The 434746-nt window shown below is 41.3% G+C and overlaps 2 protein-coding genes across 7 annotated transcripts; both read left to right on the plus strand.

Moving 5' to 3' along the window:
- Positions 1–47863: 47863 nt before the first annotated feature.
- On the plus strand, positions 47864–211760 carry RFX4 (regulatory factor X4; the record flags this gene model as incomplete). 2 transcript variants are annotated; one of them, XM_082666389.1, is made up of 18 exons in its annotated part: positions 47864–47906; positions 73864–73950; positions 104537–104597; positions 119560–119683; positions 134564–134625; positions 138694–138907; positions 140376–140453; positions 146795–146958; positions 166502–166602; positions 168617–168675; positions 172632–172776; positions 177276–177370; positions 177791–177908; positions 189870–189989; positions 190329–190490; positions 201185–201347; positions 203010–203148; positions 211488–211760. In XM_082666389.1, 18 exons carry the CDS (start codon positions 47864–47866, stop codon positions 211758–211760), a joined length of 2208 nt encoding a protein of 735 aa, XP_082522515.1. The 2 variants fall into 2 exon arrangements, with proteins under 2 accessions (XP_082522515.1, XP_082522516.1); XM_082666390.1 differs by lacking the exons at positions 47864–47906; positions 73864–73950; positions 104537–104597; positions 119560–119683; positions 134564–134625 and adding an exon at positions 137024–137118.
- Positions 211761–223113: 11353 nt separating this feature from the next.
- Positions 223114–344105, plus strand: RIC8B (RIC8 guanine nucleotide exchange factor B). Of its 5 annotated transcripts, XR_014297421.1 has the most exons (12): positions 223114–223634; positions 231154–231201; positions 265501–266109; positions 276127–276221; positions 292781–293009; positions 293761–293856; positions 298999–299143; positions 309831–309975; positions 326504–326623; positions 333739–333877; positions 334526–334702; positions 340672–340796. XR_014297421.1 is itself a non-coding variant. In XM_082665654.1 (11 exons), the coding sequence occupies exons 1-10, from the start codon at positions 223551–223553 to the stop codon at positions 329584–329586; spliced, it is 1611 nt and encodes a 536-aa protein (XP_082521780.1). In that variant the 5' UTR covers positions 223114–223550; the 3' UTR covers positions 329587–329630; positions 333739–333885. The 5 variants fall into 5 exon arrangements, 4 of the variants coding, with proteins under 4 accessions (XP_082521780.1, XP_082521779.1, XP_082521781.1 ...); XM_082665654.1 differs by lacking the exons at positions 334526–334702; positions 340672–340796 and adding an exon at positions 329547–329630 and having other exon boundaries at positions 333739–333885; XM_082665653.1 differs by lacking the exons at positions 333739–333877; positions 334526–334702 and having other exon boundaries at positions 340672–344105.
- Positions 344106–434746: the final 90641 nt, after the last annotated feature.

Below are 434746 nucleotides of genomic sequence, written 5' to 3' on the forward strand. Positions count from 1 at the left end.
CGTCATCAGGAAAGGGTTAGGAAAAGCAAGGCCCAGGTTTCCTCTGGAAGAAGGAGTTTGGGAACCAGGGCCAAGGGCAGAGACTGTAGGTTTTTACAAAAGCTGTTTGTGAAAGCCGCCCCGTTTCATGGTGATGGGGGGGAAGGAGGGTGCTGGGATTAGAGAACACACTTCCCTGGAACAACTATTTACCGCTGACATCAAAGTGAGGCCTTTTGTCAGTGTGGGAGTCCCGGAATAGTTTCTGGAAGCCCAGAGAGCCAGGTCTCAAAATGCTTCCATGTGTGAAGAGTCTAGTAAAGGGGGAGAGGGCTTGATTGGGTGCTATATAATGGGATAGTTTTCAGCTGCTTCAGAGCATTTGGGGCCAACGCCTTCATTTGCAGTGATGAGTCACAAGAGAATAAGCACAGGAGGGCTGGTGGCTGGGCCCGTCCACTGCTCAGCCGGCTGAGGAATAGAGAAGCCAGGTTCTGAGAGACCTGTAAGTAAGTCCTTTGTGAGACGGATGGTCAGAAAAGTGACTATAAAAATAGCACCTCTTTACCATCCATATTTACTCCATATGTGTTTTGAGCACAGCTGACTAAAAGTTGGATTTTTACTACATCAGTCCCACGGGGCTAAGGTTGGTGGGAAACTAATGTCAAGCCTTTAAAGACGCCATTTTAAATGGAGAAAAAAAAAAAAAGCAGTGGCAATCCAGAAGTATATATACTGTTTGTTACCAAAGCGAAGCTACCAGTTTGGGTTTCAGACACAGGCTCCAGAAGCAATTAAGAGATTTGCTTCAGCAAATCAAGTTTATTGTGATCAAGATGTCATGGCAGAAATTCTCAGGACAACCTGAAACTCACATTTTCACTCGGGTCTAAAATCTCAGACCATAATCCAAGGACTTAAAATATTTTTCAAGTCTGGGTAATAGCTCTCATTCCATGCATAATAAACTTTAAGTCTGGTTAACTCCCAATCATCCACATTAATGAAGGCAAGGAGTGGTGTGAATAAATTAACAAGGATGGTGGATCCAGAATCTTTTGTGTTGGATGCTGGGGTGAAGTTTACATTCACATTTTTAATATAATTTGAGTGGAGGTTTGGTGAATTTGCTATACGTTAAATAGGGACTCCTACGAACACCGTCTTTGAAGAAACTGGAATAATAATACCCTTTACGGTTAAGTAATGATGACAGATCTTTGGAGAGGGTGGGGTAGCCTGACTCAAAGTGTGATCCCTGGACCAGTGGCATCAGTGTCACCTGGGAACTTGTTAGGAATTTTGGGTGGAACCCAGCGATCTATGGTTTAACAAGCCCTCCAGGTGGTTCCAATGCAGGCTAAACGTTGAGACCCACTGTTGTAAGTTACATGAAGAGCTTTGGATCCCATCCTCTCTCAGAGCCAGCCTTTGGATTTTTAGGGGTGCTGAAGAACCCACACCTTGGGAACTAGCTCCCCACTTTCCTCTCTTTCTGTGGCATGACTTCCCCTGAAGCAGCAGATTGTATTAGACCACGCCTCCCACAGGGCTCCAGCCCCACCTTTCCAGCCTCCCCTACCCCACCCCTGGAGAAGCTCCTCTCCAGCAACCTGGGTGCTGCTCTCACTTGTGCTAACTGGTTTCTGACGCTGGCCCTGTGGTGTCCGCTTTCTCCTTCTGCAGCTTCTTTCTACTCAGTACCAGATCTGCCTGCCAGCCCCACAGACACATCCCACATCGAAGGGGGCCTTTCTGAAGTGACTGTCTGGAAAACTCCAGTCTCTGTCCCTGTCCCTGCTGGGCATTTCAGTCTGGTGTCCAGGTCCGCCCAGGGATGCCCCAGCGCCGCCTCTCCCCAAGCAAAGCACACAGTCAGCAGATGAGCTCTGGGTGCTGCACAGCTCCCTTGGGCCCCGTGGGCTACCATCACAGTTCGGTGCTGTGATTTTTCCTACTCTTTCCAGGTGCTGAGCCTGCAAGAGTGGGTGTGGGAGCCCCAGAGCCACGTAACCTTGGAGCTGCCGCCTGAACATGAATTGGCAGTGGTGTTACCAACAGAAGGAGAGGGCAGAGCCACTCTGGCCTTCCTACTCTGTGCATGTGAACGCAGCAGAGGCACCGCCATGCCCTGCGCTGGAGCTGGATGCCCAGGTCTTCCCCTAATGTGCCAAGTCTCAGTCTTCTCATCTGTTCCACAGAGTATAACCTGCCTGTCTGCCTCCACCACTCCACCCAGGCTTGTACAGGGTCAGAATAGGACCACCCCACAGGTTTGTTGTGATGAGATGAGTTAATTCCGGTGAACAGTGCCTGCCCCCTGGTAAACACTCAGTAAAGGTTAGCTTTCCTCTCCCAATATATGTAAACACCAGACTAGACCAGAGTTTCTCAGCCTCGGTGCTATTGACATTTTGGGCCGAATAATTCTTTTTGTGGGGCACTGACCTGTGCACGGTAGGATGTTGAACATCACCTCTGGCCTCTACCCACTAGATGCCAGTAACATCCCCCTGGTCCTGATGATCAAGAATGTCTCCAGACAATGCGTATGAAAGTGGTTTAAATTACAAAGCAAATGAGAACAATTTTAGACTGTAGTTATATGGATTTGTCCTCAGTACACTGACAGCCAACGTGCCTCTGGATGAGCGAGTGACTATACTAACAAATGTTATCATGAACCACGAAGCCCTTGTCTTTTCTTCAATGTACCAGTCGTAAATGGCATCAGATAAAACATGTCAATCATGTTGGTCGTTAAGTTAATTAAGTTTCATTCCTATTGTAAAATGTGCTTTTATATATCTGATGATAATGTTACAGATACCAAAAAATACGACTAGTTATAATATACGTTTTTATTCACATCTGCCCACAGCCTGACGTTGTATTAGATCTCGCCATTTTTTGTTTTTGTCAAAGATGCATGCTGATTCTCATCTTTTACCCAATCAAACCTCAGCTTTGCATCTGCCTGCCATGTGGCAGGGACTGTTCAGCCCCCAGTCTACCCCAAAGCCAAAGACTGCCCTCCCTTTGAATAGTCCTGTGGGAGTAAATGGGGTCATAGCCCTCCTAGCAAGCCAGAGTACTGTCTGCACTTTAAGATGACAGCACTAGGGCTGGGACTCCAGAGCCGGAATCTCAGTAGCAGCAACTGTCTTTCTGAGTTACTGGAAAATTTCCTTCATCGTTACTCTCCGTCTTGCTTGTCCCAAGTAGGTCTACAATCTGTCAGGACCTGAAACATACCAACATCAGTCCAGAAAATGAAACAGGAAGCTGTTAGTGATTCATTACCTGCTGTACCTGCAGGGAGAGTTACTCTAATTACCTTACTCAGTGTCAGATGTTACCAAAATCTAGGAGTAAATATTTGTAGAGACTGAGGCAGACATGGTTCTGATAGTACAGATGTTGTAGGACCTTTTTCTATTAAATAAAGTCAGGGATGCAAGTACCCATACATGTGCTTCTATTCTGTGTCTGGATCACTTTGGCAGCTCTCTGATTAATCGTGGCAGTCTACCCTGCTAAACCTGAATTTGGCCTCAGACCCTTGAACACCAGGCTCAGTTAGCCATCACCCACCAGCTGGTAGGCCAGAGCATACCATGGTTGGGAGCTAGGACTGTGCAGTCAGGCTGCCTGCCTTCAAATCCTGGCTCCACCACCGACTAGCTATATAATCTTAGGCAAATTATTTTGCCTCAGTTTCCTCATCTGTAAAAATGGGGTAAGAATACTCAGTTCACGTGACCAACATAATGAGTGCTCAATACATACAGCTCTCGTTATGATTGATTAGAAGTGACTTCTGTATGGAACCTATTTGCCTTTCCTCTATAATAGCATTTCTTCTCTTTCTGAATTAAGTTCAATTCAGCTGTGTGGTTTGTTACCTTCGCAGGGCAGCCTATCATGCTGATAAAGCGAAGGTTTGATTTTTTTTTTTTACATCTTTATTGGAGTATAATTGCTTTACAATGCTGTGTTAGTTTCTGCTGTATAACACAGCGAATCAGCTACGTGTATACATACATCCCCATATCCCCTCCCTCTTGTGTGTCCCTCCCACCCTCCCTATCCCACCCCTCTAGGTGGTCACAAAGCACCGAGCTGATCTCCGTGTGCTATGCGGCTGCTTCCCACTAGCTGTCTTACATTAGTATATTACATATATACACATTAGGTAGGGTATATATGTCGATGCTACTTTGTCCCCAGCCTACCCTTCCCCCTCCCCGTGTCCTCAAGTGCATTCTTTAGTAGGTCTGCGTGTTCATTCCCGTCTTGCCCCTAGGTTCTTCATGACCATTTTTTTTTCAGATTCCATATATATATGTTAGCATATGGTATTTGTTTTTCTCTTTCTGACTTACTTCACTCTGTATGACAGACTCTAGGTCCATCCACCTCACTACAAATAACTCAATTTCGTTTCTTTTTATGACTGAGTAATACTCCATTGTATATATGTGCCACATCTTCTTTATCCATTCATCTGTCGATGGACACTTAGGTTGCTTCCATGTCCTGGCTATTGTAAATAGAGCTTCAATGAACATTGTGGTACATAACTCTTTTGGAATTATGGTTTTCTTAAGGTATATGCCCAGTAGTGGGATTGCTGGGTCATCTGGTAGTTCTATTTTTAGTTTTTTAAGGAACCTCCATACTGTTCTCCATAGTGGCTGTATCAATTTACATTCCCACCAACAGTGTATGAGGGTTCCCTTTTCTCCACACCCTCTCCAGCATTTATTGTTTGTAGATTTTTTTGATGATGGCCATTCTGACCGGTGCGAGATGATATCGCATTGTAGTTTTGATTTGCATTTCTCTAATGATTAATGATGTTGGGCATTCTTTCATGTGTTTTTGGCAATCTGTATATCTTCTTTGGAGAAATGTCCATTTAGGTCTTCCTCCCATTTTTGGATTGGGTTGTTTGTTTTTTGTTTTTTTGATATTGAGCTGCATGAGCTGCTTGTAAATTTTGGAGATTAATCCTTTGTCAGTTGCTTCATTTGCAAATATTTCTCCCATTCTGAGTGTTGTCTTTTCATCTTGTTTATGGCTTCCTTTGCTGTGCAAAAGCTTTTAAGTTTCATTTGGTCCCACTTGTTTATTTTTGTTTTTATTTCCATTTCTCTAGGAGGTGGGTCAAAAAGTATCTTGCTGTGATTTATATCACAGAGTGTTCTGCCTATGTTTTCCTCTAAGAGTTTGATCGTTTCTGGCCTTACATTTAGGTCTTTAATCCATTTTGAGCTTATTTTTGTGTATGGTGTTAAGGAGTGTTCTAATTTCATTCTTTTACATTTAGCTGTCCAGTTTTCCCAGCACCACTTATTGAAGAAGCTGTCTTTTCTCCATTGTATATTCTTACCTCCTTTATCAAAGATAAGGTGACCATATGTGCATGGGTTTATCTCTGGGCTTTCTATCCTGTTCCATTGATCTATATTTCTGTTTTTGTGCCAGTACCATACTGTCTTGATTACTGTAGCTTTGTAGTATAGTCTGACATCCGGGAGCCTGATTCCTCCAGCTCTGTTTTTCTTTCTCAAGATTGCTTTGGCTGTTTGGGGTCTTTTGTGTTTCCATACAAATTGTGAAATATTTTGTTCTAGTTCTGTGAGAAATGACAGTGGTAGTTTGATAGAGATTGCATTGAATCTGTAGATTGCTTTGGGTAGTATAGTCATTTTCACAATGTTGATTCTTCCAATCCAGGAACATGTTATTTCTCTCCATCAGTTTGTGTCATCTTTAATTTCTTCCATCAGTGTCTTATAATTTTCTGCATACAAGTCTTTTGTCTCCTTAGGTAGGTTTATTCCTAGGTATTTTATTCTTTTTGTTGCAGTGGTAAATGGGAGTGTTTTCTTAATTTCACTTTCAGATTTTTCATCATTAGTGTATAGGAATGCAAGAAATTTCTGTGTATTAATGTTGTATATTGCTACTTTACCAAATTCATTGATTAGCTCTAGTAGTTTTCTGGTGGCATCTTTAAGATTCTCTATGTATAGTATCATGTCATCTGCAAACAGTGACAGGTTTACTTGTTCTTTTCTGATTTGGATTCCTTTTATTTCTTTTTCTTCTCTGATTGCCGTGGCTAAAACTTCCAAAACTATGTTGAATAATAGTGGTGAGAGTGGGCAACCTTGTCTTGTTCCTGATCTTACTGGAAATGGTGTCAGTTTTTCACCATTGAGGATGATGTTGTCTGTGGGTTTGTCATATATGGCCTTTATTATGTTGAGGAAAGTTCCCTCTATGCCTACTTTCTGCAGGGATTTTATCATAAATGGGTGTTGAATTTTGTCGAAAGTTTCTCTGCATCTATTGAGATGATCATACGGTTTTTCTCCTTCAATTTGTTAATATGGTGTATCACATTGAGTGATTTGCGTATATTGAAGAATGCTTGCATTCCTGGGACAAACCCCACTTGATCATGGTGTATGATCCTTTTAATGTGCTGTTAGATTCTGTTTGCTAGTATTTTGTTGAGGATTTTTACATCTATGTTCATCAGTGATGTTGGCCTGTAGTTTTCTTTCTTTGTGACATCATTGTCTGGTTTTGGTATCAGGGTGATGGTGGCCTCATATATTGAGTTTAGGAGTATTCCTCCCTCTGCTACATTTTGGAAGAGTTTGAGAAGGATAGATGTTAGCTCTTCTCTAAATGTTTGATAAAATTCGCCTGTGAAGCCATCTAGTCCTGGGCTTTTGTTTGGTGGAAGGTTTTTAATCACAGTTTCAATTTCAGTGCTTGTGGTGGGTCTGTTTATGTTTTCTATTTCTTCCTGGTTCAGTCTAGGAAGGTTGTGCTTTTCTAAGAATTTGTCAATTCCTTCCAGGTTGTCCATTTTATTGACATATAGTTGCTTGTAGTAATCGCTCATGATCCTTTGTATTTCTGCAGTGTCAGTTGTTACTTCTCCTTTTTCATTTCTAATTCTGTTGATTTGAGTCTTCTCCCTTTTTTTCTTGATGAGTCTGGCTAATGGTTTATCAGTTTTGTTTATCTTCTCAAAGAACCAGCTTTTACTTCTATTGATCTTTGCTATCGTTTCCTTCATTTATTTCTGATCTGATCTTTATGATTTCTTTCCTTCTGCTAACTTTGGGGTTTTTTTGTTCTTCTTTCTCTAATTGCTTTAGGTGTAAGGTTAGGTTTTTAATTGGAGACGTTTCTTGTTTCTTGAGGTAGAATTGTATTGCTATAAACTTCCCTCTTAGAACTGCTGCATCCCATAGGTTTTAGGTCATTGTGTTTTCATTGTCATTTATTTCTAGGTATTTTTTGATTTCCTCTTTGATTTCTTCAGTGATCTCTTGATTATTAAGTAGTGTGTATTGTTTAGCCTCCATGTGTTTGTATTTTTACCATTTTTTCCTGTAATTGATATCTAGTCTCATAGCGCTGTGGTCAGAAAAGATACTTGATACAATTTCAGTTTTCTTAAATTTGTCAAGGCTTGATCTGTGACCCAAGATATGGTGTAACCTGGAGAATGTTCCATGAGCACTTGAGAAGAATGTGTATTCTGTTGTTTTTGGATGGAATGTCCTATAAATATCAATTAAGTCGATCTTATTTAATGTGTCATTTAAAGCTTGTGTTTCCTTACTTATTTTCATTTTGGATGATCTGTCCATTGGTGAAAATGGGGTGATAAAGTCCCCTACTATTGTGTTACTGTTGATTTCCCCTTTTATGGCTGTTAGCATTTGCCTTATGTATTGAGGTGCTCCTATGTTAGGTGCATAAATATTTACAATTGTTATATATTCTCCTTGGATTGCTTCCTTGATCATTGTGTAGTGTCCTTCTTTGTGTCTTGTAATAGTCTATTTTAACGTTTATTTTGTCTGATATGATAATTGCTACTCCAGCTTTCTTTTGATTTCCATTTGCATGGAATATCTTTTTCCATCCCCTCACTTTTCAGTCTGTATGTGTCTCTAGGTTTGAAGTGGGTCTCTTGTAGACAGCATATATATAGGTCTTATTTTTGTATCCACTCAGCCAGTCTTTGTCTTTTGGTTGGAGCATTTAATCCATTTACATTTAAGGTAATTATCAATATGTATGTTCCTATTACCATTTTCTTAATTGTTTTGGGTTTGTTATTGTAGGTCTTTTCCTTCTCTTGTGTTTCCTGCCTAGAGAAGTTCCTTTAGCATTTGTTGTACAGCTGGTTTGGAGGTGCTGAATTCTCTTAACTTTTGCTTGTCTGTAAAGGTTTTACTTTCTCCATCGAATCTGAATAAGATCCTTGCCGGGTAGAGTAATCGTGGTTGCAGGTTTTTTCCTTTCATCACTTTAAAAATGTCCTGCCACTCCCTTCTGGCTTGCAGAGTTTCTGCTGAAAGATCAACTGTTAACCTTATGGGGATTCCCTTGTAAGTTATTTGTTTCTTTTCCCTTGCTGCTTTTAATATTTTTTCTTTGTCTTTAATTTTTGATAGTTTGATTAATATGTGTCTTGGCGTGTTTCTCTTTGGATTTATCCTGTATGGGACTCTCTGTGCTTCCTGGACTTGATTGACTATTTCCTTTCCCATATTAAGGAAGTTTTCAACTATAATCTCTTCAGATATTTTCTCAGTCCTTTTCTTTTTCTCTTCTCCTTCTGGGACCCCTATAATATAATTCAAATGTTGGTGCGTTTAATGTTGTCCTTGAGGTCTCTGAGACTGTACTCAATTCTTTTCATTCTTTTTTCTTTATTCTGCTCTGCGGTAGTTATTTCCACTCTTTTATCTTCCAGGTCACTTATCTGTTCTGTTGCCTCAGTTATTCTGCTACTGATTCCTTCTAGAGAGTTTTTAATTTCATTTATTGTGTTGTTCATCATTGTTTCTTTGCTCTTTAGTTCTTTAGGTCCATGTTAAACGGTTATTGTATTTTCTTCATTCTATTTTCAAGACTTTGGATCACCTTTACTATCATTACTCTGCATTCTTTTTCAGGTAGACTGCCTATCTCCTCTTCATTTGTTTGGTCTGGTGGGTTTTTACTTTGCTTCTTCATCTGCTGCATGTTTCTCTGCCTTCTCCTTTTGTTTAACTTACTGTGTTTGGGGTCTCCTTTTCTCAGGCTGCAGGTTCGTAGTTTCTGGTTTTTTTTGGTGTCTGCCCCCCGTGCGTGAGGTTGGTTCAGTGGGTTGTGTAGCCTTCCTGGTGGAAGGGACTGGTGCCTGTGTTTTGGTGGGTGGGCCTGGATCTTGTCTTTCTGATGGGCAGGGCCACATCCGGTGGTGTGTTTTGGGGTGTCTGTGAACTTAGTATGTTTTTAGGCAGCCTCTCTACTAATGGGTGGGGTTGTTTTCCTGTCTTGCTAGTTGTTTGGCATAGGGCATCTAGCACTGGAGTTTGCTGGCCGTTGGGTGGAGCTGGGTCTTAGCGTTGAGACAGAGATCTCTGGGAGAGCTCTCACTGATTGATATTACATGGGGCTGGGATGTCTCTGGTGGTCCAGTGTCCTGAACTCGGCTCTCCCACCTCAGAGGCTCAGGCCTGACACCAGGCCGCAGCACCAAGACCCTGTCAGCCACACAGCTCAGAAGAAAAGGGAGAAAAAAAGAAAGAAAAAAAAAAAAGGAAAGAAAAAAAGGAAAAAAAAATATTAAAATAAAATAAATAAAGAAGAGAGCAACCAAACCAATAAACAAATCCACCAATGTTAATAAGCGCTGAACACTAAACTAAGATAAACATAAAAATCGGAAACAAATCAGTCACAGACAGTAAACCCCAAGTCTACATTTGCTCCCAAAGTCCACTGCCACAATTTGGGATGATTCGTTGTCTAGTCAGTTATTCCACAGATGCAGGGTACATCGAGTTGATTGTGGAGATTTACTCCGCTGCTCCGAGGCTGCTGGGAGAGATTTCCCTTTCTCTTCTTCGTTTGCGCAGCTCCTGGGGTTCAGCTTTAGATTTGTCCCACCTCTGCATATAGGTTGCCTGAGGGCATCTGTTCCCTTTTGGGAGGTCTGAGGTCTTCTGCCAGCATTCAGTAGGTGTTCTGTGAGAGCTGTTCCACATGTATATGTATTTTTGATGTATTTGTGGGGAGGAAGGTGATCTCCACATCTTACTCCTCCACCATCTTGACGGTCTCCCAAGGGTTTGATCTCGGTTGGAGCCATAAGTTTAAATGTGCCCCTCACTTTCATTCAGACACTCCCAAATGTGTGCCTTGGTTACAGTGGAGACTGGGTCAAAGTGTGTGGTTGACTGAAAGTGAAGTCATTTCCACTCTTGGAAAACAAACAGCTTCAAGTATTTGCCTAATACTTGGTTACGAGCACAGTCTTCGTGTGTTCAAGAAATTCAGGATGTGCACATGGCATTGTTGGCCTTCCCATCTGGCATCCTGACTCCCTCAGTTACCAGATTTTATATACTTATATTCATATATATATATTCATATTCAGCTGTGTGCATTGAACTCCGCACTAATGTCCCCCATGCAAGAATCTGATGACCTGCGTAAGAAAGAATTTGTGTCTGAAGGACTCTTTGGCTTATGTGCAAAGGAAAATGTCTCCCCTGGAAAAATGCAGGCCTTACACATTTAGCAGACCCTCGTGTCCACAGAAACAGTCATTGGCAATTAGGCGACCACCGAAAGATCAGAGACAGGAGCCTGCACATGAAATAGAGGCGTCGTGCGGAGATCGCCGCCTTGTGTCTCTGAGTTATGGGCAGCTGAGGCTGCCTCCCCCCCCCAGGCCCAGTCTACTCTGAGCTTTTCCTGCTGTGGACAGAGGCCCTGGGGACTTCGATGCACCCCAGTTTTCATGCAGCTCGCTGATCCCTTTTCACATGAATGAAAACCGCCTTTGATTTTGAATACTCACGTCTGTTTTGTGTAACACTTAACCGATGTGCCAGAATCATTCTGTACCTTAAAGGGGGTCTCGCACTGGGTTATTAAAATCAGTCCTTCTGTGAAGAGTCACTTTGCTCACTTAAAGGATAACCGCCCTGCCTGTCTTAATGATGCTCATCTCGTTAAACCTGGATTAGGGAAAAGAGGGGCAAGCAGACCAGCAGTTGGAACACAGCCAGAGCCTATCGATGAGTTGGTCCAGCTACAGGAGAGGCTTCAAAGCACTATTACCTGCTGATCAGCTGATCTGGAGCTCCCTAAGCCTTTCAATCCTGTTCCTCTTTGGGAACCCTGCTTCAGAGCTTTCATTGCAGTTAGAATCCTGGGAAGGCAATAGAGACCTTGAACCAGTGGGTCTACTTCATTTGTTCAGATGACATAATGGGCTGTTTGACTATCAGTGGAATTCCCCGTCTCTGGAGAGGTCCGAGGAGAAGTTAAACCATTAATCTATTCAACCAACATTCTCTGTTTCTTCTAAGTGGAGGGCTTTCTACTAAGTCCTGGGAAGGTAGCCATGAGTTAGATGCTCAAAATTGGGAGGGAAGACAGAAGCTACAACACAAGGAGGAGAGAGGCTGCCCTGTACACATGTAACTTTGGCAAATTCAACTATATGCTCAGCATTGGAAAAGAGAAGGAAGGGTAGTATTTAAACAAGGCAGACAACTCTGCTCTCATCTCCCCCTTGTCGAGTCTAGATTACATGAAACATGATCTGCTGTCTCCTCATGGCTCTCACAGTGTGAGAATCTCTGCTCTGGTGTGAGTTTCTAGAATTAAAAAGATTGTGGGTGATTTTTTGTTTTTGTTTTGTACATTATGGGCCCTGAATTTAAGACACTGTCCCATTAGGTGATCAACAAAAGAAATGAGTTTATGTTGTCTTCTAGGGTAATTTTGACTTTATGGGTTTTTTCCTTTAAATGCTGACTGTAGAAGCTAATTCCCCAGTGAGAGCAGGTTCCTCCATCTGATGGCAGAAGGGGAAGCCAGCCTGTGATGTCACAGAGTGGAAGCTCCTGAGCAAGTTTCCCGGAAGAAGGGACTGCCGGAGCTGACTTTTTTTTTTTTTTTTTTTTTTTACGGTACGCGGGCCTCTCACTGCTGTGGCCTCTCCTGTTGCGGAGCACAGGCTCCGGACGGGCAGGCTCAGCAGCCATGGCTCACGGGCCCAGCCGCTCCGCGGCATGTGGGATCTTCCCGGACCGGGGCACGAACCCGCATCCCCTGCATTGGCAGGCGGACTCCCAACCACTGCGCCACCAGGGAAGCCCCGGAGCTTTTGATGAATGAATAGACATTAGCCAACGGAAGGGTAGTCTGGGGTGGGACTGGAGGTGAGGAGGAGGACGGGTGGAGAGAGTAAGAACCTAGAATTGACAGGATGTTGTAGGAGGTGGGAGAGAGAGAAAGGAATCAAGGAGAAACTCGGGAGTAGTGGCTCAGAAAGGCAACTGGGTACTGAGCCACCAAGACGAGGAGCAGCTAGCGGAAAGCCGGTGGTGGGGGCCGCGGGTGATGAGATGTTTCGTTGGGAACATACTCAGCTGGGTGCCTATGGGACACCTGAGTCAGCGGCCCTTCAGTGGGTGAGGGGCAGGGCTGCCAAGGCAGGTTTGGAAGTCACTGGGGATCGAGGTTTCCACTGACCATGTACAAAGTTAGGTTCATTTATTTCGTTTGATTTTGGCTTTTCAGAATTTTTAATTTAATTTTGTTTTATATTAAGTCCAGCTTCTATCCCTGTCTTCTCCACCTTATTCACTTCCTTCTATAGGTAACCCTTTAAATGTTATGCTTATATTTCTATTTTTTAAAAAAACTATATACATATATCCTCCTCTTTGAAAAACAGAAACATACTGTGTATACTTCTCCACCTTGATTTTTTTCATCCAACATTATATTCATGAGACCCCTCCGTGGTAGTGTATAGAGTAAATGGGTCTCTGTCAGTGGGGTCAGATATTACATACTACTTTGTAGGCTGCCTTTTATCACCTAATACCCCAGATGCCATTTTTCCCTCTTCCCCTCCTGCTTTGGAAATACAATCAGATGCACACCAGCTGTGTGGGAGGGTCCCCATGACAATACATCTCAGGCTTTTGTTTTCATCCATCAGCTAAAGACTACATATATGTAGTCCATCAATTTTAGGTCAAATAATACGTAGAGTTTCAACACATTTGGTAGACAATAAAAACCAATATTTTAAATTATTTCCACTTGTTTTAAATCTGTGAAATGGATGATATTTGCCATTTTTTTACCCAGGTTTTATATTGCAGCTTGGTGATGAATGGCTACAGACCTAGGCGAGGGTACCCATCAGTCTTTTCTTATTTTTTTCTCAACTATTAATTTTGACTCAATTAGAAAATCCTAACTCACAAGTCTTCAGTGGTTCTAGTAACTAGTTCTGGATGTTCATTGTGGAAAGTGTTTCTATTGCTACCTTGAACGACCTCAAAACTTGGCAGCTTAAAACAGTAGTCTGTTTCTCATGATTCTGTGCATCAGGAACGTGTGCAGGGCTTAGCAGGAGGTTCTTCAGCTCCATGCCTTGTTAGCAGAGGTCTCTCAGCTTCATGCAACAGTGGCTGGGCTGGGCTGGGCTTGGGAAGGTCCAAGAAGGCCTCACTCACATGTCTGGGGCCTCAGCTGGCATGCCTGGAATGCCTGACAGTCTCTCTTGCTCGGTCTTCGTGTGGTTCCCCAGCAAGTGTCCAGACAGGTTTACAAAGGCAGCTGGGCTCCAAGGGCGAGCGTTCCAAAAGGACAGCCCCAGGCACTCATCAAGGACAGCTTACCATTTGCTAATGCCCTGTTGGTCAAAACAAGTCACGTAGCCAAGTCCAGAGTCAGTGTGGGAGGGACCACACAGGTGTGTGAACACCAGGAGGCATAACTAGGAGCCACTAAAGTAACAGTCTACACAGGAGACCTTGTTCAAGCCTCCTTTCAGCTCTGTGTTAGACTCTAGCTTCCAAATGTGTCTGCCCAACATTGACAGGAGTCAGTGTTTCAATTTGGGATGCAATGATAAATGCACCCCTTGAGGCTGTCTTAGAATATCACCCTGGAAAATATTTCCTCATTTCCATTGCAGCACTCGGATGTGGTTTTTTAAAAAGGTGCCCTGATAATTGATTTACTCTGACAAGTAAAGGAAATAAAGGATTAGGAAAGACTCAAACTGAGCATTTAAATCAGCTGCACCAGTTTGTCCTTCTTAAAAGTCTTGTTACCTGCTCTTCCTAGAAAAACTCGTGGAATACTGGCCCTGAAGTGATAGCCTATGTCTACACAAAATACTTGCTATTTCAGTGAGTTGCTTCCCTTGAGCAAGGCACTTGCAATCGTCGAAATGGTCCTTACTGGCATCATCAGCATCATGAAAAGTGTTTTATCTCATCGCTTACTTTATTTTTTTATTATTTATTTATTTATTTATTTTTAAAAACCACTAATTTTTATTTATTTATTTATTCTTGGCTGGGTTGGGTCTCCGTTGCTGCACGCGAGCTCCCCCCAGCTGCGGCGAGTGTGGACCACTCCCCGCCACGGCGCGTGGGCCTCTCATTGCGGTGGCCTCTCCCGTTGCAGAGCACGGGCCCCAGGCACGTAGGCTCTAGAGCATAAGCTCAGTAGTTGTGGTGCATGGGCTCTAGAGCGCAGGCTCAGTAGCTGTGGTGCACAGACTAAGTTGCTACGCGGCATGTGGGATCTTCCCAGACCAGGGCTCGAACCTGTGTCCCCTGTACTGTCAGATGGACTCCTAACCTCTGCTCCACCAGGGAAGTTCCTCATCCCTCACTTTAAAAACTTATGATAGGGCTGCCCTGGTGGCGCAGTGGTTGAGAGTCCACCTGCCGATGCAGGGGACACGGGTTCGTGCCCCGGTCTGGGAAGATCCCACATGCCGCGGAGCGTCTGGGCCCTTGAGCCATGGCCGCTGGGCCTGCGCGTCCGGAGCCTGTGCTCCGCAACGGGAGCGGCCACAACTGTGAGAGGCCCGCGTACCGCAAAAAAAAAAAAAAAAAAAACTTATGATAATAGTTACTTCCGGGGCAGGAGGTAGGATCAGGAATAGTTGTCAGGGGTCTTTAGCTTTATCTGTCCTGTTTGGTCCCCTATAATCAGAGTATTCTCAGGTACTATTTATACAATTAAAGATCAAATTAATAGAGAAGAGGCGATTTGCATGAGCACTTTCACTTCCACAGCCAGCATACTTCACTGTGGAAAAGCCTGGTCTTAGGCCTATACTTCATTTGGGTCCTGAGATTGGGTGTTATTCACAGTTTTCACTGTTTCCCTCAATGCTGAGTCCATATCTGGAAGCTTATTGTTACCACTGACTGTTCTCTGTGATTCCAGTGCTGTGTGTTGGCTTTTATGGTCAACTCCTTGTTAGAGGGTATTTTTCTCATGTTTTCATCACCCCTAGTCCCAGCACACCTTATCCTGTCCGCGTCATCTCAAATAAGAACTAACCATTAATCAAGTAGGGAAAACGTCTTGTCTCCTGTGTCAGGGTTTTCACTAATAAGAAAACCCACTTTCAATATGCAATACATGTTTGTCTCACCTGTGTACTGCGATACGCCGTGAGCAGGACCATGGTCTGTTATGTTAGAGGTTTTATCCAGCTGTGCACATGTCCACATGAGAGCAAGGGCTGGTCCACACTGATAATATCCACACCCAGCAGGTCATCGGACAAAGGAAGTATGCCAGATGATCACGTCACTCTATTTCAGAGCATAATCTTAATGGTGCGATTGGTTTCAGGTAGTGTGACTCATACGCTGAGGGCAGCTGTAGGGGAAGTTAGGAGCGAAGCTTCAGGAGGACCTGGGTTTGAAATGCAGCTCTGCCTCTTATTAGCTACATGCATGGACTATTGGATAGGTGACCAAGGTCAACCAGTTGGTAGACCACATTATGAGAACTACTGCCTAAAGCATGATTTAGTGTAAGAGTCTTGGAACAACTCATGCTGGTGAGGAGTGAGGCTGAGTCTCAACTTTCATATACTTCTCAAAGGTGTTTGTGACCGTGAAAAATTTTAAACTACTGATGTAATGAAAATATGCTTTCTTTAATCATTCTGACCTGGCTAGCAGGTAGAGAGCCTGAGAAAGCAGATACCAGAGATTATGATTTTTGGTGTAAACAGAAGTTAAAATTGGATATTTTTGGCCCCAAAGGCTGAGAACAATAGAGTGTCCCCATTTCCTACGTCAAGGTGCTAGACCCCCGCTGCAGAGCATGATGAGAATATGAAACCAGTTCTGTCAGCATCAGGAATCATCCACCTCTAGCCTACAGAAGGATGGGGGTTGAAGAGGCCAGAGGAAGAGAATTTCTTTGGAGAGAGGAATTGGATTGTCCTGGCATTTTCCCTTCCCCTCACCTATGAAAGACAGCAGGATAGGGGAATTCTTCCCTCCCCTCAACCCGAAAGAGAGGGACTTCAAGGGGACCATTTGGAGGCTCAATAGGGGTGAAATCTGAAGCCTGACACATGCCTGAGAAAGCCAAGAATGAGAGACTGTGGCCATGGGGCTGAGGGAGCAGAGGAGAGGGACAGGCGCTACACTTTCACTGATGACAAGGACAAGGAAATGTGAGTTTTCCCGAAGGGCCGAGTGGACCCACAGGAGGAAGGCTGCCTCGTGATATTGTAACAGGGATGCCAGGGAAGAGGACTGTTTCAAGAGCTGATGCAGCTCCAAGAGAGAGTCAGAGTAGGATTGTATTAGGTAGCATTTGCTTTGCTGCAAGTGAGGAAGAATTAACAATGGCAATGACTTAAATGAGAAAGAAGTTAATTTCTTTCAAGCAGATGTAAGCAGACCAGGGCTGATATGGTGGTTCCAAAACCATCAGGGGTCCAGGATCCTTCTGTCTTGTTGCTCTGCTATACCCAATACATGGCTTGCACCAAAGGACCCAAGGATGGCTATGTTAGCTCCATCCATTACTTCTGCATTGCAGCCAGCTGGAAGGAAGGAGAAAAGCAGCCTTTCTGCATTTGAGGACATTCCCAGAAGTTGCACATATGACTTTCACTTCATTGGATAGAACATGGTTATAGGCCACATCCACCCAGCTACAAGGCAGACTGGAAAATGGCATTATTCCAAGTTGCCATGTGTTCAGTTAATTGGAGATCCTATTTCTGTGGAAGAAGGGTAAAATCAATATTGGGGAACAATTAGTAGTCTCTGTCGCATTGGTAGACTGCCCATGATTGAGAATTGAGGTGTAAGAATCTAGGCATATGAAAGGCATTACCCAAGTCAAAAAATTGCAGGAGGCTCCCATCAGAAGCATTGCCAAACACATTCCCAGAAGCACTCCATGAGAGAAAGGATCAGCACCGATGAGGCTCCCAATTGACCTCACCATGTAAGGCTGTGCCTCCTTTTCATCTGCTTGTCTCTCCCCCAAGACCTTAAGTTGGAGGAGTCAGAAATTATGACCCATGAGTGGAAGACAAACCAGTAAAGATAATAAAAGCCCCCTTTGCCCCACTCCAAGCTTTGAGTCCAGCCCAAGGGAAGGACCTATAAATTAGATAAGAGCTTGAATTTTGAAAGTATTATTCTCCACCTGACTTTTAAACCACTAAAGTAAGTCTCTTTTTATACTGCCTTTTTTAAGTGCCTGGAAGACTTTAAGATTCTAAAAATGGCAGTTCTTTAAAAAGTTGAAGGTAGAGTTACCATAGAATACCCAGCGATTCTGCTTACTAGGTATATACCAAAAAGAAATTGCAAACATGACCACACCGAAACTTGTCCATGAATGTTTATAGCAGCATTACTAATAATAACTAAGAACTCTAAACAACACAAGTGTGCATCAACTGATGAATGGATAAACAAAACTGGTATATCTATACGATGGAATATTATTCAGCCATAGAAGGAATGCATTACTGATATAACTTGGAAACCTTATGTTAAGTGAAAAAAGCCAGATACAGGGCTTCCCTGGTGGTGCAGTGGTTAAGAATCTGCCTGCCAGTGCAGGGGACATGGGTTCGAGCCGTGGTCCGGGAAGATCCCACATGCTGCGGAGCAACTAAGCCCGTGCGCCACAACTACTGAGCCTGCGCTCTAGAGCCCATGAGCCACAACTACTGAGCCCACGTGCCACAACTACTGAAGCCCGCACACCTAGAGCCCGTGCTCCACAACAAGAGAAGTCACCACAGTGAGAAGCCCGCGCACCACAACGAAGAGTAGCCCCCGCTTGCCGCAACTAGAGAAAGCCCGTGCACATCAGCAAAGACCCAACACAGCCAAAAATAAATAAATAAATTTATTTTTTTTAAAAAAAGCCAGATACAAAAGGCCGCATATTGTCTGATTCTGTTTACATAAAATGTCTAGAGTAGGCAAATCCATAGAGATTGAATGTTAATTAGTGGTTGCCACAGACTAGGGGGAGAAGCTGGAGAGTGACTGCCACTGGCTATGGAGTTTCTTTTTGAAGTGATGAAAATGTTTTGGAATTGGTGGTGATCATTGTAAAACCTTGTGATTATACTAGAAACCATTGAATTGTACACTTTAAGAGGGTGAATCTTATGGCATTTGAATTTTTTTAATTTAATATAATACCGGTCAGAAAATTATTAATCCTGCTTGAGATTTCATCCAGAGCTGGGGAAAGATCTAGCCCACAGACATATCTAAGGGGACAGTGGGAGAAAAGAGTTGTTTTTTAATTGTACTCGGTAGAGCCCAGTCCCTTCAGTATAATGGTTACATTTGTGAGAGCTCATCTAGGATCCTTCATGTTAAACAGAAGTGATCAAAGTGCTAAAAAGGATTAGGAGACCTCAGGATCAGCTCTCACTTGTAAAGAACTTGGAATCCGTCATTCCCATTCTTACAAGAAAAAAAGGGAATAAACTGAAAATCAACCACTTTTCTCAGACCCAGTAGAGATATGAGTCTGTGGGTGTCTTGGTCCATTCAGGCTGCTGTAACAAAGTACCATAGACTGGGTGGCTTATAAACAACAGAAACTTTTTTCTCACAGTTCTCGAGGCTAGACATCAAGATCAGAGCCAGCATGGTTGGGTTCTGGTGAGAGTCCTTTTCTGGGTTGAAGACTGCTAACTTCTTGTTGTATCCTCACATGGTGGAATTGGGGTGAGGGAGCTCGCTGGGCTCTCTTCTATAAGGTCACTAATTCCATTCATGAGGGCTCCACCCTCATGACTCCATCACCTCCCGAAGGCCCCCACCTCCTATCATCACATCAGATGTTAGAATTTCAACATATAATTCTGAAGGTATACAAGCTCAGTCTGTAACAGTAGGGCAAGCTGCCACCCTGAAATCTTTAGAGAAAGGAAAATCCGAGACACATCTGAGATGTACTTACCTGGAGCAGAAGCTGATGGAGATGTAAACTAATAGGAAAATTTAAATAGTAATTTTGATGAATTTTGAGAGGTTAAGCATGGACTAGCCTGAGAGTGAGAAACATCTGAAGCCTTCAGATTTGTTTCGGGGTGGGGCATACATTTTTGTGGGCTCTACCTCCAGTAATCCCCTCAGGTGATCATTGTTAAGATGCCAGAAAAGTCCCCTCATGGCTGTGGCAGGGGCAGGGGAAGAGTAATCATTATGAAATATACCCAGAGTGTTCTTCATAATAAGGACCTACTCTCCAGGGAGAAATCTATTCCAGAGCCTTATCCCACCTGGGGGAAGGGCATTCCTCCTGCTCAGTCCCCTCTAACTTACTGACTCACTTAGGGGAGAAATTGATGCCAGTAGAGAATCACTTGTGAAGGTCACAGGCCAGAGGTACAGCTCACCAGAACACTGAGATTTAATCATAAGGTTAGGGAATGCTCTCCCTCCACTCCAACAGGGCTCCAGTACAATAAGCTTGAAGACAGGTCTGTGGCCTGGGGGTTAGGGACCCCTGTTATATAGGATAGAGACTTGCATCCACATAAAGAAAGGAAGAACATTAGATAAGAAATGAAATCTTTTTATTTTTCTTAGTTGATCTAAAAATAACTATTTAAGGTAATAATAATAATGATTTATTGGGTGATTATAGCATATGTATAAGTGAAATAAATGAAAGTAATGTCATTAGGGGATGAGTGAGAGGAAGTGGGAATACTCTATTATAATGGACCTGCACTACACATGAAGTAATATAGTGTTATTTGAAGGTGGACTTAGATAGTTAAAAATGTATTTTGGAAACTCTAGGGCAACCAGTAAAAAAATGTTTAAGAAGAAACATAATTGATGTCCTAATGGAGGAGATAAAATGGAACCATATAAAATGCTCAATTAAAATCAAAGAAGGCAGAAGAAAGAGAAAGAGAAAAAGAAACAACAAATTCAAGGAATAGAACAGAGTTACAAACATAGTAGACATTAATCTAACTATACCAATAGTCACTTTTAATGTGAATTATCTAAATATACCAATTGAAAGAGAGAAATTGTCAGAGTGGATTAAAAAAAAAAGATCTAACTATGATACTGTCACTGTCTACTCTGTGTTCTTACATACACCTGATATCCTTAAAATAAATTGCCTATTTTTTTATTAAACTATATCCAAGTTTACTTGTAACCCAAAGAGTCCAAACTAATACTCTACAGAAGACTGCAATCAGCATAGATAAGACAATATGTGCACATGCATTATAAAGACATTTAAAAACAATGAATGCATGCATATTGAGAAAGCCTTCCTCAGATTATTTGGGACACACATGGGAAATGTGGCAGAAGGAAGCATAAAGGTTGCCATGTTATAAGCACAGCATCCGGGGGAAAAATTAAAGGGATAGAAGAAGACGTACTACACTATAATACTATCCAGAAGAAATCTGTAGTAGCTGTATTAATTTCAGACAAAGCAGACTTCAGAACAAGGAAAATTATCAGGAATAAAAAGAGACATTATATAATGATAAAGGGGTCAATTCTCCAAGAATACAAAATAACCCTGAATGTATATGCACCTAACAAGAAGACATCAAAATACATGAACCAAAAATGGATAGAATTGAATGGAAAAATAGACAAATCCACTGTTGTAGCTGGAGAGTTCAACACCCCTGTTTCAGTAACTGATAGACCAAGCAGACAATCAGTAAGGATATTGAACCTGAATAACACTGTCAGTCACCTCAATCAAATTGACATTTATAGAACACTCCATCCAACAAGAGCAGAATATGCATTCTTCTCAAGCTCACATGAACGTTCGCCCAACAAAGACCACTTTCTGGGCCATAAAACGTACTTGAACAAAATAGGTATAGGATCTATATGAAGAAACTGCAATACTCTAATAAAAGAAATCACAGAATAGATATCAATAAATAGATATTCCATGTTCATGAATTGGAAACTCAGTATATTAAGATGTCAAATTTCCCAACTTGATGTATAGATTCAGCATGATCCAAACCCAATGTTATTTTGTGGATATCAACAAAAAGATTCTAACATTTATATGGAAAGGCAAAAGATCTGGAATAAGCAAAATGGTCTTGAAAAAGAAGAACAAAATTTGTGGTTTCACCTACCCAATTTCAAGACTTACTGTAAACCTAAATAATCAAGACAGTGTGGTATTGGTGAAAGAACAGACATGTTGATTGATGGAACAGAATAGAGAACCCAGAAATAGACTTACACAAATATAGTCTACTTACCTTTGACAATGGAGAAATAATAGTCTTTTCAACAAATGATGCTGGAACAAATGGATGTCCATATGCAAAAAAAAAAAATGAACCTACACCCAGACCTTACATTTTTCACAAATTAACTCAAAATGGATCAGAGACCTAAATATAAAATTCAAAACAAAAACTTCTAGAAGAAAACATAGGAGAAAATCTAGATGACCTTGGGTTTGGTAATGAGGTTTTAGATACCACACTAAAATCATGAGCCATGAAAGAAAACTTGATGTTATTAGACTTTGTTAAAATTAAAAAGTCTGCTCTGTGGAAAACAAGCCACAGACTGGGAGAAAATATTTGCAAAACACATATCTGATTAAGCACTTGTGTTTAAAATATACAAAGAATTCATAAACTTCATTATAGGGAAACAAACAACTCAAAAATGGGCAAAAGATCTGAACAGACACCTCAACAAAGAAGATACACAGATTTCAAATAGCATGTGAAAAGATGCTCAACATCGTTTGTCATTAGGGATTTCAAATTAAAACAATGAGATGCCACCACATACCTATGGAATGGCAAAACTCCAAAAAACCTGACACTACAAATTGCTGATGAGGGTGTGAAGCAACAGGACTTCTCATTCATTGCTGATAGAAATGCAAAATGGACAGCCACTTTGGAAGACAGCTGGGCAGTTTCTAACAAAACTAAACATTGTCTTACCATGCAATCTAGCAATCATGTTGCTAAGTATTTATCCAACTGATTGGAAAACTTATGCACACAGGAAAGTCTGCATAGGACTGTTCATAGCAGCTTTATTCATAATCTGCAAAAGAAGGGAAGCAACCAAGATATCCTTCAATAGGTGAATTGATAATCAAACTATGGTACCTACATGCAGTGGAATATTATTAAACATTAAAAAAGAGCAATCAAGCCATTAAAATATGGTTGAATCTTAATTGTGTATTGCTAAGTGAAAGAGTCTGGAAAAGGCAAAACTTTTTGATAAAAAAGAGATGGTAAAAACATCAGTGATTGTCAGGTGTTTTGGGGCAATGCAGGAAGTAGAATAGGAGAAGAGGTGAAGCACAGGAGACTTTTTTAGGGTGGATAAATTATTGCATATGATACTGTAATGGTGAATACATAATACGACACATTTGTCAAAACCCATAGAATTTTACAGTACAAAGAGTGAACCTTAATGGATGTAAAGTTAAAGAAAATCATTTAGGAAGTTGGGGGATCCCAGGATGGGATGTAGAATGGGACAAAACAACTTGTGTTATACATGTATGAAGCAACTTCATTGATGGGAGTGGGAGGAAAATGCGCTGACCTAAGTAACCTTGGAAATTAGTAGTCTGTAAGATCTAGGCCCTGTACTCTAGTTGATGAAGTTGTTTCCTGTGGGATATGGGTTAACAATTTTGGTACCACTATACAATACTGGAATTGAACAATTAAGAAAATGATGTAGTAGGGTGAGAGCCAGGTTTCTCACTGTTGGAGAGGGAGGGGCAAGAGGAAACCAAGAGGACCCTAAGGAAACATGATTACTAAAAGTAATATGTATCTCGGATGGGATTCTGAAATAAGAAAAGGACATTTAGGTAAACAGTATAGAAATCTGGATAAAGGGCCGACTTTAGTTAATCATGAATCAGTGTTGGTTCATTAGTTAGTAAGTATACTATACCAATGTTAGATGTTAACAAGGGAAAATGGGTGTGGGGTTTATGTGAACTCTCTGTATGATCTTTGCAATTGCTCTGTAAATTTAAACTGTTCTAAAATAAAAAGTTTGGGAAGTTCCCTGGTGGCTTAGTGGTTAGGATTCTGAGCTTTCACTGCCATGGCCCATGTTCAGTCGCTAGTTGGGAAACTGAGATCCTGCAAGCTGCATGTCATCATGTCAGCATGTCAACATGCTTCAGATGTTTCTCAAAAATAAATAAATAAATAATTTGTTTAGAAAAAAGCATTATAGAGAAGTGAGAGTTCCTCAGAATTGCAATTAGAATGATCTAAACTGATATTTAATCTGTGTATGACAGTAAAAGAATAAATGAAACAATATTGAGTGCTAAAATTTTGAAGAAAGGATTAGAGAAAACCACAATGAGATACCAATAAACCCATTAGAATGAGTAAAATTTTTTAATTTGACAATATTGAGTGATGATGTTGGCAATGATGTGGAGATATTGGAACTCTCATACATTGCTGATGGGATTGTAACATGCTACAACCTCTTTGGAAAACTGTTTTTGACAGTTTTCTTATAAGTTAAAAATTCACTTACCCTATAACCCAACAATTTAATTTCTAGGTGTTTCCCCAAGAGATATAAAAGCATATGCACGCACAAAGACGTGTTCGTGAATGTTCATACAAGTTTTACTCATACTTGCCCAAAGCTGGTAACCACCCAAACTGGTGACTCACTAAACAAATTTTGGTATTTTTATGTAATGGAATACTACTCAGAATTAAAAAAGAACAAACCTACTGCGTATGCAATGAAATGGATCAATATAAAAGACATTATACTGAGTGAAAGAAGCCAGACAGAAAAAGAGTATATACTATATAATTCTATTTTGATGAAGCTCGAGGAAAGGCAAATCTAATCTATAGTGATAGCAGATCAATGGTTGCTTGAGGCTGAGGATGGGAGGTGGAAATTGAGAAGGAACAAAAGGGAACTTTTTAGGATAATGAAAATATTAAATATCAATTCTGGTGATGGTTATGCATATGTATATGTTTATCAACACTCATCTAACATTGTACACTTAAAATGTGTGCATTTTATTATAAATCATTTCATAATGAAGTTTATTTTTAAAAAGGAGTAGAGGGGGAAATGACAGATTAGAAGGTGAAGGTGATTAAATTTATGCAAAATCGACATCCTTGAAGAAGGATACCAAACAAATAGAACAACAGCAACAAAATCTTCAAAGTACAATTCAAGAAGAGTTTCTAGGAAAAAGAAAAGGCTCAAACTAAAGCTTGACAGATTCATCATATCCCAGGAATATTTGATACAGAAAAATCAACACTGAAATTAGAGTATTTATTAGGTATCAAAGCAAAATAAAGAATATTTGGGGCTTCCATGTAAAAAATCAGGTTACTGCATATTGTAACAGAAAAAGACTAAAAAATACCAAATGTATCTGTTGCTATCAATAAATCCAAGTGGATAAACTAACTTATTAAAAGGAGAAATATTCTGGCTGGATCACAGTGCAAGACTCAGCTATTTGCAGTAATGAATAGACCCAAAACATGATAACCAAGAAAGTTTAAAATAGAGATATGGGGCAAAATCCTGGCCTATATAAACAAAAAGAATGCAAAAATGATCACAATAAAATTCAGGGCAAAAAGTATTAAATGGGGGTAAATAAAGGCAATTTATATTAAGGGGCAAACTGCACAATGAAGACCTTACATTTAAATTTATATACCAATTACAATATCATCCTAATTTATGAAGCAAAAATATAAGGAAATAAAAGAAGAGATAGAAATACAAGTAGGGCACTTCATCTCTCCTAGCCTAAGAGTTAAAGTTCAGTAGGCTGAGAGAAGACTTAAATAAAATACATAAGACAAATTTAATGCACTGAACTTTACATACCCAAAACAAATAATCATTATCTTCTCAAGAACCATATAACATAACATTCTCCAGTCCCAATGCAAAAAAACTAAAACTCAATGGCAAAACTAGAAGACAAAGAAAAGCAAAAAACCATCACCAACTGCTGAATCAAAGAGAAAATCAAAGCAAAAATTAGAGAATATTTAGAAAATAATGGTAATAAAAACATATTTAAACTGATGAGATATGACTAAAGTAGAGAGAGAAAAATCATAGCAAAAGACATAACAGTTATAAATAATAAAAAAGAAAATTAATAATCTAACTCAAGAAATTAGAAAGAGAACAATGGAATAAAGACAAGGAAGCAGAAGGAAAACGAATATAAGAGTAGAACTTAATGCATTAGAAAGGAAAAAAAAGGTATAACTAATAAGTGAAAGGAGTTATTTAGAATAAGAACAAGAACCTAATCAAGAAAAAAGGAGAAAGCACAAAATGTAAAGAACAGTGAAAATAATCTGAGAGTAAACTAAAATAATTATGTCTAATTTGTTCAGTCTCAAAATAAGATTTCCAGGGAAATATGAATATCTAATTTTAACCTTAGAAAAGACAGTAAAATCGAAACAGACCATTAGATAGAGAAAAGTTAAGTGTTAAAGATTTAGTAAGCTATCTTCCACCAAAGAAAAGCCCACATGGTTTCCCAGGGGAAATTGAACCAAAATTCTAAGGAACCAAAATGCTTTAAATTTTTTTTCTTGAAAATTAAAGAATAACGTTCTGTAAGTCTATGCACTGAGGTACTCCCTTTTTTCCCAAAGATAGCAATAATGGACAAAATACTCAAACAGAAAATTAAACAAACATAGCCAGTTTCAAAAAACAAATTCAATATCTCTATGCACTGGGAAACAGGACAGTAACATGAAGTGCAAACCTCAGCTAAAGAACTGGCAAACTGGGTTCAGAACCTGCCATGGCAGCTTTTTCAGGGTCAACTCGGTCATCACCAGAAATCAGAGGCTGTACCAGGACTCCCCAATCTGTGAAAGGAGGCTGAAAAATCATTGCCAACTGCTGCCTTACAAGACTTGCATGAAGCTCTGGTCCTGGGGAGGCACAGTTTATGACCAGGAATTAAATCAAGCTGTCCACTGACAGCTTGGTAGCATATTTGCCATTGCTTCGATATCACCATAGGGCAGGAACCCTACACTGCCAAATAAGACCTGGTTCAGGACCAAGAGGATGGGGTAGAACCACTAGTCTGGCTGGTGGGAGAGTGAAGAAAGAGACATTTTCCAACATACAAAGACTAAAAGTGTTTATTACCCTTCAGCAAGAAGAAAAGAGGAAAGCTGTGGGATTCAAGAAACAGTGGTGAACACAGAAATTAATAAATGTGTGGATAAATTTAATTAGCTGTAGACTAAAAAAGCCATTAACTTTTTGTGTATAGAAAAGTGAAACACATGGAAATCAGTATTAAGTGGGGTTACAGCATGTTCAGATTCTTGTTTTATTTGTGACTTTAGCCTTTTTATAAGAAAATTAGCTACGTATATATGCTGAAACTTCAAGGGCAACCCTTAGAACAACAGAAATCCACTCAGCACAGAGGGAGGTAAAAGAATATAGAAAACCTTATTTGTTATACCATAACAAATTACTGCAAGCTCGGTAACTTAAAACAACTGAAATTTATTCTTTCAGTGTTCTGGAGGCCAGAAGTCCAAAATCAAAGTGTCAGTAGGGCTGTGCTCCCTCTGAAGTGTCTAGGGGAGATCTTTCTCTGCGTCTTCCAGCTTCTGGTGGCTTCAGGAGTTCCTTTGGCTTGTGGCTACATAACTCCACCTCTGCCTCCTTTGCATGGCCTTCTCTTCTCTCTGTGTCTCTCCCCTGCGTGTCTCTTATAAGGACACGTGTCATCAGGTTTAGGGTGCATCTGAATAATCCTGGATGGTCTCATCTCAAGATTCTAAACTTATTTACATCTGCAAAGACCCTTTGTCCAAAAGAGGTTACATTCACAGGCTCTGAGGGTCAGGAAGTGGACATGTCTTTTGGGAGGGCACCATTCAACCCACTATAACGGTTAACTTACCTATTATAACAAGAAAGAGAGACTATCAAATTGGATTTTTATAATATATCTATACACCAATTACAAATGATATGCCTAAAAGTAAATTACATATAATGATTGAAAATCAAGGGAAAAATATATCTACCAAGGAAGTGCTAATCAAAAAAGTTATAGCAATGTTAAAGCAGACAGCTTATAACTTGCTGTTGTAGCTTCTCCCGTTGCGGAGCACAGGCTCCGGATGTGCAGGCTCAGCGGCCATGGCTCATGGGCCCAGCCGCTCTGCGGCATGTGGGATCTTCCCGGACCAGGACATGAACCGGCATCCCCTGCATCGGCAGGTGGACTCTCAACCACTGCGCCACCAGGGAAGCCCTATTTTCACTTTTTGAGTCTTAAGATCTTCTTATCTATCCCCAAATCAGAATAATATTCACCTATATTTTCTATTAAAACTTATAAAGTTTTGCTTTTGACATATAAGTTTGTGATCCACCTGAGTTAATTATTTGTATGGTGTGAGGTGTAGGGATCAATTCCACTTTTTTTCAATATGGATAACAGTTTTTATTTTCAGGTTCACTTACAGAATAATACCTCTTTTCAACACTCATCTGCCCTGACAGATAAGTGAGTCTGTTTCTGGGATCTCTATTCTATCAAGTGTTCAGAATGTTTATCCTATCCCTATACTGTGTTATCTTGGTTACTATAGCTTCATAATAAGTCCTAATAGCTGGTAGGACAAGTCTTTCCTCCCTACTTTTTTCTCTAGAAGGTATTGACTTCTTTGGACCTTTTATTCTTCTATAACAATTAAGAGACAGTAAAGATCTAAATAAAGAAATCTATTATGTTCATGAACAGGAAGATAACAATATAAAGATGCCAGTTCTCCCCAAAATGATCTATGAAATTCCAATCACAGTTCCAACAGGTTGTTCATGGAACTTGATAAGCTGCTTGTTCTCTTTGATCCAGCAATTCTATTTCTAGTAGTATACCCTACATATACTAGCACATATAGGCAAAGTGAATGTACAAAGAAATTCACTGCAGCATTATTGATACTAGAAAAAAGATTAGAAACAATATAATATCAACAAAGATGGAACTGATTAAATTATGGAACATCCATATGAAGAAATATCATAAAAAAATTTTAAAGACAAAGCCAACTCCATATACATGTACTATGTTGTGAACTCCAACATACATTGTTTAATGGAAAAGAAAGGAGCATAGTAATTTAAATTATACTTCTAAATTATTAATTTTGATTTTAATCGTTATCATTAATATCACTAATATTTACTGAGCATTTATTATGAGACAGACACTTTCCTAGGTGACAGAGCATGGCTGAGATGTTTTTACCCTAGTGGAGTTTTGAGAGGCGGCATTGCCAGTCATCTACCATTGCCAGAGAGAAGGGCAGTGCAGTGGAGGCAGCACACACTTATATTTAACTTGAGGATTCAGCCCTGTGTTGAGGAAGAGGGAGGCAAGCTGGAAGACACCGCATCTATCGTGTGGGCCGTCCTATCCACCATTCCACTCAGTGAGCACATGGACAGAGGAGAAGGACCCATAAGGGATATCAACATTGAAATAGTATTAAGACATTGACTGAGTGTCTCAAAGGAGAACTGGGGATGATAAAAGTCTATGACGTAAGAAATTATTTATGTGGGGCCTTTTGGTTTCAAGTAGCAGAAACCAAATTCAAACTGCCTTAAGCAAAAAGGTGAACCTATTGGCTCACATATCTGAAAAGTCCAAAAGAAGATTGAACGTCGGGCATCACTGGATCCACTCAAAAGGCATCACTGGGACTCTCTCTCCCTTCATTTCTTGGCTCAGCTTCCATCTAGGTGGGATTCAGTCTCAGGCAAACTCCCTTCTCAGGTGGCCTTCAGCAGATCCAGAATTTCATCCTTCCAGTTTAAACCCTTGTTTGCAAGAATTCTAACAAAAGTCCTGGCTATGTTTGGACCACATGCCCACACCCTGGCACTGGGAAAGGGGTCAATTCCATATAGTTCAACCACATAGACTGAAGCAGATGGTATCAAAGAAAAAACAGAGCTGTTTTCAATAGAATGAGTGTGAATAGATAGATGCTGAGCAGGCAGAACCTACAGTTGTCTACAACTGGGGCTTAACCTAGTTTGGAGACCCAGGAATGGCTATTTTGGGAATATGGAATTCAAGGTGGGGGTCTAGAAAACTCTAGCAAATATGAAAATGCTTACTGCTCTTCTGAATAAAGCTCCTTGGAGAAGGTGGCTTTTATTGCTTCTACCCTTATGTGATGGTATTTAAGGGTCCCCTAAATTGGGAGGTAATAGAGGAAGAGCCGTGATAGACTTGTCTTTTACTTTTGCCTTTATCTTGCGTCTCTCCCTGAGTTTAGGAGCAACGTCTTATTCATATTATATTCCTAGCACTTAGCCTGGTCTGTAGTGGGGAATAAATAAATATTTGACAATCAAAGGATAAACTAATGAATAAAATATAAGTTCTAAGAGTATCTTTAGTCATTAGATCTTCTAAACCATATTCTTGCAATGAACTGTTTTGCCTTCCCACTTCACTTGCCATTCTTTTTCCTGGTTTCCCTGGCTCTTCTGCCCCTTGACTTTGTATCCTGGTTCCTGATAACCACTTCAGGCTACTCGTGTTTTGATGACTCATTTCAACTCTCTGTTAGAGTCCTCATTCTTCCATAGAAGTTCAACCCTCAGTTTTTATACGGCTACATTGATGCTCAGTTTGAAAATGATAGTTTCAAGCCTCCCTTGTAGCTAAGAATGGTCATGTGACTTAGTTCTGGATGATAGGAGGTAAGCAGAGGCATATGACAACTTCCAGGAAACTTCCGTGGTCGTTAGCCTCCAGAGATGGCCCCCAACAATTCTTCCCCTCCTGTACACACCACTCTTCACATCAAGAGGTGGAGTGTGTCCACTATCACCCCTTCTTTGGGCTTGTCCTGTGACAGCTTTGACCACTAGAATGCAGAGGAAGGACATTCAGGGAAGTCCAAGCTTAGGCTTCAAGAGGATTGGGACTTTCACTTTCTTCCTCTTGGGACACCCATGCTTGGAATGATTTTTTGAATGCACTTCCATGCTATGAGGAGCCCAAGCAGCTGTGAGGAAAAATCCTCATGAAAGAGAACGGAGGCTTCAGGCAATGGCCCCAGCAAGCTCCTAGCTAATAGCCACTGCCAACTTTCCAGCCTTGTGGTTGAGGACATCTTGGACCTATCATTTGTCCCAGAATGCTGGCCAACACCAAGTGAAGCAGAAGAACTGTGCATTCTACTCACAGAATCATGATGTATAATAAATTATTACTGTGTTAAGCCACTAAGTTTTGGGGTGGCTTGTTATGCTTCAGTAGAAAATGAAAACACTTTCCTTAAAATATGGTTATCATACATTCTTCGCCTCTTCTTTTTCCCTTTCTCCTTCATGTATATAGGAATATATACATGATAAATAGAGCTGAAGCAATCATACTGGACTATGAGGTAATCTTAGGAATGTAGGTCATGCAAGAGAAAATAACTTGAAGTATCTCTACTTCATGTAAGAAATATAGCTTCTATCTTGAATAAGCCACTCTTATTTTGGGTCTCTGTTCAAGCTGAACCTAATTCTAACTGTATTGACTCATTCTCAGGCACCATTCAAATGATAACATCTGCACATCCCCTCAGTTTTTTCAGTTTGCTTGTTCTTCCATTTATTTTTTAATTAATTTTTGTTTTATCAAATATATGTGTATACAGTTTTAAAATCCACATAATTTTGGAGTTCCAGTTCCTGACAACATGAAGGGTCAGCTTAATCTCACTAATTCCTTCCTCCAAATCCTACTTCATAAATATCACAAAAGCCAGAAGGAAGTTGTGTGAAACTGACATAAATGCATGAGAAAACTCTGTGCAACAGGAGGTGTTTAGGTCCTGGTGTGGGGGAGAAGTAGAAGCCCAGAGCCAAACACGGCTGAGCCCCATGGATGAAAACCAGGTCAGGTGGGTTGCGGAGACTTTGAGATGTGCCTTTTGCTCTTTAACATTGTCCTGGGCAGACTTTGCTCATCTCCATGCCATGGTGAAGCAGAAAAAACAGCAGCCAGCCATGGACTGTCAGGACTACCGGTGTAACATCAGAGCAGGCACACTAGCCAAGTTGGGTTGTTAAGAGCTGGTTAATAATGGGTGCAAGCAGACTCGCCATCCCCTTAGCATTCCTTGCTTGCCCCACCCTGCGTTATGGTGACTGCTGCTTCACAGACAACGTTTGAAAAATAGCAGGTCCAGGATGGAAGTCTAAACCGTGAAGTCCTGAGGTGTGTTCTCATTCTCTCTCTGCAACCCCTATGTAAACTTACCAGGAAAGGTAGAAAGTAGGGCTTATGCTTTGGTCCTCCTCACCAGCTCAGATGTCAGTACTTCTAGGATTGGATTTCTCAGTCTTGGCTCTATTGAAATTTGGGGCAGATAAATTATTGTTGGTAGAGGATGTCCTGTACACTGTAGGGTTTTTAGGAGCATCCCTGACCTCTACCCACTAAAAGCCAGTAGCAATACTCTATTACTGCCCCTCGCCCAGATTGTGGCAACCCAAAATGTCTCCAGAAACTTCTAAACGTCTCCTGTTGGAGCAAAATCACCCCTGGTTGAGACCTCTATTTTAGGAGAATGGGTATAGGACCCCTGCATTGCAATGTGATAGCCCTGAGTATGAACTCATAGGAAAAAATAATTAGGCTTGTTGGGAGAGCCACTGGGATAAGAGAAAAACAACAAATGGAAAACTCAAGTATATTAAAGATATAAGAAAGGATACTGCTATAATGCCAAAGGCATAAAGGAGACCCAAGAATTTCTGGGTATGAAAAAAAAAAACTGAAACCAGAAATTCAATAGGTTGACTATTGAATAGTAGATGGAATAGCAGAATAAATGTAGAATAAATAAATGAAGTGGAGGATTAGTTCCAGAAAACATCAGGATGGGTTATATAGTTGAAATATTAAAAGGAAAAGTGAAGGGACACAGTAAATAAAAATATAAGGATCAACATTCAAATAATAGAAGTCCCAGAAGAAGAGGAAAAATAGAGATAGTGGAACATTTAAAGATATAGTAACAGAAGATTTCTCAGGTTAGAGAAAGTTTTAAAACCTCAAAGTACAAATATAGGAACTTAGACAAATATGATCAATGAGGAAAAACATGCCTAGATATATTTTTGTATCATTTACGTGCATTGAAGATGAAGGGAAAAGTCTAAGCAGTTCTAGATACAAAGCAAATTGCCTCCAAAGAACAAGAATCAGACCAACATCATATTTTTCAGAAGCAACATCTGCAAGGAGATCGCAGAGCAATACTTCAGGTGTTGAAGTAAAAAAACCTGGGACCTAAATTCCAAATCCAGCTAAACTACCATTTAAATATGACGTCAAAATAATTATTTTTACCATACGAAGACCCCCTTTGAAAACCTTCTGAGAAGAAGTGCTCTAGCAATAAGCAAAAATACACCAAGGGGACGTGACCAAAACTGGAAAGGTAGATAAATAACTTGGTGAATTTCACTGTTGTAAAACTCAGCAATCATTACAATGAAATAAGCAAACAAAACTTTACATGCATGGCAATCAGTAACTAAAATTGATCAGCTAGACTGAAATTTCTTTTACTTAAAATTATACATTCAATTTTATTCTTCTGGTTGTTGCTCATAACTACTAAAATAAAACTTGGTTTAGTTTTACACTTTGTAATGGCAAGTAACAAGGATGACAAAAACAAAAAGAAGATGTGATGAATAGAATACATGAGAAGAAGGCTGATATTATTTTTAAAGAAATTTAAATATAAGAGTAATTGCAATAAGTAGAAATAGATAAAACAGTATAAAATATAAAAACACAGAGAGGATTAATGTGTAATATTATTTACAAGAGAAACACTTAAAGCAAAAGGATACAAAAGGATTAAAAATATAGGGATGAAGAAAGACAAATTAGAGAACTATGAATTTTTTAATATAGCAATTTCATCATCAGAACCAAATGACAAAGAAGGATGCTATATATTTGTAAAACATATTTCAATGGACAGTGATCACATATATATTCACCTAAGAATTCTCTGAAATATATATATTCACCCAAGAATTCTCTGAAATATATATATATTCACCTAAGAATCCTCTGAAATATATATACATATATATATATATTTAATGACCATTGAAAGAAATAACTAGGTCAACAAGTATAGTTGGTAGTGTGAGATACACAGGTGTAAGCATTTGTCATACTTATGGAACAGAAAACAAGGTCTGTGCATTTTACTGTATGTAAATTATTCCTTGTCTCAGCTCAGGTCCTCCAAGAAGCAGGAGCCAAAACACGATTAGACACGCAAGACATTTACTGGGGAGAAATGCCCGTAAAGAGTAAAGGGAACAGAATGGAAAAAAATGGGGAGAATCTTCACACTGCAGTGCACATCTGATCCCTGTGAAAGGAGAGGGGAAAGGCAGACTGGGCAGAAAGACTCCCAGACTTTGACATGGTTCTAGAATGTTTCAGCTAGGGGAAGAGGGAGACCTCAAGCCAAAGTCTGCATCCTGCAAAAACAAGCAGCCCTATTCCCCCTGCTGTGCCCAGTGACTGAAGTGTGGCCTCAGCAGGCAAGAAGGCGATGGTGGATTCAACCCTGTCCATCAGCCCTGCTCTCTGCAGCAGGTTCTCTTGAGGGAAATCCGGGTGGCTTATCTCCATGACTGTCACGTGCCTAAATAAGGTTATGAGAAAATAATCCAATAGTGTTCCTCCACACCAGCAATAACCACTTATGAAATGTAACAAACGAGATGTCACGCACAATAGCAAGTCAACCGTAAAGTGTCCTAGAATAAATCAAACGAAGGCAAGGACTTTTACCAAGGAACTCAATTAAAGGGCACACAGATTTTTCGAATAAATGGAGAGATTATACTATATTCATATATGGAATGACTAACATGCTGATTCAACTCAAAATGATTTTAATTCAAGTCCAATTAAAATTCCTCAAGGATTTTTAATAAAGCTGACAAATTTATTCTAAAATATATACGGAAAAATTAGTTCATGAGTAGCTAAACCAATTTTGAAAAAGAAGAGAAGGGAGAACTTGCCTACCAGACATAAAGAAATGTTATAAAGCCATAGTAATTAAAATAGAGTAGCACCAGATCAGAAATAGGCAAAGAGATGAAAGGAAAAGACTAGAGAGTACCTGTACAGGAAACTAGAATATGATTGCAATGGTACCAAAAACCAGTGGGGAGAGTATGGATTAACAGTTGGTTGCCGTGGACTGAGTTGTATGCTCTGCACCCCCTACAAATTCATGTGTCATGGCTCTAACCCTCAATGTGACTGTATTTGCAGATAGGGCCTTTAGGAGGAAATTGACATTAAATGAGGTTTTAAGTGTGGGGCCCTAATCCTATAGGATTGGTGGCCTTATAAGAAGAGGAAGAGAGAAAGATCTCTCCATCTCTAGGCGCGCACACCAAAGGCCACGTGAGGACACAGAGAGAAGGTGGCCGTCTGCAGGCCAGAAAGACAACTGTCCCATGAAATCAAATAGACCAGAACCTTGATCTTGGACTCATAGCCCCAGAACTGTGACAAAATAAAATTCTGTTGTTTAAACCACCCAGTCTGTGGTATTCTGTTATGGCAGCCTGAGCTGACTAAGACAATAGTTTGGTGGGAAAAAAATGGTTAACTATATTGAAAGAATATATATATATATATATATATATATATATATATATATATATATATATAAAAGATGAACTGAAGTTGGATTAAATGTTTAGATGGAATGGTAAAAAGGTTAAAGTAATGAAAGAAAAATAGTAACTTTGTAATTTTGGAGAAAGGAAGCTTTCTTAAATAAGATCCTCAAAGCATAAACCATAGTGTGGAAAAAAAATTGGTAGTGATATCCCATCATTTTTGCCGAATTCTGTTCATTAGAAGTGAGTCAGTAGGTCCAACTCACACTCAAAGAGAGAGAATTACATGAGTGTCTGAATACCAGAGGTGGGGATTTTAAAGGTTGCTTAACATAGGATAGAAATAAGCAATCCACAAAGGACAAAATGCTACAATCTAATAAAAACAAGAAAAGGTGCTGAACCTTACTAGTTAAAACAGCAATTATTCACCATTTTTACTCCACATTTGGCTAAAAGTTTTAAAAAATAATAACATTTAGCACAAGCAAGGGCACGCATGCACTTTCATATATTGCTGGTGGAAGTGTGAACTGTTAAACTTTTGAGGAAAGCAGTCCATCCGTGTCATTCAAATATTAAATGACCCAGCATTCCCCTTCATGGCAATCCATTTGATAGAGATAAAAACACCAGTACTGGGCTTCCCTGGTGGCGCAGTGGTTGAGAGTCCGCCTGCCGATGCAGGGGACACGGGTTCGCGCCCCAGTCCAGGAAGATCCCACATGCCGCGGAGCGGCTGGGCCCGTGAGCCATGGCTGCTGAGCCTGCGCGTCCGGAGCCTCTGCTCCACAACAGGAGAGGCCACAACAGTGAGAGGCCCGTATACCGGTTAAAAAAAAAAAAAAAAAAAAAAAAATGCAAAGAAAACACCAGTACTTAAGAACATATGTGCAAGGATGGTCTATTGTAACATTATTCATAATGGGAAAAAATAACAAAAAAATACCCAGATCTGGAAGCTGCCCTTCCAGAAAACCTTCAATAAAGTAAACATTGGAGAAATTATGGTACAACTACACTGTGAAATATTCTCATCCAGTTAATTTGTTTATGTTTGAGCACGGAGAAAGATGTAGAACCACATACACTAAACTATTAATACATGTTACCACAATAGGATTATAGGGGGAAGGGAGCTTATTCATTTTTAATACATGCTCATATATAATTTGAGATTTTGTAGCAAACATATTACTTTTGTTATTTCGCAAAGGCAAAAATAATTTTTAAAAAGATAAATTTACATTTCCACATGAATTAAAATCACACTGGAATTTCTTTTGGAATTGCATTTGTGTGTAAATTATTTTCTCCCAGTCATTTAAGCATTTTTAAAGCTTCACATAGGGCTTCCCTGGTGGCTCAGTGGTTGAGAGTCTGCCTGCCGATGCAGGGGACATGGGTTCGTGCCCCGGTCAGGGAAGATCCCACATGCCGCGGAGCGGGCTCGCTGAGCCTATGCTCTGCAATGGGAGAGGTCACAACAGTGAGAGGCCCACGTACTGCAAAAATAAAAAATAAAAAAAAAGCTTCACATAGTCCCTGAGCATGATCTGTCTACTATATGTAGGAGCAGCAGCTACTAAGAGTCAAGCATTTCACTGTGGTTAATCAGTTCTCATGAACAACAACGGGAAGAGAGATTTTTGCAGGACTGGGGACATGGGTCTTCTCTGCACTTGTCAAACCAAACCAAGGAAGCGAGTTTTGAAGATTCCATCTCGAGGAATGGGTGGAGTGCAAAGCTTTGTGCCATTCTCCGTGAATATTTTTTCTCATGAGTGAACTGTTGATGGGAATCAAATGGGAGAGTGTTGGAGGTCATGTGCTCCAGCAAGGCAAGGACCTGGAGCGAAGGTATTCATGGACAAGATGTACGTTTTGTTAGTTGAGCAGAGGGCCCTTCCCACTACACAGCATGAAGTTATGCAAGGCTGATCTTCTTTTAAATGGTATGGCAGACACTACTGACTGCCTACCCATTCCTCTCCTTCTTCCTTGGTAACTGAACACAGATTTGGTTCAGATACCTGGTGTCTGTGTATTTCAGAGGAAGATGGACCCCTTTCCAGCCCCAGGGGAGAGTTTTGGTTCATCTTAGCCTATCATGGTATTTATTTGCCCTTTGTCTATTATTGGTAAACGAATGGACAGGCAAGTCAATTGTTCCATGGGACAGGAAGAAAAATCTTCAAAAAAGCATTTTAGAAAGTTTTCCTACTCTTAAGAAAGGACAAAAGAAGAGAGATATTCTCTTTCCTCCTTCCAGTCTTGGCAAGGGGTTATTTATCTTGTAATTCTCTTAATTGGCAGTTCATTCCTTTCTCCTTTCCTTTCCTTTCCTTTCCTTTCCTTTCCTCCCTCCTTCCTGCCTTCTTCATTCTGTCTTTCTTTCCCCTCTCTGAACTCCTTTTTGCAAATGCACATTTATTGACTCCCTCATAAGACATCTCCCTAAGACAGTGTTTCTTAAAATGGGTCCAAGAACCTTCTTCATCATATCATGTAGGGCATTAATTTTAAAATAACAATGATGGGACGATAAACAAAAAGTTTAAAAAAAAAGTTACTATAGAGGAAAGAGAATACAGAATAGATACAGATAGAATAGGAAATCTTTATTAATATACCTTGTTTTGCCGATTTGATCTGCATATTTGGCTTTGGAAACATGCAAATGACTTACATGTGTTTTTTAAAAGAAATCAAAGTGGAAAGAAAAATCTAAATGAAACAAATGAATAAACTTCCAGTTTCAGCTCTCATGTAAAGAGCTTGGAAGTCATCAGTCCCATCCTTACAACAAGTAAAGGCTGGACAAACAAAAGTAATGACTTTTTGGACCCATTAGAGAACTGAGGTTGCAGGGCAAAGTACCAGCCCAAACTATGAAGAGAGATGAGGATCTAGAGCATCATAATGAGATCTACTTACCTGGAGCAAAAGCCACTGGAGTCATGAACTGATTGGCATTTAAATGGTAATGTTCATGAATTGTTGGAGACTGAGTGTGGACTAGTATGAGTCACAGCCCCTGGGGATCTCAGTCTTAAGGGAACCCCCAAGCTTCATGGACTTTATCTTCAATAACCACACCAGGGTCTCAGGATAAAGAGCTGAAAAAACCCTCATAGCTCTGGCAGGGGGAGGGAAAGAATAATAATTGTGAAATATGCCCAGAGTTTATTCCATAACAAATGCCTACTCTCCAGGGCAAAAGACTACCAGCACCTTGTTCCAGAGCCCTGGGAGAAGGGCATTGTTCCCACTCCAGCCCCTCTAGCTTTCTTGTCTTGTCTAAGGCGAAGGGAGGTAAGAAAGTTACTATAGAAGAATAAACACTTGTGAAAATTACAGTCCAGAGACACAGGCCCACTAAAAGACTGAGATTTATCTGGAATATTAGGGAACGCTCCCCCTCCCTCACACCTTACTACCACAACAACAGGGGTCCAGGATAATAATGGATCCACTGAAAGAGCTGCAAGATGCAGACCATGCATGAGAAGGAGTAGTTAAGGGAATGCTGAAGTCGAAAGGGGAGACAAAAACAAGGACACTGAGGGACACTGAAGCGTCTGACAACTACAGCTACAGCAAACATCAAATACAGCGCAAATCCTCACCAGATTAATATAAATCCTCACACTAAAGGCTCAGTTCCTATTACCCAATGCAATGTACCCAGTTTTCAACAAAAAATTACAGGACATGCCAAAAGGCAAGAAAAATCAGTCGGAAGAGATCCAGCAGACATCAGAACCAGACTTGGGTATGACGCAGACGTTGGAATTACCAGACATTTAGTTTAAAATAACTGATTAATATGTTAAAGGCTCTAGTGGAAAAGTAAACAACATTAAGAATAAGGCAGGTAATTTATGCAGAGAGATGGAAATTCAAATAAAGGATCTAAAGGAAATGCTAGAAATCAAAAACAGTGTAATAGAAATGAAGGATACTTTTGATGGCTCATTAATAGACTTGACACAGTTGAGGAGAGAATCAGTGACCTTGAAGACAGGCCAATAGAAACTTCCCAAACTGAAATGCAGAGAGAAAAAAAAATGAAAAAAATGGAACAGAATGTCCAAGAACTGTTGGACAATTTCAAAATATGTAATATACATGTTGTTGGAATATCAGAAGAAGATAGAAGAAAGGAAAAGAAATATCTAAAGTAACAATGGCCAAGAACTTTCCAAAATTAATGACAGACCCAGGAAGCTCAGAAAACACCAAGCAGAATTCAAAACAAAACAAAACAAACAAACAAAATTACCCTACACCTAGGCATATCCTACTCAAAATGCAGAAAACCAGAGACAAGGGCAAAGCCTTGAAAAAAGCCAAAGGGAAAAACACCTTACCTAGAGAGGAACAAGGGTGAGAATTACAATGGAATTCTCATCAGATACCATGCAAATAAGAGAATAGAGTGATATATTTGAAGTTTTTTTCTTTTTTAAAGAACCCCAACTTGGAATTCTGTATCCAACAAAATTATCCTTCAAAGTGAAGAAGAGAGAAAGACATTGTCTAACAAACAAAAACTGAGGAAACATTGCCACCAGACCTTTCTTGCAATAAATGTTAAAGGAAGTTCTTCAGAGAAGGAAAAAAATCAGAAACTCAGGTCTGTGTAAGGAATGTAAGAGCATTGGAGGAGGAAGAGATAAAGGTAAAATAAAATCTCTTATTTTTCTTATTCTTAATTGATCCAATAAGATCAATAAAAAAATTAAAACTTATTGTTATTTAAAGGAATAATAGTAACAACGTAATGGGTGATTATAGCATATGGATAAGCAAAATAAATGACAGCAATGTCATAAGGGACAGGCAGGAGGAATTGAGACTACTCTGTTATAAGGTACCTGCACTACATGTGAAGCAGAATAGTGTCATTTGAAGGTGGATTTAGATTAGTTAGAAATGTATATTGAAAACTCTAGGGAAATTACTAAAAAAAAATTTTAAGTATAATTTACTAGGAGAGGAGATAAAGTGCTCAATTAAAACTTAAACCCTAGGAAGGCAGAAAAAGAAGTTTCTGGCAATGAAGAGAAAATGGTTACAAACATATTAATGTTTGGTTGACATTAACCCAAATATATCAATAATCACTTTAAATATGAATATTTAAATATACCAATTAAAAAACAGAGATTGTCATGGTAGATTAAAAACAGAAGACTCAACTATGTGTTGTCTACAAAAACACAATTTAAATATAAACATTCTGATAGGTAAAAAGTAGAGGGATAGAGAAAGATATATGTCCTGTGCTAACACTAATCAAAAGAAAGCTGGAATAACTCTACTAATTTCAGACAAAGCAGAATTCAGAATTAGGGAAATTATCAGAGGGGCACGACATAATAATAAAAAGATAAATTGTCCAAGAAGCTATAACAAATGAATAAAGTTGATAACTTATCTACACAGATATTTTCCCCATGGGACTTTAAAACAAGTATTTGTACGGTCCTTGGAAAATATACCCTAATGACAAAATGCACCAAAAGAAAAAGATCTTAAATGACTTTCAGTAATCACATTGTTAATAATAATATTGATATTCTGAAACTATCACACACACATGCACACAACTGTAAAGAGCTGGGTCCTATCCTTCAGGGACTTAGGGCCAAGCGCAAGAGACAGACATAAAAGCTATTAATTATGGCAACATGATAAGTAATATAATAGGGCTATGAACAAATGCTGGGGTAATAGCCAGGAGGAAACACTTAACTTTGCATAATACGGTCAGGAAAAGCTTCCTAGAGAAAGTAACAATTGAGCTGTTATTTTTCCTTAGGGATTGAAAAACTGTAATGTTTAATTGTCATTCCTTCTGCATATATTAGCTGGAATTCTCAATTTGAAAAACTTCCATCAACTATTTTTGTTGCTGTGAGATAGAGTTCATATAGGAAAGGCAGGATAAATGTTTGACTTTCCCCCTTCACTTACTAGTTTTTAAGCTAATAATTCTGTTACCTAGATTCCTCCAAAGGTGAACCTCTTTGGGTATTTTATTGTAGTAGTATTATGACCTCATAGCATTAACACATTTGATGTGCTTCAACCCGTTAAGTTATTATTTCCAGTTCTAAAATTGTCACATCTTGAAGCTCCCTTCAATGATCTTGAAGTTTTTCACCGCTTCCTTTCTCGTTGGCATGACCAAGTGATCCAGGCTCATCGTTTACATTTCTTGCCCCAGACGTGGAATCAGCCATTTCTCCAACACTCTGACTCCTTCAATGGGAAATAGTATTTAGAGCATTTGGGAAGCTTTTTAAATGGTGGTCTCCTGTCTCTAGTTTCCCTCTCTTTAAAAACATTCTCTGCCTTTATGCCAGTGTCTGATGATCTTTCTCTAATGCAGATCTGATTATGTCCCTTACTTGATGATAATTGTCCATGCTGCATCATCCTCCACAGGTTCAAGTCTAAGCTCCTTAGATTGGCACACAGGACCCTTTTTTTGCCTACCTTTGTCGTTCACATTTCTATCTACCTTTCTAGCCTACTTTCCTGGGCACATACTGCCCTCCAACCATGTCAAAGCATTTTGTAGCTTTCCAACTGAGCCATGCATTTTGTCTTTATAATTACATGTTTGCGACCATTTTCTATTCATTGCCAGAAACTTCTTTTTCTGCCTTCTTTGGTTTTAACTGAGCATTTTCTGGATATCAGTGACAACTGTGGGCAGAAATCAATTCAGCCTTCAGGTGGTTCCAGAGTGAGCGGGGGTGGTGGGGGGGATCCCTTCCTGCCACAGCAGCTCCAGGCACCCTACTTGTAGATTACTTATCCAGATGTTTTATAGTTCTTCCTGAGTCACCTTCACTGAAACAAGACAATGTAAGGTAAACACAGTCTTATTGGACGATTTATCCCCACACCTTGCAGAGGTGCATTGAAGGTGCTCCAGCAAAGTTTGTTGAAGTAAATAACTATGTAATTAACAAATGAGTCATTAACAAACATAAGGTTGGACTCATGTCTTTACTATAATAGAAGATCCATGAAGGCAGGAATATTGTTTAACATTTGTTTGTTTATCATCAGCCCTCCCAACAGCATGGAGACTCCAGGAGGTGGAAGGGAGGGGAGGAAGCTTGTCTATCCTGTTCACCTCTGAACCTCTGCCTAGAACAACACTGATTGTGTCTTCCTCAGCAGAGGTTTCTCTGCTGAAGGTGATCCAGGCCTAGACCCACACATAATGCAACTCTACAGTATAAACCCACAATTGGAGATTTTGATAGAGGACATATTGTCTTCCAGATTTCACTTTTAGAGTTAGTGGCACAGGGCTCTGACTTTCACTTAGAACCAGAGTGTTTCAGTGCTGTGCAAAGTGTGAAACTCGTGTCCGGTGACTTCACTGCATGAGGAAATCCATCATCTTGTGCTCTTGTGGGTCTGTGTCACTTGCTACCAGTCAGACCAGTGGATGGGCCATTCATAGCAATCAATAAATACTGTCCAGAGACAGGTTGACAGCAGTGAGCAAGAGGGACAAAGTTCCAGCCCTCCTAAGGCTTGTGTTGTGGAGTGGAGAGGCATGCAATGAATAAGGAAACAAAACAGTTTTAGATGGTGGTAAGTTCTGTAGAGAAAATAGAACATCAGACAAGTAAATAATTACAGTAAGGTGAGTGTTAGGATTGGGAAGTACAAGGCACTATGGAGACAACAGCAGGGGTGGGGCAGAGCATTCCGCATGACCTGGGAGGGATTCACCCTGCACCCTCCTCTTCTATGCTGCTCCTTCATCCATTCCAAGGACTTCAGAAGCCACCAAGGTCTACACATCAGTGCCAACTCCATGCTTTCATGGGGCTGCCTTCCAGTCATTGCCACTGGGCTATTGGGAAGTTTTATAAGCACTTCAAGTCGCCTCTGCCTTGCTGCCAGATCTTCCCTCCTCCCCCCATCAGACAGTCTCTGTGAATGGTGTCAATAGCCCAAGTCAGAAACCTGTACATCACTCCACCCTGCCCCTCACTGGGCACATCCAGCTAACACCAAAGCTGATAGATGTGATCTCCTCAGTATCTCCTGAACCCAGTCACTTCTTCCTGCCCCCACTGACATGTCCCTATTTCAGGGAATCCATCAGGATTCCTCCCCCCGACTTCAGTGACCACCACCTCTAGCAACCAACCCCCATCCTGGTGTCACACTGTGGCCACACTGGTATCTCCAAAATACAAATGTAGTCCTGTATTCAAATCCCTTCCAGGATGGGATTAGCATGACCTGATCCTCACCTACCTCCCAAAGAAGTTGCTTGTTACTCCTCCCTCCCGTTCTATGTGCAGCCATGCCAGGCTCCAGACCCCAAACATACCACAGAGGCTCCTATGTCTGTAACACCCCTCAGCCCCCCTGCCTGCTGAATCCAGTTCCTGGCTTAGTCATCACTTCCTGCAGGAGGCCTGCCTTGACACCAGCCTCTTGGGCTCAGCTTCACGTCCCTGCTCTTGGTTCCCACAGTACTCACACTTTCTCCACCGCCCCCTGTGTATTTATTTTGGAGGATAGGAGCTGGGTCACTCACTGTTGTGTCCACAGTGCCTGTGAAGTGCAAGAGTGCTACACTGCACCCTAGTTGTCCTCCTCTCTCAAAGTGGGGACAACAATAATACATGTTAGCTGTATCATGAGGATCAAATGAGATAATGCGTGGAAAACACCTATCACAGTCAATACATAAAGAGTAAATGGTAGCTATTATTACTATATGATGTTGTTCATACTGAATCTAAACAAACATTTTATTGATGTTTGAAATACATTCAGGAAAATACATAAAATCATAAGCATACAGAGCTCAGTGAATTTTCACAAATGAATGCACCCTTGTCACTGACCCCCAGATAGCACTGTTTTATTTTATTTTGCTTTATTGAAGTGTAGTTGATTTACAATGCTGTGTTAGTTTCAGGTGTACAGCAAAGTGATTCAGTTTATATATATAAACATATTCTTTTTCAGATTCTTTTCCATTATATGTTATTACAAAATATTATAGTTCCCTGTGCTATACAGTAGGTCCTTTTTGTTTATCTATTTTATATATAGTAGTGTGTATCTGTTAATCCCAAACTCCTAATTTATCCCTCACCCCCTTTGCCCTTTGGTAACCATAAGTTTGTTTTCTATGTCTGTGAGTCTGTTTCTGTTTTTGATTGGTAAGTAAGTTCATTTGTATCATTTTTTTAGATTCCACATATAAATGATATCATATGATATTTGTCTGACTTTATTTAGTGTGATAATCTCTAGGTCCGTCCATGTTGCTGCAAATGGTATTATTTCATGCTTTTTTATGGCTGGGTAATATTCCACTATATATATGTACCACATTTTCTTTATCCATTCACCAGTCGATGGACATTTAGGTTGCTTCCGTGTCTTGGCTATTGTAAATAGTGCTGCTCTAAACATTGGGATGCATGTATCTTTTCGAATTAGAGTTTTCGTCTTTTCTGGATATATGCCCAGGAGTGGGATTGCTGGATCATATGGTAACTCTATTTTTAGTTTTCTAAGGCACCTCCATACTGTTCTCCGTAGTGGCTGCACCAATTTACATTCCCACCAACAGCAGATAGCACTATGTTAAAGCTCAGATGTTACCTTCTCAGAGATGCCCTCCCTTATGTCCCACCCCCTACATAGCACTCATCATCAGACATCCTAAATAACCTAATTATATATTTTATATATTATCTGTCTCACCTCACTCCAACATAAACTACAGGAGAGCATGATTCTTTTTAGTCTATTTTGTTCACTGCTGTATCCTCAGCTCCTAGAATAGTGCTAAGCACATAGTAGGTATGCAACAAAAATTTATACTAAAGCATGAATGAATAAGTGCTTATATTCATTTCTTTAAGCTCCTGGGTGCTGCAGCACTGTCATGTCTAAGAAACAGTACCCTCCCAGGTTAGACAGCACAGGGCAGGGACCTAGCCTAGCCTGCGCCCTGAACTGTGCACGGCACGCATCTGCGCGGCCCACCTGAGTTCTTTCTCCTCACTCCTCCCTGGCGAGTCTGGCCCACCCCGCCCCAATTTTGCGTGCATAATAATTAAAATAAGAATAATAGCAACAGCCATAACAGTCTCGTCCGCCCTCTGGAGACAACCCGGCCCCTGGCATCCCTCAAGGATTTTCCCAGGGCCTGAAGCACGAGCTTCCCCGCAACCACCGGAAGGCACCTCGTCAAGCTCCCCGCCAAGTCTTCTACCTCCCAATGGGCCCCTGCAGCTGGCTGATGGAGGTTTTTATCATCCGCCCCATTTCGTCCAGGGAAAAACGGAGGCTGCGAAAGGAGAACCCGGCCTCTCTGATCTCCTGACTTGGAATCCCGCGGTCTTTGCCACCACGCACACCACGACCACGTGCGGTGATCACCACCGTCGCCTTTGGTTGGTTTCATACCCCCCTTCCCTTCACCAACCATCGCGGCCGGAAAGAATGTGCCTGGCGCTGCTCTGGGCTCTGAGCAAACGGCTGTGCACGGTGTTCCTGCAGGAACAAACGGGTTATGAACCAGGCACCGGCCGGGGCAAGAGGGGCGCCTCACACAGAGTGGTCAGGCGCACTCCGAGGAGGCGACGCTAGCTGAGATCAGGGTGATGGGAAAGAGCCGGTCACGCGGGCACATGTTGGGGGGAGGTAGATGGTAAGGAGAGTTCCAAGTAGAGAGAACAGCGAATACTCAGCCCCTTTTACATCCACTACCTCGTTTAATTTTACCCCACACTTTGAGAGGGGACACTTTGCCCCATTTTACAGACGAGGAAACTGAGGCCCATAAAGAGTAGGGCATTTACCGAATGGGATTCGAACCCAGCTCTTTGAAATACGCTAAGCCCGGACTCTCCAGCCCGCGTTCCGCGCCGCCTCTTTTCTTCCGCACCGTGACCTTAACTCGGCACGTGCTGGCCCCTCGCCCCCCAGCCCAACATTGTCCCACTTAGGAGGGCAGACTGGGGGGCTTTCGGAGGGACCGCGGAAGTCGCGCCCTGCTTGGGGTCCCGGGTTAGAGACTCCCTCGCCCTGAGTTAGGGACCCCTCCCGCGCGCCCCGCCCCTTCCGCGGCCGGGCCGGCGCTGCCTCTGTCCATGGTCAAAGCACCCGGGTAATCCGCCTTTCTCTTCCGCCCGCCGAGCCCCATTCATATTCTAATCACAGCGCGGCCGGCCCGCGAACGGCCACTTTATCGGGGCCCGCGGAGACGCAGCCGGCCCCCCCCCACTTCCACTTCCAGCCCCCCAGCTCCTCGCCCCCCTCTGTCTGCACTCTACACTCAGCCGAGGAGGGGGTCCCTGGGAAAACCGCGTTCCCACTCGCAGGCCCGGGCTTCTCGCAAACTTCGTGGCTGGCTGGGGGCGGGGGCTGGAGGAGGGAGGAAGGGACCGAGACACAGACAGACTGACAGACAGAGTTACGGGAAGAGGCGGGGGCTGCGGGGAGTGTCAGAGAGACCAAGGGGGATAGAGACAGAGAGGGGCAGAGTCCTAGGGAGAGACAAAGAGGTGAGGGGGCAGGGGCTGGACCGAAACGCACGCAGCCCAAACCGGAGACATAGAGGGACACAGAGGACGAGGGAAGGACAGAGGGAGACAGAGACAGGGAGGCAGGCGGAGAGAGAGAGGCAGATACACCCAGAAGATAGAGAAAGTTCTGGAGATGAGTCAGCGCCTCACACCCTCCCTGCCAAGCGGCCTTCTCGCCGCCCGGGGTGGGGGTGGGGTCTTAGGGCTGCAGTTCCCCTTCCCCTCCCCTTTCAGCGCTCTCCACTCCCCCACGCGTGTCCGCGGATCCGCGTGGAAGGGAGGCAAGGCTTACCTCATCCCCAGGGCTCCCACTCAAAATCTAACCCGGGACCAAACTTGGGGGGCCCAAGAGAAGCGGGAAAGGAGTGGGGCCCACTCGTGGCCGCGTAGGCGACTCACCAGGCTCCTCGGAGCCCCCTGCCCACCCCCCAAGCCTGCGCCGCGCCTGGCCGGATCGGGGGAGGGGGGCAGGGGGGAGGGGGCCACATCTAAGCCAATTTTGATTTCGCCTATAATGAGTGCCGGGCGAAGGCTGGAGAAGGCCTCTGGAACTTTAAATAAGAAAAACGTTGCTAATGCTATAATAGAAGGGGGAAGTCGGAGGGCTGGGATTGCGTCGCTCTGAGCCCCCCTTTTCGGAGGCGGCTTTTCTTATTCAAAACAGGCCCACAATGGGCTTCACAGTGCGCCTCGCCACGGCCCCATCTGACGAGCGGCCATTCATCAGGCCGGCTGGCCTATCAATGACATTGCTCCCATCGGGGCTCCTATAAAATGATGCTTTTTCCCATGAAACATCCGCAAACATTTTGACGGGTTTGGCTTTGCCCGGCTGGATTACTGAGTGTCCCCTTGCTCGCTCGCTCTTTCTCTCTCCCCCTTCTCCGAGCTCTCTCCCTTCTCTCTCTCTCTCCTCTTTTCTTCTTTCTCTGTTCGCCTTTCTCTTTCTGCCTTTTCCTTTTCTTCTTTATCCTTCCGTCCTTGCACTCTCTGCGTCTCTTTCTCCTTCTCCCCTCCTTCCTCCCTTCCTCCCTGGGCAGCTCTAGCACAGGGGACCCCCAAACATCAGGACTTTTGGGGGGCGCCTGTGCTGTCCATGGGAAGAGCATGCATTGTGGGTTACTGGAGGAACCCGACATGGATTCCACAGGTTAGTCCTACTGGTGGGGGTTGGGGGGAGACATTGGGAGGGAAAGAAGAGGTAGAAGGGGAACTTCAGCAAGAGTCGCAAAAAGTTCAGAAGGGTCAACTTGACAGCGGAACCCCAGGAAATAACGGAGCCTGCAGAAGTTTTCAATCCCATGCGATGTGCGATGTCTGTAAGCGGATGCGTGGAAGTGTGCGCGTGTGTAAGCGTGTGACTGTATGTGTAAATGTGTGTGTGTGCGCGCGCGCTGAGGAGCGCGCTCTTGCTAGCCGCGGACACAAAGTTATGTAAAGATTCGCTGGCTCGCGGCGAGCTCGAGGTGCCACTTGCAGAAACTTTGCGAGCCGACCGCCCCCTCCCGGGCCCGGCTCCTCCCCCGGTTTGGGGGCCCCGGAATAGCGGTGCGCTCTGGAGCTGGTGGCTAGGGCCAGGAAGCCGAGCGGAACGCCCCAGAGGCGGGGGAGGGCGACGGCTCCGCACAGCGCCTGGGAGGTGGGGACAGAGGCTCCGACTGGTAGAGATGCGCAGCTGGAGGGAGTGGCGGCGGCGAACCCGGTGGTCCTGGGGAATCCGCGCCCGGTCTGGAGGAGGGAGCCCCGGGCCGTCCGAGGCGGGGTGTAGCCTCCTTGCCCGGAAGGGGCACCCGACGATGCGCTCCGCTTGGGGATTGTAATTCTGCTGAAGGGAGGACAAGAGGCTGAGTGGCTGGCGAGGCCTGGCGTCTGGGTCTGCAAACTGCTCGGCACTTTGGGGTCTGTTGGCTGTGGGCATCAGGTTTTGGGGTTGCGGCCGTCCGTAACAACAGAGAAAGCAAGCCAAGGAATCTCTTACAACGAAAAAGCCCAGCGTCTCGGTTCTTTCTCCAGTAGAGTCTTCGCCACCTCCCAGTTCTAGCGCCTTTGAAGAGCCGCCAAACTTCTAGATCAGAGTTATGCTCCCTGTGCCCCTTCCAGGTGAAAGAAATTCTCTGGAAGTTCACCTCCTCCCCCAGCCGCAGTCTTCCAACCAGTGCAGTCCTGTCCCGGCTTGGTTGCAGCCTTGGAGTTTCGTGGGGAGAGGCAGAAACAGGGCAGTGAGAGCAGCCTGGGCCGAGGCAGCAGCTTGACGCGATGCTTGAGGGGATGCCTACGAGCATCCGCTGCTGGACTTTGCAGCGCGGAGCAACAAGTGCCTTCCAGTCTCTGCCATCCCCTAACACACGCGCGACTCCTCCCTGAGCAAATAAACACCACAAGATTGTTTCCCCATCTCCACTCCGAAGCAGGCTGGAAATGGATGTGGGGTGGGAGTAGGGGTCATCTGGGCATTGCCCCAGATGGTCTTTCTTCCGTCCTTGCAGATAGATTTCCAGCCTCTCCTGGCTTCTGCTGGGGCCCTGGTGGACAAGACGCCCACCCCCTCTGGCCAGGGGTATATTTGATTTTCCAGGGTAATTGTCTATCTCTGATTTCAAGAGCTAAGTCCTTCTCCACTGCGCTCCCCCGAGTGGGTGTGGGTCCCCTGGGAGTGGGGAAAGGCTGAGCCCCGAAGAACTCCTTACTATGTGCAATGACTAATGAAGGTAAGGAGAGGCGTCGCCTGCCGCCCGCCCGGCTGCGGGTGCGCGGCCAGCCCTGCTGGATCCTCTCCGCTGGCGGTAAAGAGGGCGCCCAGAAAGGGAAAAGAGACCCTCCCTACATACTGCTATGCCAAGTGTTAGTGCCACTACGCACCTCCTGGGCACCCCAACTTTAGAGGTGAATATCCTTGAACAAAATTAAACCCATGTCTGCATGGTTTGTGACCAAGTATTTGCAAGGGGTTCACGTAGGGACTTGGGGTCTCCATGCCCCGCACCAGCCATGGCCCAGCTGGGGGTTTTAGCCACCCCTTCCACACGACTGGAGCTTCTCGGTGCGTTCTGGGGAGAGCTGTGGGGTTGTGGAAACGTTCTGTTTTCTGTCCTCTAGCTAGTGGTCGTGGAGACACCTGGTCATTACTTACAGCAGACACCCGCAACGGGTTCTGAAATCTTTTCTCCCATCCACTCCCCTCCCCTTTTCGAAAATCTGAGACATCCCTAGATCGCCATCCTGAACTCAAAAAGTTCTGGGAAACGGCAGCGTGAAGAAATGACACGAGGCGCACCAGGTGACATTTTCACTCGGGCTTGCAAAACCGACGACAAGGGAAGTGCGGCTCGGCGCGGTCCGGTCCAGGACCTTCCCTCACCTCGCTTCCAGAGAACTTAATCCAATTAGCTTTTCTTTGGAGTTTCCCTTTTTATGTAAAGGTCCTTTCTCCCCGTCTTGCTGAGACCTGCGCTCCTTGGAGCAGTTCGATTCTGCTCCTTTTACGGCAGATTGCGCGCAAATCTTACGGCAGAACCACGAATATTATCGTTATTATTATTTCATTCCGAAAGGGCTGGAACGATCGATTCGCAGCAAGTGCTGGGGCGATGTCCGGAGCGTCCGGGGTCGGAGCGGCCGGCGGGCCAGGCCTCCGTCCCTTCCTCTTAAAAGGAAAATCACCGCAACGTGCCTCGGGCCCGGGAGGACAGTTTTGCAGGGGCCGGGGCTCTAGTGGTCCGCCTGGGGGCCCCTTCAGCGTGGCCTGCGGAAACGCGCCCCTTTGTTCCGCGCACCGAGGCGGTAATATATTCCTCAAGTTTTCCCAAAATACTCAACAAGTGTGAGGGCTGAGACAATGCCCCGTCGGAGGAGGCCGGGGAGCCGGCGCGCGCCTCTGGGCCCTGGCCTAGCCCGCCGCCGAGTGCCACAAAGCAGAGCTCCTCTCACAGGAGGCCCGCAGCGCGACCGGGCTCGGGGAGGCGGCGGAGGCCGCAGGCGCACGCGTGGGGGGGTTGACGCGCCCTCCGCCCGGTGCGCGGTTTGCAGCTGCGTCGCTGCCGGCTCGCGCCTCAGCCCCGCGCCGCGCAGTCTGCGCCGAGCCCCGTGTGGCCCGCCGTCCCCACGCGGGCCGCCGCCGGCGCCTAACGTATTCGTGGCCTGTGGCTCCAATCCCGGCTGCCCCTCCCCGACGAGCGTTGCTCAGTTACTCAAGGTACCTGGAAATTCGAGAACGAGGGGCGGGGTGGGGGGAAAGTAGGTAGAGTTTTAGGCCACAGAGAACTTGTGCAAAGTGGGCCGGGGCCAGGTTGGTCGCCTGCGCAACAGTAAGGGTTGTTTCTTGTTAAACGGGACGGCGCCTTACGGAGGGGCAGTGACGAACCCGACCTGGAAACTTCTGCCTCTACCCGCTTTCCGCCGCGACCTCCAAAACCCAGAGCGGCCAAAGCACCCCTAGAGCCGGATTTGAGCTCCCTGGGCTACAACGGCGGGAAGACACTCTGGTCTACAGGCCTCCGGCTCAGCACAAGGCCCGACCTGGCTCCGAGGGCCCGCAGGTGGGGACCTTCAATGGCTTTGGCGTGGGGCCGGCGGGGCATAGAGCGCCCGGGTGGGAGGAGGCCCCGGGCCTAGGAAAGCAGCCGTCTTCTCCAGCCCCGGGACTCGGACTGCGAGCTCGGGGAACAAGGGGTCGGAGCTGTGAACTTTGCCCCCGCGCCCAAATCAGACTGTCTCGCCCTCCCCGGCCGTGTGTGTGTGTGTGTGTGTGTGTGGCCGGTAAAGGGGGCATGCTCGCGCCACCCTTGCCACCTGCCAAGTGCCGACGTCTGGGTTTGGCATCAGGGTCAACTAAGAGCCGCGTGGTCCCCAGGTCCCCAGTCCGGGTGGCTGCAGCACTAGCCAGCGCGGACGCGGCGTGCAGGCCGGGCTCGGGGAGCCCCGCACGCGACTTGGTGCGGCGGCCCGGGACAGCGCGCTTTCCCACCCGGCCTGTAGGTCCTGGAGACCCGGAAAACTTTGCAGGGCCCGCCCGGCGACTAGGCCCTGGGATTTCCATAGCTGCGCCCGCCCCCCTCCCCAGCGCGTCGCCATGGAGACTGCTGGAAGTTGGTGGTGGAAAACAGACCCAGCGCAAAGCAAAATATTATGAGTGCAGTTGGGGTGACTTCAGGGGGGGCAGGGGACCGGAGGGCATGAGCGGGAGCCAGAGGCAGAGGCCGACAACAAAAGGCCGAGTACGAGGGGGAGAGAGGAGTTTGCACGGGGCCTCCCCGCCGCTGTGTGAGAGCTGGACCATCCTGCTTCCCAGAGGCGCCGAGGTCTCTAATTTCTCTCCAGCAGCTACACCTTTTCTCAGCCCGCCTGCGCGCCCTCTCTCCCACCCCTCCTCCTCCGGGTTCTCGTCCAGCCTCCCTCCCCATCCCGAAGTTAGGCGCCAGCTGGGCAGTGCGCCCGCCCCCCCCACCACGAGCCACAGGCTCACCAACGTGAAAGGTTCTGGCTTTTCTTCCCCACGACCCGTGGGTCGCCCCAGATGAATTTCTCATCGCCCCCCCCCCCCAAACTGGATCTGAAAGGGCAAGGGGTTAGGATAAGGCGGGAAAGAGAAGAGAAGGAGGTGCCTGGTCAGAAATCTTGGAGGGGTGGGGAGGGTACTGAAGAGAAGATCCTCCCAATTTTTTTCTCCTTTGTACAGTGGGGAAAGCTCGGGGTTATCATTCTGACTCAGCCACTTGTAAGGATACTTTAGGTAAATCTTCTAGCCTTTACAAGATTAATTTTAATTGCCTGTAAAATGAAGGGTAAGACAGCTCACAGACTGGGATTCTCTGACAAGTTAGACGTATCCCTCTTTACTATAGAGCCCAGGTTACCACTATCTGAACTATGATCCACTGCGCAATTACTGACTCTCTCCCCAAACGAATAATATACTAAAATATTTTTACAAGTCATTTAGGATTTTAAGAGTCAAGAACCTTGAATAACCCCCTTTTAAGGACCTGTAGTTGCCTTTCTCAGTTACACCTGAGGTGCTTTCCTTAAGGCGTTAGATTTTATGGAGCTGTACCCGGCGTCAACACTGAAATGCCTCTGGGTGGTGAAGTCAGCATCACAGACCCCCGCAAATGCTGGATAAGAAGCCACACTGGCCCATGTGGTGAGATGTTGCTATCAAGAGTACACCAGACTTTACCCTCTGTTGCTCAAGCTTTTAGGAAGAGGTGAGGCTCTTCTCACACCTGGCCACCCCTCCTAGTGATATGTTCAGCAGAGGAGTCCTTCCATTCTCCCCAGACTCTGTTGCTTCATCTGTAAATGAACGGATTGGATGTAAAGATTGCCATGGTCTGTCTGAAAGTTTATGACTAATTTACATGCCCGTGTCTGTGACACCTGCCTGGTACTAGGTTTATAAAGTAGTTCATCACACATTGATCCTCACGAGCGCTCCACGACAGAGGTATTATTGTGACCTGCATCAGGCACAGGGTTTGTCTTCTGTTTCCAGCACTGCAAAATCGTGATTCTAAGTCAAGTTGATGTGTGTGTTTGCCTTGGTGTCTGTGCAAAAAAAAAGAAGGCTGAAAAGGTATGGAATGGTGACATCACAAGTTGGACGCCAGACAGTCAGGTCTTCACTTGCATAGACCCCTGAGAGCCTGCCCTGCCTGCTGTACAGGTTACTTGGGACACTCTTCAGCTGCCACTCCAGGGATGCACTGTTCCGCAGGATGGAAAACGTGGTGGTGGGGGAGAATCTCTGACGTTGCTTCTCCCCACACTCACTCTATTTGAGATATCTTTGCAATTTTATCAAGGTTAGGGGAGAGAATAACTCAAAGACAGATAATTTGGAGGTGTCAGGTAAAAGTTTAAAAAATTACTTTGGGTGAATTTATCGGAGGTTTTATTCAGTCTCGCTCACTGAGCACCTGTTGGGTGGCAGAGCCTGGGGATGAATAAGGCCACAGTCCCTACTGTCAAGGACTTTAAAACGTTTTGATGAGGGAAGGCATGGACATATTGAGAGTGGTGAGCGCTACAAGAGACAGAAAAATAGTGTCCCCTTGGGGCCTGGAGGAAAGGATGCTCTCTCTTGTTGAACACCCACCATGTGGCAGCCCCATTAACAGGCACTTTACCACACATTAGCCATTTAAGCCTGACAGCAGTTCTGGGTTGTCCCTTTTTAGGATAAAAGAGGGTCTGGAACTTGCATAGGGTCACAACTTGTACGTAGCAGAGCTGGATCGGAGGCCAGACCGGGAAAGCCCGTTCCCTCGCCCCACCCTGCCTGCTTCAGCTGGACACTGGTAGAGCGCTAGGCTGGCAGGGCTTGGTGATGACGCTGGCTGCCAGGTAGATTTGAATCCCACTTGGTGAGAAGGGAAATGCATGGATGAGAGTGGAGGAGCAAGGAATGTTGTGTCTTTGAGCCCCAGAGAACACGTCTCTGAAGTTGTCATATGATTCTGGATTTGAAGAGATTTTAAACGATGGCAGTGGTAGGAGGCAGTGCATCATAAGGGTTGAGTAGAGTATAGACTTTGGGCAAATTTTAGCTTGTTTCATCCATCCATTCATTCAAGAATTCTATGTGCCTTCTATGTGCCCTGCATTCTGCTAAATGCTGAGCTTTAAAATGCCATCTCTGCTCCTCTGGAGCATAAATTCTAGACAGAGAAACAGATAAACACAAATATAGATAATCTCAGCTAGTGATACGTACTATGAAGAGAAAACACTATCTAGATTAATGAAGATAGAGTGTGGTGATGGGGAGGTTGCTACCTTTCACAGGGTGCCTTTCTGCCACATGAAGCTGTGTGTCTTTGGTCTGGAAGCTAGATATTGCTGAGCTTCAATTTTCTTACAGAATTGATAGAACCGTCCGATAGGGCTGTTGTGAGTCTGCAATGCGAAAGTGATAATAAATAACATCTATTCAATACTTACTATATGTTTTCACTTTGCTAAGCATTTTAATTTAAATGCATTATCTAGGTAATGCTCACAACAACGCTATGAAGAAGGAACTCTTATCATTCGCAGTTTAAAGGAGGAAACCAACAGGCTCAAAACTGAAAAGTTTCTGAGCTCTAGAAGTTGGGCTGTGAGACATACCTTGACTGCATGGGAAGCAAGAGCGATCTTAATTGCGTGTGCCAAACTTTCCTGAGACAGAATGCAAGTAATAAATCTAGGTTTTTGTTTTCATTTTTAAAGCTAATGTTTGTCAAGTGCCTTTCACATGCCAGGCATGTACTAAGCACTTTAAATTCATTATTAGTTGTATTTTAAAATATATGTTAGGGGTACTGTTATTATCCATTCCATTCTATGCAATGGGAAATGGAGGCAGATAAAGGATATCCTTGAAGGGGGTAAGTACCCTAACCTGCAGTGATCCACACTCTTAGTCACAAGGCTATACTGTCTTTCTTTTCTTTTTTGTTTTAGCGAGGGAGAGGGTTGTGTTGGAAAGGATGTCCAATGAAAGCGTATATTATTTTAGCAAAAGCATGCTATTTTCTTCCTGTAAGAAAGCATTAGGGTAGTCTTTTATACTGTGAAGACAAAATTGTAAATTATCGTTGGCAAAAATAGGGACATAAAGGGACACATCTTTACTACAGATGTGAAATGCACTGCAGTCTTCTCGGGGATTCATTTGAAGTTTAGTTACCATTCGCTTTGTGTCTGTGAATGTCTAGGCTTCATTCATGCTCACATACACACATACCTCAGCCAGAGTAAACTAATGAGGCAGAAGCCATTAAGTACTGTGATTATATGTGTAGCCTTTTGGTAATTTAACAAACCATATATTAGAGCTAGAAGTCATTCACAGATATGTGTTCCCTATGGCTTCAGGTACATGTGGGTGTGCTTTAATGAAAAGAACATGGGCTTTGCTATCAGATAGACCAAGATTTAAATCCCTGCTTGGTCCCTTGCTAGCTGTGTGACCCGGGGCAAATGACCTAAGTGCTCAAGCCTCAACTTCCTTCTTTGTGAAAAAATCCACTCTTTACCTTCTAGGGTTCTTAAGAGGATATACTGGGGAGGAGGAGGTTGTTGGGTGAAATAAGTGAAGGGGATTAAGAAGTACAAGCTCCGGTTATAAAACAAATAAGTCACAGGGATGTACTGTAACAGCATAAGGAATATAGTCAATAATGCTATAATAATTTTGTGTGGTGACAGATGGTTACTGGACTTGTCGTGGTGATTGTGTGGTAATGTATTTGTCGGATCACTATGTTGTACACTTGAAACTAACATAATATTGTATGTCGACTATACTTCAATAAGAACAAAAAGAGGATATAATGAGATTGTGCACTTTAAGTTAAGCCTGGCTCCTAGAAATTGCTCAGTAAATGGCAGACCTTACTATGACTGAAAATAATTATCTGGCCTCCTGTGCCAAATCCTAGGTGTCTAGTTGGGAAAAGGGGATAAGAATGCTGAAAAAATTTTAGATTGTTTCAGCATATCTAGATGTTTTCTGCACTACGTAGACATAGTCTCAATTCTCATGTCAAGATAAATCATTCTCTTCTAAAAGGTTTTAGGCTGAGGGATTCATGTCATATTCATTTCTCTACCTTTCCCATGAACAAGGCATTTTATGTGCTTCTGTTTGCCATGGTTTCACCCTTGCGTTTTCCAGTTTGTTAAAGGAAGTGGAAAATGTGTCTTTGTAGAGGCAACACCTGTTGACTGGGATTTGAATCCTGCAAAAAAGTTAGTTCCGTGGAGCTCTCGGAGGAGACGTATGGTGCACACCTCTGATGAAGGCCCCTACACAACCCCGACACCCTCCCAGTTCTAGAACGTGATGGCCCGCGTTCTTCATCCACTGCCCTCCCCCCACTGCCCAATACGTGTAGGCATCACTGTTTTATTTAAGACTGAACCATTTTACACTTGACTTCCAAGAAGGGGAAACCAGTTTCAAGTGAGTCTTTCTCTGAAACTTGTTTTAGCAGGAAACTCGTTTAGCTCTTTGGCCTTTCTTGCATATTTTTCTAACGTGAGGAGAAAATGTCCATTTGTTCCGTTTCTGTCTTTATAACTTGATTTTATCTACATTGTGGTTTTTGGGTTTTTGAAATATTAACAGCTTTCTTTAAGAGAGAGAAAGATCATAAAAAGCAGAAAAGAAAGAATGAAATTCAGCCCTTCTGTTTTCAGTTGAATAGGATCTGAATTTAGGCAACCAGGGCTGAATTACCTGTGCCAGTAGATTACGTGGTTTCTGTGCTCAGATCTGATCCTCAGAGCAGAATTTCTTTAAAATCGGTATATAGTCTCCACTTTTGTGGTTGGTTAATCCTCAATAAAATGTAAAAGCATAATCTGCCTATGAGCCATCAAGAATTATTAGTAGACAGGTGAACCTTGACGTGTTGGGTTTATATTGTTGTGATTGTTTTGCTTTAACTCAAGGGGATAATAAGAAAGCCTTTGAAAAGGCTTCAACCCAGTGAAGGTTAGTCAGGGCTTAGTGCCCTGCGTGTTTTCTGACTACCCAATTGTGCTAAAGGTCAGCATTGTTTAGACGCAGCCTAAGTGAGATTGATGAATATAGCAGATTTTTATTTAATTGGAAGGGAGAATTACTACTTCATAAGCAGTGATCTCCTGAATCCATCATGTTGGAGAAAATGCAGTATCAGTGAACACGAGTGAACTACTCCTGAACTAGATTTTGAACTGTCATTTGAATAATCTAAAGGGTGATTAGTGATTGCTAATTATACCGCCGGCAACCAATTTTTGAGGCACGAACGCATTTCGTGGAGAAACGTATGTTAACATGTTTGTTTTGAATCTTGTGACGGCTCTGAAGTCATTTCAAGCTAATCTTAGACTTTTGAAGAAGGAGGCGTTTCTTTGAATGTTACAATTACAGAATTTATAATTTTTTTAAAAAGCAGGGCTGATATTTGAGCTCCACATCATCTTTTTCTGAACGATGAGTCTAAATTTGTGGGTGTTGATACATGTGATGTATTTATAGTTTGTGAACTGGTTCTCAGAGCTCATGGGTAGGTGAAATTCCTCTTGAAGTTGTTGGGGTTTTATAAAGTTCTGGAATTGGGCCCATGGCATAAACGCAGATCTGTTTATGGTGGAATTGATTGATCACTTTAAATATTTCGCTGTGTTTTCTTTGTGATGTTCAGTTCCACTGCTGATAAGAAATGTAGAGTGGGGGCAGGGGCAGAATTTGGGTGCCTCTATAAGTTCTTTGTTCTACCGAAAAGAAAATCAACTAATTTTTTATCATTCTTATATGGCTATGAAAAAAGCTAAAATTTCTGTTTCTAGGAGTTGTTGTTTTTTTACTTGATGGCTCCTTTTACAAAAACAAAATAGTTTCTCCACAAAGCATTATTAGACATCATAAAAAAAATAAATAACTTTGGCTGAGAAAGCCCTGGGAGTTTACAAGGAAGGAAGATCCCAGAGGGCTTCAGGCCCTCAGTTAAAATGTGAAAACTTTTAAGCATTGGAAAGAAGATTCCTAAAGCGTTGAGCTGTTGTTGTGAGAGGGCCGTTGGTCTCCATGAACTTTTATTTTCAACTCAGTGGGCAGAGTTTTTGAGGTTGCTGTGGTTTGGGTAGGGGACCTTTTCAGAAATGCCAGGCTTTTAGAAAAAAAAAAAACACAGCTTTTCTTCTAATCAAGGCTCCGTTTTAAAGTTTGAAAACTTTGCTGTGATTAGAAGAATGAATTATTTGCCTGCTTTGTTGGGGTTTCCTCCGGGTGCCCAGGCTGCAGGGCATTATCCGCCTGGGCTACCTTGCAGGGCGCTGCTGAGGAGGCACTGGGAGCGGGGAGAGCTGCCTGCCTGGACCTGGTCTCACTGGCAACAGGCGTGAGCCTCACTCAGGCTGGTTGAGCCCCGAGCATAGCAGGGAAAGCGTGCAGGGCAGAGAGGTCCAGAGGGGTCCAGAGAGATCCGAGAGATGAGGAACCTAGAAAAAGGATTCCCTGTGGGTCTGCGTTCTGTTCAGAGTTTTTCTTGGTATTGAGACATACGTAAAAAAGAAGAAGAAAGGAAAAAAACACCAAAGCCGTTTGACTGTACATAGTACCTGGAGACTATATATTGATACATAGATTGTTTTTGAGAAGGAAAGAATGAAGGAAAAGGGAATGAAGAGAGACAGAAAGGAAAGAAGGAAGGAAGGAGACAAGGGAGGAAGGAAGGGACAGAGGGAGGATGGGAGAGAAGGAGGGAACTACACGAATTATTTTGGTAATTGACGGCAGGCTGCCTTAATGAATTATTTCCAAAATTATTAGTTGCTTTTTTTAATCAAGTGACTCCCTTTTTGAAGTCGGGTAGCAGATTAATAACATTTATAATCTTTTCCAATCACTGTGCTAAATGCTTATGCACGTTAACTCATTTAATTCTCATACCCAACCGAAGGCATTATTTTCCCCATCTTACAGAAGAGGAAACCGAGGTGCAGAGAGCCTAGGTAACATGTCCAGGCCAAATGGCTAGTGTCAAATGAGGATTTGAGCACAGATTATTCTGATTTCAAAGCCAGGCTGCCTCCTTGCCTCCTAATACCTGGAGTTAGAAGGAGGACCTCAGAGGTGTCCATCCTAGCTCACCTGCTCTACTGTGTAACGAAGTTCAGGAGGTCAAGGTACCCCTGATCCTGGGGGAGATGGCCGCTCATGCTGCAGTTCTCTGGAGCACACTGTCACGGGTGTCGGTGGGCTTCTGGCTGTCAGGGGCACCTGGATGTGACTTTGGTAGCAGACTGCTGACTGAGGACACCCACGGGGGCCCCTTCCTGCGGGGGCACCTTCATGTCAGGCGTTCCTTTCATCTCTAATTGTTCTCAGAGCTTCTGAGTTCAACCTGGCACCACCACTGGGGAGGTATCCCCCGCCTGCCAGTTACTCTGGCAAATCTGACATCTTATATCATCAAAGGCTTCATACCTATTTACTTACAGACATAATTTTCCTTACAATAGGTTAAGCATAAAAACCTTGGGTGTTAAAGTAGCAGCCCCTTCCATTGCATAGCATGTCACAGTTTGCAATCACTGTTACAATCATTTTTCAAAATATTTATTTATTCATTTATTTATTCATTCATTTATTTATGGCTATGTTGGGTCTTTGTTGTTGCGCATGGGCTTTCTCTAGTTGCGGCATGCAGGGGCTACTCTTTGTTGCGGTGCGCAGGCTTCTCATTGTGGTGGCTTCTCTTGTTACGGAGCATGGGCTCTAGGTGCACGGGCTTCAGTAGTTGTGGCATGCGGGCTCAGTAGTTGTGGCATACGGGCTTAGTTGCTCCGCAGCATGTGGGATCTTCCCAGACCAGGGCTCAAACCCGTGTCCCCTGATTTGGCAGGTGGATTCTTAACCACTGCGCCACCAGGGAAGTCCACTGATACAATCATTAATAGCAGGGAGTTTGCAATCACTGATACAATCATTAACTGCTCTGGCTATAGAATCCCATAGACTTAGTGAGAACCGGCTTTGCCATGGGCTAGATGTATGAATTCAGCAAGTCACGTGACCTCTCTGAGCCTCAGTTTGCTTGTTAGTAAAGTGGGATCATGCAAAGTACCTATCTTAGAGGGTCTTGTGAGGATTAAATGAACTAATGCATATAAAGGGGTCCACACAGGGCCTTGGCATGTTGTAAAAGCTCAATAAACAGAAGGTGCTTCGAGCACTTGCTTCTCCTTGTGTACCCCTAGTAGCTACCAAGACCTGCCTTCTCCCCATTCCCCTTTCTGCCCCTTCCCCCAGGACTGCATAGGAGAAGAAAACATTTTATAAAACACTTCCACTGTGTTCAGTCTTTTCAGTACATAACCTCATAAACCTGTGATCTGGGCAGGATCATTCCCATCTTATACTTAGTGAAACTGCCACTCTGTGGGATTCAGTCACTGTACGTGCATCGGTTCGTACAGCGAGAGTATCTGAACTGAGGTTGTTATGGCACCAAAGCTAGTCCTGCTTTCTTTTTAATTTTTTTTTGCGGTACGCGGGCCTCTCACTGCTGTGCCCTCTCCCGTTGCGGAGCACAGGCTCCGGACGTGCAGGCTCAGTGGCCATGGCTCACGGGCCCAGCCACTCCGTGGCATGTGGGATCTTCCCGGACCGGGGCACGAACCCATGTCCCCTCAACCACTGCGCCACCAGGGAAGCCCGGTCCTGCTTTCTTAAACCAGGCCATCGCCATACCAATGAAAAACATGCAGTTGTAATGAAGGTGTTGGTTGTTTCCCTTCCACACAGAGCTCTGACTGTCTTAACTTTGCCTCACAGTGCTCTTATCCATGTGGGCCTGAAGTGCACATACTTCCAATCCTCATTTTCATTGTTTACTTGATGCTTCTTCCTTTGTTTCTCAAGATTTCCACCTGTGTCGTTATTCTCTGTGCTTAGCACAGTGCAAAGCATCTTCCAGAGTGTCTCACACAAGTCAGTGCTTGATGAGTATTTACTTAAGATACAAATCAATGCCTCCTTCATATTCTGAGGAATGCTGCATCTCTTCGCCTGCTTTCTAGGAAGCCTGGCTCAAGACTCCATGCAAGCAAGTACTTGATAGATTAACTGCAGATGAACTGACACTCTTGAGCCCCTGTGAGCCAGGCATGGTGCTGGTGCCTCATTCATTTCTTTCTTTCCCTCTCTCCTCTCAGCCCTTCCTCTTCTCTCCTCATTGATCTGCTCTTCTGTGCCAAGCACCGTCCTAAGTGTGGGGAATAAGGTACAGTCAGCTCTTAAGGAGCTTATATTATTTTTCCTAATCCTCACAGTAACCTCATGGGGTAAGTATTTTTAATATAGGAAGAAAATTGAGGTCCATGAGGTTAAGTAATTTGCCCAGGGTTGCAGAATTTACTTGGTCCCTTGTAAGGGGAGGATTAGAATTAGTGTCCTGCCGGCTCCCAAGGCCATACACCAAGAGATCCAAGAATCAAACAGAAAGAATGATAACAGGAAGGAACTAAAGAGTAATTCCTGGGAGGTGGATATAAAACTTATAATAGCTAAGACTTATTTAGTGCTTACCATGTAAACATTCTCTGTGCCTTATTCACTTAATTCTCATACAAACCCCATGAGGTGCTATTATTACCACTCCCATTTTGCAGATTAAAAAAAATTGAGGCTCAAGGAGGTTGAGTTGCTCACCCAAGGTCATACTTAAAGGAAGTCAGACTTGAACCTGGCAGTTGAGCTCCACGGTCTGTGTCCTTAACGACTACATTGTTATTCAAACAAACCAAAAAAGTGCCTTAGTCATAAACAGGTGCCTGGGACTCACGGCGGTTCCATGTATTTAGAACGTGCTCTGTGCCAGGCACTGTGCTCTAAGTACTTTCCATGCATTTGTTCACTGCAATCGCACCCCACTAAGATGAGGTAGGCACATCATTATTACTCACATTTTACACAAGGGGACACTGAGGTTTGGAGAATTTGCCTAAAGTCATTTCAGTAGTAAGTACTAAGGCTGTAATTCAGACCATTCGTCTGTAGCTAGTTACGAAGCCCACATGCTTACTTTTCCTTCTCCTAGGTGATTCTCGGGAAATGATCCAAATGAAAGAAAACATTACATGCACCAAGTCGTCCATTAAAACATTGTAAAAAATAGGAACATTAGCTCAGTGGAACACAGGGCACGTATTAAACAATGATGAACGTGAGGACTGTAGCAACAGAGGGGAAATCTCCATGATAGAATGTTGAGAGGAAAAGGAAGAGAAATTGTACATTCCCTGAGATTACAGTTCACATATGTGCACAGGTGCGCATGAGGCTGGGGAGCAATGCAGAAAAAGGACAAGTAGTTCACACGTTAGAGGGGTGGGATTGTGGGTCAATATGTTTCTCTTTTCAACATTAAAAAGTATAATTTATTCGATAGATTAACACAGGAAAGAAAAAAGCGCTTTGCTTAAGAGAAGGATACTTTGTTGATTTATCTCAAAAGTGCAGGCTAGTTTGAAGTTTCTTTGGGTCCGGCAGCCAGGAGTGCCTGACTCTTGAGTTTTCGGAGGGGGAATCCACATCCTCTAATACAGGGGGTGAGAAGAAATGCAGAAGAAGTAAACAAACAAACAAAAACCTAGGAAAGGCAGTGATGTCGAGAATCAAATAATACCAGATGATGTGCGCAGCGAGTAGCCTTGGCTCCAGTAATCTTTTTCAGATTTTTTGTGTTTTAATAATATTGTAATAATAGCAATAGAAACAAAGAAAATGTCTGCCAACATTGGGTAAGGGTAGGTATGCCCCCCCACCCCGAGAAGTGGAGGGGGAATGAAATTTTTACAACCTGGTTATGCAATTATGTACATTAACTCTGGTGTTCCCAGAGATATTTTCAGAGCAGAGATTTCCTTTCACATTGAATTTATATTCGACAGGAGATGGCACTGAACACCTTAGCTTTAATTTTCTCTAGTCTCTGGAGACTGTTGGTGAGTTCATGATCTGTGAAATATCAGCATTGGTGCACCTTCAGGGTTCCCTCACTAATTCTTGTATATTGCAAACAATGACACCTTAATTAATCTCTTTGCCCACTTTAGAGCTTTCTATATTGAGTTTTCCTGAAGTAAGAAGGAGCAGTAACATTCCTGAGCACATATTGTGTGTTTGGTGTTATTTTAGACACAGCTTAGTGCTCACAATGAGACTTTAAGGCATGTGTAATTGTGGGTATTACAGTATAAGTTAATGGTTAGGTTAGAGTCAGATTCAAACCCTGGCTCAGCTGCTTACTGGCTGTGTGATCTTGGGCAAGTCATTGCTCCCATTATGATGTTGACGAGGATGATGGTACTTCATTGAGAGGCCACGTTCCAGGATATGTCATTAGTGGACTCACTTGCATCATGCAGTGATTGAGACCCCAGCTGATGAAGAAGAGACATGGGGACACTGGTCCCATGGATCGACCAGAGGAGTGGATACAGTTAGCTAGAAGGAGGGCAGAGTTCTTATCTTTTCTCATCTCACTCATCTGTTCTGGTTCAAGCATCGAAGACTTAGACTCTTGCAGTGGCCTCCTACTAGGGGGACATTAAGTCCCAGTTTGCCTGGGACAATCCTGGTTTACACATATGGTCCTGGCAAAATTATTACTAACACTGCTTTTCAGTCTCAGAAATGTCCAGGTTTAGATGATAAATGATATGGTCTCCTGCTTCCCTTTCCCTCCCCACTAAAATTGTGTTTAGTAGCCCCGGATGGAGCTGCCCACAGAGCTGATTTGTTTATGCCACACTCTACCCAAAAACTTTTAGAGGTTCTCAACCATCTACTGAATAGAATCCAGACTCCTTAACCCAGCCCTGAGTACAGAGGCAGGGCTTTTACGTGCACATGCCCCTTAGCATGTTACAGAGTGCTAGTTATACAGGATAGTCTCAGTAAACACATGTTGAATTAACACCTGAATGAATGTGTCCATTCACGCTCAGGCTGCCTGTCAGTTTCTTGGGTGTGTCATTCTTCTGCCAGCTTCAGGGACTTTGCATATGCCATTCCTTCTGCCAGGAACACTCCTCCCTCTTTTCCCTGGGGTAGTAACACATGTCTTCGTACTCTTTAGCTGTCAGTTTAATGCTGCCTCCTCTGAGAAGCTTCCTTGACTCTCACAGATTAGGTCAGACCTTTCTTTTTTTTTCTCTCCCCTGGCTTTCTTGGTAATTATGTCTCTATTTGTGTGATTATTGAATAGCTGACTTCTGCACTAAACTCTGACCTTCCATGAAGACAGAAACTGTCTTGTTCCCTGCTATGTCCCTACTGTGTAGCTCAGTGCCTGCAACACGCTACCACATAAATAGTTGATAAACGGACAGTGGGATGAACGAATGTAAGTCCCCTCACAGGCTGCCCTTTCTGAGCCAGTGCAGTTCATGTCACCTGGTTAAAGCCTTCCAATCGCGTCTTGGCACACTTGGAATAGATGTGAAGTTCTTACTCCGGCCAGCAAACTTCGGGCCCTTCCTAACTTTCTGACCTCAGTTCGCACTGCCCTCCCCCTTCCTTCCTCTCCTCCACCATACTGGTTTCCTGGCTCTTCCTCACACCCTCCAAGCCCACTCCCACCTTGGCCCTTTGCAGTTGCCTCAACATCACCTCCTCCGAGAGGCCCTCAGCGTCCCTGCCACCTAAAACAGCACCCCAATCTCTGTCCCATTCCAGGGCTTCGTTTCTTTGGAACACTCATCATGCTCTAAGTCATCTTGCTTATTTGTTTTTGTCTGTCTCCACCACAGAATATAAGCTCCCTGAGAGCAGGGACCTTGCCTGCCATGTTCATCACTAGATCCTCAGAGCCTGGCAAACAGTTGGCACTAAATCACGGTTTGGTGGGCGAGGGAAGGAATAAAAGCAGCGGCAGCGTAAGGCTGCCCCTTGGAGGCAGGGCAGGGACCCCTTCCTGGAACCCAGCAGCCCCTAGGGCGGGGCCTGTGGTGTCGCCATGGCAACCCACTGACCTGAGGTACCTCCTGGAGAGGCCACAGCTGCCCGCCTCCTGGGCCCACTTTCCACAGCATCCTGTGTGTCACCACCACAGGGAGTCCCGGGGAGAGAGGAGAAGCAGCATCCTGGTGCATGGGGGGACGGGAGCAGGCCCCAGTGGCGTGGTTCTCCTGATAATGACCAGGGCCTGGGGGAGGGGACACCGGGGTGTGCTCCGGCACCTCCAGAGGGACCTGGGGCCCCGTCCTCCCTTGGTAGCTGCGAGTGTGGCATGTCAGCTCTTTCATGTAGCATTTCTAAAGCTGCAGGTTCCTAAAATAGGCCTCAGCACAGCGCCCCAAAAGACTGTTGATGTAAAGAGGATGAATAACGCCTTTTATTAAAACCCAGTGACACTTTGTAAGTCAGGCGGCGTTTTCTTCAGGTATTGCGTAAGTCAGAACTCCCTGTTCTCATCCAGTTCCTCAGAAACAAAGCTCATCGTGTTACTCCCCCACTGCTTAAAAATCATGGCTGGCTCCCAGCTGCCTGCAGGCTTCTTGGCCTGGTGGGTGAGGCCTTTGCAATCTGCTCCTAATGGACTCTCCCACTTGTCTCCCACCACTCTTTGGGTCACAGGTCAGTGGGCTCTTCACCTTTCTCAGAACCCATTTTGTGCCTTTGTCTGCGACAGTGGCCCTCTTCCCCAGAATGCCCTTCTTTCCTCCTTGGTCTGGCAGATGCCGACTCCTTTAAGGACCAGCTGAAATGCCTCCCCCCCACCCTCTGTGAAGCAGCCAGGCCGAGCTGGAAGCACCTTACTGTAATCTAGACGTACTCCTGGTTACTTGCTGGCTTAGCAAGGCAGGGTGCCGTGGTGACAGCAAATGGCTTTGGGGTCAGACAGACCTGTGGTGGTGACATCACCTACCTTCTCTGAGACTTTCCTCTTCACAGATCAGAGTTGTTCAGGTCTCTGTTTCAGAGCTGCTGGAGGTGAGCAGAGGTGAAGCAGAGTGACCAGCATGGAGAGGACACTCAATAAATGCTAGATGTCACCATTACCGTCTGTCCCCATCATGGCTGTGAGCACCTGCTGGAGAGAGACCATGCTTTCCTCATCTTCCCACAAAGCCAAGCATGCTAAGTGCCTCACCCGTATCAGTTCAGTTAATCTTTGGAGAAACCTGGGAGGCAGGGCTTCAGGAAGGTTCCAGAACCATCTCAGTGTTACATAGCTAGTGAGTAGCGGGTCTGGGATTTGAAATCCAGTTGTCCTAACCCCAGGCCCCACATTCTTCCTGGCCTGTGTCTGTCTTCTCTTTCATCTTGTACTGTCTACCCCATGGCCACTCCACATCAGCCCCCGGGCCTTCTTCCAGTTCCTTAAATAGGTCACACATGACCCCACCTCAGAGCCTTTGCCTTTGTGGTCCCCGCTGTCAGAACTTTTGAAGGCCTTTTTTGCTCCCTCACCACCCTCGGTCGCTGCTCAAATGCTGTTTCTTCCCAGAGGCCTTCCTGGGTAGGATCCCCCGTCCACCATTCCCTGTTCCTTCATTCTGCTTCACTTCATCACAGCCATCACCGCCAGCTCTGTGCCCAACACTGCTCCAGGCTCTTGGGAACTAGGTGCTGAACAAGATACTCAAGGTTGTTAGAACTTACAGTTTTAAGAGTGAGGGAAATCAATAATAAAAAAAGAATACATGAGCAACCAAGATACTTTCAGGTCCTGAGACCCTGGTCCCTCAGAGGTATCCTGCTGTACTATATTGGCTTCCTGTTAAATAGCTTTTGTCCATCTCTTCTGTTAGAACTTTGCACTGAAGACACTTGATAACTATATATTTGCAAAATGAATGGATAGAGGGATGAGAGAGAACAACTAGCCTGTGCCCAGTAGGATGCAGCAGGAAGAATAAGCATAGGCTTTGGAGACTGAAGATCTGGGTTTGAATTCTGACTTTAGCACCTTTGAACTGGGTGACCTTGGCCACACCACTGCCAACAAGCCACTGCCATGTTCAGTGTCCTTATCTGTAAAGTGGTGTACATTTCTGTCTCATGAGGTAGACTGTGAAGCTCAGATCAGGTTCTCCGTGTCAGTGTGCTCTGTAAACTTCAAGGATTACCTGCCTTTTGCCAACTAAGTTGTCTCCTCCTGCCAGGCCAATATATGTTCATGAAGCACTGCTCTGAGTCTTGGACTGCCTTGGATATGCCATGCCTCCGATACAGCTACTTCCTGGTTGTTTTTGCTGCTGGAAAGGGAACCAAGTCTCCTAGGAAACCCAACAACCATTTATGGCTCATTCTATGAACTTGAGAAAGTCACTTCAGATTGGGGTTTCCAAATCTCCAATACGAAGTGGGGAGGAGTGAAGATTTGCCTCTAAGGAATGTGGGTTAAACTCCTTATAAGATGCAAATCTATAAGGCATTATCTGCATCCTCCTTCCTGCCCATGATCCCAGATGAATCAGATGAGGGATGCCTCGCAGCCCAGGAGCCTATGCTCACAGCCGTCAGTAAATCCTGTTGGGCACTTAGAGCAAGCTTGGCCCTTACTAAAAGGTCAGGTGGTTTTTATGGATCAAGAATGAGGCAGTTGGGGGGCTTCCCTGGTGGCGCAGTGGTTGGGAGTCCGCCTAACGATGCAGGGGACATGGGTTCGTGCCCCGGTCCGGGAAGATCCCACATGCCGCGGGGCAGCTGGGCCCGTGAGCCATGGCCGCTGAGCCTGCGCGTCCGGAGCCTGTGCTCCACAGTGGGAGAGGCCACAACAGTGAGAGGCCCGCGTACCGCAAAAAAAAAAAAAAAAAAGAATGAGGCAGTTGGGAGCAGGAAGTTATCCAAGTGTGAACTGAGCTCTCTTTCTCCCGTGTTCCAGAGCACAGCGCCAATGCTGCCACACTGATCACAGTATTAGAACTTTTGCTTCAAGCCTCAGTTTTCATATCAGTAAATAGAGATATTAAGACATACCACATTATATTGTTCTGAGGTTTAATTCAGACTGCATGTGTGAAAACTTGCGTAGTATCTGGCACACAGTAGGAACTTACTGTTGTTTTTTGAAGAAAGTAATACATTCAACAAACATGTCTTTACTGCACAATATCTGTGGGGCTAGGCACAGTGCCAGACACTGGGGACAGATGAACAAAGATGACAGGGTGCCTGCACTCATGAGCTGACGGAGTAGCACCTGCCTTGCTTTCTTGACGGCAACTAGAGGGCAGAAACCAGTCTTACGCATGTTTGTATCAGACTCACTTTACTACAGCTTCTTGTATCTAGACAGTACAAAATAAATTTTTGTTCAATTTTCCTTTATTTGGAAAATTGCCTTCGATGTGTTGTCCTTTTTCATGCCTTAGGTGCTAAAAAAGAAAATGATTAGGAAATTCTGTAGATACGTGAATGTACCTCCTTACATGCTGTGCATTCTTTGATGTCATGCGTGTCAATAAAGTAACGTCCATTGAGGCCAGACTATAGGAGAAACTTTATACCAGGCACTAGTGGAGAGTCAAAAGAAATGGAATAAAATGGACAGCATTCTTAAGATGTTTATGTTCTGAACTGAAGAGCCTGTTATGTATAACGAAGGCTTGCAAAGAAATATGTAAGTGAATTTAGCAAAAATTGTAATATGTAAATTGAGTTTTAGCAAAAGTTGTAATGCAAGGCAGACTGTGATCAGTGCTGCAGTATTGGCAACATGTTTTGGAGATCATGTGGGACACAGGATAAGGAGAGCTCAGGGTGCACTTGGAGACAGCGTTGTGGTTATGACCCGAGACTGAATGCTTGTCCTAATCCTACCTCTTACTAGCTGGGTGACTTTGGACAAGTCACCTAATCTTTCTGAGCCTTAGTTTTCTCATCTCTAAAATGTGCATATTAATAGAACCTACCTTATAGGGCTGTTATGAGGATTAAGTATGATGGTGTATGGAATGCATTTGCATAATGCTTATAAGGGCTCAGTATATGGTGGCCTTTATTAAGTCACTTAATGTATGTAATGAGTAAGATAGATGAACACAGTGCTTTATTAAAAATTCAGTATACCTGTCATTCTGGTTGAGTAATTCTTGATCTTTGCAAGACAAAAATCCATTATTAGTAGTTTTAAAGTATATAAAGTTTACTTCAGGTGACCTAAATAGAGGCCTTCCAATCCTGTGGAGCAACCTAACTTATGGGACACGAGTTTCAGATGCCACTGTTGAGGGTCCCCCTAGGGAAGAAGACAAACGTCAAAGGGCTCCAAGGCCCATGGCCTGTAGAGATATTTCAGAGTGTTGCATCCATGCAGTCTGGAATGCAAGACCTTTGAATGCACTGGAAACCCCCATGTCCAGAGCAATAGATGTGATGGTTCTGCTGTATTTGGCACTGCTTAGACCCCATCTAAACCCTCAGAGCTCATCCTGAGTGCCACATGTTCAAACAGACATAGAAGACAGCAAGAAATAGATGAACAGGATGGCAAAGAAGTGGGAACAATTTCTCCCAAGAAAGAGCTGAAACAAGTGGAGTACTTTGACTAGAAAAATGGAGACAGGGACTTCCCTGGCAGTCCAGTGGTTGGGACTTCGCCATCCGATGCAGGGGGTGTGGGTTCGATCCCTGGTTGGGGAGCTAGGATCCCACATGCCTCGGGGCCAAGGGACCAAAACATAGAGCAGAAGCAGTGTTGTGACAAATTCAGTAAAGACTTTAAAAATGGTCCACATCAAGGGCTTCCCTGGTGGCACAGTGGTTAAGAATCCGCCTGGTAGTTCAGGGGACACGGGTTTGAGCCCTGGTCCAGGAAGATCCCACATGCCGTGGAGCAGCTAAGCCTGTGAGCCACAACTACTGAGCCTGTGCTCTAGAGCCCGTGAGCCACACCTACTGAGCCCTTGTGCCACAACTACTGAAGCCCGCGCGCCTAGAGCCCATGCTCCGCCACAAGAGAAGCCACCGCCTGCGCACCGCAACAAAGAGTAGCTCCCGCTTGCCGCAACTAGAGAAAAGCCTGTGCACAGCAACAAAGACCCAATGCAGCCAAAAATAAATAAATTAAAAATAAATAAATAAATAAAAAGGAAAAAGAAAGAAAAATGGAGACATGGTGGCTTCTCCCTATATCTGCCGTCTGCAACAGAGACCAAACTTACTCTGTGTTGCTCCTGGGAGCAGAGCTGGGTAGCAGAGTGGCTATAGGCATAAGCCAGGAGTCAGAGAGCCCTATGTGGGGGCAGTGGGTGGGGGAAGGGAGTACTTGGTGAGATTTCTTCTCTCTACCCTCTTTCCCTTCTGTAACCTTGCTTTCACCTTTCTCCAGGGTTGAGGCTGGGCAGTGTGGGGAGAGGTGCAGCCATCAGCAAAATTCTTTGACTTGAACTCTCGTGGGTGGGTGTTGCCTCTCTTGGCCCACATGGTGCTCAGAGCCAGCTCTTCTCTGGAATGTTGCCATGAGTTCTTCAGAGCGTGTGCCCCACCAGTCGCTGGGAAGGAATTCTCACCTGCAACAGTAGGCCCTTCCAGGACTCCAGCGATGACAGGCCTGATCTTGGCACTGGCAGATGGGTGAGAGGGAGAGTGTTGCCTTAGTTCCCTGTTTCTGATGAAAGAGGGTGGTGGTGTACGTGTGAATGTTGTGTGCCTACATGCACGTGAGAGTGCAAAGGTGTGCATACCTAGCTGGGAAGACCAGGGACTGGCCCAGAACAATAGACATTGCTTTCGTGGTGGTGTGCTTTGGTGGAGGGAGGGACCGCAGATTTCAGGGGACGCCATCCAAAATCAGCCATGGCTGTTGCCAGGGAAAATGTGCCAGGACTTGAAAGGGTTAGAAGATCTGAGTAGAGACATTCTAGAGAGTTCTGAAAAGAATCCCGGAGATTTGTATCCAGATGTGGTTTTGCATAAGATGTGATGAGAAACACCCATCCTGTGCCATCACAGCTTTGAAAACATTACAGGCCATTTGTTTCTATGTTGTGCATTTGAAATCTGGAAGGGGGTAGCGTTTTAATGTTTTGAATCTCTCTGCAGCTCAGTGTTTCCTTAGAAATACCAGATTTCCATATACTCTTTAACAATCTGGCTCCTGTTCCTCCCCTGATATTTCTCTCCTACTTATTTACAATTTTGGAAGCAGCTTTTAAAAGAGCAGTTTGTTGGGACATAAAATACAAACCGAAACCCTAACATTTCTCCTTGCTGTTGACGTTTGCTTTCCCCTCACTACACAGCTTACTCGCCAGTGTTAGCATGGCTTCCTTTTACAATATGTTACTAAGAGCCAAGGAAAAGTAATGATCTTTTCCTTGGCTCTTTGAATTACGAGGCATCACATTACTCGATTAAGCTTCAGTTGCTCTCTAGGGAAACTGGAGATGAAAATCCTTACTTCAGAGAATTGTCCAAATTCAATGAGATAACATATGTAAAGGGCCTGGCGTGTTAAAATAGGGGTTCAGTAAATGCTAGCTCCCATATTATAAAGAAGGCAGGGGGAGACAGCACTGTTCAAAGCACACATCCATAGGTATAGTCAGTTCTGCTATAATACCACATATGCATTCCCCCAAATCACCATCATTCTACAAAATTGCACAATAAAAAGTACAGAGATCACTGGAATAATAAGCTAGGGGCACAACACTCAAAAACTTTGTCAGTGACGCATGGGAAAAAAGATAGGAACCTAATAGAAAGGATAGCACAGTTTTACACATGTTAAATGGTTAAGAGGCGCATAAATACAATAAATATGACACTTCACCTTGGACTTGAAGTTGCTTTTGAAGCTCTACGAATCCTTAATAGTTTTTTTTTTATAATACGTTTTTTAAAATTTATTTAATTTATTTATTTTTGGCTGTGTTGGGTCTTTGTTGCTGCACGCGGGCTTTTTCTAGTTGCAGCGAGTGGGGGCTACTCTTCGTTGCGGTGCACGGGCTTCTCATTGTGGTGGCTTCTCTTGTTGCGGAGCATGGGCTCTAGGTGCGTGGGCTTCAGTAGTTGTGGCTCGTGGGCTCCAGAGCTCAGGCTCAGTAGCTGTGGCTCGTGGGCTCTAGAGCGCAGGCTCAGTAGTTGTGGTGCACGGGCTTAGTTGCTCCGCAGCACGTGGGATCTTCCCGGACCAAGGCTCGAACCCGTGTCCCCTGCATTAGCAGGCGGATTCTTAATCATTCTGCCACTAGGGAAGCCCTGAAGTTTGCTTTTGGAAGTGGACTTCAGAAGGGCTGCAGCTTGTGTGTTATTGTGAAATGTTAGAACGTGGGTTATCTGGGCAGGTGTGGCTCACAACCCACACTGTAAACTCAAGTAGCTGGTAGATGTTTGAGGTGTGAACACGTGTGCATTTTTGCATATTCCTACAGGGCTCAGTTCAGCTATGTGCAGTTTTCTGCATTCATTTGATGTTTTTTAAGGAAGAAATCAAGCATAAGCAAACAGAAAGTTTGTGCTAGGCACAAATTGTTCCCTAATGTATCACTTGCATTGAACGCATTGGTGTTTTCAAAACAAGCATTATAGCAGAAATGATGTACTTAGCTGATGCTGTTGAATAAATGAATGAATAGTGGGTGGTCTAGATCAGTGATCCCCAGCCTTTTCGGGGACCGGTTTCGTGGAAGACAGTTTTTCCACTGATGGGGGTGGCGGGGGTGTGAGAGCTGGTTTCGGGATGATTCAAGCGCATTACATTTACTGTGCACTTTATTTCTATTATTATTACATTGTAATATATAATGAAATAATTATACAACTCACCATAATGCTGACAGGAGGCAGAGCTCAGGCCGTAATGTGAGCGACGGGGAGCAGCTGTAAATACAGATGAAGCGTCGCTTGCTTGCCCGCCTCTCACCTCCTGCTGTGCGGCCCGGTTCCTAACAGGCCATGGACCGGTACTGGTCCTTCGGCCCAGGGGTTGGGGACCCCTGGTCTAGATGATAGAATAAGCATTATGCTACATTGTGGAAAGTACATTTGTAGCCTTTGGAACTGGATTTTTAAAAATCCATGGTCTTCTGGATTTCAAAAGTAATGGATAACTATTACCGAGCTTTTGATGCCTCCTCCTGCAGTGACCTTCAGTCTATGCTTGGAAGAGCCCCTTCAGGGGTCGCTGGCAAAGGGTGGGAAGCTGCAAGGTTCCCTGCCCTCCGCTTCTTCAACCAGGGCCCTCAGGGTTGTATCTGCTTTTCTCTTTTGTTTTCTTTTGAAGAAAGGGTTCTGCTGCTAATTTACAAGTCTCCAAACCACCACTAGTGATTCAGTTGACCAAATTTTGTTTTACAAACTAGTTCTCAGGAATGTATCTTCTTTTGAAAAAACATAATCCTCAGTTGGTACTATTGGGCTATGAATACTCCAGAATTAGTAGAATTTGACCAAGAAATAAATACTCAAGTGGGGCTTCAAATTACCATTTTGCCTCCAAACTACTCAGGCAAGTCTCATCAGCAATGGTGCATGCGGGGCTTCCTGTCAAATCCAACGCCAGTCTGGGCAGATCTCAGATGAAAGTTGATGGGCATTTAAATCTAGCGCATTGATGATGTTCTCTTCTCTTCACAGACACCAACAACATGATTTTCTTTCTTTTCATTTTTAGAGAGCTGGATTGAAAGATGTCTCAATGAAAGTGAAAACAAACGTTATTCTAGCCACACATCTCTGGGGAATGTTTCTAATGATGAAAGTAAGTGCTTGAAACTCATTCTTCCATGGTGTCCTGGATGCGGACTGTGTCCTGATGAGGAGTGGTGCTTCTAGAATGCTAGACTGGGGCAAGTTACCTGAAACAAGAGGCTCTCCAGCCATTTATGAAATACCCCAGGCCCTCCCTGTAATATCCTGCAGTAAGGAGTGCAATGCAGTCAGGTGAACGTGGAAACTGAGGCCACGGCAAAAACTTGTCGTTTACACATTTTTATTGTCTGAGTCCCTAAAGACCCCATCTCAGTGATGCTCCAGTGGGAAAATGTGGACCTTGAATGGGAAAGGCCATTCCACGTAGATGTGGGTTTAAAGCGTGTCATGGGACTGTTGTTTTAGAGTCACAAATGTCCTTGGTGTTTGAAAGTAACAATTTCTCCTGGATCTTGATCTAGAGAATTGGTATTAATGGAAAGATACAAACTGCTCTGTTTACACCTTTCCCTGTGTTATGTCAGACTGGGGCTGTGGGTGCCTTATATTAAGAGCAGAAGACTACTTTGGACTTGTAATTGCTCCTAAAGCACTGCAAAAAGGGGGCAGCTTATTATAAAAGTCATTTCCAGCAGGGACAGAGTGTTTCTCTTGGTTGGTAAAGAGCATCTCCTTAGTTCAATTTTCTCGAAGATTCAGGGAATCTTCATGGAAGATTTAGCCATACTGTTGTATGTCACAGTAGTTTTTCTTTTTCATCGCTGCATAGTACTCCACTGTATGCATATATCACAGTATACATATCAGTATAAACGTTGATGGATATTTAAATTGTTTCAAGTTTTTGACTGTTTCTTAAGCATCTCTGAACATTCTTTTTTAAGTGTATTTTATTGTGGTGGAATATACCTAACATAAAATGTATCATTTTAACCGTGTTAAGTATATAGTTCAGTGGCATTCAGTACATTCCCCTTGTTTTGCAACCATCACCACCATCCACCTCCAGAACTTTTTACATCTCCCAAACTAAAATTCTGTACCCATTAAACAATAACTCTCCATTCCCCTTTCCCCCTAGTCCCTAGCAACTACTCTTCTACTTTCTGCCTCTATGAATTTGACTACTGTAAGAATCTCATATAAGTGCAATCACATAGTATTTGTCCTTTTGTGACTGGCTAATTTCATTTAGCTTAATGTCTTCAGGGTTCATCCATGTTGTAGCATGTATCAGAATTTCCTTCCTTTTTAAGGTTGAATGACACACGCTTGTATGTATATACCACGTTTTGTTTATCTGTTCATCCACTGATGGACATTTGGGCTCTTTCTACCTTTTGGCTATTGTGAATAATGCTGCTATAAACATGGGTATACAAATATCTGGTCGATTTCTGCTTTCAGTTCTTTTGGATATATAACCAGACGTGGAATTGCTGGATCATGTGGTAATTCTATGTTTAATATTTTGAGGAACTGCCATATTTTCATGGTGGCTGCACCATTTTACATTCTCACCAGCAATGTGCTCGAGTTCCAATTTCTCGACATCCTTGCCAATACTTGTTATTTTCTGTTTTTCTGGAGTTTTTTTGTAATAGTCATTCAGTGTATAAGGTAGTATCTAATTGTGGTTTTGATTTGTATTTCCCTAATGATTAGTGATGTTGAGCATCTTTTCATGTGCTTATTGACCATTTGTATATACACTTTGGAGAAATGCCTATTCAAGTCTTTTGACCATTTGTTAATCAGACTGTTTATTTTTGTTGTTGTTGAATTGTAGGTATTTCCCTAATGATTAGTGATGTTGAACATCTTTTCATGTGCTTATTGATTATTTGTATATATTCTTTTTAGAAATGTCTATTCAAGTCTTTTGACTGCTTTTAAATCAGATTGTTTACTTTTTTCTTGGTAAATTGTAGTTCTTTATATATTTTGCATATTAACCCCTTATCAGATATATGTTATGCATATATTTTTTTCTCATTCTGTGGGTTGCCTTTTACTCTATTGATTGTGTTCTTTATCACAGAAGTTTTCAATTTTGATGTAGTCTAATTTATTTATTTTTTCTTTTGTTGCCTGTGCTTTGGTGTCGTATCCAAGAAATCATTGACAAATCCAATGTCATGAAGGTTTTCCTCTATGTTTTTTTTCAAAAGTTTTATAGTTTTAGCTCTTATGTTTTGTGCTTTGGTGTCATATCCAAGAAATCATTGACAAATCCAATGTCATGAAGATTTTCCTCTATGTTTTTTTTCAAAAGTTTTATAGTTTTAGCTGTTATGTTTAGTTCTTTGATCCATTTTGAGTTAATTTTTATACATGGTGTAAGGTAAGGATTCACATTCATTCTTTTGTTTTTGGATATCCATTTTTCCCAACACCATTTGTTGAAAAGACTGTGCTTTCCCCATTGAATGTTGACACCCTTGTCAAAAGTCATTTGACCGTGTATGTATCTGGAATCTCTATTCTGTTCATTGGTCTATATGTCTGTCTCTATGCCAGTACCACACTGTTTTAATTACTGTAGCTTTGTACTGAGTTTTGAAATCAGGAAATGTGAGATCTTTAATGTTGTTCTTTTTCAAGATTGTTTTGGCTATTCGGAGTCCCTTGAGATTCCATATGAATTTTAGAATGGATTTTTCTATTTCTGCAAAAAAGTTTGTTAGGATTTTTATAGGGATTGCATCGAATCTATAGATCTCTTTGGATAGTATTGACATCTTAACAATATTAAGTCTTCCAGTCCATAAACACAGGATGTCTTCACATTTACTGATGTTTTCTTTAATTCTTTCAGCAATGTTTTATAGTTTCAGTGTACAAGCCTTTTGCTTCCTTGGTTAAGTTTATTTCTAAGTATTTTATTCCTTTTGGTGCTATTGTAAATAGAATTGTTTTCTTTCTTTTTTAAAATATTTATTTATTTGGCTGTGTCAGGTCTTTGTTGTGGCACGCAGGCTCTTCGTTGCAGTGCGCAGGCTTCTCTCTACTTGTGGAGTGCGGGTTTCTCTTCTCTAGTTGTGGCATGGGCTCTAGAGCATGTAGGCTCTGTAGTTTGTGGCACATGGGCTCTCTAGTTGAGGCGCGCGAGCTCAATAGTTGTGGCACTCGGGCTTTGTTGCCCCCCAGCATGTGGGATCTTAGTTCCCCGACCAGGGATTGAACCCGTGTCCCCTGCATTGGAAGGTGGATTCTTTACCACTGGACCACGAGGGAAGTCCTTAGAGTTGTTTTCTTAATTTCCTTTTTGGATTGTTCATTGGTAGTGCAGAAAAATGCAGCAGACTTTGTATGTTGATTCTGTATCTTGCAACTTTGCTCAATTCATTATTAGTTCTAGCAGTGTGTGTGTGTGTTTGTGTGTGTGTGTTCTTCTTCTGACAGTATGTTGAATAGAAGTGGCAAAAGAGTTCCTCATCTTAGAGGAAAAGCTTGTAGTCTTTCCACCGAGTATGACGTTTGCTGTGGGTTTTTCATATAGGCTTTACTCTGTTAAAATAGTTTTCTTCTCTTCCTATTTTGTTGAGTATTTTTATCATGAAAAGATTTTGAATTTTATCAAATGCTATTTCTGCATCAATTGAGATGATCATGTGGTTGTTCTGTTAATGTGGTTTATTATATGGATTGCTTTTTGTATGTTGAACTATCCTAGCATTCAAGTAATAATCCCACTTGGTCATAGTGTATAATCCTTTTAATACACTGTTGAATTATGTTAACTAGCATTTTCTTGGGGATTTTTGCATCACTGTACATAAAGGATATTGATCTGTAGTTTTCTTATAGTGTCTTCATCTGGCTTTGGTATCAGGGTAATGCTGGGCTTGTAGAATGAGTTTGGAAGTGTTCACTCCTCTTCCATCTTTTGAGTTTGAGGAGGATTGGTGCTCTGAATATTCTTGTGGACATCCTCTTTTGTGAACTACCTGTTCAGGATTTTACTTGTCAGGTTTTGTTGTTGTTGTTTGTTGTTGTTTTTTGATTGTGCTATTTGTCTTTCCCTTAATGATTTGTAAGAGTTGTTTTTATATTTTGAATAGGAGATATTTGTTAGATAAAAGTTTGTGGTCTGCCTTTTCATTCTTTTAGTGGTATCTTTTGATGAACAGAAGTTCTGACTTCTAATAAAACCCAGTTATCAGTGTTTTTCTTTTATAGTTAGTGCTTTTGTGTCATATTCAGAAAATTTTGCCTACCTAAGGTCGTGAAGGTTTTCTTCATTTTATTATCTAGAATTTTTATTATTTTACTTTTTACTTTTCTGTCAACAGACATCTGGAATTTTTGTAAATGGTGTGAGGGAGGAGTCAAAATTCTTTTTTTATTTTTAATTTTGACTGATAGAGCACCACTTTTTCTGAAAAGAATGCCCTTTACCCACTGGTCATAAATCAGGAGATCATATACATGTGGATCTATGTCTTGATCTTTATTCTGAATCATTGGTCTGATTGTTTTAGAGCCAGTACAATAATCTTTATTACTGTACCTTTTATGGTACATTGTAATACATGGTGGCATAAGACCTCTTTTTCAAGATGGTTTTGGTTAAGTTCTTAATATTTCTATATAGATTTTAGAATCAGCTTATCTATTTTCACATGCACAAAAAAAAATCTGCTAGGATTTTGATTGGGATTACATTGTATCCACAGTTAATTTCAGAAGAATAACATCTTGCCGACATCAAATTTCTAATCTGTGTATGTGCTTTAAACCTCCATGTATTAGATGGCCTTTAGTTTCTCTCAACAGTATTTTGCAGATTTCAGTGTAGAGATTTTGCACATCTTTCATTAGATTTATTCCTAGGTAATTGATATTTTTCAGTACTATTGTAAGTAGTATTATTTTTAAATGTTTTCTAATTGTCAGTTGCTAGTATATGAATATGCAAATTATTTTTTAGATAATGACTGTAACCAGGCACTTTGCTAAATTTGCCTATTATTTATGAGTTTACTATGAACATAATCATGTCACCGGATAATGATAGTTTTGCATTTTCTTTTATAGTCTTTATATTTTTATTTCTTTTCTGTGCCTTAGTGCACCTGCTGGGACCTCTACTGCAACGCTGAGTTGAAGTGGTGATAGCAGACATTCTTGCCTTGTTCCTTACCTAGGGGAAAACATTTAATGTTTCACCACTAAGCATGATGGTTGTTATGAACTTCTTGTAGGTATCATTATTGAATCCCTGGTTTGCTGAGAGACTTTTCTTAAATGGGTGTTGAACTTTATCAAATAGTTTACTGAGCTGAACATATGAGCTGATCATATGTTTTTCTCCTTTATTCTGTTAATGTTGTGAATTACATTGATTAAATTTTTGAAGTTAAACCAATCTTGCATTCCTAGAAGACACTGAACTTGGTCAAAAGTTTGATTTTTTGTATTTTTCTAGGTTAGATTGACAACTATTTTGTTAAGAATTTTGACATCTCTGTTTATTAGATTTATTGACCAATGATTTTCCTTTTATCCTCGTCAGGTTTTGGCATCAAGATTATACAGTCCTTATAAAAACATGTGGAAACTTTCTTTTTTTTCTGTTCTTTTGAAAAGTTTGTGTAAGATTGGCTTCATTTATTTCTTAAATATTAGGAAAAACTTAACACTGAAGTCATCTGGGTTTGGAGTTTTCCTTGAGGGAAAGTTTTTAATGATGGATTCAGTTTTTAAAATAGCAATAGAATTATTCATATTTTTCTATTTCTTGTTTTGTTACTTTAAGCAAATTGTTATTTTTAAGGAATTCATTTCATCTAAATTTTCAAATTTATTTACATGATATTGTTTAAACGTTCCTTTTATTACTTTTTGTCGTGCTTTTAGCATCTACAATAATGTCCTCCTTTCATTTCTGATATGTTTTCTCTATTTTTCTTGATCAGTTTTGCCAGAGTTTATCAATTGTATTAGTCTTTTCAGGTATCCAACTTTTGGCTTTTTTTTTTCCCCCTCAATTTACATCTTTTAAAAATTTCATTTACTTTTGCTCTTTTCTCTAGTTTTTCCTTCCTTATGCTATCTTTGAGTTTAATTTTTTATCTTTTTCTATTGTGAGATAGACACCTAGATCATTGATTTTCAACCTTTTCTAAGATAGGCATTTAAAGTTATAAAATTTCCTCTAAGTACTACTTAACTGTTTCACATAATTCTTCTGGTGTCATACTTTCATTACCATACAAACTTATTTTCTAATTCCTATTGTGATTTCTTATTTTACCTATGATTCATTTAGAAATCTATTGCTTAATTTCTAAAAAGTTGGGGATTTCCTAGTTGCCTTTCTGTTACTGATTTATATTATAATCCACTGTGGTCAGAGAACATATTCTGTATGACTTCAATATTTAAAATTAGTGAGACTTGTTTTTTTGTCCAAACATGTGGTCTATTGGGCAAATGCTCACGTATGCTTGTAAAGAATGTGTATTCTGCTGTTTTTGGATGGAATGTTCTGTAACTATCAATTAGGTCAGGTTGGTTAATCATGTTATTCAGATGTGCCATATCCTTATGGATTTTGTTGTTGTCTATAAGGTACTGAAAGAGGTGTTATATTGTGGTTATCTATCTCTTCAGTTTTGTTAATTGCTGCTTTATGTGTTTTGAAGTGTTAATTTCTTAGAAATTTAGTATTGTTGTATCCTCTTGTTGAAATGATCCTTTTTATCATTATTAGATGTCCCTCCTTATTTCTAGTAATACATTTTGCCTTCAAGTCTATTTTGTCTGATGTTAATATAACTACACCAGCTTTCTTTTTTTTTTTTTTTTTTTGCGGTACGCGGGCCTCTCACTGTTGCGGCCTCTCCCGCTGTGGAGCACAGGCTCCGGACGCGCAGGCTCAGCGGCCATGGCTCACGGTCCCAGCCACTCCACAGCATGTGGGATCTTCCCGGACCGGGGCACGAACCTGTGTCCCCTGCATCGGCAGGTGGACTCTCAACCACTGCACCACCAAGGAAGCCCTAGCTTTCTTTTTTATTGGGGTTGTTACGGTGTATCTTTGTCTTTTAATTTTCAACCTTTCTGAATTCAATATTAAGATTTTTATATAGTTGTTAAAAGCTAGTCAAATAATCTTTACCTTTAATTGGAATATTTAGATCATTTAAATTTAATATAGTTACTTACATTGTTGGGCTTAAAGCAACAAACTTGGTACTGTATTTAATTTTTATTTCTCCCATCTGACTTTATTTCCTTATTCCTCCCTTGTTCCTTTTTTGGGAAGGATTAATGCAATTAAATATTTTTAATGTTTTTCTCTGCTAGCTTTCCAATTAGATATTCTTTTAGAGTGTTTTCAGGGATTACACTATGTACCCTTCCTTTCACGTCTGCCTCACGTTAATCCTTCCCCCACTTCAAATACAGTGCACGAACGCTCTCATAGTTTAACCTCATTTACCGCCTTCCCACCCTCTGTGCTATTGCTTTAATGTATTTTACATCTACGTATGTTATAAGCTCTATAAGACATTATTATTATTATTGTTTTAAATATTAGTCATTCACATATTTTACTATGTGAATATATGTATTCACATATTTGCCCTTTCCAGGGCTCATCATTCTTGTCAGCAAGTCCATGCTTCCATCTGGGATCATTATTTCTTTAACCCAAAGAAACTCCTTTACTATTTCTGGTAGTGCAGTATAGAGTAGTGTAGATCATGAAAAACAGTATTATTTCACCTACATTTTTGAAGGACGTTTTTGCTGGATATAGAATTCTAGTCTGGTAAGATTTTTTTCCTTTCAACCCTTTAAAATTTTTATTGCATTGTCTTCTGGCTTCTAGAAGTTAGTCATCAGACTTGTTTTTTTATTTTTATTTTTTATTTTTGTGGTACGCGGGCCTCTCACTGTTGTGGCCTCTCCCGCTGCGGAGCACAGGCTCCGGATGCGCAGGCTCAGTGGCCATGGCTCATGGGCCCAGCCGCTCTGCGGCATGTGGGATCTTCCCAGACCGGGGCACGAACCCGTGTCCCCTACATCGGCAGGCGGACTCTCAACCACTGCGCCACCAGGGAAGCCCCATCAGACTTATTTTTACTCCTTTGAATACAATGTCTTTTTGTCTCAGGCAAAAGATTTTTTTCTTTCTCTTTAGTTTACAGCAGTTTGACTGTGATGTACATAAATATGGTTTTCTTATATTTTTCCTTCTTGGGGTTCACTGAGCTGCTAGCATCTGTGGGTTGTCATTCATGAAATTTGTAAAATTGTTCACCATCATTGTCTCTTCAGATATCTTTTCTGCCCCATTCTCCCTTATCTCCTGAATTCCAGTTACATGAATACTAGACCTTTGACTGTACCCCATATGTTTCTTAACACTCTGCTCTGGTTTGTCCATTTTTCTCTCTTCATTCTTCAGTTTGGTGTTTCCTGTTGACATCATTTTCAGTTGTCAATTCCCATGAATTGACAATTCCATGTCATGTCTAGAGTCTGCTATTAAGCCCATCCAAGTTACCTTTTTTTTAATATAGTTTTGTGGTCTATTTTCATTTATTTATTCATTCATTCATTCATTTATCTATTTATTTGGCTGCACTGGGTCTTAGTTGTGGCACGCGGGGTCTTCGTTGTGGCATAAGGGATCTTTCTTTAGTTGCAGCGTGCAGGATCTTTTAGTTGCAGCATGAGGGATCTTTAGTTGTGGCATGTGAACTCTTAATTGTGGCACATGGTATCTAGTTCCCTGACCACGGATCAATCCCGGGCCCCCTGCATTAGGAGCTTGGAGTCCTAGCCACTGGACCACCAGGGAAGTCCCCTACCCAAGTTATCTTAATTTCGGATATTGTTTTCTTTCTTTTATGGTAGATGCTCAGTTGATTCTTTTTTTTTTTTTCCAAATCTCAGTTGATATTCTACATTTTTCGTCTGTTTTGTCCATCACTTCATCTAGTTTGACTGTCCTTTCCTCTATCTCCTTAATCTTATTAACCATAGTTATTTTAAAGTCCCTGTCTGATAACTCTAATATCTCAATCATCTCTGGGTCTATTTCTATTATCTGTTTTTTCCTTGGATTTCAGTGTTTTGGTCTTGTTTTTCAATGTACCTTATAGTTTTTGATTCAGTGCTCGACATTATGAATGCAAAGTTGGAGAGGTTTTGGGTGAATGATGTTAATAACGTCCTCCACAGAGTGTTAAATTTTGTTCTAGCAGGCAGATAGAGAACCAGCAAGTCTCCTTGATCCTGTCAAGCCTTGGTTAAGTCCAGTCTATTTCAATTTTGTCCATACTACCAGAGTGTGGTCTTTACTCCTAGGTCATAGCTTTTCTGGGTCCACAACTGAAAGCCCTGGGTATTTACCAAGTTCCTTCTACCTTGACCCAGCTTGAACTCCAACTTCTGACACCCTAGCTAATCAATGACCAGCTCTTTAGCCTCTAAGCTGATGTTTTCTCTTTGGTTTTTTTGGTTTCTCACTCTCTGCATGTGCAGCATAGGAATGGGCTAAAGACTTGAGGGGAGTTTGAATGCAGGCATGTCTGTCTTCTTCTCTTCTCTCTGGAATGTTGCTCCTTATATCTTAGCCACTCTGTCATCTACAAACTCTGACTTCAGTCTCATCAGCCCAATAGACTACACTCTTTGCTTAGGTTCCAGTGTAGCAATTTAGAAATATCCTCAGGAACAAATCTAGGGTTGATGTGGAGCTCATGTTGGTGCCAGTGCTAGATCTAAAACGTGGGCCACCTGACTTCTATCAGTCCATATTTTGTTTTTGCTTTCAAAATGCAAAAATACTACATTAAAGAAATATACCCCCTGGCTATATGAGTCATGCATGTATATATTTGAAAAATATAGGGGAAAAGATATGAGGAAGAAAAATAATTGCCTCTATCCTGCTATCCAGAGGTAACCACTCTTGATGTTTTTGTATTCCTTTCTGGTTGTTCTTCTAAGCATATATTGTTAAACAAAGTTGTATATATGTATATATTTATAGTTAATATGTATATATGGCTATCATCTGTTAAGCAATGAGAAGTGCTTTAATTCCAATATCTCTCATTCAATTATCACAGTGGTCCTAGGAGGTAACTTATTCTTATGAGCTTCATTTTATACATAGGAACACTGAGGCTCAAAGGTGTTATGTAATTTGCCCAAAGTTACACGGCTGGTAAGTGGTAGAGCTAGGATTTCAGCCCAGTTCTGTATGTCTGCCTTTGAACATTAGGCAGTTAGTCTTTGCACTGTTCTGCCTCTCAGAAGGTAATGCTTCAAAGACTTTTGAGGATTTCATACCTTGTCCATAGGGATACCAAGGCCAGAGCTAGGAAGGCCCACCACTCCCTCTCAGTGGCTTATTGGTATGTTAATACTTGTCTGTGCCTTGTCATCTTTCACCTCGACTGAAAGCCCCATGAGGGCGAGAATGTTGTGTGGTTCACTGTTGTAACCCCAGGTCTTGGCACATAGTGGGGGCCTTAGAATATGGCTGAAGTTTCAAAAATTAATTTTTCTCTTAATTTTAGTACTTTAAGAGTGTTTTGGATTGTAAAAGAGAGTAACCTGACAGTGGTTTAAACTGTGTAAATATTTACTATCTTATTTAGCCAAAAGACGAGCGGTAGAAAGTTCCTAGATTTATTCAAGAGCTCAGCATCATCCGGGACCCAGGCTCTGTATGTATTTCTGCTAAGTCTTCCAAAGTTGTTGGCGTTTTGTCCTCATGTTGGCTTGTGACCTCATGGTCACAAGATTCCTGCTTCAGGTCCAGGATTCAGGTCCACATTTAAAACAGCTTGATGGGGCAAGAGAAGGCACCAGGTAGCTTACCTCTTATGTGTTTTCCTTTTATCAGAAAACAAGAACAGGGACTTCCCTGGTGGTCCAGTGGTTAAGACACTGCATTTCCATTGCAGGGGCATGGGTTCAATCCCTGGTCGGGGAACTGAGATCCCTCATGGAATGCAGAGCAGCCAAATAAACAAACAAACAAACAAATAAATAAATAAAAAGAAGAATAAAACAGCTTTCCCAGAAGCCCTCTGTAGACATTTTTCTTTTACTTTATTTATGTCCAGAACTTTATCTAATCTGTAGCTGAGAGGGAAAATAGGAGAGTGAATATGTGTCAAAATAATAGAAAAGAGTAGAATTACGATGGTTGGATTGCCACCACTTCAAATCCAGCCTGTCTCTTGTTTTTATACAGCCCATGATCTTAAAATGTTCTTTTGTTTTGTTTTTTCTTTTTCTTTTATTTTTTAAATTTTCTTTTATTTATTTTTTTATACAGCAGGTTCTTATTAGTTATCCATTTTATACATATTAGTGTATACATGTTAATCCCGATCTCTCAATTCATCACACCACCCCTTCCCCCGCCACTTTCCCCCCTTGGTGTCCATACATTTGTTCTCTACATCTGTGTCTCAGTTTCTGCTCTGCAAACCAGTTCATCTGTACCATTTTTCTAGGTTCCACATACATGCGTTAATATACGATATTTGTTTTTCTGACTTACTTCACTCTGTATGACAGTCTCTAGATCCATCCACGTCTCTACAGATGACCCAATTTCATTCCTGAGTAATATTCCATTGTATATATGTACCACATCTTCTTTATCCATTCATCTGTTGATGGGTATTTAGGTTGCTTCCATGACCTGGCTATTGTAAATAGTGCTGCAGTGAACACTGGGGTACATGTGACTTTTTGAATTATGGTTTTCTTTGGGTATATGCCCAGTAGTGGGATTGCAGGGTCATATGGTAATTCTATTCTTAGTTTTTTAAGGAACCTCCATACTGTTTTCCATAGTGGCTGTATCAATTTACAATCCCACCAACAGTGCAAGAGGGTTCCCTTTTCTCCACACCCTCTCCAGCATTTGTTGTTTATAGATTTCCTGATGATGCCCATTCTAACTGGTGTGAGGTGATAACTCACTGTAGTTTTGATTTGCATTTCTCTGATAATTAGTGATGTTGAGCAGTTTTTCATGTGCTTCTTGGCCATCTGTATGTCTTCTTTGGAGAAATGTCTATTTAGGTCCTCTGCCCATTTTTTGATTGGGTTGTTTGTTTTTTTAATATTGAGCTGCATGAGCTGTTTATATATTTTGGAGATTAATTCTTTCTCTGTTCATTCATTTGCAAATATTTTCTCCCATTCTGAGGGTTATCTTTTCATCTTGTTTGTAGTTTCCTTTGCTGTGCAAAAGCTTTTAAGTTTCATTAGGTCCCATTTGTTTATTTTTGTTTTTATTTCCATTACTACAGGAGGTGGATCAAAGATCTTGCTGTGATTTATGTCAAAGAGTGTTCTTCCTATGTTTTCCTCTAAGAGTTTTTTAGTGTCCAGGCTTACATTTAGGTCTCTAGTCCATTTTGAGTTTATTTTTGTGTATGGTGTTAGGGAGTATTCTAAATTCATTCTTTTACATGCCTCTGTCCACCTTTTCCAGCACCACTTATTGAAGAGACTGTAGTTTCTCCATTGTATATCCTTGCCTCCTTCTTATAGATTAGTTGACCATAGGTGTGTGGGTTTATCTCTGTGATTTCTATCCTGTTCCATTGATCTGTATTTCTGTTTTTGTGTCAGTACCATACTGTCTTGATTATGGTAGCTTTGTAGTATAGTGTGAAGTCAGGGAGTCTTATTTCTCCAGCTCTGTTTCTTTCCCTCAAGACTGGTTTGGCTATTCAGGGTCTTTAGTGTCTTCATAAAAATTTTAGGATTTTTTGCTGTAGTTCTGTAAAAAAGGCCATTGGTAATTTGATAGGGATTGCACTGAATCTGTAGATTGCAGTGGGTAGTATAGTCATTTTCACAATGTTGATTCTTCCAATCCAAGAACATGGTATATCTCTCCATCTGTTGGTATCATCTTCAATTTCTTTCATCAGTGTCTTATGGTTTTCTGTATACAGGTCTTTTGTCTCCCTCAGTAGGTTTATTCTTAGGTATTTTATTCTTTTTGTTGCAATGGTAACTGGGAATGTTTCCTTAATATCTCTTTCAGATTTTTCATCATTAGTTTATAGGAATGCAAGAGATTTCTGTGCTTTAATTTTGTATCCTGCAACTTTACCAAATTCATTGATTAGCTCTAGTAGTTTTCTGCTGGCATCTTTAGGATTCTTTACGTATAGTGTCATGTCATCTGCAAACAGTGACAGTTTTGCTTCTTCTTTTCCAATTCGTATTCCATTTATTTCTTTTTCTTTTCTGATTGCCGTAGCTCAGACTTCCAAAACTATGTTGAATAACAGTGGTGAGAGTGGTCATCCTTGTCTTTTTCCTGATCTTAGAGGACATGCTTTCAGGTTTTCACCATTGAGAATGATGTTTGCTGTGGGTTTGTCATATATGGCCTTTATTATGTTGAAGTAGGTTCCCTCTATGCCCACTTTCTGGAGAGTCGTTTTCATAAATGGGTGTTGAATTTTGTCAAAAGCTTTTTCTGCATCTATTGAGATGATCATATGGTTTTTCTCCTTCAATTTTTTAATATGGTGTATCACATTGATTGATTTGCGTATATTGAAGAATCCTTCCATCCCTGGGATAAATCTCACTTGATCATGGTGTATGATCCTTTTAATGTGTTGTTGGATTCGGTTTGTCAGTATTTTGTTGAGGATTTTTGCATCTATATTCATCAGTGATATTGATCTGTAATTTTCTTTTTTTTGTAGTATCTTTGTCTGGTTTTGGTATCAGGGTGATGGTGGCCTCATAGAATGAGTTTTGGAGTGTTCCTTCCTCTGCAGTTTTTTGGAAGAGTTTGAGAATGATGGGTGTTAACTCTTCTCTAAATGTTTGATAGAATTCACCTGTGAAGCCATCTGGTCCTGGACTTTTGTTTGTTGGAAGATTTTTAATCACAGTTTCAGTTTCATGCCTTGTGATTGGTCTGTTCATATTTTCTATTTCTTCCTGGTTCAGTCTTGGAAGCTTATACCTTTTTAAGAATTTGTCCATATCTTCCGGATTGTCCATTTTATTGGCATAGAGTTGCTTGTAGTAGTCTCTTAGGATGCTTTGTATTTCTGCGGTGTCTTTTGTAACTTCTCCTTTTTCATTTCTATTTTTATTGATTTGAATCCTCTCCCTCTTTTTCTTGATGAGTCTGGCCAATGGTTTATCAATTTTGTTTATCTTCTCAAAGAACCAGCTTTTACTTCTATTTATCTTTGCTATTGTTTTCTTTGTTTCTGTTTCATTTATTTCTGCTCTAATCTTTATGATTTCTCTCCTTCTGCTAACCTTGGGCTTTGTTTGTTCTTCTTTCTCCAGCTCATTTATGCGTAAGGTTAGAATGTTTATTTGAGAATTTTCTTGTTTCTTGAGGTAGGCTTGTATAGCTATAAACTTCCCTCTTAGAACTGCTTTTGCTGCATCCCATAGGTTTTTGTTGGTTTGTTTGTTTTGTGGTACGTGGGCCTCTCACTGCTGCAGCCTCTCTCATTGTGGAGCACAGGCTCCGGATGCGCAGCCCCAACGGCCATGGCTCACTGGCCCAGCCATTCTGCGGCATGTATGATCCTCCTGGACCGGGGCACGAACCCGTGTCCCCTGCAGCAGCAGGCGGACTCTCAACCACTGCGCCACCAGGGAAGCCCAATCACATAGGTTTTGGATTGTCGTGTTTTCATTGTCATTTGTCTCCAGGTATTTTTTGATTTCCTCTTTGATTTCTTCAGTGATCTCTTGGTTATTTGGTAAAGTATTGTTTAGCCTCCATGTGTTTGTGTTTTTTACATTTTTTCCCTGTAATTGATTTCTAGTCTCATAGCATTGTGGTCAGAAAAGATGCTTGATATGATTTCAGTTTTCTTAAATTTACTGAGGCTTGATTTGTGACCCAAGATGTGATCTATCCTGGAGAATGTTCCGTGCACACTTGAGAAGAAAGTGTAATCTGCTATTTTTGAATGGAATGTCCTATAAATATCAATTAAATCTATCTGGTCTGTTGTGTCATTTAAAGTTTGTGTTTCATTATTAATTTTCTGTTTGGATGATCTGTCCATTGGTGTAAGTGAGGTGTTAAAGTCTCCCACTATTATTGTGTTGCTGTCGATGTCCTCTTTTATAGCTGTTAGCATTTGCCTTATGTATTCAGGTGCTCCTATTGTTGGGTGCATATATATTTATAATTGTTATATCTTCTTTTTGGATTGATCCCTTGATCATTATTTAGTGTCCTTCTTTGTCCCTTGTAACATTCTTTATTTTAAAGTCTAGTTTATATGTTATGAGTATTGCTACTCCACCTTTCTTTTGATTTCCATTTGCACAGAATATCTTTTTCCATCCCTTCACTTTCAGTCTGTATGTGTCCCTAGGTCTGAAGTGGGTCTCTTGTAGACAGCAAATATATGGGTCTTGTGTTTGTATCCATTCAATGAGCCTTTGTCTTTTGGTTGGATCATTTAATGCATTCACATTTAAGGTAATTATCGATATGTATGTTCCTATTACCATTTTATTACTTGTAATGGGTTTGTTTTTGTAGGTCCTTTTCTTCTCTTGTTTTTCCCACTTAGAAAAGTTCCTTTAGCATTTGTTGTAGTGCTGGTTTGGTGGTGCTGAATTCCCTTAGCTTTGCTTGTCTGTAAAGCTTTTGATTTCTCTATCAAATCTGAATGAGTTCCTTGCCGGGTAGCATAATCTTGGTTGTAGGTTCTTTCCTTTCATCACTTTATATATGTCATGCAACTCCCTTCTGGCTTGTAGAGTTTCTGCTGAGATATCAGCTCTTAACCTTATGGGAGTTCCCTTGTATGTTATTTGTTGTTTTTCCCTTGTTGCTTTCAATAATTTTTCTTTGTCTTTAATTTTTATCAATTTGATTACTATGTGTCTTGGCATGTTTCTCCCTGGGTTTATCATGCCTGGGACTCTCTGGGCTTCCTGGACTTGGGTGGCTATTTCCATTCCCATGTTTGGGAAGTTTTCGACTATAATCTCTTCAAATATTTTCTTGGGTCATTTCTCTCTCTATTCTCCTTCTGGGACCCCCTATAATGTGAATTTTGTTGCATTTAATGTTGTCCCAGAGATCTCTTAGGCTGTCTTCATTTCTTTTCATTCTTTTTTCTTTATTCTGTTCTGCGGCAGTGAATTCCACCATGTTGTCTTACAGGTCACTTATCCATTCTTCTGCCTCAGTTATTCTGCTACTGATTCCTTCTGGTGTATTTTTCATTTCAGTTATTGTATTGTTCGTCTCTGTTTGTTTGTTCTTTAATTCTTCTAGGTGTTTGTTCTTTAATTCTTCTAGGTCTTTGTTAAACATTTCTTGCATCTTCTTGATCTTTGCCTCCATTCTTTTTCCGAGGTCCTGGATCATCTTCACTATGATTATTCTGAATTCTTTTTCTGGAATGTTGCCTATCTCCACTTCATTTAGTTATTTTTCTGGAGTTTTATCTTTTTCCTTCATCTGGTACATAGCCCTCTGCCTTTTCATCTTGTCTATGTTTCTGTGAATGTGGTTTTTGTTCCACAGGCTGCAGGATTGTAGTTCTTCTTGCTTCTGCTGTCTGCCCTCTGGTGGATGAGGCTATTAAGAGGCTTGTGCAACTTTCCTGATGGGAGGGACTGGTGGTCGGTAGAGCTGGGTGTTACTCTGGTGGGCAGAGCTCAGTAAAACTTTAATCCACTTGTCTGCTGATTGGTGGGACTGAGTTTCCTCCCTGTTGATTGTTTGGCCTGAGGCGACCCAACAGTGGAGCCTACCCAGGCTCTTTGGTGGGCTAATGGCAGACTGTGGGAGGGCTCATGCCAAGGAGTACTTCCCTGAACTTCTGCTGCCAGTGTCCTTGTCCTCATCGTGAGCCACAGACACCCCCGCCTCTGTAGGAGACCCTCTAACACTAGTAAGTAGGTCTGGTTCAGTCTCCTATGGGGTCACCGCTCCTTCCCCTGGGTCTCGATGCGTACACTTTGTCTGTGCCCTCCAAGAGTGGAGTCTCTGTTTCCCTAGTCCTGTCGAAGTCCTGCAATCAAATCCTGCTAGCCTTCAAAGTCTAATTCTCTGGGAATTCCTCCTCCCAATGCTGGACCCCAGGTTAGGAAGCCTGACGTGGGGCTCAGAACCTTCACTCCAGTGGGTGGACTTCTGTGGTATAAGTGTTCTCCAGTTTGTGAGTCACCCACCCTGCAGTTATGGGATTTGATTTTATTGTGATTGTGCTCCTCTTACTGTCTCACTGTGGCTTCTCCTTTGTCTTTGGATTTGGAGTATCTTTTCTGGTGAGTTCCAGTGTCTTCCTGTCAATGGTTGTTCAGCAGTTAGTTGTGATTCTGGTGCTCTAGCAAGAGGGAGTGAGAGCACATCCTTCTACTCTGCCATCTTGCTCTCTCTTGTTTTTTATTATTTTTTATTTATTTATTTATTTATTTATTTATTTATTTTGTGGTACGCGGGCCTCTCACTGTTGTTGCCTCTCCCGTTGCGGAGCACAGGCTCGGGACGCGCAGGCTCAGCAGCCATGGCTCACGGGCCCAGCTGCTTCGCGGCATGTGGGATCCTCTTGGACCGGGGCACGAACCCGCGTTCCCTGCATCGGCAGGCAGACTCTCAACCACTGTGCCACCAGGGAAGCCCAGGAAGGTTTTTTTTAATCTCCATTTTACAGATGAGGAAACTGAGAATCAGAGGTTATATAACTTATAGCCTAGCAAGTAAGTGGTAAAGAGTCAAACTTAGAGCTGTCTGATTTTATAGCTGGTTCTCTGTCTACTGTATAAACTCTCTCTTCTGTGGGTCCCTGCTCTCAAAGAATTTTCATTCCAGAAGGGAAGCTAAGGCACATGCTTGAGTATTAATAATGCAAGATTGTATGTGATAAATTCAACTTGAATTATGCAAGGTGTTCTACCTGCCATACCAGGTATGTTCCTGGACTCCAGCACGACCTCACTGGAACCTTGTTAGAAATGCAGAATCTTGGGCCCACTGCAGACCCACTGAGGCACACTCTGCATTGAACAAACTCCCATGTGATCAGATTGCTTGCTAAAGTTTGGGAGCAGTCACAAGCTTGGAAGGTGACCAGGGAAGGCATCTCAGAGAAGGTGGCATTTGCATTGGGCCTCATAGGATCCATGTGGTTCCTTTAAGTAAAGGGCTGGGAGGCAAAAGGCCACAAGGCAGGTTTTGAGCTTGGAGAGTTTTCTACATTGTCTGGAGCAGAGAGATTGAAGAATCATGGGAAACAGGGCTGAGAAGGGGAGTTTGGGCCATATTGTTGAGGGATTTGGATTCCCACAAGTGGTTTGGAGTTTGATAGTTAAGGTGCCACTGAAGGAGTTGGGTGGAAGAGTGACAGGTCAAAGTGGAGTTTTCAGGAGGCTAGTGTGGAGGTTCTCTGCAGGTGGGTTAAAGCCATGAAGGCACTTAAGGGGCTTCCGCCTGGTCCAGGTGAGGAGATGAGGCTGTAGATCAGCATGGTATCAGTGGGATGGAGAGAATTGGAGATACTGGGGTGATAGGATGGGTCCAAAGAGCAGGAACCCCGTGGGATTCCTTTGGATTCCTGTTTCCCTCCTTGGGAAACAGAACAAATTAAATGTAAGCCCAAGCCCGCTAGTCTTCAGGTCATCGTTTCCTTAATATCTAAATCAAATGACTTCAGCCTCTATCTTATATCCTAGGCAGGAGTCCAGAGTTTTCCCTTTATCGTCAAGAGTTATCAGGCTCCGTGTGTGTGTGTGTGTGTGTGTGTGTGTGTGTGTGTGTGTGTGTGTGAGAGAGAGAGAGAGAGAGAGAGAGAGAGAGAGAGTGTGAGTGACAGTCCATACTGAGTCCTGTTCCCTCTGTTCTTTGACAGCTCCTAACAACTGCCGTCCCCCATCCTGCCTGCCCCACTGGAATGTCCCTGCTTCCTTTATTGTCCCCAACCCTTCACCAGCTCATCATGGCACTTACTGACAGACTGGTGGTGACAGAGGATATTTATAACACAGGGACAGGAAAAGTTGGAATTCATCAGCACGGTGGCATAGAACTGGGGTCACAGTGAGTCACAACCTAATGTGACTCATCATTAACATATTAAAATCTCATCACATTTCAGGGCTGTATATGTGAAAGTCACATATCTCTCTCACTCCACTGAGCATGTCAGGTTATTATTCCAATTTGGGATCTTATAACTCCATAAGAAGGGGTTCCAGAGAAATGTGGTTAAACTCATCCATATTCCCGTCAAGTTGTGGACAAAAGCCCCCATCCCCGCCAACAGCAGAAAGGTTCTCAGACAGCTCCTAGAGCAAGGGCAGTGCCTTAGAGGGGGAAGTCTGGGGTGGGGAAGTTCACAGAGAGTCCTCCCATGATGGCTTTTAAAAGCTGAATTGTTCTCGTGGGGCGAACGCTGCAATTTTAGTCGTGGCTGGGAACTGAAGTAAAACACTGCTGGAGAGCTCAGGAGGCCCAGTGGTTAGGTTATGATTTAAGACAACCCACCGACTCTTCCCCTTTCTCAGCCTCCATATCTATCACGGGCTGCCCTTCCTGCCCCCTGAGTGTCTATCTGTCCTCTCCTTGAGGAGAATTAGGCTCCCTCCTCTGTGTGTGGAGCACACTGCCAGGGCCCTTCTGCACCTCCGCTCCCTCCCTCCATGGGCCCTCAATCCCTGAGGGAAGGGAGCCTGTCTGATTGACTGTGTCTTGCCAGCACTTAATATGGAAGGCCTGGTACATAGTAGGTGCTCAGTGAGTGTTTATTAAGTAATGGATGTTAGCAAAGCAAAACACTATAAAGCCACGCTAGATTACAAGTGATAGTTGTAATTCACTTTCAGTTTTTGGCACTCCAGGACCATTTAACCATTTGAAGAGGTTCTTCCTTCTGACGTTCCCTCCTTAATAGAGTCTTTTAATTTGTTCAAAATTAGAGTATTTTTGAATGGATAATACGTTCATACAGTCCAAAAATCAAAATGCTGTAAAGGTACTCACTGAGAAGTCTTGCTCTGTCCTTGCCCTGTTGTCCCTCCTGAGCTCCCTAGTGGGAAGCATTTTTATTTGTTTTTTATGCATTCTTTGAGTATTTCCAATGTTTATTGTGTATTCTTCCAGCATTTGACTTTTTTATGCAAATAAAAATTCAAATATATGTTCTTTTTTTGCCACTTTCTTACACAAAAAAAGTAGCACCCTATATGCATTTTGCTGTGACTTGCTTTTTTCACTTAATAATAAACCCTGGCGTGCTCCATATGAGTAAGAACAGAGAGAGCATTCTCATTCTTTTCTTGCGTTTAATCTTCTTTTTTCACAGCTGTGTAGTATTCCACTGTGAGCATGTATTGTAATTTAGTTAACTAGATGAGCGCTGGGCTGTTTCCAACACTTTTGCTGTTACAGCCAAGTTGCAGTGAATAACCTCGTGTGCAGTTGTTTCCCATGTTTCCAGTAGTAGCGGCAGGATCTGTTCGCAGACATGGGACTGCTGGATAAAGGGCATATAGGATTTCAATAGATTCTGTGAAATGTCTTTCCATGTGGGGAGGCACCATTTTGCACTCCCCCTGCAAGATAGGAGGCACCTGCTTCCCTATGGCAGAAAACTTCAGGGCAGAGTTGTGTCCTTGTGGTTTGGATTTTTGCCAATCCGATACGTGAGAAATGGTATTGTAGTGTAGCTTTCATTTTCATTGATTGAGATTGTCTTTTCACATTTCAGGAACATTTGCATTTTTTCCACCAACTGTGTATCTTGGTCTTTTTCCTCGTGGTTTTATTGTAGCTGTTTCTACAGCGGGGAGGTGAGACCATTGTCTGTGGTTGCAGTTTTCCCAAGCGGGTCATTTTATTTGTACTTACAGTGTGTTTTTTTCCCCCACATAGAAGCTTTAGATTTTTTTATGTAGTAAAATTTCTCAATATTTTCTTGTATGGCTTTGGGTTTTGTATCAAAGTTAGAAAGGCCCCTTCCTACTCCAAGATTATGAAGGAATTCACCCAGAGGAGGTGAAAGGAAGCAGGTGTGGGCCCCCTCAGAGCAATGCTGCCAACATCACAGTTTTGTTTGGGACTTAGCCCTGTTCCCACGGAGAGAAGGGTTTGCTGCCAGGGGCTGATGCACACTGCCAAAGGCCTAGTCCAGGCACCCTGAGCATCAGCTGATGCTCTTTGCAGGGGCTGGAAAGGAGGTAGATAAGGGGAAATGAAATGTTTGGCAGCCCCGTGTTCCCAACAGGTGAGGTCTGGCCAGGTGCAGCCTTGATTAGGATAATGAAAGGAAATAGAATTAGAACTTTGAAGTGAAACTTGAGATTCACATAAATTTGAACCGTTCTTGGGATTTGAAAAGAAGTAATTAATTTAGAAATGTTCTCCGTCAATGTTAAACTCTGCCACATTGGCTCTAGGCAGGAAATATTCTAGAATAGGTTACCAAATATCACGAATTCAATCAGCATAGAGGCAGAAAATAAATGATTAGGTAGATAGTTCCCTAAAAATCTCTAGCTCAGTGCCACAGGTTTAAAGAGAGAATGAGGCTCGTAAGTGTTTGGATTCAGGGAGGTTGAGATGTCAACTAGTCTGGGTCCCTTTCCTGGCTCCATTGCTAAACTGTGTGACCTCAGACAAATTGCTTCCCTTCTCTGAGCCTCAGTTTCTTCCTCTATGAAAGGGGATAATACTCATAATTAAACCTAACATTGATTAAGCACTAAGTATATATCAAGCACCATATTTGATGTTTCACATGCATTAAATTATTCACTGTCTCAGGAAGCTATGAAAATTAAATGCAGTAATGTGAAGAGCTTTGCCCAGTGCCTAGCACATTATAAGACCCCAATGAACGTTCCCTGATAGTGTTGTTATTTTATATGCTTACTGCAATCAGATGGGTAGGCTCAGCATTTGACTGTGGTTTTATCTTAGCCATTCTTTCATTCCACAAATACTTTCATGTGTGGGTGCTGGAGACACAATGGCAAATGTGGTCTATGCCCTACAGAGCTTACAAACCAGCAAGGCAGATGCACTGGTCAGCACATAGCGACCACACGCTGTGACGAGGGCTTCGCCAGGGACCAGCCAAGGTGCTGTGGGAGCACAGGAGAGGAGTGGATGACTCTGGCCCAGGTGCAGGACTTGACAAACCCAGGCCTACGGGCAGGACAGGGATCCAGGTACACGACCTCTCTGGAGGAATGATGACTGTCGCGAACACTTAGATAGCACATGCCTTGTGCCAGGAGTGGTTTAGTTAACCCTCACGATTAGGGCTTGGTACTATTATTACCCCTATTTTACAAATAAGTGAACTAAGGGCACCAAAAGTTTGTTTGAGGTCACACAGCCAGCAAGTGAAGGATCCAGGATTTGAGCCTGGAAATGTGGCCCCAAAGTTAATATTAGGAAACAGATCCAGGAAAGGGAGTAGAGATGCTCACCACTGGGAATTGGACCAGGATTCCCTGGGCGGGGACGTATTAGGAATCATCATTGAAAAGTGGGAGGGAACAGAGCGTCAGGGAGAAGTCCAGGCACTGGGCAGCATCTCGGTGGGAGGAATTTTAAACAGATGCTGCTCTCCGGCTTTGGTAGGACGAGCAGGGTGGGCCTGGAGGATGGATGGCTCAGTGTGTGCCGTGAATGGCTCCAGGAGTCTTGTCAGCCTGGAATTAGGCCTTACAGGATGATTCTTGTTTGGTTTGAGGCTTTTCCGCCTGTTAAAATGAAGAGGCATTTGGGAAGGCCAATTCCTAAAGTCTCTGTCAACCATGTCTATTTCCATCTTCCTAACATGTGCCCTCCTGTCCTCTTTGTCTAGCTGGCTCCTGCCTCTCCTTCACATCCCAAGCCTGGGCTCGTACCCCACACTTGGTGCTGCCATAGCATCTTGGGCCTGCCCTTCTCAGCTCTTGCCCAGGACTTGCATTTTATTTGCTGACAATTTGAGCTCAAGAGAGCAGAGACCACGTCTGCTTTTTCTCCCCGATTAGCCCCTGGCATAGGGCTGGAACATACTAGACACTCAATAAACATTTGATGAATGAGTGCATGAGTTACCAGCACTTCTGGTGAATTAGGTTGGAGAGCCATCAGACAGGAGGGTCAGGTCTGGGTGTGACACACAGCCTCTTTGGGGAAAAAAGGCTGGGAATGAAGTCACCAGTGTCTGGAGGGAAAGGGGCCTGCAGAGGTGGGAGGCGCCTGTTTGATGACTGAGTGGAGGGTCCCTGTTGGCTCCAGGTAGACCAGTTCTAAATTATCTAAATTGTTATCTAAATACTATCAGTAGCTGCCACATGCCCAGCACTGAGTGAGGTCCAGCCTCCACTCACGGGCCGCATGGCTTCCTGCAAATTTTTTAGCCTCACGCAAAGCTCGATTTCCTTACTTATAAAATAGGGATATAGGAGACTTCCCTGGTGGCTCAGTGGTTAAGAATCTGCCTGCCAATGCAGGGGACACGGGTTCGAGCCCTGGTCCGGGAAGATCCCACCTGCTGCAGAGCAACTAAGCCCGTGCGCCACAGCTACTGAAGCCCACATGCCTAGAGCCCGTGCTTCGCCAAGAGAAGCCACCACAATGAGAAGACCACGCACCACAACGAAGAGTAGCCCCTGCTCACAGCAACTAGAGAAAGCCCATGCACAGCAACAAAGACCCAGCGCAGCCAAATGAAATGAAATGAAATGAAATGAAAACTAATTAATAGCACTGTTGGGAGGAATAAAATGAGGTGGCATATGAAAAGTGATACACAGTGCCTGGCTTAAGTACTTGGCCAGTGAAGGCTGTTAGTATTGTTCTGGTATTCTTTTTAAATGTATCTAGTTTTTAACATATTTTATGATATTTAATCTTCAAACCATCCTTGTAACGTAAGTTATGATTCTCATGTTTTAGGTGAGGGCCCTCCAGCTTGGATGTGTCAAGTGACTGCTTAGGCTCCCACAGAGTTAGGGGCAAAGCTGGAATTCAAAGCCAGGTCGGCCTGCCCTCAAAGCTAGTTCTCTTACCAGCGGTTGGTATCAGAAATGGGCCCTAACAAAGTTTAGTTGGGAAGAAAAAATCTGACACAGTAGAGACGGGTATCCCCTGAATGAGAGACACTGTGGTGGAATCCCAGAATGGGGAACTTTTCTGGCTCCAGGCAACGGACCATTTGCCTTTTCCCTCCGCTAGGAGTTTTCTCATGCTGCTTGCTCGCCCTGGAGTACCCCTGCCCTCAACATCCTCCTCTCAAAGTCTGACCTGTCCTTGTAAAGGTGACTGAGTAAAACAGGTTACAAGCCAGGATGTGCTATGTGACCCTCACTTATTTTAAGTTAGGGGTGTGTGTGTGTGCGTGCTTGGTTGTGAAAGAGAACATTGAAAAAAAGACTGGAGGTAAATAGGATAAAGAGTTGACAATAGTTTGTTCTATTGAGAGGGGCTTGTATTTCCAGAGATTTCTATTTTCCCTATGTATACTACTATGTATAAATAGGTAATGAGAACCTACTGTATAGCACAGGAACTCTACTCAATGCTCTGTGGTGACCTAAGTGGGAAGTACATCGAAAAAAGAGGGGATGTATGTGTACGTATAGCTGATTCACTTTGCTGTATAGCAGAAACTAACACAACACTGTAAAGCAATTATACTCCAATAAAACTTGAAAAAAATATTTTCCAAATTAAAAAGCAAATGAACATGTATTATCTTTGCAAACAGTAAACAAGGTTGTCTTTTAAATTCTGACCATCTCTTCAAGGCCAGCTCAAATGCCACCTCCTGTTTGGAGCCCTGATGTCCCCTGCTGTGTGTTTGCCTTGCAGAGTCCCTGTCGATGCCGTTGTGTTTGCCCCTGTAAACCTTCCCGAGCAGAGAGGCGGCCTCCCTTGCCTGCTTCCCACAGTAGATCCCAGCTGAACAGAGTCGCTCCAAGGCCTCCCAGCCAGAGCAGCCCAGGGCAGCCTTTGCCATGCAGCTCCTGCACTGATGTTTTCCAGCTCTTAGCTCTTAAGTTCATTTCACTCAATCCTCCCGAATATCTTTCCAGGTAGGCATTATTATTACTGTCAGTTTAGAGACCAGAGACTCTTAAAGATTGAACGGGATTACTAGATGTCACACAGCACCGCTTCAGTGCCCTTACTCCACTCCACCTCTTGACCAGGACCCCTGCTGCAGCCACCTTGCTTCTGGGAAGGCTGCCTGATCTTTCAGGTCCCCATGGCTTTATCTGTCCCCCACCTTCTCCACCCTACCCCTGACTCCATCCCACCTTCCTTGACACCTGGTTCCCATCTCTGGCCCACTCAGGGCTCATCTTACTTGTGGCTTCTTCTCGGAAGCCTGTCTTGACAGGCGCTGCTTTTTCATGCAGTCTGGGTTGGCAGGATCCTCCTTGCCTACCCACAGGACAGCATTTATCACTTCTTACTGAACTTGGCCTCTTTCTCTACTGTTTGTCTTTCTCCTTCCCCAACCAGACTAAAGGACAAGAGCTTAATTTCTTTATTCTCAGTGTCTAGCTGGCATACATTAGGTATTCAATGAATTTTTGTTGAATTAATTAATATGATCCCTTCAGTAGCCCTTTAAAATGACTAGTTTTACAAGTGAAGAAAAATGAAGCTCAGAGGTTGAGGGGTTTTCTCAGTCATGGCCAGTAAGGTTTTAAACTGATTTTAGAATATAGATCTTTTGACATGTAGCCCACGTTGACTGATGTGTTGAAATTTGAAAAAGCAGAGAAAAAAAATGCCCTGCCATTTCTAGTGGGGGGGACAAAAATATAAATCATGGGCCAGCATAAGCTGGAAAGAGATATATTTAGGTTGTTTATGTGTTTTTCCTTGTTTAAAAACATGCAATTGATCTTGTTTTTTAACATAGCCTTTCAATTATTTACTTAGTGTAATTCCTAGGAGTTGGGCTTGTTAGGCCAAGTGACTGGATATTGTAGATAGCTCTCAGTATCATTGCAAAATTACTTACCAAACCACTGTAGCAGTTAACACTACCTTCAGAGAAATGAGAGAATGTCAGTTTTTCCATTTACACACCAGCACTGGAGATGATTATTTAAAATTTTTGTTGTTCTCAGAGGTATAAAGTTGTACCTCATTATTATCTACTTTTTATTTCTTGGTGAAAGCTGAGGTTGAGTATTGTTCTTTGTGTCTGTCTACCTACGTTCTTATGGGACTCATGCTCCTTTTCGTGCTTTTATTTTTAAGATCGTTGAAGACAGTTGTGGAAGGCAGACTCAGCTATTTAATTAAGTGTGAATGGAAGGCATTGGCTGGAGGGAACACAAAGATGACTAAGATACCATCCCTGCTTTCTTCTTTTTTTTTAAGTTGAGATATAATTGTCATACAAGACACTATATTAGGTTCAGGTGTACAACATAATAATTTGATATTTGTACGTATAGCAAAATGATCACCACAGTAGTCTAGTTAACATCCATCACCACACATACAGAATTTTTTTTCTGGTGATGAGAACTTGTAAGATCTACTCTCTTAGCAACTTCCAAATATGCGGTTCAGTGTTGTTAACTAGTCACCATGCTGTCTACAGCGTTCCCGTGACTTATTTATTTTATAATTGGAAGTATATACCTTTTGACTCCCTTCATCTGTTTCACCCCCCACTTCCCCACCCCCTGGCAACCACCAGTCTGTATCTGTTCTTTTTATCTATGAGCTTTTTTTTTTTGTTCCACATGTAAATGAAATCATACGGTATTTGTATTTCTCTTACTTAATTTCACTTAGCATAATGCCCTGAATATCCATCATTATTGTTGCAAATGGCAAGATTTCATTCTTTTTTATGGCTGAATAATATTCATATATATATATAAAATATTTTCTTTATCTATTCATCTGTCATTGGATGCTTAGGTTGTTTCCATATCTTGGCTATTGTAAATAGTGCTACAGTGAACATGGGATGAAGATACCTTTTCTTATTAGTGTTTTCATTTTTTTCAAATAAATACCCAGAAGTGGAATTGCTAGATCATGGAGTAGTTCTATTTTGAATTTTTTTTTTTTTATTTGTGGTACGCGGGCCTCTCACTATTGTGGCCTCTCCCATTGCGGAGCACAGGCTCCAGACGCGCAAGCTCAGCGGCCATGGCTCACGGGCCCAGCTGCTCCGCGGCATGTGGGATCTTCCCGGACCGGGGCACGAACCCGTGTCCCCTGCATCAACAGGTGGACTCTCAACCACTGCGCCACCAGGGAAGCCCCTCTATTTTGAATTTTTTGATGAACCTCCTTGCTGTTTTCCATAGTGGCTGCACCAATTTACGTTCCCACCAATAGTGCGTGAGGGTTCTCTTTTCTCCTCATCCTCACCAGCACTTATTTCTTGTCTTTTTGATAATAGCCATTCTAAAAAGTGTGAGGTGATATCTCATTGTGGTTTTGATTTGCATTTCCCTGATGATTAGTAATGTTGAGCATCTTTTCATGTACCTATTGGCCATCTGTGTATCTTCTTTGGAAAAATGTCTATTCAGATCTTCTGTGCATTTTTCAATTGGATTACTTGGCGGGGGCAGGGGGTTTGCTATTGAGTTGTATGAGTTCTTTATATATTTTGAATATTAACCCCTTATCAGATACATGATTTGCGAATATTTTCTCCCATTCAGTAGGTTGCCTTTTTGTTGTTGTCGCTGATTTCCTTTGCTGTGCAGAAGATTTTAAGTTTGATGTAATCCCACATGTTTATTTTTTGCTTTTGTTGCCTTTGCTTTTGGTATCAAATCCAAAAAGTCATCACCAAGATGAATGTCAAGGAGCTTACTGCCTATGTTTTCTTCTAGGACTTTTATGGTTTCAGGTTTTACATTCAAGTCTTTAATTGGTTTTCAGTTAATTTTTGTGTATGGTGTAAGATAGTGGTCCAACTTAATTGTTTTGCAAGTTGCTGTTCAGTTTTCCCAACACCATTTATTGAAGAGACTGTCCTTTCCCCATTGCATATTCTTGGCTCCTATGTTATAAATTAGTTGACTGTGTGTGGGGGTTTATTTCTGGGCTCTCTATTTTGTTCCATTGATCTATGTGTCTGTTTTTATGCCAGTATTTTACTCTTTTGATTACTATAGCTTTGTAATATAGTTTGAAAACAGGCCTCCTTGCCTTCTTAAGTAGGATCTTCTTAAGTAGGATATGCAAGTCAGAGAGATGGATATGGATATGCATAGAAATAATGATCCAGATGGCTAAACCATTCGACTGACAGACAAGTAATGGGGTACAGAAGAACAGAGTTAGGATTAATGATTCCTGACTTGGAGACTTTGAAGAGGTGGTGTTGTATATTCTAAACTGGAAAGGATGACAAACATTTAGAAGTAACTCCAGGTTGACAAAGCAGCATGAACAGATGTTGAGCCCAATGATGTATTGGGACATTTTGTCCCTGAGAACATTTAGTGTTAGTGTTGTACCAGTTAACATGGTTTTGGAGGCAAGGAAGTGAATACCCAATGAAAAGAGGATTTATTAACTCAGAAAATTGTATTATCTCATAAAGAGGCAGCAGTTTTTAGGGTTGGTTAATCAGAGGCACATCATGACATTCAGAATCCCCAGGTTTTCCCCCTTTTTCTCTCTGCCTTGCTTGGCATTGACTTTGTCCTCAGGCTGCTCTTTTCCCAGTTGAAAGTTTGCGGCTTCACTCCAATTATCTACTCACAGCTGTGTTCAAAAGCAAAACAGACCAGTGTGTCTCTTCTGTTTCTTCCCCTCCTCCCTGCTCCTTCCTTCCTTCCTTCCTTCCTTCCTTCCTTCCTTCCTTTCTTCCTTCCTTCCTCCCTCCCTCCCTCCCTCCCTCCCTTCCTTCAGTTTTGGAGGCCAGAAATTCGACATCAAGGCCCCCATTCCTTTTTGTTACGGAAAAATAACTTTCCCAGAAGCACCCAGAGGACTGCTTCTTAATCTGATAGGCCACATCACCATGTCACATGCCCCACCTAATCCATCAGGGGCTAGATGACATAAAATTACCGTGATAGATTTAAATTAATCAACAGTCATCTCTCTAGGATTTGAGAGGGGATAACCCTCCCTGAACACATGGTCCCCTTTAAATTGGGATTCTATTAATAAGGAAGCAGGTGAGTCTGTACAGTTGTTGAATGAGCAACAGCAATATCTTCACAGTTTTTATGAGCAGACATTGTAATCAGAATTATACCAATACAGATAAGCTTTCATCAAGAAAATATTTTTTGAGGGCAACTTTATTAAGCTACTTCATTGGCAGTATATTTTACTTTCTTCCACTTTCATTTTAGTTTTACTTAAATTATTTTCACAAGTACAGATTCTTTCCCATATAAATCTTATACCACAGATTTATTTTGTTGACTGTTTTACATGTTCTTATTAAATTTTGTTGATTATATTTGTAGGTTTTGACATTATTTTCTTTTGAGACTGTTATTTGTACCAGTTTTCTTGGGTCAGATTTTGTGGGTCAAGAAATTTTATTATTTTTTTATTTATTATTTTCTTTTTGCTGCGCCATGCAGCTTGTAGGATCTTAGTTCCCCTACCAGGGATCAAACCTGCACCCTTGAAGTGTAAGCGTGGAGTCCTAACCACTGGACCATCAGGGAATTCCCTAGAAATTTAATTTTATGTTGATTATTTCTATCAATATTCTTCATTAAGAATTGGATGCAACTAATTAAATCTATTTCTTAGTTAATTCATGATAAAACTGTGAGCAGTTCTTCTTAAGTATGCAAAGATTGATCTGTTGTTCAGATTGCTGTGTTGCAGAGGTCTGCAAACTAGAACCCCACAGACCAAACCTCGCCTGACACCTGTTTTCGTAGGGCTATAAACTAAGAATGATTTTGTAGATGGATATTTGTAATCTGTTGGATGAAAGGGAATGTGAGCTTTGAACCCCAATTAAGAAAAATGTTACCTGCTCCCCCAAATTAGTTTCATTTTTAATTAATAGACCTGTATTACAAAAATTATAATCAACTAGTATTATATTTTGAATTTTGTCAATATGGAAATGGAATTTGTTTTCTCTCTTGTTATATAAATATTACATAATATTTTTGATTTTGCCTCTTGGCTCCCAAATCCTAAAATATTTACTAACTGGCTCTCTACAGGAAAAGTTTGCCAACCCCTGTTCTATTGTATTGCTAACCTGATTCTTCTGAACACTTACACTCTCCCTTCCCTACACTAACTGTCTGTTCCATTGGAGTTACAAGAAACAAATAGTGGCGAAGTCAGTGTGTTCTTAGGGTCAAAATCATCGTATCAGATGTCCAGCTTCAGTTGCGAACATAGCATGTTGGGGGAGTGCAGTCATATTGTTCAGTGATGAAGAGAGATAGCTCTTCAAACTGTAACGTATTATGTCAAATAAAAATACAAATTGATATAAGAGTTTTCCGTAAAAGTCAGTTTCTCCTTTTTTTTTAAAGTGTGATAAATCTAACATGTTAGAAAAGCCAAAATATCATTGCTTTCAAAGCATCAACCTTTGAGGGCAACGTAGTCTTTTGAGACTTGGGAGAGCTGAAAGGCCTTGTATGTTTTCCTACTGAAGTTCACTCCTTTTTCTTTCATTTAACAGATGAGGAAAAAGAAAATAATAGAGCATCCAAGCCCCACTCCACTCCTGCTACTCTGCAATGGTAAGTTCCATTCTGAGCAAGTTCTCTCTTGATGGGAAGCTCATATAACTATGTCTTCCTACAGACAGGACAGCATATTACTTGGATATTTTGACATTGTCATAATAACTTGACATCCAATAGCCCATATGCAATCAGTTTAATTTGTAATTATGCATAAAATACTCAACTTAGATATAGACAGGAGATTTGAATTTTCATATTTATTTTATTTGGGAATAGATTTTTTTTCCATCATCAAAACACTGGCAAGGACTGGATTCTACATGGATGTTATTAATTGATTTTAATAGTCTATTATTTTAATAAATAATGTTGCAGCCAATTATAGAAACATAGGTCTGTTCACCCCTACCAATGAACTCTTAATAAATTAATAATTTATTGCAACTATACTACATTTATTTTAACATTAATACAAATTATCTACTTGAGTGGCTCTCCCTTTAATATTTGGAATTCCTGGACTTGATGTTATAGTTAATGATGTTGTTTAAGTGTTTGCACCCATGTTTGGTATTTACAGGTAAATTCTCCTCTAAGAGTTTTACTTAGAAATTACGTTGTAGCTTTGAACACCAAAGCTATTCTATACCTGAGACTCACCTCTCAGAAGAACTTGTCAGTTAAGGGCTATTACCACTCTAGTTCAGCCCAGCAAAGCGGAAGGAAGTAAGGAACAAAGGGGAAGGAGAGAGAAGTGGGGAGGGGAAAGGAATGAATCTACTGTGTGCCAGCCTGCATGCTAGGCACTTTGTATACATGCCTCATTTCATTCTCACAATTCTGTGAAGTTGGTATTGTTATGCCCATTTTACAGATGAGGAAAATAAAGCTTAGACAGTTAAATCATTTGCCTGAATATACACATAGCCATGAAGTGGCAGAGGCAGGAACCTGGCTGGGTCACTTTAATTGCAAAGCCTATGCTTTTGAAGAAAGGAAGAGAAAAATCAGGAAGGATGGAGAAGAGAGACTAGATCAGAAAAGGAAGCAGATTGGCTTTAATGAGCAAATCATATTAGATTCTTCTGACTAATCCACCCACAGGTGAGAGGAAAACAACATTGGGAGAAAGCATTCACAAATGTAACTCAATCTTCTCTAACAAGAGTCTCAGTAGTCAACTTGTTTTGCTACAAGGATAGCAGAGGTTGTGTTCAAGAGCTCCATTTCCAGCCTTTTGGCTTGTTTCCATCAGTTTGTCCCTACATTCTTTTTCTCATTGCATTTGCTGCTTTTTGCTTTATTTAAAATTCTACTTTACTTCCCTGGTCAAATCTCTCCCTGCACTCCTTACCCCCAAATTATGGTCACACAGATTCTCATAATGCTAGCGCATTGAATGAGGCATCAACATAAAAGAGTTTGGGGGTGAGAGTTTCTAGAAATGCTAGGAATCAACAGACACTCTTGCTTTAATAACCTGAACATGTCATACATTTCAGAATAAAAAATTTGAAAGGGACTAGAAGAAAATCACCTTGTTCATGTCTGTTTTTCTGTGATTCTCTGACATTTGCCTGGCAACAGCAAGGCTGTAGATAGAGTAATCTCTTAAATCACACTGCCAGGAATTAACTCCCAGCTCTGCTTTTCTAGCTGTGTGACCTTGGGCAAGGTCCTTCACCTCTCTGTGCCTCAGTCTACCTGTAAAATAGAGATGGCAGTAGTATTTACCTTATATCAGGGGTCCCCAACACCCGGGCCGTGGACCGGTACTGGTCCGCAGCCTGTTAGGAACCGGGCCGCCAAGCAGGAGGTGAGCGGCAGGTGAAGCTTTTTGTGCCGCTCCCATCGCTCGCATTACCGCCTGAACCATCCCCCTGCCGCCCGCCCGTCCATGCAAAAATTGTCTTCCATGAAACGGGTCCCTGGTGCCAAAAAGGTTGGGGACTGCTGCCTTCTGGGGTAGTCACAAAGAGGAAGTGAGTTCGTATATACAGAGTGCTTGAACAGTGTCTGGTGTAGGGTGGGTGCTAGGTAAATCTTAGCCATGGATTGCTCAGCAGACCTCTTCCTTCTGAGTCCCACAAGTACATCCCAGAATAGGGCTTCCCTCCTTCCTGACATATGCATTGTCAGTTCTCCTTCTACTGTACGTAATTCTATACAAAATATCGGTTTTTCTAAATAAAAGGTCACATAGATCATTCCGGAAGAAATTTCATCCTCCAATTCACAGAGTTAGGCAGTGGATTTGTTTTGATGAAAAAAATCTGTTTTCAGAGTCAGATCAGGTTTGAAAATGTATAAATTTGAGTATTATTATCAAAAGGCAACAAGTTGTTCAAACATCAAATTGTCCTCTAATTCCTTTTATATTATATTTTTAAGATAGAATTTTAGTTATTAACTCATTTAAGAAATGTTTACTGAGCACCTACTGTTTGCTAGGCCCTATTCTAGGCCCTGGGAATGCAGTGTGGATAAGACAGACCAAGAATAGGGGCCAATGAGAGAAAAAGTTGGGTGATAATTTAAAAAATTATTATATTAATGATAAATAAATAAATAAGGAATGTATTAGATATGGATAAGTGCTGTGTGGAGAATTAGAACTGGCTGATATGATCATATCTCAGAGGCTATTTTAGGTTGAATGGTGAGGGAAAGCTTCCCTTAGGAGGTGATATTTAAGTGAATATTTGTATGACAAGAAGCCCTCAGACACCATGACGATGTTAAAATCAGGGAAACGTTCTAGGCAGAGGGAACATTGCAGGTCAAGCTCTCCCAGAGGCAGACTCTGAGCTGTGCCTACAGGTGGCCTATTATGTAAGGCACCCAGTATTGACACCATGAGGGTATGAGGGGATGGGCAGAGGGGGTCTCGGGCTGGGAGGAGGCTACGGTAGAGGCTTCAGCGATCTCCCAGGGAGTTCTGAAGCCAGGGTGGGCCTCAGAGATGAACTGAGGCAATGGATTCAGGTTTTTATTCCCCCATCTTGCTCATCACTGCAGGTAGTTTGCCCCGAGGGAGAGGGGATATAACTTTGGTGTTTTTTTTTTTTAATTGGAGTATAATTGTTTTACAATGTTGTGTTAGTATCTGCTGTACAGTGAAGTGAATTGGCTATATGTATACCTATATCCCCTCCCTGTTGGACCTCCCTCCCACCCCCCATCCCACCCATCTAGGTCATCACAGAGCACCGAGCTGAGCTCCCTGTGCTACACAGCATGTTCCCACTAGCTATCTGTTTTACACATGGTAGTGCACTTATGTCAAACCTAATCTCCCAGTTCATCCCACCTCCCCTTCCAGCCCTGTGAGGGGGCATAACTTTGGGCGAGGCAGTTCCCATTCTGCTGAGGACAACTCCCCAGGAAGGATTCAGCCTCAGCAATCAACGTCTCAGCGGTGGGGAAGAACGCCTCAGTCCTGAAAGGTAACCTGGGCACAGACCACAGTATCCTCCACTCTCTCCAGGCTGGAAGCAGGCTGGGCTTGTTCAAGGAGCTGCAGAAGGTGGCCCGTGTGGTTGGAGCATAGCCAGCAAGGAAGACAGCAGTACAGATGAGGTGGGGGAAGGAGGCAGGGGAGTATGTAAATAGCAGGGAAGAAAAAGTAGGACATTTCTCTAAACTTAGGGATAGAGCCATGCTTAAAACCATGGTGGAGGACATGTGACATCCTATATCAAGTTCCACATGAGTAAACTTTTTTAGACTAGACTTTCAGTCTAAAAACTTTGTCTCTCAAAAGGAACTGGATGCACCCTCCACTCTACAAGGGAAAGTGATATAATTTATACCATATGTACCCTCTTTGCTCTGGCTGCCAGGGAGTTCAGAGCTAAGTCTGATATTTATATACTTTTTTTTGTTTTTGTTTTTGTTTTTTTTTTGCATTACACGGGCCTCTCACTGTTGTGGCCTCTCCCATTGTGGAGCACAGGCTCTGGACGCGCAGGCTCAGCGGCCATGGCTCACGGGCCCAGCCGCTCCGCGGCATGTGGGATCTTCCCGGACCGGGGCACGAACCTGTGTCCCCTGCAACAGCAGGCAGACTCTCAACCACTACGCCACCAGGGAAGCCCTATATACTTTTTAATCTCTTTCCTTTTTGTGTTTATTTTGTTAGCTTTTTAGAAAAAGGCAAGGTGCAAATAAATTCAACAAATACACATTTACATTTAAATTTTATTTTATTTACGCAAAATGCATTTCCTTATTTTAAAACGAAAACATTACAGATAAGGTTAAAGTCCACCTTCTCCAGAGCAGCGCTGTTACCAGTGAGAAATATGTATGTGTGTGGGTGTGTATACATGCGTGTGTGTGTGTGTATATATATATATATATTTTTTTTTTTTTTTACTGTCCCTTGCCTATGCATTTACATGCATATGTACTGATAGAAGTTTCTGAATTGTGGTTTTTTTATTTAGTATTTTCTCCTTTATAAAAAGAATACAGACATAGAACACTAAAAATATTGTTCCACAACCTGTCACACTGTCTTGATCCACAGCTTGCTTTCTCTCCTGAGTCGAATACCCTGAAGCTATACCCAGATTAGTCCCCAGAGAACAACCTCATTTTAACTGCTGCACAGAATTTCATGTAAGACAGCGGCAGAATTCAGTTCGCCATTTCCCTCTTTGACCTACATTTAGGTTGTGTCCAAATCTCATCTTTGCCTTTACACATAAAGTCCCAAAGAACATCTACATATGTCCCCTCACACACCTGCTGAAGTGTTTTTCTGTCTGGGTATCAGGCAGTGGAAGTGCTGGGCGCACAGAAAATGTTAACAGGATTGCAAAATTGCCCACTCTGATGGCCTTACCATTTTATATTCAGCCGAAGTATACAAAATGCTGTTTTTTAAAAAATGGGAACCTAGCTCCGCAACACGGCATCTCATCCTCCGAGGCGTCTGTATCCTTCACGTTGTCCCCTTTCTCCAGGGGTAGCAGGCAGCCCCAGGAAAGGACCTTGGCCTCACCGCCAAGGTGGTAGCCACTGGCCTGATAGTGCCCAGTTCTCCCGGGACGCTTGGCTTGTTCCTGGAATTGGTTTAGGAGCTATTTGCCTCTCTGCCTTCTCCCACCTTGCCGAGAGCCCCTCCCCATCACCCTAGAGACCATCCCCACTCTAAGAACAAATAATACAACAGCCAAGCAGCTGAAAATAAGCAGGGCCACGTGATCTGGAGGCAGTTCCCAGCAGAAAACAGGCAAATATTGTCAAATGCCTTCCGCCAAACACTTTCCAGCATCCTTGGTCATGAGGTTAGTAAAGCCCAACCCACTGGGGATGGTGAGCCCTGCTGGAATCCTGGCCACACAATAACCTCTATTCACAAAGAGGATTTCGGCAGGGAAAGCAACCTGTCTGCTGTCCTGGCCTACTCGCTGCCAGCACGTGTCCACCTCCACTGCCCCGCCCTCTCACACACCTCTCTTGTTGCCAGTGTCACTCTGAGCTCCTGTGTGCCATCAGGGGGGAGACACTTCCCTGTCTGCAATTTCCAGGGAAAGGGAGGCCCTTCCCCAAAGGAAGAGGATTGAAGACCAAATTGTCACTTTCGTGGGAGACATTTTCCTTTCTTTTGAAAAAATAAAAATGAGGCTTGGGTGATTGCTAGGCTTTCAATATTTCAAATCAATATGAAACAAAATAAATTCGGTGTTTCTCTTTAAAATGTTCTCGGAGGCCAGAGGTAGAAAATTGGGCTGGGTACTGTGCCAAAGAAGTACGGTGACGTTTTAGACCCAGCCACAGCTGCTAGGCCAGACCCATGGGATGTCACCAGCACCTGACGTTGTACACCCATTTCTGATATAATTCTTTATTCAACGGTGGCATAACCTGATTTGCTTTCATAGTATGAGTTAGTCCACCTCACTCCAGAAAGGGAGGCTGAACATTTTTAGCTCTGAATGTAACCAGAAGTGACATACAGTGCCACTAGGTGTGACTATGTCCCGCTAGAAGTCCTCAGCCAGAGATGGAGAAAGGTAGCTTAAGCAGGACAACGTGAAGGGTGTAAATGTCTCAGAGAATGAGACGCTATGTTGTAGAGCTAGGTTCTTATTTTTAGAAAATAGTTTGTGCTGTGAATGAAGGTATAAAACGGTAAAGCCTTTTGAATGGGCAATTTTGCATCCCATTAACATTGTAATATGTACATCCACTCCTGGATACTGACATGGAGAAACACTCCCCCAGGTGTGCAGGGGGACACACATGAAGATGTTCTTTGCAGCCCTATTTGTAACGGTGAAGTGGAGATGAGTAGAGGCAGGGAAGAGATGGAAAGGGAAGATTGAAGGGGGTGGTTTACGGTAGAGGATGGTGCCAAAATCCCCTCCACTGCCATTCGGGGCCACCAGCGCTCTGGCTGCCAACCTGTAGCCTAGGCCCCGACAGGTGGGTTAGCAGCAGCACAGAACTTGTGACACTCTGCTACTGTACTGCCTAGTTTTTGTCCAAAAAAAAAAAAGAAAAAAGAAAAAAAGGAAAGGACTTGATTAATCAAAAAGTAAACAGAGGAATGCCAGAAGCTGGCTAATCCCAGGCCTTTCTGGAGCACCAGTTTGGTAGCTTGTAGGCAAAGCACAAGATTTGGATTAGATTACTGTAGATTCTGGTCCAGTTGAGTCATTACAATGGCAGAAATAAATCCCTGACTCAGTCCATGACTGAGCAGGGACCAAACTTACAGGTGGAGCCAATACCCCTGGTGTGCCAGGCTTACCCCAGCTGATGTTGCTGGCTGAGCTCACTGGATCTCACGAAAACCGGGTAGAGGAGGCAGGATTATTACCCCTATTGGAAGAGGGCAACTCAACACAGCAGATGGTCCCAGTCTCACTCCACCCACGTGGGGGAGATGCCTGACTCCTTATAAGAAGACCCTCAAGCAAGGGGAGGCGGGGCCAGCGAGGTCCCAGGAGAAACACCAGGGACCCACCTGAACTCGTGTTTGTCTACCCAGCAGCAAACTGTGGGCTTAATTGTTGCAGTTTAATAAAATAGATTGGGTGGGTTTTGTTTATTTGTTTTGGCCTTCTGTAGAATCCGAGCCCACAGGAGCCAAATGCCACCATTTTGTACTTATTTATCATCTGGTGGTGGTCTCTCCTTGGTTCCCATCTTCCTCCTGAGAAACCGTCGGCTTCCTAAAGGCGACGGTAGGAATTGCGTCTTCTCGTTCACTGCTGTATTCTGCGGTGCCTGGCGCATAGTAGGTGCTCAATAGGTAATGCTGACTCACTGAGCACATGGATGCCAGTCCCTAGCACAGAGTGAGAGCTTTAGAAGCATCGTCCCGGAGTTCATACTCCAAGGCGGGCTTTTCCCAGCCAAGCAGTTTGGGGCAAGTCACTTAGCCTCCCCAACTCTCCATTTCTTCCTCCATGTCATGGAGATAAAGTTACCCATTTGTGGGAGTAGTGATAGCAAATATGAACATCTCTGGCACGAGAGTAGGCGCTTGAAAATATAAATCAGATCTGTTAATATAAACAGGCTTTTCCTTTAACCCCCCAGGTGTTAAGATTTTTTTAAACTTTTTTTTGATCTGTGCAAAAGCCTGCTTTCCTTCCTTGCCCCCAGCCCTTGCCACACACACACACACACCCCGCCTCCTTCCTTCCACACTGTTACTGACCATGTTCAGGTCACAGTGCTAGGAACTATGCTGGCATAAATAGAAGTGGTCCCTGCCTTCAAAGGACTTTCAGTCTAAGATGTGAGGTGTTACCTGAATATTCTGCGCTAATATAGAATGATACCAATAGTTACCCTCCATTGAGTGATGTGCATATGCCAGCTGGAGGGCTGAGGGCTGTGCTTGGATTCTTGTTTAACCCTCACAGCAACCTTGGGAGATGGGTGTTGGGTATTGTTTCCCTCATTTTACAGATGAAGGAAGCAAGAGTCTGAGAGCTCAGGTAACATACCTGAGACTGTAGTGCTTGCAAGTGGTGGAGGAAGATTCAGACTCAGTGATCCCTGACTGTAAAACTGCTGTCTCTCAGTGAAGCTGTTCGGAAGAGCTGTGGAAATCCCCAGGAGGCAGTGAGAGCTCTAGGAGGAGAAGATGTGTCTGCTCAGTCAAGGTGTCTTCCTCTACAGACATAACTCAGCACTCTACATGTTATCAAATGAATGAATATGTGAATTTGTCAAGGAAGAAATGATTAAGGAGTGATCAGCAGTTGGGGCTGGGTGGAAATTAAGCACAGTTTGGTGGAAGAGAAATTTGAGCTGGGTCTTGAAGGGTGAGGCCCAGCAGAGGGGGTCCCCTCCCATGGTGGGAAGGCCAGGGAACGTGTACCGTAGCGGGGAGCGTGGCAAGATATGTTTGAGGAACAACAGACAGTCCCGTCGGCTGGAGAGAAGTGTATGTGTAGGGGAGTGAGGCCAGAGAAGCCTGGAGAAGGAGAAGTAGTCAGGGTCAGAGAGATAGGGGGCCTTGGGTGCCAAGGTAAGGAATTTGAACTTCTGTGAGAGGCAGAGGGGAGCCACTGAAGGGTTTAGACTATTGTCTGGCTCTGATTGTTTGGCCAGATTTTTTTTTTCTCACATATTTTGCAGTCTCAGATCTCTCTGATAACCTCAGTAATAAATTATGATGTTTAGCAAGTAAAAAAAAAAAAAAATCCTATTTTCTTTTCTTTGGGTAAAATAGAAGAAAAAAGTTTCTGTCCCAGACATGTCTACAAGGACTCGAGAAGTGGAGGCTGGACTGAAAGCCCACGTGAACATAGAAGAAAACATACGTTTAAAATGAGAGCAGAGGGAGAAATTATGCTACGCGCTGAGACATCTGCTCTTCACCGTAAAGCGCTAATACGAAGCTTCCACCTTCCTGGATGCTGCATGCTGAAACCTTGCGAGGAGGTCTTTTAAAAATGTATACTGCAGATAATGACTCATGTTGGCTAGTGGACCGAGGTCATTATCTCTCCATAATAGGATAGGCTCAATTCAAATATGATCAGGTTGTTAAATAGAAGATCAGAAAATGGAAGACGTGGAGAATGTTTTGGTGATCATTAAAAAAAATATATCCAGGTATAATGGAGTATTGTTCACCATGTCAGACTAATGATGTCCTGTAAAAGTGAGGAGGAAAAGGGGAAATTTCATCAGATATGAAGAGAAATAATTAACTGCCTTTCTGCCATGCCTTGGTCAGGAAGCTGGCATTTCAATTAGCAACTTCGGTACATGCACGGACCCTCTGGAGTTTGTAAGAAGGTTTGGGGAAAGGTGTCATGATGCTATTCCTGTAGAAACTCATCAAGCATCAAAGTTGCCCTTGACTCCAATTACGTGTCTTCACTCACAGAGCTCATTAAAATGCTTCATAGTCATAAGCCACCTAGATACCTTGAGGCAAAGAAGCTCCAGTAAGAGAAACAAAACGTGGATAAGAATGTAGTTATTTAGAAGGCTCTGTCCTTTGGCAGGTACCTGCTTAATTAGCTCAGCCTGTGTGAACTGTGACTTACACCCGTACGGTTCAAACATGGATAGTTTGTTGCCGCTATGGATTCATTTAATGGGATGTATTTTAAACTTGACCTTGTATTTAATCCTGATTTCTTGACCAGATTTAGTGAGCAAACGAACCATACAAACAACAAATAGAAACGGAGGCACAGGGGGCTTAAGTAAAGTAACCAATGAGGGGGGAGCCAGGAATTTATCTGGGAACCCATGCCCTTTAGCACAACATTTGGAAGCATTATTCCCGCCCCTGTAACTCACCTCCTCAGCTTTTCTTAATCGTGGGGATGGAGCCCCTTTGCACCCATTCAACCCAATTATGAACTTGAGGGCTTCCTTGGTTGCTCCCACCCTCCTCACATCTGGCAGCATGAGACCCACAGCCTAGGTGTTATCTCTGCCCTGACAGCCACTCCTTCAATCCATGCTCCATCATTTCCTGCCCTGACTATTAACGTGGCTCCAAACCGATCTCATTTGTTCGTTCATTCACTCATTCATTCTACAAGTACTACCTAGTCAGCCACTATGTGCCAGTCTTCACTAGTACTCCTTGTCCACTCACCATAGAGGTGCCAAGGTGACCTTTCCAGAGAATAAATTTGATCCTGGCACTCCTATGCTTTAAAAACTTAACTGGCTCCCTATAATTTAAAGGATCATATGCTTTTTTTTGTGTGTGTGGTACGCAGGCCTCTCACTGCTGTGGCCTCTCCCATTGCGGAGCACAGGCTCTGGACGCGCAGGCTCAGCGGCTATGGCTCACGGGCCCAGCCGCTCCGCGGCATGTGGGATCTTCCCGGACTGGGGCATGAACCCGCGTCCCCTGCATCAGCAGGCGGACTCTCAACCACTGCGCCACCAGGGAAGCCCCATATGCTTTTTATAAGATGAATTCTGAATGGTTTGAAATGCATGTTTGTTGAATGTGTCCATGGATTTTTCTGGCCAAAATCAAATTTAGAAAATCATTAGTAAATATAAGCAAAAAGCACACAGCTGGTTATGCACAAAGTTCCAGCTTCCCAGATTGTTCTTGTCTATGAATTAAACTGGAAAATATCCCACAACACAGTAGCCTAAAGAGCTGAAGTTAAGCTTTCTAAGGAAATTGCTTAGTGGCACTCTCAGTCGTCTAAGAGGAAACCTATGAGACTTGGGTTTTTTTTTGTTTTTGTTTTCTTTAAATGTTCTTTTAGTCTCAATCCATTGCTGGCAAATACAACATATTAAACTTTAAATTAATGCTAGTTACTGTTGTTGATTACATTCTAAAATTGAAGTATAGTTGATTGACAATGTTGTGTTAGTTTCTGGTGTACAGCAAAGTGATTCAGTTACATATATATTAGTTTTCACATTTTTTCATTATGATTTGTTACAGGATATAGAATATAGTTCCCTGTGCTATACAGTAGGACCTTCTTCTTTATCTACTTTATGTATAGTAGTTAGCATCTGGTAATCCCAAACTCCTAATTTATCTGTCCCTCACCCCCTTACCCCTTTGGTTAACCATACGTTTTCTATGTCTGTGAGTCTGTTTTGTAAATAAGTTAATTTGTATAATATTTTAGATTCCACATATAAGTGGTATCATATGGTATTTGTCTTTCTCTTTCTGACTTACTTCACTTAGTATGATAATCTCTAGGTCCATCCATGTTGCTGAAAATGGCATTATTTCATTCCTTCTTATGGCTGAGCAGTATTCTATTGTATTTGATTACACTATTATTATTCCTACAGCATCCTGGAAACACTCGGGTCTTCCTGTCTCTGAATATTTTTTTCAATCCTGTCTGGGTAACACTCCATTACCTTCTGAAAATAAGACTTTCATAGTAACTCTTCAACTCTGGAGGTTGCTAAACTCTTAGGCCAAGCCATATTCTCTTATGCGGCATGCCCCTCCCCCATGGTTCTTTCCTTTCAGATACTCCATTACAAGCCCTCTTCTCCACTCAGACCAGTGTCTCCATCATCCAAAGCTCGAGCCACATTTGTCTCTTAGCCTTGCTGTTCTCATTGCCTGGAACCCCCTCCATCTCCCATGGCAGAATACCACAGTGGTTCACAGTGAGACAAACTCTCCCATTTACCAGCTGCATGACCATGGGCAAATGAATTTCGCTCTCTGTGCCTCAGTTTCCTCATCTAAAATATGGGCATCAAATGGTTATTGTGAGATAATGTATACCCCATGCCTGGCACCTAGTAAGAGCTCAACAGATGCTAGCTGTTGTTGTTGTTACAAAGTTCTAATTCCAGTTCATCATGAAACCTTAATCATCTGTTCCCATCTACACAGTAATCTCTGTCTTCCCACATTCCTCTGCACCTGTGGTTGGGAGTTTGTAGTATTTAAATATTCTTATTTCTGTGCATTATTCTCCCCACAATAAACTGCAAAGTGAACTAGGGCATAGATTGTGTCTTATGTCAACACAAGAGCCTACAGGAGGCAGACAAGGAACAGAAAATAGATTGGGTGTAAGAAAAATAGGGAGGAGTGAGGACTCTGGCCAACCCGAGGGCACATGTAACTCTGCCCAATTGTCACGCGGGAATATGGGCCCAGTGTTGCCAGATCTCAGCCTTTTCAAAAGAAGCCAGAAATCCAGATTCTTATGTGAAATGTCCTGAATTTTAAAAGTTGGGCCAACACTGTTCAGGCCAAACAAAGAATGTTTGTGAGACCCCATTTTGTGAAAGCTGCATTTTTCAGGTGACCCCCACGAGCTTGTGCATAAGCTGGTTATTTGGACCTTTGAACTCACTTTTATAGGGAAACAACACTGTGAATGGCATTTAGGGGTCCAGGCTAAACTAGACGGCTGATCCCCATTCACACCAGCCCCGAGGCTTAGGATAGTCCTAAGAAACCTTAGGGAAATACATTTAGAGTTCCAATGTATGATGTTGGGGACACATAGAATGTAAGCCCTTTCAGGACAGGGCCTTTGTTTTGTTCACCACTGTTTCCTTAAAGTCTAGAACACTGCCTGGCACTCAATAAATATTTGTTGAATTGAAGATTACCTGTGTCTTTATCCACCTGTCCACCATTAATCTGTTCTCCATGCGCAAACAAGGGCTATCTTGCACACCATGGTATCCCCAGCACCTGTTGGATGATAAGAGATCAGTAAATATTTGTTGAATGAATATATGACTGGCACAGTCTATCCATCAAACATTTACTGAATACCTGCTGTGTGCCACAGAGTCTGTTGGACTTTAAAAATGCAGAAGTGGATCAGACACCACCCCAGCCTCAAGGAATTAGGCTGCCTAGAAGGGATTGCATAAACTATTTCCTGGCACACTTATAAAAATTGTCAGGCGTTACTCAGTGTTCCCCTTCCCAGAAGAGGGGGGAGTGGGTGCGACTACCTGGGATGGCTCAGCACAGGCATCTTCATTTGTCCGAGCGTTCCTCGGGTTGCTTGGTCCTCCGCGTCATCCGTGGGGTTTGGATATGAAATGATTGAACTGATTTTCTTTCAACCACATGTTGCAATGAGCCGAATGAGCACTGCCCTTTCAAGTGGGCACCTCGGGAAGCCGTGTCCTCATTCCACTTCAGTTACAACAGCACTGGACCACTTCTTTGGCAAGTGCCCTCAGAGAAAGTTAGAAGCCACTTGAGGACATTCAATTCATTGTTTTAGCATCATGCCTTATTTTTGAACCCCTAGAAAAACAGTTGGGAGAAAAAGGTTATTCCAGTCACTTTAGCCCTCAAACTTGGTTCCAATTGACTTGGGGTTGTTTCCTAATATCCAGTTCACAGTCAGAGGAGAAATATTTTCTATTGGTGAGTTTATTGAACAGTGTGTGCCCCACACTCTGAAGGCAGCGGGGCCCAAAGAGAAGTCCCCAAACTGTCACGTGCCCCAGCAGTTTTGTTGGAAGAGATGTTTAACCTTCCAAAGTGTCCATGACAAAGGAGCCTGATTCTTTTGGACGCCTACATTCTTTTCTTTCTTTCTTTTTTTTTTTTTTTTTGTGCGGTACGCGGGCCTCTCACTGTTGTGGCCTCTCCCGTTGCGGAGCACAGGCTCCGGACGTGCAGGCCCAGCAGCCATGGCTCACGGGCCCAGCCACTCCGCAGCATGTAGGATCTTCCTGGACCGGGGCACGAACCCACGTCCCCTGCATCGGCAGGCAGACTCTCAACCACTGCACCACCAGGGAAGCCCTCTTTTCTTTTTAACAGTGAAAACTTTTATATTTAGAAGTAGCCAGCTGGACTCAGTGTAGATGATCCCAACTTTGTTGGCAACATCCAAAGCCTCATAGTTAGGAGCCAGTCAAACATATGCCTTCTTCTCTCCGTCAGGCCTGATCAGGGCGTTGACCTTAGCCATGTCAATGTCATAGAGCTTCTTCACAGCCTGTTTAATTTGGTGCTTGTTGGCCTTGACATCCACAATGGACACCAGTGTGTTGTTTGTTGTCTTCTGTTTTCTTCACGGCTGACATGGTGGTGAGGGGGAACTTGATGATTGGATGCCTACATTCTGGTGTTTGGGTTAAAGAGGGAAAAAAAAACCAAAACTGTATCAAGTTTACTTTTATGTTCCCAGTATCAAGCACAAATTCTGGACATCTTGAGTGCCCAAAAATGTTTTATGGAGCAGGAAAGTGGATGATAATGAGGTCTAACACCTACTAAGCTCTCACCATGTGCCAGGCCCCATGCTGATGCATGGCACACGTTACATGTGATTGTCATGACAACCTTGAGAGGCGGTTACAGTCAGTACCTCCAAAATGAAACTGAGGGCTGAGGTTAAGTAACCTACTTACCCGAGGTCACCAAGCCAGCAAGTAGTAAGGCTGGGATTTGAATCCAGATGGAAAAGTTCCTACCCTGAAACCCTAACCTATAGTCATTAAGAAGACAATGGGTGTAGAATCATATAATCCCAGTACAGCAGGGAAGGTGAGCCTAAAGGAAACAAGCAGTTCAGCTCCCTGCTGTGGTCATATAACCTCCCTCAGCAGTGGGTTAGTGGCCGTCTAGCTATCCAGCCTGTGCCGGGGCATTTGTTTTCCCAGGCTATCTCACTCTGCTGCTCTTGTTAGCCAAGAAGCCCCAAGATTCTAACACCTATCAGGAATGGCTACACAGTGGGTAGCTAGGCTGAGGGGGGCACCTGCAATATCCTCTATCATTTATTGGAGTTTGGGGGAATCTGATTCACCCAGAATGTGGTCAGGCCAATGACAACACAGAGGAAAGGGACTGGGAATTTGGACCGGAAAAGTGACCTGAGGTCATACCCAAAGGGACCAGGGGTCTGATCCTGCTAACCTGCTAACTCCGTTCCTGACCTTAGGCAGACTGTTTTGTCTTCGTGGGCCTTGGTTTCCCCATCTGTAAGAAAAGAGTTATTTCTCAGGTCTGCCCAGCTCTGGAGAAGGACAAGAAAGAACTGATCCTTCTTTCTTGGGTTTATTCACTGGGCTTTTATTTCCCCAGGCTGGAGGAGAACTATGAGATTGCAGAAGGGGTCTGCATCCCTCGCAGTGCCCTCTACATGCATTACCTGGACTTCTGTGAGAAGAATGACACCCAGCCCGTCAATGCTGCCAGCTTTGGAAAGGTGAGTCCAACTTCACCAGGCTTTTTCCTTTTCTTCCCTACTTCTAAGTAATTTATGCACAGTTCCTAATCATGTTTTAAATCATTTAATTTTTTTTTTAGGTTACCAAAGTAAATACGTTGGTTACTTTGCTGTAAAAATTTCAAACAGTTGTTAACAGAGTAATACCAAACCAAATACCAAAACAGAGTAATACCAAAGTATTAAATATTTCAAACAATTCAGACACGTTGTAAAGTAAAAGTGAATGTCTACCTTGAATTTCCTTGGTACTTAATTTGCAGACAGTAACTTCTTTTCTCTGAGCGGCAAATATTGAACTTGCAAGTGTGTTATGTATATGTCAGTGAGCCTGGGACGGGCAAACTGCTTGGCTTGGTAATGTGAGAGCCTTAGAGAAACTGGGAAGTGGCCTTGTATCATAGCTTGGAGGTCTGGGAGTCCTCAGCTGGGGGTGGACTGTTTGTAATATCACTGCAGGCCTGACTGTTCTCTATCCACTTATGCTAAAAATACATCCCACACTCAGGGCTCTCTCTACAAAAAATCATCACCATTGGTCATTCATATTCAGCTGGCCAAGGAAGGCTATTGGGACTCAATTGAAGACGCATCATGTGTTTATTTGATAAAGATCTAGATTTTTTTACACCCCAAAAATATTCAATTTAATTTGAGTTAATACATCTAAACTCTTTCTCCTTTTATTAGCTTCTTTTTCCTGTGTGTAACTATTTTTCCACATCGGCTAATAAAAAATAGGCAAGCTTGTCCTGCACCACTGTTCCTTACCAGTTTTCTGAGTGCAAGCGTCACAAGGACTGAAACGGCAGGAAGGGGTCAATGTTTCAGAAATTCACTTTTCAGATCCTCAACAGATAAATCATCAGCAAGAAAAAACAAAGGGCAATGTTAGCCCTGAGCCAACCACCCCAGAGAGTCTGAAACTGAGTGGCTGAGAATTGGCTCCACTCAGTACATGGGAAGATGCTCTGTGGTGACTTAGGAAGGGAAAAATGCTTGTGTGATGGGTTAGTGTTCCTTCTCCAAAGTGAAAAGAATTTTTTAAAAAATCAGTGGCGAAACCACCTTTGCTGTTTCTTTCGTTCATTTCTTCAGCCGGGCAGTCTTGGCTGAGACTGGCTGTGTGGCGTGCACTGTGTCAGGCAGTGGAGACTCAGAGGGGTCCCGGTATGGGTCCTGCTGTGGAGGGGCTCCCAGTCTAGAGAGGGGCACTGAGAGCCTCTCAGCAGTGGGAGAAGGAAGAGCACAGCAGGAGTGCATCCCTGTCCTGTGTCTGGGATCCTGGAACATTCTCTTGCATCTACACGCTCCCTCCCAGAGGCCGAAATGGAGAGTCAGGTTGGGTGAACCAAAAGACCAAGAATCCTAGCTCTCCTGGACTTATCACTTAACCTCTCTGAGACTCAGTCCTCTCAGCTGTGAAATGGAAATTAACCCCTGCCTTCTTCCTGGGATGTTGCAAGATTCACCTGAGAGGGTGGCGGGCTGATGTAGGGTACTGTGCACTCAGTCATCTGGTCACTCAGGTATTTGGTAACACCTACCATGTGCCATTACAACTGTTATTATGACTTTTCTATGAGATGCTTGTGCACAGATACAGATAGCCATTTGTTAACTTAGATTCTGAAACAAAAACAAAACCAAAAAACAAAAAAATCCAGCATTTCTAGAAACTCCAGTTTGCCTGTGTAAGGACCTTCTATTCCTTTTTCTCTCAAATTCTTTTGTAACTCTGTTGTCAGCTCAGGGTTTCCTTGACCTTGTGATCTAGGTAAAATCGATTTAACTCTTCCTCTCCTCCCAGCATCCCAGTTCCATTCCTATTTCAAGTCTCAAATCTGCCACCAAGATTTCAGCAAGTCCCAGGGTGTTTGCATCCTCAGGGTCACCTTGACTTGGGACTCCTCTTTCTGCATATACCCCCTCTCTCCACACCTGTGCTATCAGTACAGTAACCTCTGGCCACACCCAGTTGTTTAACTTAAACAAAATTAAAATTCAGTTCCTCAGTCACACTAGCCATATTTCAGATGCTCAGTAGCCACATGGAACTAGAGGCTACCATATTGGACAGTGCAAATAAAACATTTCCATCTCCACAGACAGTTCTAGTGGACAGCCCTGTTCTGTACCATCATGAGCTAGGGATGAAATTCAGGGTCCTCTTTGCTTTGCACAAGGCAGTCCACAGAAAGCATCCATGTAGACTAAAGCGTCCTAGGAGACTGAAGTGTGCAGCGGTAGTTTACATCCCAAACGTGGTCCCATGGAACAGACATCCCCATCCCAAAACGCTCCCTGGCCCTCCTGCCAGTTCCCCGCAGCTGGTCCTGCCCTCTCTGCTCTGCTGCCTCTCCTGTCCTCCTCTACCGCCTCCTGCTGCCCCCTGCACTCTCCCTCTCCTTCCTTCTTGGACAACCTCCACCAAATTTCCTCTATTCTCTAGTCCTCGCTTCCTGCTGGCATCTATGCCCACAAGTCTCATTTAATCCAAATGGCTTTTCAGAGTATTTTCCCAAATAATAAGTTTCCTCTCTAAGAAGAATTACAGTGCCAGGTGCTTCCAAAATAGTCATTTAAAAAGGCATCCAAGGGCTTCCCTGGTGGCGCAGCGGTTGAGAGTCCGACTGCCGATGCAGGGGACACGGGTTCGTGCCCCGGTCCGGGAGGATCCCACATGCCACAGAGCGGCTGGGCCCGTGAGCCATGGCCGCTGAGCCTGCACGTCTGGAGCCTGTGCTCTGCAATGGGAGAGGCCACAACAGTGAGAGGCCCGCGTACCGCAAAAAATAAATAAATAAATAAAAGGCATCCAAGGGTAAGCTGGGACGAAGTGAGAGAGTGGCATGGACATATATACACTACCAAACATAAAACAGATAGCTAGTGGGAAGCAGCCGCGTAGCACAGGGAGATCAGCTGGGTGCTTTGTGACCACCTAGAGGGATGGGTTAGGGAGGATGGGAGGGAGACGCAAGAAGGAGGGGCTATGGGGATATATGTATATGTATAGCTGATTCACTTTGTTATAAAGCAGAAACGAACACACCATTGTAAAGCAATTACACTCCAATAAAGATGTTAAAAAAAAAAAAAAAGCATCCGAACTCTCTCTTATCTCCAGTCCCAAAACAAGGCAATACTCTAACTGAAATTAAAGCACAAATGCAAAAGCTCTCTGCGGCTGCCTTGCCATCAACTTCAAGTACACTGGAAATTGGGGCTGTCCTTCCAGCCACGGAGGACAGAAGGTACCTGCTGAGGGTTTTCGCATTGAGCTTGTTGAATTGAAATCCCAGACACATTTTCCCTTCCTGAGGGCTCCCGGCACACTGCAGCTGCCACCTCCTTGGAGAAAGGGACTAGTTCTGTAAAACCTTGGAGTGTAATCGTGGACAGTCTTCCTCTGAGCCGAGCCATCCAAACTTATGATTCATCTCTGAACTTTTAGCTTAGAGCAGGCAAAGTTCACTATTTCAGCTTAGGTTTTAGAGAAAAATTAGATTGGTGGTCGTCTTCCCACCTGGCTTGCAAGTGGGCTGAGGTGAAACAGACATCAGTGGTAAAGCTGTCCCCATGTCGCCTGGCTGGGATCCTGTTCTTGGTAAAGTGGATGGCAGCGATTGCTTTGCTGCAAGTAAGGTCTGAAATAAAAATCCCCTCTCCAACACCGTGGGCAAGCTCCAAAAGCACTAGCTTGCAGTAATGTATTGACTTTGGGTCCTGGAATTAATTTCGGAATTGCAGAGCGTCCTGAGGCTGCTAGCTGAACTGACTTCTTGTGCCTGCTTTTGCTGTTGGCTGGGGTGATGAAAGGTCATCCAACTTGGAGTCACTTCACTTTTCTGAGCTCCCGTTTCCTTACCTTTAGATGGGAAGTGTCCCAGATTACTCCAGGGATAAAATGAGACAGTGCTTATGAGAATGTTTTTTAAAACTGTAAAGTTCTCTATCAATGGAAGAAATCACTATTTTCTAAAATTGGCTGCATTCCGTTCTAACTCCTCTATCTTCTTACCATACTTTATTTTTCTTTATAGCACTTACCACTGTCTGAACTACTATATATATATGATGTTACTAATATATATGTATAGTTATCTATATATTGTAGTATTATCTATATATTTTATTACATATAATATATAATTATTAATACATGTAACTAATAAATATGTAACATATATATTTTGTAGTTTGCTTGCGTTTTGTCCATCTCTTTTTCTAGAATAGAAGCTCCATGAGGACCTTTTTGTTCACTATGCATCCCTAGCCCCCAGAATGGTGCCTGGCACATAATAGATCTTCAGATATTTGAAGATTGAATGATTTACATTATTGCTGTTTGCTAAGAACACCAGGAATCGTTTGACATGTGGCAGTTTGCTTAAGCCTTATGGTCACCATACGAAATTGGCATTGTATCCACTTTCCATTAGTCCATTTACTGAGTAGGGATGAACTTGTTGAGGTACCAATGGAAACTGGTTGTATTTTCACTTACTTTAAAGAGCTGCCTTCAGAGTCCTCTGTCCGTCATTCCTGCTCTGCCCTCTGACAGCATTGCAGGGCAATCCCATAGCATCAGCCATCATATCAGTCTTGGCTGGATAATTAAAACTCATTCTCAGCTATGAAAAAGCCCAGTTCTGTCCAATTTAAAACTTCCATCTCACATGGAAGGCAGACCTCCCCCAACGATGCCTCCAAATTTGCTCTGTGAAAGGGAAGGGGGGGACTCTTTGTCTCCTCTTCTGACTCCTCCAGGGTCGGGGGAGGGGGACAGAGGGGGAGGGTATCTAGAGGAAAGGCAACAGGAGTCTTTTTGACCAGCTGGTGCTCTCTGAAGGCTCCTCCCAGCTATCAGTGTCCTGTGCTGTGATAGTCATCCATACGCTGGGGGAAAGGGGTCCGGTGGTGGGTTTGGGGGGAGACCCCCTGGATCTCTGTCCACACTGGCTGAAGGGCTGTGCTCTCCAGCTGACCTCCCACTGCCCACCACTCTTGCTTCTCCACTGAGGATTCACCCTATGGCTCTGGCCTTATGCTGGAGGGTTCTGACCGGCTCTCTGAATGCCTCGTGTTACGCTTTTATTCTTAGAGAAGCCCAGAGGAGCCCCCACGAGTGTGACGGGTATGGAACAGGCCCACCTTGGTGATGTGCAAACAGAAAATGGCTTTGCTTTGTTTCTCAACCGTGTTACGGCCAAACTCCCTTCCCTGACCCCTGATGGTTTTGTGGCAGGTTTAATAGCTTTTCGGTTATTGATTATAAAAACAAGCCTCAGCAGATGTAGAGAATGGACTTGAGGACACGGGGAGGGGGAAGGGTAAGCTGGGACAAAGTGAGAGAGTGGCATGGACATATATACACTACCAAACGTAAAATAGATAGCTAGTGGGAAGCAGCCACGTAGCACAGGGAGATCAGCTCGGTGCTTTGTGACCACCTAGAGGGGTGGGATAGGGAGGGTGGGGGGGAGACACAAGAGGGAGGAGATATGGGGATATATGTATATGTACAGCTGATTCACTTTGTTATACAGCAGAAATTAACACGTCATTGTAAAGCAGTTATACTCCAATATATTGTAAAGCAGTTTATACTCCAATAAAACAGAAAACAAGCCTCTTTTCAATAATTTAGGTGCTCTTGTAGACACTAAAGTCCAGTGCAGTGCTCTAGTTGAAACCTACAGTCTCTCATCCATTTGAAAACTCCTCCCCTCCCCCCCACCTCAGGACTGACCACGTGTGGCCTGGGGACCTGCAGTGGGGGAGGGGAGAGTGGTCTGACCTTCTGCTCTTCCCTAACCTTTCCTTCCTGCTACTGGTGCCTCCAGGCTTGTCAGGGTGAGAAAAAACACTTCCAAAATGATACCCCTAGTTCTCCAGCAAAAGCAGTGAAATAAATGTTTAGAGAGCAACACAACTGTAAATTGAAACAAACACAAGGTAATATCAGAATTGACCTACACATGACATCATACTCACATAAATTACCCAAGCTTATTAAAGACAATTCTTTTTAACAGATATTAGAAGTGTCTAGCTATATCTAATTATGAATGCAGCATTCACAGATGTTTAATAAAATTAATAAAAATAGCGAACACTTACATAGTGCTTTCTATTACCTGGCACTGTTCTAAGCACTTGACATATGTCAACCTTGTCTAATCCCCCAAACAACTCTATGAGGTAGAAACTATTATCCCCATTTCATACAAGGGTAAACTGAGTCCCAGAGAAGTTAGGTAATTTGCCCAAGGTCAAACAGCCAGTAAGTAGATGTGTGATTCAGAATGTGACCCTGAGAAGTCTGGCTCTAGAGTCCCTGTACTTAACTGTCTCATTTACACAGAGCAACTTATTTTGGGGGTACGGTCCCTATGTGTAGAGGCAGGTTTTGTGTAAACAGTTGTCCTTTTGACTTTGGTGTTGTCATTAGCAGTCACTTGGGCACCTCCATATGATCAAATTTGGGAGTGAAGTCTCAGCCTGTCTCTCAGGGTCAAGTTCGCTGGTCACTGCAGTTGAGAAATTTCCCCTCAGATCTTTCCCCCAGGGTGTTCCAGGCACTAGGAACCCTCCTGCCAGTATTTCCCATTCTGCTTCCCCCTCAACACTTGGATTCACCCAAGTGAACCTTAGGTATGTATTTATTAGGTATGCATTTATCTCAGGAGATGGGAAATGGAGTCATCTAGGAGAGGAGGCTGCAAACGGACATATGCATGTGAGAAACTGCAAAGCAAGATGGCAGATGTGCCCCCTGAGCTATGAACACCCAGCATCGGAGGGACGCAGAGGAGGAAACCACTGCCTCCTCGGGGTGGGGAGTGAGGGCAGCCTGAGAACCAGGTCAATCCCGGAGTACCTCTAGGTACCTAGTATTGCCTTCTCCTAACCTGCAGACTTGCGGGATCCGTGGAAGCTGAAGCGAGTGTTTCAGTTTCACCAAATGCTTCTTTCTCCTGCTTTTCCACTGGTCTTTTGGAAGCTAAAAACTCCACCTGCCCAGAGATGGAGCATAACTGCACTTAGCAAGAGCTAAGCTTTTTCGGAAAGAAAAACTGGACCTCAGATTTCTGAGCTAAGAGAATATCTCTTCCTAATTGGATTGCTTTCCACGCATTTGAAACAGGCATTCTGGTGGAGGATTAAAGGCAAAAGAATGTCTTCTTCCACAGACTTTTACTGAGGGTCCACCATGTGCAGTAGGCGAGGTGTTTCCAATAACGGCAGGTTTTGGGCCCTGAATTTGAGGATCTGTCACTCTTACTCTTTGTATTACCCTGGACAGGTCCCATTTCCCTGTCTGAACCTCAGTCCCTCCATCTATCACGTGGGGAAGTTAGTCTACAAAGGTGTGAGGGTCTTTACCATATGAACTGGAAACACTTTTCAATGAGAAATCATAATGACAGTAACACTGACACTCTTTGCCAGGCACTGGGCCAAGCCCTCTGCACATATTACCTTATTTAATCCTCACACAGCCCTGTGAACTAGATGCCGGTTTTTGTTCCTGTTTAAAGATGAGATAGCTGATTCCAGGGTCCCTGGAACCTTTCCTATGAGGTAAATCCTGGGTGGACATCAGAAGGTGTATCAGTTAGGAATTGTATTGGGGCTGTGTGTAAGAGATGCCTCTCCTCATTCCCAAACACTGGCTTAAATAAATTTGTGGTTTTACTTTTCTTCACATAGAAGAAGTTTAAAAGAAGGTAACCTATGCTAGTATAACAGCTCTATAAGAGCATCAGGGACCTGGGCTCCTTCTCTCTCTGTGCTCTGCCATTCTTAGCAGATAGCTTCTAATTTCTAGGTCACCTCATGGTCCAAAGTGACTGCTGGACAACAAAGCCTAAATTCCAGGCAAGAAGTAGAAAACAGGGTGTAGGGAGAGAAAGGTCAAAACTCCAGCTGAGTCAGCTGTCTTTAGAAGCTTTCCCAGAGCCCTGCCCAGTGATTTCCCCTTTTGTCTCACTGTCTGCCCTTGGCTGTCAGGGAGGCGGGAGAATGTAGTCCATCGCCTCCGGGAATAAAAAATTAGAGTTCGGTTAGCAAGGGAAAGGGGCAGACAACTAGCCATTTTATCCACATAAGGACATTTCAGAAATCCACGTATCCTTTTTCTTTTAAAAAAATGAGATCTAATTGACATCTAACATCGTATTAGTTTTACGTGTACAACGTAGTGATTTGATGTATGTATGTACTGCAAAATGATCAACACAATAAATTTAGTTAACATCCATCACCACACAGAGTTACACATTTTTTTTTCTTGTGATGAGAACTTTTGAGATCTGTTCTCCTGACAACTTTCGATCATACGGTACAATAATGTTAACTATAGTCAGCATGCTGTACATGACGGTTGTACATGACAACCCAGGACTTATTTATCTTATAACTGGAAGTTTGTACCTTTTGATCACCTTCACCCATTTCTCTCCATGTGTGCTTTCTTGTGTCACGACTATAAAATGGAACCCAGGATCCTAAGAGAGTGCAGGGTGTACTCTCAAATGTGGAGCCCACGGGAGGAAGCATAAGTGCACCAAGTGAGTAGCTTAGACTGTGTGGGATAACATGATTTATGGTCAAAGATTTGTTGAGCTTGTCAGGAAGAGGCTGTTTCATGGATAGGCAACTAGACAGCTGTGACACAGTGCGACTTTAACCTCGGAAATACACCTCCCCCGAAGGCTGGCCGATATCTAAAAATCCTCAGTTCCTTTCGTTTAAGTCTGTGGAAATGCAACTACAAAAGAGCAGGGTAATTCATTAATACTTCCCAGTTACTAACACCTCAATGTAAAGAAGTTTAATCTATTAAGGGAACTTAAAGATCTATTGGTGAGACCTTCTCATTTTCCAGACAAGGACATTAAAAGTCAAAGAGATTGAGTGGGCTTCCCAAGGTCCGATGTGTAGTGGCAGGGCTGGATCTGAGGGGAAGGGGGGAGACCAGTGGATGCCACCTGCTGGGCAGGGACCCCCCCCCCACCTCCAGTAAGAGGTAGGGAGACAGGAGGAAGGGAATCTGGGGCGGCAGATGTACTTGTATGAATTGAATTTATTTATATCCTGCCTTTTCCCCGTGAGGGCTTGAGGTACTTAGCCATTTGGGCTGTGGATGTTGCTTCCTTGAATACGTGGCTCCTTCCTCCCCGCCGCCCATGCTTGAGCAATGCAAGAAACAAACAGACAGACAGACAGACAACAGTGTTCTGGGGACCTATGCTTCTTTCAGCCACATATGCCTGGAACAGAGATAAGGCTAAAGGTTCCTCTCGTTTTACATGACTGCCCTCTTCCTCAAGAGCGCTCACAATCTGCCCTGACCCCAGGTTGCTTGCGCACCTGTGGAGGGACACAGAGGGAGATAAAGGTACTCTTGAGGCATCTTTAGGATTCTTCAGGGATGGTCTTTTTGCAATTTGCAAAGGAAAGAAATTAAGCACATGGACAGTTTCCTTCTACTTTAAATTCTTGCATATGTTTTTCTTAACCCTTAGTATCTGCTGTGATGTCAGAATGTCTGATTTCACACCAGATTCCATATTTTGTTACTTCACACGTCTTTACTGATGTGCAGTGTAAAAGCTCAGAAATCAAATTGTGTGGGTTTGAATCCCAGCTCCACCATTTACCAGCTGTGTGAACTCAGGAGCTTTCTTAATAGCTATGAGCCTCAATTTTCTCCTCTGTAAAATGGGGACATGGCACCAACCACCTGAGGACTGTTGAGATAATGACTGTTAAAAGGGCTGCCTTAGCACAGTGCCTGGTAAGTATAAACACTCAGTGCACTTTAGCTCTAATTATGATTTCAGTTTACCATCGCAACATTTCATGACTTTAATACATCATGTTTTTAATATATCATCACTAACATATGAATGTTTCAACCTTCCTAGCTGCTCTTCCTTCTGAACAATTTTGAGAACAATTGTTCTAAAAATTTCCCACATCACACACATGCTACCATCACCACCCTCACCCTCTCGTATTATCATCTTCAGAATTATTCCCTTTTTGACTTAACCTCTATCTTATGTAACTCACCACATTCTAGCTAAATGGGTGTATGATGACTGTCTCTTCTCACACTCACAGACATGACACATCCTCCCAACATCCCAAGGACAATACTGGGCTCACATATAGATTTTTGGACTTCTTGGAATTGTTACCCACGGTACTTATGGGGGGCAACAGATCGTTACCTCTCTAGCCATGGGTGTTTGCTCGGAATCCTTCATCAATCCGTATGCATAATCTGAAATTCCATTTCTGTCTCATTGCTCTAGATGTAAATTTCTTGTAATTTTTAAAAATTTCTTTTGTGGGATTTCCTGTGGAACCTGCAGCCGGGTAGAACCCACCTCACCCTCCAGTGCCTGGCACCCAGTAGGTGTTACTCCTCCCAAAATTGTTAAATGGATAGAGTTATCCCAGCATAGTAAAATGACTCTGGCAAGCACCCATTTCAAGATGGTAGCATTGATGGAAAGTGTTTAGGAAAACTTATTCATACTACCAGGCTTAATTATTTTTTCTTCTCTGAAAAAGGCTCAAGGTCTATTGCCAACAAAGAGAGCACCCCACTTTCAGACTTAAAGTTGTGACAATTAGAATCCCTTTAACCTCTTTCCCTAACCATTTCTCTCTCTTGTTCAAAAAATCGTTGTGTGTGTTTTTTAAGAGAAGGCACAAGTACTTGCCATTGTACTGAATTTATAATTTCTTGCTGCTTGAAAAGCCCCTTTTCTTTTTCCCACACCCAGATGACCTCTGAAATGAGACCGGGAGCTCTTGTTTTAAAACCGTCTTAAGCATACTTGATTCTTTGTACACACGAGTTTGTCTCCCTTGGAGTGGGGGAGAATATCCACTGATTCCATTACACTGGAACTTCTTTTGGATCAGTTCCTGTTGGTGGCAAATCCTTGCCTACTGAGGGTGGATTGAATTTTGGGGAACAACCAAAAGCCTTTTTTCAGAGCGTCCCTGATGACTAAGTTGGGAGATCAAGCTGGATCAAGCAAGACCATAGGACTTGGGGTCAAAGTCAAACAAGGCCTCTCTGTAGAGTAATGAGGCCGAGTGGCTTTGCTCTGTGGCTCTGAAGGTGTCTCTTGAGGTGACACCCACAGAGAATGCTGAGGGTTTCGTGCACAGTCAGTGGACCCTTGCTGGCTCCCTTGGGTGTCGGTGAAAGTGATGAACGGGAGACAGTGGAACTGGATCCCTGCTGCTTCTACTCGCTGGCGTCTGTGAATCCGAGCAGCCTGTATCACCCTAGACCCCGGTTCCTTATTTGTGAAACGAGGACCATCATATTCTCCTCCAATGTGGTTTTTAGGATAAATTTAATACCGAGAGTAAAATACTTTGTCTAGTGCATGGTGCCTACTGATGCCCAATGGGTGTCAGTTCCTCTTCTCACTCTTCCCCTTCCTTATCTTAAATGAGGCCTGTGGTTTGAAGATGCCATTTCAGGAACGTTTGCCCCAAACTCACTCATGTTTCTTAAAAAACTACAACCACAAAATTATGTCAGGGTACCCTGCGTGCTGAGTTTCCTTCCACCTGGAGCCATGTGTATAATGGAGAGAAGAACGGACGGAAGAGATGAATAACCTGACCACCACCTAAAAAAGGATGCCAGCAGCCCCAGAGAGACTGGATCGCCAGAGCTTCTCCGCATCCCACCCCTGCCTGGCCCGTGGAGACCCCAGCCCCGTCTGCCCAGGCTGAAAGAGCAGAGGGTGGGATTCCTGAGTAATTAAAGGGAATTTGGAAGGCTGGGATGTTGCGGAATGTTAGATCAGTAGCTAGAACAGCATGTGGTGTTCTTTAGGCAGGCTTCATTGAATCCATACAAAAAAAGAAAGAGGGGCTGCCTGCCGTCTGCCCATTTATCAAACAGTGAAGCTCAACTCTCACAGCTCCACAAAAGTGTTTGACTGTTTGCTGAGTCTTGCTCCAGAAATTAAAAGCTGAACAGCCTTAGCAGGGCTGAACCGACCCTGCATTTTGAGACTCAAACTAAATTGTGCTGGGCTTTCAGATTCAGGGACCAGCTGATTATTTGGTGAAAGGAAAGGAGAATAATTTGTAATTTGCAGCCCATAAGAAACACTTAAAAAAAAAGCAAACTCCCTTCCCACAGGTTTTTGTTGCGGCTGGAAGGAGGAGGTGCTGTCTGCGACAGCTTTCTTTGCTCAGAGTGGGAAAAGTCTTGACCTCCAGTTGGGCAGAGAGCGATGTGGTGCAGCAGGGCCTCCACCCATCCCCCACCCCCAACTCCTAACAGGCTTCCTTTCCTCTTCGTGCTTTATTTGAAATGACCTTTCTCTCTTTCTGGAGGAGGAGGAGAGGATTTGGCCATCACATATTTTTAGAGAAAAAGTATTTTCACAATGGAATTAAAGATTCTAACCACGCAAATATATTGCTTGGGAGACCATAAGATAACCACAAAAGCCTGGAAACTGGGTTTTCTGAGAATTCTCTGAAGAGCCATCAAAGGATTTGAAGGATACGTCTGTCGATGAAGAGAATGTGCTAGAAAAGGGTGATGCTCCTGGAGGACATCAAGCGGGGGGCAGAGCCTGGACGATAGGTTGAAACAGTGTCGTTATCCCCATTTGATAGATGAAAAAGCCTGATGCTCAAATGGAAGAAAGAGGCACAGGTCATTTTTTGACTCTCCAATTTAGCACATTTTTAAAAAGTGGTAATACCCTTCAATACTTGATGGGATTGGGAGAGGAAGAGGACGACGAGAGGTGAGCTGGAATGAAGGCAGAACCTGGTGGGTTTGGACTTTGTCTGGAGTCTTCATGAAGGAGTGGTTGAGGTGAGGCATGCCTGGCAGCAGGGGCAGTGAGGCCATTGCAGCAATCCAGGTGTGAGATTATGGCCCTGGGGCCAATGGAGATGGAGATGCGGGGAGAATCAGGATATATTCACAATAGAGGGAGGATGGAACTTGGTCACAGACTGGAAGTAGCAGGTGCACCGGTTTGGAGAAGGAAGAGCTCTTACCTGGTCAGGGGATCAGGAAAGGCTTGGAAGAGGGTGTAAGTGGATCAGTAGAGATTCATCCCCACCTCTGAGAAGGTGCTCATAGTTCGTGCCCTGCCAGTGGGAAATCAGCAGCAGCATCTCTTTTTTTTTTTTTTTTTTTTTTTTTTTTTGCAGTACGCGGGCCTCTCACCGCTGTGGCCTCTCCCGCCGCGGAGCAACAGGCTCCGGACGCGCAGGCTCAGCGGCCATGGCTCACGGGCCCAGCCGCTCCGCGGCATGTGGGATCTTCCCAGACCGGGGCACGAACCGCGTCCCCTGCATCGGCAGGCGGACTCTCAACCACTGCGCCACCAGGGAAGCCTGTGCAGCCGCATCTCTTATGAAGGACAGTGTGCAGGCTCCCTCTGTCTGACCACACCTGCCTGCTCGATGCTGTATTAGAAGAGAAGGGAGTTAGAAGAAATGTGGCTAGACTTAAACATCCCTGGTAATAAAAGGGAATGAATGAGTCATCAGGATAATCACTGGTCATAATGGGCAATGTTTATTGAACCCTTACTAAGTGCCAGGCACTGTTGCTAATTATTTACATATGTTTACTGTTTAAATTTTCACAAAAATTCTCTGAGGTAGGGGTTGGTATCATTCCCATTTTACAAATGAGGAAGCTGAGTCATTTGAATGTTAAATAACTTGCCCAAGGGCCCCAGAATAACAAATGGCTGAGCTTGGACCTAATCCAGGTAATCTAGCTCCAAAGCCCTTGCACAGAACCCCTCTACCGTACTGCCTCTTCACAAACACCATCACTGTACACACCAAGAAAGAGGCCCATTGGTTGTGTTTTCACCTTGGCAGAAGGCCCCTCCTAGGTTTCTGGCAGATCTATGTGGTTGTCCTGGGAAGCAGCACTTAGCGTCGTCCACTTGTCAAATGAGTAAAGGGTACTCTCCAGGCCAGGGGTCGGGCTTCATGCCTTCATTCGACAAACATGGACTGAGCTCTTCGCATGTGCCCTGGGCCAGGTCCCTGCTCTCGTGGAGCTTATGTTCAAGTGGGGGGAGATGTGAAATAAGCCCTCAGAGAGCAAGCGAGCGAGACAACTGCGGAGAGTGCCGAGAGGAGGACAGAAAGCAGGGTCGCATGCTGGGGTGCTGCATGTGTTACTCTGCACCCGCTGGTCAGAGAAGGCCCCTGGGCAGAGGGACCTTGCCCAGAGGCCCGAATGTTGTAGGAGAAGGAGCTAATCTTGTGACGATCTGGGTGAAATTGCATTCCTGATGGAGAGAGCTGCAGTTCAAAGGCCCCCAGTGTGGGGAGGAAGCCTGGCATGTTTCAGGAACAGGGAAAAACTAAAATAAAAAGCAAGCCAGTGTGGCTGGGATGCAGTGAGGAAGGGCGAGAGTCGGAGGAGAGGAAGGCCAGGAGGCAAGCAGGGACCGGGTTACAGAGGCTGAGGTGGGGGTGAGTACCAGGTGCAGCGGAAGCCTTTGGAGGGCTGTAAACGGGGGTAACAGGTTCTGGATGAAAGCGTACACTGCCTACGTTGTGAGGAGGGGGGGTGAAGCCCAGAGCGGCCAAGTGAGACCCCCCTGAGGATCCAGAGCCCCACCGTCACTCAGGTGCTCCCCCCCCAGCGTCCCCAGCACCAGTGGTCTTCTCGGGGTTCCTCTTGGACTCCTAATAAGTCATCCCAACCAAGGGTCTGTGTTTTCCTTCATTCTTTAGATTGCTGTTTGTAAACTCCGGCACTGCGCTCCCAGCTTTTCCCAGCGCGTAACTGATTCTTGTGTTGACTTACAGATCATAAGGCAGCAGTTTCCTCAGTTAACCACCAGAAGACTCGGGACCCGAGGACAGTCAAAGTAAGCACCGACAGCCCTTCCACCTGCAGAGTGCACGTCCACGGGCCTCCAGTCAGGTCGGGACCCCAGGCCTTTCATCCTGAGCTCAGTCCACAGGCCTGGGGGGGAAGTCTGTGGCTGGCGGGAGTGGCCCCCTCTCCCAGGAGCCCCGAGAGCAAGGCCGTCCAAAAGGCCAGCTGCTTTAAGGAATCCGACATGGTGCCACCCTGCCTTCAGTTGTTTTTGTGAAAGAGTCTTGGGCGTTCTTTAAAAGGAGCGCCTTGTGGTTTCTTGACCAATCTCCAGGTTACTTGGATTGTTTTGGTCAACAAACTCTCTACTCTGACAGTATCCAGTCTGCCAGAGAAGCAACCCTGTACCGATCCCTGCAAGGGAGATGGGGTGGGAAGCTCCAGCCATGCTGTGGTACCCAGGATGTGCGCTTCCCATTCATCCATTCGGAACCAACCAACCAACCAATGTTTGCTTCACATTTTCTGCATGTCAGATAAATGGTGCTAAGTGCTGGGGACACACGAGCAAACAGGTTTCCGCCCTCCTGGATGGAATATGTATTCTCCAGGGGAAGACAGACAAAAATGATCATCAGATTGTGAAGAGGGTTGTCCTAGAGAATAACAAAAGGTTGGTCTGGTTTAGAGAGGGTAGCCCTGGAAGGGCTTACTGAGGAGGTGACCCGAGGAGTGAGAGGCTGTGTGGATGCCTGTCTGCCAGGTGAGAGTCAATGGGAAGGGACTCTGCCTATTTAGCCCAGGCTTCACTAAAATCTGGATTTATAGAGACTTGCCTCGAAGGGTGTTTCAAAAAACTGTTGGAAGTGACTAGGTGTTCCAGGAAGAAGGTCTGTTGGCCATGTAAGTTTGGTAAGCACTGAGCTAAACAGGGTCCTTTATGCAGGACTTGTCAGAACCTTTATTATACTACTGTACACCGTGATTCCACTAGAGGGTGCCTTATTATGCAGCATTTCTAAACGTTTTTACCATGCTGAGTAGCAGATCAACACATACTGACTTATAAAATAATGAAACTTTTTGTTAAAAAACAACCACCACATAGGACTTGTAAGACTTGTCACTAAAAATGTTTCAAAAGCAGCATGTCCAATACTGCCCCCTGACTCTACCCCTGGCCATCCCCAGGCAGCACATTCCCATCCTCCAAGGGTGGGTTTAACTTTGGAGCCAAATTAGGTAAAGAAAGTGGAAAGTGGATGATCAAACTGGGGAAAACCCTTTGTAGTAAAGTTCTGAAAATAAACGAGGCTCATTTTTTTCATGTGGCTCAGAAGCTCTGGGGGCAATTTCCAAAGAGACTTACAGAAAATTTTTGAGCAAGGGACATTTTGGAATAAATTTCTAATAATTTTTCAGGGTGACTCCTCTCATGAACAAATCTCATTCATAATGAAAAATTCCAGTATTTGTTTAAAAATGAGCTTTCAGCCCTGGTAAGAGTATAAAGTAGAAAACCCAGATTCTTCCTTATTTGTTTGCTGGTGAGCACAGTGGTTGGCACGCAAGGGCAAATCAATCCACAGAGAAGCGGATGGTTGGAAGACTCTTGAATGAATGGAAAGGAATTATTTTTCTCCAGCTTATGGTCTTTTTAGAGTCACTGGCTCCAATACATTGTTGCCATTTCTGAGATAAAAGTGTACAAATAGATAGTAAAGATAGATAGATAGTAAAGACAGGCAGTAAAAGTAGTAAAGATAGAACAGCATGGTTTCCCATCCTGCATAAGTTTGGAGAAAGTTTCCTTCTGTCTACATGTAAGAGCCTGCTTTTGTTTTTTTGTTTTCTTTTTCTTTAACCTAGAGGTTGGCAAATTGGGCAATATCTTCTTTAAAAATTCAGTTTCATTGTATCCTCTCCAAAAGGATCCTCCAAGGTTGGTCTCACCTTCAACCAATTGAAAGGTAATAAGAAGCTCTAGTCTCCAACATGCCATTTGGCCTTTTAGAGAAAATCCCTCAGCAAATTTACTTGGACAGAATAAATTGGGGGGGCAGGGGGCTGATGGAGAGTGTGTTGACGTGCCTTACAGACCTGAAATAGAAACCTGAGAAGTGGTCAGAGCACTAGCTTCGCTGCAGTTGCCAATTCTAGCAACATACAGTCTGAAAAATCAAGAAGCGGTCTGATCTGAACATGTTATTACTAGCTTGATCTTAAGAAAGTGTAAGAGGGGACTTTGTAAAGTTAGGGAGGCGTGTCATAACTGCCCTCCCGCCTGGAGGGGCTTCCAGAGCAAATGGAACCCGCCCCCACCCCCACTACCAAAGGAGTACCCTCCAGGTGGAAAGGCAGTTATGACAGTTGGGAAGTAGAAGGCGTAGAAGACAGAGATCAGCTCAACACAAAGAGGAACTTTCTGATCACTGCACCAACCTAAAATGAACTGGGCTACCTTCGGAGGGTCTGAGTGCTTCATCCCAGGAGGCATTCAGATAGAGGCGAGATGCCCACTGAGCAGAAGTATCACAGAATGGTATCAGGAGTGAAGGGGGAGCGGGGAAAGGGAAGGTTACCTGTGCTCAGCTCTCCTCTCCCTGGGAAGCCTCTCCCAGAACTCAGACTGCTTTCTCTTTTGTATTATTTCGTGACTGTCACCACCATATCTCCATGAGTAGAAAAGAGTAGTTAATACGTTGTACAGCATTTCTGAAAGTGAGGTCCATGAATTACTTACATTAGTATTGCCATGTGATCGTAAAAATCCACTCTGGATCTGCTAAATCAGAATCTTTGGAAGCAGGGCCTGGGAGTCTGTATTTTAATATGTTTTGTAGGTGATTCTTATTAGTAGTAAAATTTGACAGTCACTGGCTCATCGCTTAAAAGCACTTTTAGAGGTTCAAATCCTGCCTCTACTGCTTACTCACTATATGATCTTGGGTGTGTTACTTAAATTCTCTGGGTCTTAGTTTCCTAGTCTGTAATATGGGGATAATAATTAGTTCTAGCCTCCCAGGGGTTTTGTGAGATGAAATCGGGCAATGTGTGTAAAGCACTTAGTACCTTGTTAGCTGCTGTGTTAGAATAGTAGGTAATGGCGGTCTCATAGAGCCAGGAATGTACTGCAGGGGCCTAACCCAGCAGGCTTGCTGATCTCAAATGGATGTGCATCAGAATTACCTGTGGTGCTCATTTCAGTGCTGATTCTCGGCCCCTTATTCCCTGTCCTGAATCCTTAGGTCTGGGAAGGGGCCTTGGAATATGTATTTTTATTACAGTCCATAAGTGGCTCTGACAAACATTAAAGTTTGTAACACCACCATGTGGTGTGTTTTCTTAGTGTAGCACAGTGGCTCTGTAGTCAAACCTGCTTCCTCCCCTAAACAGCTGTATGACCTTGAACAAATTACTTAAGCTTTCTTGCCTCCATTTTCTCATCTGTAGAAAGATTATAATAATCCCCATTTCATAGAATTATTTTACAAATTAATGTATGTAAAGCACTTTCCAAAGTGCCCAGCACATAGCAAGTGTTCAGTAGATTGTAGCTAAAACCCAAACAAAATGCAGCCTCCATCCCTCATTCGTCTTAATTGAAAACATTGCTGTTATTAAGCCCATTCTGAGTTAATAAAAGGTCCTGGTCTTTGTCTTACATTCAGTGTCAACTGAGACACTGAATTTATCCTTTTTAAGATACAGTTCTTTAAGACTGCCATTTATTGATTAAGAAAAACATAGACCAAATGAATTTTTGTTGGTGGTACAGTTAACAGTCATAAACACACTCTTCTTCTTGGGTCCGTGTATATAAGAGATTAAGTACAAATGGAAATTTTTTTATCCCACTTTCTGCTTTGCAAAGTATTTGACTTAACATTTTCTGTAGGAGGCAATTTTGGTTATTTTTACCTGTCTGATTGATGGCTGGCAACATGGAACTTTGGTTTAATTCTAGACTTCCAACATGTTGAGCCTTGCAGAGGAGTTAACTCTTCTAGCTCAGGGAGGATGGGTCCAGCCATCTTTGGCCTTGGGCTCCCGCGGCTCAGGAACCTCCACCTGATGAGGGTGCATGTGGGTCTCTCTCTCTTCCTTTGTGGCCCAGGTATCATTACTACGGCATCGCGGTGAAGGAAAGCTCCCAATATTATGATGTGATGTATTCCAAGAAAGGAGCCGCCTGGGTGAGCGAGACGGGCAAGAAAGAAGTGAGCAAACAGACGGTGGCATATTCACCCCGGTCCAAACTTGGAACATTGCTGCCAGAGTTTCCAAATGTCAAAGATCTAAATCTGCCGGCCAGTCTGCCAGAGGAGAAGGTGACCACGTCTGAAGTGTTGCTGGGAGTGGGTGGTTTCTCTCTCTCTCTCTCTCTCTCTCTCTCTCTTTCTCTCACACACCACAGCACACACACACACACACACACACACACACACGCACACACACACACACACACACACTTTTATTACAAAATGGTGAGTTTAAAAATATAAAGATAGAAATCAGATTCAAGTATGGACTTTAGTTGACAATAACAATGTATCCATGTTGGTTCATTAGTTGTGACAAATGTTCCATCCTAATGCAAGATGTTAACGGTAGAGGTAACTGGGTTTGAGCTATAAGGGAACTGCCTGAACTATCTTCAAAACTGTACTACAACCCAGTACTCTTCTAGAATTAAAAGTTTCTATCTCTCTACCTATCTATCTTACTTACCTTCCTACCCGTCTATGATGTTGTACTGTCTCATTTCACAAGGGCCCCCTCCTCTGGATTGCTTTTATATAGGATAAAGTTTATTTTCCCATGTGCTGCAGAGGATGTGGTGAAATTATAGTCCCATAGACAAAGAAGATTTTATAGGTATAGTGAATCGGATAGTTTGGGCTATAGGGTATTGGGAAGAAATAATTGGAAACACAAATTTGGAGACTTTCCCCTGGGTGGTCACATCCTAATGCACCTACCTTGTGCTGCCCAGTGTGCCAGTAGGTGATGAGTTTCTACATATCACACTGGGTTGCAGTGGTGAATGAGACTTGAGTCCTGTCAGGAAGCTTACAGTCGAGCAGGGAGACAGATGCTTGCACAAGCAAACTAAGTTTATATAAAGCATATATCTAGGTTCTAAAACAAAAAGAATACCTGAAAAGAATGCTTTAAATCTAAGAACTAGATAAATCCTTATTTTTTCTCAAATTTGCTTTCTTGCTCAACAGACTTCCTGTACCATTGCTTTAAAATTCTTAGTTAAATGGAGCTGGAGATGCAATTCTTTTGCTAAGCAGATTCTAGAGAATTTCCAAATGTCTTTTTGTGATTTGGGCAAAAGCACCTCTTCTTATGAGTACATGCTGGGTTTTAACTTTTCAGTATCTCAGCTGATGAGAATTTAATTCGGTAGGCCTCTACTATGTGCCAGGTACTGTACTAAATGCTGGATACACAAGCATGAATAATATGCTATTTTTATTTTCCCAGAGTCCACAGTTTCAGGGGGTGGAGATGGGGCAGAGAGAGAAACCCATGCTTTCCATACCACAGGGTGAGTGCTCTGAGAGAGAAACACACTCAGGTGTTATGGGAGCACAGAGGAGGGAGCTGAGAGTCAGCAGGCCCCACCTAGTGAAAATGAGTTTTGTCTGGGTCTTGCAGGATGAGTAGGAATTAGGCGAATTTCATCCCCTCCACATAGAATAAATGACTTGAAATTGAAATTCCAAGGGCAGAAGTAACACGTATTAATGTATGCCTTTATTGTTGATCCCTCCTCACCCCTCACAGGTTTCTACCTTTATTATGATGTACAGAACACACTGTCAGAGAATACTGGACACTGTAATAAGAGCCAACTTTGATGAGGTAGGTCAACAAGTGTTGAGCTGTGAATACTCTGCATTAAAATATTATGATAACATGAACTTCTATTTCATGAGCTCCCTGCTAGTTGCCAGGCCTCTGGAAGCCCTTGATGTACATTAGCTCATTTAATCCTCACAGTGATCCTAGGAAGCAGGCATTGTTACTATCCCATTTTACAGATTCTCTGTGTGAACAGCAGTTGGCATGGCTTTTTACTTGCTCTGTCTAGTGAACTGCATCCTGCCCAGTTGGCCTCCTGGGAACACAGTTTTGCCAAGGTATCATTACACCCAGAATTATACATTCAGAAAAACGAAAGGAAAGCTGTTCTTTATTTTTGATTTAACCTTTTCCTGAGGCTCTTCCGCTTCAGTGCATTTGGAGCTGGTTACCCTCCATTCTCAAGGTCTGGTCCCCGTGTCCATCTCACACTGCCGGTAGGGCCATCTTTGAATACAAACAATCTAAGAATTTCATTTCATATTTAGTTAAAAATATTACAGTTAAGGAATGGGGAGGAGAAATAAGGGAGGATTGAAGCACTGGTTATATAACCAAAGAGACAATAAAATCTTCTTGCCTAAAATGCCATCCAAAAGGATCTTCCAACAGGATGGCAGGAAAACGCACATTTCACCCCATAAACCTGAGGCCTTTCTGTTGAAAGAAAATGCCTTTCAGGCAGGAAAAAAAAAAAAAAAAAAACTAAACTAAACCAAAGACACCACCCTGAGATCAGGTGTGGGCATTCAATTTCAGGGAAGATAACCCAGGCTCTACAGGGGCTATAAAAATCAGTAGTTATTGGTGAAAAAGATGCTGGAGATTCCCTTTTTGTGTGTTTTAGGGGGGCATGTGCTGTTGGAGATGGAGGGGAAGAGGATGAGGTAAGGCAGTGAATGCTTGTTGAGCACTTGCCGGTACTTGTGCACCTTGTTTACTGTTCCCTCAGGAGCCCAGTGTAGCAGTGGTACCACCGTATGTGAGCTGTCGCTTGGTTCTCAGACATGGCTCCAGAAGAGGTGGCAGCGTGTTGGCAGAGAAAGACTATTCTTCCTGCTCTTGACTTTCATCCACTAGATTCTTAAATTCCCCAAATTCCTTGAGTGACCGTTTACGTGGAACTATTTTCTTTTTAAAGAAAGCAAACTCACTGCTTTCTCTCGTATTGTAGTTTGGCTATGTCTCACGAATCAAAGACGGTACACTGAGATCTGGGCAAACCATGACTCATGACTGGTTAAGACAACACTGGCTTCTGTAACAGATAAGCCCCAAGTCTTAACACAGTGAGACAATAGTGTCACAATCCAACGTGGACGCCCTTGGTTGGAAGGCTGGTTTCTGGGCGTGGTTCAGGGACCCAGGCTTCTTTTACCTTGTGGCCACACCCTGCCCTAGAGCCTTGGAGTCCCCTGTTCAGCTGATGGATGGGGAAAAGGATTACAGGGAAGACATCCCCTTTTTTAACCTTGTCAGCCCAGAAATAAAATGCATCACTTTTGCCCGTAGTCTATTGGCAAGAGCTGGTCTCACAGCCCCACCTTGAGGTAAGGGGAGCTGGGAAGTGTGGCCCCTCACTGGGCGGCAGCTTATACTACTAGAGAAGAGGCGCTCTGGTGGATAGCTGTCCCTCTCTGCCACAAAAGTACTAACAACAAAACTGGTGACAGTCCTCCCTTATGTTCATATCTAGCTTTATACATCTCAAAACTTGATCATCATCTCACTTCACTGAATTCCATTCATCAATTCCAACACTTGTTGGGCATCTAATGGTGCCATATGCTGCTCTAGCCCCCAGAAATGGGGTGACAGGACACGGTCTTGAGGGGAAAAAAAGGCACGCACACCAGCAATTAGGATGCAGAATATATGGTCCAGAAACCTTGTGAGGGCTTGAGTGCTCCTGCGGGAAAAGTGGTAGACTCAGAGCTTAGGCTTGGATTCAAGACGTGGCTCAATTCCTCATCCTAGAAACGAAGGTAAAAATATCATCCCTGCCTATCCAGTTCACAGGATTACTGGAAGGAGGAGATGAGACAATGCCTGGTAAAAGGTCATACAAATGCTTGCTCTCGTCACATACGTCAACCAGAGAGTTAAGAGAGGTCGCACAGTTGGTTAGATCTTTGTCACCTAACACTGCTGGTCCAGTATTTCTTTCTACCCCTGGGCAGGGGTATTTGGTGGCCGTTTTTGAGATGGCTGATCGAGATGTTGTTCATTCTACCCAAACACGAAAGAATGAAGGGGGGTATTTTACCTCTGATGGGCATGGCTTTCTCCTACAGCTGAGAAAAGTCATTGGTAAATAAATGGTGGATGCATCTGGTACACTTTGAGGGTGTAGTTTGTTTCAGGTCTTCAAGATCTTTAATATCCATTGAGGTCACAATGTAGACTAGTATTACAATCTTACGTTATCTTATTGTTTGCTTGTTCATTGTTTGTCTCCTACCACCACCATGGAAGCCCTTGAGGGCAGGGACCTTGTTTGTCTTGCTTACTACTGTATCCAGGTCAATTATACTCTCAGGCTCTCAGTAAATGTTTCTTGGGTGGGTGGATGGATGGATGGATGGATGGGTGGATGGATGGAAAACCTCCACAGACTTATAGCATTGTCAGGCAAGCACAAAGAGTCCAAGTCTGCAGGTAGGGGACTTGCTGCAAAGCCTGCTCCAAACTACATTGCACAGAGAGCTGTAAAATCAGATAGTCCTGTGTTTGAGTCCCAAATTCACCACTTTCTAGCCTGTGACCTTGAGCAAGGTACTTAACCTCTCTGAGCCTCAATTTCTTTTTCTGTAAAATGGAGATAATAACTATATCTACCTCACAGTAAAATTGTGATGATTACATGGAAATTGTATAGATAAAGTGTCTGATTTCAAACTCAGAGCATAATAAGTGGTAGGTATTCTGGTAGTTATTGTTTTGTCAAGTTCCTTTTAACACTGTAGCAATTAAGTACCCATGACTGGAAGTCATCAGATATGTTTCCACAAGGTGCCAATATATTAGGAATGAACTAAACATAGGCATGGAAAAGAAATAGAAAACTTACTTAGGTATTCTTAAGGAAATCATCTCCTGATACTTCATTGAACAGAGAGAAAAAGGGCTGGGAGTTCAAGGGACTAAAGTAGATAATCCAGGAAACTTGGTTTAAATAATCATTTTCAATCATTTACCCCTGATTCGCTCACCATTTATGCTTGCAAGGAGTGAGGAGAACTTTTCCCTTCTGTCTAATTATGTTTCCATTTGTTAAATGCCTTCATCGTGCCAGGCATCTTACAAGTGATCTTATTTCATCCTACTGATAGGCAGACACCATCTCCATTTTGTAAAGGCTGGTAACTCTCATATTTGTATATTCGTTTAGTCCGAGCTCCAGATTCAAATGACTTGCCGTCTAACTTACGGTGGTCTAATCAGAGCTCTGATTTTCACTCCCAGATTTGTTCTTCCCAAGTCTTAGATTGCCACTACCACACACAATTGCTCAAACCACAAACCTCGGTTCTTCTTTTCCCCTCACGCTTCATATCTAGTCTATCAGGAGGTCCTGTTGGCTCAGCCTCCTGATATGAACACTGTGTCTGTCCATTTCACCCCTGACTTCCAAGTATCAGCCCTTGAGCTTTACACTGTTCTCCCTCCTTTTTTTTCCTTCTCACTCTGAGGAACTAGTCCACTGGACATTAAATGCTCTTAAATGCAGAGTAGGAAGGGAGGTCAAAACTGGATAATATGCCCTCTACAAAGGCTGCCCTGGTACCAGGACTGATCAGGGCTCCCTGTGCCACTTGAACAGACTTGAAAAAGACAGATGGCTGCTAATGAGAGTGACTTTCTACAGATTTGTTTTAATGTACACAGCAGCTAATGTTTGCCAGAATTTCTGCTGGAAATTGACTACTCATAAAAAAAAAAAAAAAGAGTAGGGCTACATGCAAGGAGAGCTTAGAAAGGCAGATGAATTCAGAATCTACCGAATACTAGGAATCAACTGGGCAATGCTTATTCAGAGTTGGAAGGACAGGCAGGGAGGTCCAGGACCTGGCCAGAGGCCAGTGCCCAGGGATGAGATGGGATCCGGAGACAGCAGAGGGTTGTCTGGAGGGTGAGCACCTTGTCTAAGAGATGTGGCCACCTCCAGGCCCAAGGCGGCCAGCAGTCAGCCACCAGGTGTCCCAATAAGAACAGGAACCTTGACAGGTGAGCAGAGCCACCATGGGGATCCTGGCTGGGTGACGCTCAGAAACGTAGGCAAGGGGTCTCAAATGTCTTAGGGCAGTGCACTGATTTCTTGGGCCTCATAGTTGTAGTGCCTCCATGATACAAATAATAATAATAGTAATAATAATAGCAGCTAACTTTTATTGAGCATTTACTATGTGCCAACCACTGTAATAAGTACTTTTTAGGACTCTTTACCAAAATCTAGTAAATACTACTTTTATTCCCATTTCACAGGTAAAGAAACTGAGGCATAGAGATATCATACCCCTAGTTGGTAGTGGTGACAGGATTAGAACCCTGGAAGGCAGTCTTCACTCATTTGGATTTTTTTTGTTGATTTTAATTTTCAATCTCATTGTAAACTTTGCAGTATTTTCACTCTCGTGGAATTAACAGAACTGTGACTTTGAGTTTCATAATTTACAAACCTGACCTCCTTTACCACTTTGATCCTGTTTTTGGAAATTACCATTTTCCCTCTAGGAAGTCAGGGGGCATGCTTTTCTCCTCATTCCTCACCCCCAAAGGCTCCCATCCAGTGTTTACGCTGGGAATTCCAGCCTGGCCGTGGGGATCAGGGAATTCTGTCCATCCGAGGCTGAGCTCAGGTCACCAAGCTGGGGTCAGAGGAAGCAAGGAAAGTAAGACCCTACTTCTAAGAGGGGCTTGAAGGACAACTGCAGGTCCCCAGGCTGGGGCAGAAAGCTGGGATGTGGGCAGCAGTCCAAGAAGAGGCATAGGTCTCAGGAATGGGGTAGAAGCCCATGTGAAGAGCAAACTAGCCACTAGACTGATTTGTGAAAAGACAAATTCATCCATTCCCTGACTTGCTGTCTGGCTTTGGACAAATAAGTTAATGTCTCTACACAATGGGAGCAGTGATCCTAAGCTGTAGTATTAACTGAGAGAACCTGTGCTAAGTTCCTGACGTATAGTAGCACTCAATAAATACATAATGCTGACACCATTAACAATACCACCTCCAAAGTGTTAGACTTGGGTACTAAATGACCTCCTGCCTTGGGTCAGGATCGATTTGGGGAACCAGGGATGTGGGAAGTGCTGTACACAAGGGTTCAGGAGTGCCCATCTGTGGAGGAAAGAAAGATACATAGTACAGGAACCAAGTTGAGCTTGTAAGAATTCACAAAACTTCAATTATTTGTTCCCTAACTTTAAGATGAGTCACTCCTCAGTGTTAGCCGAAGTCTAGGTATCTTTAGTGTTATTATACGTACCAGATACCCATCTTCTACCGTGTCACTTCCCTTCCCTTATCTTGTCCCACCCCCACCTGCTCTCTCCCTGACCTCCAACTCAGACCCTGGAAGATACAGGGGTAGGGGGCCTGCTCTCCTCGTATTAATAACAATAACTCCATTTTGAGTGCCCGCTAGATTTCTGTCCTGTGCTAGTGGTTGGGCTTGGGTGTCCTCGTACCTTACTGTCCAGGTGGCACCGTCTAGCGTCCCATAATGACGCTAGCCAGCCAAGGCTGCACCAAGGGCTCTTTGAGAAAGTGCTCGAATTTGGCCACGAAGAGGCCTTTGCACTTTATCCATTTTGGGGGCGCACAAGATTGTATCAGGAGACTTCTGTCTGTGACACCTACTCTTCTTCCTCCTAGACACAGTCCTCTTACCAGCAACTCGCACAATGTTCCCTTCCTTTCCAGAACACCCTGGGGTCCCCGAGGCACCAACAGGCCCAAAGAATAGTTGTAGTGCTCTGAGCTTTTTAGAAGCAACATCCCACCTTCCCTTTCTTAAACTTTTTACCCAGACCACGCTCAGCATGAAGGGGCAGATGGGTTAACTTGCTACTGCTCTCTCCCAGGGCAGGACAGACCCCAGGCTGCCAGGCCAAGTGCTTCTCTAGCAGGGGGCATGCACCCAGACGGGCAGGGTGAAGACTTGGGATAGGAGGACCTTCCGGGGCCTCGTAAGCCACCCAGGCTGGGACGGCCTCTGCTGCTGCAAGGGGAGAAGAGAATAGCGCTGTGGACTGGGCTGGCCTTGGCTGAGTCCCGGGGCTCTGCTGGGAGGGCCTTGTGTAACCTCAACGGTTCTTCTCTCTGTGGGTTGATACAGGTTCAAAGTTTCCTTCTGCACTTTTGGCAAGGAATGCCGCCCCACATGCTGCCCGTGCTGGGCTCCTCCACAGTGGTGAACATCGTCGGCGTGTGTGACTCCATCCTCTACAAAGCTATCTCCGGAGTGCTGATGCCCACTGTGCTGCAGGCATTACCTGACAGGTGGGCACGCTTCTTCTCATATCCCCTCATGGCTGGTCCTCAGCAGGTATTGTTCCTGCTTCTCATTTATTGAATAGAACCATGCACTGTCTGGGGGCCTCCCTTGTAAAGACCATTAATATTGGACTTTAAAATATTAAATTTTATTTATATTTTTGAATATAAATAAAATTTAGTATTTCCAGTATAAATAAAATTTAACATTTTGAACCTCTTGTATCACTCAAAATTCAAAAAGGATGATATGTTACACAGTGAAAAGTCTCCTAATCTTCTTCCCCACATACCCAGGTCGTCTCCCCAGAGCATCAAATACAGTCATTTTCTTAGGGCCCCGTCCGGATCTGCTATGCACATGTAACCAGTGCATGACATATACTTTTTCTTACTCAAATGATGACATACTGCATATGCTGTTCTATACCTTGTTTCAAAAAAACAAGTCTTGGAGATTGTGTTGGACAGCTTCTGTGCCCCTTCAGATGTAGGCTCCGCTGTGTTCCATGCTGCCTTCTGCCCGGTGAGGGGTAGGTGGGGAGGGTGGACTGCATGGAACTCCTTACAGGGCTCCCTTTCTCTCTGGCTTCCAGCCCTGATCAGCTGGTGGTGGGGAGGGGGTCAGAAGGGACATCAAAGGGAGGGAGGAGAGTGAAGTCAGGAGATTGCCTCACTACCTCCCTCCCTATGAGGTCACCCCCGGCTGGCCACGTACCTCCACTGGGCTCTGCTGCCTTCCAGGCCGCCTCTCTCCCTCCAGGTTGTCCTTTCGTCATGAGGTGGATGAGAGCCTGCTGACCCTAACCCCTGGTTGCAGCGGTCACCTTTATGGGTTCTCCTATGCCTATCCACGCCTTTATGACTTGTCCCTTATAAACAAACTCTAGTGTTTTGAGTGGCATCTGTTTCCTGTTGGAACTGCTACAGAGAGCATTTTACATCAGTCTATAAAGAAGTGTTTTTTTTTCTTTTTCACACCTGCATATTGTTCCTCTGTGTTGAGTTAAATTAGTTGTCTTGATGTTTCCAATCTTGTCCTATTACAATGTTGTGATGATGTTTTTAGTACATTCTTTTACATGGTGTAGTTTGTTAGTTTCCTAGGGCTGCAATAACCAAGTACCACAAACTGGGTGGTACTTGGGTGGCTGAAAACAACAAACGTATTCCCTCACAGTTCTGGAGGCCACAAGTCTAAAATCAAGTGGTTGTCAGGGTTGGTTCTTTGCAGAGACTTTGAGGGAGGATCTGATCTGTGCCTCTCTCACAGCTTCTCATGGGTGCCATCTATCCTTGGCTTGTAGCTGCATCACTCCAGTCTCTGCCTCCCATCTTCACATTGATTCCCACTCTGTGTCTTGCTGTCTCCCGTAAGGACACTTGTCACTGGATCTGAGGCCCACCCAGTTAATCCAAGGTTTCATCTCAAGCTCCTTAATTTAAGCATATCCACAAAGGCCCTTTTATCATATAAGGTCAACTTCACGGGTTCCAATTGGACGTATTATGGGGGGAACAACCCTTCATCCTACTACATAGAGTATATGTGCAGGATAAATTCCTAAAGGGCTGAATTCCTGGTTCAAAGGGTCTGTGACTTAAACTTGTCTCAGTGAGGTTTTAATTTGCATTTATCTTATTACGAATGGAGTTGAATATCTCTTCATGTCTTTAAGAGTGATTTCTATTTCTTTCCCATGAACTCTCTGTTCTTATCCTTTGACTATTTTTCTATTTGGTAGTTGATGTTTTTCTCATTGATTTCTTTTTTTAAATTTTATTTTATTTATTTTTTTATACAGCAGGTTCTTATTAGTTATCCACTTTATACATATTAGTGTATATATGTCAATCCCAATCTCCCAATTCATCACACCACCACCACCACCACTTTCCCCACTTGGTGTCCGTACGTTTCTTCTCTGCATCTGTGTCTCAATTTCTGCCCTGCAGACCAGTTCATCTGTACCATTTTTCTAGGTTCCACATATATGCGTTAATATACGATATTTGTTTTTCTCTTTCTGACTTACTTCACTCTGTATGACAGTCTCTAGATCCATCCACGTCTCTACAAATGACCCAATTTCGTTCTTCTTTATGGCTGAGTAACATTCCATTGTATATATGTACCACATCTTCTTTATCCATTCGTCTGTGGATGGGCATTTAGGTTGCTTCCATGACCTGGCTATTGTAAACAGTGCTGCAATGAACATTGGGGTACATATGTCATTTTGAATTGTGGTTTTCTCTGGGTATAGGCCCAGTAGTGGAATTGCTGGGTCATATGGTAATTCTATTTTTAGTTTTTTAAGGAACCTCCATACTGTTCTCCATAGTGGCCGTATCAATTTACATTCCCACCAACAGTGCAAGAAGTTTCCCTTTTCTCCCCACCCTCTCCAGCATTTGTTGTTTGTAGATTTCCTGATGATGCCCATGCTAACTGGTGTGAGATGATACCTCATTGTGGTTTTGATTTGCATTTCTCTAATAATTAGTGATGTTGAGCAGCTTTTCATGTGCTTCTTGGACATTTGTATATCTTCTTTGGAGAAATGTCTATTTAGGTCTTCTCCCCACTTTTGGATTGGGTTGTTTGTTTTTTTCATATTGAGCTGCATGAGCTTTTTATATATATTGGAGGTTAATCCTTTGTACATTGATTTGTGTGCAAATATTTTCTCCCATTATGAGGGTTGTTTTTTTTTGTTTTTTTTTTTTTTTTTGTGGTATGCGGGCCTCTCACTGTTGTGGCCTCTCCCATTGCGGAGCACAGGCTCCAGACACGCAGGCTCAGCGGCCATGGATCACGGGCCTAGCCGCTCCATGGCACGTGGGATCTTCCCGGACCGGGGCACGAACCCGTGTCCCCTGCATCGGCAGGTGGACTCTCAACCACTGTGCCACCAGGGAAACCCGAGGATTGTTTTTTTGTCTTGTTTGTAGTTTCCTTAGCTGTGCAAAAACTTTTAAGTTTCATTAGGTCCCATTTGTTTATTTTTGTTTTTATTTCCATTACTCTAGGAGGTGGATCAAAAAAAGATCTTTCTGTGATTTATGTCAAAGTGCGTTTGTTCTTCCTATGTTTTCCTCTCAGAGTTTTATAGTATCTGGTCTTACATTTAGGTCTCTAATCCATTTTGAGTTTATTTTTGTGTATGGTGTTAGGGAGTGTTCTAATTTCATTCTTTTACATGTAGCTGTCCAGTTCTCCCAGCACCACTTACTGAAGAGACTGTCTTTTCTCCATTGTATATCCTTGCCACCTTTGTCATACATTAGTTGACCATAGTTGCATGGGTTTATCTCTGGGCTTTCTATCCTATTCCATTGATCTATATTTCTGGTTTTGTGTCAGTACCATACTGTCTTGATTATGGTAGCTTTGTAGTATAGTCTGAAGTCTGGGAGCCCGATTCCTCCAGCTCCGTTTTCTTCCTTCAAGACTGCTTTGGCTATTTGGGGTCTTTTGTGTCTCCATACAAATTTTAAGATTTTTTGTTCTAGTTCTGTAAAAAATGCCATTGGTAATTTGATAGGGATTACATTGAATCTGTAGATTGCTTTGGTAGTATAGTCATTTTCACAGTATTGCTTCTTCCAATCCGAGAACATGGTATATCTCTCCATCTGTTTGTATCATCTTTAATTTATTTCATCACTGTCTTATAGTTTTCTGCATACAGGCCATCTGTCTCCCTAGGTAGGTTTATTCCTAGGTATTTTATTCTTTTTGTTGCAATGGTAAATGGGAGTGTTTCCTTAATTTCCCTTTCAGATTTTTTGTCATTAGTGTATAGGAATGCAAGAGGTTTCTGGGCATTAATTTTGTATCCTGCAACTTTACCAAATTCATTGATTAGCTCTAGTAGTTTTCTGCTGGCATCTTTAGGATTCTCTATGTATAGTATCATGTCATCTGCAAACAGTGACAGTTTTACTTCTTCTTTTCCAATTTGTATTCCTTTTATTTCTTTTTCTTCTCTGATTGCCATGGCTAGGACTTCCAAAACTATGTTGAATAATAGTGGTGAGAGTGGACATCCTTGTCCTGTTACTGATCTTAGAGGAAATGCTTTCAGGTTTTCACCATTGAGAATGACATTTCCTGTGGGTTTGTCGTATATGGCCTTTATTATGTTGAGGTAGGTTCCCTCTACGCACACTTTCTGGAGAGTTTTTATCATAAATGGGTGTTGAATTTTGTCAAAAGCTTTTTCTGCATCTATTGAGATGATCATACGGTTTTTATTCTTCAGTTTGTTATTATGGTGTATCACATTGATTGATTTGCGTATATTGAAGAATCCTTGCATCCCTGGGATAAATCCCACTTGACCATGGTGCATGATCCTTTTAAGGTGTTGTTGGATTCGGTTTACTAGTGTTTTGTTAAGGATTTTTGCAGCTATATTCATGAGTGATATTGGTCTGTAATTTTCCTTTTTTGTAGTATCTTTGTCTGGTTTTGGTATCAGGGTGATGGTGGCCTCATAGAATGAGTTTGGGAGTGTTCCTTCCTCTGCAATTGTTTGGAAGATTTTGAGAAGGATGGGTGTTAGCTCTTCCCTAAATGTTGGATAGAATTCACCTGTGAAGCTATCTGGTCCTGGGCTTTTGTTTGTTGGAAGATTTTTAATCACAGTTTCAATTCCATGCCTTGTGATTGGTCTGTTCGTATTTCCTATTTCTTCCTGGTTCAGTCTTGGAAGATTATACCTTTCTAAGAATTTGTCCATTTCTTCCAGGTTGTCCATTTTATTGCCACAGAGTTGCTTATAGTAGTCTCTCAGGATGCTTTATATTTCTGCGATGTCTGTTGTAACGTCTCCTATTTCACTTCTAGTTTTAATGATTTGAGTCCTCTCCCTCTTTTTCTTGATGAGTCTGGCTAATGGTTTATCAATTTTATCTTCTCAAAGAACCAGCTTTTAGTTTTATTGATCTTTGCTATTGTTTTCTTTGTTTCTATTTCATTTATTTCTGCTCTGATCTTTATGATTTCTTTCCTTCTACTAACTTTGGGTTTTGTTTCTTTTTCTTTCTCTAGTTCTTTTACGTGTAAGGTTAGATTGTTTATTTGAGATGTTTTTTGTTTCTTAGGTAGGATTGTATTGCTGTAAACTTCCCTCTTAGAACTGCTTTTGCTGCATCCCGTAGGTTTTGGATCGTCATGTTTTCATTGTCATTTGTCTCTAGGTATTTTTTGATTTCCTCTTTGATTTCTTCAGTGATCTCTTGGTTATTTAGTAACGTATTGTGTAGCCTCCATGTGTTTATGTTTTTTACATTTTTTTCCCTGTGATTGATTTCTAATCTCATAGCATTGTGGTCAGAAAAGATGCTTGATATGATTTCAGTTTTCTTAAATTTACTGAGGCTTGATTTGTGACCCAAGATGTGATCTATCCTGGAGAATGTTCAGTGCACACTTGAGAAGAAAGTGTAATCTGCTGTTTTTGAATGGAATGTCCTATAAATATCAGTTAAATCTATCTGGTCTGTTGTGTCATTTAAAGTTTGTGTTTTGTCATTAATTTTCTGTTTGGATGATCTGTCCATTGGTGTAAGTGAGGTGTTAAAGTCCCCCACTATTATTGTGTTACTGTCGATTTCCTCTTTTACAGCTGTTAGCAGTTGCCTTATGTATTGAGGTGCTCCTATGTTGGGTGTATATATATTTATAATTGTTATATCTTCTTCTTGGATTGATCCCTTGATCATTATGTAGTGTCCTTCCTTGTCTCTTGTAACATTCTTTATTTTAAAGTCTATTTTATCTGATATGAGTATTGCTACTCCAGCTTTCTTTTGATTTCCATTTGCACAGAATATCTTTTTCCATCCCCTCACTTTCAGTCTGCATGTGTCCCTATGCCTGAAGTGGGTCTCTTGTAGACAGCATATATATGGGTCTTGTTTTTGTATCCATTCAGCAAGCCTGTGTCTCTTGGTTGGAGCATTTAATCCATTCACATTTAAGGTAATTATCGATATGTATGTTCCTCTGACCATTTTCTTAATTGTTCTGTTTTTGTTTTTGTAGGTCCTTTTCTTCTCTTGTGTTTCCCACTTAGAGAAGTTCCTTTAGCATTTGTTGTAGAGCTGGTTTGCTGGTGCTGAATTCTCTTAGCTTTTGCTTGTCTGTAACGCTTTTGATTTCTCCATCGAATCTGAATGAGATGCCTGCCAGGTAGAGTAATCTTGGTTGTAGTTTCTTCTCTTTCATCACTTTAAGTATATCATGCCACTCCCTTCTGGCTTGTAGAGTTTCTGCTGAGAAATCAGCTGTTAACCTTATGGGAGTTCCCTTGTATGTTATTTGTCATTTTTCCCTTGCTGCTTTCAAGAATTTTTCTTTGTCTTTAATTTTTGTCAATTTGATTACTATGTGTCTTGGCATGTTTCTCCTTGGGTTTATCCTGTATGGGACTCTCTGGGCTTCCTGGACTTGGGTGGCTATTTCCTTTCCCATATTAAGGAAGTTTTCGACTATAATCTCTTCAAATATTTTATTGGGTTCTTTCTCTCTCTCTTCTCCTTCTGGGACCCCTATAATGCAAATGTTGTTGCGTTTAATGTTGTCCCAGAGGTCTCTTAGGCTGTCTTCATTTCTTTTCATTCTTTTTTCTTTATTCTGTTCTGCAGCAGTGAATTCCACCATTCTGTCTTCCGAGTCACTTATCTGTTCTTCTGCCTCAGTTATTCTGCTATTGATTCCTTCTAGTGTAGTTTTCATTTCACTTATTGGATTGTTCATCTCTGTTTGTTTGTTCTTTAATTCTTCTAGGTCTTTGTTAAACATTTCTTGTATCTTCTCGATCTTTGCCTCCATTGTTTTTCCGAGGTCCTGGATCATCTTCACTGTCATTATTCTGAATTCTTTTTCTGGAAGATTGCCTATTTACACTTCATTTAGTTGTTTTTCTGGGGTTTTATCTTGTTCCTTCATCTGGTACATAGCCCTTGCCTTTTCATCTTGTCTTTCTGTGAATGTGGTTTTTGTTCCACAGGCTGCAGGATTATAGTTCTTCTTGCTTCTGCTGTCTGCCCTCTGGTATATGAGGCTATCTCATTGATTTTTAAGAGCTCTTTATTTTTTAGAAATATTAACCATTTATCTGTAATAAGAGTTGCAAATCTTTTCTCATTTTGTTCCTTTGTTTTTGCCGTACAGAAAATATATTTGTGTAGTTGAATTTATCAGTCCTTGTTTTTATGGCTCCTGGATTTTGTTTCATTGTTTTAGAAGTCTTTCCCACTCCAGTTACAAAATAATTTTCCCTTGGTTTATGCTACAAACTTTATGCTTTGATTCTGTACTTTTGAACTTTTATACAATTTGGAATTCATCCTTGTGTAAGATGTAAAGTATGGCTTCATTTTTTCCCCAACAGCTCTCCCTATCCCCATACATATGTTAACTATTCCATTTTTTCGTCACAGATTTGAGGTGCCTCCTATTTAATGTAGTAAATGTTATATGTATTGGTGCTATTTCTAGACTTGCTAGGCTATACCATAGATATTTGTATATATTCATGTTCCAGGGTCACGCTGTCTTTAAGTTTTGCGCTTTTAAACATATTTTAATATTTGATAGGCTAGCTCCTCATACTTACTTCTGTTTGTAGAATTTTCCTATTATTGTCTCTTATTTTTCCATATTAACTACTTTAGCGTCAGTTTGACTATTTAAGTATTTATATACATATAAAAATTTATATATAAATATATGTATGTTCATTGGGATTACATTACACTTATAGATTAATTTAGGGAGAATTATATCTTTATGGTATTGAGAATTTCTAGAAAAGAACACTGTTTGCCTTGCCATTTATTCTGGTCTTAAATTTTGTGGCCTTCAGGAATGTTGTATATATTTTTTCGTATAAATCATATATATTTTTAAAATTAAATTCATTCTTACTTTTTTTTGTTGCTATTGTAAATGCAGTCTTTTCCTCCATATCTCTTGACTGGTGGTTGTTTATATATATGAAAGCTATTGGTTTCTGTGTGTTCTATTTGGACCTGACTGTTTTAAATTTAACTATCTTAATTTTGTATTCCTTTTGGGGGCTTCTCTTAAATTTTCCAGGTTTAGAATTATATTATCTAAAAATATCTTTCTAATTTATTTATCTTATCTAATTATGTTGGCTTATTCCTCAAGAACATGTTAAAAGCTCTTGACTTTAATGAGAATGCATCTATTGTTTCTCGGTTAAACATGATGCTGGCTTTGGATTAAGAATGAGATATTCTATCATGCTAAGGAATATCTGTATTTTCTTATTGCATTAAACTTTTGATGAAAAATGGTTGTTGCATATTATCCAATGCTTTCCATCATCTATAGAAGAGATCATATTACCCATATCCTAATATTGAACCATTCTTGAATTCCTAGAATACACCCACTTACTCATAGTCTATTATTTTCTTTAATGTGTTGCAGGATTTTATTTTCTATTTTATTTAGGATTTCTGCATCAGGAGTCAGAAGTGAGACTGGTTTGCACTTTTCTTTTTTGTTGAATCTTTGTCAGTTGTTGGTATCAACATTATTTTTGCTTCATAAAAGGAATCTGGAAGGTTCCCTCTGCCCCTACTTTTTTTCCTAAGGTCTGAAACAGTTTAAATAGCATTGAAATTATTTGCTCTTGAAGATTACACAGAATTAATTTCTCTTTGAAGGCCTCTGGGCCGAGTGTTTTGCAGGAGTAAATCTTTGAAATTTTTCTTCTTTTTTTCCTATAGTAATTGGTCAGTTTAGGTTTTCTATCTTCTCTGAGGTAAGTTTTGGTAAATTATATTTTCCTAGAAAATTATCAATTTCTTCCAGATCTTTAAATTTACTTGCTTAGGGTTGAACAAAGTGGGTTTGTGGATTCATTGAGTTCCCTTTGTGTCTGTGATTATTTCTGTTTTACTGCATTTTTGTTTGCATAGTTGTGTTTTCTGCCATTTCTTTGTGAATAGGTTACCTAATTTGTTTAATTTTTTTCAAGGAAAAAGCTCTTGGATGTATTTATTGGTATTATTATTATTTCTTTTTCTCTAACATATTAATTTCTACCTTTATTTAATTAATTTATATTTTAATAAATTTATTTATTTATTTTGGCTGCATGGGGTCTTTGTTGCTGCGTGCAGCCTTTCTCTAGTTGCAGTGAGCGTGGGCTACTATTCGTTGCAGTGCGCAGGCTTCTCATTGTGGTGGCTTCTCTTGTTGCGGAGCATGGGCTTCAGGCACGGGGCCTCAGTAGTTGCGGCATGCAGGCTCAGTAGTTGTGGCTCACGGGCTCTAGAGTGCAGGCTCAGTAGTTGTGGTGCATGGGCTTAGTTGCTCCGCGGCATGTGGAGTCTTCCTGGACCAGGGATCAAACCCGTGTCCCCTGCATTGGCAGGTGGATTCTCAACCACTGTGCCACCAGGGAAGCCCTGCCTTTATTTTTTTAACTCCTTTTCCTTTCTTAAGTTTACTCTGTTACTCGTTTATTCAACACATATTTATTGAGTGTCTCCTATGTGTCTGACTCAGATCTAGGAAGTTGGGTTATATCAGTGACCAAAAAAATTGACCAAAAAATAGAGGTTTGATGTATTTACTTTCTTTTTCTTTCTGAATTTTTTTGCTTTTTTTTTTTTTTTTTTTGGCTATATTGGGTCTTCGTTGCTGTGCACAGGCTTTCTCTAGTTGCGGCGAGCGGGGGCTACTCTTCATTGTGGTGCACAGGCTTCTCATCATGGTGGCTTCTCTTGAGGAGCACAGGCTCTAGGCACATGGGCTTCAGTAGTTGCAGCACACAGGCTCAGTAGTTGTGGCTCACTGGCTTAATTGCTCCGCAGCTGTGGGATCTTCCTAGACCAGGGCTTGAACCCATGTCCCCTGCATTGGCAGGCAGATTCCTAACCACTGCACCACCAAGGAAGTCTGGCAGGTGGATTCTTAACCACAGCATCCCCAGGGAAGTCCCTATGTACTTTCTTTTAGTTTTGGTTAGTAACATAAGTATTTCAGGCTCGGCTTTTTCCTTTGAGCACAATTTTAGCTTTATCTCATAGGTTTTTTGGGTTTTTTTGTTTGTTTGTTTGTTTTTGTTTGTTTTGCGTTATGCGGGCCTCTCACTGTTGTGGCCTCTCCCGTTGCGGAGCACAGGCTCTGGACGCACAGGCTCAGCGGCCATGGCTCACAGGCCCAGCCGCTCCGCGGCATGTGGGACCTTCCCAGACCAGGGCACGAACCCGTGTCCCCTGCATCAGCAGGCAGACTCTCAACCACTGCGCCACCAGGGAAGCCCTATCTCATAGGTTTTGATATGTAATATTTTAATACTGTTATTTTCTAGATATTTTGCAACATTGATTTGGAGTTCCTTCTTGTCCTAAGAATTTAAATAGAGCATTTAAAAATATCCAGTTGTTTGGAGCTATTATTTCCTGGTTATGTTATTCATTTTAACTTTACTGCTTTGTGATTAGACTGTTTTCTGAACTATTTCTTCTTTTGAGACTATGCTTAGATTTTGTTGTCTAATATATGGTCAGTTTTGTTACATTTGAAGAAGCATTCTGTATCTTCATACAGACTTTTTGACATATATGTATTTGGACCAAATTTATTGTTATTTAGTTCTTGTGTTGTCTTAGTGTTTGTCCACTTAGACTGTTATGGACTGAGAAAGGTTAGTAAGTTAAAGACTGATTTCTAATGTGTGCCAACCTATTTCACCTTGTATTTCCTATTATTTTGTTTTTGAATGTTAGTGCTTTGATATTTCTAATTGCTTCGTCTTCAGTGTGAGTTGTAATGCCTTCCTTACGAATTACAACATCTTCATTGTAAATTGTACTCTTAGCATTATAAAGTCTCATTTAATATTTTTTGGCCCAGAATTCAATTTGTCTGATATTGAAATCATGACCTCTATTTTCTTTTTGTTTTCATCTGAGGGAATACATTTGCCCACTCTTTTATTTTTAATCTTTATAACTCACTTGTATACAGAACCATTAGAATTTGTTTTATTATCCAATCTGATTTTTCTCTTATAAGGTAAGTCCAGCCCATATACATTTATTGATACAACAGATACTTTTGTTGTTAGTTCTATCAGTTTATTTTATATTATTATTTATATTTTATAGCTTTTAATTTAATTTTATTTTTTAAATTCAAGTTTATTGAAGTATACCTTATATTCATTAACATTCATCATTTTTAGTGTATACAACAAAATATAAAATAGTTTCATCACTTCAAAAACTTCGCCTATTTTGTCAGTGCCTCTCCCCACTGGCAGCCCCTGGCAATCACTCATTTATTTTCTGTGCTTATACTTTCACCTTTTCCAGAATCTTACATAAATGGAATCACATGGTAAGTAGCCTTTTGAGTATGACTCACTTCACTTAGCATAATCCATGTTGTTGTGTGTAACAGTAATTTGTTCTTTTTTTAAATTGAAGTATAGTTGGTTTACAATGTTGTGTTAATTTCTGCTGTACAGCAAAGTGACTCAGTTATACACATGTATACATTCTTTTTTTATATTCTTTTCCATTATGGTTTATCCTAGGATATCGAGTATAGTTCCCTGTGCTATACAGTAGGACCTTGTTGTTTATCCATTCTATATGTAATAGTTTGCATCTACTAAGTCCAAACTCCAGTCCATTCCTCTCCTACTCCTCCTCTCCCTTGGCAACTTCTATGTCTGTGAATCTGTTTCTGTTTTGTAGGTAGGTTCATTTGTACCATATTTCAGATTCCACATATACATGATATCATATGGCATTTGTCTTTGTCTGGCTTAATTCACTTAGTATGATAATCTCTAGTTGCATCCATGTTGCTGCAAATGGTATTATTTCAATCTTTTTTTATGGCTGAGTAGTATTCCATTGTGTATATGTACCACATCTTCTTTATCCATTCATCTGTCAGTGGACATGTAGGTTGTTTCCATGTCTTGGCTATTGTAAATAGTGCTGCTGTGAACATAGGGGTGCATATATCTTTGCGAATTATAGTTTTGTCTGAATATATGCCCAGGAGTGGGATTGCTGGATCATATGGTAATTCTATTTTTAGTTTTCTGAGGAACCTCCATACTGTTTTCCGTAGTGGCTGCACCAATTTACATTCTCATCAACAGTGTAGGAGGGTTCCCTTTTCTCCACACCTTATCCAGCATTTGTTATCTGTAGGCTTTTTAATGATGGCCATTCTGACTGGTGTGAGGTGGTACCTCACTGTAGTTTTGATTTGAATTTCTCTAATAATTAGCGATGTTGAGCATCTTTTCATGTGCCTATTTGGCCATCTGTATGTCTTCTTTGGAGAAATGTCTGTTTAGGTCTTCTGCCCATTTTTTGATTGGGTTATTTTTTTTGTTGTTGTTGAGCTATATGAGCTGTTTGTATGTTTTGGAAATCAAGCCCTGTTGGTTGCATCGTTTGCAAATATTTTCTCCCATTCCATAGGTTGTCTTTTCATTTTCTTTATGGTTTCCTTTGCTGTGCAAAAGCTTTTAAGTTTAATTGGGTCCCATTTATTTATTTTTGCTTTTGTTTCCATTACTCTAGGAGACAAATCAAAAAAAATGTTTTGCCATTTATGTCACAGAATGTTCTGCCTATGTTTTTGTAGTAGTTTTATAGTATCTGTCTTACATTTAGGTCTTTAATCCATTTTGAGTTTATTTTTGTATTTGGTGTTAGAGAATGTTCTAATTTCATTACATGTAGCTATCCAGTTTTCCCAGCACCACTTACTGAAGAGACCATCTTTTCTCCAATGTATATTCTTGACTCCTTTATTGTAGATTAATTGATCATAAGTGCATAGGTTTATTTCTGGCTTTCTATCCTGTTCTGTTGAACTATGTGTCTGTTTTTGTGCCAGTACCATACTGTTTTGATTACTGTAGTTTTGTAGTATAGTCTGAAATCTGGAAGGGTTACACCTCTAGCTTTTTTCTTTTTTCTCAGGTTTACTTTGACAATTCTGGATCTTTTTCAGTTCCATGTAAACTTTAGGATTATTTGTTCTAGTTCTGTGAAAAATGTCATGGGTATTTTGATAGGAATTGCATTGAATCTGTAGATTACCTTGGGTAGTATGGCCATGTTAACATTATTAATTCTTCCAGTCCAAGAACACAGTAAATCTTTCCATCTCTTTGTGTCATCTTCAATTTCTTTCATCAGCATCTTATAGTTTTCAGAGTACAGGTCTTTTGCCTCCTTAGGTAGGTTTATTCCTAGGTATTTTATTCTTTTTGTTGTGATGGTAAATGGGATTGTTTTCTTTATTTCTCTTCATGCTATTTTGTTGTTAGTGTATAGGAATGCAAGAGACTTCTGTGCATTAATTTTGTATCCTGCAACTTTACCAAATTCATTGATGACCTCTAGGAGTTTTCTGGTGTTGTCTTTAGGATTTTCTATGTATAGTATCATGTCATCTGCAAAATGACAGCTTTACTCTTCCTTTTCAATTTGGATTCCTTTTATTTCTTTTCCTTGTATGATTGCTGTGGCTAGGACTTCCAAAACTGTGTTGAATAGAAGTGGCAAGAATGGGCATCCTTGTCTTGTTCCTGATCTTAGAGGAAATGCTTTCAGCTTTTCACCATTGAGTATGATATTAGCTATGGGTTTGTCATATATGACCTTTATTATGTTGAGGTATGTACCCGCTATGCCCACCTTCCAGAGAGTTTTTATCATAAATGGATGTTGCAGAATTCTTTATATATTCTGGGTACAAGTTCTTTTCCAGAGTTGTGTTTTGAAACTATTTTCTTTCAATTTTTGCTTGGCTTTTCACGTTATACACAATTATCACTTGAGGAGCAGAATTTTCAACTTTTGGTGAAGTCCAATTTATCAATATTTTATGATGTGGATTTTGCTTTTGGTGTTATATCTAATAATCATTTGTCAAGAAAGGTCACAGTTTTTTCCTAGATTATGTTCTAGATGTTTTAGGTTTTACAATTTTTACATTTTATAATTTTTTTAGACTTTACATTGGTTCATTTTGAGTTTTCCATATGGTGTAAGGTGTAGGGATAAAGGTTCATTTCTGCTTTTTGCAGATGAAAGTCCAAATATTCTAGCACCAATTGTTATAAAGACTTAACTTTTATTTATTGAATTACATTGAAGTTTTGTGGGAACTTACTTGGCCGTGTGTGTGTGTGTGTGTGTGTGTGTGTGTGTGTGTATTTCTGGACTCTCAATTCTGTTCCTTTCCTTTATATGTCCTCCTTTCACCAATATCACACTGTTCTGATGACTGTGGCTTTGTAGTAAGTCTTAAAGTCAGTTAGAATGGGTGCTCCAACTTTGTTCTTCTTTTTCAAAACTGTTCCTTTGCTTCTGCATATTAAGTTCATAGAATCTGCAAAAAGTTCTGTGAAATTTTGTTTAGGATTATATTGAATCTATAGATAAATTTTGAAAGAATTGACATCCTAACTATATTGTGTCTTCCAATCCATGAATGTGGTATATCTCTCCATCTATTTAGGTCCTCTTTAATATTCTTCATTGGTGTTTCATAGTTTTGGAGTTTTTAGCAAATAGATTTTGTACATGTCTTGCTAGGTTTATATCTAATTATTTTGTGGGTTTTGGTGCTATTGTAAATGCTACTATTTTTTATGTTCAGTTTCCAGTTGTTCATTGATTGTTGAAGAAAAATGATTGATTTTTGTTTGTTGATCTTGTATGAGATCCTATTAAACTCACTGACTAATAGCTTTTTTGTAGATTCTTTGGGATTTTCTATGAGTAGAATCATGTACTCTAGGAATAAAGACACTTTTATGTCTTGATTTGCAATATGTATACTCTTTTCTCCCCCTGTCTTATTGCACCTCTCAAATGATGTCCCCATTTAAGTAGGGGTGGCATTTTTGCATTTTCCATGATCTTAAGGAAAAGCATTCAGTATTCATTATAAAAATGATGCTACGGACTTCCCTGGTGGCGCAGTGGTTGGGAGTCCGCCTGCCGATGCGGGGGATGTGGGTTCGTGCCCCGGTCTGGGAAGATCCCACATGCCGCGGAGCGGCTGGGCCCGTGAGCCATGACAGCTGAGCCTGCGCGTCCGGAGCCTGTGCTCCGCAGCGGGAGAGGCCACAGCGGTGAGAGGCCCGCGTACACGCAAAAAAAAAAAAAAAAATGATGCTAGCCATAGGTTTTTTTTATGGATGCACTTTATCAGGTTGGAGAAATTCTTTTCCATTTCTAGTTTGTTGAGAATTTTTATCATGAAAAGATTTTGAATTTTGTTAAAAGCTTTTTTGTACCAAGATCATCATATGGTTTTTCTTTAGTTTGTTAATAAGGTGGGTTACATTGTTTGACTTTCAAATATTGAAACAGGCTTTCATCCCCAGGATAAACTCACTTGGTCATGATAGTTTCATACATATGTATAATCGCTACATCTGAATGGCTAATATTTTGTTGAGGATTTACATTCATGAGAGTTATTGATCTTTAGTTTTATTTTCTTTTAGTGTCTTCTGGTTTAGGTATCAGGGTAATCCTGGCCTCATAAAATGAGTCCCTCTCTTCCTTTTTCTGTAAGAGTTTGTATAGAATTTTATCTAAAATTTTAAATCCATGAGCTTAAACGTGTTCATAGTATTTCCTTATTATCCTTTGAATATCTGTAGGATCTGTAGTGATGTCCCTTTTTTCATCCCTGATGTGGGTAGTTTATATCATGTTTTCTTTTTCTTGGTCAGTGTCTCGAGAGGTTTATCAATGTTATTAATCTTCTCTAAAAGCCATCATTTAGTTTCTCTGATTTCTTTGGTTTCTTACTGTTTTTCTGTTTTCAATATTATCGATATATGCTTTTATCTTTTGTTCTTGCTTTGAGTTTAATATACTCTTCTTTTTTAATTTTCTTTAAGTGGAAGCTTAGGTCATTGATTATAAATCTTTCTACTTTCCTAATAAAGCATTTAATGCTATAAATTTTCCTCTAATCACTGCTTAGCTGCATCCCACAAATTTTGATGTTATGTTTTCATTTTAATTCAATTAAAATATTTTCCCTTGTGACTTTCTTTTTGACTCATGTGTTATTTAGAAGTGAGTTGTTTAATTTCCAAATATTTCAGGATTTTCGACATATCTTTCTGTTATTTCTAGTTTAATTTTCTTATAGTCAGGTTACATATGTTGTATTGTATCAGTTCTTTCACATTTTTTTGAGACTTGTCTGGTGGCCCAGAATATGTTGGTGAATATTCCATGTGTACTTGAAAAGACTGTATATTCTGCTCTCATATGGTGGAATGTTCTATAAATGTCAATTAGGTCAAGTTTATTGTTAGCATTTTTTATGTTTTCTATGCCCTTGTTGATTTTCTGTCCATTTGTTCTATTGTTTACCAAGAGAGGAATATAGATGTCTCTAACAATAATTGTGGATTTGTCTATTTCTTTTTTTACTTCTATCAGTTTTTGCTTCGTGTATTTTGAAGCTCTATTAAGTACATACACATTAGGATTGTTGTGACTTCTTGATGAATTGCCTGCTTTTCATAATGTAAAACCTTTCTTTAACACTGGTAATATTTCTTGTTCAGAAGTTTACTTTGATTAGTAAGATAGCCACTCCAGCTTTTTATTTTTTTTTTTTTTTGGCGGTACACGGGCCTCTCACTGTTGTGGCTCCTCCCACCACGGAGCATAGGCTCCGGACGTGCAGGCTCAGCGGCCATGGCTCACGGGCCCAGCCGCTGTGCGGCATGTGGGATCCTCCCGGACCGGGGCACGAACCCGCGTCCCCTGCATTGGCAGGCGGACTCTCAACCTCTGCGCCACCAGGGAAGCCCCTCCAGCTTTTTTTTTTATTAGTGTTTGCATGGTATATCTTTTTTCCACTCCATTACTCTATGTCTTCATACTTAAAGTAGATTTCATATTCTCAACATATAATGAGGTCTTGCTTTTTTATCCAATATGACAGTTTCTAATTTTTAGTTGCTATGTCTAGACCTTTATATTTAATGTAATTAATTTACATGGTTGGATTAAAATCTTCTATCTTGCTAGTTGTTTTCTGTTAGTTCCTTCAGCTTTTGTTTCTTTTTTTCCTCCTTTTGTGCCCGGTTTATAGGAAGCACACAGGATAAATGAACAGTTAAGTGTCACTACAAGGAAGAAATCAACCAAATCAGAATGTGGGGCATTCCATGGAACAAATAACATGATGTTGCCAATAAACCAATGGCATGAAATAGAATTTTTTTTAAAGGCTTAAGAAATAGAACAAGGCAATTATATCTTTTATGCAACGTGTGGAACTTGTTTGGATCCTGATTCAGACAAACTAGAAGATGTCTTTGAGAGGAATAGAGAAATTTGAGTACAGACCGAGCTTTAGATAATATGAAGGAACTACTATTCATTCTGTTGGGTATAACAATGGCATGGTGGTTTTAAGTGTTTGTGCATGTATGTACATATATAAATACATATTTAAAACTTGTCAGTTAGAAATGCATAACATCCTGAATTCACTTAAAACACTCTAGAAAAGAAAAAGAAGCATGTGATAAATTAAACTGGCAAAATGTTGCTAATTATTGATGCTGGGTCATGGGTATTTGAAGGTTTGAAGTTTTTCTTAATAAAAATGTTAAAAACAAAACTCAACAAAGTAGAGTGCACACTGAAATAGAGACCACAGAAAAGAACCAGGTCTGATGGGGAAATGATGAATTCTGTTTGGACATGTTTAGTTCGATGGACCTTTTGGGGCTTTGAAATGGACGTGTCCTGCATGCAGTTGGTCCAGAGTTCTAGAGATGGTGACTGAAGCTGTGGGCATGGAGAAACTATCCAAGGAAGGAATACAATGTGATAAGAGAGGGCCCAGGACTAGACTTGGAAGAACTGGACGATGTAATGGCCAGGTAGGGGGGGCTGAGCTTTGTGACTGGGGAGAAGTAGCCAGAAGATGGAGGGGTCACAAATGCCAAGTGAAGTAAACGTTTCCAAAAGGAGGAAGGGCTAACGGATCCGAATGCTGCCAGATGTCAAGCAACGTGAGGACCAGAATGAGTCTATGGGTTTGTGTCATGGATGGAGGTTGCTGCCTGGGTGGGAGCTTTGTAGGCGGAGGTACAGGAGTGAGGTGAGGAGTGAATGGGAGGTGAAGAAGAGGAGACAGAGAGTCTAGACAACTCTGAAGAAGTATGTCTGTGAAGTGGAAGAAAGAGGATAGTAGCTTGAGGAGATAGAGTGAGGAAAGAAGACGGTCTTTTGTTTTTAAGGTGAGACATTTTTGAACATGTTAAAATGACAAGAGGAATGATCAAGAGAGAGGAAAAGGTGAATATGCAGGAGAAGGAGCAGTCAGCAGTGGAAGGTTCCTGAGAAGGCAGGAGGGGAAGAGATGGGGCTGGATCCTTGATTCTGTCAGGTAGGCTGACTTCTTTGGGGTGTTTTCCCTGAGAAGTAGGAGGTGATGCCACCTGCTGGTGGAGAGGGGGGAGGTGGGGGTTTGGAAGTGTGAGGAACACAGAGAAGATTGTAGTAAGTCATGGAAAAGGAAAGAGTGAGTGAGCAGGGGAACACAGTTAGGACTGCTTATCTAGGGGGAGAATCTGACGGGGACTGAATGAGAGCAGGGTAGGCAGTGTTGGTGGAAGGCAAGGATGGTGTGGATGGTGAGGGTGGGGAGAGGTCCTTGTGGCAGGCATGACTAAGGAGGACCTCATGGAGGACACCGGACCTAAGGTGATGAGCAGATGATTTTGATGGTGAGAGCCTGAAAATGGTGCTTAATGTCTCCTCGACTCCAGATTCCCATCTCATATTGCAACCGACTGCCCCCTCAACCCTTTACCCCTCTAGCCCCACCCCACCCCACCTCCTGCCCCCAAACAGTCCTTGACTTTCCAAATCTGACATGGCTTCCAGGTCTGTGTCAGGGTTGTTTGTCAGTTTAAAAATGTACTCTTGCTTCCCAGTTCCTACCAAGAGGCAAACATTTTAGTAAGCCTGAGTCCCGGCTGTGTGGGCAGGCGTGGCGGTATGCTGCAGATGGGGTTCCTGCCCGCCTGGGGAGCTCCAACAAGACTGAACAGCATGAAGAGGAGAGGCCAGTTGCAAACGGTGCTCTCAGGTCCACTGTCCACTGTCATTACCCCTCCCACAAGCCTCTTCAGAAACACGAAGGATGGTGTCTTACTCGCAGACAGGGTTCTGGATGATGCCAAGCATTGCAGTGGGCTTTTCCCCACACCTGTGTATGCTGTGTCTCCCTCGTCGACCAGCGTGGGCACCAGAGCACATTCTGTCCACGCCCTTCTCAGACCCACCAGCTCTCCACAGGGCATGGACTGCTGACCCTGTCCCTGAGGTTACTGCTTTCAGTGGCACCTAATGATTGCAGTCAAAACACCATCAGAGGAAATAAGACTCTGTAGGGGCCTGTGGGGAGGACTGGGCAACACACAAGGCACTTAGCATGTGTCATTTCTCTTTCTAGCTTAACTCAGGTGATCCGAAAGTTTGCCAAACAGCTGGATGAGTGGCTAAAAGTGGCTCTCCATGACCTCCCAGAAAATTTACGAAACATCAAGTTTGAATGTAAGTATGAAGTTTGGGAGCAGGGGGGAAGGGAGGGTAACATTTTAGTGCCAGATATTTTATATAGGTTGTTAATAAAATAATAATAATAGCTAAGAATTTACTGATGCCTACAAAGCACCAACTATCATGCTCAGCACTTTCCATGCGTTAACTTCGTTAATCCTCACAAAATGTTTATTATGGGTGGCACACCTCTCCTTTACAGAAAATGAAACAGATTTAGAGAGGAAGTAAGCAGCAGAGGCAGGATTAGCCCCTAGGTCTGTTTGATGCCAGAGTTTCTGCTGTCACCACCACACTCCTTATCCCATTTAATCCTCACCCATCCCTGCAATGTAGGAAACAGTATCCCTCTTCTACAGGTGAAGCGCCGAGAGGCAAAGAAACTTCGCCAAAGCCACACAGACACGCAGATGGTAATTAGGGGCCAGGAGTCAAACTCACGCCTATCTGACCCTAAAATGGAGATTTCCCTGAAGCTCCTGTCCACAAAGTGGGGGTAATAGAAGACAGACAAGAGCTTCAGGGCTTCATCTATTTAATTCTCTGCCTAATGAGAAAGCAAAATTAATATTTCTCATGGGGGATTCGGACTGTGAATCTTTTCTCTGCTGAGCATCACCACTCATTCCCCAGCATTCATGTTGCCTGAGAAAACTGGTCCTCTTTCTCTGTGTCGATGTGTCTTTACTTGTGGGAAGTCTCACGTGCTATTAAGCCAAGGTGAGATGATGTTAAGCCAAATAAAGTTTTAAGATATGTGTTTCTTAAAACCCCATTTGAATACAGCTGGCCATGCTTGCCCGAAATAAGTACCAGCAAGGAAAATGAAGGAGATCCAATTACCCTCTCTCCACAGGCAAAGGGGGCCCTTTCAGACGTGCTTTGAGGCCGCCTGCCGTGCCCATCACCTATTGATAAAGCCTGCTTTATTTCACGGCTCTCAGCTCTTTTCTTTTCATGAGCACTAAATTCCACATCACAAAGTTAAAGAAAAAGTAATTAAGGAGAAGGATTAACGATTGATCGGCCTGGAAAATTAGAAGTTCATCTGTCCCCCGACTCCACCTGCCCCCCCCTTCCTCCACTCCATGCCCTATTTTTCCAACCAAGCTGGTTCTGAGTACAAATTAGAATAATCCCAGGGAAATTTCTGATTGTTTCTTGACCAGTTCAGAAATTAATGAGAAGAATGCCCCGTGCCCATTTTAATTACGCTGGCAAAGCAAATCTGTTGAAAGTCCAAAGCCAGGAGGTTTGTCGGACCTGCCACCTATGGGAGCCTGGAAGCGCCCACTCTCCCCAGGGAGCCTTGAGGGTGCACTTCGAGAAGGTGCAAGGAGTGGAGACACACACCTTTCCAAAGGACTCTGTAAGGATGAAGACCTTGGGCTGGCACATGACTTGTCTGCTTCGAAACCTACAGATATAAGATCACCCCACTTCAAAGCATCAGCCTATTATGTCAGCATAGGACCCAGGATCATCCGTACAAATAGGTCGTGGAGACTGTTGGATGAAAACGACAGATGATGAATGCAAAGCCACATTCAAGGTGCCGCCCAGGGTTCTATCCTAGAAGCAACCCTGCTCAATCAAGGTTTCCTAGTAGACATACTACTTTTTAAAGGGCCTTCTTCAAAGCTTCCACTTGATTCCTGCAATTATTTATGGGGAGAAGTGATTGAGCTTGCAATTAGCGAAATGAAAGACAAGTAAATAATTGCTTTTACTCACGGTTGATTGACGCCACAGTTTCTCACACCTGCCAGTGTGGAGTGTGGGCAACTTTGAAATATGTACCCCAAATATCGTCATCTTAGGAAATAGTTGTCCATATGGGAGAACAAAGAAGCAAATGCAGGGTTTTGCCAGTGGGTGCAGAAAACAGGATTGGACAGTGACAAAGTTAGGCAAACAAGGAAGCTACTTTTTGAAATCGGCCTGCGGAAAATCTAAGGTCGGACCGTAAAGCATAAAATGTGTCATACTCACTCTTTTCTTCTTGCAGTGTCGAGAAGATTTTCCCAAATTCTGAGACGGCAAACATCACTAAATCACCTTTGCCAGGTAGCTGTCCTGTGTTGTGTGTTCTAACTACTGCTAAGTCATTGAAAATGAACGGCAAATCCACAATAACTCTGGAGAGGATCTGTCAGGGTGTGGTTGTTTAATAGTACACTCTCACCATTATCTGAAATTTCTACAGATAAGGAATTGAAACGCTAGCCAATCACTATATAGTTTCAAGTAACATACAGAATAATTTCTGACATCATTTCCGCATTAACCTTTCATATATTCTAGGTCCACAAGTTTTGTGTTTTGCTTAAGTACATTGGGGTTTCTCAGCCACTGTTGCCTTTTTGGGCTGGGTAATTCTTTGTTGTGGGGAGTTGCTTTGTGTATTGTAGATGCTTAGTGGTATCCCTGGCCTCTACCCACTAGATGCCAGTAAGACCACCCACCCCCAAGTACCACTTTGGTTGTGACAGTCAAGAATGTCTCCAGCCATTGCCATGTGTAGCCTGGGGGGTGCAAAATCACCCCAATTTTGTTTTTTCCCCAGGTTTCTGTTCTTTTTAGCACAAAAGTGACATTTGTTTACTATTAAAAAATTTTTTTTAATTAATGAAAGTATATACGTACAGTAAAAAGTGAAAGATCCCGCTGTAGCTCTGTAGTTCTAACTGATGGCATAAAGTTTTGCATTTCTGTTAATTTTGAACCTCAAGGAAGGGAATCTAAGTCTGTTAAGGCAGGCCATTAACATTCATTAAACTGTTAATGACCTTAAAGCCCAGGGGACAAACTGGTGGCTGCAGGTCAAATCTGGCCCGCAGATGTGTGGGGTTATTTTTGTTTGATTGGCATATGTTCAAAAAATTTTTTTTACTTAGTCACTAACAGTTGAAACTAGGAGATGACAACTAAACACCCACATTTTCTGTAGAAAAATTGTAAGAGCTGGCAACCCCAGAGCTAATTTCCCCGGGGCAATAACCAGCTGGATGGGCCGAGCTTTTCTCTAGCAGGCAGCGTCCTCTCATCACCTCCGCTTTCTCTTACACTTGGCCCACCTCACTCATGCACTTCACCTGCCTGCCTTGTTTATGTGTTCGGGTTTGTAACCTCTCCCTTACATTGTTGGTTCTGGTTGGTGTTGGTTACTCAAGGTCAAGGTGGGAGGGGGAGGGGTCTCTAGTTAGAGTGGCCTGAAGGAAGGCTCCAGGCCAGGAACCAGAAAGTGTAAAACTACCGCCACCCACCCACCGCCCCCCCCCCCCACACACACCTCACTGTTCCAGCCCTGCCCCTGGCATAAATGGCACAGAGGGAAACCTTCCACATTTGTACTGTTTCAGAGGCCACACCTGGGCACTGTTCTGGGGTAGGGCAGAGCCTCACAGGTTAATGGGATTCAGGAAATAAAATGAATAGTAACAAAATAAAGAAACACTGCCAGGGTTAGTTTTCAAATCCTACCTCTGTCCATCAAAAGGTTTTAGAAGGGACTCAACACAAGCCTGAGGGTTCTATTAATATCACTAAACATATAGTATCTACACATAAAGATCAAAAATTTCTTGTTTAATTTTTTCTATTAAATTTCAATTGCATAAATATGTGTATCTTTTTAAAACAAAAACAATAATAATTTTACAATAACAAAAACAGTGATTAGATGGAAGCAAATATTTCCAGACCTTAATGATGGTAAATTCTGGGTCAGGGAAACTCATATTCATCATGGGTATTGGGTCTTGGGAGTTGTCATTTTTGTCTTTGTATCTTACACATTTATTAAATATAAAAGATTTTAATGTGTATATAAAATAAATTGATTTGAGATATTCTTTATAAAAAAAAAAGGAAAGACTGCATTGTTTCTGAGGATGCATGCCGTCTGGTTCTTCTTCCCAGCTTGGAAGAGCCGGTTTTGGGTCATATCAGGGAACTAGATACGGTTTTAGGACATAGTTAAAAGTAGACATTTAGGAAGTTTAGAAAGGCCTTTGACCCTTTAATGTACCATGTAGGTAAAAGCATCCACACCCACGCCTACAACCACCTGCGTGCTCACGGGCATGCGCGCACACACACTCGCCACTTCTCACATAGACAGTTCGTACTTTAATCAGCAATTGCTACCTTTCCATCTTCACTGGACAGCTATCAGACACATTTCTGGATCAGCCAAAGGACTAGGGTTAGTGCTGGGAATGAAACACCATGGAGCATCTTAGCTAATATCCCAGCAAGCTTTCCTAAACACACACAAGGCAAGTCAGACTAAACAACATCCAGCCAAAAACTCGCCCCCAGATACTTAAACCCAAGAGCCAACTATTCAGGCCCTTTTGGATATACACTGAGCAAGCAACTTGGCATTCATATCTCAGCCATTCATCCCACAAAATCTTTTGAGTGCCTACTGTGTGCCAGACATTTACACTTAGTGGTACTTGCCCAACAAAAAATAGTGAAAAGTGATAAGCGTTATGAAGGAAAGAGAATGGAAATAGAGAATAACGGGGCATTTTAGATCCTATTTAGATAATGTGGTTAGAGGAGCCCTCTCCATGGGCACTGCATTTAATTTTGAGCACGCATGATGGCAGGGTGGCCGGGGCAGGGTGAGAGAAGAACATTTCAGCAGCAGGAGCACCCTGTGCAAAGGTCCTGGGGTGTCAGAGCGATCACAACAAAGAGAATCGACCTGCGTGAGAGGAACCTCATTTATTGAGCTCTTACTCCCTGAACTGTGCACCTTGCAAGCATTATCCCAAGGAGTCTTCAACAGTGGCCCTCCTGAAGAGATAGGTACTAGTACATCTTCATTTTATAGATCAGGAAACTGAGGTTAATCTGCTTGCCTGCCCCCAATCAATCAGCTGGTCTGTAGCAAGGTCAGGATTTGCACTAAGTATATTTGAATCCAGAATCCTAGACCTTCACATTCAATTATCATTAGAAACCAACCCAACTCACTTTTCATATATTCATATATTCTAGGCCTCTGTGTTGCGCAAAGACTTCTACAATGATTTAAGTAAGATTTTATTTTACCTGTGCTCGGACAGTCTACATGTAAAAGGCTCGTCAGTATTTACATTTGATTGGAAATTCATAAGCATTAGGCGACTTACAATGTCCTTGTGTCTTTGAAATCTTGTTTTGTTTTATTAAAGACATTTTTGAAAACATGCAAGTAAAGGAAATGATTCTGGAAGTGTTTTTCTTTGCTTTTATCAGTATTGCTACAACTTGGTAGTTCCAAGTATTGTTGTTCCGAGTATTGTTCCAGCTTACAAATTTAAGTTCTACTATGAGGGTTGCTGAGGAAGCCACAGATTAAATGCACACACACTCACACACTCACAGACACACACACACTCACACACTCTCACATTCACACAGACCACATTAAAAGACCACTGAGTCGTAAGGTATAGTTTCCTTTTCTTCCATCTCAATTGTTCATATTTGTTTTAATTATTATAGTTACATAAAAAGCAAAAGCAGAAAGCTAGACCATAAACTGCTTCAGAATGCACTTAGATGAAAACTACACCTTGTAAAATTTCTGGGGTTGAATCTATCATAGGCCCAAGGGTAGCAGGACCCTTCCTAGATCTGAGCCTGTTGCTTCTCACACGCTAGAGACACGGGTTATTAAACACAGAGCTCTCGCCCACAAGCTCACATCAGGAGGCTGACAGATCTCTGGGCTTCATCCCATTGTTCCACGGGGTCAAGACCAAAGGGGCTGGGAACAGCAGGTTTGGTCTGGCCTAGGCCACCATGGGGTAGTTTCTTATAAAGAGAGATGTGAGGAGAGAGCCACAGAGAAAATGGTATACGGATCTCCTGAGTTATAGACTCATCATCTGAGTTTTCTTGAATTTCAGAGTACTTTGCAAAGTACCATAAACAGATTCATTAAAAAGAACTAAAAGGAAATAAAGGAAGGGGTTTTAACCTAACAACCCATGAGCTAATGAGTTGATTGTATTGGATTCCAGGCATCTCGAACAGTGATCCACAGTGCAGACATCACATTCCAAATGCTGGAAGACTGGAGGAACGTGGACCTCAACAGCATCACCAAGCAAACCCTCTACACCATGGAAGACACTCGAGATGAGCACCGGAAGCTCATAATCCAGTGTAAGATGCTCTACCAGGGCGTGTGTCTTTTTATTTGTTTAAAAAGAAAGAAAGAAAGAAAGAGTATCTTGGTACATAATTAGGTGGCATTCCCACCCTGTCCTTCTCCCTGGGATCCCATCCCCTCTCTTGTTCCTGTTGAATGGGTCGGCCTAGATGGAGGGGCTAGCTGGTCAACTTTGCTGGAGAAAATGGGTGCTGGGGCATTGGGCAGCACACAGTGTCAGGCAAAAGGCCCCACCCGTGACCCTCGATGCCAGGTGCCGTTCCCTAGGTGGCATCAACAAATGAGGACAAAGCTTGCTGCCTCTCTCAGTGTATGTCATTATGTCAGCCTGGAGGAAGCTGGAAATCCCGCCTACTTTTCTGTGGAGGGTCACGGGCGTCAGCCCACCTATTTACTGGCAGGTGAACCTCTCAATCGTAGTAGATGTTTGAGAAGGGGATGGAAGGTGATTCACTTCTGTGAATACATGTTCATGCCCCTGTGGATAAAGATAGTGAGAGTACCGCTCCAGGTATTATCCTGATGTGGTCGGGTTGCTCTTCTTAGCAGCAGAGGACACGGAAGACCAGAGAACACCACCATTCTTAGCACATCCGTGCTGTTCCTCAACAGCCCATCACAGCCTCTGCCCAGGGAATCCCCTGGACCAGGGTCTGTTGGCTCCTTCCTTATTTTACTCAGCCGTTGCTTCTTGTGCCTCGGGGGAAGGGAGCATGAGGACAGAGGGTGAGTCCATCCGCCCCCATCAGCTCTTGGAAAGCTTGGTGCTGAGGCTGTGCTGGGTGTGGGGGATACGGCAGCAGCTGTGCCTTCTGGATGGGGTGAGGCCCAAGGCCCTAATAGTGACATTCAGGAAGCTGCAGAGTGGCTGTCCCCCGCCCCGAGAAGAGGGGCCCAGTCTTCTGAGAGCCCCAAGCCCCTTAGGTTTCTACTACACCCCCTCAACACTGTTGCCCTGAAGGAAAACTTTCTTCATCCAGCCTAAGCATGTCATGTTTATAAACAGAGTTCTCTAAGATGTTCCTATTAGAGACCTCTTTTCAAAAACAAATGGAGCAGCTGAAGCACTGGATCACGTGGACCTTCCCTGGGGCTTCTTCTTTCCTAGTGACCCCAGAGCTCCTCTCAGGCTCTTATTTCTTCCTGTGCAACAGCCTCCAGCCTGCTTTCCCCTGTTAAGAATTTTAGAGATTGTGACAAATAATAATTCAGCTGATAGAGTGCCTAGTTTATGCCAGGTCCTGTGTCATGATCTCAATCTCCACATCAACCCTTTGGGGAGGATTCACTTATCAGCCCCATATTACAGATGAGAAAACTGAGCCCCAGAGAGGTGGTGAACCTTTCCCAAGTTAGCAGAGCTAGACCTGGAACCCAGGTCTAGTTTTGGTGTCACCGCCATGCACTTGTGCATGCCAGAGGAGAAAAAAATAACGAGATGTGGGCAAGCTTTAGAGGTTCCAGGATCTTTCCAAGTGCTTACAGTCATGCTTCCTGTTGTGTTTTTCCTTCTGGAAGGCAATGGAAAGCATGGCTAAGAGCCCCCTAACAGTGCTAGCTATACTCCTGATGGCCATGCCCCCAGGGCCTCACACAGGGCCAGGGGTAGAGGCGGGGGCCAGCAATGTTTGTAGAGGACCAAATAGATGGGTGGAAGCCCACAATGATCCAACTTCCTGGTTCTGCCAACCACTCCTAGCAGCATTAGACTCAGCTCTCTTCTCCCCTCAGCACCTTTCATGGGGGGAAGAAAATGTGACCCAGACTCATAAGGAAAACTACAATCACCATTGCTTGTTTTAGGGACCAGGCTCTGAGCCTTTGCTGGAGCAGCACGAAGGTCACTGCTGCTTGTCCAAGAAAGAACCTTTTGGGGCTTTCTCTTCTGGCTTTCTTAGGCTGAGGGCAGAATATTGTCCTTTATTTTTTATTTTTGCGGTACGCGGGCCTCTCACTGTTGTGGCCTCTCCCGTTGCGGAGCACAGCCTCCAGACGCGCAGGCTCAGCGGCCATGGATCACGGGCCCAGCCGCTCCGCGGCATGTGGGATCTTCCCGGACCGGGGCACGAACCCGTGTCCCTGCATTGGCAGGCGGACTCTCAACCACTGCGCCACCAGGGAAGCCAAGAATGTTGTCCTTTAAATCTGTGATTGTATTCTTCTAGAGGAAGGGAGTCATAATGAGGTTCAGTGCAACCCACCTGCCTGTCCTGGGTCTAGCACTGTGTTAATACGCTGAGCAAAGAGCAGTGAATAAGATGGACACTGCCCTTGCCACGTGGAGCTTAGAGCTAATGGCAAATCAGAAGTTGAACAAGTAATTTCCAAATGGTTGCGTTTTACCAAAGAGGACATACTATGTGATGCAGTGCCGGGATGAGGGGGATTGAGGAAGCCTGAAGGCAGGTGGCCTGGCACGCGGGTGTCATCCTTGCTCCTTCCAGACAGCTGGGAAGTAAGTCCCTGAACACAATGAGCTGGACCAAAGGTCGGTTTGAATAGGACTAGGGGCACCTGTGTGCTGCACCCTCCTTTCCTTACAACCAGTTGACAAGTCTGCGGATTCTTGCTTTAGGGGGTTACCATCACATCCATGATGTAGATGCTGGCTGGGGATGCCTGACTTACCTTAAATTAAAAAGTACACATTGGGACTTGAGCATGATGATTAGAATGAGCCTTAAGTGGTGCTGTGGTAAGAGCATGTGGTTGGGATGCCCGACAGACCTTGATTCAAACCCTGGTTCTGGTGTGCTGTGACCTCGGCTTCCAAATCTGTAAAATGGGGATAATGCAAAAGGATGAAATGGGACAATGTGTGCCACATACATGGTACACAGCGTAGAGCTAGTGTAGAGAAGAGGTTGGGAGGCAAGCACTTGAGGCAGGCTGTGTTTGAAACTTGCCTCTGCCATTAACCAGCTGCGGAAGTCACTCATCTCTGTGTGCCTCTTCTGCCTCATTTGTCAAAAGGCTGGGTGTGTGTGGGGGGGTAATAATAGTACCTACCTCCGTGGGCCGTTCATCCTTTCAACAAACATTCGAGCAACTATTGTGTACCAGGCACTGGTCTAGGTCCTGGCCTCATGACATTCACATTCTAGGGGTAATCTAAGGTCAGAGTGTGCCCGTAGAAAACATTTTAGGAGAGTGCCTGGCATGCGGCAAGCACTCAGTAAGTGTTGGCAGTTAGCACTTTCATTGCCATCTCGATCATTATCATCACGGATTGAAGCACAGTGGCTCAGACGCACAGGCAGTGCCGTGAAGAGCGAAGGAACACCAGAGGGAAAGTCAGAGACTGGGTTCCAGTTCCTGCTCTGCCACCAACTCACCCTCTGACTCTGAGGGGGTCATCTGATCTCTAAGACATAGCTTCCTCACCTATAAAATGAGACAGATCAACTAAATGGGTTTTGTAAAGTCCTTTCTCATTCTAAAGTATATGTTTTCGGGTCCTGGAAGCTGACCTCTTGCAGCAGTTATCAGTTAAGTAAAATAGAGCAGATTGGCCAGTCCTGGAAAATGGGACAACAGAAGCTGCTCAGACAAATGAAAACTGTAGGAACATGTGAATCCTGAATCGTGGTTTGATTTATTGAGCTTCACATACAAAAACACAAAGAAATGTAGTAAGAGGAGATGTTCCGGATTGGAGATCACCACAGCAATGTTTCTACTTTCTGCAGTGCTTCACTGATTACAGAATCCTTCTATACTCAATGATTTGACTTGTACCTGAAGACAGGTTGTAAAGTGATATGATGATCCTCCTTTGACCAGTATGGAAACTGGAGGGCACAGTGATGGTTTCCTTTACACCAACGTTTATTAAGCGTCTGCTATGTGTCAAACACTGAGAGGCTGGTTAGGCTGCTTGTCCAGTATGGTTGTGGTTCAGAAACATTTGAATGGTCAAATGTGCCTTACCGTGGGGCAGAGAGCAAGAGAGCAGCAGTGCATCTCCCCTGTCATGCAAGCAAGCGCATACTGGATAAGAGCTATAGCACAGGTAATGTGCCAGCTAATAAAGCTATCAGGCAAAGAAGTAGCAGGGGGACACGCCCATGCACACCCCTAACTATAGCAGTGTTCTTAGTGATACAGTGAAGGTAGAATGCAAATAGTAAAGTGCTGTGAAAGTACAGAGGGAGAGTGATCAGTTCTGCCGGCGAGGGGCATGGGAGGGTAAATAGGATTTCATCGGAGGATCATTTCAGCTGTTTCATGACAGACTAAACAGTCTAAGCAGAGGGAACTGCCTGAGAAAAGCGGGGATGGCAAGTAACCCGGGGTGGCCAGGGCTTAAAGTGTTCACAGGCACAGAGGATGAGCCTGGAAAGGTAAGTTGGGGTGTATTCTCTAAATCCTTGAATACCCTGCTAAGACTTTGGAGTTTTTTATTTTATTCCGTTGTATTCCTTTGTTCTTTTAACACCTGTGTGTGTTTAAACACAACTGCATGGTGTGTGGGGTCTCCTCTGTTTGACAGTGTATCAGGAGTTCGACCATCTCCTGGAGGAGCAGTCTCCCATCGAGTCCTACATCGAGTGGCTGGACACCATGGTGGACCGGTGTGTTGTGAAGGTTGGTAAGCTGAAGCGGAAGGTGCAGGCCCGGGTGTGGCAGCCCATCACTCGCCTTGATGGCGCTTGGGTAATACAGAGCCCCGCAGTGAGCTAGCTGAGTGTTTCCTCGGCAGCCTCGGAGCCCTAGGGATGCAAGGAGAGGCCTGGGCCCCCCTCAGGAGTGGGGGAGGGGTGTGTCACGAGGCAGGACTCTTAGAGTCTCCCTCCCCTGGTTCAACCAGGTCAGCATCTCTCCTAGCGGTTGTACCTGTTGAGTCTCGACATAAGATTTCATTTCTGAAAGTGTGTTTTTGCTGTTAAAAATAAAAAGTCTATAACATTGAACTTAGAGACCCGAAGCCTTCCTGTCATTTCAATAAGAGACGGTAATAAATGAAGGTCAAATCAACCACGCATACAGCCGTTCACTCTCTTGTAGGTGGCTGCCAAGAGGCAAGGGTCCTTGAAGAAGGTGGCCCAGCAGTTCCTCTTGATGTGGTCCTGTTTTGGCACAAGGGTGATCCGGGACATGACCTTGCACAGTGCCCCCAGCTTCGGTAAGGCCACCCCAGCCCTCCCCACATCCAAACACGTCTTCTCTGGGCTCCATGTACCAAGTCCATCTCTCCGGAGTCAGGCATGGTCTTGCTGTCTCTGAGACCACAAGGACATCACCCGGAAACATTCTCTATTCTGGGGGGACACGATATTGTTAGGACTTTCAGGGAGAAAGATGGCATTGCACGCTAAAGGAGAAGTATACATATCTGAAAACGAGAGGCTTGCACACAGATAACATTATTTGAGTTTAAAGAGAAGTAAATAGCAGTGGCTGTGCTCCCCTTTTTCTGGAAGTCCCCAGTCATGGCTGCTTCCACTGGTCTATTTTGCCAAATTTCATAGTGTGGATTTGCCAAGACTGGGCACATGAAGAAGCCTCCGAGTGCAAAATTTGCAAACGGCTTGATTGACAGGCCAGTGGTGGGTAAAGTTTTCTTTGATAACGTGCCCCAGTGTGATCCCCAGTAAACGACTTTTGCATTCATTTTCCCTTTTGTTTCACTGACCCCTTGGGTTTTCATCACCTCCAGGACACATCCCTACCCCAAGTCCTTGTCTCCTGTTTTCCAGTTTAACGGGACTTGAAATCTCTGACCGGAGGTGCTTACGGTAGTCTCTGCGGGCAGGAACCTAATCACCGACTTGGGGTGAATGCCATTTTTCACTGGAGAGAATGGCATATGCATTGAGTCCAGGTCATCATTAGCAAAGTGAGGTGGAACTTTAAGGCATTATCCAGACATTTGAAATCTCAAAACACTTTGGCCTCAGTTTTCTAGGCATTTCGGCAAAGGGCTGTTTGTGAATTTTCTGGGTAATTGCTTCAGTTCTCTGTTTTACTTTGCAAGTAGAGATGTGGTTTTGCTTCTCATTATCTCCAATTAAGCCAATCAGCTCTGGGTTTTGCTCTGGGTTTAATTTGACACTTTTCCATCTAGCTTTTTATGGTCTTGTCACTATTTCCCAGTTGTGCTATACAATGCAGTGAATATGTGGTGAAACAAAGAAGGCACTATTTTTTCTAAACAGCTCTGTCCATGAAAGACTGTGTTTACCCAATTGGAGAAGCGTTTTGTTGTGGATTTCTTTAATCTCAGCATTGGGAAGTTCTCTGAACCTGCCTGCACCATGGCTACAGATGGAAATTCTCTTTGAGCTGTATATGGAAATGCTCTGGTGACTGCTACCTGGGCAGTGCCACCAGGCATGGCATTTTGATGACTTCCAGTTCAGCATAGTTAGTGTTAGCACATGTTACCTGTGGCTCTGGGAAGATCACTTGTGCATAACTGCTTTCAGTTAAGCTGATGGGTGAAAAATATTCGAGATTTTTTTCATTGCTTCAGAAATCAAAGAAGAACGATACCGCACAAATAAGTATATATACATCCACAAAGCAAGCACCCTTTCCTTGTTTTATATCTTATTCTTCAAGTTGCTGATTCTTATACTGACTGTATATTATCAAACACCCTTCATTAGACAGGGAAAGTAGTCTATGTTGTAATAGCCTTTGAAATCCATTTGTATGTACTAAGTTAACAGTCAATGTTATGGAAAGTAGAACAATTAGAATAGGTTGAATTTATTACTAAGAAATATTATTCTTTAAAATGTGTTTATTTCTTTTTGAACCACGCACATTCTAGGATACACTGGAAACTCAGGCAAATGGCAAACATGGTCACAAATCTTTTAGAAAAGGAAAGAAAAAAGATATTAACCCAATTTTACTTTTACAGTATTTTTCAACCCTGAACAGATGGAAATAATACCTGTCTCCAAGTCCATTTAGCAAACTATCTGAAATGGTCCTGCTCATCCGACTCATTGTTGAGTTTTACAGCTTGGGGTGACAGGCAAGTTGAAAGAATTTGCGGCAGACAAAAGCCCAGCTCCCCCTTTCTGCCTGTATATGTCAAAGACACAGTTGGTGGTTGTGTTTGGGTCATGTGTTCCCTGTATAAAAACAGCTAATTAGGAAAAAGAGCCCTCTGTTCCCTGGCCCCTCCCCCAACCACAGGGGCCAGCTCTATATATCTTATAACTCCCACACGATCCTGGTAGCTGTGAATGGTGCGGGGTTTGTATGTCCGAGTAGCAGGCTGACCGTCACAATGATCGTGTGGAATATCACAATGATCCCACGGGGGGACTCTATCACCTCTTCGCAGAACAGCCTCTTTCAAAGGTAGTTGACTCCTTTCTTCTCCTTAATTCCTTTTCACTCTTTTCTCCCTAATTCCTTTTCACTGAAAGAGCCTATGCGGTGAACTAAAGTAGCCAGACTTTCTTTCTCTGCTGCAGCAGCACTTTCTAGCAAAATTAGTCAGCAAAGGTAGGGTAGCAGGCAATGAACTTTTCATCCTAATGGGGCTGAGGAAATTAGAGGTTCTATTTAAAAAAAGCAACAACAACATATTTTCAGTTGACTGCTCTGATTTTAGTTCGTAGGATACCTGGATCCCAAGTCAGTGCAGGTGCCTTTACCTTTCACTATGGGTTTTTACCAGATGCCCCTGTTTCACTGTTAGGAACATCCGGAAGGCAACAATAGTTCCTGGAAGTGCTTCAGCATGAAATGCTGTGAAAGGCTGCCTCGGGTTTGACGGCCAAGGGGGCAGGGCTACATATCATTTCCCAGGTTTTCACCTTTTTACACGCTTGTTTTCTGGCCTAGCATCAAAGCTCACCCACTCGGGCGGGGCCGGGGAGGCCACATGGGATCAACTCCCAGGCCAAGTGGCCATGACGGACGGAGCCTCCAGACTGCTTCTCAATGTTTAGATGTCCTGGCCTGGCTCTCTTACCCAGAACCTGCTAAATTGCAGGATCTTGACATTCAAAATGTCTCTCAGGCCCCCTCCAAGCACCAGGAGGCAGGAATTGCTTTCCCTGTATTCGGGAGAAGAAGCAGGAGACCCAGAGAGGAGAGGGGGCTTGCCCAGGATGCACAGCAAACTAAGCTGAGCTCCCCTGGGGATCTATCCCATGCTAGAGCCACACTGCCAAGGCCTCTTTAACTTCCTCCAGCTGAATAGTAATAAGAAAAGCAAAGTAAAATTTATTCAGGGACTAGTGTACACTAGACATAACAGTAGGCACTTTCCCATTTAATTCTCACAACAACTTATGAGGTCCACTATTACTGCCCTCAATATAACAGACAAGGAAGTCGTGATAGAACATGAAGCAAAGGCAAGATAATGCTACTCTTTATAACAAATGTGTAGGAAGCACATAGAACCATTTAATTCTCACATCAACTCTGCAAGGCAGATAATAATAGGTACCTTTTTACTGAGTTGGAGAATTTTCTTGCCCAAAATCAATATGGCAAGTGGCAGAGCCCTGTTTCAAAATCAGATGTGCATGACCACAAAACCCATGCTTTTTCAATTCCCACAACTGAGACAAATATCCTGGGCTCAGATGCATGGCACAAAAAGGCTAGACAAATTTGTTTACCCCTCATTGATGGATTTTCTAAAACCATATTGATAGAGTAAAAATTTTTTTAAGCTATGAGAGAAAAGAACAATAATTAGACAATCATGAGTAATAAGAGATGCCAGGAGACAATGGAATAATATCTTTTAAGTGCTGAGAACAAAGAACTGTCAACCATTATTCAAGAGTGAGGGCAAAGCACAGACATATTCAGTTATACAAAAACTAAGAGAACTATATGGCACCCATAGAAATTCACTTAAATAAAATTAAAGGATGGGGGCTTCCCTGGTGGCGCAGTGGTTGAGAGTCCGCCTGCCAATGCAGGGGACACGGGTTCGTGCCCCGGTCCGGGAAGATCCCACATGCCGCGGAGCGGCTGGGCCCGTGAGCCATGGCCGCTGAGCCTGTGCGTCCGGAACCTGTGCTCCGCAACGGGAGAGGCCACAACAGTGAGAGGCCCGCGAAAAAAAAAAAATTAAAGAATGGATTTCAATAAGAAGAAAAATAAAACCATAGCTAAGGTCTGGGATACAAGAAACAACAATATTCTAGTTATTGTTGTTGTTTAACAAAAGTGTAGTGGTTTAAAACAGTATTATGCTTACAGATTCTATGGGTCAGGAATTTGGGCAGGGTCCAGCGGGGATGGCTTGTCTCTGTTCTATGATGTCTGGGACCTCAGAGGGGAAGACTCAAAAGCTGGAGTTCATCGACGGCTGGAGGCTGGCATCCTCTGGAAGCTTTTTCCCTCACGTGTCTGGTGCCTGAGCTGGGATGACTTGAACACTAGGACTGCCGATTGGAGTGTGTTCAGGTGGCCTCTCCATGTGGCTCAGTTTCCTCACCACACAGTGGCCTCTGGCCAGTTGAACCTCTCACATGGAAGCTTAGGCCCCATGAGTGAGTGTGCCGAGGGGGGAGCCGCATTGCCTTTATGACCCAATCTCAGAAGTGAAAGTTTCACTCCCCCTTACTCTGTTGATCAAAGCAGTCACAAACCTACCAAGATTGAAGGAAGTGCATAGACACCCCCCCACAATTTTCCCAGGAAGGAGTGTCAAAGAATTTGGGAGCCCTGTTTTAAGATGAGAGAAATTTTAAAATATATAAGCAAATGTAATTAACTTTTGGTTGTAATTTAAAAACTAATTTGTGTGTGTTTCAAGAAAGTAAAACCAAATTCCAGGAAACAATAAAACACAGGGTAGCTGGGAGAGAATCTTTAAGGAATAGTTAACGCATGCTAAGGGCTTTGTCTTGAAATACTAAATAACTGTAGACTTTGTTGAAAAAAATTTATAGTTTGGATTTAATAGATGTTTGGATATATGATCATCACTAAAAGAATAGAATCATAAGTTACCAAAGAAAAATGGAAAAATGTGAAAACTTAAATGGCAAGAATTGAGAAGATAAAAGAAGCTTAGAAAAAGGATCGTAAACTCAAAATATGAAACAGGATGCTAGAAATAAGATCAAATAATAACCACAGTAAATGAAAAGGTCTCTTCCCTCAAAAAACATCAGGCATAAATTGCAACGTTTACTAAACTTTTAAGAAGCATAAAATCCTTAGTTTATGAAAATGAACATGAAAACAAAAGAAGGAAATCTGTACAGTTAATTTTATGAAGCTAATATAATCTCAGTTTCAAAATCTTGGAAGAGCTGTAGAAGAAAAGAATATTATGACTCAACCACACATAAATATAGATGAAAACATTCTAAATAAAATACTAGCAGATCAAATCCAGGGCAAATTTTTTTTTAAATCATGGTTAATGAGGCCTATGCCAAGAATTCAAGTATGATTCAAAGTCAGAAAATTACTATTTAACATACTGCATTAACAAATTAAAAGAGAAAAGTCATATGTTCATCTCTATAGATACAAAGGAAAAAATGTATTTGATACAGTTCAGCTTTCAAGTATAATTTTTAAAAACTCTTGGCAAACTAGGAATAGAAGGGAATTTATTTAATATGTTAAAGAGCATTCAAAAATCTGCAGAAAACAATATACCAAATGGTGAAACTTTAGAAGTTTTCCCATTCCCGTCATGAATAAGACACAAATGCCTTCTAATGCTGTTTCTGATAGATACGTACTGGAGGTCCTAGCCAATGCAATAAGAAAAGGAAATGAAATATAAGAATTGAAAAGGAAAACACAAAATTGTCTTTATTTCTAGACATGTCATGATGGCTGACAAGAAAAAGAGAATCTACAAACTAATAGAACAAATAAGAATTCAGGCAGGTTACTGAATTCAGTTTTTTAAAAATCATTGACATTCTTACCATTAACTAGAAAATATCTGTCTCTGTGTATCTATATATCTATATCTATATATCCCATTCACAATAGCAATAGAAATGTGCCCAGAAAAAAATTCTAACAAAAATTATTTTAAGACCTTCAAGGAAAAAAATTTTTAAATATTACTGAAATATACCCTGTTCATATCTGGAAAAGGATATGCCCTTCAAATACATAAATCAATTGGAATTTCCATCTGGTTCTTAACTTTTTCTTCCTTTGATTTTGAAAATCTGATGTTAAAATTCATATAGAAAAGCAAAAGCCTGAGAATAGTAAAGGCATTTTGAAAGTCATAAAGAACAGGTATAGGGACTTGCTTACCTGACGTTCAGGTTTATTAAGGAGTAAGACAATGTGGTCATCTAACAGTGCTAGACAAAGAGTAGTGAAACAGCAGAGATGCCCAAGACAGACTGACATGAAACTTGTCTTTGCCTCATCAAATTCTTGCCTTTCTGTCTCAACAAGAGGACTGTACAGATGATCTGTGTGACAGAGATATGGCATTAAAAATCAGTGGACAAAGGTTCTGGGACACGCATTTTAGGATAAATAAAATAAAATTAGACCCCTTCCCTAGAAACAATTTTCCCCTTCTGAAAAGAAACATCTAAATGAAAAAAAAAACAACCAAAACTTAAAACCTTTTAGAAGAAAATATGGATGATAAGTTTATGACTTTGGAATAGGAAATTATTTCTTTAAAAAAGTACCAAAAAGGATAAATCATAAGGAAAATATTGGCAAAGTTGACTGCACTCGGATTTTAAATTTCTGTTTAATAAGCACAACATAGACGAAATTAAAAGATAAAAGCCACAGAGGGAATTCCCTGGCGGTCCAGTGGTTAGGACTCCACACTTTCACTGCCGAGGGCCTGGGTTCGATCCCTGGTCAGGGAACTAAGATCCCACAAGTCGCATGGTGTGGCCAAAAAAAAAAAAAGCCACAGAAAGGGGGAAGATATTTTGCAATGCATATAACGAACAAAGTATTAATATCCAGAATATATGATAAATCCCTCTAAATACATTTTTAAAAGACAAATACCCCAGTAGAAAAATGGGCAAAGAATATGAATAGGCAGTTCACAGAAGAGGAAATTCAAATGGGCAATATCATATGAAAAGAGGTGGACCTTTCTAGTAATTAGGGTACTGCAACTTATAAAGACAATAACATTTCATACCCTTCAGATGGCAAATACTGTATTTCCTATGCTACCAGTAAGGATGTAGAAGATTTTGGTGAGCAGTGTGGCACTATCTCATTAAGACTTAAGATGCAGGTGCTCTTGGACCCATTGATTCCACCTCTGGTCCTAGAGCCAGGTATTTTTTGTACCTAGGCAACAGGTACAAAAAATATTCATTAGAGCCAGTTTCCAATAGTGAAAACTGTAAATAACCTAAATTTCATCGACAGGAGAATGGACAAATAGATCGTGGCATAGTCACACAATGGCCATTAAACAAGACCTACATGTGTCAGTGTGGATAGACCTAAAAACACCCAAAGTATCAAGTGCAGGTTGTAGAATACTCTGTAAAGTATGGTACCATTTCTATCAAGTTTGAAAATAAAAAACAATATCATGTGTTTTTATGGATATATAAATATAGGCAGTAAGAGTATAGAAATGCATGTAAACAGTAAATACCAGATTCGAGGCAGTGATTACATCAGGGCATGAACACAGGAAGCAGAGAAGTAGGATTAAGGAAGGGAACACAGGGGGTTCATTTTTATCTTCAATTTAAAAATATGATTCAAATATGGTAAAATGTTAAAATATTATAAAGCTTGGTGTTGAGTACACTGGCGTTCATTTTAAAATTCTTTTTTTTTTTTGGCCGTGCTGTGCAGCACGCGGGATCTTAGTTCCCCAACCAGGGATCAAACCCCTGCCCCCTGCATTGGAAGTACAGAGTCCTAACCCCTGACCACCAGGGAATTCCCTTAAAATTCTTTATACTTTTCCATATGTTTGAAACTTTTCATAAGAAAAAAGAAATGCTTTGATTCTATAAGGTGCCATTAACTATGTTACCATATAACAACAACAATCTCCTTTTGTCTCTATCCTAGTACCTTTTTCCATAACGGGCTCTGATGCTCAATAGCTCCGTAACTTTAGGCAAGTGGTTTAAAATCCTCTGAGACTTCATTTCCCCCATGTGTTAACTGAAGATAATAATACCTCCTTGGGACTTCCCTGGTGGCGCAATGGTTAAGAATCTGCCTGCCAGTGCAGGGGACATGGGTTCGAGCCCTGGTTCAGGGAGATCCCACATGCTGCAGAGCAACTAAGCCCGCAAGCCACAACTACTGAGCCTGCGTGCCACCACTCCTGAAGCCCACGCACCTAGACCCCGTGCTCCACAACAAGAGAAGCCACCGCAATGAGAAGCCCGCGCACTGCAACGAAGAGTATCCCCCGGTCGCCCCAACTAGAGAAAGCCCACACACAGCAACAAAGACCCAATGCAGCCAAAATATAAATAAATAAAAATAAATAAATTTAAAAAAACCCTTCATAGTGTTGTTGGAAAATTAAAAGGGCTTAGCACAGAGCATATGGTAAGTGGTCAGTGCTTGCTCATTTGATTCATTCATCCAACAAATAACCATTGAGCCTCTACTGTGCCTGGCACTGTTCTAGACACCGGGTATAGAACAGTGGGGAAAAAAAAAAAAGATAAAAATCCCTGCATTTATGGAGCTTACAATCTAGTGTAGGGAGGCACATGATAAAGATAATTTCAATATATAGTATAGCAGATGGTGTTAAGTGCTAAGGGAAGAAATAAAGCAGGAATGTTAGCTATAATTGCCTCTATCCTGTCTGTCTTTGATGTTTCTCTTTTCCTCTCCCTCTTTCCCTCCCCTGCCTCCTTCCCCTCTCCCTCTCATCAGTCTTTGTGTACCCTGGCACTGAACTGTTTGTTACCTAATAATCTTAAGGATTGATTTTTGCTAAGGACACTGTAGCTTTTGTGGAGTCAGTGACTGAACTTTAAGTTTCCTTTGTACTAAGAGCACTTTGCACAATAGTAATAAGCAAGAAGCAGTAGCTCTACAAACTCTCCTTGTTTGAAAGATGATTGAAAATTATCAGACCAATTGGGTAAATGATGAGAGTCATTAGGAAGAGAGCTTGAAACCCCAAATCAACACTTCCCCTGGAGTACTGGCCTCCAAACCCAGCTCTGATGTTTTCTAACAGTGTGGTCTTAGGCAAGTGTCTTCACCTCAGATCTTGTTTCTTTATCTATTAGACAGGGGTGCTGTATAGATGATCCAAGGTGCCTGCCTGTGCTAAAACTACTAAAGCCATTTTTATTATCTAGGGTTTTCCATTCTAATTCGGTTTCATAGTGTCTTTCTCTCTTTCTATCCTTATTGACTTAGAGCCACATCTCAGCAAATACTTCTTCATTTTGGAGACCTTTTCCTTTTAGGTATTTGATGCTATCTTTTGACTTCTTTGACTCTATGAACAAAACAGTCACATCACAGGGTGTTAGAACATTAATAGCAAAAGCGACCTTAGTTACTATTTATTAAGCATCTAGTATATACTTTTCCTCATTATGGTACTTCTGTAAAATAGGTTTGACTGTTTCCCTTTTAGAGAGCCATATTGCACGATTGAAGAACAACTTCAGAATCAGACAGTCTTGGATTCAAATCCCATGTCTGCCACTTAATAATTGTGTGACATTGGACAGTTACTTTACTCCTCTAAGTCTCAGTTTCCTCCTTTGCAGAAGGAGGGTATCGCTCATTTCAAATGGTTGTGATGAGAATTAAATGCAATAATAAATCTGCAGCAGTTAACCCAGTGGCTGCCACAGCGCAAGGGCTCAGTAAACGGCTGGTTTTATTTTTAACGTTTTCGAGGAGCAGCTCATCCAAGGTCCCAGTTACTAAGTGGCAGAGCTGGAGCTCAACCTGGGCAGTTTGATCCAGACCCATGCAGTTACCCACAATGCTGTACCTCTTCAGCGGTTCATAGGACTCATTTTGGGGAAGTAGATGGAAAGTTTAGTCTTGGAAGTCTGCATTTCACCATGACTCAAAAAAACCCTGAACCTTGCTGAATTCCAAGTGGGGTCAAAAAACAGACACAGCACCCTGGAGATGGAGGAAAAATGTGAAGAAAGTGCAGGACAGGGGACGTGGACGTGGAGCTCTGTGGGCACAAGGATCATAGGTGGTGGCAGCTCCGGAGAGACGGGGTATTGGTGTAGATGTGCATGACCTGCAGGGCATCCAGTGGCCTCAGAGTTAAGCAGGGGATTTTCTTCTGTAACATTTCTGGAGCAAAAGAATCAATCTATCTGAAATGAATGTGTGTGTGTGTGTGTGCGCGCGCGCGCGCGCACGTGTACAAAGAAGCCAGGTGCAACTAAAAAGGAGAAAATTAATAAATTCCACCAAAGAGGAGTCATCCAAAAGCCCCCAACTGGCCCTCATCACCTTATTTCTGAGACCTGAAAAGGCATAGAGCCCAACTCAAATGGCCCTTCTGGGGACCATGTTCTTTATTTTCCCCATCTGTGCTATGAGGAGACTGGACCAGATGATCTGTAGGGGAAATGGGAACGGATTTTTGGAGCCAGAGCAAACTGAGGCCAATCCCTACTTAATTCCAATGGAGAGACTCATTTCCTTGTGTGTAAGAGGATAATACCACCTATCTCACAGTTTGGTGAAAGGATAAGACCTGTGTTAAGTGCTTAGCAGAGTTCTTGGCACATAGTAAGCATTCAATAAATGGGAGATGACAATGATGATGATGACAATAATAGTGGTGTTGATGATGATGTTAGGATCACAAGATAATAAATAATGCCAGAGTCTCATAAGGCTTCTAAAAAAAGCAAACTCAAGGGAAATAGGAAGAGGAGGGCAGCTTGTAAATAGTCGGTGAGACGTTTTGGACACTTCATGGGACAGCAGGATGTCCATGTGGAGATGTCCCTTTGAGAGGTGGAAACATGGGACTAGAGATGAAGGCTTGGCCTCTCTGACGCTGGCATCCGTGAGGTCTTCATGACAGCAGACATGAAGGCCCCTTCCGTATGTGGATCTTCCACTGTCCATGCAGCATGACGTGCAAGAAAAGATGGTCTGGGGGACTTCCCTGGTGGTCCAGTGGCTAAGACTGCGCTCCCAATGTAGGGGGCCCGGGTTCGATCCCTGGTCAGGCAACTAGATCCCACATGCCTTAAGAGTTTGCCTGCCACAGCTAAAGATCCCGCATGCCACAACGAAGATCCCGCAGGCTGCAACTAAGACCCGGAACAGCCAAATAAATAAATAAATATTAAAAAAAAAAGATGGTTTTGAAGTAATGTACTGTGTCATCTTGCACAAGTACTTGACTTTGCAAAACAGGAGTAAGAGCACCTGCCTCACAAGGTGGTGGTAGATATTAAATTAGAGAATATAATACTTTGAGCACAAAGGCTGGCACATGGGAAAAATCTTTTAAAATGATTGTTCACATTCCTTTTTATGAAGTAATCTACTCTAAATTTAAAATGAAGAATACTGCTTGAGGATACCAAATCTTTTCCATTATAATACCTTTTGTAACAACCATGTGCTAAACGGAAGTCTCAGAAACATTTAAGGAAATAATTCCGTTGTTGCTAATTTAAAGTGTCAGTTATGCTCCTGGAATTATGTTGTGTGCATTGGTAGACACCAGTGAGTTAGAAGGCAAAGTCCCTGCCGTGAATATCCTTAAGTCCAGTCGGGGAAATAAGATAAACTTGTGGAAGAGAGAAAAATGCAAGGCACTATGTCAAGCGATGCTGAACAAAGTGAGGGATGCCCAGACGAGGATGACGCCAGTGCGAATGTGAGAGCCCAGGCGCGTTTTGACAGATGGCTCAATAGGTGTCATTTTTGATGATGTCCTATTAATAAATCGAGCAAGGAAAAGACTCGCTTGCCGCAGTGTTAATGACACTTACCTTATGCTAAACACCAGGCTAGGTGAGGAGACGACAAAGGAGAGCAACCTCTGACCGCAAGGTGATCCGTAACTGAGAGGGAATGAGGGTCCAGGACAGAGGGTCAGAGCACCGTGTGACGTGTTATCGACCAGGCTGAGGGGCACACCCGAGCCGACATGACTTACCTTTCTGTTTGGATCTTCTCTCACCAGGGTCTTTTCACCTAATTCACTTGATGTTTGATGACTATGTGCTCTACATGTTAGAATCCCTGCACTGCCAGGAGCGCGCCAGTGAGCTCATGCGAGCCATGAAGGGAGAAGGAAGCACCGGTAAGCCGGCATTTCACTGGGAATCGTCCTCCTTGTCAATCTGATTTGTATCTTTACTTCTGTGCTCTGTGTTTCTTTAGCTCCGCAGCCCAAAGAATTTAGTTATGGTGAACAAGTCAAATGGTGGGAAACCAATAATGTCTTTTTCTTCTTGAGGGTGGGCATGTGTGTACGTGGGAATTCCCTTGCATGCCACCACGGTGATGGGAAACCATCAGAGGTTTTAAGCAGAGGAGTGACATGACACAGATTAGAAAGAATATTTGCTTTTTAAAAGTCCCTGAAAGACAACTTGCCTTGACCTTTGGCTCTAAGAACCCACCCTTTCTCTACCCATAGCAGAAGTCCAAGAGGAGATTATCTTGACGGAGGCTGCCCCACCAACCCCTTCACCAGTGCCATCGTTTTCTCCAGCAAAATCTGCCACGTCCGTGGAAGTGCCACCTCCCTCCTCCCCTGTCAGCAACCCATCCCCTGAGTACACTGGCCTCAGCACTACAGGTAATGAACAGCCCCTCAAAGGCTCTGAGTGGGGAGTTGATGTTTAAAGCCAGAGCTATCTGGAAAAACATTCTCCCTCCAGCCCCCTCCCAAAACAATGCCAAAATCTGAGTATCCTCCTGGATTTATGGATGACTTGCAGTTATCCATTTATTAGTTTGTATGTATTCCTTATGCTTCTGTTTTCAAGTTGGCAGATCAAGTCCATGATAAAATCTCCACCCACTGCCCCCCCCAAAAAAGATAAGTCACTAAAATGATATAAAACACAGCCATTCTTGAAAACAAGAAAGGGAGCCCTCCATGAGCCAGAAACTGAGAGGCATCTCTGGAAAGTGGGGAGACAGGAAGTCATATGCTAAGCCATGGTAGCCAGAATCAAGGCAGGGGCAATAATGGAGGTTCAAGCTAATGCTGCAGGGTCCCCAAGGAAGGGGAGGGTCCATCTGGTTGGAGACCTCACAAAAGAGGGGATTTGAGCTGAAACTTGATTTTAACTGACAAAGGTATTACAGAAGGGCCTCTGGGGAGAGGACAGTGTGTGCAAACGCACGGGGCAGGAAGTATGGGGCCTTTTCGGGGAATGGTAAAGTGGTTAAAATGTAGGTGGTCATGAAGAAGTGTTACAAGCCTGGAAAGGTAAGTCGGAGTCACATCCTGCAGGATCTTTCATGCCAAGACAAGGTTTGAAAATGGAAGAAATGTTACAAGGGTAATAATAGCTAGTTACTAGTGTCTAAATGTTGCTTTACCATGCACAAAGGGCCCTTGCATAATTGTCTCACTTGATATTCACAGTAACACTGCAAGGTAATTATTGTTCCATTTTATGGAGGAGGAAAAGTAAAGGGTGGAGAAGGGTTAAACTCCTGGTCCCAGGCACCACAGTCAGCAGTTACCATAAACAAACTGATTCATTCAGTCATTCAGCAAATGTCCTTGCTCTCAAGACTTGTGGAAATGATACACTGGATGTGGAATCTGCAGTGTTAGCTAATATAATAAATAGAGTGCGTGTGTGCACACGTGTGTGTGTGTGCACGCACGTGTGTGTTTGTGTGCACCTCCACGTTTTTACACATGGTTGCTGTGGGGATTAGATGAGGTAAGAAAAGCCAAAGTGCTTTGTTAACAGTGCACTGCTATCCAGATAGCAGGGGTTACTGTTAGGAGTGCCTACAAGATGAGGGCTGCAGCCAAGAGGGGTATAGGAGTTCAGGGAGGAGCAGACACTGTCCATCCCACCGGAACCTGGGCAGGCGGAGGAGAGTCTTCAGGAGAGAGGTGAGTCTCAAAGGCAGCCTTAAAAGACGAGAAGGATTCAGCTAACAGAGGAGTGAGCACACAGGAACCAAAGGCAGAAACAACCTTCTGCTAGATGGCCCTGGGTGAGAGTGGGGCAGGTGAACAGACCAGAGTGGAGTGGAGAGCTTGGTTAAGACTGTGCTAATTAAATTCATTATCTTCTACTCCCTCATTTACCCAAGTACCAAATCCGGAAATCAGCTCTCCTCTCCCTCAGCTCTTCCTGTATTAGCTAGGATAGGCTAAGTTACTGTAACAGATAGACCCAAACATGGATGGCGTTAACACAGTGGAAATCTATTTCATGCAGGGTGTTTCAGTCAGAGAGGAGGCTCTCTTTAATGCAACCATTTAGAGACACGTGTTCCTTCAATATGAGGCTCCACCGTACCCCAGGGCAGTGGTTCTCAAAGTGTGGTCCATGGACCAGAAGTATCAGCATCACCTGAGAACTTGTTGGAAATGCTCATTACCAGAGCCCACTGCAGGCCTACTGAATCAGAAACTGTAGGGTGGGGCCCAGCCATTTGCTCAAGAAGCCTCCAGGTGATTCTGAGGCTGACTAGTTTGAGGACCACTGACTTAGGGCTTTGTCAAGTCTGCAACCAGCTAATGGAAATGGAGAGTGGGTCTGGAGGAGGAAGACCGACTCGGAAAAGCCCTGGCCTGAAGCTGGCGGATGTCACTTCCACTTAGATTCCATCAGCGAGGACTTAGTCACATGGCCTCATGTAACTGTAAAGAGAGGCGGGGAAGTGTAGGATAGGGTTCCCAGGCAGGGAAGGGGAAACAGATATGGGAGAGACAGCTGGCATTCTCCTCCACACCTCCCAAGGCCAGTTGTTCTAACACAAATCTTGACCCACCCTTTCCTTCCCAGCCCACTGCTGCCATCTGGTTCAGGCCTTCCCCACCTCTCATGGACATCCACAGTGACTCTCAAGCTGGGTATCCTCCCGGTTAGAATCTTCCTCCAGCCCCTCATAGCGTGGGCTTAGTTATATCCCAGTTCTAACTAGAATACGCTGGGAACTAAATTATGTATTTTTGAAGATCAAATAGGATGAGATTGTCGTATTTAGGTGCTATCTTTTATCTGCTCGTTCACTCACACGTCCATCCGTTTACTCATTTATCTAATAAATATTTCTCAAGTGGTTTCTGTGAGCTAAACACTTCAAAAGCTGGTGATACAAACAAGTGAGTCGTGGTCCCTGCCCCTGGGAGTTTATTGTGAGAGGTTAGGGTTCTGATGAGCAAGACAGCAGTTACAATATAATGTCACGAGTGCTGCGTTGGGAGAAAGGTCAGAGTGTTAGGGAGCACAAAGCAGGGCTTCCAGCCTCTATTTGGATGGTCTGGTCGGGGGCCAAATAATAGAGAAAAGGTATTCCAAGCAGAGGAAGTAAGTAGTACAGAGGCCTGGAGGCAAGAGAGCATGTCATTTTCCAGGAGTCTTTTGATTAATTCTTTCACTAAAGTTTCCAGAACCAGAGCTACTCAGAGAGGGAATGAACAGATGCTTAAGAGCCTTTAAGGTGCCTGCCCTCTTTTGCACATTGCCAGGGGCAGAAACGTGCCAACAAACCCAGTGGCCCTTTGTCAGAGACAGCTCAGGAGACTGGGTTCTTCAGAGCAGTGATGAAAAAAAGCAGGGTTGTCAACAACTGGCATTAGATGGAGTGATGATTTCACTTTGGGTCCACAGCTGGCGAGTCTTCCTCTTCTGTGGAAATTCAGATGTGAGCATCCCTGCATTTGTTTACATAGATGCACTTCAAGTCGCATTTAGTTTCCTACTTGGAGCAGAAAGAACTTGACCGCCTCCCACCTCCCTCCCATGTTCTCTCCCTAGTGGGTTGTTGTAGTTCCTGTTTAGAAGGCTCCAGAAGAAAAGTACAGAACGACGTTATTCGCTGAAAATAAAAAGGGAAAAGAACTTAAGCACTGTTCACAGCTCCACAGCTGCTCAGGGGTCCATCGGAGACTGGAGTTGGGGGTCTCCTGCCTCACTAAGGAAGGAAGGGCAGTGAGAGCATCTAGGAGCCACTTACCTGAATAATCCTGCCCACGTACTCCCACCACCGCCCAGCAGACACACATGTCAGTCAGTCAGTGATAACATCCTTACTTCTAAAATAAACAGGGAAAATATGCAAATGAAACAGTTCTGCATTATGAAGCAGAAACAATTTGAGTGGAACCTTTCTTCCAGTGTAGCAACAGATCAAACAAGAGGGCAATAAGGAAATAAGGGGACGGAGGAGTGCAAAGGAAAGATTCCTAGGATCTCATGATCATTCTCAGCCAGCTAGTGAGTCTGCTCCTGGCTTTCTTTGTAGCAATTTGGAGGCCTCACGCTATGGCAGGTGTGATAGTCAGAGGCACAGGAATATCATGAATGTGTACAGAGATTTCTGTGCAATGTGTTCAGGAGTCGTAAAAGTAGCTTCTTAGAAATACAAATGTGAAACAGGTTCTCTTCAGATGAGTGTAGCCTTTGAAGATTTTGGCACATTCCAGCTTTGTTCTCAGATATCTCCAGGGGGCATTAAAAATGTTATCCTGTATAAAACTATCTGTAATATTTTTCTCAAGTACCACTTTTGAAATACTCCATTGCTAAATTGGACTGGACCTTGGCATGCATTGTGGGTCATGGTCTTGGAGGGAACATAAACATAATTTCCTAACAACATGTACGGTTTTATAGCTATTACAATACAAAGCACAAATTATCCATGATATACACCTAAATCTTAGGAAATCTATTATAGTAGGCTTCTTAAGTTTGGGAATTTGTGCAGTTTTTTATTGAACAATGTTGTAAATTGGAGAACAATTATTATAAATTTTATAAAATGCATTTGCCGTGTTTTTTTTTAAGTTAACTCAGCATATGGTTTTCATGACCAGCTAATTTTTATTTCCATCTTTAAATTACTGCTTGATTTGTATACCATTACTTTCCAAGAAGTATCTAAAGTGGTTAACAATTAAAAAAAAAAAAAGCAAAACCAATTTTTTTAAAAGGACCCAAGCCAGGAAGCAAGAAATGAAGAAGTAGTAGAGAAAATTAAACAAAACAAAACAACTCTTGGCTGAAACAGCTTATTAACGCCTTAAATGAAATTTTATGTGATCTAGTGACTTTGTTGGGCTTCTAGGACTCTGAATATCATTGCTCAGATGATGTACGTGTCATCAAGTTTAGCTCATTGAGAGTCAGGGCCAATCAGGTATCTGCAGCTCTTCCACATAGCAGTGTCTTACTCTTGATGGACACTTCCCCATTTTTCAGCTGTGAAAAAGAGAACAGTATTATGTCTGTCTGGTGAGCACAAAGAGAAAATTAATTCATTGCACATAACCTTTTGGGAACCTTTGACACAAGGACTAGTGAATACAAAGTAGTGTGAGAATGAGTTATGACTCACTAGGAAAACAGCCACCCATCTCTATCTGTATCTAGTTCTCTGTCCATACCTGTATGTATTTCTAAATATGTTTTAGGATGGTATTTATTAATTGTTTTGAAAAGTCAGAGGGAAAAGGAAAGGCATATCAAGAACCCCAAACCACCTGATGCATGGCCAGTTTTGGTTGGGTATGTCAGAGTCTGTGGCAATGCCATGAGAAGAGACTGGGTAAAAGGTTCCATTTCAACAGATTTCCACAAGGTAGAATCTGGCCCATTGATCCTTTTTTTTCCTAATGTTGTGGGCTTGCCACCTTCCTCCTGGCCCAGCAAGTTCAGAAACCTTAGCTTTCTTTTTTTAAATTGTTTTTATTTTTATTTTTTTGCGGTACACGGGCCTCTCACTGCCGTGGCCTCTCCCGTTGCGGAGCACAGGCTCCGGACACGCAGGCTCAGCGGCCACGGCTCACGGGCCCTGCCGCTCCGTGGCTTGTGGGATCTTCCCGGACCGGGGCACGAACCCGTGTCCCCTGCATCGGCAGGCGGACTCTCAATCACTGCGCCACCAGGGAAGCCCCTTAGCTTTCTTTAAGGAAAACGGGTGCTCCTCCTCTTCAGGAGCATGGCAGGTGGTTCCAAACGGAGCAACCCACTTCACAGGACACTGGGCTGCAATTCTTTAATGTCTTTTAAAGCAAAACGTTAAGATCCCGCTCTGTGCAAGTCAGGCCCCCGAAGGGTTCTAAGACCTCGTTTATGATGTCATTTTAAGTATTCCCTCCTTCAGCAATGACAATAAAAGTTAACTATTAAACTTATGTTTTCAACTTCCCACCATGGGTTCCCTGCAACACAAAACCAGCAAATTAAATCATTGAGATGCTAGGATGCCTAAAGAAATATAAAGGCAAATTCCTCATAAATAGCCCTAACTGTAGAACATCTGGCCTGCCCAGCTGCGTTTTCTCTGCATCAGTTGAGGATGTAACAAAGATAACTGGTGGCTAGTCTTTCCAAGTAACAAAAGCTCAGTTATTCTGAGGGCAGCTGAAGTGAGTGGGAGTTGGTGGACACTGCGGCCCCGCCACAGAGCCGCAGTGACTCACTCACAGAGCCCCAGAGTTGTCCCTGCCAGTGAATTCCTCCTCGTCCATCCCTGCTGCCTCCTTTTCTCCAAAGGAATGAAATTAGGCAATAAAAGCTGGGGTTGAAAATAGATTGTTTAATCTGCCCCTGACTTCACACCACCAGGGGTTTGGCTTCATGTTGGAACCTCTGGATTTGTTCATTCATTCATCTGTTCATTCATTCCGCAAAAAGTAATTCCACGTCTAATCTGTGCCATGCCCTGGGGTACACAAGCGAGAAAAACAGGCGCAGTTGCTGTCCTCATGATTCTTACATTCTAGTGGGTAAGAGAGTCAATACAGAAGTAAAGCACCAGGTAAATATATAATTTTGAATGGTCATAAGTGCTATGGGGACCCATCATAGATGGTGGTCAGAGGAGGCCTCTCTGAGGACGTGACATTTATCTGAGACCTGGAGTATGACAAGGGACCAGCCACATAAAGCCTGGGGAGAAGAAAAGATCATTTTAGGTAGTGGGGATCAGCATGTGTACAGGCTTGAGGCAGAAAAGAGCCTGGCATAGTGAGGACTTGACTGATGTATATCAACAAGGGAGAAGGTGCAGGAGAGGAAGCTGCAGAGGTGGACAGGGGCCAGGTCATGCCATATCAGCTTATCTCTCTGAGAACCTGATGCATTTGCTGCCCCTGGTCAGTTTTGTCAGTCAGATTTTGGCCATGGCACTGTTGGTAAAGTGTAACTCAAACAGATGAGGTTTTCAGCTTCAGCAAATATTCTCCTTAAGCACAGCCACCTTTAGGATAGATGATAGCCAGTGGGAGTGGAGATAGATATAAAATCCTCTTTCTCTTCTCAGTTTTGAAGGTTACAGGAAATGTTTGTTTAGTAACAAATACTCCGAAACAAAGCTGTTCAAATGGAACTTTCTGTGACGATGGAAACGTTTTTTTGTTTTTTTGTGAATCTGAGCTGTCCAAAACAGTAGACACCAGCCACTTGAGGCTACTGAGTACTTGAAATGGGGTTAGTGTGACTAAGGAGCTGAATTTTTAATTGTATTTAACTTTAGTTAATTTAAATTTATACTGGCTAATGTATAGGGAAAGACAGCTCTAGAATCTAGACGTACTTAAAGGAGCTTATTTCTCAGGAAGGTACTAAGAAAGGCTTAGGCTGGCCCAAAACCTGAGCAACATCTGTGATGGTCCATAGAATCCTAGTGGGGAAAAGGTTCAAATGATTTGGTCCAAAATCTGACAGAAGGGTATGGCCAGGTAGGCTAGGAAGCAGTTTAAATGTTCACAAGTCTGTACCAGAGTCTCACAGCTTGTGATCTGTAATGGCCCTGAACATACACGATGCACGACAGGAGGCAGTGTTTCCTAGAGGCTTGCTACTCAAAGCGTACTCCATGGACCAACAGCATCGTCATCATTTAGAAGCTTGTTATACATGCAGAATCGCTGGCTCAACTCCCAATCTCCCACTGAATCAGATCTGCATTTTAACAAAATCCCCAGCGATGCAAATGCACATATAAGTGTGAGAAGCAACTGTTATTGTGGAAAGGTTATGGAGTTGGGCAGATCTGGGTTCAAATCCCAACTCTGCCACTTACCTGACCAAGTTTTGGGCCTCAATTTTCTCACCTGAAAAAGGAGGTAATACTACTTACCTCAAAAGGATTATTGTGAAGATCCAATGTGTCAATATATAAAAAGAAACTAGTATGAGAACTGGTTTATGTTGGATGATCATTCGTTCATTCACTTGTTTAACAAAACATTATTGATTGCCTCTTATATTCTAAGCATCCTCCCTGTCCTGAGGCACCCCTTTCAAGAAAAGAAGAAAAGTAAACACCACCAACAACAAAAACTCAGGGAAGAAGAATGTTTTACTGGGGATGGGAAGGAAAGAAAATATTCCTCTCTAGCAGTTTCAATACTATAACATGGACAACAACTTTATAGGATTCTCAAATCCTATAGGATCTTTAGAGGATTCTCAGAGATCAGGGACTTTCACCACTATTCTCAGACTTTTAATTAGACGTGGGGGAATGGGGAGGGGAGAATAAGAGAAAGATGGGAATTAGACAAACATGGAAGGTTTGTTATTGTTTTAGCAACAAATAAAAAGCATTAGAGCTGTCTTAAAAATTAAGCACAAACTATTAACTGCACAGATTTTCTTTTATTAGTTTCCTTAAAAACGAAGAAGCAGCAGTCCTCACTGGAGGTCCCACCGGTAGGAAAGGGAATGCAAGGGGTGTTCTTTTCTGCTCCCCAGGGAGAGAGCGTTTCTCACCCAAGCCAGTAGGTGTTAATCTGCTTAAGCCTGCCTGAGTGGATCTGTTAGGTTGCTGGCACATGGCCATTTAGGGGTTTTGTTTCCCAGACCACAGGAGCCCATTTTTCCGAGAGTTCCACTAGCTTTTTGTTTGATAACGTCTATTTCTAGCAGCATTTACTCCTTCAACAACAAATTCAATGGAACAAAAATTTACTGAACACCTACTATTTGGCAAACCCTCTGTTGGGGATACAGAGATGAATAAGGAACCGTTGCTGTGCTCCAGGAACTCACACAAAAGTAACTTGTGCTGCATTCTCTCAGGTGATGGCTATTCTCACTGTGTCTTCCTACTGCTTGCGGAGCTGGGGGAAGAAAATCCTTTGGCTTCCCCGACTGCCCCTTTTAAAATACCCACTGACCTCGCTGTGCTCTCCTGAGGTCCCAGGGCCTTGAAGGGTTAATTACTTGCTTGCTGTGGCTGGTTCATTGTTTTCCCAAACTTCCCACCCCCTCCAATTCCATTTCTAATTGTGAAATTTGTTTAATACATTTTAATAATGTTTTTCTTTTCACAGAGGCAATACACATTCTTTACATAAAAATACAGATAAGCAAAATGAAAAAAATGTTAAAACCATCCTCAGCAATAACCTGTTTTAATAAAAAAGGGTATTTTTAAAAATTACAACAGTTATGTAATTTCATATGAAGTTCAAAATATAGAGGAGAGCAGTCAGGGATAATCCAGTCCTCTGAGACATGATCATTTTGGGTTTTTTTTTTTCCTTCTAGTCTTCTTGCATTTATTATAAATGACACCTAGCACACAGCCTGCTAAAGTCATTATCTTTGGGGGGAAAATAATGGTGTGGATATCCAAACCAAGAAGGGGTGCTTTTAGCCATACTGCTGGATAAGGATATTTGTGATTTTGCAGAAGAACATGGGTGTAGAAGTTTGCTGTAATTAGTTAAATCATTGTTGCTATTCAAACGTTTCACCCCTGGTGACAGAATCTGACCCAAGAAACTTGTCTTTTCTTCCTTGGAATCTGAAATGGGAAATAAAGAAATTTCTACTTTAAGAAAGTCTGATGTAAGAATACCTGAATTCATAATGAAGAGTGCTTGAACATCATTAAAAGCCTACCACGTGCCAGGCTTTTTGACATATACTATCTCAGTTAATCCTCACAACAGTCATACAAGGTATGACTTACATGACTTATATGACTTACATGATATAATAGGCGTAATTTATCCCTATTTTACAGATTATGAAAAAAAGGCAGATAAAATTTAAGAGGCCGGCTCAAGATCTTACAGCCAGTGCATGGCAGAATTAGGACCCAGAGCAAAGAGACACTATGGTAGAGTTCCACTTTTAAATGAAAACCTTTCCTTTATCTTCCCACAAGAATTTCAAGATTAAACATGGTCTGCGTAGAAGGTATAGGATTGGAGGACCAAAGTTTTCTCTTTTAGTTCACCTTAAAAATGACCTCCCTTAACCAGTTCTTCAGTCTTCCATGTGCCTACAAGGAGGTGCTGAATCCTATTCCCGCTATCTTTTAAAATAGGTTTAATCCTTTCCATTATATCAACATTCTAAATTTATCAGAAATTAAGTTGAGGACTTTATTATCACTATTAGTGATTTCTTAAATCACCATTTTTTATTCTATCTCATAAAGCTCCTAAGCCTCTTGAAGGTTCTAAATTTTGTCAGTTTCTTTTCCCAGTCCCTAGCACTTGCAAGGTATCCAATTAAAAAGCAAATTAATGGAATTAATAATATGTATGGAATAGGTCACCGTTAAGGTCACTGTCTAATAATCTTCAAAAAGACCTGGGCAGGCAGAGTCCAATAATCTACTTATCTTTTGCTTAAAGCAATTTGTTGGATCCCTAACACCTGTTTAGTTGAGTGCTGAGAAGTTATTTGGGGAGCCCGTCTGAGCTACATCGCCCTGAGCTTGCTTTTGTCCTCTCTCCTTCCCTCCCTCTTTTCCTTTCTTCCTGTCTTCCCTTTCCCTTTTCTTCCTTTTAAAATTTTGATTGAAAATCTTTTGGCCGCCAGTCTCTGCACTAAGCACCAGGGACCTAATGGTGGGCAAAATAGACAAGACTCGTACCCTCATGGAACTTACAGTCTGGTGTGGGGAATTAGGCATTAATTCTATCACATTCATGAATGGGTGTAAGATTACAAATTGTGGTGGGCACCACCATGCAGTAAGGGATCTGACTTAGTCTGGGGTTGGGAGACAGCTTCTTTGCATTGAGATATGAAGAATGAGTGGGTACTAAGGGAAAACTGAGGATTCCAGGCAGCAGAAACAGCATGTGCCAAGGCGCTGTGTTGCCGGGAATCATGGTACGCTGGAAAACGTGGCTGGATCAGATAGCACAAAGGCAGAGGGTAGGGGATGCTTCTTGTGAGATCAGCAAGGACCAAGACACATGCTTTATAAAGATTTTGGCTTTCAGCTGAAGAGCAATGGGAAGCCACTAGCATTCTAAGGAAGAACTGGGGGTGTGAGAACTGTTACTGACCGGTGCACCTTCGTTTGTCTCTGCAGGAGCGATGCAGTCATACACGTGGTCTCTAACATACACAGTGACAACGGCGGCAGGATCTCCAGCTGAAAACTCCCAACAGCTGCCCTGTATGAGGAGTACACACGTACCTTCCTCCTCGGTCACACACAGGATCCCAGTTTATCCCCACAGAGACGAGCACGGGTAGGTGACTTTCCCGGGATGTTGCCTTGCTTTTACGTTTGATTTGAAAGGGGAGGGTTTACTCGGTAGTGGTTTTCTGAGGACGGGAAGGTTGCGCCCTCTGTTGAGTTCTCAGCGTGCTCTTGCCCCTGTACAACTGTCTCATGCAGTCCCCACAATGACCAGGGGAGGTAGGCGGGTCACCCCCGCTTGACAGATGAGGAAGTTGAGGCTGCACCGAGTCCAGTTCCCCAAGGCCACACAGCTGGCAAGGGTCAGGCTGACTGAGCCTGTGTCTGCCTCCTTTAGGAAGGAAAACTGAATACTCCCTCTCCACAGCTCCCCTGGATGGTCCTCGTGCACTTTGTAGCCTTATAACACAGCTTCATGGTGGGTCCAAGTCTTTTATGACTCGACAGGAGGAGGGCTTCCTCACCCGAGGCTGGAGGTCCCTGGAGGGCAGCAGTCATTCATGGGGTTCAGAGAATCCCCCTGGGTTCCAGTGGCGCTTTGGAGCCTGAATAAATCAATCATTGATTTTGCCCATATTTTTTCCCCTAATCTGTAGTGATGTTACTGTGATGAATAAGCTACAGATCCATTTAAAAGGGTAACAGCTTTTTGCCACTTTGCATTGTCTTTATTAAAAGACATTCCTCACACAGTGTCTAATGTGCAGTTATCTGAAAAACACTTATGATGTTAAAAAGGGCCCTTCTTGTCACGAGACTCTGCCATGTAGGTACAGTAAGCCTCCCAAGCCAGGTTCCAACAGACCAGCTCTGGGGGACACAGGAGGGGACGGAGGAGGACCGCTCAGGTCCCTTCCACGTGGTAGCCTGAGGCTTGGCTGTGGGCATACTTGAGGTTAATTTCATAGGCTCAGGTGCCCCTGACCCATCAGTGGGGCAGCCACCATTTCCTCACGGGGCCTCCTAGAGTAGTTCCCCACACATTTAAAATCGACTTCGACATTGTTTCAGAGAGCTTCCGACTCTGCAGAAATGGCACAACAGACACCCGCATGGTCATATGTCAGCGTCTTTGCTGTAAAGATGTTATTAAGAATAGTGGTAATAGTATCCTATGTTTCCACAAGACTATTTTATAATAGAAAGTGACCCTCGGGGTCATGTGCAGCATTTTTAGTACAGATGTGAGAAACAAGGGTGCGAGTAGCCCAAGGTCCCACAGCTGGGAAGTGGTGGAGCCAGGCTTAGAACCAGAGGCTGACGCCTGGTTGGCCGTGGTGTTTCCCCCCTGCACCAGAGACATGGGAAAGCAAAGGCCTGAACAATACAAAAACAGAAGTCCCAAAGTAATTTCTTCTTTTTTTCCTATTTGACTTCAGGCTATAATATGGGGCTTTTTACCACAACAGGAGAAGAGGTTTCCATCACTAATGATGTTTTGCTCAGGGCTAGTTTTCATTCCCTGTGCATCCGCCGGGTGGTGAGGGAGGTATGCTGAGGGGAGGAGGAAAACCCACCTGGGAGTTTAAAACTATCACAGCAAAGCCGCAGAGTGGAGATGGTAGGAAACAGAAAGAAGAAAAATGGAAAACAAAAAGGAAGAAAAGAACAAAAAGGAACAAAAGTAGATGAGGTTGATTTTTAAAGGTGTCAAACTGATTTGTTCTCCCTGCTGTTACTCACAATATTCAACGTGCCTAATGCGTTTTAGATACACGGGAAGCTATAACTACGGGAGCTATGGCAACCAGCATCCTCCCCCAATGCAGAGCCAGTACCCGGCCCTCCCGCACGACACAGCCATCTCGGGACCGCTCCACTACTCCCCGTACCACAGGAGCTCTGCACAGGTGAGTCGGTGGCCCCACTTGTTGTCCAGGCCTTGGTGTGCGTGGTGCCAGGTCTAGTCAATTCAACACAATTAATAAGCACTTTCTGCATACTGTGTGTCTCCAAGGAAAGGACAGTCTTTTCCTCAGTGTCATCTCTTCCCTCCAGTGGCTGCCCACAGTGGGTGCTCAGCCAGAGTTCACCCCTACTTGCTTTCACGTACATGGGTGCCGACCACATGTCTTTAGTTCTGTCCTCCCTCTGACCTCTCTCCCAGGAGCCAAGCAGCCGCAATGTCTGTTGTCCTTTTTTTCGGGCAGCCACTCTCAGACTGAATCTTTTGTGTCCTCTCCCACCACCCACTCCTGGTGCAGTCAGACCCTTATGGAGTCCTGTCAGGACTGTCATGCCAGCATCATCCTGACTGGTCTCTTGGTTTCACATCTGTTCCTTTTCAGTCCAACCCACACACACAACCTTACCAGAAGAGTCCTCCTGAAATGGACCCTTATCCGATCATTCTCAGGCCTTTGGCCCTTCACTGTCTAACAAACCACATTGCTCCTCTGTGGCCTTGGTGAGTGGGGATAGTGGCTGCACCTGTCGCACCAGTGTTGGGTGCTCCACTTGTCTCAGACGTGTTCCTGTGCACTGGGCCCCAAACACAACTGGTCACCAGTTCCATCCTATTCTGCATCCTCATTGTCTCTGCACACTCCCTGTCCTTGTCTCAGATCAGGTCTTTATCCAACCTGGATGATGACAAAAGCCTTCCCATCTGTTGCCATGCCACTGAACTTGCCCCATCTCTGGTCCATCCCCAATACTGCAGCTGGAGGAATCTTTTGGGAAAAAAAAGCCAACTGGCCATAACACCCTCCCTCTTTTGCATGTCATCGCTTTCAAAGTCAAGTTCAACTCCTTAGCACGTCTCTCAAGACTCATGATCATCTGGGCTCTGCCTGCCTTTCTGGCCTACCAGCCATACCCCACCTTTGCCCCAGCCATGCCAGCCCACGTGCAGTTCCCCCAGGTCTTCGCAGATACTGTTGCCTCGGGCTGGGATTCTCTTCCTCAACCTCTTCTGCTTGTTGTTCAGGACAAGCATCCTACTGTCTGTGCGGCACTTGCTGACACCGCCCTCGTCCTTCCTCCAGGACCGTATTCGGTGCCACTCCTCTGTACTCACATGGTGCGTTGGGCTTCCTTCTGTTGGCATACTTCTCATCACTGACTTTCCTGACACCCACAGGAGACCCCAGAGCTCCTTGAAGGCAGAAATTAAGTCTAGGATCTCTGGGTCACAGCACCCATCAAAAAGAACAGCTAGCTTTTACTGAATGCTGTCCCGTGCCAAGCATAGTGCCGAGCCCTTTCCACACCTCCATGGTAACCCTTGCAGAAAGGAAGCGAGGATAACTTGCCCGAGGACTTGAACCCAGGCAGTGTGACCCTGGCTGCCCAGGCTCTTAAGCAGCAGCCTCCGTCACCTCTCATAGAGGGCATCCACTGTTTATTGAACAGAGGAGTGAACAGAAGGTGGGGCAGCATAAACAACTGTGGTGTGCGGCAGGCAGGGCGGCAGGTTTGGGAGGCAAGATGAGAGCTATGCTTAGGAAAGAGCTCCTGCAGCAAGGGCCAAAGGACGATGAAGCAGAGAGGAAGGGGCCTGGCAGAACAGGGAGCGCTGCCAGGAAGCACTTGCAGGAGTCCAGAACAGAGGTGGCAGGACGTGAGCTGGGATGCAGGCTGCAGTTACATCAGCTGTCAGCACAGACCTGCCTCCGGGGGCGGGCACCGAGCAGAGTGTACCCACGGTCCACGGGCCCTCGGGGCAAACAGGCGTCTGTTTTGATTTCCATCGGCAGTACCAGGGGGAGCCCTGGTATAATCCCCGGACAAGCCAAGAAGTGGATTCCTCGAAATCATCACCTGGGGCATTCAGTATAGGTCCCAACTGTGTCACACAGAGAGGCCTTTCCCCTAGGGACTGCTTCTCTTGGGAGCAGAGTCTGTGCTCCCCCACGCTGATCCCCTAAGGGACTTAGAGCTGCTGCCATAGACTGGGTCACACACAGTCTAAGCAGCCCACTCATTCATTCATTCAGTCGCTCTCCCACGACTGTCGAGTGCCCACTCTGCGGCAAGCACTGCTTAGCCTCTGAGAATACGGGGAGAATGAGACGGAAGCGTGCCTGCTTTGGGAGAGCTTCGGCTCCAGTAAGGAGACACTGGCAAGATCAAGCGAAAATCCCAGCCACAGCTCCTGGCATTACCTTCCCTCTTTCTTCACTCCCTCATTCCTCCTCATGAAATTTCTGGAGCTGGTTTTTCTGGGCTGTTATTTTTAAAGCCTTTAGCTACAGAAAGAAGCCAAAGGCTCCTAAAGGCCCGTGCGGTCCCTGGTGATCAAAGACAGGTCGAAGCATCCACCCCGGAAACCACAACGGTCCCCAGCTGGAGCATCATCATTTAATCGCTGGTCCTAATCCAAGGGCTGAGGACTAAACGAACGCCTGTGGAGGAGCCCGCTGAACCCAGACTAGGCGTGGGAGGTGAAAGGGTCCTGCAGCGTCGTCACCACTGTGTCCTGTGGCTCTCAAGCAAGGTCCTTTCACGACCTCTGACCCCCACCACACGCTCCTGCCCTCCACTTGGTGCTTAATGCCTTTGTCTCCATTTGTAAAGTGGGGTGGGGAGCCGTTAGTTATAAAACATCTCTGCCCAGGTCGATGGGTTAGGGTTAGGGTTAGAAGGGTGAGATCAGCACTTCTCCTGGGGAGGGTACTGTCTAAAGACAAAGAATCCTTCGTTTTGTTTTTCATTAACATTTATGGGTCAAGCACTGTTTTAGGCACTTTCAAATACAGAGGCTCACTTAATTCTCAGAGCAACCTCAGGAAGAAGGCATTTTCTCCAGGTGTTAAAGACGAGGAAAACCTCAGAATGTAATTTGCCCCAGGTCATGCATCCAGTAAGTGACAAAGCGGACTCAAAGGCAAATTCTCCAAATCTCAACCCCAGGCCGGTGGCACTGAACACTACATGGTGTGTGTTTTGGAGGGTGGGAGGTAAATTGGAGAGGTTACTGCAGCTGTTCTTAATAAGTTTCAAGTTCCCAAAGAGAAGAATCACACACCCAAGATACTGTGTTTCTTTCCTTTCCTGGTACTTTGGTTTAAGGTTGAGCACATAGGGGAAAATCCACTGCAGGGCTAATTAGTTTTAGCTTTCCAGAGCAGAGGTCAAGCCGTTCTACTCCTGAATACTGAATATCACACTTCATTACATCAGACTCAGTGGGGAAAAGATTAGTCTGAATGGAAGAAGAATCACAACCATAGAATATGGTTAAAGAATGCAGTTGGTCATTAGCACAAGAAACTAACTTCTGCAAGTAAATGCCTACCAGGTTTGCCTTAAAGAATGGATACAACACCTCTGTGAAGTTCAGTAATCGCAGACATCCCAGCATTTATATACACAAAATAACGTGAAGTCATTTGTTTTTTGAAACAGGGCATCGTGTGCCCTTGCTTATACTACTCATTTATACAAGACATGCTTTCTTCATGGTACTACAAAGGTAAACCTCCAGTCCTGTTTGAATCCTCGTAATTTCTCAGTTAGCGAGTCCAGATGAATCAGGTTGCACAGGGTAAGGTTTGAATTATTTCAGAAAAACACCCTTCTTTCAGCTATACTGCACGTGTCCACACCAAAATAAGTGAACAAGGGATGGTATCAGCTGCCCTTTCCCAGGTTCCCCATTCTCATGCCCAACCAGAAAGAGAAAACAAACCAAACACATGGCCACAAAGTATTTCTGAGCCTCATTCAACACACATTCATGGAACCTCTACCCTGTCAGCAGCCATGAATGTGAAGTGGGCCCTTGAGCTTAAAAGCCATTTGATCAACCAGAAGCAAACTGGCTAGAAAGACACTTAGGGTGGACCAGAAAGTTGTTGCGCATTTCTCGTCTGTATGGCCAAGGCCCAGCCTTGCCAGCCGGTCACACAGCTCTCACGGCAACTCCAGTGGACCAGCCCAGGGCCAGTGGGTCCTCGATCTCAGTGGCCCAGTGACTGCTACAAAGTTTGCTTAGCGTGCTCCACTTTGGGATAGCATCTTGGGCCGAAGGGAATAAAAGAAGCCCACCATAGCGGTATAAAATCTCTGACTGTAGAGCCAGGCTTCCTGAGTTCAAATCTCAGCTCTGCCTCTGATTAGCTCTGTGCCTCAGTCTCCTCATCTGAAAAATGGAGATAATTCTAGTACCTATTTCATAGGGTTGTTGTGAGGTTTGAGTGAGTTAATAAAGGTTAGAACAGGGCCTAGCTCATAGTTAACACTCTGTGTGGATATTTTCATCATTATCCTTTGTAACACCACTGTTATTATATTTTCATAATTATAGAATTAATTTCTATCTTCCTCAACTCTACTAGCTCTGTGAAGGCAGGTCCTTTTTTTCTGACCATTTTATTCCCAAGACCCAGAACAGACCTGGCCCTTGCTGGGTCCTCAGGACATACTCATCAATGAATGAAGGGATGAATGGATCCTTACTCTGGTAGTAAGTTGCTGTGTGACCTCACGTAGATCATTTCCCCTCTCTTGCCCTCAGTTCCCTCATCTGTAAAGTGAGAGGTAGGACCAGGTGGTCAGTCACTAAGGCTCTTCCTTTCATTAGTGGACCACGAATATCCATAATAGTTACCACGTTTTGAAAACTTACTGTGTGGAAGCTCGAAGTGTTTCACATGTATTAACTCAATTAATCCTGACCCGAAGAGCTCAGCAGATGTGGACCGTCTGGCACAGTCTTGGGGGAGCTATGTCCTGGGTGGGGGGCGCCTGTTGGCAGAACTTTGGTCAGTGAGAGCCGCCTTTCATAGGAAAACAGTTTGTGTGCCCGACGGGGGCCACCTTTCACCCGTGCTCAAGTAGCAGTCCATTTGGCGAGGGTCAGGGATAAAGGGCTCATTCTTCCCTCTCCAAGTGCAGGAAAGTCAGCCCTCGGTGTGAGTAGTCACTTCTCAAAATAGCACTTCCTAAAATGGTTCCAGAGAGGCCCGGGGTCAGTCTCAGCTGAGATGGACTCATGTCACGGCCCCTTGAGGGAACCTTTGCCCACTTGTGCACACACACGTGCACCTACACGTGCCCACAGACACCCCTCACACACCTCTCACGGGGTGGGGACTGGTGACTCATCTCCATTTTCACATCAGTAGCAACAGTGTGGGATTTGACCTAGAAAAGGCTAACTTCTGGTTAGGGGCCCTCAACAAAAAGTGCCTTTATCCTGAGCAGAGCTCTCGGGACCTCAGGGTTTGTGCCCAGTGGGCCCGAGGAGCCCGCGTGAACCCGGATGTGAAGTGTGAAAGGTGAGGCGGGTGCTCCCGCCAGACTAAAGAGAGGCCTCACTGGCGGCTTTAATGGCCAGGCCGGGCAGCGGCACTCCAGCCTCTCAGCTCTCAATGGTCTCTTCACCACGGGGAAGACGAGTCACTGACTCATTTGCAATTAGCTGACCTAACGGGACAGAATTTTCCAGGCCGGATTCTGTGGTAACAGAATTTTATTGTCACATTGGAGATATTTTGAGCCAGTCTCATTTCCAGGCAATTACTCTTTTGAGCCTGTGACACAACCCCTGGGCACAGCTGCATCTAGGGTCCTTGCTTCGGCACAAAAGACACGCTCTCTTGGGTTCTGTGGGGAGGAGCCTCCAAGTCCACACGGTGACATGGTACCTACACAAGCCAGGCAAGTAGGACTCTGTCAGAAGCATCAAGCTGAGGCCTGGTCAGGGTTGTAAGACCCTGTGGTCTGTAGGGGAGGGGGGGGCTTAAAGGAAGAGTGACAGAGAGATTCAAGTTTAATGGGCTGTGTTCCAGGAAAGGAGTGTCTTCCTCTCTGAATTCTCTGCAGTTCAGTTGTGGTGGGTCATGCCTCGTTTGGGCCAGTCAGATTGATGTGGAGGAAAGTCACCAGCTCAGGACCGGGCCTTTCTGCCAGCTCTCCCACTAGCTTGCCATGTGGCGCCCCACTTTATGGATCCTAGATTTCTGTACAACATCTGTACAACGTGGAGTTCGATTATATGAGCCCTAACGTTCTTTCTAGCGGTAACGTCCTGGTGTTCATTCACCAGATAAGTTATGTAGCACCTGCTAGGTGCCAGGCATCATTTCAGATGTTGGGCATATGGTAGAGAACATGACAAAGCCCCACCAGGAGCTTAGGAATATAAGCCAGTGGAAGGAGACAGCTGACAAGCAGGATGCTAAGATCCCGACCTGAGAGATGGGGGGTGAGGCACTTAGCTTGGAGAGAGAGGATGTCCAGAAACGTCTCTCTGAAGAGGTGACATTTGAGCTGAGGTCTGAAGAATGATGAAAAGGCAAGCATGGAAGGAGCTTGGGGGTAGCGGTGGGGAAGAAGTGTTCTAGGCAGAGGCAACAGGTGGGACAAAATTCTCTGAGGTGGGAACCAGCTGGGCAGGCCAGAGGACCAGAGAGGAGGCCTCTGTGCCAGGGAAGGGACATGCATCCGGGGAGCTTACCTGAGAGACTGTCAGGAGGGGGAAGCCACCTTTTGGAAAAAATTAGAGACCATTTTGTAATAATACTTCTTAATATTACCTGTTTAACACCCGGGATCTTGATATCTTGGGCAGGGCCCAATCTCAGTACGGTCTCTTTGGGGTTTAGAATGGGTCCTAGGCTAGAATCCCACTGCCCAGGCCTGAGGGTCCACCGTGGCTGCCGTACACGCAGCTGATTTGGGGATTATGAAAGGCTCCGTGCGCTCTCCCTGGTCTCCTTGGCAACACCCCTTGGTGCCTTGTCCCCCCAGATCCCAGACACCAGCTACGCCCTTCTCCCTCTTGCCTACCTGTTCTTCTGACTGCGGAAGGCACGTTGTCTGTCCTAGGTAGGACAAAACCCTCACTACTAGAACTTGGCGCCCTCCTCCTTGACCTGTGAATAGCTGGTTCTCTTTGCATGCTTTGGGCCTAACAGCCTTCCCCTGCTGCCCCTCGGGCTGCCACTCAAAGAGGCAGAACAGTTCCCCTCTGGCCCGCTCGACTACAGGGGGCACCACTGTTGTCATAACCCCTTCTCCTGGCTGTCTAGGCTTCAGCCTGTCTGTCTCCCTCACAGGGGGCAGCTTCCCACCGAATCCCTCGGGGCTCCACTCTCCAACTGTCAGGGAAGACAGATGGGGAGCAGAAGAATTCCGACATTAGCACATATAGGCGCTCTCCCTACTCGTTGCCCTTGCCACCCTTGTTGACTGGCTCCTGCTCTTGTTGGGGTGGCCCTTAGCACAGCAAGGAAATCTTTGTGCTGCCTGGCCTGCAGACCCCGGAGCTCGCAAAGGGAGCCCAGAGCTCCTCCCCTTCCTCCCCTCTGATTGTACTAAAAGCGGCTTATTTGCATAGCTGTCTCGGTAACTGAAAAGAATGTAAAAGAAGCAGCACTTCAGGGGCCCTCCTCTTATTCCCGATTCTTTCCAGAACAGCTTCCCCTCTTCTTGTAGCTATTAACACCTGTTTTCCTGGCCTGCACAAAAGCACCTCCCCTCCCATTTGGCTTATCTTGACTCCTTCTTCCACATTCACACCAAGCCCAATAATTTACCATTTCCTGCTTGTATATCTTCTAGGACTTCAGTGAATGTGAACCAAAAAGAGAGATGTTCTCTGAATGATAGGCACTAATAATAACCTTTGAAGCTGTTGACTTGCTTCCTCTTCAAAAGCCTGCTTTTAGGTTGCAGTTCATAATTGAATTCAACTGTAAAATGCTATTTTTAATGATGTCATTGTGTTTTTCTTGGCAGTATTGTTCTCTTGGGTTGATGGAGTGGGACCTATCACATCTCCTAAAATGATAAAGCTCAAAACCATCCATCCATATATCTGTATCTATTTGGACATGCTGTTCCTCCTGTACACACACACACACACACACACACACACACTCTCTCTCTCTCTCTCTTTCTCTCTCCCTCTCCCTCTCCCCCTGTCTCCTGTATTCACAGTGGGGTTATTCCTTCTTTTGGGTTTGACTTCCCCAAATATTGCAGATTAAGAGCACAAAAAGTCAGTATTTTTGGTTGAGTGGCTATCAGCCTAGCTCTGGCTGTGAAATCCTTTGCATTTCTCCTGTTATATACTTCCTAGACCAAGAGTCAGTCTTTCAGAATTTCACTGATTACTTCCCATCAACTTTCATTAACAGCGTCTTAAGAAATTTAACTTAAACTGTGAACATGACTGATATTGTGTATGTGCAACTTCAAGCTAATTTTAACTTTGTGGAATTTCTTTCCCCTCAACAAGTACCCGTTTAATAGCCCCACTTCCCGGATGGAACCTTGTTTGATGAGCAGTACTCCCAGACTGCATCCTACCCCAGTCACCCCCCGATGGCCAGAGGTGCCCACAGCCAACACGTGCTACACAAGCCCGTCTGTGCATTCCACAAGGTATGGAAACTCTAGTGACATGTACACACCCCTGACCACGCGCAGGAATTCTGAGTATGAGCACATGCAACACTTTCCTGGCTTTGCTTACATCAACGGAGAGGCCTCCACAGGATGGGCTAAGTGACTGCTTTCATAGAAATCCATATTTAATATTAATAATAATTAATAATAATAATAATAAACTCAACACCCACCCCCCAGAAGAATTTTATCTCAATACATCATAACTCCTGGACTATTCCTAGGCGTCCATCTTCCTAATGAATATGAGGCTGGGATTCAGTGTGGGATGATAAACTTTAGTTCAGAAATGGGACTCACTAAAAGTCAGTGAGGTTGGGTTCCTGTAGCCAAGCCAGACTTGACTGTTTGTATAGAGCACTATCTCGGGCAGGCCGACCTGTCCCTTTTCCCTCTGTTCCATGCCTTCACTTTATGTTGGCAACCATTGCCAGTAAATTACCTATTTTCCTGTTGACAGAAGCTCTTTAGTCTTGAAGGGTGGATACTAGAGACGGAATCTGGTTTGTGCTTTTGGATGGGCACATAATTTAACCAAGAGCATTCACCTTTCCATCTGGCTGTCATCTTACTGTACAACAGACAGCCCCCTCAGATATGTCCTAAGCATCCCTTCTTCCTGGTGGTGTCGTCACTGCTTCCTGGAGCACCAGGGCTAAGTGGAGGTATCTGGAAACTCTAGATTCCCTGTTACACTTATGTCTGTCACAGTACCTGCATTGCCTTGGAATGTAAGCACTGTTTAGGGGGAAGGAAGAGGCCTGTTCTGTATGCCTTAAGTTGAGTGAGGTTTGTAGGGGACCGGTTCTTCTACATGCAAGTATTTGTCCTAAGTTTGCACAATGGCTAGTGTCAGCAAAAGGCAGGAAAGGGGTTTTTAAAGTTCTGAGAGAATGTGGATTTATGGCATTGAGTATCATACTCAGCTCTGCTATATTAACTCTGTGAAACCGAATGGACCAAACTTTTAACTTACCAAGCACCAAGTGTGAAAATGACTTTCATGGTTCCTTCATAAGACTATAATAATTTCCGACACTTTGATAGAAAAAAATCAAAGCTGTGCCTTTGAACCTATACTATACTGTGTATGTGTGGAAATAAAAATGTATTGTACTTTTGGAAAATCTTTTCGTAGGCATTTTTCTGTTAGATTTGTAGCAATTTGTGAGGTTTGTTAGAGATTAACATAGGTTTTCTTTCTGTATTATAAAAAACACCAAGAAATTATGGTGGACCTATTACCCTATGGGTAAGAAATAAATGGAAACATGACATCGGATGTTTTAGCAGTTGTTCTGTAAATAAAACATTTGATCACACCACTCAGTGTGATAATCATGTCTACAGCTAAAATGGACATAGTTTTATCTGTACAGTTGTGCAAGATATGAATGGTTTCACACTCAAATAAAAAGTATTGGAATGACCTGCTTTCTTCATTTTCATTTTGTATTTGATAATGACCTGTGTGTGTGTGTAATATAAATGACATTCTGAATACTTAGGGTATAAGTAGGCGAAACAAAACTAAGTGGTCTTCTGTGGTTGTGCTTATCCAGCTCCCTGTGATCTTGTCATCATTAAAATGTGGATAGGCCACACATGCAGTCCTTAAACGACGATTTAGCACCCACAGCCTGATGTAGGGAACCAGTTCTACATACAAGGATTTACCTGAAGTTTTCATGATGGCTAGTGTCAGCAAAGGGCAGGAGCCTTTCAGCTCTTGCAGGGAATATTATTCTTCAATACCAGCATCATTAAGAGGTCCCCTGGTACTTAGTTCATTATGCTTTAATGATCACTGGTTGTAAAGATATTTCAAGCACAGTGCTTTAAATGCCAATAAACTTGTGGAAAAGAACAGTAACAGTACTAAATACTTAGTAAGTACCAACAAATTCTTCTCCAAAACTGCATTTTGATTCTGGGGTTGGGAAGTGAGGACACAAGAGGGAAAATGATTAAATGTTTTGCCCAAATGGTAAGAGTCTAGGATCTATGAGGAATTCAGAGCCACAGATTTCCAGAAATGGCAGTAGTGACTATTTTAACTAAAAGGCATGAGAATTTGACAACTCAATTTGCATTTTGAAAGATTTATTTTTAAAGCCAAGCTCTTACTTGCTATTACATAACATACTTATACCTGAAATTTTAATTTTAGGATTAAAATTATACATTTTACATAGCATCCCCTTTAAAAAAAAATAGCTATGTTGTTCTACCAAAAGGAAGCAGATGTTGGATTTCACTCTCTGATGGTAAATGAGTTTGCTCTTTCAGCCAAGGTCCATTAGTTGGTTTTATATGAGGCAAATAAGGGAGAGGACGAATAAAATTTCATATTTAGTCACTGAAAATAAGCCTGAGGATAACCAGACCTATTGCTCTCCTGCAATCCAAAGCTCGTGCTCCACAAACGGATGGGTGTAGTAAGTCTGACTTTCGACCTACTAAGCACAAAAAAACTAAGCAATTGCCAGATTCTCTAGCCAGGTAGCAGCAGCGCAGAATAAACAACACCCATGTACAAGTAACAACCACAAGCTCTTTAAATGCGCAGATGTTTAGGCAAAAATAGTCACGATCAACAAGAGCCTGAATCCCAGAAAATAGAGCGGTTGCTCGAGGAACTCTGCAGAGGAGAGAACAAGGGCCTCCTCGTCACAGCACAGCGGAGAACCGGGAGTCATCGGCGCCGTAGGAGGAAGGAGGCAGCTTCAGATGAGGCGAGTGGCCACTGGACGCTCTCTCCAGAGCACAAGGTCCCCATGTCTTGGGAGTTTAGCATACTGCTTATGTTCCCAATTGTTCTAAAGCTTCCACTTCAGAACACAGAGGGATCTGATTAGAAGAAGACAACAGCTGCTGTGAGCTCATGACTCAGCTGCATCTTCTCTCCCTCTGGTGGCCCCTAGCCAGCCACCAGGAAGGGAATGGGCAAGGCCGGCAGCTGGGAGCAGGGCCAGCCGCTTGTCAGAGGGTGCACAGAGGAGTCTTGGCAATAAAGGGACCCTGCCCTCTTCAGGACTCTCTCTGAAAAGGACTTGGCCAGCTTGAAGCTGGCTGAAGTCATGAACAGCAGCCAGGATGGCTCGCCCACGTCACAGGCCTGTGGCGTCCTAGGCACCCATCCTGCTGTGTCCTTGTCAGGCCTCTAGTATAGCCCAGGTCTGGAAAGAAAGGGGATCTGTGGCCCCTCGGAGACAGCAACCCAGTTACAGACCAATCAAAACTGTCTGCCATCGAGTGAGCCCAACCTCACTGAGGAGAGGGGCCGAAATCATGGAAAGAGAACTGAAAGGGAGCCGTGGCTTTGCCACCATGTGACCTTGGAGGGGTCACCTCCCCACTGGACCTCGAGCGGACCTCCTCTATGACTGTGACATCCTGAATTATAGTCTGTGTGCTGATGGACCAGGGCGGGCAGATCTGGGTGAGGAGGGTGGACAGCTTAGGGAAAACAAAGAACAGACTGGCAGCTGGGCAGTGATTCAGGAAGGCAGCAATGAGAGAGAAGGCGACGGCTCCACCAGCTGGTGCTAAAGAAACGGACTGCGGTTCATGCCCAGGAGCTGAGTCCCATATACCTGCACCACCATCACCAAGCAACACCTCTTCCTCGTATCCAACCCCAGCCTCTCTTACACGACTCCACTGGGGATGGCAGTCTCCTGCTATTTCCCCCTCCCTCCAGACTTGTCCTGAATATTTGCTTTAAAGTGACATCAATCAAAATGTCTGAAGTGAATCTGGAGAAGGAAAGAGCAAAAACAAACAGGCTATTTGTCCCAGCTTCTCATACCCCTTAAAGGCAGAATCGAAAGATTTTTTAAAAAATCATGGGAAGGGGCTAGTCTCCCTTTATTACAGGGGAAAGAGTGTGGGGAGGGGCAGCTGTAGATCTCTTGAAGCTCAGAGTTCAGACTTAGTCAAGAGTCTGAAGTATGCACATCATCATCATAGGAAGCTTAAAAGAAAAAAGGTGGATGTACTTACTGGCTTCAAAGTGAGGTAGAACTGAGATTAAATCTTGGTTCCACCAGAGATGTTACAGAAGGGACATTCCTGCTCTAAGTAGGACTGGACTTCAGCAGTTCTCAACACTGGCTGCCCGTCAGAGTTATTCTGTCAACTTTATAAAAATACTGATAGGTAGGACCCACCCACAGTCAATACTCGAGCTGGAATGTGATGAGGAATCAGTAGCCTTTTAAGCTCCCCAGATGATTCTAATATGCAGCCAGGGTTGAGAAACACCACCGCTTCCACCTTGAAGTTCTAAGATCCAGGGACTGCTCTTCCCCGAATAGGCACCCCAAGTTTCTTTTTTACAGACTGGCAGATGCCAGTCATCCACACTGTTCACAGTGTCCCCACAGCTGACAAACCTCTCCCTGACTGTACTGTTTTGGTTGTCCTTCAGCCCAGCCCACCTCCCTACCACTCTGCCGCCTGCCCTCCTAACCTGGCCCTTCTCTGCTTCAGTTCCTTGGCAGCCTCCCAAGCTAAGCCAGCCCTTGTGGTTTCCTCTTCTTCCAAGGAGGTCAGAACCTTTTGTGCTTCATCAGCCTCCTCCCTGAAGCTCTTCCCCCATTCCTCCTCCTGCACCTCGACCACCCCCCACTCCAGCCTTCTCACCCCCATATTTTGCTGCTACTGGTGTAGGTGGGACGGAAGACGTAGGCCCAAGAGTTGAGAAAAGAGCTGTTGCTAGGAAAAGAGTGTGGGTGAAGAGAGAGGGTGGGTGGGAGAAATAGGGCTCCCCAGTTTTATTCCTCCGTTTGTCATCATAAATGCCTCCAGAGTTAAAACCAGTTGTTTTAAGAGCTATTACGAAAAATAACGAGGTCTGACCGAGACAGCAGGGGTGAGAGCATCAGCCTCAGAAGCAGCTGCAGTGCTGATCCTTGATATTTAAAATAGTCTCCTGATAGAAGGGAAAGCCACTGAAAGAAGTTCAGAAGAGTGAATTCTCAAAGAACTGCCAAACGATGCCCCCACCAGAGATGGAATCCGAAATGTCTTGGCCCGGGCTACACCTCTCGGAAACAAACTGCAAGATGTCTTCTTAAGAACTGAAATGTAATCAAGACAGAAGGACAAGCTTTAAATGAGACACGCTTTCCTCATCTCACACTGAGTGACATATGGTCCATTCCTGAAACAGCTCTGCCTCACTCCATAGAGGTTTCCGTTTCTGGGGGTCTGCTGCGTGCCAGGCCCGTCAGAGGCATCATCTCCGCTTCTCAAAACCTCCTTGAGAAGTGTCAGTGGTATAATCATTTCTCTTTACAGGTGGAGAGACAGAGGCTCTGAGCAGTTTAGTGCCCTGCCAGAGTCATACACAGTAAATGGCAGAGCTGGGATGTGGAAACTACGTTGCCCCACTCCCAGAGCCTGTGCTCTTTCTGCTATAGCGCCCTGCCTTCTTCCTCCTTCCTACTTTTGTTCCCGCCCCACCCCACCCCCATTCCTCTCTCCTAAGCGGCTTTGCAGTTTTTAAATCAACCTTGACCGTGGTAAGAGAATCTGCTGGGTTGACGAGAGTTTCAGAAGTTCTGGGAAAGTTTTGTGTGTTAAATGAAGGCAGATTGTAAGCTGCACCTGAGGTGGCATCCACTCACTGTAAGTTAACAGCAGACCAGTTTTCCCTCCATCACTTCCCAGGGTACATACAAACCAATACGTTATCAAGGACCAAGACTTGGTCATTCTATAGAGAAACAGGAACAAAAGAAAATAATAATGTAAAAAAAAATACCAGGTCACAGGAGGATTTTTATTACTAGGTCAAAAAAAAGCTCTGCAGGGGAGGTGCAATGAGCCAAGTATTCACTAGAATGAAGTCACTGGAGGGGGTGGAGGGGGGCGCTGGCTCCCTCTTGCTGTTCAGGTCACTACCCTTTGACAGCAGTGGCCTCTGACCTCGACAACCCTACAATTCTGTTTTGACTGACCCTGAAACCCATGAAAGTCAGATGCAGGCACTGCCCAAAAGTTTCGATAGAGCTGACTAATATGGGAAAAGCTCCCGGTATGCGCCCCCAGCTGAAAGGAGCCGGCAGTTCTTTGGCGGGAGATGCAATTTATTCTGTCCTCCTCCTTTCAGGGAAATGCTAATCCTTCATAGGCAACTGGAGGGGAAGACTAAAGTGTGTTGATGATGAATGACAATAATCCTTTGTCCACTGCCACCTCCTCCTAGGGTTGAACCTTAAGAGTTTAGTCAAATGTTGGTAAGTAAATTAACGCTTTACTGCATACAGAGCTAAAAAGGAAGTGACTGGAAGAAGGGCTGTGAGAATATATTTCCTCTGACATGTGAATCTCAAAAGCTTAATTGCAAAGACATTGATATGGGGTGTGTGTGTGTGTGTGTGTGTGTGTGTGTGTGTGTGTGTGTGTGTGTGTGTGTGTGTGTGTGTGTGTGTGTGTGTAGTGTTTTAGGCTCCTTACTTACCTACACACATATATGACAGTCACTATCCCCAAACTGTCTTATGTCAAAGCGTGCCAGTGTTAAAGACATTAACTACAAGGTTTAAAGATCAAAGCAGTGTGTTGGAATTACTTTTGTGTTCTTAAAAACAACACCAGCAACAACAAAACTCAAGCATTTGTGCATCGATAGGAATAACATGACCTTTGTCCCCACATCTTCCAACATCATTGTGAGGGAGGTTGCATTTTGTATTCCAGTTCAGCTAACATTTGAGTGGCTATTCCATGCCAGGTCTGCTGTGCTGGCCACTCTGACAGCCATCTCCTTTAACCCTAAAGACATCCTGCAAAGTAGATATTATTATGTTCATCACAGTTGAGAAAATCAATGCTCAAAGAGGGCAAGTAGAGTCCTTTGGCTTTCAAGTCTTCCTCTGAGATACAAAAAACTGGTTGCCAGAAGGGTTTTAAGGAATTTGACAAATGATGGGCTTCTGAGACTCACACAGTGAGTTTGGACTAAACACCAGGTTTTCCAATTCCCAGTCCAACTTCTTTCGCCACATTACAGCATTGCCACCCAAAGCGCTGGGTTTTCCCAAGAGGTGTTTGGATGGGATTCCAAGCCAGCGAGATGCAAATAGGTCTGACCCACATTCCAGCTCTTGGATAAATAAAAACTCCTAAAGGGCAGCGCCCATTTTGTGTGCTTAATTTGAGAGCCCCACTGTGGATAGTCAATCAGTATTGAACAACTATAGGTAATTTGCCAAGGACTAACAGCATGGGCTCAATTTTAGCAATTAGAATACTGGGAATACTGTGGAGGAACCTCATAAAGGTGCTGAAAGCCTGGATCAAGTAGTCATAAATTTCTAAGAGTTAAAAAAAAAAGCTCTTAAGTCATCTAATTAAACTCTAATTTTATAAATAAGATCCTGAGAAATTAAAATAACGTGCACAAGGGTTTGACACCAGTCGGCAACAGACCCTTTTCTGTCTCCCAGTTCTATTTGTGTCGTATGGTATTGTGAGATAGTTTTTAGGAATGTAACACGTTGTAAGCTCAAGTTGGATTGGCTGGTTATAGAGTCAAAAGTGATAATAAAATGTCTCTCAGATTTAATTTTTCCTTATCCTGCTGACCAACTGACCTCTAAGGAAATCTCCCTTGCTGGCTTTCAAATTCAACCAAGTTGATTATTATTTCTCAACAAGTGTTTCATTAGTTTTGGCCTCCTGAACTTCTCTCCTGGCATTTCTCCCTATCTGCTAACCCTCGAAGCTCTCTGTACTATTCTCTGTATAGTTCTCCTCCTCCAAGAAGGCTTCTCTGATTACTCTTCTTCCATCAATGTTTATCTTACTTTGATTTGCATAATATTTACATTTAATTTGTTCCTACTTATCAGTAGAAACGATTTGCTGATTGCCTGGATGTTTTTTGTATCCCCAAAGAACAGGATCAATTGATTTTACTGTTTTTCTTTTTTATGGTACCTAAGACAATGCTGTGCTCCAATGAGCACCAAATATTTGTTAAAGGTACAAATCATGTTAATTAACTTTGCTACAAAAGGGAGACTTCATTCTTGATAGAAAATGAAATTAAGATAACTTTTACCTTGCTATATTTTTCTGATTTCTCAAAGACTAATTAGTGAGTCACGTGCACCTAAGTTTGGTAGTCTAGCAAAAAATTAGTTTAGTGGTGGATATTCTACCAGAATATTAGTCCAGTGGTTCTCAACCCTGGCTGTTCATTTGAATCAACCGGGAAGCTTTTAAAACTACCAATACCCAGGCCTCACCACAGATCAACTGAATCAGAATCCTTGCAGGTATGCCCAAGCAATGATTTGCATGTATCATATTGATATTTTGATTTGCACACATTGATATGTACAACCTCACTCTCATTAACAGATTTGTCTAAAGAATGAGCGTGTTCAAATGTGGTTTTGTTGTTGTCCTTAGAATCACAAAATTTTAGAACTGAGAGAAAACCAAGATTCTATCTGGATCAGTCCCTTTATTTTACAGCTGAGGACACTATGGCTTAAGAGAGATTGAGAGAGTAGCCTCACATAGTGGCACAGTGGTTGTTGAGTGACAGTTTGTATCTTGAATTAGCAAAATTCTCTGAACTCCAGTTCTGGAGCTGTAGCGACTAGACCAAGCTGTTTAGTTTTTTAATTTCTGCTTTCTTCTAAAGAAAATGTATAAAAAGTATTACATGTGAAAGATTTGGATTCTAAAAGCTGTTAGCACCAGGTGCTCCTTTAAGACCCTCAATTTGGCACATTCCAACTAGTCCATTGTCACGGCAGAGGAAATGCCACCGCAGGATATATCAAAGTCGAAAATAAATGACTAGTAACTATTTGCAGGGTTTTTTCATTGGCCCTGACCTATAAGTTCATAACATTTTATGCTATCAGAGCCCAGTGTTTCTAGCCCTTAACTATACCACTTACTAGCACACTTATTGCTTATGAGCAAGCTAATCAACACACTGAACTTCCCTTTTCTTTATAAAAAGGAAGATAGTGCCTGTCCTACTGACCTTGCATTTTTCAGCTATTACAAGGATTAAATCAGATGATCTACGTGGAGATATTTTGAGAACAGTAAAGCACTATTCATATATATGTACAGAATTATATTGCTACATCTCAGAGCAGTGACTTGTGAATAAATATTTGTTGCTTTGATTACCCAGGCTCTAAATCCTAATTCCTTGGCACCAAGCCATGCAAGAATCAACAGGAACTGGAGTTACCGCTGGACCAGAGACTCTAGTCACTGAAAGTATCACATAACTAAATATTCAGGGAGGTAAAGTGATGTAGTGACCCAGGATTTAGCTAGTCTAGGCTCTAGTCCCGGAGTCTGCTTTTAACTATTGATTTTGGACAAGTCATTTAATTTTTCTGGGACCAGAGTCTCGTCAGTGGTCAAAGGATGACTTGAATTAGAGTCAAAGATCCTTTTGATTTATAAAATCAGAATATTGGTGCTTAATTAAGATTTACTAAAGTACAATTTCCCAAGCCATTAATTCATGTGGTTTCACATTTTTTAAATCTCTTTTTGGAAGTACAGGGTTGGAGCCTAAAAACATAGCCTATTTCTGGTAAACAGGCATTTCAAACACATGTGTATAAGACCCTCTTTAAAAGAAACCTCTACTCAGATACTTTATGCTTGTTAGTATCCTGCGCAGGAGCCCTTGCTCCAAAAATAAATATATGGTTACCCAAAAAGCACGTAGTACAGTACTGGACAGAGAGTAAGCACCCGAATATTTTACGTTACAGCTCTCAGTGTGAGTCCCAGTTGGTGTAATCTAACTAATCTGAGCCTGATTTCCTATATGTAAATGGGAACAATACCTTCCTCAATGATCCACTGAGACGGTGTATATTAAAATGTTTCGTAAATGATTAAAAAAATAACTGGAAGATATTACTATTACCTAAGGAATACAGCTTACTATACCGTGACCTTTCCATGAACGTGCTTTGTAAAGAGATAGATTAAAATCTTTCTGACTTTATTATGGACACAGCACTTACCCCAATACCTGGCTCAACAAATATGCTCAATAAAGGTTTGCTGTGTGAAAAGTCTAATCCACAGAAAGACCAAAAGCTCCATGAGCTCAGATTGCATACTTGTTTTTATTTCTAAGTTCTCAGAGCCTAGCACAATGTCTGACACATAGAAAAAAAAACCCTCTAATTCCTCTTTAGCACAGCTCAAGAGGGAGAGGCAAGCAGGGCTGGCATGAAAGATGATTCTGGTAAAGGCTGCTGGGAATGGAAAACTGAAAGTTACTTGGAGAATTCATCCACTCTCTAGCAACTAGCTTGGGAGAGCAGAAAGAGCATAGATAGGTTCCAAGTTCAAATTCAGTTTCCAAATTCTGCAACCTCGGTAAATCAATCTATTAACCTCTCCAATACTCAGTTTCCTCATATTAAAATGAGAATAGTACCTCCCTCATAGGGTTAAGCACTAAAATGGAAGCTCCACAACAGCAGGGGCTTCATTTTGAGTCCACTGTAAACATACTGAACAGTTTTGAACGGTATTGAACAGTGCCTGGCACAGCATAGATGCTCAAATATTTGTTGACTTAATTTGTGAGAAATTGACTGAGATAACACAGGTAAAGTATTTAACAGAATGTCTGCATGTAGCGAACACTGAGCAAATGTGAGCCTCCATCATCATCACCATCACTATCATTACTAGTATATCCGTATTATCACATTTACCGGCGGTTGTAGAGCAGCTGCCTTTGGGGAAAGACGCTGATACAAATCTCGAATTCCCCATTTACTGGCTATGTGACTTAGGACAAATTACTTAATCTATTCGGGTTCCTACGGTTCCACAAAAATCTCAAGTGTCGTGAGAAATCACCTAACTCCGAGTCTGCAGTCCCGGCGGCACGCGATACAAGGCGGCTATTATTATTAAGGCAAAAAACCGCCGAGTCCCCTTTTTATCCGAGAACTGCCTGCAATTTCCCACATTATTGTAGCTGAATACATAGCATGACCGCAAACAAGGAAGGAAGGAAAGAATTTCAAAGAGACCGAAACCGCTGAACGAGAAAAGAGGGAATTAAACCGGTGCATGACAGTTCCCACCAAGGGGTGCCAGTCTCCGCGGCTGTCAACCAGTCCAACCAGCAAAGGCTCGAGCAGGACGGTCAGCTCCATAAGGAACAAAAAGGAGGCAGAGCCGACGCTTAGGCCCTCCCCCTAACGGTCTCTGGGCCGCTGGCCTCAGGCGGCCGCCGGACTCCAGTTTCCGGCCTTCGCAGGACCACACTTCCCAGCATGCCTTTGGAGGGAAGTCTTTCCCGCTGGATGACTACTAATCCCGACATGCCATTCGGCACTCCGGTAACTTAGATGGAAGAGTGGAATGACCCCATTGCACGCAGGGAATTGTAGTCCATTTAGCTGCTGGCTCTTAGAGGGGCGGGGAAGAACCGGGTCGCTCTCGTCAGCTGAGGAGAATGATTCATAGAAGAGGGTCAGGAGAGAACAGTTCTGTCTGTGAAAGCACATTTAAAAGGCTGGACTCTTCTCCGAGGGAGGGAGAGGCAGGAGAGCTAGCAGGGCCTCGGGCCTGACTGCCCCCTCAGGCCGTTCGCCAGGCCTCTACCGAGTCCTGGGCCTTGTCGGGGGTGGCCGCGGGGCGCCGCTTGCTGGGGGACCAGTGACGTCGCGGGGTGAAAGTTGAGGGGCGGTGACGTCGGGCCTGCCCGGGCGGAGGCTGGCGGGTTGGAGGCAGAGGGAGGGAGGGAAGGAGGGAAGGAAGGAAGCTGGGAAGAAGCGAGCGAGCGAGTGGGGGCGCGAGGCGTTTACCTGGAGGCAGCGGCTTGGGCGCGCAGAGCGGCCGCGGCTCCCCCGCACCTGCGGCCATGGATGAGGAGCGCGCCCTCTACATCGTCCGGGCCGGCGAGGCGGGGGCTATCGAGCGGGTCCTGAGGGATTACAGCGATAAGGTAAAGAGCCCTGGCCCCGGGCGTGCGGTATAGCACCCTCGGGCCGCCCCCCGGGCTTGCACATCGCATCCCTCCCAACCCCCCTCATTCCGGGGATGCGCATTGCTCTCCCCTGAAAACGTTTCCGGCTTGGGCATGCGTGTTTGTGCCCCCAGCCTTTTCCATCCGTGCATCCTGTATCCCCACCCCCTGCCCCCACCCTCGCGCCCACCCCTCTGATTCCGGCCCAGCAGTGTGTCCCACGGTCCTCTTCCCAAGCGTGCAAGTCACACCCCCGGAATCCGTGAGCGTGCGTCTGTGCCCCTCTCATGGATGCATAAATGCACGCGAGTCCTCCTCACCTGCATAGCTTAAAAATAACGTGTTTCTGTGTATAAACACGGGCCTTGACATGCATAAAACGTATCAGCCACGATGGCAGTTCCTTATATACGTACAGGACTGTACAGTTTTCAATGCGTGATGTCTCATATATATGGTCCAACTTGATTCTCAGAGAGTTTACAGGGTAGATAGCATCATCCTCCCCATTTTATAGATGAGAAAACCGAGGCACTAGGAACTGAAATCACGCCAAGGTCATGGACATACTATGTTGTAACTGGGGGCAGACTAACTCCTAATAATACCTGTTGTTTGTATCACATTAACAGCTTTCCCATCCATTATCTCCTTTAATCTTGACAGCAATCCTGTGAGGTTTTATCTGCATTTTGCAATTGAGATTCTAGATCGGTTAAGTAACTTGCCCAAGGTCATACTTCTGAGCTGGGATTCCAACCTAGGTATTATTCTTTCCACTTTACAACTCTGCATGAAAAAGGTATCTTGTATATCCCAGTCACTTCTCTGAATGTCTCTTCAAGCAAGACCCGTTAGCTCTCCATTACTTTACCTTCCAGGAGTTTTATATGCTCACTCTTGAAGGTAACATACCACACCTTTATTCTTCCATTTAGAAGACCACTTTATAGAAATAACTGACTTCTGTGAAAACACACCCAACACCATGTCACACCCTAGATATAACATCTTTCTTCCTTTCATTTGCCTCCATTCATAATTTCCCTTTCTGTGTTTCTGTGTTTGCTGTGTGCCCACCACTGCACTTCCATACACTTTGTATTGTTGAGCTGCCAGTATGCCATTTCTGCTCCATGTGGAGAAGATAAAAAAAATAAGGCACCTTCACTCCCATTTAATCTTCCCAACAATCCTATGAGGAAAGTGGTGGTATTCCCATTTCACAAACGATAAAATTTAGGATGATGTCACCTCAAGTCCACACAGTCATTGAGAGATGGGGCTGAGATTTGAATCTGGGTTTTCTGACTGCTCTTTTACAGTACCATGCTGCTTTCTTTGGGAGGATGCATGGATTCAGTTCTATTCATATCTTAGCTTCCTCACTTTCTGATACGCTTTACTGTTGCATATCTGCGTAATTTAGGAGAAATTAATTTAATGCACAGATGTACATATTGTGGAGATTACAGTCATCCCTTGGTATCTGCAGGGGATTGGTTCCAGGATCCTATACCTCCCCCATGGATACCAAAATCCATGGATGCTTAAGTCCCTTATATAAAATGGCATAATATTTGCATATAACCTACCCACATCCTCTCTTATAGTTTAAATCATCTCTAGATTACTAATAATACAATGTAAATGCTATGTAAATAGTTGTAAATACAATGCAAATGCTTTGTAGCTAGTTGCCAGTTAATTCAAGTTTTGCTTTTTGGAACTTTCTCCAATTTTTTCTCGAAATATTTTTGATCCATGGTTGGTTGAATTCACGGTTGTGAAACCTGCAGATATGGAGGCCCGACTGTATATTCATTCAACTTGATTTATAATTGCCTTCCAAAAAAGATTTGAGGCAGCTACAAACTGATTTTCAAAAGAAGGAAATACAACAGAAAACTTGGCCATTGTGTTGAATCAAGTAGTGTTTATTTAGCACTTATTATATCCCAGGTATCCAGCAATAAATAGGAACTTTCTTCTATGCAGAAGGGAGGAGGAAAAAACCTCGAACTGGATCTTATCTCCTCCTTCAATATTTTCTCCTTCCCTTCATGGCTAAACTAATTAGAAGTCCAGATTTGCTTCCTCCAGTTTATCTCTTCCTCTCCTTGATCTCCCTCCAGGTTGGTTTCCATTTACCATTCCTGGCCAAGTGCTGTCAGAGCTTAAGTTCTGGACATCCCCAGCTCTCCTTTCACATTGGGAATGGCTTTAAAGTTGTAATGCCCAGTGTGTATCATCTGGGGTGGTATTTTGGGGACCACTCTTGAGAATGCTGTGTCTTGACGTGGACCGGCGGAGCCAGCTCCTTCAGAGAAGAGCTCTCATGTTTAATGCTGATTATAGTAGGTCCAGAGTACAAAGAAAATAGCTGAGTTTTATGTTGGCAGTGGGGCTTTGCCCCTCAAGGCAGGAGACACTAGAGGCAGATGAAGAAGAAGGGGAAGCATGATTGCAGTGGTCTGGCAGTAAGAATGGGGAGGTGGAATTAAATTGCCCTGCTCTATGGGAAATGGAGTCTGAAACCCTGAAAAAGCACCTGGTTATTACCATGTGCCTCATTTTCCTTATCTGGAAGCATGGATTTGGGAAATGTTTAGAGTGAAGTGATTATGGGGCATTGAGGAGTCTAACCAAGAAGGGAAATGAATGATGTAGAGAGAGAATGATTGGTTCGTCGTTCTCAAAAGAAGGCAGCAAGTATAATGGAAAGAAGGTGGAATTTGGAGTCAGATAAATCTTGGTTCAGATCTGCCATTTATTAGTGTCATGACTATGGACAAGTTATTTTAAGGCTGAGTCCCAGTTTCCTTATCTGTAACATAGGGTTCTATCACCTAAGTTATTATGAGACCTGAATTAAGTGAAGTATAATGCTGAACGCTGTGCATAATGCATGTAGGAGGCATTCACTAATGGTCAAGGTGCTCAAGAGGTCCTGCGGCAAGAGCACGGGTTCTGGAGCCAGACTGCCTGAACTCTGATCCCCGGCTTACCATCCGCGTGGCATAGAGCAAGGTACTTAACTTTGCTGTGTCTCAGTTTCCCCATCTGCCAAACAGAGATAATAATAGTACCCACATCATAGGTTTGTTGTCAGGATTAAATCACTTATATGTGTAAATCATTTAGAACAGTGCCTGGCACTGAAGAAAAACCCATAACTGTTAGTTTTGAACAAAAAAAGTCAGGAATTAAGCATGTGGCATGGAGTTGACATAGCCTGATAAAAAAAAAAAATAGAGAATATACTCCATTCTTTCTTTCCTTGACCCGTGCACTTTTTAATGGTTAGCAAAATACTTGTACCGTGTTTAAAGTAACATTTACCCGTCTGGCTCCAGGTAACATCTAATTTCTACTGTGTTAAGGAGATTCTAATTTTCAAGATTTCTTCCTTCATTTACTGACCCTTCTTTTCTTGGGGAGAAGGAAGATCTATCTATCCTAGAAAAAAATGAAACTTGTCTGTTTCTCAAGGGCATAATGCAAGTTGACTCAGCATAGGAAAGTATTTTTTAAAAATAGGAAGAGTGGTTGTCCTTTTTCACTTTCAATTCATCTAACAGCATTTATTGAGTGCCTGCTATGTACTATGTATTATCCTACGTGCTTTCACATGTCATCACATATTAAAACTTATGAGGGTGACTGAAGTATTCTCCCTTTTTTTCAGGACTAGGAAATTGAGGTTCAGAAAGACAAAGTAACTGTCTACAGGCCTTAGGGCACATAGCTAGAAGTGGCAGACCTAGTCTTCGATTCAATATCCAGGGCTCTTTTTGCAAGGCCCTGTTGGCTTTCCACTGTCTATTCTGTGTTATTGAGCACAGAAGAGAAAGGGTTTTCAGGACTATTTCCTTTGGCTACTGTTGGGTCCCAGTCACCCCACTCCAGTAATAGAATGAGCTATTAATGTGGGAAGTACATATTGCTCTAGTCTAGGCTGTCCAAGCTTCTTCTCCTCTCCTAGGACTTGTTCTGCTAACAGATTTAGTAGAGAGATTGGTTGGCATCATTATGATTATCAACAACAAACAGTGATCGAGAGCCTTGAGGGTGCATAGTAGTATCTTAGTTCCTTGAATCCAGGGTATTTAGACAAGAAGGAACCTCAAAGATAATTGGGTCCAACACTCTCAATTAATAGGAGAAGAAACTGAGGCCTAGCATCATCATCAATGTTGATAACCAGAGAGGTGGCTTGGTGGCCATAGAGGCCACCTAGACATATGATTACCCCTTAGCAAGCTCCAGTAGGATTCCATTATGGAAGTGTGGCAAGTTTATGGCCAAATGAAAGGTAAAAGTTATTTAAGATACAGACAGACATGTAGGTCTCTGAGAGTAGTCCTCATAAGAGAGGAAAACAACACTGATAGCAGTGAGGTCTTTATTTATGTGCTAGAAGAACCTGATTGATAGGGACCTAATATTGGGACAGTTCTAGAAGTACAGCCTCCACATTTGAATAGGATATATAAATATCCTGGACTATGTAAGAGGACTTTTTGTTTTACACTTTGAGGTTGCTTCTGAATGGATTGGCATATTCTAAATTCAATTTGTACTGCCTCACAATACCAGTATATTTGCTAATTAAATTAAGCCCTCATGTTAGTTAGGGCTTTTGAAAGCTTGCTTTCCTTCCTTCATTTCTTTTTTTTTTTTAATGTTGCGGTTTTGTAACAGGATCAGCCTTGCATTTAAAAAGAAAAATAAAAATTAGTCCTTGATACTATTCTAAATTATCACCTTGAGAGATATAATTTTATGTAGAAACCTTTTAAAAGATATTTTTATAACTTAACAAGGGGCTTTCCAAAAGACGATTTCTTTTTCTGTTCCCTTACCATAAATGCAAAAAAAAAAAAAAAGTTTAGGAAAACTATTACATTGGCAACTAGGTACATTTATTCCAGATAATGTGTGGAATTAATATTTCACATATAATGGCAAAAATTAAGTTTCTTGTTTCTAAGTGCAATTATGTGTTTTCATTTGTAGTGAACCTTTACTAAGCTTCAGTTTATAACCATACAATCTAATAATTCTTGATCTTTTATTCAATGTTAGTTTTTACTAAACCTTGGGTCTGTAGATTCCTAAGTTATAGTCTTTGTTGTTTCTTCCTTCCTTTTCTTCTTTTCTTTCTTTCCTTGCTCATTCATTAGTCTATTTACCTTTTATATAAAATTTTTCTTTTAATTATAAAAATAATATACCAACAATGAGTTTTGTCAAAGGAATCACCAGCAATTCCACCAACCCTATATAGTTGTTTTTATTTTTGCATTTAACACTCAAGCCTTTGTTTGAAATCATCCATACATTTATGTAGGTACTGTCATCATAGACATACAGTTTGATGTTTTACTATTTTTCCACTTAACTGCCATCATAAATAATTTTTCATGTTGTTATAGAACTTTTTAACCTTTTTTTTTTTTTTTTTTGCGGTATGTGGGCCTCTCACTGTTGTGGCTTCTCCCGTTGCGGAGCACAGGCTCCGCACACGCAGGCTCAGCAGCCATGACTCACGGGCCCAGCCGCTCCGCGGCATGTGGGATCTTCCCAGACCAGGGCACGAACCCGTGTCCCCTGCATTGGCAGGCGGACTCTCAACCACTGCGCCACCAGGGAAGCCCTAGCCATATTTTTAAAAAAATGGCAGTATAATACTCTCTCAGATGAATGCACAGTGATTTATTTCATCAGTCTCCTGTTGTTGGATATTCAGGTTGTCTCTTTTTTTTCTTCCATAATACTCGATAGCACTGCAGTAAATATGATTACATATATAATTTTTCTCTCCCCTGGATGATCTCATTAGGATAAATTTCTAGCAGTAAAAGTTCTGGGTTAAAGGCTGTGAATATTTTTATGGTTTCTATTAGGTGCTGCCAAATCACTTTCATTTTTGAAGTTGGTGTCAATTTGTACTGCCTCCAGCAATATCACTCCTGGATTATTGATGCCCATTTCTCAGAGGGCTTTATGTCCTCAGTCTTGCTCTTCTTTGATCTGGCCTGTAAACTACCACCCAAAATATTCTTCCAGAATGAGTTCACACCTCCTTCAGAGTCTTCCCCTGGTTGCCTGTCACCTATATGCCAATTCAGGTATAAATTTTTAAATCCAAGGCCTTACCACCTGACATCCATTTTAATTGTTTTGCAAACGGTATGTGAGGCAACTTCTCTTAGGTTTCCTCAAATGGCCCTTCTCCATTACCTCTAAGTCTTCCCTCTGACCATTTCTTACTTTCAGAACTGGTTCTCTGTCAACATTTCTCCATCTCATTTAATTTCAAAAATTGCTTCTTCTGCGAAGCTGTCAATGCAGAGCCACCTGTAATGATGATATCTTTAGTACTTACCGTGTTTAACTCCTGGTGGGTTGCCATGTTGCCAATGAGAAATACAAAGGAAAGGCAGAGAGATGTTCAGTAAAGATTTTTTTTAAATGAAAACTTAGGATCCGTAAGAGCACTTGGTTCTCTTGAATAAAACTTGAGAAGAGATTGAGGAACTTTATGCTCTATTTTTTGGGTACCATCACTCTCTGGCAGTGGACAGCTCAACTTACTCCATTCTCTATTTCAGCTACAGAGTGGAAAATATAGTGTTGCCAGTCATTTTAGGAGAGTCATGACATTCTTTTCTTTCAAATATTTTTCCTCAATATCATTGGCATCATCATTATTATCATCCTAATAGTTACTGAGTGTTTACTATCTTCCAGGCACTGAGATGGTACATTATATGTCGTAGCTGTTTTAACCCTCATGGCAGCTTTGTGAACTAGGTACCCCCTCTTTTCACATGGGAAATACAGTTATAATTTGTTACTTGCTTAACTAATAAGTGGTGGAGCCATGATTTAAACCCTCATTCTTACAGAATTACTTTTATGAAATGCCAGTCTATCAATTTCTTCCCTATCTACAATTCTCTGGTGATTTCTTATTGCATATGATAAAGAAAGTACAAACTCCTCAGCAACATTGGAAGATCCTTCCAAATCTCTGTCCAGTCTACTTTCCCATTCTCATCTTTCTCCACTCCTCTCATCCGCTAACATGTGTCCTGTGTTTCTCTCTGACAGAGCTGCTTATTTTACAAATACATCATACCACTTCACAGATGAGCCTTTGTTTCCATCCCTAGAATGCTTTCCATTTGCCTGGCAAACTCCTATTCATCCCTCAAGGTCCAGCTCAAATGTTCTGTACTATATGCAAAGAATTCCAGATTTCCCTTGGTAGTTAGTGGCTCAGTACTATGTCTCTTCTGTATATATTTTTGCTTTAGTCTTTTGTACTGCTTTACAATTATTTGCTTACATGCCTCTCTTACTTTAATAAGAACTTTGAGACATGATATGGGAAGACAACTTTTTTATAGACATTAGGTATTTTTAAACATAGCAAAATCAAAAATCTGTGTATTTAAAATGACACTGTTTCCCTTTTTTCCCTCTTCAGCATAGGGCTACTTTCAAATTTGAATCAACAGATGAAGATAAAAGAAAGGTAAGCCTTGGTGTTACTGTGTGTGTGTGTGTGTGTGTGTGTGTGTGTGTGTGTGTCTGTATGTGTATGTATTTCATTCATGGACTTGATAAACAGTGGACTTGATTTCATCTGATAGTTTACTTTTCAGTTCCCCTTCAGTTTGGTTTTTAGAAACTCTGAGAATAAAGACAAGTGCCAGGTTTAGTATGGATTACACATAACACCCTCCTGCTCCATCCCCATAGGACCATTACATTTGCATAAATCAGGGGAATGGGAAGGGTTCAGAGGGGACTCTCATCCATATCTTCTCATCTCCAGCGATTAACTTTGTTTGGTGGCAGGACTGCAGGCTGCCAAAAATGCATTGCTAATATTGTAATATTGGGTTTATAGTAAAGCTTGGCTTTGGGTTAAGTTTTGGAAAAACAGCTATTCATGCAGCTGCCCCTCAACCACATACTGTTCCCTGCACTGGCAGTTATTTATGTTGTCAGCAGTTGTCTTGGTCACTGACTTCATGGGCAAAGAGGAAAATGGGGTCAAGAGGCTTAGGAATAGAGGAGTTATTATGAGAGGGTGCATCAGAGATAGAGCTATGAAATGTCATGTTGGCCTGTTGGGGTCGCCTGTGGTTGCTTTACTTAGTTGATTAGAGCATGATGCTCAAGGAGAAGCTCACCAGTTCTGCCTGTCTGTTTGCTGGGCCCTATACTGCTATCCCTGGCCTCACAAATGCTAAGACCAGGTAAGAGCATGACTGAATCTGTGTAAACGTATTGTTGCTGCTAGAGAAATAGCTTGAATCCGGTGCTTTGCTGGTAGTGGTTTGATCATACCTTGAAATCATCCCTCTATTCACCTCCACCCCCATATTTACTGTCTACATCCTGCTCACTTTGCTTCTTAAGATTTCTCAGTACATTCTCTCCTTAACCCCGGCTCTAGTTCAGTCCTTCATCTGGATTACTGTACCAGTTTCCTAACTATCCCTGCTTTTTCCAGTTATATGCCCTTTCAGTCTATTGTCCATAATTCTGTAACAACAATCTGACTGTGTGAAGCCCAGCCTTAAAACCCTTGAGTAACTTTCTTTGTCTATAGGATAAAGTTCAAGCTTCTTAACATGACCTAGATGCTCAGTGATCTGAAGTTTGCCTACTTTTTGCAGCCTATTGGTTGATTCTCTCCCTTGTAATTTATGCTCTAGCAATATGAAATATTTCCAGTTACATACACATACACATCCCTTCTGTTTCCTACTTCCTACCTTTGCATATACTGGCGGTATGTACCAAAATTACAGATGTGTTTTGCCCTTTGACCAGGCAGTGTCACTTTTAGATCTATTCTGTGGACAGATTGAAATAAAGTAAACAAAGTTATTCACTGAAGCATTGTACATAGTAGCAGACGATTGGAAACAATAAAGCCTCCAGCAATTAGGGAATATTTGCAGAAACTTGTATACATTTGCATAATGGAATATTGTGCTGTGGTAAAGAGGGAGGAAGAGGGAGAAGGAGAAAGACTGTTATGTGCTAGTGGGAGAGATAGTTACATGAAAAGAAAAAAGAAACAGGGTGTTAAAAAGAACATGTTTTTAATATACTCATGATAGGTATTCAGGCTAGGAAGGCAGCTGCTATTTGGTTTAGTTGGGAGGATCCGTACTATATAGATTCTGTGGTGCCTTGTAAATCTGACACTAGAATCTTTGGTAGTGCTTTTACTGGTCAAAATAAGTGCATGAAGACAGAGATCCCCCCCACGCCATATGACTTTCAGTTAAGGGGAAAAAAATTTCCCACACAGTTATTAATAAAACATGTTTGTTTCCTGTAGGATAGTAGCAAAACCTAACATTTTCCAAGTATTTTACTGCCTTTTAAATCTTTGGTGACAGTAACTACTGTACTAGTGTTACTTTCAGTATTACGTGTAGATTGCTGCTTCCTGGGAGGTCTGATATAAACAAATGTCATTAGGGACCTAGCTAGGTAATCTTCATTAATGGAAAAACATTGGCAAACAAAACTATTTCAGTCTCCAAGGGTTAAAACCATTAGAGACTCTTCATGCCTAAGTCCCTAAAAAGACTTTGAAATCAAAATTATTGGACTTCTCTAGAGGCTCTACATCCTAACAGCCTTTTAAGTTCTCAGTGTAGAGAGGCATGGAATAGTAGGCATGTCTCCAACATTAAACCCAATCTTAAAATAAGAGGAACTCAAATTACCATCCAGTTTGTTTTGCTGCCCTAGTTCTCTTTTTCTCTTTCCTAAACATGTCTCTGGAGCCTTCTACCAGCAGCTCCTCGGTAACAGCAGCGCCCCTTTCAATAAACTACAGGTGCTGTTGCTCTGAAAAACACACCTCTCTTATGTAAAACCTTGTGGCAACCTATAAGTAAATGTAAGGAAATAGAGCCTTTCAAAAAATAAAACTTGATTATACGAACTTTGTAGGAATTGGTTATAAAGTAATGATCCTTAGACCTAAGTCCTAACACGTAGCATTTTGCATTTTTAGAAAGATTTGCTTTTCATTAGTAATACAGTAATGTTGTAAGTATGGTGAGAATATCACCATCCCAGTTTTATGGATAAGAAAACTGAGGCTTATGTTAATGACAACTTGTTAACACTCATATCACTCGTAAGTGGTGGAGCCTCGAATAGAGAACAGGTTTTCTGGCTATTGTGTGCAGCTCCTTCACTGCTCAGTGCTCCATGGCTCCCACTCATTACCACTTGAGGTATATCTCAGAAGGTTTGAAATTATGACTCAGTACCTTGTTTTATCTCTTATTTCATACCTTGAGACACCATTTAGGCAACTAGACTTAAACTGGAAAATATCAAAGGAAATTACCAACTAGGAATGCTTAAATTTTTCCAGAGAAGTAAAGTCAGATACAATTGCTAATGTTTGTGCATAGAATGCAAATAGTTCCAGGTGCATGTGACTCATGATATATTTGGGTATAAGCACCTGTGCTTATTGAAGCGTTTGCTTTACATCTTCTCTACCTCAGTTGGTGGCTGTGATTATCTACCAGCACATAAACACATATACCATGCAAATATGTAGGATGGAGGGAGGTATGATGAATAATCTGAAAATTTACAGCTTGAGGAAATGAAAGCTCTTATATTGGTTTCTAAAATACAACTGATCTCAAGGCCAATAAAGAGAACTAATTGCAATAAATGTTGAAAAATACTGTCATAAAATGATTAAAAGAATTGCAGCTCTTTCACCTGTAAGATAAGAATACAACCATATTAAATGCAGAAAACTTCACTTGTTGTCTGAGATAAATCTTTATGTATTTAGTAATTTTCCTCAAAAGAGTGAAGTTAAAAATAAATTTCAAGCGTTTATTTCATTAACTTCAAACTCACATAGGTAAGCTCATACTTCTGTGAAGGCAGAGAGTAATTACTGAGTTGAGAACTCTTTGAGGACAAAAATTCTGGCTTACTTTTCTTTGTATTTTCAGTCCCCAGCACTGCATGTGGCACAAAATAGGCACCTGTTAAATGAATAAAGGGGACTTGGAGCTTGAGTGGAGGCCAGAATTCCTATAACTTGTACATACGGTTTGGTTTTGAGTTTGATATTCTCTTAACTAGAGAGCAGAATCTCAAGCACATTTCATAATGTTATTTACTGAAAAAGCAGAATACAAAAGTATTCATACAGAATGATCACAACCATGTAAAACTAATAAAAACTATGCAAAGAAGAATGTCTACAAGGAAATTCACTAAAACAGTGACTTAGTATTATTACTGTGGATGATATTTTAATTTCTCTTTTCTGTATTTTGAACTTTCCTGTTATAGTAAATGATAATGATATAAGAATATGCTAATTATATATTATATGTGATACTATATTCTTTTATAGTAGTGTGATTGGGGGCATAAGCAAAGACCAATATACTTTTTAATCATTTATTTTCTTTAAAATTGGGCCTTTGTGATTATCTTACACATTCCTTTTGGGGGAACATAAAAATGTTACTAGGTTTGGAGGTAGTATCACTTGTGGAGCCAGTTTATGGAGTGAAATAAATTTATTTGAACACAAAAGTCCATTCTACCATTTGAAATATTTCTTCTTTTTACTTTTTTTCCCCAAAGTTGGATGTACTTGGCATATTAGTAGAGATCTCTGTAGTCCACAAATATTTTTTCAGTAATTCCTGTGTGCCAGGTCCTGCGTTAGGCCTTAGTTCCTAAGTTGGCTATTTTCCTATGGTGTTTGGTTTGGTGCTTTCTCAGCTATGGATGCATGCTGAGGGTTGCCATTGTGGACTATAGAAAATGAACGGGTAATTTTCCATATTAGAGTCCCCCAAGGAAAATGTGCCAAGATAGAACCATCAATCCTATACTGTGAATCCATGCTTAGGAATAGCTTGAGGCATGGATGCTTGTTCTGAAAGCCTTTTACACTTAGTTTAGTTATTTGAAATTGTTAAACTCCAGTTTTCACTAAAACAAAATGAGCTTTGTGTGTCTTGCAAATTTGACTCAAATTTTATTTGATGTCTTCACCTTAGGGAATACTTTGATATATGATGCAAGTACAATTCTCATTTAGAAACCAATAACTTTAAAAGATAATCCTTTTTAACATCTTGATTTCTTTAAAACACACAAACACACACACTACCAAAAGCGTTCTAAAACTTTTACTTTTTAAAGTTTCTGTCCAGCTGGATCTGGCATAAAACTTGACTAGAAGGCTGAATTATATCATAGGCCAGGATGAATGCCTCACAGTAGTTCAAAAATGAAACAATTTAAACTTCATTTCAGACTCCATTTTTTATTTTAGATGTTTTGCCAAGGTATTGAAGGACTAAATGTGGGAAGAAAACAGAACAGCTCTTCTGATTTAGTAAGCCATAGATGTGGCAGTCCATACATGATCTCTGTATGGATCACTTTTTAGGATTTCAGCCTGGGAATGTTAAGAGTAGTATCTCTGATTTACACTTTAGAGTTTCAGATCCTTTTTCTCATATAAAAAACTCATCAAGAAGTTCTGCTTCCAGCCATGACAGTGTGAGAGCTTTAGGGACCTGCTCCTCAATGAAACTGGTTATTTTTAAAAAACAGCCATTTAAAGTCTCTGGAAATAGTCCTAAGAGCATGCAGTCAATAAAGGAACACTTATTCAGGACAATCTACTAAAACTCAGTCAGAAGAGTGAAAGTCTGTGGGATTTGAACCGAGACCTGCTCCCTGTCTTCCCACTCTCAGTGGAGAGAGATGGAAACTCTCCTCCAAACTGATGGAGCCAAGAACACGGAGCTCCCACTTCCCTCAGCTCTCAGTTGGAAGGCTGTCTACCCACTAGAGACAGGGGTAAGGTCAGCATTTCTCATCCTGCCTGAGCTACATGTCGCTGGGACAAAATTCTGGGTGAATATAGCCGAGAGGTGGGGTCTCCCTCCTTTCACCCAATCCCCACTCATGGGACAGAGGCTCTACCTTGGGTAGGGCACCATTGAGAATATTAGGGCCCCAGTTGCACTTGCCCTGGCTGGTGGGACACAGGTTCCTCCCTGGAAGAGGCCAGCTGAGGAGTTCTGGGTCTGCTGCTCCCCTGTCCTCTCCAGTTGAGCTCTCAAGGAGGTGTCACTCAGAAAGAAGCATGCTGTTGTCTCTGCCCTCAGCATCAGAACCAGGCTCAGGAATTTTGCCCAGAGGAACATGCAGAGCTTATAACAGTGAGCTCTGAATCTCTCCCCAAAGGAACCAACTTAATTTGCAACAGTGTGAAGTTCCTGCCTGAAAGTACAGGTTGTGGTGAAAGGAAATTGGGAGGAGATTGACAGATTCATTGGAAATATAAGGCTAACCAGACGGCTAGGTAGTTTGCTAGAAAGAAAGTAGGAAAGACAGCTGGGAGGAACCCTCCTGTAGTTAGAACAAATCTTAAATACTTACCTCAGGAACTATCTCTTCAAAGGAGCCCTAATAAATTGGCTCACTTTGTAGAGCAGTTTATGCCCCAAGACATTGTTGAAGACAATAGATCAATCAGCCTGCAGTTAGTGGAGCTTAACAGCTGGGTGTGGTCAGGGAAAGAAAGTCAAAGAGAGGCCTGCCAAAGCCACTGTTATCCCAGGATGACTGTGGCATACAAAAGGGTGAGCCCTATGAGGAGGAGCCCTATACATCTGCAGGGAGGAGGAGGAAAATATACTTAACTAAAATAATTCAGCCAGTCACTGAGCAAATAAAAAAATAACAATAGCAAATCTTGGAGGGTATAAGCATTACCCAATGTTGATATAATATATTATCTAAAATGTCCAGTTTCAAAAAAAAAAAAAAAAGCCATGCAGAGAAACAGGAAAGAATGAGCTGTGCACTGGGGAAAAAGCAGGCAATGGAAACTGCCTGTGAGAATGACTAGATGTTGGATTTAACAGACAGACTTCAAAGTAGTCATTATAAATATATTCAGAAAACTGAAGGAAACCATATTTAAAGAAGTAATGCAAGGTTTGGTGACAATGTCACATCAAATGAAGAGTATCAATACAAAGATAGAAATTATTAAAAAGAACCAAATGGAAATTTTGGAAGTGAAAAGTACAGTAACTGAAAAAAAAAATCACTAAAGAGGCCCAACACTGGGTTCACACTGGCAGAAGAAGGAATAAGCAAACTTGAAGATAAATCAATAGTGTAAACAAGGTAAAGAACTGAGGAAAAAGAATAAAGAAAATGAACACCTCAGAGAAATATGAGACAACATTAATATACCAACATACACATAACTGGAGTACCAGAAGGAACGGAGAGAGAAAAGAGAAGAAAAAATATTTGAAGAAATGTTGTCTAGGGACTTCCCTGGTGGTGCAGTGGTTAAGAATTTGCCTGCCAATGCAGGGGACACAGGTTTGAGCCCTGGTCCGGGAAGATCCCACATGCTGTGGAGCAACTTAAGTCAGTGCGCCACAACTACTGAGCCTGTGCTCTAGAGCCCGTGAGCCACAACTACTGAGCATGCGTGCTGCAACTGCTAAAGCCTGCGAGCCTAGAGCCCGTGCTCTGCAGCAAAAGAAGCCACTGCAATAAGAAGCCTGTGCACCACAATGAAGAGTAGCCCCTGCTCACCGCAACTAGAGAAAGTCCATGCGTAGCAACAAAGACCCAACACAGCCAAAAATAAATAAATAAATTTATAAGTGCACCCATTCTTTTAAAAAAAACAAGTCTAAAGTCTTTCCAAATTTATTGGAAAACACCTACATATCCAGAGAACTCAATAATGACTGAGTAGAATAACCTCAAGAGATCCACAGCCACACTAGAGTAAAAATGCTGAAACTCAAAGACAATGAGAAAATCTTAAAAGCTGGGAAAGAAAAATGACTCACCACTTACAAGGGAAGCTCAGTGATATACACAGCTTACTTCTCATCAGAAATGTAGGCCAGAGGCAGTGGAATAATATATTGAAAGAGCTCAAAGAAAAAATTCAGCCAAGAATCTTATATCCAGCAGAGCTATCTTTCAACATTACAGGGGAGATAAAGACATTTTTAGGTAAATGAAAAAATGAATTTGTTCTAGATTCACCTTACAAGAAATACTAAAAGTTCTTCAGACAGAAAGCACATCACCCCAAACAGCAATTTGAACGCACAAAAAAACCCAAAAGAGAACTAGTAAAGGTAATTATGTAATTATAAAATATAATATAAATGCATGTTTCTTCTCCTTTATTCTCTTAATTGATTTTAAAAGCATCTGTGTAAAACAACATGTGTATGATATATTGTTCAGCCAATAACATATAGAAATGTGATATATTTGCCAAAAATAGCACAAAGGTTGATGAGAGCAAAGCTGTACTGGACTAAAGACGTTACTCTAGATAGTAACTCTAATCCTCAAGAACAAATCAAGAGAACCAGAAATTATAAATAAGAAGGCTAATATAACAAAAGTTATACATATACTTGCTGTCCTTTCTCCTTCGTGTCTTCAAATTATATATCAAGTAATAATTGTTGTTATACTATGAATAACAATAATGCCACAAAAAGAGGGGAAAGGAATAGCATCATATAGAAGTAATGTTTCTATATCTCACTGGAATTAAATTAATCTAAATCTGGAGCTAATTCTGGTAAGTTAAGAGATATGTGTGTGTGTGTGTACACATACATACACTAATTAAGCCCTAGAGCAACAACTAAGGAAATAACTCAGAAAGTAACTCTGTTTTGTGGAAAATTACAAAATATTGTTGAAAGAAATTAAAGAAGATCTAAAGAAATGGGAAAACATCCCATGTTCATAGATTGGAAGACATTATTGCTTAGATGGCACCACTTCCCACTTGATCTACAGATTTAATGAGATACCTTTTAGAATCCTGGGTAGCTTCTTTGTAGAAATTGACAAGCCAGTTCTAAGATTCATATGGAATTGCAAGGGATGCAGAAGAGCCAAAACAATCTTGAAAAGAACAAACTTGGAAGACTCATAATTCCCAACATCAAAACTTATTACAAAGCAACAATAATCAAGACAGTGTGGTGTTGACATGAGGATAGGTAAACATAAATACGGCTGATCCTTGAGCAACTCAGGGGTTAGGGGCGCTGATTCCCTGAGTAGTCAAAAACCCAGGTATAACTTTATAGTTGGCCCTCCATATCCATGGTTCTGCATCCGCAGACTCAACTAACTGTGGATCTTGTAATACGTATTTACTGGAAAAAACCTGCGTATAGTTATAGATGTAGATCAGTGGAATAGTACTGAGAGTCCAGAAATAAACCAACGTGTCTGTGGTCAACTAATTTTTGACAGGGGTGCCAAGACCATTCAATGGGGAAAGAATAGGCTTTTAACAAATGGCACTGAGACACTTAGCCACGTATAACAGAATGTATTGAAACTTTACCTTACACTGTATGCAGAAATTTGCAAAAATTAACTCAAAATGGATCAGACCCAAATGTAAGATCTAGAACCATAAAACTCTTAGCAGGAGCATAGGATAAGCCTTCATGACCTGGATTTGGCAGTGGATTCTTAGATAGGACACCAAAAGCACAAGCAACCAAAGGAAAATAAATAAATTGGACTTCATCAAAGTTAACATTTGTGTTTCAAAGGACTCTATCAAGAAAGTGAAAAGACAGCCCACAGAATGGAAGACACTATTTGCAAATCATATATCTGATAAGAGACTTGTATCTAGAATATATAAAGAACTCAATGATAAAAAAACAACCAAATTTAAAAATGGGCAAAGGATCTGAATAGACATTTTTCCAAAGAAGATAATACAAATAGCCAATAAACAGATGAAAAGATAACATCATTAATCATCAGGGAAATACAAATCAAAACCACAATGAGATACCAGTTTACATTCACTAGTATGGCTAAAATCAAAAAGTCAGATAATAACAAGTATTGACAGGGATGTGGAGAAAATAGAACCCTCATACATTACTGATAGGTTACTGCATGTACAGTGGTGCAGCCACTTTGGAAAACAGTCTGGGAATTCCTCAAAGGATTAAACAGAGTTACTGTATGACTCAACAGTTGTACTCCTAGGTATCTACCCCAAAGAAATGAAGATATATGTCCACACAAAACCATGTCCTTGAATGTTCGTAGCAGTATTATTCATAACAGCCAAAAGATGGAAATAGCCCAAATGTCCATCAGTTGTGAATAGATAAATGAAATGTGTTATATCTATACAATGGAATATTATTTAGCCATAAAAAAGAACAAAGTAACTGATAAGTACTTACAACATGGATGAACCTTGAACACATTATGCTAAGTGAAAGAAGCAAGACACAAAAGGCCACATAATGTATGATTCCATTCATATGAAATGTCTATAATAGGCAGATCTGTAGTGACAGAAAGTAGATCATTGGTTTCCCAGGATCTAGGGACAGGGGAATGGGGATTTACTGGTAATGGGTATTGGGTTTCCTTTTAGGGTAATGAAAATATTCTAAAATTAAACAGTGATGATGGTTGCACAAGTGTGAATATACTGAAAACCAATGAACTATGTACTTTAATAGGGTAAACTTTATGATATGTAAATTATATATTGATAAAGCTGTTATTAAATACTACATGCCCATCATTCCAAGCACTGTATGAATGTTAACACATTTAATACTTAACAACAAAGCTATAAAGTATCTTACTTGTTTTACAGATGAGGAAACTAAGGCACACAAAGAAATTATTTGCCTATCTAGTGAAGTAAATTACATGCCTAAACTAGTGAAGTAGGAGGACATTATTTAAGCCTATGCAGTCTGGCTCCACAGCCCTTGTGCTGCACCATACTGCCACTCATTAATAATTGAATTGACCTGTTTTTAGTTTATGAATTGATTCTATTTTCTGATTGTAGGCATCCAAAATTTGAGACACGATGCAGAGCATAAACAAAGCTTTGACATTGAACTAATTAAGACCATTGACAGGAAACAGAAGCACATGATTTGCAGTATGACTGGATATGATAACTAGTAAGGATATCTAGTGTTAGCCCTCCCCATTAGTAGTACAGAAATTGACCTATAGGAGTTAGGCATGCTGCAGATTTTCTTTTTACTATTATTATTATTTTTCCTGCCTAAAATGTAGGGGTTTTTTCCTCAGCAATTAGCTCTTCCTTACAAAGTTTGACCATGTACTAAGGAAAGTGGAGAGCGTGTACATCTTTGGCTAATTAAAAACTCTTAGGACCTGAAAGAGTTCTTGGCTGAACAGACATTTCCAGTGTTCCTAACTTCCCCATTTATAAATGAAAAATTGAGAGGTTGACTTACCTAAGGTTACAGTTAATGAGTGGAAAATCTGGGACTCAAACTAGGTCCTCTGCCTCCTTTTCTCCCTTCAGTGATCATTGTTGTAAGGCGGCTCCTCAGGGAACTTACAGTATAGTAAGGGACCCAGAATATCTTCCAGTGCAGTGATTCCTTCTAAGGTATCTTGCACTGAGGGTAATCACACTCTGACTGAATACTTTCAGTAATGGGAACCGCACAGCAGCCACTCTGCTGTTAGATAACTTTACTTGTTAGAAAGCTTTTACTTGTATGAACTCTAAATCTGCTTTAGTTGATCCTCCTACTTTATACCTCTCTGCTTCTGCCTTTGTCCACCATTTAGCTTGTCTTCTATCTTCTTTTTCCTGCTCCATTTCTTTCATTTTTTTCTCCCTACTAAAGTACTGCCCAGCACTTGCATTTATCAAGAAGCTTTCTCTGGCTAAATTCTCTATGTGTAGTTTATTCCTTTAATCTTTGAATACACAGCTTAAACTGCTATGCATTGAAATACATTTACATTCCTTATTCATTCATTTTACATATGTTTAATCTCTCTAATATTATAAATAACTTGAGTCATGTTTTTATAGCTCCCCAACCCAAAATAAACTTTTTGTCACTAGTTTAGAATTTATTTCTCTTAAATAGTTTGCATGTACTTGAATTTTAAATTGGGAGCATTTTAAGTTATGTGCCTGTAACAGGACTATGCACATAAGTGCTCAGTAATGAACTCTATAGATTCTAAATGAACACTATAGAATCTATAAAATTAATACAAAATTGCAATGTTATAACATCAGCACTTTCCTTTTCAAGGGGCTTTGTCACTAAATGGAAAATATAGATAAAAATTTCCTAGCCCTATTGTGCTTGTGCAGAGTGTGCTTGTTAATGTTACTTGATCTGTTTGTCCACCTGGCCATCTTTATGATGTAATGTGCATGGGCCTCCATTCTACCCCAAGCACTATGCTAAAGATTTTTAACTATATCATCTCATTTAATATTTATAAGCCTTAGATGTTATCCCTATTTTTAGAGGTGAGGAAATGAGGGACATTGATTTCCAAAAATTTGCCAGGATCACATAGCTACAAACTAGTGTTTGAATCCAGGTGCTTTCTTTACTTCAGTTGTACTGTTTCCCAATAAATAACTTGTAGATGCCTTACACCTTACAGTATGTTGTCTCAGATGCTATCCATATTAAATAATATAATAATATTAATAATATAGATAGATCTTTCACAATAACCATGTGAAATAGATATTTTTCTATCTTACACATGAGGAAATTTAACTTCAGCTAGAATAAGTAAATTGCTCCAGATCCAAGTTCAGAAAATAATAGAACTGGGAATTAGAAAGAACCCAAACTGTTTCTGTGCTTTTTTGTTTTTTCTGCTACACCACTAGTGTTCTTGTGCCTTTGAAGACCTCTAACATCACAACTGTCTCATTGAGACAACTTCACTCTTGTCCGTATTCTCGGCTGCCTTAGTCTGCTCATGCTACTGTGACAAAATACCAAAAACTAGGTTGCATAAACAAAAGAAACTTACGTCTGACAGTTTTGGAGGCTGGGAAGTCCAAAATCAAGGTATTGGCAAGGTAGATTTCCTTCTGAGACCTCTTCTCTTGGCTTGTTGTCAACTACCATCTCACTGTGTACTCATTTGACCTCTTTGTGCAGAGAAGGGAAGGGGGTGGAGAATGAGTGAGCTAGCTCTCTGGTGTCTCTTGTTAAAAGGGTACTAATCCCATAGGACAAGGGCCTCTCCATCATGGCCCCATCTCCAAATACCACCACATTGGGCTTAGAGCTTCAACACATGAATTTAATGGGAATACAAACAGTTAGTCCATAACTTCAGCTTACCATCAGAGCCCTTGACTATCTGCTATACATGCCTGGGCTACTAGAGCTGAGAACTAGGGATTTAGAGATAGAGTAACTAGTTCAGAGTGAAGAGTTGAGTGTTGTGGAGTAGACAGCACTGGAGACAAAGTAAGGAAATTCCAAAGAGACTGTATATCGCAAAGACTTTGATACACTGAAAAAGGCAAAAAGCTGTGGAAATCCATGGGACCAGGATCTATATCAACCACCAAAATATGGCATATACGTTGTGACAGAATATACATCATCCAGCCTTGTTAGTGTACTGTGTAGTCAAACTATAATTTGGCATGTCATCCCACCCGGAGGGACGTGAATCACCCTTGGTCCAGCGCATTCTGCCTGCTCGTGAGTCACTTGGTGGCTGTCTGGGTTATCAGACTGACTCGGGTGTCGCAGGACTTGAGCTCAAATGACCCTTATTTTACTTAATAACTGCTCCAAAGCAAGAGAAGTGAAGCTGGCAATTCGGACACACCAGAGAGAGGACGTAAAGTGCTTCATTTGAGTGAAAAGGTGAAAGTTCTGGACTTAATCAGGAAAGAAAAAAAGGGCTTAGTCAATACAAGACTAGCACTTTCTTCTGGATAGCTTGAAATATTTACAAGACTGCGTCTGCTTTAGGAAGAAACTAGAGCAGTGTGGCTGACTGAGTCTTGGTGCTCCGGCCAGGTGTTAGGCCTGAGCCTCTGAGGTGGGAGAGCCGAGTTCAAGACATTGGTCCACCAGAGACCTCTGGGTCCCATGTAATATCAAACTGCAAAAGCTCTACCAGAGGTCTCCATCTCAACGCTAAGACCCAGCTCCACTCAGTGACCAGCAAGCTACAGTGCTGGATACCCTATGCCAAACAACTAGCAAGACATGAACACAACCCCACTCATTAGCAGAGAGGCTGTCTAAAAACATAATAAGATCACAGACACCCGAAAACACACCACTGGATGCAGTCCTACCCACCAGAAAGACAAGATACAGCCTCATCCACCAGAATGCAGGCACCAGTCCCCTCCACCAGGAAGCCTGCACAACCCACTGAACCAACCTTACCCACTGGGGGCAGACACCAAAAACAATGGGAACTACGAACCTGCAGCCTACAAAAAGGAGACCCCAAACACAGTAAGTTAAGCAAAATGGAAGACAGAGTAACACACAGCAGATGAAGAAGCAAGGTAAAAACCCACCAGACCAAACAAATGAAGAGAAAAGAGGCAGTCTACCTGAAAAAGAATTCAGAGTAATGATAGCAAAGATGATACAAAATCTTGGAAGTAGAATGGAGAAAATACAAGGAATGCTTAACAAGGACCTAGAAGAACTAAAGAGCAAACAAACAATGATGAACAGCATAATAAAATTTAAAATTCTCTAGAAGGAATCAATAGCAGAATAACTGAGGCAGCAGAACGGATAAGTGACCTGGAAGATAAAATATTGGAAATAACTACCACAGAGCAGAATAAAGAAAAAAGACTGAAAAGAATTGAGGAAAGTCTCAGAGACCTGTGGGACAACATTAAATGCACCAACATTCGAATTATAGGTGTCCCGGAAGAAGAAGAGAAAAGAAAGGGTCTGAGAAAATATTTGAAGAGATTATAGTTGAAACCTTCTCTAATATGGGAAAGGAAATAGTCAATCAAGTCCAGGAAGTGCAGAGAGTTCCATACAGGATAAATCCAAGGAGAAACATGCCAAGACACATGTTAATCAAGCTATCAAAAATTAAATACAAAGAAAAAATATTAAGAGCAGTGAGGGAAAAGCAACAAATAACATATCAGGGAATCCCCATAAGGTTAATGGCTGATCTTTCAGCAGAAACTCTGCAAGCCAGAAGGGAATGGCAGGATATATTTTAAGTGCTGAAAGGGGAAAACCTACAACCAAGATGACTCTACCCAGCAAGGATCTTAATTCAGATTTGACAGAGAAATTAAAACCTTTACAGACAAGCAAAAGCTAAGAGAATTCAGCACCACCAACCAGCTCTACAACAAATGCTTAAGGAACTTCTCTTGGCAGGAAACACAAGAGAAGAAAAAGACCTACAATAACAAACCCAAAACAATTAAGAAAATGGTAATAGGAACATACATATTGATAACTACCTTAAATGTAAATGGATTAAATGTTCCAACCAAAAGACATAGACTGGTGGAATGGATACAAAAACAAGACCCATCTATATGCTGTCTACAAGAGACCCACTTCAGACTTAGGGACACATACAGACTGAAAGTGAGGGGATGGAAAAAGATATTCCATGCAAATGGAAATCAAAAGAAAGCTGGAGGAGCAATTCTCACATCAGAAAAAATAGACTTTAAAATAAAGACTATTACAAGAGACAAAGAAGGACACTACATAATGATCAAGGGATCAATCCAAGAAGAAGATATAACAATTGTAAATACTTATGCACCCAACATAGGAGCACCTCAATACATAAGGCAAATGCTAACAGCCATAAAAGGGGAAATCGACAGTAACTCAATAACAGTATGGGACTTTAGCACCCCACTTTCACCAATGGACAGATCATCCAAAATGAAAATAAATAAGGAAACACAAGCTTAAAATGATACATTAAAGAAAATGGACTTAATTATATTTATAGGACATTCCATCCAAAGACAACAGAATACACTTTCTTCTCAAGTGCTCATGGAACATTCTCCGGATAGATCATATCTTTTCCGACCACAGCGCTATGAGACTAGATATCAATTATAGGAAAAAAAGATCTGTAAAAAATACAAACACATGGAGAGTAAACAGTACACTGCTAAATAATGAAGAGATCACTGAAGAAATCAGAGGAAATCAAAAAATACCTAGAAACAAATGACAGTGAATACATGACGACCCAAATCCTATGGGATGCAGCAAAAGCAGTTCTAAGAGGGAAGTTTATAGCAATACACTCCTACCTCAAGAGACAAGAAACGGTACTGCCCTGGTGGCGCAGTGGTTGAGAATCTGCCTGCCAATTCAGGGGACATGGATTCGAGCCCTGGTCCGGGAAGACCCCACAAGCTGCGGAGCAACTAATAAGCCTGTGCGCCACAACTACTGAGCCTGCTGTCTAGAGCCCGAAAGCCACAAGTACTGAAGCCCATGCACCTAGAGTCTGTACTTCACAACAAGAGAAGCCACCGCAATTAGAAGCTCGTGCACCACAACAAAGAGTAGCTCCCGCTCTTCACAACTAGAAAAAGCCCGCATGGAGCAATGAGGACCCAACACAGCCAAAAATAAATAAATAAATAAATAAACAAGAAACATCTCAAATAAACAACCTAACCTTACACCTAAAGCAATTAGAGAAAGAAGAACAAAAAAACCCCAAAGTTAGCAAAAGGAAAGAAATCATACAGATCAGATCAGAAGTAAATGAAAAAGAAATGAAGGAAACGATAGCAAAGATCAATAAAACTAAAAGCTGGTTCTTTGAGAAGATAACCGAAATTGATAAACCATTAGCCAGATTCATCAAGAAAAAAAGGGAGAAGACTCAAATCAACAGAATTAGAAATGAAAAAGAAGTGACAACTGACAATGCAGGAATACAAAGGATCATGAGAGATTACTACAAGCAATTATATGCCAATAAAATGGACAACCTGGAAGAAATGGACAAATTCTTAGAAAAGCACAACCTTCCAAGACTGAACCAGGAAGAAATAGAAAATATAAACAGACCAATAATCACAAGTACTGAAATTGAAACTGATTAAAAATCTTCCAAACAAACAAAAGCTCAGGACCAGATGGCTTCACAGGTGAATTCTATCAAGCATTTAGAGAAGGGCTAACAGCTATCCTTCTCAAACTCTTCCAAAATATTGCAGAGGGAGGAACACTCCCAAACTCATTCTACGAGGCCACCATCACCATACCAATACCACCATTTGGTATTGGTATTGGTATACCAATACCAGACAAAGATGTCACAAAGAAAGAAAACTACAGGCCAATATCACTGATGAACATAGATGCAAAAACCCTCAACAAAATACTAGCAAACAGAATCCAACAGCACATTAAAAGGATCATACACCATGATCAAGTGGGATTTATCCCAGGAATGCAAGTATTCTTCATTATACACAAATTAGTCAGTGTGATAAACCATATTAACAAATTGAAGGAGAAAAACCATATGATCATCGCAATAGATGCAAAAAAAGCTTTTGACAAAATTCAACACCCATTTATGATTAAAAACCCTCCAGAAAGTAGGCATAGAGGGAACTTACCTCTACATAAGAAAGGCCATATATGACAAACCACAGCCCACACAGTTTTCAGTGGTGAAAAACTGAAAGCATTTCCACTAAGATCAGGAAAAAGACAAGGTTGCCCACTCTCACCACTATTATTCAACATAGTTTTGGAAGTTTTAGCCACAGCAATCAGAGAAGAAAAAGGAATAAAAGGTATCCAAATCGGAAAAGAAGAAGTAAAGCTGTCACTGTTTGCAGAGGACATGATACTATACATAGAGAATCCTAAAGATGCCAGCAGAAAACTACTAGAGCTAATCAATGAATCTGGTAAAGTAGCAGGATACAAAATTAATGCACAGAAATCTCTTGCATTCCTATACACTAATGGTGAAAAATCTGAAAGAGAAATTAAGGAAACATTCCCATTTACCATTGCAACAAAAAGAATAAAATACCTAGGAATAAACCTACCTAAGGAGACAAAAGACCTGTATGCAGGATACTGTAAGACACTGATGAAAGAAATTAAAGATGATGATCAAACAGATGGAGAGATATACCATGTTCTTGGATTGGAAGAATCAACATTGTGAAAATGACTGTACTACCCAACAATCTACAGATTCAGTGCAATCCCTATCAAAATACCAATGGCACTTTTCAGAGAACTAGAACAGAAAATTTCACAATTTGTATGGAAACATGAAAGACCCCAAATAGCAATCTTGAAAAGGAAAAATGGAGCTGGAGGAATCAGGCTCCCTGACTTCAGACTATATGGCAAAGCTACAGTTATCAAGACAGTTGTGGTACTGGCAGAAAAACAAATATAGATCAATGGAACAGGATAGAAAGCCCAGAGATAAACCCACGCACATATGGTCACTTTATCTTTGATAAAGGAGGCAAGAATATACAGTGGAGAAAAGACAGCCTCTCAGTAAGTGGTGCTGGGAAAACTGGACAGCTACATGTAAAAGAATGAAATTAGAACACTCCCTAACACCATACACAAAAATAAACTCCAAATGGATTAAAGACCTAAATGTAAGGCCAGACACTATAAAACTCTTAGAGGAAAACATACGCAGAACACTCTATGTCATAAATCACAGCAAGATCTTTTTTGACCCACCTCCTAGAGAAATGGAAATAAAAACAAAAATAAACAAATGGGACCTAATGAAATGTAAAAGCTTTTGCACAGCAAAGGAAACCATAGACAAGATGAAAAGACAACCCTCAGAATGGGAGAAAATATTTGCAAACGAAGCAACTGACAAAGGATTAATCTCCAAAATATACAAGCAGCTCATGCAGCTCAATATAAAAAAAAAACAAACAACCCAATCCAAAAATTGGCAGAAGACCTAAATAGACATTTCTCTAAAGAAGATATACAGATTGACAACAAACACATGAAAGGATGCTCAGCATCACTAATCATTAGAGAAATGCAAAACTATAATGAGGTTTCATCTCAAACCAGTCAGAATGGCCATCATCATAAAGTCTACAAACAAATGCTGGAGAGGGTGTGGAGAAAAGGGAACCCTCTTGCGCTGTTGGTGGGAATGTAAATTGATACAGCCACTATAGAGGGTATGGAGGTTCCCTAAAAAACTGAAAATAGAACTACCATATGACCCAGCAATCCCACTGCTGGGCATATACCCTGAGAAAACCATAATTCAAAAAGAGTCATGTATCACAGTGTTCATTGCAGCTCTATTTACAATAGCCAGGACATGGAAGCAACCTAAGTGTCCATCGACAGATGAATGGATAAAGAAGGTGTGGCACATATATACAATGGAATGTTACTCAGCCATAAAAAGAAACGAAATTGAGTTACTTGTAGTGAGGTGGGTGGACCTAGAGACTGTCATACAGAGTGAAGTTAGTCAGAATGAGAAAAACAAATACTGTATGCTAACACATATATATAGAATCTAAAAAACAAAAGTTTCTGAAGAACCTAGGGGCAGGACAGGAATAATGATACAGATGTAGAGAATGGACCTGAGGACACGGTGAGGGGGAAGGGTAAGCTGGGACGAAGTGAGAGAGTGGCGTGGACACATATACACTACCAAATGTAAAGTAGATAGCTAGTGGGAAGCAGCTGCCATAGCACAGGGAGATCAGCTCAGTGCTTTGTGATCCCTTAGAGTGGTGGGTTAGGGAGGGTGGGTGGGAGATGCAAGAGGGAGGGGATATGAGGATATATGTATACGTATAGCTGATTCACTTTGTGATTGATCAGAAACTAACACATCATTGTAAAGCAATTATACTCCAATAAAGATGTTAAAAAATATATATATATGTAAAGTAAAATTAATAGAACTAAGAAAAAACTATAACTTGACTAAGAACTCAGTAAAATTAAATGAGATAATTTCCCTCATTTGGCTAATTAAAATGCAAGAAATGGTAATACTTACGTATTTGTCAGTATTAACTTAATATATGTTTTGCATAGGTAGTGGAGAAGAGGGCTTTCTGAAAATAAAGGCTCCTGCTTAAGTAGTAAGAGAAGCAGATTTGGCTGGTACTATGTTTGAAGAGAAATTAAAAGTTTTGACATGCCCATTTTTGCCCTCAGTCAAGAAAGGAAGGGTAGCTGATTGGTTTTTAAGTTTTCATTTACACCTAAGCTGTCTTTCCCATCTGTTAATGAACTCTTGATGATGCATCATGTCTTTCTCAGGATTGCTAATTAGCAAAGAAACTTGAGCCAAACTTACATAATTGTTGTTACTCTGAACTCTCCCTTCAGTCTTTTGGCAGGATCACCATGATATAGAACATAGCCAGAAGGATTGTATTACTGAAAAAAATGTACATGTGCAAGAAGGGGAGCTAAAGGTGAAATTTAGGAAGTGAGATAAAAACCCCATTCACAAGGACAGTATTCATTAAATAAAAAGGGACAATTACTGTTGCCTCCCATACTACAAGTAGGAATAAAACCCCCAAAGTGTATAGATATAATATTAAACTAAATATAAATGAAACCAGCTGCATGAATATTCATTTAGAAAATCTCATCATTAGATTTTTATAAAGAAATTCTAAATTTGACCTCCAGAATCCTCTCTAACCTTTCATAAAAGGGCATTGTAGATCCTGGCAGTAAGTCATTAATTGTTTAACATTTTTGTAAAATACAATTTTTTTGATAGGTCTTTCTTCTGGAACTCATAGCATTGTTCTAACTGTTGATTATAGTAAGCTTATTTTAGAATTTAATACCTGTCTTTTTCTGCCTTGTGCGAGTGTGCACACGCGAGCACACACACTCAATATTGCTGTACGCAGAGGGCAAAAGTTTAGAACTATCAGATTTAGGTGGTTGACCTTCAGCTCCAGTTAAGAACTAAAATTAGATCCATGTGGACTATATATCCAGTGACATCCATCAGAGAAGAATGTAGGCATAACCTTGAGAAGCCAGGGAGGCATCATTCAAGGGATCCTGCCTTAACTGTAAAATTGCTTTCACATTTGAATTTTTATCTTAAAAATTCATGTGACTTTTTGTATTGTGAGTTTTAACACATTTGTTTATTTTTATGTAGAAACTTCCCCACCCCCACCTTTGATAAATCTTTCCATAAAACAGTGGTTAAAGAGGATGCATAGGATTGTCCTGTGACTTTAAGTATACCTGGCACTGTGCCATATCTCCCGGATGTGCCTATTTTAAGAGCAGGGTCCTTATCCCATCACTATAGGAGCACTGGTTGATTGCAGTGAGAGCATAAATCAAGCATGTGGCTAACCTTGTAGACATAATGGACAACAAAGTGGGGGTGGGATGGGGAATCCATTCTTACTAAAGAGAAAGTGGTAGACTCTAAGGATAGGTATTTCACTCCCTCTACAGTAGAAGAACAGAAACATTAAATCATAATAAGAAGAAGTAGAACCATGTTTAAGGACTTAAGTCTGTTTATTTAAGGAGAAAAAAAATCAGTCCTCAGTAATTCCTTTCACAGACCTAGCTTATCCAGAATTGCTTTGAATGTTGGAACACTCGTTTTTTATTTATTTCATCACCAGATATCAGTACAATGAAAAGAGAGTAGGACTGGGAGTCAAATAATAATCTTAGTCCCCTTTCCAATTGTAGCTTTCTGTGCTACCTTAAGCAAATCATTTAGCCTCCATGGTAGTTAGTTTTCATATCTATAAAATAAATATCCCCTAATGCTGTGTGTGTTATTAGGTATTGTTTTCTGAAAGGATTCAAATAAATAAAGGAAATATCAGCTTTTAAAAGTTAAACAGGTTTCTTTTTCATAGTTCATCTGAGAATCTTTAATATTTTAATAAGTTTCCCAGACTTATTCTCTCACAAAACCCATTTTTTTAGTAGAACCTTTTGCACTGCTAGTGTTTGTTGATATTAAGTAGTCATTACATCCCTTTATAACTCTTAATATTCTGATTCTGGAAATTACACTCATTTTTTTTCTTGGCTCTTTGACTCTTTTCTGGCCTGTAGTTATGGTAGGGTTACTGCCAAGTTGAACTCACTGCCTGTGCTATGTGTGTACTCTGCCCCTCTTTCCAACTTGAACTAGAAAGTTATTGCATTTTCCTGTTTCTTATAAATAAAACAGACACTAGTTTAGTCCTTGTCTTTTGCAGTGTTCACTTTCTCTGTGCACTGTTGTTTCATTTTTTATTTGGTTGTTCAGCCATTGGCCCTTTTTTTTGTTTGTTTTTTTTTTTTGGCTGCATCAGGTCTTAGTTGCGGCTCAGGTCTTACTTGCGGCACGCAGGGTCTTCATTGAAGCGTGCGAGCTTCTCTCTAGTTGTGGTGCGTGGGCTCCAGGGCGCGTGGGCTCTGTTGTTGTGGCACACAGGGTCCAGAGCGCATGGGCTCTGTAGTTTGAGGCACATGGGCTCTCTTCATTGAGGCACATGAGCTCAGTAGTTGTGGCACGCAGGCTTAGTTGCCCCATGGCATGTGGGATCTTAGTTCCCTGACCAGGGATCGAACCTGCGTCCCTTACACTGGAAGGTGGATTCTTTACCATTGGTCCACCAGGGAAGTCCCTAGTCATTGGCCCATTTTTATTCTAAGTTAAATTATGAATCTTTACCTGAATTTCACCAACTAATAATAAAGATTTTTGAAAACCTCTGTACATTAAATCATTTTGGTAAGCACTGTTGTTGGAGAGAGAACTAGATGTCAGATGTACATGTAGGCTTATTATTTCAATCAGAAAACAAGCCTCTTTCAAGACACTGCTATTGGCTGAGATGTTTAGTTAGAGGTCTTGTTCTTAGAAATGTACAATTTTGCCTGTTACTGTGTACCATCCTCTCATTTAATAAACAACACTGTAACACATAGGGTATTATCCCATTTCACACGTAACAAACCTTATGCTCAGAAAAAACAAATAACTTGCCCAGATCTCACAGGTAATAAATAGCAAAGTGAAGTCTGTCTCACTTGGCAACTCATATTCTCTATTATACCACGTAGCATCTTACTAAAGTGTATGGTAATACTATATATATAGCACCTACATTGTAGTTACAATGTATGTGCACATAAATTTATTTAGTATTTATTTTATTCTAAGGTAGCACATACACATTATCTCATTTAATTCCCCCAACAATCCTATGAAGTAGATACTATCATACCCATTTTATCTTGGCTTTATTAAATAGACACTTGGTGAGTTCTTAATGAGCGAATAGATGAACAACTGAACAATGAGCAAATGAACAACTTGGCATGACCAGGCCAAGTTGGTCTAACTCTTGGTATTAGATATAGAGAGTAGTTGCTTAATCATTGAGGCAAAATATAATTTCTGTTACTTATGGAATGATGGTATAAGAGGTTCTGGATGGGGCATCGATGGGGCATATTTCAAAAGTGCATTCTTATTTAAATTTAAAGCTAAGTTGTTGCAACAAAGGGACCCCAAGAAAGAAGTGATTTAAGGACTGTAGGTGTTTATTACCTTTCCAAGTAACAGTCCTGAGGTGATCAACCATGCAGATGAGTAGCTCTGCTCCATGAATTTATTCAGTGACCCAGTTTCTTTACAAGTTTGTCAAGTCATTCTTTGCCATTCAGCGTTGTTCTAGCCTATATTGGGGCTGCCACTTCCAGATTCTGGGCGCAGAAGGGGACAAGAAAAGGGAGAAGGCATGCCTGCTGTCTTAATGACACAAACCTGAAAAAGGCATACAATGTGTCCACACACATTCTGGCAAGAGCTCAGTCATATGGTCATGAAGAAGAGCTGAGGAGCGTGCTGTAGCTAGGCAGCCGTGAGACTTGCCACAGTTTTGTTACTATTTAAGAAAGGGAGAATGGATTTGATGAACATCTATCACTTTTCACCACAATGCCTAACAATTAAACAAACTCTTAGGAAGTATATTTATGAGGCTTTATATTATTTCCTCATTAGTCTGGGATCTTAGTTAGTTTTTCTGCCTTTATTATATACTAGAAGAAAACTTATACAGGATAAAATGCATTCGCTAGAACAGTGGTTCTCACATTATTTGTGATGAAGGACCAAGTTTTTTGTTTGTTTGTTAATTTTTCCCTAATTTGTGGTAGACCAGTACTTTTAAAAATACAGTGAAAATGAATCATTAAAGAAATAATCACATCCTTGGATGTCATAGCAAAGTCAAATCACTATAAAGGTTTCTGAATACATACTTTCAACTTTTTACACCTATCTCAACTTACGAACCTATCTCAGCATGGTCTGGGAACAAACAGTATGTGAACTGGTACCAATCTGCAGATACTTTTCAGTAGTACTCGTCTCAAAAGTGTTTTCTGGGAACTTCCCTGGTGGCACAGTGGTTAAGAATCTGCCTGCCAATGCATGGGACACAGGTTTAAGCCCTGGTCCTGGAAGATCCCACAGGCTGCGGAGCAGCTAAGCCCATACGCCACAGCTACTGAAGCCTGCGCACCTAGAGCCTGTGCTCCGCAACAAGAGGAGCCACCGCAATGAGAAGCCCACACACCACAACGAAGAGTAGCCCCTGCTGGCCACAACTAGAGAAAGCCCACACACAGCAATGAAGACCCAACACAGCCAAAAATTAATTAATTAATTATTTTTTAAAGGTGTTTTCTAACTTTTGGTTGCCAGAGTACAGTAGACTAACTATGTCTGTATTGTAAGCAAAGACATTTTCTTTGTAAAACTTGGCTTTCAAGGAAACCTGCACAAGCCTGTTAGATAGCCTTATCCACCAGAGGGCAGACAGCAGAAGCAAGAAGAACTACAATCCTGCAGCCTGTGGAACAAAAATCACATTCACAGAAAGGTAGACAAGATGAAAAGGCAGAGGGCTATGTACCAGATGAAGGAACAAGAGAAAACCCCAGAAAAACAACTAAATGAAGTGGGGGTAGGCAACCTTCCAGAAAAAGAATTCAGAATAATGAGAGTGAAGATGATCCAGGACCTCGGAAAAACAATGGAGGCAGAGATCGAGAAGATGCAATAAAAGTTTAACAAAGACCTAGAAGAATTAAAGAACAAACAAACAGAGATGAACAATACAATAACTGAAATGAAAAATACACTAGAAGGAATTAATATCAGAAAAACTGAGGCAGAAGAATGGATAAGTGACCTGGAAGACAGAATGGTGGAATTCACTGCTGCAGAACAGAATAAAGAAAAAAGAATGAAAAGAAATGAAGACAGCCTAAGAGACCTCTGGGACAACATTAAACGCAACAACATTCGCATTATAGGGGTCCCAGAAGGAGAAGAGACAGAGAAAGGACCGGAGAAAATATTTGAAGAGATTATAGTTGAAAACTTCCCTAATATGGGAAAGGAAATAGCCACCCAAGTCCAGGAAGCACAGCAAGTCCCATACAGGATAAACCCAAGGAGAAACACACCGTGACACATAGTAATCAAATTGACAAAAATTAAAGACAAAGAAAAATTATTGAAAGCAGCAAGGGAAAAACGACAAATAACATACAAGGGAACTCCCATAAAGTTAACAGCTGATTTCTCAGCAGAAACTCTACAAGCCAGAAGGGAGTGGCATGATATACTTAAAATGATAAAAGGGAAGAACCTACAAGCAAGATTACTCTACCCAGCAAGGATCTCATTCAGATTCGATGGAGAAATCAAAAGCTTTACAGACAAGCAAAAGCTAAGAGAATTCAGCACCACCAAACCAGCTCTACAACATATGCTAAAGGAACTTTTCTAAGTGGGAAACAGAAGAGAAGAAAAGGACCTACAAAAACAAACCCTAAACAATTAAGAAAATGGTAATCGGGGCCTTCCCTGCTGGCACAGTGGTTGAGAGTCCGCCTGCCGATGCAGGGGACACGTGTTTGTGCCCTGGTCCGGGAAGATCCCACATGCCGCGGAGCAGCTAGGCCCGTGAGCCATGGCTGCTAAGCCTGCGCGTCCAGAGCCTGTGCTCTGCAACGGGAGAGGCCACAACAGTGAGAGGCCCGTGTACTGCAAAAAAAAAAGAAAAAAGAAAATGGTAATAGGAACATACATATCAATAATTACCTTAAATGTGAATGGATTAAATGCTCCAACCAAAAGACACAGGCTTGCTGAATGGATACAAAAACAAGACCCATATATATATGCTGTCTACAAGAGACCCACTTCAGACCTAGGGATACATACAGACTGAAAGTGAGGGGATGGTAAAAGATATTCCATACAAATGGAAATCAAAAGAAAGCTGGAGTCACAATACTCGTATCAGATAAAATAGACTTTAAAATAAAGAATGTTACAAGAGACAAGGAAGGACACTACATAATGATCAAGGGATCAATCCAAGAAAAAGATGTAACAATTATAAATATATATGCACCCAACATAGTAGCACCTCAATACAAAAGGCAACTGCTAACAGCTGTAAAAGAGGAAATCGACAGTAACACAGTAATAGTGGGGGACTTTAACACCAATGGACAGATCATCCAAAATGAAAATAAATAAGGAAACAAGTTTTAAATGATACAATAGACCAGATAGATTTAACTGATATTTATAGGACATTCCATCCAAAAACGGCAGATTACACTTTCTTCTGAAGTGCACACGGAACATTCTCCAGGATAGATCACATCTTGGGTCACAAATCAAGCCTTGGTAAAGTTAAGAAAATTGAAATCAGATCAAGCATCTTTTCTGACCACAAAGCTATGAGTTTAGAAATGAATTACAGGGGAAAAAACATAAAATACATGAACTCATGGAGGCTAAACAATACGTTACTAAATAACCAAGAGATCACTGAAGAAATCAAAGAGGAAATCACAAAATATCTAGACAAATGACAAAACACAACAATCCAAAACCTATGGGATGCAGCAAAAGCAGTTCTAAGAGGGAAGTTTATAGCTATACAAGCCTACCTCAAGAAACAAGAAAAATCTCAAATAAATAATCTAACCTAACACCTAAAGGAACTATAGAAAGAAGAACAAACGAAACCCAAAGTTAGCAGAAGGAAAGAAATCATAACGATCAGAGCAGAAATAAATGAAATAGAAACAAAGAAAACAATAGCAAAGATCAATAAAACTAAAAGCTGGTTCTTTGAGAAGATAAACAAAATTGATAAACCATTAGCCAGACTCATCAAGAAAAAGAGGGAGAGGACTCAAATCAATAAAATATGGGAAAAAAACAAAACAAAACAAAAATGACTTTTCTCTTTTTATAAATATTTTTAGAAATCAATATTATTTCTATACATCAATTATATACTTTTAGGACAATATATAAATCATGATAGATCATTTGAATCCTCACATACACATCATAGCATATTTTGCTTGTTTCATAGTTAAAGCGAAAGCTAATCCTAGTTTTACAGATTCATAGTGAAAAGCCTACCATTCTGGAGCTGGAAGAAGATTGCCTTAAAGAGTTTTAATGCGTGTTATAGAGGAAGAAGAAAACCTAATAAAGTGACATGCTGAAGGTCACAGTTAACAAATGAGAGACAGCTATATTATGATCATGGACTTACAGTGGAAATCATACTGGAGTCAGATGATCTCAGTTGAGTCCTGGCCTTCTACTTCTTAGTTGTGTCCTTAGGCAGTCATTTAAAGAATAATATAGTAAATGTTCAGTAAGCATTCCTTAGATTGAGGAACATATATGAAAGTTTTTTTGTAAACTATAAAGCACATAAGCAAATAATATTACTATAATTATTAAAATTAGGAAGTCATCCCTTCTGATGCTAAGTCCACTGCTTTTTCTGAACTCTGCTGTATTTCATGCTAAAGACTTACTGAGAGCAGGAGTCGTATTTAATATTGCATCAAGTTAAAATTATGTTTATAAGGGCTCTATAGCAATGTGGAAAATGCTTATAATTACATTAAAAATTAAATTTAAGACAGAAAACAAGATTATATACACATGATGATTGTGACTGTGTAGGCTGAAGTAATATGCATGTTACTGATACTCAAATAGATTGACTAAGGATAAATCCTTCTGTCAGCTGCATATAAAATATACTAGGTAGTATAATTATGAATGTTTTTTCTATTTTCTTCAGTAGTTTGATGCATTTTACATTTTAAAGAACATATATATTTAAGTAATTTAAACTCTTCAGAAAAAAGAACTTTATATGAAGACAAATAATTTCTGCTGCTTGTATGAAAAGACTATTTTATGCCATGGGGCAAACCATCCAACCAGTACAATCACAAGAATAGCCTTTACTACTTCTCTCTTTCCTTCTTAGAAAGGAGAAGTGTCAAGACAACATTAATAGACTTCTACTAATGCTTTAAATTCAGGGAACTTCTTAGTACAGTCAGTTTATATTTTGGGTGCTTACTGTGTTCTAATTTCTCTGCTGAGGGCTACAAGGATTATGAAGAAATAAAACAAAAATAGTCACAATTCAAAGAGCGCTTATTACGTCCCAGAGTCTATTTCACGACAGCCCTCTGAGAAGTAAGTGATATTATTCCCATTTTACAAATGAGAAAGTGAGACTCAGAGAAGTAAAATAATGTCTGAATCACACAGTGGTGAAGCTGGGAATTAAAACCAGGTTTTTCTGATTCAGAAGCCACTATAGTACATTTTCTTCTCTCATAAAAGAAAGATGTGCTTTCCACCTTCAGAGAGCTTTTAGTAGTTGAGGCAAACTCATGAAAAGAAAACAGGAAGAATGTACTAAGCACCAATGATTGCTACAAATTTTGGTTTGGGTGTTCCTTGGAGGGGAAGAACATTGGGGGCTGAAGTGGTTAGGAAGAACTTTATATCAAAAGTTAATTTTAAGCTTAGCTTTGGAGAATGGTTAAAACTTAAATAGTCAAAGAGGGAGAAAGACTCATGCAGGTAGAGGGGAGATGGTAAGAAAGCAAAAAAGCTCTATATGAGGTAATTCGAAAGGAATACAACTAGAGAGGAGGGTTTGATTGGTGAATAATATGAAAAAGAAAACTCAAAAAGCAGGGTGGAAAAGCTAAACTGAGGACTTTGAGATTTTTACCTTATAATAATATATAAATGATAACCAGTACTGAGCACTTAACACATTCCGGGCACTGTTGTAAATACTATACATGTGTGATGTCATTTAAGTCTTAAAGTAGGTGAGACCTAGAGAAGTCAGTAACTTGCCAAGGTCACACCATTAGAAGACGGTAGAAGAGCCAGCCTTTGAACACAAGAAATTTAAATCCAGAACACCTGGTCTTAATCACAACACTGTTCTGGTTCTAGAATCCATGGTAAGTTGAACAAGTTTTAGGCCCAGGACCACTGATCTTAAGTAATACACTTCACACCTCTAGTGATTTTTAACATTTAAGAAAGGTAATGTGACCAGATAATGACATCCCATTCCTATTCCTGCCACCCTTATACATCTTTAGGACAGTTGAGGAGAAGTTAAGGTATTTGTGTTAATGGCTTTCAGCTCTGCCTACTTTTCTGTGCTTATCTGGTCAGCTACTGTCAGTTAACCCCTGGCCCCGAACATCCAAGTTATGTCAGTCCATTGTTGGTTGTAGTTTAGTGGTTTTCAGAGTGTGGCTCCTGAACCAGCAGTGACAGCATCAACTGGGAACTTGTTAAAAGTCCCAATTCTGGCCTCACTCCAGACCCACTGAATCAGAAACTCTGGAGGTGAGTACAACAATCTGTGTTTCAACAATCCTCACCTAAAGATTATCATACTAAGTGAAGTAAGTCAGAAAGAGAATGACAAATACCATATGACATCACTTACATGTGGAATCTAAAGTACGACACAAAAGAACATACCTACGAAACAGAAACAGACTCACAGACACAGAGGACAGACTATGGTTGCCAAGGGGGATGGTGGTGGGGAGGGAAGGACTGAGAACTTGAGATTAGCAGACAAACTATTATATACAGGATGGATAAACAACAAGGTCTGTTGTATGACGCAGAGATCTATGTTCAGTATCCTGTGATAAACCGTAATGGAAGAGAATATGAAAAAGAATATATATATATACATATATATATGTATATATATATAAAACGGAATCACTTTGCTGTACAGCAGAAATTAACACTGTAAATCAACTGTACTTCAATAAAATTAACAACAACAACAAGTAATCCTTTAGGTGATTATCATGCGTGCTGAAGTTTGAGAACCATTACTGTAGTATACTCTAGGGTTTCCATTCCGGAGCAAACTACCAAAAAGTTTTTTTTTTTTTGCGGTACGCGGGCCTTTCACTGCTGTGGCCTCTCCCTCTGCGGAGCACAGGCTCTGGATGCTCAGGCCCAGCAGCCATGGCTCACGGGCCCAGCCGCTCCGCGGCACGTGGGATCTTCCCGGAACTGGGCACGAACCCGTGTCCCCTGCATCGGCAGGCGGACTCTCAACCACTGCGCCACCAGGGAAGCCCAAAACTACCAAAAATTTTTGACAATACCTGGTATTAACATTGAGAATCTCAATCTTGAGTCTCTGCTGCTGGGTCTTGCAGTCTAACTTTTTGGAAATAGCCATGGCTCCTAAGCTAACGAGCATTTTAAAAGGGCTTTTCCTCAGCCTCTCTGAAGTAATTATACTTTGTAAGCACACCTAAGCTTTGCTTTATGACTTTAGTTCATTCCTGAAAACCTACCTCTAAGGGAAAAGTTTTTAACTCAGAAGGTATTTCCATCCATTCTAATGGAAAAAAAAATTATGTGTTCCATGGTTATCTAAGATACCAAAATAGTTTCAGATTTAAAAATATATCAGTTGAACAATGATAACAAGTTTGTATAAATAAATACTTTCAAAGTAAATAAAAACAGTTTGCACTTAAAATGTTATGTAATGATGAGTTATTGTACTTGCAAAATGAGGAAGAGAAGACTTGATAGAGGTGGCTGGTGGTGGAATACAAAGGAGTTATTCTTTGGAAGGGGCTGGAGAGTCAGGTGGTAGACTTTAAAGCTGGTAATCTTTGGGAGTTTGTGGTTATCTTGCACTTAAAAACAGCTGTAGCGCACCTGGGCCAGCCACTGGGATACAGATGAAACATAGCCTCTGTTCTCAGGGAGCCTGGAAAAGGAGTGAGATGCCCCAACAGCTCACTCTGTAAAAAGGAACTAACTGCTTGTTGGAACTAAGTGCTATATAGAAAGAAAGCAAAGGAGGGAGTGGCTGCGGAGTCTTCTAGACCCCTTAGTCCTCAAATTAAACCTTAGAAAAAGAGTGGGGTCCTGACTGGTGGAAATGGGGACAGGGTAGGCCATGCAGAGAGAATGGAAGGAGAAAGGTTCAGGACATATGGTCAGGGGATTGGGAATCCCTTTGGAGCACTTGGAAAAGAAAGGAGAAGGAGGGTATGTGTGTGACGGAGACAGCAGTAGGAAAGGGGGCACTGAGCTTATTTCAGCTGCATTCTGCAGGCAACAGGGAGCTATGGAAAGTGTTTGAAGAGAACAGAGCATGTTTTAGGAAGAATAAAATCAACTGAAAAAAAGTTATAGCACAGGAAAATAACATTAGGGCAAAATAAAGGTGAAACAGGAGCACCTTTGAAACATAGTAGTCGCGCATGCACTCAACAGATGGGGTAATCGTAAAGAATGCTACCTCGTCTTGCTTGGTGTTCATATGCAAAGCAAAACTTTCTGATTCATCCAGATGTGTTACATGGTTTATTTGTTCTTTGTAATATTCTCTGAATAGAAATGATCGTATGGAGTATAGCGATGAGTGTGTCTGTTAACTATTCCTTTGTTATATTTTTATGTCTGATTTTTTTTAAGTTGTAATACAAAAAAGGGAGAGGTCATTGTCCAAGAAGTGGCATTACTTTTCAAGGGACATTACAGCAAAAAGCTACCTAACTGTTGTCATGTGGGGCAAGTCTGTGATGAGAAATGACATCAACTATGATGAGTTTAAAACAACTATGATTGAAAACTGTGCTTAAAACAGTCTCGGTTACTGATCTCCTACAAGCCTTTAGATGAGGCAATTTTTAACTATAAATTTTATAGGCCTCTCTAATTTCTTTTATGTAGCCTTCTTATGTCCCAGAGTTTAACAGTCCATTTGGCTAATAGCCTTGGCTATGCCAGTTTGTATTCATATTTTGCTTTTTTTCTTTCTTGAGTCTGAAGGTGGAGGAAGAAAGAAGCCATATTACCCACAGATTTTTTTTGTTTTTGGATTTTATTGTTGCTCTTGTTTTTGGTTTAGAAAGAAAAGAGCTAAAGATTTCTGTGTTTTAGGGGCTTCCCTGGTGGTGCAGTGGCTATGGGTTCGTGCCCCGGTCCGGGAAGATCCCACATGCAGCGGAGCGGCTGGGCCCATGAGCCATGGCCGCTGAGCCTGTGTGTCCGGAGCCTGTGCTCCGCAACTGGAGAGGCCACAACAGTGAGAGGCCCGCGTACCGCAAAAAAAAAAAAAAAAAAAGATTTCTGTGTTTTATTAGATATGTAGAACTCCAAATTCACATATATAGTATTTTATAATATCATATTTATTATGTATTTCTTAACTAGGAATGTAGATAATTTCCCTCTTGGGTAAAATTGTATGGGAGCAAAGGTTATTTCACTCCACCACCCAGGAATATACCACATAGGAAATAGTATGTAGAAGGTATTTTTTTTTTGTCTTGGGTGTGAAAGATCTGAAATTGGAGAAAATTTCCCATTTTTTATATTTTTAATAATAGGCACATTATACTTTCCTCCACCACAAAACTGCATTCATGAAAAAAATGCTTTAACAATGATATTAAAACATTAAATGGAAGTCCCTTCCAGTTATCAGGTATGTTAAAGGATAGAGTGCCTTTTTTTTTTTTTTTTTTTTTGGGCTGCCCCGAGCCTTAGTTGTGCACTGCGAGATCTAGTTCCCTGACCAGGGATCGAACTCAGGCCCCCTGCATTGGAAGCGCAGAGTCTTAACCACTGGACCACCAGCGAAGTCCCAGGGATAGTTTTTTTTAGCTTGTTAGGTTAATTTCCTTCCCACCTCCATCTAGAGAGCATAGTACATTTAAAATGGACATTTCTGGGTTTCCCTGGTGGCGCAGTGGTTAAGAATCCGCCTGCCAATGCAGGGGACATGGGTTCGAGCCCTGGTTCAGGAAGATCCCACATACCGTGGAGCAACTAAGTCCGTGCACCACAACTACTGAGCCTGTACTCTAGAGCCCACGTGCCACAACTACTGAGCCTGCATGCCACAACTACTGAAGCCTGTGTGCCTAGAGCCTGTGCTCTGCAACAAGAGAAGCCACCGCAATGAGAAGCCCGTGTACCACAACGAAGAATAGCCCCTGCTCACCGCACCTAGAGAAAGCCCGTGCACAGCAACAAAGACCCAATGCAGCCAAAACTAAATAAATAAAATAAATAAATTTATAAAAAAATAAAATTGACATTTCCATAGCTGTTTGACTCAGATGTACTGAGAAGATGCACATGGCCTAGGATTCCTGCCAAGATCATAATGCTTGACCCACAGATAGCCTCTTTTTAAAAAAGTTAAAGTCTGACGGTAGGTTAATAGAAACTTTGTAAAACCTTGTATTGGTCATAGTTGTTGTTGCTGTTATTTTTATAAAATGTAATGGGTATAGAAATGGTCAGCAGTGGAATGGTTATATCTGCTTGCTGCACATATAAGGTTTGAGCTTCAGAGACCCAGATCTGCAGTTTATGGAGAAGAAAGCTGGACATTGAATTTTGAGAGAATTATCAATGGTTCTTAAATTTGGCAATGACAGAAATAACTATTTTTCAAAAAATTCAAGATAGAGCACACTTTGGGTCCAAATAAAGAGTTGTTTCTGAGATAGTGGTAGCAAAATTTGGAACCAGGACTACTGCATATATTTGTGTAATCTGTGCCCTACACCAAGAGAACAAAGGGAAGCTTAAGATCCTGCCCACACTCTGAGCTTCCCAAGCCATGTGTCCTGGCACAGGGCTGCCCAGAGGAAGAGGGCTGTTTTGTAATTTGTCCACCCAGTAGGAACATTTTTTGCAGTTAGCCTGGAGAGGGGCACCTTTTTGCAGTTGACTCAAAGGCATCATATATGCTAGCTGAGCCCTCTTTGGAACCCAACACTTGGAATAATTTTTATCAGTGTTGTCAGCAAAAGATCTCTGGGGTCATTTGATGATTAAATGTTATTACACGTTAGCTAAAGAGAGTTCTAAGGTTTATAAAACATGGGACTACTGCAGTAGTACTACTCAGAAGAAATAGCACAGCTGAAACTGGGCAGAAATGCAGACTTCTTTAAGTCTTTTTATGAGAGCCTATACTTGTAGCCAATTGTGAACCAATTCTCAAGGCACTAATCTTTATTTCCAGGAAGGAAACAGCTATGATTCAGATGATTACCTTCTATCCTGATAGTATGTGTAGTCTGATGTTAAAAATTCATTGAGAACAAAGCCATATAAGACATTTGAAACTAGTCAGTTTAAAAGAGAATAAGTGATTTTTATAGAAAGAATATTGGGCTGGAAATTAGGAAACCTATACTCTATCTTTTGCAGCCCCACTAATTCACTCTGGCCCCATACAAGTAACTTAACCTTTCTGGCCCTCAGTTTTCATATCTGTAAAGTAAAAGAAGTACACCAAATATAAGGTCTCTTTCAGTTCTAACATTCTGTGACTTTAAAAAAGTAAAAACCTTTTCTAGCCAGATCTTGAACTGCAGTTAAATACACTGATAGAGAAACATTCTGTTTTAAATCACTTAAGCCAAATAATGATTTTTTCGTACTCATTCTTGTTTTCCAGAAACTCTGTGAAGGCATATTTAAAGTCCTTTTAAAGGACATCCCAACAACATGTCAAGTGTCCTGCCTTGAAGTTCTCCGCATTCTCTCCAGAGACAAAAAGGTTTTAGTTCCTGTAACAACTAAGGAAAATATGCAGATACTGCTGCGACTAGCCAAGCTAAATGAGTCGGATGATTCTTTGGAGAAGGTGTCAGAGTTCCCAGTTATTGTGGAGTCATTAAAATGTCTTTGTAACATAGTGTTCAACAGTCAGATGGCACAGCAGCTCAGCCTGGAACTTAACCTTGCTGCAAAGCTCTGTAACCTCCTGAGAAAGTGCAAGGACCGAAAGTTTATCAATGACATTAAGTGCTTTGACTTGCGCTTGCTCTTCGTCCTGTCACTTTTGCACACCGACATCAGGTCACAATTGCGCTATGAGCTCCAAGGACTACCGCTGCTAACCCAGATCTTGGAAAGTGCCTTTAGCATCAAGTGGACCGATGAATATGAATCGGCCATAGACCGTAATGGACCTCCTCTCTCACCTCAGGAGACAGACTGTGCCATTGAGGCCCTCAAAGCTCTCTTCAATGTGACGGTAGACAGTTGGAAGGTGCATAAAGAGGTAAGGTTGAGAAGAATATTCTTATCTACTTGGAATTTCATTGGTTTGGGGTGTCCTTAGAGCTGCCTGCCAGAGACGAATGCTAAGTAGGGAAATGGAAAAAGTTTCCAGTTCCCTCATTAATCAGTTAAATGACTCAAGATACATTTCTTAACCATTATAACTCTTATTCTTCCCATTTGTGTAACACTTATCAGAAGAATAGGGTGAAGATTGACTACTGTTTTGTAAGATGCCAAATACAGTTCCTTTTCTGAGTTGTACTATCATGTGTCTTTTTTTTTTTAAGTGCCTCTTTCAGGAACAAGGTTTAAATGATGGATTTAAAGGGAAACAAAACAATGTGATTCATAAAGGTATAGGCATTTTCATTGCCTGCAGTCTTAAAGAAACAAAGATATTCAGGCAAGTTGAAATTGATCAATCAGAATTGATGTCTGCTCAGTAGAGTAAAAGACACTGTTTATCACCTATCATCCTAGTCTCCTAACCCGTTACTCTGTAGTGTTAGATAACTATCAGAAGTGTAGGACAACTAGATAGCCATGCTTATAACAGAGTCCTAGAAAACAAGTATAATTATACCAGAATATGGGAAAGTTTATTTTAAACCACTTGACTTATTGCTAGACTAAGATCCTTCTCTGTGGCTTGGACCTTCTGGCAACCCAAAGTGAGGCAGATTTGATAGTTTAAATTTGAGTACCCACAAGAACAATATGCTAAACAAGAAGCTTAGTTTAAGGAAGTCAATAATTTTAAGTAAACTGGACATAAACTTTTTCCCTTGCTTCTAGAATCTTAACATTTCACATTTACCCGCTCTATTTAACCTTAAATAACTCATAAAATTTAGTCTCTGCCTTAAAAAAGAAAGAAAAGAAAAGTATTTTGGTGCCAGAGCAAATTATCTTTTCTGACAATTGACTTTAGGACTTAGGCTAACATTTTGCTGTGTCCATTTGAAGCAGTTCTTACCATGAATAAAGATCTGTTTTTGCCAGCAGCCTACTTTGAAAGGATTATCTCAGTGCAGTGCTATAGTAGGAGTATGCAGGCATCTGGGTTTTAAAGTGCAAATAGGTCTATATTTTGAAACCAAATATTTGAAGATCAGTCCTAACAGCTGTTTTAGATGACTGTAGTATGGTCAGTTTTTCCTGGGACTTGGCAGAAAAAGATGTGGAAAGCCCACATGCTCCATTTATGCTTTGAAACCAAATATTTGGAAGTATTTAAAATGTTATGTCTCTATGCTTATTTGGTACCTTCTATGGTTATTTTTCTTACACTGTTTGTTTTGGTGTTTTTAAGTTCTCCATTTAGTTGCAAGAGCTCTTCTGAGACTGTTGGTTTGCCATTGTTGGAGCCCCTGTTATTTAAATTGTGCCCCAAATAGTAGCTTATGCTCTTCAGATTCCTGACAGAAAGGGTTTATAGTTCAGTGGCCACACATCAGCATATGTATGGAATGATATGTAATAAATATCAGTATATTGAGATTAGCCCTAATTAGTGTGCTTCAATTATAATTTATAGCAGGGCTGGAAGAAGCTTTAGAAAATGTTGAAGTGGCAAATACTTATTCTGTATCATAGAATGTTTATTTTCCAAAAGATACATGATAAAGGATCAGTAGTCGTGAAGCAGGCATCTCAACAGAACTCTCGTGAGTCATGGATCACTTTATACAAGCATTATAAAATGTGCCTAGTTAATATGACTCTGGGCTATTATTGAAGTTATCAGAAATTGTGAACAGTATTGAAAACAGGACCTTGCCAACCCACTTAGGCAAGAGTGTGGGAAAGCTTATTTTAAACCACTTGAGTCTCCATAAGTCTCTAAATTCAAATTTTAGCAAGCATTTAGTAAATCAGTCAACAAATATTTATGAACAATTGCCAGGTATTATGCTAGGCGTTGTGTAATATATTGGCAAATAATACACATAGTCTCTGCAGACTTCAGTTTTATTGGTGATATAGGTAATAAGTAAACAAATATATAATTTAAATTGTGTTAAGTACTAGGAGAGAAACAGTACAATGATGGAGAATACTTAGTATAGTTAGAGAAGACCCCTGAAAGTCTCTCCTGAGATCTGAAGACTGAGAATGATTTGGCTATTTGAATGGGAGTATGAAACATTTCACAGAAATTGAACAGCATGTGAAAAGACACAGAAATCAGAACATAGAGTACTTTTTACTGAGGTATACATAACTTAGCATAAGGGAAATCTGTAGTAAGGATGTAGAGAAACTTGCCAGTCAGGGTCCATTTACCTGAATTTTAATATCTCCTTGATTGTCAGATAAAAGACATCTTTCTCTAGTTGAGCAAGCATCTAAAGAATTGTTAATACCTTAAAATACCAGCTGAAATAAAGGGATATGGAAAGCTTACTGTACAGAAGAATCCAACTTTAAAATATAGATTTAAAAATAATATTTTCCTTATGAAAATAATACATGCTAAATAATACTGCAGATCTAAGGGAAAAAAGCATACAAGCAATAAGAAAATACAAATTACCTATAAACCTACCATTCAAAGATAATATATATATATATTTTTTTTACAAAAAATGCAGTCATTTTATCATCTTGCTCTTTTTCCCACAATAAATGTTCTTGAAGAGTAGTGGATTACACAGTGTGTTCCTTGAAGCCATAATGTTCCTAGGAGTAACCTCTGGGGATGAGTGGACAGTGTTTCAAGTTCCCCACCCTTTCTTTAAAAAGAGCGCCTTTGGGGACTTCCCTGGCTGTCCAGTGGTTAAGACTCTGCGCTCCCACTCCAGGGGCGTAGGGGTTCGATCACTGGTAGGAGAACTAAGATGTCACATGCCCCACAGGCTGCACAGCGTGGCCAAAAAAACCCAGCACCTTTGATTGTTGCTGTTGCTATTGTTTTTCTTTAAATTTAGGTCATAACTGGATTTCATTTGGGGTATAAAAAGAGTTCTGCAACCAAAAAAAATTTTTAACAACCACTTTCTTCTCATAAAGATAATAAATCTTTATGAAAGAATACTCATAAGTATATGTATAAAAATACTTAAAGAGTATTCCTTCATAAGGATCTATCAACCTTTAACAAATCCCCTATGTGTAAAGATTTGTATTGTTTGCAGTTGTTTGCTGTTTTACATAGTAATACACGGTGAATTTTCTTGTTGTAAAATCTTTGTAGATAAATTCCTGAAATTCATGGGCCAAAGGGTTTTTCAAAACTTTAGGGTTTTTTGTGTATATCATATGTATTTAAATTTATATGTATTACCAAACTGACCTTTAGAAGAATAGTGCTAGTTTACACCTCTCAAACCCCTGGCATTTCACTTTTTAAAATCTTTACCTACTTTACAACTCAGTTGTCACAGAAAATGCAGATGTTTGGTTTTGGTTTTAACTGTTTCAGTAGGTATTTTTATGACTGTTCATTTACAATTTACAAAAAAACAGAAAATTAGGGTTTTTGAGGTTTAGCAAATTAGTGTGATTTGTTCATTTTAGGTTCATCCCTCAATGTTAAATTCCTGCCTGGAAGCCAATGCCATCAAGCATATTAATTCAGAGATTCCTTTCCATTCATTAGGAAATGTAGCTGGCCTTATTTCCATATGTGGTGTCAGTCTGTCTCCCTGCCTTCCTCCGTCTTTCTCTCCCTTTCCTGAAGGTAGTATGTTTAAAAAAGTCAAATTATTCCTTTTATAGGACCCCAAATCAGTTCTAGAAAAGTTAATGGGAATGGTCTTGTCGTCTTCTTGCTTCAGCACTTTGCTAAATCTCCCTGTTCATGGAGGAAAGCATGTTATTCTAGAGATCCCTTACTTAGCACACATTCCCTTCTGCAGTGCTTCCTAGGTATCAATGCAATGTAATGAGAAAATACAAGGACCAACACACATGTTAGAGCCAGACAGCCAAGTGCAAACAGAGAAGTAGTACAAGTATCTGAGTAGTCAAAGGATGCTATCTGAGTGAGATAAGACAGTGAGTATCTATAGGAGTTAATTGGGAATGTCACATCGTAACAGAAGAGATTAGCCCCATAATGATTTTAGAGACTTTGAAGGAAGTGTGAAAAAAGGACTTGACATTATTTAATTAAAAATAAAGCTTCACGCTGTACCATGTTTTTTAACTGAGTCATTTTTTCAACAAACATTTATTATTGAGTGCCCAATATGTGCAAAGTTCTGTATTAGGCACACAAGATGCAATATAAAGCATCTCTGCCCTCAGAGAACTAACAGTCTCATAGGAAAAACAGACATGTAAACAGATGGATATATAACTGTTTGTCACATTATTTACTATTCTTCTCTATATTTTCTATATGTTTGAAAATAAAAAAGAATCAACTCAGAAGTGCACAGATGCTACAAATGCCATATATTCTTGATCTTTGGGGGTATGTCTGACCTCACTGGCATAGTCTTTCTGCTAAGCAACATACCTAGCACAGAGTAGGTGTTCAATGAATATTTGTTTTATGAGAAATAAAATGTGATACAGTTTGCTATCTGTATAGTGGAAGTATATAAGAGAAATAGCCAAAGTGACAGGGAGGAGGGAAAGTTTATGATACCTTTTAAATTTTCAAAACTACTAATTTTTCTAGAAACCTAAAACATTTAATAACGTTGTTTAGAGAGCAGATTCTAGCCTTTTTGGAGATACAGCACACTATTTTATAATATTTATATTTCCTTTTGTAAGTTAATTCAAAAAGCATTTATTACTTTATGCCCGGCACCATGTTAAATGTAAAAGATGTGGAGGTGGAATACTTAATCTTTGCCTGTAAGGAACATACGCAATTTAGTAGGACAAATAACTGCAAAATGGCAAGGGTAAGACATAGGGTGAAATACTACCTGATGTATAGCTATATTTCCAAGTAAGAGTGCATGTGTACGTTTGTGGTTGAGTGTGTATTTGTGTTTCACTTTTTGTAGAATTGAAATTGAATTTTCATAAGACAAGTTTCCTAACCCTTCTTGAAGTAATGAGAACTACCCTGGGATAACAAAACCAGTTTAGGACTCATTGGTGTGAGGTATTCTCCTTTCAGACTTTTTTCTCAGGCATTGATTAGATTGGTTGAAGTGTTGAATGAAAAAGGTATGAGGATATTGATACCTTTACCAAACAAACGTGAAAATCTTCCACAGGTTGCACAGGAGAAGAAAGCAATAGTACAGTAGTGGAATCTATGAATAAGAAACAAAGCCTGTATAAAAAGATTCCCTCCCCCCCAACAAAGATCCCAAAGAGTTTCATGAGTTTTTACCTCTCTTTTGGTGTTATCTCATTTTGATTTCTACTGTCACAACAAGCCTGCTTGCTTTCTCTTTCTTCCTCCTCTGTCTTAGGGATTTTTTTGCCTTCTCAACCTTTGGAGATAGTAGGATTACAGAGGAGAGACTGTTGATGCCCTAAAGATATCAAAACTAAGCTCATGGGCTTCCCTGGTGGCGCAGTGGTTGACTCCGCCTGCCGATGCAGGGGACACGGGTTCGTGTCCCGGTCCGGGAAAATCCCACATGCCGCGGAGCGGCTAGGCCCGTGAGCCATGGCCGCTGAGCCTGCGCGTCCAGAGTCTGTGCTCCGCAACGGGAGAGGCCACAACAGTGAGAGGCCCGCGTACCGCAAAAAAAAAAAAAAAAAAACTTAGCTCATGAAGAAGTAAATGACAGTTGTATAAACTGTGTATTGTTTTAAAAAGAGCAATTATATTTACTCTTTCAAGCATCTGTGTAAGATAGGAGGAGCATTAATCTCATTTGACAAATGAGGACACTAAAGATCAAAGAGTTCAAATTGTTTATGTAAAGTCACCCAGCAGAACAACCAATAGTAGGAAATAGTGTACACTCTGACCTTTGTTAAGTAAGACATTTTAAATGATAGCTCTCATTCAACAAATATTTATTGAGGCAGACTAATAGAATAAAGAATCTAGAAATAAACCTACACATATACAGTCAACTGACTTATGATACAGGTAACACTGAATTGCAGTGGGGAAAAGGTGGGCTTTTTAATCAGTTAAAAATGAATTTAAATCCCTACCTTATTACCATACAGAAAAATTAATTTGAGATGGATAAGAGACTTAAATGTAAAAGGTAAAATGATAAAGCTTTTGGAAAGAAACAGAAGATTATCTTCATGACTTTTTTTTTTTTTCCGGTATGCGGGCCTCTCACTGTTGTGGCCTCTCCCGTTGAGGAGCACAGGTTCCAGACGCGCAGACCCAGCGGCCATGGCTCACAGGCCCAGCCGCTTCACCGCAATGTGGTATCTTCCCGGACTGGGGCACGAACCCGTGTCCCCTGCATTGGCAGGCGGACTCTCAACGACTGCGCCACCAGGGAAGCCCCATGACTTTATTTTAAACAAGTCAAAAATTTCTTAAATAGGCAAAGATTTTTAAAACAGGACAAAATAAAGATCAAACCATAAAGGAAAAATTGACAAATTGGTCTTAAAATTAAAATTAGTTCATCAAGAGAAGAAAGTAAAAAACAGGCCACCAAATGGGAGATGATATTTTCAACACATATATGCAATAAAGGACTCTACTAGAATATATTCAAGTCCTACAAATAATGTAAATTAACCCTATAGAAAAATATGCAAAAGGCTTGAACAGGCACTTCATAAAAGAGCTATCCAAATGACCAGTAGACATAAGAAAAGGTGTTCAACTTTATCAGTCATCAGGAAAATGCATAATAAAATCTCTGCACATCCATGAGAATGACAAATTTAAAAGGCTGACAATACCAAGTGTTGGCGCAGCTGTAGAGCAACTGGTGGGAGTGTAAGCTGGTATAAACACTTTGAAACACTGTTTGGCAGTACCTTCTAAAGTCTGTCATATGTATATGCCCTACGACCCAGCATACCAAATGACATATAAGAAAGTATGTTCATAGCAGCACTCTTCAGTATAGTCCAAGTGTCCATCAAGAGCAGAATGGATAAGTGAATTGTAATATACTCACTGTATTCAGCAGTGCTTGCTTTTTTTTTTTAACATCTTTATTGGAGTATAATTGCTTTACAATAGTGTGTTAGTTTCTGCTTTATAACGAAGTGAATCAGCTATACATATACATACATCCCCATATCTCCTCCCTCTTGTGTCTCCCTCCCACCCTCCCTATCCCATCCCTCTAGGTGGACACAAAGCACCGAGCTGATCTCCCTGTGCTATGTGGCCAGCAGTGCTTTCCTAACCTAAGTGTGAGGGACCAGATTTCTTTCCTTAGCTGTCAGAATGGAACTCTTGTATAATACAATATTACACACAAGGTCAGACTGCTTGAAAAGTTTCTAAATGTTCAGGTGTACCTTCTGTACTCATGACTTTGCAGATCAGTGGCAAACAGGGTGTGGACCAGTAGTGGTCCACAAACTGCACTTTGAATAGCACCACTCTCAAGCAGTGAAAATGAACAAACTGCACCTGTACACAACAACATGGATGAATCTCACAACCAGATACAGAAGGGTCTATATTTTATGATTCCATTCACTTAAAATTTGTGACAACAAAAATCACTAACCCATGATGTTAAATGTTAGAATTACAATTGAAGAGCAGATCTGTCATTTGAAGGGGTCATGAGGGCAATTCTGGGGTTCTCAATCTTGGTGTTGCTTTGTTTTCATGCTGGTTGTATGGGCGTGCTCATTTTGTGAAAATTTATCTAGCTGTACACTTATGATTTGAGCACTTTTTTGTTTGTTTTACTTTTCATTTACATTAAAAATTATTGAACACTTTGTTAAACACATGCCCTCTAAAACTTGTGAAGGTGCTAGATGAATGGAGAAAACAATGCATATGTAAGTATGTAAACAAATGTGGAATTACAGATTATGATTTCCTGAAAGAAATCATAGCAAGATACAATGATAGAGATAATGAAAAAAGGAATCTACCTAAATAAGGTGGTCAAAGAAGGGGCTTCTCTGAGACCTGGAGGATGAAAAGGAGTCATTGATACTAAAAGTAGAGGCACACAATCCCGGGACTTCAGTAGTTGTTTTGAGTAAAGAAATAGAATTTAGTGGACAGTAAAAGAGGGCAGGCAGACCTACAGGGTACAACTGGGGAATTGGTGTCATGAAAATTGGGACAGGAGGAAAGGGGATGGAAGGAAGTAGGATTTTCACTTACAGTTGCAAATAGTGGAAGGACCAAAATGGAGTTTTGCAAGGGGCTTGTCAACATCAGCATGAGAGGAAAATGATTGTGATATTTAAAATAAAGGAAAATCTAGTTTAAAAGGAAGTGCATTCTTAGTTAATTATCAAAACCAAGGAAAATATGAACTTTTTAAGAGTTAAGTAATGGGTGAGTTTCACATGCATTTCAGTGTGGTTCATATAATGTGGGATATGTAAAAGTATATTTGCATATTAGAGAATTTTGATTCAGGCATTTGAAGATAGATGGCAAGTGGAACAGTGTTCGTTCCAAACCCTTAGTGTCTCTAGCATTCCACCGGTCCCCCTCCCCAACACGCAATAATTTCGTTATCACTCATTTCAGCTCTATCAGTCTTACCTTTTGTTTCCTTCCTGCCTCATCCTTCCCCTCACCCTCAAATATTTCACTGAAAGTACTAAGCATTTTCATGTGTATCATCTTCTTTAATCCTTTTACAACCCTAACAATCTCATGTTTGTGGAGATGCATATGGGGAAACTTTGGCTTAGAGAAGCCATATGACTTGCCTAAGGTCACAACCTAGACTCTTGACTCTAAGTAAAGTGCTTTTTCTGTTATGCCACTGAGACCTTCATCTCTTCCAAATCTACACATGATGGTGTTATTTTAAAATATTGTTATCCACATTATGAGTAATGAAACTGTGCTATTGTTTGTTAGATTTTATAAAAGACATCTTCCTAGAAGGGCTGAGTTATATATATAAATATAGGCTATATATGTATAATATGTGAATATATTTCACTTTATACAGACTTGAAATCAATTATGTATATACAGAGCTTTAAAAATTTTAATAGCTTTTGAAGTAATTGGAACCTTCCTGAAATATAACATATCCAGGATCTGATTATAATAGATAATTATCACTAATTTCATGTCTTCTTAATTACTAAAAATTTGGAAGAAGAAAGGTACAACCTTGATTCAGATGATTAAAAAAATTGTAGTGGCCCAAGATCTCATGATAAATTAGGAGGTAAACCAAGTGATTATTCAGAGCTCAGCTTATTTCCTATTATTTGCCTTCCCTCGGACTCTATGTGTGTCTAATACCACTACCAATGAGTAAACATTGGGAAAATAGGAGATTAAACTCAAGAGTGCTTATTTTTCATCACTTGCTGGTCGCTTTGGAGAAACTAGGAATAAGATTTGGAGGAACTAGGAGATTAAGAAGATTCATTAAAATGAAGTTGATAGATTATAGATTTTAATGCATTGTTTTTGAAAGTTAAGAGATAAGACATTTTTATTAAGGATGTACAACCCGCTTCTAAAATACTGATAATATTATATCTGTTTGAATTTTTATAATGACTCGTAAACTGGAACAGTATACTATCCAACAAAAGAATCTAGACTTTCTGGAAATGGAAAAGATCCCTAGTTGAATTAAATCTTATGGACAGGTAAAACAGAGTAGGTAATAATATATGGATGCTGATCATATTTCTCTTTGCCTGACATGTCATAAGGGGAAGGATAGATCAATAACTTATGGTTTCAGCCATTTCTGGCAGTGGCTGTAGCTGTTCATATGAGATGATGACAATTCACTTAGTTAATACTTTGTTAATACTTGGGAATTCTTCCTAGAATATCCTGACTTCTATTATGTATGGCATAAGAATAACTGTTTTGGGTGTTAGATGGGCCATAGGATGACTCCCAGGGTTGTAGTAATGTACCGGACTTCTTCATTAAGGCATTCATTCAATCCCCAATTTTTCCTCACCTCTCTTTTATTTGCCATAGGGTGATTCTCATCAGTTTCGTGTCATGGCAGCTGTTCTTCGCCATTGTTTACTAATCGTAGGTCCAACTGAAGACAAAACAGAAGAGCTACACAGGTAGGTAACCTCTACTGATATTTCAGTGAAAGACATAATAAGTTCTTATTGTTTTTATGCATCTAATTTTAATTGTTATAAACACAAGAAAGTGAAAATATTACAGTAAACTGGGTAGCTGGTAGGTCAGAAATCATTACTATGCCCTGATGAGAAATTTTCATTCTTTGACTTTGTTATATTAAGCCCCAACAAGAGAAGAGAATTTGGCATTTGTTGCATTCAACAATAAAACCCAGAATGATAATAATAGCACACAGTTATTGAATACTGTGTGTGGCATTATGCTAAGTGCTTTATAAAGATTAACTTCTTTTAATCATCACACCAACCTTATGAGGTAGGTACTATTTTTCCCTTTCAATACATGATGAAACTGAGTCCTAGAAAAATCAAGCAGTTTCTCCAAGATTGTTCAACCCTAATAAGTGAAAGAGCTTGGGGTTGAACCCTGATTTTAATTACTACACTTAAACTAATAATCTCACTATTTTCATTGTAAGAGTATTTACCAAAAAGTATATCTTAAGCAACATGAATTAAATTTTTAAAACTTATTATAAGATTTGGGCCACAGTCTCAAGTATTAATATATAAAAAATAGTTCAATTTTTGTGACTTGCCTATTAGAGCTATTATGGAATGCTGTTAAAAGTTATCATTCTCGGGGCTTCCCTGGTGGCACAGTGGTTAAGAATCCACCTGCCAATGCAGGGCACGTGGGTTCGAGCCCTGGTCTGGGAAGATCCCACATGCCGCAGAGCAACTAAGCCCATGCACCACAACTACTGAGCCTGCACTCTAGAGCCCACGAGCCACAACTACTGAGCCTGGGCTCTAGAGCCCACGTGTCACAACTACTGAGCCTGTGCTCTAGAGCTGAGAGCCACAACTACTGAAGCCCCTGCACACAGAGCCCGTGCTCCACAACAAGAGAAGCCACTGCAACGAGAAGACTGTGCACAGCAACGAAGAGTAGCACACACTCGCAGCAACTAGAGAAAGCCCACGCGCAGCAATGAAGACCCAATGCAGCCAAAAAAAAACAAATAAATAAATAAATTCTTTTTTTTAAATTATCATTCTCTGAGAACAGCTGAAGCAGTATTAATGCATCTTTCTAGTTCTCTTACTATTTTGTATCAGGTTTCTAGTAACAAGTCCTCTGACTTTAACATGAGATTGATTGCTCGTGGCACTTTATTCTATAAGAACACAAATGGCATTTTAAACAATTCAAATAAATTTCAAATCTGCAAGCAAATAACTTTGGCATTAAGTCTGCTTTACAAATAATTTAAAACTGAGTTCTTAGTAGAAATTACCTTTTGAGCATTTATAGTATTCTGTTTTCCACAATATGGCTTAAATAAAACTATAGAAATACAACCAGAGTGTAAAGTGAAACATACCCTTGTTCTTTTTTCAGTCATACCCATATTATTTTAGTTATGATTGGCAGTTTATTATTTGATATTGTACTGAGTTTGTTGGTAGGTTATCTTTATGTACTCTGCCCTGCAAGTCTTCAAAAGATTGTTTTCTTCAAAATTAAAAAGTATACTTCTTTCTGCAGCTACAGATCAAAATTTCCTTTAATTTTCTTGAAGCTGTGTCTTTAAAAATAATCAGATTAACTGCAATAAATCATATCCTCTAAAAAGATTTTATTAAGCATTTTTGTCTGACTAATTTTTTATAATCAAGAGACACTAGAAATCTAGCTATTCAAACTTAAAACTACAAGAAAATGGGTTTATAAGCCCAGGTATAAATGTATGTACGTATGTATGTATTTATTTATTTTGGAAATTACATATCACAAGTTAAATGACATTCATACAAGGATGTGAGAAGAAAGTGTTTTGATGGGAATTGTTACAGTAGTCACAAAAACATTGTTAAGGCTTTCTCTGAAGAGTGAATTTAATATTTTAAAACAGTACCCAGTATTCGTAAAAAGAGAGCAAAACTGTAAAGAGGTTTTAACACTCAGATTTTTTTAAAGTATAGATTTCTTTATTTTACTTTCTGATGATATTTGCTTTAAATATTTATTTTTCTTAAATAAATTTAAAAGATATTTTTCTTTAAATTTACTTCTATAAGTTGCTCTGATAAAATATCTGTTAGCTACATTGTAAATAAGAAGGAATACCCCTAGAGCCATAGACAAGATTTATATGTATTGCTAAAAGGCTTTCCTGGGAGATTGAGGTTGCTGCTGACATGACAGTTTATCTGGGCTGGCCCTGCATGTCCCTTAAATCAGAATTAAAGTGATTAGTATCATTTGAGCAGTAATGACTCTAAGCTAATCCATTTAAATGCAGAAAAAATACTATACCAACCTCAAAGGGCTATTTTAAGAACCTTACTAGAATTGTAATATCTACTAAATTCTGCCCATTTGTAGTGACTCTGAAAAGAGTTTGTGTGTGTGTGTGTGTGTTTAAGACATCATTTTAAAAATAATCAGAATGTTTCAAGGTAACATCTCATTCTATTTTTTTTTTTTTTTTTTTTTTTTTTGCGGTACTCGGGCCTCTCACTGTTGTGGCCTCTCCCGTTGCGGAGCACAGGCTCCAGACGCGCAGGCTCAGCGGCCATGGCTCATGGGCATAGCCGTTCCACAGCCTGTGGGATCTTCCCGGACCGGGGCACGAACCCGTGTCCCCTGCATTGGCAGGCGGGCTCTCAACCACTGCGCCACCAGGGAAGCCCCATTCCATTTTTTAAAGTTAATATCTAAGTTTGTTTTTTGCTTTTTTTTTTTAAGGAAAAAGGTAATGAAAGAGGTCAACCTAGATAGTGTGGTGTATGGTTATGCATTGTCATCAAACTCAAAGGGTTGTAATAATGATTAAATGAGAAATTAGTAAAGCCATCCGTCCCTGGCACTGAGTAAGCTCTCAGTAAATGGGGGAGGAGCTGCTACTGCCACTGCCACAACACTGCAGCCACTGCTACTTCTGTTACTATTATTATAATGAGCATATTAGCTTTTAGATCCAATGTTTAGTTCTAAAGCTCCTTTTTAAGGTTTATTGAATTTTTTTTAACATCTTTATTACAGTATAATTGCTTTACAGTGGTATGTTAGTTTCTGCTTTATAACAAAGTGAATCAGCTATATATATACATATATCCCCATATCTCTCCCCTCTTGTGTCTCCCTTCCACCCTCCCTATCCCACCCCTCTAGGTGGTCACAAAGCACCGAGCTGATCTCACTGTGCTATGCACCTGCTTCCCATTTGCTATCTATTTTACATTTGGTAGTATATATAAGTCCATGCCACTCTCTCACTTCGTCCCAGCTTACCCTTCCCCCTCCCCATGTCCTCAAGTCTATTCTCTACATCTGCATATTTATTCCTGTCTTGCCCCTAGGTTCTTCAGAACCATTTTTATGTTGTTTTAGATTCCATATATATGTGTTAGCACACAGTACTTGTTTTTCACTTTTTGACTTCACTCTGTATGACAGACTCTAGGTCCATCCACCTCCCTACAAATAACTCAATTTCATTTCTTTGTATGGCTGAGTAATATTCCATTGTATATGTGTGCCACATCTTCTTTATCCATTCATCTGTTGATGGACACTTAGGTTGCTTCTATGTCCTGGCTATTGTAAATAGAGCTGCAGTGAACATTGTGGAAGTTTACTGAATTTTCATGTTTTGTTTAGGAAGCTATTTCTTTGTATATATTGCGATTGTGTAGTGAAGTCTGTTTTCTGTTAATCTAAGATTTTCTCAAGCCAGATGCTTGGTAGGCATGTCAGGAGCCTGTTAAGGTACTCTAGGAGATGAGTGGGTCAAAAAATGGCTTAGCAGCAGTTTTTCTGATATGTTGTCTGTGTAAGACAGTGTCTTTTTCTTTTTTCCCTAGAGAAATCAGGAGAACATGGACATAGAGATAAAATGAGTTAGTTCACAATGATAGCTGACCTTGATGTCGACTTCCTTTCCACTAATCAGCATCTTATATAGTTTCTACAATCTATTTGTTCTATTTCATTTCCTTTTGTCTATACTTATGGTAATAAGTAAATTGTTGGTATGATCCACCCTTTTGGCTCCATTAAAGGACATCCTAATTCTGTCCAATTCTAATATCTGCCTGAGAGTATTTTGAGCCCTCTTGTCCATAATCAGTAATCTTATGCATAAACACTTAGCCAAAAAAACGTTGCATGTGGATGTGGTTGTGATTTTGTTTTATTTGGAGAGAAGGGGAAAGATGGGGATGGCCTATACACTAGAGAAGAAAGGAGAGGGGAGGACCAGATCTGATTTAATTTCTTGCAGCTTTTCAGCATAATTTCTTCCATGCAACACATTGGCATCTACAAAGCTTTTTTTTGTTTTGTTTTGTTTTTACCCAAAAGAGCCAGTGTTATTTAAAAAGTACTTACCTCCCTGAAGATTGGTTCAAGATGGTGGAGTAGAAGGACGTGCGCTCACTCCCTCTTGTGAGAGCATGGGAATCACAACTAACTGCTGAACAGTCATCGATACGAAGACACTGGAACTCACCAAAAAAGATACCACACATCCAAAGACAAAGGAGAAGCCACAATGAGACGGTAGGAGCTGCGCAATCACAATAAAATCAAATCCCATAACTGCTGGGTGGGTGACTCACAAACTGGAGAACACTTATACCACAGAAGTCCACTCACTGGAGTGAAGGTTCTGAGCCCCACGTCAGGCTTCCCAGCCTGGGGGTCCGGCAACGGGAGGAGGAATTCCTAGAGAATCAGATTTTGAAGGCTAGCGGGATTTGATTGCAGGACTTCAACAGGACAGGGGTAACAGAGACTCCATTCTTGGAGGGCACACACAACGTAGTGTGCGCATTAGGACCTGGAGAAGGAGCAGTAACCCCACAGGAGACTGAACCAGACCTACCTGCTAGTGTTGGAGGGTCTCCTGCAGAGGTGGGGGGTGGCTGTGGCTCACCAGGAGGACAAGGACACTGGCAGCAGAAGTTCTGGGAATTACTCCTTGGCGTGAGCCCTCCCACAGTCCACCATTACCCCACCAAAGAGCCGGGTAGGCTCCAGTGTTGGGTCGTATCAGGCCAAACAACCAACAGGGAAGGAACCTAGCCCCACCCATCAGCAGACAAGCAGATTAAAGTTTTACTGAGCTCTGCCCACCAGAGCAACACCCAGCTCTACCACCACCAGTCCCTCCCATCAGGAAACCTGCACAAGCCTCTTAGATAGCCTCATCCATCAGAGGGCAGAAGCAGGCAGAACTACAGTCCTACAGCCTGTGAAACAAAAACCACATTCACAGAAAGACAAGATGAAAAGGTAGAGGGCTATGTACCAGATGAAGAAACAAGATAAAACCCCAGAAAAACAACTAAATGAAGTGGAGATAGGCAACCTTCCAGAAAAAGAATTCAGAATAATGATAGTGAAGATGATCCAGGACCTTGGAAAAAGAATGGAGGCCAAGACGGAGAAGATGCAAGAAATGTTTAACAAAGACCTAGAGGAATTAAAGAACAAACAAACAGAGATGAACAATACAATAACTGAAATGAAAATACACTAGAAGGAATCAATAGTAGAAAGCTGAGGCAGAAGAACAGATAAAAGACCTGGAAGACAGAACGGTGGAATTCACTATTGTGGAACAGAATGAAGAAAAAAGAATGAAAAGAAATGAAGACAGCCTAAGGGACCTCTGGGACACCATTAAATGCACCAACATTCACATTAAAGGGGTCCCAGAAGGAGAGGAGAGAGAGGACCTGAGAAAATATTTGAAGAGAGAGATTATAGTTGAAAACTTCCCTAACATGGACAAGGAAATAGCCACCCAAGTCCAGGAAGTGCAGAGAGTCCCAGGCAGGATAAACCCAAGGAGAAACATGCCAAACACACAGTAATCAAATTGACAAAAATTAAAGACAAAGAAGAATTATTGAAAGCAGCAAGGGAAAAATGACAAATAACATACAAGGGAACTCCCATAAGGTTAACAGCTGATTTCTCAGCAGAAACTCTACAAGCCAGAAGGGAGTGGCATGACATATTTAAAGTGATGAAAGGGAAGAAATTACACCCAAGATTACTCTACCTAGCAAGCATCTCTATCAGATTTGATGGAGAAATCAAAAGCTTTACAGACAAGCAAAAGCTAAGAGAATTCAGTACCACCAAACCAGCTTGACAACAAATGCTAAAGAAACTTCTCTAGGCGGGAAACACAAGAGAAGAAAAGGACCTACAAAAACAAACCCAAAACAATTAAGAAAATGGTAACAGGAACATACATATCGATAATTACCTTAAACGTGAATGGATTAAATGCTCCAACCAAAAGACACAGGCTTGCTGAATGGATACAAAAACAAGACCCATATATATGCTGTCTACAAGAGACCCACTTCAGACCTAGGGACACATGCAGACTGAAAGTGAGGGGATGAAAAAAGGTATTCTGTGCAAATGGAAATCAAAAGAAAGCTGGAGTTGCAATACTCATATCAGATAAAATAGACTTTAAAATAAAGAATGTTACAAGAGACAAGGAAGGACACTACATAATGATCAAGGGATCAATCCAAGAAGAAGATATAACAATTATAAATATATATGCTCCCAACATAGGAGCACCTCAATACATAAGGCAACTGCTAACAGCTATAAAAGAGGAAATCGACAGTAACACAATAATAGTGGGGGACTTTAACACCTCACTTACACCAATGGACCGATTTTCCAAACAGAACATAAATAAGGAAACACAGCTTTAAGTGACACAATAGACCAGTTAGACTTAATTGATATTTGTAGGACATTCCATCCAAAAACAGCAGATTACACTTTCTTCTCAAGTGCACACGGAACATTCTGCATGATAGATCATATCTTGGGTCACAAATCAAGCCTCAGTAAATTTAAGAAAATTGGACTCATACCAAGCATCTTTTCTGATCACAATGCTATGAGATTAGAAATCAATTACAGCGAAAAAGACGTAAAAAACACAAACACATGGAGGCTAAACAATACGGTACTAAACAACCAAGAGATCACTGAAAAAATCAAAGAGGAAATCAGGAAATACCTAGAGACAAAGGACAACGAAAACACGACAATCCAAAACCTATGGTATGCAGCAAAAGCAGTTCTAACAGGGAAGTATATAGCAATAGACGCTTACCTCAAGCAACAAGAAAAATCTCCAATAAACAATCTAACCTTACATGTAAAGGAACTAGAGGAAGAAGAACAAACAAAACCCAAAGTTAGTAGAAGGAAGGAAATCATAAAGATCAGAGCAGCAATAAATGAAATAGAAACAAAACAGTAGCAAAGATCTATAGAAGTAAAAGCCAGTTCTTTGAGAAGATAAAATTGATAAACCATTAGCCAGACTCATCAAGAAAAAGAGGGAGAGGAGTCAAATCTATAAAATTAGAAGTGAAAAAGGAGAAGTTACAACAGACACCGCAGAAATACCAAGCATCTTAGGAGACTACTACAAGCAACTCTATGCCAGTAAAATGGACAGCCTGGAAGAAATGGACAAATTCTTAGAAAGGTATAACCTTCCAAGACTGAACCAGAAAGAAATAGGAAATATGAACAGACCAATCACATGTAATGAAATTGAAACTGTGATTAAAAATCTTCCAACAAATTCCAGGACCAGATGGCTTCACAGGCGAATTCTATCAAAAATTTAGAGGAGAGCTAACACCTATTCTTCTCAAACTCTTCCAAACAATTGCAGAGGAAGGAACACTCCCAAACTCATTCTGTGAGGCGACCATCACCCTGATACCAAAACCAGAGAAAGATACTACAAAGAAAGAAAATTACAGACCAATATCACTGATGAATATTGATGCAGAAATCCTCAACAAAATACTAGCAAACAGAGTGTAACAGCACATTAAAAGGATCATACACCATGATCAAGTGGGATTTATCCCAGGGATGCAAGGATTCTTCAATATACACAAATCAATCAATGTGATACACCATATTAACAAATTGAAGAATAAAAACCATATGATCATCTGAATAGATGCAGAAAAAGCTTTTGACAAAATTCAACACCCATTTATGATAAAAAGTCTCCTGAAAGTGGGCATAGAGGGAACCTACTTCAACATAATAAAGGCCATATATGACAAACCCACAGCAAACATCATTCTCAATGGTGAAAACCTGAAAGCATTTCCTCTAAGATCAGGAAAAAGACAAGGATGACCACTCTCACCACTGTTATTCAACATAGTTTTGGAAGTCCCAGCCATGGTAATCAAGAGAAGAAAAAGAAGTAAAAAGAGTACAAATTGGAAAAGAAGAAGTAAAACTGTAACTGTTTGCAGATGAGATGATACTATACATAGAGAATCCTAAAGATGCCAGCAGAAAACTGCTAATCAATGAATTTGGTAAAGTTGCAGGATACAAAATTAATGCCCAGAAACCTCTTGCATTCCTATACACTAATGAAAAATCTGAGAGAGAAGTTAAGGAAACACTCCCATTTATGCAACAAAAAGAATAAAATACCTAGGAATAAACCTACCTAAGGAGACAAAAGACCTGTATGCAGAAAACGATAAGACACTGATGAAAGAAAGTAAAGCTGATACAAACAGATGGAGAGATATACCATGTTCTTGGATTGGAAGAATCAATATTGTGAAAATGCCTATACTACCCAAAGCAATCCGGAGATTCAATGCAATCCCTATCAAATTATAAATGGCATTTTTTACAGGACTAGAAAAAAAATCCTAAAATTTGTGTGGAGACACAGTAGACCCCGAATAGCCAAAGCAGTCCTGAGGGGAAAAAAACGGAGCTGGAAGAATGAGACTCCCTGACTTTAGACTATACTACAAAGCTACAGTAATCAAGACAATATGGTACTGGCACAAAACCAGAAATATAGATCAACGGAACAGGATAGAAAGCCCAGAGATAAACCCACACACCCAGCGATAAACCCACACACCTGTAGTCAATTAATCTATGACAAAGGAGGCAAGGATATACAATGGAGAAAAGACAGTCTCTTCAATAAGTGGTGCTGGGAGAACTGGACAGCTACATGTAAAAGAATGAAATTAGAACATTCCTTAACACTATACACAAAAATAAACTCAGAATGGATTAGGGACCTAAATGTAAGACTGGACACCGTGAAACTCTTAGAGGAAAACAGAGGAAGAACACTCTTTGACATAAATCACAGCAAGATCTTCTTTGATCCACCTCCTAGAGTAATGGAAATAAAAACAAACAAATGGGACCTAATGAAACTTAAAAGCTTTTGCAAAGCAAAGGAAACCATAAGACGAAAAGACAACCCTCAGAATGGGAGGAAATACTTGCAGACAAATCAATGGACAAAGGATTAATCTCCAAAATATATAAACAGCTCATGCAGCTCAATATCAAAAAAACAACCCAATCCAAAAATAGGCAGAAGACCTAAATAGACATTTCTCCAGAGAAGACATACAGATGGCCAAGAAGCACATGAAAATCTGCTCAATGTCACTAATTATTAGAGAAATGCAAATCAAAACTGCAATGAGGTATCACCTCATACCGGTTAGAATGGGCATCATCAGACAATCTATAAACAACAAATGCTGGAGAGGGTGTGGAGGAAAGGGAACCCTCTTGCACCATTGGGGGGGAATGTAAATTGATACAGCCACTATGGAGCACAGTATGGAGGTTTCCTAAAAAACTGAAAATAGAATTACCATATGACCCAGCAATCCCACTACTGGGCATATACCCAGAGAAAACCATAATTCAAAAAGACACATTCACCCCAATGTTCTTTGCAGCACTGTTTACAATAGCCAGGTCATGGAAGCAGCCTAAATGCCCATCGACAGACAAATGGAGAAAGAAGATGTGGTACATATATACAATGGAATATTACTCAGCCATAAAAAGGAACGAAATTGGGTCATTTGTAGAGATGTGGATGGACCTAGAGACTGTCATACAGAGTGAAGTAAGTCAGAAGGAGAAAAACAAGTATCGTATATTAACGCATATATGTGGAACCTAGAAAAATGGTACTGATGAACAGGTTTGTAGGGCAGAAATAGAGACACAGGTGTAGAGAACAAATGTATGGATACCAAGGGGGGAAAGTGGGGGTGGTGGTGGTGTGATGAAATGGGAGATTGGGATTAACATATATACACTAATAATGTATAAAATGGATAACTAATAAGAACCTGCTGTATAAAAAAATAAATAAAATTGAAAAATGGAAAAAAAAAGTACTTACCTCCCTGCTTTTTTTTGTTGTTCTTTGTTTAAACCAATTCATTTTATCTCACATATTTAAGGGGACAGTTTAGTACCTAATGACACCTCATTACAGTGCTAAGCATAATGTCTGTTTTTTCTAGCTTTATTGAGACATAATTGACATATAACATTGTATACATTTAAGGTGTACAGTGTGTTGATTTGATACACATATTGCAAAATGTAAAATGTAAAAAAAGTAAGCGTGTCTTACACATGGCAGACTTCTAAAAAATGTTTGAAAATTGAACCATTTCATTTTGGTTTATATTTATTAACTGAGAACTTACTATGTGTTAGGCACTATGTTGAGCTCTAGAGGCAACGAAGGTGAATACAGTATAATCTTTGTTCTCCAGGGCTCACCAACTAGGGGGTAAAAGAGGCTGCTAAGTGAATAAGTGCACTTGTTTTGATGAGTGTTGTGTTAGACATAAACAAGTTTATATAGGTATACAGAAAAAGGAGAGTTCGGAGAGATTGGGGAGAGGGTTTTTTTCTTTTTGTTATTAAAACTCTTAGCTCTTTAACCTAATTCTCACTGTGAATAACAGTTATCTAGGTGAACAGATATTATCTGAACTATAGCTGAGTACCATGCTAGGTTCCTGAAGGATTCCACACCATAGTGCATAGTCTGGAGGAACATAGAGTATAAATGGGGAAACAAGACATGAATATTATGAAAAGTTAAATAACAATCAAGAAAAGAATAGAAGAGGTGTCACAAGATAGTTTTTGCGTAGTTTCCCAGTAAATTAATTATCCAAATAATAATTGCTAATAGAATTCAGATAACATGCTCACTATGGTCTAGCATGATGAGGAAAGTCTTCCTCACTCATACTGTACCTGTTCTCCATCCTCATCCAGACCTCTGGTCCCCTGGTGATTCCTTTTTCTCCTACCTGTAAGCCTCCTTAAGGTTTCCTTTCTTCCCTCTCTATTCTAAAGCATTGGTTCATCATTTGGTTCATCTCCCTCTACTCCCTAATTGTCCTGTCCTGCCAGTGTTCAAGCGCCTAACCCCAGATCTGTCAGACCACCTTCTTTCTCCAGTTCTAAACTCAAGCTGCTCTGTCCTGTAGGAAAGTTTTACCTAACCTGACAGACTGGTCCATCCTTTCCACTGCACGCAGAGTTGTTTTTCAAAAAGTAACTCTGCTTAGAATCCTCTTGTGGCTCCCCTCTGTCTTTATGATTAAGAGCAAACTTATTTTGTCACTATGCATTTATTAATGATCCGCAAATGCATCTGGGAAATGTGTTTTTCTGGCTTCTGCACCTACTCCTTTGCCAGCACAACTCTGGTTTAAGGTCATCAGTAACCCATTTGGCCATAACATGTATCTCATTATGGCAATCCCCTTTATAATCCCCCTTCCCCACTCTACACACTCATACACACACTTTTTTTGTCTTATGCCTACTAAGGCCCTGTCCTTTAGAGGCCTTGTCCTTTGCTTTAGACTTAGGAACCTGTTTTCATTTCCCCACAGATACCATATTCTCTCATTCTTCCAGATATTTGCTGTTCCCTCCTATGGTATAGTATGTCTCCTGTTCAAAAGCTCCTTAATAGCTGCCATTTACTATGTACCAGGCAGAGTGCTTTGCATGCCTTTTTTCATTTAATCCTCACATCAACCTGATGGGATAAATTTATTTCCCTTTACTTTAGAATTAAGGACACCAAGGCCTAGAATAGGTCATGTAATTTGCCCAAGGCACACATTTCTAGGAGGCAACTTACAATTCAACCCATTGCTCTACAAATTATGTTATGCTGTCTTCTCTTAGGAAAAGGAGCATATTTTATTTATTTTTGTATACTTAGCATCTAGTACAAGGCATAGTAAATATTTGTTGAGAATAAAGTGAGACTTGAGCTAATCTTAAAGAATGAGACCATTCTAAACAGGAGAAAACATGGACAAATACAGAAATGAGACTATGTCTACAGCATACTTAGAGAACAATGACCAGGTCCCTATGGGTTAACACTTTGCCACCTGGATTTGCTGTTCCAGTCTTCTTTTGCCCTTTGCAGTAAACCTCCTCTAGGTATCGACTATCTGATTCTTCTACTATTCTCTCTTGAATCTAGTCTACTCAGGTTTTAGTCCCACTACACCAGAATGGCTATTATTAAGGTCACTTCTGTGTTTCTAAATCCAGTCACTTGATCTGTCCACATCATTTGACCACATGTGATCACTCCATTCTTACCGATATACTTTCTTCCAGGATACCATCCTATCTTGGTTTCCCTCCTACCTCACTAGTTGTAATTTCTTCCTCTCCCACTCAGCCTCTGGATGGTAGAGTGCCCCAGGCCTATCTCTCATAATCTGTCAATCCACACTCACTCCTTTACTGATCTAATCCAGTCTTGGTCTTTAAATACCATCTACATGCTAATGACTCCTCAGTTTATATCTCTAGTCCAGATCTCCCTCCCTGATCTCCCTGACTCTTACGGTTAACTTCCTGTTAACATCTCCATTTGGAAGTATAACAGACATTCCAAACTTAACATATCCAAGATTACACTCTTACTCTTCCCCTAAAATGTTGTTTCTCCTGCAGTGTTTCCCATTTCAATTTATGGCAACTCTAGCTTTCCACTTGCTAAGGCTAGAACCGTGGATTCTCACACCCCACAACTAGCCTATCAGGAAATCTTCAAAATGTATCCAGATCTGACCACTGCACTGTTACCACCGTGTTCATTCACCTGAGTTATTATAATAACACCCTAACTGGTTGGCCTTCCTCATCTTTGACATCCTACTAGTTGTTCTCAACACAGTAGCCAGAGTGATCCTTTTAACATAAGGATAGAGTATATTACTATGCCAAGCCCTGTAGTGGTTCCCCATTTCATTCAGGGTAAAAACTAAAGTAATAATAGCCTGTAAAACCAATCTGGACCCCTGTTACCCAGCTGAGCTCCTGTCCCACTCCTCGCCCTGTGTGTGGTGGTTCAGCCACACCAACTTCATTGCAGTTCTTCATACATGCCACTACTCCTGCCCTGGGGCCTTTGCTCCTGCCCTTCTTCCTGGAACGCCCTTTCTGTATGTAGTCACAGGGCTCACTCCCTAACTTCCTTTAAGTCTTTGCTTAAATGACACCATCTCAGTGAGGTTGTTCAGACTACCCTATTCAAAATTACAACTCACACGTCCTGTTTACCTCCTGAATTTTACCCTCAGACCATTTATCACCTTCTACCTTCTATTCAATTAACTTCTTTTGTTTGTTTACTTTTTTTTTTTTTTTTTTTTTTTTTTTTTGCGGTACGCCCGGGCCTCTCACTGTTGTGGCCTCTCCTGTTGCGGGACGCGCAGGCTCAGCGGCCATGGCTCACGGGCCCAGCCGCTCTGCGGCATGTGGGATCTTCCCGGACCGGGGCACGAACCCGTGTCCTCTGCATCGGCAGGCGGACTCTCAACCACTGCGCCGTCAGGGAAGCCCTGTTTGTTTACTTTTAATTGACTGTTCTCTACATGCTAGAAAATAAGCTCCAGAAGGGCAGGGATTTATTTCTATTTTCTTCATAATACCTGCCTAAAAAATTCCTGGCATAAGTAATCAATAAATAATTACTGAACTGAGTTAGACTAAAGTAAACTTAGGTATTTACATGTGAAAATCTTTTGGAGATCTTGAGGTTCATTTAAGTAGATTTTCCAGCCATGAAAAACGATATGTGAGCCCCAAATGTAAAGAAGATACATTTGACCAGGAAAGTTTGCCAACAGCTGTAGGTCTGCTTGTACTGTTATCATGCTCCTTAGTGTCATCTGGTATTAAATTGTTTAGCCCCTCGATTGATACAGGCCTGGATTTTAGGTTGCCTTCCTTCTCCCACAGCTATCAAGGCTTTAATCAGAGCATTAAGGAGCTCTAAATAGGCCCTGCTTTTGAATCTGCATATCAGGAGGGGGCTGGGAGTATGAGTGGGAGGATGTCATGTCCCAGTGATTAATGATCTCGAGGAAGCTGAAAAGGGGAGAGTAATATACACAGTACTTCTACCCCCTGGAGTAGGAATGCAAACACCATTGTGCAGATCTGTGCATAGTCACTGACTTCCTGGTAGCTGGAGAATTTCATACACTCTTCTACCACAAATAAAACTGTCAGAGAAGTGACAGCTCAAAAAGCTGGCTTTCCTTACTTAAAAAGAATAGCTCAAACACAGTGAGCCAGAAAATTAATTTTGTAGTTGTTTGGGAACCCAGTTGTTTAATAAGAAACGAGAAAATGGGAACTTTTCTTGAAAAGCCTAAAACCTCCAAATATTTGTTGAATCAAACTCTACGTTTGGTTTCTTAAATTTACGAAATTCCTGGAAACTGCTTATTTTAAATGAATTTAGAGGGAAGCATTCCTTTGTAATGAAATGCATTGCCTTAAACTTTTCAGTGTGGTCTCTATGGTAGATTCAGAGAATCATACTACTGGTGGACTCCAGCCTATTGCTCTATGTGTTGAAAAAAATCTAACATTTCAAAGTGGCTTTTACAGTTTTAGAAAGTAATTCTAAGGTAGAGTTCTATTTTTTTTTTCTTTTAACCCCAGTGAATCTATGATATTTAATAACAGTTTCCAAATGCTTAAGTCAGAAGTGCAATATATTTATCTATAGATAAGGAACTACAGATGTTTGCAAAAATTTTAAAAGGAAAGTTTGAGGGAAAAGCATCGTATTTCAGCCAATTGCAATTATTTACAAATAATCAAAATTAGAAACATTGTTGAATAGTAGTAGTAGTAATAGCAGCAGCAGCAGCAGTAGTAGATTCTTAGTGGGGACAACCAAATAACTTGTATTTTACCAGGAACCTTTCATTTATAGGACTTGTTAAATTATTTTTGTTCTTGGTTCTGATTTTTTGGTGCCCTTTACATTACCAGTTATTGTTCTCCATTGTCTACTTTTTCAACTTTGAGTTCTTATGAATTTTTTTTCCCGTAATATAAAAAGAAAAAAAAGAAATATTCATTCTTGGGGAAATGCAGCCACACTTCAGGGTAAAGGAGAGAAAATATTTTGTATTTTATTTCTGTTTTGTTGTTGTTTATTTTGTTTTATATTTGAGGGTGTCACTATAATCTAAATTAAAAGGAACTACTATGGGCTAAATTAAGACAGCATCAGTTAGATTAAGCCCTGAATTTGGTTTCCAAGTGGTTAGACTTTTAAATTGTATTTGCAAGAGTTTATTTTTAGTCAGGATGCAGTTATTTTTAGATCTGCTTCTCTGTCACTAGGAAATGTAATGCCTGTCTCTCCATTGTTGTTTATCAGGAAGTTCTGAGGCACAGACTTTTAAGATCCAGTTAGCACAGAACACCACCTCTCCTTTTAAAAGAAAAAATATGAAATAATGCATGAAGGAAAATATATGAATTGAGAGCATGTCTAATTTTTAAATTGTTAGTGTCAAACACTAACAATTTTAATTTTAATCTCTTATACACTGAGCAATGAATGGAACAAGATTTTTAGGGAAAAAAAATACAAGGTTTGGGTTCCCCCTACTGGTGTGCATCCCAGGCTCATTATTTCATTAATACATAGAAAGAAAGGCCTAGGGGGATAGAGATTTGAAGTAGCTATGTTGGCCTCTTTTAAAGAAATCTGGGGACGACAGGAGAAAAAGCACCATTTACCATTTTCTGCAAATGTCTTATGAAATAAGGGATGATCTAAAAATTGTATTTCTGTATCTAGAAAGGACAAAATTTAATCCTACAATATTTGGTTTTTAATGTTGTTGCTTCTGTGATAAGCTGCTTATATACAGTGTTCCTCAAATGCTTTATGTTGTAATCTAAGGAATAATAAGACATCAGTGAATCCACAAAAGGATTTAAAATCCCAAGGAAAAACTGCAAATCTAGTATTGTATCATAATAAAATTAAAGAGCTAGTGTTAAAGCTCACTAATTCCTATTTTAGCATTTCAGAAAGTGACATGACATCATATGATTGTGTGTCCATTTAACATCTGTTCTTTCTAATTTGTCATGTGCGTATTTGAAACAGTTCTCTTTATTTTCTGTTAGTCAGTAAATGCCAAATAATATTAAAGGCTCATTTTGAAAAAGAAGAATTTTAATTGACTCCTAAAAGTCACTTCTGAACTTATTATGTTTGTGTTTTAAAGGACTAGTCAGTCAAATTAAAATATTGTCTTTTTAAATTGCTTTTCAGCAATGCAGTCAACCTTTTAAGCAATGTTCCAGTCTCTTATTTGGATGTTCTCATTTGTCCATTAACCCATGAAGAAACAGCCCCAGAAGCAACGACGCTAGATGAACTGCCCAGTGATAAAACAGCTGAGAAAGAAACAGTTTTGAAAAATAATACCATGGTATACAATGGTATGAATATGGAGGCCATTCATGTTTTACTTAGTTTTATGGAGAAGAGAATAGACAAGGTAAGACTGATAAAATTGAGAAGATGCTTCTAAAGAATGTAATTGTACACACATACAGGCATCACAGGATGTGATTTTTGAATCTAAGCTCTTTTTTTATAGCTGACATCTTGAACAATTATTTATACTCCAGAAAGCATTTTACTGTAGTAAATGATAAATTGCTGAAACCAAGTGAATTTATTTGTTTAAAGCTGAAAATTGTGTTGATGCGACACCAAAATTGTGACTAGAGCCTGAAAACAAAAGAAAAAGTAATTACTTTTCTATGTAGGTATTTTGTAAGTTCTAGAAGTAAAAATATCTCCCCCCCAAAACTTGATGATAACTACTTTCCATAACACCTAAAAGACATCTTTAAAAGAAATTTGTCAATTTTCCATTTGTTGTAAGCTGCTTATTTTCTCTTTTCTGTCACTTGCTTTGTCGAGTATCTGTATTAAAAGGCAGCAAGTTAGGATGGGTTGGTCATCAAAACCTTCGCCTTGTTTAAGCCCATTTGCTGAGCCAGTGAGGACCCTAAAAAATGTAGAAAAAATCCAGGAAGGATAAAAATGGGCATTAGTAAACATGAAGATAACTAATGAAATGGAAATATTTTTAGGAAAATAATTTTTAAAATAGTTTGTACAGCTTTGGTAACATAAAGGTGTCTCCCTCTCAAAAAAAGAGTATTAATATACTCAGTTATATGAAGAAAAGTAAACTGTTAGAAACTAAACTAATGCAGCATGTATGGTTTTCTTTGTAGGGAAGCAGCTATAGAGAGGGTCTAACTCCAGTTCTCAGCTTATTAACAGAATGTTCCAGAGCCCATCGAAACATCAGAAAATTTCTCAAAGATCAGGTAACTGTTTAATGCATATTAACATCTCAAAGTTAATCTTATATGTGTTTTTTTAACATAAAATTAATGAGTCAAATTCTATCACAGTTATTTTCTTTCAGAATGTCAGAAACTCAAAAAAGTTAGTGTTAAATCTTTGAAATCTTCCTAATCCAGAAATAAGTGACCCGGTCTATTTTTTTTAGTCATTCATTCATTTACTCAACAAATATTTATTGAGATCTGTGTGCTGTATTCTAAGCATTGAAATACAAATGAAGTCTTTGCTTTGTGGAGTTTCCCTTATTGTAGGAGGACAAAAAGTAAATAAATATATGATACAATGGCAAGTAGTGATAACTGTTCGGAAGAAAGATACAGGGGAAGGGAAAACTTAAGGGAATAAGGAAGAACCTCTCTGAGGAAATGACATTTGAGCAGAAACTTGGATAAGTAAGGAAAGGATCTTTGAGAATATCTGGAAGAGGATATTCTCTGAGAATAGTTCTGAGAATATTCTGGAAGAGAAATGTACCAGACAGAACGAATTCAAAGTCCCTGGATGAGAGGATGCTTTGGTATGCTTAAGGAAAAGCAAGAAGGCTGGAGAACATTGTGCGAGGGGGAGAGTGGTAGATGAAGTAAAAGAGGTAAGCAAGAACCAAATAATGTAAGGTTGTACAGGAATTTTGATTTTCTTCTAAGTGAGAAGGGAAAGCATTGGACTGTTCTGAGAAGGGACGTGATGTGACCTCATTTATATTTAAAGATATTCTGGCTACTATATATAAGATAGACTAAAGGAGTGTGAGTAGATGTGAGGAGACCAGCCCAAAAGAGAGCTGATGATGAAGGTTCGGAGTAAGATGGTAGTAGTTGGAGTTCATGGTAAGAAGTCATCTTCCTACCTCTGCATCTACTGTCTGTCTGCATCTATCTGTACCCCCATGTCCTATGTCTCCCCGCTCTATCACAAGGGATGAATTGTCCCTGCTTCCTTCTGTGGCCAGCCTCTGCACTCATATCCTGGATACCTTTCCCTCTCACCTCAAGAACTTTGCTCCTGCATTTACTCCCTCTCTTTCTTCTTATATTAATCTTTTTTTTTTAATGTACTGGATCATTTTTGTCTGCACCCAAACACATCTTCCATCTTAAAAGCAGAAAAACCTTCCCTTAATCCCACTTCTCAAGCTGCCTCTCCATTTCTCTTCTCTTCTTTATGCAGTGTTCCTCAGGAGAGTTTTCTGTGCTCACCCACTCTCTTCCTTTTACTCATTTTGATTCTCTTCTGAACCCACTGTAATTAGGTTTTCATGCTTTTCACTCTACTACAAAGGTGTTTGTCAAACATCATCAACCCGATATTGCCAAATCTAATAGTTCTCAAATCTTTTTTTTATTCCCCGGTAACATTTTGATGTAATTAAGTATTCTCTCCTACTTGAAGTACCTTCTTCACTTGGTGTCTAGGACACAACAGGGAACTTCTTCTTTGCAGTGTTTGAGCTCCCCAAGGCAATATTATCTTTGTCTCCATTTCTACTCTCTTGTTGGTCTCATTCAACAGCCATGGTTTTGAAAGTCATCTATTCACTGATGACTCGCAAATTTCTGTCTCTACCCTTGACCTGTCCCCTAAGCTCCAGACTTATATAACATACTGCCTACTCATCTCCTCCCCTTGGATGTGTAGTAGGTATCTTAAGTTAACGTATCCCAAACTAATCTCTTGATTTCCCATCCCTCCCCACCCTGTCTTCCCCTTCTTTCCTCATTCACTACATGGTACCACCATTCACCCCATTGTTCACTTATTGCCATATAGAATTTCTCTTAATAAATTAACTAGGTTCATTTTCCCCCATATGTTTATGGTCAAGATTTAATAAGCACTTTACTGTGTGTAGAGCACATTAATAGATATTGCTGATAAGGAGAAATTAGAAAGTAGGGACTCTTATCTTTGAAGAATTTATAGTCTATTGGAAGACTAGCTACCATCAAAGCATGAATAATCATTTAAGCAAAATAAATTAGTTAATTGATGAGTTAAGGTCATTTCCAAGTTTGATTATTTTAAGACATTCTATCATGACTAGGAGGACTTGGTGGAGAATAATAAATGAAAATACTTTGTGTTCTATATTTTAGCTTTTTCACAGAGGAGATCCACGTTCAACTAAACTGTTTAGATTTTGCCATCTCTAACCAGGATAGCCCCCCTAAAATCTGTTTGTTAAACAGATTATTTATATGAAGGTCTTGGACTATACATTATGTAGATACAAAAGATTGTGAGACCCACTCCTTATCCTCAAAGAAATACTACAGTACAGATAAAGAAGGAGACATGACAAGTAAAAGATAACTAAAGAAAGATACAAGGCACGATACAGAAATCCACTTTCTTTCTGAGGAAGATGCACTATAGACTGTGAGGATCAAGAAGGGCAGAACTTAAAGTAACAGATGATTAACTTTGATAATAGTGTAAATGGAACCATGGCTAATTAATTATTGTGCCCCATAGTTAATTCCTGATTAAATCCAAGTCGTGCATACCCAAAGTAAATTGGTCTTGAGTATTCAGTATTTGGGCAGGTAGAAAGAGAACAGATGGTAGAAATTACTGATTCAGATTGGATTCATCTGGAGAGGCTAATAGAAGAGATGAAGATGCTATGGATTTGAAAGAGGAACTGGACAAGATTTCTCAAAGAAAAGAAAAAATTTAATGGAGGGTAGTATTTGGGGGGAAATAGAAATGCTCCGTACATATGCAGTTAGGGCGTGATATGTAACAATGAAGACTATAAAATTTCACTTCAAAAACTTGTTAAGGAACCCAAAACATAGCTAAGAAAATTTTTGTGTGATAACCTTTATTAATAGATACTATACTCTGGAACTGTAGGTACATACCACATGAAATCATTTGTTACATGTCTCATTCCTCTAGAAATGGGAGATAATCACAAAGAGCATTTTGCTCTATCCTACCAGAGATATTGAAACACGGATTCTATAAACACTTTGGGTAGATTACTCAGTTTTCTGAGATTTAGTTTCCGGGTTTTTTTCACAGCTGTATCTCCAGGGCCTCCAGTACCTCCTGATACATGGTAGGTACTCCGTATAGAAAGAGATAAGGAAGGAAGGAAGTCAGCTGAATGGATTAAATAAAAAATAATATACACATAAAGAGTCTGGTATAGTAAATTATAATTTGACTTTGTGTCTATCTTCATTTCCTAGCATAGTGCCTAGCTTATAGAAGGCACTTTTAAAAAGTTACTTGAATTAATTCATTCTTCCTTCAATCATCAAATATTTGTCGAAACCTGTAATATGCCGGGCACTGAGAGCAGTACACAAAAGAGAAAGAAATCCCTGCCCCCATGGAACTGACTTGTGGAAGAAGGCAGACAATAAAGAAAGAAATATATACTGTGTTAGGTGGTGATAAGTGCTGTGAGGAAGATTAAAGCAGAGGTAGGGGGGTTAAAAAAAGAGAATGCTGAAGGTTAATTATATAGGGTGGTCAGGGAATGTCTTCCTATAAATAACATTTGAACAGAGACCTGAAGAAAGTAAGGGAATGAGGCAAGCCAGTTTCCAGAAAAAGAGTTTCTGGGCAGAGGGAACAGCAAATGCAAAGACCATGAGGTAGGAAAGTGCTCGGTGAGTATAAAGAGTTCCATGGAGGTTTGTGAGACTATAGCAGTGTAAGCAAGGAATATAATAGAAATTAAGTCAGAAAAGAAGCAGGAAGCCACATTATGTGAAACTTAAGGAATTTGGAAGGACCTCATCTTTTACTATGAGTGAGATGAGAAGCCATGGGAACTGGAGGACTTTGTGAAGAGGAGTGACATGATCTGACTTTCAAAGGATCATCCTAGCTGCTATGTAATAGATCATAGAAGGACCAGGATGGAAGCAGGGATGACTTAGGAGACTGTGGTAATAGTTCAGATGAGAAATATTGGTAGCTTGAATTTGGTAATACTAGAGGAGATAGTGAGAAGTTGTTGGGTTATGGATATAATTCAAAGGTAGAGCCAGAATAATTTGCTGATGGATTGGATGTGGGATGTGAAAGAGAGGAATCAAGGCTGTTTCCAAGGTGTTTGCAGTAAACAGTTGGAAGAACAGACTTGCTATTTAATGAGATGGAAAACTGTAGAAGGAACAGCTTTGTTGGGAGCTTCAATATTCTGCTTAGGACATGCTAAATTTGAGAAGCCTATAAAAGTCTGGAGGTCATGGAAGAAATCAAGATAGACATATACTTTAGGGAGTTATCAGTAAATAGAGACCATACAAAGCCGTAAAACTGGATGAGATCACCAATAGAGAGTGAAAATAGTAAAGAAATGTTGCCCAAGAACTTAACCCTTGAATATTCCAGCACTTAAACACAAAAGGATAAAAGAGAACTGGCACAGAGGCTAAGATGAAGCAACCAGTGTGGAGAACCAAAAGAGGAGGGGTCTGGGTGGATGCATGGATGGGTGAGTGAGTGAGCAAACAAACAGATAAACCAAGCAAGTTATGTAATTCCTCTGAGGATCAGTCTATAAAATAGGGGTGATAGTGATGTTACTACCTCGTTTGCAAGGTTCCTGTGAGGGTTGATTATAGAGAATGTATGCATATCATCTATTACAGCAACTAGCACATAAGAAGTACTCAATAATTAATAACCATTTTATTATAAAATAAAACAACTAGAAAACATATGTACAGGGTTTTTGGTATTTTTTAGTAAACAATGAAAATGCTGCAGGAATTAAAAGAAGGGAAAAATCAATATGAGTCAGGGTATTAAGGAAGAAAGAGAAATTTGACCCAGACTTTAACATGGATTTTGATAGAGGCAGCAGGGGCATTCCAGGTGCTGAGATGAGTAAAAACTCAGGAATGGGTTTGAATATATCATGGTGGTACAGTGAAGAGATGTTTCACTTCAAATGAAATTTCATTACAGGCATGAAATTATTTGAGGTTTGTTTTTTGTTTAGCTTTATTCTATTTGGAAGCAAACCTATTTAGTTTTTAATGTTTTTTCTACTCTTAAAAAACTAAGCTCGGTTGGTACCATTCTCGCTTACTCTAATACTTAAACGATTGATGATGGTTTTGCATTTGTGCCATTAGGTTTTACCACCATTGAGGGATGTGACAAATCGACCTGAAGTTGGCTCAACTGTGAGAAATAAGCTGGTGCGCCTCATGACACATGTTGACCTGGGAGTCAAGCAAATTGCTGCTGAATTCCTTTTTGTCCTTTGCAAAGAGAGAGGTAGGTTAAACTCTATTTGCCCTCTACTTTTTCATCTTTCTGAGGGAATTTGAGAAATGTTTCTGTTATTAGTGGCCATCTCATTCCACTCTTTTCAGAGCTTATTCTCTTATATGTTCCATTAGAGGGCTTGAGCAGATAATAAAAAGTAATAATTTAAAAACATTTTCTATATGCTTCTGAATTCATTGAGACATGCAGGCAGATACACTACCAAACACACTCACGTTTAAACTTTGCCTTCTGTCTCCTTAACCCAGGCTTCTTAATCTTGATGAGTCAGGACCTGGAGCCATTCTGAAAAATCTGCTTAAATAATTCAGGTGCTAATATCCTGATAACCAGGCAAAGGCCTGAGTTAGTTCCACTTTTTAATTCCTCTTGGAATTAAAGCTATGGAGTTTTGGTTTCTTCATTAAGTTCTTTAATCAGTAAATGCATAAGATATACCTCTTACCCTTGAGATGAGGGTAAGACAGAAGTAGAGAGAAACTAAAAAGTAACTATACTATAATAAATACTATTTTACAAGTATGTATAAAGTGATTGTCTTCTGAGATACATCTAACAATTTAAAATATTTCCTTAAATTATATGGATTAGGGCTTCCCTGGTAGTGGTTGAGGGTCCGCCTGCCGATGCAGGGGACACGGGTTCGTGCCCCAGTCCGGGAGGATTCCACATGCCGCGGAGCGGCTGGACCTGTGAGCCATGGCCGCTGAGCCTGCACGTCCGGAGCCTGTGCTCCGTGGCGGGAGAGGCCACAGCAGTGAGAGGCCCGCGTAACGCCAAAAAAAAAAAAAAAAAAATTATATGGATTATTTTGCTCTACAAAAGTTCTCTAAACAAGGAACTTTAACCAAGTTATTCAGATATTCTTACTATTTCTTTCTTCATCTCCTAGTTTATAAAAGTGCTAGTGTAAAAGTCCCAAATAAGCAGATTTTATATTATACTTTTTTAAGTACCCTAGTTTTGTGAGAGAGATAATTTAGAAATGAAAAACTTCACTCACTTCTCTCAAAATCTTCAGTCAGTTGAATTTTTTTCTCCCCTGCCAGTTTTATTGAGGTATGATTGACAAATAAGATTATATATATTTAAAGTATACAACATGATGATTTGATACACATACACATTGTGAAGTGATTACCACAGTCAGGTTAATTAACACATTCACCACCTCACATAGTTACGTGTGTTTGTGTGTGTGTGTGTGTGTGTGTGTGTGTGGTGTGAGAACACTTAATATTTACTCTCTTAGCAAATTTCAAGTGTATAATAAAGTATTATTAACTATAGTCATCATGCTGTATATTAGATCCCCAGAACTTATTAATCTTACAACTGAACTTACTCATCTTATAACTTGTACCCTTTGACCAGATCTCCCTGTTTCCCTACCCTCTATCCCCCGGTAACCACTGTTCTACTCTCTGTTTCTATGAGTTTGATTTTTTTTTTTCAGATTCTACATATAAGTGAGATCTACAGTATTTGCCTTTCTCTGTCTGGCTTATTCACTTAGCATAATGTTCTCTAGGTTCATCCATGTTGTTGCAAATAGTAGGATTTCCTTTGTCATGGCTGAATAATATTCATTTTATATACAGTTGACCCTTGACCAACACAAGTTTGAACTGCTCGGGTTCACTTAGATGTGGATATTTTTCTGTAAATACACACTACAGTACGACATGATCCATAGTAGGTTGGACCCACAGTTAGTTTGATCTGTGGATGTGGAACCACAAAATCAGAGATCAGACTATCAAATTATACACAGATTTTTGACTGCGTGAAGGGTAGGCGTCCCTAACCCTAGCGTTCCTTAAGGGTCAACTGTGTGTGTGTGTGTGTGTGTGTGTGTGTGTGTGTGTGTGCATACACATGCATGCATATACACACACACCTCCTTTATTCATCTGTTGATAGGCACTTAGCTTGTTTCCATATCTTGGCTATTGTGAATAATGCTGCAATGAACATGAGAGTTGAGATATCTCATAGGGATTCTGATTTCATTTCCTTTGGATATATACCCAGAAGTGGGATGCTGGATTATATTGTAGTTCTATATTTAATTTTTTTAGTAACCTCCATAGTGTTTTCCATAGTAGCTGCACCAATTTACCTTTCCACTAACAGTGCACAAGGGTTCCATCTTTGCCACATCCTCGCCAGCATTTGTTATCTCTTGTTTTTTGATAAAAGCCATCCTAATAGGTGTGAGGTGATCTCTTATTGTGGTTTTGACTTGCATTTCCCTGATGATTAGTGATGCCGAGCACCTTTTCATGTACCTGTTGGCCATCTGTATGCCTTTGGAAAAGTGTCTATTCAGGTCCTTTGTCTAATTTTTAATCGAATTATTTGGGGATTTTTGTTATTGAGTTGCATTCATTGAATTTTTTTTTTTTTTTTTTGTGGTATGCGGGCCTCTCACTGTTGTGGCCTCTCCCGTTGCGGAGCACAGGCTCCTGACGCGCAGGCTCAGCGGCCATGGCTCATGGGCCTAGCCGCTCCGCGGCATGTGGGATCTTCCCAGACTGGGGCACGAACCTGTGTCCCCTTCATCGGCAGATGGACTCTCAACCACTGCGCCAACAGGGAAGTCCACATACATTGAATTCTTAAACTTCATTTCTGATTAACTGGTACAACCACTTCAGTTACTGTTAAGATGGTATATTAGCAACATAATTTGATCAATATCATTACAATGATAATAAACACAACTATTATGTATTCATGTGCCAAACATTCTATGCCATAAACTCATTTAATTCTCATAAGGACTCTCTAAGGTAAACATTATTATTATTTCAATGTCATAAGTGAGGGAAGGGTCTTATCCAAGCTCATGCACTAGAGCTGTCTTTCCATTCTGCCATATTTCCTCTCATAATACAATTGACCCTTGAACAACATGGGTTTGAACTGCCCAGGTCCACTTATATGCAGATTCTTTTTTTAAAAATTTTATTTATTTATTATTATTATTTTGGCTGCCGTTGGGTCTTTGTTGCACGCGGCCTTTCTCTAGTTGCAGCAAGCAGGGGCTACTCTTTGTTGCGGTGCTCAGGCTTCTCATTGTGGTGGCTTTTCTTGTTGTGGAACACGGGCTCTAGACGCGTGGGCTTCATTAGTTGCAGCACGCAGGCTCAGTAGTTGTGGGTCACGGGCTCTAGAGCACAGGCTCAGTAGTTGTGGCGCACAGGCTTAGTTGCTCCGTGGCATGTGGGATCTTCCCAGACCAGGGCTGGAACCCGTGTCCCCTGCATTGGCAGGCGGATTCTTAACCACTGTGCCACCAGGGAAGCCCTGCAGATTCTTTTTTGATAAATATGTACTACAGTACTACACAATCCATAGTCAGTTGAGTCCACGGATGTGGAGCTGAAAATATGGAGGGCCAACTGTAAAGTTATAGGAGGATATTCAACTGCACGGAGGGCCATCACCCCTAACCCCTGTGTTGTTTAAGGGTCAACTGTAATTATCTTCAGCTGTTCTCATAGACTAGTTTATTTAACAGCTGCTCTTTTAAACAATTCAGTTATTTCATGACTATGAAAAAAGATATTACATCTTGACATTGACTGGAATAATGCCTTGCATATAGTAGTCTGCAAATACTGGCTGAATTAAATCGATTTTTCTGAGATCAGAAATTAGCTGTATTTAAAGTATGATCATATATACACACACATACATGTAAATCTAAACCACACATATGTATCCATTCATCAAAAAGTATTTATCAAAATATACATACATCAAAATCTTATCCATTGTTACCTCTAAGTGGTAGAATGACTGGTGACTTTTTTTAGTTCTCTGTATTGTATAATTTTTCTACAATGAGCATGCATTTCTTGTGTACATGTAAAATTTTTAAGAGGGGAAAAATGAAGTTTATTTCTTCCATAATTACATATCTAAATATATATTACATACCTAAATACATAAATTACATATCTAAATAATTTTACATATCTAAATACATAAATTATATATATAAATATAATCAATCACCTTACTAATGAGTTGGTGTTATAACAAGTATGGTATATACATTGATAAATGAATCTGTTAATTGTTTTTAATTTGAAATGGTTAGCTTTGTTCCCCCTGGGACCCAGTATTTGAGGTGTCATAGTCCTAACTTTGAGCCCCAAACCCATATTAGCAAAATTGTATCTTTTTCATTTGATCTTTAACAATTCTATATATATTCAACTTCTTTTCCTTCTAGTTTGATTTTAATAGTAAAAGTATTCTTCTGAAATAAAAGCTTGCTTATTCAACAAATACTTTTTGAGCTAGACCCTGGGAATACAAAGGTATACAAGATAAGCAAGGTCTCTGGCCTCCTATTATTTACTTTCTTTATCAAGGATTACAAACTCAGATGCCTACAAAGTGCCAGGCTGGTAATAAAGTAAGTCAAATGAACAGAACATAAGATGATAAATGAAAACTGACACTTAGCTAATTGTTGGGGAGATCGTGGGTTGGGAGTGGAGGAACAAGGGGAATGTGGGAGACTGGAAAAGGGACCTTGCTGCTCTTTAGCTCCAGCTGATTGTTACCATGAAGGAGCATGTGGCCAATGTTACCAAATCACCTAGATTTTTCAGGAGAGTTTTTAAATGCTGTCAACTAATTCTAATTTAAAACCTTCTGCCCCCCACCCGCCAAAAAATTTTATAGTCCATATTCAACTCATAAGTCATCAGATTTTAGAGTTTGGGTTGGGTTTGGAGGCAGATTATATCAAAATGAAATAAATTTAAGATAATTTATCAGAGTGACTGAACTTTCCTCTTAAAGATATTCAAAGCTGAGTTTGAAAGTTAAGGTACCATGACCAAGGCACAAAGTTCAGACCACTAAGTAGAGACAGCAAATAGCAATCAAATTGGGTTAGGAACACAGAGACAAGATTAAAAAGGAAAATTGAAATGGGGCAAGATACAAAGACCAAAATTTTATGGAAGACTTGGCACAGAAAAAGCCATCCAAGTGCCATCTGTGCCAGGCTAAACTACATCTCCAACTGATAGCAACCCACAGGTTAACTTGTGCTCATGCTACCGACTTGTTTTGTTGAGCGCTGACAAAACTAAATTCTTATTACCTGCCCTGCAAATTGTGTACTTTATAAGGGGTCCTAAAGACAAGCCTTACATAGTTTAATAAAAGAAAATAATTTGTAAAACAACCCCCTGCCTTTGTGGGGTATTCCCCTCCTCCCTAGCCCCCGCCTTTTAACACATTTATTAACTCCCAGTGTGTGCTAGGCATTGTGGTAGGGAAGGAGCTGAGTTGAAGAGATAAATAAGGCTTGAACTGTCTCAGCACATAGCCCCACACCGTTACACACTTACTTTTGTCTCATTTATTTCAGTCTCAGAGGAATAGGCGTCTCTTTAGCTTGGAGCTAAGCAGTCTCCCTCTCCTGATGATCTTTTCCCTTCCTGTCTTCTCAGAAGACTTGCTTCATCAGTTGTTACCCTCTGTTCTTTTGTTTGTTAACTCCCTATGTTTTCCTCAATCTATATACATCTTCATGTCACTGCCTTCACATGTTAGCATCTTGAAAGACTGATTTGTTCTTCTTTTCAGTATCTTCATTACCCACTCAGGCTTCAACTTGCTGCAAGTAAGGCTTTTCCACCATTCCCCACTCCCCAGATGCCACTGAAAATGCTTTCAGGAAGGTCACAAATTAACTACTTTTCAAAAGGAATGTGTATTTTTTAGTCTTTATTGTATAACATCTCTCATAACGATTGACACTATTGACCACTGTCATTTTTTCGGTGCTACAACACACTCTTAGATTTCCTTTGAGCTTACCTCTCTGTTCATTCTTTTCAGTCTGAGTTGCTAACGCGTATCTTTGTCCACATCGACTTGCCAGCATTCCATAAAGCTCTCTCTGGCCCCATCTTCACTTTGCATTGCTTCCTGAGCCGTCTCTTCCCCTCACTTGGCTTCTGCTTCACCCTGCTTTGGGGGGATTTCCAAATCTGTGTCTCTCTTAATAAACTACTAAAATAATCCTATCCTTCTGTTTCTGGTCAGGTTTTGTTCATTCTGTCTTACACAGGGCTAAGAAAAGGACTGTTCTAAAATACATGTATAATATTGTCATTCCCCCTTATAAAACTTGCAGTGACTCCCCGTCACCTACATGGTAAAATCTAAATTTCACCTCCATGGCCTACCTCTATAGTGTATCCGAAATCCACTCCCTACCCTGCACTTTCTGCTTAATCACACTAAATTCTTTACTCTTGCATGATTATACTGCACTGTTTCTTGGCATATCTCTGTAGCTTTGCAGATGCTGTTCCTTTTGCATGGAATGCCTCTCCCATCTTTGTTAGCATAGTGAGCTTTATGTATTCTTGAAGATCACCTTAAGCAACATCTGTGTGAAGATCATCTGAGGTAGAGTTCATCATTCTCTGCTTTGTACCATTGTTACTTATCTCTGTTAATACTTTTGACATTTGCTATGTTGTAACTTTTTGTTTATCAAACTTTTATTCTAGACATTGAGTTTCTTTAGGTCAGAAATCTTGTCTTCATCTTTGGATCCCCAGTGTTTCAACAAAGTACCTTACAGATAGTAGGTACCCCATAAATGTTTAATGGAAGGCCAAATATTTGTGTTGTCTATGAATTCAGTATGGTGAATACACTGTCTTGTGGACTTCTCCATACAAAGGAATAATTGTAGGATACTATGGTAAGCACCACATGAGAGGAATGTGCCAGGTACTGCAGCAACCTGAAGAGTGATTGGTTGGTGTGGAGAAAGTCAGAGAAAGTCTTTACCTAAGACAACAGAGGAGTGGGAAGCAGCGTTGGTATGTACAGAAAAGAGACTAGTACAGAAAAGAGACTAGTTCATTGTGAGGAACCCACAATGCACAGGAGTAATAGGAGATGAATTTGGGAAAGAAGGCAGGTGCGACAAAATGAAGATTCCTTTAGGCCCTGTTTTAGAACTTGAGCTTTAGCCTTTGGGGGAGATTTTAGAGGTTTTATCCAGGAAGGTGGTAACATCATATTTTTTGCTTTACAAAGGTATAACAGCAGGACTTTCCTGGCGGTCCAGTAGTTAAAATTCCGTGCTCCCAATGCAGGGAACACGGGTTCAATCCCTGGTTGGGGAACTAAGATCCCACATGCTTTGCAGCGTGGCCAAATAAAATAAAATTAAAAAAAAAAAGAATATCAAAGATATAACAGGCAGTTGTGTGGAACCAGGAATGGAGGGGGTGTGAGACTGGAAGTAGGAAGACTAGTTAGAGGAAGCTTCTAGTATAGGATTTCAAAGAGTCACAGCATTTAACTGAATGGAAAATGATTGTAAATCCTTCTCTGTGTAACAGAGAAGGGGGAATGGTTTCTGGGTAGAATCTGGCTCTGCCATTCTTTCTCCATAGTAAAAGAGCAAAACCCCTTTTTTTGGTTTTCATGGTAGAGTATGATAAAACCCACGTCTACATAAGCAATAATGCCATTACTACCGGCGCAGTTCTGACTTTGCAGTGTGCTGCTGTGGTTGCTTTCCTCTGTTCATAGTGCCTTCTAGCATCTTAATAAAATAATGGTGAAATATTTCTTGCAACTTTCTGACTGAATGCTGTTTTGTTCATTTCTGTGGCGGTTTCATCTAATTGCATGGATGAGTACTGTGACAAAGAACAAATATATTTGTGTTTCTTTTTTTTTAAGGACCACTCAGAAGATCTTTTGTTTGCCTAAGCAACTCATCTTAACATCCAAATTCAGTCCATTTTCCTCTTACTACCTTCACAATATCAAACAGGATGTTATACAGTATATATGAAAATAGACTAAAAAGTAACTAAAAACACTCCACCAAATAATATAAATCAGAACTTCACAAAGAAAATGCCTCTCACTGTGTGGATTTTGTAGTCCATTCGTCTCCTCTTCCCCAACCCCCATTTTTAAGTATTTTATCTCATTAGCAAATGTTCATTTGATTTTTAAACTATTGGCTATAGCCTTGTCTACTATTCTGGAAGCAAGGTATGTCTGAAACAGTCTTTGTAACCCAAGCTGTCACAGAGTTGACACAGAATGTTTGTTCCAGTGAATGAGCAGTAAGCACTATTTTCATAAAAGTGCTAGAGATTTTTACTATTGATTAGCTTCCAGGAGGATTTTCTGCATAAGAAAGCAGGTTATTTAGTGTTCTGTTGACTTCTTTTTAACCTATTTTGGCCTTTCATAAACTGTATTCTTAAGCTGTTTTAATGTCTGGCCACTGTAGGTGGTTATTTACATTTTGTGTCTTTCTTACTGTTATTTTTTAAGTATATTTATTTAAACCATTTATTTATATCATCTCAGTTTAGACTTTCACATTTTCAGTGAATATTTCTTTTCTGGAAGTGCTAAACATCATATTTGTTAAAAAAATAAACCTTATCCAAAAACTTAAGAGTATTATTGTCATGTGGGTTCAGATACATGATCCTTCAGCCTCAGTGACTTTGTATCTGACCATGTGGTTAAGGTCATGAATATTAAGAATATCTGTATATACTGGATATTCACTTCTCCTAATAACCCATCAAGAATCCATTAACTTATGTAAAATCACTCCGTCTTGTGGAGGCAAGAGGGAGCATATCAGATTTATTCAGAGTTTTCAGATTACACCACCATGATCCCTCATTACATTCTAATATGACTCTACCCAGCACCCATTGAGAATTATTACCAAAGAGACCATGGTTACCAGTAGATTTTAATGTAGAAAATAGTTAAAAGTGACTAGTGTAAAACTTTATTTAGTCTACGTATATTATTAATCTGTATTTCCTTTTGCACAAATTTCACTAGTTTGCTGTGTCCTTTGAAAGCAGGACTTCCTTTTATTTGCCCCCAAATTACCTATTTTCAGTGTCAAGGGAGGTACCCTTTTGTTCAAGTTTTTGAAAATTTAATGAACAACTCTATCCTGGACTATTCATCCTACATCCTATCCATGCCCTTCATGGTTTCATACTCATTATATATATCCCCTTTCCTTAACCACTTAGTTCCTTATCCACTGCCCCTTTCAGGTCCCCAAAGTCATTTTAATTGCCCTCTTCTGAATCTTCTCCAGCTTTATTTTTTCTTTTTTGAGGTAAGTTATATGAATTACAGTAGTATTTCAGATGTAGATTTCACTAACGCTTTATATGTGAATAAAATACGTAGTGTTATGTTTTGTTTCCTACAGTTGTCTTTAGAATGACATTTTATTGAAAGCCTTAAGTAAATTTTGCCATTTTTTATGTTTTGATTGAATAGTGTTCACCTTGAAACTGTACCTGAAGAAGAGAGTTTCTAAATAAAGCTGCTAAATATTCCTTAGTATTTTCCTTAAAGGTACTTAGAAATCAAAAAAATTCCTACAATTCAGGGTTCCCCTTACATTGATGAACTGATGACAAGTTGATACTTACACAGGACCTGCACCAAGTGCTTCACTGGGCTTTTTTTTTCTTGTTGTTAAGATAAGTCTAAAATGATCATTTTAGGGACTTCCCTGGTGGTCCAGTGGTAAAGAATCTGCCTTACAATGCAGGGGACGCTGGTTCGATCCCTGGTCAGGGAACCAAGATCCCACATGCTGCGGGGCAACTAAGCCCATGTGTCACAACTACTGAGCTCACGTGCCTCAACTAGAGCCTGCGTGCTGCAAAACTACAGAGCCCACACGCTCTGGAACCCATGTGCCACAACTACAGAGCCAACGCGCCATGGAGCCTGTGCGCCACAACTAGAGAAGAGAAAACCCACATGCCACAACTAGAGAGAAGCCCGCGCGCCGCAACAAAAGATCCTGCATGCCTCGATGAAGATCCCGCGTGCCGCAACTAAGACCCACGCAGCCAAAAATAAATAAATAAATCTTTAAAAAATAAAATAATCATTTTACATATTACTAGGGGAAAAAAACACATTTAGTTTGTACCAGATACTTTCCTAAGCACCTTGCATGTATTAACCAGTGAGGTAGATATTATTCTAATTGTCTGTATCTGAAAACTGGAGTAAAGAGCCTGCTAGTAAGTGATAGAGCCATTATTAAGGTCCAGCAATTCCTGGCCTGCCTTTCAGTGGGTATAATGTGCTTACATATTGTTGCTGACTTCTTTGAAAAAGGAGTAACTTAGCCTATCCTATTTGCTAATATCCTTAGGTTTTCTTATTTCTTATTCTCTTTCCCTCTAATTCCTATAAAAGGAATAAGAAAGATTTACATTATGTGCTATATTGGTAAAATGTCAGTCTGGCTTTCATTAACTTTCTAATCATCATTTTTCTGAAACTGAATAAAGAAATCAAATTTGTGATCAAAAACTTAAAACACCACCCTTCCCAATGGCCTGGCGGTCACAGAAGCCCCACTCCTGCCACAAACTATATTCAAAACAGCTTCATTTGAATTTCTGATACCTGAAAAAAGGTTTTTGGTCCTCAGAGCATGTAGGATCACTACTACCACACTTTGGAAACCCCTCAATTTTAAGATTTACTACCATGGCATATATCTCTAGCCTCCCTGTGTTGGTGAGTAGTTGGTGATGATAGTGAGGACTCAAGGATTCCTGTCTAAAAACCTATTCTGTTTTTGCAGTGGATAGCCTGCTGAAATACACTGGCTATGGGAATGCTGCAGGACTGTTGGCGGCCAGGGGCCTCTTGGCTGGAGGAAGAGGAGATAATTGGTACTCAGAGGACGAGGACACAGACACTGAAGAATACAAAAATGCAAAACCAAAGTATAGTATCATGTTTCTTTTCACCTAACTATGTCTGCCTTTCAATTGATTATTTGCCTTTCACTTCCTTTGGCTTTCATTTTCCAAGTATTTCTCTTCTTTTGTGGATTTGGAAGCTTTCTGTTTAATAGTTTTAGAGGCAGTTTCATAGCTAGTGCCTTAGAGGGTGACTTCAAGTGATTGAGGAAGGATAATATTGCAAGAAATGTTCTGCTGCATGTGCTCATTACCCTCTCCTAAGTATTAAGAGAGGTAGTGTTTTTAGATGTCTACCATCATATATTTAAAGGATATTGTTGCTTATTTTGTGCTCTCCTTTCCATAAGTTGAGATTTTATAAGGTATAACCAAGACCAAGTATTTAAGTTGGTTATTTGATACTTCAGTCTTTCTCAGAAATCTAAATGTAGGTTCCATACATTTTACACAAGTTCCTCTTGTGTAAAAGCCCTTATGAGTCAATAAAGTAAAGCAACAGGGCACATTACTAGCAAAAGGAAAGAAAACTGGCTCTATGGTAAATTTTAATCAAACACTTATGGAATCATCTTTTAACAGAGGCATTAGTACACTTGGGTAGGCAAACCAGAGACTCTATCAAGTTTTCCCTGAGTCAGTGCTTACAAGTCAAAGACACTAATCGTCTCTTATCCCGAAACAAACCACCTCTACTTTTCTACTCCCCATCCTTTTCATCCCCCTCTCAACTCCAATCCCAGGTAAATTTCTTAGTTTCCACTTATTAGGAGTTATTTGAGCTCAGTTTTCTGGTTTTCATTACTGAATATTAAAAGGGTGTGCCCTTCCCTATTGATGATGATATCGACATATGCTATTTTCTATCCACAGTCTTCTAGAGTGTGATGTGGAAAATGTAGTAGTTGATCAGGGATAGAAAAATCATTATCTGCAAAATTAGACCCTTTTTTTTAAAGTATAGATTGTGCTTTGTTGAGATGAAAATAATAGGTTGTCAGAAGGTAAAAGAAAAGATCATTCTCTAATCAGACAGGACTTATATGGCCTGTATTCTTAGCAAATCAGGTCTGAGTAGGTGGTGTTACTTGTGGCATCCCCAGGGCTATCAGCCTTAACAGGATCTAGGAGTGTGTCCTAGAAGAAAAAGACTTTGGAGGAAAAAAAGCTAGCAGTGGCTCTAAGCAGTAAGTTCTCAAGACTGCCACCATGTAGATGTTATAAGTTGGGCACCTCTATCAGGTATTTGAAGCTAAGATAGAAAAATAATACATTAATCTTTCCATAATTATAGAAGTCATCATTCTAAATTATTCTTGCTAGCTCTTGATTTTTCCATCCCATAAACTATATTTCCATATCAGTTTAATATTTTCTGCCTCTCCATTTGAGACATTAAAATACAGCATTTAAGGAGTCTCATATTTTTAAATGAAGGTAGAAATTACATTAGGCATTCATTGTGTCCCAGGGTATGTGAATACAGTCAACTAACATAGAAAACTCTTGAGTACTCATGAGTGGTTAATATCATTGCATCTCAATGTGTGTTGTTGATTTTATTTGGTAAATGACTTCTAAAATGGTATTGGTCATATATCTGGCAAACACAAGAATGCTACTATAATAAGAAAAACCTCAGAAAAAATACAAGAACACACTGGGTCTCTCCCAATAGTACGGGAAATAGAAATACATTACATTATGGAAGTGATACTAGATTTCAGGAAAGCACTGTTTGTTTAAATCAAGGACCATGATGTTTGATATTATTATTGTTTTGGCTTTCTGTCAGAAAGATTCTGTACTTAGGCTTATTACATCCCTGGTTGGAATCTTCTTCAGCCTTTGGACCTGGCCTATATCATTAATAGGAATGGTGCGTTAGTGTGGCCAGAATAGTCACCATTGTGAGATCTTGTTGTGTTTCTTAAACATTGCTCATTGTAAGTATAAATATGTTTTTCTCACATAGCATCACATCTTCCCTCTTTAGATAGATTTGCATCTGCTTTTTTCTTACATCTTCCCTCTTTCAGGTGCAGCAGTGTAGTGGGATGTTTCATTTGTTAATTTAAAATACTTATTAAAATGGTCCCCATGGAAGGGGTGGTGAAAAAGTACTTTGCAAGCAAGACAATCCTTTGTGTTCTGGGCAGTGATCCACAAGCTCAAGGAAAGGAAACTTCTTACCAATCTAGTCAAGTTTATAAAGTCAGCATTTGAAAGGATGACTTAGTCCCCTACCCCCTTATTACTCTTCACCAGTCAGTGTTCTCAGGATCACAGTCTGCTTCTCTTATGATGCATTTATTCACAAACAGTGCTAGCATTGGCAGAAGCAGAGAAATTACCCGTCATCCAGTTGACCCTCGTCCCATTGTCAAAAATGTAAGTGGATTCCGATTAATGCACCAAGGTAACCTATAATCCTTTAGTGGAATCTGAAACTAAGAATTGTATGGAGCTTACATTCAGGCTATGAAAGACAGTTAATATCACAACAGCCCTTTTTGTGTCAAAATAAATGTATTTAACGGACTGGAAATGGCTTTCTGCAATTAACACACTTAGACAAAATACACTCATAGAATCAAGTACATGCCACACAGGTTTTTGGTGTATGTCTAGCCATGTTTGTAAAAAGTTTTCAGATAAGCTTTGGTCCTGTATCAAAAAGAAACCAAATTTCTAAATTCTGGCTTTATACCCATTTCTTTTATGCCTCTGAGCATGGAGGCCCCTTGACTGAATAGGTGGTATAACATAACTGATTACCGTGGTTTGTACATCATTCCAAACATCAGTTGAAAAATGTGTACGTAATGACATTTGGCTCATTTTAGACCAGTTGCTTTCAGGCTAGGTGTGGTATATAGGAGCCTGTGGGTCCAAAAAGGTGTATTTAAAGGGCCACTGTATGGAGGGGAGAAGGACGGAATGGCCAAAGTGGGCAGAACTCTAGGATGTCCCATTGTATTCTTAATACCCCACACTAGTTCGTAAACACACCCAGCAGATTAAAATTATTCTACTAAGCAACTCAGGGGTGTTTCCTTCTTGACCATATATCTCTCAGCAGTAGCTGTGGCAGCAGCTGTACAGTTTCTTCAGCACAAAAGATTTTATTTTCTTTTGTCAAAATTTTGTTATGCTGCTTTAAGTCAAGTCCCATTATAATTGTGTCCATATGTTGGGGCTATACAGATGAAGAGATAGCTTTGTTTTTAATATTTCTTGAAGTAGATGAATCAGAAACAGGACTTGAAGATTTTTCTTTTTGCCTAGTTTAGACTGTGATGGTATACTCATGTATAATAGGATGTAACTAGCCTTTCTAGGAACTGAAATTTATTTACTGTAGGCAATCATGAAACAAAATCTAAATTCAGATCTCTAAAGACCGGAATCAAAAATAAAATTTTGCCACTTCTGCCATGGTTAACCAACCTTTGTGATGTTTGCAATCACACCAGTTTTGCACTTTCAAAATTGAGTTCTCTAATTGTTCTTTTGTATTTTAATTTGGGTAAATGGCCAGAAAAAGGTGTGTTACCTGAACCTACAATATTGAGCTTTGCTTCAGGTTTCATTTCCTACAGATTCACAACCATAGTTTTCTATATCCTTTATATCAAGGATATCACTCTTAATCCAACAGCCCAAGGTAGGAAACATTATAAAGCACTATAATTTAAAAAGGTATTTTGGAGCTTTTTTAATTGCCTAGGTGCAACTTGGTGTATCTATATGTATTCAGTATGTCTATTTATATGGATGATACATGGTACTTAATAGTTGATAAATAAGTGAAAGAATTACACCACATTACCCTATTTCTTTACATTGCTAATAGAATGCAAAAACTTGGATTAAGATGTTGTTTCATAATTTACCCTACTCTTTTAATGTGGAATCAGTTTTATATTTATATAGTAATTCTCAAATTACTTGAGACATTTTCACCTCAGTCACCATTATTAACTGGTGTCTCTTCAGAATACCTTGTATCTGAATTAACCATAGCAAACTCCACGAAACACCTAGTGTTGCGTGGCTTCTTTAGCACATGCAGCTCCATAGTGGCGATTTAACTTAATAGACTAACTCACTGGATCCAAGGCCTTCTGGCTGGCTTACTTACCAAGTAGCTCACTTATGCTAATAATAGCTGGTATTTATTATCTAATATGTGTCAGGTACTGTTCTAAGAACTTTCCTGATATTATCTCATTTAATCTTTACAGCAAACCTTTGGGCTAGGGTTATCCCCATCTTACAGATGAGGAAACTAAAGCTCAGTGGTTTCCAGAACTTGTCTAGGGCACACAGTTCATGAGTGGTCAGGTGGCCTAACTCCAGAGCTGGTGTTTTTTGAGATTTTTGTTGTTGTTTTTGAGGTAGACAAAGCAGGTTTTACTGTGCTTTTCACTTTGCCTTCTTATGTTGGGGGTAAAATATACATAAAATTTACCATTTTAAGCATACATATCTGTGGCATTATATACATTAATGTGCAACCATCACCACCATCCATCTCCAGAACTTTTCATCTTCCCCAACTGAAACTCTGTATCCATTCCCTCTCCCCACAACCCCTGGTAACTACCATTCTACTTTCTTTCTCTATGAATGTGACTAGGAACCTCATATAAGTGGAATCTAAGAACCTCATATAAGAGAAATCATATACTTGTCCTTCTATGACTGAGTTCACTTGGAATGTCTTTAAGACTCATCCATATTGTAGCATGTGTCAAAATTTCCTTCCTTTTTCAGGCTGAATAACATTCTATTTAATGTATTTACCACATTTTGTTTATCCATTCTTCCATCAGTGGACACCTGTGTTGTTTCCACCTTTTGGCTGTTGTGAATAATGCTGCTATGAACACGAGTGTACAACTATCTGTCCCTGCTTCAGGAGTCCCTGCTTTAACTTCTTTTGGGTATATAGCCAGAAGTGGAATTGCTGGATCATGTGGTAGTTCTATGTTTAATTTTTTGAGGAACTGCCATACCATTTTACATTCCCACCAGCAATGCACAAGGGTTCCAGTTTTTCTGCATCCTCTCCGATACTTATTATTTTTCTGGCTTTTTTTTTTTTTAATCTAATAGCCATCCTAACAGGTGTGAAGTCAAAGCTTGTGTTTTAACTGCTACCATATTCTTCAAAGCCAATCAAAGGGAGAGATGATTTGCCTCTCCCATAATTTCCCTGTTCTTAGAGCATCTATTATCTTTCTTTGATATAACCAAAATAGAAAATGAGAAAATGTTTTTTTATAAACCCTGATATCCCTGAAAGCTAAAAGTTCTATTCAGTTCATTCTAGTTCACAAAAATCTGTTAGGTAATTCTGGCTCTGCCTTCATAATACATTCAGAATCTAATCACCCCTTACTGCCATCACTGCTACCTACTCCAGTCCAAGCTAAACTTTTCTCTCCCTCCAGGATCATTTTAAATAGCTTCCTAACTGGTCTTGTTGCTTCTATCCTTGTCACTCTTCAGTCTGTTCTCAACTCAGTAGCCAACGCGATCCTTATAAAATGTAAGTCAGACGTCACTGCTCAAAAACTCTACAATGGCTAAACACCAAAAGTCCCTGTAGTGATGTACAGGCACCCTTTCTCACTGTACTGTCACCACACTGGGCTTTTCACTGTTTGTCACGCTCCAGACACACTCTTGCCTGAGGCTCTGCATCACTGACTGCTCCTTCTGCCTGGAATGCCTATTCTCCAGATAGCTGCATGTCTTATTCCCTCACCTCCTTCATGTCTTTACTCAATTATCATCTTCCTAGTAAAGTCTGTCCTGTCCCCATATTAAAAATTGCCACACTCCTACCTTTACCCCTCCATCTTGCACTTCCTCTTTTTCCTTCATAGCACTTTTTACCTTCTAACATACCATATAATTTACTTATTCATTTAGTCTTTTTTCCCCACTGGAAGATAGACTCCATGAGAGAAATTTTTATATTCATTGAGAGGGCCCCAAAATAGTGCCTCACATACTATAGGCACTCAGTAAATTTTTGTTGAATAAATTAATTTTTTTGAGTTGTTGAATAAATTTAAGTTGGTCAGCCCCTTCTCAACATTAGGATACCAAGACAGTTGAGGTCCCTGCCCTCATCAAGCTTCACATCTAGTTGGGGAGTGGGGCCAGGGAATGGAATTCAAGAAAACAGGATATGGTAAATTTCCACTCTGCTCTTTTGTTTTTGTGGAGTGGCAGATATTATGGAGAGTTTTTCCTGGAAAGACGTTTCTAATTTCATGTGCATATAACGTCTCCTTTCCCACCCCACCTGCCCCCTTCTTCCATGATCTGGCACACAAATGCCTTTTCCTAAAAACCCTGATCCCTTTCCTAGAGGTTACAAATTGTCAGTCCATAGGCTACATTTAGCCCACAAGTAGGTTTTGCTTCACTTGCCTGATGTTGTGTTGGTTATTTGGTTTTATGTTTTTAATTTTTGTTTTATATAGGGCTTCTTAAAATAATTTAGAATTCAGATATTTCAGATGAAGATCTGAATTTCTAACTTCTTTTGAAAAAGTGGAAGTTCTGATAACATTAAGCCTGCATTCTCACATGGTAACTGACTGATGGAGTTGAGTGACTGTGACCCCTATCATACCAGGCATAAGCTCCTTTGATTTGATACTGTATCTTTTTTCCTTTTTGAATTTTATTTTTTTATACAGCTGGTTCTTATTAGTTATCCATCTTATACATTATTAGTGTATATATGTCAATCCCAATCTCCCAATTCATCACACCACCACCACCACCCGCCACTTTCCCGCCTTGGTGTCCATACGTTTGTTCTCTACATCTGTGTCTCAGTTTCTTCCCTGCAAACCAGTTCATCTGTACCATTTTTCTAGATTCCTATATGCGTTAATATACGATATTTGTTTTTCTCTTTCTGACTTACTTCACTGTGTATGACAGTCTCTAGATTCATCCACATCTCTACAAATGACCCAATTTCATTCCCTTTTATGGCTGAGTCATATTCCATTGTATAAATGTTCTTTATCCACATCTTCTTTATCCATTCATCTGTCAATGGGCATTTAGATTGCTTCCCTGACCTGGCTATTGTAAATAGTGAACATTGGGGTGCAGGTGTCTTTTTGATTTACGGTTTTCTCAGATATAGGCCCAGTAGTGGGATTGCTGGGCTGTATAGTAGTTCTATTTTTATTTTCTTAAGGAACCTCCATACTGTTCTCCATAGTGGCTGTGTCAATTTACATTCCCCCCAACAGTGCAAGAGGGTTCCCTTTTCTCCACACCCTGTCCAGCATTTGTCATTTGTAGATTGTCTGATGATGCCCATTCTAACTGGTGTGAGGTGATACCTCATTGTAGTTTTGATTTGCATTTCTCTAATAATTAGTGATGTTGAGCAGCTTTTCATGTGCCTCTTGGCCATCTGTATGTCTTTTTTGGAGAAATGTCTGTTTACGTCTTCTGTCCATTTTTGGATTGGGTTTTGTTTTTTTGGTATTGAGCTGCATGAGCTGTTTATATATTTTGGAGATTAATCCTGTGTCCGTTGATTCATTTGCAAATATTTCCTCCCATTCTGAGGGTTGTCTTTTGGTCTTGTTTGTAGTTTTCTTTGCTGTACAAAAGCTTTTAAGTTTCATGAGGTCCCATTCGTTTATTTTTGTTTTTATTTCCATTACACTAGGAGGTGGATCAAAAAAGATCTTGCTGTGATTTATGTCAAAGAGTGTTCTTGCTCTGTTTTCCTCTAAGAGTTTTATAGTGTCTGGTCTTACATTTAGGTCTCTAATCCATTTTGAGTTTATTTTTGTGTATGGTGTTAGGTAGGGAGTGTTCTAATTTCATTCTTTTACATGTAGCTGTCCAGTTTTCCCAGCACCACTTATTGAAGAGACTGTCCTTTCTCCATTGTGTATCCTTGCCTCCTTTGTCATAGATTAGTTGACCACAGGTACGTGGGTTTATCTCTGGGCTTTCTATCCTGTTCCGTTGATCTATATCTCTGTTTTTGTGCCAGTACCATATCATCTGATTACTGTGGCTTTGTAGTATTGTCTGAAGTCAGGGAGACTGATTCCTCCAGCTCTGTTTTTTTCCCTCAAGACTACTTTGGCTATTCGGTGTCTTTTGTGTCTCCATACAAATTTTAAGATTTTTTGTTCTAGTTCTATAAAAAATGCTATTGGTAATTTGATAGGGATTGCATTGAATCTGTAGATTGCTTTGGGTAGTATAGTCATTTTCACAATATTGATTCTTCCAAACCAAGAACATGGTATATCTCTTCATCTGTTTCTATCATCTTTAATTTCTTTCATCAGTGTCTTATACTTTTCTGCATAAAGGCCTTTTGTCTCCCTAGGTAGGTTTATTCCTAGGTATTTTATTCTTTTTGTTGCAGTGGTAAATGGGAGTGTTTTCTTAATTTCCCTTTCAGATTTTTCATCACTACTGCATAGGAATGCAAGAGATTTCTGTGTATTAATTTGTATCATGCTACTTTACCAAATTCATTGATTAGCTCTAGTAGTTTTCTGCTGGCATCTTTAGGATTCTCCATGTATAGTATCATGTCATCTGCAAACAGTGACGGTTTCACGTCTTCTTTTCCAATTTTTATTCATTTCTTTTTCTACTCTGATTGCCATGGCTAGGACTTCCAAAACTATGTTGAATAATAGTGGTGAGAGTGGACATCCTTGTCTTGTTCCTGATCTTAGAGGAAATGCTTTCAGGTTTTCACCATTGAGAATGATGTTTGCTGTGGGTTTATTGTATATGACCTTTATTATGTTGTGGTAGGTTCCCTCTGTGCCCAGTTTCTGGAGAGTTTTTATCATAAATCGGTGTTGAATTTTGTCAAAAGCTTTGTCTGCATCTATTGAGATGATCATATGGTTTTTATTCTTCAGTTTGTTAATATGGTATATCACATTGATTGTTTTGCGTATATTGAAGAATCCTTGCATCCCTAGGATAAATCCCACTTGATCATGGTGTATGGTCCTTTTAATGTGCTGTTGCATTCTGTTTGCTAGTATTTTGTTGAGGATTTCTGCATCTATATTCATCAGTGATATTGGCCTGTAATTTTCTTTTTTTGTAGTATCTTTGTCTGGTTTCGGTATCAGGGTGATGGTGGCCTCATAGAATGAGTTTGGGAGTGTTCCTTCCTCTGCCATTGTTTGGAAGAGTTTGAGAAGGATAGGTGTTAGCTATTCTCTAAATGTTTGATAGAATTCACCTGTGAAGCCATGTGTTCCTGGACTTTTGTTTGTTGGAAGATTTTTAATCACAGTTTCAATTTCATTACTTGTGATTGGTCTGTTCATATTTCGTATTTCTTTCTGGTTCAGTCTTAGAAGGTTATACCTTTCTAAGAATTTGTCCATTTCTTCCAGGTCGTCCATTTTACTGGCATAGAGTTGCTTGTAATAGTCTCTTAGGGTGATTTGTATTTCTGCGGTGTCTGTTGTAACTTCTCCTTTTTCATTTCTAATTATACATATATATATTTTTTTGTTTGTTTTGTTTTTTGCGGTACGCGGGCTTCTCACTGTTGTGGCCTCTCCCGTTGCAGAGCACAGGCTCCGGATGCGCAGGCTCAGCAGCCATGGCTCACGGGCCCAGCCGCTCCACGGCATGTGGGATCTTCCCAGACCAGGGCACGAACCTGTGTCCCCTGCATCAGCAGGCGGACTCTCAACCACTGCGCCACCAGGGAAGCACTCTAATTATATTGATTTGAGTCCTCTCCCTCTTTTTCTTGATGAGTCTGGCTAATGGTTTATCAATTTTGTTTATCTTCTCAAAGAACCAGCTTTTAGTTTTATGGATCTTTGCTATTGTTTTCTTTGTTTCATTTATTTCTGCTCTGATCTTTATGATTGCTTTCCTTCTACTAACTTTGGGTTTTGTTTTTTCTTTTTTCTCTAGTTCTTTTATGTGTAAGATTAGATTGTTTATTTGAGATGTTTGTTGTTTCTTGAGGTAGGATTGTATTGCTATAAACTTCCATCTTAGAACTGCTTTTGCTGCGTCCCATAGGTTTTGGATCGTCGTGTTTTCATTGTCATTTGTCTCTAGGTATTTTCTGATTTCCTCTTTGATTTCTTCAGTGATCTCTTGGTTATTTAGTAACGTATTGTTTAGCCTCCATGTGTTTGTGTTTTTTACGTTTTTTCCCCTGTAATTGATGTCTAATCTCATAGCGTTGTGGTCAGAAAAGATGCTTGATATGATTTCAATTTTCTTAAGTTTACTGAGGCTTGATTTGTGAAGCAAGATGTGATCTATCCTGGAGAATGTCCCATGAGCACTTGAGAAGAAAGTGTAATCTGCTGTTTTTGGATGGAATGTCGTATAAATGTCAATTAAATCTATCTGGTCTATTGTGTCATTTAAAGCTTCTGTTTCCTTATTTATGTTCTGTTTGGATGATCTGTCCATTGGTGTTAGTGAGGTGTCAAAGTACCCCACTATTATTGTGTTACTGTCGATTTCCTCTTTTATAGCTGTTAGCAGTTGCCTTATGTATTGAGGTGCTCCTATGTTGGGTGCATATATATTTATAATTGTTATATCTTGTTTTTGGATTGATCCTTTGATCATTATGTAGTGTCCTTTTTCTTGTCTCTTGTAACATTCTTTATTTTAAAGTTTATTTTATCTGACATGAGTATCGCTACTCCAGCTTTCTTTTGATTTCCATTTGCATGGAATATCTTTTTCCATCCCCTCACTTTCAGTCTGTATGTGTCCCTAGGTCTGAAGTGGGTCTCTTGTAGACAGCATATATATGGGTCTTGTTTTTGTATCCATTCAGCAAGCCTGTGTCTTTTGGTTGGAGCATTTAATCCATTCACATTTAAGGTAATTATCAATATGTATGTTCCTGTTGCCATTTTCTTAATTGTTTTGGGTTTTTTGTTTTTTTTTTTTTTTTTTTGCGGAACGCAGGCCTCTCACTGTTGTGGCCTCTCCCGTTGTGGAGCACAGGCTCCAGACGCGCAGGCTCAGCGGCCATGGCTCACGGGCCCAGCCGCTCCGCGGCATGCGGGATCCTCCCGGACCGGGGCACGAACCCGTGTCCCCTGCATTGGCAGGCGGACTCTCAACCACTGCGCCACCAGGGAAGCCCCGGGTTTGTTTTTGTAGGTCCTTTTCTTCTCTTGTGTTTCCCACTTAGAGAAGTTCCTTTAGCGTTTGTTGTAGAGCTGGTTTGGTGGTGCTGAATTCTCTTAGCTTTTGCTTGTGTGAAAATCTGTTGACTTCACCATCAAATCTGAATGAGATCCTTGCTGGGTAGAGTAATCTTGGGTGTAATTTCTTCCCTTTCATCACTTTAAATATGTCATGCCACTCCCTTCTGGCTTGTAGAGTTTCTGCTGAGAAATCAGCTGTTAACCTTATGGGAGTTCCCTTGTATGTTATTTGTCGTTTTTCCCTTGCTTCTTTCAAGAATTTTTCTTTGTCTTTAATTTTTGCCAATTTGATTACTATGTGTCTCGGTGTGTTTCTCCTTGGGTTTATTCTGCCTGGGGCTCTCTGGGCTTCCTGGACTTGGGTGGCTATTTCCTTTCCCATGTTAGGGAAGTTTTCGACTATAATCTGTTCAAATATTTTCTCGGGTCCTTTCTCTGTCTTTTCTCCTTCTGGGACCCCTATAATGCAAATGTTGTTACATTTAATGTTGTCCCAGAGGTCTCTTAGGCTGTCTTCATTTCTTTTCATTCTTTTTTCTTTATTCTGTTCCGCAACAGTGAATTCCACCATTCTTTCTTCCAGCTCACTTATCCGTTCTTCCGCCTCAGTTATTGTGCCATTGATTCCTTCTAGTGTAGTTTTCATTTCAGTTACTGTATTGTTCATCTCTGTTTGTTTGTTCTTTAATTCTTCTAGGTCTTTGTTAAACATTTCTTGTATCTTCTCAATCTTTGCCTCCATTGTTTTTCCGAGGTCCTGGATCATCTTCACTATCATTATTCTGAATTCTTTTTCTGGAAGGTTGCCTATTTACACTTCATTTAGTTGTTTTTCTGGGGTTTTCTCTTGTTCCTTCATCTGGTACTTAGCCCTCTGCCTTTTTATCTTGTCTTTCTGTGAATGTGGTTTTTGTTCCACAGGCTGCAGGATTGTAGTTCTTCTTGCTTCTGCCTGCCCTCTGGTGGATGAGGCTATTCTAAGAGGCTTGTGCAGGTTTCCTTATGGGAGGGACTGGTAGTGGGTAGAGCTGGATGTTGCTCTGGTGGGCAGAGCTCAGCAAAACTTTAATCCACTTGACTGCTGATGGGTGGGGCTGGGTTCCCTCCCTGTTGGTTGTTTGGCCTGACATGACCCAACACTGGAGTCTAGCTGGGCTCTCTGGTGGGGCTAATGGCAGACTGTGGGAGGGCTCACGCCAAGGAGTAATTCCCAGAACTTCTGCTGCCAGTGTCCTTGTCCTCACAATGAGACACAGCCACCCCCGCCTCTGCAGGAGACCCTCCAACACTAGCAGGTAGGTCTGGTTCAGTCTCCTCTGGGGTCACTGCTCCTTCTCCTGGGTCCCAATGCGCACACTACTTTGTGTGTGCCCTCCAAGAGTGGAGTCTCTGTTTCCCCCAGTCCTGTTGAAGTCCTGCAATCAAATCCCACTAGCCTTCAGAGTCTGATTCTCTAGGAATTCCTCCTCCTGTTGCCGGACCCCCAGGCTGGGAAGCCTGACGTGGGGCTCAGAACCTTCACTCCAGTGGGTGGACTTCTCTGGTATTAAGTGTTCTCCAGTTTGTGAGTCACCCACCCAGCCGTTATGGGATTTGATTTTATTGTGATTGCATCCCTCCTACCATCTCATTGTGGCTTCTCCTTTGTCTTTGGATGTGGGGTATCTTTTCTGGTGAGTTCCAGGGGCTTCCTGTCTATGATTGTTCAGCAGTTAGTTGTGCTTCCCATGCTCTCACAAGAGGGAGTGAGAGCACGTCCTTCTACTCGACCATCTTGAACCAATCCCCTGATAATGTATCTTTTTCGTTCATCTTATCTGCCTTAGCCTCTGTAGGGACTTGACTTTATAGCCTCTTCGTTAACCAGGGTGCTTTGAGCAAAATTTAATCCACATTTTTTAGAGATAGATGTTAACTTTCATATAGCTCAGGGAACATTTAATAGCTTTTTTTCTTCAGTGAACTAGTAGTACTGTTGATGTTGGCCAAATGTAGCAACATGTTGAAGAGCAAGTCTTAATCCTTTTGTCTCCAGCTGCTGTCATATAACGACCTTATATAATACAAAAGTCTTGGTGACATATCACACATAAGAGTTTGGATACTTGTCACCTAATGGGAAGACATAAAACAGGATTGGAGTGCTGAGAAGATGGGGAGGGGAGCAGAGACAGGGTGGGAAAAATTATGATAAGTATAAAATTATCCAATAAAATATCCACCACAGTTAACAGTTAGTATACTTAAAGTATCTTAGGACTCAGAGTCTTGGAACAAAAAACCAATCCCAGAATTTCAGTGTTAAGATCCTGAAACCTGGAAAGTTAAATCTCAGACTATACTGTTCAAGGTTATAAAGGTGGCAAGTGTTTTTTCAACCAAAAATAGTCTTTTTTTTTTTTTCAAAAGTAGTTTTTTATGAAACCTCACTCTGTTGCTGTGGTGGTGACTATTTGTTTTCTCTTCCTCTGGGTAGAAGCTACATGAGATTGGTTTGAAGTGGGGAGCTGGAGGGGAGACAGTGTCCAAGTCTGCCTCCTGCCCCCAGAACACTGGCATTTTTCCCATAGGAGAGTAGCATGGTTCAGCAACTTGTGTTTGCTGTGGCTTTGTTTACGTTCTTCTGAGTACTGGGGTGGGGGTAGGGGTAGGGGGTGTTTTTTCAAGGAAAAAAGATGAAACCTCAATCCCTGGAGTGATTTTGGGGGGTTGGAATGTTTTACTACATGGGTAAAGGATGGTAAGTTCTTACTCTGTAAGAGTGAATTTCTGGCTGCTGCTTTCATGCTCAGTGAGCAAAGGATTTTGTGACTTTAGTAGCTAATTTCACAGCAAGACATTAAATCATTTTAGCAGCAGTGGACTTGAGGTCAGCTTATGGAAAACAGACATCATTTCCACTAAGCCCTTAAAAGAACCAAGAAAAGAATCAAATATGCCCTGATCCAGGAATGCATGTCCTGACTTTGTGTGCTGTGGTATCCACAATACCACAGAGCTGACCAGTGTGTCCTCCTGACCAATTTTTTCCCTGAGGCACATGATGGGTTGTGCTAATTTCATTATATTCTAAAACAGTGTGTGGGTCTGATTTAAGTCACCCTTCCATTGAGCTTGAGGAGAGAAGCCTTCTCTCAAGAGACAGATGAGCATGGTCTAAATAGTTAATACATCTACCTTCCCTTATACTTTCTTCTAAGGCCTTATTGCCTTTGTCTGCTTGGTAAGTGGTATGTGCCTATAATAAGTACCTTTACTTACTTGTTTATAAGACTATATGTTTTTTTCTAATTTAGCAGGCAGCAGAAGAGAAACCAGTGAAAATATGTCCTGTCGTTATACACCTAAGCAAATAATAGATGAGTGGTGGAATTACATTTTCACTGTGGCATCTGGATACTTCTTAAAAACTCCATAGTTCTCAGAAGCCTCGTCTGGGTCCTCTTTGTTCTTGACTTTTGGTGATGACCCCGTTTGGCATTTTTGTTAATGGCCACCAACTGGACGCCTTTTTCTTTTCTTTTATGAGCACCTGAAAAAAGGGAGAGACTAGTAGCACACAATGAATGTCTCAAGTAGGCACTCTATCCCAGTGGTTCTTAACCTCAAGGTGCATCACAATCACCTGGAAAAAAACCAAAACAGATTTAGTTGGTTTCAGGTGAGGCCTGTCTTTCAAGTTTCTCAAGTGATTCCAATGTATAGCCAAGGCTAAGAATCACTGAGAAGCCTATGGGTTTTCAGACTGTTTCCCCAGAGTTCCTGAAAGTGCCTTAGGGGCTGCCTTAAGAGGAAGCAAGTGAGTGCAGACAAATAGAAGGGATTCTAGGCCTGCACTCTCCTTGGCCATCCCTATCCCCTCTTCTGCCTGAGCACTTCCACTTTCATCTATTTCATAAATCAGCTTTCTATGTAGATTTCATTTGTTAAAATAAAAAGGGTGAGGGGTTCCACTACTTCGAAGGAAAAAGTTTTTTAACCATGGCTATAGACATAGGTCTTATGAAAGAATGGCGAAACAGATGTTTTAGATCCGGTTTTTAAGGATGGTGAGCATTGAGTCCTTCTGTAAGAATCTGTATGTCAGGCAGCCTCTGAGGAATGTAGAAAAATAAATATTTTTTTGTAACAGATTATAGTACCTAGCCCTTGCTCCAAGTGAGAAAAGCCCTGCTCTGTAAAGAAAGTTAACTTGCCCAAGTAAAAGTCTAAAGCAGGGCTGGCAAACTAGCCACCAGATGATGTAATTAATCGTGGTGTCTTGGTTTTGGCCTGCATGATTTTTTTTTTCCCTGTTTAGACTAGCACTGTTCTCCATTTTACCCTAGTCCCCAGTACTCCATGTTATTTATACTTGACCAATTTTGCATATCCTTAAGGCCTGGCCCCTGAAACCATTTGTGTTTGTAGACCCTAGAAAGTAACTTATCAGCGATTTGCCTTTTGCAGGGATATTTCATTTGATCATTAAAAACATACTGTGTGTACGTGGCTGGTACAAAATGCTGTAACCTCTTGTCTGCTTCTCCAGAAAGATGCTTAAGCTATAAATATTTGGCAGCTGTTGAAAGAATTATCTTTTATTTCACCTTGTCAAAAAAAATAATAATAATGTGGCTTTTAATTAAGAAGATAGTTTTGTTTGGTATTAGAACTTCATACAAAGTTTATGGAACGTATTCATCTTAAGTACTTTATTAAATCTATTTCCAGAAAGCTAGATGGTATACCTGTCTTTTGGTAGGCTAGATTTCATTCCTTTTTTTAATCTAGGTCAGATCAAATCTAATTAAAATTGTTCTTTTGCTTTATCTTTTATTATTTAAACACTCATTGCCTTCTGTGGTCTCACTAATGGACTAATTTCCTGAGATTATAAATGGGCATGCTTTCATTTTCAGATTCCAGCCTCTCTGTCATCATTTTTCCAATTTTTTGACATATTTGTTTTATGCTGTATCACAGAATAGATTTCTCCTTCTCTGAAATCATTTGTCCCTTATATAATTAATGAAGAAGCTGTGCATCCAAGGATATTTATCCTAACGGCACCAATCAAATTTCATATTTTTAAAAAGCAGCCATGCCTTTAAAAAAAAGTTGGCAAGTTTGCTATCACCCATTTCCCAAAGCAAATTAGCAGGAAAAGTCAATTAAAAAAAATTCCTATAGCAGTTCTATATCATAAAATTGCTATTGCCAATTTTTTGGCTATTATACTCTTTCTTATTATAACTTACAACTTGGACCAGAAAAGTATAGAAAGAGCATAATTTGAAAACATACAGCATAACTTTTTTTTCTTTTTGTAGCATTAATCTTATCACTGGTCATTTAGAGGAACCAATGCCAAACCCCATAGATGAAATGACAGAAGAACAAAAAGAATATGAAGCCATGAAACTTGTCAACATGCTTGATAAACTTTCCAGGTATTGTATTCCCATCCATTTTTTGCTTGGTTTCTAAAAATGTTCTATTTCTTTGTCTCTCTCACTGAGAGTTACCATAGAACAGCAACTCTGGAAATCCATGTTGATTGGAACAGGATGGCCCAGGCAGCAGTAGTTCAGATCTCTCTTGGCTACCATGGTTCTTCTACATGTGCCGCTTATGGATGTGCATTCTTAAACGTTTAAACTCTCAAAGCTAGGATAGTAACTACCAGGTCATTGTGATATTTAACCAACTAACCTCCCTGTCTTCAAAAAGATGCTGTGAATTAGGTTCAATGATTTTGCTGCTGCTTGTATTTTTTGTTTTAGTCTGTTTTGGTTTTTGTTCCAAATCATGATGCTTTTTTTTTTTTTCTCCCATTTTTGATGTGCAAGTTTGCAGTTCTTTCTTTTTGGATTGCTGCTAAAACCAAGAATTCTAAAATGTCACGCACCCAATAGGAAAAAGTGAAAAGGAATAGCTCAAATGAAGGATTTTCTGAAAGCAGGCACTTGTATTAATTAGGGATTCTAAAAACAATCTCCCCTTCCCTTCTTGCTTCACACCTCCTTCCCCTCCCCAGATAGCCAGTTTTGAAAATAATTAAATATATACTAATAAGCAACTAGTCATCTTGGAGGAGTTATTAGAAAGTATTAATTCCTTTCGTACTTGCCTGAATTGCTCAATTTTCTAGTCGTACATTGAGTCACTGTCTCCTTTAAGCCATCTTGAGTGAGTGCTTCTGTGTGTTGGTGGCAGCTGCCACCGGAAGGTGAATTTCTTCTGGTCATCTCCTTTTTCACAACAGCTATGCAAAGGCTAGTATCCCTCAATCAAGAGGAGTAGCAACTAGAATGGGAAAGCCAGAAAGCCAACCATTAAAGGGAAAGGTGTAATAAAGAAACAAGCAGAGGCTAAGAGCACAGCAGGAGGCTTAGAGTAGAAGTGTTCAAAAATAAGAAGAGGCTGACATGGGGAGTGTGACAAGTTAGGGTATTTAGACCCTTTGCAGAGTCTGAGTTTTCACATGATGCTGGTAATGTGGTGGAAGTTACATAGAAGTAAGTAGCTTCATCATCTACAAAGCTAATATGACTAGAATTTAGTTGACTTCCAGTTAGTCCTTTTAAATTTCCATCATTTTCCCAAGAAGGTTAGAATTTACAGCTCACTATGCTCACAGTCTTCAAAAGACATTGTTATCTGTTTGCATATGACATTCTCCATACCTTTGGATAGAATATACATGTTCCTTCCCTGAATGAATTTACAATAAAAGAGAAGATGCTGATAGGACAAACCTATAGGAGGCAGGGTAAAAGGTTCTGAATGAGTATATAAAAGTAAGATTTGTACTTCCAAAAGGATCTGAGGTAGCTAATGAAACAGTGCTGTAAGTACAGCAGTTGGGATGAGAACCAACAGAGTCCATCTGGTAGAAGCTGGAGGGGGAAATGTTAACAAGGACCTGAGTAGAGCATATTAGTGTGAAGACAGTGAACTAGTTAGGTTGAATAAATTTCATTTCAATAATATGAGTTCTTAAAAGATAACACAGATGCTATCCAACTGGCCCATTTGCCCTAGATGAGTAAACACCCAGCAGATGCCCAGCTCAATCTGAAGGTGATACTGATTTTCACATGTATAAAGCAGAGCAAATATGTCTTGTGTTGGCTTTGATGGTATGAATTTTGCCATTAAAGTTGAAGCTAAGGCAACTTTGAGAATAGTCCTAAATCACAGACTTTTTTCATGACTTGTGGTGGGATTTTTACATTGTCTGCCTTTATGTGCTTTCTAACATTTGCTCTCACTAATAACAATCAGTGACAAAACTGTATGGAGATCAGCAGTGGGCATTCCAAAGCAGGAATGCAAAGAATGAAGCCATTCTTTATGTGTCTTATGTGTTTGTCTTAAGTTTCTTCTCACTTTTCACTGTCATTTTTGGTTTGGTTTTTTGAGGTTAAAAAGATGCCATAAAGCCAAAGTAGACTAAATTCAGTAAATTCAGGGAACATTTATTAAGCAGCTGCTCTGTGCAAGGCACTGTGCTAGGAAGATGAGGGAGATTCAGAGGTGAATGTGGTAGTCCGTATCTTTGGAAATGATTACTTCTTATTACTGTGGGATATGGCTGTAATCTGTTTTAGAATAGAAGGAAGTAATGACAAAATAAGGTCTGTGTTGAACTGTGAGCACCCAGGAGAAGGAGCAGTTCATTCTGTTGGGATAAATCAGGGACTTTCACAGGGAAGGTAGCATTTGTGCTGATCCTTGAAGTTTAAGAGGTATTGAATTGACAAACGGAGAAATGACCATTCATTCTAGGTAGAGGGAAACTTACTCTTGTTAATAAGATAAATCTTTTTTATTCACATACTGCATCTTTCTTCCAAAGAGCTCAGGTTATTTTATCATTATTTGAGTAATATGTTATCAGATTTATCATTGGGGAAAGCAAGGCCCAAAGAATTGCCCCAAACATTTCCAAGCTAATGACTGGTGAAAATCCATTTCCTTTCACAGTTTACAAAACACTTTCACATACATTGTCTTTCTAGCTAAAGTAAGGCTAAGAACTTCATTTTCCAGAACTCAAGACCTTTGCTCTGTCCACTGTGCTACTGTGTCTGTCTGTTAGAGTCAGTGTTTGCCAGAACATTTCCTAATCATCCTCTTCAGCAGTGTGCTATTGGTTAGTTCCTTCAACTGTCACTCCAAGGATGTTCCGCATCCCACCAAGTCTTGCTGTGCCAAGAGTGTACTGTAGCTTTGTCTGATTAACTTTCTTTCCAAAAGTGAAATCATTTTCTCCTGGGCCTGATTTGAAAGGCGTGAGAGTAAAGGATAGGATTGGAGGTGATGTGGCCAATGAATGGACGCTAGACACTTCCTTTTTTCCATCCATAGGAGAGCAGATGTGAACGACCTGCACCAGGATGGTGGTTAGCAACAGTGGCCCGTGCCAAAGCACTTACCAAAGTGATGACTAAGGTTGGTCATGCCAAGTACTGTTACTGAGCCTGGTGTAGGGTACAGATGTTATTTACCACCAAAACTGTAAAACCACCAATGCAAAAATTAAAATGACATTTCCATTTTGCCTCCATGCTGGACATAGCCACTGCCTCAAGTTGCTCACCACCTTAGCAGCTTTATCTCAGCTAGATTTTTAAGGATACTGGAGAGATTAGCACTCAAACATTTTCTTCCCATTGACCACCAACTGACAGTATATTCCAAGTGATTTTTTTTTTTTAGTAAGGATTGTATTTGTGACAGATGTAGGTAAGGGGATTGGCAATGGACCTAGAGGTCTTAAGAGTTTGAGAATAATTTGAACCCCATAAATCCCATCATGTCTAGCTAGTACAGTGCCTTGTACCCTGTGGTTTCCCCAGTGTGTGATGATGAAATAATGTATAAAGCAGATCCCCAAATCGAAGGTTAATGTTTTGCTCAATAAAATAGCCTACATGGTTTAAAGACTTGAAAGTATACTTTTGTCAGTTCCATTTCTTGGCCAGATGTCATAAAATTCAGGTCTGGAAAGGAATTCTATAAGGTACTTTGGCCCACGACTGGCTAATTTAAATATTGGGGTACCTAACTTCTTTAATATAGAATAATTGTAATATTTATCAGACATAAGCATTAAGGCCTGAGGCATAAGATTATAGAAAGCTTCCTTTGACATTTTTTTTTAATGTGAGAACAGAGGTGGAAAAGGGGATGAAATTTGCCTGCCTCTCCACCTCCTCTTTCCTTTTCTGAATTGGAAAAAAAATAAGCCCCTGCAATTTAAGCGGGAGATTAGAACGGGGATTGTATGTGGTTAAGCAAGTCCAGTGTGGCTAAGACAACTGCATTCACCTCAGCTACAGCATACGAGCCTCATGTAGTGACGCGGCCTCCTCCACAAAAGGGGAGAGAGGATTGACTGGCTTAAGCCTAAGCTAACCAAGGGAAATAATATTTCAAGTTTCGACTTTTCTAATCCCCTTTAGTTTCTTAATTGGAACCAGGACTGATTAATCTTCTACTCTACCCTTACCCCATCACTGTTTAACAAGGTACATTGCCTTTATTGCTTATATATTCTATCAAAATCTTCTAAAATTTACATTTATATAAGTAATTGTTTTCCATTTCTTCCTTTTCTTATCTCCTCCTTATCCAATGTATATATTTTGCCAGCCTTTGTGTAGTATTTGGGACATGGCTTTCTTAATAAATGCAAGTATCAAATATAGTAATAGTTCCCCTTTAATCCAAAGGTTATTTTTAAACTTATGGAAGCTGGGACAGGTAATTTATGACTGAAAAGTAATAACTACATAATTTTTTCTTGTAACTAAATTACTTTACTTACAAAAATAACTGTGATTACTCCCACCTTTATGATGAGTTAATCAAGGAAATGCTTTTTAGGTACATTTCAGAAATATGATCCAGTCTTTATAGCATTGTGAGATCTAGTTAGGTACGAAAGTGTCAAGATCTTAATTGTTTACATCAGAAAATCCTTTAGATCTGCACTGTCCAATATGGTAACCACTACCCATATATAACTATGGCTAGTCTGAATTGGGATGTCCTGTAAGTGTTAAATACTCAGACTTTCAAAGACTCAGTACAAAAAGAGAATGTAAAATAAATATCTCAGTTGTTTAATATGGATTTTATATTGAAATAATTTTTGATATATTGGATTAAACATTATTTTAAAATTAATTTTACCTATTTTTTCTATGTGGCTACTGGGACATTTAAGATTACATATATGGCTTACATTATATTTGTATTAGATAGCACTGTTCTACATCATTAAAATACACTGCAGTGTTGCTTAGAAGCTTAATTAAGGGAACTTGGATCCAGTTAAACTAATATACCCTTAAAGTGGTAGGGGAGGATTAACGTGAGAAACTGGCTAGACATCTCTTAGTAGGACGTCATGCAAACTTTGTATTGCCTATCGGTAGTCATTGTCCTTTAACTCTGTAGTAGGAATGCCTACTTGGAGCTCTTGGTTTAAGCACTAGGTGAAATGACTTCTGTTTATTAGAGAAACATCAAATAAGAATAATCTCCATTGTCTATTTGCTCTGAGTCACCCTCCTCCTTTAACTTTTAAGACTTTCTGATTGAGAAGAGCATGTACGAACTTCCATTTCTACTGCTTTATTCAACAGTGTCAGCTGGCATGCTGACCTCTTATTAATATTTATTTTGCTAATTCTGGACAACAGGAAAGAAAGGTTCTGTAGAGAAATTACCAAGAAATAAAGATCACCTTCAGTTAAGGACAAAACTGAGTTTTATTTTTCTAGCACTATCCCTAACCTCTTTCTCTATATTTTCTTAACCATGCTCTTTAATGTGAGGTGGATAGCAAATTTTTAGAAGCTTTGCATGTGATCTTCTAACAGAAATGAGAATAATGAAAGACTAATATTTATATAGTGCTTTAAAGTTTAAAAAGTACTTCCACTGACTGTTAAAACAGCCCTGTGAATTTTAGATAGGGCAAGAGATATTTTATTGAGGAGTAAATGGGACCAATGATGAAGTGACTGAACCAAAATGACATAGTCAGGATTTGGTTCTTAGTCTTCATATTCCAGATCTTATGTTATTTTGAAAAATTACCAACAAACAGCTCTCAGATTTGTCAGTCTGATTATTTTTAATAATACGCTCTAAATTTTAAATAGATGCAAAGCACGAAGACAAAGAGTAAGCATATTTACCTGACAAAAAAATTAAGATTTGGAGGCCATTCATTCCTGCTTTTTCATTCCATAGTTGAGCTTTTCTCAAATATCAAGTCAGGTCCTATGTAGCTTATATCAAAAACAGAAAATAAACAGAAACAACTTCATATGAAGGAAACCAGTAAAACTGCTATGATTCTATGTTAATAAAGTCTTTTAATTATTTTGAAAATAGAATGATTATAGGTATTCTAACAAATTCTTACATTCAGTGTGATCATATCAAGAAAATTAACTTTAGAAAGACTTCCTTATTTACAGGACTGTTGCCTGTTTAGGCAACTCCCAAAGTGGAAGGACATGGTGTAGATAACATGCCATATCCATTTGTCTTGGGATTGATATTTTTATGTTACGTATTTTACCTTCCCAACTGTACCCAATCCCAAAGCATAATGGTGAGGCTGAGGGAAGGATCTCAGAAATGCTTTTGAAAAATGCAGCTTGAAGACCTCGAATTTGGTATAGAAAAGTCACCACACCTCTCCTGCCTACTGGGTTAGTGGCTTAGTGAAAGAACAGTAAAACCAACCAGTCAGCACTAGGAAGCCATTAGATGAAAGATTAACTGAAAGATGAAGGACCAGCAAAGGACACTCTTCCATAGTATATAACTGAACATGTTAACCAGTGCCAAAGGTTGTTTTAATTTCTGTGAGGAAAAAAGCGTTAAAAACACTTAAGAATATCACAAGTTATTGGGAAATCCATTGTACTTCAGTGGATATGGACTGTTTCATTGATGCTGAAATCTTGAAATAAGATGCACTCTCAGACTTGGAATTATAGCAAAGATTACAGAGCTGCTTTCTCCGGGCTCTCACAGGCTCCATTACTGCAGGCACTTTTGGAAAAGCTCTGTTAATTAAAATGCTTTATTTATATACTAATTTTCATCCTATCTTTCAAATGTGAAAGGGAATTAAATATGAAATGGCTAATTTTAAATGCCAGGGTTCTTTTTTTTCCAAGCCAACCTTACATTAAGAACAGGAATCCCTGTGCCAAAGAAATGGTTCCCAATTATCCCATCATGGGTTTTGTTATACATTGTACAGAAGTCAACAAAACAAGTAGGTAACAGGACCTGCCTAAATAGCAGCCACCCTCATTAAAATCAGAGAATTAATCAGGGGGTGATTGGAGGAAGCAATGCTTCATAGGCTCCCCCTTTTTCTTCTTTTCTAATCATAGAACAAAATATGTTACATAAAAGGATCGGAACTATTATGCAGTACTCAATTAGAGGGAGGTGAATAGGTCTCTAACATGCTGTTTTATCAAAAGAGCAGACTGGTGTTTGCATGACTGTTGTTTCATTACAGACCCTGTCATTAATTCCATGTGTCAATACTGCCCTGTAGTACACAGAGCAGACAAGAAAGAAGAGCCCTTGAAAACAAGGGAATGATTTTTGAGTCGTTATCAAGCTAAGTGGCAAGCGGGAAGCTGAAACTCGTATAGGTAAATTCGAAGGGACTCTTGGGAGATCTGCAAGTGGGAAACAAGAATGCATTTTACCAACTGCTTAATTATGTCCTGTTTTTCAACAAGTACACTTGAATTGAATGCTTTGTTTGTATTGCACAAAAACATGTGCTGTGGGCAAGAGTATTCTCTTGTTTCCAGGTCAAGTAAGGTGTTTTATACACATACACATCTGGCCTATTCTATAATGTGCTATTGGGTATGTTAGTATCTGAGCCCCAATATTGCACTGTCATTTCTGGGAGAAAGAGTTATGTAGGAACCAGAAGCCTAAAAAGTGGAACCTTCTCTAAGGTCCTGAGAGGTTACATAAGCCCAGGCATCCCAGAGGACCATACTTACAGGGAAATGGTGGCTCAGGAAAATGTTGAACTATATCTGGGGAAAAAAAAGACAGACTATAAAATTTTAAATATGGTATAAATCCCATAATCTCCCACCCCTAAATCTTTAAGAAAGTACTTTTTGGTTTCCATTAGCAGTCCTAAGGGTTAGGCTGGGGCAAAATAAGGTTTCCTTTCTTGGACGTGCTTTATCTGTGTCCTCGTGCCTGGCCAAGCCCTTAAAGATTATGGTTCCTTATCGTTTAGTAAGATCAAATTTCTAAATGATGTTTCGTTCCAGTTGAACATTCTTGGAGGCTTATCTCTTCCCTGGCCAGATGCCTGATCAGATGAGAAGCCCGCCATGATACTGTCACAGTGCCTAGAATGGGCTCTTTATCCAGTAGACATCACTGTACTTTTTGATGATAACGAGGGCAGTCTTAACTTGTGTTAAGGCCTGTGTATAGCATTGAAGGTAAGTATGAAGGAGTTATTGCTATGTGAATATCTTAATCCTGATGCACATTTCAATATACAGTATCTTCGTTTAACCATGATCTACATATATCTGACACCTAGCCATCCTTTTTAGATGGGACCTTCATAATTTAGGACCAGTAACTCTTCATGAAATGGCCTGTTTATTGAGGGCCATGAATGAATTTAGATCCTTCCTTGTAACATTTGCCATTGCTTTGATTTACTTTCGGAATCATTCTAATCATTTGCTGGTAGTTTTGCAGGAAGGACTTGTGGTCTTGGTGTATGTCAGTGACAATTAGGTAGGATGCTGTGTTTGACTCTTAGATTTAGAAGATCTTGATTAGAAACAAAAGTTTAGCAGTATTGAGTTTTAGTGTCTTAAAAAACCTAGCAGCTTTTTAAGTAGATCAAAATTATTTAGCGGCCTAATATTTAGACTCCTAGAATTAGAATCTTGGGGATCATCTTGTCCAACCCCTTCATTTTATATAGATGGGGAGACTCAAGCCCAGAGAAGGAAATGACTTGCCCAAGGACACCCAGCAAGTCAGTGGAAAATCGGACACTAGAATCTAGACCCACTGATGCCCCATATATAAGCAGCTGAGTCTATACTAATTAGTGGTTGGAAATTCCAGGTTGTATGGTACAAAGAAGGCTTTGACTTCGGGACTGTCAGAATGTCTGATGACACTGACTCATCAGGGAAATAATTGCAGTTAAAATAATATGAGGATGTTTCCTGGCAAATGGTTCTCTACCATTGTCCATTTATGCTATGACCCATGTATTATATTCTTTCAATAAACATTTACTGAGCACCTACTATGCACCCATCCTATACTAGATACTGCAAATCACAGCCAGGTAAGACATGGACTCTGCCCTCAAGTTGCTCACAGTCCAGTAGAGAACGAGAAATCCCTGGAAAGCATTATGCAGAATTTCCTGTAGAATGCTAATACTTTTCCTAACTGTAAATCTTGGTGATGAACGTGAACCTTCTACCCAAAGATCCAGCTTTTCTCTTGGTCAGGGTTTGTTTATTAGGAGTCCCATAAAACACCATACCTTTTCTTTCTGTGAAAATGCAAGATAATACCAACTGCAGCAAAATTGAGTTCATAAACACTTATTGAGGATCTACTATCTGCAAGGCACTGTGCTAGACACATAGGGATATGAAAATGAATAAAGCATAGAACATTTTCTTTTTAATATGTCAAAGGAATATTGTTTTATAGCCTTCAATGTTTGTAATGAGAATTACTTTTTAATAAATATTCTTAAATATGGGACCCTTGAATTAGAAGACAAAAATACCTCTGTACTATAATCCAGACTTGTCAGCCCAGGATTTCAAAGTCTCCATCCAAATCCTCTTTTGTACCCCATATCTGTTTTGAGCTTTCTTTTTCCTTTACCTCTGCCAAGCCAGCCTGCTTGCCAATCCCTGCACACAACTAACTCTTGCTTCTGTGCCTTTGCTTGACTAATCTTCTGCTTCTGGGATGCCTTTCTCCCCATGAATCCATGTCCATCACTGCCATTACAGTCTGGCCCTGAGTCCATCTCCTGCCGGGAGCCTGTGATCAGCATCCCCATCTCCTCCGCGTCCCTCCCACGTGTACATAGCCCATATGACTGGTGGAATAACGGTTCTGTGGTATTCATGAATGCTTCCCATTCTCTGTCCACATCTTGCTGATCTAGATACAACAGATCTTATTAAATGAAACAGTTTAGTATAACCAGGTCATTTATCAGACCTTTTAGGAGTAAGTCTCTATATCAAAGACTTCATTTTGGTATTTGTGGGCTGTTATATGATAGAGAGGAAGATCAGAATCGTTAAGATGGGGGTTTGAAAAGTAAGCCCGGAGTCCATAAGCAAAAAACAGTAACATATCTGTAAGTCATCCTCTCTCCTTCCACTCCCAAACAAACAGTATGAGAAATCACCTTTAAACACATTTCAGATACAGTAAGGGTGTACAGAACTGTCAAGCTAGGGAAAGCAGGGCTCTGCCTGTTAATCATCTCAAGCTTGTTGATCTGCTGTTCTGTAATTCCTTTAATATTGTTTAATGTGTGTGTGTTTTACCTTCTGAACTGACTAAAAGCTTCTTGAGGACAGGGACCATGTCTTTTATTTGCTTCTGCATATTCTTCTCCCACTTATTCCCAAAGAGTACCCTAACAATCTTGTGGAAACCTTCCTTCCATAAACACATAAGGGACAGGAAATGCATCTTGTGGGTTCCAACTACATTTCGGCCATTGCACTATGCACTTTTTATGTAGAATGACCTTTCACCCTCATGACAACTCAGTGAACTGGGTATTCCTATCCCAATTCTACAGATAAGGAAATTGAAGTTCAGAGAGTTCAAGGTCTTACTGCTAGTGAGTGGTAGATCCAGGATTAGAACTTAGGTCTGTCTGATTCCAAAACCTATATATGCCTTTCACTATACCACAATAATGATAACTAATATTTAGGACTCCTTTACAGTTCATAGAGCTCTTTCATCTGCACTATTATTATTGCAATTACTACTACCACTGCTAGTACTATTACCCCTTAAGTCATCACTAGGAAGTAGGTAGTGCTAGTATCATTATCCCCATTTCACAGATGGGAATACAGAGACTCAGAGACTTGCCCAAGATCACACAACTGGTAAGTGGAAGAGCCAGGACTTCAGCCAGACTTCCTGACTCTAGATCTTTTTGTTCTTTCCACTATATCACATTGCTGCCTTAATTTATTTGCACGAATGCATGATTATGTGGCCAGTTACCACTGACACCTCTCCTACAGGAATGTCAGTAAGACCAAGCATCGCATGGAGCCATGTGGAAAAGACAATTCATACCCTCAGAGGAGCTTCTATGTTAGTAGAGGGGTGATACAGAAGACCTAAAAAATAAAGCCTTGAGAAGAATAGTTCACAAATGAGAATTAAAATATGAGCCCCTTTATTCTATAGATGAATTCCCATAATTTGGCCATAAAATTTTTGTAATGTTCTTAATTATTTCTATTATAAAATTGGATTAGGGAGTAGGGGTGAAATCGATGGACTTGATTTGAAAATATTCCTCCTGGGTTTGGATGAGAAAGTGCTAGCTACTTTGTGCAAGCTGGCAGCTAGCTCCAATATCATCCTGTTACCAAAGAAATGCTGGAGTGTTAGGAGTGATGGCATATCCACCCAGCAATTCACTATCTTGGTAGAATTCCTATAGTCTCATCTGCTGATCAGACTTCTACCTACCCAAACCCTTCGACCCCACCCCCACCTTACTGTACCCTCAGTCCACCAGCCCCTTCAGACCTTTGAACTTTCTGATCCCTTAATGTTTCACCCCAGAAGGTGATCCCCTTCTCCTTTGGTATCGATTATTAGTAAACAGTGTCCAGTATCACAGAGTCCTTCAGCACCATCAGAACTAGGAAACTGTTACTGAAGTATAGATATGTATAGTATGTATGCGTGCTGAAGAGAAGTTTCAGTGGAAGCAGATTGTTTTCTGGTTCCTCTAAGCATTTCTCCCTGGTTGTCATGCAGAGCTGTTTGCTGTCCTGAAAGATGTCAGTGTCTGCCCCCCGCCCCCGAGCTGCTGCACCTGCTGTGCTCTTGCCGCAGCGAGCGGGTCGCCACCCACGTGGTCATCGGAGCGAGGCCACAGCCACGCTCTGCTCCTCACCCCCTACATCCACCCTTCCAGCGGACCACAGCTCTGCCCTGGAAGGAAGGCCTTTCCTTCCTACAGCCACAGCCATGATCCAGCTCTCTGTCTCCTCTCATGCCATTACTGTTACAGTGACATCCTCATGGCTCGTCTCCCCGCCGCAGTTTCCCCTATTCCAGTGTGTCTTTTGCACTGCTGCCAGAGATATTTCCCTATAAAGCAAACCTGATAGGGCATTCCTTACAGGCTAAGACTCGAGCTCCTTGCTTTGGCATTCAAGACACCTGACCTCTAGACCCCCAACTACCCTTTTTGCAGCCTTGCCTCCTCCTGCTCCTTCATTGAACCTCGCCACTCCCCAAACACTGGGCCCTGTCCCAGCTTCATGGGAGCTGAGAAAGAAATTGACACAATCCAAAGAGGTCTACAGAAAAAATCACAAGTAGTTGGGACTATACAGAGCCCTCCACACAGACTCCTTTGCCTGAAAAGTTCTGTACTATCTTCGCATGGCATAGGACACCTCGTTGGAGGTGCCGTTCCCACCTTCCCCAGGCAATTTGGTTGATGCTTCATCTCAGGAGCTGTTATTTCTTTTGTTCATGATTCTGTTACAGCATTTACCCCATTATGTTCTAAGTTATTTTTCATGTATATGTTTCACTCACTCCTCAAGGGCAGCAGCTGTGCCTAGTCTTCCTTTTCTTCCCAGTATATGACACAGTTCCTGGCACATAGTCCTTGAACAGCTGAACTCAGAGTGTGTTCCTTCAGTACAGTTATAGCAGTTAATCCAGATGTGTGTGCTGCAAAGAGCACTGGACTGGGATTCAGAGGCCTATGTCCCAGGTCCAACTTTGCCACTAGATATGTGACCTTGGGTAAGTCACTCAGTCTCCTTTATTAAACAAGGGGGTTGGACTAAATGATCTCTAAGGCCCCTTCAACTTTAAGTTCTATGATTCTGACCCCATTTCTTGGATCAGGAAACACATTTCCTACTTTATAATATTTAGCAGCCTCAACCAGTCAACCATCCACATTACTCAAAGAGAGTTTTCAGACTCCCAGCAATAGTCTTCTGGTACCAGCCAGAGCTGCTTGATTAGGTTCCTGTTGACTTATCCAGTGACCACTGAGCTGTTCCTCCCCTTCCCCAGGAAGTTTCTCTGCAGCTATAACACCGTCACACTGCTATGTGGCCGGCCCTTCCGAGGGGAGCCCTTCTGGCCTAAGGGACAACAGCAAGGAAGCAGAGGGAGAGGAGGTTTTATCATTTTCCTTCACTCCAACTCCCACCAGCATTACAACTGCTGCCATGTTGGTTCTTGTTGTAGACATGTTTTTAGGGGGTGATGCCCGTTTCTGTGAGAAGTAAGTTTTAAGCAGTTCATGTGCCTCTTCAAGGCTCCTTTTAAAGTACACTGCTGACTTATTGGGGTGGGAGGAGGACTAGAGTTAGCATCTCAACATGTACATTTGACATAATCTCTATACAATAAATAAGAGCCTATGGAAAGATTAAATAAATCTTTCTTAATGCTTTTTGATTGGCTTAATCAATAATTAATCATCTTTAGATGAGGCTGTAACTTGTGGAGTAGATATAATTGGATTAGCTGAAAAGAGGCAGTTGGGGAGCTTTGAAGAGATTAAAATGGCTGTCAATCCCATAATTAAACTGCCACAAACAAAAGCAATGGTGTTTTTTAAAAAAGAAGAAGAAGAAGAGAGAGAGGAAAGAAAAGGGAGGGAGAAAGTTGGGGAAGGCCAAATGATTTGAAATCAATAAGTACTTACGTATCACTAGAGATTGGAGAGGCAAAAATCAAATGATGATTTATTCCATTAAACGAAATCCATACATATCAAATTAGCCATTAATTATATGCCTGGTCCACTGGAACAGGTGAAATTTTGGCAGCTTCAACTTCACTAAAACAAATCCACAAAAGGAAAAAAATTATTAAAAACAGAAGAGACCAGCTCCTTGTCCTGAGCCCATTTAGACCTTGACTTTTCATACTTTTAATTGGCTTAGTAGGTTTGGCCTGTGTGAATGAAGTCTTTTATCTCCCTCTTTTTCTTTCCATACCTCTTTCATCTTTCCTGTTACAAACACACAGAGAGAGCTTGAGGAAAAATACTTTGGTTTTTAAAGACTTTTCTTTTTTTTAAAGGAAGTGGATTTGGGTGGGGGGAGGGGGTGTGTGTGATGCTGGTGAATACTTTTTTTTTCTTTCTTTTCTCTCTTTTTTCCAGAGAGGAGTTGCTTAAACCAATGGGACTAAAACCTGATGGGACAATAACGCCTTTGGAGGAAGCACTCAACCAGTATTCTGTCATCGAGGAGACCAGCTCTGACACAGACTAAAAGCATCACCTGCTCAACTCTCAGTATTGCTTTTATCAGCATCTTTTCTCTGTAGCTCCAGGGGAATCTTTTCTCTAAAACATTTATGCCCTTGCTTTGGCTAGAAACACATTAACTGGTTTACTCATTGAGAATCCAGCATATTTAAGAAGTGATCCTGTGTTTTGCGATATTGAGGCATTCATACAGAGCTGCAGTTAGACGGAGTTGCAGAGACTAGGAACAGGGAAAAAAAAATTCCATTTTGTCAAGATGGAACTGAAGGACTTCACTCTATAAAGCAGCCCTGGTTGAATCTGGCAGTTCTGTTTGCCAAGATTCTAAAGAAGATTTAGCCGTGTCCTTCCTCTCACTTGTGTGAGCTGCCCTTTCTGAATCTCTCCAGAGACAGAGGCATGTGAGAAGCAGAACAAGCTGCTAAAAAGGGGCTGAGGCAAGTGACTTGTTAGATCAGGACTGAGTGAATGGAAGCCAAGCAGCAGCTGCTCCATAAACATAGCCCCACTCTTCATTTCAATTTTGTATAAATCTATAGAAATGCACACACACGCACACACACACAACAGCCCCAGACTTGCAAACTGATTACATTCAAAAAGTTTGTATGTCAGTTATCTAGAACTTCAGAATACATTTCTCCCTATAAAGTTATAAATGATGGTTTAGTTCTGAGGCAGCTACAAATGCCTATTTATTCCCTAATAACCTGAACACTAGTACCATAGAACTGAACCCCCATCTGTATCACTGCATGGGGAACATGCATTCTGAGGTCTAACATAGGGGTGCCTCCAACCTGGTAGAGGGAATGGGGACCCCCTGGGTACGGGGGGGCCTTTTGAGCCCTCTGCTGAGGGTGGGGGAGTCAGCAGCACCCATTTGTACATATAGGTCACTCATATGTCACATGTTTTAAATTGGGGACTGTGTGTGCTTGTGTGTGTGTCCTGCCTTTCTACCATATGTGATCAGTTTAATGGTAACTTTATTTATTTAAAAAAGAAACACAAATAGTTACTGTTAAACTGATTAAGCCTGTTTATTTTTACTTTTAGAATTGGTCATATGACGAAGTAGAAAATGAATCATGCAAATAGACAGTGGGCCTAGTTAATCAATGGCTAAAGTTGAAAAGGGGTTGGTTTCCTTTTATATATATATATATATGTATGTATATACATATATATATATATACACACATAATGTGCTTAACCACTGCCTTTTAAAACTTTAAATTAAATAAAACATTGGGGTTGATTCAATTTAGCTATCTGTGTGTGTTTCTTTATAGATACGTGGGGTAAACAATCCTATTTCACAGTTTATGCTTTTTTAAAGTGCTTTTACATCTGTTATCTCACTTATAATAAATAGCCTTTCTAAGGATAAAGTACATGAAGTATTAGTGAAAATGTCATTTATCCAGAAGTCACTTCTCTGGCAAAAGTACAAATCAGGAATTCAGTTTTAAAAAGCCTTAGAGCTGCCAAAAGAGATGGCAAAGTTTCTTACAATTTATTTATAGGAGAGATCCTCAAGAATCTCACCTTGTGCCTCTTTACTAAAATTTGCATATACTTCTAACATGTTTAGTTATCTGACTTCCAAGCCCACAAAAAAATGGCAAAGGAGGCGGCTGTTAGATAGAAAGCAGACCTACTGAAAGCAGCAAAAAGCCAACTGAAAACCGGATAGGAACGTGGGGAGAATGAAAACTACTCAAGGCGTCGTAAGTCTGGGACCATCTGTTTCCTGAAGGACATTCTAGTTGACCCAGAAAGTATCTGTACAACAGTATGGCCTATAAACTATTCTCATAACGATGACCTTGTGTTTCTTTTAAAAAATAAGAATACTCTATAAAAAGACTAGGAAGAATACATTTTAGGATTTTTTTATCCAAAATAGTTGGGAGTATAAGTTATGTGTGACCCATGTTTTAACAGTAAATAAAATGAAACTTGGTAATTCATAATTTTAGATTAAATGAAAAAAAGTTTAGAAAAAAGAATTTAAGTATTTTTATTACTTCATTCTACAAATGCATTTTTAAAGTATTTTTATAATTTCTGCAATTAAATAGCTTTGGCATGAGTGTCGGCTTACCTAAATGAAGACATGTTTAATGAAATACCATCTTGCCAGCTTTATGCAGAGTGTTTGAACAGTCCTGTTTAAGTAGCTGTGCTCTTCTGCTTTCAATGAGTTCTGTTTCATTTTGAGTTTCCCCATACTGGGCACTAAGCTTTGTTTTGAAGAGAGAATTTGCAGAGGGAGAAGATGAAAGTGACCTCATCTTGCACACGGAAAAGAGAACTAACATCTGTTGATTGCTTGCTCTGTGCTGGGCTTTTTATGTATCTTATCTTGTGTAAAGTCATCACATCTCATATTAAGAGATCATCTCTGGAAAGCAGAGTAAGTTACCTAACATCACAGAGCAAGTAAAAATCCAACTCTGGCTGGCCTGACCCCCAGCACCTCTCCTTACCCTTCATGCTGCCCACCTGGGTCCATGTTGTGCCCCCTTATGACTCTGGAATGCTGGGAGAGTGGTAATTCTCAGGCCATTTTAAGCAATAACTATTTCAGCAGAACTGGTTTAAAGAACTTATTAAACAGGGAGGTGACCTGAATGAAGTTGAAGTGTGAGTAGGAAACTTGCTCAGTTAGTACTGGATTTCAAATAAGGAAGGACCTGGAATCCTTTAGGTCAGAGATGAGGGCTGCAGGCTCTCCCCCAGCCCCCGTGCCCCAACCACCCTGACCCTCGACATCTACCTGGCTCGGTGGCCTGCAGTGGGGATGGTGAGAATATACTGGCCAACTGCACTCTGCAGGCCCCTGTGTCCACATCCCTCCCAACCTTTAAAACAGGGTATGGAGGAGCGGGTTCTAAAATAAGGCACTTGAGCTGCTGCTTTAGAGTAACAGTCAACAGACACTTGAGGCCCCTTCACACACCGGGTGGTCCTAGCAAGTGCACAGGATGGGTGTTATTGTCCCTCCTTTATAAATGAAGACATAGGCAGAGGCAGTACAAGTACTCAACATCCCCTTACTACCATCAGTCTTGCCGCCTCCCAGTACTAGGTGTCTCTTATATTGACCTCCCTTGCCCTCCCCCCCCATTATAAAAGTAATATATGTTCACTGTGGAAAGTTTGGAGAATACAGGAAATAATAAAGTTAATAATTCACCCCAAAACCCACCACCTGAGATAATCTCTGTTAATGTTTTGGTGTATTTCCGTCCTGTGTTTTTTCTATGCATATATAATTTATTTTACTACAAGATTGGGATCATGCTGTATTTACAGATTTGTACCCTGCTTTCTTCTTTAACATATTGTAAGCATTTTCCCATGTCAATAAATATTATTCAAAAATTAATGGCTATATGATATTCCATTATATAAATTGTGGTAAACACTAGTAATTGCTTACCCAGTATTCTTCTTCCTTGCTAACAGAGGAGACATCATGACCTATCCCTCCTCCCCACAAAAAAGGTGCCCGCTGCCTTCCTGGGAGGCAGCATGAGCCTTGTCAGCACTGAAGAGCAGCAGGAAATGGAATGGCACCAGGAAGAGCAGACTTGTTCTGCCATACACAGTCTAGCAGGAGCTTCGGCAGCACAAATATGACACAGCTAGATTAAGTGACTAGATAATTCTATAATTTTTGTTAAGGAGAGGCGTTTGACAATAGCAAGGGATCTAGATGACTTTAAAAAGTGCATGTGAAGAAAAGAGATGTCAGTCATGTTTACTACTCTGTAATCCAGTTACTGGCATTAATTTTCTTGGAGGTATTCTTCACTGCAATTCCAGAGGTGAAAGAGGGTACACAGGGATGGGGAGAGACATGTTAGTCTTTCAAAAGACGTTAAGGGGACACCTGTCAGAAACTACTGGGTATGTGGCGAGCACAATATGGAGAAGGAACAAATGAATGGTGTTCTAGGAACAAATCATATGGGTGAGGGAGGAAGGAGGGAGAGATTTCTAACAACTGCCATAAATGAGAAGATTCAAGGAAAGGGAGAGGTTTCTAGAGAGGACTTAGGAGGATGTGACTCTGATGCACTCTGCCGAGTCCCTGCACCAAGTCTTCAAGAAGCATCAGAGCAGCCTTTCTTAAAGAAGGGTGGGGAGGTTGAGCCTCAGTTCCTACATCATGCATTGTACATAATGAATTAACTTTCCTGTGCATCTAGAATAGTGTTAGCTACATAGCATCCTCGATGGAGAGAAAAAATAGTCACTCCAGTGCAGAGTTTTGTGGTTCAGGTGAACCCTGGTTGAGAAAGGCTATCTTAAAAGGTCAAAATTATTCTGCAAGGCTTCTACAGTCAGATTTGTGTTTTCTTTTAATGTAACACAGGGAAGATCCTGGGCCCTAGGGCTCCAGCTGTATCCAGGTCTCACGGACCTGTACCTTTTCTGCATTGAACATAACAATTACAGCTGTGTATACTTACTGAGCAATTACTGTGCCAGACACTGTGCTAAGCACTTTGCGTGCACTTTCCAATTGCATCTTCATGACAATCTTATGAGGTAAGTACTATTAGAATAACTCCCACTTTTCAGATGAGAAAACTAAGGCATAAAGATGTTAGGTACTATGTGCAAGGCACACAGCCAATAAGTAGCAAAATTTGAATTCAAACCTGTATGATGTCTTTGTAAATACTATGCTATGTGTTGCTTTTGCGATCAGAAAAATTCAATAAAGTCTGATTTGAGAGAAAAAATTTCAGAAGAGATTGAAATGGGAAAAACAGAATTGGGAAATAACTAACACATTTTTCCTCACTCCATTTCCATATCTCCCCACTACATAGAATCCCGTACTCCTGCTAGTCTCAAAGAAAGGCCCATGCTCACAAGCATACCAATCCACATCAGTGTGTTCAGTAAACATTCACTGGGCATTTACCATGTACCAGGCACTGTTCAAGGTGATTGGGGATACAAACACAACTTGAAAGTCCCTATCCCCAAAGTGCCCGCAGTGTGAGAAGTCCATAACCAAAGCCTGTACAAAGTGCTACAGGATGCCAGGAGGAATATGGGGGTTGAGTAACAAAGCTTCGTAAGGGACATCTGAGCTGAGCTTGAGTTCGCCATGTACAGGAGAAAGACTGTTCCCACCAAAAGAACTGGCTCCAACAAAAGCTCGTGCATTTGATGTGTTTACAGAACACAAACATGTCTCATGATAGGACACATGAGTAGCAGAATTTCAGGCGAGCAAAGGACACAACCAGAAAGATCACTCTGGCTGCAGTATGGAGAATGGAGTGGAGAAGGGACAGACAGTAAGAAAAGAGACCAGACAAGGCTGCTGCATCAGTACATGAGGGGTAAGCAGGGCCTGGACTGGAGTAGTGGCAGGAGGTGTAAAAAAAGAGGGGAGGGAGTCAAGAAATGCTTAGAAGCTGGAATAAACACAATTTGGCATTGTGGAAAGGCAAGAAAGAGCTCATTTAAAAACTCAGATGGGAATGACTTTGGGAAAAAGATAATCTGAAATACTGGCTCGGCCAAACCGTGAACTAAGCAACTTTGGGTTTGGGAGCAGGAGGGTGAAGCTAAGAATTATTTCAAGGAATCTGCAAATTTGTAGGGCCACCAAGCATCATTTACATAATGAATGAAAAAATGTCTTGGATATCAAGTACATCTATTTTACAAATACTGTATCACATGTTGATGTGATAAAAGTTCATTCATAAGCATTCCTCAATTCATAATATCCCTTTGACCATCTGTATTTTCTCAGTCAAAATATATTAATGATAAACAGCTATCATGTGTGGAAACGAGATCCACAGAGTTCAGGTTTAAAAAAAAACCTCAAAATTGAAAAGACTTAGAACTATTGGCAACTAGTTTCAGAAAGTCAAATTGAACTATCTTGGTCATGAAAGAATACTGGGATCTCTCTTATAAGGGAAGGAGATGAACCACCAAGTTGTGCAAAGATGGAGACATCATGGGGTCTCAGTTACAACCAAAACCTGAGTCTTGTTGTATTACAGGGGTAAGATAAAGGAATTTATAAAATCCTTTTTTTCCCCACAATGAATTATGACTTTCAAGCCTATATTTTGTCTTCAAAGTTAAACAAACTAAACAATTTTTCTTGCTATTTTTCTTTCCTGCTGTAATAATTCCCTCCTCCTCCACCCCTCTACCTCAAGACAGATGATAAGCTCACCAGGAATAAAGTCATGAACTAACTCAGTAAAGAAAAATACATGTTGATAGATGTAAAACACTACTACCTTATTTTACCCAAAACAAACACTCTTGAAACTAAAACTTTTACTATGTTTTAATGTCTGTGACTTATTTGTGGTTATAAGTTATTACTGTGGTATTAAATGAATCAATTTTCATACCAAAAGTACATTAAGCAATAGAAATAAATGAAGTTAATTTTATACTAAAATTTTATGTGAGCCATACAAAGTCACCAACTATTCAATAGTAAAAATGAAAAAAAAGAAGAGAATCTATATAGGCCAAAGAATGTAGTCACAATGTACATTTTCAAGCACGTACATGCAAGAAGAAATTAAAAGTAATTCTAATTGGAGACACTTCTGGTTAAACAAAGCAGTCTGATCACATGCATTTACCTTGACCACCTCCTGAAAACCTATTAAAATGGCATTAAATGGATGTTTTGGAGTAAAGCTTAAGCCCAATAAGACAATGCAAATGAGAAAGAAGATGACAGCAGAAAAGAGCTATCAACAAAATTTGGAAACTGGAAATTAGATGAGCAAGAGATAATTAATGGAGAAAGAAGACACAAGGTATCAAAAAATTAAGCCTACAAGAGGCAATGGAAGCCAAAAGCAAGATGACATGTGCTGGAACCGGCTTATAGCAGCTCTCAAGAGCATACTGTTAAATTTTTTAAGAATTTTACAAGCTGGTTAAAATTAATCATTATTAAACATTATATAAATTTCAATTAATAAGTTATATTTAAAACAAAAGTAATAAATGCTCAAAATTCCTCACTTCCTGGGACTTCCCTGGTGGTCCAGTGGTAAAGAATCCACCTTCCAATGCAGGGGACGCAGGTTCAATCCCTGGTCGGGGAACTAAGATCCCACATGCCGCAAGGCAACTAAGCCTGCACGCAATGAGAGAGCCCGTGTGCCACAAACTACAGAGCCCACGCGCCCTGGAGCCTGCACGCCACAACTAGAGAGGGAAAACCTGCAGGCCACAACTAGAGAGAAGCCCACGAGCTGCAATGAAAGATCCCAAATGCCTCAAGAAGATCCTGCGTGCTGCAACTAAGGCCCGATACAGCCAAAAAAACGAAACAAAAACAAAAAAAACTCCTCATTCCTAATTATTTTACTACATTTTATTATTATCTATGCTCTTGAAGTTATTAACATCTCGTATCTGTAAGGTAAGAAGAATGGTGTGCTGCTGCTCAACCCTTCCCAACTCTGTATTCAGTGAGGTTGTGATGGTAGCTTGAATTCAGCTATGGTGGGAATATTTACATCATGGGAATGAACAAACACTACCAATCAGGACTTTTTCCACCAGAGAGCCAATTAAACATTTACCAGCACATCACAGTGAAATACCCTACAGAACCCCATAATGGCTTAGGAATCAGATACCTAGCACATCTAAGAATAAGGGTGTGGGTGGGGTTTAAAACAGGCAACCGGGTTCCCCTCCGTCACCTGCCCCTACACAACCAGGTGATTCCTATTCTACCTCACCAGAATAAACCAGGAATTTCCCTCCAAAGAAGTTATTTCAAAGGTCTCTGCACATGAGGACTCAAGCACTGAAGATGACTGGGATATCTTGCTGAAAACAGAAGGATGAGGTGAAAGATCTGCTTCCCCCAGTCAATCCCAAGAACACTAGCAGCTAGGACCCTTCTGGCAGGGAAAATGGCCCAGAAGAAGGATCTGAAGAGAATGAAAGTTAGGTATCTTCCAACACAATGGCCAGATACCGGCCTATTCATGCTCAGTGAGGCCACCGTTCATTCATTCATTCATTCAAGGGATATGCACTGAATACATGCTAGTGTCCCAGCCCTGCTTCAGGTACAACAGACAAATTAGTGAACAAAATAAAGATCCTGACCTTATGGAGCTTTAATTCTTCTGGATAAAGATAGACAATAAATAAATACAGTATACTGGTGAACCTAACAAAGCATATGATCCCTGATGCCATGTCAGGTGGCAATAATACCAATGGAAACTAAAGCAGAGTTAGGCCCAGGTAGAAGTTTTATAGAAGGTCATTGGGGAAGGCCTCTCTGACAAAGTGTTACTTGAGCAGAGGCCTGAAAGAAGTGAAGAAATAAGCTGAGTGAACATCTAGGAGTTATTCTTTCTAGAGAGAGGGAATAGCAAGTAAGTACAAAGGACCCAAAGTGATAACAATCTTGATATTAGTTCACCTTGGGAACTACAATGTGTAGTTTAGCTGGAGGAAGAAATGTGGAGAGCAGTAGGAGATGAGGTCAGAGAGATACGGTGAGGCCAGATCACAAAGGCCTTGGAGGGTAAACACAGTAAGCCCACACAGTCTGCAATGAGGTTTTCAGTGTCTCATTCTTAAATATGAAGGCACAGTCAGTGGTCAATAGATGTTTGAGGAAACCCTCTCATAATGAAAAAGAGAGACCTGGGCTCTCTATTCTGTTCCATTAACCTATGTGTCTGTTTTTGTACCAATATCACAGTTTTGATTATGGCAGCTTTGTAGTATAGCCTGAAGTCTGGGAAGGGTATACCTCCAGTTTTGTTCTTTTTTCCTCAGGATTGCTTTGGCAGTTTGAGGTCTTCTGTGATTCCATATAAATTTTAGGATTATTTTTTCTAGTTCTGTGAAAAATGATGTGGTTATTTTGACAGACAGGGTTTGCATTAAATCTGTAGATTGTTTTGGGTAATATGACCATTTTAGTAATATTAATTCTTCCAATCCAAGAGCATGGATATCTTTCCATTTCTTTGAATCATCTTCAATTTCCTTCATCAATGTTTTATAGTTTTCAGCATCTATGTCTTTAATCTCCTTGGTTCAGTTTATTCCTAGTTATTTTTTTGATGCAATTTTAAATGGGATTTTTTTTTACTTTCTCTTTTTGATCATTCATTATTAGCATATATAAAGCCAACACATTTCTGTATATTAATCTTGAATCCTGAAACCTTGCTGAATTTGTTATTAGTTTAACAGTTTTGGGGAGGTGACTTTAGGGCTCATTATATAGAGTATCATCGTCATTTGCAAATAGTGACAGTTTTCCCTCTTTGCATCCAATTTGGATATTTTTATTTCTTTTTCTTGTCTGATTGCTGTAACCTTCCAATACTAGGTTGAATAGAAGTGATGAGAGTGGACATCACTGTCTTGTTCCTGAATTTAGTGGGAAGGCTTTCAGCTTTTCACTGTTGAGTATTATGTTGGCTGTGGGTTTGTATTACGTGGCTGTTTAATAAAATGGCTTTTATTGTGTTGAGATATGTTTCCTCTATACTCATTTTGATGAGAGTTTTTATCAGAAAGAAACCCACATACATACAGTCAATTAATCTACGACAAAGGAGGCAAGAACTACAATGGAGAAAAGACAGTCTCTCCAACAAGTGGTGCTGGGAAAACTGGACATATAGAACAATGAGATTAGAATATTCCCTCACACATATACAGAAATAAAATCAAAATGGTTTAAAGACCTAAATGTAAGACCTGAAATCATAAAACTCCTGGAAGAGAATATAGGTGGAAAACTCTTTGAAATAAACCATAGCAATATTTTCTTGGATCAGTCCCCTAAGGCAAAAGAAATAAAAGCAAAAATAAACAAATGGGGCCTAATTAAACTTAAAAGCTTTTGCATAGCAAAGGAAATCTTCAACAAAATGAAAAGACAATCTAGAGAATGGGAGAAAATATTTGCAAATGATGCAACCAACAAGAGGTTAATATCTAAAATATACAAACAGCTCATACAACTCAATATCAAAAAAAAGGAACAATCCAATTAAAAATGCACAGAAGACTTGTATATACATTTTTCCAAAGAAGACATACAAATGGCCAACAGGTACATGAAAAGATGATCAAACATCACTAATTATTAGAGAAATGTAAATCAAAACCACAATGAGTTATCACCTCACACCTGTCAGAATGGCTATCATCAAAAAGTCTACAAATAACAAATGTTGGTGAGGATGTGGAGAAAAGGGAACCCTCCTACACTGTTGGTAGAAATGTAAATTGGTTCAGTCACTATGGAAAACAGTAGGCAGGTTCCTTAAAAAAATAAAAATAGAACTACTACATAAGCCAGCAATTCCACTCCTGGATAGTTATTGGAAAAAAAGAAAACATTAATTTGAAAAGATACATGTACCCCAATGTTCCTAGCAGCACTAATTAAAATAACCAAGACATGGGAACTGCCCATCAACAGACAACTGGATTAATCAAAATGTGGTATACATACACACACACACAATGGAATATTACTCAGCCATAAGAAAGGATGTAATACTGCCATTTGCAGCAACATGGATAGACCTAAAGAATATTATGCTTAGTGAATAAGTCAGACAGAGAAAGACAAATACTACATGGTATCACTTACACGTGGAATCAAAAAAAATAATACAAATGAATGTATATGCAAAACAGAATCAGACTCAGAAAAAACAAACTTGTGGTTACCAAAGGAAACAGAAAAGTAGGGAGGGACAAATTAGGGGTACGGGATTAACACATACAAACTACTATATATAAAATAGATAAGCAGTAAGGACATACTGTATAGCATAGGAAATTATATGCATTATCTTATAACAACCTATAACAATATAATCTGCAAAAGTACTGAATCACTCTGCTGTACACCTGAAACTAACACAGTATTTTACATCAATTATACTTCAATTTAAAAAGAAAAACAGAGACCAAAGCAAACAGAAAAGCAGAGAGCCAAGGAAAACTTCTACAAAACTATAATTAATTATAATTGTAGACATCAACTCCATTATTAGGATAGAGCAGATTAAGTAAACAATAACCCAAAATAAGTAAGTCTAGAGCTGAACAATATAGCTAAGTAAAATAGAAATTAACTGATAGCAGTAGGCTTGGTAGCTGGACACTTTGTTTTAAAGTATACTTAGGTTACTTAGAAAAATTGATGACATATTGGTATGGAACCCAGAGTATAAATATTACAAATATTGTGTGAAATATATCAGGGAGCAAGCCAACAATGGAAGGGTCAGAAAACTGAAATCATAGAGCATCAGGCTTCTTGCACTTCCTTTGTGTGTTTCCACTTTGTTTACCCTTATTTTTAATTAAAAAAACCCTAAAACCTTATATTCTCGCCAGTCTTGGCTGTATTTGGGGGGAACCAAGGGAAGGGAGTTTTTTCCCAGCTTGCACCAAAAATGCTAGTGAGTAGGAAAACCCCAGCCCTCCTCCTGGGTTCCCCCTTTCCTCTCATACCACCACTACACTCAACAACTTTTGACACCAGGTTGTGGGGGAGTTCCCCCAAAATAAGCAATTCTCTGACACCAGCTAGGTGCCCTACAATTCAACTCAAGTCTGACACCATCTATCAGGAGACCCTATAGGTTAAGGGCTCAGTCCTACAAGAGTGTCTTCCTCCACCTTCAGAGACCAATTGCAAGTCCAGGTTGTCACCTGTGCTTCTGACCAACCGGCTATAGATTGGAGGTTCCCACGACCCCCTCCTTGGGTTTAGATTAATTTGCTAGAGAGGCTCATACAGCTCAGAGAAATATTTTACTTACCAGATCACCAGTTTCTTAGAAAAGGATATATAACTCAGAAACAGCCAGATGGAAGAGATGCACAGGGCCGGATATGGAGAAAGGGCCCTGAACTTATACTCTCGGAACACAGCACTCTCCCCGAACCTCCATATATTCACCAACCTAGAAGCTCTCAACCCTGTCGTTTCGGGTTTTTATGGAGGCCTCATGACACAGGCGTGATTGATTACATCATTGGCTATTCGTGATTGATTCAACCTGACTCCCTACCCAGAGGTCAGGGAGTGAGACTAAATTCCAACCCTCTAATCACCTGGTTGACTCCTCCAGCAACCAGCCCCCATCCTTAGGTGTTTTCCAAAAGTCACCTCATTAACGTAAAAAAAGACACCATTTTGGCTCTCATCCCTTAGGCAATTCCAAGGGTTTTAGGAGCTCTGGGCCAGGAACTGGATGAAGACCAAATACGTATTTCTTGTTATAAATTGGGATATCTCAGCTTGCTTTCATCATCATCATCATGATCAAGCAAAGTGGTAACAGTAGGACCCAAATTGTGAGAACGGTGAAGGTAAAACTCAGGACAGTGTTGTAAGTACTTAGCAGTAGCTTCTCTCCCCTGGAAAATTTTCCAGAGTTAAATCCTAGAGATCCTCTTTTATAGTTTCATCATCCTCCTATACTGATATCCTATTATTTGTACACTCTTGCTTTCTCCAGTGCAAAACACAAGGTAGACGGATTCTCAGGAGAGAACAGATGTAAACATTACATACATTATCTCATTCAATACTCACATCAACAAGGAAGGATTCCTATGCCTTTTAAAAATTGAGGCTCAGAAAGACAAGTAACTTGTCCAAAGTCACAAAGCTGGAATTAGCAGAGCAAGAATTTCATGCCTCTCTGTATGACCCCCAAATTATGTTTTATGTTACTATACAACACTAAAAAAATGATTTACAGTCAATTCTGAAGAAACCAGTGCTAAATAATTGCTCTCTTCCATGTATTTGCCAGCCAGACAGGATGAAAGAAAGGGAGGGAAGGGAGGCCATCATCAACCAGCCTCTTTTTCTCACCTCTGAGGTTTCAGGAATAATAAGAACTAGATGAAATAAGTACTTACTCTATGACACTAAGGGCTTTGTATCAATACAATTAACCTCATTCAAGTCCTCACAACAACCTGAAGGCATAGCCAGTGTTATTATTCCTAACTTACAGATGGGAAATGGAGGCCAAAAGATTAGGTCACTTAACTAGTTAGCAGTCAAGCTGGGCTCAAGATAGGCAGACCCTAAGTGATACCATCTACCCATCAAGGGAAGCACAGTGTACTCAGCTCCATGAACCCATATGCCTCTTCTTTGTGTATCTCATTTAGGGAGGCTTTCTCAGCATCCCTTGACACCAATTCATTTCTAGCTTTGAGTCTGAATGTCTTAGAAAACTGTCTAGCTATCCTTGCAGCCCAGATATTATATCCTGGGACTCCACTTCCTGGTTCAGAATTGGTTTCATCAAACATTGTCATGGGCCATCTATTGTCTGCCAGAGTCACATCCTACACATGATCTCATTTGCTGCTCTCAGCAACACTGTGTGGTGTTTCCACTACCACCCTTGGTTCACAGACAGGGGCTCTGTGGCTCAGAGAGGTATGTTAACAGAGCTGGTATGGGGCAAAACCAGGACATGAGCTCAGGTCTTTGGATTCCATGTCTAGTTATTTGTACCACATAGACAGCTAGGTCTCAGAAGTGGATAATCCAGCCTTCTTAAAAAGGAGACAACAGGCCCAAAATGGAGTCACTTGTGCTAAGCCCCATGTCAGCAAACCAAGACCTAATACTGAACCTAACTGTAGTTACAACCTCCCCAAGGAATGTAGTCTTTTTTTTTAATTGAAGTATAGTTGATGTACAATATTATATGTTACAGGTGTACAATATAGTGATTCACAATTTTTAAAGGCTATACTCCATTTATAATTATAAAATATTTCCTGTGCTGTACAATATATCCTTGTAGATTATTTGATACATTGTAGCTTATTTATTTTATATATAGTACTTGCTGTACAATTTAACCTTTTAACTTATTTTAATTCTCTACCCTTATCTTGCCCCTCCTCACTTCCCTCTCCCCACTGGTAACCACTAGTTTGTTTTCTGTATCTGTGAGTCTGCTTCTTTTTTGATACACTCACTAGTTTGTTCTATTTTGTAGATTCCACATATAAGTGATATCAAATATTTGTGTTTGCCTTTCTCTGTCTGACTTATTTCACTAACATAATGCCCTCCAAGTCCATTCATATTGATGTAAATGGAAAACTTTCATTCTTTTTTATGGCTAAGTAGTATTCCATTGTGTATATACAGAACATTTCCTTTACCCATTCATCTGTTGATGGACACGTAGGTTGCTTACATAACTTGGCAATTGTTAATAATGCTGCTATGAACATGGGGGTACATGTATCTTTTCAAATTAGTGTTTTTTTCTTTCATATATATACCCATGAGTGGAATTGCTGGGTCATATGGTAGTTCTATTTTCAGCTTTTTGAGAAACGTCCATACTGTTTTCCACAGTGGCTGCACAAATTTACATTCCCACCAAGAGTATACGAGGGTTCCCTTTTCTCCACATTCTTGCCAACATTTGTTATTTAGGTTCTTTTTGATGATAGCCATTCTGACAGATGTGAGGTGATATCTAATTGTGATTTTGATTTGCAGTTCTCTGATGATTAGTGACATTGAGCATCTTTTTATGTGTCTATTGACCACCATGTCCTCTATGAAAAAATGTCTATTCAGGTTTCCTGCCCATTTTCCAATTGGGCTGTTTTTTGATGTTGAGTTGTATGAGCTGTTCATATATGCTGGATATTAACCCCTTATCAGTCATCATTGCAAATATTTTCTCTCATTCAATAGGTTGCCTTTTCCTTGTGTTGATGGTTTCCTTTGCTGTGCAAAAGTTTTAACTTTAATTAGGTCCCATTGGACCTAATTATTTTTGCCTTTATTTATTTTGCTTTAGGAAACAGATCCAAAAAAATCTTGCTGTGATGTATGTCAAAGAGTGTTCTGCCTATGTTTTCCCCTAAGAGTTTTATGGTTTCTGGTCTTACATTTTGGTCTTGAATCCATTTTGAGTTTATTTTTTATATGGTGTTAGAGAAAGTTCTAATCTCATTTTTTTACTTGTCCAGGTTTCCCAGCACCACATATTGGAGAGACTGTCTTTTCTCCATTGAATATGCCTCCTTTGTCATAGATTAATTGACCATAAATGTTTGGGTTTATTTCTGGGCTCTCTGTTCTATTCCATTGATCTATGTGTCTCTTTTTGTGCCAGTACCATACTGTTTTGATTACTGTACCTTTGTAGTATAGTCTGAGGTGAGGGAGCATGATTCCTCCAGCTCTGTTCTTCTTTCTCAAGATTGTTTTGGCTTTTAGGGGTCTTTTGTGTTTCCATACAAATTTAAAAATTATTTGTTCTAATTCTCTGAAAAATGCCATTGGTATTTTGATAGGGACTGCACTGAATCTGTAGATTGCCTTGGTTAGTGTGGTCATTTTAACAATATTAATCCTTCCAATCCAAGAACATGGTATATCTTTCCATCTATTTGTGTCATCTTCAATTTCTTTCATCAGACCCATATATATGCTGCCTACCAGAGACTCGCTTCAGATCTAAAGACATACACAGATGGAAAGTGAGGGGATGGAAGAAGGTATTCCATGTAAATGGAAATCAATGGAAAACCAGAGTAGCAATACTTATATCAGACAAAATAGACTTTAAAATAAAGGCTGTTACAAGAGATGAAGACACTACATAATGATCAAGCGATCAATTCAAGAAAAAGATATAGCAACTGTAAATATATATGTACCCAACACAGAAGCACCTAAATACATAAGGCAAATATTAACGGACATAAAGGGAGAAATCGACAGTAACACAATAATAGTAGGGGATTTTAACACCCCAAGTACATCAATGGACAGATCATCCAGACAGAAAATCAATAAGAAAACACTTGCCTTAAATGAGAAATTAGACCAGAAGAACTTAATTGATATATAGAGAGCATTCCATCTGAAAGCAGCAGAATACACATTCTTTCCAAGTGCACAGGGAATATTCTCCAGGACAGATCACATGCTAGGCAACAAAACAAGCCTTGGTAAATTTAAGAAAATTGAAATCATATCAGGCATCTTTTCTGACCACAACACTAGGAAACTAGAAATCAACTACAAGAAAAAAACTGTAAAAAATACAAACATATGGAAGCAAAACAATATGCTACTAAACAGCCAATGGATCACTGAAGAAATAAAAAAGGAAATCAAAAAATACCTACAGACAAATGAAAAAAAATACAATGATCAAAAAACTGTGGAATGAGGGGAGGAGTCAAGATGGCGGTTTGGGAGAGAGACCTTCAAGATGGCGGAGGAGTAAGACATGGAGATCAACCTCCTCCCCACAAATACATCAGAAATACATCTACATGTAGAACAACTCCTACAGAACACCTATTGAACGCTGGCAGAAGACCTCAGACTTCCCAAAAGGCAAGAAACTCCCCACGTACCTAGATAGGGCAAAAGAAAAAAGGAAAAACAGAGACAAAAGAATAGGGACAGGACCTGCACCTCTGGGAGGGAGCTGTGAAGGAGGAAAAGTTTCCACACACTAGGAAGCCCCTTCACTGGTGGAGACAGGGGGTGGCAGGGGGGAAGCTTCAGAGCCATGGAGGAGAGTGCAGCAACAGGGGTGCAGAGGGAAAAGCAGAGAGATTCCCGCACAGAGGATCAGTGCTGACCAGCCCACACCTGCCTGAGAAGCTTCTCCACTCACCCGCCAGGACGGGTTGGGGCTGGCAGCTGAGGCTCGGGCTTCAGAGGTCAGATCCCAGGGAGAGGACTGGGGTCAGCTGCGTGAACACAGCCTGAAGGGGGCTAGTGTGCCACAGCTAGCCGGCAGGGAGTCCGGGAAAAAGTCTGCACCTGCCTAAGAGGCAAGAGACCATTGTTTCGGGGTGCGCAAGGAGAGGGGATTCAGAGCACCGCCTAAATGAGCTCCAGAGACGGGTGTGAGCCATGGCTATAAGCGTGGACACCAGAGACGGGTATGAAACGCTGAGGCTGCTGCTGCAGTCACCAAGAAGCCTGTGTGCAAGCACAGGTCGCTATCCACACCTCCCCTCCTGGGAAACTGTGCAGCCCGCCACTGCCAGGATCCCGTGATCCAGGGACAACGTCCCTGGGAGAACACATGGCACGCCTCAGGCTGTTGCCACATCATGCTGGCCTCTGCCGCCGCAGGCTCACACCACATCCGCACTCCTCCCTCCCCCCGGCCTGAGTGAGCCAGAGCCCCCTAAGCAGCTGCTACTTTAACCCCGTCCTGTCTGGGCGGGGAACAGACGCCCTCAGGTGACCTACAAGCAGAGGCGGGGCCAAATCCAAAGCTGAACCCCCGGGAGCTGTGCGAAAAAAGAAGAGAAAGGGAAATTTCTCCCAGCTGCCTCAGGAGCATCGGATTAAATCTCCACAATCAACTTGATGTACCCTGCGTCTGTGGAATACCTGAATAGACAACGAATCATCCCAAAACTGAGGCGGTGGACTTTGGGAGCAACTGTAGACTTGGGGTTTGCTTTCTGCATCTAATTTGTTCCTGGTTTTATGTTTATCTTAGTTTAGTATTTAGAGTTTATTATCATTGGTAGATTTGTTTATTGATATGGTTGCTCTCTTCCTCTTTCTTTTTTTATATATAGATATATATGTATTTTTTCCTTTTTCTCTTTTTGTGAGTGTGTATGTGGATGCTTCTTTGTGTGATTTTGTCTGTATAGCTTTGCTTTTACCATTTTGCCCTAGGGTTCTGTCTGTCCCCCCCATTTTTTTTTAGTATGTTTTTAGCGCTTGTTATCATTGGAGAATTTCTTTCTTGGTTTGGTTGCTCTCTTCTTTCTTTATTTCTTTTTATTACACTTTTTTTATTTTTAATAATTATTTTAATAACTTTATTTTATTTATTTATTTATTTATGTATCTATTTTTATCTCCCTTTTCTTCTGAGCCATGTGGCTGACAGGGTCTTGGTGCTCCGGCCGGCTGTCAGGCCTGTGCCTCTGAGGTGGGAGAGCCGAGTTCAGGACATTGGTCCACTAGAGACCTCCTGGCTCCACGTAATATCAAACGGCAAAAGCTCTCCCAGAGGGCTTCCCTGCTGGTGCAGTGGTTGAGAGTCTGCCTGCCGATGCAGAGGACACGGGTTCGTGCCCCAGTCCGGGAGGATCCCACATGCCGCGGAGCGGCTGGGCCCGTGAACCATGGCCGCTGAGCCTGCACGTCCGGAGCCTGTGCTCCGCAACAGGAGAGGCCGCAACAGTGAGAGGCCCGTGTACCGCAAAAAAAAAAAAAAAAAAAAAAAAAAAAGCTCTCCCAGAGATCTCCATCTCAATGTTATGTCCCAGCTCCACTCAATAACCAGCAAGCTATAGTGCTGGACACCCTATGCCAAACAACTAGCAAGACAGGAACACAACCCCACCCATTATCAGAGAGGATGCCTAAAAACATAATAAGGTTACACACACCCCAAAACACACCACCAGACATGGTCTTGCCCACCAGAAAGACAAGATCCGGACTCATCCACCAGAACACAGGCACCAGTTCCCTGCACCAGGAAGCCTACACAACCCACTGAACCAACCTTAGCCACTGGGGCAGACACCAAACACAACGGGAACTACGAACCTGCAGCCTGCAAAAAGGAGACCCCAAACATAGTAAGTTAAGCAAAATGAGAAGACAAACACACAGCAGATGGAGCAAGGTAAAAACCCACCAGACCAAACAAATGATGAGGAAATAGGCAGTTTACCTCTGAAAAAGAATTCAGAGCAATGATAGTAAAGATGATCCAAAATCTTGGAAATAAAATGCAGAAAATACATGAAACCTTTAACAAGGACCTAGAAGAACTAAAGAGCAAACAAACAATGATGAACAACACAATAAATGAAATTAAAAATTCTCTAGAGGGAATCAATAGCAGAATAACTGAGGCAGAAGAACGGATAAGTGACCTGGAAGATAAAACAGTGGAAATAACTACTGCAGAGTGAATAAAGAAAAACGAATGAGAAGAACTGAGGACAGTCTCAGAGACCTCTGGGACAACATTAAACTCACCAACATTTGAATTATAGGGGTGTCAGAAGAAGAAGTGAAAGAAAACGGGACTGAGAAAATATCTGAAGAGATTATAGTTGAAAATTTCCCTAATATGGGAAAGGAAATAGTTAATCAAGTCCAGGAAGCACAGAGAGTCCCACACAGGATAAATCCAAGGAGAAACACGCCAAGACACATATTAATCAAACTATCAAAAATTAAATACAAAGAAAAAATATTAAAAGCAGCTAGGGAAAAACAACAAATAACATACAAGGGAATCCCCATAAGGTTAACAGCTGATCTTTCAGCAGAAACTCTGCAAGCCAGATGGGAGTAGCAGGACATATTTAAAGTGATGAAAGGGAAGAACCTACAACTAAGATTACTCTACCCAGCAAGGATCTCATTCAGATTCGATGGAGAAATTAAAACCTTTACAGACGAGCAAAAGCTAAGAGCATTCAGCACCACCAAACCAGCTCTACAACAAATACTAAAGGAACTTCTCTAGGCAAAAAACACAAGAGAAGGAAAGACCTACAATAACAAACCCAAAACAATTAAGAAAATGGTAATAGGAGCATACATATTGATAATTACCTTAAATGTAAACGGATTAAATGCTCCAACCAAAAGACACAGACTGGCTGAATGGATACAAAAACAATATCCATATACATGCTGTCTACAAGAGACCAACTTCACACCTAGGGACTCATACAGACTGAAAGTGAGGGGATGGAAAAAGATAGTCCATGCAAATGGAAATCAGAAGAAAGCTGGAGTAGCAATTCTCATATCAGACAAAATAGACTTTAAAATAAAGACTATTACAGGAGACAAAGAAGGACACTACATAAGGATCAAGGGATCAATCCAAGAAGAAGATATAACAATTGTAAATATTTATGCACCCAACATAGGAGCACTTCAATACATAAGGCAAATGCTAACAGCCATAAAAGGGGAAATCGACAGTAACACAATCGTAGTAGGGGACTTTAAAACCCCACTTTCACCAATGGACAGATCATCCAACAAAAAATGTCTCAAATAAACAATCTAACCTTAAACCTAAAGCAATTAGAGAAAGAAGAACAAAAAAACCCCAATGTTAGCAGAAGGAAAGAAATCAAAGATCAGAGCAGAAATAAATGAAAAAGAAATGAAGGAAATCATACCAAAGATCAATAAAACCAAAAGGTGGTTCTCTGAGAAAATAAACAAAATTGATAGGCCATGAGCCAGACTCATCAAGAAAAAAAGGGAGAAGACTCAAATCAATAGAATTAGAAATGAAAAAGGAGAAGTAACAACTGACACTGAAGGAATACAAAGGATCATGAGAGATTACTACAAGCAACCATATGCCAATAAAATGGACAACCTGAAAGAAATGGACACATTCTTAGAAAACCACAACCTTCCGAGACTGAACCAGGAAGAAGTAGAAAATATAAACAGACCAATCACAAGCACTGAAATTGAGACTGTGATTAAAAATATTCCAACAGGGGCTTCCCTGGTGGCGCAGTGGTTAAGAATCCGCCTGCCAATGCAGGTGACATGCGTTCAATCCCTGGTCCAGGAAGATCCCACATGCCGCGGAACAGCTAAGCCCTGGTGCCACAACTACTTAGCCTGCACTCTAGAGCCCGTGAGCCACGACTGCTGAGCCCACGTGCCACGACTACTGAGGCCCACGTGCCTAGAGCCCATGCTCTGCAGCAGGCGAAGCCACCACAATGAGAAGCCCTCACAACGAAGAGTAGCCCCCGCTTGCTGCAACTGGAGAAAGCCGCGCGCAGCAACAAGGACCCAACACAGCCAAAAATAAATTAATTTAAAAAAAAGTCTTCCAACAAACAAAAGCCCAGGACTAGATGGCTTCACAGGCGAATTCTATCAAACACTTAGAGCAGAGCTAACACCTATCCTTCTCAAACTCTTCCAAAATATAGCAGAGGGAGGAACACTCCCAAACTCATTCTACAAGGCCATCATCACCCTGATACGAAAACCAGACAAAGATATCACAAAGAAAGAAAACTACAAGCAAATATCAATGGTGAACATAGATGTAAAAATCCTCAACAAAATACTAGCAAACAGGATCCAACAGCACATTAAAAGGATCATACACCATGATCAAGTGGGGTTTATTCCAGGAATGTAAGGATTCTTCAATATACACAAACCAATCAACGTGATACACCATATTAACAAATTGAAGAAGAAAAACCATATGATCATCTCAGTAGATGCAGAAAAAGCTTTCAACAAAATTCAACACCCATTTATGATAAAAAAACCTCCAGAAAGTAGGCATAGAGGGAACTTACCTCAACATAATAAAGGTCATATATAACAAACCCACAGCCAACATTGTTTTCAATGGTGAAAAACTGAAACCATTTCCACTAAGATCAGGAAAAAGACAAGGTTTTCCACCCTCACCACTATTATTCAACATAGTTTTGGAAGTTTTAGCCACAGCAATTAGAGAAGAAAAAGAAATAAAAGGAATCCAAATCGTAATGAAGAAGTAAAGCTGTCACTGTTTTCAGATGACATGATACTATACATAGAGAATCCTAAAGATGCCACCAGAAAACTACTAGAGCTAATCAATGAATTTGGTAAAGTTGCAGGATACAAAATTAATGCACAGAAATCTCTTGCATTCCTATACACTAATGATGAAAAATCTGAAAGAAAAATTAAGGAAACACTCTCATTTACCATTGCAACAAAAAGAATAAAACACCTAGGAATAAACCTACCAAAGGAGACAAAAGACCTATATGCAGAAAACTATAAGACACTGATGAAAGAAATTAAAGATGATACAAATAGATGGAGAGATATACCATGTTCTTGGATTGGAAGAATCAACACTGTGAAAGTGACTATACTACCCAAAGCAATCTACAGATTCAATGCAATCCCTGCCAAACTATCAATGGCATTTTTCACAGAACTAGAAAAAAACTTTCACAATTTGTATGGAAACACAAAAGACCCCGAATAGCCAGAGCAATCTTGAGAAAGAAAAATGGAACTGGAGGAATCAGGCTCCCTGACTTCAGACTATACTACAAAGCTACAGTAATCAAAACAGTATGGTATTGAAAAAAAAACAGAAATATAGATCAATGGTACAAGATAGAATGCCCAGAGATAAACCCACACACATATGGTCACCTTATTTTTGATAAAGGAGGCAATATACAATGGAGAAGAGACAGCCTCTTCAATAAGTGCTACTGGGAAAACTGGAGAGCTACATGTAAAAGAATGAAATTAGAACACTCCCTAACACCATACACAATAATAATCTTCAAATGGATTAAAGACCTAAATTAAGGCCAGACACTATAAAACTCTTAGAGGAAAACACAGGTAGAACACTCTGTGACATAAATCACAGCAAGATCCTTTTTGACCCACCTCCTAGAGAAACGGAAATAAAAACAAAAATAAACAAATGGGACCTAATGAAACTTAAAAGCTTTTGCACAGCAAAGGAAACCTTAAACAAGACAAAAAGACAACCCTCAGAATGGGAGAAAATATTTGCAAACGAAGCAACTGAGAAAGGATTAATCTCCAAAATTTACAAGCAGCTCATGCAGCTCAATATCAAAAAAACAAACAACCCAATCCAAAAATGGGAAGACCTAAATAGACATTTCTCCAAAGAAGATATACAGATTGCCAACAAACACATGAAAGGATGCTTAAGATCACTAATCATTAGAGAAATGCAAATCAAAACTACAATGTGGTATCACCTCACACTAGTCAGAATAGCCATCATCAAAAAATCTACAAACAATAAATGCTGGAGAGGGTGTGGAAAAAAGGGAACCCTCTTGCACTGTTGGTGGGAATGTAAATTGATACAGCCACTATGGAGAACAGTATGGAGTTTCCTTAAAAAACTAATAATAGAACTACCATATGACCCAGCAATCCCACTACTGGGAATATACCCTGAGAAAACCATAATTCAGAAAGAGTCATGTACCACAATGTTTATTGCAGCTCTATTTACAATAGCCAGGACGTGGAAGCAACCTAAGTGTCCATCGACAGATGAATGGATAAAGAAGATATGGCACATATATACAATGGAATATTACTCAGCCATAAAAAGAAACTTAAGTTAGTTATTTGTAGTGAGGTGGATGGACCTAGAGTCTGTCATACAGAGTGAAGCAAGTCAGAAAGATAAAAACAAATACTGTATGCTAATACATATATATGGAATCTGAAAAAAAAAGGTACTCATGAACCTACTTGCAGGGCAGGAATAAAGAGGTAGACATAGAGAATGGAATTGAGGACATAGGTGGGAGGGCAAAGCTGGGGTGAAGTGAGAGTAGCATTGACATATATACACTACTGAATGTAAAATAGTTGGCTGGTGGGAAGCAGCAGCATAGCACAGGGAGATCGGCTCGGTGCTTTTCGATGATGACCTAGAGGGGTGGGATAGGGAGGATGGGAGGGAGGCTCAAGAGTGAGAGGATCTGGGGACATGTGTATGCATAGGGCTGATTCACTTTGTTGTGCAACAGAAACTAGCATGGTGTTGTGAAGCAATTTTACTCCAATAAAGATCTATTAGGAGGACTTCCGGGAAGATGGTGGAAGAGTAAGACGCGGATATCACCTTCCTCCCCACAGATACACCAGAAATACATCTACGCGTGGAACAACTCCTACGGAGCACCTACTGAACACTGGCATAAGACCTCAGACCTCCCAAAAGGCAAGGAACCCCCCCACGTACCTGGTTAGGGCAAAAGAAAAAAATAAACAGAGACAAAAGGATAGGGACGGGTCCTGCACCAGCGGGAGGAAGCTGTGAAGGAGGAAAAGTGTCCACACACTAGGAAGCCCCTTCGCGGGCGGAGACTGCAGGTGGTGGAGTCGGGGAGCTTCGGAGCCGCGGAGGAGAGCACAGCAACACGGGTGCGGAGGGCAAAGCGGAGAGATTCCAGCGCAGAGGATCGGGGCCGACTGGCACTCACCAGCCGAGAGGCTTGTCTGCTCGCCTGCCGGGGCGGGCGGGGCTGGGAGCTGAGGCTCCAGCTTCGGTCGGAGCGCCGGGAGAGGACTGGGGTTGGCGGCGTGAACACAGCCTGCAGGGCGTTAGTGCACCGCGGCTAGCTGGGAGGGAGTCCGGGGAAAAGTCTGGACCTGCCGAAGAGGCAAGAGACTTTTTCTTCCCTCTTTGTTTCCTGGTGTGTTAGGAGAGGGGATTAAGAGCACTGCTTAAGGGAGCTCCAGAGACGGGCGCGAGCTGCGTCTAAAAGTGCGGACCCTAGAGACAGACATGAGACGCTAAGGCCGCTGCTGCCGCCACCAAGAAGTCTGTGTGCGAACACAGGTCACTATCCACACCCCGCTTCCGGGGAGCCTGTGCAGCCCGCCACTGCCAGGGTCCCGGGATCCAGGGACAACTCCCCCGGGAGAACGCACGGCGCGCCTCAGGCTAGCAACGTCACACCGGCCTCTGCTGCCGCAGGCCCACCCCGCACTCCGTGACCCTCCCTACCCCCCTGGCCTGCCGGCCTGAGTGAGCCAGAGCCTCCGAATCAGCGGCTCCTTTAACCCCGTCCTGTCTGAGCAAAGAACAGACGCCCTCCGGCGACCTACACGCACAGGCGGGGCCAAATCCAAAGCTGAGCCACTGGGAGCTGTGAGAACAAAGAAGAGAAAGGGAAATCTCTCCCAGCAGCCTTAGAAGCAGCGGATTAAAGCTCCACAATCAACTTGATGTACCCTGCATCTGTGGAATACGTGGATAGACAACGAATCATCCCAAATTAAGGAGCCGTGTGGATGAAAGGCTCTTGGTACTGCAGCCAGGAGTTAGTGCTGTGCCTCTGAGGTGAGAGAGCCCACTTCAGGACACTGGTCCACAAGAGACCTCCCAGCTGCACATAATATCAAATGGCGAATATCTCCCAGAGATCTCCATCTCAACGCCAGCACCCAGCTTCACTCAACGACCAGCAAGCTACAGTGCTGAACATCCTATGCCAAACAACTAGCAAGACAGGAACACAACCCCACCCATTAGCAGAGAGGCTGCCCAAAATCATAATAAGTCTACAGACACCCCAAAACACACCACCAGACGTGGACCTGCCCACCAGAAAGACAAGATCCAGCCTCATCCACCAGAATGCAGGCACCAGTCCCCTCCACCTGGAAGCCTACACAACCCACTGAACCAACCTTAGCCACTGGGGACAGACACAAAAAACAACAGGAACTACGAACCTTCAGCCTGCAAAAAGGAGACCCCAAACACAGTAAGATAAGCAAAATGAGAAGACAGAAAAACACAGCAGATGAAGGAGCAAGATAAAAACCCACCAGACCTAACAAATGAAGAGGAAATAGGCAGTCTACCTGAAAAAGAATTCAGAATAATGATAGTAAAGATGATCCAAAATCTTGGAAATAGAATAGACAAAATGCAAGAAACAGTTAACAAGGACCTAGAAGAACTAAAGATGAAACAAACAATGATGAACAACACAATAAATGAAATGAAAAATACTCTAGATGGGATCAATAGCAGAATAACTGAGGCAGAAGAACGGATAAGTGAGCTGGAAGATAAAATAGTGGAAATAACTACTGCAGAGCAGAATAAAGAAAAAAGAGTGAAAAGAACTGAGGACAGTCTCAGAGACCTCTGGGACAACATTAAACGCACCAACATTCGAATTATAGGGGTTCCAGAAGAAGAAGAGAAAAAGAAAGGGACTGAGAAAATATTTAAAGAGATTATAGTTGAAAACTTCCCTAATATGGGAAAGGAAATAGTTAATCAAGTCCAGGAAGCACAGAGAGTCCCATACAGGATAAATCCAAGGAGAAATACGCCAAGACACATATTAATCAAACTGTCAAAAATTAAATACAAAGAAAGCATATTAAAAGCAGCAAGGGAAAAACAACAAATAACACACAAGGGAATCCCCATAAGGTTAACAGCTGATCTTTCAGCAGAAACTCTGCAAGCCAGAAGGGAGTGGCAGGACATATTGAAAGTGTTGAAGGAGAAAAACCTGCAACCAAGATTACTCTACCCAGCAAGGATCTCACTCAGATTCGATGGAGAAATTAAAACCTTTACAGACAAGCAAAAGCTGAGAGAGTTCAGCACCACCAAACCAGCTCTACAACAACTGCTAAAGGAACTTCTCTAGGCAAGAAACACAAAAGAAGGAAAAGACCTACAATAACGAACCCAAAACAATTAAGAAAATGGGAATGGGAACACACATATCGATAATTACCTTAAATGTAAATGGACTAAATGCTCCCACCAAAAGACACAGACTGGCTGAATGGATACAAAAACAAGACCCATATATTTGCTGTCTACAAGAGACCCACTTCAGACCTAGAGACACATACAGACTGAAAGTAAGGGGATGGAGAAAGGTATTTCATGCAAATGGAAACCAAAAGAAAGCTGGAGTAGCAATTCTCATATCAGACAAAATAGACTTTAAAATAAAGACTATTAGAAGAGACAAAGAAGGACACTACATAAGGATCAAGGGATCGATCCAAGAAGAAGATATAACAATTGTAAATATTTATGCACCCAACATAGGAGCACCTCAATACATAAGGCAAATACTAACAGCCATAAAAGGGGAAATCGACAGTAACACATTCATAGTAGGGGACTTTAACACCCCACTTTCACCAATGGACAGATCATCCAAAATGAAAATAAATAAGGAAACACAAGCTTTAAATGATACATTAAACAAGATGGACTTAATTGATATTTATAGGACATTCCATCCAAAAACAACAGAATACACATTTTTCTCAAGTGCTCATGGAACATTCTCCAGGATAGATCATATCTTGGGTCACAAATCAAGCCTTGGTAAATTTAAAAAAATTGAAATTGTATCAAGTATCTTTTCTGACTACAACGCTATGAGACTAGATATCAATTACAGGAAAAGAGCTGTAAAAAATACAAACACATGGAGGCTAAACAATACACTACTTAATAACGAAGTGATCACTGAAGAAATCAAAGAGGAAATCAAAAAATACCTAGAAACAAATGACAATGGAGACACGACGACTCAAAATCTATGGGATGCAGCAAAAGCAGTTCTAAGAGGGAAGTTTATAGCAATACAATCCTACCTTAAGAAACAGGAACCATCTCGAATAAACAACCTAACCTTGCACCTAAAGCAATTAGAGAAAGAAGAATAAAAAAACCCCAAAGTTAGCAGAAGGAAAGAAATCATAAAAATCAGATCAGAAATAAATGAAAAAGAAATGAAGGAAACGATAGCGAAGATCAATAAAACTAAAAGCTGGTTCTTTGAAAGGATAAACAAAATTGATAAACCATTAGCCAGACTCATCAAGAAAAAAAGGGAGAAGACTCAAATCAATAGAATTAGAAATGAAAAAGGAGAAGTAACAACTGACACTGCAGAAATACAAAAGATCATGAGCGATTACTACAAGCAACTCTATGCCAATAAAATGGACAACCTGGAAGAAATGGACAAATTCTTAGAAAGGCACAACCTGCCAAGACTGAATCAGGAAGAAACAGAAAATATGAACAGACCAAACACAAGCACTGAAATTGAAACTGTGATTAAAAATCTTCCAACAAGCAAAAGCCCAGGACCAGATGGCTTCACAGGCGAATTCTATCAAACATTTAGAGAAGAGCTCTCACCTATCCTTCTCAAACTCTTCCAAAATATAGCAGAGGGAGGAACACTCCCCAACTCATTCTACGAGGCCACCATCACCCTGATACCAAAACCAGACAAGGATGTCACAAAGATAGAAAACTACAGGCCAATATCACTGATGAACATAGATGGAAAAACCCTCAACAAAATACTAGCAAACAGAATCCAACAGCACATTAAATGGATCATACACCATGATCAAGTGGGATTTATTCCAGGAATGCAAGGATTCTTCAATATACGCAAATCAATCAACGTGATACACCATATTAACAAATTGAAGGAGAAAAACCATATGATCATCTCAATAGATGCAGAGAAAGCTTTTGACAAAATTCAACACCCATTTATGATAAAAACCCTGCAGAAAGTAGGCATAGAGGGAACTTTCCTCAACATAATAAAGGCCATATATGACAAACCCACAGTCAACATCGTCCTCAATGGTGGAAAACTGAAAGCATTTCCACTAAGATCAGGAACAAGACAAGGTTGCCCACTCTCACCACTATTATTCAACATAGTTTTGGAAGTTTTAGCCACAGCAATCAGAGAAGAAAAGGAAATAAAAGGAATCCAAATCGGAAAAGAAGAAGTAAAGCTGTCACTCTTTGCAGATGACATGATACTATACATAGAGAATCCTAAAGATGCCAGCAGAAAACTACTAGAGCTAATCAATGAATTTGGTAAAGTAGCAGGATACAAGATTAATGCACAGAAATCTCTGGCATTCCTATACACTAAGGATGAAAAATCTGAAAGTGAAATTAAGAAAACACTCCCATTTACCATTGCAACAAAAAGAATAAAATATCTAGGAATAAACCTACCTAAGGAGACAAAAGACCTGTATGCAGAAAATTATAAGACACTGATGAAAGAAATTAAAGATGATACAAATAGATGGAGAGATATACCATGTTCTTGGATTGGAAGAATCAACATTGTGAAAATGACTCTACTACCCAAAGCAACCTACAGATTCAATGCAATCCCTATCAAACTACCACTGGCATTTTTCACAGAACTAGAACAAAAAATTTCACAATTTGTATGGAAATACAAAAGACCCTGAATAGTCAATGCAATCTTGAGAACGAAAAATGGAGCTGGAGGAATCAGGCTTCCTGACTTCAGACTATACTACAAAGCTATAGTAATCAAGACAGTATGGTACTGGCACAAAAACAGAAAGATAGATCAATGGAACAGGATAGAAAGCCCAGAGATAAACCCACGCACATATGGTCACCTTATCTTTGATAAAGGAGGCAGGAATGTACAGTGGAGAAAGGACAGCCTCTTCAATAAGTGGTGCTGGGAAAACTGGACAGCTACATGTAAAAGTATGAGATTAGATCACTTCCTAACACCATACACAAAAATAAGCTCAAAATGGATTAAAGACCTAAATGTAAGGCCAGAAACTATCAAACTCTTAGAGGAAAACATAGGCAGGACACTCTATGACATAAATCACAGCAAGGTCCTTTTTGACCCACCTCCTAGAGAAATGGAAATAAAAACACAAGTAAACAAATGGGACCTAATGAAACTTAAAAGCTTTTGTGCAGCAAAGGAAACCATAAAGAAGACCAAAAGACAACCCTCAGAATGGGAGAAAATATTTGCAAATGAAGCAACTGGCAAAGGATTAATCTCCAAAATTTATAAGCAGCTCATGCAGCTTAATAACAAAAAAACAACCCAATCCAAAAATGGGCAGGAGACCTAAATAGACATTTCTCCAAAGAAGATATACAGACTGCCAACAAACACATGAAAGAATGCTCAACATCACTAATCATTAGAGAAATGCAAATGAAAACTACAATGAGATATCGTCTCACACCATTCAGAATGGCCATCATTAAAAAATCTACAAACAATAAATGCTGGAGAGGGTGTGGAGAAAAGGGAACCCTCTTACACTGTTGGTGGGCATGTAAATTGATACAGCCACTGTGGAGAACAGTATGGAGGTTCCTTAAAAAACTACAAATAGAACTACCATATGACCCAGCAATCCCACTACTGGGCATATACCCAGAGAAAACCATAATTCAAAAAGAGTCATGTACCAAAATGTTCATTGCAGCTCTATTTACAATGGCCCAGCGATGGAAACAACCTAAGTGTCCATCATCGGATGAATGGATAAAGAAGATGTGGCACATATATACAATGGAATATTACTCAGCCATAAAAAGAAACGAAATTGAGCTATTTGTAATGAGGTGGATGGACCTAGAGTCTGTCATACAGAGTGAAGTAAGTCAGAAAGAGAGAGACAAATACCGTATGCTAACACATATATATGGAATTTAAGGAAAAAAATGTCGTGAAAAACCTAGGGGTGAAACAGGAATAAAGACACAGACTTACTAGAGAATGGACTTGAGGCTACAGGGAGGGGGAAGGGTAAACTGTGACAAAGCGAGAGAGAGGCATGGACATATATACACTACCAAACGTAAGGTAGATAGCTAGTGGGAAGCAGCCGCATAGCACAGGGAGATCAGCTCGGTGCTTTGTGACCACCTGGAGGGGTGGGATAGGGAGGGTGGGAGGGAGGGAGACGCAAGCAGGAAGAGATATGGGAACATATGTATATATATAACTGATTCATTCTGTTGTGAAGCTGAAACTAACATACCATTGTAAAGCAATTATACTCCAATAAAGATGTTAAAATGAAAAAAAAAAAGAAATGAAGCATATGACCACGCAAAAACTTGTACACAAATATTCATGGCAGCATTGTTCACAAGAGCTAAGAGATGGAAACAAGCTAAATGCCCATCAACTGATGAATGGATAAACAAAATACAGTATATCCACACAGCAGAATATTATTCAGCAATAAAAGGAATGGAACACTGATACGACAAGGATGAAGTTTGAAAACGTTATGTTAAGTGGAAGAAGCCAGTCGCAAAAAAACCCCCACATATGCTATGATTCCATTTATATGAAATGACCAGAATAAGCAATCCATAGAGACAGAATGTAAATTAGGGTTGCCTGGGGCTGGGGGACAGGGGACTGGGGAGTGGCCACTAATGGGCACAGGGTTTCCTTTGGAGATGATTAAAATATGAAACTCTGTAACTATACTAAAAAACATTGAATTGTACACTCAACAGGTGAATTGTGTGATATGTGAATTATAGCTTAATAAAGCTGTTACGTTAAAAAAAAAAAAAAAAGATCTATTAAAAAAAAAACCAAACTGTGGACACAGCAACAGCAGTTCTAAGAGGGATGTTTGTAGCAATACAAGCTTACCTCAGGAAACAAGAAAAATATGAAATAAACAATGTAACCTTACACCTAAAGGAACTAGAGAAAGAAGAACAAACAAAACTCAAAGTTAGTAGAAGGAAAGAAATCATAAAAATCAGAGCAGAAATAATGAAATGGAGACTTAAAAAAATGACAGAAAAGATCAATGAAACCAAAGATGGTTTTTGAAAAGATAAATGACATTGATAAATCTTTAGCCAGACTCATCAAGAAAAAAAGGAAAGGGCCCAAATTAGTAAAATCAGAAATCAATAAAATCAGAAATGAAAAAAAACTGACACTACAGAAATACAAAGGATCATAAGAGACTACTATGAGCAACTATATACCAATAAAATGGACAACACAGAAAAAATGGACAAATTCTTAGAAAGGTACAATCTCCCAAGACTGAACCAAGAGGAAATGTAAAATATAAACAGACCAATTACCAGTAACAAAATTGAATCAGTAATTTTAAAACTCCCCACAAACAAAAGTCCAGGACCAGATGACTTCACAGGTGAATTCTACCAAACATTTGGAGAAGAGTTAATGCCTATACTTCTCAAACTATTCCCAAAAATTGCACAGGAAGGAATACTCATTCTATGAGGCCAACGTCACTCTGATACTGAAACGAGACAAAGATATCACACAAAAAAAGAAAATTACAGGCCAATATCACTGATGAACATAGATGCAAAAATCCTCAAAAAAATATTAGCAAATTGAATCCAACAATACATTAAAAATATCATACACCATGATCAAGTGGGATTTATCCGGGATGCAAGGATTTCTCAACATCTGCAAATCAATCAATGTGATACATCATCCTAACAAATTGAAGAATAAAAACTGTATGATCATCTCAATAGATGCAGAAAAAGCTTTTGACAAAATTCAACATCCATTTATGATAAAAACTCTGCAGAAAGTGGGCACAGGGGGAACATATCTCAACATAATAAAGGCCATATATGACAAACCCACAGGTAACATATTCAATGGTGAAAAGCTGAAAGCACTTCTTCTAAGATCAGGAAAAAGACAAGGATGCCCACTCTCACCACTTTCACTCAACATAGTATTGCAAGTCCAAGCTACAGCAATCAGAGAAGAAGACGAAACCAAAGGAGTTCAAATTGGAAAAGTAGTAAAATCGTCACTGTTTGCAGATGACATGATGCTATACACAGAAAATCCTAAGGATACCACCAGAAAACTACTAGAGCTCATCAGTGAATTTGGTAAAGTTACAGGAGACCAAATTAATATACAGAAATCTGTTGCATTTCTATACACTAACAACAAAATAGCAGGAAGAGAAATAAAGGAAACAATCCCATTTACCATCACATCAAAAAGAATAAAATACCTAGGAATAAACTTACCTAAGGAAGTAAAAGACCTGTACCGGGGAAGGTAGTTTTAACCTGTCAGTCTGGACTTTTCTGGTCAGCACCAATGAGATGATCAGCCACATAGCCCTCTTACATCCCCACAGGTAGGTTACCTAAGCCTGAAACAATTCACTCTTTCCCCCTTCTGCCTGTAAGAGCCTTCCATTTTGTACAGCTTCTCAGAACTCCTTTCTACTTGCTAGATGGGATGCCCGATTTGTTGGATGAGCCAATTTGATCTTTAAACTTCACTCAGTTGAATTTTGTTTTCTAACAGCCCTCATTCCAGTTGCATTACAAAACGTGGTCCTATTTCCTAAGGCCCAATAGTCAATCCCAAACTCAGATCATAAGAGGAGGGAGCTGCCTAGGGGTGGACGTCAAGGGGACACCACTTGGCCATCTTCCCTGAAGCCTGTCTGTTTCATTCTCTACCTCTACTCTCTCGTCTTAATCCTAACAAGCCTCTGTTAATATAACACCTTTACGATTGTGGAGGGGTGCAGCTCTCAGAAGAGCAACCACTACCCTGCCCTGCACACTGCCCTCCTGCCCTCTGCACTCTCTCCCTTCACCTGGTCTCACACACACACAGGTAGCCTTTGGGCAGCCCTCCACCTTTGAAACTCCTCAGCAAACACAGTAAGAGCTTCCTGTGCACCAGAGTTGAGAAAACTACCTCATCTTAAAAGACCAGGCCACAAGCCTCCTGGTCTTAACACTTGCTGAAACAGAAGCAAAAAGTAAAAAGTTGCTGGTCTGGAGGCCGCCATTCCTGGTCTGGCAAACTTATTATATGCACTCTTCACTATAAGGAAAGGAGGGAATTGGAGATGAAGCAGTGCCTGGGTTGGTTGGAGGTACCCATCCTTGTTTTTCTTGGTGTCAATTAACATAATTTAAAAGACAAGGGGGAAAAACTGGATATCTGTGTGCCTGCTTTCACGCTTTGAACTTTTCCATCTTTTGGGGCTGATTATGGCCAGGTGACCCATATTTAAAAATCATTTACAATAAAATGATGCACTTTCTTTTGTGCCATCGGCTTCCCAAAGAAAAGCAAAAATGTTTTTAAATTGTCCCCTTTTGTCAGTGGTAATGGCTGTGTTATATTTCAGCTAGTGCCCCTTGTGGGCATAGAAAGGGATGGGTAATAAAGGCACAGCTGTAGACACTTTATAGCCTGCTTGCCCGGTGGAGCAGGGAGGAGGGGAGTGGAGGCAAGAAACAGATTGTGTGTCAACAAATGCAGCTGGGAAAGGAGAAAGCTCTTAAAGAGCTCTGCAACTTAAAGTCCAAGATAAATGATGTTCCTATTTGGAAAGGAAAAAAAAAATGGAGGTGAAATTCAATAAAGGCTGCCTGAAAAGAGAAGGCCAAAGGCCTTTCTCTGCAGCTAGGCAGCTCCCAAGAAAAATGAGCAAGAGTAGCCATAGGCAAGGGTGGTGTGTAGCCCAGAGAGACAATAAAAACCCGTCCAGCTTACACATTATGACACCAGGCCTGGCAAAGCTGAGCTCAAGGGAGCACCTCCAGGCTGGTGGTGGGGATGGTCTGGTTCACAGAAATGCCCCAGGACACTGACACAGTCCTGCTTCAGGGCTCAGTCAGGCCTTGCATTTGGGGAAAAGGCAGAAAAGCATAAGATGACCCCTCAGGGGAGAGGCTGGGTCGTGTTATGATAGTGAACACATTGCATCGGGGGTCAGACCAGATCAAGCCCCAGCTCTGCACCAACTGGCTTTGAAAGGGCAGTGTGTCTATGAGGGGGTGCTGGCCCTGGCATCTCTGCAGCCCTTGATAGTTTACGAAAACTTTCCCTTCCATCATCTCATTTGAATCTCATAAACACCCTGTAAGGCCAGTTGGGATCCTTGACCCCCAATGTACAGATGAGAAAACTAAGGTTTGAGGAGGTGAAGCGCTTGCCTAGGGTCACACTCTATACACTGTAACAAGTACAAGAGGCAGGACTTGTCTCCAGGAGCACCTGCCTCTGGAGCTCATGCTCTTCCTTTTCTATCCCACTGGCCTCAGTGAATGCAGAGAGAGACTTTCCTTCACAGGAAGCCCATAGGGAAGACCTCCAGGAAGAAGCAGCTGAGTTTTCTTCCTACAGATGTTGATGGGCACCAGCTTTAAAGTAAGTTGTATCCATTAGGATGCAAGAAACAGAAACCTCTACTCAATCTGACTTAAATAGAGGGCATAAATTATCTCACAAGACCAGAAGTCCAAGGTAGTTTATTCGACAGCTCATAATGTTAAAGAGAACATTGCTTCACCCCAAAGCTAGTAGCAAGATGACAGAAATCCCAAACATGACATCACATCCAGATATAACAATATCTAAGATCACCTTTCCCTGTGGTTGCCTCTTAAGACTAAGGAAACTTTTCCCAAGTCCTCCCAATAGACCTCCTGAAGAATCTCTGGACAGGGTTGAGTCACCCGCCCATTCCTGAACCAATTACTATTAAGGAGAGTAGGATTACCTGCAGTTAAATAAAGCCCATACATGGAAACAAGGCCAAGGTCAGCTTCCCCAAAGCCCATGGCAAGGGATGGAGACAAAAGAAAAGACAGGCTTACACTGAATGGGTAGGCAACCATTAGTGGCCACTAAACAAATAGTATCCTCTAAAGAGGTGTAAGAAATACACAGGCTTTGACTACATGCTCACCCGAATGGCTAAAATGAAAAAGATGAAATGTCCCAAAAGATTAAAGTTGGCAACCAGATCTCGCAGACATAGCTGATGGTAGTATGAAGAGCTTCAGCACTGAAGAGCTGAATATATGTGTACTCCATGACCCAGCAATTCTACTCCTAGGATTGAACCCAGAGAAATCCATCCCTTATGTTCACCATAAGACATGTATAGAATGTTCATATATTCATAAGAGCCTAAAATTGGGAAGCCACCCAAATGCCCATCAACAGTTGATAAGGTAAATACATTGAGGCAGATTCACACAGCAATGAGAATAAACAGTCTATACCACATGCGACAATGTGTATGAATGTCACAAACATACTGTTGAACAAAAGAAGCCAAGGAATATGTTACCTCACAAAAACTGGAAGCCCAAGGTGGTTGATACGTAGCTCTATGATAACGAAAGAGAATATCCTATGTTAGGCCACTTATACAAAGTGCAAAACAGGCAACCAATCTATACAGGTAGAAGTCAGGGTAGAAATTACCCTTGGAATGTTAGTGCCTGGAAGGGAGCAGGAAGAGGGCTTGATGGGCATTCATACATTGAGATGCGCCTGTATGTATATCTCGATATTTTTTATTATTATTATTTAAAAAAATTTTTTTATGTGGACCATTTTTAAAGTCTTTATTGAATTTGTTACAATATTGCTTCTGCTTTATGTTTTGGTTTTTTGGCCATGAGGCATGTAGGATCTTAGCTCCCTGACCAGGGATCAAACCCACACTCCCTGCATTAGAAGGCGAAGTCTTAACCACTGGACTGCCAGTCAAGTTCCTATCTCGATATGTTAAAACACAGACTCTGGAGTCATACAAGCTTGGATGTGAATCCTTGATGCATCAGTTCCTTGCAGTATGACTTTGGGCAAGTGACTTCACCTCTCTGAACCTCATTTTTTCATCTATTACATGAGGATAATTATAATACTCATGCAATAGAGGATTGTGAACAAGAAATGAGACAATGAATATAAAGTGCTTAGCACAACATCAAGCACATAGTAAGTAATCAATAAATAGTATCTATTATTTTTATTATTACTACTGATAACAACAATGACAGTGCCTTCTCAGGCATTGAGCGTACTGGTTCTGAAGGACCTCAGGAATAAAGTTAGCAAATTTAGGGTCATTGGTGACAGGAGGCCTCACTGCAATGAGCTAAAGAAGGCCAGGAGGAAAATGGCAGGCTCCACAAGGTAACCCAGACCAGTGCATCTCAAAATTTACTGGACATACAAATGTCCTGGGACCCTGGCCAGATTCAGATTCTGCCTTTCTAACAAAGACCTAGGTGGAGCCGATGATGCTTTGAATAGCAGGGACCACACTTTGAATAGCAGGGCTCTAGGTCTTGGAGAACGCATGAGTCAGAGGAGTTTGAGAGAAATTTGGAGTGAGGGAGGGTAATTTTCCCACTCATGGTGGGGACAGATCTAGAGATATAATGTGTGTAGCTCCTATAATGAATTCCGTCTCCCATAACATGCACAGTGGTTCTGTTCCCTGATTCAACTCTGACTGCTATACCTGCCATGAGGAGGAGTTCTCTTTTTAAATTGAAAATGTGAGACAGGTAAATTGTGTAAGAAAAAGAAAGAAAGAAAAAGAAAGGCAATTAGAAACTCCAGAAAATAAAAAGCTCTGCCCAAAAGGAAATGTAATAAAAGGCAATAACTTGACTCTGTGATGAACAGTTACTGATTTAAAATTTTTAGAATCAATGAATAGAGAAAGTATGGAAGGGTTAAGTGTCATTACCTAACAGAATTTAAAAGTATCAATCTTGACAACACAAAAATAAAAGTTTGAAAAGTGGAAGTAAGGAGAAAAGAGCTGAAGGGAAAGCAAGGGCATTTAAAAACTCATTTTAGGAAATGATGAGTCAAAAAAATACTGCTAAAACTCTCTTACAGTTTATAGAAAGAGGACAAACCTTTGCCTTGTTTCCTATTTATTCCCAATGTCTGGAATAGTGTCTGGAACAGAGAAGGTGTTCAACAATACTGGTCAAATGAAAGGAGACTAGAGAATGTTGAAGCCCAAAGGTACCTTAGAGGTCATCTCGGTCCACTCTCCTTACTTTACAGATGAGGAACTCGAGGTGCAGAGAGGCACAGGAACTTGCCCGAAGTCTCACCACTCTTTTGCGGCCAAGGCAGGATTTAAAACTAGATTCTCTAGCTCTCAAGTCCTGTGCCGTCTCCTCCATGCTGCCATCCTCAGAAAGAGCCTTCTTTGAGTCCACTCATGGGTGGAAGAGTCCCACTGAGGGTTGGCAGAAGACCCTTCCCGTCTCAAGGGTGCATCTAAGTGCTAACACTCTGGGTGTCCTCGTGGAGCACAGGGAGCAGAATGGCTGTGGTGGCTGAACTTCACCCAGGAGCTAAGACCAGTGATGGGAATGGAACATCAGTGGGCAGACCCGTGCGCCACTCACCCACCAACCAAAGATAATCACAGCAAACAGTTTAGTGTTGTCTTTATAGTCTTTTTTTAAAAAAACATATTTGCAATTGTGATCATATAGTATAGAATTTTATAAACTCTTTTCATTTATTGTTGTAACACAAACATTTTCCCCTATGAAATTATATACTGAAACACTTGGTCTTTGTTTTTGGGTTCTTTGGGGGTTTTTTTGGCCATGCGGCTTACAGGATCTTAGTTCTTCGACCTCAGCAGTGAAAGCGCGGAGTCCTAACCACTGGACCACCACGGAAACACTTGGTTGTTTAGTAACTTGAATAGTATTGCTTCACATGGCCATACTGTCCTTAGCTTAAGCAATCTCCCTACTACTGGATGATTAGGTTGCTTACTATTTAAGGTTTTTATTATTTTGGGCCATACTATAAAGGCATCAGTGAATAGTTCTGTAAGTAAACCTTTTAATCTCTTATTACTTGCTTAGTGGAGATTCCTAGAAGTGGAATTATTGGATAACAAGGAATAAACGTTCTTAAGGCTTTTGTTACAACCAGCCAAACTGCTTTGCGGCAAGTAAACCTATATTTTCTAAGGGACAATTTAGTGCATCAAATTCTTTGTGACTAGTTATATTTGAGGCTCTAACAATTTGTTTCATCAAAGAATACCAGTCCTTTTAGTCCATGGTCATTTTCCCATCCTTTGTCTATAGAGGGTGTATCATTCAGGTTATTCATTAATTCAAAGAACATTGAATAAAAGCTCTCTATATCTCTATATAGTATCTTTACTGTATAGTATATAGTCTATGTACATATATGCTATGTACTAATGCTTAATACACATATATTTGCATACATTATATTCTTTGATCCAACTAACAACTCTAAGAAATGGTATTGTTATTTTCGTCATTTTACAGCTGAGGAAACTAAATACTGAGAGAACTTGAGTAAATTCTCTAAGGTCATACCACAGTAAGTGGTAGAACTGGAATTCAAAGCCAGGTCCATCTGACTCAAAGCACACTGATTTTCAACCATTAGCCAACAGTTACTGACCACAAGTGTGGGCTGCTGGGCTGTGCCTGTGACACTAACTGCTCAGAGAGGCCTTCAAGGCCCATTATCAGTCTCTCTCCTCATCTCCCAATATCTGTTTAGTCTGATCTCTCATTATTCCCAGTGTGAGCCTTACTCTCCTCCTCAATAGCCATTATTGGGCAAATACATTCTGAGCACTTTCTGTATGCCAGGCCCTGGGCATACAGTAGTAAACAAAAAGGCATGGTGCTGTCTCCACAGAGCTTACAGTCCAGTTGTTGGGAGAGGCAGACAATAAGCAAGTAAACAACTGTGTCATCACGAACTGCAAAAGCGCTTGAGAGAGAACAATCAGGTCAGGGGGTAGGAGATGGACAGGGAAAGGCTGGTATGCGATAGACAGCCTGTCACATGCAGAAGACTGAAGCTGTGAGTTTCAGGCCCTCCCCTCTTGGTCCAAGGCTTACTGTCTTCAAGAAAACCAGGGACCTATAAGATCCCATCTCTGAATAATCCCCCAGGGCTGTAGGGCGCGGTCAGCTAACTGCCACGCAGCAGGAAGCTGAAGCAAGCTGAGTCATCCTTCCTGTGGCCACTGCGCTTGCGTTAAGTATACTAATGAGGTTCTAAAGTAGCGACCTATCCGATGCTGGCTCACAAGTCGCACCATCAGCGAAAGCCAATCACAGAGCGACACATGTTCTTAATCCCTATATAAGCAGACTGCTATAGGATTGCGGGGTCTTCCTTCCATCTTTTCTTTAACCAAGCTGTGCTCCAATAAAGTGTGATACGAGAAGAATCTTGCGTGTGGCGACTCGTCATTCTGCTGGTCGGAGGCGGCTCGCCGCATTTGGTGCCGAAACCCGGGAACTTCGCGCCCTGCATGGAGGACCGATTCAGAACTCGACACACGGAGTGAACCGTCGGTGAGTAGTCCAGTCAGGTATGTTTTTCGGGGGTTTGGAGCCTGAAGTTTTTTAGTGTTTCTCATATTTTTCGTTTGCTTGTGGCTACGATGCCACCAGCCCGATCGAGTGTGTCTTCCCTGGCCGATAGATAAGTCAAGCATTTTTCCAATTTAATAAGTCGCTCGTAGATAAGGGCGCAAAATGGGGAATAGTTCGTCCACGGAGCCTACAACTGATTTTCATGAGCCTATTCAAGCCCTTTTAAGGGACCGAGGGCTAAAGCTCTCTCATAAAACCATAAGTAGGCTGCTACAAGATATCGAAAGTGCCGCGCCGTGGTTTGGGGTATCAGGCAGCTTGACTGTTCCATCATGGGAAAAACTCGGAAAAGACCTAGAGGAGTGTAACACAAGGGGAGAACTTTCTCGAGGCGCTCTCCCCTTGTGGAGCATGATACTTTCTTGCCTAAAGGAAGGAAAATGTGAAGAAATTATTCAACGAGGACGCAAGGCTCTTAGCATGTGTCAAGATAGCGCATCAGAGAATGAACAAACAGGGACTACGGTAGACAGGCCTGAAATTATGAAAAGAGAAAAAAGAAAACAAAAGGAAAAGCAAGAAACGGTGCCAGGATTATATCCAATCCTAGATGAGTTTAAGGAATTATATTTGTTTCAAGATGAATTAAATCCTAGAAAGGAGGAAGATTTAGAAGGAGCGGCCGCGGCATATGAACAAGAGCGGTATGGGCATTGGTACATGCCGCCGCTCGCTAGCCCACCATATTTTAATCCTGCGGAGGCTAGAGCTTCCGCCCCTGCTCAGGCCTCCACCTCAGTTGCGGCAGTTAATGCTCCCCCTCCTATGCCAAAGTGTACTTTTATTCCTCGGGAAGCATGGTCCCAGTTGGCCACTGCTTTCCCCGTGTTTGAAGATCCAGCTACACGCCAACGATATTGTGAGATGATAGATCATAAGCTCATTAGGGATCTTGCAGAAGCGGCTAAAAGAGATGGCGTGTCCGCCAATTACACTATCATGTTGTTGCAGCGCCTCACGCGAAATGCGTTAACACCTACAGACTGGCAGGATATTGCCCGCGCTTGCTTAATGATGGGGCAATACCTAGATTGGAAATCAATCGTGTCTGACCTAGCACATAGTCAGGCGCGGGAGAATGCTGCCAATGGGCAGCCGGCCTGGAATGTTGACATGCTGTTGGGACAGGGACAATGGATAAATAATCAGACCATGTTCCCTGTGCAAGTTTACAGCCAAATAAACGAAATTAACATGCGGGCCTGGCGAGCCCTCCCCAACAAAGGAGAAGTTTCAGGGAATTTAACCAAGATTATACAGGGCGGCACAGAACCATTTTCCGATTTTGTAGCTAGAATGATGGAGGCTGCCGGACGGATTTTTTGGTAATGTAGATGAGGCTATGCCATTAGTAAAACAATTAGTTTATGAACAATGCACAAAAGAGTGTCGCAGAGCGATAACACCTTATAAAGGGAAGGGCATTGAAACCTGGATGAAAGCATGTAGAGAGATCGGAGGGCCTTTGTCTAATACAGGGCTTGCTGCGGCTGTGCTGGCTGCCGCCCACAGTGTACAGAACCCTGCCAAGTCAGGGGTTTGTTTCCAATGTGGAAAGCCTGGGCACATTAAGAAACAGTGCAAAAATGCAGGTGCAAGACCTAAAATGCTACAAGCTCAAAGAGTTCCAGGAACTTGTCCTAGATGCAAAAAAGGAAAACATTGGGCTAATGAATGTAGATCTGTTAAAGATATAAATGGGCAGCCCATTCAGCCCGCTGCACAGGTAGCTAATCCAAGAAATATCCATACAGCCAATTCAAAAAACGGGATAACGGGCCCCCGGTCCCAGGGCCCGAAGATTTTTGGGGCCCACGAGAGTGTGAACCTTCAGCCACTCCGACCCCAAGGCGAGCCACGTCAGGCTCCGCAGGGTTGGACCTCCGTGCCACCTCCAGAATGGTATTAACAATAACCATGGGCATACAGCCCATAGATACAGACATGAAAGGACCACTACCTAGAGGGACGGTTGGGTTGGTGTTAGGACGATCCTCCTCTATTTTGAAAGGACTTATTGTCCTCCCCGGAGTGATTGATCCTGATTATATCGGAGTTATTAAGGTAATGTGTCAATCCCCCAGAGGGATCATTACTATAGTCCCTGGTGATCGGATAGCTCAATTGTTAATTTTGCCCTCTTTTCATGAAAATTATCCCGCATGTTCTGCAGAACGAGGATCCAAGGGTTTTGGATCCACTGGAATTGATTTAGCCTTTTTGTCATTATCCCTTGATGATCGTCCTATGATGAGTCTAACCGTAGAAGGGAAAACATTTTCAGGTTTGGTAGATACCGGAGCAGATCGAAGCATTATAACTACTAGAGATTGGCCAGGCTCTTGGCCCCTACAAGAGTCTTCTCAAACCTTGCAAGGTCTAGGATATGCACAGACACCCAAAGTTAGCTCCAAGGAATTAACTTGGATCTCTAAAGATCAGAAGGGAAGATTTCAACCCTTTGTGGTTGAGGGATTGCCATTTAATTTATGGGGAAGGGATGTACAAAGTCAAATGAAACTTAGACTTACTAATGATTATTCTGAAGTCGCACAAAATATTATGCTTAAATCGGGATTTATACCTAATAGAGGGATAGGACGTAAGTTACAAGGCATGACCGCCCCTATAGAAGCCCGCGGAAATTTAAACCGCCGAGGCTTGGGTTTTTCTCAAGGGTCACTGAGTTTATGATCCCTATTACATGGAGGACCACAACACCTGTGTGGGTACCTCAGTGGCCTTTTTCAAAGGAAAAGCTGGAGGCGGCATCCAAACTAGTGGATGAGCAGCTACAATTAGGGCATTTAGAACCCTCCCAGTCACCCTGGAATACTCCGATTTTTGTTATTAAGAAAAAATTAGGGAAATGGCGTTTGCTTCATGATCTGCGAGCTATAAATCAGCAAATGCAAATTATGGGGCCTATACAGCGCGGTTTGCCAGTATTGACAGCTCTTCCGCGAAACTGGCCTGTTATAGCAGTAGATATTAAAGATTGTTTCTTTTCTATTCCTTTGAATAGTCGAGATAAAGAAAGATTTGCCTTTACTCTGCCCTCTGTTAATCATGAACAGCCTGATAAGAGATATCATTGGGTTGTGCTCCCTCAAGGTATGGCCAATAGTCCTACTATGTGCCAACTTTATGTTGACATGGCCTTGCAACCAGTAAGAAATGAATTTCCTAAAGTTAGGATTATTCACTATATGGATGATGTTTTATTGTCAGCCCCTTGTATGGAGTTGCTTGAACAGGCCTTAGGCGTTTTGATCAAATATTTAGGGAATAGGGGATTATTTCTTGCTCCCGAAAAAATACAGAAGGGAGATGTTGTAAATTTTTTAGGAGCTACTGTACATAGGAATAAGATAGTACCTCAAAAAATTGAGATTAGGACTAATTGCTTAAAAACATTAAATGATTTTCAAAGGTTACTTGGAGATGTGAATTGGATTCGGCCATATTTAAGTTTAACCCGCTTGGATCTAAAACCTTTGTTTAGTATATTAGAGGGAAATCCTGATCTTAATTCCCCACGCCAATTGACCCCAGAAGCCCATCAGGCACTTCAAAAGGTAGAACAAGCTATTACAAATGCACAATTAGAACGCTGTGATGATTCTCAACCGGTTTGGATGTGTATTCTTCTTACCTTGGGGTTTCCAACTGGTGTTCTTTGGCAAAGTGGACCTTTATTGTGGATTCACACCAAATCTATGGGAATGAGAACTTTGTCACATTACCCATCTATGGTTGCCGAGGTCGCCTTATTGGGTATTAAGCAATGTGTTTCCTCTTTTGCAAGAACGCCCGAAAGGCTTGTAGTCCCATATACGAAAGATCAAGTAGAAGTGCTAGCAGCAACTACTTCCGAGTGGTCCATACTTATATGTATATTTTCTGGTATTATTGATAATCATTTGCCAAAGAGTGAACTTTTGAAGTTTGTGACTCAACAACCTGTTGTATTCCCAAGAATTACTGTAGATCAGCCACTGTTTAATGCTTTGACCATTTATACAGACGGGTCTAAAACGGGAAAAGGAGCTTATATGGTCCAAGGAAAACAACCAGTGATCATTGAATGTCGACCTGATGCTCCTCAAGTGGTTGAATGTCAAGTAGTTTTAGAAGTTTTTAGACGCTTTCAAGAGCCTTTTAATTTAATTTCTGATTCCTTATATGTGGTGAATGCTGTTAAGCACTTAGAAGTTATTTCTTTTGTTAAAACATCTAGCACTGTAGCTTCCTTGTTGACAGGAATAAGATGTCAAATATTACATCGTCAACATCCCTTTTATATTACCCATATTCGGGCTCATTCTTTGTTACCCGGCCCCATGGCTAAAGCTAATGAACAAGTTGATCTGGCCACACGCGCTCTAACAGCGCTAGACTCTACGACACAGGCTCAAGAGTTTCATAAGCTATATCATGTGTCATCTACAGTCTTAAGAAAAAAATTTAACATTACCAGAGCTTTGGCTAGGAATATTGTGAAGAGTTGTTCTGCTTGCGCCCAATTTTTGCCTACCCAAAAGACTGGGGTTAACCCCAGAGGCATTCTTCCAAATGAATTATGGCAAATGGATGTTACCCATGTTTCCTCCTTTGGAACGCTCCAATATGTACATGTTTCAGTGGATACCTGTTCTGGAGTGGTACATGCCACGCCTCTTTTTGGAGAAAAGGTTCAAAATGTTATTACCCACTGCCTTGAAGCTTGGGCAGCGTGGGGCAAACCCGCTAAGATTAAGACTGATAATGGCCCAGCCTATACTTCCAAAAGCTTTGCTCTTTTTTGTCAAAAAATGCAGGTGATTCATATTACAGGCTTGCCCTATAATCCACAAGGACAAGGAATTATAGAACGCACAAATCGCACGCTTAAAGAACTCTTAATAAAACAAAAAGGGGGAATCGCAGAGAACTGTACCCCTAGACAGAGACTTTCACTTGCCTTATTTACCATAAATTTTTTACATTTAAATGATGATAAAGAAACCTCTGCTGAACGCCATGTGGCAACAAACCATAAAAATTATGGCAAAGTGATGTGGAAAGATGTGTTGTCCAATCAATGGAAGGGCCCGGATCGTGTTATTACTCGATCCAGGGGATCTCTTTGTGTCTCCCCACAGGATCAAGATCCGATCTGGGTGCCATCAAGACTGACGAGAATTGTTGAAGAAAACTTCAGAGAAGATGCTGAGCTGGATGTTCCTGATGATTCTTCCCTTGCTTAGGGCAGAGAATATGACGTTCTGGGGAATTGGCCGGACCTGGCCAGTTCCCATGCCGGTTCACTCTCAGAGCAGAGTTCTTCCAATATTTTATTCCAATACTAGTTGTGAAATGAATACGGCCTGTACCCAGCCATTGAATTATGACTGGGCACCGTATAATGCCAGTGATTTTATTTTGAATCGAAGTCTTTGTATTAGTTGGAATTCCACAAAGGATTGTATCCTTTTGGCCAGGATAACCTTGACCACTTGGAACAATCCACTTAGAAATAATTTGGTTAAATAATGCTTCTGATAAAACAAGTGCCAACAGGACTGTTATCGCCCCCTATTGTGAGCCAGTCACATCAACACCCCCAGTCTTTACCCCTTGTCAGGGGGGAACTTATGCTAAGTATGAACTTAGTTCAGGCTTTCAATTTTCCCCTGATTTAAAGTCCTATATGGGAAGAAAGGAAAAAGGAAATGATACTAATGAGACAAAAGGAAATGATAGTACAAAGTGGTATTTTGAAGGATGGCCATTTTATTCTTGGTTATTAGTTAGTGAGGCAGGAGTAGGCATGGATATTTCTGCTTTGGCCACTTTACAGATGCCCTGAATAGGAGTGCAGAGATTGGAGAATTCCTAAAGGGAAACTGGTCTCAAGAAGCTGAACGGATGATATTTAAGCAAAAGATTCAGATTATGCAACTGAATGCTACCAAGCTGGAACCCGTTACCTTTGGAGATTTTACCTCTTGGCTCTCTTCTGCCTTTTCCTTCTTTAAAGAGTGGAGAGGGGTGGGGATCTTTGGGCTCTGATTATAATATGTCTCTGGTTGGTCTGTCGCATGCGCGTCAGGGCACGTCGAGATAAGGTCCTACTCACTCAAGCACTTTTGGCTGTTAGTGAAGGTGATTCTCCCGCAGCCTGGGTCTCCGTCCTGAACAGTTCGAATTGATTGCCCTTGCACAGAGAGGCCCTGTTGCCATTGCACCTCTATAGGGAATCAAAACTTATTCTGAGTCAGCCTTTGCACCCTGCAGCCCTTGTTGGCATTGCACGCAGGAAGGTGTCTCAGACATGCCAACGGAAGACTGCCCTCGAACAGTGAGCACATCATGAGGTGAACACTTGTACGGGCTACATTCTGCTTGGTGATCCTAGTAAATAAAAAAGGGGGAGATGTAGGGCGCGGTCAGCTAACTGCCACGCAGCAGGAAGCTGAAGCAAGCTGAGTCATCCTTCCTGTGGCCACTGCGCTTGCGTTAAGTATACTAATGAGGTTCTAAAGTAGCGACCTATCCGATGCTGGCTCACAAGTCGCACCATCAGCGAAAGCCAATCACAGAGCGACACATGTTCTTAATCCCTATATAAGCAGACTGCTATAGGATTGCGGGGTCTTCCTTCCATCTTTTCTTTAACCAAGCTGTGCTCCAATAAAGTGTGATACGAGAAGAATCTTGCGTGTGGCGACTCGTCATTCTGCTGGTCGGAGGCGGCTCGCCGCACAGGGCTACCATATCCCTGTAATTTTTTAGTACTTTTGTTCCAGCTCTTTATTTTAATCTTGGTCTCTGGACCAGTGGTCTGCAAACATTTTTGATTGCATATGTCATAAGCAACCTGAGCTGCACATATGTTTTTTCACTTATTTATTAATTTATACACATAAACTACGGTATCAATGGACAGTCTAAACCTGTGCTATCCAATATAGTAGTCACTAGTCACATGTGGCTATTCAAATTTAAATTAATTTACATACGAAAATTTTTTTTAGTTCAGTTCCTCAGCTATAATGGCTACATTTCAAGTGCTAATATAAAATATTTCCATCATCACAAAAAATTCTGTTGGACAGTACTGTTCTAAACTTTATACCAAAATAGAAATGTTTAAAGAGTAAGAAAAAATTAACATAGAAATTCCCAATGTTTTCTTCCTACATCTCCTAAAGATCATCTAGCACATCCCCAGGAGGCATGCAACCCACCCCCTTTTTTAGAGATCATTGCTTTAGATATCTGATACATATAGTGAATTAAAAAACAAAAACAAAAAGAACTGCTTTCTTGGGCTTCCCTGGTGGTGCAGTGATTAAGAATCTGCCTGTCATTGCAGGAGATACAGGTTCGAACCCTGGTCCAAGAAGATCCCACGTGCCGTGGCGCAACTAAGCCCGTGCACCATAACTACTGAGCCTGAGCTCTAGAGCCTGCAAGCCACAACTACTGAGCCCGCATGCCAAAACTACTGAAGCCTGTGCGCTTACAGCCCGTGCTCCACAACAAGAGAAGCCACCACAATGAGAAGCCCACCCACCACGACGAAGAGTAGCCCCCGCTCGCCACAACTAGAGAAAGCCCGCACGCAGCAACGAAGACCCAACACAGCCAAAAATAAATAAATTTTAAAAACCCAAAAACACAAAAAACTGCCTTCTTAAGAAGTATTCTTAAAGTTACATATTCAAGTAAATGTTGTTCCAATCCTTATACCCTCATTCTCACCCCCTATACCCAACATCAAGCCACACTTACCTAACTGCCTGAATTCCCTGAACACCTGATATGCTCCTTCACACCTGCCTGAACTACTCTGGAATGATGAATTCCCCACTTCTCTGCTTGGTGAACTTGGTTTTCAAAACCCACCTTTAAGTCACCTCCACTGTGAAGATTTCCAAGAGCTCTGAGGAAAAAAAAAAAAAAATCAGTGATTTTCTCCTTCCATTGTGTTTATTTATTTACTCAACACTTTTTTATTAAAGTGGCTACAGTGAGCCATGATGAAGATTGGAGTGAAAGAATATATGTAAAGAGGTTAGAACAGTGCAGAGCACACTGAAAGCACTGCCTAAGTGTTAGCTACGATGATGATGCCAATGGGGATAAAGATGCTGCCGCTAGATGTCAGAAAGATAGATGACTAATCACCACGCATGATTCAAGAAGTCTGGAGCTAGGACTTCCCTGGTGGTGCAGTGGTTAAGAATCCGCCTGCCCATGCAGGGGACGTGGGTTCGATCCCTCGTCTGGGAAGATCTCACATGCTGTGGAGCAACTAAGCCTGTGCGCCACAACTACGGAGCCTGCACTCTAGAGCCCGCAAACCACAACTACTGAGCCCGTGTGCCACAACTACTGAAGCCTGCATGCCTACAGGCTGTGCTCCACAACAAGAGAAGCCACCACAATGGGAAGCCCACACACCGCAACAAAGAGTAGCCCCTTCTCGCCGCAAGTAGAGAAAGCCCACGTGCAGCAACAAAGACCCAAGGCAGCCAAAAATAAATAAGTAAAAAAAAAAAAGAAGTCTGGAGCTGCTGAGGAAGGCCCACAAGAAATCGCAGGACAGTGCAGCAGTACTTTGTAATAAAGCATAGGGCACTGTGGGATCACTGAGGCAGTATTCTAATCCAGTTTAGGTCCTGGAAGAGGTCAGAAAATACCTCCAAGGAGGGTGTCTTAGTCTGTTTGGGCTGCTATAACAAAATACCACCAACTGGGTGGCTTATAAACAACAGAAATTTACCTCTCACAGTTCTGGAGACTGGAAGTCAAGATCAGGGTGCCAGCATGGGCAGGTGAGGACCCTCTTTTGGGTTGCAGACTTCTCCTTATGAAGGGGCAAGGGAGCTCTCTCAGGCCTTTTCTATAAGAGCACTAATCTCATTTGTGAGAGCTCCACCCTTATGACCCTATCACCTTCCAAAGGTTCCACCTCCTAATGCTATCAAATTGGGCATTAGGATTTCAATATATGAATTCTGAGGGGAAACAAATATTCAGAGCATAGCAGAGGGGACACAGACTGGAGCTGTATAAATAAATATAAATACATATTCCAAGTAACTGCCAAGCTCCCACCTTTCTAGACTTCCCTGACTTTCTAAAGCCAGCTTACACAAGGCTTTAGGGTCACACTTCCTTTCTGACCCAACAAGTCCATGGCTCAGCTTGACCACCCACCTTATCCAGGACACCCAGTTCATAAGTGGCAGTGCCAAGATTCAGGTTTAGAGTTGACCAGGAAGGTTCCAGAGGGAAGTCTATGCCAGCTCCCAGGAGACTCATGTAGTCCCCTGTATTTTCCTTTCACAGCTCTTCTCACAATTTGTAATTACATATTTATACTCTTGTGAGTATGTGTTTACCATCTGTCTCCCCAACTGGGCTGTCAGCATTTTGCTCACCACTGTATTCTCAGGGTCAGGCTCTCAGGAATGGTTCAGCAAATGTTGCCGTTGGGTTTCCTGGGGCCCGCACACCCCATACCCAAGCTCCGTCCCTACACGCGACCCTGCCCTCCCTAGCTGGGCCCAGCCCCTCCCGACGTGCCTGCAGCACACAGTGCGATGCCACCACAGCGTGACTCAGCCTAGCTACCCCAGGCCCTCTTCTGAGGGTAGCCTCTCCTGTTGTCCCCACCCCCTCTGCCACCTGCCCACCGCGGAAGGCCCAGGTCTGGTGCCTGCAGTCTGGGAACAGTTGGAGGTCCAGGACCCCGGGGATTTTCATCATGCCTTGAAACCTCTTACCCCAGAGACCTCCCCTGGGTTCAAACTGTAGGGCTGAAGGAGAAACCCAATCCTGAGCAATGAAAGGCAACAGCCACCCAAGCGGCTCACACATAAAAGGGCCCATCAGGCCAGCAGGAGCAGGAGGGAAGCCTCAGGAGTTGCTAAGTGAGGGAAGGGGAGCGCCAATGACTGAGCTTATGGGCTTTCTTAACTAGTGGGGTCTCAGTGTTTTCCGCAAATCCACCAAGTTTGGTGGGCCCAGTGCCTACTGGGGAGGCCTAGGCCTGGCTGGGGGTGGGAGGGACCATGGGCGGGGCCAGAGTGTGAGGGCGGGGCCCTGGGCGAGAGAATAGGCTCTGGATAAGAAGGGAAAGGGGCCTGATGATAGGTGGGTGGGGTCCTGGTCAAGGGGGCAGCACCTAGAGAGGTACCGGCTTCAGCAGGCATCTCCTCCTAGTACTCCACGCAGAGATTCTAAGAGGGTCTAAGACATTGCAGGGTCAACAGCCCATGTCTAACCGGTAGCCCCCTCCAATCAGTCCACCTCCACTATATAGACACTAAGCTTTCAAAAATGTACATTCTGGGACTTCCCTGGTGGTCCAGTGGTTAAGACCCCACGCTTCCAATGCAGGAGACGTGGGTTCCAACCCCGGTCTGGGAACTAAGATCCCACATGCCACAAGGCCAAAAAAAAAAAAAACCAAATAAAACATTCTAACTGCTGTAGTGGCTTCCTCTCCTTCAGAGTAAAATCTGAATCTTAAATTCAAGATTATAAGTATCTTTATTCATTACTATTTCAAATCAACTCTTATTATTACCTTGTAGTATTTTCTAAAAATATTTAAGCATTAAGATACTTTAAAAAGCAACACCTAGGGGCCTCCCTGGTGGTGCAGCGGTTGAGAATCCACCTGCCAATGCAGGGGACATGGGTTCTATCCCTCGTCCTGGAAGATCCCACATGCTGCAGAGCAGCTAAGCCCGTGCGCCACAACTACTGAGCCTGTGCTCTAGAGCCCACAAGCCACAACTACTGAGCCTGAGTGCCACAACTACTGAAGCCCGCGTGTCTAGAGCCTGTGCTCCACAACAAGAGAAGCCACCACAATGAGAAGCCTGCGCACCGAAACTAAGAGTGGCCCCCGTTCGTTGCAACTAGAGAAAGCCCATGCGCAGCAATGAAGAACCAACACAGACAAAAATAAGTAAACAAAATTAACTAATTAAAAAGAAAAAGCAACTCCTATATATGTGAGGAAATTGCATAGAACTAAATACACATATTAATGTATGTAAAACTAGTGAAATCTATCAATTCAAAAGACTGTATTAATATCAATTTCCTGATTGTGATATTATACTACAGTTATGCAAGATGTTTTGTTTTATTTCTTATACATATGAATCTAGGATTACCTCAAAAAAATTTTTTTGAAAAGCAACTCAGGTTGGATATGTAACAGAAAATCGTTTCTAATAAGCTATTTAAAAAATTTATTTTTATGTATACCTTGTGCCCACTGAAGGTGCTTGAGGGCAAAAATCGAGTCTGATTAATTTTTGTAATAGTAGGTAGTGATTAAGCCAGGGCTTTGTACATAATACAAATGAATTTCAATTAATTCCCAGGCCACAGTACAGCACCTAAATTAATAAATACACTTACCAGTGTTAGGCTCTGGGAAGGCAAGGACCTTGCCTTCAGGGAGATGGCAAGAGCACACAGAGGAGTAAACCCACAAATACAGTCCATGTGATCAGTGCAATGAGCGAAGGAAAGGATGGGTTCACTGAGAGCAATCAGAGGGGGCTTCCTGGAGGAGGCAAAGATGTAGCCTGACAGAGGCAGGCTTACCTTGAAGGCAATGAAGATTAAGCTTCTGGGCCCCTTTAAGGCCCTGGGACAGACCCTAGCAAAGGGTCACGTGATTATATGTTTCTGTAAAATTTGAAAATTTAAGATATTGTAATGGCTATCTATTAAAATCGCTATTTCTTTTCACTCCATCTTGTCTTTATCACATTTTCCTTCCATTTGGTGGCATTGTCCTGGCTGAAGGCATTTTGGGGTCTTGCTAAGAGAAGGTTGAGTTTGGGAATATTCTGTTTTAATCACAACTTGGAAAGATGCTTTGAGAACTTTTAAATAAAAGAAGTGAGAAATTGACAGACTCCTGATATGGATATATAAGAAGAATACCTTCTTTTGCATCTTTAAATATATTTAGGAAATCCTCTAGAGAAAATTCATATCATAAAAAAATGACGTGAAACAGAAAGAAATAAAGATAAGCAAAACAAAGAAATCAAAGAAAATTATCTGACACTGAGAAGATTAACAAAATCAATTTTACATAATACCCAAAACAGTAATTGACTGAGAAGGAGAGACACATTTCAAATAGAAATAATAATTAGGCCTTTGGATTAATAATCTAATTAAGGAAGAAGAGTGAATCACAGGAACGTATTGAGAATAGAATTATTTACTGATTTGTCAAATACTGACAACTATGAAGATAATATAAAACGTCTGATACACACTACCATGAGAACAGTAAGGACATGCCGGCGAATGGGAACCATCAAATTCAATGAGCATTTAATAGCAGTCACTGTGCAAGAAAACTTTAAATGCCCTGAAATCTTACAGTTCATTCATGACAACAGTCCTAAAAAAACTTATATGACATCACTGGTTTATGACACTTGCTGTGGGGTTAAAATAAATATTTCCAAATTATCTATATAACAAATTTTGATCAACCACACTGAATTATCTTTCTATCCACAGCCACACAGACACACCCAGAGTGTTCCAAGCACCAGCACTGCACGTGTGTTACCGCACCTAATCTTCACACAAACCCAGTGAGCTACCTACTAACTTTACTCCTACACCGAGGGATTAATGGCAGAGCAGGGATTTGAACCCAGGGAATCAGGTTCCAGCATCCACGCTCTTAACCACGACACTTGCTTGCCTCTCAACGCTGGTCATATCTATAACATTTATCAGGAGCTTACAACTAACAGCGCTAGAGATATATAGGCATTATCACTGAATCCTCATAACCACCTGGGGAGATAGATACTATTAGTGTCCCAAATTTACAGAAGAGGAAGCTGAGGCTTGTCCAAGATCACACATCTCATCAGCAGAGGACCGGGGGAAGCTTCAGTGAATTGTTTACAATCCCTAGGATGTTCCATGTCTGTCCTGCATGCAAACCTTTACAGATGCTTTTTCCTTTACCTGAGCCAGAACCCTCCCTCCCCACCTCCACCTTGCTCATTTCTGCTATATCCTAAAGCTCAGTTCAAGCATCAGCTCCTTTAAGGAAGCATCCATGTCACTCTCTTCTCACTTTCCAAGGCTAAGATAGGTGCTGTTTTCTCCCATAGCATCTCAACTTCATCTCCATCTGAGTAGCCCCAGTCAGGCTGGTTTTGAGAGCAGGCTCGCTGGTCCATCTCTGCCCCTTGACCCTAAGTGTCATGAGAGACATGGAACAGGTGTTGAGAAGTAAACCCCATTGTTTTAAGGCACTGAGATCGTGGAGGATGTTTGTTTCTGCAGTATATTCTAGCTTATCCTGAATAATACACCCCTAATATTTCTTGAGTGGAAGTGAGGAGAGAGACCTAATCTTTCTCCAGCAGAAAAGATATGAAACATATAGACTGCTAATAGCCATGCTTCCAGCCCAGTGGAGAAAGTTGATCTAAGAAAATGAGACCAATAGAGAGAGGCAGGGATGGAGAGAGGGTGGTGATAATCTAGGTTCTGGGTGTCCCTGAGGCTCAACTGTTCCCCTGTTTCCCACAGTTGCATGAACCTATAAAATTCTGGGCTGCTTCTCAGGGAATGCTATAAAACTTACACAAACCACCATATACTGAGTGCCAGAAGAGCCCTAAAAGCACAGAGAATCAGAACTGGGATAAACCTTAAAGATCCCATCCTGAGAGCAGTGATCTGCCCAGAGCAACTTTAGAAAATTACTAAAAGAACCCAAATGAGAGGCGCCCAGATATCCTGACTTCCAGGGGCCCACGCCACAACTCTGGCTCTGCCTGAGAAGCTCATGCTGAGAAGTTAGCTAATAAAGACTCCTTTTCTGAAGTCCTAGTTCAAGGTCTCCTATTATGAGGGTGAATGTGAACAAAACCAGAAAGCCATTTTAATTTGAAAAAAGGAGTGTGGACAAGTGTGGTAAAAATGTGGGCTCTGTGTTAGAAGCCAGCCCTGCAGCCCTAGAGAGGTGGAACAAAGTGGGAAAGAAGCTGACATAGGCAAATGAGCTCTGGGGTGGGAGGGGCAAATGAGAGCAAGCATGCAAGTTTGTGGGTGTGAGCCCTGGAACCCTCATTTGAATCTGAACAAAACTGGAATGGGCTGAGAAAGAGGCCTGGGAATCGACTGGGAAAACCCCAGCTCAAAGGACAATCTCCTCAAATCTCAGGCTTTCTGGACTCTTCATTTAACGGTCCTCCCACTTGTAGCTGTAGCAGACACTTTTTTCGTGCCCACTTGGCCTCCTCTTGCTTCCCTATGAGCTGCTCCCACTCCACCTACATGCAGAGCTTTCTTGGTAACACCTGTGCCCATCAGCCCTGGCCCCAGCTGAGGTGGCACAGACAAGGGTGAAGTGCAGACACAGAATGGGAAGGAAAACAAAGACTGCGTGGCTCTGGAGTGCCAGAGAGTCACCACAGCCAGGACTTTGCAGGATCTTAAGGCCTGGTGTACTTCTATCCATTTGTTTGTTTGTTTAAGCCAGCTGTATGGGTTCTAGCAATGGTTCTTAACAATTCCTGGGCCACAGACCACTCTAGGAATCCTAAGAGGACATAGGAACCATGCCCCAGAAAAAGGCACATGTGCACACAATTTGACAAAGATCAACAGGGTAGTTACAGACTCCTGAAATGGATTTGGGACCCCAGGTTAAGAACCCCTAGCTTAGAAGATAAGAAAATTTAGGTGAAGAAGGCTGGACAGAGGGTCCCAAGACCATGGCTGAGAGTCCGTGTTGTGGAAGGATCAGGGAGACCCAGATTCAAATTCTAGTTTGGGTAATTGCCACCTATGAGAATCTATGTGCTGGGAAGGACAGGGATAACACACATACAGACAGTCAAAAAACACAAAGGTATAGCTTAATGAATTATCATCAAGTGCATGCCTGTGAAACTCTAAAGCAAAAGATTAGAACATTGCCAGCAGTCCAGAGACCTCCCTCATACTTCTTTCCAGTTGTAAACCATACCCTTTCCATCCCCTATGGAAGATTACCACTGACTTTTACTGTAATCATTTCCATGCTTTTCTTTATAATTCTGCCATCACAGTGTGCATTCCTAAACAGTGATTTATACTTTTGCTTATTTTTGAACTTTGTATAAATGGAAGCCTACAGTAGGAATTCTTTGGGGTCTGGCTTCTTTCCTTCTTACAATTGTGTTTGTGAGATTGATCCATGTCATTGCATGTATCTGTGATGTGTTCATTTCCATTACTGTGTAATGTTCCATTCCATGACTACCACAATTCAATTATCCCTTCCATATTTCATGGACATTTGAACTGTTTCTGGATTAGGGCTATTACAAATAATGCTCCAAGAACATTCTTGTACATGTCTCCTGTTGGCTTGAGGCTCACTTTGTAGGCTATACACATGTGAGTGTAAATGCTAAACCATAGGATATGGATATTTCCAAAAGAGCAGATAATGGCAAGTGGTTTTCCAAAGTGGATGTATCAATCTACACTCTCTACAGCAGTTCATAAGTTCTTGTTGTTCTCAACCTCTCTTTCTCCCTAACGTGTTTTCCAAAGGCTTCCAGTTTTGTTCATTGAGGTACTTGGACCCCATCCCAGGTGAAGCAGAGGGCAGTCCTTGGTGGCAGCTATTGGGCCAAACTCTTGTGCTCCTGATGTTGCTTGTAGTGCCCAGAGGGCAGCAAACTCTGGAACTCCACTTCCTAACTAGCATTAGGCCCTTCCTGAGGACTGACAGTGAAAGAAAGCTGCCTGGACAGTCCAGGCGAACCCAGTTGTGGAGGGAGCAAGGGCAGGAGAAGGCAGAATTGGCAGATTCAGAAAACTGGGCCAGCATTTAGGACGTCTGTATCCTCTCTCTGCATGGCCACTAATTAGCTCTGTTCATGGACACACCCATTAGCCTCTGTATACCCGCTTCTTCCTCTGGAAGGGGGGAACCACTAACACCTGCCTACCTCCTAGGTGGGGGCACGTCTGGGCATCACAAAATGATAGATAAGACCAGAGATCGAGACCTTCAAGATGGCAGGAGAGTAAGATGTGGAGATCACCTTCCTCCTGACAAATACATCAGAAATACATCTACATGTGGAACAACTCCTACAGAACACCTACTGAACGCTGGCAGACCTCAGACTTCCCAAAAGGCAAGAAACTCCCCATGTACCTGGGTAGGGCAAAAGAAAAAAGAAAAAACAGAGACAAAAGAATAGGGACGGGGCCTGCACCTCTGGGAGGGAGCTGTGAAGGAGGAAAAGTTTCCACACACTAGGAAGGCCCTTTGTGGGCGGAGACAGAGGGTGGTAGCCGGGAAGCTTCAGAGTCGCGGAGGAGAGTGCAGCAACAGGGGTATGGAGGGTAAAGTGGAGAGATTCCTGCACAGAGGATTGGTGCCAACCAGCACTCACCAGCCCGAGAGGCTTGTCTGCACACCCGCCGGGGTGGGTGGGGGCTGGGAGCTGAGGCTCGGGCTTCGGAGGTCAGATCCCAGGGAGAGGACCGGGGTTGCTTGCGTGAACACAGCCTGAAGGGGGATAGTGCGCCACAGCTAGCCGGCAGGGAGTCCAGGAAAAAGTCTGGAGCTGCCTAAGAGGCAAGAGACCATTGTTTAAGGGTGCGCAAGGACAGGGGATCCAGAGCACCGCCTAAATGAGCTCCAGAGACAGGCATGAGCTGGGGCTCTCAGCACGGACACCAGAAATGGGCATGAGACGCTAAGGCTGCTGCTGCAGCCACCAAGAAGCCTGTGTGCGAGCACAGGTCACTATCCACACCTCCCCTCCCAGAAGCCTGTGCAGTCCGCCACTGCCAGGGTCCCATGATCCAGGGACAACTTCCCTGGGAGAACACACGGCGCGCCTCAGGCTGGTGCAACGTCACGCTGGCCTCTGCGGCCACAGGCTCGCCCCGCAACCGTACCTGTCCCTCCCCCCGGCCTGAGTGAGCCAGAGCCCCCTAAGCAGCTGCTACTTTAACCCCGTCCTGTCTGGGCGGGGAACAGACGCCCTCAGGCGACCTACAAGCAGAGGCGGGGCCAAATCCAAAGCTGAACCCCCGGGAGCTGTGCGAACAAAGAAGAGAAAGGGAAATCTCTCCCAGCAGCCTCAGGATTAAATCTACACAATCCACTTGATGTACCCTGCATCTGTGGAATACCTGAATAGACAATGAATCATCCCAAAATTAGGGCGGTGGACTTTTGGAGCAACAATATATATTTTCTTTCTTTTCTTTTTGTGAGTGTGTATGTGTATGCTTCTGTGTGTGATTTTGTCTGTACAGCTTTGCTTTTACCATTTTGTCCTAGGGTTTGTTGGTCTCTCCATTTTTTGCTTTTTTGGTTTTTTTTTTTTTTTTAGTAGAGGTTTTAGCGCTTGTTATCATTGGTGGATTTGTGTTTTGGTTTGGTTGCTCTCTTCTTTTTTTTAATTATTACTTTTAAATTTTTAATAATTCTTTTTATTTTAATAACTTTATTTTATTTATTTATTTTTTTTTTTTAATTTTTTTCTCCCTTTTCTTCTGAGCCATGTGACTGACAGGGTCTTGGTGCTCCGACTGGGTGTCAGGTCTGTGCCTCTGAGGTGGGAGAGCCGAGTTCAGGACACTGGTCCACCAGAGACCTCCCAGCTCCACGTAATATCAAATGGCGAAAGTTCTCCCAGAGATCTCCATCTCAACACTAAGACCCAGCTCCACTCAATGACCAAGTTACAGTGCTGGACACCCCATGCCAAACAACTAGCAAGACAGGAACACAACCCCACCCATTAGCAGAGAGGCTGCCTAAAATCATAATAAGGTCACAGACACCTCAAAACACACCACCGGACGTGGTCCCGCCCACCAGAAAGACAAGATCCAGCCTCATCCACCAGAACCCAGGCACCAGTCCCCTCCACGAGGAAGCCTACATTACCCACTGAACCAACCTTACCAACTGAGGCAGACACCAAAAACAATGGGAACTACAAACCTGCAGCCTGTGAATAGGAGATCTGAAACACAGTAAGTTAAGTAAAATGAGAAGACAGAGAAACTCAGCAGATGAAAGAGCATTGTAAATACCCATCAGACCAAAGAAATGAAGAGGAAATAGGCAGTCTACCTGAAAAAGAATTCAGAATAATGATAGTAAAGATGATCCAAAATCTTGTAAATAGAATGAAGAAAATAAAAGAAATGTTTAACAAGGACCTAGAAGAACTAAAGAGCAAACAAACAATGATGAACACCACAATAAATGAAATTAAAAATTCTCTAGAAGGAATCAATAGCAGAATAACTGAGGCAGAAGAACAGATAAGTGACCTGGAAGATAAAATAGTGGAAATAACTATTGCAGAGCAGAATAAAGAAAAAAGAATGAAAAGAATTGAGGACAATCTCAGAGACCTCTGAGAAAACACTAAATTTACCAACATTCGAATTATATGGGTCCCAGAAGAAGAAGAGAAAAGGAAAGGAACTGAGAAAATATTTGAAGAGATTATAGTTGAAAACTTCCCTAATATGGGAAAGGAAATAGTTAATCAAGTGCAGGAAGCGCAGAGAGTCCCATACAGGATAAATTCAAGAAGAAACATGCCAAGACACATATTAATCAAACTGTCAAAAATTAAATACAAGAAGCAAGAAGAACTACAATCCTGCAGCCTGTGGAACAAAAACCACATTCACGGAAAGATAGACAAGATGAAATGGCAGAGGGCTATGTACCAGATGAAGGAACAAGAGAAAACCCGAGAAAAACAACTAAATGAAGTGGAGATAGGCAACCTTCCAGAAAAAGAATTCAGAATAATGAGAGTGAAGATGATCCAGGACCTCGGAAAAAGAAGGGAGGCAAAGATCAAGAAGATGGAAGAAATGTTTAGAATTAAAGAACAAACAAACAGAGATGAACAATACAATAACTGAAATGAAAAATACACTAGAAGGAATCAATAGCAGAAAAACTGAGGCAGAAGAACGGATAAGTGACCTGGAAGACAGAATGGTGGTATTGACTGCTGCATAACAGAATAAAGAATGAAAAGAAATGAAGAGAGCTTAAGAGACCTCTGGGACGCCATTAAACGCAACAACATTTGCATTATAGGGGTACCAGAAGGAGAAGAAAGAGAGAAAGGACCCGAGAAAATATTTGAAGAGATTATACTCGAAAATTTCCCTAACATGGGAAAGGAAATAGCCACCCAAGTCCAGAAAGTGCAGAAAGTACCATACAAGATAAACCCAGGAGAAACACGCCGAGACACATAGTAATCGAATTGGCAAAAATTAAAGACAAAGAAAAAATATTGAAAGCAGCAAGGGGAAAACAACAAATAACATACAAGGGAACTCCCATAAGTTTAACAGCTGATTTCTCAGCAGAAATTCTACAAGCCGGAAGGGAGTGCATGCCAAGATTACTCTACCCGGCAAGGATCCCATTCAGATTCTATGGAGAAATCAAAAGCTTTACAGACAGGCTTCCCTGGTGGCGCAGTGGTTGAGAGTCCACCTGCCGATGCAGGGGACGCGGGTTCGTGCCCCAGTCTGGGAAGATCCCACATGCCACGGAGCAGCTGGGCCCGTGAGCCATGGCTGCTGAGCCTGCACATCCGGAGCCTGTGCTCTGCAACGAGAGAGGCCACAACAGTGAGAGGCCCACTTACCACACACACAAAAAAAGCTAAGAGAAATCAGCACCATCAAACCAGCTCTACAACAAATGCTAAAGGAACTTCTCTAAGTGCGAAACACGAGAGAAGAAAAGGACCTACAAAAACAACCCCAAAACAATTAAGAAAATGGTAATAGGAACATACATAATGATAATTACCTTAAACGTGAATGAATTAAAGGCTTCAACCAAAAGACACAGGCTTGCTGAATGGATACAAAACCGAGACCCATATATATGCTGTCTACAAGAGACCCACTTCAGACCTAGGGACACATACAGACTGAAAGTGAGGGGATGGAAAAAGACATTCCATGCATATGGAAATCAAAAGAAAGCTGGAGTAGAGATACTCACATCAGATAAAATAGACTTGAAAATAAAGAATGTTACAAGAGACAAGGAAGGACACTACATAATGATCAAGAGATCAATCCAAGAAGAAGATATAACAATTATAAATATATATGCACCCAACATAGGAGCACCTCAATACATAAGGCAACTGCTAACAGCTATAAAGAGGAAATCAACAGTAACACAATAATAGTGGGGGACTTTAACACCTCACTTACACCAATGGACAGATCATCCAAACAGAGTATTAATAAGGAAACACAAGCTTTAAATGACACAATAGACCAGACAGATTTAATTGATATTTATAGGACATTCCATCCAAAAACTGCAGGTTACACTTTCTTCTCAAGTGTGCACAGGACATTCTCCAGGATAGATCACATCTTGAATCACAAATCAAGCCTCAGTAAATTTAAGAAAATTGAAAGCATATCAAGCATCTTTTCTGACCACAACACTATGAGATTAGAAATCAATTACAGGGAAAAGAACGTAAAGAACACAAACACATGCAGGCTAAACAATACTTACTAAATAACCAAGAGATCACTGAAGAAATCAAAGAGGAAATCAGAAAATACCTAGAGACAAATGCCTATGAAAACACAATGATCCAAAACCTATGGGATGCAGCAAAAGCAGTTCTCAGAGGGAAGTTTATAGCTATACAAGCCTACTTCAAGAAACAAGAAAAATCTCAAATAAACAATCTAACGTTACACCTAAAGGAATAAGAGAAAGAACAAACAAAACCCAAAGTTAGCAGAAGGAAAGAAATCATAAAGATCAGATCAGAAATAAATGAAACAGAAACAAAGAAAACAATAGCAAAGATCAATAGAAGTAAAAGCTGGTTCTTTCAGAAGATAAACAAAATTGATAAACCATTAGCCAGACTCATCAAGAAAAAGAGGGAGAGGAGTCAAATCAATATAATTAGAAACGAAAAAGGAGAAGTTACAAAGGACACCGCAGAAATACAAAGCATCCTAAAAGACTACTATAAGCAATTCTATGCCAATAAAATGGACAACCTGGAAGAAATGGACAAATTCTTAGAGAGGTATAACCTTCCAAGACTGAACCAGGCAGAAATAGAAAATATGAACAGACCAATCACATGTAATGAAATTGAAACTGTGATTAAAAATCTTCCAACAAACAAAAGTCCAGGACCAGATGGCTTCACAGGTCAATTCTATCAAACATTTAGAGAAGAGCTAACACCCATCCTTCTCAAACTCTTCCAAAAGCTTGCAGAGGAAGGAACACTCCAAAACTCATTCTATGAGGCCACCACCACCCTGATCCAAAACCAGAAAAAGATACTGCAAGAAAAGAAAATTACAGACCAGTATCACTGATGAACGTAGATGCAAAAATCCTCAAGAAAATACTAGCAAACAGAATTCAACAACATATTAAAAGGATCATACACCATAATCAAGTAGGATTTATCCCAGGGGTGCAAGGATTCTACAATATACACAAATCAATCAATGTGATACACCATATTAACAAATTGAAGAATAAAAACCATATGATCATCTCAATAGATGCAGAAAAAGCTTTTGACAAAATTCAACACGAATTTATGATAAAAACTCTCCAGAAAGTGGGCATAGAGGGAACCTACCACAACATAATAAAGGCCATATACAAAAACCCCACAGCAAACATCATTCTCAATGGTGAAAAACTGAAAGCATTTCCTCTAAGATCAGGAACAAGACAAGGATGTCCACTCTCGCCACTATTATTCAAACGTAGTCTTGGAAGTCCTAGCCATGGCAATCAGAGAAGAAAAAGAAATAAAAGGAATACAAATTGGAAAAGAAGAAGTAAAACTGTCACTGTTTGCAGATGACATGATACTATACATAGAGAATCCTAAATATGCTACCAGAAAACTACTAGAGCTAATCAATGAATTTGGTAGAGTAGCAGAATACAAAAGTAATGCACAGAAATCTCTTGCATTCCTACATACTAATGATTAAAAATCTGAATGAGAAATTAAGGAAATACTCCCATTTACCATTGCAGCAAAAAGAATAAAATACCTAGGAATAAACCTACCTAGAGAGACAAAAGGCCTTTATGCAGAAAACTATAAGACACTGATGAAAGAAATTAAAGATGATACCAACAGATGGAGAGATATACCAAGTTCTTGGATTGGAAGAGTCAATACTGTGAAAATGACTATACTACCCAAAGCAACCTACAGATTCAATGCAATCCCTATCACACTACCAACGGCATTTTTTACAGAACTAGAACAAAAAATTTTTTAATTTGTATGGAGACACAAAAGACCCTGAATAGCCAAAGCAGTCTTGAGGGGAAAAAGCAGAGCTGGAGGAATCAGACTCCCTGACTTCAGACTATACTACAAAGGTACCGTCATCAAGACAATATGGTACTGGCACAAAACCAGAAATATAGATCAATGGAACAGGATAGAAAGCCCAGAGATAAACCCACGCACCTGTGGTCAACTAATCTATGAAAAAGGAGGCAAGGATATACAATGGAGAAAAGACAGTCTCTTCAATAAGGGATGCTGGGAAAACTGGACAGCTACATGTAAAAGAATGAAATTAGAACCCTCCCTAACACCATACACAAAAATAAACTCAAAACCGATTAGGGACCTAAATGTAAGACTGGACACTATAAAACTCTTAGAGGAAAACATAGGAAGAACACTCTCTGACATAAATCACAGCAAGATCTTCTTGATCCACCTCTTAGAGTAATGGAAATAAAAACAAAAATAAACAAATGGGACCTAATGAATCTTAAAAGCTTTTGCACAGCAAAGGAAACCATAAACAAGATGAAAAGACAACCCTCAGAATGGGAGAAAATATTTGCAAATGAATCAACAGACAAAGGATTAATCTCCAAAATTTACAAGCAGCTCATGCAGCTTAATATCAAAAAAACTAACAACCCAATCCAAAAATGGGCAGAAGACCTAAATAGACACTTCTCCAAAGAAGATATACAGATTGCCAACAAACACATGAAAGAATGCTCAACATCACTAATCATTAGAGAAATGGAAATCAAAACTACAATGAGGTATCACCTCACACCAGTTAGAATGGGCATCATCAGAAAATCTACAAACAACAAATGCTGGAGAGGGTGTAGAGAAAAGGGAACCCTCTTGCACTGTTGGGGGGAATGTAAATTGATACGGCCACTATGGAGAAGAGTATGGAGGTTCCTTAAAAAACTAAAAATAGAACTACCATACGACCCAGCAATCCCACTACTGGGCATATACCCTGAGAAGACCATAATTCAAAAAGAGTCATGTACCACAATGTTCACTGCTGCTCTATTTACAATAGCCAGGACATGGAAGCAACCAATGTGTCCATCAACTGATGAATGGATAAAGAAGATATGGCACATACATACAATGGAATATTACTTGGCCATAAAAAGAAAGGTAATTGCATTATTTGTAGTGAGGTGGATGGACCTGGAGTCTGTCATACAGAGTGAAGTAAGTCAGAAAAACAAATACCGTATGCTAACACATATGTATGGAATCTAAAAAAAAATGGTTCTCATGAACCTAGGGGCAGGACAGGAATAAAGACGTAGAGAATGGACTTGAGGACACGGGGAAGGGGAAGGGGAAGCTGGGATGAATTGAGAGAGTGTCATGGACATATATACACTACCAAATGTAATATAGATAGCTAGTGAGAAGCAGGTGCATAGCACAGGGAGATCAGCTGGGTGCTCTGTGACCACCTAGAGGGGTGGGATAGGGAGGGTGGGAGGGAGGCTCAAGAGAGAGAGAATATGGGGATAGATGTTTACATATAGCTGATTCACTTTGTTATACAGCAGAAACTAACACAACACTGTAAAGCAATTATACTCAAATAAAGATTAAAAAAAAAAAGTCATGTATCACAATGTTCATTGCAGCTCTATTTACAATAGCCAGGACATGGAAACAACTTAAGTGTCCATCGACTGCTGAATGGATAAAGAAGATGTGGCACATGTATACAATGGAATATTACGCAGCCATAAAAAGAAACGAAATTGAGTTATCTGTAGTGAGGTGGATGGACCTAGAGTCTGCCATACAGAGTGAAGTAAGTCAGAAAGAGAAAAACAAATACCGTAGGCTAACACATATATATGGAATCTAAAAAAAAAAAAAAAAGGTTATGAAGAACCTAGGGGCAGGACAGGAATAAAGACACAGACATAGAGAATGGACTTGAGGACACGGGGAGGGGTAAGGGTAAGCTGGGACAAAGTGAGAGAGTGGCATGGACTTATATATACTACCAAATGTAAAATAGATAGCTAGTGGGAAGCAGCCATATAGCACAGGGAGATCAGCTCAGTGTTTTGTGACCACCTAGAGGGGTGGGATAGGGAGGGTGGGAGGGAGGGAGACGCAAGAGGGAAGAGATATGGGGATATATGAATATGTATAGCTGATTCACTTTGTTATAAAGCAGAAACTAACACACCATTGTAAAGCAATTATACTCCAATAAAGATGTTAAAATATAAAATGAAATGAAATGAAATAAAATAAAATAAAATAGGGTACCAGAAAAGAATTTTAAAATGCAGGTCACATTGTGGTTTGCATTACTTCCTGATTTTGCCAATTAGAGTAATATACAAAACCACTTCTTCCCTTTTTTTCCTCCTACCTATAAAAACTGTATGATGGATATTTTACTTCTTAGTTCTCCCTGAAGCCCAGCGAGAGCCTCTGGGGCTTCAAGCAAGGGAAGAAAGCCTTTCTGGTGAAGAGAAGGTGGTATATGTTCCTACCCTAGGCAAGTGTTAATATATAAAGAGAAAAAGTCCACATCACCATTCCTAAGTGACAGTTGCAATCCCCTAGTTCTAGCTGTGGGGTGCCCCTTTAGTGTCAGACAATGAGAACTCCTGGCTGATCGTAACCCCACAGGAGTTTTCTAGCAGATGCCACCTCTATCTCAGGAAGTGATGGGGGCAGGAAGGTACGTACATTTGACACTATGTGGCAGGCAGTGTGCCTCTTGAAACAGGCTTTATTATCCTTACTTTCCAATGGGGGAAACTGAGTCTCTGAGCAACAAAGCTTTCCCAAGATAACTTAGCTAGTAAGTAGGCTGCAGGGTCTGCTTGCACACCTCAGTCTATCTTGGCTCCAGAAGCCAGAGGCTTTTCACTCCAGTTTAGTTTTAGAACTACACTTTCTTGATTCCATACTGCCAGACCAGGAGTCTCTACAAATGGGAAATTTCACGAAGTCCCTCAGTCAATAGTGAATTGGAGAATCTCCCCATAAAAGCTCTGAGCATCTATCAAATGCAAGGTGGGAGAGGGACTAACACAGTTTCTAGTTCTGGTACTTTCTGAGGCTTGACTGCATCTCCTGTCATTGGAGGCCATGAGATGCCCCCATATCCTTCCCACCCCTTTTTTGATTAAGTAGGGAGAATAGGGTTTTTTTTCTAGCAATCACATGAACCCTGATTAAGATAGAAACAAACTGATCCAGTTCTTTAATCTCTTACTTTTCTAAACCCTCCCTGGAAGTCTTAATGATGATATTTATGAAGTCTCAGACACCAAAAATGTCTCTATAGCTGGTCAAACTGAGGAGCACAAACAAGTTCTTCCACCCTTGTCTTCTTTTAGTAACAAGCTCTGCTGTATACACACTCTCTCCCACCTGCTTCCTGGATTTACAGGAAGCACAGCCTAGTGGGAGAGGCTTGGGTTTCAGTATGAGAGCGGAGTTTGAATCAGGGATGCGCAGACGTGAGCAAGCAGCTTCACGTCCTTGAACCTCAGTGTTTCCCCAGCTGTAAAATGGGAATAATAGTATCTCCATCTGTAATAATTTGTTAGGGCTGTCATAACAAACACCACAGAGTGGGTGGCTTAAGCCACAGAAATTTATTTTCTCACAGTTCTGGGGGGTAGAAGTTCAAGATCGAGGTGTTAGCAGGGTTGGTTTCTCCTGAGACTCTCTCTTTGGCTTGTAGATGGCTGTGTCTTCACATGGTTTCCCTCTGTCTGTGTTGTCTATGTCCTAATCTCCTCTTCTTATAAGGACACAAGTCATATTGGACTAGGGCCTATTCTAATGACCTCATTTTAACTCAATTACTTCTTGAAGACCCTTATCTCCAAATACAGTCCCATCCTGTGATATTGAGGGTTAGGACTTGAACATAAAATTTTGGCCGGGCAGGGGGAACATAATTCAGACCATAACACCATTGTAGGTTGTTTTTTAAGGATCTTAGAAGATGAACCAGCACAGAGAAGGTATAAATAAGGGTGAAGACCTCAAGGCTCAGCCCAGCCCCACTTATCCGCCCTGGAAGCCTGGCACTCCCCTGGTGGAGCAGCTCACATGGGAGGCCAGGGTGGAGAAGATCAAGGCTTCAGGCAGCACTGCTTGCAGAAGGCCTGCAAGGTTGCCCTGCTGGTCCAAATTCCAGGTGGAGTCAACCCCTTCTGGGAGCCCACATCCTGGGTTTTGCTCTGAAGACTGTGGGGAAGAAGTTCGCTGAGGAATACTTTCAAGCACAAAGTAGTGAATAACTGCCTCCACAAATCAAAATTAACACTCTTCTCTAGCCAAATGACTTTTAGATATTTCAGACCTTACCTGTGGCCAAAATTCTACAGAAATTGATGAATCAATTCAAATAAGGAAACTGGGTGAAGGAGTAAACTTTTAAATAATAATGACCTGGCTCTTTTGGTGAAGTGCTTTATACTTAAGGCAAACCAAACAATTATAATGAAATATATTAAAGTACATCTCTTTCACAAGTGAATTACCAGTGTTTCTATACCTGGAATATTATATATGCTTTATTTACTGAATGGTTACATTTTAAGGAAAACATTTTTATTTTTTTAAAAATTAAATATCTGTAATTATTCCTAAGTTTTTTATACTATAACAAAAATTTGTTCTTTTCTCATGAATTTACAATTTCTAAACGAAGGCAAGCAAAAACAAAACTGGGGGAAGAATAGGCTTTACTAATCAAATGATGTTTTTGTTTTTATAAATGAGAAGATTATTTTATTTTTAACACTAAACATGGGAACTATTTCTTAGAAAACATGTTTGGGAAGATTAATGCTGTGTTGTGTATTAGATTGTCCCACGTGGTATATGAAATAGATTTGATCTTGGTCTTCTCAAGTTCCTCTACTTTATGGTTGTGGTTGTACTTTTAGAAAATACTACATTATGTCATGTCTTTAAAAAATGTTTAAAATGTGACCTGCAGAACACTGCAAATGGTTAAAACAAAGTAATATGAAAATATTACAACCTAAAAGAATTCTTAATGTCACAAGTGTTTAACTTTGATGATGTCATTTTGATTTAACTCGACACACTTTTAAAAGGATAGTTTATGTTTGTAATAATCTTTGAAGATCTTGGAAATAAAATTTCTCCTTAATTCATAAAAAGTAAGTGGTAAATATTACTTTAATGTGAACCTCAGATTTCCAGGGACAATCTTTATTAAAATAGTATTCTTTCTTGTTGTTCACGTAAGCTGTGAGATTATCCCGGACATTCTGATATTTTGGTATCCAATCTCCAGAACTGAGATGTCATGTCCCAGAGTCTTGTGTGGAATCTGTGGTCCTTGTACTTGAGGCCTGCGCTCCAGGAGGGGTGGACGGTGACAGAGGGAACTCACTGGTCTCTAACAGAAGGACTTCATCCTTTCCAGGCTTGAGAATCCTGTTCTATGGTGACGGCATTGTCCCTGCGGTCCCACAGAGACGCAATTCAGGCCCCATGCTCGGCCCTGTCAAGTTCCCGGCGAGCTCTGGATTCTACCGAGTAGTCACTGGCCCCCAGTGCCAACCGTGTGAAAAGAGGCCACTTTACATTTGATACAAAGCATCCGCCAGACTCATTCACGGTGCCTGGAACATGCTAAGCTCCGGATGTAGAGCTGGAAAGTGGCACTTCAACACAAACTCCCTTTCCTGCCAACCTCACCAGCAAGGACTTTGCAGGCTGAGAGGAACATGCAGAGGCTTATCTTTTCCACCCCTTGTCTCCCCAGATGTCAAGAGATATTGTTCTGGGGAACAGCCTGAGAAAAGCCCTATACTCCTTGCTCCTCCTCACCTGCCAAGAAGGGGTGGCCTGCAGGTGCCTGGCCGAACCGAGGAGCTGCCAGGAAACGTCAGGCCATTCACTCTGGTTGAGAAGTGGCCTCCCCTGTGCCAAGTCCCAACCTTGGCAGCTCCATCCACGGGTTCTCATGAGCAGCACCTGTCTGCCTAGGCTTCAAACCCCAGCTCCCACTTGCTGCTTCACACTAATGCAGGTGACCCCATGATCAGAAGGGCCTCCCTCAGAGCCGTGGTTCCTCCTCTGACAAAGCCCTAGCTTGTTTGAATCACTGAGCCTCAGGAAGGTCTTGAGTCCCTAAAGTAAGAGAAGCTTTATATATAAGAGAAGACTGATGATATTACCCAAAGTGCTCTTTTTCACATGGAGAAATTCAGGTGGAGAGGGAAGAGAGACCTTGGAGAGTATCTTCAGGTCTAGGGGTTCTCAGTCACCTGGAGGAACTTTAAAAAATGAGATCCTGGGACTTCCCTGGTGGCGCAGTGGTTAAGACTCCACGCTCCCAATGCAGGGGGCCCAGGTTCGATCCCTGGTCAGGGAACTAGATTCCACATGCCACAACTAGGAGTTCACATGCCGCAGCTAAGGAGCCTGTGTGCCGCAGCTAAGGAGCCAGCGAGCCGCAACTAAGGAACCCACCTGCTGCAACTAAGACCCAGTGCAACCAAATAAATACATATTAAAAAAAAATGAGATCCTGATTTACAAAGTCTGGTGTGGGGGAAGGGCATAACCCCTCAGTGGAGCCCATGTTGAGAATCCCTGATCTGCTTCAACCCACTTGTTTTACAGATAAGAAAAACTGAGGTCCTGACAGAAGGGACTTTTGACATTGTTAATCTTGTCCAATTCACCTGTTTTACAGATGGGGAACTGAAGCCCAGAGAAGTTAAGGAGAATCACCTAAGGCTCCATAGCTAGTAAGTGGTATCTTAGTATTTTGGGCAGTTTGACTTTTAATTGTCTCAAAATGGTTCTACTATTATGTCTAGTTTTACTATCATAAAGCGCTACTTTAAAACCATCATGGTTGGGCCTCCCTGGTGGCTCAGTGGTTAAGAATCCGCCTGCCAAGGGAGGGGACACAGGTTTGACCCCTGGTTCAGGAAGATCTCACATGCCATGGAGCAACTAAGCCTGTGCACCACAACTCTAGGCCTGCACTCTACAGCCTGCGAGCCACAGTGCCTAGAGCCTGTGCTCTGCAACAAGAGAAGCCACCACAATGAGAAGCCCGTGCACCGCAACAAAGAGTAGCCCCCGCTCGTTGCAACTAAACAAAGCCCGCGCGCAGCAATGAAGACCCAACACAGCCAAAAATAAATTAATCAAAAATAAAAAACCCATCATGGTTCCCTACTGCTCCATAAATAAAGTCTACATTCCATAACATGGCATTCAAGGCCCTATCATCACAACCTGGCCCCACCTACTTTTCTAAAAGTACTACCTTCATAGCCAGGAAAGTGGGGCCTATGCCCTGGTCCCCTCATTTTACACGGCTCCACTCTGATCCTTTTCTAGCTGTATCACACTTCATGGGACAAAGAGTCCACAGGGTTAAGGAGACATGCTCCCTCTGGACCTCAGAGTATCCCAAGTTCACCTATGGGGCCTGTGAAATCCTCTTCCTTAATGTCTTTCTGAAAAAAAACCAATAGTGCTGCTAGGCCTGAGGGGCAGCCCTGCAGCAGCTGTTCAGTGGGAAGTGGGAGTATGGTTGGAGTTTGGACGTGCAGGTTGGATGTCCTCACATATGCACTCAACTCTCCTCCTGGTGCAGGCTAGTCCAGAGTGGAAAGAGCAGAGGAGCAGGCTGCAGGCTGGGAGCTGGCTCCTCTGTGTTCCAGGGAATCCAAGAATTCTAAATTCAAATGTTACCTTCTAGGTTGTCATGAAGGAATATTTGTCAAGGGAGGAGGATAGAACATATTTGACTGTTTTCTTCATAAATTTTAAAGATTTATTCATAGTATGTAGGCCTCCATTTGTACCCTGGCCTTGGCCCTGCGCATGCTGTGGAGGTGGGTTGACCCCTGATGGAGTCAGGGAGGAGGGGTAGTAGTCAACCTTGCTGCTGGAAGGTGAGTGGCCCAGCCCTCCAGTATGTATGAGATCTGCACTGGCAATTCCTGGAGGGATCACAAGCTGTATTTATGGTTAAAAGAAAGTATACAATGTTGATGTGATATGAAACCAGGATGTGGTGCCCCCCAGGTCCTGGTTGGTGAGCACTTCCTTCCCTTCTCCCTGCAATGCAATTCTTACAAAGTCCTGTTTTTAAATTCCTAGGCTCTCGTCTTTTTTCCACAGTAGAATTTCTATGGAATGTATGAATACTAGGAACAGCACTGCTACGTCATAGGATATCTCAGATATTTAATTTGCCTAAATAATTCCAGATTGTTCTTTAGAATGGCTGTACTTGTCTACCATCACATGAGATGTACAGGAGGGTTCCACTGTCCCCTTGTCTCCACTGAAACTTGGTATTATTCAGCTTTCTAATTTCTGCCAGATCACTGGTAGAAAAGTTATATCTCATTGTTGCTCTAACTTTAAGAAAATTTTAACTATTGTCTTAGCCTATTTGGGTTGCTATACCAGGATACCATAGGTTGGTAAACAACAGAAATTTATTTCTCACAGTTCTGAGCTGGAAGTCTGAGATCAGGATGACAGCATGGTGGGATTCTGGTGAGGGCCCTCTTCTGTGTTGCAGATGACTGTTTTCTCATTGGGTCCTCCTATGGTGGAGACAGCAGAAAGCTCTCTGAGGTCCATTTTATAAGGGCACTAATCCCATTCATGAGGGTTCTACCCTCATGACCTAATTACCTCTCAAAAGGCCTCACCTCTTAATGTCATCACACTGGAGATTAAGATTTCAACATGTGAATTTTATGGGGGACACATTCAGTTCATAACAATTACTAATGATTGTGAGCAGCTCAAATCTAATTTTTTTCAAATTGAAATAGCTATAATCAGCTCCAGATCCTGTCAGCCAGCCCACCTTTTTCTACAGTTGTCTGCAAGTAGAGCTTGAGAGACCAGGGATCAGTCTGCTGATATCTAGACTCACTGTGACACTGAATAGTGGAGATATCCATGATGCTACAGCATTTGCCATTTCTCTTTATCCTCATCTCTTGGGGACTTCATCTCCTGCCTTCTTGCACCCTAGTTCCCTGCTCTCCAGCTGCACTGGTCATGAACATGCAAAGCCATTCCACACCTAGGGGACTTTGGCTCCCACTGTTCCCTCTGCCAGGACCACTGACATTCTCAAAATGTGTTCCTTCCCTCGAGTTTCTGTTCAAACGTCATCTCATCAGTGATATCTTCTCTGTCCTTTGTAACCAAAGTAGCTCTTTGCCCACCTTCTTCCCTTAAGTTTTCGTTTTTTTTTTTAACATCTTTATTGGAGTATAATTGCTTTACAATGGTGTGTTAGTTTCTGCTGTATAACAAAGTGAGTCAGCTATACATATACATATATCCCCATATCTCCTCCCTCTTGTGTTGTTTTCTTCTTAACAATCCCCACTAACTGGCATTCCCACTGCCTGTTATTTAGTCTGTTTAGTTTCTGTTTCTTATGCCGCAATAGCAAAGACTATATCACTTCTATATCCAAAGTGCCTGGAAGGGTGGCTGGCATACAGTAGGCACTCAATAATAACTTACTGAATTTAATAAATTCTTACTGGTTACTCCTATCTAGACATATTGACACAACACAATTGCAAACATTTAGACATTTATTAGTTTTTGCAGGGTAGTTTTTAGATCATTAAATAAATGGGTTAATGTGGGAAGAGGCATTACAAAATGACAAAACCCACAAACAGGTGAATAAACCACAGACTGAGTGGATTTCATAGACAGATTCAATTAGCTCCCCCAGGGTCTCTGGTGCCTTCCCCAACCAACCAAAACAATACATTTCCAGACCTGGCTTTGAAAAAAAATCTAAGTTTCTCCTAAATGTGAGATTATTTCCTAGAGTTCATATAGCACAAATTACTTTGGCTGTCTTGTATCAGTGATACAAGTTTAGTTACAAGTGATGTTTTTAGCTTGAAATTTTAGTCCAAAACAATGACAAACAATAAAAGCACCTTGTCACAGTTGCACAAATCCTTTCTAAATAACTTAACTCCACTTGCTTTCTCTGAAACTTCGGGGAAAGAAAGTGATTAGGAAACATTAGGGCTAGAATTCAGCCACAGCCATGTCTTTCTTTAAAAAAAAAAAAAAAAGTCAGTTGGAGTGCCAGTTGTATAGTGCTGTCCATTGTTTAGGGAAAAAAAAGTTTTAACCCCAGGGTGGAAAAACTAACATTGTCACTAGGATATGAAGAAACCATGGTGAAGAACTAGCCACAGTGAGGCCCCATAGAATGGCCGGCGGCATCTGCTCCGAGGGCCTTTATCAGCAGCCTTGTATGTTCTATTCAAGACTCTCAGAACGATTGTTGGCATGATGTAGACAAATTGACGCAAATTAGTTTAGCACGGGCTATGCAAAGTTTAAGCTTGTTGAGCAACACACGTGGACCACATAGCAACAGCTTCCAACGCTATGCAAAAGGTGTTGGATGCAAAGTACTAACTACTCAGACTTTCCTCTTCCAGATTGGATGCAGAGTTTGCAAATCATTGGTGGAGGGATTTGGGGGAGTCAGGAAGCTGGCAACAGGGGCTGGAGCCCCTACACTGACCCTGAAGGCCAGTGAGGGCTGTGAAAAATATCTCCTGAAAGGGCTGCTTTCCACGTCTAAAACCGATTGCCTGTTATTTCATGGCCACAAATCCTCAAAGGATTGACCCTCAAAGATTAAGGGGATTCCGCCACTTTGCTCTTTACTTTGGTTCAAATATCTCAAGACAATTCCTTTAAGGCTGGTGTCACACAGACCACCTAGAGGGGCCTTCTAATTGTATTTACAGTAATTTAATTACATCAGGGAGAGCTTCAGAAGGCAGGATTTACCAAGATCGATACTATAGGTGTCTCTGGCAGAGTTTTAATCTGTTAAATCAACAGAGAAATGGTAAAAATAAAGCCACTCCAGAGTTTAGAAACCACTTCATGAACTTTTTCTTTTTTTTTTTTTCCAGCAAGATTGAGAAGGTGAAGGAGACATTTTCCTGGGGTCCACAGCTTCCCCACTTTTGTTCATATTATTTTATACTCCATGCACACATTATATCCATTTGATCACACACACACAGTCTGGATATTACAAATGTGCCACAGCCAAGTGTGTGTGTGTGTGTGTGTGTGTGTGTGTGTGTAATTAAATGTATCTCTGGATAGTTGTTCAAGAACTTGCCAGCAGCAGGGTTTCTGGGGAAGACACCTGTGGGAATATGGGGTTCAGGTGGGAGGAAGACTTACTTTTAATCTCATTTCTATTTGTTTGTACTGCTACTTAAAAAAAATTTTTTTACACCAGATATTTTAAATAGTTTTCAAATGAATCCATAAGGAAATTTTTCCTACAAATATTAAATCACAAAATTCAGCAATCTGTATACAATTTAGGTTGTTTGGCTACCTAGCCTTGGTCAGTGTCTTTCCCTGGGGCTTTAGCTTTCCTACCTGTAAAATGGCACGGAATGAACCAGCTACCCCTGAAAGCCCCTTCCTCTCTGTGAGATCTATTGACCAGAGTCTAAAGACAGCGTGTGCTTCTACTGCCATCTAGCAGTCCGACTGGGACCGTGTGGGTCCAGCTTTTCCTGCACATTTAAAAAGAAGTCTGGGGCCATTATTCAACACGCAAATGGGACTTCCCAGGTGGCGTAGTTGTTAAGAATCCACCTGCCAATGCAGGGGACATGGGTTCAAGTCCTGGTCTGGGAAGATCCCACATGCCGTGGAGCAACTAAGCCTGTGTGCCACAACTACTGAGCCTGAGCTCTAGAGCTGTGAGCCACAACTATTGAGCCCGAGCGCCACAACTACTGAAGCCTGCGCGCCTAGAGTCCATGCTCCACAACAAGAGAAGCCACCGCAATGAGAAGCCTGTGCACCACAACGAAGAGTAGCCCCCGCTCACCGCAACTAGAGAAATCCCAATGCACAGCAACAAAGACCCAACTCAGCCATAAATAAATAAATAAACACACACAAAAAAACATGCAAAGACTTCGTTGGATATACAAATATCCTGCAGTCCCTAAGTGCTTTCTGGAGCAGCAGAGATTATATATAAATAAATCATTAGATATTAAAAAAAATAGTTCTCCATCAAAAAACTGTTAGAACTAATAAATTTATTCAGTAAAGTTGCAGTATATAAAATCAATACACAAAAATCAGTTGTTTTTCTTTACACTAATAAGAAACTATCAGAAAGAGGAATTAAGAAAGTAATCCCATTTACAATTGCATCATAAAGAGTAAGAAACCTAGGAATAAATTTAACCAAGGAGGTGAAAGACCTGTATATTGCAAACAACACCACCTTAATGAAAGAAACTGAGAAGACATAAATAGGTGGAAAGACTCCATGCTCATGGACTGGAATAATTAATATTGTTAAAATGTCCACACTACCCAAACCAATCTACAGATTCAATGCAATTCTTATCAAAATTCCAATGGTATTTTTCACAGAAATAGAACAAACAATCCTAAAATTTGTATGGAACCATGAAAGACCCCAAATAACCAAAGCAATCTTGAGAAGGAACAAAGCCGGAGGCATCATGTTCCCTGATTTCAAACTATATAACAAAGCTGTAGTAATTAAAACAGTATGGTATTGGCATAAGAAGAGACACATAGATTAAAAACCCAAGCATATATGGTAAATTAATTTACAACAAAGGAGCTAAGAATATATAATGGAGAAAGGAGAGTCTCTTCAATAAATGTGTTAGGAAAACTGGACAGCCACATGCAGAAGAATAAAACCGAATCACTATCTTACACTGTGCACAAAAAATTAACTCAAAATGGCTTAAAGACTTAAATGTAAGACCTGAAACCATAAAACTCCTAGAAGAAAACACAGGCAGTAAACTCCTTGACATAGGTCTTGGCAATAATTTTTTGAATCTGACACCAAAAGCAAAGAAAACAAAAGCGAAAATAAACAAGTGGGACTACATCAAAGTAAAAGGCTTCTGCACAACAAAAGAAAAGATCCACAAAATGAAAAGGCAGCCTACTGAATGGGAGAAAATAATTGCAAATCATATATATGCTAAGGGGCTAATATCCAAAATATAAAGAACTCATACAACTTAATAGAGAAAAAAAAAAGCCCAAGCAATCTGATTATAAAATGGGCAGAAGTATGAATAGACATTTTTCCAAAGATGACATACAGATGGCCACAGGTACATGAAAGATACTCAACATTATTAATCATTAGGGAAATGTAAATCAAAACCACAATGAGATATCACCTCACACCTGTTAGAACAGCTATGATCAAAAACACAAGAACTAACAAGTGTTGGCAAGGGTGTCGAGAAAAGGGAACCCTTGTGCACTGTTGGTGGGAATGTAAATTGGTACAACCACCATGGAATACAGTATGAAGTTTTCTCAAAAAATTAAAAACAGGGCTTCCCTGGTGGCACAGTGGTTGAGAGTCCACCTGCAGATGCAGGGGACACGGGTTCGTGCCCTGGTCCGGGAAGATCCCACATGCTGCAGAGCGGCTGGGCCCGTGAGCCATGGCTGCTGAGCCTGCGCGTCCAGAGCCTGTGCTCCGCAACGGGAGAGGCCACAACAGTCAGAGGCCCGCGTACCACAAAAAAAAAAAAAAAAAAAAAAAATTTAAAACAGAACTAGCATACAATCCACTTCTAGGTATTTACCTGAAGAATATGAAAATACTAATTCGAAAAGATATACGCACTCCCATGTTCACTGAAGCTTTATTTACAGCAGTCAATATGTGGAAACAACCAAAGTGTCCATTGATGAATGAACGGATAAATAACTTGTAAATATATATATACACATATATATGTATAAATATATTCATAAAAAAGAATGAAATCTTGCCATCTATGATAATACGGATGGACCTCAAGGATCTTATGCTAAATGAAATAAGTCAGACAGAGACAGACAAACACCATATAATCTCTCTTATATGTAGAGTCTAAAAACAAAAAGACAAATCAAGAAGCCCCACCAAAAACCAAGCTTATGGATACAGAGAATAGACTGGTGGGGGTGGGGGGTGGTGGCCAGAGGTGGGGAGTGGGGGGTGGGAGAAATGAGTGAACTGTTTTGGGGTTTTTTTTTTTTTAGTTTAAGTAAATTGAATACAATTTTTTTTAAAAATAGTTTTGAGCCTGTAATGTTTGACTAACGGTAAAACCCTCACTGCAATTCACTGGCCTCAAGGGTCTTTGGGGGGCGTGAACAGGCTGCTCAATGTTAACAAGTATTTGCTTGTTTGGTGTCAACTATGTGTGCAGGGCGATGTGCAGATGTGTGTGTGGTGGAAAAAGGCAGAAATTTGGTGTCCTGAAGTTCAGACACTCTAGTCCTATAAGGAAAGAGACCAAGACCTTTTGGAGGTGTATTCCTTGTTAGCTTATGCACCTCCAGAAGCTAGCAAAGTACTGGCACAAACCAGGAGCTTAATAAATGCTTCTTTTCAATGAATGAATGAATGAGCTGGATTTGAATTCATGTCTTCTGCCTATGAGGGCATTTTTTTCTCTGAGCCTCCATTTCCTAGTCTGTAAAATAGAAATGATAACCATTCCCCCCTATTGTGAAGGTCCATTGATTAACAAAGGGCAATGCCTCTGTCAATTGGAAAATATTTTTTAAAGGAGGTGGGATAGGGGAATCTCCATATTTTGAGGCTCATCAACCATTTATTTTGCATGACTAAGAAACATATTCTTTACTCCCCAAATTCATATTTCCATTTGAGAACAGAAAAAAATATTTTCTGCCATATATTCTAAGATTATTCGACTAGCTAAAAGGAATACTGTGGAAATAGCCCAAATTCAGTGTGAAGTACACACAGAGACTGTTCTCACCATCTCTCCCCCCAAACCCACCCTTTTTGGCAAATGAATAGGTCGTGCTCTTTGTTTTTACTTCATCTCCAGGTTTCCATATATGTAAATTGAAGGAGTCCAATGAGATAAACTCAACAGTCTCTTCCTTTTAAAACAGATTCTAACAAGGAAAGTTGTCCAGCAAGGTACACCTAGGCAGGCCCAATATTGTGAAGAAACCATGATATGCTGCCACCTGTTGGTGATGCATTAAATTATTTTAAATTTTAAACAAAGCTGAAGTTAAGTATTAAAATATTATTAACTATAACCTAATGGATTTACACACATATTTACAGTAGAAACTCATTATAGTGCCAAGGGAAAGAGGTCTTTTCTTCCAAAGTAATAATAACAGTCAACTCTTAAGCATTTATTACCAAGTGCTGCATGTGTTCTCCAACTTAAATCCTCACATCCACCTTAAGCCAACATTCTTTGATGATCCCCACTTCACAGATAAGGAAACTGATAGTCATTGAGGTAATAACCTGCTCCAGGTCACATGGGTGGTAAGTAGCAGAGGCAGAACTCAAGTCCAGTCCTTTCTGGCTCCAGGGCCTAAACATTAACATTAACATAGGCCCGCAGCTGGTGTATTCTTTGCTTAATTTCCGTTCTGATTAGAAAAGTACTTAACGTCTTTGTAGAAATTTTAATTACAAAGGCAATAAAAATAACTTGAGATCCTACAACTAAAACAAAATCAATGTAACATTTTGTGCATATCTGTCAAGTATTTTTAGTGCTTGTATTGTGTACATATTTGTACTTTTATATATAACTTTTGTCAAAACAATAGATTTCCTTTCCTTTTAGAATTCATTCATTTATTCAATTAAATTTAGCAAATGCTTACTTTGTGCCACGTAGAGATACAATGGATGAGGTTAAAAAACAAAAACAGAAACAAAAACGACATGATCACCACCCTTGTGAAGCTAACAGTCTAGAAGAAACATACAAATAATCATAAAGAGATAAATACTCCAGAGGAAAATTGTTCCAGGAGAACAGGTGACAAGGGAAGCTAGTCGACACTGGGGGGAACACAAAAGGCTTCCTTGAGGAAGTGATGCTTGGAAAGGTGTGGACAATTCACGGACCTCTTCCCCCTACCCCAGCAACTAAACTTCCAAGCAATTCTTTGTTTCATGGAGGGGAAAACCTGCCCTCTCCATTCTCTTCCCACTGTCAGGTAGGCCCAGGGAAGGATCGGTAAAGCCTTCCCTAAGCAGGTGAAAGAGTGGGAATAAGATTTTATTCTTCTCTTACTGCAGGCACCTCGATATTTACAAGTGGTTTTTGAGACTACCCCTCTCTTGGTTTTAGGACGAGGAAAGCATCTCCCCACAACCATTGCATTTCCACTCCTACCACTGAAGGGATCTAGAGGTCTAGCCCCAACTTGGGGGGCCTCTGTCAGGGGAGAGCTAGAGTCTATAGTTTTCAGCTGAGGTCCTACTGTCAATTCCTGGGTGACAGAAAAAGGTCTGCTTAACAATTGCACAACTGGTTCCCTATCCTAACTGTATGTTAAAATCACCAGAGATTTGGCCCTTAGCCTCAGAAATTCAGATTTAAGCAGCCTTGGGCAGTACCTGGGTCTCGGGTTTTGTTTTGCTTTGTTTTAAGCTACCAGTGTGCAAAGGAAGCTGACAATTGTCATTTTTGCTATTTCTGTAGCATTTACTACTGTTATCTGCTTCTTTCTCCCACACTCCTATAACTCTTTCTTTCCTTGGTTTCTGATGCTTCATAGCATGTTTAATATTTGATAGGACCAGTTTCCTCTCATTGTTTTCTTTTTCAGAGTTTTCTTGGTAACTTTTCTGTATTTTTTCGTATTAACTTCAGATTCAATTTGCCTAGACTTTAAAAAATGGTGGATATTTTTATTAGAATCAGGTTAAATGAACATATGAACAGTTTTAATCTTTTTGATGTTCAAATTGTCCTATCTTTTCCATTGAGAATCACTTTAAATTGACTTCCAATTCTTTCTAAATTAAAAAAATGGTTATAAAATATCTCAAACATACACAGAAGTGGAAGGAATATAACACATTCCCTCATGTACACATCATCCAGCTTTAATGATTATCAACTAATGGTCAGTCTAATATCATCTACACCCCCAGGACGCCCCTACCCACAGATTACTTTTAGGTAAATCCCAGACATTATATACATTATTTAATTCATAAAAATTATAGGAGGTAATAAGTTATAAGGACTCTTTTTTCCAGCTTGAGATATAATTATCATATGACATCGTGCAAGCTTAAAGTGTACAATGTGACAATTTGATACATATATGTATTGTGAAATGATTAAGGGCTTTTAAAAACATAGCCACAATATCACTATCACAACTTAAAAATTAGTAACTCCTTAATATTATTAGATATCCAGTCAGTGTTCAAATTCCCCTTAGGGTCTTATAATTTTTTAAACAGTGGCTTGTTTAAAATGGGACCCAAACAAGGTCCATAACTTCATTTGGTTGATATGACTCAGTTTCTTTTTTCCCTTGCAATAAATTGACAAAATGGGTCATTTTCCCTGTACAACTTCTCACAGTCTGGATTTGTTGATCTCATCCATGTGCTTTTGTTTAACATGTTTCTATGTTCCTGTTCTTGAAAACATCTGGCAAGAACTGGAGGTTTGATCAGATTCAGGTTTGATTATGTGGCAACAATCCTCCTTCACAGGTGGAGGTGTATACTTCCATCAGCAGGCATTTAATGCTTGTTGTCTTTTTTTTTGTAATGTTACTGGCCATTAATGATCAACATTGGTAGACCCATTATTTTATTAATGGCTTGCAGAATGGTGATATTCTAATTTCTATCAATCCTTCCTTTCTTAGCCAGGATAAAGAAAAGCTTTCCTTCATCAACTATTTGGTTGCTCATATAACAAACGCAGGTTAAATGCTTGATTTTTTTCTCCTTATTTACTAATTTTCAAGAAGATTAGTTGGCTCACTAGCAACCTCCAAAAACAACTATGAGTTTTTTGGTTTGAATAACATGATAACCTCACAGATTTAATGGTATTTGACGTGTTCTACTCCACTGCAGTTGTCATTTTACTGATGCTCAAATTGTCTCACCTTTGGTCACTGCAAGCCTCTTCAGTCTGCCTCCTGAGTCTTTCTGACAGGACACTAGCAGTCTTTGGTAAATGTTTAATTGTATTTCTCTCTTAAACAGTCATATATTAAAGTGCACACTTTTCTCTACCTTGCATTTTTCACTTAATGACCTATTCTAGAAATCTCTCCATACTAGTATACTGAGATCATCTTCATTCCTTTTCTCAGGTACCTATGATTCCATTGTGTAGATGTACCAAAGTTTATTCAACTAGTCTCCTATTGCTGGGTATTTGGATTGCTTCCAGTCTTTTCTATTACAAAAAAAGATGATGATGGTGATGATTTTTTTGGACTTGACACCAAAAGCAAAGACAACAAAAGCAAAAATGAACAAGTGGGACAACATCAAACTAAAAAGCTTCTGCAGAGCAAAAGAAAAGATCCACGAAATGAAAAGGCAGCCTACTGAAGGGGAGAAAATAATTGCAAATCATATACCTGATGACGGGTTAATATCCAAAATATTTAAAGAACACATATAACTCAATAGAAAAAAGAAACAAAAAATCCAATTAAAAAACTGGCAGAGAGGGAATTCTCTGGCAGTCCAGTGGTTAGGACTCTGCGCTTTCACTGCCAAGGGAACAGGTTCAATCCCTGATCAGGGAACTAAGATTCGCCAAGCTGCGAGGTGCAGCCAAAAAAAAATAGACAGAGGACCTGAACAGACATTTTTCTGAAGAAGACAAACAAATGGCCAACAAGTACATGAAAAGGTGCTCATTAATGATCACGGAAATGCAAATCAAAACCACAATGAGGGCTTCCCTGGTGGCGCAGTGGTTGAGGGTCCGCCTGCCGATGCAGGGGACACGGGTTCGTGCCCCGGTCTGGGAGGATCCCACATGCCGCGGAGCGGCTGCACCCGTGAGCCATGTGCTCCGCGACGGAGAGGCCGCAACAGTGAGAGGCCCGCGTACCGCAAAAAAAAAAAAAAAGAACCACAATGAGATATTACCTTACACCTGTTAGAATGGCTATCATCAAAAAGAACACAAATAACAAATGCTGGCGAGGATGGGAGAAAAAGGAACCCTTGTACACTCTTGGGGGGAATGTAAATTGTTGCAACTACCAAGGGAAACAGCATTGAGGTTTCTCAAAAAACTAAAAATAGAGTTACCATATGATCCAGCAATTCCACTCCTGGGTACATATTCAAAAAATAGAAAATACTAATTTGAAAACATATCTGCACTCCCATGTTCAGTGCAGCATTACTTATAATACCCAAGACATGGAAACAACCTAAGTGTCCATCAATGGATGAAGGATAAAGAAAATGTGGTATATATACAAAATGGAATACTATTCAGCCATAAAAAAGGAAATCCTACTATTTGCAACAGCATGGATGGACCTTAAGGGCATTCTGCTTAGTGAAATAAGCCAGATAGGGAAAGACAAATATTGTATGATTTCACCTATATGTGGAATCTTAAAAAAAAAACTGAACTCATAGATATTGAGAATAGATTGTTTTTTGCCAGAGGTGGGGTGGGAGAGGTAGGTGAAATGGGTGAAGGTAGTCAAAGGTACAAATTTCCAGTTATAAGATAAATAAGTCCTGAGAATGTAATATACAGTATGGTGACTGTATTTAACAGTACTGTATTGTACATTGGAAAGCTGCTAAGAGTAGATCTTAAAAGTTCTCATCACGAGAAAAAACATGTAACTATGTGTGATGATGTTAACTAAACTTATTGTGGTAATCATTTTGCAATATTATATACATATATCAAATCATTATGCTGTACATCTAAAGTTAATACAATGCTATATATCAATCAATTTTAAAATATTTGCATTTTCTGGGCTTCCCTGGTGGCACAGTGGTTGAGAGTCCGCCTGCCGATGCAGGGGACACGGGTTCGTGCCCTGGTCCGGGAAGATCCCACATGCCGCAGAGTGGCTGGGCCCGTGAGCCATGGCCGCTGAGCCTGCGTGTCCGGAGCCTGGGCTCCGCAACAGGAGAGGCCACAACAGTGAGAGGCCCGCATACCGCAAAAAAAATAAAAATAAAAAAATAAAAAAAATTTGCCTTTTCTGGAAATTTCACATAAATGCAATCATATAGTACACAGTCTTTTGCATCTGGCTTCTTTCACAGGTGGAAAACATTACTGAACAATGCCAAAGCATGTCACTAATCATATGTCCTAGATGCAGAGGCAAACAGGAGGTACTGATAAAGAGTTATGAGGAACAAAATATTGGAGTAAGGCTGATAAATTATGAAAATCAGGACATCAGAGTAAGCCTGATAAAGAATTATGAAAAAGATGATATCAGAGTAAGCTCTATGTAACTGCTTCTGTTTATTAAAAATCGGATGATGTGTAATAACTGTACCTTTAATTCCAGAACTGAAAATCCACTATAGCTTTATGGCCACTTTTGAGTAATTTGCATACACTCTGGTATTTTTTTTGCTCAATAATAAATTTATCTAATTTTATATTTATGAACTGGCATGTTTCTTTGGGTCTCAATCTCTTATTTCTCCTACATAAACAGCATAATGTTTTTGATGTTCATGTATTCTGTACCATGTATAAGCAGTCTGTTCCTTTTTACTGCTGAACAGTACTCCATTGTAAGGATATATAACCTATTCTCATTATTCCTGGTAGTTATGTTCTATAAAGTTGCTTCAAACACTGAATTAGTGAATCCTGAATTATTGCCCCTAGAGGAAATACAGGGTTAGGTTCCTGCAAAATGTCATTTTCATCAACTAATTAATACATAACCTTGTTTTGTGTGTGTTTCTGTTTAAAGATGCCTTATTTAATATATATTGTTAATTCATTAACACTGAACTCATAGCAAACAGCACTATAATTTGTGCCTGAATGAAGCTTATCTAACACATGTATTTTCTGCATAAGGTACTTTACAACCTTGTGTTTAGGAACAGTAGACGGCAGGTCAGCCCTATGCTTGGATGCTATTTTAAACAAAATCACCAACAAAAAGCACAAAAATGTGAAAAAGATGCCACTAAATAGACCGCAAAATAAACACTTGTGTACAGCAAAAGTGCTGAAATAAGAAGGCAGAGTGTCACTCTGTTTGACCTCAGATGGGAACGTTTGTTGGGTGACTCAAATTTTCTGCTTCTCTGCACATGTGTATGTCTGAGAATGACCAGGAAATCACTGTCTTGATTTGGGGTTACAAGTAAGTTTTAGAAAGTAGGCAAATTTGCAAATGTGGAATCCATGAATAATGAGAATTGACTGTACTATATTTTATCTATTCATCAGTTGATGGACATTGTGATTGTTTCTACATTTGGGCTATTATGAATAATGTTGCTATGAATACTTGTATACACGTCTCTGTGTAGATATATACGCCTTCATTTCTCTTTAGCAGATACGTAAGAGTAGGATTGCTAGGTCATATGGTAAGTTTATCTTTTTAAGAAACCACCAAACTGTTTTCTGAAGTGGTTGTACATTTTACACTCCCACCAGCAATGTCTCAGGGTCTGAGTTTCTCCATATCTTCACCAACACTTTTTATAGCCTACATTTTGATTATAGCCATTTTAGTGGGTGTGAAGTAGTATCTCACTGCGGTATTGATTTCATTTCCCTAATGTCTAATGATTTGGGGAAACTTTTCATGTGCCTATTAGTCATTCATATATCTTTTATGGTGAAATGTTTATTAAAATATTTTGCTCATTTTAGGGGCTTCCCTGGTGGCGCAGTGGTTGAGAGTCCGCCTGCTGATGCAGGGGACACGGGTTCGTGCCCCGGTCCGGGAAGATCCCACATGCTACGCAGCGGCTGGGCCTGTGAGCCATGGCCGCTAAGCCTGCGCATCTGGAGCCTGTGCTCCGCGGCGGGAGAGGCCACAACAGTGAGAGGCCCGCGTACCGCAAAAAAAAAAAAAATATATATATATATATATATATATATATTTTGCTCATTTTAAAATTGGGTTGTCTTCTTATTGAGCTCTTTCTGTATTCTGGATACAAGTCCATTATCAGATATATAATTTGCAAATATTTTTTCTGGGGCTTGTCTTTTCATTTTCTTTTTTTTAATTTATTTTTTATTGAAGTAGTGTTGAATTACTATGTTGTGTTAATTACTGCTGTACAGCAAAATGAATCAGTTATAATAAATATACATTCTTTTTCATATTCTTTTCCATTATGGTTTATCACACAATATTGAATATAGTTCCCTGTGCTATACAGTAGGACCTTGTTTAACCATTCTATATATAGCAGTTTGCATCTGCTAATCCCAAACTCCCAATCCAACCCCCTCCCACCCCCACCCCCTTGGCAACCACCAGTCTATTCTCTATGTCTCTATGTTTCATAGATAGGTTTGTTTGTGTCATATTTTAGATTCCACATATAAGTGATATCATATGGTATTTGTCTTTCTCTTTTTGACTTACTTCACTTAGTATGATAATATCTAGTTGCATCCATGTTGCTGCAAATGGCATTATTTCGTTCTTTTTTATGGCTGGGTAGTATTCCATTTTATATATGTACCACATCTGCTTTAACCATTCATCTGTTGATAGACATTTAGGTTGTTTCCGTGTCTTGGCTATTGTACCTTTTCATTTTCTTAATGGTGTTTAATGAATTACAAAAGTTTTAAATTTTGATTAAGTCTAGTTTTATCTTTTCTGGAATGTGATTTTGGTGTTGTAATTAAGAGCACTTTGTCTAACCCAAGGTCATGAGAATTTTCTCCTAGAAGTTATAGTCTATCTACAATCCAATGATTTTAGGAGAATATTATGTTGGCCATTATTGAGCAAATTTTCCCCTAGATTATGACATACCAGTCAAAATGTAGAATTTTAAATGTTCTTTTCAGGAATAATATTTTTAAAAATTTTGCTTATAAATATTTGTATGTTCCATTGTTTTGCTTTTCTCTGTAGGGGACTTCAGTTAAATATTTTGCCTATCTTCTATTATTTTCTCTATAATCCTTTTTTGATATTTGGATATTCTTTTTTCTCATTACTAACCACTCTGTCCCTAACTGCTTTTTGGTTATGTTTAGTTTTCCTTGTGCTTTTTATAATTTAATCTTTATTTTTTGAAGTGGCTTTGTTTTTTCCTTGTTTTTCCTTTGACATCTACTGTTTTATGCTTCACCCCCTTCCATCATCTAGCTGTCACCTTCTATTACCTGGCCATTTCTTTCCTGAGGTCTTTTACTTCTGCTGTGTGATTTTCCTTCTTAGATTCAATTGAAACGTTAAGTTTCAAAGTTCATGTTGGGATGCTGGATAATCTAATCATTTTCATTTTCTTTTTTTTCTTTTTTTTTTTTTTGCGGTACATGGGCCTCTCACTGTTGTGGCCTCTCCCGTTGTGGAGCACAGGCTCCAGACGCGCAGGCTCAGCGGCCATGGCTCACGGGCCCAGCCGCTCCACGGCATGTGGGATCTTCCCGGACCGTGGCACGAACCCGTGTCCCCTGCATCTGCAGGCGGACTCTCAACCACTGCGCCACCAGGGAAGCCCCCATTTTCTTTTTCTTTACGTCAACATTTTTCTGTTGAATTTCTTTGTCCTCAGGGACATTTTGTTGCCCCTTTCCATCATTTTCTTACAGCTTCATTGTGAGGATTTTTTTAAATTGTATTTGATTTTCTGAAAAAATCTATTAGCTATAGATTCCTAAGGAGGGTAGAGGAAGGCAACTTCTAGATTTTGCAGTACCAAACAGGTTTGTCCCAAAAGATCTCCCTAATAAAGGTACATCTGAGCAGACCTGAAGGAAGTGAAGTGGCAAGCCAGAAATCCCAAGCATTCTAGGAGAGGGAGGAGCAAGTATGAAGACCCTGAAGAAGGATAACACCTGACATGTTTGAAGAAGAGCTGGGGGCCAATCTGGCTGGAATGGAGTGTTTAAGGGGGAAAGTATAGAAGATGAAGTCAAGGTGCAGGCAAGGGAGAAGGAATATAGTTCCAATTAAGGCCTTTGTAGGAAGTGAAAGCATTTTGGCTTTTACTCTGAATAAAATGGGAAACCACTGGAATATTGCGGGCAGAGGAGCTGACAACCTGATTTAAATTCTAGAAGGATCGCTCTGACCACTCTGTTAAGAACTGACTGTAAGGGTGTAAGGGTGAGAGTAAGGAGACTGGATAGGAGGCAACTGCAATGATTCAGGTGAGAAATGATGGAGGCCTGGATCACAGTTATAGGCAGTGGAAGTGGTGAGAAATGACTAGATTCAGAATATGCTTTGAAGGTATAAGTAACTGGATTTCCCCGAAGATTGGATATGGGACATAAGCAAAAGTAGGAGCTCAAGATGACTCCAAGGGTTTTGAACTGAGTAACTAGAAAATGCAGTTGTCATCAACTAAGTTGGGGGAAGACTGCTGGAGGACAAGGTTTGAGGGGCAACATCAGGAATTAGGTTTTGGAAATCAAGTTTGTATGCCTGTCATACATTGTAGTGGAGACTTCCAGTAGACAACTGATTATACATATAGTCTGGAATTCAAGGGAGAGGTCTGGACTAGTTATATATTTAGAAGTAATCAGTACCTTCATAATATTTAAAGCCATAATACTAAAATTAGATGAGTAACTTTAGTTACTCAATCTAGGGAGTTACTTTCCATTAAGATGTCTGAAGCCTGAGCCCTGGGACACAAATGTTTAGTAAGTCAGAAAGAAAAGGCACTAAAACATGAAATACGGATGGAACCTGAAACACCAGTGAGGACCCAGTGGAGAGCCCAAGAACTCATTCACAGAGCAGCCTCCTCTTCTACGCTGCCATGAGATCCTGTACAATAAGAGGATAGTCTCTCGAGAAGGGGAAAGGTGGGGAAGGCTACCCTGAAAGACTAAGTATCCCTAAAGAGGCTGAACTGACTCTAACAAGACTCTTTATAATGGAAAGAGACTAGGTTACATTTAATGACTGGCAAATTTGTGATTTTCCCCCTGCCATCAAAGGGAATGGGAGCATTAAGGCAAGTTACAGAAAATAGGGTGCTATATGTTTTAAACATTTAAGTATAGTATGCAAAATTTAGATTCTTCTATATTAATTGACTATGTGATCCAAGACATCCATATTCCTTAGGCCCTATGAATCTCTGACAGCCCTAGAAGATCTAATTTACTCACAGGCCTCAACAGCTTGAAGGGAGATGATGTTGTGCCTTCAACGAGCTATCACAATACAAACAGCTACCATGTACCGAGTACTTACTCTGTGGGTGAGCAGTTTAATACATTATGTTACTTGATGATCACCACAATTTTAGGAGGTGAAGACTATTATTAATCCACATTTTAGAGATCAGGGAAAAGAAGCACAGACAAGTAACCTGACCAAAGCAGTCAGAGTCATGATTAAAATCCCAGTCTGGTTATAGCACCTGGACTTTGATTCACCATATCATATTGCCTAGTCACATCACCTTGAAACTCAGGTTTAATCTACTCAAGACTCCAGGAATCTTGAGGGAAGGGGGGAGGGGCAAAATTAAGGTGACCCAACAGAGACCAACTGAGTCAGGAGGGTTGCAAGTCACATCTTCCACAAGTATAGAGGCACTGACAGACATATCTTGCTCAAATTCTGTCACTCCTACAATCAGTCCTCCTAAGAAGCAATGGGCAGTGGGACTAGTGGTCTATTTTGGGACTATTAACTAGCACAGAGGCTCTGAAAAGCTAATTAATCTCTTGGCAAATAAATGATTAGACCCCATGTAAGAATGTGCTCTCAAATCAGGGAAGGAAAGTAGGTCAAGCAGTCACTGATGATAAATTTTAGCTGGACAGTTTTAGATCTAGTAAGTGATTAATGTTGGCTCCTTTACACTATGGTGAAATATCTGTGGCTCTTTCCCTCACATTCAATGTTAGTATAAAGGACAGACTTTAAAAGTTGCCCTAAAACAGGTTTTCCCCTCCTAGAACTCATTTGCCTTTGCACATTGTTTGATATCAGCATTTCATGTTAGGAGAAATCCACCTACCCTGGTTACAGAGGACTTGATTTACGATGCTAGGTATCCTCAGGCTTTCTCTTCACCTAAAAAAAGAGGGATCATACCCCTTAGAACACATACAGCATTGCCTAAATCATAGGTGGGCAACTGTTTCCAAACATAGGCCACTTGAGAGGTTCCCTTAGTGTAGTTCACACAAATCCCAGGCAAACCATATTGTGTTCTGGGGTCACATGAAAAATGTTAACACAGTAAGTTTCCCATCTCATGCTAAACATACATGTTCTTTCAATTCGACTATTCCAGATGACAATAAAGACCCTATGGTTCAACTCTGGGTTCTACTTTGTATTTTTTTTAAAGCTCTACCTTGCCCATCTTCACTAATCTCCATTTAACTCTTTACCATTGAAAAGACTTATGCCTGGTGAACTATATTATCATTTTGGGTGCTTTGCCCCAAAAGGTGAAGTAGTTTAAGTTTTTTACTAGTCCCCTCCATGGGTCTAACACCTATACTAGATATAGGTGAAAAATAGTAATCATTCTACTCTAAGTATCCAGCTCAAGACCTTATAAAAGTAGGTACTTAATAATTATTTAAAAGATAACTTCCTCCTCCCTTCCGGTCTCAGATGCTCTCTGCAGCCCATATCCATATCTATCTTTTCTGCATTCAATCAGTCCTCATTTTCTGACCACTCATTTTGGCACTTACTTAATATATATTATCCTTGAATGATATATAAATGCTTGATGTGCATGTCTTTCTTAAGAGTGTAAACTCTTTAAAGGATAAGATTTATGTCACCTATCTTCTAGTGCTAGACACATGAATAGTATATAAGAAATGCTCAGTGTTTTGCTTAGATTCTCCTGCCTACAAGAAACAAAGGCTACAGTTCCCTCAAGTAATGAGGGAGACTATTGAAAGAAAAACCAGACAAAGCGAAATAGCCCATAGGAAGAGCAGGGTCTGTAGTAGAATCAGGCTATAGGATATTTAGTATTCTACCACTGTAGAAAGTAGGACCAAGGGTAAAAACCAAATACAAACTGGGGTACTTAGGTTTATTTCTCCCAGGCATACAGACTTGGGTCCCAATGATTCTAGCAGGAAAGCTGGTTTGAAGCTGATACGGTAAAGGATATGGAAAGATAATGACAGTGGGAATGAGAGAGAATTCTCAAAAGAGAAGCTAGGAGTGAGACTGAGAAAAGCTGAGGTTAGTTTCCTTGATCATGGAACGCCTACCGGTTCATGGTTATAGATGCTCATGAGGTCTCGTTGCACTTAGTGCCCTTGCCTTCAGTGAGACATCTACAGTCATCCCCTCAATTCCACCTCCTTTTTGACTCTAGCTGAAATGGGTTTCTCTTTCTTACAATAAAATGATCCCTTTCTATAAACCAATTCCCTACTATAAAATGGTTCCTTATTAAGAGCACAATACAGCATTAGTCTATTAAAGCACCCAAATTATTTCAACCCAACCATGATATTTATTAAAATTGGTTTTTACCTTTCATAACTGAAATCCCTCCTTTTAGGAACTATTGAGAAGAGAGAACATCACCTTCAGTGTACACACTGTAGCTTGCACTGTCTCTTCTGACCATGGAGGGGTTAGAGGAGGGAATGCGAAAAATGCAGACTACACCCAGCTTGAGAAAATTCGAAGTCATAGGGAGAGATGAGTCAGACAAACTTTCAATGGCTGAAAGAAGAAAAGGAGACCAAACTTAGCAATTGACAGAAAGGATAAGATAGAATCTTTCAACAATTATAGACTCTCTGTTGCAGGTCCAGGTTAGGAGACTTGGAGAGAATTGCAGAGCTGGAAACAGAACTAATGCCAAAGATGAACTTGAACTCATGACTAAAAAACGGGGGGTAAATAAGATGCAGTTTTTTACAGTTCACTGTGGCTGAGCAGGGGGAAGAGATGCTAGGGAAATCTGGTGGTATGGAGTCCCTGACTAGGATTATACAAATTAAAGATGGCTATATGAAAAATATGAAAGTGCAACCAGTTGACCCCAAAGACATCCTAGATATGCAATCCCTGACCCCAAAGTTTTACTGCATCAGGAAAAAGTTACCTTGGCAGAGTCCTTAAGAAACTTCAGGAAAACAAAGACAACAGTAGCTACTGATGCTAGAAGAGTTGGTAGATAAACCAACCTGGCTCACTGAGACCCTTTAAGCAGAGAGACAGTTCTATGGCATGTCTGATGAAGTTTCGTACTCACCCAGGGAACTATGAGTGAGACTGAATTCTCTAATTGAAACTGGAAGGTTTCCAGGTACTATGCTGTCTTCTCTAAGGGTCTCTTAGGAGCCTGGGGCACTTAAGCAGAATGAAGACTGTGGCCACAACTGCCACTAGAGAAACAGGAAATTAGAAAGTCCATCAACAACAGGCCTTCTGAGAACTGATGGGTAAGGCCCAGGATGGCTGTTTCTACTAGCCAGAGAGAACTTTGTCTACTGTGGCAGAGATTATTATAGACTTCCAATAGTAGAATTATTAGCATGAACTGTGAAATTAATCTCAAATTAATCCACCTGTATCTCTGCTAGATCTCTAAATCACGTGATAGGGGTTACAAAATATATTTGCACATTTTAAATCATTCTAGTTTATTCCCTCTCATCCTCATTCCCTTTCCCAAGGTCTAAAGCAGAGCAGTCATTTATGCTCTTAAAGGGTACAACTTCATGGTAATTTAAGTAATTATGACCTGAGTTTAAAGATGCTCTATTTGCTCTTACGTTTTTGCCTAATTGCTCACCACTATTTACCACTATTGGTTACTTTCTGCTCTCAAATGCCCTTACCTCTACAGTATAGTACAGGAACCTCATTTGTGCAATAAACATGTTCCTGATAAACTGTAAGAGTTTTTGAAATGCAGTTTTATTTTCCCACAGTTCTGATGATATCAGAGATGTTTTATATTCATCTGTGCTTGACCATCAGCCAGCAGTGACTTTCAACTTCAGTTTTAAGTTACTCCACTATAAACCAAGGAGTTCCTCATTTGTAAAAAAAATTTCAATGTTCTATGAACTTTGTTACTGCACAAAAAGGAAAGAACAAATTCTTTCATGATGTGGATTATCCACTAATAATTTATCTTTTCTTTTTTTAGATTTAGAATTTAGTATCTGGGGAGCTACTGTTAATGTCTTCATATTCATGGTACTGGGTGGCCCTGCCTCATCCCAACTTTTTTCCCATTCAACATTTTTCTTTTTAAAGTCAGGCTTACTGAAATATAATTTACATACAACCAAACTGCTCTTTTTAGTGTACAGTTCTATGAGTTTTGAAAGATGCACACATTATATAATCCACATCACACTTCAAGATATAGAAAAGTTCCATCACCCGCATAAAGCCCACTCAAGCCCCTTTGCAGTCAACCCCTCCCAATGCCTAGGCAACAACTGATCTGTTTTTTTCCCCTCTATAATTTTGGCTTTTCCAGAATGTCCTATAAATGGAAGCATCAGTATGTACTTTTGAATTTACATCTTTCACTTAGAATAATACATCTGAGATCATTTATGTTGTTGTATCAGTAGTTTGCTCCTTTTATTGGTGAGTAGATTCCACTGTATATATGTACCACAATTTGTTATCCATTCACCAATTAATGGGCACTTAGATTGTTTCCAGGTTTTGGCTATTAGAAAATGTGTGTCCAGGTTTTTTGTGAAGTTTTTATTTCTCTTGGGTAAATATCTAGGAGTGGGATTGCTGGGTCTTATGGCAAGTGTATATTTAACATTAAAAGAAACTGCCGAATTGTCTTCCTGTCTCTATCATTTTGTATTCCCACCAGTAATGTCTGGGAATTCCAGTTGCTCTACATCCTCAACAGCATTTGGAATTATTTTAACTACGTAGTGATACTTCATTGTGTTTTGATATGCATTTCCCTCATGACTAATGACACTGAGCACCATTTCTCGTGGTCATTCAATTATGCCGATGTTTAAAAAATTAGTTTACTTGCCTTTTTTATCGAGTTGTAGTTTTTCGTATAGTCTGTATATAGTCATTTATCAGATATGTTTTGCAGATATTTTCTCCTAGTCTGCTGCTTCATTTTCTTAACTATCATCCAAAGAACAGAAGTTTTTATAAATTAAATTTTTTTTTCTTTTATGGATTGTGCTTTAGGTGTTGTAGCTAAGAAATTTTTTTGCCTAACCAGAGATGACAAAAATTTTCCAAGTTTTCTTCTAAACATTTTATAATTTTACATTTAAATTTATAATTTATTTTGAGTTATTTTGCATATGGTGCACAGTATGGGTTAACAGGTTGAAGTTCTTTTTTCTTCTTGCAAAATGATGTGCAACTATTCCAGCATCATTTGGTTCTTTTCACTATCTTTTGATAAGGTTCTGTTTAGCAGAGAATCTATGTAGAATCTACAAAAAGAAAGGTAACCCTCTAGCTTTGGTGTGAAAATCAAATGGATGGAGATGGGAGGGCAGTTCCCAATTTCTGTGGCGAGAAATGGCTAAGCAGTATGCTTTCCACTCCATATACATGTGTGGTATAAGACAGTCCAGAAAGAATTATCAATGCTCTCTAGCCAAACACCAGGAACACACCGGTGGCTGAACAAGCTAAGCTTACTACTCACTGCAGCAAGGGAGAACACACACTATGGGGAACCATGAGGCATCTCAATATGAGGGTGTTAGAAAGGACTTACATTAAGATTTGGGTTTGTTGGGTGATTTGCTCTAAATTGGATGCTGTCAGGAAGCAGGGGTAATTCTATAATTGGGTACCTTAATAAATCTTTGAGTTTTTTTTTTTTTTTTGGCTGCATTGGGTCTTCGTTGCTGCACACGGGCTGTCACTAGTTGCGGCAAGCAGGGCTACTCTTCCTTGCGGTGTGCGGTCTTCTCATTGCAGTGGCTTCTCTTGTTGTGAAGCTCGGGCTCTAGGCACGCAGGCTTCAGTAGTTGTGGCTTGTGGGCTCTAGAGTGCAGGCTCAATAGTTATGGTGCATGGGCTTAGCTGTGCCACAGCATGTGGGATCTTCCCAGACCAGGGCTCGAACCCGTGTCCCCTGCATTGGCAGGCGGATTCTTAACCCCTATGTCACCAAGGAAGTCCCCCTTAATAAATATTATATAGAAAAAGGGAAGACTAGAATGAGGATAAAGCTGTAATTAGTGAAGAAGTAACAGCCCCTCATATAGTCTGATATTTTCAGTCTGTGTATTTCATTTGTTGGCTTAGATAAGGTTCATGTTTTTGTCTGTGTTCAGATATGATTATGGAGTAGTTTTATTTTTGTCCTGATCCATCACAATCATGAAATGGCCTTTTCTGATGCTGATGTTCTCTGAAACAGTTTATATTCAACAGAAGATACCAAAGCCTAGCTGTGCCAGGCCAGCTCCTAGCAACAGAAAGACCTAGCTGATAGCACCATTCCAGCTACTCGATGTCAGGGACTGCTTTTCTCTTTCTCAGAATATAGTGGTTAAGGCCCCAGAGTCAGAAAAAATTGTTTGATTCCAGGGTCTGCCTTCCACTAGCTGTGGGCCCTTGAGTAAATTATCTAACTTCTCTATGCCTCAGTTTTCTTATATGAATATGGGGATAATAATAGTACTTGCCTCATTGGATTATTGGAGTACATGTTAGAAACTTAACGTTAAATAAGTCTTAGTTATCATTATTATATCACAGAAAAGATTAAGAAGGTTGGGG

This window comes from Grampus griseus, assembly GCF_964374135.1.
Source record: "Grampus griseus genome assembly, chromosome: 11".
Taxonomy (NCBI): Eukaryota; Metazoa; Chordata; class Mammalia; order Artiodactyla; family Delphinidae; genus Grampus; species Grampus griseus.

Excerpts from the sequence above, each read along its gene's own strand:
- RIC8B (XM_082665653.1), top strand. The coding sequence starts at position 223,551 with ATGGATGAGGAGCGCGCCCTCTACATCGTCCGGGCCGGCGAGGCGGGG. Across the intron at positions 266,110-276,126 it reads GTTGGAAGGTGCATAAAGAG|GGTGATTCTCATCAGTTTCG; the intron begins GTAAGGTTGAGA and ends TATTTGCCATAG. Across the intron at positions 293,857-298,998 it reads GAAAATTTCTCAAAGATCAG|GTTTTACCACCATTGAGGGA; the intron begins GTAACTGTTTAA and ends TTGTGCCATTAG.